This window comes from Amblyraja radiata, chromosome 31 (assembly GCF_010909765.2).
Source record: "Amblyraja radiata isolate CabotCenter1 chromosome 31, sAmbRad1.1.pri, whole genome shotgun sequence".
NCBI lineage: Eukaryota > Metazoa > Chordata > Chondrichthyes > Rajiformes > Rajidae > Amblyraja > Amblyraja radiata.
Genome location: NC_045986.1, coordinates 13672168 through 14160927, shown reverse-complemented (window position 1 = coordinate 14160927; position 488760 = coordinate 13672168). Strand labels below are relative to the sequence as shown.

Genomic DNA, 488760 nt, shown 5'->3' with positions numbered 1-488760 from the left:
TGGAAGGTAGACAAAAATGCTGGAGAAACTCAGTGGGTGAAGCAGCATCTATGGAGCGAAGGAAATAGGCAATGTTTCGGATCAAATCCCTTCTTCAGAAGGGTCTGAAGAAGTGTTTCGACCCGAAACATTGCCTATTTCCTTCGCTCCACAGATGCTGCCTCACCCGCTGAGTTTCTCCAGCATTTTTGTCTACCAATTTTCCAGCATCTGCTGTTCCTTCTTAAAAGAAAATTATGTTTTGGGTTGGGTCCCTTCTTCAGACTGACTCAAGTGGGGGGGGGAGAACTGGAAAAGAGAGGTGGGTGGGACAAAGCCTGTTAAGGGACAGGTGGTTACAGGTGAGGGGAGTGATTGGAAGATGGGTGGACTAGTGACAAAGGCCAGAGATGCAAAGGTGACAACAGGGAGGGCGTCAGATAAAGAGAGTGGAGGAGGAGTGAAATGTAAACCTAGAGGGAGGAATATAGTTTGAAGGGAACTAAGGTGGATGGGAATATTATTCCGTTGAATAACCAGCAACAAATCGAAGCTGGCTCAATGGAAACCGTGCAGACACATTTTTTTTGCAATTCACCTTGAACAAATAGCTTACGGTCATCGTTAAAAGTAGGTGGTTTCCACCTTCTATACGTGCTGGCAGAGGAATGTCAAAAAATGTCAGTGAACCCATTGCCACCAACAGTAATTTCTCGGCTTACTACCTGTGCATACTTTCTATTTCAAATGTTAATTGTTCAGTGGAATGTTGACAAACTTTAACCACATTATAATCTTTAAAAGTATATTGTTTTTCAAAAGATTATTGCTTCTTATTTGATGCCACTTGTGCACAACCCATTCAATGAATATTATTCCATTTGTAAAGTTTGATTAAAGACAAAATATTTCAGGAGTAAGTCTGTAGAGCGTCAGAGTGTAGTCTGTATCTGAAATAAAATGCTCAAGGAAGCAAATGCAATAATGACTTTTAAGACATATGTAGAAACAAGGAACTGCAGATGCTGGTTTACCAAGGGACGACACAAAATCCTGGAGTAACTCAGCGGGTCTGGCAGCATCCCTGGAGAACGTGTATAGGTGACACTTCTTCCGACACATATGGTGTCTGACAGATATATGGATACAAAACATTGAGAGGACTATGGGCCAAATGCCGAGACAATGGGACAAGCCAAATATGCCAACTTGGTTAGCATTGACATGGTGGGCTGAATGGCTGTTTTCATGCTGTGCAGCTCAATGACTCTATTCATTATGTTGGTAGGTTGTACTTCTTATTTCAGAACATAAGCAAATTACTATTCTTGAATAAAGAAAATTCTCTTTCATTTACGGAGGCAACAGATATTGCAGAGAATCATTCGATGTGTGCATTTCTTTCCCCTAAACTGCTGGATGTCTATTCTCTTAGCTTAATGCATTTTGTTTTATTCATCTACTTTGCAGGAGTGAGTATTACTCTTAAATGATTTCCTGGAACACAGAACCAAAGGTTGCAAATTTATTGAGATCAAAGTTGTAAGTAACTTTCTTACCCTGCATGAACGATGCCTTCACACATACACCATTCAATGTAATCAGTTGCAAAACCCTGTTAAAACGGAATCTACTTTCGGTATTTATAGCCAAGCGCCAATGAACCTGAACAGTGTGTTTTTGTTCTGGGGAAAATGGCCTGAGTTTAGTTACAAAGGCTGAGTGTTGGAGGAACAAAGTGAGTCAAGCATCTTTGACTCTCAGCTGGAAAGATCAATTTATATCAGCTGTAGATAATAATTAGATTTCTTGAGACATTCAGTCTAACAAAAAGGCCCTTACTATCAACTGCCATGTTGTACAGCACAGTGCCTACATCACAAGACTGTGACACAATTATGTTTTGTGCAAGAGTTTGATCGCTAAGTACTTTCTATCTGGTTTTAAATATGTCAAGATTTGTATTTTCTTTGTGTTTTTGTTGTATTTTAAATTTGTATAACAAATTTATTGATACTAATTTATGTAATACAGTGCCATATTACATAGATTAACGTCAGTAAATCTGTAATTTTCCTTCATGACTTAATTTTCAAACTTGCCAGTTCACATGTTGTAAGAAACTTGTAGTTCAGCCATTTATGTTTGTATGTATACTGTTGCAGTTTTTTCCATGATCATGTGGGCATGGATAAAGTGAACATTCACAGTCTCTTTCCCAGGGTAGAGGAGTCTAAAATTAGAGGACATTGGCTTCAGGTGAGAGGGCAGAGATTTAAGAGGGACCTCGGCGATCACTTAGAGGATAGTCCGTATCTGGAACAAGCTGCCTGAGGAAGCAAAAGAAGCAAACACAATTGTATCTTTTAAGACATTTGGATGGATATGTGCGTAGATTGAGAGGTCTATGGGCCAAATACAGAGAGAACGTGATGAGCCAAATATGCAAACTTGGTTGGCATGGACATGGTGGACTGAAGGGGATGTTTCCATGCTGTACAAGCTTTATGACTCTATTCATTATGTTGGTAGGTCGTATTTCTTACTAGAAATACGGAGGCTCTACCAAGCTCTGTTGTAGTTGGACATTAGTTATTTCTTGCACATGTAGGCGAAGATAGACACAAAAAGCTTGAGTAACTCAGCGGGACAGGCAGCATCTCTGGAGAGAAGGAATGGGCGACGTTTCGGGTCGAGACTCTTCTTCAGACTGAAGTCTGGGTCACTCACAACAACCTGATTAAACATGGTATGTTTGCTAATTTAGGATGACGGTAAATTATTTGCAGCAGTGATATATTATCTCAGATTTGTTAAACAGATGCCAACATGGATATTAAGATTACTGATATATTTTCCTCCATTATAATGCTTTTTTGACACTGATAATACTGCCATGAAACAAAGCCATTCATTCACTCGAGAACAGGAGTAAATGTCGTCATAGACTCAGAAACAGTGCATGTTACTGGCATAATGTTCACTTTTATCCTTCGTGGTTATTTGTGTAAAACTATGTAGATTTGTGACTGCACTCATTCCACATACTTAGTTTAATACCCTCTAATGTATTTTGCCCTGGGAATAAAATTAGTCAGTTCTGAGCAATACAATGAGTGGCACAGTGACGCAGTGGTAGAGTTGCTGCCTTACAACGCCAGAGACCAGAGTTTGTTCCTGACTATGGGTGATGTCTATAGGAATTTGTATGTTCTCCTTGTGACCTTGTGGGTTTTCTCTGGGTGCTCCGGTTTCCTCCCACATGCCAAAGACGAGCAGATACGTAGGTTAATTGGCTTCTGTAAATTGTCCTTGGAGTGTAGGATAGAACTAGTGTACGGGGTGACAGGTGGTTAGTGCGGACTTGGTGGGCCGAAGGGCCTGTTCCCACATGGTATCTCTAAAATAAAATACTTTATAATTGTTTTAGTATTCGCAGAACACCTGTATTTACATAACACTGTTAGCTCTTCGGCTCTGCAACTTTAATAGAAACACTATTTTAACGCTCCAAAATCAGATCAGATTTAATTCTAGTCATGTCTTTTGCTGCAAAATGATTACAAATAATGGACTGCGCAGTTTGGATGAAGAACATAAATAAATAAATAGACTGTGCTTTAAACATTCAGTACGTTGCACCTTGTTAGAGCTGTGGTTACATAGAACAGTACAGCACAGGAAGAGGCCCTTCAGCCCACAATGTTGATGCCAAACATAATGCCAAATTGAACTAATCTCCTCTGACTGCACATGATCCATATCCCTCCGCTTCCTGCATATCCACGTGCCCATCTAAAAGTCCCTTTACCTGTATCTGCCTCTGCCAATGCCCTTGGCAGCAAGTTCCAGGCACCCACCATCCTCTGTGTAACAATACTTGTCCCGCACATCTTCTTTAAACATTGCCCCTCTCACCCTAAACCTATGCCCTATTGTCTTTCTAGAAACAGAGAACTGCAGATGCTGGTTATACCAAGGATAGACATAAAGTGCTGGAGTACTCAGCTGGTCAGGCAGCATCTCTATAGAGAAAAAGGATAGGTGAGGTTTTGGGTCGAGACCCTTCTGCTGACTTGAGAAAAAGGACAGGTACTGCTCGCAGTCTGAAGAAGGGTCCCGACCTGAAATATCACCTATCCGTTTCCTCCAGAGATGCTACCTGATCCGTTGAGTTAATCAAGTATTTTGTGTCCCTCTAGTCTTTGTCATTTCCACTCTGGGGAAAAAAGGATTCTGACTGGTTAGATCACATCTGGGAAGCTCCTTTACAGGTCTGGTCACCTTCACTTGTAATGGATAAACTTGCAATGGAGGGAATGCAACAAAGGTTCGCAATCTGATTCCTGGAATGAGCATGAAAGAGGGATGGAATTATCCCATGTGGGGAGATTAAACAATTTGAGCCTATACTCAGTTGAGTTTTGAAGTTCAAGAGGTGATCCTACAGGATTTGACTAGTAGATGCTGTTATGTTTCTCCAGGTTGAGATATCCGGAACTGGAGTTAGAATATCTGGCAATTCGGAAGATGAATGGGAAGATATTTCTTCACTCAGATCGAATTGTTGGGTTACACTACCTGAAAGTTTCCTGGAGGTTCAGTCTCTCAGTTTATTCAATATAGAGTTTGGCAGATGTTTAGATATTGAGCGATATAAGGACAAAGTGCAAAAAATGTTACTGAGTAATAGGACAGGCCCAAAGGGCTGAATGGCCAACATCGTTCTCCGTACAGGCAGAGTGAACAGAGAGAATACCACCTGATCCTATGGGAAACTACATATTTCAATGCAAAAATGTTGAGATCTATCTCCAAGATATGTCAGAGAATGATCAATCTGAACAAGGGTCAGGTCCTGAAATGTCACCTATCCATGTTCTCCACAGATACTGCCGGGCCCACTGAGTTACTCCAGTACTTTGTGTCCTATTTTTATGAACCAGCATCTGCAGTCCCTTGCGTGTCTATAACTCTTGTTTCCGGCTCCACAGATACTTTTTAGGTTGGAGATACAGCGTGGAAACAGGTCCATCGGCCCACTGAGTCCACACGACCATTAATCACCCATACACAAGTTCAACTTTATTTCATTTTCACATCCTGTACACTAGGGCCATTTTACAGAAGACAATTAATCTTCAAACCCGCATGTCTTTGGAATGTGGGACGATACCGGAGCACCCGGAGAAAACACACTTGGTTGCAGAGAGAATGTACAAAGCCTGCACAGGGCAGGTAGCATCCACAGTGAGGATCGAACCAGAGTCTCTGGTGACTCGTTCTACATCCTGACCTCTTCAGTACTCCAGGACCTTCAGATTTTTCCAGTGCCCACAGGATTTTGCATTTGCTTCAGTTACTATTGTTGCGCAGTCTAATAACGTCACAAATCTAATATCCATTTTTGAACAGACCTTGATCTTTCCACACAGAAAGAGGAACCAAACGTGTTTGGAAGTTTTACACTTTATTTCATGACGATTGGCCAAAGGACACGAGTAATAAAGTTAGTAATGGTTACATCATGCTGATCACATACTGTGCACTGTCCTTACAGATTAATTACAGCAGTTTACAATGATCATGTACCAGAAAATACATTGTATGGATACACATAAATAAAACCAGCAATTTCTTTCTTTTAAAAAAAAAGGGCTCGAATAATTTTTTACACTAGAGTTAAAACACCAGCAGTAAAACGTCAAATAAAAGTAAGTGCACGACACAAGGTGTGTGCAGTGAAGTTCACTACAAGATCGGCGAACTTGGCATTTAAGGCATTTCTGAGGCCGCCCTCCCCTCCCCCCGTTTCTCACAAACATTTCTGAAGACAAGACACGGCATTTTGGAATGTTTCCGTCCAACTCAATTCTCCCAATTCGGAATAACACACAAGCTCATTCCATTGACTCCCTTCGAACCTTAGTACCTGCGTTCCAGAGCTGTGTGCTCACTGTAGCTGGCAATATTGGGGAGGAAAGCAAAGTAGGGACAACAGGGCACAGAAAATTTAGGGGAATGCAAAAAGGCCAGAGGTTACTTCAAAAATAAAGGCAACAAAATGACCAATAATGCAGAAAAACCTGCAGCCTGATGATCGCAGGTAGCATTTAAAACCATGGCAACGACCAAGATTTATAATTGGCCTTAACAGATGACAATATCACACAATGAGGATCCATCATCAATTAATGTCATTGCTTTCACAGAATATCTTTTGGCTAAATTACATTTAAAAAAAAAGCCAAATCCTGCAATATGGAAGGGCCTGTAAATATCAGGAGCATTCTGATCACGACCATTACCTGTGTTTGTCCACCTTACATTTCCATCAGTAGGCAAACACATTCCTGTGTCCTGCTGACTCAATATGTCCTCCTGGCTCTGAGCAACTTCCTCGCAGGCTGAACTAATGAAATGCATTTGGCTGTCATACAATAAAAAATAAATTCCGCAAATACATACTAATTGTTAAGGCTGAATTGTTTAAAAAAAATACTCTCTATGGAAAGGAAAATCAGGTGATCGAGAAGTCAAAGAATGACACCAATGAGTAACGCTGATAACTAGTATCACAATCTGAATCAATGCACATTGCAGAGACCAAATTTTACAGCAGTCTCGACACATTCACCGCCACTCATACCACTTGCAAAATCCTCGGCGTAAATTCATCGTTCACTAAAGCAAAGCTCATTTTCTAATGTTCAATTACCAAGTGGATACAGCTTTACAGCAGCAACCAGTGCCCTCGTTCTCTCCATTGGCCAGGTCTGCAGGTGGAGTACATTAACAGCAAGGAGGAAATTACCACATGTGGGTCAAAGCTCTTTGCTTCTTTCCCTTGCATGTCAATTCCAACAAAACGTCAGTCTTTATTCATGACCCTTAACATACAGACATATTTCTCACAGTCCAAGGCCTTTAGGCCACATGCAATCTCACAAGTGTTAAGCAAAAGGTATCGCCCTTACTATATACACTATACACAGTGAGCAATACAAGTGGGAGGTTATTCCTGTGGCTGGAACACTTTCAGTCATTACAGATAGAAGTATTGTTAAATGGAACAGCAAACCCTTATCAATTGTGTCGGCTTCCTTCCACACTTTGCCTGTGAATGAAAAGCAGTAAATGTTTACCTTAAAGTCAGGGGCATTGCAGCAAAGAACTGTGAGCAACATGTTATGGACAGACTGTCGGAGCTTACGGTGATGAAGAGACTCCAATGAACTTCACAAACTATCGCATTACTTGATCCAATCTAAATTATCCTTCCACAAACTATTAGGATAATCAATGGTGTTCACTTCCTGGTCTCAGACAAAAGCACAATGATGTTAACAGTTTAATTTAAAAGCTTGTTTTGTGAAGTATGATTTGTAAGCAACTTTGAACTACGTGAGAGACCCAGAGAACGGGCCTGCCTGTTTAAGTTTTGAAATGGATACTTTTGAAGAACGAAGGGGAAACCTAATTCCTTATTCACAGCTGCATTTGCTTTTGTTCAAAGATTTTCTCAGCTTTAGCCCTCATTTTCCACAAACACCCTCAGCGTTGGCTAGTTCAGTCTTGCAATGTGTCTAATTCTCAAAGAAGTACATAATGGAACAAAAAAAAGGCACAATTTATTATGAGTAAAGGAATAAAACATCTGGGGATTAATCGTGTATGGCAATTTGATATAATGGATCAAATCTGTGTAAACACATTAGTCATGTTCGGTCTGCAGGTAGCAATCATAATGGCATTTAACTGCCGGTTACCATTAAGAAGAGCTGAACCACCAGAGTGTGAAGCAAAATGATTCAATGAAGACAGTAGGTAACACCAGCACCAAATATCACAGGTTCAAGTACAACTGAACTGTGTACAGTGTAATTGTAGCCAAGGACATTTAGATCATTTGGTTTGCTTGTGAGATTAGCTTGATATACTGCAACAAAAACATTTTCAATATAAAAAGCAATAAAAGTATACAAAAATAGAAAATAATTACAGCAGTAGGCAGAGCCTGTTCATTTTTTGGCTGGACAGTGTAATATTGTGGGATTATTCAAGGCGTCTTCCACTAGCTGAAGTTCTTGACGATCAATGACCACGTCCTTTATGCAGCCGATGAAACCAGTGCTGTAGGCCTTCGGTAATCTGTTTCCATGTGCCAGCTTCTCAATTCCGCCTAGACAATAAGAGCAATTATCCGTGAGACTAGGGCACAGCATGTCCGATAAAACTAAAAGCTTTGCACGGATATAAATCTCTAATCCAAGCACTTTTGTTCAATCAGTTCCCACTGTATTAATGGGGATATTGCATTACAGGCCAAGGAACTCTTAGTTCTAATGATACAGATCAATATGGTTGAATCCCCGTTAATGCATTACTAAACCAATGTTAGAATGTGTTTTTTTTCTCTATGCTCAGGAAGCCTAATAACTGTAGGATCGTCAGAAAGAACATATTCACATTGGCAGCTCTAAGAAAATAACGTCATCATATTTGTAATATTAATTGTTAATTACACTTTGAAATTTGTGCATCTTCAATAGAAACGTCATGAAGCAATGAAATATAGAAATCTGAGATTGGTATTGAGCAGTGTTTGCACTGACTTTCTTCAAAGAGAATTTCTACACCATTAACTTATTGTGTCATGGGCCATAAGGCATAGGAGCAGAATTAGGTCATTCAGCCCATTGAGTCTGTTCCATCATTCGATCATGGCAGATCTATCTTTCCCTCTCAACCCCATTCTCCTGCCTTCCACCGTAACCTTTGACGCCCTTACTAATCACAGACCTATCCATCTTTGCTTTAAAAATACATGATGACATGGTCTCCACAGCCGTCTGTGGCAATGAATTCCACAGATTCACCACCCTCTGGCTATAGAAATTCCTCCCGATCTCCATTCTAAACGTGCATCCTTCTATTTGGATGCTGCGCCCTCTCAGTCTCTGGCACTGTGAGGCAGCAGCTCTACCCGCTGCATCACTGCGCTTCTCACATGTCGACTCCTTCACATAAACCAAGCTGAAAAATCTGCTCCCATTCGAAGTATGGAACATAAAGTCAACTGAAAACAGAAGACTGACTTGTTTAAGCCTAAATATCTTGCCAATCATTTCCTTTGAAGCTTTTCTCCTAGAACTGCCGGCAAAGTTAAAGTACCCAACTTACCAAGCCAGAGTGCTCCATCAGTATCCAACTGCGTTGCACCAAAAGGGGAAGAGCCAGTCACAGGGGCTTCATTTCCTACTTGGAGAGTCCCGTATCGGTGTATTCTGTTGGGTAACCGGGAAAGGAATGACAAATAAACCAATGCTACTGAACTAGAATGGGCAGGAATGATTCTTATAATTGGCTGCTATTATTAACATTGAAAACAGATCACCGATGCACAAAGTTTGGTTTCACCATAAAGAAATTACAGCAGTGCTTATACATAGTCACCCCCCCCCCCCCTCCCCCATTTCAGGGCACCATAATATTTGGGACACAGCAATGTCATGTAAATGAAAGTAGTCATGTTTAGTATTTTGTTGCATATCCTTTGCATGCAATGACTGCTTGAAGTCTGCGATTCATGGACATCAACTGTTGCTGGGTGTCTTCTCTGGTGATGCTCTGCCAGGCCTATATTGCAGCCATCTTTTGCTTATGCTTGTTTTGGGGGATAGTTCCCTTCAGTTTTCTCTTCAGCATATAAAAGGTGTTTGGGGATTTTTCTTTATTATAGAGAGAATTCTTCTGTCATCAGCTGTGGAGGTCTTCCTTGGCCTGCCAGTCCCTTTGCGATTAGTAAGCTCAGCAGTGCTCTCTTTCTTCTTAATGATGTTCCAAACAGTTGAACAGTTATACCTAAGGTTTGGAAAGTCTCTATTCTTGTTTCTCAGTCTCATAATAGCTTCTTTGACTTTCATTGGCACAACTTTAATCCTCATGTTGATAAACAGCAATAAAAGGTTCCAAAGTTAATGGAAAGACTGGAGGAAAGACTATGTGCTGATATCTCTCTTATACCTGCATTAAGGAGGCAATTAAACACACCTGAGCAATTACAAAGACCTGTGAAGCCATGTGTCCCAAACATTATGGTGCCCTGAAATGGGGGACTATGTATAAACACAGCTCACAGCTGTAATTTCTACTTGGTGAAACCAAAATGTATAAAAATGGCCTTTAATAAAATCTGACAATATGTACTTTAACCACATGTTATTTTTTCTATTACAAATCTCAAATTGTGGAGTACATCTTGACAGCCAGAAGGGGGGCTATGTGAGGATGCTATTTATTGATTTCAGTTCAGCTTTCAACACCATAGTCCCCACCAGACTTGCTGATAAGCTGCTGGAACTGGGACTGAACACTCCCCTGTTTGCCTAGGTCCTGGACTTTCTGACCACCAGGCCCCAGGTAGTCAAGATGGGTAGACATATCTCCAACCCCCTCACCCTGAACACAGGATCCCCCCAGGGTTGCGTCCTCAGCCCCCTACTGTACTCCCTGTACACACATGAATGTGTGGCCAAGTTCAGCTCCAACTCCATCATCAAGTTTGCTGATGACACAGTGATGGTGGGCCTGATCTCTGATAACAATTAGAAGGCCTACCTGGAGGAGGTGGCTGGCCTGACACTCTGGTGTCAGAATAACAGCCTCCTCTTGAATGTCACAAAAACTAAGGAGCTGATTGTGGACTTTAGAAAGGCACAACAACCAAGGATGTACACGCCACTGTGGATTAATGGGATAGGGTGAGCAGCTTTAAATACCTGGGAGTCCACATCAAAGAGGATTTGACATGGACAACACACACTGCCACACTGTTAAGAAAGGCAAGGCAGCGCCTTTAACACCTTAGGCAGCTGAGGAAATTCAGAGTCTCTCTGAGGATCCTTCAATCCTTCTACTTTGGTGCTGTCCGGAAACATCTCTATCTGGTTTGGCAACAGCTCTGCCCAGGACAGGAAGGCTCTGCAGCGAGTAGTGTGTTCAGCCGAACGCACCACGGGAACTACACTCGTCCCTTTGCAGGACCTATACACCAGGAGGTGCAGATCCAGAGACTGCAGGATCATGAAGGACCTGGACTGTTCCAGCCGCTACGGTCAGGCAAGCCTCTGCTGTCACGCAGCAAAAATGAGACGGAGTTTCTTCCCGCAGGTCATCAGGACTGTAAACTCTGATCTCACCAAGGCATAAATACTGTTGTGTCTTCTTTTTTTTAATGCAAATACTGGTCCTGTTCTGTTCTGTTGTTTTGCACAATGCCGCAGGCATTGCCACTTTCATTTCACTGTACATATTGTATGTGTATGTGACAAATAAAGTTGACTTGACTTGACAGGCAAATAAATAAATGATGGGTCTTTGTCCCAAATATTATGGAGGGCACTGTAGATGGATTAAACATTTTGCTGGAAGAGTTTCAACAGTAAACTCTGCTCAGTCCTACTCGATGAAATTAAATGCGTTGGACATGTTTACCTGTTTGCTTTAATCCTAACCCACTGATTTGTGTTGACTGGAATCGTAGAGTGGAGGACGACGGGTTTGGATCCAAGGTCATACGTCATCTGCACAAGCCCATCCACAACAGCCAGGGCAATGTAGTCTGATCTCTCGCCAATCTTCCCACTCCACAGAATCAGTCCCTGTGTCGCTTCTGTTTTGATGCTCAGCTCAAAGTAATTAACTTGTATCGCTTTCTCACTAAACAAACAAGAATTAAAAGTCTGTTAGAGAAACAAGCTCACAACTCCAAATCTATAATTAACACAGAGAACACAATGAATACACGGTATCACCTCTCGGGTCCAATAACTACTCTGTCACTGTAACACTTAAACATTGCTGTTAGCAATTTAAATTAAATACTTGGAAAAACTAAAGTATTTTCCATACACCCAGTGGTCCAAATTTTGGGATTTTAGATTTGGAAGAAGTATGGTGGAATTTTAATCAGATTCAAGAGTTGGATATTACTTGTACCGAATGTTAGTTGCTTGGTTCATTGCTCAGGTTTAATAATGTTAGGAACAGAACATGTATGTAAAGTGTAGGTCACGATTAAAGAGCACAGACACATCAGTGTGACAATATTTCCAGAAGCTCTGGAGATACAACGTGAGGCAACATCTTGAGGTGTTCATTGCCGCAATTAACTATGTAATTATGTGTGGCCACATCTCTAACACTGTATAGATTTTGTCCCTTCACCTAAAAAATAATGTATTTGTTGTTGATGGAGATGGTCCACCAAACTGTTTCCTGAGGTTAGACACAACATAGATACATAGAAACATAGAAAATAGATGCAGGAGTAGGCCATTCGGCCCTTCGAGCCTGCACCGCCATTCAATATGATCATGGCTGAACATTGGTGAGCATGGTGAATCTAATCTCAATTTCCAATGTGAATAGACACGACATGCTGGAGTAACTCAACGGGTCAGGCAGCATTTCCGGAATAGGTTGAATAGACTGCTTTTTGTGTGGTATAGGAAAATACAAACCAAGATAGTGAACTTAAGAGGGTTAATGGACCATACTGGTGACCTGTACTGTACTGTCACAAATTCCAAAGATATGGAACAAATAGCATCAAACACACCATCAGAGTAAGGTCTGTATGTCAAAGAAATTGAGAGCAATCATAACTGCTGTACAATCCAACAAAACAATAAATCATGGATCGTTATCCTGGATTACATATCGCTGGCACACCAAGCAATTATGTATTTATGGAAAAATGCTAATTTCTTATTTTAAGATTCATCCTTCTGTTCACAGTTTACAGCTGATGAGTTGCCGGTGGACATGTGTCATGAGTTCTCTAATGACAGGTACCGGGTGTGACAGGATCACCAAACTAGCAATCTGCATAAATGAAGCGTATTCACCCAGCCAGTATCAGGTTCAATTCTCACACTGACAGAATATATAAGGTCAAAAATAACAATTGGTTTCACCCATTGAAACATATTTTTATTTTATATAGTCATTCCCACAAGTTTTTGTCTTTCTGGAGTGGAATGGAAGAAATATTGGAAACACAAGGACGTTCCTTTAGGAAGGAGATGAGGAGGATGGGTGGTGAATCTGTGGATTTCCTTGCCACAGAGGACTGTGGAGGCCAAGTCAATGGATATTTTTAAGGCAGAGGTAGATTCTTGATTAGTATGGGTGTCGGGAATTATGGGGAGAAGGCAGTAGAATGGGGTTGGGAGGAAGAGATAGATCAGCCATGAATGGTGGAGTAGACTAGATGGGCTGAATGGTCTAATTCTTCTCCTATCACATGACGTTATGACCTCTTTAGCTGCGGAAAAGGCACGTTAAAATGGCCACATGCATGAGGCCTGCACTAGTTTGGAGTGATGACCTGTTCCTCATCCATATGGCGACATTCTACAGTGAAAAATCCTACGCGGATGTTGGTTTGTGTCTGCTAGGACCTCACTTAATCCTGTTCCACGACAGCCGAATCTGCAGAGGATGATGGCAGCTAGGACTAGAGAGGTGAGAGGGATACATTTTAAAGGAGATGTGTGAGACACATTTTTTTTCCACACACACAGAGAGCAGTGAGTGCCTGGAACAGTGTGGAGGCAGATCCAATCGCGGCACGTCTTTGGGATGTGGGTGGAAACTTGAGCACCCAAAGGAAACTCATACAGTCACAGGAAGAACGTGCAAACTCCACACAGCCAGCCCCCGATGTCAGGATCAAACCCGGGGTCTTTGACTCTGTGAGGCAGCAGGTTGACCAGCTGCGACACTGTGCCACCCCAATATCACAAGGATTGCGTAGGAGGGGTGGGGGATGAGAGAGGGAAATGGGAATGAACAGGCATAGGTAGTAAAACTTGAATATGTAAAATCCTATTACTATTATAATAGATTTTCATTCCACTGTCTCAAGGTCAAATCTGAAGCTCATAACACGTGCAATCATCTATAAATAGGATCTTGCTCGAACAACCAAGTGCTCAAAGACAGTCTCTCGACTCTTACGGCAGAAGTATATTATGAGGCAAGACAAAAGACCCAAAGGGGTGGAGTAATTCAGCAGATCAGGCAGGAACCCTGGAGATCATGGATGGTGAGTTTGAAGAAGGGTCCCGATCTGAAACGTCACCTATCCATGTTCTCCTGAGATGCTGCCTCACCTGCTGAATTAATCCAGCACTTTATGTCTTCTTTTTTGTAAACCAGCATCTGCTGTTCCTTGCTTCTATACCATGAGGGATGTTCTATTTTGGTGGGATGGGTAGAGTGTGGGTGAGGGAGGATTAGTTGTGAAGGTTTTAACCAGCAAAGATGAAAATCTTTCATTTGCGTAAAACACAAGGTGCTTGAACTCAACGGGTCAGGCAGCATCTGTGGAGGGAAATTAACATGCATTGGTTCTGGTCATCAAAAGAATCAGACTGAAGAAGGGTCCCAATCTGAAATGTCATCTGCTTATTCCCTCCACAGATGCTGCCTTATCAGCTGAGTTCCTCCAGCACTATCTTTTACTGAAGACTCCAGCATCTGCAGTTCCTTGATTTACATTTACGTAGTGCCTTTACATCCCCAAGAATGTGCTGGTCAACACATCGTGGTCACTGATGTAATGTCAGCAAAGCTGTAAATCTTGGAAAAGTTGATCGTTGTAAATAAGATATTAATAAGACCCAAATTCCATAATTGTCAGCAATTCTGTGAAAATCCGGTGAATTCAGTGGGTAGCTTAGATCCAAACAGGCAGAAAAGTTGATTTGTACAGCAAGTTCCATTTCTCTCTCAGTTCCTTTATAATTAGACCCAACACATCACACCACAAAAGCCACCACACACAGGAAGACAGCAACAGGCAGTGAATGTAAGCATGAAAACTCACCTCTGTTCCATGGGATAGTCCATGAATTCAGGACTTAGGGGGCAGAAAGAAAAATGCATGCATGCAGTAAGTAGCAGTGAAGATATTTGTTGACTGCTGCATCATTATGGGAAATTTAAGGACTTGTAGAAACCCAGGCTATACGTTAATTAACCAATAAGCTGTACATTATAGATATGAAAGCACCAAAAATCAGGACTACCCAGTTTGTCGAGATGTTAGCTTTGAGTACCAAAAGTAATAAATCAGAAAATACTGTTTTACAACAAAATAAGTCTGATGAAAGTTTATAGTAAAGAGTAGTACACAGTGGTCATCAGTCACTCTCCAATCTTCTAACATCCCATTGCGTTTGTATGGGCAGTAAAATAGCTGAATGGAAATTGGGTGCATTTCAACCTCCCTCAGCCATGGATTGAGTGCAGGTCATTGCAAAAAGGAATAAAAACCAGCTATAAAAAGGAAATGAAATCTACTGTGTGTTTTAAAAAATATGTGATTGGAAAAAAAGTATTTCACAAGAAAATGAATTACCAATTAAGGTTCCCCAAATTGTCCTGATGTTATGAGAACCTCCCAAAAGTAAATAATTAGAAAAGTGAGAGAGAAGTATTATTGCAAAATAAAAAGTGGAAATGGGTCCGTTATCTCCAGTGCATCAGCCCCAAGTTGGCCAAATGGAAACCCAAAGAAGCAGACAACTGTTGCAACTAGCGCTTATTTTGAGAGTTGGGTTGGTGGAAAAACAAACCAGTGTTGGATTTTCAATTATTCCAATACACATTAAGGAAGGGTGTCTTAGGTTATGTGGTCTCCCCCAGTCAATAAACCTGATAGCACAAGTCAACCAGGTTACATTCATTAATTATCTGTAAAGCTGGACATTGGAAAGGAGAAAATTAGGCAATGGATAGGGAATCAAAAGGGTGGAACGACCATACATTTGTCAGCTATTTTACCTATTTTAAATTTTTCGGTAACTTTGTCGACGCCAGATACATGGCGACTCTTTGCGTACTTTGTGTATTCCATGCAAAAACAAAGAATTTCACATGTACCTAGGTACATGTGACAATAAAGTATAATTGAATCATTAAGGGAGGGAATAATAAACCGAATATGAAAAAACCCACTGCAAAAACGCCTGCATTTTCATCCCCTGTGGTGGCATCCAACCCCCCCCCCCCCCCATAGCCAGTGACCAATAATTATCCACCACAAGGTTCACTAGCTTTGTAAACTGTACATGCAAAAGGATACTTCCTCAGTGACTTATTATATTGTGAACCACAGACATTCGTAGAGAATTCATACACCTTGAATGCCGGTAAGCCAGTGAATAGGGTTTAACCAGCAACCAAAGCAGATCTGGGGATGGAGCCTGCCACTGATAAGTAGAAAGGCCCTGCGTCCCCCCCCCCCCCCCCCCCCCCCCATAGCCAGTGACCAATAATTATCCACCACAAGGTTCACTAGCTTTGTAAACTGTACATGCAAAAGGATACTTCCTCAGTGACTTATTATATTGTGAACCACAGACATTCGTAGAGAATTCATACACCTTGAATGCCGGTAAGCCAGTGAATAGGGTTTAACCAGCAACCAAAGCAGATCTGGGGATGGAGCCTGCCACTGATAAGTAGAAAGGCCCTGCGTTATGCTGGGACCCTGGTCAACAGGGAGCTGGCTTGTATCAAAAGACCAGGCCCACACCACCATGGCCACGCTCTCATCACACTGCTACCATTGAAGAGAAGGTACAGGAGCCTGAGAACCGTGACCCCCCCATGTACAAAAACAACTTCTTTCTATCAACCATCGCGCTCTTGAACCACGATCCTTTCAAATCAGCAATGATCTATTATGGAAGATAGACACAAGATGCTGGAGCAACTCAGCGGGTCAGGCAGCATCTCTGGAGAAAAGGAAAAGGCAATGATTTGGGTTGGAACGCTTAATCAGACTGATTTTCGGTATAAATCAGCATCTGCAGTTCCTTCCTACGCATGATCTACTGTAGACTTTGCTTTGGCTGTGTTACATACTTCAAGTCACAAGTTATAGTAGAATTAGGCCATTCGGCCCATCGACTCCACTCCGCCATTCAATCATGGCTGATCTCTGACTCCTAATCCCATTTTCCTGCCTTCTCCCCATAAACCATGACACCCATTCCAATCAAGATTTTGTTTATCTCTGCCTTAAAATATCCACTGACTTGCCTCTACAACCCTCTGTGGCAATGAGTTCCACAGATTAACTACCCTCTTAGTAAAGGTGTTTCTCCTCATCTCCTTTCTAAAAGAGCGCCCTTTAATTCTGAGGCTATGAGCTCTGGTCCGAGACTCTCCCACCAGTGGAAACATCCTTTCCACATCTACCCTATCTATGCCTTTGATTATTCTGTAAGTTTCAATGAGGTCCCCCCTCAACCTTCTAAACTCCAGCGAGTAGAGGCCCAGTGCTGTCAAACGCTCAGCATGTCCTGACCCACTCATTGCTGGAATCACACTATTATATTCTGGTTACTCGTAGTGATGATAAAGATTGTATTATTGATTATGGTATATTTATTATTGTATTGTTTCATGTAAGGCTACAGCAAGTAAGAATGTCATTGTCTCCATTATCCTCTTCTTATTCAATCCATACTATTTTACGATGACAAGAAAATGTGGAGGATAAAAAACAGTAATTATGGAAAGAAAAAGCAGATGGTTTGTCAATAATCTGAAAGTGCATTCCAGAAGCAGGAGTGCTCTGGTGACAGATTTGCACCCAAGACATTGTCCTGTCATCCGTGCACCTGTCATCCATCTCTAGCGGGGAAAACAATCAGGTTTCAACCCCAGACACCGCAAATAGGCCAGGCTGATGCATGCGTGACAGCGTTGCAGAGGGGAATCTCGCCAGGACTGGGAAATGTCAGCTCGGGGGAAAGAGTAAGACAGAGGAGGCTGAGGGGAGACTTAACCTCATGTGTCGATAAAATGATGAGAGGCCAACGTAAAAAGTAAATAGGAGAAAATAAAGGACGGAGAGTAAGGGGCAGCACAGTGCCGCAGCCGTTAGAGCTGCTGCCTCACAGCGCTAGAGTTCCAGGTTCACTCCTGACATCAGGTGCTGTTGTGTGGAGTTTGCACGTTTTCCCTGTGACCATGTGGGTTTCCCTGGGCGCTTTGGTTTTCTCCCGCATCCCAAAGCACGCAGGTTTGCCGGTTAATTGGCCTTCTGTAAATTGCTCCTCGTGTGTAGGGGAGAGGATGCGAAAGGCGGATAATACAGAACTAGTGTGAACGGGTGATTGATGGTCGACGTAGACTTGGTGGGCCAAAGGGCCTGTTTCCTTGCTGTACCTCTAAACTAAACTAAAGCAAGCTTTAAAGTAACTGGCAGAGCGTGGGAGATGAGGAAAAGCTATTTCACGCACATTTAAAGCATACCTGGACATGTACCTAAACTGCTGTGACCTGCAGGGCTACACAGTTGGTGTGATTAAGCCCACCCGTGAGATCACATCCGACCAGCACAGACTAAATGGGCTGACTGGCCTCTAGAGTTACCATGAGTACATTATGCCAGACCACAGTGTGGGTACTGTGTGATTCTGTGACTCCCTTCCCCCTCCCGTGTGGATTAATACTATCCCAGCTATCCAGTGGCAATCTGAAATGGTACAACATCAACATGGGTGTGAGGGGCCAAATGGCTGTCCACTGTGTTGTAAATTCTCGATGCACATTGTGGTTATGCAGCTCCAACCAAAGAACTCAATATAGTGTTTTCCACTCATATAGATTGGAAAGAGGCCCTTCCGCCCAACCTTCCCATGCCAACCAACATGCCCCATCTACACTGGTAGATGGTCCACATGCCCCACATATCCGCACTTGCCCATATCCCTCTAAACCTATCCTATCTATGTACCTGTCCAAATGTCTCTTAAATTCCACATGGACAGCACTTAAGGTCAGGATCGAACTTGTGTCTCTGGTGCTGTTCCAGCTTGCTGATCTAGACAATCCTCCCTGGTGGACCTAAAACCAGAGGCATCCAGAACCACCTTCATTCCCTCCCTGTAGCAGAGGGGGTTTGAAACCGAGCCATTTATCTGCTCCTCAGCAGAGAAAGTTCAGGGATTACGATAAAATTAAAATAAATTAGGGGGTTGAAGCATGTTTTTAATTCTTACTAGGCCAAGGGGGACCCGTTGGGTCCCATCCCCTCAACGCGCGGTTGCGGCATCACACACACACTAACCACCCCCAACACACAGGAGGGAGGGGGGGGGAGGGGAGAGGAGTTGCGGAGGGGAGTGGGGGAGGGGATTGGGAGAGGGGAAATCGTTAATCGTTAAAAGAAAGTGTGGAGAACGGAGCCAGTGGTAGGGTTAGAGGGGGGTTGAGTTCCAGAGTGGAAATCAATATTACAGTCATTCCAGAACTGGAGCATATTAATGATATGTAATTTAGTTTAATGTAGTTTAGATACAACGTGGAAACAGGCCCTACGGCCCACCGGGTCGGCACCGACCAGCGATCCCCGGACATTAACACCATCCTACACACACTAACTAGGGATAATTTACAGACATACCAAGCCAATTAACCTACAAACCCGTATGTCTTTGGAGTGTGGGAGGAAACCAAAGATCTCAGAGAAAACCCACGTGGTCACAGGGAGAACGTACAAACTCCGTACAGACAGCACCTGTAGTCAGGATCGAACCTAGGTCTCTGGCACTGAAAGCGCTGTACGGCACCAACTCTACCGTTGCGCCACCATGACGCCCAATATGTAATTATGTCAAGTGGGTATGAAACATAATGAATCATTAATCTGTATCTATGCGAGACACCATTTGTTGGGGTGGTTTCCTGTTAGACTTGCTGCTGCATAGGAAGTCTATACCATTGACCTGAAGTTCGTAGTATAATTTGCATATTAATGTAGTTGGAATTCACGAGCACTCCTAGTGCAGTTCAAAGTCCACCTCAAAGTGCAAGTCATATATTACTTCTAGATACGAGGTAAAATTACCAAATATGTATTACACGTTTTAGATTTTCATCTTCAATCAACACCACAGGTGGTTCATAGATTTCTGCAGAGCCTTGGAAGACCGAAGATGGCACAACATCTATGATGACAAATGCTTTTATTTTTCTGCAGGATCTGTGTGATTTATGTTGCTCTGATCTTATGGAGTTGGATGTAAGATGCTGGTGAATTACGCCAGAGTTTCCAATGAGATGCATTTGGTTCTGCAAGACTCCTGTGCCCCCGACACAAGTCTTACCACAATAAGAAATGACTTCAACTGTATGTTCAAGATGACTTTGACAGGCAAATGGAACTGACATAAGGAAGATAAAATATAATGCAAAAGGAACAGCAATAAATCTTGGTGAGTAGAATGAGGAACAGCAAAATCGTATGAAGAACACAAGTAAATAGGGTGCAGGAGCAGAGAGCTGGGTGAATATGACCATCGGGTGTCATAAATGGAGGTAGAGAGAAGAAAGGCAAACTTATGATGAGTCTTTATAATACTGTTCTTTGGCCACTGGCATCTAATTATGGTCTGTGCATTTTAGGAAAGGTTTGTTAATAGCTATAGAGATGAGAGACCAGAGGACATAGATTTAAGGTGAGGGGAAAAGATTTAATAGGAACCTGAGGGGCAACATTTTACACACAAAGGATGGTAGGTGCATGGAACAAGCTGCCAGAAGAGGTCGTTGAGGCGGGTTAAAAAACATTTGGATAGTTTCTACAGCTTTAGGAAAGGTTTAAAGGGATATGGGCCAAATACAGGCAGGTGGGACTAGTGTACATAGGGCAAGTTGGTCGGCGTGGGCAAGTTGGGCCAAAGTGCCTGTTTGCATGCGGTATGACTCTATGAGAGACTTGTTTCATGGGACAGCTGTCGAAACTGACAATGTTCTCCCTGCATAGAGAGGGTAGACAGTTAGAACCTTTTCCCAGGATAGATTTGTAAAAGATGAAAGGGCATAGCTGTAAGGTGAGATGGGCAATCTTTAGGTGCCTGGAACGAGTTGCCAGGGGTGGTGGTGGAGGCAGATACAATATTGGCATTTAGGAGGCTTTTGGATAGACATATCCACCGTCCACACAAAGAATGGTAGATGTATGGATCGAGCTGCCTGAGGAGGTAGTTGAGGCAGGTACTATAACAACATTTAAAAGTCATTTAGACAGGTACATGGATAGGAAACATTTAGAGGAATATGTGGCAAACATGGGCAGGTGGGACTAGAGTAAATGGGGAATCTTGGTTGGCATGAGCAAGTAGGGCCGAAGAGCCTATTTCCATGATGTATGCCTCTATATGGAGATGCAGGATACTGAGCATGTGCAGGCAGAGATTAGTTCAACTTGGTATCATTATCACAGGGTCCTTGTGAACCTGTCCCTGTGCTGTACTGTTCTATGTTCAGCTCTGCCTCATCTGGCAAAAGAGCTGAGAAGAAGATGACAATAACTTAAGGCGTTTGGCAAAAGAACCAAAGGTGACATGTGGAATGCCTACTCGGCTCACTTGAAAGATGGAATGTGCTGTAGTTCCTGAAGGAAGATGGAATGGTTCAACAAGGAATGTTTTCAATTTATTTGAAGCACATTGGGAAAGGGTGAGGAGTGGGTTTGTCTCCATTGTTCTTGCAAAGACTCAAAGGGCTTTACCCATGATATTTAAATGATGCAGGAAGATAAATTCCAGGAAAGACACAAAATGCTGGAGTAACTCAGGCAGCATCTCTGGAGAAAATGAATCGGTGACGTTTCAGGTTGTAGCCCTTCTTCAGACTCAGTATCAGGTCGGAACCCTTCTTCAGACTCAAGTCTGAAGAAGGGCTGCAACCCAAAACGTCACCTATTCCATTTCTCCAGAGATGCTGCCTGACCTGCCAAGTTATTCCATCATTTTTTGTCTGTCTTCGGTGTAAGTCAGCATCTGGAGTTCCTTCCTACGGATAAAATCCAAGACCACACACTGTAAGAGTTTATGGGAAGTAAACCACGGCAGGCCTGCGTCTATGCAGCATTGGCGAATGATTGTACCTTATAGCCACCCACTGCCCATGCACGCTTCTAACACATTCCCCGACACTTGTAGTTTTGGATAAGATGGTCATGTAAACATGCGGAGAGGAAGAGCAACATAAATGAGTACAGGATCAGGACTTTATACTTACTCTGGGATCTCATTTGCGAGATGGCTTGGATAGAGAAAACAAGGAGACACATGAGAGACAACACAGGCAGCACACAGTGAAACATAGCGACAACAAGTCACAACTTTGGACAACTTCCAGCGACTGGATCGGACAACAGAGGAAAGCTTTATGCTTTTTGGTAGACCACGGCGAACAATAAATAAGCTTCACATTTGGACCGAACATTTATATGGGGACATTTAAAAGTGACACACAATAAACTTTGACATGAACACATTTGGGATTGCAAGAATCAGGCTGTTTGTTTTCATTGGTAAAAGCACTGGCTTCCCTTGCCCGGCAGCCAGGACTGACGTTTGAACTCATCATTAGAGAGCGCGAGCCTCACAAAACACAAAGGGGATGTAGCGCTATCTTGCAGAGCAGACATTATTACATGCCTTTCATTGTTGGTCAGAATGGGACCATGAAGATGAATACAGCTCCTGAACCTCCACAGGAGGCATCTCCAACAAGCACAAAGACGCACAGTTCTGCTTGGCCTATAAATCAAATATAGGTTTGGAAGAAATGTTTCACTTAGGCCTGAAGGTACATCTTAGATTGAATTATTTCTGAGGATGTCCTCTGATAGTTAAAGCCGATGACTGATTACATCACAGTCTGTTTAGTTTAGAGATACAGCGCGGAAACAGGCCCTGCGGCCCACCAAGTCCGCACCGACCAGCGATCACCCCACAGATTAACGCTATCCTACACACACACCAGGGACAATTTACACAAACACCAAGCCAATTAACCTACAAACCCGTACTTCTTTGCAGTGTGGGAGGACACCGGAGATTTTGGTCAAGCAGTCATGGGGAGAACGTACGAACTCTGTACAGACAGCACCCGTGGTTGGGATTGAACCCGGGTCTCTGGTGCTGCAAGCGTTGTAAGGCAGCAACTCTACCGCTGCGCCACCGTGCCGCCCACACGGTGGCAACAGTTCCCTGTGGTGGCAACTCGAACACCCAGGAACAAAGGAGATTACACAAAGTGGCGGACACTGCCTGGGCCATCACAGGTACTGACCTCCCCACCATCAAAGGGATCAAAAAGGCAGCTAGCATTATCAAAGACCTACAACACACTGGCCACGCTCTCATTTCACTCGTACCATCGGGAAGGTCTAGGAGTCTGAAAACTGTGACCACTAGGGTCAGGAATAGCTTCTTACCAACAATGATCGGGCTCTTGAACGCTACCTAAAACTAACCTGTGAACCATGGACTATCTTTGCTTGCACCAAAGACTTTGGGGTTTTTCCACTGGGATTATCCCAAAGAAAGTTCCAGATTTTTTGCTTATAATATATTATCGATGTGTATTGTGTTGCAGTCCTGTTATGCCGCTTCAAGTAAGAAGTTCAGTTGTCGGTACAAATGACAATTAAACACTCTTGAAATGGTGGAAAATACAGATGAGTGACAAATTAACGGAATCATCTCAATGTGTTTAGAGCAATAAAGTAGATAGCTAAAACAGGAGGCTGCCTACTTGCTCAAGCGATGAATGTTGTAGGCAGGGAATCCATTAATCCATTTAGATTTTTGATTGTGTCAAGCACTGGCCCTGGTGTCGGGAAATCAGTCATATGTGAAAAACATGACATACCTCCTTATCACTGTGTTATGGTACTCGATGAATGTGCGTCCATTGAATGCGATACACTCACTTTCACCCGCTGACTTCTCCTCGAGTGCTGGAGAGATGGAGGAAACAAAATAGTCCGCACTTTACATTAATGTCCACATTCAGAATAAAATAAATATTGACCATTTATCAGCACACCAGGAATCTCGTACTTATAACAAAGACACAAAGTGTTGGAGTAGCCCAGCAGATCAGGCAGCATCCATGGGGAACATGTGTAGGAAGGAACTGCAGATGCTGGCTTAAACCAAAGATAGACACAAAAAGCTAGAGTAACTCAGCAGGTCAGACAGCATCTCCAGAGAATATGGATAGGTGACGTTTTGTGTCGAGGCCCTTCTTCAGACAGGCTTGAACACGACAGTCGACCCTCCCGACCCAAAACGTTGTCTCCCCATGTTCTCCAGGGCCTGACCCAATGAGTTACTCCAACACTTTGTGTCTTTTTTTTGTAAACTAGCATCTGCGGTTCCTTGTTTCTTCGTAAATCTCTCATACATTGATCTGGATCATCTAGAACCAGCCCTGTTCCCATGCTGCCTGTTGCCTGAACCGGTTTCTGATCTGGTCAATCAACTGTATTGACAGTCCACACTCATGAATCAATCAAATTCCCCCTCGATCTTTAGTTTAGTTTAATTTGGTGATACAGCGCGGAAACAGGTCCTTTGACCCGACGAGTCCGCACCGACCAGCAATCCCCGCACATCAACGCTACCCTATACACACCAGGGACAATTTACATTCATACCAAGCCAATTAACCTACAAACCTGTACGTGTTTGGAGTGTGGGAGGAAACCAAAGTTCTCAGGGAAAACCCACGCAATCACGGGGAGAACGTACAGACAGCACCCGTAGTCAGGATCGAACCTGGGTCTCTGGCGCTGTCAGGCAGCAACTCTACCACTGTGCCACCACGTCACCCTGGGAGATCTTCCGAACTCCAGTGGATCCAAGTCTAGCCCATGCGACCTTTCCTCACCCAGTTTTCTCTGCAGCTGCAACGCTATATTCTGCAATGTTTCCTTCTCTTTAGCACCACCTGTTGTGCCCATGTAAGGTTTAATTGTACTCAAGTATGAAATATGATTTGCCTGGATAGCACGAAAATTAAGTTTTCCGTTATATCACAGTACATTAGATAATAATAGTCATGGAGTCATACAGCATGAAAACAGGCCCTTCAGCCCAATATTCCCATGCCAACTAAGATACCCCATCTACACGAGTCCCACCTGCCCATGTTTGACCCATATCCCTTTAAACCTTCCCTATCCACGTACCTGTCCAAAAATCTTTTAAATGTTGTTCTAGTGCTGCTTAGTCAATATCCCACTTAATCAATAAACCAAAATCAGTATTTTTCAGTTACTAGCTTAGAAAACCTAATCTGAATTGCTTCCCATGCACGGACATCCTTCCTCAGACAAAGACCAGCATTGTCATCGGTGAAGACTGTTTTCCTTTGCCACAGATGCTGCCTGACTTGCCAGCATCTTCCGTTTGTCGTTTCTGGCTTCCAACTTGTGTAATTTTTTCTTATCATTGATTAATACTGAACGCTTCAATCTCACCAGGAAGGAAAACATTGTCACTTGATCCACCTCCTGATCTCTTCTAAGTCGCTGGTGCACAGCTGAGGGAGGCAATGATGACCTGACTGACTAGTCATTCATTGCGGGTGCCTTGTTCTGATATAGCCCCAGTAGAAAGTCCCCAAATCTTACATTACACAACCATGTATTTCAAGCCGTATCTGAAAGTAGCTTGGCACCAAAGCAACAGGCATGTTCAGACATGAATTAAAATCTAATCAAACTCGTAAACTTAGTAACAAGAGGGCCATAAATAAGATGCGGAGCCCGTGGTTAAAATAACTCTTGGACATACCTCAAACTAGCCCTGCTTGTAAAGAATTCTGCTCTTCAATAGAGGTGGGACAAAGAGATGACAGGACATACAGGATGCATATGACCAGAGAAGCTGTTTATAAATCTGCAACCCCCGAGCATACCCAACACAGGGTATGAAATTCACCACACGTCTCCTTCAACATTATGAGGAGATATTAATGACGTCTGCTTTCAGCAATTTCCTGATCATTAATATTTCCCAATGTGACTCACACAAGCTTGGAAAGTCCCAGATCCAATTCCCCTCTTGCAGGGAATTAGCAGGATGGTCGGCTGTTACGATGCAGCTCCCATGATTGGGGGTGGAGGAGGTGGCAAGGTTACAGGGGCAGTAAAATAGCTCTGCTCTCCTCTCCCAACCATTACAGATTACTCCCTGCTCAGGAACATGCCTGAGTGGTCCAGGCATGCAGATATTAGTTCATAAGTTCATGAGTTTTAGGAGCAGAATTAGACCATTTGGCCCATCGAGTCTACTCCGCTGAGCTTGCTTTCCCTGGAGTGGATGAAGCTGAGGGAGGGGACCTGACAGAGGTATATAAAACAAGAGACATAAAATGCGGAGATAGACAAAATCTTTTACCCATGGCATGGGTATGAAAAACAGGAAGGTAAGGTGAAGGAGTTTTAAAGAGGAGCAAAGCACAAAGTGTTAGAGAAACTCAGAGGGTAAGGCAGAATCTGTGGTCAGAATGGACAGGCAACGTTTTGGGGCAAGTGCCTTCTTCAGGCTGATAGTTGGAAATCTCCAACGCTTGTCACATCCGTGCAAAGACAGCCATCCATCACATCGTCTGTTAATTCTCTCCAAAGATGATGCCTGGATCTCGGAATTCCTCCAGCACTTTGTGTTATTTGCTCAAAATTCCAGCATCTGTAGTCTCTTGTGTCTCCGATTTTTTAAAGGGGATTTAATGGGTGTTTTTGTTTTATACAGAGGGTGGAACATGTTGCAGATGCAAGCAAGTATGTTGAAGATACGTATAAATGGGCACGGCACAGAGGTATACAGTCCGAATGTGGGCAAGTGGGATTAGTGTAGAAGAGCAAAATGTCAGCATGGCCATGGTGGTCTTAGTTCCGTACTGTACAACTCTGACATTACGATTAACATCAAACTTAAAACATAACCTAGCAATTTTAGAAGTGTAGAGAAATCTAGCAGAATCAGAAATCAATGGTCACGATTTTAATTTATAACATTTTCCCACAAATGAACTCTGGTTCGCACACAAAAGAATATTTCCCTTGATTAATAATAATTACCTGAAGCCATCAAGTGTTATTCATTTACACAAACATTTGGTTTGGGACAGAACTTTTAAAAATCATATTTTTCTGCTTAGTTTTGTGTGTAGTCTGGTACCCTCTAATTCTATAAACATGTACTAAATGATACAAAATAACACATTATTAAATTTGAAGAAGGGTTTCGACCCGAAACGTCACCTATTCCTTCGCTCCATTGATGCTGCCTCACCCACTGAGTTCCTCTAGCATTTTGTCTACCTTCGATTTTTCCAGCATCTGCTGTTCTTCCTTATTACATTTAAGAGGTTTATCTGTGATTATATGAATTGTAGCTAGTTTTCTGTGAGTGTAGCTCATTTCGTAAGTTCACAAGTTAAAGGGGCAGAATTAGGCCATTTGGCCCATCAAGTCTACTCTGTCATTCAATCATGGCTGAACAATTTCCCCTCCCAACCCCATTCACCTGGAATTTATCAACAATAAGCAGTTTTTATTAATTTAGCCACTGCTAAGTTGAGGCATAGCTAACTTTGGTGACAACTCACATCAACTGATGTATAATTGAGTGCCATAAATGACCGCAGGGCTACGGAGTGACTCCAGCTGAAAAATATGGCCTTTAGCCAGACAGAACCTTTACCTAGTGTGGAAATGTCAAAGACAAGAGCACATCATTAAGGTGCGAGGGACAAAGTTTAAATGAGGTTCGCAGGACAAGTCTTTTTACACAGATAGTAGTGAGTGCTTGGAATACACTGGCAGGTATGGTGGTGGAGACAGATACAATAGGAGTGTTAGATGAGCACATGGATATGCAAGGAATGGAGGGATATGAATCACATGCATGCAAAGGAGATAAGCTTAACTTGGCATCAAGTTTGGCACAAACATTTAATCCAGACCTCCGGTGCTCATAAGGAATAGTTATAGAATTAGGCCATTTGGCCCATCAAGATCATGGCTGATCTATCTATCCCTCCTAACCCCATTCTCCTGCCTTCTCCCCATAACCACTGACACCCGTACTAATCAAGAATCTCTCTATCTATCTCTGCCATAAAAATATCCACTGACTTGGCCTCTGTCTGTGTGGAGTTTGAACACTCTTCTTGTGACCATTGGGGATACCCCCAGCTGTTCTGGGTTCCTCCCACTTCCCAAAGAGTGCGGCTAGGTCAGTTAACTACCCACTGTGAATAGCCCCTGCAGTGTAGGTGAGTGGTAGACTGTGAAGAGTTGATTGGAATGTGGGGAGGATGAGATGGGATTGGTGCCGGATTGGCATGCTTGATGGTTCGTCAGACTCAACGGGCCACAGAACCTGTGCCTATGGCCATACAACTCTGAAACTCCAAGATCTTCACGGGAAACATGGATCAGGGTGGCGCAGTGGCACAGTTGGTAGAGCTGTTGCCCCACAGCTCCGGGCTCTATCCTGATCTCGGGTGCTATCTGTGTGGAGTTTTCACGTTCTCTGTGACTGCCTGAGACTCTCCGGTTGCCTCGGTTTGCTCCCACATCCCAAAGATGTGTGGGTTTGTAGGCTAATTGGCCTCTGTACATTGCTCCTGGTGTCTAGGGAGTGGATGAGAAAGATGGGATAACATGGAATAGTATGAACGGTTGATCAAAGGTTGACGTGGACTTGATGGGGTCAAGGACCTGTTTCCCTGCTCTATCTCTAAAAATAAAAATAAAAAAACAGAATGGGGAGAATGCATTGGGATTGGTGTGGGATTAGGGGTGCTTGATGTCTGGTGCAATCTCAGTCAGCCAAAGGACAGGTTTCCATTACAGTAAAACTCTAAGATCTTCTCAGGAAACATGGATTACTTTACCTTTCTCGCACTGGGTCCCCGAGAAGCTGCGCTGACACATGCAATCATATTCCCTGAGCCTTGGGCTGCAGACGCCGCCGTTTTGACAGGGATTCACTTTCTTTGTGCAGGGGTGCGAGCGGTAGTTGGAGATCTCCATGGCTTTCCGGATATTCACTTTTTTAAGCAGGGGAACGGATTTGATTGAAAGCTGGGTACAAATAGAGAAGGGAAAAAGACATTATAAGGTTGCCGTGTCACGACACACGAAAATGGAAATCGTGACAGTGAAGCCATTTTGTTTGCATAATTGCTTTTAATGGCAAATCCCATGAAACTACCGAATCCCGGTGCCACCCTCGTGTGCAGTAGTGGATGTAACCACTGAATAACTAGCTCCCAAACTGTATGAAGAAGGGTTCCGACCCGAAACATCACGCATCCTTTTTCTCCAGAGATGCTGCCCGACCCACTGGGTTACTCCAGCATTTTGTGTCTATCTCAGGACTACCACGGAGGGCGAGGGCCAAGGGCACATGGGTCACCACTGTCTGATGGTTCCCCTCGAATCAAACACCACCGTGATTTTGAAGTATATTTAACAAGTTATAAGAGTAGAATTAGGCCATTCGGCCCATCGAGTCTACTCTGCCATTCAATCATGGCTGATCTCTGCCTCCTAATCCCATTTTCTTGCATTCACCCATAACCCTTGACACCCTTTCTAATCAAAAATTTGTCTATCTCTGTCTTAAAAACATCCACTGGCTTCGCCTCAACGATTCCACAGATGAACTATTTGTGGTTATTCTCTCCATTGTCGGGTAAAATCCTCAAACTCCCATGCAAAGGAGGTGGCTCACCCCCAGCTTCTACTTTGCAGTTAAAAATGGGCCAAGTCCAGATAGTGTAACCAGAATGAACGTGTGAAAAAAAAAAAAGAAAAAAAAAGTGATTTGCACTTTTCCTGCCCAAACGGGTTTGATAATATTTACTCCAAATTCCCAATAAAGTTTTGAAATGGTCAACTGTCTTCCAACAAGGAGGTTGTTCTCCATGTTATTGTTCTTTGAGTGAAGAAATGTTCCCCAAACTCAACTCATGTTTGAAGAAGGGTCTAGACCCGAAACGTCACCCACTCCTTCTCTCCAGGGATGCTGCATGTCCCGCTGAGTTACTCCAGCATTTTTGTGTCTATCTTCAACTCAGAGACCTTGCACTAATTTTAAAGTTTTCATGCAGGGTCACCAGCCTGAAATGTTACCTCTGTTTCTTTCTCCACAGATTTGCCCCTTTTATGTGACCCCTGCCTGAATGAATCTGGTTTACTTCTGTCAAACCTTTGTCACAGCCTGCTGATTGAGTGGGTTGGTGACTACAGGTTGGAGCTCACTTCATCTCTTCATGATGTTCGTTCATTGACAAGATGTGGACATTGATGACAAAGCCATTCCTATCTGCTTGTGAACTCCAGAGGCATTTTAATCCAGTTCAACCACACAGGTATCATGGAGTTACATATCAGATAGATTTCCTTCCATGAAGGACGTTGATGCACTATTTGTTTCTCATGCCTGTAGGTTACTATTAGGGATAGAATTTATTATATCCCAGATTTTTTAGGTTACATGCCTTGGGTTCTCATTAAAACATATAAGATTATTAAGGGTTTGGACACTCTAGAGGCAGGAAACATGTTCCCAATGTTGGGGGAGTCCAGAACCAGGGGCCACAGTTTAAGAATAAGGGGTAAGCCATTTAAAACGGAGATGAGGAGACACTTTTTCACACAGAGAGTTGTGAGCCTGCGAAATTCTCTGTCTCAGGGGGCTGGTTCCCTGGATACTTTCAATAGAGAACTAGTTAGGGCTCTTACAGATAGCGGAGTCAGGGGATATAGGGGAGAAGGCAGGAACGGGGTACTGATTGGGAATGATCAGCCATAATCACATTGAATGGCGATGCTGGCTCGAAGGGCCGAATGGCCTACTCCTGCATCTATTGTCTATTGTCCATTCAATGGTCTTGGATCTAGGAACCAGCTTAGTACCAACTGCAAGGTTCTTGGACCCATAACACTTTCTCTGATCACGTCTCTTGCAAAGCTCCTGGGATGAATTCCATGGGATGGATACCATTGCATCCTCCTGGGATGGACTAACTTCCACTCATGTTTCATGGGTTCCAGAGAAGCTCAATGTGGGACATGCAGACTCTGCCACAGCGTGGGGGTGGGGCAAGGGGCGTGACTGGGCAGCTAGAGGGTGAGGTAGGAGATGGTCCACATGCTCCTGTGAATGATGCCCAGTGTTCCAAATGTTCCTTCTCTAGAGTCACTAAGTCATACACAACAGAAACCAGTCCTTTGACCCAACTCGTCCACGCCGTTCAAGATACCCCTTCTTACCTCGTCCAATTTGCCTGCATTATCTACTTTGACCAGTCAGGGGGCCTGGGGAGTTGGTACAGATTTTCGAAGTGACTTCTTTTTGAAGGAGAATATCTTTGAAGTGATTTATTTTCCCTCTTGCTGTGATGGAGTTCGGAGTCCTCGCTTTAGAGGTCCACATTAGGTTTGCAGATTATGTGGCTGCCCCATCAGAACCAGCCCATCAACACCACATTGAGTGTGATCGGAGACTTGATCCTGGGGTCAACGTTGCTTTGCTTATCTTCCCAGTGGACTCTGTGCAGTGATGACATCTTCAAGGCTTTGTGCTGCCCACAGTAGGTCCCACCACCTTAAAGACCGCCATGAGCTCAGTGGAACAACTGGCGTGCAAGCAAGTGAGTTTGGGGGAGTACAATATGGAGTAAGAAGAGGAACTCCAGTCTTTCAGAACAACTGTATTAAACTTGGGAGAGAAATGACAGTCCAACCTTTTCACCCGTCTCTTTGTAAAAGTTCAGGGCTCACTTCAGAATGTAATTAAGGAGTGGGCCCTAATTATTTTCTGGTTACAACCAAAGAGTGGTCTCATAAATTGAAAAGCAGAATAATTGTCAGCAGAAATACAAAGATTAGGCTCTAGTGAACAAGGAACTTGAGGTTAATTAGCCATGAATCATTTTTATTTGGTTCTCCATTCCCAATTCCTATTTAAGGCCAACTCGATAAAGTCGCTGAGGGTTCCAATTATATTTACCTTTTGAATGGCTCCGGAGAAGCCAGAGGTGATTGCAGCCGCACGGGCAAACTTATTGAAATCCGGTGCTCCTCCAACGTACAAGGCCTCCTTCAGGTTCAAAGCTGTGTGTGGGGCCTTGGGATGAAGAACATTTCATCTTTCATTACACCAACGTACTGAGAAGCTATTTGTTCAAATAATCGCACATCAAGGATGAAGCTAACAGCGAAATGTGGCATAATATTTCAGCTAAAAGTCAGCCTGTCACTTCAACAATGCAATTTAATTCTCATAGTCCTTTGTCAAAATTAAAATGCCGGTTGGCTACATTAGACACCAAGAGCGTTGATCTCCAGAGTCACATTTAATAGAGATGAAATTAATTGCGCGGAATGTGACAGGTTGACTTTAAAGTTGAGTGTGGCTATGAGCAATGTAAAGCTGTAATAATGATATAATGCACTAGATGAGGTATGCAGGGCTGGTGATGAGAACTGAAAAGGAAGAAAGGGAATGTGAAGCTTTTCAAAGGCAATCCTAAGGTTCGTGCCCTCAAAGAACCTTTGAATAAAGATCAGCTGACCAGAAATCCCTTTGACTGCACTAATGAAGTTCCCTTCCTGATTACAGAGCAGATTTAGTTTAGTTTAGATACAGCATGAAAACAGGCCTTTCGGCCCAGCAATTCCACTCTGACCATCGATCACTCGTTCACACTCTAGTTCCATGTTATCCCACTTTTCCCATCCACTGCCTACACATTAGAGTCAATTTTATTTTTAAGGAGGACAATTAATTTACAAACCCGTCTTTGGGATGTGGGGAGGAAACCGGAGCGCTTGGAGGGAACCCACGGAGTCATAGGGAGAACGTGCAAACTCCACACAGACAGCAGCCGAGGTCAGGATCCAGGTCTCCAACCCGGGTTCTCTGGAACTGAGAGGCAGCGGGTCTACCAGCTGCGCCATTGTGCCGCCTTTTCCCCACCTTTATAAGGAAACTCTACATATGTTATTTCAGCGCAAGGTTTGATCAGTGGTGATAAGCCTGGTATCTGGTCAGACAGAGGTGGCTAGAAAGTCATTCTTGGTAACTAGTTAAACATGCATCAAGTTATTGTTTATCGCCTCAGAAAATCATCTGTTGACTTGCATGGAATCAAATTTCAGAGGCATAGTTTAACATGCTGCCTTCACTATTTGATGAATTTCTAGACGAGCTTTCTAAAAAAAGAGGGCATTTATGAAATGGATGAATAGTGAACTGTTAATATGTTAAATTAAATGAGGTGGTTCACTGCTAGTCAATTAGATGCTCAGTCAAAGGTTCATCCCTGGAGTCGCAAACAAATTCTTCCCAAAACTTCACTTTTAAAAGTACCAGCGAACAGCTGGTGCCCCTGTGCAGAATTCTGTGACAGATCATGTCAGTGGCTTGCTCCAACTTGTCGAAACAAAATAGGATCTAACTCATGGCTGGACCTGAGTCAAAATATAAATGTTCTTATTAAAGTGACACTGAAGGATTTTTAAAGTTCCAGCTGTCAGGCATGTACAGGCCTCAAACTGGGAGTGCTCCATAGAATATAAAACAGTACAGCACAGGAATGGGCCCGTCGGCCCGCAAGGCCCGTGCCAAGCAGGATGCCAAGATAAAATAATCTCCTCTGCCTGCGCATTAGTTTAGTTTCATTTAGAGATACAGTGTAGAAACAGGCCCTTCGGCCCACCGAGCCCGTGCCGACCCATTGTGCTATCCCACACACTCGCGACAATTTACAGAAGCCAATTAACCTAAAAAACTGGGATGTGGAAGGAAACCCGGAGAAAACCCTCGTGGTCGGTCACAGGGAGAATGTACAAACTCCATACAAACAGCACCCATAGTCAGGATCGAACCTGGGGTGTCTGGCGCTGTAAGGCAGCAACTGTCCCGCTGTGTCACTGTTTCCCCATGATACATAATCCCTCCATTCCTTGCATTCTCTTGGGGTCTGAAGAGGTTCTACAACACAGAACAAGATGATCTACAACTACCACTACGTTTCACAATGGAATTGGATGAACTCAGAATGGGAGATAGAGGTTGTGATCTATGGATTTGCTTCTTTTTTTTTTTCGTTACCTTGCGTGATTTCTGAAATCCAGAAAGCAGATCAGAATAAATACAAAACAAAACACAAGAGAGAAAAGGGAATCAGTCAGAAACAAGGAAAGAATGCATATTAAACCATACAGTATTATACGCAAACACAATGTCAATAACACTCCCATGAAAGAAAGTGGAGGAAGCACATTAAGGAAATGACAGGCAATATTTCAGGAAACGTGCATTAGCCTCTTCAGCCTATAAAAACATTAAATGTTGTATTTTGCATTTAACTTTTTGGGTTATAATTTTATGCAAGCAGTTTGATTAAAAATACTACGCTTCATTGGTCAGCACACCACAAATACTGCCAAGCTAATGGTAAATAGCATTTGAGCCGAGCAGGCCTGTCATGGGTTAAATTTCACTCCTAGTCTGATAATGATCATTGCCCCTTCTTGCAACATTACTCTTCCCTCCTCCCCCAATCCCAACCCCAAGTGGGACGTGAGCGGAAAACAACTGCACAAATTCCAATCATCTCTCTCCCGACAGTCAAATTGCACGAACGAGACAATTACTTTGAAGATTCTGCTCCACATCAGCAACTTCCCAAACACAACTTGTTCACAAGATCCCACGTCCTCAGTTTCACCCAGTTGCTAGTATTCAGATGCTTTTACCACAAGACCATCAGACATAGGAGCAGAATTAGGCCATTCGGCCCATCGTCTGATCTGCCATCCGATCATGACTAGCCTTCTCCCCATAACTTTTGATGCCGCTACTAATCAAAATCTCCACTTTAAAAATGCCCAATTAATTGGCCTCCATCACTGTCTGGCATTGAATTCCACAGATTCACCACCTTCAGGCTAAAGGAATTCCTACTCATCTCCATTTTATTCAGAGACTGTGCCCTGTGGTGCTAGACTCTCCCACTACTGGAAACATCCCCTCTACATCTACTTTATCAATGCCACTCATTTATTCGGTAGCTTTCAATCTGCCCTCATCTTTGTTGTGAACCTGACAACAGATATTACACGTCGCTCCCATTATGAGAGCCCAGAATTTACTGAGTAAGGTAAAAAGCTGGCCCTGTAAACGTTGCCCATCTCATCTTCAAGCTACACCTAAACACAATCTTTTCAGAACCCACTGATGAACAAAGGAACATCGTAGATCCAGAGAACAAGGTGAAAGTAGTCTGAGCGATGGAAACCTGAAGCAACTGGAGTTGACAGGATGGCGGGACTGTCATATACTGAGAGAATGGAGCGGCTGGGCTTGTATACTGGCATTTAGAAGGAAGAGAGGAGATCTTATTGAAACATATAAGATTATTAAGGGTTTGGACACGCTAGAGGCAGGAAACATGTTCCCAATGTTGTGGGAGTCCAGAACCAGGGGCCACAGTTTAAGAATAAGGGGTAAGCCATTTAGAACAGAGATGAGGAAACTCTTTTTCACACAGAGAATTGTGAGTCTGTGGAATTCTCTGCCTCAGAGGGCGGTGGAGGCCGTTGTATCTCTGGATACTTTTAAGAGAGAGCTAGATAGGGCTCTTAAAGATAGCGGAGTCAGGAGATATGGGGAGATGGCAGGAACGGGGTACTGTTTGGGGATGATCAGCCATGATCACATTGAATGGCGGTGCTGGCTCGAAGGGCCGAATGGCCTTCTCCTGCACCTAATGTCTATTGTTTATTGACAAGAGGAGGATTTCATTTCACCCACCGGAGATTCACCAGAGAGGGATTCACCCTTGTTAATTTTCATTAATCCTTTCCGGCCGCTCCGTTCGACAGTAACCACATTCCATACGTTGAGTATGATACGTTCCTTACTCCTATTTTGAGAGGAAACAAATTATATAGTTTCAGGCCATTACTCTCCAAATGCTTTTATAATTGGAAACAAAACACTGCACTGGTACCATTACACTCCACCACAGAATGGTGCACATCATGCTGATTTGTGAACTGGAAGTGTATTATCAGGAAACCGTGGCCATATTTGACAGTGGAGGCTTCCTGGTGACCATGAGTTCTTCAAGGATCTGTCCTGTTAATTCATTGTATTGGATTTAACTGCAACATACATCATGTGGTTTGGTTTAGTTTAGTTTATTGTCACAAGTAACCGAGGTACAGTGAAAAGCCTTTTTACCATGCGGATTCTTTACCAGTCAGCGGAAAGGCAGTACATGATTACAATTGAGCCGGTCGCAGTGTACAGATATACGATAAAGGGAATAACGCTTTTCACTGTACCTCGGTGCATGTGACAATAATAAGCCGAAGCCTAAGGTGATGATCGACATACGTGACAAGAGGTCATGATTTGATACATGTCTGTCACATGCCGGGAAAACAAAACAACATCTCTGAACTCTTTCAAGTGCCGGCATTTGTACCACAACAAAAGAGCAGTGGCCTTAAGCAATTAAATATTTCTGCCATTTCATAGCTTATTTGGTGTTAAGGTAAATCAGCATAGTGTAGAAGTGAGCATGGGTAGAGAAGTTGGGAGGTCATGTTGCAGTTGTATAAGACGTTGGTGTGACCGCTTTGAGAGTATTGTGTTCAGTTCTGGGTACCATGTTATAGGAAAGATATTGTCAAGCTTGAAAAGGGTTCAGAGAAGATTTACGAGGATGTTGCCAGGACTAGAGGGTGTGAGCTATCGGGAGAGATTGAGTAGGCTGGGTCTCTATTCCTTGGAGCGCATGAGGATGGGGTGATCTTATAGAGATGTATAAAATCATGAGAGGAATAAATAGGGTAGATGCACAGAATCTCTTGCCCAGAGCAGGGGAATCGAGGACCAGAGGACATAAGTTCAAGGTGAAGGGCGTAAGATATCACTGGAATCCGAGGGGTAACCGTTTCCACACAAAGGGTGGTGGGTGTATGGAACAAGCTGCCAGAGGAGGTAGTTGAGGCTGGGACTATCCCGATTATTACCTGATTACTGCAGGTCCTTTGCCGAGATCATATTTAAACTCCAAGTAGCCATCACGCAGGTTTAGTGACACAAAGTCTCCCCGGCCATCAGTCTTCTGTCCATTGTAAAAGATCATTCCATTGCCACCCTTGGCCAAGAAGATTACCTCCATCGACAGCTTCTGACTGAAATCAAGCAGTATGTTAATAAATGCAAACATTTCCCACCCACACACACCATGACCTCCCTTTGGGGCCTCACACTTTAAGTTAGTTTAGAAGTTACTGCGTGGAAACAGGCCCTTCGGCCCACCATGTCTGCGCCGACCAGCGATCCCCGCACATTAACACTATCCTACACAATTTACAATTTTACTGAAGCCAATTATCCTGCAAACCTGTACGTCCGTGGAGTGTGGGAGGAATCCGGAGCCCCCCAGGGTGAGGACCCTTTATCTGTCTGAAGAAGGATCCGTCTGAAGAAGGGTCCCGACCTAAACACGTTACCCAACCATTTTCTCCAGAGATAATGCCGGACCTGCTGAGTTACTCCAGCATTTTGTGCTTATCTTTGGTATAAATCATGTATCTGCAGTTCCTTTTTATTATATCATTGCAGATGAGCACATGTTCAAGTATTAAGTCTGAAGAACCCGAACATTATTTTGACAAGGTAAAGATTATTTAAAGTCGCGCACTTGGGCAGATCCGAGTTCCCGCTGTGCCATATTGTGTTCTCAACACTTCCTTGCTCTCATCTCACAGCTACCATCGGGAGGAATTCCGCCAGGTTTAAGAAGAGCTTCTTCCAAGCAACTGTCTGGCTCTTAATCACTGCACAACACTAACCACAATAGATAATGCTGGAGTAACTCAGCGGGACAGGCAGCAGCATCTCTGGAGAGAAGGAATGGGTGATATTTCGGATCGAGTCTGAAGAAGGGTCTCGACCCGAAACGTCACCCTTTCCTTCTCTCCAGAGATGCTGCCTGTCCCGTGAGTTGTTCCAGCTTTTTGTGTCTATCTTCGGTTTAAACCAGCAACTGAAGTTCGTTCCTACACAACTCTAACCACTATCTTAGTAACTATGATCTTCTGTGGACCATGTGGACTTTGGATCTGCACCATTATGTTACCTAGTATTACTGTGATTAATTTATTGTATTACTAGACCAAGTGCAGACCCGTTGGGTCTGTTCCTCCAACGTGCGGTTGTGGGGGGGGGGGGGGGGGAGGCGGCATGCAGCGTCACACACACTAACTATCCCCCCCCCCCCCGCACTCACGCTAATTACCCCCCTTGATATTATATTAATATTATTAATTTGCTCCTTTTACCCCATAACCACCCTATCTACTGACGCATGGCCCCCAACTTGCAATCACATCTAGAGAAGGGGGGGGGGGGGGAGGGTAGTGAGTGAGGGCAGAGAGAGAAGGGGCAGAGACAGAGAGAGAGACAGAAACACAGAGAGAGGGGCAAGAGGGAGAGGGGGGGGGAGAGGAGGAGAAGAGGCAGGGTGGGTGACGGGGGAAAGGTGGGGGAGGAGGGCAGGAGAGAGAGAGGGGTGAGAGTGAGGGGGGAGAGAGAGGGGGTGTGCTGAGGTACAGGGGTGTGAGGGGGGAGAGTGTTGGGGAGCCGGGAGTGGGGAGGGAGGGTGGAGAGGGAAGGGGTTAGGGTGTGTGTGGAGGGGAGGGGGGTTTAGGGGAGGGACGACATCGGGAGCCGAGGGCACGAGGGAAGAAAAGAGGGGAGTGAGACGAGAGGGGGGGGGAGAGGAGAGGCGGGGGGGACGAAGAGAGGGGGGAGGAAAGAGGAGAGGGGGGGGAAAGAGGAGAGGGGGGGGGGGAAGAGGAGACGAGGGGGGGGAGAGAGAGAGAGGGGGGAGAGAGAGGGAGAGGGGGGGAGAGAGGAGGAGGGGGGGAGAGAGGAGAGAGGGGGGGGAGACGGGGAGGAGAGAGGAGGGGGAGAGAGGAGAGGGGGGGAGAGAGGGAGAGAGGGAGAGGGGGGAAGAGGGAGAGGGGGGAAGAGGGAGAGGGGGGAAGAGGGAGAGGGGGGGGGGAGAGGAGAGGGGGGAAAGAGGAGAGGGGGGAAAGGAGAGGGGGGGGAGAGGAGAGGGGGGGGAAGAGGAGAGGGGGGGGAGAGAGGAGAGGGGGGGAGAGAGGAGAGGGGGGGAGAGAGGAGAGAGGAGTGAGAGGAGAGGGGGGGGAGAGAGGAGAGGGGGGGAGAGGAGAGGGGGAGAGAGGGGAGGGGGGGGGAGAGAGGAGAGAGGGGGGAGAGGAGAGGGGGGGAGAGGAGAGGAGGAGGGGAGGGGGGGGAGAGGAGAGGAGAGAGGGGGAGAGGAGAGGGGGGGAGAGGAGAGAGGGGGGAGAGGAGAGGAGGGGGGGAGAGGAGAGGAGGGGGGGGAGAGGAGAGGAGGAGGGGAGGGGGGGGGAAGGAGAGGAGAGAGGGGGGAGAGGAGAGAGGGGGGAGAGGAGAGGGGGGGGGAGGAGAGGAGAAGGGGGGAGAGGAGGGGGGGAGGGGAGGAGAGAGAGGGAGAGAGGGGGGGAGGGGGGGGGGGAGAGAGGGGGGGGGGGAGAGGGGGGAAGAGAGAGAGGGAGAGAGAGAGAGAGAGAGAGAGGGAGAGAGAGGGATGGAGAGAGAGGGAGAGGGAGAGAGAGATAGGGAGAGAGAGGAGGGGAGAGAGAGGAGGGGAGAGAGAAAGAGAGTGCCTTTTTAATTCAACCCAAACCTCCCAAACAACCATTTGCAGGCAGTGCTTTTTTATTTCAAACTAACCATATTTTCATTTTCAAACCACATTAAGGGTACTTACTCACAGGTGTGAAGAAATTTGTTCCGTGTCATTCAGAGCTCAGAGTGACAGAGACTAATTGACAGAGCTCCATCTTGATGAGAGACTGATTGTGGCACACCACTTCCTGGTTTTATAGTCCCTCCCCCTCCCTCCAGCAGGGGCAGCAGAGAGAATGGGGAATTTTGTAAAAACATTAATATCTCCGTCATTATTCATCAACGGGAAAAATCCTCGGCACACATGCGGCGGAGGGGGGGGCTCTGAGCAAGGTGGCCAAAAATGACGGCCGTAGGTGGCGGCGTTCTCTCGGAAATCGCAGCACAGAAGGCCAAAAGCGGTCAAGAACAGAGATTTAGTAATATAGATATTATTGACTATTATATCTGTATTTATGTTTTGTTGTGTAAAATGGGCCTGTTAAGATGCAACGAGTATGAACTGCACTGCCAGTACATATGATTAAACACTCTTGAATTTCTCCATAGAAAATAAGTGCAGGAGGTGGCTATTTGGCCCTTCGAGGCAGCATCACCATTCAATATGATCATGGCGGTTCTTCCAAAATCAGTACCCCGTTCTGTTTTTTTCCCCGTATCCCTTGATTCCCTTAGCCCGAAGAGTTAAATCTAACACTCTCTTGGAAACTCACTCTCTTGAAAACTCTAACTCTCCCTTGAAAACAGTGCATGTAGCATAGTTAAGTGATACAGCGCGGAAACAGGCCCTTCGGCCCACTGAGTCCGCACCGACCAGTGATCCCCGCACATTAACACTATCCTACACACATTAGGGACAATTTACACATAAGCCAAGCCAATTAACCTAAATACCTGTACGTGTGGGAGGAAACCGATCTTGAAGAAACCCACGCAGGTCATTGGGAGAACGTACAAACTCCACACAGGCAGCACCGGTAGTCGGGATCTAACCCGGGTCTCCGGCGCTGCAAGCTCTGTAAGGCAGCAACTCTACCGCTGCGCCACTGTGGCCGCCCACTGTGGTCATAGCAATTGTGATACATGCCACTCATTTAGTAACTCAGCTCCAAAGAGCTGCTTGCTGTCTCACTAATGGATTGTACAAATATATCCTCACCTCCTTAGTTTTTCTGTTTGAGTTGAAGTATTTTAAGGTTGAAAGCCTTTTAGTTTTTTATTTCCACCTGAGCAGCCACTGTCAAGAACCGAAGCATTTAAGTTTGGATGAATTTTCACTGAGCTGAGAATGTTATCATTGAAGCTATTTTTGCGTTCAGTGGTCATCACTGCATAACATCTACGCGCACTTGCTGCTCCAATTGAGTAAATGATCCTTTACAATTTCTGTCATTTTCCTCACCATTTTCCATGTCCCTGGATGGGCGGCACGGTGGCGTAGCGGTAGAGTTGCAGCCTTACAGCGCCGGAGACCCGGATTCAATCCCGACTACGGGTGCAGTCTGGACGGAGTTTGCACCTTCTCCCCGTGACCTGCATGGGTTTTCTCCGAGATCTTTGGTTCCTCCCACACTCCAAAGACGTGCAGGTATGTAGGTAAATTGGCTTGATAAATGTGACAATTGTCCCTTTGTGTGTGTGTAGGAGAGTGTTAATATGCGGGATCGCTGGTCTGGTGGGCCAAAAGGGCCAGTTTCCGCACTGTATCTCTAAACTAAAATAAACTAAACACCTAAACCGGCAATAGTTATCTATTCCACTCCTTGTCATCTGAACAGATTCAGTGTTTGCCAAAGCAAAACAATACATTTTGAAAAGTATCCAATTTGGAAATTGGTTTCTGGAAGAGAAGTGATTGAGAAGGTTTGTGGGTAGAGGTTTAGCGGTGTGCGTGTGTGCACAGAGTGCTGGTAGGTCGGATTTGATAGTTAACACAGAGTAAACTCACAGTAGGCCACTGACAAATGTGTGAATCCCATTCATTTCCAGGTATGAAAGTCCATTAAACTCCGGGATGAAGGCCTTGCCCTGGTCATGCTCAGATTCTGAAACAGAAGAGGTATTTGTAAACACAATGACACCAAAATATTAACCCAGAGTGAATGAGCCTTGGATCTGAGACAAAGGACTCCAGGTGTAGATTCCCCAAACAGGGAAAACTGTAACTACCCTTCAAGGCCGAGTCTTGGACGACCCAGTGACACAGCAGTAAAGTTGCTGCCTTACAGCGCCAGTGACCCGGGTTCGATCCTGACTACAGGTGCTGTCTGTACACAGTTTGTGCGTACTCCCTGTGACTGCGTGGGTTTTCCGTGGGTGCTCCAGTTTCCTCCCACTCTCCAAAAATATACAGGTTTGTAGGTTAATTAGCTTCTATCAATGTAAATTGCCTCTAGTGTGTAGGATGGTGAGCACAGACTCGATTGGCCAAAGGGCCTGTTTCCACACTGTTTCTCCAAAGACCCCCAACAACTATTATTGGTTTTAATCTTTCATTGTTAATCGGATATATTAATCATAGTTTAATCAGATTGATTGGAGACCAGAGGGCGGGAGGAGGTAGCCAACGACAACTGACATGGAGGGCAAGGAGCAAGGCCGATAGGAGAGGAGAGGAGAGGAAACCAGGGTCAGGCCTACAGTGCCATCGAGGTTGACTACGGGAGGCTCCCCTGGGGAACAAAGGCGGACGGGAAGGGAGAGATGTGGTGTCCAAGGTAGGAGATGGCTGGAGGCCCACGACAGTCTGGGACTCGCCTGGAACAGGCAACGCTCATAAGAACTAGAGCGTGGACTTGGAAAATGGCGGCAAAACATGGCACCTCTTGCATATGGCTCAGTAGATTATTCCTGTACACTTGCTTATACACTGTCTTAGGTTTTTTTACACAAGGGTGGAGGGTGCCTGGAACGCCCGGCCATGGGTGGTGGTAGAGGCAGATACAATAGTGGTGTTTAAGAAGCTTTTGGAGAGACACATTGATATGCAGGAATCAAGGGATAGGGACAATGCACAGGCAGATGAGATTAGTCTATCTTGGCAATATGTTCAGTGGGCTGAAGGGCCTGTTTATGCTCTGTACTGTTCTGTCTTCTAACAGAGCAACAATACGTTTCTATATCATTGCATGATGCATGGCAAAATAATTCACATACTGTTTTAAAATGTATAAATCAAACACATTGGTATTAAATAAAACTCTGAACAGTTACACACTTTACAAGGTTTTGTTAAAACCATGTAGAATATTCTTAACCATTGCAAGGGTCTCAACCCAAAATGTCACCCATCCTTCAAATTAGAGACGCTGCCTGTCCCGCTGAGTTGCTCCAGCATTTTTTGTCCATCTTTGGTGTAAACCGGCATCTGCAGTTCCTTCCCACACATTCATGAACCATAAATTTACTCAATGAAAATGCGGCAAGTGAAATAAAATCACGGCATTTATTCACTTAGCTTTTCCTCAGCTGAGGGCCAGAAAACAACACACATTTCTTTGAATCATGTCAATGCCGTAGCACTTAGCGTTCTCTGGGGAGACTGTTGAATATGTTGAGCAGCCCCGATACGGCTTGCCAAATGCAATTTAGAGTAGATTTCCAGAATAATCATTTTAAAGAAGCATGGAGCGGAAGGAGAACAAATGGTTTCAAACTACTTCGTGTGTTGTGTTTGCTTTTTTGTTAACGGTTGCGAGTTTCTCCTGTTCTCCATTAGAACTGCAGAGTTTAAGCCTATGCCTCTCGACGAGAAAAGCCTTGCAAACCGGGGCATAATTCAACGTAGACACAGAAGCCCGAGGCTTCTGGTTGCCACGACCTGCAGCGACATATGTCAGTACTGCGTCATCATCTCTTCCTCATCCAACAATGGGCCATTATGGGCTCCAGCCTTCCTTGGTCATCTGTTGCCGGCCCTGCCTTCTACTGCCCTTTACTTACTTCCAGTTCGCTCCTCTCTACTTTCAGTCTGATGAAGTGTCCCGACCCAAAACATTACCCCTCCTTTTTCTCCAGAGTTACTCCAGCACTTTGTGTCTACCTTTGGTACAAACCAGCATCTGAAGTTCCTTTCTGTACATACTTCAGTGTAGAGTTAGATTCAGATCAGGAAATGTGCTGCACAACTCCGATTATCGCCACTCACCCAACCAAGACCAGCAACACCCACCTCCACATTAATATCAGCCACAGAAACCCTCTACCATTCAGCGTGAGGGTGGTGAATCTGTGGAATCCACTGTCAAACTGCGGTAGAGGCCAAAATATTGGCTATTTTAAAGTGGAAATTAATAGGTTCTTCATTAGTAATGGTAGTTAAAGGTTGCGGGGGAAGGCAGGAGAATGGGGTTGAGGGGGAAAAATAGATCAGCTATGACTGAAACATAGAAAAACAGGTGCAGGAGTAGGCCATTCGGCCCTTCGAGCCAACACCGCCATTCAATATGATCATGGCTGATCATCTAAAATCAGTACCCCGTTCCTGCTTGTTTCCCCATATCCCTTCATTCCTTTACTCCTTTAGAGCTAAATCTAACTCTCTCTTGAATGAAAAATCCTCACGGCATGAACTTGGAGCACCACTTATTGGTGAAGTATTGAACAGCAAAATTGGTTCATGCATCTACACTAGGAAACACAACAAGGTTAGCAATAGCTCCTTGATATTTCTCAACCGTGCAACCTCCAGAGTTAGAGCAGTGAGATATACAGCTCGAAGAGAGGTCCTTCAGCCCACTGAGTCCGTGCCGACCGTTGACCACCCTTTACACTAATCCAGATTATTCCCATTTTCTATTCTCATCAACTCCCTTCCCGGATTCTACTACTCACACTACGGACAATTTACAGCAGTCAATTAGCCTACCGACCTGCATATATATTGTGGAAGGAAACTGGAGCACTTGGGGGGGGGGGGGGGGGGGGGGGGGGGGCATCTGACCCCAACAGGGGGGATGGTATATATGACAATAAACTGGTCTAATCTGACCCCAAGAACATTTAATCTCCAAAATCCTTGTTTGACACCTAATTTATTTTTCAAGTGCTTTTGCCCACTGTCTCCTGAACAGCCAACCAGACACAAACTAAGTTGTGGAGAGCATGTGGATACCATGTGGCGATCATGAGGGGAGTGCAGAGTCTCCTGCACTCGCCAAAAAAAGTTGCCTAAGTGGGACAGGCCCTTAACACACATCACTTCAGTGAATATTGGCACCCTTTGCAGTTCTGAAAAAAGTGGTCTGAAGAAGGGTTCTGACCAAAAACGTCACCTATTCCTTTTCTCCAGAGATGCTGTATGACCCCCCGAGTTACTCCAGCACTTTGCGTCTACCCTTTGCACTTCCCTAATCTTGACATATTTGGTCAGCCATTCACCGTAAAACTATTTCTCCGTTAAACTGAGTGGCGATGAGATCTCAGGTCTTCTTTTTCCTCTGTAATCTGCAGACCCCAAGGACCACATTAAGTTGAATAGAGCTTCTCCAATGATAAGTTATGTTGGAGACACCAGGAACTGCAGATGCTGGAACCTTGAGCAAAACACAAAGTGCCGGGGAGACTCAGCGGGTCAGGCAGCATCTCAGGAGAACATGGATTGGTGACGTTTCGGGTTGGGACCCTTTTTTGAATAGATTGTAGTTGGAGGAAGTGGGGAGGTAGTTGGGGGTGGGACAAAGCCTGGGAAGCGATAGGTGGATACAGGCGAGGGGGTGTTTTGATAGATAGGTGGTTGGACAATGGCCAGAGATGAAAAAAAGGTGTGACATAAGGAAATAAGAATGGAAGATGCGCAAATATTATGGCCAGAAGGAGGAATATAGATGGAAGGGAAAGGGGGAAGGGAAAAAGAGAAATTTGATTGCACAGCAATTTCTAATCAAATGATCAAACCCAGATGAACCGGTTAAAGACAGACAAAAATGCTGGAGTAACTCAGCTGGTCAGGCAGCATATCTGGAGATAAGGACTAGGTGATGTTTCAAAGGAAGAAGGGTATCAACCCGAAATGTCACCTAATCTTTTCTCCAGAGATGCAGCCTGACCCGCTGAGTCACTCCAGCATTGTGTGTCTATCTTCGGTGCAAGCCAGCTTGTGCAGTACATTCCAACACATGAGTTCTGATTGATCTCAGCTGAGGATCATTATGCGGGGCTGCTGTCGGTAATCTGTCGTTTGCTTGGTTTGTAGAGTCAGGGCTGTGTCCTACCTCTTTCACAGAACTCCCCTTCACGTCCCATCGGGCATTCGCACTTTGCCCCGCCTTCTGGCAACACCAGGCAAGTGGCCGATTTGTGGCACGGATTAGGGTCACATGGGTTATGCTCATCAGCGCAGGTTGGGCCTGGAAAGTTGCAAATGTTGAACATAGTTAACCACCTTCCCATATCGTCCTGTAATTGAAATCTATACAGTACGCAGACTGGTAAACACAAAGAGGTTAATGCATTACAAATTACAAATTACACATAGTGCTAAAAAAACGCCATTCGGCCCAACTAGTTATTGCTGGTGTTTATGCTCCATTAGTAGGTATGTTGCAAAGCGTACCTGAAGCGTCGCTGAAAATCTGTCGCTGCGGGTGTGCGCGATTTTGGCGCCGTTTAGAGGGGGGCGGGTTTAAAACGCGATTTTCTCTAGGCTGTTCAAATCGAAGATGTTCAGCCTAGTTAATTATTAACGAAAAATCGCTGGAAGACCCCGTCGCAAAAGCTATTATTAGTTTTAAAGGCCTCGTATAATAGTTATAGTAGTTTAAAAATCAATCTCTAAACCCGGGACCGCCAGCAACCGCAGGGTCTCATAAAGCAAATAACTGAAGGTAGGCTGTATATTTTTACATTAAAAAGGGCTTCTAAAGATCCCTTTATACAAAGTTTAATATTGCGAGTAGCTCATTTTGGGCCTATTATATCCCGCAGTATTTTTCTGGGCATTTGAGGGCACAAATCTACCGCAATGTGAACGTTCTAAACCAGCGCGTTCACAGGATCCCACTAGAAAGCTGATTTAAATGGGCATTTATTTACAGCAATTGAACACTAAATTCCTTCCATTTGGTCTATAAATTAATGTAAATGAGATTTAAAAATCATGTTTTATTGTGAATTATTTGTGAATATTATTTGGACATTTAGGCTATTTAAAATGTTAATCATTTATTAAGAAATGGATAGATGTTTAGATCTAGTAATTGAAGTCTGAAATTAGCTACAATTAGGTAACTAACTAATTATATGCTTTAATTTCAGGTCATCCAAGTAAGATTATTTTATATTTGTTTCAGAATGCTTCAATCTATGATAACTGAAAATTTCATTCAGTTCTCTTAATTTTTAAGAAAGTTATGGGCTTTTGACTGTTCACGATCACAGCTTTTTTGTTATGTCCATAGAAAATCAATAGGGAACAAGATGCTCATTTCCCAGTATGAAAATGGCCATAACCTTTTAAATACTTGAGATATGAAAGTGAATTAGGTGTCAAATTAAACTTATTTTTATGCTTTATCTGATGGGATAAATTGCAGACTTGATTTTTAAAATCTCAAAATTTTGTAACATTGCTACCATTAGTGCCTTCTCTCATCTAAATCTATCATAATCGTGACCCTAATTTCCGTTCTCCCTCACTTCCTTCTCCAGCAGACCCTTAAATGCCTCAATACAATATGGGAGTGAGCTTCACAATCTCCCCGCTCTTTAATTAATGAGGTTTCTGCTGAAATCAGTATTAGGGGAAGAGATATTCCATATCTTAAAGCAGGATTTTTCATTGTACCTGTACCTGTACCTCCCCTCCCGCTTCACCGGTTCCCTGCCTCTATTGCAAAGTGAGCTTGCATTGTGCCTCAAGACCAGCTCCTCATGACAGAAGCCGCATAATTGATATCAAGTTGGCCTGACAAAACTGATCAGGACACGAGGCCCATTTCATGCAGTTGTCGTGAGATACTGATGGTGGATGTCATTGCAGTGGGAGCCTGGGACTCTTCTTTATTCACACATCAATAAATAAGCAGATAAAGTGCAAATAAACAGATAATGGTCTATTAGTGTTCAAGAGTTTTGATTCAGTTGAGTTCAATAGCCTGATGGCTGTGGGGAAGTAGCTATTTCTAAACCTGGACATTGCAGTCTTCAGGCTCCTGTACCTTCTACCTGAAGGTAGCGGGGAGATGAGTGTGTGGCCAGGATGGTGTGGGTCCTTGATGATGCTGCCAGCCTTTTTGAGCCAGCGACTGCAATAGATCCCCTCGATGGTAGAATGGGCACCAATAGGGGCGGTAGAGTTGCTGCCTTACAGGGCTTGCAGCGCCGGAGACCCAGGTTCGATCCCGACTACGGGTGCCCTCTGTATGGAGCTTGTACGTTCTCCTCGTGACCACATGGGTTTTCTCCAAGATATTCTGTTTCTTCCCACACTCCAAAGACGTACAGGTTTGTCGGTTAATTCGCTTGGAATAATTTTAAATTGTCCCTAGTGTGTGTAGGATAGTGTTAATGTGCGGGGATCGCTGGCCAGTGGGTATTTGGTGTGCGAATGGGCCTGTTTCCGTGCTGTATCTCTAAACTAAACTAAACTAAATTGCCAAGGTGGTTACCTGAAAACTCGCTGACACATTGGCAGTGGAACATCTCTGCCTCCTTCACGTGACATCTGCCGTTGTTCTTGCAGGGATTAGGATTACAGGGGTTATTTCCACACTCTCCCACCCCACTGCCGTACAAGACATCATTGCCCTTCTCCTGGAGGTCGTAGACCAGATCATTGACGTCCAACAGTCGGATACATCCCCGCAGTCCCTTCGTGGCTCCCGTTCTTTCTGTAACACTGGAAATACAAACGGCATCTTCAGCGATGTTATCAGGCAAGCGATCAACACAATCTAGAGCAAAACACAAAGTGCTGGAGTAACTCAACGGGTCAGGCAGCATCTGTGGAGGGAATGGACAGATGACATTTCCTGTTGGGACCGTTCTTGACACTGATTGTAGACAGGGGCAGGAAGCTATAAAAGAGAGGTGGGCACAAAATCCTGGAGGAACTCAACGGGTCTGGCAGCATCTCTGGAGAGAATGGATGGGTGGCGTTTCAGGTCGAGACCCTTCTTCAGACTCAAACTTCTCGACCCAAAACATCACCCATTCCTTCTCTCCAGAGATGCTGCCTGTTCCATGCTATATTTCTAAACTAGAGTAAAAATCGTTCTCATTGCAAATATGTGCAATGCATGCTTACATGGGCCAGTTAGTTAGAGGCAGATACATTTGTATGTGATTACGGTTCTCCAGTCTCCAAGCGATTTACAGAATCAAGGATCTGCAGATACTGGCTTACAAAAGAAGACACAAAGTGCTGGAGTAACTCCAACATTTTGTGTCTATCTTCGATGTAAACCAGCATCTGCAGTTCCTTACTACACAAAGAAAAGTGGGTCAGGACAAAGCTTTTTGCAGTAGGAAAGATTTCAAAAATTTGGAAATCTACATTTGTAACTGTTTGGAAGTGCCGGTACACTGTTTCACTACACCAACACACACTGTGTACGTGGATTGTAGCATAATAGCTGCATCTCCATTCACAGGCCCATGTCTGGAGATGTGTGTTCAAATCTCACCATGGCACCTGGCAATTAAATAATCCTGGAACAAACAACTAATCTCAGCAGTGATGGTTTATACCAAAGACACATACAAAGTGCTGGAGTAACTCAGCATGAAAAGATGGTGACGTGTCGGGACGGAACCCTTCTTGGATACTAGCCCAGTCTGAAGAAGGGTCCCGACCCGAAAAACATCACCGATCCTTTTTCTCCACGGATGCAGCCTGACCTGCTGAATTACTCCAGCACTTTGTATCTATCTTTGGCTGTGAAACTACAGGATTGCCATGAAATCCAATCACTTTCATTGACACTCGGAATTCCTCTGGCATTATGCAGCCTGATGTAACTCCAAATACCCGACTGCTTTGAATGCACAAAATCTCTTATCCAAAGTCGAGGAGTCAAGAACCAGAGGTCAAAAGCTCAAGGTGAGAGGTAAAAGATTTCATAGGAACCCGAGGGACAATGTTTTCACTCAGAGGGTGGATGGAACGAGCTGCCAAAGGAGATATTTGAGGCAGGTACTATACGAGCATTTAAAAGGCACTTGGGCAGGTACATGGATAGTAGTTTAGAGGGATATGGGCCAAACACTGGAAAATGGGACTAGCTTAGATGGGGCATCTTGGTGGACATAGATGAGTTGGGCCGAAGGGCCTGTTTCCGTACTGTATGATTGTAAGAATCTCTATGAATCTATAACTGGCCTCTAAATTGCTTTCCAAGATCTCAGTATAGAGGAAATTTAAGATGGACGGTAATAAGCATTTTCTTGGCATTAAAATGAAGAAATAATAAAAAAAAACGCTCCAAACATTCAAGCAATCTTCAGAGACCTCGTATGACTCTGAAGAAACTTTTTGAACACATGTTTTGTGGAATAGAACGTAATTATGCAGCAGATTGAAACATATAAGATTACTGAAACATATTATTGAAACATAAGATTACTGAGGGATTGGACACACTGGAGGCAGGAAACATGTTCCCGATGTTGGGGAAGTCCAGAACTAGGGGACCATAGTTTAAGAATTAGGGGTAGGCCATTTAGAACGGGGATGAGGAAAATCTTTTTCACCCAGAGAGTTTTGAATCTGTGGAATTCTCTGTCTCAGAAGGCACTGGAGGCCAATTCTCTAGATGCTTTCAAGAGAGAGTTAGATAGAGCACTTAAAGATCACGGAGTCAAGGGATATGGGGAGAAGGCAGGAATGGAGTACTGATTGTGGAGGATCAGCCATGATCACAGTGGTGGTGCTGGCTCGAAGGGCCGAATGGCCTACTCCTGCATCTATTGTCTATTCAGATCACTGCACCATTCTCCAAAGCTTGCGAGTAAATACTCCAATCCACATTAACCTACGTGGTGATGAAAGAAATGTGTAGGAGGGAACTGCAGATGCTGGTTTAAATTGAAGATAGTGCTTGTGCTAAGTGCTTGGGCAGCTTACAGCCCAGTGGTATGAATATTGATTTCTCTCACTTCAGGTCCCTCCTTCTCTATCCCTTCCCCACCCAAGTCACACTAGTTTCTCGTTTTTACCCCACAAACAGCTAACAATGGCCTGTTTCCATTATCATCGTCACTTTTTTGCATATCTTTTATGCATTGTTCTTTATCTCTCTACATCATCGTCTATATCTCTCGTTTTCCTTTATCCCCAACCAGTCTGAAGAAAGGTCTTGACCCGAAACGTCACCCATTCCTTCTCTCCAGAGATGCTGCCTGTCCCGCTGAGTTACTCCAGCTTTTTGTGTCTATCATCGGTGATCAAAGGTGTCTTTTTAGACGCACAAGATGCTGCAGAACAGACACACTAGCATGCAACATACGTTGAAGTCTAGACTCGGCGGAAATAGGGGAGAGCCACCGTAGAAATTGTTTTGAGGAGCGCACTCACAGTGTCATTTCATCTTCAGGGGCTCCACCCAGGAATAGATCGGTGTCCAGATTAAGTCCATCAGTTCCGGCAGGACTGTCTCCATTCACGTGCGGCTCCCCGTCCACGGAGAGCATGCCGCTGCGCCGGTTACGGTTGACGGCCACTTGGTGCCAGTTTCCAGGCTGGATCATTCTTCTGCTGGTGATGATACCTGTCCCAGAGCCGGTGTTGAACCTTGTGTGATTGAGAGGAGAAAATAAACAAAGTCACCAAACCAAGAACTGCAAGTGATTTGAATATTTAGAATCAGTCTGCGTCACTACCCTTCAGACACTTGTTTCCCCCACGGGTTTCTACTGGCACAATGGCGCAGCGGGTAGAGCTGCTCACCGCGTGGGTTTCCTCCAGGTGCCCCAGTCGCCTCGCACAACCCAAAGATGCACGGGTTTGTAGATTAAATTGCCTCTGTAAATTGCCCCTAGCGTATAGGGAGAGGACACGAAAGTGGGATGACATAGAACTAGTGTGAATCGATGGTTGGCCAGGATGTGGGCTGAAGGGCCTGCTTTCATGCTGTACAGATGCTCCCCCATTTACGATGTTTCGACTTACAATATTTCAACTTTACGATGGTGCAAACGCTGGGCAACGGCAGCGAGCCGCAGCTCACGTTCGGTCACGTGATCAAATTGTATTAAATGCGTTTTCGACTTACGATATTTTTCGATTTACGATGGGTTTATCAGAACGCAATCCTATCGTGGGTCGAGGAGCAGCTGTATTTCTCAACTAAATTTACTTATTTGTCACAGTTTATGTCTTGTTACCTTCAAATCGATATCCTTTAGATACAACGAGATAAAATATCGGCATGGTGGCGCAGCGATAGGGTTGCTGCCATACAGCGCCAGAGACCAGGGTTCAATCCTGACTATGCATGCTATCTGTACAGAGTTTGTACATTCTCCCTGTGACTGCGTGGGTTTTCACCAAGCGCTCCGGAGTTTCCTCTAACACTCCAAAGACGTGCAGGTTTACAGGCTAATTAGCTTCTGTAAAATTGTCCCTAGTTTGGAGGATGAAACTAGTGTCCTGATGATTGCTGGTCAATATGGATTCGGTGGGGCAAATGGCCTGTTTCCATGCTGTAACTCTAAACCAAACCAAACAAGGTTTAGAGGGATATGGGCCAAAAGTGGGCAGATGGGACTTGTGGAGATGGCATCTTGGTCTGCAAGTGCACGTCGGGTTGAATGGGCAGTTTCCATGCAGTATAACTCCAGAACACAGAGATAGACATAACATCTAACTCAGCGGGACAGGCAGCATCTCTGCACAGGAGGAATGGGTGACGTTTTGGGTTGAGACCCTTCTTCAGACTCTCTGACTCTATAACACATTTCTCCCAACCAACTCTCATAATCAACAAGTTACAATGACAATGCATGGGCAAGAACAACTCTACCCTTCTTCACAGTCGGGGGCAGATAGCACATTGAATGAATATGCCATCCAGTTGATGGCATTACAAGGTTCTTTATATCTAATTAGAGTCATAGTGAGATACAATGTGCAACAGGCCCTTCAGCCCAACTTGCCCACACCGGCCAACATGTCCCAGCTACACGTCCCACCTGCCCGCATTTGGCCCATATCCCTCTAAACCTGTCCTATCCATGTACGCTGCCAAGTAAATCATGTGCTCCAGTCTCTAAGTAAACTGGCCCCCGTTCCAAGACTATGATCCTTTGAACTTCAATGGAGATGGACAAATGCTCAACTTCCAGTCACACCTCGTTGAAATTTCTGCAGAGCTTCTTGAAGATTCATATCATTTACTCCTGAAGGTATGCTTAAGCAACGCAAGCAAATCTAACTAATGTGAAACCCATAAATGGAAGTGCAGATATGGCTCATTAAACTAATGAAATATTTCTGCATTCTTGTGGATAGTTTAAGCATGTAAATTCTATGAAGGAAAGTGGAATGAGGACAAAGTCGGATTCTTAAGGTGGACCAGGTCTACAGGAGTGTTGAAAGCCCGAGAGGTTTGACGATCATTTGGCGCTTCAGTGTTTGTTGCTTCAAGTTCAATTATCAACCTAACTTGTGTTTCAGGATGAAGAACCTATTGACACAACGGTTTGGACAACATTGACCGAACTGATGTGATTTTAGGTCACATACAAATGCTCTCCTCCCCCCTCCTCACTGTATCCATTAAACGTTTGTTCAACAGTTCAACAGTTCACTATGATGCATCCCTCTTGGGATCACACTGCCCCCAGCCAACAATCAGCCTATCAGGGAACCTCCCTGCCTGATGTCATCTGTTACCGGCTCTGATTTGTCCTTGTACTTTCTTGCTTCCAGTCCCCCCCCCCCCCCCCCCCCCCACACCACACCACTGTAATCCGCCTAAAGATGGGTCCTGACCCAAAACGTCACTTTTCCATTTTCTCCAGAGGTGCTGCCTGACCCGCTGAGTTACTCCAGCATTTAGTGTCTATCTTTGACTGAACTGACTGCTGGAGTTTTGCAGGTGAAACTTTGAAGGAAACATGTGGGTTTCCTCCGGGTGCTCCGGTTTACTGCACACCTGTGGAGGTACCTAATCAGGTTCCTATTAAAGCTCCTATCATGATCTTGTTATGCTATTATGTCAATGGGCCTATAAATAGTCAGCAACTAAGAATGTCATTGTTCTGTTGCCGATACACATCACAATTAATAACTCTTGACTTGGAATGTTGCTTTTACTCGTTCACGGGATGTAAACATCACTGGCACCGGCAACTTTTATCGCTCATCCCTAATTGTCCCTCAACTATGGAAGAAATTAGGAGTCAACGAGAGTTTAAAGTCTGTGGGCCTCTTTGGCCAAAGGTGGCTGGAGATCCATCCCTGAACAACACTGATATACGTCCTGGGTTTTAATGACAATTGCCTGCGTCGTGGTTACTGTTACGAAGAACTGCTCATTTTTATAGAAAAAAAACCCGTCAGATTTATTTAAGTTCATAAGTGACAGGAGCAGAATTAGGCCATTCGGCCCATCTAGTCTACTCCGCTATTCAATCATGGCTGATCGATCTCTCCTTCCTAACACCATTCCCCTGCCTTCTCCCCATAACCCCTGACACCCGTACTAATCAAAAGTCTATCCATCTCAGCCTTAAAATTATCCATTCACTTGGCCTCCACAACCGTCCGTGTTGAATTATTCAAATGTAAATTCCCCAGGTGCTAATCCATGCATCTGGATCATTGCTTTAGGTTGCATGTTACTGAACTAACTCATTGCTTTATCCCCTGTAAAGTGGAGGCAGTGAAGAACGCAGAGGGAACTTTTGCTAATGGAACAACCCCCTGCCAAATTTACAAGAAGGTTAGGGACTGGTGGGTGGGTATGTGTCCGGTAACACAGGAGATGAACGCTGTAGGGAATAAATACATTCAAGCATGAATTCAATGGAAGGCTAGAGTAAGGAAAGTTTATTCAGCCTGTTGACTCAATTAATCTCGCATAACACCATCCAGCTGTTTCTTTAAACAATCCAGATGTTATCCCCTCTGGGAGACTGGTGTAAACATTTATTATCCACAGTGCTGGATAACTATTTTGGAGTAAGTAAGATCTGGTGTTCAGGGTGATAGTTATCTATAGAATACAGCTATAGCGATGAAAAAAAAATATTTACATTCAAGTTTTATCGTATTATCTCACGAAAATGAAACGGCCTCATGTGGAAGAATAAATGTAATTTACCTTTTCATTGGAAATGTAGATTTGCAATTGTCCAATGTCTCAAAAATATACAAGTCAGGGTTTATGTTTAAATACAATATAGGCTTTATAATGGGAGAACTTAATTATGGCCCTGTCCCACGGTACGAGTTCATTCCAAGAGCTCTCCCGAGTTTAAAAAAAATCAAACTCGTGGTAAGCACGGAGAATGAACGTAGCGGGTACATCGGAGCTCGGGGACGTCTCTTAGCGCTAACGGCAGGTACTCGGGAAGACTCGTGAAGATTTTTCAACATGATGAAAAATGTCCACGAGAGCCCCGAGTACCGACGAGTGGTCATTACCGTAAATCTCTGAGTTTGAATCAGGGCAAACTCGGGAGAACTCTTGGAATGAACTTGTACAGTGGGACAGGGGTTTTAGTTATTGATTAATTGAAAGATACATCATGGAAACAGGCCCTTCTGCTCACTGAATCCATGCCGACCATTGATCTCCTGTTCACACTAATTCTATGTAATCTCATCCTCTCATCCTCTCATTACACATTAGGGGCATTTTTTAAAATATACAGAGGGCAATCGATCCGTAAACCCGCGCGTCTTTTGGAGGTGGGAGGAAACTGGAGCACCCGGAGGAGACCCACACAGTCACAGGGAGAACGTACAAACTCCACGCAGACAGCACCTGAGGTCAGGTTTGAACCCACCTCTCTGGTGCTGTGCAGTAGTAGCAGCTCTACCACCGTGCCACCATTCTTCTTCATTTTACATTGTCCAAACATCACTGAACACACACACTGTGGTGGGTAGTTGACTTCTTCTGACAACGAACGCCTGCCTTACCTTAGTTCCACGTAACCCCTCACGAGGGCGAGAGAAATGAAGTCTTTGCCCTTTTTCTGTCCATTGTACAAAAGTAATCCATTCAGGTCGGACGTACGGAATTCCAGACTGATACGCACTGTGTAATAAGCCTTCATCGTCTTGAACGCCAGGTAAGATTTGCCACCAAACTCAGGTAGATAGTACACAATTGCTGCTCACAATAAAAAAAACATCTTAGCAGAGTGCAAGAACAAGCAGGGAGTGTCGTTTCTGAACTAAAGTACAAAAACATACATTAACTTGATTAACTAGTAATATTACTCTGATATGAATGCACAGGAGATACGAATATTCTTATGTCTGAAGAAGTGTCCCGACCCAAAACATCACCTAACCACGTTCTCCAGAGATGCTGCCTGACCCATTGCGATGCATTGATGTGCATTCCAATCAAAAATTAATGGCACTTAAAGTGACAAGTATTTTATTTGTCCGAGAACATCTATTTTCCACAGTAATGTAGAATAATCAAATTGAGTAAATATGTTCAGCTATTCTATACTCTAACTTGCAAAAAGAATGTAAAAGAGTTTTGGAGTAATTATGGAAGGACGGGGAAATCCTAGCCTGTCCAACCTCTCCCGAAAGCTCACGGCTCTCGAGTCCTGGCAACATCCTCTAAATCTTCTCTGCGCTCTTTCCAGTTTTAATTACATCTTTCCTATAACCAGGTGTACCAGAAAACTGAACACACTACTCCAAATGTGGCCTCACCAAGGTCCAGTCCAACTATGACATGACCTCCCAACTTCCATCCTCTACCAGATCATCGCTCAAGCTCTTGCGCTCCAAGGAATAATGTCCTAGATCCCAACCTCTCCCTATAGTTCAAGCCCTTGAGTTCTGACAATATCCTTGTAAATCTGACCGGTGCTCTTTCTGGCTTAATGACATCCTTCCTATAGGGTGTTGGAAGAAACTGCAGATGTTAGTTTAAATACATTTTGACATGGACACAAAAAGCTGGAGTAACTCAGCGGGTCAGACAGCATCTCTGGAGAAAAAGAATAGGCGATGTTTCGGGTTCAGTCAACCCGAAACGTCATCTTTTCCTTTTCTCCAGAGGTGCTGTCCGATCCGCTGAGTTACTCCAGCTTTTTGTGTCTATCTCAGGGCGACCAAACTGAACGCAATATTCCAAATGCTTTTAGTTCTTTTGTTATAATGGATTAATTAAAACGGGAGGCCATTCACACCTTCACTCTTCCTTATCTGGCTATCTCCCTCCCCCCCTGATGCCGTCTCGACCTGAAACGTCACCCATTCATTCCTTCTCTCCAGAGATGCTGCCCTTCCCGCTGAGTTACTCTAGCGTTTTGTGTCTATCTCTTGGTTTTAAACCAGCATCTGCAGTTCTGCAGTTCCTTCCTCCGCCACTCTCTCTTCCTTACTTCGTTCACACACGGCTCCTCCTTTGCCGGCTGGGCAGCTGCACGTATACTCCTTCCCGTTGTCCTCACAGGTGCCGCCGTGGAGACATGGCTGGGAGTCGCAAGGCTTGGCCTCGGCTTTTATGGAGTAGGGGGGCCTCCTGGTGGTGGCTGGTCTCGGGGTGGTCGAGGACCACTTCTCATGCGGGAGTGTTTTTGGCCGTCGGGTGGTGGCGGGAGGGGGTCGCCTGGTCAGCGTCGGCGGGAGGGTGGCCAGAGTGGTCGCCGTGGTTACAGGCATGGTGGTGGCAGTGGTCGTGGTGCTAGTCGTTGTAAACAGAACTGGAGCCCAATCTGCAGTGGAAAACCCACAGACTCTGTTATTGAACATCATTGCAATTCGACACATCCATCAGTCTATTATTCATTCCAATAACTCTCACTCACAAATTACAAGTCTTTCAATGTGCTTCATGGTAAAGTGAACAGCTGAAAAAATCATATCCACACAAAATCATATAATCAAAAAATCATATCCACACAACTTTATGTAGCAAGTCAGTTGCATTGCAACAAATGACTGGAGCCAAATTCTTAAATCTTCGATTTGCACAGAGTTTGCACGTTCTCCCTGTGATCGGGTGGGTTTTCTCCTGGTGCTCCGTTTTCCTCCCACACTCCAAAGACTTACAGGTTTGTAGATTCATTGGCTTGGGTAAAATTGTAAATGATGCCTGGTGTGTAGGATAGTGCTGGTGCCCAGGGTGATCGCGGACTCAGTGGGCCGATGGGCCTGTTTCTGAGCTGCAATTCCAAAGTCGAAAGCCTAAAAGTTGGAGGCCACGTCATTCATTGGGCAGCACAGTGGTGCAGAGAGAGTGGATGGAGGACCAGTCATTTGCTACAGGTGCGAAGAGGTGTGTTCAATAGTCCAATGGTTCTTTATTGTCACTTATGCACTGCACAATTAAATTCTTGCAACCTGTCACCATGTATTAACGCCATTTACAAAAGATAATGGAACAGTCATTAGTCCAAAGACCGGTCCATATGCTGGATAAACTGGAGCGCCCCCGATCCAGGAAATTGTTACCATTCACAAGGGAACTAAGTGAATGCACGCTCCGATCTCCATGGGGGATGGACCCAGGCAGTCAATCCCTACCGGCATTCCTTTAAGTAACACGGACATCCGCGGCTTGTGAAATCACTCTCCCTACATGAGTGGGAAAAGCCTTCCTGGGCACTGTGCCCTCAAGTGGTTTGTCATCACCAGATGCCCAAACTGTGTTGACCCCTGCTGCACTAATCCAGGGGTGCCTGTCTACAAGGGGGATCCAGAGCCAAGATGGAACACTCTTAGGTGAGAGACCAATCGCTTCATTAAATCCACGTGTGCGGCACACACACCTCGGCACTGGCCAAGGGAACTTCCAGGATACCCGCTGGGGGACCCGGCATGGGGGGGGTGGGGGGGGCTATGAGGAAGGGGGAGGGGGGGAGAGAACTAAGGTGGACCTGGCGAGGGATACTTTGTAATTTTATCAGCGGCCTTTATGTGGCGACTCTTTGCATACACAGCCACAGAAAACTGTGGAGGTCAATGAATATTTTTAAAGCAAAGATAGATAGATTCTTGATTAGTACAGGTGTCAGGGTTTATGGGGGGGGGGGGGGGGGCAGGAGAATTGGGTTACAGGGAGAGATAGATCAGCCATGATTGAATAGCAGAGTAGACTTGATGGGCCGAATGGCCTAATTCTACTCCTTTCACTTATGACCATACCTATGGTGTACAAAACAATGAATATCACTGTGACTTGACACATGTGACAATAAAGTGTGAAGAATCATTCATCCTAAAGCTGAAGGGCTTCAAGGCGGGTATCCTTTCCGCAGGATTGAGTGGTGTTGGAACTACATTTTAACATTTATTTAATTCAAGTGGGCATTTAATATTTAGTTATTTTGTGGGCATTTGCAAACTGGGAGTTGTGTGCACACTTTGGACAGCAGACCACAGCAGTTTGTCAGCCCACCACTAGAGGGTGGCATGGTGACTCTTTCAGTCTGCCCTGTCCAGCAAAGTTCTTATAGCTTTCCAGCTGCCAATCCTTGACTTTCAGGAGAACTTTCAACAAATAGAAGCAGTGGACAGCTGTGAGTGGCTGTAGTGGTGTTCCCCGTTCTAATAACACATGGAGATTCTGCACAATAGCACAATGAACGTGTGCAGGATGGAGCAGCAGATGCTGGTTTAGACCAAAGATAGATACAAGATGCTGGAGTAACTCAGCGGGGCAATACGGGATTCAGACTGAAGAAGGGCACCTATTCCTTTTCTCCAGAGTTGCTGCCTGGCCCACTGAGTTACTCCAGCATTTTGTCTCGGTCTTCAGCACAATGAGCCTGTCACACGCAGAGTGTGGAGTGAGATATTCTGAAGAAGGGTCTCGACCCAAAGCATCACCCATTCCTCCTCTCCAGAGATGCTGCCTGTCCTGCTGAGTTACCCCAGCATTTTGGGTCTATCTTCGGTTTAAACCAGCATAGATCTGCAGTTCCATCCCACACAAGTGAGATAGGCTGCTGATTAGAAGCATTAACCAAGCAGCGAGCTGTGATACTGAGGTCTGATGTGTGGAACACTCACTCGGTGGAGTATTCATTTGAAACATCACGATTAAATGAAAGGTTGCAATTCCTTTTACATGGCACGTAACAGACAGATCAACAGACATGAAACATTATCACAGTCGACAAGTTAATTTCCCATTCATTATCAAATCATTTGTATTCATTACCTGTGAAGAAGATTAATTCTGCGGTTATTAATGAATTGTATTTTGTTTATGATATATTATCTATGTGTATTGTGTCTGCAGACCTGTTGTGCTGCAGAAACTAAGATCTTCTTGCTGCAGAACCAGTATATATGACAATTAAATAGTTTTAGAGATACAGCGTGGAAACAGGCCCTTTGGCCACGAGTCTGCACTGACCAGTGATCAGTGACCACTGGGGGCAATTGGCAGAAACCAATGAACCCACAAACCTGCACGTCTTTAGAATGTGGGAGGAAACCGGAGCACCCGGAAGAAACCTACGTGGTCACAGGGAGAACATACAAACTTCGCATGGACAGCACCCGTAGTCAGGATTTTAGGTTAATTAACTGTAAAAACCGTCCCTTGTGTGTAGGATAGAGCTAGAGTAGGATCGCTGGTCGGCAGGGACTCGGTGGGCCGAAGGGCCTGTTTCCGTGCTGTATCTCTAAACGAAACTAAATGAACAAAAAGGAAGGAGCTTTAAAGGGGATCTGAGACGTAAGTTTTCTACCCAGAGAGTGGTTGATATCTGAAACATTTAGACAGACACTAGTAGACTAGGTAGAGTAGGGGGGCAAATTACATCAGTGTAGATGGATAAAAAGCTCAGTGTGGGGACAGTGGGCTGGAGAGCCCATTTCTGGCTGTGGAGGCCGTCTATGGATATATTTAAGGCAGAGATAGATAGATTCTTGATTTGTACGAGTGTCAGGGGTTATGGGAAGAAGGCAGTAGAATGGGGTTAAGAGTGAAAGATAGATAAGCCATGATTGAATAGTGGAGTAGATGATGGGCCGAATGGCCTAATTCTGCTCCTATCACTTATGAGCTTGTGTACAAATCTCTGACTATGAGAACAGAAATCAATTTACCAAAGTTGACGATCTTGATATTGTCCTGTTCCGGTTTCTTCACAACAATTGATTTCTTCCTGGACTGCTTCACTTGCTGAAGCAAAGCTCTTTGCACATCACGGGACGTGTAAGTTGTTCCTGAAAAGATTATAGAACAGAGAACTCACAGTGCAATTTCAAAGCTCAGTGGAGAAGAATGCAGCCCCAGTAAACCAATCTCGCTGTTGCGTTTGCGGTCGACTTGTGTGAGAGGTTAGCACTTACGTGGATCAAAATGGACTTCAATAATGGTCCGCACAGAGTTATTGGGGCCCAGGCTGCGTACACGGACGCTCTTGAAATCTTTCTTGACGTTTGAGTTCCCCAGGAGTTCATTCAGCTGGATGAGGTTGAGATTGTGGAACACACGGTTAAACGATCAGTTGCTAGAAGCAACACAAACTCGGCTGAAAATAACATGATCAATCACACTTGTCAGAAATAACCAACGACCCGACTGTGCAAGGTTCCCAATTATAAACCTTGTGAGCCTTGGCTTCGAGCCGTACAGTAGAGGAAGTCATGTCCAATTTAAAAGACATGTGGACAGGTACATGGATGGGAAAGGTTTAGAGGGATATGGGCCAAACACTGGGAAATGCGACCGGCTTAGATGGGGCATCTTGGTCGGCAACGACCTTGTTCCGAGGGGCCTATTTCCAAGCTAAATAGCTCCATGACCCAATCATTGTGTTTCCTGTATTAGATTGGAGGATATTAGCTTGAAGGAGACGTTGGACCAACTTGGATTGCTTTCTCTGGAGCTTCAGAGGGAGAGGGGAGACCTGTTAGAAGTATATACAATTATGAGATACATAGATAGGATGGACAGTCCGAACCTTTTCCCTAGGGTTGAAATATCAGAGGCTAGATGGGCTTGCTTCAAGGTAAGAGGGGCAAGGTTTAGAGGAGATACATGGGGCAGGTTTTTGTTTAAACACAGAGAGTAGTGAGTGGCTGGAACGTGCTGCCACGGGTGGTGGCGGAGGTGTTTAAGAGGCTTTTAGATAATCCATGGAATAGTAGGGAATGGCGGGACATGGATCATGTGCAGGAAGATGACAGGAAATGCTAAGGAATTTCTGTAATCAGAGGGTGATGAATCTTTGGAATTCATTGCCACAGATGCTGTGGAGGCCAAGTCAATGAATAAGCCAGAGATGGACATATTCTTGATTAGTACGGGTGTCAGGGGTAATGGGGTAAAGGCAGGAGAATGAGGATGAGAGGGACAGATTAGATCAACCATGATTGAATGGCGGAGTAGGCTTGGTGGTCCGAATGGCTCAATTCTGCTCCTGTTATGAACTGTACTGTTCTATGCTTCCCTGCCCGATATTGCTGCAGATTCGAGGACGTGAATTCGAGTCAGCCCGCCAACTTACAGCACTCTCAATACTTCGGGCAGTTTCACCAAACAGTTCAGATTTAGGGTCATCCATCTCCGGTGTGTAAAAAAGTTCTTGACCTTCAACCTCTTCCAAAATGAGGACTCCCAGGAACACCTTAGTGGCTATTAAATGCAAAGAAAAGAGGGAAAACTGGGATTAAATGACACCCTGATTCACAATGATAAACGCGGTTGTATCACCGCCCGACTTGGAGGTGGATGGTTGGTAGTGCCAGTCTCGGGTTAGTAGGATGAGTCTTAGAATTAGTAGTTCACAGGACACTTGGAATTGGTGTGAATGTACGTATTGGTTGGGGTCGCGCATAAATACCAGATGTTACCATAGGTTTTTCTCCAGAGCTCCAAACTATTGAGGTTGGCAAGGTTAAGTAGACAAAGAGAAAGAATTATTAGAGAAGAGACAGGTGGAAACGAATAAATAAATCAAACTCCCAGAGCTGTTCACTTTCACATTGAAATTAAAATGCATTTTGCATCAGTGGCATTCACATACTGCACGTTCATATCAGAATGGACTCATCCCCTGATTGAGTCAATTCTTTCTAACAGACAAAAATGCCATCGTTTGATTTTGTTCTTGATTGAGAGTTTGGAGGAAGAGAAATGCCGAGCCCATCTGTCTGCAATTAGTTCGAAGTTTACAAAATATGAAAAACATTTATGTTTCTGCGTCCATGCCAGAGTGTATGTGCTGAATCTTTTGTCAACTTCAAGCTGACATTTAAGGGTCACACAGTTTGCCGAAGTAATTTGGAGAAATAAAAAAATAAAACATTTGCTCAGGATGCAATTTAAAACTGAGCCAACATCCGAATATTGTGGGGGTAAAATTTCAGGGATGTCAAACAATGATTGTGCTGAATGCTACTACTGTAACACTGCAACATTCTCTCAAATGTGTAAAGATATTTCAGTCACTTTTTTTTAACAAGTGCAGTTAAAAAGACAATGATAAACCTGCACCCCTTGGATTAATTGCGTGCAAAACCCCAAAATTCATCAAGCATTCTATGTATGAATCAATATTTAAGTTGCCAGAGCAGAAGATTTCTGTGTAGAAGCTAGAGTTTAGGCTTTATTGATAAGTGCTGGTACCGACAAGATAAACTTAACACAAGACTGTATCACAAACTCTACTGAGGAAACTATCTACAGGCAAACACTGATGAAATCTGACTCCATCTCCTGCATTTTTTAAAGGCACTTACGTGGGCAGTTGCTTCCATCACCATCGCTGGATGGTATCTTTCCGTCAGGACAACAGCCATACTCTGTATTGTCACACGTTGATCGTTCTACTGGGACAGGAGTTGGAGTAATGGTCGAGGATTCATTGAAACCTGGAGAATGACAAAAGGTAATCTAGGACATCTGCAAAGTTCACATGATCACCAGACCTTAACTTACATGTCCATCGTCAAATAGTGGTCTGCAGGACGGCACAGTGGTAGACTTGCTGCCTTACAACGCTTGTAGCACCGGGGATCCCGGGTTCGATCCTGACTACTGGTGCTGTCTGTACGGAGTTTGTACTTTCTCCCTTGTGACCGCGTGGGTTTTTCTCCGAGATCTTCGGTTTCCTCCAACACTCCAAAGACGTACAGGTTTGCAGGTTAATTGGCTTGGTATAAGTGTCCCTAGTGTGTGTAGGATAGTGTGCGGGAGTTGCTGGTCAGTTACGGACTCGGTGGGCCGAAGGGCCTGTTGCCGCGCTGTATATCTAAACTAAACTAAAAGTGAAAGGCCTGGATAGAGTGGATGTGGAGCAGGTGTGGAGCCTCTAAATAAAAGGACGTACCTTTAGAAAGGAGATGAGGAGGAATTTCTTTAGTCAGAGGGCGGTGAATCTACGGAATTCATTGCCACAGAAGGTTGTGGAGGCCAAGTCAAGTATATCTTTAAGGTGGAGATTGATATCTTGATTAGTGTGGGCATCAGAGGTTATGGGGAGAAGGCAGGAGAATGGGGTTAAGAGGGAAAGATAGATCAGTCATGATTGAATGGCAGAGTTGACTCGATGGGCCGAATGGCCAAATTCTGTTCCTATAACTTAAGAACTTATGAACATGAAGGATCTGACATCCTACTGAACACATATGATACCTAGTTACTGTGGAAAATTGCATTCGGAGCAAGAAGGGACAAAGTTTAAAGGAGGTGTGACAGAGAGTAGAGGGTGCCTGAATCACATTGTGGGCTGTACAGGCTTGTCCCTGCGCTGTGCTGTTTTATGTTCTCGTTCTATTCTTCATAAAGTGACATTACAAACCATGACGGGTCTGATTTACTTGTCTCAGACTTGATTACTTTGTAAAATTAAGAATGAGAGCTGACTTCATTGAATCCTTATGGGGCTTGTCATGGTAGATGCGGGGATAACGTTTCACCTGGCTGAGGTGTTTGGAGCCTGGGATCACAGTAGGGACTCACTCAGGCCATTCTGGACAGAGACAATGAGAAATTCCTACACCCAAGGGACATGGAAACCTTGGAATTCTCTACCCAAGAAGACTGTGGATACTGAGTATGCTTTACCTTACTTTAGAAACCAGCGATCACCCCATGTGCTAGCTCTATCCAGCACGCTATATACAATTTTTCCAAAGCCAATTCACCTACAAACCTGCTCTGGAGTGTGGGAGGAAACCCGGAGCACCAGGAGAAAACCCACGTGGTCACAGGGAGAATGTACAAACTCCGTGCCCATAGACAGCACCTTACACACAGCACCCATAGCCAGGATCAAACCGGGGTCTCTGGCGATGTAAGGCAGCAACTCTACTGCTGCGCCACTGTGCCGCCCACTCATTCAAACTTGCGGAGTATATTTACAGTAAAAATTTGATGCCTTTAGCCTTTAATGGTATCAAGGGTCATGGATTAATGCAGGAAAGTGGCTCTGTAGTGAAAGACCATCATCCAACTGAATGGCACAGGAGGGACAATGGGCAGAATCGGTACTCATGCTCCTTTATTTCATGTCATGTTCTCTAATGTGAAGTTTATGCTGAGGCTGAGATGGCAACTGTGTATTTAGCTCACAAATATATTTTTGTCAATAACCTTTAATGTGGATTTTAAAAAAAAGTGCTGGAGTACCTCAGCGGGTCAGACAGCATCTGTGGAGGGAAGGGGACAGACGACGTTTCAGATCGGGACCCTTCCTCAGGCTGATTACAGGGAAAAGGCTGCAGAAGAGGTGGGGGCAGGACAAAGCCTGGCAAGTGAGAGGTGGATACAGGAGAGGCGGGTTTGATTGGGAAATGGGTGGAATCGGTGACAAAGACTGATCCCTCCCACCTATATCTCTCCCTCCAGCTTTGCATTTCACTCCTCCTCTCCTCATCTGACACCCTTTGATCATCTTTTCACCTCTAGCCTTTGTCACTTACACCACCCATCCACCCATCATCCCCTCCCTCCCCCCCGCCCCCCTCCCTCACCTATTACCTGCCAGGCTTTGTCCCATTCTCACCTCCCTTTTCCAGCTTTCTCCCCTCCGCCCCCCCCTCCCTTCCTCCAATCGGTCTGAAGAAGGGTCCCGACCCTAAACGTCATCAGTTAATTCCCTCCACAAATGTTGCCTAATCTGCTGAGTTCCGCCAGCGCTTGTGTTTAGCTCAAGGTTCCAGTATGTGGATTTCCTCGTATCTCTATCTGTAAGGGTGAATTGGTAGCTTAAAGCATTGGCCATATGCTGGAGTGATAATGGGGAAGGGAACTTCAAACCAAATAAGCAAGATGAGACAAGTAGCTGGAGATACATAACGGCTGAAGGTCTCAATGGTTCAGACAGCAACTGGGGTGAGATGTGGATGGGTGATAAGTCTCAGACTTAGGAAAGGTCTCGACCCGAAGCATCGTCTGTCTATTCCCTCTGCAGATGCTACCACCGTCCTGACCAGTTAGGCCGTAAGGAATCGGAGTATAATCAGGCCATTTGGCCCATCAAGCCTACGGCGCCATTCAATCATGGCCGATCTATTTCTCCCTCCTAACCCCTTTCTCCTGCCTTCGCCCCATAACCTCTGACACCTGTACTAATCAAGAGTTCCTCCAGCACAGAGTTTTCTGCTGGGAGAAATATCTATTTTCCGAGCATTGCAAATAAATGATGAGGTGATTGAAATTCACCATTTTAATCTCCGATTTGGAGCATTTTAAACGAATCAGATTTGATTTTTTTATGCAGTGCCAGTAAATGAGATAGCGTGCCAAAAATATTACCCTGACATCCGATAACCTTCTGTAATGTCATGAAGTCACTATATGCCAAACGCATCAATTTGCATTCACTCATTTAATTTTCCCAACATTGCTAAATTATATTTTATTTCAATCCCCTTGCTGCAAATAAAGAACATGGCACCATTCTAACTGCAATAGAGACTGACAGATAAACTCGATGTACAGCATGAATTATTTAATTGCATCTGCCCGCTTGGTAAATATTGTACTTAATGAATGTTACATTGCTCATACTGTTTGCAGCAAAGCACTTTATTGATTGATTGAATTGATTGAAACAGGCCCTTCGGCCCAACGAGTCCACGCCGACCATCAATCACCTGTTCGCACTAGTTCTACGGCAGCCAACCCACTTTTGAAGCCACTCACTACACACTAGGGGCAACCTACAGAGGACAATTAACCTACAGACACGCACATCTCTGGGATGTGTCTGCCTCCATGTGCCCATCCAAAAGCCTTTTGAATGTCACGATTGCATTTCATAAGATCATAAGTGATAGGAGCAGAATTAGGCCATTCGACCCATCAAGTCTACCCCGCCATTCAATCATGGAAGATCTATCTTTCCCTCTCAACCCCATTCTCCTGCCTTCTCCCCATAACCCCTGACACCCACTTCCACCACCTCCCCTGGCAGCGCATTCTAGACACTCACCCCACTGAGAGTAAAAATATCATGCCCCCTCTATCTCCTTTAAACTTTCCCCCCTCTGACTTTAAAGCTGTGGCCTCTAGTCTTTGACATTTCCACTCTGGGGAAAAAGGTTTTGCTCTGTCTAAGCCTCTCATAATTTAATATAATTCTATCAGGTCTCTCCTCAACCTCCGATGCTCCAGAGAAAATAATCGGAACTTGTCCAACCTCTCCTTGGAGCCAACACCCTCTAATTCGGGCATCTAACCTCTTCCACACCCTCTCCAAAGCCTCGGCTTACTTCATGCAATGTGAAAGAACTGCAGATGCTGGTTTAAATCCAAGGTAGACACAAAATGCTGGAGTAACGCAGCGGGTGAGGCAGCATCTCTGGAGAGAAGGAATGGGCGATGTTTCGGGTCGAGACCCTTCTTCAGACTGATTAAGGTGAAGATGCTTTCATTGAGAATCTGCTAACTGGAGTCTCCAGTTCAGTAAGTGGTTGGACAAGAACATCAGGAGCAGCGCCAGATACCAGTATAATTTCAATCTTGACCTCCAGCGCTGTCAGTGTGGAGTGTACATGCTCTCCCTGTGCCTGCAGTGGTTTCTTCCCACGTCTCAAAGGTGGTCAGTCGGCACATTAACTGGCCACTGTAAATTGAGGCTAGTACGTCAGCGAGTGGTTGAATATGTGGAGGATTTTGTTACAGGGAAAATTAATGTGAGTCGGCAGAGAATCTATGTGCTATATAGGATCTTTCTGTGTTGCATTGGAAATATGAAATATATGCGATGGGGCATTGACTTGCTATTCACTACTGGTATAACTATTGATCTATCATTGTTAGATGTACCAAGATACTTTCTAATGTACTGAAATACTTTCTTGTGCAAATTCACAGAAATTGTTTACAGGCAGCATTAAGTTACGAGGCTGTGCCTACAGAAAACTGCCATGCCCACAAATCCAACTTCCGTCTTCCTAATCAGTACAAAAAGCACAAACCATTTCTCCTGAGTTAGTTTATATCCCGGTGAGTTCTGAGAAGAATTTCCATAAAATTCTCCCTGCTCCAAGTTGGCCTGGGTCTTTCCCTTATCTTTGTTTTTTTTCCCCCAAGGAGATTCCTCGACCTACAGTATATGCAAGTTAGTGTGATATACATTGTTGAAAGTTAATGGGTAAATTACTGAAGAAATACTTACTCCATGTCGTTATTGCTCCGGGCAATACATAACAGGAAATAAGTTACATGAAGACACCAAATCAAACCTTTCCTCCAAAAGCGGACTCCAATTGATTAACCTCCCTCCCTCTCCCTCGGGACGACAGATGGCACAATGGGCTAAGTGTTCGGCTGGCGACCGGAAGGTAGCCGGTTCGAATCCCGCTTGGTGTGCATACTGTCGTTGTGTCCTTGGGCAAGACATTTCACCCACCTTTGCCTGTGTGTGAATGTGTGTGAGTGATTGGTGGTGGTCGGAGGGGCCGTAGGCGCAGATTGGCAGCCACGCTTCCGTCAGTCTGCCCCAGGGCAGCTGTGGCTACAGAAGTAGCTTACCACCATCGAGTGTGACTGAGGAGTGAATGAATAATGCGATGTAAAGCGCCTTGAGTATTAGAAAGGCGCTATATAAATCCCATCCATTATTATTATTATTATTATGTTTAGTTTAGTTTAGAGATACAATGCGGAAACAGGCCCTGCAGCCCACAGACGCCACATCGTCCAGTGATCCCCACACGTTAACGCTATCCCACACACACATGGGACCATTTACATTTATACCAAGCCAATTAACCGACAAACCTGTACATCTTGGGAGTGTGGGAGGAAACCGAAGATCCCAGAGAAAACCCACTCAGGTCACTGGGAGAACGTGCAAACTCCGTACAGATAGCATCAATAGTCAGGATGGAACCCGGGTCTCTGGCGCTGTAAGGCAGCAACTCTACCGCAGCAACACAGTGTCGCCCTAAAGTGCTTCGACGCCTTCTGGAGGTGCCGCTGAGAAGCCGAGGCCGGTGCCTGGGTTGACGGAGCCTCCGGCTGGGGCTCGGATCGGCGCCACGGAGGCGTCCGGAGAGGTCCAATCAGCATTATTGGTGCGACGGTCGATATTGGCACTGTGGAAGTGAGGAGGCCGCTGCCGAGGGAAGGAACAAAGGAGGACCCGGCGTGGGAGGACCGCCATGAGTGTGGGGGATGAATAATGGAGGACCTGGCGTGGGGGGGACTGCCGTGAGGGGGGAGGGGTGAAGAACAAAGGATGAATTGGCATGGGGGGGGGGGGGGGGGTGAGGTATATGTAACTTTGTAAACGCCCTTTATGGGCGACTATTTGCATACCTTGGGTATGCAAGCAAAGAATTTCACTGTGACTTGTCACGCGTGCCAATAAAGTATTCCATTCAATCACATCATTCCAGGACACACTCCGAAGTGCATTATGATTAAGGACCCTCGTGCACACCTGACTTATTTCACTAAAGGTACTGGGATAACGTTACCCAAAGCTTCTCCTCCACTTGCTTCCAGATCGCCGCTCGCTTCCAGATCGGTGTCCCCGCTGAAGTCCCCGCTGCCCGATAGATCAGGGGGTTCGGAGGGAACGTGCAAGGTCACGGGCCGGGCGGTGGCAGGGTAGCCCGTGACGGCAGGTCCTCCGGTGACCGTGGGCATCTTCAGTTGGAGCCGCGGCCTCATCGTGTAGTTGGGCCGCGCGGTGGAAGCAGGAGGAAACTGTGCATTGAGGTTTACTGAGTCCATCTTCTCAACCCGGATGGACGGACTGGTATCTCCTCCTGGAGAAGGTGTGAGTGGTGCCGGGGATGCGTTTGACCACGGGGTTGTCTGGCCGTCATGGCTGGTGGACGGTGTGGCCGTTAGCCTTGGTGAGGCTCCTGTGGGGGGGACATAAGACAGTTTCCATTGAGTTACAGAGGTGTACTTAGAACAGCAAGCAAAACACAACATGCTACGCTTAAGATAGACACAAAATGCTGGAGTAACACAGCGGGAAAGGCAGCATTGCTGGATAGAAGGAATGGGTGACATTTTCTCGGATCGAAACCCTTCCACAGACTTAAGCATCAGATCCACTGCCTGGGTAATCCCTCTTAAAAGAGCAGTAACAATAACAAAGGGTAACGGCCTGAAACGTCGTCTGTCAATTTTTGTCCACAGATGCTGCCTGACTTGCTGAGTTCCTCCAGCACTTTGTGTTTTGTTTAAAAAAGCCGTAAGTATTTTAAATTCATGACTGCACAGAGTTCGCAAGTTTGGTTTAGAGAAAAAGCATGGGAATGGACCACTGTGACCATGTTGACCATAGATCACCCGTAGACTCGTTCTATGTTATCCAACTTTCACATCCTACACACAGGGGGGCCGTTCACAGAAGTCAATGATCCCACAAACCTGCACATCTTTGGGATTGATTCAGTTTCAGGATCTTATCATTCAGTGAGAATATTTAACTTAAGCAAGCGTAAATCTTCTAACGTTTGTTTTTTTTAACTCCATGAAACTGAATATTTAATGCAGGGAATATGAAGTATATACTGGAGCAGATGGTTTGGAATTATTTTGCAATCATACACCAATGAAGTAGCCAGCAGCCCATGTAAAAGCTCCCAGGACAGCAGAGAGACATGCACGCACATCTCCAAAGCATCTATTATTTTGCTTGCTAATGTTTGCAACAAATGGCATGGTTACGTTCGGATGGCCCTCACCGGCCCCTCTGTCACTCTGCCCAAGTGGTGCTTTGTGAAATGTGTGTTGAGTGTTGGTATTGCTGCTCAGAACACACCCTCCTGCGGATGAAGGAGCAAGCCAAAAAATGCTTGGTTTATGCCTTGACCGAAACCAGAGAAAAAAAACCAAAGACCTACAGACCCAAACAACAAAGACCTTTACCTTCTTCCCCCACATAATCTCTCTCCTCCTCCCTTGTGCCCCACTTGGACTCACACCTACCCCCCCCCCCCTCCTCACCTCTTCCATCTGCTTCCTTTCCTCTAGCTTCACAATTCATCATTCTTCAATCCTTCAGTCTTAAATCTTCTGTCCTTTCATCTCTGATCTTTGTCCAGTCATCTACCTATCGAATAATCCTCATCGCCTGTGTTGGCCTATTACCTGCCAGGCTTTGTCCTGCCCCTAACCCTCTCGTACAGCTTTCTTTCACCCTCCCCGTGTTATCAGTCTGAAGAAGAGTCCCGATCCAAAAAGTCAGGCAAGTGATTGTTGAGAAAAAGAGACAACATGCTGGAGTAACTCAGTGGGTCAGGCAGCAACTCTGGAGAACATGGGATAGGTCCCTTTTCATGTTGGGACTCTTCTTCGGATGTCAGGGCCCAAAATGTCATTTATTCACATTCTCCGGAGATGTTCCCTGGTCTGTTGAGTTACTCCAGCAGTTTGTGTCGTTTTTTGTAAACCAGCATCTGCAGTTCCTTTTTTCTACCAAACATGTGAACTCGGTGTTACTGTGTGGTTCGGAGTCAGATTAGAGAGTTCTTCGATTGACCATTCTACAGAATTGTCCATCTGTCTCCTCAGATCCTGGTGAACTACCGCTGCACCATCGAGAGCATCCTTACCAACTGCATCACAGTATGTTGTGGCAACTGCTCTGTCTCCGACCGGAAGGCATTGCAGAGGGTGGTGAAAATTGCCCAACGCATCACCGGTTCCTCGCTCCCCTCCATTGAGTCTGTCCAAAGCAAGCGTTGTCTGCGGAGGGCGCTCAGCATCGCCAAGGACTGCTCTCACCCCAACCATGGACTGTTTACCCTCCTACCATCCGGGAGGCGCTACAGGTCTCTCCATTGCCGAACCAGCAGGTCCAGGAACAGCTTCTTCCCGGCGGCTGTCACTCTACTCAACAACGTACCTCGGTGACGGCAAAACCCCCCCCCCCCCCCCCCCCCGGACACTTATTATTATTTATTCAAATTATTTGCTATGTCGCTCTTCCAGGGAGATGCTAAATGCATTTCGTTGTCTCTGTACTGTACACTGACAATGACAATTAAAATTGAATCTGAATCTGAATCTACAGGAGAGATTCAATCAGTTTTCATTAAACCAACACATATCTGCTGATCATAATGTAGTAATGATTGTGAATAGAATCATTTTATTTTGATGCAACTGTATTTTATAAGTGGACATTTCACAACAGTAGCCTCATGTTTCCTGTTGTATTCTTCATTGGATACACGATTATTTCCTTCAGTTTTTCTGAGCTTGGTGTAAATTTCAGTGAATCATACACCAGTACAGCACAGGAACAGGCCCTTCAGCATACCACACCAAACATGTTGCCATGTGGAACTAATCTCATCTGCCTACATGTGATCCACATCCCAACCCCTTCCCCTGCATTTCCAAGTGCCAGTCCTAATGCCCCTTAAATACCACTGTCAGATCTGCCTCCATCGTCACCCCTGGCAGCACTTTCCAGGCACCCACCACCCTGAGTAAAAACTTCCCCAGCACATCTCCTTGAAGGGGCTGTCCCACTTGGGCGACCTAATTGGCGAGTTTAGAAGAGTTTGAAAAAATGTCACGTTGAAGACCTCCTTCGACTATGTTGAAGACCAGCTTCGACTAGCTACGACTAACTTCGAGAAAATTGGACACTGAATAGTGGAGAGTGAAGACGACCTCCTTCGATCTCCCTTCGACTATGATGAAGACTATCTACGACTACCTTCGACTACCCTCGATTACCTACGACTAACATGCCGACCTACTAAGACCTACTACGACTAAACCCATGAGTAAAAAAGTATCGATTTTTTTCCATGGCGACCTTTTATTTACTCGCGGGCATTTTTTAACATATTGAAAAAAACGCTGCGACCTAGCTGAGGCCTCGAGTAAGCGGAGACCACTCTCGAGCATGAAGGAGAGTTACAAAGACCACCTACGACCTCGTGTCGACCAGGCTGCGAGTATGAGTCGAGGGCAAACTTGCCAGAACTCACAGATTAGGTCACCCAAGTGGGACAGGCCCTTTAAACTTCTCTGCTAAAAAGCTCTGTCCTCTAGACTTTGACATTTCCACGCTGGGAATAAAGTTGAAACCATCTACCCTATTTCTGCCTCTCATAATTTTACAGTTTAGTTTATTGTCACGTGCTCCGAGGTACAGTGAAAACCTTCTGTTGCGTGCTAACCAGTCATTTTAAACTTATATTTACTCATTTATATGCTTCTATCAGGTCTCTCCACAGCTTCTGATGCCCCAGAGAAAACAATCCAAGCTTGACCGATCTCTCCTCGGAGCTAAAACCCTCTAATCCCGGCAACATACTGGTACACAGTCACATTTGTTACACTTAATGCCGTTTATATGAGGTACAGTGGTGCAGATGGTCACCAATCAATAAAGGATTACACAACAATATCATACTCACTGGCCCATGTAAAGACTCTCAGAACAGGGGAAAAGCCAGGCAAGACTAAAATTAACAATAACTACACCTCCTGCTGCTTACACAAATGTGACCATAAAAACAAGGAGGTTGTAAGGCCATAAGTGATAGGGGAATAATTCGGCCATTCAATCAGGGCTGATCTCTCCCTCCTAACCCCATTCACCTGCCTTCTTCCCATAACCTCTGACACCCATGCTAATCAAGAATCTATCTATCTCTGCCATAAAAAGTCAAAAGGAATGGTTTGCTGCATCAATAACAGAAGAACAGAAGAATGTTGCCTCCTCTTCCATGTCCACACGTGGCTTAGGGGCAGTGACTGGGACACAGTGGCTACTGGAGCTGCGTGAATGTCCATGAAGCTGCTGCCCTTTGGAAAATCTGTAGTCTTTTACTTTCGTTTAGAGATACAGTGTGGAAACAGGCCCTTCGGCCCACTGAGTCTGCGCCGACCAACGATCACCCCGTACACTAACACTATCCGACACGCTAGGGACAATTTAAAATTTAACCAAAGCCAATTAATCTACAACCCTGCACGTCTTTGGAGTGTTGGAGGAAACCGGAGCTCCCGGAGAAAACCCACGTGCAAGTCACGGGGAGAACATACAAACTCCGTACGGATAAGCACCAGTAGTCAGGATCGAACCCGGGTCTCTGGCACTGTAATAGCCCTGTCCCACGGTACGAATTCATTCCAAGAGCTCTCCCGAGTTTAAAAAAAATCAAACTCGTGGTAAGCACGGAGAATGAATGTAGCGGGTACGTCGGAGCTCGGGGACGTCTCTTAGCGCTAACGACAGGTACTCGGGAAGACTCGCTAACGGCAGGTAAGCACGGGAAGACTCGTAAAGATTTTTCAACATGATGAAAAATGTCCACGAGAGCCCAGAGTACCGACGAGTGGCCATTACCATAAATCTCCGAGTTCGAATCAGGGAAAATTCGGGAGAGCTCTTGGAATGAACTCGTACCGTGGGACAGGGCTTTAAGGCATCAACCCTATCGCTGCGCCACCGAAGTCAGTGAATGAACATCTGCACAAGACATTGAGCGTGCTGGGAACGCATTCCTGAGCGCGCATCATATATTTCCGATGTCGGCTGCGAAGCATGTGGACTTCCAGTGACAGGGTCATGAAGGATTTCCAAACCCTGGACACATTTTAGCTTCGGAATGCACTCCCATTTTTAATTCCTGGGCAAACAGCTGCAGATATGATTCATTACCACGGCACGTCTCAGAAGGGACAAGGAGGAAATTACAACATCTTAATTCACAGGCTTGAGACGGCCAACAGGCAGCTGATGGAATTCACTGGGCATTCTCTCCAGCAGTGTCCTGCACACCATTCACTGAATAGCCCAGCAGATGTTGTGCTCAAAACAACTGGAGGAAATAGCTCTGGACCCGATGAAATGCCCTAGAGGACAAATTTCAACACAGTTGGCAAAATGCTTTGGTATAAGTGCAGTTGCACCATATGTCTTAATCATTGGCCCCCAGTCTCAGTCTGAAGAAGGGTCTCGACCTGAAACATCACCTATTCCTTTGATCCAGAGATGCTGCGTGACTCACTGAGTTACTCCAGCTTTTTGTGTCTGTCTTTCATCATTAGCACGACAGATGAGGGTACTGAGGCTATTCAGTTACTCGAATGCCCGAGAATAAAAGAGACTGAAGAAAAAATGGTGGCCATTCCCCAATTCCTCAAGGATACTGACCTCCCCACCATCAAAGGGGTCTATAGGAAGCGCTGCCCGAAAAAGTCAGCTGCTATCACGAGATCTGTTCTTACCACGTTCTCATCTCCCTGCTGCCAGCGGGAAGAAGACACAGGAGCCTGAGAACTGTGACCACCAGGTTCAAGAACAGCTTATTCCCATCAATCGTCAGATTCTTGAACTACACTGCACAACCCTAACCGCAATCCACTGAGGACATTGTTGACACAAGCAACTGCAGATGCTAGTTTACAAAGAAAAGGACACAAAGTGCTCTAGTAGCCCAGCGGGCCAGGCAGCATCTCCGGAGAACATGGATAGGTGATGTTTCCGGTCCTGCTGAGTTAGTCCAGCACTCTGTTGAAGGGCTTCACCCCCTCATTGGTTGCCCCATCAGAGGACGGATCTGAAGGCTTTGGCGAGGGTGCAGAAGAAGTTCAAACTTGGATTGTTTTCTCTGGGGCATCAGGATCAGAGGGAGCGGCTGATAAAAGTTTGTCAAATTATGAGAGGCATTAATAAGTGAGACGATCAGAACCCTTATTCCGAGGGTGAATATGTTAGACTAGATATTCACAGGCAGAACGTGCAAACTACACACAGACAGCACCCGTGGTTAGGATTAAACACAGGACCCTGGCACTGTTGAGGCAGCCGTTCTATTCACTGCATAACTGTGCTGCCCATATGTTAGGACAAATTCCCTCAAAGCTTTTATTCTGGTGGTCATTGACTGTGGACTTCAGGAGGTATCTACAGGAGGAAGGTTTTGCCCGCTGACAGGCCACCACTGAACCTGCTCATGAAGTGGACTTGAGATTGGGGATCTGGGAAAGATGCCGACTTGCTCAGCAAGGTCTAAAATATTGGCTGCCTGCATGTAGTACTGCTGATAGCGTTTTCTACAAAGCCACACGCATGGAGAGAGAATAAAAAAGATATCGGGAGAAGCAGCGGAGGTCGGTACAGATGACAAAGTTCACAGGACCCTCTTTGTCACGTAATGAAGCGTGAATCTGAACTCCGGATCACCACCCAGGCGCTGAAGGGACGGTTTTATTAACGGGGAGGAAGAAACTACATCTTCAATGGAAAGAATGAAGACTGTTAGCTGGATGACAAAGAGAACAAAAACTTTTGGAAAAACTGCATAAAACCTGCAGAATATCAAATGATTCCACTCAGGAGTGAAGCATTAATTAATAACATCACCTTCCTGGTTCGTTTTCTGCCACAGAATGGCTCCGTTCTGTATCCAACATGCCACACAACCGTGACCCCATTGTTAGGAGAAAGCCTTTCAGCTTAGTAAGTCTTTGTCTGCCCACTTGGGTAATAAATGCAGCAAAGGAAGATCCACGTTTCCATGGTAACCATCCACAGTGCTTCCTCTCAGATCCTTTCGCAGTGCAATTAAAATACCACGAAGGCACAGAGTCCCAGCGGGTAGAGCCGCTGCCTCACAGCACTAGGGACCCGGGTTCGAACCTGACCTCGGGTGCTGTCTGGGTGGAGTTTGCACGTTCTCCCCTGTGACCGCGTCGGTTTCCTCCGGGTGCTCCGGTTTCCTCCCACGTCCCAAAAAAGGCATGGGTTTGTAGGTTAATTGGCTTCAGAAAAATGATGTGCAGGGAATGGATGCAAAGGTGGGATAACATAGAACGGGTGTGAACAAGGGATCGATGGTTGGCTTGGATTGGGTGGGCCGAAGGGCCTATGTCCATGCTGTATCTCTATAAATTACAAGTTCACAGGACTGTTATAGGAGTAGAATTAGGCCATTTGGCCCATCGAGTCTAATCCGCCATTCAATCATGGCTGATCTCTGCCTCCTAATCCCATTTTCCTGCCTTCTCCCCACAATCCTTGACACCCGTTCAAATCAAGCATTTGTCCATCTCTGCCTTGAAAACATCCACTGACTTGGCCTCCACAGCCCTCTGTGGCAATGAGTCCCTAGACATACCGTACTTGATCATTGGCCTTACCTTGACAAGGGCCTCGATGTGCAATGGTTATTGTTGTGCCCTGTCGACACGCGATAGTTTTGAGCTGGCACTCATTGGCGTAGGTTACTCCGTCTGAGCCACAGACCTGGCAAGGAGGTGAAAGCGCAAAGGTCACACACATCGTCATCAGCATAACATCACAAGCAGTGCACAAAAATACAAGAGCAGGAAAAGGTCAAATCACAATCGCTCCTGTGTTCCAAGATCCAGTTGGATGACGATTGCTCGTACCCAATTCCATCAGTCCACCTTGGCTTTCGATCAATTGATATCCGAGTCTACAGAAAGCTAGCTAAACCAGGCATGACATTTTCAACTAATCCACATCTTACAGCATAATAGAGAAACAATTTTGTTAGAAGCAAGTTTTTTTTATTCGTTCTCCGGAGATGAACACCTTTTATTGCCTCTGTTTTCAGTTTGAAGATGGGTCTCGACCCATTCCTTCTCTCCAGAGAAGCTGCCTGTCCTGCTGAGTTACTCCAGCATTTTGTGTCTACCTTCGACTTAAACCAGCATCTGCAGTTCTTTTCTACATTTGATTATCTATCCATTTTGAAAACTCAAGGAAAACCAAGCTAGTTTCATGCACCTTGTCCTTACGATGTAATTACTTAAGCCTTGGTAGTATTCTGGTGAAACTGCACAATACTTCTTCCAAGGCCAATGTATGCTTTCACACACTGCATTCAGAAAGTATTCAGACCCCTTCACTTTTTCCACAATTTGTTACGTTACAGCCTTATTCTAAAATTCATTTTTTTTTATCATCAATCTACACACAATACCCCAAAAATAAAAAAGCGAAAACAGGTATTTAGAAATTTTTGCAAAGTAATTAAAAATAAATAACTGAAATATCACATTTACATAAGTATTTACACCCTTTACTCAGTACTTTGTTGAGGCACCTTTGGCAGCGATTACAACCTCAAGTCTTCTTGGGTATGACGCTACAAGATTGTCACACCTGTATTTGGGTAATTTCTCCCATTCTTCTCTGCAGATCCTCTCAAGCTCTGTCTGGTTGGATGGGGAGCGTCGATGCACAGCTATTTTCAGGTCCCTCCAGAGATGTTCGATCGGGTTCAAGTCTGGGCTCTGGCTGGGCCACTCAAGGACATTCACAGACTTGTCATGAAGCCACTCCTGCGTTGTCTTGGTTGTGTGCTTAGGATCTTTGTCCCGTTGGAAGGAGAACTTCCGCCCCAGTCTGAGGTTTTCATCAAGGATCTCTCTGTACTTTGCTCCGTTCATCTTTCCCTCGATCCTGACTAGTCCCCAGTTCCTGCCACTGAAAAACATCCCCACAGCATGATGCTGCCACCACCATGCTTCACCGTAGGTATGGTTTTGGCCAGGTGATGAGCGGTGCTGGTTTCCTCCAGACGTGACGCTTGGCATTCAGGCCAAAGAGTTCAATCTTGGTTTCATCAGACCAGAGAATCTTGTTCAGGTGCCTTTTGGCAAACTCCAAGCAGGCTGTCATGTGCGTTTTACTGAGGAATGGCTTCCATCTGACCACTCTACCATAAAGGCCTGATATAGTTGTCCTTCTGGAAGGTTCTCCCATCTCCACAGAGGAACTCTGAAACTCTGTCAGAGTGACCATTGGGTTCTTGGTCACCTCTCTGACCTCTCCCCACTCAGATTGCTCAGTTTGGCCAGGCGGCCATCTCTATGAAGAGTCCTGGTGTTCTTCCATTTAAGAATGACAGAGGCCACTGTGTTCTTCGGGACCTGCAATGCTGCAGAAATTGTTTTATACCCTTCCCCAGATCTGTGTCTTGATACAATCCTGTCTGAGGTCTACAGACAATTCCTTCGTCTTCATGGCTTGGTTTTTGCTCTGACTTGCACTCTCAACTGTGGGACCTTATATAGACAAGTGTGAGCCTTTCCAAATCTTGTCCAATCAATTTAATTTACTGGTGGACTCCAATCAAGTTGTAGAAACATCTCAAGGATAATCAATGGAAACAGGATGAACCTAAGCTCAATTTTGAGTGTCAGAGTAAAGGGTCTGAATACTTATGTAAATGTGGTATTTCAGTTATTTCTTTTTAATTACTTTACAAACATTTCTAAACAACTGTTTTCGCTTCTTCATTCTGGAGTATTGTGTGTAGATTGATGATTAAAAAAAAGAATTTAATCCATTTTAAAATAAGGCTGTAACGTAACAAGATGTGGTAAAAGTGAAGGGGTCTGAATACTTTCTGAATGCACTGTATATAAGCAGTGATCATCAATACAGTACTCCAGCTGGGGTCAGATTGAGGTCATGTTTATATTGCTTTGTGATAGATGCGAATGTTCTCTCCTCCTCTGGTGCTTAAGATTTTGGTCATTGGATACAATGACACCCAAACAATCCCAACCCGAATGTCATCTGTTCATTCCTCCACCGATGCTGCCTGACCCACCGAGTTCCTCTGCCACTTTGTGTTGCTCCAGATTCCAGCCACATGTCTTTGGGATGGGGGAGGAAGCCGGGGCACCTGAAGGAATCCCATGCGGTCACAGGAAGAACGTGCAAACGCCACACAGGCAGCACCCGAGGTTGGGATCGAACTCGGGTCTGGTGCTGTTAGGCAGCAGCTCTACCAGCCCATTAAATGAATGTCATCTGAAATATGAGCGAGCATTGGAGTGCTGCCAATGTAGCAGTGATATCTTTACTATCCTGTGTGGATATTCGTCTCGGCAGTCCTTTACATCTTTCTTCTCGACACTGTGGTTTATAGACCACCAAAGTGTAGTCACCGTAGTAAGGAGTATAAATCAACATAGAATACGGTCACGCAATAAGAACAGTGCAATGACGATGAGAGATGTTCATCTTCCTGCTGGTTGGGGTAATCAAGCTGGCAAGGACAGATACATGAGGACATGCACAGAATGTATTCAGGATAGTTTGGCATGGAGCCAACTATACAATGGACCTGGTAATGGTGAACGAGGCATGTTTAATAATTATCCTCACAGTTGGTTTCCTGAGGAAGTAGCGATCATCGAATGTTCGGTAGACAAAAATGCTGGAGAAACTCAGCGGGTGTGGCAGCATCTATGGAGCGAAGGAATAGGTGACGTTTCGGGTCGAGACCCTTCAGGGTCTCGACCCGAAACGTCACCTATTCCTTCGCTCCATAGATGCTATAGATGCTGCCTCACCCGCTGAGTTACTCCAGCATTTCTGTCTACCTTCGATTTCTCCAGCATCTGCAGTTCTTTCTTAGACAACTCTTTATCATAGAATGGTAGCATTTTGTATTCAATTTGAGAGTGAGAAACCTGGGTAGAAGTCTTTCTGCGTTTGTGTAAGGTACCAGTGAGACCACAACTGGATGTTTATTTATTTATTCAAAGGATATATGGGCTTCGTATAGACTGAGGCAGCATTTCATTACCTAGCCCTAATTTCACCGTGTGAAGATGACGATGAGCTGCAGTATTGAGAGGCTGCAGTCCCTGAGATTTAGTTTAGTTTTTGTCACCGAGGTACAGTGAAAAGAGTTTTGTTGTGTGTTCATCAGTCAGCGGAAAGACTAGACATGTCTACAATCGAAGGTAGACAAAAATGCTGGAGAAACTCAGCGGGTGAGGCAGCATCTATGGAGCAAAGGAAATAGGCAGCGTTTCGGGTCGAAACGTCTGAAGAAGGGTTTCGACCCGAAAAGTTGCCTATTTCTTTCGCTCCAAAGATGCTGCCTCACCCGCTGAGTTTCTCCAGCATTTTTGTCTACCTTCGATTTTCCAGCATCTGCAGTTCCTTCTTAAACATGATTACAATCGCGTCGTCCACAGTGTACAGGTACACAATAAAGGAAAAAAACATTTACTGCAAGATAAAGTCTAACTAAAGTTAATCCAAGAGTCTTCGATGAGATAGATATTCGGTCAAGACAGCTCTCTAGTTGTTGGTAGGCGTGGTTCAGCTGTCTGATAACAACTTGGAAGAAACTCTCCCTGAATCAGTAGGTGTGCGTTTTCACAATCCTGTACGTCATGCCTGATGGGAGGGGGGGAGAAGATGGAATGACCGGGGTGAGATTGGTCCATGATGATGCTGGTGCTCTTGACAACATTATTGCATAATTGGTGATATGTGACGTTGTTCGGGAGAGAGATACAGAATTTTGACTCGGTGATGGTGAAGGAACAGCGATGAATTTCCAGGTGTGGATGGTGTACGGTTTGGTGGGCAACCTCCAGGCGGTGGCGCCAACTATGCTTTTACTGCCTTTGTCCTTCTAGCTGGTCGAGGTGGTGGCTTAGGTAGGGGCAGTCTGAGGAGTCTAAGGGGAGTTGCTGCAATCCACCCTGTAGCTGGGGCAAGGTGAATCATTTTGAAGAGTATTTGATTTTTGTATGGGCTTTCTACAGTTTATTAGTTCCTTCACATATTATTGTTGCTCTCTGTAACTCTTCTATTCCATTGGATTTTGACTTTTCCTTTTTTATAAAAAGGTTTATTTCTCGCCTCACTAAACAGGTCCAAAGAAAATAGCATTGGAGTTTAAATCTCCCAAGTGTTCTGAATGAATAACCAAAGAGAACAAAACTGCTTCAAGGACATTCTTCTGACTAACATCAGAGTGGGGATGAACTGAGAGGTTCCCTGTGGACTCAATCAGTCAGTTTAGTTTATTATCACGTGTACCTAGGTACAGTGAAAAGCATTTGTTGCGTGCTAACCAGACAATGCAGATTCTAGTATAGGAGCAGGGAGGTTCTACTGCAGTTGTACAGCCTCTTGGTGAGACCACACCTGGAGTATTGCGTACAGTTTTGGTCTCCTAATCTGAGGAAAGACATTCTTGCCATAGAGGGAGTACAGAGAAGGTTCACCAGACTGATTCCTGGGATGTCAGGACTTTCATACAAAGAAAGACTGGATAGACTCGGCTTGTACTCGCTAGAATTTAGAAGATTGAGGGGGGATCTTATAGAAACGTACAAAATTCTTAAAGGGTTGGACAGGCTAGATGCAGGAAGATTGTTCCCGATGTTGGGGAAGTCCAGAACAAGGGGTCACAGTTTAAGGATAAGGTGGAAATCTTTTAGGATTGAGATGAGAAAAACATTTTTCACGCAGAGAGTGGTGAATCTGTGGAACTCTCTGCCACAGAGGGTAGTTGAGGCCAGTTTATTGGCTATATTTAAGAGGGAGTTAGATGTGGCCCTTGTGGCTAAAGAGATAAGGGGGTATGGAGAGAAGGCAGGTACGGAATACTTAGTTGGATGATCAGCCATGATCATATTGAATGGCGGTGCAGGCTCCAAGGGTCGAATGGCCTACTCCTGCACCTAATTTCTATGTTTCTATTACAATCGATCCATCTAGAGTGTATAGGTACATGATAAGCGAATAACTTTTAGTTCGAGGTAAAGCCAGCAAAATTCGATCAAGGATAGTCCGGGGATGTAGATCGTAATAAAGAGGTAGATAGTAGTTCAGCACTGCTCTCTGGTTGTGGTAGGATGATCTTACCTTAACCTGTTTATGTTGTGGGCAAATAGAAGGAGGGCATTCACAATACGCTCGTCCAATATCCTGTACACAAGTTGCTCCGTACTGACACTGAAGATCAGCACACGTTCTGGATGCAATTGGGTCTGTGGAAAGGGAGAAGTACAACTTATTCAGCGCCGTTCATTCACACTCTGAGTATCTCCAAGATTTTTTATCATTAGGCAGTAAAGTAACCCAGTGGTCACTCACACAGAATACTGAGACCATCTTAGTTAAGAACATAGAGCAGTACGGCATTGAAACAGAACAACCACGATGCCAATCTAAACTAATCCCATCTGCCTGCTCATATTCCATATCTCGCTATTCCTTACCTGTTTACGAGTCTGTCCAAATGCCTCTTAAATGCTGCTTTTGTAACTGTTTCTACCACTTCCCTTGGCAGTGTGTTATCAGGCACCCATCACACTCGGTGTAAAAAACTTGTCTCCTTTAAACTTTCCCCCTCTCACCTTAAATCTATGCCATCTAGTCTCACACATATCTAGCCTGGGGAACAGGCTATGACCACCCGTCCTATCTTTGTCTCTCATTATGTTATGTACAGTTTATTTTCGTTATGAGGAGTGTCCCCACAGTTGTCAGACACCACTGTCTCTTTAAGAACACAGGCCGCTGGTTACACTGCGAGAACCCATTGACATTGACAAGCAATTGGGTTCGATCGACACTTGTGCAATGATACTCTATTTTTAACTTGCCGTAACAAAAATGCATTTTTAGCTGTTAAAAATAACGTTAAATCTGAAAACGACTCGTTGCTTCATGGAGTGGCCGCTAGGCGGTCTATTACTTGGTCATAGTAGACAATCAGCAACAAGGGACATGGACTCAGTGGGCCGAAGGGCCTGTTTCCATGCTGTATCTCTAAACTAAACTAAACCTCGACTGATGAAGGCAGGTAGACCGTACACTTTCAAGGTGCTATAGACTGTGTACCCCAAGTTCTCTCTGCACTTCGAAGCTCTGACTGCCACCTGGAATTCAACAAGGAGACTGCAACAACTCAAATTTGTCCAGATTAAACTACATCTGTCATTTTTCCACCTAAATTCCCAGCTTGTCTCCATCCCCTGCATCCTTTGACCTTCTTTGCCAATGGCGGCTCCAACAATTTCCAATCCATCTACAAACTTGTTAACCAGACCACCTACATTTCCATCCAGATACAGATACAGGGGGTAAAACTGGAACGGGTGCAGAGAAGATTTACGAGGATGTTGCCAGAACTCGAGGGTCTGACCTTGAGGGAAAGGTTGAACAGACTGGGACTTTATTCCTTGGAGCACAGGAGGATGAGGGGTGATTTTATAGAGGAGTATAAGATCATGAGAGGATTAGATAGGGTGAATGCACAGTCTTTTCCCCAGAGTAGGGGAATCAAGAACCAGAGGACATAGGCTTAAGGTGAGGGGGAGAAGATTTAATAGGAATTTGACGGGCCACTCTCTTTACATTAAAGGGTGGTAGGTATATGGAATGAGCTGCCGGAGGAGGTAGTTGAGGCAGGTACTATCACAATATTTATAAAACATTCTTCTTCTTGCGTATGGTGTGCACAGCCTAAAGTTGTAGATCAAGGGCAGACATCCAGGCCAGGACAGCATCAGTTACTGGGTGGATGGCTTTGATGCCCCCAGGGAAAAGCCTCAGTGGGCAGTCATTCACGATGTGTGGGATGTTCTTGACTGGACGTCCGCAGTCGCAAGCAGGGCTGTCTGTCATCCCCCACTTATGCAGGTGATGGGCTGTTCTTGCATGGAGGGTGCGGATTCTGTTCAGGGTTAGCCATTGCTTGCCACGGTGGGGGGTCTGTGATCACATTTGGACAGATACATGGATAAGATAGGACTAGAGGAATATGGGCCAAACAAAGGCAAGTGGGACTACTGTAGATGGATCATGTTGACTCCATATATAGATTCATACAGATAGGGTAAAGAGTCAGAACCTTTTCCCCAGGGGGAAGATATCCAACATTGGATGGCATATCTATCAGGTGAGAGGGGGAATGTTGAAAGGAGAAGTATTTTGACACAGAGAGCGGTGGGGGCCAAGTTGGGCCGAAGGGCCTGTTTCCATGATGTGTGACAACTATATGACTGTATATGTGACAAAGAAGTCAGTCGTGGTGCCGAGCGGGGATTTCCTCTCTGCACCAGCCAATGCTGTCACCTTGATCACAGCCGTTGGGGCCCAGATTAGTGCCGTCGGGACACTGTTTGCACTTCATTCCGCTGATGCCGGTTTTGCAGGAACACAATCCCGTCATCTGCTCACAGTCATCCCGGACTGCACCGAGCGGGTCACAGTTACACGCTGTGGATGGAAGAGAGGAACAAAACCAGTCACTGCAGGGATAGTCACAGCATCAGTCGCGCGCAACAAGAATTCGCATTCGCCCTCTTTACTATCATCCAGTTAAAATATAATCATTACATTTAAAATAAAACAAACAAACCCCCAATGACTCATCAATGCCATATTTTAAAAGTGCGAAACAGAAAATGCTCAGCAAATTTTAATTGGTTGTGAATTATTAACGTTCAAAGGGATTTGAACCTATCAAAGGTTCATCAGTCCATAAATTATAGGTGCAGAATTAGGCCATTCGGCCCATTAAGTCTACTCCACCATTCAATCATGGGTGATCTATCTCTCCATCTCAACCTCATTCTCCTGCCATCTCCCCATAACCCCAGACACTCGCACTAATAAAGACAAGTCTTCCTTTAATTTTCTTTAGATGTCACTGGATGTTGATCAAGAGCCAAAATCTTCACCTGATCATTTCCTCCCTTGTTTGGGATGCAGAGGCTGCACCAGGAGTTCCGCCTGCTACCCGAGCTGGGTTTTTTAAAACTCATTGTGGAACTTATCAGACTCCAAAGGGGAAAGAGCTCCCTCATCCCTGAGATTTCGTAATGGGCATTAGTGACCTACTAAAGTGGACCTACTTTGATTGTAAACCTGATATTCTTATTCACGCACTCTTCTCAAGAACTCCCAGTAAACAGTGTTATTCCCTTTATTCTGTATCTGTACACTGTGATTCATTACAATCATGTCTAGTCTTTCTGCTGACTGGATAGTGTGCATTAAAAAGGTTTTTCACTGTACCTCGGTACACGTGACAATGAACATAACTAAACCAGACTTAACGAACTACAGATGCAGTAATATTGAGCAAAGAAACAAAGTGCTGGAAAAAAAATCTCAATGGGTCAGGTAGCATCTATGGAGGGAATGGACAGATGATCTTTTGGATCGGGACTCTTCTTCAGACTGATAGAGTAGACTGAAGAAGGGTCCCGACCCGAAACATCACCCATTCCTTTTCTCCAGAGGTACTGCCTGTCCCGCTGAGTTACTCCAGCTTTGTTGTCTATCTTTGGTTTAAACCAGCATCTGCGGTTCCTTTCTAGAGGAGGGGGAGATTGATTTGCCAATGGCTGGACAAAGTCAAGAGATGAAAAGACAAATGTGTGTGAGGTGAGGAGAGAGGAGAGGTGAAATATGAGACCAGAGGAAGGGATGTGGGTGGAAGGTCTTAATAGTTTCACTTACGGGTACATCCACTCCTCTCATCTATGACAATGCCCCGGAAATTCCAGAATCCAGGTTCGCAACGATCACATTTCAGACCTCCCACACCTGGTTTGCAGGAACACTGACCGTTGCTGGGGCTACAGGTTTCACTGTACGACCCGTGCTGGTTACACTCACAGGTGCCTAGAAATGTCACACGAACAAACATTTTGCAGTTAGACTTTACTTTGGTCTGTAGAGATACAGCATGGAAACAGGCCCTTCGGCCCCACCAAGTCTGTCCCGACCAGCGTTCACCCCGTACACTAGCTCTATCCTGCACGTTAATTTTTATAGTTTCTACAGAAGCCAAATAACCGACAAACCTGCACGTCTTTGATATGTGCGAGGAAACGGGAGCACCCGGAGAAAACCCACGCGGCCACAGGTAGAACGTGCAAACTCCGTAAAGGCAGCACCCGTAGTCAGGATCGAACCTGGGTCTGTGGCGATGTGAGGCAGCAAGTCTACCACTGTGCCACCCCCATATTTCTTTCTCAAGAATGTAATGCAGTGTCTTAATTTACTTGAGATTACATATTTAACCATAGTAAGAGTTAAGATAAGAAGCTTCTGAAGATGTGTATCCATGCGGTAAGATAGTATGACCACAAAGCACAACCCCGCTAATCTCATTGGGATGAGGACGGCATGATGGTGTAGCGGTAGAGTTGCTGCCTTACAGCGCCAGAGACCCGGGATCGATCCTGACTACGGGTGCTGTCTGTATGGTCGGCTCGGACTCGATGGGCCGAAGAGCCTGTTTCCACGCTGTGTCTCTAAACTAAACTAGATGAAGATTGATCAAGAAGATAGATTGAAAAAATAGCTTGAGAAAATAGATTGAGAAACTTGCACAACGGATAAATAATGGCAAACGTTTTAATGAAAACACTTTGAAAATCTCCACAAATGTGGATTCTGTTGGAAAAAAGGTAAAATCTCCACGCGGAAATTAACGAACAGAAATAGTTAAAGTCATAATTAGACATAAAGAATCGGCTTGTAATCTTGCCAAACAGAGAGCTGAGAGAAAGTTAGAAATCAGCCAACAATAAACTGTTAAAGAAGGTCAAGATATATCTGAGTATCTGAGCCAGCAAGAAACAGGGAATAACAAAACATAATTACTTCTACATCGAAGTCTAGAGGAAGAGGCAAGTAAAATTGAATGTGGGCCCTTAGAGGCTGAAGGCACGAGAAAGCAAATCGGGGAGTAAAGAAACAGCTGAGGCAATAATAACAATATTCTGGACGTGTTCTCTCAGTGGAAAAACATTAAGCATATCCTGGAATAGCTGGTGGCCAATGGACAAGTCACAATGTGGAATTTTAAATAATTAATATTCAAACTGCCAGCAAAAGTAATGGGACTACAGGGGCGGCACAGTGGCACAGCGGATAGAGCTGCTGCCCCACAGCGCCAGGGATCCAGGTTCAATCCCGACCTTGGATGCTGTCAATGCAGAGTTTTACAGTCTCCCTGCGATCGTGTGGGTTTACTTCAGGTGCTCCGGTTTCCTCCCACATCCCAAAGACTTGAGAGCTTGTAGGTTAATTAGCCTCTTTAACTTTGCCCCTTATGTGCAGGGAGTGGATGAGAAGGTGGGATAACATAGAACTAGCGAGGGCTGATGGGCCTGTTCCTGTACTATTCTATGTTCCAATTCTAGGGAATTGCCAGCTGTATAGTCTTTCTGCTGACTGGATAGCAAGCAACAAGAAGCTTTGATCATCATAATGATCTTTTCATTGTACCTCGTTATATGTCACAATAAACTAAACTAACTAACTAATTCTTCTATAGATGGCGTGAACAAATATCATAATGACTCTTTGGCACATGCCAGGGAAAGAGGCACCTTCTGATGGGAGCATTATTGCCCCAAAGACAAACCAAACCAACTGGCTTCTGTAAAATATGTCCCATCAGAAGTCATCTGGCTGGTAAAAGAACCAGCCACCGTGTGGTTTAAGACCGTGGCTGGTTCTTTTACCAGCCATCTTTTTTTAATTTGGTAAGTGAACCACACGGTCTTATTCCAATTTTTTTATTTATTTACTTCTTTTTGTTCTTTGCCCCGATCTACTTATTTTTTTATTTTGATTGCTGTTTTTCTTACTTTGTTTTATTCATGGTGATGGTGTTGCACTGTTTTGAAAATATCTCTTAAAAATCAATACAAATTTAAGTGAAAAAAAAAAAAAAAAAAGAACCAGCCACCAACAGCTGGCAACCCTCTGGTAAAGTGAAAGGACTCACTTGGGCATCCTGCAAGGCCAACTCCCTGGGCAGCAGTTACGTTATCAAGACAACAGCCATAGACGGACTTGCTGCAATGCTGTTCTGGAACAGGTGACGGGATTGCATCTGCAGGAAGAGAACAGAGTTTGAACAAACGGACAACGTGCTTATTGAACGCATAATTCCCAGGCTTGGCAGACATGGAAAATTGAATCATAGAATCATGGAGACATACATTGCAGAAACAGGCCCTTCAGCTCACCCCATCCACACCACACATGGTAGCCATCAACGCTAAACCCATTTTACCTGCAATATGTCCATACCCTTACTCTCCCTCTCTATTTAAGTAGTTATCTCAATATTTCTTAAATGTTGTGAATATCTCTGTCTCCTCAGGCAGATACCAACCACCTCCTCTCCCTCACTCATCTCCCCCACACTCCTCTCCACCCCATTACACCCTGTCCCCCTCTCAGTTTTCCCCTTCCACTCCCTCTCCCACTAAACCCTCTCACTCCCCCCCATCTCTATACCCTCCCACTCTCCCCTCCCATTTCTCTCCCCTCTACTCCTCTCACTCCCCCTCTCACTGCCCTCCAATGGCAGGTAGTATCGCAATGTTTAAGAACCATTCAGGCAGGTACATGGACAGGTACACAAAAAAGCTGGAGAAACTCAGCGGGTGCAGCAGCATCTATGGAGCGAAGGAAATAGGCGACGTTTCGGGCCGAAACCCTTCTTCAGGACATGGACAGGATGGGTTTAGAGGGATATGGGCCAAATGCAGGTAGGGGCTAGTGTAGATGGGACATGTTGGTCGGTGTGGGCAAGTCGGGCCAAAGGACCTGTTTCCTTGCTGTATAACTCTATGACTCCATCCCCTCGACATCTTCTACGTCTCACCTTATACCTATTCCCTCTTGTCTTAGACATCTCCACCATGAGAAATCAGGTTTGTGCTAAGTTCTTGAATGGGCTTGGTGCTAGGGGAAGGGAAATGGGGACCAGGGAACCACTGCGGAGAAGGAAAGAGTCCTGGGATGGAGAGGGTGGGAGCTAGAGGAGTGGAAGTGGGAGGAAGATGCGTACGAGGGCGAGTGGGAGGAAGTGGAATGGAAGAGGGTGAGAAGGCTTAGTGAGACGGAGAGGAATGGGAGGAGGAGCGCCACAAACTAAACTAAAACTCAATTAAAGTGTGGAAAGGAACTGCAGACGCTGGTCTATACCGAAGATAGACACAAAGTGCTGGAGTAACCTCGCGGTTCAGGCAGCACCTCTCGAGAAAGAGGATGGGTGAGGATTCGGGTTGGGACCCTTCTTCAGTCAAAACTAAATGAATATTCTCCATTCACTGCACCTTTCTGGAGAAATCACCAAGCATTTATTGGTCAAAGTTGTTGTGGCTCCTTAACTCTTTAAACAGACTCAGCTCTCAGTCTGAATTGACTTGTATAAGAGACTATCTACCATGGCAAGTATGTCCAGGCAACCGCCCATTCCTTCTCTCCAGAGGTGCTGCCTGTCCAGCTTTTTGTGTCTATCGTTGGTTTAAACCAGCATCTGCAGTTCGTTTCTATGCAGCCTACAATGAATGCCCAGTACTGCATTGATAAGGTACATTCTGTAAAGAAATTTGTTAGTTCCAACCTATTCCCTGGCAGAATTAATTTCAGGGCTCACTGAGAGTTTTGTACATGTTTCTGTATCGTGTGCTTTGGTTTAGTCACGTGGTTGTATTTAATTATATCTTGTTTCATAGCTTGTTAAACAACTTTTGAAGGGGCTCGGATAATCCCAGTCATTTCCAGCCCACACTGCATCTGGTTTTCGAATCACATCCCAAACCAGCTGCTGCTGACTGATTGAAATCAAATTGAGGAAACGCTGGCAAGCATCAAACAAGCTGTGGTTTCCATTCATCGTCTTGGTGCCAAGTATCACTAACGACATTGGCAGACCACTTCATGGTCAACACAGCAAATGTACCAAAGATGGACACATACTGCTGGAGTCACTCAGCGGGACAGACAGCATCTCTGGAGAGAAGAGATGGGTGACGTTTTGGGTCGAGACCCCTTCTTCAGTCTGGAAGAGGGATCTCGACCCTAAACATCACCCATTCCATCTATCCAGAGATGTTGCCTGTTCTGCTGAGTTACTCCAGCAGTTTGTGTTTATCTTCAGTGTAAATCAACATCTGCAGTTCATTTCCGGACACAATTCTACCAATGATCTAGGCCCATAGTATTGTGGAAAATAGTGAACGCTGGCTTTGCCAGTGAAGTTTATCTCCTGACAATAAATACATTTTTAAAAACCATCTAAAGTCTAATCGGTTTAGTTTAGTTTAATGATACAATGTGGAAACAGGCCCTTCGGCCCACTGATTCCATGCGTACCATCGATCACCCATTCACACTAGTTCTATGTTATTCCACTTTCGCATTCTACACACTATGGACAATTTACAGAAGCCAATTAACCTACAGACCTAGATAGACACAAAATGCTGGAGTAACTTAGCGGGACAGGCAGCATGTCTGGAGAGAAGGAATGGGTGATGTTTCGGGTCGAGACCCTTCTTCAGACTGAAGATCTGAAGAAGGGTCTCGACCCGAAACGTGAGTCTGAAGGAGGGTCTGAACCCCAAACGTCACCCATTCCAGAGATGTTGCCCTGTCCTGCTGAGTGACTCCAGCATTTTGTGTCTATCTTTGGTTTAAACCAGCATCTGCAGTTCCTTCCTACACACAACCTACAAACCTGTATGTCTTTGAGACGTGGGAGGGAACTGAAGCACCCAAAGAAAATCCACATGGTCACAGGGAGAACGTATAAACACCGTAAGCTAGCACCGGAGGTCAGGATCAAAATCGGGTCTCTGGTGCCGTGAGGCAGCAACTCTACCGCTGCGCTCCCGTGCCGCCCACTATGGTGGCTGGTCTTCCCCAATACTGAGTTTCCTCCTGTCAGTATATATTAATATCACAGGGAGACATTGATGGGACGCAATCTTGTTTCTTCCTGCTTTAGACCTGTAAGTTTAACCTTAACTTCCTAATTTGTACGCAATTTAATTAAATGGTTCATTTTTATGGCAAGCGGGATCATAATTATGTGCAGCACTGAGAAATGGTTGTCAACTGCTTCACTGAATGGCTGGAATCAAAATGAGGGAGCAGTGAATAGAGCAGTGAATAATCCAGTAACCAGGCTGGTGGAAGGTTGGCGTTCGAGGATAGGCCACATGGGAGCTGAAGAATGCGATGCCAGGTACCAAGGGGGGGGGGAAGAACAGTGGGAGCCATGAGGAGGGGGGGGGGGGGGGAGGAGGAGATAATAAAGGAGGACCTGCCGTGGGGATACTTTGTAACTTTGCCGGTGCCCTTTATGTGACAACTCTTTGCATACCTGACATCACATGTGACAATAAAGTATTCATTCATTCATTCATTCATTCATTCATTCATTCATTCATTCATGGGCAGACCTATGGCAGATAAAGTTTAATGCGGAGAGATTGTGAGGAAATTGTTTTAAGAAGTGTACAAGTAGACGGATGTGGTACAAGTGCACGAGATATTAAAAATGGCAGGGCAGGTTTTTGGGGCAGCTTGGTGCTACAGTGGTAGTAGAGTGGCTGCATTACAGCGCCAGAAACACCAGATCGATCCTGACTACGGGAGCTGTCTGTACGGAGTATTACATTTTCCCTGTGAGTGTGTGGGTTTGCTCCCGTTTCCACCCAGATTCCAAAGACTTACAGGTTTGTCGGTTAATTGGCTCTGGTAAAAATTGGGAAATTGCCCCTAGTGTGTGTAGGATAGTGTTAGTGTGCTGGGTGACCGCTGGTTGGCGTGGACACGATGGGCCGAATGGCCTGTTTCTGCGCTGTATCTCTAAACTAAACTAAACTATGATGGGTGCACAAAATTGCTGGGGAAACTCAGCGGGTGCAGCAGCATCTATGGAGCGAAGGAAATAGGCGACGTTTCGGGCCGAAACCCTTCTTCAGACTGATGGGGGGTGGGAGAAAGAAGGAAAAGGGGAGGAGGGGGAGGAGCCCGAGGGCGGGCGGATGGGAGGGTGGGAGGAGACAGCTAGAGGGTTAAGGAAGGGGAGGAGACAACAAGGGCTAGCAAAATTGGGAGAATTCAATGTTGATGCCATAAGGACGCAAGGTCCCCAGACGGAATATGAGGTGCTGTTCCTCCAATTTCCGCTGTTGCTCACTCTGGCAATGGAGGAGACCCAGGACAATCTATCCTGGGTACCTATGGTGGTACTACTTTTGCAACAAGTTATAACCAGGCTAGTGGTTATAACCAGACCTATGGCAGGTGAAGTTTAATGCAGATAAATTATAAGGTGGTGCCATAAAGAATGTTGCTTTAAGAGGGGTGCATGGGAAGAAGTACTTGGGGCACAGGTGCACAAGTTATTAAAAATGACAGGGCAGTTCCCTCAAGCATTTAACAAGGTGTACATATTTCTGGGCTTCATCAATGAGGAACAGAGTATAAAGGCAGGGATGTTAGACTGAACCTTTACAAAGCACCGCTCAAGCCTCAGCTGGGGTATTGTGTTCGGTTCTGGTTGCTTCATTATAGGAGGATTTGGAGAAGATCCAGACATGATTTATGAGAATGGCTACTGAGAAGAGGCTCCCTAGTTACAGGAATAAATTGGCGAGAGTGGGACTGTTTCCGATGGCGAAGAGAAGGCTGAGGGGACAATGATTAGGGGGGGCGGGGGGGGGGTTGGTCAGAGTGATCAATGGGCGGCTGTTCCTGTAGGTGGAGGAGTGGAGGAGCCAAGGACTAGAGGCACAGTAAGAAGATGAAGTGGTCGAGAAAATCTTTATATACACAAAGCTTGGTTGAATCAAGAAAGCACTGTTTGTAAGTAGAGTAATAGAGCTGTACCACACAAGAACAGGCCTTTCAATCCACCATGTCCATGCCAACCATGTTGGTATACTGGGCCAGCCCCATCTGCCTGCATTTGAACCATAGCCCACTAAACCCTTCCTATCCACATGTCTGCCCAAATAACCATTAAAGTCGTAATTTTAATCCATTTCTATGGGTTTCTCTGCTAGCTCATTCCATACATGGTTTATTTAAACTTCAGGGCCCCGTGCAGCTTAAGGCATGATCTACAACGATACAGTGGCACAGCTGATAGAGCTGCGGCTTCACAGCGCCAGATACCAGGGTTCTATCCTGGCCTCTGAGTGAAAAAGTTGTCCCCGAAATTCCTTTCAAATATCTGTGAAGGAGGCGGGTCCTTTCAGAGGGAATTGGACAACATAGGGTGTGGAAGAATATGTAGGGTTGCAGAAAAATGGTTGGGGCATTGGTTGGAACTAGTGTTTTGCTCTGGCGGAGAGCTAAGATAAACCCAATGGGCCGAATAGCCTCCTTCTGTGCGGCAACTGTGTACGATTCAACAGATGGCAGAAACACAGCTGAGGAGTCTGAGACTCTGACATTTGATGATACAATTCACTTTGCACCTGATCTTTTTTGTTTTTCCTTTCGCAAATGGCATTTTGCTAATTTATTCACACCATTGATTTATTTAAAGAGGGTGTCACCATCAGCATCCCCCTCCAACGCCAAATCTTTTAGCGGCAATAAATGAAGCAATTGTTTCTCCATATGATTTGTTTTGTTAAGTAGACGAGGGTTGGCTTCACTGTGTGGCATAATGTGCGTTGATGAACTAAAAGCATCACACAGTCCACAGCATCAATTTACACTTACAGAGAGCCTTTAAAGTGGTCCATGCATTACTGAACAAGATAGGAGATGTTCAACGTGTAGTTTTTAAGGAGCATCTTTAAGAAGGCGAGGTGAAGCAATTTGTTGGGGGTGGAGGGAGTCTACAAACATCTGGGCCCCTGAAGCTCAAGGCTTGATAGCGATACAGTGGTGCAACTGGTAGAGTTGCTGTCTTACAGCACCAGAGACAGAAGGTTCGATCCTGACTTCAGGTGCTGGCTGTGTGGAGTTTGCATTTTCACGTGGTTTCCCTCCCGGCATTCCAATTTTTTCCCACATCCCAAAGACCTGCAGGGCTGTAGGTGAATTGGCCTCTGTAAATGGCCCCCCGTATGTGGGAAGTGGGGGCGAAAGTTGGATAACACAGAACTAACTAGTGTGAACGAGCGATTGGTGAACTTGATGGGGCAAAGAGCCTGGTTCCAAGCTTTATCTTTCAATCAATTAATCAAATGTTGGAATGACCATAATCGAGGAAGGGGAAATGGCCACGTGATTTTAACACAGTTCCTCTCTCAGGCTCCAGCATCAGCAATCATCAAAGCTTCATTACGATCGAGGTTCTGGTGACAATGTCGTCATGAAGGAGCAGCGCACAGCATGATGGAACGAAAAGGAACAAGGACACAAGTATCAGCAGATGCCTGTTTTTGCACAGAAAATACACAAAGTGCTTGAGTAACTCAATGGGTCAGGCAGCATCTCTGGAGGACATGGACAGGTGATGTTTCAGTACAGGAGTCTGAAGAAGGGTCCTAATCTGAAACGAAGATAGACACAAAAAGCTGGAGTAACTCAGCGGGACAGGCAGCATCTCTGGAGAGCAGGAATGGGTGACATTTCGGGTCCAGACCCATATCCAGTTAGAAGAAGCGTCTCGGCCCGAAACGTCACCCATTCCTTCTCTCCAAAGATGCTGCCTGTCCCGCTGAGTTACTTTTTGTGTCTATCTTAGGTTTAAACCAGCATCTGCAGTTCCTTCTTACACACTCCTATTCCGAAAAGTCACCTATCTATTTCTCCCAGAGATGCTGCCTGACCTGCAGAGTTACTCCAGCACTTTGTGTATTTTTTTGTGCAAACAAGCATCTGCAGTGCCCTGGGTCTGCATGATGGAATATCTACATTTCCATACATGGTGCTTGCGGTAATACACCTTAGTAGGGTTCGGTTGGCATTTTTTCATTCCACTGGGCAACGATACTAAAGACTGTCAACTTAACCTGATATCAGTTCCACAAAATTACTCTGGTGACAAGATATTTGCAAGAGGAGGGACAAATATGTCCGGTTAGAAGATCGGGGATCAGCTACCGGGGGATGTTGTCAGGGATGGTGCGAATGGAAGTAAGAAGCAGGTTGTGACTCGGTGGTAACAGATGGCCATGGTGCATGTATTAAGAGCTTTACCCAGCAGCTAATGACTGGGAATAAGTCCCTGAATATCACCAGCATGTTAAAGATGACTTATCAATTGTCACTGTATGGCAAAAGGAAACAGGAGATGGAGATTCGAGAGGATTTCACCAGAATGGTATCACGGTTGAATTCCATGCCTTCTCCATTTGGTGAGGGTGAGTGTTAATTAGATTATGGTGGATTGGTAATAGTGTGAGTATGTACAAGTATATAGTTGTGTGTGTGTGTGTGTGTGTTAGTATGCTGTGTGTGTGTGTTTGTATGTTAGTATGCTGTGTGTGTGTGTTTGTATGTTAGTATGTTTGTGTGTGTGTGTTTGTATGTTAGTATGCTGTGTGTGTGTGTTTGTATGTTAGTATGTTTGTGTGTGTGTGTGTGTGTGTGTGTGTGTGTGTGTGTGTGTATGTGTGTGTGTGTATATGTGTGTGTGTGTGTGTGTGTGTGTGTGTGTGTGTGCATGTGCATGTGTGCTGATATGTTCTGGTGTGTGTGCACGTGCATATCTGTGTGTCTGTGTGTGTGTGTGTGTGTGTGTGTGTGTGTGTGTGTGTGTGTGCATGTGTGCTGATATGTTCTGGTGTGTGTGCGTGTGCATATCTGTGTGTCTGTGTGTGTGTGTGTGTGTGTGTGTGTGTGTGTGTGTGTGTGTGTGTGTGTGTGTGTGTGTGTGTGTGTGTGTGTGTGTGTGTGTCTGTGTGTGTGTGTGTGTGTGTGTGTGTGTGTGTGTGTCTGTGTGTCTGTGTGTGTGCATGTGTGCTGATATGTTCTGGTGTGTGTGCGCGTGCATATCTGTGTATGTGGTTATGTACGTGTAGCTATGTGTGTGTGATGTGCGTGTGATTGTATGTCTGTGCCTGTGTGTGCATGTGCACGTGCGTGTGTGTGAATGTGCGAGCATGAGTGCGAGTGTGCACGTGTGTGTGTGTGAACTCGAGCACTGACGGGACACTCACCCTTGCAGGGGCTGAGCAGGATAACATGAAGGTCCTTTTTAATCTTGCATCGTGTCAGCTTCAATGCACATTCATTGTCGTAGGTTACCCCATCAGACCCACAAACCTAGCCAGAGAAAGACAGGCAATCAAAAGGAGAAAAACACTTCCAGAAAGGAGAATTATACAGTTGAGCAGAGGTAACCAGGTAATCATGATATCAGACACTCCCAGTGGATTTTGAAACAGACCCTTAAGCAGAAAAAATCCTGGAATAAAGGAATGAAAGGACGTTTGTTCTTTCGCAAAATGTTAAACACTATCCCAGGCTCATAAACACCCCTCCAATTTTGTGCAGAAGTCTATTTAAAAAAAAACATTATTTTGAAGCTTCATGTCTGCACAATGTCTTAAAACCTAAAGAACAAGCAACCTAGTCTTTGACCTCTAACAGTTCTCTTGATTTGCTGACGAAATTACCAGTAAGGAATCATAGACTCATAGAGCATGATAACAGGCTCGTCAGCCCAGCCGGTCCATACCAACCAAGATGCTCACCCAAGCTTGTCCCGTTTACCTCCATTTGACCCATTTCTCTCTGGACCGTTCCTTCCTATGTACCTGTCCAAATGTCTTTTACATGTGTTATTGTATCGGCCTCAACTACTTCCTCTCACAGCTCGTTTCGATGAGAATGTTCAAGGCATGATGAGTAGGTTTGCAGATGAAATAAGTGATATGGTAGAATGTGAAGATAGTTATCGGGGATTACAGTGGCATCTTCTTCAGTTGGGGAGTGGGGCCGAGGAATGGCAAATGGAGCTTTATTCGGGATAATGTAAGGTGTTGCATTTTAGGAAGTCGAAAGAGGGCAGGACCATTACAGTTTACAGTCAGGCCCTGGAGAGAGTTGTGGAGCAGAGGGGTCTAGGAGTACAAGTACTTGGTTACCTGAAGGTGGCGTCACAGGCAGATAGGGTGGCGAAGAAAGCCATTGGTACTTTTGCTTTCATCGGTCAAGGAAGTTGGTATTGAAGTTGGGACATTTTGTTGTACAAGACACTGGTGAGTCCACTTTTGGAGTATTGTGTTCAATTTTGGTTACCTTTCTGTAGGACAGATGCCGTTCATCTGGAAAGGATGCAGAGAGGATTTACGAGGATTTTGCCAGGACTCGAGGGACTGAGCTATGGGGAGAGTTTGGACAGGCAAGGCAGATGAACCATTCCTCAGCTCAACTGGCCAAGAGGAGATTTGTTTAACTCGGCATCATGTTCAGCACTGACAATGTGGGCCGAAGGGCCTGTTCCGTGCTGTAGTCATCTAGATTCTGCATTCGCTCCATGTCTTCAAGAGAGTTGGTGGCAAGAAAGCAGAAAAGAATGTAGAACTAACACCACATATAATCAACACAAGAGATTAAAAGTTTCCCATCCTTGTCGTTATTGGTTTGTGCCCCAGTGACTGGCGAAAACAAAGATGGCTGCAGCGCTGGTTGCTATTGACAACACCATCATTAAATCTTACAAGGTTAAGATTTCCAATCGAATAGACCATCATTTCAAGTAATTGCACTTTTAATGGGCAAAAACATTCCAGGCCCAAACCAATTGACATTTGAACCCTCGGTTCTGTTTCATGCAATTGCTTTCCAAGCCCAAAAAATGCAGCCTTTTGCTTCTTGAAGGTAGGAATTAATTCCACTGTGGGAACAGTGCTAATGGGTAGATGCGGCTTTTGTTAAACACATCAGAGAGACGGCACTGTGGCAATAAATTGAATTGTATTGAATTGTATTGAATTGTATTGAATTGTATTGTATTGTATTGTATTGCATTGGTGCTTGAAGAAACATGGCCTGATGCCGGGGTATGCCCCACCTTCACAATAGGGGGAAATCAGGGATATATCGCTTCTGCCCTACTGCTCTGTGATGCTCCCGGCACCATGAGTGCAAAGGGGCAGAGAGGTGGCACTGTGGTGCAACGATCGAGTTGCTGCCTCACAGCGCCAGAGACCCAGGTTTGATCCTGACTACGGGTGCTGCCTGTGTGGAGCTTGTACGTTCTCCCTGTGACCGGTTTTCTCCGGGTGCTCCCGTTTCCTCCCACACTCCAACAGGTTTGTAGGTTAAATGGCTTCGGTAAAGATTGTAAATTGTCCCTAGTGCGTAGGACATGGCTAGTGTATGGGGATTGTTGGTCAGCATGGACTCGCTGGGCCAAAGGGCCTGTTTCCGTGCTGTATCTCCAAACTAAACTAAACTGGGCAGCTGCCTCACAGCATCAGAAACCCAGGTTTGATCCTGACCATCGGTGCTGTCTGTTTGGAGTTTCCATGTTCTCCCCGTGACGGTGGGCTTCCACTCACATCCCGAAGATGTGCGGGTGTGTAGGTGAATTGTCCTTTGTGAATTGGCCCGAGTGTGCAGGGAGTGGATGAGATTGTGGGATAACCTTGAACTTGTGTGAATGGGTGATCGATGGGTCTGTTTCCATGCTGTATTTCCAAAACTAAAACTAAACTAATGCATAAACGGTACAGAGGGCACAGCTGCTAGGACTGCTGCCTCACAGCGCCAGAGACCCGGGTTGATTCCTGACCATCGGTGGAGTCTGTGTGGAGTTTGCACGTTCTCCCTGTGACCGTGTGGCCCAGTTTCCTCGCTTCTCTAAAAGACGTGCAAGTTGTTGATTAATTGTCATTTGTAAAAAAATAATATTGCCCCTAGGGTGAAGGGAGTGGATGAGAATGTGGGATAAGATAGAACTAGTCTGAATAATAATAATAATAATAATGGATGGGATTTATATAGCGCCTTTCTAATACTCAAGGCGCTTTACATCGCATTATTCATTCACTCCTCAATCACACTCGGTGGTGGTAAGCTACTTCTGTAGCCACAGCTGCCCTGGGGCAGACTGACGGAAGCGTGGCTGCCAATCTGCGCCTACGGCCCCTCCGACCACCACCAATCACTCACACACATTCACACACAGGCAAAGGTGGGTGAAGTGTCTTGCCCAAGGACACAACGACAGTATGCACTCCAAGCGGGATTCGAACCGGCTACCTTCCGGTTGCCAGCCGAACACTTAGCCCATTGTGCCATCTGTCGCCCCAAAATGGGTGATCGATGGTCAGCGTGGAACCATTGGGCTGAAGGGCCTGTTCCCAGGCAGTATCTCTGAATTAAAATTAAATTCAAATTCAGGATTGGGCAAACTTGTTGGGCTGAGGTGTGGGCGTTACTGCAGAATCTCACCCGCACAGGAGATGCTTAATAATGGTTCTGAATGCAAGTGGAATCAATACAAGGGAGTCCCGCACAACTGGCCAGTGCACCAATGCTCTACATGATGCTAAAAATGAGCTATTAATAAACTGAAGGCTTATTGAGAGGGAATAAAGATCAGCAGAAGTTAATTTAAATAACAGGAACATCATTGCTGCCATTACTCATTAATATCTCCCATCTCTGCAGAACTCAGTCCAAAAATAGGGTGAGCAGCAACAGAGTTACTGCACAGAAAGAAAGCAGTCTCCAGCTCGATACATCCCAGCCCTTGTCCATGAACACAGAACATAGAGCAGTGCAGCACTGGCCCTTTGGCCCACAATGTCCATGCTGACACAGATGCTGGATTGTTGAGCAAAAAACTAACTGCTGGAGGAACTCAGTGGGTCAGGCAGCATCTGTGGAGGGAAATGGGACAGACAATGTTCCGGGTCGGGAATCTTGTTCTGACTGAGGGGTCACTCTCTGATTTATCGTGGGCAGATGTCATAGAACAAGAACACAATGCAGCACAAGGACAGGCCCTTCGGCCCACAATGTCCGTGCTGAACATAACGCCAAGGTAAACTAATCTCATCTGCCTGCCAATGATCCATCACCCTGCATATTCACATCTATATTACTAAAACTCTGTTCGTGACCGGTTTCGGCTTTCTGTGCTGCGGTTTCCGAGAGTACGCCGCCACCTACGGCCGTCATTTTTGGCCACCTCGCTTAGAGCCCCCCTCCGCCGCGTGTGTGCCGAGGATCTTTCCCGTCGATGAAAATTGACAGAGATATTAATGTTTTTACAACATTCCCCATTCTCTCTGCTGCCCCTGCTGGAGGGAGGGGGAGCGACTATAACACCAGGAAGTGGTGTGCCTCAATCAGTCTCTGCAAGTGGTGTGCCTCAATCAGAGCTTTGAATGACACTGACAAATGTCTACAGCACTGTGAGTACCCTTAATTTAGTTTGAAAATGAAAATATGGTTAGAGGTAAAAAGCACTGCCTGTAAATAGTTGTTTGGGTTTGGGTTGAAGTAAAAAGGCACTCTCTCTCTCTCTCCCCCCCCCCCTCCCTCTCCTCTCCCCCCTCCCTCTCCTCTCCCCCCCTCCCTCTCCTTCCCCCCTCTCTCTCCTCCCCCCCTCCCTCTCCTCTCCTCTCCCCCCTCTCCTCTCCCTATCCTCTCACCCCCTCTCCCGTCCCCTCTCTCCCACCCCTCTCCTCCCCCCCTCTCTCCTCCCCCCCTCCCTCTCCTCCCCCCCTCCCTCTCCTCTTCCCTCCCTCTCCTCTCCCTATCCTCTCATCTCCCTCTCCTCTCCTCTCCCTCCTCCCCTCCCCCTCTCCTCCTCCCTCCCCCTCCTCTCCCCCCTCCCTCTCCCCCCCTTCTCCCTCCCCCCCTTCTCCCTCCCCCCCCTCTCTCTCTCTCTCTCTCTCCCTCTCTCCCCTCCTTTAGCGTGAGTGCAGGAGGGGTGGGGGGTAGTTAGTGTGTCACGCTGCATGCCGCCACCCCCCCCCCCCCACAACCACACGTTGGGGGAACAGACCCAACGGGTCTGCACTTGGTCTAGTACATATCTAAAAGTCTCTTAAACACCGCTATCATATCTGCTTCCATCACCCCATCTGGCAGCGTGTTCCAGGCACCCACCAACCTCTTATGTAAAACACTTGCCCCACACATCTCCTTGAAACTGAACTTAACTCTCAACTTAAAGCTGTGCCCTCTCACAAAGCTATCGCCGTACACTAACATTATCCTACACATTAGGGATAATTTTACTGAAGCCAATTAACCTGCATGTCTTTGGTGTCTGTTAGGAAACCGGAGCACCCGAAGAAAACCCACGCGGTCACAGGGAGAACGTACAGATTCCGTACCGACAGCACCCGTAGGGAAGATCGAACCCTGGTCTCTGGCACTATAAGGTAGCAACTCTACCACTGTGCCACCCTGTCAGGCACCAGAAGGCTCGAGACCCTTTTTCAGACTTCTTCTTCTTCATATTTTCCATTTCAACCACTCCAAATGGGAGCAGGTTTGACATTCTCACCGGCCTTCTGTCCAAGAAAAGTTTCTCTTTAAGTTCTTCTGCAGACTTGTTAAGAAGATTATAGAGTGATGGAACTAGGCATGAATTATCACCAGCTCTTCTGCTCGCTCAGTGTGAAGAGCTTTAACATCCCTCAACCAAGAACGTTCATTTTACCTTTGTTTAATCCTCCCTTTGCAGGGAAGAGATGTAATTCCACAAAGCTGGCCAAATCCAAAAGATATGAGAATGGAAATGACATATTGAAAACTTTCGATTTCTTTACTAATGTAGCTTGAAGGATTATCTGAAAGGCATTGGCTGTAATTTATAAGTACAGGAACACCGCGGTGAATGCTCATCAATCATCACACTGTATTTGTTTTTACAAAGTGCATGGGTAAAATAATTACTCTCGCGCAAGGGTTTGTCTTAATTTGCAGAGACGCCTGTGGCAGTGACAGGGAACGTGAGGGTGATTACTCACAGGAGACCAAGGAACACCTTGGCAGGACAATCCACAATCACACGGGCCGTCTTCTGAGTCCTCGTCCCACATCCCTCCGTACTTCCGGCATTTCTCCTGCTCGCACTCGTTATTGTCGCCAGAGCCGGATCCTCCGGAGCCACATTCTGCCGGAAGAAGGAGAAAAACAGGAACATGATTGGGATGGGAGAGTAGAAACAAGGTACTGCGGGTGCTGGTCTACCAAGGAAAGACAAAATGGTGGGGGCGGCCCAATGGTGGAGTCACAGAGACCTATTTTGATGCTGACTACGGGTGCTGTCCATTCAGAATTTGTGACTGCGTGGGTTTCCTCCTGGTGCTCTGGTTTCCTCTCACATTCCAAAGACGTGCAGGTTTGTTGTTTACTTGGCTACTGCCCCTAGTGTGTAGGATAGAACTTGTTTATAGGGAATCGCTGGTCAGCGCAGACTCGGAGGGCCGAAGGGCCTGTTTCCGCGCGGCATCTCTTAAAAATTAAGCAGGTTAGACAACATCCCTGGAGAACATGGATAGACTATGTTTCGGAATGGAACCCAAGTTGTTACCTATCCATGTTACATTAAAAAATATAAAAAGTAGGTGGAGGAGTAGGCCATTTGGCCCTTCGAGCCAGCACCGCCATTCAATATGATCATGGCTGATCATCCAAAACCAGTACCCCGTTCCTGCTTTTTCACCATATCTCTTGATTCTAAGAGCTAAATCTCTCTCTTGAAAACATCCAATGAATTGGCCTCCACTGTCTATCTGTGGTAGTGAATTCCACAGATTCACAACTTTTTGGGTGAAAACGTTTTTCCTCATCTCAGTCCTACATGGCTTACCCCTTATTCTTAAACTGTGAACCCTGGTTCTGGACTCCCCCAATATCGGGAACATTTTTCCTGCATCGAGCTTGTCCAATCCCTGAATAATTTTATATGTTTCTATAAGATATCCTCTCATCCTTCTAGATTCCAGTGAAGTCCAGTCGACCCATTCTTTCATCATATGTCAGTCCCACCATCACGGGAATTAACCTGGTGAACCTACGCTGCATTCCCTCAATAGCAATAATGTCCTTCCTCAAATTAGGAGACCAAAACAGCACACAATACTCCAGGTGCGGGCTCACCAGGGCCTATACAACTGCAATAGGACCTCCTTGCTCCTAAACTCAAATTCTCTCATAATGAAGGCCAACATGTCATTAGCTTTCTTCACTGCCTGCTGTACCTGCATGCTTACTTTCAGTGACTGATGTACAAGGGCACCCAAGTCTCGTTGCACCTCCCCTTTTCCTAATCTGATACCATTCAGATAATAATCTGCCTTCCTGTTCTTCCCATCAAAGTAAATAACCTCACATTTATCCACATTATACTGCATCTGCCATGCATCTGCCCACTTACTATCCAAGTCACCCTGCAGCCTCATAGCATCCTCCTCGCAGCTCACGCTGCCACCTAGCATTGTGTTATCCATAAATCTGGAGATGTTACATTTAATTCCCATGTCTAAATCGTTAATATATATTGTAAATAACTGGGGTCCCAGCATCGAGCCTTGCGACACCCCACTTGTCACTGCCCGCCATTCTGAAAAGGACCCATTAATTCCTACGCTTTGCTTCCTGTCTGCCAACCAGTTCTCTATCCATGTCAATACCCTACCCCCCAATACCATGTGCTCTAATTTTGCACACTAATCTCTTGTGTGTGAACTTGTCAAAGGCGTTTTGAAAGTCCAGATACACCACGTCCACTGGCTCTCCATTATCCATTCCACTTGTTACATTCTCGAAAAATTCCAGAAGATTAGTCAAGCATGATTTCTCCTTCATAAATCCATGATAACCTTGACCGATCCCGTCACTGCTTTCCAAATGCTCTGCTATTACATCTTTAATATTCGACTCAAGCATCTTCCCCACAACCGATGTCAGGCTAACTGGTCTATAATTCCCTTTTCGCTCTCAAAGAGGGGTTACATTAGCTTCCCTCCAGTCCACAGGAACAGATCCAGGATCTACAGAAAATTGGAAAATGGTCCAGGGTTGTCTAGGGATGCTACCTGACCCACCGTGTTGCTTCAGCGTTTTGTGTCTTTCCTTGGGATGGGAGTATTGGATCATTTAGACACTGGTGCAGTGGGGGGAGGGGGGGATTTGGGTTGGGCGGGGGTGGGGGGGGGGCAGGGGGTGGGTGGTGGGGCGGGGGGGGGGGGGGAAGGTGGGGAGGAGTGCAAGGGAAAATATAACAGAACACTCCACCTACAATGGAGAAACCAGGTGGGAACACACAGTAGCAATATACTACAGATGCTGGAACTCAGAAACAAAAGTGGCAAAATGCAGGAAACAGTCAGCAGGTCAGACAGCATCTGAGGGGAGATACACAGAGATAATAAGTTTTAGGTCAAAAACTGGGGGAAATAAGAAGACATTTAATTTGCAGAGAAGGGGTAAAGTGGAGAGAACAGAGAGAGGGGTTTGCGATCATTGCATACGATGACTCGAAAAACTGCAAAATGCAACACAGGAACAAACACAGATTGTAACGTCCTGCAATATCTGTGGACTAGACAGAAATTCTCACAGGTTAGTTTAGTTTAGTTTAGTTTAGTTTAGTTTAGTTTAGTTTAGTTTAGAGATACAGTGTGGAAACAGGCCCTTTGGCCCACCGAATCCGCACCGACCAGCGATCCCCGCACATTAACAATACCCTACACACCCTTATTAGGCCACAGGCGTAAGGTGAGAGGGTAGAGACTGAACAGGTACCTCAGTGGCAACCTTTTGATAGGTTCTTGATTAGTAAGAACGTCAAACATTTCGGGGAGAAGGCAGGCAGATGGGGTTGAGAGGGAAAAATAGATCATTCGTGATGGAATGGCGGAGCAGACTCGACGGGCCAAATGGCTCAATACTGCTCCTATGTCTTATGGTCTCGCCTACTATGCCAACTTGGTCGGCATGGATGAGTTGGGCCGAAGGGCCTGTTTCCCTTGCTTCTCAGTCTCCAGGTTATGATGAAAGAGCGTGGACGTGAAATATTAGCTCTCTCCGCAGATGCTGCCTGACATGCTGAGAATAAGGAGTAAGCCATTTAGAACGGAGACGAGGAAACACGTCTTCTCACAGAAAGTTGTGAGTCTGTGGAATTCTCTGCCTCAGAGGGTGGTGGAGGCCGGTTCTCTGGATACTTTCAAGAGAGAGCTAGATAGGGCTCTTAAAGATAGCGGAGTCAGGGTTTATGGGGAGAAGGCAGGAACGGGGTAATGATTGGGGATGATCAGCCATGATCACAATGAATGGCGGTGCTGGCTCGAAGGGCCGAATGGCCTCCTCCTGCGCCTATTGCCCATTGTCTATCGTCGATTGAGTTTATCTCCTATTTTTCTCTTTTCATTTCAGATTTTAAAACATTTATGGTTTTTATTTTTGCTTTTCGATAACAACCGTCTGGCTCTGCCTCCAGCGATTCAACACTCGAGTTGTCGTATATTACATGTAGACGTTCGATGCGGATGATTTTATTTTGAGTTATGGCCATGTATGATTTGAATCCATAGACTATTACAACAGGCAGTGTTATGCGGCAATGAAAATGGCGATCACTCTCATTTATGGGACTGTGAGAATCAAATTTATCTGCAGAACAGTCTATAAATGTGCAGTCGGCTTCAAGTCCGCAAGCTTCGATTCCTTCATGGCCTCAATTTCAAGTGCTCCTCGTGCTCATCCCTCCTCTTTCACAGACCAGGTTAAAGTCCATGATATCACTGCTTCGCTATCACCTCAGCCTAAAAACCTCATTTCACCACCAAGGTGGCATGATGTTACAGCAATAGAGCTCCTGCCTTAAGGGCCTGTCCCACTTAGGCGACTGCCAAGGACTAGTTGGAATTCACCTACGACAACACTCCGACAGTCGGCGACAACCTACGACAACAAGTGCGACAACCTACGTCAACCTACGTCAGCAAAAATTGTCGCCACTCTCACCGAAAACGTTTCAACATGTTGAAAATTTTGCGGCAGTCGCCTGTAGTCGCCCAAAAAAACCACCTGAGTGGGACAGGCTCATTAAAGTGCCAGAGATCCAGGTTCAATCCCGACTACGGGTGCTGTCTGTACGGAGTTTGTACGTTCTCCCTGTGACCTGCGTGGGTTTTCTCAGAGATCTTCGGTTTCCTCCTACACTCCAAAGACTTACAGGTTTGTAGGTTAATTGGCTTGGTTATAAATGTAAAATTGTCCCTAGTGTGTGTCGGGTAGTGTTAATGTATGGGGGACACTGGTCAGTGCGGGCTCGGTGGGCCGATGAGCAGTTTCCGCGCTGTATCTCCAAACTAAACTATACAGGCGTTCAACCTGTTTGAAATTAGAGAGTTCTAATCTTCTCAATCTTCATTTAGAACTTTTGTTAATTAAATACTAAAACATTGTGAATAGCATCATATTTTCCTTCGGTTTATGGATTAGTCATTAAGCAATCAACCCCAACAAACCTTTATTTAACATGCATAGTGTAAACATTTGTACTTCATTCCAGGCTTGAAAAATCAATACCATATCGATCTCTGAGTATCAAATCGCTAGCACTTTCCACCAAATGACATTGGATAATTTAAAACACTTGGGATTTTGCCACACAAGACTCTATCGTGATGGGTTCCATGCCAGAGTTTACCTTCAAACTGTCAATCTTTTCCCAACCCCTCTCGACACAAGCAAAAATCGAATGTAGACGCATAGGTTAAAGTTTCATCTTTCCTGCTAATCACATTTCTGCTATAATTATGTTATTAATTAACATGGAGGAGATTTGCGGAGCCAGTGAGTCTAATGCAGGATTCCGGCTGCTCGTTTAACCATGCTGTTCCTCGAGTTAAGTAGCAAAGACTAAGAGATGCACAGAACTACATTAATCACTGTCTTACTGGTTCGTCAGCTTCAGAAAGCAAAGGTGATTACACCTAAGAATGGCAGTGATCGAGGCTATCTTATGCGTTCAATGCTCAGTCAATCAATGCATTCTTTGTGCTTGGTTTCCTGCACTTTGCCCATTAGCTTCTCGCCAGAAACTGCAATAATTCTCTTTAAATATATTCACCGTCCTCGCTGGGTGACTGAGCCCAGGATAGAGTGGAGAGAGAAATCATCATCACACACAGCCCTGCGTCGGGGCAGAATGTACCAGCCCTCTACAAGCCCAGGTGTAAAGAAATAGTGGAAGTTTCTAGGATGCAAGGATTCACCCACTCTGAAAGGATCAAACACGGTTAGACAATAAACAATAGACAATAGGTGCAGGAGGAGGCCATTCGGCCCTACGAGCCAGCACCGCCATTCAATGTGATCATGGCTGATCATCCCCAATCAGTACCCCGTTCCTGCCATCTCCCCATATCCCCTGATTCCGCTATCTTTAAGAGCCCTATCTAGCTCTCTCTTGAAAGTCTCCAGAGAACCGGCCTTCATCGCCCTCTGAGGCAGAGAATTCCACAGACTCACAACTCTCTGTGAGGAAAAAGTCTTTCCTCGTCTCCGTTCTAAATGACTTACCCCTTATTCTGAAACTGTGGCCCCTGGTTCTGGACACCCCCAACATCGGGAACATGTTTCCTGCCTCTAGCGCGTCCAAACCCTTAACAATCTTATATGTTTCAATAAGATTCCCTCTCATCCTTCTGAACTCCAGAGTGTACACGCCCAGCGGCTCCGTTCTCTCAGCATATGACAATCCCGCCATCCTGGGAATTAACCTTGTAAACCTACGCTGCACTCCCTCAATAGCAAGAATGTCCTTCCTCAAATTAGGGGATCAAAACTGCACACAATACTCCAGGTGTGGTCTCACTAGGGCTCTGTACAACTGGACCTCTTTGCTCCTATACTCGACTCCTCTTGTTATAATGGCCAACATGCCATTCACTTTCTTTACTGCCTGCATGCTTACTATCATAGACTGATGAACAAGGACCCCCAGATCCCGTTGTACTTCCCCTTTTCTCAACTTGACGCCACTTAGATAGTAATCTGCCTTCCTGTTTTTGATACCAAAGTGGATAACCTCACAGTTATCCACATTAAACGTAATCTGCCATGCATCTGCCCACTCCCCCAACCTGTCCAAGTCACCCTGCATTCTCATAGCATCCTCCTCACAGTTCACACTGCCACCCAGCTTTGTGTCATCTGCAAATTTGCTAATGTTACTTTGAATCTCTTCATCCAAATCATTGATGTATATTGTAAATAGCTGCGATCCCGGCATCGAGCCTTGCGGTACCCCACTAGTCATTGCCTGCCATTCTGAAAGGGACCTGTTAATCCCTACTCTTTGTTTCCTGCCTGCCAACCAATTTTCTATCCATGTCAGCACTCTACCCCCAATACCATGTGCCCTAATTTTGCCCACTAATCTCCTATGTGGGACCTTATCAAATGCTTTCTGAAAATCCAGGTACACTACATCCATTGGCTCTCCCTTGTCCATTTTCCTAGTACATCCTCAAATATTTCCAGAAGATTAGTCAAGCATGATTTCCCCTTCGTAAATCCATGCTGACTCGGACCGATCCTGTTACTGCTATCCAAATGTGCCACTATTTCTTTTTTTATAATTGACTCCAGCATCTTCCCCACCACCGATGTCAGACTAACTGGTCTATAATTCCCTGTTTTCTCTCTCCCGCCTTTCTTAAAAAGTGGGATAACATTAACTACCCTCCAATCCACAGGAACTGATCCTGAATCTATAGAACATTGGAAAATTATCACCAATGCATCCACGATTTCTAGAGCCACTTCCTTAAGTACCCTGGGATGCAGACCATCGGGCCCTGGGGATTTATCAGCCTTCAGTCCCATCAGTTTATCCAACACCATTTCCTGCCTAATGTGGATTTCCTTCAGTTCCTCCGTCACCCCAGATCCTCTGGCCACTAACTATATCAGGAAGATTGTTTGTGTCCTCCTTAGTGAAGATGGAACCAAAGTACCTGTTCAACTCCTGCCATTTCCTTGTTCCCCATAATAAATTCACCTTTTTCAGTCTTGAAGACTTTGGTCTTAACATGTTTTCCTCTTCACATACCTAACGAAGCTTTTACTATCCTCCTTTATATTCTTGGCAAGCTTACCTTTGTACCTCATCTCTTCTCTTTTTAGTTATCTTCTGTTACTCTTTAAACATTACCCTATCCTCTTGCTTTCCGCTCATCTTTGCTACGTTGTACTTTTTTTTATACTGTCCCTGACATCCCTCGTCAGCCACGGTTGCCCCTTACTCCCCATGGAATCTTTTTTCCTCTTTGGAATGAACTGATCCTGCACCTTCTGTATTATTCCTAGAAATACCTGCCATTGTTGTTCCATGCTAGTGTATCTTTCCAGTCAACTTTGACTAGCTCCTCCCTCATGGCTCCACAGTCCCCTTTATTCAACTGTAACACTGACACCTACCCTTCTCCCTCCCCAATTGTAGATTAAACCTGACCATATTATGGTCACTACCTCCTAATGGCTCCTTAACCTCAAGTTCCTTTATCAAATCCGGTTCATTACATAACACTAACTCCAGAATTGCCTACTACGGATGCAATGTAAAGCAGGTCAGGTTTGCTTGGGTGCCGATGAGGACTGTTTGCACAGAGGACCCACGTAGTCAACTATCTCAGCCTCAATGTGCTCCTTTGCACCAGGGTGGGGGTTCATGTAATACGGACTGATCAATGCCTCAGCATTGCATCCCTGTTTGTTATATTCATGAACTGTCCCTCATAAGTTGTTCAGAACTTTGCCGAATATTGACCCGAATCATCGCGTCCCTCCATCCCCAAAACGTGGTGCTTACCGTCATCACATGGACCCTCTTTAACCACCTCAATTTTCCTTTTCTGCTGACAGGCAGCAGATTGTAGATCACAGAGGTGCAGGTAGGTGATGCTGTCACTGCCACAGACAGAGACGATGGCTTGGTTCTCACACCGTGGGCACAAGCAACGATCGTCACTGCACTTTGCCCCATACAGGCAGGTGGAGTCACCGCATGGCTCTGTGGGATACAACAGAGAGAAGGAGCTGAGTCGGAAGACCATGACATATAAAAGCTCTTATCCCGACGGGCATCCAAGATGCAGGACAGAACGCCACAGGAGATCCTTCTTCCCTGTGGCTATCAAACTGTACAACTCCTCCCCCTTCTGTCGTGGGGTAGACTGACTCCCCCTCCCCCCCCCCCCCCCCCCCCAATCTTTGCACATCCCCAATCCTTTCCACTCGTCACTTTAATTTCATGTTTCATGGATTTTGTGTTTTATGACTGTTGGCAGATCAATTTCCCTCGAGGAATAAATGAAGTTCTATCGTACCGTATCTCCGTGACTGATTCTGCTCTTAAAGGAGTTCTGGAGATGCATCTCCAAACTGCAGATGCTGGAATCTTGAGGAAAACACAAAGTGCTGGAGTAACTCTGCGGGTCAGGCAGAGTTACTGTGGAGGGAATGGTTAGGTGACTTCGAACAGACAGCGCCCGTAGTCGGGATCGAACCCGGGTCTCTGGTGCTGAAAGCGCCGTGAGGCAGCAACTCTACCGCTGCGCCACCGTGCATTGAAGCTTCACTGGCATAAAGCTCAAAGCATGGTAAACTATCCCCAAATAGTTCAAATGATGGATGGTGTTTGGATTCTAGTGACTACTAAATGGGTCGACGTACAGGTGCACAACCTTTTATCCGAAAGCCTTGGGACCAGACACTTGTCGGATTTCGGAATTTTTCGGATTTCCGAATGGAAGATTTTTAGCGTAGATTAGGTAGGTAGCGCGGGCGGCTTGAAAAGTCTGGAGCGGCTGCCTCCTCCCCGGAGACCGGGGAAATCATTGTAAATCATTGCATAAATGTTAGTCAGTTAGTTTGGAGGGATTTTATGTGGGTGGGGGGTGAAGGGGGAAACTTTAATTCTTAGTCCCCTACCTGGTCGGAGAGGCGAGCAGCGGGCAATGCCTTACCGGGTCGCCGTGCAGTAAGCTCCGGAGCGTTGTGGCCGCCGACTCCCAACATCGCGAAGCTGGGGGCTGCGGGCGTCCGGCCGCGGGCGGCGCCGGTTGGAGCTCCGACCCCGGCAACTCTACCCCTGGCCAAAGATCTTATAGGATCTTTGCCCCTGGCTGCGCGGCGCTCCAAATCCAGCGCCGCCCGCGGCCGGACGCCCGCAGCCCCGCGATGTTGGGAGTCGGCGGCGTCGCAGCGCTGGGATACCAGCGGGGAGCGGGCAATGCCTTACCGGGTCGCCGTGCGGTAAGCTCCGGAGCGCTGTGGCCGCCGACACACAACATGTCGGCGGCCACAGCGGAACTGGGGCTGCGGGCGTCCTGCCGCGGGACGCGCTGGATTTGGAGCGCCGCGCAGCCAGGGGTTGAGTTGCCGGGGTCGGAGCTACAACCGGCGCCGCCCGCAGCCCCAGCTGGGAGTTGGCGGCCACAGCGCTCCGGAGCTTACTGCACGGCGACCCGGTAAGGCATTGACCGCTCCCCGCCTCTCCGACCAGGTAGGGGACTAAGAATTAAAGTTTCCCCCATCACCTTCCCCCCCCCCCCCCCCTTTTTCACATAAAAGCCCTCCAAACTAACTGACTAACATTTAAGCAATGATTTACAGATGTTTAAGTGTCTCCCCGGTCTCCGGGGAGGAGGCAGCCGCTACAGTAGTACAGACCTGGGCTGACCGTGGGTCGTTTCGGGTCAAGTTTGGCGCCAAACGCGAGCTTTGGTGTGCAGACGACATCCTGGGAAAAATGGCCGGTTTTCAGAGTTTTTCGGTTTCCGGAACACCGGATAAAAGGTTGTGCACCTGTATTAGGATTTCACCTCTAGGTGGGGCAGTGTTTTGTGGTGTCACAGCACAATGGAGGTCCAAAAAATGGGAGGACATCCTTGAACGCACAAGACTCAATGTCTCATCTGAAACCTTTTTCATACAGAGAGTGGTTGTTAAATAGAATGAGCTGCCAGTTAACATAAAGGTGCACACAAAGTGCTGGAGTAACTCAAGTAGTCAGGCAGCATCTCCGGAGGAAAAGGATAGGTGACTTTTCGGGTGGGGGGGCCCATTCTTCAGAACCACTTTGTGTCTATCGTTGGTGTAAACCAGCATCTGCAGTTCTTTGTTTCTATATTTTGCCAGATTAAGTAGCTGAGAAAGTTTAAAACACACTTGGGCAGGTATGTGGATAGGAAAGGTTTAGGGGGATGGAATAGAATACTTTATTGTCACATGTGACAAGGCCCAGTGAAATTCTTTGCTTGCATACGAATAGCAGCCACCTAAGGTGCTGACAAAGTTACAAAGTACGGATTTGGGCCATAGTCTGGGCAAATGGGACTAACTTGGTTGGGGCATCTTGGTCGGCACGGATGAGCTGGGCCGATGGGGCTGTTTCCATGCTCCATGACTCTATCTATACTTAGAGACTTGTAACTCTGCATTATAACACCACATGTCCATTACTTACGGCACTCTCCCTGGCTCGTGACTTGGATGTCTGTTTGCGTGATGCAGGATTCAACATGCAGCGCACACTCGTTCTTGTAGGTCTGGCCATCTGTGCCACACACCAGCTGCCGGGAGCTGACGCACTCTGTCGGGCAAACACACTTCCCCGTCTCTGCCTCGCAGATGGCACCAAATTGGCAGTTCCCACAACGATCTGGAATCACATCAAATGATGACATCAGCTGAATGCCAACATGGTACTTCTCCTGGCCGATCTCCTGGCACGAAGACAACCAGGTTACGCAAACGGATTGCTGCACTGGCAGACACTCGAGGTACGCGGTTGGGTAGTTTACGCAAAGCGTGCAGGCACTGCTACTCAGATATTTCACACTGCGTTGTAATGCAACGCAAAGGGATCTAGGGGTATTAGTACATGAATCACTAAAAGTTAGTATGCAGGTGCAGCAAGCAATCAGGAAGGCCAATGGAGTTTTGGCCTTTATTGCTAGGGGGATTGAGTATAAAAACACGGAGGTCTTGCTGCAGCTGTACACAGTATTAGTGAGACCACATTTGGAATACTGTGTACAGTTCTGGGGTCCATACTTAAGAAAGGATGTACTAGCCCTGGAGGCAGTGCAGCGAAGGTTTACAAGATTAATTCCTGCAATGAGGGGATTGACATATGAGGAAAGGTTAAGTAGGCTGGAACTCTACTCTTTGGAGTTTAGAAGAATGAGAGGCGATCTCATTGAAACATATAAGATCGTGAGGGGCCTTGATCGGGTGGATGCACCGAGGATGTTCCCAATGATCGGGGAAACTAGAACTAGGGGACATAGTTGCAGAATAAGGGGGGGCTCTTTTAAAACTGAGATGAGGAAGAACTTCTTCACCCAGAGGGTGGTTAATTTATGGAATTCACTGCCCCAGGGAGCAGTGGAAGCAGAAACGTTAAATATATTTAAGTCTAAAATAGATGTTTTTTTAGCTGCCAAGGGGATAAGGGGCTACGGGGAGAGGGCAGGGATATGGACCTAGGTATGGTTAGTATAGTAAGACCTGAGTGATCTCCTGGACAAGTGTCGATCGCCTGGATTGGGGTCGGAGAGGAATTTCCCGGATTTTTTTCCCCGAATTGGACCTGGGTTTTTATCCGTTTTTTTGCCTCCCCCAGGAGATCACGCGGTTCTTGGGGTGGAGAGGGGTGATAGCGGTATAAAGGGGAGGGTAGTGTCTTGTGTTCTGTGTCTTGTGTCTACTGTTTGTGGGTAAGTGTGTCTGTTTAGTGTTCAGCCATGAGCGAATGGCGGTGCGGGCTCGACGGACCTGGTGGTCTACTCTCGCACCTACTTTCTATGTTTCTATGTTTCTATGTTTCCCCCTTTTCAATCTTCAGGATTCGGGTGGCTAGCAAGTTAGCCAACGCCACAGGACTTTCTCTTTGATGCCATTCCGCAAAGCCTTGGTTTAGTTTCAAAATACAGAGCGGAAACAGGCCCTACGGCCCACCGAGTTCGCACTGACCAGCAATCCCCGCACATTAACACCATCCTACACACGCTAACGACAATTTACCCATATACCAAGCCAATGAACTTACAAATGTGTACGTCTTTGGAGTGTGGGAGGAGACCGAAGATCTTGAAGAAAACCCACGCAGTTACAGGGTGAACATACAAACTCCGTACAGACAGCACCCGTAATCGGGATGGAACCCAGGTCTCTGGCGCTGCAAGCACTGTAAGGCAACAACTCTACTGCTGCGCCACCGTGCCGCACACAAATGCCATTACTCTGTCTTTGGTTTTGCAATATTTTGTTCTGGTTACCAAGTATTACTGATAAATGTATTTGTTTTCTCATTGCTCATTGATTATTGTATATTAATCAGTGTATTATCGGGTTAATGAGCCTGTAAAGCTGCAGCTAGTAAGAATTTCATTGTTCTATTGCCGGTACATATGACAATTAAACACACTTGACTCTTGAACCATTCAGGTACTTACATTTCACCTGAGCTTTGGTCCACTCTAGTTCATTAACTCGATTAGCATTTCATGCTACTGTGTACTCTCTTGTGCATATCTAACATTTACTAAGTGCATCTACTCCACGTGCTTCAGCTAATCCTCCAGGTGGTGATAAGCAAATACTGACGGGAACAGCGGGTTCAATTGGAAGCCTCGCTATGAAACTTTAATGAGACGATTTGAACTTCTGAAGAACGGCTTAATGACAAGAACTAAATCAATCAATCCAACCAACGGAAAAGCGACAAGATTTCTATCACAGTCACTGTTTCTCAAATAATTCCAAGGTTTAGAGCAGGGGTAGGAAACCCTTTCATGTCAGAATGCCGCATTAAGTTAGCTGTAATCTAATAAGGCCGCATCCAAGAAACTTCAATTAGATATACTTCACAACATTTATTTTGAAAGGTGTTGAAGAAATCTATTCCTCATGTTCTACCCGTAAGAGTGCGCAAAGCGAGTAACTCTTCGTAGCAATAAAATAGCCCTCATGACTTACTAATGTTTTAATTGTGGCCGTCAGTCGGGGAGGATTATTTCGTTGAATCTTTGGTATTTTAAGATTAAAATAAAAATAATAAAAGACGAACAAAAACATATTAATAAAAATAAAATGGATTTGTACCACAAAATTTCGATTCATTCAAAAGGCCGCACTTAATTGGCCGCAGGTTCCCCACCCCTGGTTTAGAGTGTTAGCATTGAGGTAATTTTTTGATTTGCCTTTATGTAAAAGATACGAGAGTCGAATAAAAATGCTGCTTGATCACAACAGTGTTAGTGAGACTTGTAGTTGGTCTCTTTGGGACCAATTCTTCCTCAATCTTAATTTTATGAGAACAGCTACAAAGGGAATAAGCAAATGGCAATAATATTACTGAGTGCTGCAAAAACCAGCAACATGAAGAGAATTGCAGAGAAATTCATTTCTCATTTGCCGCACCACCCTAACGTCAACAGCCCGGAACCCATTCCATTAAAAGTGAGCAAAACCCTTTCAACAGCATTATTCAATGTTCCAAAACTTTTTGTCTCAAAATCAAACTCACTTGATAAAGTGCAGAAATCGCACTTTATTTTTTTAACATGAATGCACCACTTCTCGGAGAAGTCTGATCCGTCGGGAAACTTGTCCGGGAACTCCTGGCTAAGATTCATCTTAGTGCAACTGTCATTTCCCTTTTTCGCACAGGTGGGTGTATGGAACGAGCTGTGAGGGAAAGTAGTTGAGGCAGGTACAACGACAGCATTTAAAAGATATTTGGACGGGGAAATGGAGAGGAAAGGTTTACAGGAACAGGGGCCAAATGTGGGCAAATGGGGCTAGTGTAGATGGGGCATCTTGGTCGGCATGGACGAGTTGGGCCGAAGGGCCTGCTTTTGTGCCATAGGACTCAATGACTATTATGACGATATCAAAGTGTCCAATGCTCATTTCAATCATACCAGGAGAAATCGAATCTATACCTGGATTTGGTCCTGACCTCCAGTGTTGGGATCTGTGTGGAGTTTATGCGTCCTCCCTGTGACTGCATCCCCTGACTTCATCTTGTATCTTCCCACATCCCAAACATGGCCAATTGGCCACTGTGAAGTGTCCTAGTCCTAGAATGAGTTGGAGAATTGGGATAGGTATGGAGGGTGGGAGAGAAACTAGTGGATGGGAATGTGTGAAGAACAATTACAGTATGTGCTTTGGGGACTCAATGGGTTGAAGGGCCTGTTTCCACTTTCATAATTTTGTATACGTCACCCCCCAACCTCCGATGTTTCAGAGAAAACAATCCATGTTTGTCCAACCTCGCCTGGTTGGTAACACCATCTAATCTAGGCAACATTCTGGCAAACAACTTCTGCACCAAAGCCTCCACTTCCTTCCTGTAATGGGGCAACCAGGACGGCACGCATGACTCCAAATGCGGCCTAACCAAAGTCGTATAAAGCTGGCTCTTATACTAAATGCCTTAATCAACGAAGGCAAGACTACCGTACACATGGTTTACTACTCTATCTAATTGCATTGCCAAATTCAGGGAGCTGTGGACTTGAACCCAAGATCCATCTGTACATCAATGCTGTTATGAATCTTGCCATCTGGGCTAAACATAACACTTACTTAAACAGCTACTCTGCCATTCAATTTGATCCTGGCTGATCTACTCCTGGCCTCAACTATGCCAGATCTCAACAGCCCATAAACCCCGATCTCTCAAAACATCATCTACTGCCACTTCAAGCACTTCTAATAATAAGCTTGTCTTTACAACTTTGTGGGGCAGAAAATTCCAGAGATTCACCACCCTCTGTGAGAAAGATTGTCTACGTACCTCAGTTTTAAATGACCAAGCTTCATCTTTAAATTACATCATCTCATTTGAGGATCTCCCACTAGTAGAAATGTCTCAGAAATGACCCCAGTCAAGCCTCTTAGGATCGGTTTAATGAATTTATTCATCATTCTCCTAAACTCCAAGAAATAGAGACCGGCGAACCTCCTTTTGGATGTCTCTGATGCTATTATATCCTTTCTCAGGACAAGGAACATAAGGGGCAGCACGGTGGCGCAGCGGTAGAGTTGCTGCCTTACAGCGCCTGAGACCTGGGTTCAATCCTGATTAAGGCTGCTGTCTGTACAGAGTTTGTACATTCTCCCCGTGAGCTGCGTGGGGTTTCCCTGGGTGCTCCAGTTCCCTCTCACATGGAAAATTGCACAGGCTGTGGGTTAATTGGCTTTGGTAAAATTGCAGATTGTCCCTAGTGTGTGTATAGGATAGTGCAGTGTTAGTGTGCGGGGATCGCTGGTTGGCACAGACTGGTGTGCCGAAGAGACTTCGATGCCGCGCTGTATATGTAAACTAAAAAACTAATCTAAACTGTGCCCAGTATTCCAGGCGTGGCCTCTACAACATCCCGTATAACTCTATAATAGAATATCAAAACTGGGTGAAATCTTATTTCACAACCAATGAAGTCATTCTATAAGTATAGCAATGGCTTGAGAAAATAATCAAAAGAGGACATATTCCATCTGCTCTGCAACTTACTAACATTGTCGCTCCTCAACATTTCTCTCCTTGGTCCTTTTGACCCTCCACAAGATTCAAGCCAGAGTTTCAGAATGGTGCCACTCATGTTGCATTGTTTCTAAATAGTTCATTCATCCCAGCACTTTCGGCTGCATTTGGACCCAGGGCCCAGGGACCAATCCATCGTGTTAAGCAGTCCCATATCAGAGGAGTGAAAATTTAATAACGTTACTCCCTTCAACTCAGCAAATCACTCTTGATCCAAGGTTACATTCGCTCAATTGCAACATCCGTTTGTAGATTTAAATTAAGGTCGTCTCCCGTTAAAATATAATGGCTTCCTATCAACATCGCCTGTCTCCTGAGTTATGGAGATAGTTGTTTCAATAGCATCTCAGACGCTTTATTAAGGAGTGTTATTGATAACACCTACAGCCCTGCACTAAAACTGCAGAGAGATTAATAACAGTATTTGACAATGGGTAGAAATTGGATTCAATATAAAACCTTAATGGGATGTCATTCTGCCTTCCACGCACAATAAGCTGTGAAGAACCCAATAACCCATCCTGGCGTCGGTTGCACGCAACTGCCATAACTCACATTAACAGAATATTATACATCAAATGGAAAGATTAGATAATTTCACAGCAAGAATGGAAAAGCAACAAATTGAAAGGAGACACATTTTTGTGAAAATAATTTCGCTCGTAAAATGAGCAATAGCGACAAGATATCGCCCATGAGAAATTGTTGTTTGCTGGGGAAGTATTTGAAAACCGTTCAAAACCAATTGAAATGTAAAAAGCTGCACGCAAGCTCAAGGGATTGCAAAGAAAATGTTGCAAATTGAAAATTATTTTCATCACTAAGTTGAGCAAAACTTTCCAAGGCGGAAAAGGATTAAACGATGATGTGCATCAAAAAATGGATGCACAATGGATAACGGGAAAATGAACGGGAACGTTTGACACACAGCCTGGTAGAACTCATGATTGACTTCCACTGGGGAGTGAGCTCAGTCAAATGGGATTTAAAAAAATTGTGTTTGATCCTAGCAAGAGGCAAGGAAAAAGGAAATGGTAAAAAAAATATGTAATATTGCAGGGAATTCTCTACCCTGCCATCCAATGTTGGTGTAACGAGGAGTGGGGCAGGTGGTGGATGTGAGGTGGTTGGTTAGTGTTGGGAAGTAATTGGTCAACGGAGAGGAAGGAGCCTGCCTTCGCACACGTATTAAAGACAAAACCAGATTTGTTCTGAATGCCTTAGAGTTGGGGAATAGTTAAGGGCACGTTGCCAAAACCTGCCGGAAATCTGGAATAAAACGGAAAGTGTCGGAAGTCCGCTGCAAGACCAGCAACATCTGCTGATTACATCTGGAATTAACAGTCGTGGTGACCATGAAACCATGTGTCATAAAAACCCATATGGTTCATTGAGGTCATTCTGACGGACTCAAATCGGCTGTCTCCACCCAGTCTGGTCAACAAGTAACTGCAGTTCCTCCAATGGACATACAGCGACTAAAATTCCTCCTTTGCAATAGAGGAAATTAAGAATTGACAGGAAAAGCGGTCAGTAATATCCACCAATACTGAACGGTGGCACCGCGGTAGAGTTGCTGCCTTACAGTGCCAGTAGACCCGGGTTTGACCCTGACTATGGGTGTTGTTTGTACAGAGTTTGTACGTTCTCCCTGTGACCGCATGGGTTTTCTCCAAGATCTTCAGTTTCCTCCCACATTCCAAAGACGTACAGGTTTGTAGGTTAATTGGCTCGGGATTATTGTAAATTGTCCCTAGTGGGTGTAGGATAGTGTTAATGTGCGGGGATCGCTGGTCGGTGAGAACCCGGTGGGCCTGTTTCCGCGCTGTAACTCTGAACTAAATTAACTAAACTAAACCGTTACTCCTAACACTCTTAATTCTTCTCTTGACTTGATGCAAGTCCTCACCCATAATGGCAGGCCATGACCTAAAACATTAATATTTCCTTCTCCTAAGATTGAGGAGATTTGGTACTTCAACAAACACTCTCTTAGTCTTCTACAGATCTACAGTGGAGAGCATATTGATTGCTTGCATCATGGCTTTGTTCAGCAACTCAAACACCCAGGAATGAAGGAGATTTCAGAGATTGGTAGACACTGCCTGGTCCATCACCGGTACTGACCTCCCCACCAGCAAAGGGATCTATAGAAGGCAGTACCTCAAAAAAGCAACCAAATTCATCAAAGACTCACACCAACCTGGCCAAGCTCTCACTTCACTCCGACCATTGGGAAGAAGGTACAGCGGCCTATAAACCATGACTACCAGTTTCAAGAACAGGTTCCCAGCACACCATTAGGCTCTTGAACATTACACAACACTAAACTTCAGCTATAAACTACGATGGACTGTTTTTGATCAAGGACGTTGAATTTGGTGGGGGCCTGCACTCTGCTTGAAATACTATGAAATTGAATTTGGTGGGGGCCTGCACTCTGCTTGAAATGCTATGAAATTGAATTTGGTGGGGGCCTGCACTGGGTTTTTTATTTGCATGAGTAAAGTGGTTATTAATTTATTGAATTTTTGTTTATGATATACTATCTATGCATATTGTTTTTACAGGCTTATTAAGCTGCTGCAGGTAAGATTTTCATTATTCCATTGTCGGTACACATGACATTTAAACGCTCTTGACTCTTTGCAGTAGCCATTTAGCTTAACTCAGTAAGTTATAATTATAACCAGTTACCTTTAATTTTTATCTGCCTGCAATTATGTGGGAGGGATGTATACGTAGTCTGGGGAGTGGTTTCAGGCGCAGACTCCCAAGGAGTTTAGTTTTAGTTTGATGAAGATCGTGGGAGAGACATAGTTTTCGACCATGCACGAGCATGGCCATGAGTATGATTGAAACGTACTTATACAAGAAGAAGCTTTGATGAATTATCTTCCTGCTTTGTACTTCAATAAAGAAACTATTAAACAAGAGACTGTTTCAGGAATATTCATCTTTCGACGGCATTGGATGTCTCGTGGAGGGCTCATGGGTATGGATTACCTTCTGATCCACGTATAGATTACGGTATAGATTACCTTCTGATCCACGTATAGATTACGGTATAGATCACCTTCTGATCCACGGTCATCAATTAAAGTAACTATTGAGGGCTAAACCCTTGAGATGTCGTAGAGACTGTCACTACACTCTTCTTGTGACATAAAAGTAAGCCATCACCCATGATGGCAGGCCATGAACCTAAAACGTTACCCGTTTCCCTCTCCATAGATGCTGCCTGCCCTGCTGAGTATTTCCAGCATGGGCTGATTGTACGGTAATTAGGCTCAATTTATTCAGTTGTGCTTGGAATTGGCTCATGGCCCAGACTATTCCCAGCTCACATCTTAATGTTCACAGGCGTTCTTCATTGGGGAAGGTGCGGCCTGTATGCCACGACACTCCCCACATCAACGCAGATCAGCTCCCCACCTGACCACCGTGAAGACCTGCCCTACTGGTTACCTAGTATTATGGTTATTAAATTGTTGATTTTGTTTGTATTATTCTATTGTTATTTGTGTATATTACATTTACAGCCTTGTTAAGCTGCTGCATGTATGAATTTCATTGTTTTGTTATATTTTTTTCGTTTCATTTAGATACAGTGCGGAAACAGGCCCACAAAGTCCGCGCCGACCAGCGATCCCCGCACACTAGCACTATCCTATACACGAGGGACAATTTACAATTGTTAGTGAAGACAATTAATCCTCAAGTCTTTATGTCTTTGGTGTGTGGGAGAAAACCAGAAAGCTCAGAGAAAACCCACGCTGTACACTGTAAATGGCTCAATTGTAATCATGCATTGTCTTTCTGCTGACTGAATAGCGAGCAACAAAAGCTTTCCACTGCACCTCGGTACACGTGACAGTAAACTAAACTGAACTGGAATCAATTGGGCAAAAAAGGGGCAATCACAAAGGGTCAGCAGCGTGAAGTTCCTAGGACTCCACCTGTCAGATGACCTGACGTCCACGACCAACACCACAGCACTGGTCAAGAGAGCCCAGCAGCGACTACACCCTCTCCGAAGACTACGGAAAGCAGGTCTCCCCACTACACACCTACGAGGGACAATCGAGAGCACATTAACCTACGGCATCACTTCCTGGTTCGGGAGCTGCAAGGCGTACGAGCGGCACCAACTAGACAGGATTGTGAAGACCGCCAGCAGGATTATTGGTGCTCCACTCCCTTTCCTGCTGGACATCTACAGGAAGAGATGTATCAGCAGAGCCATCTCCATCATCAAAGACTCCTACCACCCATCGCATCACATATTCTCCATCCTGCCATCTGGGAAGAGGTACAGGAGCATTAGCTGCAAAACCAGCAGGATGCTCCTCAGCTTCTTCCCGCAAGCTATAAGACTGATAAACGGACTTTGCCCCCTGCCAAAGTATCGCGCACCAACCACCAACCTGGACACACGGCAGCAGAGCCACTGTCGTGCCGCTGCCGATCGGAACGCCTGTTGATGTTTAGTAGAGAGTAGAGTGTTTAATTTGTTCATGATATATGTATTTTTATTTCTATTTATTTTTTACTGCACACTGAATGGACACTGGTTGAGCAAGATTTTTTTGTTTCCTCTGGGTATGCGAGTACCCAGGAAAATGACAATAAAGATATACTACTTCCTGAAGGGTGCCTGAATAAAAGATTCTCTTCGATTAGAAACTTTGGGGAGTGAGACCAGATCCAAACAACTTAAACCACTGACAGGTCAGCATAAACCATGGGGAAGTGAGAAAGTTTCATCGTGGGATTGAGATATAACTAATTACGTGGGCGATGAAGGTAAGATTTCGTACAATCTTAAGAGATGCTGCCTGTCCCGCTGAGTTATGCCAGCATTTTGTGTCTATCTTAAGTGTAAACCAGCATCTGCAGTTCCTTCCGACACATTAAACTCTCCTCTGTCTGCATGCGACCCACATCACTCCATTCCTTGCATATCCATGTGCCTATCTAACAACCTGTTATATGCCACTGTCCTTTCTGCCTTCCCAACCACCCTTCTGTATGAAACACTTGCCCTGCACATCTCCTTTACAATTTGCCCCTCTCACCACATCGCTAGGCCCGCTAGTCACCTGAACCTTATTCGCCAACTTTCTTTCTCCCAAACTTTCCTTTCTCTTCTCTAAACACCGATTAGGTCTTTGTAAAACAAATACCCACCATCGTGCACAGCTGGCAGTGAAAATCTATTCATCTCCAGCCTCAGACGGCAAAATAACTCCCCGCTGCGAGTGAAAATGAAAATATCCACAAACCCAATCGAAGAGAGGAAGGTTTCTGTGCAAGATCCACAAGTCTTGCTGAGCTGTTTGTTGCCACAGCAACGCCAGTCAGAAACACACCGGGAATGAGAGAGATGGTGAGAGTGAGACAGACAGAGGGAGAGAAACAGATGGGGAGGGAGGGGGAGAGAGAGAGGGGGGGAGGGGGGGAGACAGAGGGTGGGGGGAGACAGGGGGAGGGAGATAGAGGGGGGAAAGGGGGGGAAGCGAAGAGAACGGGGGAGGGGAGCGAGAGAGGAGGGGTGAGTGGGGGAGAGGAGGAGGGGGGAGCGGGGGGAGGAGGGGCAGGAGAGAGAGAGGGGGAAAGAGAGGGGTTAAGCGAGAGATCGATGGTTGCGGGGAGGTGGGATTGGAGCGGGGGGGAGGGATCCGGGGATTGGAGAGAGGGGGGAGGGGAGACAGGGGGGAAAGAGGGGGAGAGAGAGGGGGAGAGAGAGAGGGGGGGAGAGACAGAGAAAAAAATGTGAATGCCTCTCTGACAAATATTTTACACTAAACAACAAAGATGGAGCATAGAACAGTACAGCTCTGAAACAGGCCCTTCGGCTCACCAAAGATAGACACAAAATGCTGGAGTTACTCAGGACTGCGGGACAGGCAGCATCTCTGGAGAGAAGGAATGGGTGACGTTTCGGGTCGAGACCCTTCTTCAGGCTGAGGGCTCACTATTTCTGTGCTTAACATGATGCCAAATGAAACCAATCTCAGCTGCCTGCATATAATCTATATCTGTGTTTCAGAAGGAACTGCAGATGCTGGAAAATTGAAGGTAGACAAAAGTGCTGGAGAAACTCAGCGAGTGCAGTAAAACGTTGCCTATTTCTTTCACTCCATAGATGCTGCTGCTCCCGCTGAGTTTCTCCAGCACTTTTGTCTACCTATGATCCATATCTGTTCATTCCGTGCATATCAATTTTTCTATCTAACAGCCTCTGAAACGCCACTAGTGTATCTGCCTCCACCACCATCCAACAGTGTATTCCGGGCCCCCGCCGTGCTCTGTGAGGAAAACCTGCCCCGCAAATCTCCTTTAAACTTTCCTTGTCTCACTTTAACGGTATGCTCTCTGGTCTTTGACATTTCCTCCCTGGAAAAAAAGGATATGGACCTAATGCGGGCAATTGGGATCAGTGTAAGATTGGCATGAACGTGGTGGCCCAAAGGACTCTGTCGGGACGACAGATGGCACAATGGGCTAAGTGTTCGGCTGGCAACCGGAAGGTAGCCGGTTCGAATCCCGCTTGGAGTGCATACTGTCGTTGTGTCCTTGGGCAAGACACTTCACCCACCTTTGCCTGTGTGTGAATGTGTGTGAATGTGTGTGAGTGATTGGTGGTGGTCGGAGGGGCCGTAGGCGCAGATTGGCAGCCACGCTTCCGTCAGTCTGCCCCAGGGCAGCTGTGGCTACAGAAGTAGCTTACCACCACCGAGTGTGACTGAGGAGTGAATGAATAATGCGATGTAAAGCGCCTTGTGTATTAGAAAGGCGCTATATAAATCCCATCCATTATTATTATTATTGTTTCCGTGCTGTATGTCTATGTGACTAATCAGCACCAGCGATGGATTTTCCTCAAGGATAGGCACAAAATGCTGGAGTGACTCTGCGGGGCAGGCAGCATCTTTGGAGGAAAGGAATGGGCGAGGTTTCAGGTCGGAAGCCTTCTTCTGACCGAAAGTAGTGGTGGAGGCGGGCGGGGTGGGGGGAGGGTGGGGAATATAAGGCGGAGGCGAGAAAAGACCAGAACAGATCAGGGCCGGCAACAGATGACCTCAGGGAGGGTGGAGCCCACAATGGCCCATTGTTGGCTGGGGTAGATGTGATTGCAAGAGGGATACAAGAATGTGAACAGTTGAACTGGTGGGATGACTGGGGCGAGGGAGGGGGGGGGGGGGGGGAGAGAGAGAGGAGGGGAGGGAATGCAGGAGTTGCTTGAAATTAGAGAGATCAACGTTCATACCGCTGGGTTGATTTTGCTCCTTTCCCCAATGTCCCTGTTGGCATTTAAAGGCTGTCGGACCACTTATCCTGGGCTTTTAAACCATGGCAGCTGGAAAGGTATTGCCATGAGTCCAGGCTACAAGTAGTTCAGAAGGGGAAGGAAAGCTTTCTCCATCTTCAACACGGACCTGACCCTCTAAACTATCAGAACCTACCCTCTTTGATCAGATCCTCAAATGAAAACTCCAGTGCTTCCCTCTCTTAAAAAAAAAACATACCACGTAATTCCCCTTCACTGCTTTTTGCCTGTAAACCTGCATGTTTTCTCTTTGAAGTACAAATCTATTTTCGCTTGAAGGCCACTATTCTATTCAATATTCAAGGGCAAAACTGAATAGCCATCAGTACAAGGCATTCATTCAGCCTCTCCTGTTTGCTCCAAATCCACACCATACCTGGCCTTAAACGTGTAACACTGTTTTTCTCTCTTTGCAGCTTGGTTTGGGAACAGCTCTGCCCAAGGCCACAAGCAATTGCAGAGTTGTGAATGCAACCCAGTCCATCACACAGACTGAACTTCCCACCAATGACTCCATCTACACTTTACGCTGCCTCAGAAAAGCAGTCAATATAATCAAGATCCTTTCGCATTTCTTTTTCTCCCTGCTCCCGTTGGGCAGAAGGTACAAATGTTTGCAAGAACGTACCACCAGACTCACAAACTCTGATATCAGACTTCTGAACGGTCCTTAGGGCACAGTCCCGATTCTCCAACCTACCTCATTGTAGACATTGAACTTTTTCTCTGGAACTGCTATGCTACAATGCTAAGTACTACATTCTGACTCTGGTATCTTTCTGTTTGATTTCCTGTTATAATTCCCCACGTAAATCTCCACATGTTGTACTTTTCGATGGCTTGATTGTATTTATGTACAATATATTATCTAATTTTTTTAGTTTAGAGATACAGATACAGCACGGATTCAGTCCCTTCGGCCCAACAAGTCCGTGCCGACCAGCAATCCCTGCACATTAACACTGTCCTACACACTAGGGACAATTTACACATACACCAAGCCAATTAGCCTACATACCTGTACGTCTTTGGAGTGTGGGAGGAAGCCGAAGATCTCGGAAGAAAACCCACGCAAGTCACGGGGAGAACGTACAAACTCTACACAAGACAGCACCCGTAGTCGGGATCGAACCTGGGTCTCCGGCGCTGCAAGTGCTGTAAGGCAACAACTCAACCGCTGCGCCACCGTGCCGCTCACTATAAAGGCATTCCACTGTACCTTGGTACATGTGATGGTAATAGACCCAAGCCTTAGCATGATGGTGCAAGTGGGTTAATGTCCTGCTTTGAGTCAATGGAAATGGCTTTCGATATGCACATGAATACAACGGTGTAGCTAGTAGAGTTGTACGGGATTGTTATGCGAAGGACATCCTTCAGGAATTATGATGGTTGCAGCCATTAATCTAAATGAGAATCTGTCTTCACAAACTAGTTAAAAATGTAATCTACAATCAGTAATCCGCTCTGAGATTAATTTAGTGTAGTTTAGTTGCGAGATACAGCACGGGATCAGGCCCTTTGGTCCATGGAGTCCATGCCAACTATCGATCACCTGTTCACACTCGTTCTATGTTCTCCCACTTCCCCTCCACATTAGGGGCCAAATTACAGAGGTCAATTAACCTACGAACCTGCATGTCTTTGGGGTGTGGGAGGAAACCGGGACGCCCAGAGGAAACTCACGCAGTCACAGGGGGATCGTGCCAACTCTACATAGACAGCACCCAAAGTCAGGATCGAACACGGGTTCCTCATGTTGTGAGGCAGCAACTCTACCATCAACAGGTTAGTTTGTGAGTGAACGTGGACATCGGCATATTTCATCACTCAGCCAATAATTAGGATGTTTGTGGAGATACAAGAGACTGCAGATGCTTGAATCTTGAACAAAACACAAAGTGCTGGAGGAACTCAGGGGGTCAGGCAGCACTTGGGCGGAGATTGGACAGGCGACGTTTCGGGTCAGGAACCTTCTGCAGACTGATTCTATTTAGTGTTCTCAGAATGCCATTCTCACAACCCTATTTCTGAGTGTCTGGGATTTCTGTCCTCAGAAGCTGTTAGACCATTAACCTGTTCACTGCCACCCTGGAGTATACTTGGGTTATGGCAAATAGTGGGGAAAAAAATTGGCAGTGAACAGGTTAATATGAACTTGTCTCAACAATAGTGTTTGATGACCTTGTTAGCTGGGATTGGCTTCCGTTATAACTATGCAATTCCATGGAACCATTTCACTGCACCCAAAATACTGATATAAACTGTGCAATTGTAGCCATTGAGCTTATATTCAACCCCCTTCAGCTATCTGTGCTCTTAAAGAGTATGAGACCTTGGTACTGAATCAAGTCATTTACGTCTAGCGCTCCAGTTTTTGTGCAGGTCATTACAAACCACAATAGAGCTGCTGCCTCATAGCTCCCCTGACATGGGCTCATTTCTGACCGCCGGTGCTGCTGGTGTGGAGTTTGCATGTTCTCCCTGCGAACCACCGGGTGCTCCGGTTTCCTCCCACATCCTAACGATAGGTTTTGTTTGTGTGCTATCCTATCAGATCAGATCATAATGGCCCGAAACGTCACCCATTCCTTCTCTCCAGAGATGCTGCCTGGCCCACTGAGTTACTCCAGCATTTTGTGTCCATCTTCAATTTAAACCAGCATCTGCAGTTTTCTTCCTACACACTGTTCACTTCAACCTGCTTCTCATATAGGTGGATGGTAGAAAACTGGGAGGGGGGAAGGGAAGGGGGAGAGTTGATGGGAATGGGGGAGAGAATCCATGACAGGGAAAATTAGAGGAGGAGTGAGATTGCTCAGTAAGGTGGCACGGCCTTGATGGGCCGAATAGCCTCTTTACTGCAATGACATTGGGAAATGTGTGGTCGAGGTTAAGCATGTGCCCAAAGAATGGCAATAAAACGACTGGACCCACTGCATCTGGGGGTCAGGAATCAGAAACTTCAGAACTAAAATGTGTATCAAGCAGTCGATGCTTTCCACAGACAATTAATGACATTGTCATCTTCACACACTCTCAGTTTTAAAAATTGTTTTTTCTCCGAATGCTCATTTTTCAAACAATACAGGAATGAGAGAATTATTCATCATGGACCGAAAATGGGCTCGTCCATTAATCAATCCTTTTTTCTGTGGCCTAGATTAATTGTACCACAGGGAGTGTCAGATTTCCCCTCCTCCCCCCCCCCCCCCCCCCCCCCCCCCAGCCTCCGCTGTGCCAAGAAAAAAAACCTAAGCCCTAGTCCGTCACTCCTCACAACTTGAACGTTCCATCTCTTTCAAACTCACCCCCCCCCTGTGACTTTAAAGCCTCTAATCTTTGATATTCCCATCCTAGGAAAATATTTCTGATGTTTATCTATATACCTCATAATTTTATATACTTCTATCAGGTCTTTCCTCAAACACCGATGCTCCAGAGATAACAATCCAAGTTTGTCCAACTTGTTTACATTTGTCCAATCTGCATTCCGATAAACCTCTTCTGCATCCATATTGCATCCAAGTTCCATATTCCAAGCACACAAAACTCCCAATGCGACCCTACCAAAGCTGTGACATAACGTCCTGACTCTTATACTCAATGCCCCGACCGATGAAGACAAGAATGCCACAGATCTTCTTCATCACTCGATCTACTTGTGTTGCTACTTTCAGGGAAACTGTGGACTTGGACACCATGATCCATCTCTATAGCAATGCCGTTAAGAGTCTTGCCATCTGGGCTGAACATAACACTCACTTAAACATCTACTCGGCCATTCAATCTGATCCTGGCTGATCTACTCCTGGCCTCAACTATGCCAGATGTCAACAGCCCATAAACCCTGATCTCTCAAAATGTCATCTACCACCACGTCAAGTACAAGTCTGAAGAAGGGTCTCGACCCGAAACGTCACCCATTCCTTCTCTTCAGAGATGCTGCCTGCCCCGCTGAGTTACTCCAGCATTTTGTGTCTACCTTTGGTGTAAACCAGCATCTGCAGTTCCTTCCTACACACCTCTAATTAGCTGGTCTATGTAATTTCTGGGGGCAGGGAATTCCAGAGATTCACCACCCTCTATGAGAAGGAATTTCGATGTACTGTAACTCTAGTTCAAATGACCATGCTTGATCTTTAAATTACTTCTAATCAACTCTATACTTTCCCAACATTCAATGGCACTTGATTGACTGCAATATTATGCACATTTGGACATCTACCAAGTTCAGTTTTGTTTACTTTAGAGATACAGAATGGAAACAGGCCTTTGGGCCCACCAATCCCCGCACATTAACACTATCCTACACACAAGGGACAATTTTACATGGATACTAACCCTAACTTAATGATGTTCCAAACAGTTGATTTGGTAAACCCAAGGTTTGGCTGATGTCTCTAACAGTTTTATTCTTGATTCTTGATTCTGTCTCATAATGGCTTATTTGACTTTCATTGGCAAAACTTTGGTCCTCATGTTGATAAACAGCAATAAAAATTCCAACGGTGCTGAAAAGACTGATGGAATGACTAGGTGCTGAGAGCTCTCTTATACCTGCATTAAGGAGGCATTTAAACACACCTGAGCAATTACAAACACCTATGAAACCATGTTTCCCAAACATTATGGTGCCCTGAAATGGGGGGACTATGTATAAACACAGCTGTAATTTCTACATTGGGAAACCAAAATATATAAAAATGGCCTTCATTAAAATCTGACAATGTGCACTTTAACCATATGTGATTTTTTCTATTACAAATCTCAAATTGTGGAGTATGGAGGCAAATGAATAAATGATGGGTCTTTGTCCCAAACATTATGGAGGGCACTGTATGTGTCATATGTTGCCTGCAATTTGCCAAGTGGCCACAGATGGGATGCGGAGTAACATTGCCAACCCAGCACAACCTTCTACATGTAACTTGCCTACTTGTGGGCTGCTGCCCACGTCACACAAAGAGTGCCGAATGACCTTGCCATCACAAAGCATCGCCCTTCAACCTGGTGACGCCGTGCTTCAAATGGGCAAGGCTGCCAGCATCTATTCCTTCTGGATATTCCAGCTGTCGGAGCCAGTCCCTCGCTCCCCGCCACTTGCTCTCACTAACACGGGCGACCTTGAGTGTCAGCCGGTGCTCCTGTGTTTCAGTCCGAGACCATCTGGGCTGCAAAGCCCATGCTGTTAATCCAAAACCATTCAGCGTCTCCTCGAGAAGCCTTTCATGCTTCAGAAGTGCAGAAGGAATGCAGCAAAAGTGTGGAAGACAGATCCATTTTTTTTAACGGAATGACAATAGACAATAGACAATAGGTGCAGGAGTAGGCCATTTGGCCCTTCGAGCCAGCACCGCCATTCAATGTGATCATGGCTGATCATCCCCAATCAGTACCCCGTTCCTGCCTTCTCCCCATATCCCCTGACTCCGCTATCTTTAAGAGCCCTATCTAGCTCTCTCTTGAAAGCATCCAGAGAACCTGCCTCCACCACCCTCTGAGGCAGAGAATTCCACAGACTCACCACTCTCTGTGAGTCGGTTTGTCAAGGAGGACTCTCTCTAACCTCTACAGGTGCACAGTAGAGAGCATGCTGACCGGTTGCATCGTGGCTTGGTTTGGCAACTTGAGCGCCATGGAGAGGAAGACTTCAAAAGGTAGTAAACACTGCCCAGTCCATCATCGGTTCTGACCTTCCTTCCATCGAGGGGATCTATCGAAGTCGCTGCCTCAAAAAGGCTGGCAATATCATCAAGGACCCACACCATCCTGGCCACACACTCATCTCCCTGCTACCTTCAGGTAGAAAGTACAGGAGCCTGAAGACTGCAACGACCAGGCTCAGGAATAACTACTTCCCCACAGCCATCAGGCTATTAAACCTGGCTCGGACAAAACTCTGAACATTAATAGCCCATTATCTGTTATTTGCACTTCATCAGTTTATTTATTCATGCGTGTATATATATATATAATGATATATGGACACACTGATCTGTTTTGTAGTCATGCCTACTATGTTCTGTTGTGCTGAAGCAAAGCAAGAATTTCATTGTCCTATCAGGGACACATGACAATAAACTCACTTGAATCTTGAAAAAGTGTTTCCTAATCTCCGTTCTCAATGGCTTACTCTTCATTCTTAAATTGTGTCTCCTGGTTCTTGACTCCCCCAACATCGGGAACATGTTTCCTGCCTCTAGCGTGTCCAAGCCCTTAACAATCTTATATGTTTCAATGAGATTCCCTCCCATCCTTCTAAATTCCAGAGTGTACAAGCCCAGCTGCTCCTTTCTCTCAGCATATGACAGTCCCGCCATCCCGGGAATTAACCTTGTAAACCTACGCTGCACTCCCTCAATAGCAAGAATGTCCTTTCTCAAATTAGGGGACCAAAACTGCACACAATACTCCCGGTGTGGTTTCACTTGGGCCCTGTACAACTGCAGAAGGACCTCTTTGCTCCTATATAATGGGGACAGACAAAGACAAAAGGAGACTAATGTAGAGTTGCCAACGTCTCCCCCGACTATTCCAAAACGTTCAGAAGCTAACAACACTAGGGGAATCAAAACGTTTCTTTTTCGTTTTCATTCGGGCGGCACAGTGGTGCAGCAGGTGGAGCTGCTGCCTCACAGTGCCAAAGACCCGGGTTTGACCCTGATCTCGGGTGCTGTCTGTGTGGAGTTTGCATGTTCTCTCCCCCTGTGAACCGCGTGGGCTGCTTCTGGGTGCTCCAGTTTCCTCCCACAGCCCAAGGTTACAACCTCCATACAGACAGCACCAGTAGTCAGGATCGAACCTGGGTCTCTGGTGCTGTTAGGCAGCTACTCTACCGCTGTGCCATTGTGCAGCCCTAAAGCTGCTCCTTGTCCACCGAGCCCTAAGCTGCATCTCAACGTCGCATTGACGACGGTTTACCTTAAAGTGATGAAACATCGAGAGGAGTTGAATCCATCCTTTGAAATGGAATCGGGGAATGAGTTGCAGAGGAAGGGCGAGGAGTCATGGGGAAGAGAAGCCTTCTGGTGATGCTTATATTATTGAACAAACTGGAGGCAGAGTACTATTACTACAGGAATCTGTATGGGAGAACAGGAGGCAAAGATCTCTAAACTAAACTAAACATTACCACTTCAATCTCAATGGTTCAATGGTTCGTTATTATCACGTGCACCAAGGTCCAATGAAATTATTTTTTAGCATACGGATCAGTAAGATTATTGCCGTAAATCTGTACGGAAGAACGGGAGACGAGAGATATTACCGCTGGGATCTGTACGACAACACTGGTAGGGTTAGATTGACAATCCATACTTTGGGCCAAGTGATGTTGCACCTACCTCCTTGGACTCTGCCCACACTGACCTGGGACAAAGGCTCCCCAAGTGACAACTGACCCCAGGTAGTGAAGGCTTGTCCCCTCCTCCCCTCCCCTCCCCTCCAACTCACCTCCGATGGAAGAAATCCAAGAGTGGTTCTAAATCCCGTCAAAGCTGTTCTTAAATGTATTTGGTCATTGCAAAACCATTAAAATTGAATTAAGTAGCTTATAAAAATCAAAATCATTAGGCATCTTTAATTAAGGAAAATGCAGTAAACTTCAGAGGCAAGAAAACATTGAAATAAATCAAGCCATTAAAGGCTCATTAATTTGGATAGTTAAGTTTGTTTTCTAACTTCCACCTGACCCCTACTTCATTAATCCAGTGCTGCCAAGACGCCAGGGTTTAAATTGAGAAAATAAGAAATGACATAACTCCTTGGGACAAGATCAGATTTTTCAGAGAATTGGAAGTTGCAAGATGGCGCCGAGATGTGGCGATTCTCTTTGTGTTGTTCCAGAGAAGGATCTGGCGTAGTCATGTGTAGAACGATCTGACTGTACTGCATGCGGAATAAGCTCTTCACTGTATTTCTGCACATGTGACAATAACATGTGCCACACACACTGCTGGCCTCTGATCTTGTGCTAGGACCTACCTATTGTATCATTCAGGTTTAGTTTAGTTTCGAGGTACAGCGCGGAAACAGGCCCTTCGGCCCACCGAGTCCACACCGACCTGCAATCCCTGCAGACTAACACTATCCTACAGACACACGGGACAATTTACAATTATACCATGCCATTTAACCAACAAATGTATAGCATACATCTTTGGAGTGTGGGAGGAAACCGAAGATCTCGATGAAAACCCACGCAGGTCACAGGGAGAACGTACAAACTCCGTACAGACAAGCGCCGGTAGTCGGGATCGAACCCGGGGTCTCTGGCGCTGTAAGGCAGCAACTTTACCCGCTGCACCACTGTGCCGCCCGGTGATCTCTGATCGAGTGCTCGGACCAGTCTATTGCAGGATTGAAGCAGGATCGGATCTAGTTACTGGACACCCACTGGCCTTACAAATGTGACTCTCCTGAAACTATCAGCAAACCCAGATACCTGCGCTTCACAGTCACAATATAATGACCTTGGGGTTTAAACAAGAGTGATTTTCAAGAACACAATTCCACCCATTATTACAAAATGTAACGGTCGGGCAGGGAAACAAAATCAAAGCGTTCATTTGGCAGAGTCACCAGGAATAATGGTTTGGCTTACCGCAAGGACCCTTGTGCTTGATGGTGATGTGCTTTTTCAGGATGCAAGCCATGGCTTCCAATTCACACTCGTTGCCGTAGATGTGCTCGTCGCTGCCGCAGACAGGCTCGTACACGCTCTGGCAGCTCTGCTGACACTCACACACAGCTTGGTTATTCTTCACAATGCATTTGGACCCAAAATCACACACTACGTTCACGCATGGACTTAGATTGTAAAGGTCTGTTTGAAGAGATCAGGCAGGACATTAAGGTTTAAACACATGCATTTCCCCTTGCAGTGGCTTGGCTAACAAAATGACCCAAACAATCAAACCCACACAGCCATTAGGTCACCCATCCAAGTCTCCAAACCGGGACAGGGACACCCCCTCTGCTCAAGAGTTGCAGGATCTCTGGTCCAAGATGCTTGCCCCAGCCTTGGGAGATGGCCCATGTCGTTTTGGAAGCCTCACTCTCTTTTGGAAGCCTCCTTCCTACACCTCTCTCTTTGTAATTTGCTTGTTTGGGTTTCCAGAGATTTAGAGAGTTGTTGCCTCTCCAGGAAATACAATTGGATTTGTCAGCATTGACGGAAGAATGGGCAAAACTGAAATCTAAAGAGAAATTCTGGAGATGCCACAGGTCTGGTTTAATCTGTGGGGACATGGAGAGGGAGGGAGGGGGCGAGGGGGAGAGAGAGAGATAGAGAGAGGGACATGGGGAGGGAAGGAGAGGGGGGGTGGGGGGGGGGGGGCAGGAGGAAAAAGGGAGAGGGAAGGGAAATGAAAAGGAAAAGGGGGGGGGGGGGGGGGGAGACCGAGAGAGAGAGGGGACGAAGTGTGGGAAAATGGTGGGAGAGCGATAGAGACAAATAGATAGATAGATAGATAGATAGATAGATAGATAGATAGATAGATAGATAGATAGATAGATAGATAGATAGATAGATAGATAGACTGATGGACGGACGGACAGACAGACAGAGACAGACAGACAGATAGATAAATAGATAGTTAGGTAATAAATAGAGAGAGATTGATAGATAGAGAGAGAGATCAATAGAGAAATGCAGAGAAAGAGAGATGGATAAGATAAATAGACAGCATACATAGAGATGAAGAAAGATGAGAGGGAGAGGGGGGGGGGAGAGAAAGAGAGAGAGAGAGAGAGAGAGAGAGAGTGTGGTGGTGGTGGGGGGGGGGGGGAGAGCTTCAGCCTGCATCCTGGCAGTGTTTGAATTCAGCTTTATGGCCCTCCAACTCCAAAGTAACCTGAGGACAACAAATACGGACATTCCTGTTTTAATTTTGTTTCCATGTTCCTGGTGGGGGATGTTTAATACAGTCAAACCATATTAAAGTAGCAATATACAAAAATATCCCTTGCTGGGACAGGAGCTAAATTTGTAAAGCTGGTACAGCATTTGCAGAAAGATAATATCACTTGCATTAATTGTACTGCTACTGAGGTGATAATAACTCCTGTTACATTAAGATCTCAACAAATTAAAAAACGTCTATAATTTCGGTAGATTGTCCTCTGGGTGTTTGGGGGTGGGAAAATGGGAATATCCGGGCCTTGATTAGAGTCAGAGTCACACAACGTGTAAACAGGCCCTTTAAAAGCGCATTCACAAAGCTGGTCAACGATGTCTATTAGAGCCTATGCTGCAGTTGTACGAGACGTCGGTGAAGCCATTTTTGGAATAGTGTGTTCTGATTTGGTCACCCTGCTATAAGATGGATGTCATTAAGAAGGAAAGAGGACAGAGCAGATTTAACAGGATGATGCCAGGGCCTGCGGGCTTGAGCTGTAGAGAAAGGTTGAGCAGGCTCGGACTTTATTCCTTGGAGCACAGGAGGCTGAGGGGTGATTTTATAGAGGGGTCAAAAATCATGAGGGGAATAGATAGGGTGTCTTTCCCAGGGTAGGGGAATCAAGAACTAGAAGTCAGACATTTAAGGTAAGACGGGTAAGATTTAACATGAACCTAAGAGGCAACATTTTTACTCAGAGTGTGGTGGGTATATGGAATGAGCTGCCAGAGGATGCAGTTGAGACAGATACTATAACAGCATTTAAAATACACTGGATAGGAATGGTTTAGAGGGATATGGGTCAAACATGGTTAAATGGGACTGGTTTAGATAGGGCACCTTGGTTGCATGGATGAGTTGGGCCGAAGGGCCTGCTTCCATGCTCAAATTTCTCTAATATCAATAACAAGAATTGTGAACGAGAGGAGATAGGATTGAGGTGAAGGTAAGATTTTATAGGGGTAACTTTTACACACCAAGGGTTGTGGGTGTATGGAACAAGCTGCCAGAGGAGGTAGTTGAGGCAGGGACTATCACAACATTTAAAAAACAGTTAAGACAGGTACAGGGACAGGACAGGTTTGGAAGGATATGGACTAAACGCGGGCAGGTGGGAATAGTGTAGCTGGGACATGTTGGACGGTGTGGGCAAGTTGGGCCGAAGGGCCTGTTTCCACACTGTATCACTCCATGACTTTAACAGCAAGCTTAAAATAAAACATTATAGCATTGGCTTGGCAAAAAGGGATAAGAGACTGGAGAATGTCCCCTAATATTACAGTGACATCTCAGGTGGTTATTAAACTTGTGTAGGAAGGAACTGCAAATGCTGGTTTACACCGAAGATAGACACAAAGCGCTGGAGTAACTCTGGCTTGAATCTGGATTGAATTAAAACAGCAAGACGGAGGCTTGTTAAATGTGTAACCAAGTCCTGGCTAGGCTAGTACTGGACAGCACAATTCCTCAGTATCGATCGATTTGTCACATGCGATTTCAAATTATCCCTGAGGAAAGAGCTATGATAAAACTCAACAGGTTCATTTAAAAAGGTGTACCCTGGCCCACAGTTCATCATTTACCATTGAGGCATATTATAACGTGTCCCAGACATGTTTAATAACTCAGTCTGAAAAAAGGTCTCGACCAGAAAGGTCATCTATTCCTTGTCTCCAGAGACGCTGCCTGACCCGCTGAGTTACTCCAGCACTTTGTGTCTATCTTCAGTGTAAACCAGCATCTGCAGTTCTTTCCTACGCATTGTGTCTATCTGAATGAATCTTTTGAGGAATGATACAAGGCTTTGCTGGATCTAATGCTTCCCTGGCCAATATTAGCAGGCAGCAATGAGAGGGTTTTGAAAGGAATTGTCATGGCAAGCTGCTGTGCTCACTTCCTCTCATCCCACCCCACCCACTCCCCCCACTGCAGGGTCCCGACTGTGCGGCATGTCTGGAGAATGGCAGAATGGCAGCAGGCGCCTCCACCTCGCAGGGAAATGGTGCAGAGAGAAATCATTCAGCTCGGCTCCAAGCAGGCGCTGCTGTCCGTGCTCAGACTGTACGCCCGCTGCAAGATTTGCAAAGTAGAAAGTTGAATATTCTTCGCTCCGTGAACTAGTCCCGTAGTTTGCAGCGCCTTGAATGCAGCACTCGATAACATAAGACAGACACGAGTGTAGGACAGACCGATCCCAGACACACAAAGCACACAGCCAAGCACCAGGGCGTAAAAAAAACAACCTCTTCGCTTCTAATAAGTGTCCTTCTCTATCGCTTGCCTCCTCTACTGAAGGGAGGGAGGATGTTGGTTTGATGGTCGTTCTAGGCCGTACAACATCCTCCCTTTCACCTTGCGGAGAGGATGTTTCCATCAGCGGGAGAGTCCAGGACTAGAGAGCACAGCCTCAGAATTAAAGGACATAGCTTTAGAATGGAGATGAGGAGGAATTTCTTTAGCCAGAGGGTGGTGAATATGAGTAATTTGTAGCCAATGACGGCTGTGGAGGCCAGGCCGTTTGCTATTTTTAAAGCAGTGAATGATAGGTTCTTGATTAGCAAGGGTGTCGAAGGTAACGGGGCGAAGACGGGATAATGGGGTTGAGAGGGAATTATAGATCAGCCATGATCGAATGGTGGAGCAGACTCGATGGGCTGAATGGCCTAATTCTGCTCCTATGGCTTATGGGCACAAGTGGCCATTCTTCTGATGACACCCTATTCGACAGTGTGTGGTCACCTTGAAAGATTAACTGTATCTTAGCCATTTGTCCAGGAGCTGAGAAATACCTTACCAGTACCGAGCACTTTCTTTCACATAGGCATATGCTCCAGGATGTTTTACAGCTGATCTACCAGATAGACACCAGATAGTGACATTTAAGAGGCTTTTACATCGACATATAGATACGCACGGATATGGATTGCGTACAAACAGAGGAGATTATTTTAACTTGGCCTCCTGTTCAGTGTAGATACTGTGGAGGGAAGGGCCTGTCCATGTTGTTTACTAGAGAACTGCAGATGCTGGTTTAAATCGAAGGTAGACACAAAATGCTGGAGTAACTCAGCGGGTGAGACTGCATCTATGGAGAGAAGGAATTGGCAACGTTTCGGGTCGAGACCCTAAAGGGGCTGTCCCACTGTATGAGCTAATTCAAGAGCTCTCCCGAGTTAAAAAAAAAATCAAACTCGTGGTAAGCATGTAGAATGTACCTAGTGGGTACGTCGGAGCTCAGAGACGTCTCTTAGCGGCTCGTAACGCTAACGGCAGGTACTCGGGAAACGCGGTAAGCTCGGGAAGACTCGTGATGATTTTTCAACATGTTGAAAAATGTCCACGAGAGCCCCGAGTATCTACGAGCGGCTATTACTGTAATTCTCCGGGTTCGAATCTGGGGAAACTCGGGAGAACTCGTGAATTCGCTCGTACAGTGGGACAGCCCCCTAAGGTTCTCGACCCGAAGGTTCGCCAATTCCTTCTCTCCATAGATGCTGCCTCACCCGCTGAGTTACTCCAGCATTCTGTGTCTACCTTGGCCTGTTCCGTGATCTACTTTAGGATACATACGATGATGGGTTTAGGGAGTAATTAGTCAGGATATGAGTTTTCCATTCAAAGAAATGGACGAGATTGATTCAAAGAACTCCGTTGCCATTGCATTTTTTTTCTCCTGCCAGTGCTAATTGGTTATTAAGGAGGGGAAGTATGCGCTGGCTGTACTGAGCGCTGATGATAAGGAATCTGGGTGCAGTCTGCGGGGATATGAAGAGACGCTCACATTTTTATGATGAGGCATGTCACCAACGAGGCAGCATGACTCCCTAATGAGCAGCTTCTGAACAGAGGCAGGAGAGTCGCAGACATGCAAGGTTTCACCAGCCTTACCCCTTCACCATGGGCCAATGCAGTCACCTGAACGTGGACATCTGATTTATTTTATCCAATGCTATCGGCAAACGCTCTTCTTACTACATTAGAGTAATGTCCATTACTACTACATTAGAAATGCATAAAGGAATTTCTCACGAAAGGATGCCCTCTTATGACATGGTAAAGGAAGATAAGACACAAAATGCTGGAGTAACTCAGCGGGACGGGCAGCATCTCTGGGGAGAAGGAATGGGTGACGTTTCGGGTCAAGACCCTCCTCATGCTGGCTTTATATGAATCCCCCAAAATTCTTTCACGCCGTTTTCATGAAACAGAATTTGTCCAAAAGAATGTGATTCCAATTCAGGAACAGAAGATGAATATATTTTAATTAATTGAGGAGAATGGCTGACAACTACTTCACTGAAATGGAAGCATAATGTCCCAAAAGGGTTAAATTTATTTTTGTGCCATACGAATTTTGCACATCATGTCAATTTAATAAGGTCCTTAGGTAAGTGCAGACAGGAGGAAGATTTTACAGAGGGTAAGGTATTTACGGTGCTAAATCTGTTTCTCAAATGCTATCAACATTGCCCATTAGTTAAGAGAGATGGGGAGGATTGACTGATGAAAACAAAGACATGCTTCAACAACCCAGGAGGACTGAGCCCTGGTTTATGGATAAATATATTTGCTGCTGTTAGATGTCCAGCAGCCTCATTGCGCTGCAAGATAGCAATTGCTTTATTTCGGAATGATCGATGTGGAGATTCTGCTGTAACAAGCATGCTTCAAGATACTCTGTTAGCAGGTTGCCTAACGAACAACTTCAGTCTGACTTGCCGTCGATCTGTCTGATGGGCTACAGTGTTTTTTTTTTTTACACCCTTTATGCAAACTTGCATATCTGGCACAGAAAAACAGCTTGTATCTGGGTAGTTGCCACATGCACGATTTAATAAGCCATGATTCATGAGGACTTGGGGAGGAGGGGATCCATGCTCGGGAGAACGTGACTGATGCACATACACACACGCACACACACAGATACTGTAGGCTCAAAACATCCACAGCCTGCACTCCATGACACAGCTGTGCAGAAGTGCCCGATCGTTTCAAGAAACGGTTCAGGAATCATGGACCCAAGAAATCAATGATGAGCTCCCACTGCTTAGCTCTGCTTATCAACAAGTAGTCGGCTTCTGTTAATTGTAAATTGCCCCTAGTATGCAGGATAGTGCTAGTGTATGCCAGGGTTATCACTGGTCGGCGCAGATTTGGTGGGCCGAAGGGTCAGTTTCCACACTGCGTCTCTATAGTGTAACGTCTCGTGATGCTGCCTGGGACCCCCTGAGTTACTCCGGCACTATTGTGTCCTTTTGTCCAAAAGTCTGTCTTGCAAGGAGAGTCTGGATAGGCTCGGTCTTTCTTCTCTGGAGCATAGGAAGATGAGGGTGACCAAATGGAGGTCTGTAAAGTTATGAGGGGCATAGAGAATGTGAATTGCCCCCACTCTATTCCCCAGGGTAGAGGGGTCCACGTCTAGAGGGTATAGGTTTAAGATGAGAGGGGAAAGATTTTAAAGGGCAACTTTTTCACACAGAGGGTGGCGCTTGTGCAAGACAACCTGGTATCTTGTATGTTCAAGAAGGAACTGCAGATGCTGGATGATCGAACTACACATTTTGTGTAGTTTCAGCCCGAAACGTCACCTATTTCCTTCGCTCCATAGATGCTGCTGCACCCGCTGAGTTGCTCCAGCAATTTTGTGTACCTGGTATCTTGTATGTCCTGTTTGTCCCTTCATTTTAAGCTGGTCAGGCACAAGAGTGTGATGAGCTAACAGGAGGAGTTGCAGTGACTTCATCTGTATTGCAGTATTTACAAGCAACCAACTTATCCAACAAGAGATAAAATTTAAAACTTGCTTTTAAAAAATCCCAATGAAACTGGGATGAACGGTGCTGGAATGATGAATGAGGGGTAGGCCATTTAGAACTGAGACGAGGAAAAACTTTTTCACCCAGAGAGTTGTGAATTTGTGGAATTCTCTGCCTCAGGCGGCAGTGGAGGCCAATTCACTGGTTGCATTCAAAAGAGAGTTAGATAGCGCTCTTCGGGCTAGTGGAATCAAGGGATATGGGGAGAAGGCAGGAACAGGGTACTAATTATGAATGGTCAGCCATGATCACATTGAATGGCGGTGCTTGCTCTAAGGGCCGAATGGCCTACTCCTGCACCTATTATCTATGTATCTATGGCCCAGGACAGAAAGGTCAGTGCGGGAAAGGGAAAACAAGTTAAAATGGTTAGCAATCGAGAGAACCAGCAGGCCTTGGCAGACAAGAGTACTGGTGTTTGGCAGAATGGTCGCTTTTTGCTGCTTGACTCGTTGAGTCTTTCGCTCAGGATTCGAGCATTTGCATTCCACGTGTCTCTCACTTGCTCTTGCCGCCAAAGTATTTATACGGTTAATCCAGATGAGTTTCCAGTAAATGGTTTTCCCCTACAAGGTCCAGGCCATTCTGTCATATGCTGAGAGAATGGAGCGGCTGGGCTTGTATAGTCTGGAATTTAGATGGATGATATGGGATGTTATTGAAAGATAGAAGATTATTAAGGGTTTGGACACACTAGAGGCAAGAAACATGTACGAGATGCTGGGGGAGTCCAGAACCAAGGGTTACAGTTTAAGAACAAGGAGAATACCATTTAGAACGGAGATGAGGAAACACTTTTTCAGAAAGATAGTTGTGAGTCTGTGGAATTCTCTGCCTCAGTGGGCGGTGGAGGCCGGTTCTCTGGATACTTTCGAGAGCTTGATAGGGCTCTTAAAGATAGCAGAGTCAGGGGATATGGGGAGAAGGCAGGAACGGGGTACTGATTGTGGATGATCAGCCATGATCACATTGAATGGCGGTGCTGGCTCGAAGGGCCGACTGGCCTATTCCTGCACCTATTGTCTATTGTTTGGTTTTCGCCGATGTAAAGGAGGCCACATCGGGAGAAGCGAATGTGTTAGTGGTGACCTCTGCCGCACAGCCGGCCCCGTCCAGCCGCTGGGATCAATGTGTCGAGTCTTGGAGCTCAGCTGGATCAGAGCGGGGGGGGGGGCTTCTCATTAGGATGAAGTTCTGACTTCGGGGAATATTTACATGCCAGTTTGATACCAATCTGAAGGCCATGGAGTTTCACATTCCCATCTGTCAGAACGCTGCTCCGCAAATGTTGTGTGCGTGACCAGGAACAGTGGCAGCATTGTCCACACAGATGGAGTCACAGATAATGTAAAAACCTCATCAACTCACTTCAGAGGTTTTATATATATTATGTCTAATACTTCAGACACACTCACCGCACACACATGCACACTATATATATGTATACGTGTATATATGTATGTGTGTATATATATATATATATATATATATATATAATGTGTGCATATATATATATTTATAGGTACAGCAGGAAATCGACACTTCCATGCCGACCCATTGACACTAATCCTACATTCATCTTATTTTTTCATAATAAGTTCATTAGTGATAGGATTTTTGTTTTAAATCCTATTTGGTTAAATTGGTTATTTGTTGATGAAATATGCATTACAGATGAAGTCACTGCAACTCCTCCAGAAGGCTCTTCGTGTGTCTCCACTATAAAATGTGCTTTCCTAAATGCTAGCTGTATCTGTGGAGAACTTGGAGAAAGTCTTGTTCCCGCCCTCTCAGCTGCTGTTGTGTTTCAGGGTGAGGAGCAAGTGAATAAAAGTAATTGGCAAAGTGTGGTGCAGCTGCAGAATTGCTGCCTCACAGCGCCAGAGACCCAGGTTAGATCTTGACTATAGCTGCTGTTTGTACGGAGTTTGCATGTTCTCCTTGTGACCATGCGGCCTTTCTCTTGGTGCTGCGATTTCCTCCCACATTCCAAAGACCTGCAGTTTTGTAGGTCAATTGCCTTTTATAAATTGTGGATTGTCCCTTGTGTGTAAGATACTGTGGTGTATCCTAAGGTAGACAAAAATGCTGGAGAAACTCAGCGGGTGAGGCAGCATCTATGGAGCGAAGGAATAGGTGACGTTTCGGGTCTCGACCCGAAACGTCACCTATTCCTTCGCTCCATAGATGCTGCCTCACCCGCTGAGTTTCTCCAGCATTTTTGTCTACCTTCGATTTTTTCCAGCATCTGCAGTTCCTTCTTAAATGTAGTGAATCCTAATGTGGTCGCTGGCCAGCATGGACTTGGTGGGCCGAAGGGCCTGTATCTCTAATGTAAAGAAAAGTTTTGGATGTACAGCAGCAATTGGTGAACGTTTTGCCTTGTATCTGTCATTGTCAGGTTATTGTCAAGAACCACTGCTGTGTTGACACAGTGATTAAAATTGCTCCTTCTTAGCTGCAGGGCCCCCAGGGTCGATCCCGGTCTTGGTGCCTGCCTGCCTGCCAAGAGTTTGCACATTGCCTCTGTGACTGAGTGGGCATCTCTTCAGTCACCACTTTCCTCCCATTTCCCAAAGGTGTACCGGCAGATTAATTGGCTGCAGTAAGTTCGTCACGGTGTGGGTTAATGATGTGGAGGGATCTCAGGGAGGTTTGGCAGGCGTGGACGAGAGAATAAGCGGCAGGACTAGAGGGCGGCACGATGGCGCAGCAGGTGGAGCCGCTGCCACGCAGCGCCAGAGACCCGGGTTCGATCCTGATCTCGGATGCTGTCTGTGTGGAGCTTGCACGTTCTCTCTGTGACCGTGTGGGTTTCCCCGGGGTGCTCTGCTTTGCTCCCACATCTCAAGTTTGTAGGTTCATTGGCCTAAACTGCACATAGTGTGTAGGGACTTGATTTGAAGGTGGAAATAACATGAAACTAGTGTTAAAAAAAAGCCTGAGTAACACAGCGGGTCAGGCAATGTTTTGGTTTGGGCCACTTCTTCACAGATGCTGCCCGACCCGCTGAGTTGTAAACCAGCATCTGCAGTTCCTTGTGTCTCCATTGAACTAGTATGAATGGGTAATCAATGGCTGGTGTGGTCCGTGGGTCAAAGTGCCTGTTTCCATACTGGGCCTTTAAACTAAACTACAGTGGAAATAGGAGAGGGATAATAGGATTGATGCGAAGGGTCTCCTGGGATCCACATGAACCTGATGGGCCAAATGGCCATCTTCTATGCTATTCTAAGAATAAAAAGCCCACTCAGTGCCCAACGCCATCCAATCCAACCCAACTTCCGTACAACCCCATCCAGGCACGCCAATTTTGTTGGGGACGTGAGTGCACTGTACAGGCAGTGTTGCCTTTTTGAGTCTACAGTATCAGGAAAGGAAAAGCAATGCATTCTGAACAAGAAGAGGCCTCCAACCTTGCAGAAGCTCTCTAGCTCCTCGTTAGCAGAAAGTGGAAGACAAAACACATCGAGAGCTTGGGGAACGTATTACTTGAAAGATCCCAAAATAATTCACAACTCGAGAAACATTACAATTCATTGTGAGCAATCAAGAGGTCTTTGGTTCTGGAAAGAAAAGAACTGTTCTACCAGCATGTGATGAAAGGGACGGGTACTGGTGGCTTCGTTTGCTGCCATCAGTTCATTTTTCAGCAAATGTGATTGTTTTTCATGGAGGAAGTTATATACTTTAGGGTCAGCAACAACCCGAGAGAGCCCCTCACGTGGCAGCTTTTCCTGACCCTGTCCGGCAAGGCCACACCTAAGGTCGGAAGACACCTCGCGGGTAAGGTCAGAGGTGGAGAGTGATGCGCCGCTCCAACTGTGAAAGGACAGATTCCCAGACAAGACAAGACAAGTGGTCATCAGTGAGACACTGCGTACGAGAAAACACAATTGAATAAAGGAAAGGAACACCTTTGGCAAGGCAGCATGTGTATGGTCGTGGGCTGGCACTACCGGGTGTAATGGACATGCACAGTGATGGCTCGGGGAGGCGAGATGGCTGATGGGTTCAGGAGAGGGGATGGAAGGATGGTGAACAGGAACGACACTGCGACCACACGTGTTGACGGGACGACATTGGGATGCCGGAGGCGGTCACAGTCACGAGGAAGCAACACTGCACACCACGTTGTTACACAGGTCGGCACAAGAAGGGAGGTTCACACTCAGGCAGAACGGTCTGACCGCGCGGCGCGGGGCGCGCCCCTGACCCTTACCGCAAGGCCCCTGGTGCTTGACCGGGATGGAGATCTGCCCCAGGCACTCGGCCTGCTTGCGCTCGCAGTCGTTGCTGTAGCTCTGGCTGTTCTGCCCGCACACGGGTGTGTAGGCTCCGTCGCAAACGATGCGGTCGCAGGAGCAGCGCACGCTCCCTCGTAGGTTGAGGCACACGGCGCTGAACTTGCACTCCTCCTGACACATGTCTGCAACCCAGAGAGAGAGTAGATATTAATGAAGACACAAAGTGCTGGAGTCACTCAGCGGGTCAGGCAGCATCTCTGCAGAACATGGATAGGTGGCGATTTTGGATCGGGACCCTTCTTCAGACTGACTAATTGTCAACTTTTGTGGTGCATGGGTCAGGGTGGGGGAGGGGATAAAGCAGGAAGAGCGGAGGGGCAGGACAAAGCCTGCCACATAATAGGTGGAAGGTAGACAAAAAATGCTGGAGAAACGCAGCGGGTGAGGCAGCATCTATGGAGCGAAGGAATAGGCAACGTTTCGGGTCGAATTCAGCTATTAATGAAAGGGTCCAGCTATTAATCCCACAGTGCTGCACCACACAGCGGAGGCAACACAGAAGAGATGCTGGCAATAGTCTCAGGTCGGGCTGTGCCCTCACCTATCTGACACTCTCCCAGTTCCACAATGGCAGAGTAAAACCAGGGTATCAATGGACTGATTTTCAGAAGTGAATTTATTAGTCATAGAGTGATACAGTGTGGAACGAGGCCCTTCGGCCCAACTTGCACACACCGGCCAACATGTCCCAGCCACACTAGTCCCACCTGCCTGCATTTGGTCCATATCCCTCCAAACCCATCCTGTCCTTGTACCTATCTAACTGTTTCTTAAACATTGGGATAGTCCCAGTCTCCTCTGGCAGCTTGTTCTAAACACCCACCACCCTTTGTGTGAAAAAGTTACCGCTCAGATTCTTATTAAATCTTTTCCCCTTCACCTTGAACCTATGTCCTCTGGTCCTCGATTCCCCTACTCTGGGCAAGAGATTCTGTGCATCTGCCCGATTTATTCCTTTTGTGATTTTAGAACTTCATAGATAGAACAGCACATCACAGGACCAGGCTCAAGGGCCCACAATATCCACGGCAAATATAATGCTAAGCTAATTAGTTAAACTAACCTCTACTGCAAGCATGTGATCCATATTCTCTGTTCCCTGTATATCCATGTGCCTACCTAAAATCCACTTAAACACCGCTGTCCCTTTAAAGTTTGCCATCCCCGCATAATGCTATGCCCTCCTGTCTTTGATATTCCGTGGGAAAATGGTTCTGGCTATCTATGCCGCTCATAATTATATATACTTCTGTCAGATCTCCCCTCAATCTTTGATTTTTCAGAGAAAAGTTTCGCCAAACTCATGCACCGTAATCGAAACCGCATTCTGGCAAACCTCTTCTGCACCCTCTACAAATGCGCCAAGCATCAGATGAGGTTGTGGTTCAGGTATCCAGAGTTTAAAATAAAATTCAAGAAACTGAATTCAATAGTTTAGTTTAGTTTAGAGATATAGTGAGGAAATAGGCCATTCGGGTCACCTAGTCCACATTTACCGGCGATCCCTGCACATTAGCATTATCCTACACGAGGGATAATTTTCCCATTTTCACCTGTACGTCTATGGAGCGTGGGAGGAAACCGAAGTTCTCGGAGGAAACCCAAGCTGATCACGTACAAACTCCGCAAAGACAGCAGCCGTGGACAGCCAGGATGGACCCCGGGTCTCTGGCGCTGTAAGCGCTGCAAGGCAGCAACACTACCACTGCGCCACCGGGCTGCCCTAAATCCGCATGCTGACCGCATAACAAAATGGTCGGTGGAAGCCAATTAAAGTGAAAATAGTTGACTCCTTTGCTTCGGAACTGGGAAGGTCGTTGTTATCTGCGATTCACTGCTCTGTGGCTGCCCCGGGTATTCCTGGGGCAGTCAGGAGGGACATCCGCTCTGAAAATAATTACCACAAAGTGAGTGCTCCCTCCTTAGGGACAGAGAGGTGGTGTGGCCTTCGGGACAGAGAGGTGATAGGCAGCTACTGGTTGAGAAGACATGTTCTACAGTAAACCCATATCTGCCAATTAGTTTTGTTTGAGGCAGGTGAAAAATAAGTCTTGAAGGAAGTACAGAGATTTAATGTCGTCCTTTCGTGAAATTTGCCAACTGGATGAAGATAACCATCTGATTAGCTGCTGTAACTATTCGTCACATTTTTGAAGCTATATCAACCATGCAGCCCGTAAGAAATCGCTGAGAGTTGTGGATGTAGCCCAGTCCATCGCACAAACTAACCTCCTGCCATCCCCCCATGACTCCATCTATACTTCATGCTGCCTCCGGGAAAGAGACAACATAAAGAGTGACCATTAACACCCCAGTAATTTCTCCTTCTCCCCTCTTGCATCAGGTAGAAGATACAAAAGCTTGAAAGTGAATACCACCCAATCCTACCCCGCTGTCATTAAACTACTGAATGGTCTTCCCATAAACTTGGGTGTTTTCCTGACCTTCCAATCTACCTTATTGTTGATCTTGCACTTTTTATCTGCACTTTCTCTGTACCTGTAACGCTAACACTATGTCCTGTCCTCTAGTATTGCAGATTGAGAGAGAGATACAGCATGGACACAGGTTCTTTGGCCCACGCTGACCATCAATCCACCCATTTACACTAAATCTAACCCAACTTTAATCTCTCCATATTGTATTCAATCCCATCCCGGGTTCTATCACGCAACTACATACAAAGAGCAATTTACAGAAGCCAATTGTCCTACAACACGTATGTCTTTGGGATGTGGAGAGAAACCGGGTGGTCACAGGGAGAACATGCAAACTCCACACAGGCAGCAGCCGAGGTCAGTATCAAACCCAGGTCTCGGGTGCTGTGAGGCAGCAGCAATAATAAATAAATACCAATACCAATTTTAAAGACCGTCTGGAGACTGCAAGTGCTCACCTCTGGGTAGACAGGGTCCTGAGCGGATTTTCTGGAGGTTGATGCCTTTCAAAGCACCCACTCTCTCCATGATACACTTGCTGTCGTAGGTCTGACCATCGTCCGCACACACGGGCTTATCTTCTTTCGGGCAACTTTCTGGTAGCGGGAGCAGGTTGAGTTTGAGGAGTTTGGGCTGTACTCGGCACGCCTTGTTCAGGTCACTCTGGGCATCTTTGCACGGGTCTGCATGACACACAATAATAATAATAATAATAATAATAATAATAAATTTTATTTATGGTCGCCTTTCAAGAGTCTCAAGGACACCTTACAAAGATTTAGCAGGTAGAGGAAAAACATGTAAGGGGAATGAAATAAGTAGTAGACATGACTAGTACACAAAGTAAAGACAGAATTCAATTCAAAACACAATATGAGGCAATTAATGCACAGATGAAAAGGGAGGGGGACGTGGGGCTAAGGATAGGCAGAGGTGAAGAGATGGGTCTTGAGGCGGGACTGGAAGATGGTGAGGGACACGGAATTGCGGATCAGTTGGGGGAGGGAGTTCCAGAGCCTGGGAACTGCCCTGGAGAAGGCTCTGTCCCCAAAACTGCGGAGGTTGGACTTGTGGATGGAGAGGAGACCGGCTGATGTGGATCTGAGGGACCGTGAGGGTTGGTAGGGGGAGAGGAGGTCAGTGAGATATGGGGGGGCCAGATGGTGGAGGGCTTTGTAGGTGAGGATCAGGATTTTGTAGGTGATCCGGTGGGAGACGGGAAGCCAGTGAAGTTGTTTGAGGACTGGAGTGATGTGATGCCAGGATTTGTTGTGGGTGATGAGTCGGACGGCTGCGTTCTGGACCAGTTGGAGTCGGTTGATGTAGGTGGAGCTGATGCCAAGGAGAAGTGAGTTGCAATAGTCCAGGAATAAGCAGGAACACATCACTGAGGGTCCCCTGGACAGCTGCACCAGCAACCTACTGACCCCTGTCTCACCAGTCCCGTCCCTGCTCTCTTGTTTATACCACCAATCTTTCCTCTCCATTCTCAGTCCTGAGGCAGCTGCCACCTCGGCCCAAGTACTAGCAGTCAGGGTACAACCCAAAATGACAAAACAATTCCTTTCCACGCACAAATGCTGCTCGGCCCATTGAGTTCCTCCAGCAGATTATTGGTTTCTCCAGATTCCAGTATCTCCTCTGCTTCTGTAGAGACTAGTTCATTGGAGGTGTTTAAAGAGGAGGCAGAATACTATTTAACTGATTAAGCTATTGAAGGCAATGGGGAATTAACATAGAACAGGAATAGGCCCTTCGGCCCACAATGACCGTGCCAAACGTGATGCCAAATTGACCTAATCTACATTGTCTGGGCATATGGATACATGGATAGGAGAGGTTTAGGATATGGGCCAAATGCAGGCAAGTGGAAGGAGTGTACAAGGTGCATCTGGATTGGCATGGACAAGATGGGCTGAAGGGCCTGTTTCTGTGCAGCATGACTCTATCCATTCATTCCTTGCATCTTCATATGTCAGTCTAACTAAAAGCCTCTTAAATGTCATTATCGTATCTGCTCCACCAACCCAGGCCGTGTGTCCTGCCAATCACCGTTCTCAATGTAAAAAAACAGCCTCGCACATTTTCAAACTTTAAATCTTAAAGGCAAATCTTTAAATCTCACCTTAAATCTATGCCCTAACACAAACATGGAGGGACGGATATAAGAGAATGTTATTGTCACAATGAATGCTGGGACAGGGGTGAAGGGTCAAGTATCCATTATCAATATCAATTCTGTTATACCTCTACTGATCCAGAATCTTGATATAAGCAGAGCCTCATTATAAGGAACCATAATGGGGAGGAGGGGGGGTTGCCAACTTTCTCACTCCTAAATAAGGGACAAAAGGTCAAAATAAGGGACAAATTCCTGACGGCAATTCGTTGACCGACTCGGCCTTTGCTGGGTGAATGATGAGTTGGCCCGGGTGCTGGACTGCACACAAAGCCCAGCCGGCCGGCCAGCTGAGGAGTTTTGGCCCCGGGCGACGGACTTTGCGCTCGACATCCGGCACCCCATCCAACCCATGAACCGATGATCAGCCATGAGAAGGGTGGTGTCGGCGGTAAGCGAAGGTCCAAAGGTCGGACAGCTGGCCGGGCTGCCGACCGACGGGGCCACGGGCGAGGCCCTGCCGCTGCACTCCATGGCGCTCCGACCCGACAGTCACCTCGGCCCGAGTACTAGCAGTCAAAGACGGGACAAGGGCAGTCCCGTGTGGGACAAACCAATTTAGCCCAATATACGGAATGTCCCGGCTAATAAGGTAGGATTGTGTGTGTTGTTGCCGATTGTCTACTATATCCGAGTAAGGGTTTAGCATTACATATGTAGAAGAAGTAAGCCACTACAGTTGTTGGTTAATACACAAAAGGACACAAAATGCGGGTGTAACTCAGCAGGCCAGGCAGCATCTCTGGCGAGCGTGGATAGGTGACATTTGGGGTCAAGACCCTTCTTCAGACTCTCGGTCCGGAACTGGGCCTGCAAACCAGGTGAGTTGACGGTCCCAGCCTGCTGGCGGACAGGGGAGAGACGAAGATCGGCGTTGGCAGTCTGGCCCTGCGGTGAAGGCCAGCAGGTCCATCCATTACCACCGACATCCGTTTTAAACAGGGCCGCTAAAACGAGTGTTTACTCTACTCTGAGGACCTGGTTCAAACCTTGCCCTGGCTCCTAAAGAGTAACGTGGTGTTGTGGTCAACTCAGAAGACCAGCAGCCAGGTCAGGATCATTGATCCAGACACATGTTCAAATCCCACCCACCCAGCTGGCTGGGGAGTTTAAATTCAGTTAATTAAATAAAGCTGGAATTTGATTAAAAAAAAAGAATTACTCTCAGTAACCGTGACAATAAAACAACGGGATTCTTGTAAAACACATGTGGTTTAGGGGAAGAAATCTGTTATTCTCACTCCATCTGGCTGAGAATCTGCGGCTCCACATTCACCCCAGTTTGTTGACCCTTATCTACCGGTTTAAATTAGGGTTGGGCAATTAACGCTGTCATTGTCGACAACTCCATGTGTTATTCTTTTAAATTTAGCACGTCTTAATTCCTTTATGTTTCATAAAGCGTCTGGTTCATTTGCAACACTGACTACCTTCCACTGTCTTCCAGAAGGAAACAGAAATTGAATTCTGCCACGACTTGAAGAAGTAGAGAGAAGCACTCAGAGGTTGTCTGGATGAATTGTGTCACGTAGGGCGGCATGGCGGTGCAGCGATAGAGTTGCTGCCTTACAGCGCCAGGGACCCAGTTTTGATCCGTGCTGTCTGTACGGAGTTCGTACGTCCACACCGTGACCTGCGTGGGTTTTCTCCCGGAGCTCCAGTTTCTTCCCACACTCCAAAGACGTTCAGGTTTGTAGGTTAATTGGCTTGGTATAAGTGTACATTGTCCCTAGTGTATTGTGTGTAGTTGGGATTAATGTGCGGGGATCGCTGGTCTGTGCGGACGCGGTGGGCTGAAGGGCCTGTTTCCGCGTTGCGTCTCCAGACTAAAATAAACTAAAGATAAATTCGGCCTGGGGGCCCTTTTAGCAATTTGGAGATTCGCCCTTGGTGTGGAGTTAGAACTGTGAGCCCAGTGTGTGAGGGAAAGCCAGGATGGTGAAAGAGTATCCTGTGGAGACTAAACCTCAGAACGCCAAGGTCACCTGAACCGACCTCCGCCGGTGAAGATGACATTTTTATCGGTACGAATCACAGTCTCGGGATCTTAGGAATCTTTGGAGCTGAAATGGCCGCACAAATGTCCTCGATGTCAGTTCTGTATTCTTCAACAAATAAATAGCAAAAAACTGTAGGAAGGCTGGTTTATACCGAGGATAGACACAAAATGCTGGAGTAACTCAGCGGGACAAGGCAGCATCTCTGGAGAGAAGGAATAGGTGACGTTTTGGGTCGAGTCACTTCTTCAGACAGGTCTGAAGAAAGGTCTCGACCCGAAATGTCACCTATTCCTTCTTACCAGAATAACAGAAAACTATTGATCTGCATTTTGGACATCTGATATTGAGCTTCTGCCATGGCAGGTTGCCGGAGAGATTTCTTGTTCATGATATTGAAGGTGACACACTATCAGCCGAGTTATGTACTTCTCCCCTCTAGGTAGAGAAGTGTGAAAAGGCACACATCCAGATTAAGAGACAGTTTCTTAACAGCTGTTATCAGGCAACTGAACCATCCTCCCACAACTAGAGAGCAGTCCCAAACTGCTATCTTCCTCGTTGGAGACCCTCAGACTACCTTTGTTCGGACTTTACAGATTTTATCTTGCATCAAACGTCATTCACGTCATTCCCCACATCATGTGTCTGTACACTGCGGATGGCTCCATTGTTATCATGTATTGTCTTTCCGATGACTGGTTAGCACGCAACAAATGCTTTTCACTGTACCTCGGTACACGTGACAATAAACTCAAACTCATTGCTTCCAGATTTCACGCAATAATATCCTTAAACACCCTTAGTACATCAATCATACTCTTCCTCTTTATCTTCTGTACCCACCCACTCCACGCAGTCTCTCCTCATCATTTAGCCTCTTTGAACGTTGATGATTAACGTGATCATCAAAATCTGTATCCTCTACCTCCCCAAAATATCTAGCCCTTGTCGTTTTCTCGCTGATATCTTCGAGCAGGAAGCCTGAGGTCCCACTCAAAAAGGAATTTCTTTAGTCAGGGGGTGGTGAATCTGCACAATTCATTGTCACAGAAGGCTTCGGAGGCCAAGTCGATTAATATTTTTATGGAGATAGATAAATTCTTGATTAGTACAGGTGTTATGGGTGAAGGCAGGAGAATGGGGTTGAGAGTGAAAGATAGAAGCGCCATAATTGAATTTGCGGAGCAGACTTGATGGGCCGAATGACAAATTCAGCTCCTATCACTTATGAACCAGGTTCAGGAACAGTTATTTCCCTATAACCATCAAGGTTCTTGAACCGACTCGCACAAACCTATTCCTCTCTCGGCAATGGAGCACTATGACCCACCTCATGCACTGCCAATAACTTGTTTTCTAATTGTTTTTGGTGCTAACATCTTTTTGCGCACAATTTTTTTCTTTTCACTGTCTTATATAATCTATGTATAATTAATGTATAATTTATGTCCTTGTGTGTTGTTTGAGTCTTTGAACATTGGACATAGAATAGCACAGCACAGGAACGGGCCCATCAGCCCACAATGTTTGTGCCTCACATCATGCCAAGTTAAGCTGATCTCATCTTCTTGTATGTGATCCTCGATTCCATACACTTTCATGGGCCTGCCTAAAAGCCCCTTGAACGCCACTATCGTATAAGCTTCCACTACCTCCCTTGGCAATCAGTTCCAGGTGCCCACCGCTCTCTGTGTAAAAAGACTTGCTCCGCACATCTCCATGAAACTTTCCCCCTCTCACCTTTTAGCTACGCCCTCTAGTGTTGGCCACTTCCCTGCCTATGGACACGGAGTCTGTGCCAGTGTTGGTGCTGTAAGCAGGATTTTCAATATGCCTGTACCATGGGCACCATGTTATAGGAAAGATGTTGTCATGCTGGAAAGGGTATAGAGAAGATTTACGAGGATGTTGCCAGGACTAAAGGATCTGAGCTGTACGAAGAGGTTGAGTAGGCCGGGACTCTATTCCTTGGAGCACAGGAGGATGAGGGGTGATCTTATAGAGTATATAAAATCATGAGAGGAATAGATTGGGTAAATGCACAGAGTCTCTTGCCCAGAGTAGGTAAATCGAGGACCAGAGGATATAGGCTTAAGGTGAAGGGGGAAATATTTAATAGGGAACTGAGGGGGGTAACTTTTTCACACAAAGGGTGGTGGGTGCGTGGAACAAGCTGCCAGAGTTGAGGCTGGGACTATCCCAAATTTAACAAACAGTTAGACAGGTGCATGGACAGTACAGGTTTGGAGGGATCTGGGCCAAATGTGGGCAGGTGGGACTAGTGTAGCTGGGACATGTTGTCTGGTGCGGGCAAGTTGGGCTGAAGGGCCTGTTTCCACGCTGTATCACTCTACCTCACCATACCTGTGCACGTGACAATAAACTCGACTTGACCCTTGCTTGTTGTTGGGTCTGCTCCCGCTCACTTACCGCAGTAGCCGTCGGACTTCTTGTAGATGTTCCTGTGCTGGTCGCAAGCGTGTTTGTTCAGCTCGCACTCGTTCCTGTAATCCCGCCCGTCGCTGCCGCAGACCATCTTCTCCGGCTGCCCGCTGCAGGAGGTGGGACACACGCATTTGGCCGACTGCCCATCAGACGACTGGATGCAGGTGCTGCCAAATCCGCAGTTAACCTCGCTGCACGGGTCCTTCTGGCCTGGAAAGAAACAGACATTTTATTTGCAACAGGAGGTACTCAGACAATGCACTTTGGCTCAACGTCATCCTAACCGTGGAGCAGCAGTAGAGTTGCTGCCTTACAGCGCTTTCGATCCCGACTACAGATGCTGTCTGTACGGAGTTTGTATGTTCTCCCTGTGACCGCGTGGGTTTTCTCCGTCGATCTTCGATTACCTCCCGCACTCCAGAGACGTACAGGTATGTAAGTTAATTGGCATGGTATAAATGTATATTGTCTCTAGTGTGTGTAGGATAATGTTAATGAGCGGGGACTGCTGGTCGGTGTGGACTCGGTGGGCCGAAGGGCCTGTTTCCGTGCTGTATCTCCAAACTCAACTAAACTAAACTAAATCTTCTCTGCACTCTTTGCAGCGATGACGTTTTTTCCCAGTCCAGGCCACCACAGTTCGTTGAAGAATTAAACAATTCAGGGCTTTAAACAAGAATGTGTCAAAAATGGACACATAATTGGGAAGATTAATGAATTGCATATTAATTGATTAATATATCTGCCATTAAATCAGATGGTCTGTTCATGCTTCAGTACCAATACACACCTGAGACTACTTCTCCCATTTCCAGCTGACAGCTTCAATGATGTCAACACCAAACCCACTCAATGCCTTTAACGGCTAGCAGATGCAACTTCAACCAAACCTGATCCCAAATTTGTTTTAACAAATGATTGCAGTTGCTGGTGAAAAACAAAAGCACACAAAGTGCTGGAGTAACTCGACGGGTTAGGTCATAAGGTGATGTGGAGAGAATGTTTTCACTAGTGGGAGAGTCTAGGACTAGAGGTCATAGCCTCAGGATTAAAGGACGTTCTTTTAGGAAGGAGATGAGGAGAAATGTATTTAATCAGAGGGTGGTGAATCTGTGGAATTATTTGCCACAGAAGGCTGTGGAGGCCAAGTCACTGGATATTTTTTAAGGTAGAGATAGATAGATTCTTGATTAGTACAGGTGACAGAGGTTATGGGGTGAAGGCAGGAGAATGGTGTTCGGAGGGAGAAATAGATCAGCCATGATTTAATGGCGGAGTAGACTTGATGGGCCGAATGGCCTAATTCTTCTCCTATTCCTTATGAAGTGCAAGTGGAGGGCCATATTATTCTATTATCACTTTAGCATGAGGGTTAGAAACAAGAAACTGCAGATGCTAGTTTACACAAAAGGATGCAAAGTGCTGGAGTAACTCAGGCAGCATCTCTGGAGAACATGGATAGGCGATGATTTGGGTTGGGACCCTTCTTCAGACTGAAGAAGAGTCCTGACCCGAATCATCACCTATCCATGCTCTCCAGAGATGCTGCCCGATCCGCTGAGTTACTCCAGCACTTTGTGGCCTGATCCCAGCCAGCCATCTTCTCACAGAGCTATAGAAACCACAACAGAGATGGAAACCGTTGATCCAACATGAAACGCCATTTATTTTAGATCTAATGGATCTTCGCATACACATCCAGGTACCGTTTATTTGCAGAGGTGATGTTTGTCTACACTGCTCTTTCAGGCTGTCACTTCTCCACTCTGCCTCTTCAGCCGAATCACCTCATCCCACACCTTCTGGTGGTGGACCTCCCAACTACAGGTAACAGCTACTTCATCAAAGGAAAGGGCAGATTGAATCGCAGATACATGAATTCCAAAATGCCACATATCTGCCTCCAATCTTGTCCATTCTAGGTTCAAGAACCCCAACCAGACAAAAAAACATTGTCTGGGGCCAATCCGAGCACCTTCAATGTACATTCCTGCGCAATGAATAATTAGGGTGGCACAGTGGCATAGCGATAGAGCAACTACCTTAAGGCCCTGTCCCACTTTCCCGAGTTACTCACAAACTCTCCCGAGTTTTCCCCTTGATTCGAACTCGGAGAATTACGGTAATAGCCGTTCGTAGGTACTCGGGGCTATTTTTTGCTGAAAAAACGTCCCGACTTACCTGATGCCCCGAGTTCCTACGGCCGGCATTACGAGCCGTTACAAAACATCTACGGGCTCGCTACCGACATTACACGACATTCCCCGAGTTCGAATCAAGGGGAAAACTCGGAAGAGTTTGTGAGTAACTCAGGAAAGTGGGACAGTGCCTTAACAGCGTCGGAGAACCGGGTTTGATCCTTACTGCTGGTACTGTCTGTACGGAGTTTGTACGTTCTCCCTGTGCCCTGCATGGGGTTTTCTCTGAGAACTTCACTTGCCTCCCACACTCTAAACACATACAGGTTTGTCGGTTGATTGGCTTGGTGTAAATGTAAAATTGTCCCTAGTGTGTGTAGGGTAGTGCTAATGTGCGAGGAACGCTGGTCGGTGCGGACTCGGTGGGTCGAGGTTCCTGCTTCCGCGCTGCATCTGTAAACTAAATTAAACATCTCGATCCAGGCTCTGTAAAGCTCACAATATCAGCGCCACCTCTGAGCACCTGCTAAATGTAAATACTCAGAGGATTATTGAGTAAATCTTTCGATTAGCGAAGTGTTTAACGTTACTCAGTGCTGTCTCAAGTGATCTTTCCATTGCCGGCGAGAAACAATACGACTGATTAACAGAAGATTTGCCAATACATCTCGCTGGGATAAATACAGCGAGGAATAAAGATTATAGGTGAAGATAGACACAAAAAGCTGTAGTAACTCAGCTGGTCAGGCAGCATCTCTGGAGAGAAGGTGACTTTTCGGGTTGAGACCTGAAGGGTCTTGACCCAAAATGTCACCTATTCCTTTTTTCCAGAGATGCTGTCTGACCCGCTGAGTTACTCCAGCTTTTTGTGTCTATCTTAGGTTTAAACGACCATCTGCAGTTCCTTCCTACACAAAAATCATAGTTGGCTGGCTGGGAGTTTCAAGCAGACTGGGGTCAGATCAAGGCACTGCTCTGGACTTTCATCCAAGGTGTAAATTCAATCAAACACTAAAGCGCCTGTCCCACGAGCATGCGACTCCATGCAACAAGCGCGACCTAAGGGGCCAGTCCCACCAGCATGCGTCTGCATGCGGCAAGCGCGACCTAACGTGGTCGCTTGAGCCGTACGCCCTCGTGGGACCAGTCCCACTTCGATCGTATGGAGTTGTGCGGAACTGGTCCCGACATCGCGCGGGGCTCCGAAAAACTGACCGTGTTCAAAAATTCTGCGCGGAAACGGCCTGCCGGCCCGCAGCCGCCTCGACGTCATACGTCACGCGCGAACTTCCCGCGGACTTCGCTCGCACTTCATGTCACTCACTCTACAAGTGCGGCCCCCGCTTCTGGTTTGATCGTGCTTGCCCTATGCAGGCACATGCTGGTGAGACCAGCCCTTTAGGTCGCCCTTCGGCCCACCTTAATCGTGCTGTACCAAGTTGGCATACAGGCTAGTCCCATTTACCTGCACTTGGCCCATTGCCCTCTAAACTTTTCCAATCTATATATTTGTCTGAATGTCTTAAAACTTGTTATTGTCTGCAGATGTTCTCGCATGTGGTTCCGTTGCGATCAGGGGTGGACTCTCACCTATCCGAACCCTGTAATAGAGTGTGCAATGCACTGTCCAACAGCGTGAATGACTGTGATCTTATTTAGACTTTGCGCTGACCAGCGATCACCCCGAGCACAAGCACTACCCTACACGCTAGGTACAATTTTCCATTTTTATCGAGGCCAATTAACCTACAATCCTGCATGTCTTTGGAGTGTGGGAGGAAACTGGATCACCCGGAGAAAACCCACACGGTCACGGGGAGAACGTACAAACTCCGCGTGCAGGCAGCACCCGTAGTGAGGATCGAACCTGGATCTCTGGCGCTGTGAGGCAGCAACTCTACCACTGCGCCACTGTGCCAAGTCTAATAAAAGGCTTGATGGATCAAGTGGCCTCCTCCTGCTAGTGATTCACACCTCCAAGACTCTCAGAGTGGCCTCAGGATGAGTGTCGAATGTAGAACGAGTCTCACACATACGGTGCAGTGGAAATGAGAGCGGGGTGAACGTCACTCTGCATCGATACCCGGCCCGGGAATGATTGATGCCGGCACCGAGCCCCAAGCGCAGCATAATGTTTCATCTCTCGGCCCTGCCTTCACTTCTCCCCCCCCTAAGGGTGCAACAATTAAAGAAAAAGAAAATCAACACTCTTAACTCCAGGGGCAAGGGAAAGATAAATTTTCCATCTGAGCATCATTCATCAAACAATAAAACTTCTCCAGCCTGTCCCGTCTGGTTTAAATCCTCTCTCATCAGCCAGCCAGCGCTGTGTGTGGATCTATCCTCCCTACCCCCTGAGGCAGAGTCAATCTACTCTCCTCCATAAGGCAAAGTTCCTCCTCTGTCCCCTGGGATCCTGATTGATCGCGGTTTTGATAAAGATGATAACTGTCGTTGATCACGTTGCCGTCTACGTGGACGCCACCGTTTCAAGAAGATATCACGTGGAGTGTGAGGAGTCGCTCACTGTGTTGGAGGGAGGTCCTTTTAGTTTTAGTTATAGAGATACAGCACGGAAACAGGCCCTTTTGGCCCACGCCGACCAATGATCCCCGCACATTAACAATATACCACGCTCACTAGGGACAATTTTTACATTTACCAAGCCAATTAACCTACATACCAGTATGTCTTTGGAGTGTGGGAGGAAACTGAAGATCTCGGCGAAAACCCACGCAGGTCACGAGGAGAACGCACAAACTCCGTACAGACAGCACCCGTGGTCAGGATCGTGTATTATCTTTCCGCTGACTGGTTAGCACACAACAAAAGCCTTCCGCTGCACCAGGTACACGTGACAATAAACTAAATTAAATTCAAGCTCGCTCGAGGAACATTTAAATCTCATTCTAGGAACCCTCACCCCCCCTTTACCACCTGTTCCCCTTGCAGGTTTGTAGGCTACTTGGCTTGGTAAAATTGTAAATTGGCCCTAATGTGCAGGATGTTCCTAGTGTGCAGGGATCGCTGGTCAGCGTGGACTCTTTGGGCTCTAACTAAATTAAAGAAGATGATGACCACACCTAATCAAATGAGTAGACTCTCTCTCCTATACACACTATTTAGTGGGCATAGAATCATTGAACCATGGAGAGATAGGTTACAGAAACTGGCCCTTCAGCCCAGCAAATTCCCAGCAACTATCAAACACCCATTGACACTAATCCTAGCCAAACCATTATATTCTCTCCACAGTCCCATCAAGATTCTACCTGGACTACAGTTATAATCAACTTACTAACACATACTTTTCTTTCGTGATATCGGAAGAAACCAGAGCACTTCGTGGAAACCCACGTGGAAACTGGCAGAACATTGCAAACTCCACACAGACAGCACCTGAGATCAGGATGGAATCGGAGCTGTGAGGCAGCGGTTCTACCAGCTGCGTCACTGTGCTGCCCTCAATCACGAGACCCAAATGTTGACCTTTCCCTTAAACTGGGTCACAATATAAATCATGAAAGAGACGAGAGAAACAACGGATGCCAGAATCTTCAGTTAAAAACAAACTTGCAGCAAGAACTGGGATGTGCTGCAGCCTGCGCCTGTGGAGCGGAATGGACAGACCACGTTTCAAGTCAGGACCAGTTGATACGTTAAAAAATATAAAAGCAGTTTGAAACTGAGGGAGAAAACAAAAATCACGCACACTGATGCACAGAGTCTCTAGCCCAGAGTCGGTGAATCGAGGACCAGAGGACATAGGTTTAAGGTGAAGGGGAAAAGATTTAATAGGAATCTGAGGGGTAATTTTTTCACACAAAGGGTGGCGGGTGTATGGAACAAGCTGCCAGAGGAGGTAGTTGAGGCTGGGACTATCACAACATTTAAAAGACAATTAGACAGGTGCATGGATAGTACAGGTTTGGAGGGATTTAGACCAAATGCGGGCAGGTGGGACTTGTGCAGCTGGGACATGTTGGCCAGTGTGGGCAAGTTGGGCCGAAGGGCCTGTTTGGACGCCCTATCACTCTATGACTGTTAAAGATCATTCAGATTAGTAGCTATGATAGTACGACATTCGAATGATCCCCAGGCAAAATGTACCTTCGCTGCAAACAGATGAACATTAAAAAAAAAATAAACAAATGCAAGTCCCCATTAAAATAACAAAATCTCTTGGTGTATAATTAAATGTAATTTGCGGCAGCTCGAGCAATTTAAGTGAATATTCTGAAGAAATATCACCTGTAGCAAATGTCCAATTTAATTACCACTGTGGCTGGGTCTCATCGAGTCAGTGCTGGCTTGCTGCCGACGCAAACCTAACATTGCATTGTTATTTGACAGTAAACCTATTCTATGGCACTGAGAGGGAAGTCAGGTTTAATTAAGGAGATGATATTCCTGCAGTTGGTAGATACGCTGAGTACCTCAACCAGTAATTATCAAACACATGCCACGACTGACTGCTGTTTTTCACTCATGCCCATAAAATGCCACGATGGTTGCATCGTCAACAATTTAGTTTTGTTTAGTTTAGAGATACAGGCCCTTCCAATTGACAATAGACAATAGACAATAGGTGCAGGAGTGGGATATTTGGCCCTTCGAGCCAGCACCGCCATTCAATGTGATCATGGCTGATCATCCCCAATCAGTACCCCGTTTCTGCCTTCTCCCCATATCCCCTGACTCCGCTATTTTTAAGAGCCCTATCTAGCTCTCTCTTGAAAGCATCCAGAGAACCTGCCTCCACCGCCCCCTTCCACTCAACGAGTCCGCACCGACCAGCGATCCCCACACTCTCACACTATCTTACTCACACTGCGGACAATTTACATTTTATGCCAAGCCAGTTAACTGTACGTCTTTGGAGTGTGGGGGAAAACCGAAGATTTGGTAGAAAACCCACGCGGTCGCGGGGGGAATCACACAACTATTAATTTCTTGAACACTACACAATACTAACCTCAACTATGAACTTCTATAGGCTGTCTTTAGTTGCTCTAGGGATTTTGGTTATTTTGCATCAGTATTGTGGTTATTCATTTATTAATTACGTGTTATCTGTGTGCGTTGTGTTTACAGGTCTATCATGCTGCTGCAAGGAAGAATTTAATTGCTCCTTGGCAATTAAACACTCTTGTCTCAGAGTCTCCAGCACACATTGCAACCATGTTTTTGAGAGGGGAAAAAAGATCACAGGGAAAAGACAGGAGAATGGAATTGAGAAGGAAAGATAGATGAGGCATGATTTAATGGGGGAGTAGACTGATGGACAAATGGCTTAAATCTGCACTATGTCTAATAGCCTTTTCATTGTTCCATTGTTCCTCAATCTACATTAACTCCCTGAATCCTAATACACCAACAATCAACATTAAAGCTAACAGATACCATTGTGTAATTAAATGTCCGAGAGTGTGAGACAGGAGTATGTGGAAAGAACATTTGATACTGAGACAGACGAGGAAATATCTGGGCAGTTAGCCAAATATCTAGTCAAAGATTAAGGAGATAAGGATAAGCAGGGAGGAAGAGACCATGGACAAGTCTGAAGAAGGGTTTCGGCCCGAAACGCTGCCTATTTCCTTCGCTCCATAGATGCTGCTGCACCCGCTGAGTTTCTCCAGCATTTTTGTGTACCATGGACAAGGCAGCTAGCTGAAAGATGATCTCCAGTAGTTAAGCATTTAACATTTATAACCAGGGTTGGGAATAGGAGCAGGAATAGCCATGAAAAAACACTCAAAGTGTGGAGAGGTTGCTGAAAAGATGGAGATTACAGAGACAAGAAGCAATGAGGATTTGAAAACTTGGATGAGAATGAATGGATGATCAGTCACCATAACATTTAAGAAGGAACTGCAGATGCTGGAAAATCGAAGGCACACAAAAATGCTGGGGAAACTCAGCGGGTGCAGCAGCATCTATGGAGCGAAGGAAATAGGCAACGTTTCGGGCCAAAACCCTTCTTCAATGTTTATACTTTATCCGGGCAATGACAGTTTGTAACTCAGTGGGTCAGGCAGCATGTCTGGAGGGAATAGTTAGGTGACGTTTCGGGTAGTGACCCTATCTCAGTCTGAAGAAGACTGTCGGCCCGAAATGTCACCTATCCATTCCCTCCTCAGATGCTGCCTGACCCGCTGAGTTACCCCAGCAGGTAAACACAAAATGCTGGAGTAACTCAGCGGGTCAGGCAGCATCTCTGGAGAAAAGGAATAGGTGATGTTTCGGGTCGAGACCCTGATTCAGACTCCAGCCCTCCAGTTACTCCAGCATTTGGTGTTTTACTCAAGATTCCAACATCCTTGTGTCCCCCCAATTAAAATCCATTTGAAGAGCGGATCATGTGAACGTTGGCCCGTTTCCTTTATCATCGTAACTTTTTTGCATGTCTTTCATTCGTTTGTCCACATCTCTCGACATCACCGTCTACATCTCACGCTTCCCTTTCTCCTGACTCTCAGCCTGAAGAAGAGTCTCGACCTGAGATGCCACCTATTCCTTATAACCATATAACAATTACAGCACGGAAACAGGCCATCTCGGCCCTACAAGTCCGCGCCGAACAATTTTTTTCCCTTAGTCCCACCTGCCTGCACTCATACCATAACCCTCCATTCCCTTCCCATCCATATGCCTATCCAATTTATTCTTAAATGATACCAACGAACCTGCCGCCACCACTTCCACTGGAAGCTCATTCCACACCGCTACCACTCTCTGAGTAAAGAAGTTCCCCCTCATGTTACCCCTAAACTTCTGTCCCTTAATTCTGAAGTCATGTCCTCTTGTTTGAATCTTCCCTATTCTCAAAGGGAAAAGCTTCTCTCCAGAGATGCTGCCCGACCCGCGGAGTTACTCCATGTGTCCCTCTTCATGTTTCTTCCAGGTGTGTGCAACTTTTCTCAGCCTATCCCAACAAACTCGGCTCTTGTTTAATCCATTGATTAGCTGCCAGCGATAGCACAACACCTTTAATGCAGCTTAAGTTCTGAGAATTGTGCTGTAGCAATTCTCCAATAGCAATCCCCCTCCCCTTTAAAATGGGGCTCAAAATGTTAACAGATTCATTTGAGGCGAGATTTGATGCTGCCTGCCTCTTAACTCTATCCATTTCATCTGTTGAAAATCACTTTACAATGCATTACAATTCTGCCTGTGATTTCTGCAGTGACACCCCTTTCAGTGAAGATCCAGATTAATACTGAGTCGACGTTGTGTTATCGAAAGCAGTGCGGGAGAAAGGTCAGTCCAATTTACACAGTAACGGCAGCATTTGAATTTCCAATCCAGCACACCTAGAGCGGCAGCTGTGAGTGAGACACTAGCCCACAACCTCATTAACTTCTGCCGAGGAGCCGGATTCAGCATTAGCAACTCTCTGCAGACGGACTGGGACTTTAGAAACACCATTATAGGAAATCCTATGCATTGAGCAGCTCCCCTGCGACCCAGAGTGCAAATGGGTTGCGTGACACCATATGAATCATCAATGCTGACTATTTTGTGTGTAGCAACTGTGTCTGACCCCGCTCCTCGAAGATGATGCTCCCCATCACTCCTTCCTCACCGAGACCTTGTGTGTTGCTCAGTCCGTTCGCAAATGCCCTGGCTCTGCCCAGCAACTGTGTGTCCACGGCCCGGACTTCCCCGTCGGGACCTCACTATCCCGACTACCATGAGAGGCAAAGGCAGACGATACGGGGGAACACACACCACAAATTTCAGGCTCCCCTCCTATCTTGTCTTCCGAAATATGTCCCCAGTCCTTCAACAGCACCCGGTCTAAATCTTGGAGCTCCCTCCCCAACAGCACAATGGGAGCAGCTTCACCAGACGCTGCTCGTACCAGACGTACGGTCATAGAGTCATGCAGAAGGAATCAGGCCCTTTGCTCCAACGTATCCATGTTGACCAAGACGCCTCATTTAAGCCAGTCCCATTTGGCTGCGTTTGGCCCACATCCCTCTAAACGTATCATATCTACATATATGTGTCCACTTGTTTTTTAAATGGAGCAGATCTCTCCTGCAGCGTGGAGTCTTACTACCAATGCATGCTGCCCTCGGGACGGCTGCTATGGAGAGGAGAGGTTGCCCACCTCTTTGCAGAGGTCGATTTGCCAAGAGAATCTGGAGGATAATAATAATAATAATGGATGGGATTTATATAGCGCCTTTCTAATACTCAAGGCGCTTTACATCGCATTATTCATTCACTCCTCAGTCACACTCGGTGGTGGTAAGCTACTTCTGTAGCCACAGCTGCCCTGGGGCAGACTGACGGAAGCGTGGCTGCCAATCTGCGCCTACGGCCCCTCCGACCACCGCCAATCACTCACACACATTCACACACAGGCAAGGGACCTTGTCACGGTGCATCCTGGCCAGCTCTGTAACACAGGGCTCTCTGATGTATGGGTTGTTCTCAAGGATACATTACAGTGCTGCTGGAAAACCATCAACTTGCTCTTTGGTCGGCCCGAAACGTGTTGGTCTCCCAGCAGAACGAGATGTCCCTCAGGAAATGTTGCCGACTGGCCCGCTCCAGACTGCAGGAGTACGCGTTGAGCTCAGTGCAGCCAACATCAGCATTTTGTGGGGGAGGACCACAGTACAGGGTCCTTCCACTGCTGGACACTGAGGGACAGAGTCCGGTGGGACATTACCCCAGGGAGCCACATGAGTGTTTGTTTAAAGATAGGTGTGGACACTATTGAGTATGACATTAGCGAATGTCTAGACATTGAGAATGTATGGTGTTTTTCTTTTATATGTTTTTTATTCTGAAATATATAATTATTTTATATTAAATTTATTGTTGGGGAAAAAAGTTAAATATTTTTGTAATACTTGTCTCAACTTCATCCTCAGGTAGTTTGTTTTACTTGCATACCGTCCACTGAGTGAAAAAGGTGCTCCTCACCTTAAACCCAAGTCCTCTGGTTCTTGATTCCTCTACCCTTGAAAAAAGACTCTGTGCATTCACGCTATCTATCCCCGCATGATTCAATCATGTACCCCTCATTCTCCTGCGCTCCAAGTTAAAAATGTCCTAGCCTCCCCAACCAGTCCCTTCAGCTCTAGCCCGTTGGAGTGGTTCAAAATGGTGGCTTACCTCCAGGGGAAGCCAATAAATGCTGACACCCATAAGTTTGCAAACTATAGGAAGAGAATTAGGCCATTCGGCCCATCGAGTCCACTCCTAATCCTGATCTCTGCCTCCTAATCCCATTTTCCTGCCTTCTCCCCATTACCCTCGACACACGTTCTAATCAAGAACTTGTCTATCTCTGCCTGAAAAATATTCACTGACCCGGCCTCTGTGGCAACGAGTTTCACAGATTAACTAGCCTCCGATCCAGATCCATGAGGGAAAGGACAGCCGATTACAACCCTAAAAGCTGTTTTCTTTATCTTACCAGCTGATTATTTCATGGGGACCTTTATTGATTGAGTCTAGCTTTAAATTCTAGTGTTAATTAATTGCTTATATTTATATTCCGTTGTTGCCGTGGTGGAATTAGAATTTATATCTTGTTCAAGCTGCTAGATTCCAATCCAATAAATATAATGACATCCCAATGGTCGAGGTTGTGGGCTGGGTAAACCACCCAGGAACCGGGCTGGGGTAGCCGTACACACTGCGTGGCTACAAGAGCATGTCAGAGGCTGGGAATCCTGTGGTGAGTAAGTCCTAACTCCCCAAAGCCAGCCCACCATCGACAAGGCTCAAGATAGACACAAGAAGCTGGAGTAATTCAGCGGGACAGGCAGCATCTCTGGAGAGAAGGAATGGGTGACGTTTTCGGTCGAGACCCTTCTTCAGACTGTCTTTCTCTGCAGAGATGTTGCCTGTCCCCGCGGAGTTACTCCAGCTTCTTGTGCCTATCTTTGGTTTAAACCAGCATCTGTAGACGAGGAAACACTTTTTCTTACAGAGAGTGGTGAGTCTGTGGAATTCTCTGCCTCAGAGGCGGGTTCTCTGGATGCTTTCAAGAGAGAGCTAGATAGGGCTCTTAAAAATAGCGGAGTCAGGGGATATGGGGAGAAAGCAGGAACGGGGTACTGATTGGGGATGATCAGCCATGATCACATTGAATGGCGGTGTTGGCTCGAAGGGCCGAATGGCCTACTCCTGCACCTATTGTCTATTGTCTATCTGCAGTTCCTTCCTACACACATCGACAAGGCTCAAGGCAGGAAGGAGTATGATGGAACACTCTGCACTTGTCTGGATCAGTGGAGGTTCAACAACACTCAGGAAGCTCATCACCACAACAGGGCACAGCAGCCCGCTCGACAGGCACCCCATCCACAACCATAAGTTTACTCCACGACCAATGCACAGCAGCAGGAGTTTGTACCATCTACAGGGTACACCGCAGCAACTCACCAAGGCTCCTTAAACAGCAAAGAATTAAGAGTTGAGTGTGTTTAATTATGAATTAGAGCAATGAAATTTGCTTTCCAGACCAATGATCTCTAAGAGCTAGAAGACAATGGCAGCTGAACATGGGGAACCCGCTCACCTGGAAGATGGACTCCAAGCCACACATGTCATCCTGACATGGAAATATATCGCCATTCCCTCAGCGTCACTGGGTCAAGATCCTGGAACCTCCCTCCCTGACAGGATTGTGGGTGTACCCACCTCTCAAGGACTCCCGTGGCTTAAGCAGGCAGCCCTCCACCATCTTTTCAAGGGCAATTCGGGACAGGCAATGCTGGCTCAGCCTGCAAAGCCCACATCCCATAAAATATATATTTTTAAATCCCATGAAACAATTAAGATTGCAAATATTCCTGACAGCCAAGGTCTGGGAATCTCATGTTTTCTTTAAAACCTGTGTTATTAACTAATGTGTTGGATGGAACTGCAGATACGGGTTTATACCCAAGATAAACACAGAGTGCTGAGGTAACACAGAGGGTCAGGCAGTTGCACTGGAGTAAAAGGATGGGTGATGTTTCGGATCTTAACCCTTCTACAGATTGCTGCAGATGCTGGTTTATACCGAAGATAGACACAAAGTGCTGGAATAACTCAGCGGGTCAGGCAGCATCTCTGGAGAAAAATATGAGACGTTTTGTGTCGGGACGTTTCTTCAGACTCGGGCTCAGAAAGGTTTTGGGTCGGAATTGTTTTCCAGCAGTCTCAAGAAGGGTTCTGACCCAATACATCGCCCGTCCTTTTTCTCACCAGATGCTGCCTGACCTGCTGACCCCCAGCACCTTGTATCTATCTTTGTTATAAACCAGCTTCTGCAACTCGTGGTTTCTTGTTAACCAATGTTCTGATCACCGGTCCTAATAAGTAGGTGGTGGAAAAGTGTGTCCAATTAAAGCGCCTCGGAACATCTTCCTGCACAGTGAACTCTAAATCAAATTTTAAATTGTAGTCTAGTAACTATGTCCTGGGTGGCCACAGTCCAAGAAATTGATATACAGGGAGTATGATCTCAGCCAAGATATTCAATATACTCTACACTTTGGTTGAAAGTTATTGGCAGTAATTTTCATAACACCATAGGTAACAAATTATAGTAATTGTACAGCTGGTATGTGCATTTAATGAAGCAGCAGCAAATATTCAAACAAAGCAAACTGGAAGTTGCTTCACAGTTGCTGTCATTATCCGTCTGAAAATCTTTACAAGTGGCAAGCTTTAACTAGACAACAAAGCTTGTTATGATCGGTGCAAATGATCTTTCAGCGCTAAAGAGCTGCAGTCAATCAGTATAGAGACTGTAAGCTGAATAAAAATGTGTGTTAAATGTCTGTTGAGATAATAAAAATATGGAAAATAGGTACAGGAGGAGGCCATTCGGCCCTTATAGCCAGCACCACCATTCATTGTGATCTTCCCCAATCAATAACCCGTGCCTGCATTCTCCCCATATTCCTTGATTCCACTGGCCCCGAGAGCTCTATCTAACTCTCTTTTAAATCCATCCAGTGATAGGGTGGACAGTCAGAACCTTTTTCTGAAGATGGAAATATCAAATGCTTTATGGTGAGAGGATCAAAGTTTATCATGTGCAGGATGAGTTTTATTTCCACACCTGAAATGGAGGGTGCCTGGAACACGCTGCCAAGGGGTGCTGGTTGAGGCAGATACGATCGTGGCATTTAAAGGACATTTGGAATGGGCACATGAATGTGCAGGGAATGGAGGGATGTGGATTAAATACAGCAGATAAGAGTTGCTTTTGGTGCACTGTTCAGCACAGACATTGTGGGCCGAAGGGCCTAGTTCCTGTCCTCTACTGTTCTATGTTCTGAAGGAGAGTCTCGCCCCGAAACGCCACCTATTCATGTTCTCCAGGGATGCTACCTGATCTGCTGAGTTACTCCAGCACTTTGTGTCATTTTTAAAAATAAACCAGCATCTGCAGTTCCTTTGTTTCCACGTTGTTTTAAGAATGCTTTGATTGGTGATATTCTAGTGCTCTTCTCCTGAGGCTTTCTGCTCAAGTATGCTATATTATTTCAAAACCAATTACAGATTGCTTCTCTTCCATTATTTATGATAGGCACACCGTCTCCTGGCCAATTTCTTTGCAACCAAATTTCTCTCCAGCTCTTCCTTTAACTGGTGATTTAAAATCCAATTTTACATTCCTCAAAATAAAGAAAAACTTCAATATCTACTGTTCTCAAGCATCCCAAAGCGCTTTGCAGCCAATGAAATATATGTGTAGTTTAGTTGAGTTTAGTTTAGAGATACAGCACAGAAACAGGCCCTCCGATCCACCTAGTCCACATCGACCAGCGATCCCCGCACATTAACACTACCCTACACACACTAGGGACAATTTACATTTATACCAAGTCAATTAACCTACAAACCTGTACGTCTTTGGAGTGTGGGAGAAAACCAAAGATCTTGGAGAAAACCCACGCAGGTCACGGAGAGGACGTACAAACTCCGTACAGACAAGTCAGAATCGAACCCGGGTCTCTGCCGCTGTATTCCAGCAACTCTACCGCTGCGCCACCAAGCTGCCCGCAGACATTGTTGTAATGTTGTTATTGTCTACAGCTTGATTGTACTCATGTATAATATGAATTGACTGGGCAGCACACAAACAAAGGTTTGCATTTCTCAGTGACAATAATAAACCTTTGCCAATACCAATAATGTAGGAAACACAGCAGCCAAAGAAGAAGACATTTCTACACATCTCATTTTGAAATGACCAGTCCCTTGTTTTATACAGTGGCTATGTCTCCTTGTTTGTGACTTTCCCACTGGTGGAAGAATGGTCCTGACCCAAATTATCGTCCATTATTTCCCTCCCCAGATGCTGCCTGGCCTGCTGTTTCTCCAGCACTTTGTTCTTTGCTCAATATGCACTCGATCATGGAGTCATACAGCACGGAAACAGGCCCTTCAGCCCAACCCGTCCATGCTAGCCAATATGCCATTTGGTCCATATCCTTCTGTCTGAAGAAGGGTTTCGGCCCGAAACGTCGCCTATTTCCTTCGCTCCATAGATGCTGCTGCACCCGCTGAGTTCCTCCAGCAATTTTGTGTACCTCCTTCTAAACCTTTCCTATCCATATACCTGTCCAAGTGTATTTTAAATGTTGTTATTGTATCTGCCTCAACTACCTCTTTCCAAACATCTACCAACCTCTGAGAGTAAAAGTTGCCCATTGGGTTCCTATTAAATCTTTCCCCTCTCAACTTGTCCTCTCGCTCTTGATTCCCCTACACTGGGTAAAAGACTCTGTGCATTCCCCCCATCTTTTCCCCTCCTGATTTTATACATCTTTATAAGATCACCTCTCAGCCACCTGCACTCCAAGGAATAAAGTCCGAGCCTGCACAATCTCATCCTATAGCTCAGGTCATCGAGTCCTGGTAACACCCTTGTAAATCTTCTCTGCATTCTTTCCAATGTAGTGACATCCTTCCCATTGCAGGGTGACCAAAACTGAATATAATACTCTAGTTGTGGCCTCACCAAATGTCAATGCTCCTTCGGATCTTTAGTGTCACCCGTCATCCTTCTAAACTCCAATACAAGGAATGCAAACTCAAACAGTCCACGCACTTGCTTTAATAAGATATAGGAGCAAAATTAGGCCATTCGGCCCTTCAAGTCTGCTCCACCAGTTGGAGCATGATTGGTTTTCATATTGGGCTACATGGCAACCATGCCAATACTTCAAATGCCGTACAAATGCAAATTGTTTACAGCCAGATGTTTTTAATCACTCAAACCAGTATTTGTTTTCCCAAATCAATCTCAGGACTTACCACAAGATCCTTTGCTGATAACCTTGATCCTACGCTGCTGAGTACACTGGGCCATTTCCAGCTCACACTCGTTGCTGTACGTGGAATAGTCCGACCCGCAGACCGGGGCCACAACAGACGGGCAGGCGCCTCTCTTGCAGATACATGTTCCCTTGGCCGGCTCTTTGAGATCCTTTTCGCAGACGGCTCCAAATCCACAGAGGACACCTCTACATACTGGGGGGGAAAGGAGAGAGAGAACACAGTCAGAGACATAATCTTTATCTAATGTTTCCAGGTGCTGCACCACTGCACCAAATTAGATTAGACTTCTAACACAAAATGAGAAGCTTAATAACTGATCACAAATGTTCATCTCAGTTTATAAGTTCATAAGTGATAGGATGGCCTGATAGAATTAGGCCATCTGGCCCATCAAGTCAATCCCACCATTCAAACATGGCTGATCTATCTCTTCCTCCTGCCTTCTCCTCATAACCCCTGACACCCGTACTAATCAAGAATCTATCTATCTCTGCCTTAAAAATATCCATTGACTTGGCCTCCACTGCCTTCTGTGGCAATGTTACCCTGGAAACGTAGACCAGGCCCATCTAGATACAATGCTGCAACTACATCAACAGGCAAATATTGGAAGCAATGATTAAAGGGATATTTATGCAAGTCTCTTCTGAAGACTCCTAAATAAATCTGTATTCTTTTTCTTCTCAGGCAAGGATTCTAAATCCTAACCTAAAAGGCGATAAGTTCCTCTACTTTAGTTTAGCTTAAGAGATACAGCATGGATGCAGGCCCTTCGGCCCACCGTGTCCACGCCGACCATCCACCACCCGTTCTATGTTATCCCACTTTCACATCCACTCCCTGCACACTAGGCACAATTTGCAGAGGCCATTTAACCCACAAGCTGATGTTTGACTTTGGTATGTGGGAGGAAACCGAGGCACCCAGAGGAAACCCACACGGTCACAGGGAAAACGTGCAACCTCCACACCGGCAGCACCTGAGGTCAAGATCAAACCCGGGTCTCTGGCACTGTGAGGCAGCAACTCTACCAGCTGCACCACTGTGCCGCCCCAATCACTTTCTACTGGTCCTCCCTAATTAATACTCCTCCAGCCTCTGGAAAGGGTAGACCATCACCTGTCCTGCTCACGATTTTAAACATCTCCATCACATCTCTCTTTTGTCTTCACGTCTTTCAAGGAAGAGCCGAGGGTTCTCCAACTTCTCCCCAGGTCCCACACAGTGACACCTGAACATTATCTCTGCTCTCCTTTTCTGCATCGCCTGGTCCCTGCTGCACATTTTTAGGTCAGACTTCCTGCATCTGCGAGTTTGTTTTGAGTGGTAGTAGTGGATACCATTGGTCACCCTCACCTTCACCTTGTCAACAGCATTCCCGTCCTTCCAAACTTGCAGTGCCCAGAATTTGCCATGAAATTTGTGTTTTATATAAACATAGAACATAGAACATAGAAAATAGGTGCAGGAGGAGGCCATATGGCCCTTCGAGCCAGCACCGCCATTCATCGTGATCATGGCTGATCGTCCCCAATCAATAACCCGTGACTGCCTTCTCCCCATATCCCTTGATTACACTAGCCCCTAGAGCTCTATCTAACTCTCTCTTAAATCCATCCGGTGATTTGGCCTCCACTGCCCTCTGTGGCAGGGAATGCCACAAATTCACAACTCTCTGGGTGAAAACGTTTTTTCTCACCTCAGTCTTAAATGGCCTGCCTTCTATTCTAAGACCGTTGGCCCTGGTTCTGGACTCGCCCACCATTGGGAACATTTTTCCTGCATCTAGCTTGTCCAGTCCTTTTATAATTTTACTTCGGAGTCACGTGAGTGACTACGTGAAGAAGCCCGCCACGACGCATGCGTGTCATATCGCTTTCACGCTTGCGAAACGACAGGCGGGGTGCAGCGTTCCCCCGCAGCGGTAAGTTTGAAACCGCGACCTGCAGGTAAGTGATTTACTCTGCGGTAGTTTTTGTCCCCGCGCTGTTTTTACACAGGGGGGGGGAAGCTGGACAAAATAGTGTCCACAAGTGCTGCGAGTGAAGCTGGCTGGGGAGGACCGCAAAGTTGCGGGAGCCAGCAGCAGCTGAAGGCACAAGCCCCGTAAGGGATCAGCTGTGCCGACGTTTGGTCCCGCGCCGGCCAGAACACCACGGCCGGCCGGGAAACTATTCAAATGGGGCCGTCGACTTTTTGACAAGTCGAAAACGGCAGGAGACGGGGTGGAACGAAGTTCCCCCGTAGCGACAATTTAAACCTGGACCTGCAGGTAAGAGCTGCGGTCTTTTTGTGTTTTCCCATGCTGATTACAGGTGGAGAAACCAACGGGCTGCGACAAAGCTGGTGGGCTAGCAGCGGCCAGTGGCACTTGAATCACCTATAATGGGATCAGCTGTGCCCGATGTCGCCTCCGCACCGGCCAGATCCACTCCACAGCAGGGCAGTAAAGACAAAGCTGGTGAGGGAGGACCGCAGAGCAGCGGGCAGCCAGCAGCAGCCAGCGGCACTTGGATCACCGATAGTGGGATCAGCTGTGCCCGATGTCGCCTCCGCACCGGCCAGATCCACGCGGCCGGGTGGAAAGGCTAGACACAAAAACAAACAAGGTCGTGGACTCAGAGGAGTCCGACTTTGAACAACCGCGGGCGGCCAGCGACCGAGAGCGCTGGAGCCGGATGGAGCGGTGTGTGGAGCATTTGCTCCAACGTGACAGACTCCGGGAGATGGAGTCGGGTCACTGTGGGCCCTATGATAAACCCACAGCAGTACCTCTTGAAGGGCTGCACAGTGCTTCTACCTCATCAGAGGGGAGCACTGCGGGTCAGTTCTGGGCTGACCTGGAAGAGGGGTCCGCAGAAGGAAAGACAAGTGTGCAAGGGGTGCAGGAACGAGAGAACCTACTGGACTGATAAAAGGGACTCCAACAAAAACCCACTACAGCCAAAGACAGCACCCCTACGCACCCACCAGCAGAACTGGTGAAAGCTCGAAGGCCCGGTACACAAAACATGAGTCTTTTTTAGGCCATGGCCCAGGCCGGACTTCTTGGAAGATGCGGGGACCTCCAACGCCAACCAAACCGAAAATCCAGACACCAGCGCAACAACAGCAGCGAAGAACCTACAAAAAGAAGTAAACCTGCCACTGGTAACTATGGAGGTAGGTGGGTCTGGTTCCCTACAAAATACAGGGAGCATGGAGGTTGGGGGCAGATTACACTCTTTTCTGAATGCATGGAGCATGTTAACAACCGATACTTACATCTTAAGCAGTATCCAGGGATATACAATAGAGTTTATACACAAGTACAGCCCTCCATTTCAACATATACCGAACCGAATGTTCGTGCTTTCTGATAAAGAAAAATCAAAAGCGCAAGCTGAACTGGAGCGGCTTTACGTAAAAGGTGTAATTGAGAAAACTCAACACGACCCATTAGAATTCGTGGCCAATATATTTACCAAAAACAAAAAAGATGGTGGTTGTCGCATCATCATAGATCTGACAAAATGGAAACCTTTGTTACTGCTAAACAATTAATTTCCAAAGGTTACTTCATGGCCAGCATCGATTTAAAAGATGCTTACTATTCAGTGCCTATAGGAGGTGACCACAGATGTTACTTAAAATTCAACTGGATGGGACAACTCTGACAGTATAAAGCACTGCCAAATGAGTTATCATCAGCCCCAGGCTGTTCACAAAATTTTGAAACCAGCCCTAGCGTTTCTACGGAAACGTAAACACATGGTCATGGCATATTTAGATGACATACTCATTGTGGGCAAAACTTTGGAATTGGCCAAACAAACTGTAACAGCCACAAAACAGTTATTTGAAAAACTGGGATTTATTATCCATCCAGTTAAATCTAAACTAACGCCTTCCACTACTATGGACTATTTGGGGTTCACCATTGACTCAGTTCACATGTCGGTGACTCTGCCTAAAGGAAAGGCTAGAGATTTAATAGAGGCTTGCAATAACCTCATTGACATCAGCAAACCATCCATCAGATTGGTAGCAAAAGTAATTGGCAAAATGGTGGCTGCCTTTCCAGCCACACAATTTGGACCTCTACATTACCAAAACTTACAGAGAGCAAAAATACAAGCACTCTAAATTAATGCAGGTCACTTTGACAGACCTATGAAACTACCAATCAAAGATAAAATGGAACTAAAATGGTGGATAGATAACATCTGGCTTTGTTCCAATCCAATCATTGTCAGTAACCCTTCCATGGTACTACAAACTGATGCCAGTGCACTTGGGTGGGGAGCCACCAATACCATCACCAGCTGTGGAGGTAGATTGACTGCTCAGGAGGCATCATTATTACTCACACTGGGCATAAACTACCTGGAAATGTTGGGTGCATTCCATGGCCTAAAGTCATATTGTACTGGGTCATATCACCAGCATGTTAGACTACAGATAGACAATACCACCGTGGTAGCATACATTAACCACATGGGTGGAAACAAATCGACATCATGTGACAATCTGGCTAATAGAATTTGGCAATGGTGTATCCAGAGAGATATTTGTATATCAGCCACTTACCTACCAGGAAGACTAAATTTAGTGGCAGACACCAGGTCACGCAAATTTAATGAAAACACCGAATGGATGTTGAATAAAAAAGTATTTGCTGATATTACAGCAAAATATGGAACACCAGATATCGATCTATTCGCATCCAGACTTAACCACCAGTTATCAAATTATGTTTCATGGGAACCAGACCCTGGGGCAGCGGCGACAGATGCATTTTCGCTGCATTGGGGGGAAATTGTTTATTTACGCATTCCCTCCTTTCTGCCTCATCAGTCGGGTATTAAGGAAAATACAACAAGACTCTGCGTCTGGTATTTTGGTAGTACCCAATTGGTCTACTCAACCATGGTTCCCAGTGGTATTAAACATGGTATTAGAACCATGTATCACCATCCCACATAGACCAGATTTATTGCTACATCCCGTAACAAGGGATAGCCACCCATGCCATAAACATTTGAACTTATTAATTTGTAGAGTTTTAAAAACACCTCTACTACAACTGGGACTGACGGACCGAACAGTGAACATGATCTCGGCGGCCCAAAGACAGTCAACCAAAAAACAGTATCTGGTCTATATCAGGAAGTGGGCGATGCACTGTCTTAAAAACAACATCAGCTACAGAGACATGAACATCCCGTCTGTTCTGGAATATCTGGCAGGCCTCCACTATGATGAGGGGCTCAGTTACAGTGCCATCAACTGCGCCAGAAGTGCCCTATCGACTTACCTATGGCAGGGGACAGAGCGTTACTCTGTTGGGACTTACCCACTGGTAACAAAACTTATGAGGGGAATTGTTAATACTAATCCCCCAAGAACCAGGTACTCCCAAATATGGGATGTAAGTATTGTCCTGAAGATGCTCAGGAATTGGTCTCCAGCAACAGCTCTGTCCCTACACAGACTGACATTAAAAACAGTCATGCTAATGGCATTGGTCACGGCACAGAGGGTACAGTCACTGCATAAACTAAGACTGGACAACATGACTTCCTCAACAGAAAATATTACGTTTCATATCTATGAGTTAGTAAGCAGAACAGACAGGGATCAGCAGGCCTCAATATGCAATTTAGGTCATACCCAACAGATGACCGTCTGTGTATAGTAAGACATCTGTCGTTATACATGGAGAAAACGAAAATCCTAAGAGGCAATGAGAAGGCACTTTTTGGTCAGCCACTAGCAACCACACAAAAGAGTGACGGTCCAGGCCATCTCAAGATGGCTGAAACAGGTGCTAACACAGGCTGGGGTGGATACTAATATTTTTAAATCTCATTCCACCATGGCTGCAGCTACATCGGCAGCGATACAGTTGGATGTACCAATGGACCAAATCCTCAAGGCAGCAGGATGGTCTGGGGAAAAAACATTCCAATTATTTTACAATAAACCAGTAATGAAACCTGGAACGTTTGCAGAAACAATTTTAAGTTCTGTAAATTAATTTAAACCCATAAAAAGGGGTTATAAATTTGTGTTAATAAATTTTATGATTTCAATGTCGAATTCATGTCCAAATTATGTTAACACAATTCCTCCTACAGTCATCAAGGCAGACGTGATGCATGGACTCGTTTCCACGGCATGAAATCACAGAGCTTTAAAATCTTCACGTAGTCACTCACGTGACTCCGAAGTAAAATAGTAAGATTAAACGAGAACTTACCAGTTTGAAGTTTGATCTGTATTTTATGAGGAGTTACGATGAGGGATTACGTGCCCTCCGCTCCCACCCTTGATCATATACTTAACTGGTATCTCTTCTCTAATCTTACTATGTTTAGTCATTACAGTTATCTGTGATTTCACACCGCTGCTTTGAAGAATGACACGCATGCGTCGTGGTGGGCTTCTTCACGTAATCCCTCATCGTAACTCCTCATAAAATACAGATCAAACTTCAAACTGGTAAGTTCTCGTTTAATCTTACTATTTTATATGTTTCTATAAGAAGCCCCTCATCCTTCTAAACTCCAGTGAATACAAGCCTAGTCTTTTCAATCTTTCCTCATATGACAGCCCCGCCATCCCAGGGATCAATCTCGTGAACCTACGCTGCACTGCCTCAATCACAAGGATGTCCTTCCTCAAATTAGGTGACCAAAAGTGTACATAATACTCCAGATGTGGTCTCACCAAAGCCCTATACAGCTGCAGAAGAAGTTGTAAACTTAACGTAACTTCTTGGGATTTCAACACAGAACATCTGGCTCCACCACCAACCTTGGCAATGCATTCAAGACCCCCACTACACTCTGTGTAAAAAAACTTGCCTGTACATCTCCATTAAAATGTCCCCTTCTCTCCTTATAGCTGTGCCCACTAGTGTTGGACATTTCCACCTTGAGATAAAGGTTTTGACTGTCTACCCTATCTATGTCTCTCATGAGGTTATAATACGTCTGTCAAGCATCCACTCAACCTCTGATGTTCCAGAGAAACGTTATTTATGCATCTAGTTTTAGCGTTTGGAATCTATTATTTATTTGTCTAAAAGTTCCATTAATTATTCTTGTCATCTTAGATTTTTGTGCACATATGAACATCAGCTCTCTCTGTTCTTGAACCCTCCACAGTACAAAGCATAATAATTTTGTTTTTTCTCGTTCTTCTGAACAACATTGGCGCGCACATCAATACTGAGTATGACTGGCAGAGTGCCCACCCCGTCTTACAAGGCGGAATCTGAGAATGTGCTGGCGTGGCGATTAAGAGGTAAACATTTGCCTCTGAACCAAGAACAGACAAGTTGGCCTGCACACACAAAGCGCTGGGCCCACACAACAGGTTGGTCTGCATCCAACGAGAGGAACAGGAGCTGAGTCCCCCCCTCATCAATCACAACTAAATGGAAGAGAAATAAACCGAGAAAGATGAAAGTTGGGCAGGCACGGCAAACTGGCAAAGGCGAGGAGATACGGCCGAGGCGACTTCACTCACTTAATGCTCTGCAGACAGGTTTTATTTTTTAAAGAGGCATAAATTGTTGAATAATGTAAAGTCCACAAAAGCGGGCAGCTTAGAATTAAATTTATAATTCTGTTGAATCTTGACACATTAATTAATCATCCACCGTACATTTCCAACCTATTATGTTCACTTCCCCCTTTTCTCTTTCTTTGTTTCCTCTGCTCTGAACTTGCCTCTGCTTCGTTGCATTGTCGTTATTAACAAGGCAGCCCGTAACATCTTTGTTGCAGTGTGATATTGCTCATTACCCGGAGGACACGCTCATCCTCAGAGCTGACTAATCTGCCCTTTAATCTGACTGCCTGCTGTAACAAGCTTTCATTTCTTTGCGTTCCACCAGACGACTGAAGCTCAATTATTCAGCTACGGCAATTTTATAAATTTTAATACGTGGATGCAGGGAACTGGAAATAAATATTTTGAGTTTAATAATGAGGATCCATACCAATCTCCAGCCATAATTTCATTTCTAATTTATGTTAATTGAAGGTTTTATGGATTACTTAACCAAGGCAGGTAACGAGATCATTTCAAAAACAGTTGTGATTTAACCCAATGTGGCATTGACTTGGAAGATTGGAAAGAGAAAAATAAACAGAAACTACTCAGCAAGTCAGGCAGCATGTGTGGGAAAAGACCCCTCATCTAAACAGGCTAGAAGAGACAGATGGAAATCACGGTGGAGAGAGGAGCAGTTCTTCAAGCGGCAACGAATATAACAGTAAATGTGAAGCAGAAATACCCGCAGATGAAGGAAATCTGAAATAACACCGTAATCACTAGAAATACTCAGTGGGTCAGGCAGCATCCGTGAAAAGAGAAAAACAGTTTAGGTCTCAGTAAAAAAACCCTATCAAGGAACTGTGCACATTTTAGTGTTTTAATTTGATTAATTGGGTACACATTCTAAAGTAGGAGACATATGTTCAGGATAAAGGTTTGACATAAACCAAAATGAAGAATTTTTGTCACAGAATCACAGAGCTGTACAACACAGAAACAGGACCTTTGGACCTTTGGAAAGGGGGAGGGGCGCCGTCCAATGGCTGCCTAGCCTGCAGCTGTCTGTTTTTTTCGTCTCTTTTTCTTATTTTTAGTTAGTTTAGTGTTTTGGTTTGAGGAGTTCTAGCTTTTTATGTGTGGGGGAGGGGGGGAGGGGAGGGGAGGGGAGGGGGAAACTAATTTTCAGGGTCCCTACCTGGTCGGAGATGCAGCTTTTCTTCGGGCTGCAGCTTCGACCCGTCCCAGCGACCTACCAGCGGGCCTGGAGCGGCGTCTCCTGAGGGGACCGCCTGGAGCTTCGGCATCGGCGGCGGCAGCGGCACCGGCTCAGCAGCGGCGGCGGCACCGGCTCAGCACCGGCGACGGCACGGGCTCAGCAGCGGCGGCGGCACCGGCTCAGCAGCGGCGGCAGCAGTGCCGGCCCGGCATCGGCGGAGCTGCGGGTCTCGAGTAAGGAGGCCCGACTATGGGTGGACATGGGGATGGGACTGGACTTTGTGCCTTTCCCCACAATGGGAACCATTGTGGGGGGATGTTTTGATGTATCTATCTGAAACTATCTATTACTGTTATGTTGTATTCTTTTTTTTATGTGCTGCATGGCAAAAAGAATTTCACTACACCGAAAGGTGTATGTGACCAAATAAAAATTTGAACTTTGAACTTTGAACCTTGTCCAAGCCGATAAAGTTGGCATATAAGGCTAGTCCCATTTGCCTCCATTTAGACCATATGCTTCTGACCCCCTCCCATCCATCGATTTATCTGCATGTCATAGGATAATTCAACAGAGGAACAAGTCCCTTTGGGCCACCAAGTCCACACTGACCATCCAGCACCCATATACACACACCATATTTCCTTCTCCCCATCTTACTGTTGACTACCTCCAGAATTCACCATTCACCTACAATTGGGGCAATTTACAATGGCCACGTAATCTATCAACCAACACGTCAATTATTAAGAAAGCAGATCAGCGACTCTACTTCCTGAGAAGCTAACAGAGAGTCAGTATGTCAAGGAGGACTCTCTCTAACTTCTACAGGTGCACAGGAGAGAGCATGCTGACCGGTTGTATCGTGGCTTGGTTCGGCAACTTGAGTGCCCAGGAGCGGAAAAGACTACAAAAAGTAGTAAACATTGCCCAGTCCATCATCGGCTCTGACCTCCCTACCATCGAGGGGATCTATCGCAGTCGCTGCCTTAAAAAGGCTGGCAGCATCATCAAGGACCCATACCATCCTGGCTACACACTCATCTCCCCGCTACCTTCAGGTAGAAGGTACAGGAGCCTGAAGACTTCAACGTCCAGGTTCAGCAACAGCTTCTTCCCCACAGCCATCAGGCTATTAAACTCAACTCAAACAAATCTCTGAACATTAATAGACCATTATCTGTTTATTTGCACCTTATCTGCTTATTTATTGATGTGTGTATATATTTATATAACGGTATATGGACTCACTGATATAAAGAGAAAAAAAAAGATCTGTTCTGTATTCATGCCTACTATATTCTGTTGTGATGAAGCAAAGCAAGAATTTCATTGTCCTATCTAGGACACATGACAATAAACTCTCTTGACTTGACTCTCGACTTGACTTGAGGCTACCTAATACATCACACTAACCAGACTCCCCCCTCCATCATCGCCATCTACACTTCATGCTGCCTTGGAAAGTAGCCGATATTATCAAGGATCACTCATACCCCAGTTATTCTCCATTATCCCCTCTTCCATCGGGCAGAAAGTTTAAAACCTTGGATGCAAAATTATTCCCCGCTTTATAAGACTATTTTGATGGACATCTCATATGCTAAAGATTCCCGGTGTTCCAAGCTACCTTCCAGCAGTCTCTGAATTTGTTTTATTTTCATCTGCACTTTCCTTGTAGCCATAACACTATAAATGCACTCTATTTATTGTATGTTGTTGCATTCATGTTTGGTGTGACCCATCTGGCTAACACGTAAAAGAAAAATCTTATTGCATCTTGGTATACTTGACAATGATAAACTGATACAATAGAGACCACTCAAGAGGCACAGCTGTACACATTTAGATTGCTGTTCTGGCGAGGTACAGAGTGGTGCCACACAGTCAGGAGATACTCACAGCTATAGTTGGAGAAGTGGTATTGGTTTATTAGTGACACGTGTACAGGGAAAAGTTATCCAGTCAAATTAAAGCACACTATACATGAGTCTAATCAAGCCATTTGTACACAAGTCCAACATGTCATGGAATGAGAAAAATTACCAGGGTGCAGAATATATAGTAACAACATCACAGTGTTACAGTTGCAAAGAAAAAAGCCCAAGTTCCCCAATGAGGTAGGTTGGAAGATCGTGTCTACACCCTAGGTAATAGGAGGTACATTGAGTTTAGTTTATTTTAGTTTAGAGATACAACACGGAAACAGGCCGTTTGGCCCACCGAATCCGCACCGACCAGCAATCCCCGTGGGTTAACACTATCCTACACACATTGGGGACAATTTACATTTATACCAAGCCAATTAGCCTACAAACCTGTACATCTTTGGAGTGTTGGAGGAAGATCTCGGAGAAAACCCATGCAGGTCATGGGGAGAATGTACAAACTTCATACAGACAGCACATGTAGTCGGTACTGAACCCGGGTCCCCGGCGCTTGTAAGCGCTGTAAGTCAGCAACTCTACTGCTGCACCACGGGGAAGAATGTGGTGGCACGTGCCTTCTGGGCAGAGCTGCCAAGTTTTGTCAGAGCATTTCAGTATTCTAGTACCTGAAAATCTGTATTTTGCTGAGGAAACCAGTATTTTTGCGCAGTGCCATTTTGCTGAAAAATATTTTGTTTTTTTCTGTGAGGTCATACCCATGTAAAAGTACAAGTGCATAACTTTGCTACCAATTGACATGTCTTCTACACACCTTATTTGACAGTGCATTCATTGCCATCTCTTTGTATATTTCTGTTTGAACGGCTGCTTCCTGCTTTTAGCACCAGATGATGATGTAGAAGCCATTTTGGAAGCCTCCCTCTCCCTCCCTCGCTCTCTCTCCCTCCTTCCTCTCTTTCCCTCTTTCCCTCCCTCCCTCTCTTCCCTCCCTCCCTCTCTTCCCTCCCTCCCTCTCACTCCCTCTCTCCTTCTCCCTCCCTGAGCGAACAGTCTGTGACCCATAGCGTTTAGGCCGCAGCGCTATGTGTAAAGCCCCTAGCGCTATGTGTAAAGGCAATAGCACTACAGCTGTGTGTAAAGGCAATCGCGCTGTCCGTTTAAATTCCCACCCGCTAAACTGACAGCGCTGTTTAAACCTGTAGCAGGGCAGGCAGATCAAAGCTTACAAAAATAATCATCCAATCTTGAAATGTAAAATACTAATAGATTTAATCTGCTATCATTTTTAGTTACAGTGTGACTTTTTACATCCTTGCATTTTTTAAGCAGCAAGATGAAACAGGAAGTTGGGCTCATTTAAAAAAAATCCGTATTTTACAAAGCAAATCTGTACATCCATATTCTTATCGCATTTCCGTACAAAATACGGAAAATCCGTACTACTAGGCAGCTCTGTCTGTGTGTCTTCTGCCCAAGGTGAGAGGGGAGAAGAGGGAAGGACTGGGGTGAAAAAGGATTGTGTTGGCTGTTTTTCCGAGGCAGCACAAAGTGTAGTTGGAGTCAATGATGGTGAGGCTGGCTGCACTGGGCTACATCCCATACTGAGTTGTGATAGGATATTTTCTCTGGTGCAACTGTAAAAGTTGGTAAGTGTCATTGAAGACATACTAACTCTCCTTCGTCTTCGGAGGAATTTGAGGTGTTGGTGTGCTTTTTATGGCTGTAGACAAAACGTTGGTGATATTTACATCTAGGAACTTGGAGCCCTCGACCATCTCATGTCTGGTACCATTGAAACTGAGGAGTGAGGAGTTAAGGTGATACACTGGCACCCAGAACAGAGTGAGAACTGGTCTTCACTGGTCAAGGTATCTGACCTTGGAGTCCCCTACCCAAGGTGGAATATGTTGCATGGGTGTACACCAGTAATCTCCAGTATACACAAGGAAGATATGCATCAAGTGCTTTGCAAAGTCTACGCTGCAAGCTTCCATCAAGAGCTGGGATAGATTTAACTTTAGCCGTTGAGGTGATTTGTTTTTACTCAGTAGAAATGCTGCAAAGCAAGATGAGTTCAAGGCCAATGGGTCAGCATGAAGCGAGATGGATTATAATTGGTGTCTGGGAGTTATCACTCCATTACTTCCAGTCTCTGGAATAAATTCCATCATTTTGTCTTTTACCTTTAGTTATTTCTTAACGATTAAGTGGATCTGTCAGAAATGGAACGTTTAATAGTCAATTGGTTTCACCTTGTTCACACACTTTAGATTCCGAGCAGCAAGCCATGTCTGACAGCACAGAGAAAATTTGACCATTCTTCAGGAAGTAATTTGCTGCAATATTTGTGTTCCTATTTTTAATTTTAAAAGTTGCTTACTCTAATTTCACTGCTCGACTGCGTCACTGAATCTTCGTGCATATTCTGCCGACTGGTGAGGCATAGATTAATAAAGCAGGTCCTTCGGCCCAACCCGTCCATATTGAGCGAGATGACCCATCCAAACTAGTCCCATTGGCCTGTGCCCGGCTCATATCCCTACAACTGTCTCCTGTCCGTGTACCCGTCCAAATCTCTTTTAAATGTTCTTCTAGTGGCACAGAGGTGCAGCGGTAGAGTTGCTGCCTCATAGCATCAGGGACCCGGGTTCGATCCTGACCTCGGGTGCTGTCTGTTTGGAATTTGCACGTTCAACCTGTGACCACGTGGGTTTTCTCCGGGTGCTCCGGTTTCCTCCCACATTCCAACGACGTGCGGGTTTGTAGGTCGATTGATTCTGTAAATTGTCCCTAGTGTGCAGAATATAACTAGTGTAAAGTTGATCACTGGGCGGCATGGACCCGGGGGGCCACAGGGGCTGTTTCCGCAAAATATCTCTAAATATCTCTAAACTAAACTACCTACCCCAACTACATCATCTGGCAGCTCGTTCCATATAGCCAGTTAAACAGTTGCTCTTCAGGCTGCGATTAATCCTTTGCCCCCTCTCCTTAAACCTATGCCTTCTTATTTCTTGATTCCCCAACCTTGAGTAAACAACTGCGCATTCACCTTGTCTATTTCAAAGGTTTCAAAGGTCTTTTATTATCACGTGTACCAATTAAGGTACAGTGATATTCGTATTACCATATAGCCATACTTAAAAAAGCAACAAGACACACAACTAAATAAAAGTTAACATAAATATCCACCACAGCGGATTCCCCACATTCCTCACTGTGATAAAGTCTAATCTTCTCCCCTCATTTTGTCACTTCCTTGTAAATCTTCTCTGTTCTCTTTCCAGCTTGACATCTTTTCTATAACATGGTGCCCAGAACTGCACACAATACTCTGACTGCGTCCTCACCAACGTCTTATACAACTGCAACATGACCTCCCAACCTCTATACTCACCTCCCAACTTCTATACTGGAGTATATGCTGGAGTATCTCAGCGGGTCAGGCAGAATCTCTCGAGAAAAAGAGAATAAATTCGGTTTTGGGTGAGAATGCTTCTTCAGACTGGATGGCATAAAGCAGCATCCCCTCAGGTGGAGTGTGAAAGAGATGATTAGTTCAGGAGTTAGATAGCAGTGTGGAAGAAGCTGTTCTTAACTCTGCATATCTGAACTTTCTCCAGGAAGACAGAAGAGAGATATAGGAATGGCCAAGGTAGCTGACATCTTTGCCTTCTGATGCCACGCACTGTAAAGTTGGACTGGAGGGAAGGAAGTGCCAAGCCTGTGATGGACCGGGCTGAGATCACCAATCTCTGTTGGCTCAGGTGGTCAAGGTCAGGGCAGTTGCCATGCCAGGCTGAGATCCATCCTTCAGGATTCTTTCTATAGTCATCTATTCTGGGTGGGCGGCACGACCGATGTCGCAGCGGCCTCTGCAGTCTGTCTGTGTATTTATTTATTTTTTTGTCCTGTTGAGGGTTTAGTTTGTAATGGGTTTTTAAATGTGTATGTGTGGGGGGTGGGGGGTGGGTGGGGGAAACTTTTAAATCTCTTCCCTGCATGGAGACCCGACCTTTTCCCTGTCGGGTCTCCGTTGCCGTTGGGGCCTAGCGCCGTGGAGCGGCCTCCAACCGGAGCGACCTGGGGGCTCAAGTCACGGAGCCTGTGGAGCTGTGGAGCTGTGGACCTACCTCCGTGGAGCTGTGGAGCTGTGGAGCTGTGGAGCTGTGGAGCCTGTGGAGCTGTGGACCTATGGACCTACCTCCGTGGAGCTAGCCAGCTTCGGAGCGTGGAGAGCTGCGGGGGCGAGCTGCTGCGACCCGACTCCGGTGGATGGTGACACCGGGAGCTCGCGGGTCCCCGGTGGGAGACTGCTTTGCGGGGCACCGGCAACGGCGACTTCTCCCGCCTGAATTGCGGGGTTGAGAGTGACCTGGAGGGGGGCCTTACAACGCCCGGCGAGGCTGTAAATTGCCGCGGACTTGCTAGCGCCTGCCGGGGGCTCCAACATCAAGACCCGGGGCAGGGCCCTACATCGCCCGGCGTAGCTTTGAGTGGCCGCGGACTTGCTAGCGCCCGCTGGGGGCTTTGACCTCGACTTCGGGAGAGGAATGGAGAGCAGGGGAGAGACAAGTCTTTGCCTTCCATCACAATGAGGAGGAGACTCACTGTGATGGATGTTTATGTGAATTGAATTGTGTTGGTGTGTGTCTTTGTTCTTTTTTTGTATGGCTGCAGAAACCAAATTTCGTTTGAACCTCATGTGAGGTTCAAATGACAAATAAAAGGTATTGTATTGTATAGAAAGAAGAAGTTCAAGCAATAGTCTGTAGACATGCTGAATCGTCTCAGGAAAGTAAATACACTGAAGTACTTTCTTGATCACCGCATCAGTATGAAGGGACCACTTTAGACGTCTGGTGATATGGATGCCAAGGAAGGGGAAGCTGTCAACCATCTCTGCAGCAGCTGTGCTGTTGAGGCCAAGCAGACACAAGAAACTGCAGATATTAGAACACTGTGGCGGAGTAACTCAGTGAGTCAGGCAGCATCTTGACTATTAAAGATGTCAAAGGTTACAGGGAGAAGGCGACATCGCGGGGTGATGCCTGTATGGTCGTGAGTAGTCGCCGAAAGAGTCGTACCTTTTTCTGGTCGCCGCTGGATTTTCAACATGTTGAACATTTTCGGCGGCCTGCTACGACTATGACGGGCGACCGAAAAAATCACGTAAGTGGGACAGGCCCTTAAGGATTCCAACTCTCAAGTCAAGACTGCTTAATTGTCATATATACCGACAATGGAACAATGAAGCCTTTACTTAGAGCAGGATACAAACCTATAGGTGCAATACACGTAGCTAATATATAATAAATGAAAACTCAATAAATTGACAACCACATTGTTAGCGCAAAACAAACAAAAAAGAGTCCTTGGTTTAACCAAAGGCCGTTCAGAGAAGTTCGTAATTAAAATTATAATTAAGAGCTAGATGAATGTTTGGAAGAAGCTGATCTTGGACATCATGGCCAAGGTGTTCAGGCTCTTGTATCTTCTTGCCGATGGTAGGTGTGAAATAAGAGCGTGGCCAGGGTAGTGTGGGTCTTTGATGATGCTGGCTACCTTCCTGTCTTTGTCCTCTATATAAAGCAGCATAAAGCCGCATATAAAAAAGGCCAGCCTATAATAAAGCAGCTCGTTCCATGCACCAACCATCCTTTGTGTAATAAAGCTGCCCCTCACATTCCTCTTAAATCTTCCCCCCCCCCGCCCCCACCCCCACCCCCACCACCACCTTAAACCCATGTCCTCTGGTTCTTGATTCCCCTACTCTGGGTAAAGGAAAGCAACTGCAGAGAAACAGACAGACAACGCTTCAGGTCAGGACCCTTCGTCGGCCTGATGGACCCTCACATGCCCGCACATACCTAACCCTTGATCAAGACCCCATCAATCCGAAGAAGGGTCCCAAAATTAAATCTGTCCCACTTTCACGACCTAATTCACGGCCTTTTTTACTCGTGGACATTTTTCATCAGGCTAGAAAAACGCCCCGGCCTACTTGATGCCACGAGTACCTACGACTAGCATCACGGCCTGCTACGACCTACCTACGACCTCCTGCGACCTCGTGACGACCATGCTGCGAGTATGAATCATGGTCAAACTCGGCAGAGGTCGTGAATTAGGTCGTGAAAGTGGGACAGGCCCTTTACTCTGTTTACACTCAAATAATTTCCTATCTTTCTGCCACCTGTCATGATATCAAATCTTGCATTAAATCTTTATTATATGCCGGTCAAATTGCTACATTTATACTTTCTGTCTCTGCACAACTGCTACAAGGAAGCTACAGAGTTGAAAGGTCATCAGGGTTTAAAATTGTTTTCCATTTAATAACTGCACCCATAAAGTGACTTTCCCTCTCCAATTACTTTGGCGCTTTCATTCTCAATTACAATGCTGACTCCTCTCCCTATTTACCATATTTTTCTAAAACATCTTATCACATTCACTGGGTCTCAGATTAGTTCCGCCTTACACCATGCAAATCTGATCTTGTGTTTGCTTCAAAAATCTACGCCTTCGTGTTTGAAGTTCTTATACATCTTCGGAAATAACAAAGGCTGCTCTAAATGATTTGGCAGCAACTAGAATAAAATTGTCATTCAATTCCCAGTTGAAATGGGGATGGTGAAGGATATGGGAGGAGAGTGTGTGCTTTATGTAGGACATGCATACATCTCTTCAAACCCAAGATAGACACAACATTCTGGAGTAACTCAGCGGTGGTACAGGCAGCATCTCTGGAGAGAAGGAATAGGTGACGTTTCGGGTCGAGACCCTGCTTCAGACTTGTCTCTTGCGTTTGGTGCTCCTGTTGTGGACTCCGTTGCATTGGCGAGACCAAGCATGGACTCCGCAACCGCTTTGCTGAGCATTTGCACTCCGTCCGCCTAGGCCTGCTGGATCTCTTTAGTTTTAACTTACCTTTCCATGCCGACCTTCCTGTCTTTGGCCTCCTCCATTGCTCGGGTGAGGCCACACACAAACTGGATGAACATTATCTCATATTTTGCTCGGCTGGCTTATAGCCCAACAATATGAACATCGAATTGTCCAATTTTAAGTCATCCCTCTCCCTTATCTGTGCTCCCAACCCCTCCCCCTGTGCACCCATCTGTCTCATATCCTCCCCCATTTCAACTATGGTTCTCCTCTGGCCTTAGATTTCACTCTTATTCTCTCCGTACCTGACACTCTTTTATCTCCTCTTTACCTCTAGTAATCTTCATCTCTGCCCATCCCCAATCCCACCCCCTCCCTTATCTCTCCGCCAGGCTTATCTCTCACCCCACTCCTTTACACCTTTCACCCTCCTGCTACAATCAGTCTGAAGAAGGGTCCCGACCAGAAACCTTGCCAATCCCTTTCCTCTACAAATGCTGAGTTACTCCAAATTGATAGAGGTGCATTGGAGCACTGGAGGATGAGGGGTGACCTTATAGAGGTGCGTAAAATCATGAGAGGAGTAGATCAGGTGGACGCACAGAGTCTCTTGCCCAGAGTGGGGGAATCGAGAACCAGAGGACATGGGTTTGAGGTGAAGGGGGAAAGATTTAATAGGAATCTGAGGGGTAACTTTTTCACACAAACAGTGGTGGGTGTGTGGAACGAGCTGCCAGAGTAGGTAGTTATGGCAGGGACTATTGCAACGTTTAAGAAACAATTAGACAGGTACATGGATAGGACAGGTTTGGAGGGAGAGGGGCCAAATGCAGGCAGGTGGGAATGGTGTAGATGAGGCCTGCTGGTCGGTGTGGGCATATTGGGCCGAAGGGCCTGTTTCCATGTTGTATGACTATAACAATATGGTTATCTGCTTGTTCAAATAAGATGTTTAAATTAGGCTTTAATTTCCCACTCAGATGGACTGAAAAAATACAATGACAAGGTTATTTTTTTTTAAAAGGCACATTATTCCTCTGGTCCTTCACAACCAGTTTGCTTGAACCAATGTAAATAAGATCTTGTGGGAGTGAATGGTATTAGTGTTTAACAAATGTAGGGGTGTAAAGTGCGGGACATAGAGGTATAGAGAGGCATCATGTGTAGGAAGGAACTGCAGATGCTGGTTATACACCGAAGATAAGACTCAAAATGCTGGAGTAACTCAGCGAGACAGGCAGCATCTCTGGAGAGAAGGAATGGGTGTGGTTTTGGGTCGAGAACTTTAGTCTGGAGATATGGAAGGGGAAGATGTGATAATGACAGATCTAGGCAGACGAACATAAGGAAATGTAGAATGGTTCATTGTTAGCTGAGGGGAAGGTGACAAGGAGGCATGCAATCGGTAAAAGTAATCAGAAGGAAAGTGGAACTAGTCGGAGAACTAGGATGGCGGTAGGGACGGAGAGAGAGGGAAAGCAAGGGTTACTTGAAGTTAGAAAAATCGGTATTGATACCCCTGGGTTGCACGCTGGCCGAGTAAAATACGAGATGCTGTTCCTCCAATTTGTGTTGGGCCTCACTCTGACAATGGAGGAGGCCCAGGACCGAAAGATCAGTGTGGGACTGGGAGGGGGATTAAAAATGTTTAGCAATGGGGAGATCGCGTAGGCCTAGGCGGACTGAGCGGAGGTGTTCAGTGAAGCATCCGGCGAGCCTGCACTTGGTCTCGCCGATATATAGGCATCATCTCAGCCTCGTGGTCACGGGGAACGTAAACTCCAAGGTGCCGACACTGGGCTGCGGCTCAGTTTAGAAGCCAGGCCGGCGTGTTGTTTTTTTTCGCATTGGAAGGTGTTGCTCCAACCACATGATTAGCAGCAGCTGGCAAATGACCTAGAAACATAGAATGTAGCTTCTATTTATAGAGCGCCATCAAAGACCTCGATACATCCCAAAATGCTTTTCCACTTATGAAATACCTTTGAATGAAGTCACTAATATAATGTCAAATAGAAAATGCAGTTCCCTCGTTTCCAGTCACGCTGTGGTGGCACTGATCGAGGCGCTGATTGAGGTTAATATTGATCAGGGCACGGGGGAAAACTCAATCCCTTCTGAAATAATGATGTTGCATTTTTAAGTCGTCTTGCCAGAGCAAACGAGGCTTTGATTTACCGTGTCATATGAAAGACAGGCAGACCTCAAGCCTGTGTCGCTGCTCATTCAGTGACCTTCCCTCCCTGTCCTTTTAATACCTTCATTTAACTAACCCCATGTTAAATACTTCAGCCAAATTGGAAATTGTGTCCATCTCAAGCATCGCATTCCTGAACCGTGCAGCCCCTTTGAGAGCGTTCTCTGAATAAATTCTCAACCCGCAGCATTTAAATTCTAAATTCAGAGTTAATTAGTTTGTCCTGGTTTCCAGGGAGAAAGGTCACATCTGATTTAACCTGTCAACAACCTGCCTCTGTTATTTAAAACCTGCCAGTCAAACTGAGATTGTAGACATCTCTGACTCCAATCCCGTGCATCACTGCTGCCTGCTGTGAGCTGTTAAGGATGGCCGGATTATCTCCCAGTATCCTGCACAGTCTCAATAGCCTTGAGATGTCACCTGAACACGTTCTGTAGAGTTATTGCCTGACCCCGCTGAGTGGCTCCTTTTGTGTAAACCAGCATCTGCATTTCTTTGTTTCCACAAAGCCCATCTGTAATTGCCCAGCGGCACAGTGTCACAGCTGGTAGAGCCGCTGCCTCAAAGAGCCGGAGACCCAGGTTCGATCCTGACCTTGGGTGCTGTCTGTGTGGAGTTTGCACGTTCTCCCTCTGACGTGCTGGTTTGTAGATTAAATGGGTTCTGTAAAAATGCCCCAAAGTTGCAGGGAGTGGGATAATAGAGCTGGTGCAAACCGGTGATCGAGGGTCAGCATGGATTCGGTGGGCCAAAGGGTTTGTTTTCATGGCTGCATCTCTAAAAATATAGAATGGAGGTGAGCTACCTTAATTTAGAGATACAGCATGGAACAGGTCCTTTGGCCCACCTATCATCACCCGTACACCCAATCTATCCTACACACTGAGGACAATTTACAGAAGACAATTAACCAACGTCGGAAGGAACTGCAGATGCTCGTTTATGCCAAAGATGCTGGTGTAACTTAGTGGGCCAGGCAGCATATCTGGAGAAAAAGAATAGGTGACATTTCGGACCGAAACCCTTCTTCAGATCCCGAAACATCACCTATTATTTTTCTCCAGAGATGCTGCCTGACCCGCTGAGTTACACCAATACTTTTTGTCGACCCACAAACCCAAACGTCTTTGGGGTGTGGGAGGAATCGGGAGTACCCCGAGAAAACCCACGCGTTCACAGGGAGAATGTGCAAACTCCACACCAACAGCATCCGAAGTCAGGGTCGAATCCGGGTCTCTGGCGCTGTAAGGCAGCAGCTCTACAAGCTGCACCACTGTGCCATCCTTCTTGTACTGGGTGAAGATGTTCCTACGCCATCAATTAGGAAAGGCATTCCAGGATTCAGACCTAGCAATGATCAAGACTTCCGATTGATTTCCAAGTCTGTTAAGGGCCTGTCCCACTGTACGAGGTAATTCAAGAGTTCTCCCGAGTTCTCCCCTGATTTGAGCTCGTGTAATGTATGTAGCGGGTACGTAGCGGCTCGTACGAGTAAAAAGTAACAATTTTTTTCATCACGAGTATTTTTTTATTCGTGGACATTTTTCACAGTGGTGAAAAAACGTCACGAGTTTACCGGATTTCCTGAGTACCTACCGTTACTCGTACGAGCCGCTACTTGTCATCCACAAGCTCCTACGTACCCGCTACGTACATTACATGAGCTCGAATCAGGGGAGAACTCTTGAATTACCTCGTACAGTGGGACAGGCCCTTGAGCATCCATTTTGAAGGGATACCTACGGTGAGTGGTATTCCCATTACCTACTGCTCTTGTTCATCTTGCAGGTAACGATGGAGGGGTTGGGAAGTGCTGTGAAGTGGTGTCAGTGTGCTAGGTGAGTCACTTTGAGTCATAGAGCTGCTCAGGGAAACAGACCCTTCAGCCACTTTGTCAATTATGACAACATGAGCACACTTAGCTGAGCCCATTTGCCTGCATTTGGTCCATAGCCCTCTTAACATTTCTTTAGCATGGTGGCGCAACGGTAGAGTTGCACCAGAGACCCGGGTTCAGTCCTGGCTGCGGGTGCTGCCTGCGTAGAGTTTGTACGTTTTCCCTGTGACCTGTGTGGAATTTCCCGGGTGCTCCGGTTTTCTCTCACACTCCAAAGGCGTACTGATTTGAAGGCTAATTGGCTTCAGTAAAATTGTAAATTGTCCCTAATATGTAGGATAGTGTTAGTGTGTACAGACAGGGTGATCGCTGGTCAGCGGGGACTGGACTGAACTTAATAGAGATCAAATGGTCTTCTCACAATGGAAAAGAACACAGTGCAATGAAACTAGGAGAAAATAATAACATAAGAATGGAGAGATATCTGGCCCACCGAGTCCATTCCACCATTCATTGTTGTGGCTGATCTTCTACCTCAGTGCTATTTACCTGCACCATCCACATAGTTCTTGCTTGCTTTAATATCCTAAAATCCAGTAATATCTGTTCTGAATGAACTCAAAGACTGAACCAACCCAGCCCTCTGTGGGAGGGAGTGACAAAGATTCATCACCCAAGCATTCTCCCCACACGCTGATGCCGAGGGGAAGTTTTACACAGGTACTGTTGACAAGCAGCTATTTAATTTGCCATCTCCAATACCTCCTGGAAGTCGATATCATTTAGATGCATCAGTACTTTGAATTAAATGCTGTCTTGGAATGCACTGGTGAGAAGGGAATGGTTTTGTTAAATAATTCTGTTAAATTAAGGGAGCTTGAGGATATCAAACCATCTGGAGAACGTGCTACTCATTAACCAACTGAGCTTCCCACTCGGAAATATCGGCTAATGGCGTGCTATTGTGAATTCAGGTCACTTTAACCATGAAATGTTTCAGAATTTGAAATCCCTAATCCTAGTGATTTACGCACAATGTTACGGTTCTCGTTCCTCTTGCATTCTCTCTATTCAGGGCATCACTAGACTACACAGTTAACCCTTTGTACATCAAACAAAGCCAAATCTACGGGAAATCTACGCCAAGACAGCAAGGAAAATAAACCGCAGTCTATCTCTTTGCAGGATAGTCTGAGGAATTCTCTGCCTCAGAGGGTGGTGGAGGCAGGTTCTCTGGATGCCTTCAAGAGAGTGTTAGATACGGCTCTTAAAAATAGTGGAGTCAGGGGATTATGGGGAGAAGGCCGGAACGGGGTACTGATGGGGGATATTCATCCATGATCACATTGAATGGCGGTGTTGGCTCGAAGGGCCAAATGTCCTACTCCTGCACCTATTGTCTACTGTCTATTGTGATTCCCCCCCCCCCCCCCCCGTAAAACTCAGGAAGTAATGGAGAGGTACAAGTAAATGATGCACGTAAGAACAATCAAAAGTCACAGAGCAAGAGTCAAGAGTGTTTTCAAATGTTCATAAGTGATAGGAGCAGAATTAGGCCATTCGGCCCATCGAGTCTACTGTGCCATTCAATCATGGCTGATCTATCTTTCTCTCTCAAACCCATTCTCCTGCCGTTTCCCCACAACCCCTGACACAAATACTAATCATATTGTCATATGTTCTGACACAGGACAATGAAATTCTTACTTGCAGCAGCACAACAGATATGTAAACATAGTATAGGTTGAACTATAAGGTTGAACAACTGATGGTCCGTCCACCCTTATAATCTGGACAAAATTTGTTGAAATTCCCCAAGTGGCCACAGATGGCATTGCGAGTGGTGAGCTGACAGAAGACGTCATAGAAACATAGAAACATAGAAATTAGGTGCAGGAGTAGGCCATTCGGCCCTTCGAGCCTGCACCGCCATTCAATATGATCATGGCTGATCATCCAACTCAGTATCCCGTACCTGCCTTCTCTCCATACCCTCTGATCCCCTTAGCCACAAGGGCCACATCTAACTCCCTCTTAAATATAGCCAATGAACTGGCCTCGACTACCCTTTGTGGCAGGGAGTTCCAGAGATTCACCACTCTCTGTGTGAAAAAAGTTCTTCTCATCTCGGTTTTAAAGGATTTTCCCCTTATCCTTAAGCTGTGACCCCTTGTCCTGGACTTCCCCAACATCGGGAGCAATCTTCCTGCATCTAGCCTGTCCAACCCCTTAAGAATTTTGTAAGTTTCTATAAGATCCCCTCTCAATCTCCTAAATTCTAGAGAGTATAAACCAAGTCTATCCAGTCTTTCTTCATAAGACAGTCCTGACATCCCAGGAATCAGTCTGGTGAACCTTCTCTGCACTCCCTCTATGGCAATAATGTCCTTCCTCAGATTTGGAGACCAAAACTGTACGCAATACTCCAGGTGTGGTCTCACCAAGACCCTGTACAACTGCAGTAGAACCTCCCTGCTCCTATACTCAAATCCTTTTGCTATGAAAGCTAACATACCATTCGCTTTCTTCACTGCCTGCTTTCTTCACTGCCTGTCATCTATTCCTTTTCTCCAGAGATGCTGCCTGTCCCACTGAGTTACTCCAGCTTTTTGTGTCTGTCTTCCCCTTATAACAGATGTCGGATATAACGGACGGACCTACCGGCCCATCCCCGGCTCCATATGAAAAGCAAAGATAGACACAAAAAGCTGGAATAACTAGGTGGCACAGGCAACATTTCGTGTCGAGACGGTCTGAAGAAGGGTCTCAACCCAAAACGTCACCCATTCCTTCTCTCCAGAAATGCTGCCTGTCCCTCGGAGTTACTCCAGCTTTTTGTGTCTATCTTCGGTTTAAACCAGCATCTGCAGTTCCTTCTTACACAATGTGAAAAGCAAGTTAAAAATTTCCACTCAGCCTGCCTTCTCTGTTCCTTCTCAAGGCACAAGCCCATTGCTGGATACAATTCCCAGCCGCCGGCAAACATGTGAGATTTATACGTTAGGTGCTGGCGAGGTAGTAAATCATAGGGGCTTCAGACACTGCATCATTCTGAGCTCCCTGACCTCTCTTCTACCTCTGTGATAAAATGCAGGAACTTAAAAGCTCGGATATCTAGACTTAGGAACAGCTTCTTCCCCACTGCTATCTGACTCTTGAACTAACACCCTCTCCCCAGAAGTGCAGCCATGCACATAGAACTTAGTGCAGCACAGGAACAGGCCCTTCGGCCCACAATGTCTGTGCCGAATATGATTCCAATATAAACTAATCTCCACTGCCTGCAGATGATCCATATTATTAGATTCCCTGGGGGGTCGGTGGGGACTTGATCATAATCAAGGACAGATATGCAGAGAATGGAGGGATGTAGATCACATACATAAGGGTGTCAAGGATTATGGGGAGAAGGCAGGAGAATGGAGTTGAGAGGGAAAGATAGATCAGCCCTGATTGAATGGCAGAGTAGACTTAATGTGCCGAATAGCCTACTTCTGCTCCTATCACTTATGAATGTGCAGGCAGATGCGATTATCTTAACATCTTGTTCGGCATAGACATTGTGGGATGAAGGGCTTTTCCATTAGTTTAGTTTAGTTTAGTTTAGTTTAGTTCAGAGATACAGCGTGGAAACAGACCTTTGGCCCATCGAGTCTGCGCCGACCAGCGATCCCCGCACATTAACGCTTTCCTACGCACACTAGGGACAATTTACAATTATACCAAGCCAATTGACCTAAAAACCTGCACGTCTTTGGAGTGTGGGAGGAAACCGGAGATCCTGAAGAAAACCCGCGCAGGTCACGGGGAGAATGTACAAAACTCCATGCAGACAAGCACCAGTAGTCGAGATCGAACCGGGGTCTCTGGCACTGTGAGGCAGCAACTCTACCGCTGCGTCATAGTGCCCGTTCCGAAGCTGCACCGTTCTATGTTCTAACCTCAGCCGAATGTTTCTAATTTCTTCCACCCTGCTCTAGTTCTGACTCCTCATCGTTCAAGGCTAGCTGTGAAGTGAAGGCTGTATCCTCTTGTTCAGTCAACAAGAAAATGGTCCCTGCATGTCTATTCCCCCCCCCCCCAAACTCATTAATCATCCAAAACTCCTCGATCACAGTAAATCACAGCGGATTTAGACAGGAGCAACACAGTTGTACAGTGTTTATGTTACATCATCAGCTTAAGTTGAAAATCATCATAAGAGTTTTCAGCATTTATTTCGGTTTTATTTACGGAGGATCAAATGCTTTGAGGAAAAAGAGGAATGCAAAGGGTATCTGACTACGACACGTACTTCCCTTCCTGTTAATCCTCAAAATAGCGTAAAGGAAATATCCTCAATAAAAATCAGAAGGTTAATTAAAATCGAGATCAAACACATATGGGGCAATGAGTCTGGAGGCTGAATGCAAAAATTCATGAAGCTTCAAGATGATGAAATATTGAACCTACTTTGAAGAACCCCTTAAGGTATGATCCAGCAATCAATATTAGTGACAGTAGCATTGACACACTTGGCAAGTTTAAGTAGTCCCCATTCTGTAAGAAAACAGGCAGATAGGAAATCTTCCCCGCGGCTATGCGGGGACGTTCAAATTGTTCCAATATTGCTGGGAGTTTGAAAGCCCCCCTCACACACAAAACAAAACATGTGTGCAATTTCCAGTGAATTTCTTGCTGTTAATGTCCGGTTTTCAATTTCTTGAGGAGTTGGTGAAATAGAACACATTTGTCTTCTCTTGAGACAAAGGCCTGAGCAACTCGCATTCTGTCAAGGCTGATGTCTGGTCCGCTGCACAGCTGAAAAACAGCCATTATTGCCGACCGCTGTCACAACAAATCGAGAGGGTGCTTAGAAGGTGGATGATGGGATTACGGCAGCATGATCTCCTACCTTTCAGATGCGGCCTTCTATCTGAAAGGCTGCAGACAAATTCCCATTAACCGAAGCAGTGGAGTGGAGGTAGCAGGGGCTGTGACAATTCTCCAAGGCTTTCCATCCACCAGAAAAAGGGTTAAATCTATCAGCTGCTAAAGGTTACACAATATTGAACAGGCACTTCGATGAGAGGTGATAGAACACAAAGAAAAACAGGAGCGGCTTTAAGCTAACCTTCCCCCTAGATCCTTAAGGGCCTGTCCCACTTACGCGACCTTTACAGGCCGCTGCCGTAACCCGTGATAGGTCGCCGAAATTTTCAACATGTTGAAAATTCAGCGGTGACCAGAAAGACGCTACGACTCTTTGGAGACCTCTCACGACCATAGGAGACCTCTCACGACCATACAGGCGACCCCTGGCGACATGTCGCGGGTGACCTCTCAGGACCATAGGAGACCTAAAACTACCCTACACACACTAGGGAGAATTTACAACTTTACCAAGCCAAATAGTCGATAAACCTGTACGTCTTTGGAGCGTGGGAGGAAACCGGAGAAACCGGAGGAAACCCACGCAGTCACGGGGAGAACGTACAAACTCGGTACAAACAGCACGGGTACTCAGGATCGAACCCGGGGTCTCTGGCGCTGCACAGCAGCAACTCTACCGCTGCGCCACCATGCAGCCCTAGAAAGGCCAGAATTTATATTCTATTTATTTATTCATAGGATGTGAACTCACGTGACGATACCAGCATTTATGGTCTGCCCTTCCTGCCCCTGAACTGAGGAGGCAGTTGAAAGCGAAAATCAGTAAAAATTGCAGGTGCTGGAAATCTAACCTAATAAAAGAAAATGCTGGAAATACTCAGCTGGTCAGTCTGCACCTGTGGACAGATGAACTGTCTCATATCGAGGTCCCTTCATCAGAATGGATTGCAGCCTGATCGGTTTAAGTGTATTATTGTTGCTTGTACCGAGGTACAGTGAAAAGCATTGTTTCACATGCTGTCCAATGAAATCAGATAATGCTATACATATACCTGTTGAGTATTTACAGCAATTTTTTATTTTTATTTTATTTTAGTTTAGTTTACGTTAGAGACACAGCAAAGAGCCCACCAAGTCCACACCAACCATCAATCGCCCGTTCACGGAAGTTCTATGGTATCCCACCGTCTCATTTACTTCCTACATATTTGGGGCAATTTTATTTTTTACAGGGGACAATTAACCTACAAACCCCATGTCTGTGGGATGTGGGAGGAAACCAGAGCACCCGGAGGAAATCCACACAGTCACAGGGAGAACATGCCAAGGTCAGTATTGAACCCGGGTCTCTGGCGCTGTGAGGCAGCGGTTCTACCAGCTGTGACATTGTGCCGACATTTTAGACAGTTCCTGAAAGCTATAATTAAAATAAATAGGCAAATGGGACTAGTGTAGATAAGCACAAAGGCCAGCATTGATGAGTTGGATCAAAGGGTCTATTTCCATGCCCTATGTGTAACCCTGTGTGGCTCTGTGGTTGGTATTTAACCCAGGTTTCAGCTAAATAAAATCAACCAAAAGTATTTGCAATCTTCTTGAAAGTTTGTAGATGGTTGAAAATGCATAGCAAGGCATAGCAATGGAATCAAGGGATATAGGCAGAAAGGAGGAATTGATTTTGGATGATCAGCCATGATCATATTGAATGGCAGTGCTGGCTCGAAGGGCCGAATAGCCTTCTCCTGCACCTATTTTCTATGTTTCTAAGGCAGGTGGCACTGGGGAAGTTAGAAAATGTTTCAGGCCCTTCAGCCCACCATGTCTCTGCTGACCATCCAGTCATCAAACACTCATCCCATTTTATTCGCCTCACATTCCCATCAACTCTACAGTACGGCACAGTGGTGCAGCGGTTGAGTTGTTTCCGTACAGCGCCAGAGACCCGGGTTCAATCCTGGGCTGTACGGAGTTTGTACAGGCGTGGGTTTTCTCCGGGTAGCTCTGGTTTCCACCCACATTCCAAAGACATGCGGGTTTGCAGGTGAATTGGCTTCTGTAAATTGTCCCAGTGTGTCGGATAGTATACACGTGCTCGCTGGTCGGCGTGGACTTGGTGGGCCGAAGGGCCTGTTTCCACGCTGTATTTCTGAACTTTCCTCCAGAACCTACCACTCACCTCCCTGCCGGGGATCATTGACATGCCAATTATTCTACCAACACGCACGTATTTTTGGACACTGCCAGCTGCTGCCACTGTGCCGGATAGGTCACTGACCTTCCAGCACAACCAACTGCATGAGGGAGATAAAACGGATCCTTCTGTCAAGAGATTGAGCATTCCTGCAGGAGGCTGGCAGCATCATGTTCTGCTATCTGGAACGTAGACAATCCCGATCGGACAATAGGAATGAGAGACCTCTGCTCACTGTGTCTGCGTTTCCAAAGAACGCGCAGAAGCTTTGGACTTCCAAAGCTCCAGATAGTGCTAATGAGAAGACCAGCTGTAGACTCATCCTGGTGGCTGTGCTCCACCATGTCAGATTACAACGTTGCCATGGAGACGGCAGCACAGAATGGTCCAACTATTTATCACCATCATTGCCCAATGCTCCTATTCATTAGCATGGAGGCAACAAACAACAAAGAGACAAACACTCCACACTTGATGTGAAAAAAAAACAAGAAATATAACAATAAGAGATAAGTTTAAGAACAACATTTAAAAGACCTTTGGATTCTTGATTAGTAAGGGTGTCAGGGGTTACGGGGAGAAAGTAGGAGTTTGGTGTTGGGAGGGACAGATAGATCAGGTATGATTGAATGGTGGAATAGACTTGATGGGCCGAAGGGCCTAATTCTATCATTTATGACCTTATGATGTACATGGGTCAGAAAGGTTTAGAGAGTTACGGGCTCGGCATGGACGAATGGGACTAGGATAGATGGGACAACTTTGACGTTGGGCAGAATGGCCTGTATCTGTGTTGTAATACTCTAAATAAAGGGGCAGTACGGTGGCGCAGCGGTAGAGTCCAACGTTCGATCCTGACTACATGGGTTTTCTCCGGGAGCTCCGTTTCCACCCACACTCCAAAGACGTGCAGGTTTGTAAGCTAATCAGTTTTGGTAAAATTGTCAATTGTCCCTTGTGTGCGTAGGATACTGTGCGGTGTGATTGCTAGTCGGCGCAGACTTGGTGGGCCGAAGGGCCTGCTTCCGCACTGTATCTCTGTAACTAAACTATAAATGTAAGTGCAAGAACAACATTTAAAAGCCATTTGGATGTACTTGGATAGAAAAGGTTTCGAGGGATATGGGCAACTGAGACTAGGGTAGAAGATAGGCACAAAATGCTGAAGTAACTCAGAGGGATAGGCACTGAAGAAGTCTGAGGAAGGGTCTCGACCCAAAACTTGGGGTGGGAGATTGCAACCTTCAATTGGTCCGCCCTGTTTTCGACTAATGCAATTTTGTGTCTATCTTCAGTTGAAACCAGCAACTCCTTCCTACAAGACTGAGGTAAAACTCGCCCGAGTCGGGCTGGTGGGCCTATTTCTGTGCTGTACGACTCAAAATATGGATTTAAAATACAACAAGGACAAAAAATATGCAAGAATAGTGTGGCATTTTTCCGCAAGGAATACATCCGTTGGGGTGGCCTTTCAATTTGCCACATTGGACATTCCACGGGACATACATTCTAAATATATTGGCTGATGAGTGAGCAGTCAAAAGCAGTGTGATTTTGCTCTGAGCTGTTTCATCCAGGGAAAGTTTGTCGGCACCACACGCATGTGGCTCTGTAACAAGCCTCAGGGCCATAACTGTGGCACTCTGAAGGAGTGACGAGGCAGCTTTCAAAGCCAATTTCCTGCGCTATTTATCACTTTGGTCGTTCGAAGCAGAAGGAGCAGGGCTGGGGACGGAGACGGAGACACCAATGGAGACGGGTTGTAAATCTGCCGGGGAATTCGGGAGAATATTCTCCACGCTGCCTAGGTCGCCAACAAGGTGTGCCGCAGGTGGAAAAGATGTTTAGAGCAAAGCTACATAGGAGAGAAATAAACAGGAGATAATGATAATGACACTTGGCTTGGTCCTATAAATACTTTACAACCAAGATCATACAAAAGGGAACGTACAGAATCCAAGCCTTGCATGAATAAGACATGGTTTTTATTTTTGTACTTCGGTTTAGTTTAGTTAAGAGATACGGCGTGGAAGCAGGCCCTTCGGCCCATCGAGTCCGTGCTGACCATCGATCACCCGTTCACAATAGTTCTATGTTATCCCACTTTCTCATCCACTCCCTGCACACATTAGGGACAATTTTCAGAGGCCAATTAACCTACAAACCTGTACGTCTTTGGGATGCGGGAAGAAACCGGAACACTTGGGGGAAACCCACGGGGTCACAGATAGAACAAGCAAACTCCACACAGACAGCATCCGAGGTAGGATTGAACTCAGGTCTCTGACGCTGAGAGGCAGCAGCTCTACCAGGTGTGCTACTGTGCCGTCCTTATTTTCAATTTGTGGATGTTTTTCTCCATTACTTTGTAAATTCAAGTATTTTTGGTTTTGATCAAAAGGCTTTAGGCAAATGCACAAACTTTAGTTGGATAATAAACTGCAAATGGACTGATTGGAGTGATAGTTGCCGATTGAGAATTACTCATTGCAGTCTGCACTTTCACTGGTGAGAGTTATCCCGAACTGTCACAAACCAAGGATTCCATTAGATGTCCACAAACAAAGTGCTTGGTCAGTGGTCTGTCTATGCACAACATTTGCATCTTAAAAGCTCCATTCTTCATGCAAAATACATGGTTGGCATCCGACAATGAACGAGAAACACATTGAATCAACGCCAGAAATTAAAAACAAAACAAAGTGGGTCTTTAGGGTTATTTGAAATTAAAACTGCAATTGTACGAAAAACTCAGCAGGTCAGACAGCAATATATCGTTCCTGCATTGCAATTTTTATGTTAAATTTCATTTTCATTCTGTTTTTTGTTCTTGTTGGTTAAAAAAAAAACCACAGCAAAAATACTCAAGCTTTAAGTAGAATCCACATTCACTTAATCTGAAGGGGCATTGTACGATTGGCAGCCCCGCCAACAGACTGTTTGTTTTTTTGTTTCTTTTAAATTTTTAGACCGTTTTAAAAGGCTGTGTAAATGTTCACCGGTTTGTTTTATTTGGGGAGCGGAGGTGGGGGTGGGGGTGGGGGGAGGGGGAAACCCGTTGTCAGGGGCGCATCTTTGGTCGCTCTGCGGCCTACCGTCGATGGAGCTGAAGGCCTCCTCGGACTGACTGAGCCCCACAGCGGGTCGTGGATTTAACATCGGAGTCGAGTCAGTGAACCACTATCGATCAGTACGGGGGGTCAGGGGTTATGGGGAGAAGGCAGGAGAATGGGGTTAGGAGGGAAAGATAGATCAGCCATGATTGAATGTTGGAGTAGACTTGATGGGCCGAATGGCCTAATTCTGCTCCCACCACATGAACTATCTCGAGTAAATGGTGCCCCAAATCACATTCAAAGGGGTTCCGTGGAGAAAAAATGGGAGAACATCCATTCCACTTCCAATTGAGTGTGGCCCAGCTCATGGTCTCCCGACCCTGGAGTGAGTTATCAAACTGCTTGTTCCCAATGGCTGGTGAGTGCTGTGCAGTCTCTTGTTACTGATAAAAATCAACAGGCTTCTAAATGGAGTCTGCACCAAACAGCCCTGAGGTCAGCTCATGGCAACTATTCCCAGGGATGTGGTCAGGGAACTGAGGTGTGTTTGATTGAATTGATCGATTGGCAGACACAGCATGGAAACAGGTTCTTTGGCCCACCGAGTCTACACCAATCACCAATCATCCGTTCACACGAGTTCTACGTTTTTCCATTTTCTACATCCACTCCCTACATAGTCGGGGCAATGTTACAGAGGCCAATTAGCCTACGAGCCCGCACGTCTTTGGGATGTAGGAGGAAACCGGAGCACCCAGAGGAAATCCACGCAGTCCACAGGTTGAAGATAGATACAAAAAGCTGGAGTAACTCAGCGGGACAGGCAGCATCTCTGGATGGAAGGAATGGGTGACGTTTCGGGTCAAGACCATTCTTGGGTCTCGAACCAGAAACGTAACCCATTCCTTCTCTCCGGTGATGCTGCCTGTCCCGCTGAGTTACTCCAGCTTTTTTGTGTCTTTCTTAGGTTCCTTCCTACACAGTCCACAGGTTGAACATGCACACTCCACAGCAGCCGAGGGCAGGATCGAACCCGGGTCTCTGGCGCTGTGCGGCAGCAGCTCTACCAGCTGCGCCACCGTGCAATATTCTCATCCTGTTTAAAGAACCCCGCCATTCTGTTAACGCTCCAGCACCTAATATCTTCTGCTCCCCTCTCACTACATTAGCGAGGTATCACTGGTGTTGGGTTGTTGACTGCAAATTGTTCTATTTCGGGGCCTGTGTTTGAAGAGAAAAGGTTGCCATGAATAGTTTATGAGAGCAGGCTGTTTGTCACCATGGTGATGGGCCAGGCCTAATATCCAGCTGAGACCCTCTATATGTTCCCATTTACCCTGCAGGCTTAAGAATTGTCACACTGCGACAGCTTAAGAGAAACATGTCCAATCTAAATATCTGATATTTAAATTATAGCCCTGATACTTAAAGGGACAGGGGGGACGGGGGTAGGGCTTGTGGAAGGGGTAGAGTCCCTTAGCAACCGGGTGACATGAAGGCCCAGCTAACATTAATCTAAGGGCCTCACTCAAACCTTTGTTCTTTTGTTACCCGGCCTGTAGACAGCCAGACTGAGAGCACAAGACAGAAGGGTGGGAGAGGGGGTAGAGAAAATGTGTAGGAAGGAACTGCAGATGCTGGTTTGAACCAAAGATAGACACAAAAAGCTGGAGTAACTCAGCGGGACAGGCAGCATCTCTGGAGAGAAGGAATGGGTGACAATAGCCAATAGACAATAGATGCAGGATTAGGCCATTCGGCCCTTCGAACCAGCACCGCTATTCAATATGATCATGGCTGATCATCCCCAATCAGTGCCCCATTCCTGCCTTCTCCCCATATCCCTTGACTCCGCTATCTTTAAGAGCCCTATCCAGCTCTCTCTTGAAAGTATCCAGAGAACCGGCCTCCACCGCCCTCTGAGGCAGAGAATTCCACAGACTCACAACTCTCTGTGAGAAAAAGTGTTTACTTGTCCCCGTTGTAAATGACTTACCCCTTATTCTTAAACTGTGCCCCCTGGTTCTGGACTCCCCCAACATCAGAAACATGTTTCCTGCCTCTAGCGTGGCCAAACCCTTCAGAATCTTATATGTTTCAACATGATGCCCTCTCATCCTTCTAAACTTCAGAGTGTACAAGCCCAGCCGCTCCATTCTCTCAGCATATAACAGTCCGCCATCCCTGGAATTAACCTTGTAAACCTACGCTGCACTCCCTCAATAGGAAGAATGTCCTTCCTCAAATTAAGGGACCAGAACTGCACACAATACTCCAGGTGTGGTCTCACTAGGGCTCTGTACAACTGCAGAAGGAGATCCTTCTTCAGACTGAAAGAGGGGTAGAGATTGGGAATAGGAGTGTGAGGAAGCTGGAGCATGGGTCTATAATTGGGGGGGGGGGGGGGGGGGGGGGGGGGGGGGACGGATGTGGATCTGACAGGAACAATCGAAGCACAGTGCTGTTTAGTTGAGGTGCTGATGTTCGTCACAAAGGTTTTCAACCCAATGGATTCACTGATTCTGCCTCTGTGCATGAGGGACACCTTGATCTCAGAGCTAAATCGAACATATCCAATAAATCTCACAGCTGCTTAATATACTTCAACAACGGACTTACTCCTGGAGACCGTGTCTGTCACCTGTCTCCACGACCCGGCTCCAACATATAGACACAACATGCTGGAGTAACAGCGGGCCAGGCAGCATCTCGGTAGAAAACTGATTGAATGAGATATATGGAAGAAAGGATTTCTCCAGAGATGCTGCCTGACCCGCTGAGTTACTCCGGCACTTTGCGTCTTTCTTTGGTACAAACCAGCAGCTGCAGTTCTTTGTTTCTACATCGGCAATAAAACGCAGAGTACTACAAAGGTTTGGCATTTTAACCAGCATTCCGTCAGTCTCCCTCCCCACAATTAAGACTATGAAACGCTTTTGAGGGCGAAATGTGTTGAGGGTTAACTCTCGAAGCAGCCACAGAATGCTGTGTTCATTTTCTTGGCCGCTGTGTGTTCCCTGATGTCGATGCCGTTCAATCCAGACAGACTAATTTAGACACTCTTGCAGTTTTAATTAACCACGAGTGAATGGGCTGCCACTGAATGGAAGCTCCGTGTGGGACAAGTGAGGGGGTTGCCGGGTGGTGAGAAGATTGAGCGAGGAAAAGAAAGAGAGACAGGGGGTGGGGGGGGGGGGGGGGGGGGTGGGGGGAGGTGGGGATGCAGAATTCCACGGCAAGAGTGAAATGTAAAGCTAGCTTCATTTAAGCATGCACGGAATGACATCATCCGAACACATCCATAGACATACCGACACGCCCGCAGCTTCACACCCAAATTCAGAAATCAGCATGTTACCCCTGAAACATGGGCATGATGTGTAAACTCCAATGCGCAAGGATCCTACTCCCACATCCACACCCCTACAAAGAGTTATACACCCCACACACAGACACTGTCCCCTCCCACCACACACACACACACACACACAGTCTCACACAACACCCTCTGACATGCACACATCCACAGATACACCTACATAAACACAGGGGTCGCGCAGCAGTTGAGTCCTGCTTTGCAGCGCCAGAGACCCGTGTTCAATCCTGACTACGAGTGCTGTCTGCACGGGATTTGCGCGTTCTCCCTGGGACCACGTGGGTTCTCCCCGGGTGCTCCGGTTTCCTCCCACACTCCAAAGACGTGCAGGTTTGCAGGCTGATTGGCTTCTGCAAATTGTCCCCAAGGTGTAGGATGGAACTCGTGCACGGCTAGCCTGCACGGACTCAGTGGGTCGAAGGGTCAGTTTCCAGGCTGGATCTCCAAAACTAATCTAAACTATACGCACATACATCTATCTTCACCACTGCAATTCCAAGCCTATGATTGAAATTCTTCTGAGGATCTCTTGATAGTTTAGAGTTCTCCAAGTGGAGTTGCAGGATAAAATTGGAAGCACATCTTTCTCTCATTCAGTCCCAGCACAGATTTTCTACAATCTCTCACTTTCTGCCTAACTTGGGAAGGGCCAACAACACACTAAACTAAAACTGCTCTTATTATTTGAAAATACTCTATTCTTGTACGTGCAGTAAAACAATCCCTTCACACCGGTCTAAATGCTGAACAGCTTTTCTCTTGTTATTTTCAGCACTATACGTTCAGTCTAGAAACATAATCATTTGAAAATTCAGAGATCACATGAAAATTGTATAAAAATGTCACAGGATGGAGAAAAATAACTATCATTTCAGATGATGATAAGCTTCGTACAAACAAAATGAGGTTTGTAGGAAATAGTAATCTCATCTGTCTTTCATTCTCGCATTGAACATGCACCTTAGAGTAATGAAAATAAATTACAATTTTGAACAGTCCCTTCCACAAGCTCGATTCACTGCTACCCCATTGAGGACGTTGGACTTTGTCTCTGGAACTGGTGCACTACAATGTTGAGAACTCTATTCTGCAATCTGTATCTTCCCTATCGTAAGTAAGACACAAAAAGCTGGAGTAACTCAGCGGGACAGGCAGCATCTCTGGAGAGACTAGCCTGAAGAAGGGTCTCGACCCGAAACGTCACCTCTCCAGTCTCTTCTCTCCAGTGTTGCTGCCTGTCCTGCTGAGTTATTCCAGCATTTTGTGTCTACCAGCATCTGCAGTTCCTTCCTACACTCTATTATAGAGTCATAGAGGGATACAGTATGGAAACAGGCCCTTCAGCCCAACTTGCCCACACCGGCCAACATGTCCCAGCTACACTAGTCCCACCTGTCTGCGCTTGGTCCATATCCCTCCAAACCTGTCCTATCCATGTACCTGTCTAACTGTTTGTTAAACGATGGGATAGTTGAAGCCTCAACTACCTCCTCTGGCAGCTTGTTCCATACACTCCACCACCCTCTGTGTGAAAACATTACCCCTCGGATTCCTATTAAATCTTTTTCTCTTCACCTTGAACCTGTCCTCTGGTCCTCGATTCCCCTACTCTGGCAAAGAGTGTGCATCTACCCAATCTATACCTTTCTTGTAAGTAACTTTGGCTTGATTGTATTCATGTATAGTAATGATCTGATTTGATTGTCTAGCAAGTTCAACAAACCTTTTCACTGTACCTCAGTATACATGACAATAATAAACCATGTACCAACAAGTTCTATGTGTAGCACCTACAAACATTTCTCAAGACTTCTGCAGGAACTATCTTTGGCCAAGTATGAAGAGCTGGTCATAGACTGCCGTAAGCAGGGCTGGAAGGCAAGGTGTATGCCCATCAAGGTTGGCTGCAGAGGTTTTGCAGGGCAATCGCTCTACAAAGCCTTGAATGCACTGGGCATCAACGGAGTGGCAAGGAGAAGGGCCATCAAGAACACCACAGAGGCAGCGGAGAAGGCATCAAGATGGCTCTGGATCAGGAGAGGAGGTCCATGGGGAGGAGCGAATGCCACCTGAACACAAGTCGTGGTCTGATCAACCACGGCTGGGTCGCCTGGGTGAGGGTGTCTGATGTTGAAAGACCCGAAACACCCAATGACCCCAGGTTACATCACTGATGATGTGTTCAGGAGCATCTATCGATGTATTTGTATCAATCGATTGGACTTTACTGGCTTTATCTTGCACTAAACGTTACTCCCTTATCATGTACCTGTACACTGTGAATGGCTCGATTATAATTGTGTATTGTCATTCCGCTGACCGGTTAGCACGCAACAAAAGCTTTTCACTGTACCTCGATGCACGTGACAATAAACTAAAACTCTAACTGAACTTTAACGAAACAAAATGTTAAATTGTATTTAATAAGGATGAATGTTACCTTGACTGAATGGTATGAGTTATAGGATGTTCAGTTCAGTTATAGATTGGATAGACTTGGCCATTTCTCTCAAGAGCGTAGGAGGTTGAAGGGTGCTCTTAGACGGGCATGTAAAATAATGAGGCCATAGATCAGGTGAATGGTCACAGTCTTTTTCTCATGGCTGAGGAATCCAGGACTAGAGGGCTTTTAGCTTAAGCTGAGAGGGGAAAGATTTAAACGAGACCCAAGGGTTAATTTCTTCACCCAGCGGATGGTGCATATATGGAACAGGAAGCTGCAGAAGCAGGTACAATGACAACCTTTAAAAGACATTTAGATAGGCGCGAGGACAGGGCAACTGGGACAAGCTCGGCCTTAAACCTGACGGCATGGACGATTTGTGCCGAAGGGACTGTTTCCGTGCTGTATGACTATTCTGGGCCAAGAAAGCAAAGGAACAAAGAGATGGGGTTTAAAGAGCAGGGCTCTAAAACACACAGGGGTGCAGAAAGGCAGTGACCGAGGGAGGGATGCCCAATGCTAAGGGCAGCTTAAAGCGCAGTGACCAAAGGTGGAACAATAACATTTGGAGATAAGGAAGAGGGCAGAATTGTTGGTGCACGGAGATCCAAGAGGGTGAAAGGACTGGAGAGCATTGCCAGAGAGAGGAAAAGTTGAAACCAGGGAGGGAACTATGAGGAGACTCAGGTATTGAGTCTACAATACTGCTGCATTACTGGGAGCTGGTGTATGTGCCAGTAGTAAGCAAATGATTCTTGGCAACATTCTTAAAAGTGGAGTTTAATATTCTCACCTACATTTTCAAATGTTTTTAATGGTCTCCAAGTTCTCCCAATTCAATGACTTGGACTGCACAGTGACACAGAGGTACAGTTGCTGCCTTACAGTACCAGTGACCCGGGTTCAATCCTGACTATGGGTGCTGTCTGTACGGAGTTTGTACATTCTCCTTATGACCACGTGGGCTTCCTTCAGGTGCTCCGGTTTCCTTCCACATTCCAAACATGTGCAGGTTTGTAGGTTATTTGGCTTCTGAAATGTGTCCTTAGTGTGTAGGATAGAACTTGTATATGGGGATTATTGGTCGGCATGCACTCGCTGGGCCGAAGGGCCTGTGTCCACGCTGTATCCCTGAACTAAACAAAACTCCAAAGGCACACAGGTTTGCAGGTTAATTACAGTAGATGCTAAAAATGGTAAATTGTCCCTACTATGTGGGATAGTATTAGTGTACGGGGTGATCATTGGTCGGCGCGGACTAGGTGGGCTGAAGGCCTGTTTCCACGCAGTATCTCTAAACTAAAATAACTAAAGACTGTTCCTCTCGATTGGGAAATTGCACATCGGGCCATTAATTTAGAAAAAAAGTGACAAATGGAGCCGAGGGAATTGTAGGTGAGTTTAACGCAACATCTGTTGCTGGGAAATTACTGGATCTATAATTAAAGATCAAGTAAATGAACACATTTGGAATGTTCATTTGATTGGGGTTGAAGCAGCATGGGTTTGTACAGGGCACGTCATGCCTGACTAACCTGCATGAATTACAGAGTGACAAGGAAACATCTCTATGTGTTAATTATGTGGACTTCTACAAAGTCGGTCACAGGCAGGCAAAAATCAAATCAAATCCCCCGCGACAGGGGAGTGACCTGGCCAGGATATTGGTGAGTGGCAGGTGACAAGGGGGTGCATATAAGGAGCAGGGACTCTGCCCCTTAGACATGGTGTGAATACTGGGCCCCAATGGGCAGTGTTGGGGAAACAGATGCCAGAGGAGGTTTAATGATTGAGTGATACTTTATTGTCACATGTAGCGAGATACAGTGAAATGCTTTGTTCGCGCACAACCCGGTAAAATCATGGAGCAGATCATAATCATAGGCAGCGGTCGAGTCGACAAAGCTACAAGAGTTCACCTGGGAGAGAGAGAGAGAGAGAAGCTAATTCTGCAGCTCAGAGACATCTGACAATACGTCTAAAACTTGGAGCTGGGTTCTTTAGAAATGAAGTTCGACGCCCAAAGTCTGGTGGGAAAGTGTAACTCTACCCCACCATTTGCAATTAGTAAGTGGGTCAAATATTAGCTTGAAGCAAAGTGCTGGAGGAACTCAGCGGGCCAGTGGATGGGAATGGACAGACAACGTTTAGGATCGGGACCCTGCCTCGGATTGGTGGAGGAGGAGGGAGAAAGCTGGGAAAGAGAAATGGAGAGGGGCTGGGAAAAGCCTGGCATGTGAACAGTGGAGACAGGTGAGGGGAGGGGATTTGACTAGCAGATGGATAGAGAAACTGACAACGGCTGGAGGTGAAAAGGAAACAAGAGGGTGGCAGATAAGGAGAGGAGGAATGAAATGAAAAGCCAGAGGGAGAGATATGAGTGGCCGGGGGTGCAGGAAGGGGAGAGAGGGCGAGGGGTTAAAGGTTACAAGGAAGGGGAAAGGAACAGGGAGAAAGTGAGGGGGGGAGGTGAAAGACGGTGGGGGGGGTTAGAGATGGTGGGAGAATGGGAGAAATGCGTGTACACGGGGGTGGGGGGTGGGGAATGGGAGAGAGAGGGGGGTAGTGGGGTTTATTGTTTAAAATTGGAGCATTAAATATTCGACCCGTTGGGTTGCAGGATATACAAGAGGAATACAAGGTGATGTTCCTCCAGTTTTAAGCCTCAGATTGATAGCTGTTTGCCAACCGGAGGCACTAAAAGATGGGTGAGAAAGGTGGGGAGTGAGGAGCTGGGCCTTCTCTCTGCAGAACAAGGCAGAGAGGTTAAACAGCCTCCCCGTTCCTTCACACAGAACAGTTGGCAGCCTCCTCTCCCACGAGGCCTACACAGATGTCCTCACTCAGCACACAATGTGCTTCCATGGCCTTGCCGTCGGCAGGTCACCTCACCAGGTGTTCAATGACATCAGGATACAAGGCCGGCAGTTAGTTTACAGAGCCAGAGCAATCCCAAACCCCCCTGCACAGCTGTGGGGCTGGAGTGACCCACAGGAAACATCTGGAAAACCTGCAACACCAGCACCAGCAGTTCTGCCAGAAGACCTTCAACAGAACCCTGGAGGATCGCTGCATTAACCATAGAGATCTCACGGAGGACATGACCTCAAGTCATTAAATCGTAGAGTCACACAGAGTGGAAACAGGCCCTTCAGCCCAACTTGCCCACACCGACCAACATGTCCCTTCTGCACGAGTCCCACTGTCTAGTTAGAGTCCGACAGATTAGAACCACCCCTTGGGCCAACTTGCCCACACCAGCCAACATGTCCCATCTGCACGAGTCCCACTGCCTGCGTTTGGCCCATATCCCTCTAAACCTGTCCTATCCATGTACCTCGTCTAAATGTTTCTTCAACTTTGCGATAGTACCTGCCTCAGGTATCTCATCCAGCAGCTCATTCCATACACCCACCACTCTTTGTGCAAAAAAGTTACCCCTCAGGTTCCCATTAAATCTTTTCCCCCCTCACTTTAAACCTATGTCCTCTGGTTCTCGATTCCCCTGCAGTGGGCAAGAGACTCTGTGCGTTTACCCGATCTATTCCTCTCATGATTTTGTACACCTCTAAAAGGTACACCTCTTGTCCTCCTGCTCTCCAAGGAATAGAGTCCTAGCCTGCTCAACCTCTCCCTATATCAAAGGCCCTCAAGTGGAGGCAACATCCTAAACATACAAATGTTGAAATTTTGACAATCAATCAATCAATCAATGGTTCAATAGTACTTTATTGACACATGCACCTAGGTACAGTGGAATTCCTTTTTGCATTCAATTCAATAACAAACTTACTATACATATGGTACATAGGCACAATCGTGCTTAAGGAGAAGAGTACAAGCGTTGTAGATTATGCTGAGGCAGTACACAAGAGTCTCCACCACTCCATCTTGCATCCTTCATCTTTCAAAGTTGAAACCTGAACAACATCAGGAGGGGAGGGGGCTTCGTGTGTGAATCCTGTTATCTTATATACTTCTATCAGGTCTCCCCTCAGCTTCAGGGGCTCCTGAGAAAACATTCCAAGTTTGTATTTTCAGCTGATAATGAGAAATACGAAAGAGAGAAGCAGGGATAATGGAGACACAAGAGACTGCAAGTGCTGGAATTTTGATCAACACACAAAGTGCTGGAGGAGCTCAGCGGGTCAGGCAGCATCTCGTGGAGGTAATGGAGAGCCTGAAGAAGGGTCCTGACCCGAAACTCCATCAGTTCATTCCCTCCACAGTTGCAGTCTGACCTGCTGAGTTTCTTGAGCGCTTTGTGTTTTGATTGCAGATAATGGCGTGGGCACAAGAATAAAGACAGTGAACGGAAGCTGGGAGCATTGCCTGACTACGTACAAGGTGAAGGTAGACACAAAACGCTGGAGTAACTCAATGGGACAGGCAGGGGCAGATCTACTGTGAGACTAATGAGGCCCCTAATCCCAGAGGGGCCCCAGAAGCTTATTCTTCCGATTTAAATCCCGCAGCCCCTCCCGCGTACGAGTGCGCCCCTCCCCTCGCCTCCCACCGACTCTCTCGGACAATGCGCCATCGTGGAACAACCCCATTGAAGAAGACAACAGTGGTTATCCAGACCTCGTTGCTGGTTGCGACGGGGCCCCCATTACAGTTTAAGCTTAAGGGCCCCAAAAATGTAGGTGCGCCACTGGGGACAGGCAGCATTTCTGGAGAGAAGGGATGGGTGATGTTTCGGAGGCGAATCGTCACCCATTCCTTCTCTCCAGCGATGCTGCCTGTCCTGCTGAGTTACTCCAGCATTTGGTGTCTACCTTCAATTTAAACCAGCGTCTGCAGTTCTTTCCCACGTTCAAGGTGATGTAGCCGAGTTATTACAGTGTACCATTGCACCCCATGAGGGTATACCATGTAACAGTGCACCATGATTGCGGTCTGCGTGACAGTATACAACAAAGTTGGGCACTGTGTGAATGTATCATATGACTGTGTGACTGATCACCACACTGCTGTGCACAAGGTGACGGGGTTGATGGATTGATTGAATTATTTATTGAAAGATACAGCATGGAAACAGGCGCTTAAACCCACCAAGTCCAAGCCAACCACCACCCGTTCACACTAATTCGATGTTATCCCACATTATCCCACTATCTATTTATCTGTCTGTCTCTGTCTGTCTTTCTATCTATCTGTCTCTATCTCATTTTCCCATCCATTCGTCTTCTCTCTCCCTCTCCCCTCCTCTTTTTCTTTCCCATCCTTCCTCTCTCCCTTTTTCCTCTCCTGCTTCCCCTTCCTCTGTCTCTCTCCCCCTCGCCCTCCTTCCCCTCCCTCTCCCCTGCCGATTTATCCATCTATCATCTATCAGTCTCTCTGTCTATCTATCTATCTTTGCAAAACTGGTCGAAGTGTTGGGACATTCTTGTCCATTTTGATCTTATAGAGATGCACAAAATCATGAGTGGGATAGATCGGGTTGACGCACAGAGTCTCGCCCAGAGTAGGGGACTAGAGAACCAGAGGACATAGGTTTAAGGTGAGGGGGGAAAAGATTTAATAGGAACCTGAGGGGTAACTTTTTCATGCAAAGGGTGGTAGGTGTCTGGAACGAGCTGCCAAAGGAGATAGTTGAGGCAGGTACCATCACAAATTTTAAGAAACATTTAGACAGGTACATGGATAAGACAGGTTTAGGGGGCTATGGGCCAAATGCAGGCAGGTGGAACAAGTATAGATGGGACATGTTGGCTGGTGTGGGCAAGTTGGCCCGAGCGGTGGTTCCAATCTGTCGGACTCTAACTATTTGAACAGACAGTTCTGGGAAGGATATTGCAGATGGGGAGTAATGTTCACAGAGAATTCATGTATTTTTGATTGAGGTTCAGCGACCCTTGCCTTTGTTAAATGTTTGGGTGGAACGAACCTTAAAACAAGTTTGAAGTTTCCACAATAAGCACCAATGCTGAAAGATTTACATTCCCCCCCCCACCCACCCCACCCCCCCACCCCCCACAGCCCAACCCCCACTGGAAGCAGGCCAAGGAGAACAAAAGCAACAGTGAGAAATTGTTCATTTGTAAATTGCAACAGGACTGCAAAAACAACTCAAACCTGAGAAGAAGAGAATCCCCCTTCACACTATCACTCTGGGCACCACTTTTATCCTGACACGACGTTTTGACATTTCCAATTCTGAATCTCATGAATGTTCTTTAAGCAACTGACTATGAATGAAACAGGTTGCAAGGGTTGAGGCTGGTGTTCATGTCTAGATGTTCCTGCCTCATCTGTTGATGGAGGAACCATTTGTCCAGATACTCAATGGAGTCTGATTAACTGCCTTAAGCAGTTGGTATAACAGCGGCCTGGCAAGGATGCCGGCTGGAGGGAAATTCAGAAGCTTTAAGTTGAGCGGGGGTAAGTTTAAAGGAAATGTGTGGAGCAAATGTTTTTTTTACACTGACAGAGAGGCAAGCACCTGGAACGCGCTGCCAGGGGTGGTGGTGGTGGAAGTAGGTATGATAGTGGCGTTTAACATAGGCACATGCATATGCAGTGAATTGGGAGATAGGGATCCCATGCGGGCAGAGGAGATTCATCCAACTTGGCATTATATTTGGCACAGACATTGTGGGCTGAAGGGCCTGTGCTGTGTTTTATGCTTAGTTTAGTTTGGTATGGAGATACAGCGCAGAAACAGGCCCTTCGGCCCACCGAGCCCGTGCCTACCAGCAATTCACGAACACTATCCTGCACACTGGGAACAATTTATAATTTAACCAAAATTAACCTACCAATTAACCTACAAACCTGTATGACTTAATAGTGTGGGAGGAAACCGGGATCCTAGAGAAAACCCACGCAGGGAGAACATACAAACTCCGTACGGACAGCACCCGTGGCCAGGATCGAACACCGGGTCTCTGGCGCTGTAAGGCAGCGACTCTACCGCTGTGCCACCGTGCCGTCCTGTTCTATGAAAGTACAAGGGTATGGGGTATAATCCGTCCGACACCAATAAACAGTGGTCGTACTAAGAAGGCAGAGGAGGAGATGGCCTGGGGAGGTGGGAAAGCATTGGGATTTAAGATGGAAAGGAATCTCACAGTGTGTACAGCGAATACTGCACAGGGAAATGTTTAGCAGTGGAGTGGAAGCTTACAAGTCTCACTGCACAGAACTGAAAGGGCGTACATGTCAGAACGAAGGAACAGTTTTGGTCTCTTTTCCCGTGGGGAAAAAGGAAAGCTGAGAGGCAATTTTATGACGGCCTTAAAAATGACGAAAGACTTTCATTTAGTTGTGTTATAAAATGTGGTGTCGTTGGAAAGTCCTGACCAACACTGGCCACTCTCCAGAAGCTGTTGGTGAGCTATCCTCTTGCACTGCAGGAGTCCTAGTGATTGCTCTCCCCACACACAGTGCCATGGATGAGGAGGTTCCAGGTGACAATTAAGGAAGAGGAGTGTACTTCCTGGTCAGGGTGATGGATAGAGATTGGAGGGAAACCCAAAGCTGGTAGTACTGCGCATCTCATACGTTCATTTGATAAGTCATAGGCGCAGAATTAGGCCATTCGGCCCATCAAGCCTACTGCGCCATTCAATCATGGTTAATCTATCTTTCCCTCTCAACCACATTCTCCTGCCTTCTCACCATAACCTCTAACACCCTTACTAATCAAGAATCTCTGCCTTAAAAATATCCTTTGACTTAGGTAATGAAGAGGGTGGTAATGAATTCACCACCCTCTGACTAAAGGAATTCCTCCTCATCTCCTTTGGAAAGGTACGTCCTTTTATGCTGAGGTTATGGTGGAAACATCCTCTCCATGTCCACTCTATCAACTTCTTGGTGGTAGAGGTCATGGCTTTGGAGTTGCTGTTGGAGAAACCTGGGTGATTAAATGTGATGCACCTTATAGATGGGCACAGTGAGTGTTTAAGGTGGTGGATGAGGTGAGAATTGGATTGCCGCTTTGACCTGGGTGAAGTTTATTCAGGGTGGTTCAACTCTGCACGTATCCAAGCAAACGAAGAGTACAGGCCATCCCCAGGTTATGAGCTGATTCTGTAGAAAGTAGCCTATCGGGATGCATTAAGGGCCTGTCCCACGAGCATGCGACTGCATGCGATAAGCGCGACCAAACCGGAAGCGGGGCCGCGTGGAGGTCGAGTGATCCCGTACGAGTTGACGTGAAGTTCAAGCGAAGTCCGCGGGATGTTCGCGCTAGGCGTACGCTGTCAAGACGCTGCGTATGGCGTCACGACGCTGCGCAAGCCCGTCGAGGTGGTGCGTACGACCTCAATGCGGCTGCGGGCCAGCAGGCTGTTGCCGCGCGGAATTTTTGGATAGTGTCAGTTTTTCGGAGCCCCGCGCGATGTCGGGACCAACTCCATATGGCTCCGGCGATCGAAGTGGGACCGGCCCCATCAGGCCGTACGGCTCAAGCGACCATGTTAGGTCGCGCTTGCCGCATGCAGTCGCATGCTCGTGGGACAGGCCCTTTATACCTTGATTTGGCAACAGCTTTGCCCAATACTGCAAGAAAAAACGAGTTGTGGATGTAGCCAGATCCATCACAACTATGACTCCATCTACACTTCATTCTACCTCATGAAAGCAGTCCACACAATCATATCCCTCTCTCTCTCCCTTTCTCTCTCTGTCCCCCTCTCTCTTTGCCTCTCCCCCTCTTTCCCTGCCCTTTCCCCTCTCTTTCTGCCTCTCCCCCTCTTTCTCTGCCTCTCCAGCTCTATCTCTCTGCCTCTCCCAGTCTCTCTCATTCTCTCTATCCCCTCTCCCGCTCTCTCTGCCTCTCCCACTTTTTCTCTCTCTCCGCTTCACTGCACAGCCATTCATGGCCATCCCCAAGGTTTCGAGTAACTCAGCCCGGCACCAGCCCTCACGCACTGACAATCTCCCACACCGAGCCGCCCTTTGATTCACGTCAAATGGCCGGCACATCAACAGGGAGAGGGCAGGGGTTAACACAGAGCTCCAGGCAGGGAATTAGGTCTGGTTCCCAGCACAGCAGCGCTGTCAGTAACACACCTCTCCGTGGTTTAAGCCATAATGATCCTTTTAGTTTGATTCCACCAGTGCCCTAGTTCATAACGTCTTCCTGAGTGTGAGCAAAGCAACATAATAAGCTTCTGATTACATGATCACCCCCTATTTTAATCACTTGACCCAAGCTCTGAAATCCCCACCCGAAATTTATATTCCAATCCCTGTAAAATGCACCCTAAAAACATTTGCTAATCTTTAGACCACCTGTTCTAATATCCCCTTATTAAATAACATTTAATATTTTATTTTAGTTTAGAGATACAGCGTGGACATAGACCCTTCGGCCCACCGAGTCCACACCTACCCGCGATCACTGCTCACTAATACTATCCCACACACACAAGGGGCAATTTACATTCATACCAAGCCAATTAATGTACAAATCTGTATGTCTTTGGAGTGTGGGAGGAAACCGAAGATCTCGGAGAAAACCCGGGCAGGTTACGGGGAGAACGTACAAACTCTGTACAGACAAGCGCTCATAGTCAGGATCCACCGCTGCGCCACTGTAATGCCCTAATATTTCCTTATCTGATATATTATTGTTCCGTTTCAGGACATATTACAATATAACTCTCTTGACTTGGAAATAATTTTATTACAATATAACTGGAGATATATATTACAATATAACTCTCTTGGCTTTGGAAATACTCCCTTGAAACACCCTGCATTGTTTTACAACGTTAAAGATCTTTTGTTCATATACTCTATATTTGTTGTTTATATGATGTTTTATTTATGTTCATATATGTGTGCGGCACCAAGGCACAGCGATAGAATTGCTGCCTGACACCGCCAGAGACCCGGGTTTGATCGTGACCACGAATTTTGTATGTATGGAGTTTGCACGTTCACCCTGTGACCACGTGGGTTTTCTCTGGGTGCTCCGGTTTCCTCCCACATCCCAGACGTGCAGGTTTGCAGGTTAACACGTTTCTGTAAATTGTCCCTCGTGCGTAAGAGTGAAACGAGTGAATGGGCGATTGTTGGTCGGCACGGACTGGCTGGGCCGAAGGGCCTGTTTCCACGCTGCATCTCTAAACTAATCCAAACTATCTAAATATAGGATATGCCTGAATCTTGAAGTATGAAGAAGGGTGACACAAAAAGCTGGAGTAACTCGGCACGACAGGCAGCAGCTCTGGATAGAAGGAATGGGTGGCATTTCGGGTCGAAACCCTTCTTCAGACGCTGAAGGTCCTGACCCAAACCGTTGCCTGTCCATTCACTCCACAGATGCTTCCCGACCCACTGAGTTCCTCTAGCACTTTGTGTTTTGTGTAAGATATGCTCGCTCTTTGTTATTTTCATAAAAAACTGAAGTAACTCAGCGGGACAGGCAGCATCTCTGGAGAGAAGGAGTGGGTTTCGACCCGAAACGTCACACATTCCTTCCTCCAGAGAAGCTGCCTGTCCTGCTGGGTTACTCCAGCTTTTTGTGTCTACCTTCAGTTTAAACCAGCACCTGCAGTCAGTGGCGGACTGGGTCTAAAAATATTGGTTGCCAGGAGACAAAGGGGGCCCACCCACAACTACAATGCTATCATTTAACAGGGGCCCACTTGCCATCACTTCATCAGGGGCCCACTTGCCATCGGGCAAGCTGACACCCTGGCCAGTCTGCCACTGCCTGCAGTCCATTCCTACACATGTTATTTTGTGTAGATAGCAGGACCTATTGCAAGTGGTGGGAGTGAGAAAGGCCAAAGAAATTGAATCAGGTAATGCAGTTAATTCCAGGATTTCCATCAGGAACGACCGATATTATGTCATGGAACTGCTCCATCCCATGCAACAGTTGTGTCCAATTATCCAATCAAATTAACATGTGTCACATGGCCAGCGATTGATTTTACTACATGTGCAGAATCACAGTTGTCAGTTGGAGGCGCCTTTTGCAAAATCAAAATAAATTTAGATTAATCAGAAATGGCCAATTAACTTGCGATGTATCCACAAAGACTCCCAGCCCTCTGAGATCAAAAAGATCTGAATGTCAGACTTCAAACCCATTTCCCTAGCTGCCCCTGCCGCGCTGCTTCAGCTGTCATCTTATCCAATTTGACGTCTCACCTCTCATTTATCTCCTTCAAACAAGCAGACAATGTTTACCATTTTGCAGGGTGTTAATGAACTGACAGAGTCAAATACCAAACTAAAATGTGACATGTCACTTTTTTTTACCGAAGCTGAACGGCAGGAAGTCAGTGTTAATCAGAATAAGTCAGGAGCTCCCTTTTACAGATGCAGTTCCAACACTTCCCCCCTGCCATGTGCAAGGGAGGGGCCTTCATGCCCTCTGTGGATGGTACCGGTGGCATTTCTAGCTGGTCACTCACTGACTGGTCATTTCTAACTGGTGGTCACTGAAGAAGGGTCCCGACCAGAAACGTCACCCGTCCTTTTCCTCCAGAGATGCTGCCTGACCCGCTGAGTTACTCCAGCACTTTGTGTCTATCTTTGGTCGCTACTGTGGTTTGGTGGAGAGCACTTATTTCATGGTGTCATTTGGAACCCCGTCAGGTGTGAATTCTCTTGTAACCATTTCAGGACAGTGCCGAATGTGAGAAAAACAAAATGCTGGAAGAACTCAGTGGGTCAGGCAGCATCTGTGGTGGGAAATGGACAGACAATGTTTCAGGTCATGACCCACCCTCCACAGATGCTATCTGACCTGTTGAGTTCCTCCAGCACTTTATTACGATTCCGGCATCAGCAGTGTCTTGTGTCTCCATTACTGAGTGAGGTCTCTATTGCCTTCTCTATGAGATTGAAAGTTCATTTTTATATTTCCTTTCAACATGAAAAAAGACCATTCAGCCCATTGAGAGTCTGTGGTGGCTCTTAGGGTAATCCAGTTATTGCAATAAGAAACATAAAGTGCTGGAGTGACTCAGCGGGTCAAACAGTACCTGTGGAGGAAGGGTGCTGACCCAAAATGACTCCTGTCCATTTTCCACCACAGGTGCTGCCTGACCAACTGAATTAATCCAGCACTATGTAATTTTTTTTTGCAAACCGACATCTGCAATTCCTTGTATCTCTAATCCCATTATTTCCCAGTTAATCCTATTATTTTAATAACAAAACTCAGTTGGCCAAATAGTCTTCTTTAAATTGTAAGGAAATACCACTTGTCGAAGCAAAGAACTGCAGAGAGACAGAAAATGCTGGAGTAACTCAGCAGGACAGGCAGTACCTCCGGAGAGAAGGAATGGGTGACATTTCGGGTTGAGATCCTTCTATACCAAAGATGGACACAAATTGCTGGATTAATTTAACGGGTCTGGCAGCATATAACCATATAACAATTACAGCACGGAAACAGGCCATCTCGACCCTTCTAGTCCATGCCGAACACGTATTCTCCCCTAGTCCCATATACCTGCGCTCAGACCATAACCCTCCATTCCTTTCCCGTCCATATAACTATCCAATTTATTTTTAAATGATAAAAACGAACCTGCCTCCACCACCTTCACTGGAAGCTCATTCCACACAGCCACCACTCTCTGAGTAAAGACGTTCCCCCTCATGTTACCCCTAAACTTCTGTCCCTTAATTCTCATGTCATGTCCCCTTGTTTGAATCTTCCCTACTCTCAGTGGGAAAAGCTTATCCACGTCAACTCTGTCTATCCCTCTCATCATTTTAAAGACCTCTATCAAGTCCCCCCTTAACCTTCTGCGCTCCAAAGAATAAAGCCCTAACTTGTTCAACCTTTCTCTGTAACTTAGTTGCTGAAACCCAGGCAACATTCTAGTAAATCTCCTCTGTACTCTCTCTATTTTGTTGACATCCTTCCTATAATTAGGTGACCAAAATTGTACCCCATACTCCAGAAGTGGCCTCACCAATGCCTTAGCTGGGTCCTCGTGCTGTGCCAGTCTATCCCTTCAGATAGTTAATGAATGGAGCCCAAATTTTATGGAAAAGATCTTGTTTGTCCATTAAGACAAGTCTAATTCTTTCTAAGTATAGGGTCTCCGACATTTCCGTAATCCACATTTTGATTGTGGGGGTTGTAGGGCCTTTCCAAAATTTTAATATTAATTTTTTTCCGGTTATTATACTGTAATTGAGGAAGTTTCTTTGGTTTGTTGTGAGTGTTAAGCTTTGTTCTGATATTCCAAGTATTATTAATTTTGTGTCTGGGTCCAATTTTGTATTAATAACTTTTGAAGTTATTTCAAAAATATCTGTCCAGAAATGTTTAAGTTTTATACAGTTTGCAAAAGTATGTGTTAAATTAGCCTCTAAATGTAGACATTTATCACAAATAGGAGAGATTTGTGGGAAAATTCTATTTAGTTTTATTTTAGAGAAGTGTAGTCTATGTAAGACCTTGAATTGTATTAAAATATGTCTGGCATTTAATGAACATTGATGTATTTGTTGTAAACTTTCGTCCCACATATCTTTCGTGATAGGATGACCTATTTCAATTTCCCATTTGTATCTATGTAGTTCGGTCGGTGGTACCTCGTTATTTAGTAGGGTGTTATAAATATAAGCTATTAGTTTTTCAGTATTAGGATGCTTGTTCAGACACTCATCAAGAATTTCTGATTCCCTATTCTTGTAAACTTGTGTATTAGATTTAACATAATCTCTAATTTGTAGATATCTGAAAAAATTATTTGAGTGCAGTCCATAATTCAGTTGTAACTCTTGAAATGAAAGAAAAGTACCTTTCCCATAAAGATGTCCTATATTTTTGATTCCATGATTTTTCCATTGTGTGAAACCTTTGTCCATAAAGGATGATTTGAACAAAGGATTATTTACAATGGGAAGGCAGAGTGGTATATTATTCAATTTTAAATCTTTTTTTATTTGTTTCCAAATTCGTATTCCACTATGTATTATGGGGTTTTCTTTATAGGTTTTTTTGTGCTGTTTTGTGGGGGCAAATATGATCGGTCCAATTTCAAAAGGTAGACAGTCTTCCTTTTCCATCATTAGCCAATCTGGTTGTTGGTCCATTTCTTCCAGCCAAAAATTCATGTTTTTAATATGGACTGCCCAAAAATAAAATAAGAAATTTGGCAAAGCCAGACCTCCATTTATCTTTGATTTACATAAGTGTTTTTTACTTATTCTATGATTCTTATAATCCCAGACAAAACTTGTAACAATGGAGTCGACTTTTTTGAAAAAAGTTTTTGGGATATATATCGGAATTAATTGAAGTAGGTACAGTAGTTGCGGTAAAAAAATCATTTTTATAGCATTAATTCTCCCAAGCATTGAAATGGGGAGTGTTTTCCAGTATTGAATATTCTTATGTAGTTTATTCAGTAAGGGTGGGAAATTTAGTTTAAATAAAGAGGTATATGTCTTAGTTACCCAGATTCCTAAGTATTTAAATTTATCTTTAACTATTTTAAAAGGGGATTGTTGTATTGTATGTAAATTAAATTTTGTTATTGGCATGATTTCGCTTTTATTCCAATTGATTCTATATCCCGAAAACTGACCAAATTGAGTTATTAGATTTAATAGGTTTGGAATACTAGTTTCTAATTTTGTAATATATATTAGTATATCATCTGCATATAAGGAGATTTTATTCCTTGTGTCTCTAGTATTGTATCCAAATATTCCTGGATGGTTTCTAACGCTTTCTGCTAGGGGTTCAATTGCAAGAGCAAATAATAGTGGGGATAGTGAACATCCTTGTCTACAGCCTCTAGAGAGATTAAATTTAGTTGATAACATTTTGTTTGTTAATATTCTAGCTGTTGGGTTAGAATATAACAATTTAACCCATGTACAGTACTTCTCTCCTAGTTGAAATTTTTCCATCACCGAAAATAAATATGGCCATTCTACCTGGTCAAATGCTTTTTCAGCATCTAACGAGATAATTGCTAGCTCTGCGTTGGGGATTCTATTGGAGTATATAATATTAAATAATCTTCTCAGATTAAAAAATGAATACCGTTTGGTGCCTTGTACAATTTTAACATTACATCCCAACTTCTATACTCAATGCTCTGATTTATAAAGGCCAGCACACCATATCTGAAGTAAAAGGATCTCCAAAGATGCTGCTTGAGCTACACCAGCACTTTGTGTCCATCTTTACGTTAACACCTCCCTGAATCGCACACCACCCACCCATACTAGGGACAATTTGCAGTCGCCAATTGAGCTGCCATCTTTGCAACGTGGGGGGAAAATCCATGCGATCACAGGGAGAATAATCAAACACAACATTGAGAGACCAGAGGTCAGAATTGAAACTGGGTGCCCAGCATTGTGAGATACCTACACTACATTCAGCACCAGCTATCAGTTGGAGACTCTCAATAATTTTTTCAGGAGTTGCACAAGACTTCAAAACACTATTTTGAATAGAAATGATTTCCCAAGAGGCCTGGCCTATATTTATCCCGCAATCACCATCACTCAACTTATCAAGGCATTCTTGCATTGCTGTCTACAATCAATGGGTGGCACAGCTAGTAGAGAGAACTGTTTAAGAAGGAACTGCAGATGCTGGAAAATCGAAGGTACACAAAAAAGCTGGAGAAACTCAGTGGGTGCAGCAGCATCAATGGAGCGAAGGAAATAGGCAACGTTTCGGGCCGAAATCCTTCTTCAGGCACAGCTAGTAGAGAGAACTGCTGCCTCGTAGCACCAGAGACCCAGCTTCCATCCTGACCTTGTATGTTGGCTGTGTGGAGTTTGCATATTCACCCTGTGACCTGCGTGGGGTTCCTCCGGGTGCTCCGGGTGTTCCTCCCACACCGTAAAGACATGCAGGTGTGGAGGTTAATTGACCTCAAGTAAATGACCTCTAGTGTGTAGGGAGTGGATGCGAAAGTGGGTTGACATAGAACTAATGTGAACAGATGGTTTGCACGGACAGGGCGGGCCAAATGGCCTGTTTCCGTGCTGTATCTTTCAACTACAGAACAACTACAGAAGCTGTTTTTTAAAAAAAGACACAGAGTGCTGAATTAACTCAGCGGGTTAGGCAACATCCCTCCAGAGATGCTGTCTGACCCGCTGAGTTACTCTAGCAATTTGTGTCTTTTTTTAATCAATCAATCCAGTTGGTTTTCAGTGTACACTTCAAAAGCAAAGCATGGGGCGTCAGAGGTAGAGTGCACTCCGAGGCAAAGAAAGGAATGTAATAAATGCACCTTTCTCTTTCAAACAACAGCCAACCTTTCACCAACTAAAAGATCGACACTGGCTCTTTCAGGAACCGCAGATGCTGGAACCTTGCGTAGAACACAAAAGTGCTGGAGTAACTCAGCGGGTCAGACTGCGTCTGTGGAGGACATGGATCGGTGACGTCTCAGGTTGGGCCTCTTCTTCAGACCGCGAAGAATTTGAAGAGGATCACGACGTGAAATGCCACCTATTCATCATTCGAGGGCAGCACGGTGACGCAGTGGTAGAGTTGCTGCCTTACAGTGCCAGAGACAGATTCGATCCCAACTACGGGTGCTGTCTGTACGGAGTTTGTACGTTCTCCCCGTGACCACGTGGGTTTTCTCCTAGATCTTGGGTTTCCTCCCACACTCCAAATACATACAGGTTTGTAGGTTAATTGGTTTGGTATAAATATAAAATTGTCCCTAGTGCGAGTAGGATAGTGTTAATGTGCGGAGATCACTGGTCGGTGCGGACCCGGTGGGCCGAAGGGCCTGTTTCTGTGCTTTATCTCTAAACCAAACTAAAGCAGTAGTCTTAAAGGTGTTGAAAACATTCACACAGAGAGTGTGCAAACTCCCCACAGACAGCAGAAGTGAGGCAGTAGCTCTATCAGCAGTGCCACTGTGCCGCCCATGACTTTGCAGTGACTAAATTATGATTTTACACTCAACAGTGAAAAAAATATTATACAAACCTCTTTCCGCGTTGCAGTTAATAAAGAGAATATTGGTGTCAACATGTACTCAGCAAAATCTCATTGACAGCATTGCAATCATCACCAGACCATCTAATTTGCTAAATACAACACTCTTCTTTGAGATAATCCCTTTCTGGTCAGAGAGAGAGAGCAGATGAACCACAATTTAATGTCTGCTCCATAAGGCAGTACCTCAAATTGTGTGGCATTGCCTTATCTTTGAAGGCACAAGAAAACTGTTGGTGCAGGAACCTTGAGCAAAACACAAAGTGCTGGAGGAACTCAGCAGGTCAGGCAACATCTAAGGAGGGAATGATCAGAGTAAGCTTTGGGTCGGGGGCCTTTCTTTAGACTGAGCACAACACAAAATGCTGGAGGAACTCAGCGGGTCGGGCATATCTGTGGAGGGAATGGATTGGTGGCATTTCAAGTTGCGACCTGGAAGGAACTCAGCTGCAAACACAACATGCTGGAGATCACTTGCACCTCCTACAACCTCATTCACTGTATCCACTGTTCCAGGTGTCAACTTCTCTACATCGGCGAGACCAAGCGCAGTCTCGGCGATCGTTTCACTGAGCACCTCCGCTCAGTCCATCTTAACCTACTTGATCTCCCGGTGGCTCAGCACTTCAACTCCCCCTCCCATTCCCATTCTGTCCTGGCCCTCCTCAATTGTCAGAGTGAGACCCAGCACAAATTGGAGGAACAGCACCTCATATTTCGCTTGGGTAGTTTACACCCCAGCTGTATGAACATTGACTTCTCTAACTTCAGATAGCCCTTGCCTTGTCTCTCCATCCCCTTCCCCTTCCCAGTTCTCCCACTAGTCTTACTGTCTCCGACTACATTCTATTTTTATCCCACCCCGTCCCCTGACATCAGTCTGAGGAAGGGTGTCGACCCGAAACGTCGCCCATTCCTTCTCTCCAGAGATGCTGCCTGTCCTGCTGAGTTACTCCAGCATTTTGTGTCCACCTTCGATTTAAACCAGCATCTGCAGTTCTTTCTTACACATGCAGGTGATCACTCTGAAGAAGGCTCCTACCCTGAAACACCATCCTTCCATTCACCCCACAGATGTTGCTTGATCTGTATTCTGCCTTTTGATTTGTATGTTCAAGTTTCTGGTACAACATTTGAAATCAGTAGCTACTGACTCAGTGGCGAAGAATATTACCCACTGAGCCATGACTGATGTTCATTATCATTACTCCAAATGTTTCTCCTTCACTGTGAGTCCCTTTCGATTCCTGGAGGAAAATGCTGTGTCATTTCTCATGAACAAAAACCTTTCGATTTCCCTCACAGCCGACCTGACAACAAGAATTGAAAAGCAACGACTATTTGCATCAACTCATGTTACACGCTATTTCCTTCAAGCGCTCAATTTAGTCCCACCTTGTTAGTGATATTTACAGCACAGCCTGTCTTGTAAACATTTAACAGACTACTACACAATGCAAAGTATATGGAGTGATCACTGATCTTCAAATGTGCCTACGGTTACAATGCTATGGTTCAGGTAGCGTAGAAATGATTGAGCAGCCAATCTTTGTCAATAAAGATTGGTGACATACCGCTGTGGCTGTGTAAACCAGCACCTGCATTTACTGGGAGAGGTTGCTGCGATATCTGGTTCTTCCACTCATCTTGCACAACCTTTCTCCCCAGGATGTGTGAAATCAAATACTATAGGGCATAGCTTTACGGTGAGAGATGGGAAAGTTTAAAGGAGATGTGCGGGGCAAGTTTTTTTTTTCACACAGTGAGTGCCTGGAACGTGCTGCCACGGTTGGTGGTTGAGGCAGATAAAAATAGTGGCATTTAAGAGACCTTTGGCCAGGCACATGCATGTGCAGGGAATGGTGTTATATGGATTGTGTGCAGTTGCAAGAGTTTGTTTGGGCATTATGCTAGGCACAGACATCATGGGCCGAGTGGCCTGTTCTTGTGCTGCACTGCTCTATGTTCTATCTGAATATAGAGAAAGAGAAAAAGTTGATTGAACTAATTGAAAGATATAGCATGAAAACAGGCTCTTCGGCCCACTGGGTCCATGCTAGGGTTGCCAACTTTCTCACTCCCAAATAAGGGACATGAGGTCAAAGTAAGGGACAAATTCCCCACGGCAATTTGTTGACCGACTCGGCCGGGGCTGGGTGAATGATGAGTTGGCCCGGGTGCTGGATTGCACACAAAGCCCAGCCGGCGGGCCAGCTGAAGAGTTTTGGCCCGCGCGCCGGACTTTGCGTGCAACGTCGCTCGCAAAGTCCGGCACCCCATCCAACTCATGAACCGATGATCGGCCATGAGAAGGAGGGGTGGTGGTGTCGGCGGTAAGCGAAGGTCCGAAGGTCGGACAACTGGCCGGGCTGCCGACGGACGGGGCCACGGGCGAGGCGCTGCTGCTGCACTCCATGGGCTGCACTATGGAATCGGGACGGGTGAGGCGGGGCCGGACGCGGCGCTCCGACCTGACTGTCCCCGCGACCCGAGTAGTAGCAGTCAAATACGGGACAAGGGCGGTCCCATATGGGACAAACCAATTAGCCCAATATACGGGATGTCCCAGCTAATACGGGACAGTTGGCAACCCTAGTCCATGCCGACCATCCATCACTCCATTTGTATGTTATCCTACATTTGCATCCACTCCCTACACACTTGGGGGGCCAATTGATCTATAAACCCACATGTGTTTGGGATGTAGGGGTCAACTGGAGCACCTATGACAATCATAGGGAGAATGTGCAAACTGCACGGACAGCATCTGAGGTCAGGATCGAACCAGCTCCAGCAGATTTGTTAGGTCATGGGGAAAGGGTAGAGAGAGGAACCAGCTAATATGCTCTTCCATAGAACTGGCATCGACTTAGTGGGCCGAAAGGCCACCTTCCATAGTGCTACCAATCTGTCATCCTGTTTTAAGAGTAGAATTGCTTTACTTTACAATGGACTGTATGTTCGAAGTCATGCGCTCGGCCCACTACCCCTCCAATTGAGTAGTGGTTTTATTATTAGATTATCAGATGATGTTCTGGACCATTGATTCAGAGATTTAAGTTCAAATCCCACCAAGACATCTGAGGAATTTAAATTAAAGTGATTAAACATAACATGATTTTGATCTAAAATGGCTAGTCTCAATAATTATAGCCATAAATCAACCAGATTGTTCTAAATACCCAACTGAGAAAGAGATCTGCTGATTTTGTCCAGTCTATCCTAAACCCGGTATTGGAACAGCGCCGAAACACCGCTTCGATCCTGACTATGGGCGCTGACTGTGTGGAGTTTGCACATTCTCCCTGTGACCGCGTGGGTTTCCCCTGGGCGCTCCGGTTCCTGCCCACGTCCTAAAGACGTGCGGGTTTGTAGGTTAATTGGCCCTCTGTGAAATCACCCCAAGAGTGTAGGGGGTGGATGTGAAAGTATGATAACATCGAACTGGTGTGAATGGGTGGTGGATGGTCAGCATGGAGCCAGTGGTTTATTATGATCACATAATAATATTTATTATTATTATTATTATTATCATGTGTACTGAGATACAGTGACAAACCTTGTGTCGTGCCCAGTCAAATCATACTATACACAAGTTTAAGGACGGCTCAGTGGCGCAGCGGTAGAGTTGCTGCCATACCAGGGAGAGTTTGTACGTTCTCCCTGTGACCGCGTGGGTTTTCGCCTGGTGCTCTGGTTTCCTCCCAGATTCTAAAGGCATGCATGTTTGTACATTGATTGGTTTCTGTAAATTGCCCCTAGTGTGTAGGATGCAAAAGTTGGATAACATAGAACTTGTGTACAGGTGATCGATGGTCGGCGCGGAGTAAGTAGGTAGGCCGAAGTGCCTGTTTCCACGCTGTAACTCCAATATCAAGCCACACACAAGTACAGCAGGTAGCACAAAGAGACAAATATAGTGTCATATTGTTACCACTGCTGAGAAAGTGCAGGCTTTTGTTTTAAATGCAATGGCGGCAATGAGGTTGTTTGGAAGATCTGACACAAACCCCATGGATTTGTTTGAAATCTTCACTGTCTCCTCAGTGCTAAGAAAGTTTACTGGACAGAAAATCTCCATGAAAAGTAGCTCTTTCCAAAGGAGAGTTCAGGAAACCCACGTGAGTTGAAGATTAATGTGGAGAAAAATAAAGACACAAAGTGCTGGAATAACTCAGCGGGTCAGGCAGCATTTCTGGAGAACAAGGATAGGTGATGCTTCGGGTCGGATCCCTTCTTCACACTGACTAATGTTGAAAGAAGCAACCACTTCTTTAAACAATACAATATTTCCAGCACCTGCAGTATTTATTTTTATTTGCTCTTTGATGGATCACAGAAGATGGTCTGGACTATGATGACATTGTAGCTCTCTCAATTGCAGAAAACTCAATTATGAGGAATTTCACTCTGTAACATTAAGCCATTCAACCCACTGAGCAATGCTGGCATTTAACTCCACTTTGAAGGGTGATCTTACAGAGGTGCATAAGATCATGAGGGGAGTCTATAAGGGAGATGCCCGGAATGCTTTACCCAGAGTAGGGGAATCAAGCCCCATAGGTATGAGAAGAAAGACTTAACAGGAACCTGAGGGGAAACCTTTTCACATAGAGGGTGGAACAGGCTGCCAGAGAAGGGAGGAGGCAGGTACTGAGGCAACATTTAAAGGACATTTGGACAGGTCCATGGATAAGAATAGGATATGGGCCAAATGCGGGGAGGTGGGATTAGTGTGGATGGCATGGGCATTAAGGGCATGTCCCACATGGCCGTCATTCGCGTGCCAGTTACGCGACCTACTAGTGCATGGGTAGCGCGGGACGGGTGCATGGGATGGTGTGGAGGATTGTGGAGTGGCGTGGAGGAGTGTGGACTTCATCCTGCACAAAATCTTCGCACGCCAACGGCCTGTCGCGTAACTGACGGCCAAAGTGGGACAACGTCTCACCTGCAACAGCAGCAGAAGCAGGCAAACGATCGCCGAGCTCGGCCTGGGGCTCACGGCCGTTGCGGATCCTGATCCGCCCCCACTCCTACTCCCAGAGCGGGGCCAAGACGATTGGAGATAGACACAAAATGCTGGAGTAACTCAGCGGGACCGGCAGCATCTCTGGAGAGAAGGAATGGATGATGTTTCGGGTCGAGACCCTTCTTCAGACTGAAATGTGGGATCAATGTCTCCCATTGTTGAGTTTCATATAACCAGGGGCTCCCAGTCTCAGAGTTGGCCACTTCGGACTGGGATGGGAAAAAATGTCTTCACCCACAGGTGATGAACTCACTAAAGGACTGTGGCGGTTCAGTGAAGACGTTTTGTTTTGCTTTGGATTCAGTTTAATTTAGTTTATTTTGGTTTAGAGATACAACACGGAAACAGGTCCTTTGGCCTACCGAGTCTGCACAGTGATCCCTGTACACTGGCACTGTCCTACATGCTAGGGACAATTTACCAAAGCCTACAAACCTGTGCATCTTTGGATGTGGGAGGAAACCGGAGCACCCGGAGAAAACCCACGTGGTCACAGGGAGAACGTGCAAACTCCGTACAGACAGCACCCGAACTCAGGATCGAACTCAGGTCTCTTGTACTGTAAGGCAGCAAATCTACCTCTGCACTACCGTGCAGCCCCATAAAGGTCGTAATTAAATCAAAGGATGTGGGGTTAGTGCCTCAAGTACTACTGGAGTCAATGCTAAGCCATGATCTTATTCGATAATAGAATATTTAATGTTATACACTCTTATACTCAATGCCCTGAACAATTAAATTAAATTAAATTTCTTTATCTATATAGCACATTTTTAGTCAACTTGCATTGACCCCAAAGTGCTTCACATAATTACATCCACACACCCAGGCAAAGGTGGGTGAAGTGTCTTGCCCAAGGACACACACAGGCAAAGGTGGGTGAAGTGTCTTGCCCAAGGACACAACGACAGTATGCACTCCAAGCGGGATTCGAACCAGCTACCTTCCGGTTGCCAGCCGAACACTTAGCCCATTGTGCCATTTGTCGTAATCAAGGAAAGTGTACAATATGCCTTCTTTACCACTCTATCTGCTGGCATTTGCCAATTTCATATAGTTAAGGACTTGAACCAAGGTCTCTCTGTGCATCAATGCCAAGAACCATACCACAAGGATTTTGTGTAGGAAGGAACTGCAGTGTAGGAAAGAATTACAGATGCCGGTTTTAATCGAAGGTAGACACAAAATGTTGGAGTAACTCTGCTGGACAGGCAACATCTCTGGAGAGGAATGGGTGATGTTTCGGGCCGACTCACCTATCCATGTTTTCCAGAGATGCTGCCGGCCCCAATGAGTTAATCCAGCACCTTGTGTCTTTTTTTAAATAAACCAGCATCTGTAGTTTCGTGTGTCTAATATAATTTGTAGGGTATGCTTGCATGCAAACATATCTTCACTGATGTAAGATGATAAAGGAATCATACACATCTTTCGTATAATGTGTAGGAAGGAACTGCAGATGCTGGTTTACACCGAAGATAGACACAAAATGTTGTAGTAACTCAGTGGGACAGGCAGTATCACCGGAGAGAAAGAACGGGTGACGTTTCGGGTCGAGACCCTCCTTCAGACTGACAGAAGTCTTCAGATTCTGAAGAAGGGTCTCGACCTAAAACGTCACCCATTCCTTCTCTCCAGAGATGCTGCCTCTCCCGCTGAATTACTCCAGCATTTTGTGTCTAAGCGCAAGGATTTTGTCAGAACTTACACTTGATTGAGTTTAGATTAGTGGCATTACAATACAGCACAGGAACAGGCTCTTCGGCCCACAATGTCTCTCTGTGTCGAACGAGTTGACAAGTTAAGCTGACCTCCTCAACCTCACTTGCAGCTTTTGGGATTGCACTGTGTACAGGCCGGCCACTGAGACATTGAGACATAGAAACATAGAACATAGGTGCAGGAGGAGGCCATTCGGCCCTTTGAGTCAACACTGCCATTAATTGTGATCAAGGCTGATCATCCCCAATCAATAACCCGTGCCTGCCTTCTCCCTTGATTGCACTATCTAGACAACTGTGGAAAGGACTCAATGTCCTTCCTTTCGTTTAAATTATTCATTTTATTTAGGTTAGCGATTTAAGATTTTGGATTGTAGTAATAACATTTTCCACAGATAGGTTTTATGTTTCCACAGTATTATTTAGAACATTCTGTGCAAAGACACAAAATAAACCAATCAGTCCAGGGGTGTTATCATCTCCCTTATCCTGTCAAAATATTTCTTTTCTCATAACAGACTATATAGAGTAGCCTATTTATGATCCATTGTTAGAACTTGAAATATGGAGCGTATCCCATTTGCATTTATATAGTGCCATTATAATCTGTGATACCTTAATCTACTGGCAAAAAAAAAAAAAACTGCTGGAGGAACTGAAGGGGTCAAGCTGCATTTGCAGTCAGAGGCAGAGAAGTGGTTGACGTTTGGGATCACAACCTGCATCAGCATTAATGCTTCACACACACTGGAATTTATACGGATGAGAGGGGATCTTATAGAAACATACAATACTCTTAAGGGATTGTGCAGGCTAGATGCAGGAAAAAATGTTCCTGATGTTGGGGGAGTCCGGAACCAGGGGTCACAGTTTAAGAACAAGGGGTAGGCCATTTAGGACTGAGATGAGAGAAAACTTTTTCAGCCAGAGAGCTGTGAATCTGTGGAATTCTCTGCCACAGGAGGCAGTCGAGGCCAATTCACTGGATGTTTTCAAGAGAGAGTTAGATTTAGCCCTTAGGGTTAACAGAATCAAGGGATATGGTGAGAAAGCAGGAACGGGGAACTGATTTTGGATGATCAGCCATGATCATATTGAAAGGCGGTGCTGGCTCAAAGGGCCAAATGGCCTTCTCCTGCACCTATTTTCTATGTTTCTATATTCCAGCATCTACAGTCTCCTGTGTTCCACTCTACTATAAAAAACATATTTGAACATAGAACAGTACAGCACTGGATTAGGCCCTTTGGCATAAAATGTCCATGGTGAACATGGATCCAAGATAAACTAATCTCCTCTGGACTTGATCCATATCCCTCCATCCCCTGCATATCCATGAGCCCAACGTAACGCCTTAAATAGCATGATGGAATGGCAGCGTAGACTTGATGGGCCGAATGACCTAATTCTGCTCCGATCACATGATCTTATGATCTTAATACCATTATCGTATCTGCTTCCACCACCACCGCTGGCAGAGCATGCAGACCCACCATTCTCTGTGTAACAAACTTGCCCCACACAACTCCTTTAAACACTGTTCTTCTGACCTTAAAGCTATGCACTCGAGTTTGACATTTCCATTCTTGGAAAAACATTTCTGATAGTCCACCCTACCTATGTATGTTTCTCACAATTGTAAATACTTCTATCAGGTGTCTTCTCACTCCTCTGATGCTGTAGTGAAAACACTCCAAGTTTGTCCAGCTTTATACCTTATTTTAGTTTAGTGTAGTGTAGGTCCTTCGACCAGCGATCCCGGCACACTAACACTATCCTACACACACTGACATTTGACAATTGACAATTGACAATCCTACAATTGACATTTATACCAAGCCAATTAATCTACAAACCTGTGCGTCTTTGGCGTACGGGGGGAAACCGAAGATCTCGGAGAAAATCCACGCAAATCTCGGGGAGAATGTGCAAACTCCGTACAGACAAACACCCATAGTCAGGATCGAACCTGGGTCTCTGACGCTGTAAGGCAGTAACTCTAATGCTGCGCCACCTCATGAAGGGAACATTTTGAGTGTAAGGAAACCTGCAATGAATTTGCTAAATCTACCTCGCAGTAGAACAAAAATCACACCATTAAAGAAATACCTTTTAGTCTTGGAGTGGACCACTTGGGAAATAGACCCTTCGGCCCAACTTGCCCATGCCGACCAAGATGCCCCACCTACGCCTGTCCAACCTGCCTGTTTTTGGATCATATCCCTGTAAACCTTCGTTTTACCAGTCCACTTGCCAACACTTTCTTTGTGGAGAAAAACAACATATGACTGCATCTCCGACAGCCTCCATTCAATTTAATCCTGTTTAGTCCTGCATTTGTTATTGCATTTACATTACTTTAAATTGGATGCGCTTTGATTTTCAACTGAGCAAAGTATATACTCTTGTGCAGGCAATGGAATTAAAACATATATATCTCCCATCAAAGCTTCCTGGCATCCAGCAGTATTAATTATTAAATTTGGTGTTGTACTCTTACATGGCAGAAACAATGATCAAGGAATGTCGCAGCTGCATTTTACTCATAATGGCAGACTAATTTATTTAAATCTCTTAATAATCAGAGGTTATAGCGTGAAGGAGAGAAAAGGACCACAATTTCACAATTTCAGTCAAATTATAGAAAACAGCAGAAAAAAGGAGAGACGGGAAGCTGAATTGGTCTGAAGCCAACACTGATAATAACTGCTCAGAGGGGTAAAACGAACATTTTAATCTGCCTAATGACATGTCAGTGGAACAGTGGGACAATTGCGCTTTGTTCAAAGTCACGATGCGGCACTTCAGGCTGCTCAAAAGTAGGATTCAGTAGTTTGATCACAAATAAAAACAGGTAAGACACAAGAGACTGCAGATGCTGGAATCCTGGCAAAAAAGGTGCTGAGAAACCCGGTGGGTCAACAGCATCTGTGGAGGGAATGGACAGACGACGTTTCAGGTCGGGACACTTCATTAGACTGATCAGACTTTTAACATGTGACGTTGGACTTGAGTCATTGATTGAATGCAAGTTACAGCATGGAAACTTTGTCGAGTCCACGCCAACTATCGATCCACTATTCACACTAGTTGAGACTTTAGAGATAGGGCATGGAAATAGGTCCTTCAGCCCTCCCGGATCGCGTCGACCAGCGAAACCCCATACACTGGCACTATCCTACACACTGGGGACAATTTACAATTTACAGAAACCAAGTAACCGACAAGCCTGTACGTCTTTGGAGTGTGGGATGAAATCGGAGCACCCAGAGGAAAACCTACGTGGTCACAAGAAGAATGCACAAACTCCATGCAGACCATAACTGTAGTCAGGATCGAACCTGGATCTCTAGTGCTGCACGCCAGCAACTCTGCCACTGTGCCACCATGCCGCCCCTGGTTCTATGTTATCCCACTTTCACATCTACTCCTTACTCACAACAGGCAATTTACAGCAGCCAATTAAGCTACACATCCACATTGACTTCAACATGTGTGAGGACCACAATCGCCCCATTGACCATATACCTCAATCGCACACATGCAGGCTAAACGCAAAACACAGGCTGACAGAACACCCCTTCACCCCTTTCAGTGAACCCAATTTTCAGTGGAACAAGAAAAGTTCCTTCACATTTGACATGCATATATCATGGAAACAAGGAAAGCCTTGCTTGAGTAAAACGTCCTGACATTTCTCACGGAGAGTGGTGAGTCTGTGGAATTCTCTGCCTCAGAGGGCGGTGGAGGCAGGTTCTCTGGATGCTTTCAAGAGAGAGCTACATAGGGCTCTTAAAAATAGCGGAGTCAGGGGATATGGGGAGAAGGCAGGAAAGGGGTACTGATTGTTGATGATCAGCCAAGATCACATTGAATGGCGGTGCTGGCTCGAAAGGCCGAATGGCCTACTCCTGCACCTATTGTCTATATCCAAATACAAAGTATATTTGTATATCCATATACAAAGATCTGTATAATTCTTTTAAATGTCATAATTGCATCTGCTTCTGGAGCTTCCTTTGGCAGCTCATTCCAGAAACGGACTAACCTCAGCAAAAGTAGACCACGAGATCGCTCCAAAATCTCTCCCCTCTCACTATTAGCTTTTGCCGTCTAATTATAGAAACCTCTACTGTGGGCAAAGGACTGTGAGCGCACACTTTAACCGTCCCCCCCATGATCTTGTACACCCTGACAAGGTCCCCCCTCAGCATTCCTACGCTCCAATGAACAAGGTCCCATCTTATCTAACCTCTCCCTATAACCTAAAGCTGTAAGCCTAGGTCACATCCTGGTGAATCCCTTTAGCATCCTTCCCAACTTAACGAAATCCTTCCTACAGCTGGACGACAGGAACTGGACGCAGTAGTCTGAGCGAGGTCTCAACGACGACATGAACAGTTTCATCATGATGTCCCTCTGATGTTCCAGGGAAAATAATCTGTGTTTGTCCAACCTTTCGTGAGAGTTAATTCTCTCTAATCCAGGCAGCATTCTGGTAGGTCTCCAAAGCCTCCGCGCCCTTCCTATAATGGGGTGACCAGATCTGCCCACAATACTCCAAATGCAGCCAAAATAAAGTCTTGTAAACCTGTAACATGATTCCCTGATTCCATTACTCAATGCATAGCTCTCCACCCGCGTTTGTACATAACACCAATGGGCTCAGGCAACGTGTGCGTCCTGGTAATGAAGCAGCAGGACGTCAAATGCATCAATTTCATTCTCTTCCCGTTTTGGAGGGATGTCGTGAAATAGATAAATGATCCAAAATACAGCTACAACTTTTTAAATAGCACATGGGGCGAACAGTTAGAACACATGCAGCTAAATTAATTACAGATGTAATTATTTTCCAAAGACCACAGGTGGGCACATCCTTTAACAACATTAGATTCTGCCACAGATGGGGAGGAATGTATAGAGTCATAGAGTGATAGAGCGATAGTCAAAGAGTCCTACAGTGCTAGTGCTACACAGATGGGTTCTAGTGCTACATGGATAGGTTCAAACTAAAGAGTGGGGGGGGGGGGGGTGGAGTCAACAACGTGGACACGTATCCGTGCAGCTAGCGGGAAAGAGAGTGTAGGAAAGGTCACGTTTAAACTAACAGTGCAGGAGGATGGGACCCAATGCAAAGAGATAGAGGGCCCTAAAAGGAGGACAGAAGCGAAATGTAGAAGGGAGATAAGAAACATTTTGAGGAGCATTCGAAATAAGGTGGATGATGAGTTGAATGCGCAGTTAGTAGTTAAGGGATATGATATAGTTGGAATTAAGGAGACATGGCTCCAGGGTGACCAAGGCTAGTAGCTAAATGTAGATGGTTTCTGCATGCAACCTATAATGTAGCTACCTCAATACCACTAACCACGCCTACCCATATCAGTATAACTGTGATATCCTCCCTTGTTCCACCCTGTTGGTTCCAGCACGCCTGAAGACTAGATGCAGTCAGTGCTGGGACGTGTGTACCATGTGCTTTAATAAAGGACTCAGTAAAGGTTACAGTGTGTTAGACATCCAACCTTTACATGGTGTCAGAAGTGGGATTGAGGTTGCTACATTATAGGTTGCATGCATAAACCATCTACACTAAACATACAGGGGTATTCGATATTCAGGAGGGATAGACAGAAAGGATGAGGAGGTGGGGGTGGCATTGCTGGTTAAAGAGCAGACATTAGCTTGGATGCTGTAGAATCAGTATGGGTAGAACTACGAAATAGCCATGGGCAGAAAATGCTTGTTGGAGTTGTACACAGACCACCAAACAGCAGTAGGGAGTTTGGGGATAGTATCAAGCAGGAAATTATGGATGCGTGTAGCAAAGGTACAGCGGTTATCATGGGTGACTTTAATCAACAGATAGATTGAGCCAAACAAATTGGTTATAGTGCTGAGGTGAGGATTTCCTGGAATGTATACGTGATGGGTTTCTAAACCAATATGTAGAGGAACCAACTAGAGGGCAGGCCATCCTAGACTGGGTATTGTGTAAAGAATAAGTATTAGTTAGTGATCTTGTTGTGCAAAGCCCCTTGGGTGACAGTGACCATAATATGGTGGAATTCTGCATTAGGATGGAGAGTGACCCGGTTAATTCAGAGACTTGGGTCCTGAACTTGAATAAGGGGGACTTTGAAGGTATGAGACGGGAATTAGCTAGGATAGACGGGCACATTGTACTTATAGGGTTGACAGTGGAGATGCAATGGTGAAGATTTAAAGACCACATGGATGAACTCCAGAAATTGTTCATCCCTGTCTGGAGAAAAAATAAAACGGGGAAGGCGGCTCAACCGTGGCTGACGAGGGAAGTCAAGGATAGTGTTAAAGCCAAGGAAGAGGCATGTACATTGGCCAGAAGAATTGGCAAACCAGAAGACTGGGAGAAATTTAGAACTCAATAGATGAGGACAAAGGGGTTAATTAAGGGGGGGGGGGGGGGAGCATGAAAGAAAGCTTGTGGGGAATATAAAAACTGACTGTATATAGGTATGTAAAAAGGAAAAGATGTCCTGTGTAGGCAAGTTGAGCTGAAGGGCCTATAAATGTGCCTGGCTTTAGCGCATATCCAAACCTTTCCTATCCACGTACCTGTCCAAGTGAAAACTGAGTCAAAAGTCATCATTCACACTGCCCAGAATCAAATGTGAAGTAGGGAGATCATAAGGCAGATTGCTACCTCAGAGGCAGCCAGCATCTTCAAAAGATGTCAGTGTAAACTGAAGCCTTTTTTAAAGTCATTATAACTGGGCCAGCATGCTAATGAGACCCAGTAAATCAGATTAAAAATGTTGACTGCAGCAAGTTCCAAGACTTTATACAAGGCTTTGACAGTTGCATCCTGTAAATCGGTTCCATTTTTGCACAATTAGTGACTCCGATTATAATCCTTCAAGCAAAATGTCCAGAGGAAAGACTCATTTAATACTTGATTCAGCTACAACTTTTGGAAATTGCTCCTTGCAAATTTCGGGAAAGGTTGACTTACCATCCTGTGGTATTGGAGGGGATGGAGTGAAGCTCGTCGCAGGTTTATCTGAAAAAAAGAGAAAACAAAGAAAGATGAGAACATTATCAGGAATTCTCACGGGAGTCACCAACACTGTAATATATATATATTTATTTGTTTGCCAGATGTACCACCAGATTTAAGGGCCTGTCCCACTTTCATGACCAAATTCACAACCTTTTTTACTCGTGGACATTTTTCCTCAGGCTAGAAAAAATCCCCTACCTACTTGGTGCCACGAGTACCTGCGACCAGCATCACGACCTACCTACGCCCTACCTACGACCTCGTGACGACCATGCTGCGAGCATGAGTCAAGGGCAAACTCGGCAGAGGTTGTGAATTAGGTCGTGAAAGTGGGACAGGCCCTTTAGAAACGGCATCTTTCCCTCTGTTATCAGACTCCTGAACTGTCCTCCCATAAGCTAGTGTCACAATCTTTCAACCTTGATTATTACAGGTGTCAGGGGTGATGTGGAGAAGGCAGGAGAATGGGGTTGAGAGGAAAAAACAGATCAGCCATGACTGAATGGTGAAGTAGACCTGATGGGCCGAATGGCCTAATTCTGCTCCTGCAACTTATGAACTTATGAACCCACCCGATTGCAGACACTGGAATTTCTCTCTGAAACTGTAACGTTACAATGCTGTAACAGTATATTCGACACTCTGGTAATTTTCTCTTTGCACTACCTGTGTTGCGTGTGTGTAACTTGACGGTACTTGTCTATAGCATGATCTGGTTTAATTGGATAGCACGCAAACAAAAGCTGTTCACTGTATCTTGGTAAGTGGCATTAAATCAATAGCATACTAGATCATGAAATGAGCACTGACAGGGCCAGAATTTATTACCCATATCTTAATGCAATCACAACAAAAGCTCATCAACATCTCTATTTCCTGAGGGGAGATTTTTGATACGTCGCCAGGAACTCCTTCAAACATCTACAGGTGCTTGGTAGAGAGTGTGTACGGCCTGGTTTGGTATCTCAAACGGCTAGGAACAAAGGAAGTTTCAAATAGTGGTGTACGCTGCCCGCTCCATCACGGGGCCTGACCTCCCCACCATCAGAGGAACTACCGGAAGCGCTGCCTCAAAAAGGCAGCTAATATCATCAAAGGCCCACGCCGCCCTGCCCACACACCATTGGGAAGAAAGTACAAGAGCCTGAAAACTGCTACCACCAGGTCCAAGAACAGTTTCTTCCCAGCAACTATTAGGCTCTTAAACCACACTGCACAACCCTACCCCAGCAAGGATCAACTATGGACTTTGTTATGATTACATTATATCATTCAGTTTTTGCACTATTATAGACAATAGACAATAGATGCAGGAGTAGGCCATTTGGCCCTTCAAGCCAGCACCGCCATTCAATGTGATCATGGCTGATCATCCCCAATCAGTACCCCGTTCCTGCCTTCTCCCCATATCCTCTGACTCCGCTATTTTTAAGAGCCCTATCTAGCTCTCTCTTGAAAGCATCCAGAGAACCTGCCTCCACCGCCCTCTGAGGCAGATAATTCCACAGACTCACCACTCTCTGTGAGAAAAAGTGTTTCCTCGTCTCCGTTCTAAATGGCTTACCCCTTATTCTTAAACTGTGACCCCTGGTTCTGGACTCCCACAACTATTATAATCTATTATTATGGATTATTCACTTATGTTATTGATTGTTTGATATTTATTTGATGTGTTATTGTGTTACTGATATTGTAGCTGCAGCAAGTGAGAATATCAGTGCAGCAAGTGAGATTTCCATTGGCAGTACCTATGACAATTAGACAGTCTTGATTTCCCTTGGCCAGCAGCACCACTTCAGAGTCAGTCAACACTGTCTGGCATCGCACACTCGGTGGACCAGTTACAGTGGCCGCATTTAGATCTTTTAAACAATCGAGTCGCTTTGCGGTCATAATGTTTCAATTATGTTCAAGCAATTGAATTTAAATTTCCCAGTGGTGGCCTTGGCGGGATTTGAACTCACGCCTACAAATCAACAGATCAGATCGCAGGATGCTAATCCAGTAACCTCACCACAATGCTGACAATTGTTCTGCTCTTCAACTCTCCTTTGCAACAAACAACACCGTATGTAGCACAAAGAGCAGCTGGGTTTCGATTTAGATTTATTATTGTCGAGGTACAGTGAAAAGCTTTTGTTAGGGTGCTTTCCAATCACATCAGATAATACTATACACGCATACAATCAAGCCAAACACAGGTGCAACAGGGAGAACTTCTTCAGTCTGAAGAAGGCTCGACCTCAAACGTCACCCATTCCTTTTCTCCAGAGACGCTGCCTGACCCCCTGAGTTACTCCAGCATTTTGTGTCTATTTTCGGTGCAGACCAGCATCAGCAGTTCCGTCCTACACAGGCAGATTGCAGAGAAAGTGCAGAATATCGTTTCTGCCTGCATAGTGCAGAATATAGTTTCTCAGCACTGTGGCATGTAACATTTAGAGGGGAAGATATTTATTGTAATGGGTACAGTGAAACTCCGCAGTTGTGCTTTACAGTTTAATAATTGAAACCTGCAGATGTCTTTTAAAAGTTAAAGCTGCGAACGACCACATTGGCGTGTGTTCATCGAGGCTTTGAAAGCTTTCGGAATGACTCTCCCCACCAGTGACCTTCACTGCCATGGCTGTTCTCTAAGTACAAGTCACCCTGGAGGTGTTGGCAGAATATGTAATCCATAAAGGGAGCTGGCTCACCTGACCCAGCTTCAGCTGATGTCAACAGTTCTCCGGGTGGAAAATAAAGCCTTTATTGTTTCTGTAGCCCCTCTCACTGAGGAGAATTTTACGTGTGTCACACAGGGAGCTTGGTCGAAAGAACAGTCACCTCTGAGCCAGAATTCCTGACCATCCAAGGTCTTAAGAGGCATAGAGTCTTCTTGCCCTACTTGCCCACACCAGCCAACATGTCCCATCTATACTAGTCGTTCGGCCCATATCCCTCCAAACCTGTCCTATCCATGTACCTCTCAAAATGTTTCTTAAACGTTGCGATACTACTGGCTTCAGCTACCTCCTCCGGCAGCTTGCTCCATACACCCACCACCAACCACTGAAGTTATGCTTCAATGCAAAGCAGAGGTTCTGATCACCCGGTTGCTGGCATTGCATAGGTGCTTGAGGGTCAGAGGTGCTCCCTTTTACACTAAGCTGAGAAACAGAAGCATCATTTTCCCTCTCGAGTGTTCTCAACATCCCATGGCCAACCGTGCTCTCAAAGGCAATATTTAACCCTGGTCAATGGGGTCTTTGAGGTGGCACGGTGGCGCAGCGGTAGAGTTGCTGCCTTTCGACGCCAGAGACCCGGGTTCGATCTTGACTGCGGGCGCGGTCTGCACGGGGTTCCTACGTTCTCCCTGTGGCCGTGTGGGTTTTCTCCCAGTGCTCAGCTTTCCTCCCACACTCTAAAGACGTGCAGGTTTGTAGGTTAACTAGCCTCTGTAAATTGGCCTCAATGTGTAAAATGTGAAAGCAGGATAACATAGAAATAGTGTATGGGGTGATCAATAGTTGGCGTAGATGTGATGGGCCGAAGAGCCTTTTTCCATGATGTGTCTTTAAACTCGTTAGTTAGTTTAGTTTATTGTCACTCGTACAGTGAAAACTTTTTGTTGCGTGCTAACTAAACTGATGATCATGAACAGATTATCAAAGCCTTTCCCTCTCTGGGAATTTGCTGCCTACAAATTAGCTGCCATGACTTTAACATTATAAATGTGACAACAATTTTATTTAATAATTGCTTCATATGTTAACAAGTTACTATGGTGATGATAATCTCCCTTCAGCGAGCGTTCATTTCAGGTTTTTTAATGTGCATGAATCAGGCATATTTTATTTACAATTTTGACCAAATGAAGAACAGAACAGTGAATAGTGTCTTTATTGCAATGGCTATTTCAGCTCGTGACTAGAAGGTGGTCAGACAGAGCAAACAGTCCACTGTACAGCAATAACATTTACTCAAGACAACCGAAGCTGTTTAAAGAGCTAAAAGTGAACAAAATAGAGTAAACTCCAGTTCGCTACATGACTAATTCTAGTTTGAATAATTCCTTCAGAAAAATTCAGTGACTCAAGAATATTTACATTAAAATTATGAGCATTAAGTCAATTCCAGTCGCAGCGGTGCGGGCACTTGACTTGATTGACAGGGCAATTATCCAATTATCTGCACTCCTCCTGGGTCTCGCATTGCAAGCCTTTATTAAGTCGAGTTTAGCGCTCCATGCCTTGCCAGTGACGAGGCAGAAGGAGCAGCGGGTCGTGCCGCACCGATCCAGCACGTCGGGTTCCATCCCGACCTCGGGTGCTGCTTGTGTGGAGTTTGCACGTTCTCCCCTGTGACTGTTCTGGGGTTTCCCTTGGCTGCTCGGGTTTCCTCCCACATCCCAAAGACGCGCGGGTAAGTCAGTTAGTGACACTAAGCGGAAATCTTCAGTGGCCCGGTGACCAAAGAGGTGTTGGCTGACCTATGAAAGTGAATGAGTTGTAGAGCTACAGTGAAAGAAGGAAAGGAGGTGATGCAATTGCCCTCCTGGAAGCTGGCCTGGACCCAATGGGCTGAATGGCCTCCCCAAGGGACATAGAACTGTACTGACAGAAACAAGCCCACAATGACTGTATCAAGCATGATGCTGCCAAGTTAAATTAATCTCCTCATGACCCATAACCTGCACAAGATCCATAATCGTCCATTCCCTGCAATCCCATGTGTTTATCTAAACGTTCAAATGCCATTGTCCTGCCCTGTCCAGCACCACCCCTGGCAGCGGGTTCAAAGCACCCCCCACCTTCAATGTAAATAACTTGCCGGATATCTTCTTTATACTTTGCCCCTCTCACCTTAAACCTGTGCTCTCTAGTCCTTGACACTTCCACCCTGAGAAAAATGATTCTGATTTTCTGCCCTACCTATGTCAACCTCTGGCACACAGAGAAAATGATCCAAGTCTGTCCGACCTCTCCTGATAGCTTCTAGGTAACAGAGGTCTTGGGTTTGGGAGGTGTTTCACGGGTAGCTTTGGTGGGTATCAACAGTGCATTTGGTGGACAGTCATTGTGCATTGGTGGTGGGGTGATGGATGGGGTGCCAATCCCATGAGGTGCTTTGTCTTGGATGATATCAAGGTTTTTGACTGTTGGTGGATCTTCAGGCAAGTGTATCACACACCTGACTTGCCCTGAGTTGTCCAGAGTGTAGTCATTCCTTATGTACCCAGCCTTTGACCTGTTCATGGGGCCACAGTATTTAAGTGTTTAAGAAGGAACTGCAGGTGCTGGAAAATCGAAGGTAGACAAAAGTGCTGGAGAAACTCAACGGGTGCGGCAGCATCTATGGAGCGAAGGAAATAGGCAACGTTTCGGATCTGAAGAAGGCCCGAAACGTTGCCTATTTCCTTTGCTCCATAGATGTTGCTGCACCCGCTGAGTTTCTCCAGCACTTTTGTCCACAGTATTTAAGTGGCTGGTCCCATTGAATTTTATTTTCGTTTAAAGATAAGCATGAAAACAGGTCCTTCGACCCACCGAGTCTACGGCGACCACTGATCATCCGTTCACACTAGTTCTATGTTATCCCGTTATCCCACTTTCTCGTAAACTCCCAACACACCAGCGGCCATTTTACAAAGGCCGATTTGCCCACAAACCCGCTCGTCTATGGGATGTGGAAGGAAACCGGAACACCCGGAGGAAACTCATGCGATCACAGGGAGAGCGTGCAAACTCCACACAAACAGCATTCAAGGTCACCTTTGGAAGGCACAGTGGCACCAACGGTAGAGTTGTTAATTTACAACACCAGAGACCCTGGTTTGATCGTGACTACGGGTGCTGTCTGTACAGAGCGTGTGTGCTTCCGCTGTGACCGCGTGGGTTTTCCCCAGGTGCTCCAGTTCCCACCCACACTCCAAAGACGTACAGGTCTGTATGTTAAATGCCTTTGGTAAAATCGTAAATTTCTCGAGTGTGTAGGATAGTTCTAGCGTACGGGGTGATCGCTGGTTGGCACAGCCTCGGTGGGCCGAAGGGCCTGTTTCCGCACTGTGTCTCTAAATCAGGATCTAACCTGGGCCTCTGGTATTTTGAGGTTGCAGTTCTGTCAGCTGTGTCACTGTGCCACCGTTTCCGAGCTTCTCGTCAATCATCATCCCTTCGGTGTTGATGGTAACACTTGGAAATGCTAACGTCACTGAATATCAACGGCAGGTGGGTAGACTCTCTCTAGTCACTTCAGAATGAAAGGACGTTCTTTTAGGAAGGAGATGAGGAGAGATTTCTTTAGTCAGAGGGTGGTGAATCTGTGGAATTCTTTGCCACAGAAGGCTATGGAGGGCAAGTCAGTGGATAATTTTAAGGCAAAGATAGATTGATTCTTGTTTAAGAAGGAACTGCAGATGCTGGAAAATCGAAGGTACACAAAAATGCTGGAGAAACTCAGCGGGTGCAGCAGCATCTATGGAGCGAAGGAAATAGGCAACGTTTCGGGCCGAAACGTTGCCTATTTGCTTCGCTCCATAGATGCTGCTGCACCCGCTGGGTTTCTCCAGCATTTTTGTGTACCTTAGATTGATTCTTGATTAGTACAGATATCAGAGGTTATGGGGAGAAGACAGGAGAATAGGGTTAGGAGGGAGAGATAGGTCAGCCATGATTAAATGGCGTAGTAGATTTGATGGGCCGAATGACCTAATTCTACTATTCCTTATGGCCATATGACTGTCTGCCATTGTAATGGCATGCACATTAAAGAGTAGCCTGTAGTATTTAAGAAGCCTCGACAACACTCGACAGCAGGAATGATGGAAACATAGAAACATAGAAATTAGGTGCAGGAGTAGGCCATTCGGCCCTTCGAGCCTGCACCGCCATTCAATATGATCATGGCTGATCATCCAACTCAGTATCCCGTACCTGCCTTCTCTCCATACCCTCTGATCCCCTTAGCCACAAGGGCCACATCTAACTCCCTCTTAAATATAGCCAATGAACTGGCCTCGACTACCCTCTGTGGCAGAGAGTTCCAGAGATTCACCACTCTCTGTGTGAAAAACTCATCTCGGTTTAAAGGATTTCCCCCTTATCCTTAAGCTGTGACCCCTTGTCCTGGACTTCCCCAACATCGGGAGCAATCTTCCTGCATCTAGCCTGTCCAACCCCTTAAGAATTTTATAAGTTTCTATAAGATCCCCTCTCAATCTCCTAAATTCTAGAGAGTATAAACCAAGTCTATCCAGTCTTTCTTCATAAGACAGTCCTGACATCCCAGGAATCAGTCTGGTGAACCTTCTCTGCACTCCCTCTAGGGCAATAATGTCCTTCCTCAGATTTGGAGACCAAAACTGTACGCAATACTCCAGGTGTGGTCTCACCAAGACCCTGTACAACTGCAGTAGAACCTCCCTGCTCCTATACTCAAAATCCTTTTGCTATGAAAGCTAACATACCATTCGCTTTCTTCACTGCCTGCTGCACCTGCATGCCTACTTTCAATGACTGGTGTACCATGATACCCAGGTCTCGCTGCATCTCCCCTTTTCCTAGTCGGCCACCATTTAGATAATAGTCTGCTTTCCTGTTTTTGCCACCAAAATGGATAACCTCACATTTATCCACATTATACTGCATCTGCCAAACATTTGCCCACTCACCCAGCCTATCCAAGTCACCTTGCAGTCTCCTAGCATCCTCCTCACAGCTAACACTGCCCCCCAGCTTAGTGTCATCCGCAAACTTGGAGATATTGCCTTCAATTCCCTCATCCAGATCATTAATATATATTGTAAATAGCTGGGGTCCCAGCACTGAGCCTTGCGGTACCCCACTAGTCACTGCCTGCCATTGTGAAAAGGACCCGTTTACTCCTACTCTTTGCTTCCTGTTTGCCAACCAGTTCTCTATCCACATCAATACTGAACCCCCAATGCCGTGTGCTTTAAGTTTGTATACTAATCTCTTATGTGGGACCTTGTCGAAAGCCTTCTGGAAGTCCAGATACACCACATCCACTGGTTCTCCCCTATCCACGCTACTAGTTACATCCTCGAAAAATTCAATAAGATTCGTCAGACATGATTTACCTTTTGTAAATCCATGCTGACTTTGTCCAATGATTTCACCACTTTCCAAATGTGCTGCTATCCCATCTTTAATAACTGACTCTAGCAGTTTCCCCACTACCGATGTTAGACTAACTGGTCTGTAATTCCCCGTTTTCTCTCTCCCTCCCTTCTTAAAAAGTGGGGTTACGTTTGCTACCCGCCAATCCTCAGGAACTACTCCAGAATCTAAAGAGTTTGAAAGATTATTACTAATGCATCCACTATTTCTGGAGCTACTTCCTTAAGCACTCTGGGATGCAGCCTATCTGGCCCTGGGGATTTATCGGCCTTTAATCCATTCAATTTACCCAACACCACTTCCCGGCTAACCTGGATTTCACTCAATTCCTCCAACTCCTTTGACCCGCGGTCCCCTGCTATTTCCGGCAGATTATTTATGTCTTCCTTAGTGAAGACGGAACCAAAGTAGTTATTCAATTGGTCCGCCATATCCTTGTTCCCCATGATCAACTCACCTGTTTCTGACTGCAAGGGACCTACATTTGTTTTAACTAATCTCTTTCTTTTCATATATCTATAAAAACTTTTGCAGTCAGTTTTTATGTTCCCTGCCAGTTTTCTTTCATAATCTATTTTTCCTTTCCTAATTAAGCCCTTTGTCCTCCTCTGCTGGTCTCTGAATTTCTCCCAGTCCTCCGGTATGCTGCTTTTTCTGGCTAATTTGTACGCATCATCCTTCGCTTTGATACTATCCCTGATTTCCCTTGTTATCCACGAATGTACTACCTTCCCTGATTTATTCTTTTGCCAAACTGGGATGAACAATTTTTGTAGTTCATCCATGCAGTCTTTAAATGTCTTCCATTGCATATCCACCGTCAACCCTTTTAGAATTAATTGCCAGTCAATCTTGGCCAATTCACGTCTCATACCCTCAACGTTACCTTTCTTTAAGTTCAGAACCATTGTTTCTGAATTAACAATGTCACTCTCCATCCTAATGAAGAACTCAACCATATTATGGTCACTCTTGCCCAAGGGGGCACGTACAACAAGACTGCTAACTAACCCTTCCTCATTACTCAATACCCAGTCTAAAATAGCCTGCTCTCTCGTTGGTTCCTCTACATGTTGATTTAGATAACTATCCCGCATACATTCCAAGAAATCCTCTTCCTCAGCACCCCTGCCAATTTGATTCATCCAATCTATATGTAGATTGAAGTCACCCATTATAACGGTTTTGCCTTTGTCGCACGCATTTCTAATTTCCTGTTTGATACCATCTCCAACTTCACTACTACTGTTAGGTGGCCTGTACACAACACCCACCAGCGTTTTCTGCCCCTTAGTGTTTCGTAGCTCTACCCATACCGATTCCACATCCTCCAAACTAATGTCCTTCCTTTCCATTGCGTTAATCTCCTCTCTAATCAGCAACGCTACCCCACCTCCTTTTCCTTTCTCTCTATCCCTCCTGAATATTGAATATCCCTGGATGTTCAGCTCCCAGCCTTGGTCACCCTGGAGCCATGTCTCCGTGATCCCAACTATATTATAGTCACTAATAGCTATCTGCACATTCAACTCATCCACCTTATTACGAATGCTCCTTGCATTGAGACACAAAGCCTTCAGGCTTGTTTTTACAACACTCTTACCCCTTATACAATTATGTTGAAAAGTGGCCCTTTTTGATTTTTGCCCTGGTTTTGTCTGCCTGCCACTTTTACTTTTCACCTTGCTACCTATTGCTTCTACTCTCATTTTACACCCCTCTGTCTCTACGCTCACACATTTAAGAAACCCTTTCCCTTTAACTCCATCCTGCACTATCCCATTCGACACCCCACCCCCCCTTATTCAGTTTAAAACCACCCGTGTAGCAGTGGCAAACGGAGCTTGACATTTTCTCACAGTCTCATGCACTCTTCACACAACACCGCAGGGGCTGACTGGTACACTTCATTCCCAACACTAAGTTACATCAACGCCATTTAAAAGCAAATTACAGAAGAGGAATTCAGTGAGAGGCTCTACTATACTGAAGCAAAGTACTGGAAGAACACAGCCGGGTCAGGCAGCAGTCTGAAGAAGGGTCTCAATACAAAACATCACCTATTCCTTTTCTGTAATTTGGTTTTAAATGGCGTTGATGTGTTTGTGCTTTTTTTACAATTCTATTTTATTTTTGATATGTTTTATTATGTATTATTTATTATTTATTTATTTTTATGATACTGATTGTAACGGGAAATTCATTTCGTTGTCTCTAATTGAGACAATGACAATAAATTTGAATACAATACAATACAATACAATTCTCCAGAGATGCTGCCTGATCCGCTGAGTTACTCCAGCTCTTTGTATCTTTATCTGTGGATGAAATGGACGGAGTACGTTTCTGGTTGGGACCCTTCTACAGACTGATTGTAGGGTGGGAGAGAGAGCTGGAAAAAAAAGAGGTGGATCAAAGCCGGAATTACAGAAGGGGGGGGGGGGGGGGGGGGGGGGGGGAGGGGGGGGGGGTAATTGTGGTTGTTGGAGACGGTTTCACAAAACTCGCGGAGAGTTTTCTGATATAAACACGGAGAGAGAAGGAGAACATCTTCAAAGTGGGCAACATTGAACAGGCGAATTTATTCCGCAGTGCTTTCTGGAGGGGAGAGGGTAAAAACAAAAAAGATTGGGAGTGGAGAACAAAGAAAGAGTGGGAGAAGTGAGGGGAAAATGAGTTAAGGAACAAGAGAGAAAAGAAAAATAGAACAGAAAAGAAAATGACACAAGACACTTACTGAACAATCCCATGCCCACGGACAAATCCCAAGACCCTAAACACAAATTAATAAACATCCATTCTTGATTTATATCAGAAATGTAAGTTTTATAAAAAAAGCAATTGAATCAGCCACGCTGAAACGAATGTATCCTGAAAGAAAATTCACATCACCATGGCAACTCATTAACATAAGAAACAATTATAAATAATAAAACACAAGCTGAAATCGATGGGAATTATTCAGAAGCATATTTACTTTTGATGGTCTTACAGGAATTGGTTCCCAGGACATTTCCCCCTTGATGTCCCATTGCCTTCTCTGGCTTTCTCACTGCCAGCGGCCATCTTTGTTGAGTGGGGAGATACAGAGCTTTTCAGAATTCTCTCGTATCCTAAACTGGGTCAGATTTATGCTGATCACAGCCGAAGATCGACAGCCTACTCAGAGCCTGGGGTCTTGCCCTATAAATGCAGATGGGGGAACTCACACAGTGGGGGCATCTCACTAGACGGGAAAGCATTTTGAGATGCCCTGTGGCTCAATGCAGTTCCAGATATCTGGCCCTTGTTCAGGCACCATTTCAGCATTGGATTGGAGGTAGCTGCACACACAACTGCACAGCAATTTAGACAGGTGCATGGATAGGAAAGGTGTAGAGGGATATGGGTCATGGGACTAGTGTAGATGGGGGCATCTTGGCCAGCATGGACAAGTTGGGCCAAACGGCCCGTTTCCATGCTGTGTCACTCCATGAGTTGATTTCTCCAAATATAAGTAGACTTGTGCTGAACTGCATGAGCTACAAAACTTTGGGAGGCTCCCAGTCCCACAAAAGGGACTAGAGGATTCCCAGTTCTTTACACTGCTGGACCTGTCTTATCTATTATCTGTGTTATCTAGTGAAAATAATGACACTGGAGCAGTGGATCTCAACCCGTGGGTTAATCGATTCACTGCTACAGTGTGTTTGACATCTAATATTTACTAAATGATTGTGCAAGGAGGTATATTAGTATTAGTTTAGTATGGTTTAAATTAAACTAAACTACCTGGGCTGTGCCCATACAACTCCTTGTACAATCATTTGATAAATATTAGATGCATTGGGAGCTACAAGTATGATCCACCACAGCAAATAGGTTGGGAGAAAGTGGGAAAAGGGAAAGCAGAGGCAATGGCCGTAAAACAACTGAAAGAAACATGTGCTGAGACTGCAATGCCTCAGGAATTAGCATCCTGGTCCCAAATATCTTCTAAATGAGGGTTTGTAATGATGTCACTCTGCACGAGGGTTTGGTGGGTTGTGGATTTAAGTCCTGAGGTTTTACACTGACACTGCAGCTCAAAACTGTTGGTCATATCTTACAGGAAATGTGTGAATCCCACGGCCCCTCTCACTCTTTCTAATTGATTGAAAGATACAGCATGGAAACAGGCCCTTCGGCCCACCAAGTCCATGCCAACCATCGATCACCCATTCACACCTGTTCCATGTTATCCATCACTTTCTGATCCACTCCTTACACATTCGGGGGAATTTACAGAGGCCAATTAACCTGCAAACCCTCATGTGCTTGGGACTTGGTAGGAAACCGGAGCACCCGGAGGAAACCCACGCGGTCACAGGGAGAACATTCAAACTCCGCACTGGCAATACCAGATCGAATTCATGTCTCTGGCGTTGTCTTGACCAGCTGCGCCACATTCCGATGGACAATGGAACTATCCAAACGAAATACAGCGGCATTTCATTACAGTCTCGGCCAATATCATTAAAACCTATTTACTATATTGTTGTAAAAGCTTGTCTCTGCACAAACCGATTGTCAGATATCCTGCAGAATAATAGTTACTGCAGTTCACAAAATTCTTAATTGTCTGAGGAACTCAACTGAATGTTGAGGATGAGGATACTGCTATATTAAACGCAAACCCCTGCCAATGATCACTCCCAAGTCTGGGTTTAATTATCATTAACCTTGATTCAGATACAGAATCAATGCATCTCAATGGGTATACAATTCCAACCTGAATATCGCTAAATGGCAATACTTATTGTAGACAACTAGACCTCCGACTGAAGAGATTTTGACAAAACTACTCTAGGGATTTTCTGTATTTCACATTTAATCATAGTAATAGAACTGATGGTACTTTTTATGTCCAGTTTATCACAGTATGGTACTAACCAATTATTACCTGAAATGAATATATATTTCAGAGATAAATCACAATCATGTCCTTCATTATTCCTGCATGATTTCAAAGAGATTGAACGACAAGTGCAAATATCCAGCCAGGCCACAGTCTATGGAGCATCCACAGAGTTCTCGGGGCAGCCGCGTGGCGCTGGCTCCGACTCCATGCACGCAGGGGGCATTCTCCCGCAACCCCCCGCTTCATTCAGCCGCAGCTGAACCCTGCAGGATGAGCGACTGCTCTTGCAGGATGGTGCAGCAGGGAATGCCAGCAGCAATAGTTACTGCACCGCGGGGGGGACTTGAGACATCTCTGGGACGAACAGCAAGCCAGCCGGTCTCCGCACCCCACCACAAATGGAAGCCTCTGCATTCATCGGTCAAAACAATGCCCCAGTGATGGTTCGAAGCGAGAATAGTAGCCAGAAAGAAGCCTTTTTAGATGTCATACAACCGTACCCCACAACCTTTCTAATGACAATTTCATAAGTAAGTAAGCAAGTGTTAGGAGCAGAATTAGCCATTCGACCCATCAGGTCTGTTCCACCATTCAATCATGGCAGATCTATCTCTCCCTCCTGACCCCATTCTCCTGCCTTCTCCCCGTAACCCCTGACATCCGTGCTAATCAAGAATTCATAAAAAGGAATTTTCTCATGAAATAAATTAAGGCACCAGATAGCTATAAAGCAAGAAACAGTGCTGTTACTTTGATAGAAGATAGAGCGTTCTGGTAATATTGTAACATGAGGGATAAATGTTGGTCGAACATCAGGGAGAATTTTCCCCATGGTTCTTCAGCAATGGATTATTGGACCCCTGGTCTTTACTACGTGTAAAATCCCATTCAAAATGACAATGTTGGGCTCGTTCAGTGCAACATTTGAACATATGTCTCAAATCTCCGCAGCAAAAATTGAACACATAACCTTCTAATTCGCACCCATGTTTGAGCCATGCCCATTAAGCCGAGTTCAAAACTCTCCATTGTCAATTTTAAAATCCGCTCATGCCCTCTATATTTCCATATAAACATAAAGGAGGCCATTTGGCCCTTTGAGACAATGCCGGCTCACAGGGCAATGTCTTCTCCCTCCCCCCCGACTAATTCTTCCTGTTAACCTACTGCCCCCCTCCACCCAACGTTTTCCTTCAATTCTACCACTCACGTTCACTCCAGGGACAATATACAGTGGCCTATTGGGTTGCACAGTGGTAGAGCTGCTGCCTTAGAGCGCCAGAGACCAGCGTTCGATCCCGACTACGGGTGCTGTCTGTGTGGAGTTTTTGTACGCCCTCCCCAGTAAAATTGTAAATTCTCCCCAGTGTGTAGGATAGTGCTAGTGTACGGGGTGATTGCTGGTCGGTGTGAACTCTGGGCCGCAAGGCCCGTTTCCACGCTGTATCTCTAAACAATCCATCAACCTACCGACCCGCATATCTTTGGGACAAGGGAGGAAACCACAGCACACCTGTATGTGACAGGGATACATGCCAACTCCACACAGAAAGATTTGGAGATCAGGATCAAATCTGAGTCCCAGGAGCAGTGAGGCCACCAATACTATCAAAACAGTATCACCATTTATCTGAGTCTGAAGAAGGGTTTCGGCCCGAAACGCCGCCTATTTCCTTCGCTCCATAGATGCTGCTGCACCCGCTGAGTTTCCCCAGCAATTTTGTGTACCTTCACCATTTATCTTGCCCATTTGGGCTATTGCAAACCTGGGCTATGCAACATTTTCGCTGAAATATTACTGTAAAACTTCTTTTAAAATTACTTCCTGACTGATTCAGTAAGATTTATTTGTAAATACATGAATTATTGTTACCTACTGACATCGAACGCAGTTAATCTATAATATTCGGACACAGTCTTAAATGTTTTGGCCCAATAACATTGCTGTCTGGCCCACAGAGTTACTCCAGCATTTTGTCTATCTTCGATGAATTCTTCTGTAGTTTAATTTAGAGATACAGCATGCAAGCAGGCACTTCTGTGTACCGACCATCGATCACCCACTCACACTAGTTCTATGTTATCCCAATTTCGCATCCACTTGGGCTAATTTTTACAGAGACCAAATGCCCTGCCAACACACGTCTTTGAGATGTAGGAGGAAACTGGAGCTCCTGGAGCGAAGCCCAGGCGGTCGCAGGGAGAACGTGCAAACTCCACACGGACAGTAGCCGAGGTCCAGATTGAACCTGGGTCTCTGGCGCTGTGAGACCACATACATCCTCAACTGTCCCTATCCATGAACTTGTTCAAATGTCACCTAATGCGGTTACCGTAAATCTTTCTCCTCTCACCTAACACCTTCTAGTTCTTGATTTCTCTACCCTGGGAGAAAGACTGTGCATTCACCCTATCTATGCATGATTTTATACACCTCTATTTGATCACCCCTCAGTCTCCTGCACTACAAGGAATAAAGTCCAACCTCTCCCTATAGCTCGGTCCCTCGAGTCCTGGCAACATCCTCCTGAATCTTTTCTGCAGTCTTTCCACTCTATGGCATCTTTCCTTTCATTGTTGCTGCTGGCTCTAAATCCTGGAACTCGGTCCCAATGCCATGGGAGCAAGTTCACCGCAAGCAGTGCAGTGATTCAAGGCGTATTGCCATCAGCTTTCTTTAGGACAATTTAGAGTTGAGTAGCAAATGCTGGCTTTACCAATCACATCCACGTCCCCAAAAACGAATTAAAAAAACGATGGCAGATTTATTTCCTGAAGGATGTTGTCTTTATATTGCCATCTGTAGTTGCACAGACTCCATCATTGGGCTTTGTATTCCAGATTTATTTAATTACTTGAAGTTAAATCCCAGCAGCTGCCATGGTTTCTCTTGCACTCTCGTCTCTTTCAGCCTCCCAGGTACCAGAACAAAAGATGAGCGATTCCCAGCAACGTACTTGGAGACCGAGAGTGCTGAGTCCAACTAATATGGGTGTGACATTAAAACTGGACATCAGTAAAAGCAACGGTCGAACAGGATACATAAGTAAATTGATCCATTAATATGGTTTTTCTAATACTTAAAGAATTGTTTCAGATTCCACAGAGCATTCTACACTTGTGACAGAGTTAGTATATATCGAACATAAAACTGTACAGCAACTTGGCCTACAATGTCTGTGTCCTGCAGTGCAGTTAACATCATCTCTGCCTGCACATGATCCATATCCCTCCATTCCCTGCATATCCATGTCCCTGATTGATTAGTAGATCAGGGGTTATGGGGAGAAGGCGGGAGAAATGGGTTAGGAGGGAGAGATAGAACAGCCATGATTGAATGGCGAAGTAGGCTTGATGGGCCGAATGGCAGATTTCTGCTCCTATCACTTATAACCTTATGACCTATACACAAGCCTCTTAAATGCCACTATTGTATCTGCCTCCACCACCACTTCTGGGCAGCATGTTCCAGACACCCACCACACTCTAGTTTAAAAAACTTGCCTTACACATCTCCTTTAAACTTTTCCCCCTCTCACCTGAAACCTATGCTTGTTAGTCCTTGACATTTCATCCCTGGGAGAAAGGTTCTGACTATCTACCTTATCGATGTCTCTCATAATTTTCTATACTTCAGCCAGGTCTCCCGTCAGCCTCTGAGACTCCAGAGAAAATAATCCAAGGTTGTCTCACCTCTCCTTATAGCGAATACCTTCTAATCCCAGCAGCATTCTGATAAACCTCTTCATATGCTGAGAGAATGGAGCAGCTGGGCTTGTACACTCTGGAGTTTAGAAGGATGAGAGGATATCTCATTGAAACATATAAGATTGTTAAGGGCTTGGACACACTAGAGGCAGGAAACATGTTCCCGATGTTGGGAGAGTCCAGAACCAGGGGCCACAGTTTAAGAATAAGGAGTAAGCCATTTAGAACTGAGACGAGGAAACACTTTTTCTCACAGAGAGTTGTGAGTCTGTGGAATTCTCTGCCTCAGAAGGCGGTGGAGGCGGGTTCTCTGGATGCTTTCAAGAGAGAGCTAGATAGGACTTAAAAATAGCGGAGTCAGGGGATATGGGGAGAAGGCAGGAACGGGGTACTGATTGTGGATGATCAGCCATGGAAGGATCACATTGAATGGCGGTGCTGGCTCGAAGGGCCAAATGGCCTACTCCTGCACCTATTGTCTATTCTGCACTCTCTCCAAAGCCGCCACATTCTTCCTGTAATGAGGCATCCCAGAACTGCACACTATACTCCAAGTGTGGCCTAACCAACATTCTATAAAACATTATAGTAATGTTATCTTTAAACGACCAGTTTTCAGATCTATATTGCTCTCTGTCACTGATAGAATCACAGCAGCAAACACTGGCACACTCAGCAGACCGGCCAGCTCCTGTGGTGAAACTGTCGATGTTTCAGCTAATAGAAACAAAGAACTGCAGATGCTGGTTATTTGTCAAAAGGTCACAAAGTGCTGGAGTAGTTCGGCGGCATCTCTGGAGAACATGGATAAATGACGTTTCATGTCAGAGTCTCAGGGTGGCGCAGTGGTAGAGTTGCTGCCTCACAGCACCAGAGACCCAATTCCGTTCCCGACTATGGGTGCTGTCTGCACAGAGTCTGTACCTCCCGCAGACGCTACCCTTTTGTTTCCGTTTCAGATTTTCTGTATTTTGCATTAGTCCTGTGATGTCTTTGGCAGCGACAGAGACTCTGCTATCTGGGAAAACCACTGAGGGCTTTGAGGTAGATTCTGACTTGCAATGGAATCAGATGGAGGAATTGAATTCCCAGAAGATGCAATTTTTAACCAGAGGTTGTGGACAGAACCTTTGCTTTTTTTAAATTAGTTTCTCACTATTCTCAACAGCAGCCCCTGGTCACAAATCAGATCACAACAAGCTTGGAACAATATTCCAAAAGAGCTCATCAGACACCAGTCTCTCCCCCATGCCTCTGCGTGATACTGCTCACTGTGTGCTGTTAGTAGACCCTTAGGTAGGTCCATCTCTAATGCGGGTTAATGGTGTACTGGGGCATCAGGGCTCACACTCATGCATCCCACCAGCCCCTTCAATGATGCATCCTTCTGCAACTGGTTGGAGGCGGGCAGATAGGGATGCAACAACATAATGCAGGTCATTCAGCCCATCTGTCCCGCTCCCTTCTCCCTAGCTCGTTCTTGCAGGAAGTCACCAGTGCCCAGCACATCTCCCACTAAAGGAAGCTGTCCACTGGGTGGAAGTGGGGTTGTGAAGCTACCCGTCTGATATTCAGATGATCGTTTAGCTTAGTTTGGAGATAAAGTATGGAAACCAGGCCCGTTGGCCCACCGAGTCCGCGCCGACCATCCATCACCCGTTGTCGCTAGTTCAAGGTGAGCCAACAATCTCATCCACTCCCTGCACATCAGGGACCAATTAAGCTACAAACCCGCACATCTTTGGAATATGGGAGGAAACCACACGGTCACAGGGAGAACGTGCAAACTCCACACACGGGCAGGGATGAACCGAGTCTGTGGAATTCTCTGCCTCAGAGGGCGGTGGAGGCCGGTTCTCTGGATACTTTCAAGAGACAGCTAGACAGGGCTCTTAAAGATAGCAGTCAGGAGATATGGGGAGAAGGCAGGAACGGGATTTTCAAGAAGGAACTGCAGATGCTGGAAGATCGAAGGTACACAAAGTGCTGGAGAAACTCAGCGGGTGCAGCAGCATCTATGGAGCGAAGGAAATAGGCGACGTTTCGGGCCGAAACCCTTCTTCAGACTGAACGGGCAGGCAAGCAGGAACGGGGTACTGATTGGGGATGATCAGCCATGATCACATTGAATGGCGGTGCTGGCACGAAGGGCCGAATGGCCTACTCCTGCACTTATTGTCTATTGTCAATTGTCTATTGAGGTCTCTGATGCTTCGAGGCAGTAGCACTACCCACCGTGCCTCTGTACCAACTAGGTTGTCGATTTGTAGTTGTAAACTCAAATCTTATTGGCGTAATGAGAAAATTGTATTCGAATAATTAACCTCGAATAAAAAGCTTTTGTTCCAGTGGCTGTAAAACTACTGGTGTGTAGTATAAAATAAAAAACAGGCTTGCTTTCTGTCTTTCAGAGTTAGCCTGCTGTTCTTTACCCATTCTGGTCAAAGGTGACCACAAACCCACTGCTAAAATGGCACAGAGAAACCAGTGATAGTGGACAACACACGCCAACCTTCTCCGTGACGTTCACAACCCATGAGCAAATAATTGACAATCCCGAAGATCAAAACAAAACCTGCAGACGCTGGAAGCACAAAATAAAAACAGCAAGTACTGGAAACACTCATAAGGTCAGGCCACAACTGTGGGAAGAGAAGTAGAGCCAATGTTTCAGGTTGGGTTCTGAGGAAGGGTCTTGTTTTATTCGCTTTGTTACTCTTCCCACAGCGGTGCCCCGAGCTGCTGAGAATTTCCAACATTTTTATATTTTTATAACTGACAATGTTATTGATCAACGGCAGAACTCAGAACAGTACAGGTACACAAAAATGCTGGAGAAACTCAGTGGGTGCAGCAGCATCTATGGAGCGAAGGGAATAGGCAACGTTTCGGGCCGAAACGTTGCCTATTTCCTTCGCTCCATAGATGCTGCTGCACCCGCTGAGTTTCTCCAGCATTTTTGTGTACCTTCGATTTTCCAGCATCTGCAGTTCCTTCTTAAACACTCAGAACAGTACAGGACAGGAACAGGTATTTTGGTCCATGGTAGCTGTGCTGAACATGATGCCAAATTAAACTAATCCCCTCCACCCGCACGTGATCCATATCCCTCCATTCCCTGCATGTGCACCACCTGTAAGCCTTTTAAAGTAACGCCACTATAGCATCTACCTCCACCACCATCCCTGGCAGCACAGTTCAAGCACCCATCCCAGTGCATCTCCTTTCAATTTTGCCCCTCTCACCTTAAACCTGTGCCCTCTAATCTTTGACATTTCCACCCTGGGAAAAAAGGTTCTGACTGTCCACCTCTCTGTGCCTCTCATAATCTTATCAGGACTCCTCACAACCTCCGACGCTTCAGAGAAGACAATCCAAATATGTCCAACCTTTCCTTATACCGAATGCTCTCTAGTCCAGGCCTTCATTATCACCTCTTAAACAACCAACAATGGGGCATTGTGGGCTCCACCCTTATGCCTCTAGTTTCCCTCTCCCCCGACTGTCAGTCTGAAGAAGGGTTTCGACCCAAGACGTCACCTATTCCTTTTCTCCAGAGATGCTGCCTGACCCGCTGAGTTACTCCAGCATTTTGTGTCCAGCCCCACATTTGCACCCCCTCAAAGCCTCCACATCCGCCCTGTGCAAAATAAATGGTGCCCCTCTCACCTTAAAATTAAGATCAGATTTAAAGGGCGGTCTTTTAAAAACGAGGCGTGGAGGAACTTCTTTAGTCAGAGGGGAGTTATTCTGTGGAACTCGTTGCTACAGAGGGCTGCGGAGGCCATCAGTGGATATATTTAAGGCAGAGATAGACAAGTTCTTGAATAGAACGGGTGTCAAGGGTTATGGGGAGAAGGCAGGAAAATAGGTGGCAGAGATCAGCCATGATTGAATGGCGGAGTAGACTTGATGGGCCGAATGGCCTAATTCCACTCCTAATACTTGTGAACTTGTAAAGTTGTGCCCTCTGGTGCTTGACATCCCCACCCTGGGGGAGGAGGACCTGACCAAAGATCTTAGAGCTCGCTCCGCTCTAAGATCTTTGGACCTGACTGTCTACTCAACACTCTGCAGACCATGAAACCATTGCCGGGAGATTAGAGGGTTCTGTGGATTCTGATATCAACTCACTGAACCTCCTGTTATTTGGGGACTGGGCTCCATCTACAGGTAGAAAGTTCTCCTCTGTTACCTGCATCCAGCAGCAGTCTGTCCCAGAGGGAAACAAGCACATGCAGGGTTAAACCTGTAGAGTGTAGAAAGGAACTACAGATAAGGCACAAAAAGCTGGAGTAATTCAGCCAGTCAGACAGCAAGCATCTCTAGATCAAGCGAATAGGTGACGTTTCTGGAATAGGAACTGCAGATGCTGGTTTAAACCGAAGATAAGACACAAAAAGCTGGAGCAACTCAGCGGGTGAGGCAACGTTTCTGGAGAAAAGGAATAGTTGACGTATCGGGTCAAGACCCCTTCTTCAGCTTTTTGTGTCCATCCAGGGTTAACTCTGCCGCTCCGCAGATACACAAACTAAAATAGGCAGAGTTTATCCAAGCAACAAAAAGATAAATAAAACTGCAGCCTGAATAATTGACGCGATATACGATTGTGGCAAATAAATCTTAACATTAACAATTCAGCAAGACTGGAAAAGCTGAAGGGTGGGTTTTTAAGCATGCACGTGTGATCAACATCTGGAAGACAGTTGCCAACCTACAGTTGTGGAGGAAGAGGAGAACGGCGAAGCCCAGCGTGGTGGTGGCCAGGAGGATCAGGCAGATGTTGCAGGGTATCATGAAGTAACGCACCACCAGCGACACTTTGTGCTGGTACATCCTGCCAGCCCGGTGGTGGGCAGGGGGTGGCGGGTACCGACTGCCAGTCATGCCCCCTTCTTGTCCGTCCACAACCAGAGGGAAACCAAGGTGGGAGGAGGAGGAGGAGGAGGAGGGGGGGTGGGGGGAGGGGGGATGGAGAGAGGAGCACAACTCTTCAGATCAATCCTTTCCTCCTTGGGATCGGGGCACTTGGCGTTTAAGATTGACACCAAGAGGCCAGAGCTCAACAAACATCCTCCGCCTTCCCACTGGCTCGGTTCCCTGGAATCCCATCAATCCTAATGCAAAACCATGCTCCCTTTTTTTCTCTGGAGGGTTCAACTGGAGCTGGAGTAGAATAAGTCCAAGTCTTCATAACGTGGGGAGGCACTTTGTAGGAAACGGCCAATTGACAAGAATGCTCCTTGTACCAAAAAATCTTCTTTTTTTAAATTCCACACACACACTCCCCTAGCAGCTCCTGGGGATGAGCTTGTGCAGGAGTCCCAGCGAGGTGGACACTCTCTCAGCCGCCCTCTCCGACTGTGAGTTCCTGCATCTCCACCTCCATTCAGTCCGATTCACTCCGGAGGCTGGTCAGCTCCTAGTCACATTCTGCACACAAGCATTGTTTGCCTTGACAGAAGTACTTCTCCCGAAACCTCTTGCACGGATTTCTTCGCCCCAACCGTTTGATGATATCTCTGTCTCTGTCTCTCTCTCTCTTTCTTGTGAATGATTCCAGATTCCTGGCGAGGAGGAGCGTTTGATTCTGGCTCAGAAGAAGATCTCAGCAGGAGGAACGTGGTCTCTGTGTCTGCAAGAATGAACAAGCGTCTCTCTCTCTCGCTGGGACACAGGGCGTGGAAATCCCAGGCGATAAGTTGCAACCCAATTTCACTCTCGCCTCCCCCCCCCCCCCCCCTGCTCTCGTTGCAGGCGGACCCCCGGTCGCTGGTGGACGCTGGCACCTCGGTAACTGGAATGAAGACTTTGTCCGGTTCGGCGTGGGCAGGAGAGGAGGTTTCTCGGATGTTTGCAGTCCGGAGATTGCAGAAGTCGCGCACCTTTCCTCCTCTCTCTCTCTCTCTCTCTCTCTCTTTCCAACCTGCTCCCTCCCTCCCTCCCTCCCTCCCTCGGGGAAGCAGCAACACACACCACCTCCCCGCACACAAAAGCAGCCGCCGTCTCCTCCCCTCCCCTCGCCTCACCCCGCCTCACCCCGCCCTGCGCTCAGACAAAGACCCGGGGTTGGGCTCCTTGTCTCTGGGACAAGGGGGGACCAGGCTCACCGCGTACTCCCCGGGTAAGATCCAGCCGCTGGAAGTACACGAGCGGCCGGTCAGACACCCCTCTCTCCCCCCCCCCCTCCCCTCCAGCAAAACTTGCAGCAGCAGCAGCAGCAGCCGAAAGAAGCAGGTCCCGCTGACCCCCCGGGCTGGGCAAGTTCCAGATATCCTCCCCACCCCCTCTCCACCTCTCCCCCGCTCGCAGCGCACGGACAGCTCCTTATCCTTTGTCCTACATGGAGAGCACGCAAGGCACAGCTGAAGAACCCTGTAACTATTCGAGTGGAAGGGTTCCCAGGAGGTTACCGGCAGCTGGGCGAGCTAGCACGGGGGTACTACTGGTGGCACTTCAGGGAACAACCCCACCCCCCGAATTCTGGCGTCGGATTCATTGGAGTTTATTGCAGATATTTGCTACACAACTTGCTGGCAATGATCATTTGAATTGTCCGCACTTTCTCCAATCTGGAGATGAAGCTGGAAATGAATGGAAATATCCGAGAACACTTCTCTCCGTGCGCTTGCGGCTAAATATATGATCAATTGCCACCTCCACTGGAGACTCCTCGATTGCATTGTTTCCATGGTTTGCCTGAACCGCAGGCAGGTGGGACTAGCATAGATAGGACATGTTGGTTAGTGTGGGCAAGTTGGGCCGAAGGGCCTCTTTCCGTGCTGTATAGAGTCATACAGGGTGGAAATAGGTCCTTCAGCCCAACTTGCCCACACCGACCAACATGTCCCATCTACACTCGTCCCACCTGCCTGCGTTTGGCTCATATCCCATTAAACCTATTCTATTCCTGTACATGTCTCCACAACCTCCTCCGGCAGCTCGTTCCATACACCCACCACCCTTTGTGTGAAGATGTTACCCCTCGGGTTCCTATTAAATGTTTCACCTCTCTCGTCCTCTGGTTCTCGATTCCACTATTCTGGGCAAGAGACTCTCGCCGATCTAGTTAGACCAGAGAAAACCCACGCGGTCACGGGGAGAATGTACAAACTACGTACAGACAGCACCCGTAGTCAGTATCGAACCGGGGTCTCTGGATCTGTAAGGCAGCCGCCCTACTGTTGCACCACTCTGCCACCCAGTCCTTCTTCAATGCTGTGACAGTTCCTGCCTCTCCCATCTTTTCATCAGTTGTAGATACAAAAAGCTGGGGTAACTCAGCGGGACAGGCAGCATCTCTGGAGAGAAGGAATAGGTGACGTTTCGGGTTGAGACCCTTCTTCAGTCTGTCTCCAGACTTCAACCAACCTCTGGGTGAAAATAATCTCTCCTCACCTTAAACCTATGCCCAGTGGTCTTAGCCACTCCACTCCAAAGTGGGTGGCAAGGTGGCGCAGCAGTAGAGCTACTGCCTTATAGCGCCAGAGAGCCGGGTTCGATCCTGACTGTGGGTGCTTGTCTGTAGAGAGTTTGTACGTTCTCCCTGTGACCAATGTTCTCCGAGATCTTCGGTTTCCTCCCGGACTCCAAAGATGTACAGGTTTGTAGGTTGTTTGTCTTGGTATTAATGTAAAATTGTCCCTATTGTGTGTAGGATAGTGTTAATGTGCGGGGATAGTGTGCTGGCGGTGGTTGGTGCGGACTGGGTGGGCCGAAGGGCCTGTTTCCATGTTGTATTGCTAAACTAAACTAACCTATGCCCTCTGGTCTTTGCCACTCCAAATGCCAACTTTAACAGTGATGTTCCCATATGGGCATCACTGGCACACCCAGTATTTACTTTCCCCAGCCTGATTGTCCCCTAGGAAGGTGGGTGTGGGCCACCAGTCTACAGTCTATGGGATGAATGTGTTCTCACAATGATGTTGAGGGAGGATGCCCAGGATCTGGATGCAATGACAATGAAGGAGTAATGGAGAATAATCAATTTCCAAGACAGCTCCAGGTTCCTTTTTGCCACAACCGTCGGTCTCTTGAACACTGCGCAACATTAAGGGCGGCACGGTGGTGCAGCGATACAGTTACTGCCTTACACCACCAGAGACCCAGGTTCGATCCTGACTACATGTGCTGTCTGTACGGAGTTTGTACGTTCTCCCCATCACCTGTGTGGGTTTTTTTCCGGGATCTCCGGTTTCCTCCCACATTCCAAAGGTTTGTTGGTTAATTGGCTTTGGTAAAATTGTCCCTAGCGTGTGAACGTGCGGGGATTCCTGGTCGGCGCGGACCCGGTGGGCCGTAGTGGCCGTTTCCGCGCAGTACCTCTAAACTACACTGAGCTAAATTAACCTCAGCAACTACGAGTTTCTATGGCCTGTGTCTCTGGTTACACTACAGACTTCAGTTTTGCACTATTATGGTCAGCTAGTATTACTGTTATTAGACCATAGATAAGCACAGTACAGGTACAGTCCCTTTGGTCCACCATAGCTGTGCCGATGAGTTTATTGTATTATTGACGCTAGGCTGTGCGAGGTCCTACAGCAGGTGGGTGAATGAGTGCAACTCTCCGCATGCTGCCCCAGAGGATCTCCTGTACTCATGCATGGTTTGGATCTTCATTGCTGGCTTTGATTTTCCTTCTGCATACCTTTCATTCATTTGTTCTTTGCACCTCTTCATATCTCTAGTTTCCTCTCCCCTGAGTCTGAAGAAGGGTCTCGACCAGAAACTTCACTATTCCTTTCCTCCAGAGATGCTACCTGACCCGCCGAGTTACTCCAGCATTTTGCGTCTATCTTAAGGTGTAAACCAGCATCTGCAGTTCCTTCCTACTCATGATTTGACTGGATAGCACATGGAGCAAACTTCTCATTGTATCCATGTAGACGTGACAATAAACTAACCAAGTAACTGTATCTTTAAATAGAGAAACACAAGGAATGGAAGATGCTGAAAGCTTGAGGTCGAAGCCTCCACACCCTTTCTGTAAGGGGGTGACCAGAACTGCACGCAATTACTGCAGTGAGTTAATGGCACAAAGCAAGGTGCAAGATGTAACAATTTTGTTTTGCACCAAGCAAGGTTGATGGCATCTTTAAAATTCAAGCAACTGTTCTTGGGTTTTGCCTTGAATCCTGTTTGCCGTTCCTTCCAGACAGAATTCACTGGTCCATTAGTGGAGAGTGATGAATGTACTAAGAGTCTAGCAGAGGTCAGCCATCTATTAACTAAAGACCTAAAACACCTCCAGGTCCACTTGCAGCCTCTGACCCTGGAGCCGAACAGAGGGCAACTGCACAGCGGCTGTCAATTTTCAAACACCAGGAAAGCCCTAAAAAGCTGCATTAAATAAGTCAAAGCCCCCCCCCCCCCCCAAAAAAAAAGTGGTGCCCGCCCCGTATGTTTAATTACCAGACAGCAGAGCAATCTGTTAAAAAGGGAGAGCAACAATTATCGACACCACTGGGGACTTGCAGGGCACCAGTTCTGCTCCTTCCCAAGTGCACATCAGCTGTTGGCTTTGCAAACTGTCCCGCCTGTCCCAGCACTCCACATCACGGTTTGATCAATTGCATTGAATTGTAAGATTCACCGTGACAACAGACCTTCCAGTCCCCTGCCTAACCATCTTCTACACTGGCTAGCTCGCTTTTCAAAAAAAATCAAAAATAATTAGATTTATTGATCGAAAGATACAGGCATGGAAACGGGCCCTTTGGCCCAACGAGCGTATTTCAACCATCGATCACCTGTTCATGTTAGTTCTATGTTATCCCACTTTTGCATCCACTCCCGACACTTTTACTGAGGCCACAAATAACTTGCAAACCCGTACGATGTGGGAAGAAAATGGGGCACCCAGAGGAAACCCACGTGGTCACCGGGAGAACGTGCAAACTCCACCCAGACAGCAACCCAAGGTCAGGATTGAACCTGGGCCTCGGGATCACGTGCACGTAGAGGAGAATAGGGTGGCGCAGCGGGTAGAGCTGCTGTCTCTGAGAGATCTGGGTTCGATCCTGACCGCGGGTGCTGGTCGGGTGGAGTTTGCAGGTTTTCCCTGTGACCGCGTGGGGGTTTCCGCCAGGTGCTCCAGTTTCCCTCTGCATTCCAAAGACGTGCGGGTTTGTAGGTTAATTGGCTTCTGTAAATTGCCCCTACGTGTAGGGAGTGGATGTGAAAGTGGGATTACATGGATCTAGTGTAAATGGCTGATAGATGGTCGGCATGGACTCGGTGGGCCGAAGGGCCTGCTGCCATACTGTGTCTCTAAACCAAACAACCTGGCATCATGTTCATCACAGACATTGTGGGCTGAAGGGCCTGTGTTCTACGACCCATTGCTCATTCACTCCTACACAGATGCCGCCTGACCTGCTGAGTGTTCTAGCTACATATCCTTTTGCCTTTTTTTATATTTCATATATTCGGCACCTGCAATAGATGTTTTTAAACTTTCATCTTCCGTCACAGCTTGGAGAGTGCTGCCAGTTCCAGCGCCTCGCTGTGCGTAAAAGGCCGCCACGTTTACAATTAGACAGGTAAACACATTTTTCAGAGGTACATCATCGTACAGCAGCTCAGGGTTGGTTTTGAAAGGCGTCACTTTTTCCCATCGCCACTCCAGGGACTTCAGCTTGAAGTCAGCATGGATCTGTGGGACTCAAGTTGCCTTGCAGTACGTACTACCTGGAAGGATCTTCAGAGAACGATTCAGTGACAGTCTCACTCAGTCCCTCACGGGCACATTATACTCACAGCTCACATCGCACAATGCAAATACTCCAGACCCAGCCGCGCTGGAATTTAATGGGCCTTCTACATATATTTATTCATTTTTCAGGAGGTGGCAAGGCAAGCATTTATTCCTCTGAAGTGGCTGAAGCAACATCCAGGCCAGTCCGTGTGAGGAGATGTCTTGTACCACACACAGGGTGGTGCGGGCCTGTAAATCACTGCCAGGGTGAGTGGTGGAGGCAGATGTGATAATGGCATTCAAGAGGCTTTCAAACAGGCACATCACTATGCAGGGGAATGGAGGGATATGGATTATGTGTAGACAGATGAGATTCATTTATTTTGGGATTATGTTCGGCACAGACGTTGTGGGCTGAAGGGCCAGTTCATATCATAAGGCCATAAGGAATAGGAGTAGTATTAGGCCATTCGGCCCATCAAGTCGACTCCGCCATTCAATCATAGCTGATCTATCTCTCCCTCCTAACCACATTCTCCTGCCTTCACCCCACAGCCTCTGACACCTGTACTAATCAAGAATCTATGCCTTACAAATATCCACTGACTTGGCCTCCACATGTCGTACTTTTCTATGTTCTATGGGGCTATTTCCATCTCTGAAGGACATCAGTCAACCAATGTGTTCGGACAGGAATCAAACACAAAATCAAAAATTGGGCCATATTTGCTTTTGATGATGAGGAGCGCTGTGTCAATAACAGATCCAATATTATTGGCCATATTGGGCCAATAACATTGGGTCTATTATTGACACTGCGCTCCCCACTATCAAAAGCATCTACATGAGGCGCTGCCTCAGGAAAGCAGTGTCTATCGTCAAGGATCCCCACCATCCGAGCCGTGCCCTCTTCTCACTGCTACCACCGGGCAGGAGATACAGAAGCCTGAAGTCACACCCCACCTGGTTCAGGAATAGCTACTTACCTACAACTATCAAGTTTTTTATCGGTGCCCTTTATGTGGCGACCCTTTGCATACCTTAGGCATGCAAAACAAAGAATATCACTGTGACTTGTCACATGTGAAAATAATGTACCGTTCATTCATTTTTGAACCAACCTTTACAACCTTAACCCTACCATAACAACAGAACACTCTGTTCACTTGTTGCAAAATTATGGACTTATTTTTTCCCCGTGTTTTTGCACTAATGCTTTGATTTTCCTTGTCTTCTTTCATAGTGACATTGTATGCATAATATTTGTGTGTGTTTGAATGTACTTGGCTGTGATGCTGCTGCAGGTTAGTTGCACCTGGCCGCACCTGGCCCATATCACTCCAACCCTTTCCTGTTCATGTACCTGTCCAAGTGTCTTTTGTTGTCATTGTACCTGCCTCCTCCGGCAGCTCATTCTATACACGCACCATACTTTTTTAAGAAGTTATCCCTTAGGTCGCCTCTTAATCTTTCCCCTCTCATCTTAATCCAATACCCTCTCGTTCGAAATTCCACTGCACTGGGGAAAAGACTGTGGCCATTCATCTTATCTATGACCCTCATGATTTAAAGCTCTATAAAGGTCTCCCTGCAGCCTGCTACACTCCAGGAAAGATGACCCAATCTCACCAGCCTCTCCTTATAACTCAAGCTCACCAGACCTAATAACGTCCTGCACAAGCCTTAGTTTGCATTAATTTTTAAAGATACTGAGTGGAAACAGGCTCTTCGACCCCCCGAGTCCAAGGCGACCAGAAATCGCCCGTATACTAGTTCTATCCTGCTCGTCTTTGGAATGTGGGAGGAAACCGGAGCACCCAGAGGAAACTCCACGTGGTCACAGGGTGAATGTGCAAACTCAGTACAGACAGCAACTGTACTCAGGTTTGGACCCGGGTGCCTGGCAGTGTAAGTTAGCAACTCTACCGCTGCACCACTGTGCCACCCGCCGCATTCTTCCCAATTTAACGACATCCTTCCTATAGCAGGGTGACCAGAACAGTGCACTAAACACCAAACGTGGCCTTGCCACGTACATGCTGTAACATGATGTCCCAACTCCTCTACTCAATACACTGACCTATGTAGGCAAAGCATTTCAAACTCTTTCTTCACCACCCTGTCTACTTGTGTCGCCATTTTAATGAAACTGTGCATCTGTGCAACTCTCTGTTCCACAGCGCTCCCCTGGGCCCTCCCATTTACTGAGGCAAAGCTTCCACCAGCTGCGTCACGCTGCCGTCCTCGAGGGACCCATGCTCTCCAATTATTGTTATCACAAGCACACAGTGTAATTCTTTTAATTTTCTCCTCCCCATTCGTTTTTGCACAAATCCTCGACAAAAATCAGGTCACGTGCAGACTTTGCAGCTCGTCCCTCGATGACTCAAAAGCAAACTAATCATCCACGATTTATTTCATGTCCATTGATTATTCCGTTGCGTGAAGATGTTTTTGCAGCATTCCCATTTAACAGTGACCAGATTGTGAATGGGGCTGCGGAAGCACAGACGCTGGCTTACAGGGGAAGACAAACGCGTTTGGTTAGTTTAGTTTGGAGTTACAGCGTGGAAACAGGCCCTTCGGCCCACCGAGTCTGTGCCAACCAGCAATCCCCGTGCACTGGTACAATCCTACACACTGGGGACAGTTTTACAATTTTTACCAAAGTCAATTAACCTACAAACCTGCACGTCTTTGGCGTGTGGGAGGAAACCGGAGCACCCGGAGAAAACCCACTCGGTCACAAGAGAGAACGTAAAACTCCGTACAGACAGCATCCGTGGTCAGGATCGAACCCAGGTCCCTGGCGTAAGGCAGCAACTCTGCCACGGCACCACCTGGAGGAACTCAATGGATCAAGTAGCGTCTCAGGAGAACTTGCAGAAAAGGGGTCCTGATCTGAAAAGTCGCTTATCCATGTTCTCCAGAGATGCTGCCTGCCCCGCTGAGCTACTCCAGCACTCTATGTTTTCTTATTTGAAACGAGCTGCAGCATAACCATAGCACTTTCAGCTTCATGTCAGACAGTTGTGGGTTCCAATCCCACTCCAGGGAGAGGGGAATGTTATCTGGACTGTTGTTTCACACAGCCTTGAGAGACTGCAGTGTTCTCATAGAATGATACAGCATGGAAACAGGCCCTTCAGCCCAACCTGCCCACACCAATCAACTTGTCCCATCTACACTAGTCCCACCTGCCTGTGCTTGGCCCATATATCTCTCTAAACCTGTCCTATCCATGTACCTGTCTAAATGTTTCTTAAATGGTGTGATGGTCCCTGCCTCAACTACCTCCTCATTCCATACACCCTTTGTGTAAAAAGATAACGCCTCAGATTCCTATTAAATCATTATTCCCCCCCCCCACCACTCCCTGAACCTATGTCCTCTGGGTCTTGATTCCCCTACTCCGGGGCAAGAGATTCCGTGCGTTTATCCGATCTATTCCTCTTATGATTTTCTACACATCTATAAGCTCATCCCTCACCCTCCTGCACACGGAAAGAACTCTGGGCAGCCACGGTGGGGCAGCGGTAGAGTTGCTGCCTTCCAGCACCGGAGACCCGGGTTCGATCCCGACTATGGGTGCTGCCTGTGTGGAGTTTGTACGTTCTCCCAGTGACTGCTTGGGTTTCCTCCGCAATCTTCAGTTTCCCCCCCACACTTCAAAGACGTACAGGCGTGTTGGTTAATTGGCTTGGTGTATGTGTAAATTGTGTGTAGGATAGTGTTAATGTGCGGGGATCGCTGGTTGGTGCGGACTCGGTCGGCCGAAGGGCTTGTTTCCGCGCTGTATCTCTAAAATGAAAACATAAAAACTAAAAGCTATATAGAGTCCGAGCCTCAAATTCTTAAAAAATAACGAGTGCTGGTCAATGTTACGTGATTAGACAGGGTCTGTGTCACTCGATGAGGAGGGTGTGAGAGTAAGGCATCTGGATGTCGACTAACCTTGCACGAAATGTCACAGGGGATACACGGGGAAAAGGTTAATGACTCCCAAGGCAAGGGAAGGGATAGGAATCTTATTTTCCGTGATTGATGCAGTCATTATCGTGCAGCGCTGGCAGCCAGACAGAAGACTGCCAGAAACTCCAGTTGTGCTTCATAAATTGCTGACAGGAACTCAGTCAGGGGGTTGGAAATGGGATTTGTTGGTTTCTCTCACCTGCGATGGTGTTGGTCACTCGATGGCAGTATTGAACCGAGGCTACGGATGCTGACAGTATACAGGCTCGCAGTCTACAGGGGGAAGCAGCCAACTGCTTAACCCTTGCATTGCGATGGTACACAAGAGGAACGCGTGCTTGTGTAGGAAGGAACGGCAGGTGCTGGTGGACACTGAAGACGGACACAAAGTGCTGGAGTACCTCAGCGGGTCAGGCAGCGGGTCAGGCAGCGTCTCCGGAGAAAAGGAATAGGTGACGCTTCGGGTCAAGATCCTTGTTCAGACCTGAAGAAAGGTTTTGTCCTGAAATATCCCCTATTCCTTTTCCCCAGAGACGCTGCCTGACCCGCTGAGTTACACCAGCAATGTGTGTTTGTGTCATGTTTCTCACAAAGTAGTAGTACACCATTTTAGAACCAATTGAGCACTTTGGAAATGTAGACACTTGGGGCAAACTCAGAAAAACATAAAGGGCCTGTCCCACCTGGGTGTAATTTGCGCGTCATTTACACGACATCATTTACGCATCAGGATGCACGACGCGCGCATGGTGTGTATTACGCGCGCATGGTGCGTGGTGACGCGGCGCCCCAGGATTTTGGGATGTACGAAATCTTCGCGCACCATCTGCGTGACGCGCAAATGACGCCCAAGTGAGACAGGCCCTTAAGGCTATTAGACATAGGAAGAGAATTAAGCCAACCGGCCCATCGAGTTTGCTCTGCCCATCGATTATAGCTGATCTATTTTTCCCTCTCAACATTCTCCTGCCTTGTTCCCGTAACCTTTGATGCTTTTCAAGATGCTAATCAAGAACCTATCGACCTCAGCTATAGAAATACCCAATGTCTCGGTCTCCACGACCTTCTATGGCAATTGATTCATCTATGAATCACCCCACTCTGGCTAAAGATATTCCTCCTCATCTCCATTCTAAAGGAGCCTCCGGTTCTAGACTTTCCCATTGCTAGAAACACCCTTTCCACGCCCACTCTTGGCCACGGCTGAAGAAAACCTTGGTTTCTTCTTCAACATGGAGACACAAGGAACTGCAGAAGCTGGAATCTTCAGCAAAAACACAAAGTGCTGGAGGAAATTAGTGGGTCAGGCGGCATCTGTGGAATAAATGGACTGGCGATATTTTGGGCCGGGACCCAAAGCATAGGCTCATCCCCTCCATTGATGCTGTCTGAGCAGCTGTGTTCCTGCAGCACTTTCTTTTTTTTCCTTTTTAACCATTAGTATAAAGCAAAGTGTTTGGTCAGAATAGTTGGAGAATTCCCCTGCGCTTCAAGTCGTCCAAGCGTATCACAGCACGGAGACAAGCTATTCGACCTGCTGAGTCCATGCAGACCATCAAACGCCATTCATGTAGACCAAAGAACAGACAGAAACAGGCCCTTTGGCCCAACACGTCCGTGCCAACCCTGAGATGCCCCATCTAAGCTAGTCCCATTTGGTGGCACTTGGCCTCTAAGCCTATCCCTCTAAGCCGTTCCTGTCCATGTACCTATCTTGCTGTTGTGTAGGGAAAGCCACTGCAGATGCTGGTTTAAACCGAAGATGCTGGAGTAACTCAGCGGGACAGGCAGCATCTCTGGAGAGAAGGAATGGGGGACGTTTCGGGTCGAGACCCTTCTAAATGTTATTGTTGTACCTGACTCAACTACCTTCTCTGGCAGCTTGTTCCATGTACATACCCACCCTCTGTGTTGCAAAGTTGTAATGGTTGGATTCGAACTTGCAACTTGTGATTTTTCTCCTAGGCCTCGTGATTACTAGTCCTGTCACTTAACCATTGCTCCACCAACTAGTGTAGATGGGGCATGTTGGTCAGCACAGGCAAGTTGGGCCGAAGGGCCTGTTTCCAGGCTGTATCACTCTGGCCCTCTAGGTGGCATGTTAGTAGCTCCTGAATTGCTGATGTCAGGGTAACTCAACTAGTTTGTGGTTAAAAGGGGACAAGGCGACCACACTTACTGGAATATAGAGCGGAAAAACAAACTAAAGAGACAAGCTATGCCGGTATCCTCAGCAGAAAACAAACTGCAGCAAGAACTCAGCGAGTCAGGCAGCATCTGCAGAAGGAATTGCACCAGTTTGAAGAAGGACTCTGACCCGAAATATTGTCTGTCCATTTGCCTGACCTGCTGAGTTCCTCCAGCATTTTGTTATTTGATCTGCGATTAACTCTTTCTCCCTTCCTTTTGGCGGTGGGAAAATCAATAAACATTGTGAGGAGAGTTAAGAGTGGATGCACAAGCCATCTTTTCTTAACATTTCATACACACTTCTACCTTGATGTCTACTGTCCACCTATTATAACATACCGGGATTTTATATTTCGGAATACTTGTGAAGACAATTGGTGTTCCATAAGCATATAAAGATTTATACTCACGTTGAATTATAGCTGGAATACTAATCTTGTTTATCAATGTCACCTCATTATTTCCCTCCCCTTGGACACAACGCTTCAGATGTCCCTCCAACTGTGCAAATCCACTGGGTACATTAGCATCTGATCTGTCTCTCGGAAGTCACTGGGCTTGTTTTAATAGGTTTCCGTGTTTAACTGAGGAAAGCTGCTTATCAAAATTAGTCACTGTGAGCCCCTCCATAAGGGCAATAGCCAGCTTCTTCACGACAGGCTGAGTTGCACACTGGGAGCCTCCAGGCGGGCAGGCAGGCTTCAGCAGCCAATTTCATTAAAAAAGACTTGATGCACGGGACACTCAGGAGACACGGTAAAACGATGCTGAATTTCAACGATTCTCTGTCCCCTTCTCTGCCCTGATCTTTGTGGCACAATGGTCCACGTCAATCTGCATTTGGTGACCCCGACCTTTATTATGCAAGGTAGAGTCCATTTTCAGGGCGGGCACAGAGGCGCAGCGGGTAGGGCTGCTGCCTCACGGTGCCCGGGAAACCTGCCCGTGCGGAGTTTGCACGTTCCCTCCCTGTGGCCACGTGGGCTTCCTCCGGGCGCTCCGGTTTGCTCCCACAACCCAATGACTTGAGGGGTTTTGTCGGTTAATTGGCCCTCTCCGTAAATCGACTCTGATGGTGGGGAGTGGGTGAGAATAGTATGGGACGAGTGTGAGTGGGTGATCCACCGGTGGTCAGCGTGGACTCCAGTGAGCTGAACCGTTGTGTCCATGCAGTATCTCTAGATTCACAGAGAAGATTTGTGAGGACACTGCCCAGGCTCAAGGGCCCGAGCTATAGAGAGAGGTTCAGCAGGCTTGGTCTCTATTCCTTGGAGCGCAGGAAGACGAGGGGAGATCTCATTAGAGGTGTATAAGATCATGAGGAGAATTGATGCAAGGGAGGACCCGGGGGGCAGGTGTCTGAGGACAGGCCTGTGCGGCTGCCGCCGAGAACAAAGAAGGGCCCGGTGGGGCAGGGGGTCACTGAGAACAAATAGGGACCTGCCGTGGGTAGGGCCGCCGAGAATGAGGAGTGACTCTCAGGACTTTAACAAATACTTTTGCAACTTTGATAGCGTCTTATGCGTGGCCCTACAAATGCGTATAGTACGCAAAACAAAGAATCTCACTGTACTCCAGGTTCATGTTACCATAAAGTACCATCAGCAGTTAGGGCAAGTGCCATGTGTCTTTTACCCAGAGTAGGGGAATCGAGAACCAGTGGACATAGGTTTCAGGTGAGGCGAGAGAGATTTAATAGGAACCCGAGGAGTTTTTTTTTACAGAAAGGGTGGTAAGTATACGGAACGAGCTGCCGGAGGAGATAGTTAAGGCAGGTATTATTGCAACTTTTAAGAAACATTTAGACAGGTACATGGATAGGACAGGTTCAGAGGTATCTGGGCCAAACTCAGGCAGGTGGAACTGGTGTGGATGGAGCATGTTGGTCGGGGTGGGCAAGTTGGGCCGAAGGGCCTGTTTCCGCGCTGTATCACTCGATGACTCAGGAAACAGCAACAGGAGCATTAAGGGGTTGCGATTCTGGACCACTGCGGAGACGAGAGCTCAAATCCAACTAATAACAGCTGGGGTTTATGAATTCAACTCATTAAATAATACAGGAATTTAGCAACAATAAAAGTTACCAGACTGTCATAAAACACATCTGGTTCTCTAATGGGGAGTTAATATGTTGTCCTTTCCTGGTTACGGCCACTTGTGGCTACAGAACTACTGTAGTGGTGTTAATTATTGACTGCCCTCTGTCATATGTTAAGAGATACAGAGTGGAAACAGGCCCTTCGGCCCATCGAGTCCGTGCCGACCAATGATCACCTGTACATGAGCACAATATTATACATTAAGGACAATGTCTGAAGAAAAAAGGTCTGGACCTGAAACGCCACCTGTTCCTTTTCTCCAGAGATGCTGCCTGACCCGCTGAGTGACTCCAGCTTTTTTGTGTCTATCTTCAGGGACAATTTACAATTTTCTTACCGAAGCCAAATAACCCACAAACCTGTACGTATTTGGACTGTGGGAGAAAACCGGGGCTCCTGGAGAAAACCCACGCTGGTCACAGGGAGAACGTACAAACTCCGTACAGACAGCGCCGGTGGTCAGGATCGAACCCGGGTCTCTGATTCTGTAAGGCAGCAACTCTACCGCTGCGCCACCATGCCGGCCTCTTTAAGGGAACATTTAGGGATGGACATTAAATGTAGCCAACCCTTAGCCATGCCGTGAATAGGTGAAGGTGGAGAAGGTTATGTGTGTCTAAGATCCTGAGAGCTAAACTGTCTGGAGCTGTGCTCCTGGCTGGGTCACCCATGGTGGGCGGGTCGAGGGGGATCTTCCTGACAAAGCGCGGCCCAAGTAGAAGGCCTGAACGGTGGAGCAGTCAGATGATGGAGTCTGGCCAGTGGGTGGAACGTCACCGCGACTGAGAAGGTGGAAGGAGGCTACAGCAGGGAGCGACCCCCGACCGTGGGGAGTCCATGGCATTGGACCCGGGCTTGTCTCTGGCAAGGACCATGTGGTGGGTGTCTACGCACCAGTCTTCCCCATATTAGAAGATGTCACGCACCAGTGACCACCTGGTGACCACAAGCCACCTGCACGTCCAAAGTCTGTGGCTCCAGGATCGGCCACCTCAGAGGTCCCACCAGGAGGACAATCATACTCGACTGGGAGCGATCAACAAAGATGATGTGAACAAGAGCGACAGCTTTTCCCCACAAAGGGGGATGAGTATCTAGATCGAGGTAGTTGTGGCAGGGACTCTATCAACATTGATGGGACATTTGGACAAGTTCTTGGATAGGAAAGGTTTAGAGGGATATGGGCCAGGTGAGGCCAAATGGGATTAGCTTGGATGGGGCACCTTGGTCAGCATGGATGAGTTGGGATGAAGGGCCCGTTTCCATGCAGTACGACTCTATAACGCTATGTAGGCCATTCATCTACATTAACCTGTCCCATCGTTCAGTAAATCGTGAATCACCAGATCTTGGCTCCACTTCCCTGCTCGTTATTCATATTCCTCGACTCTCCAACCTGTACATCTCATCTTGAATGTATCTAACACCTCAGCCCCCACAACTTCCTGGAGTAAAATATATCCAAAGACCCTCGATTGTCCAAGAAAAGAAAGGCTTCCACGTCTCCATTTTAAAATCTGTCTGCAGTCCTTTCATCTAAACCATTGATAATGGGCTGTGTCAGCCCTGAAGACCAGAAACATCACCCTGATCTCTTTTCTCCAGAGATGCTGCCTGATCCGCTGAGTTACTGCATGTTGCGTTGCCTCACCCGCTGTGTTTATCTTCTGTACACTGTAGATGGCTTGATTGTAATCATGTATAATCTATCCGCTGACTGGATAGCACGCAGCAAAAAAGCTCTTTGCTGTACCTCGACTCACACGACAATAACCTAAACTAAAAACACTAAAACTAAAGAACACTCCCAGCTTATCCATCCATTGACGTAAATCGAATGTCCCTCCCCCCCTCATTCCCCCCCCCCCCTCATTCCCACCACCCCCTCCCGCGTTTCCCCCTCCCCCACCCTGCACTGAGATCATTTTTTGAACAAGTTTTGAAACGTCCACAAATAGCAGACAAAAGATGACAGTGGAGATTAGTTTGGATGACAGCAGTGGTGACCCTCGGGTGACCCAGTGTGACTCGGGGTGAAAGGTCTTTGGCCAGAAGGGAAAATAACCCCGAGGTGCCTCGTGAATTGGAACTACACGCACACTTTCGCACACAGCGCAAGTCTGCCGTTCGCCAGATGGATGCAGGGAGGGCTGTGTTTCCTTGTCACAGCTCTCTAATTTCAGCCTCACATATTGTAATTATCTTTAGACTAAAGTGATAGTTTAGACACTTTTGGGTCTGGGTGCTAATTTTCAATCCGCAGTTGGCAAGCCATTAGCGGAATTATTTTATTGTTCGATACTCTACCAGGATCCAAATCTCGTTTCGAAGACTGATTAACCAGGTTGTGCAAGGAACTGCCTCTGGGGAAATCAGTGAATCCTTCCTATTTTTTTCCCCATCATCTCTAATGAATTCTTATCAGTCTACCTCCAGCCTAATTTAGACTCTGCCTCTAATAACGCAGCTCAGCCCTTTCAGCACAGCTGAGCAGATGAAGCCATTCAGATCACGTTCCACTGCTTACAACTCCATTAATTCTTTGCCTCGGTAACTGGGTTAAAATGTCACCCGTTCAGGATCAACGTGCACAGCAGGGAAAAGTGTGTGCTGGGGGTAACTGCAGTTGTAGCAAATGTTTCGCTGGTTCAATACAGCGACCCAGAGCAATGACAAAAAATAACAACAGCGATGGGTGGCACGGTGGCGCAGCAGGTAGAGTTGCTGCCTTACAGCGCCAAAGACCCAGGTTCGATCCTGACTGCGGGTGCTGTCTGTACGGAGTCTTTATGTTCTCCCCGCGACCACGTGGGCTTTCTCCGGGAACTCCAGATTCATCCCACACGCTAAAGACGTACTGGCTGGCAGGCTAATTGGCTTTGATAAAATTGTATCTTGCCCCTAGTGTGTGCAGAGTAGTGTCAGTGTGCGGGGATCGCTGGTCGGCATGGACTCGGCGGGCTGAAGGGCCTGTATCTCTGAGCTACTACTACTTTCGCTTACAAGGGATCTCACCCAAAACATCGCCTGTCCATTCCCTCTGCAGCTGCTGCCTGACCTGCCGAGTTCCTCCCCCACTTTGTCTTATATGACTCCTTTTTCCTGGCAATGTGCTTCACAAAGAAGCATTTACTTAAGGGCCTGCCCCACTTGGGCGTCAGTTGCGCGTCACGCAGGTGGCGCGCAGAGATTTTGTGAATCACATGCCATGCGCGTGTGGCGCGTAAATGGTGTTGTGTCGTGCGTCGTGACGTGCAAATAACACTCAAGTGGGGCAGGCCCTTTAAGCTTCAAACTTGTCCCATCAACCTATCCCTTTGTTCTACACATCCCTCCCCCAACGTCCCAGCTAATGAAACTGAAGTTTCAAACACAAAGGACTGTAGATGCTGGTTTACAAAGAGAACAAAACACACACACAAAATGCCCAAGTAACTCAGCAGGTCAGGCAGCATCTCTGGAGGACATGGATTGGGTCATAGAGTCTTACAGGTCCTTGCTTGGTCCTGAAGAAGGGTCCCAGTCCCATTCCTCTCCCTACAGATGCTGCCTGGCCTGCTGAGTGTTTCCAGCATTTACTTTCTGCCGCCCGATAAGATTTGACGTTTGGATTGCGTGAAAGTTGTTGGGGAAAGGAATAGGAAGAGAGGTTGAGGGAGACTCCAGAGGTTTGGGCCCAAGTAGGCCTGACCACCAGAGAGCCCAGAAGAGGATTACAGTGACAGAGAAGTACCTGGTCACAGAAGGACCATAAGACATTGGTTTAAGATGAAGTGGAGAAAGATTTAATAGGATCCTGAGGGGTAATTTTTTCACACAAAGGGTGGCGGGTGTATGGAGCGAGCTACGGAGCTGAGGCACTCTATGACTATACTCTATGACTATTAGCACCGCAGATGGTCGTCCAAAGAAGGCCACAAAGATTGGCACGGTGGCGCAGTGGTAGAGTTGCTACCTTACAGCGCCCCGGGCTCGTATGGCTGACTGCGGCTGCTGTCTGTACGGAGTTTGTATGTTCTCCACGTGACCAGCGTGAGTTTTCTCCGAGATCTTCGGTTTCCTCCCACACTCCAAAGGCGTGCAGGTTTGTAGGTTAATTGCCTTGGTGTAAATGTAAAATTGTCCCTAGCGTGCGTTAGGGTAGTGTTAATGTGCGGGGATCGCTGGGCCGAAGGGCCTCTTTCCGTGCTGTATCTCTAAACTAACCTAAACCTGATAACACAGCATGAATGTTTGGAACACACTAATGCTGACAATCTCAACAAATAAAACTTGCTGAATATTCTCAATCTCTGCTCTCCCTCAATTTGATATCCTACAAATCAAACCCTAGGGGTACCTTGTAGTTAACCTCTTCACCAACAGTGACTGAGCTTCCGTCTCAAAACACAAGGATTCCTTTCTTAAACCGCTTTACACCTCCATTGTGAAGCTGCTGTGAATCTCTGCCACTGAAGGCAGTGGAGGCCAATTCACTGGATGCATTCAAGAGAGAGTAAGATTTAGCTCTTCGGGCTAACGGACTCAAGGCGTATGGGGAGAAAGCAGGAATGGGGTACTGATTTTGGATGATCAGCCATAATCATACTGAATGGCGGTGCTGGCACGAAGGGCCGAGTGGCCTACTCCTGCACCTATGTTCTATGCTTCTATGTTATGTAAAACCAACTTGTCTCCGATCCAGCATTAATCTTTGACACAATTTTCCTGTGAATTCATTTGGGATGTGTTGGTACATTAACGAACTATGTACAGGCATGTTCAGAATCTTAATTCCTTGACTTGCATTTGATTTAGGAATTGCGGTACACATCTTTGAGTCATAAAGTCTTTTACTCTCTAACACATTTTGCAGCATTTCCCCTTTGTTGAAATATATGATCACAAAATACCCAACGAATATTGCCACCAAACTTTTCGATTTACATTTTGTTTAGCAAAGTATCTCCAGGAACATGGAAACATAGAAAATAGGTGCAGGAGTAGGCCATTCGGCACTTCGTCCCAGCACTGCCATTCAATATGATCATGGCTGATCATCCAAAATCAGTACCCCGTTCCTGCTTTCTCCCCATATCCCTTGATTCCTCTAGCCCTAAGAGCTAAATCTAACTCGCTCTTGAAAACATCCAGTGAACTGGCCTCGACTGCCTTCTGTGGCACAGAATTCCACAGATTCACAACTCTCTGGATGAAAACGTTTTTCCTCATCTCAGTCCTAAATGGCCGACCCCTTATTCTTAAACTGTGAGCCTTGGTTCTGGTCTCCCCCAACATCGGGAACATTTTTCCTGCATCTAGCCTGTCCAATCCTTTAAGAATTTTATGTTACTGTAAGATCCCCTCTCATCCTTCTAAATTCCTGCGAATACAAGCCCAGTCGATGCCGCATAGTGGCGCAGCTGGTAGTGTTACTGCCTCACAGCACCAGAGACCCGGGTTCGATCCTCACCTCGGTTGTTGGCTGTGCGGAGTTTGCACGTACTCCCTGTGGGTTTCTTCCGGTTTCCTCCCACATTCCAAAAACTTGCAGGTTTCTAAGTTAATTGGCCTTTGTAGATTGCCCTAAGCCAATTAACCTACAAACCTGCACTAGAGAATACCCATGCAGTCACGGGGAGAACGTACAAACTCCTCACAGACAGCACCCATTGTCAGGATCGAACCCGGGTCTCTGAGGGCCACTGTAAGGTGGCAACATTACCGCTCTATGTTCTAGGTAAACCTTATGGAGTGGTGATACTCCAGCATCTCTGGAATAAATTCAGGCATTGTTCGGCCGTGGCTGGTTGATTGAGTGCATTAACAAAAAGGAGTTCTCCTCTCGGGCTTGCTGTCTGGGATCATCTTACAGAGGCATCTGTTCCAACAAGGAAGGACCAGGTGAATGAGACAGACTGAGGCACAAGTGTGGAGGATGGAATTACCTGCGGGAGAGCAGTGCACGCAAGCTTTGTCGAACATCGCTCAGAGTGGTTACACACGGCATCGTGTTGCAACAGAAAAAGAACATTTTCCTTCATAGATCATGTTTCAAAGATCAGTCAAAGATTCCCCCTCATCCCTACGCACACGATACAGAAACATCTAGCCCACCAGTAGGTGTGCTCAGCGGTAGAGTTGCTGCCTTACAGTGCACAGAGACCCGGGTTCAATCCTGACCATGGGTGCTGTCTGTATGGACTTTGTACATTCTCCCCGTTTTCTCAAGGAGCTCCGGTTTCCTCCCACACTCCAAAGACGTACAGGTTTGTAGGTTAATTGGCTTCGGTATAATTGTAAATTGTCCCCAGTGTGTGTAGGATAGTGCAAGTGTGCGGGGATCGCTGGTCAGTGTGGACTTGTTGGGCCGAAGGGCCTGTGCTGTATCACTAAACTAAACCTCTCCAAGGAGACAAAGTGACCTTTCCATCGGTGAAAATTAAATCGAAACAACATCAAAATCCAAATGCCAGATTCCAATCGACCTCTCTCAGGAGAGGCCTTGATGAAAAGACCAACTGTTAGCGACATCCCATGGAGCAGAGGCACAAAATACACGTGAGTATCAACTATAGACTCTAATCTGCTTTGCAACCACCGCAAACACGTTGCCTGTTTGCTCCAACAGTCGCCCCTCCTCTTCAATGCGCCTTGGTCGCTTTAGAGTTGCCGCCTCGGCTACAGCGCCAGAGACCCGGGTTCGATCCTGACTACAGGTGCTGACTGTACGGAGTTTGTACGTTCTCCGTGTGACAGCAAGGGTTTGCTCCGGGTGCTCCGGTTTCCTCCCGCATCCCAAAGACATGCAGGTTTATAGGTACATTGTCCCTAATGTGTGTGGGATAGAACTAGTGTATGCGCTGATTCGATGGGCCAAATGGCCTGTCTCCCCCACTCTTATTTCCCTCCCTCGCTCTCCAAAGTGTTTCGCTTCCTGAGTCGATCGTGCGGTTTCGGTGCGTTTTCTAAGGGGAGGGAAGTTCACGAACTGCTCACAGCCGCTAACTTTCCCCTTCACCTTCCACTGCCGCCATCTCAGCGCACGGAAATGGAGGGGCGGCCGGTGTAGTCGGTACATGTGCCGTGGCCGGCGGCGGTGGTGCGGGTCGAGGCGGTACGTGTGCGGTGGCCGGCGGCGGTGGTGCAGGTCGAGGCGGTACGTGTGCGGTGGCCGGCGGCGGTGGTGCGGGTCGAGGCGGTACGTGTGCGGTGGCCGGCGGTGGTGGTGCGGGTCGAGTCGGTACGTGTGCGGTGGCCGGCAGCGGTGGTGTGGGTCGAGGCGGTACGTGTGCCGTGGCCGGCGGCGGTGGTGCGGGTCGAGGCGGTACATGTGCCGTGGCCGGCGGCGGTGGTGCGGGTCGAGGCGGTACGTGTGAGGTGGCCGGCGGTGGTGGTGCGGGTCGAGGCGGTACGTGTGCGGTGGCTGGCGGCGGTGGTGTGGGTCGAGGCGGTACGTGTGCGGTGGCCGGCGGCGGTGGTGCGGGTCGAGGCGGTACGTGTGCCGGTGGCCGGCGGCGGTGGTGTGGGTCGAGGCGGTACGTGTGCCGGTGGCTGGCGGCGGTGGTGCGGGTCGAGGCGGTACGTGTGCGGTGGCCGGCGGCGGTGGTGTGGGTCGAGGCGGTACGTGTGCGGTGGCCGGCGGCGGTGGTGTGGGTCGAGGCGGTACGTGTGCGGTGGCCGGCGGCGGTGGTGCGGGTCGAGGCGGTACGTGTGCAGTGGCTGGCGGCGGTGGTGTGGGTCGAGGCGGTACGTGTGTGGTGTGCGGTGGCCGGCGGCGGTGGTGCGGGTCGAGGCGGCCACGGGAGGCCCCGCAGCAGCCGGGAGGATGGAGCTCAGCCTGCGGCAGCTGCACAGAACAGCAGTGGAAGGAAAAAGTGCCCACCGAGTCTGCACCGACCAGCGATCCCCGCATGTTAACACTACCCTACACACACCAGGGACAACGTTACATTTCCATTACAAGCCAATTAGCCTACAAACCTGCACGTCTTTGGACTGTGGGAGGAAATTGGAGATCCCGGAGAAACCGCACGCAGGTCACGGGAAGAAAGTACAAACTCTGTACAAACAGCACCCATGGTCAGGATCGAACCTGGGTATGTGGCGCTGTGAGGCAGCAACTCTACCGCTGTGCCAACATGCCGCCCTTGTTACAACCTGTCCCTCCTCCCTACAGGAACATGCTGAACTCGGATCAGCTCGTATTTAAACGACTCCCCAATGTCTTGTGTGAACTTACCAATAACAGCTGCTCCTATTTTCCTCTCCTGCCTAACAAATGTTATAATCTGCCTCACCCCCCACTTTAGTGCTTTCCCCCATGGCCCAGACTTATTCTTATTTATAACGATCTCCACACGTTAAGGAGTTGTGGTCACTGTTCCAAAAATACTCTGTGCAGGATGTTCCAAGGATTTCGCAAAAAAAGGGGGCAAATATTCTAACCATTATAACCGCCAATCTTGCATAAACAGTCATGCAGCAAAGAATTAAAACTATATAAGCTGGTTAGAGATACCAATATGTATCCAGCTGGGGTTTAGTGGAGAGAGGGCAATAGATTTTGTGGGATGAGTTCCAAAGAGCTCTCGGGGAAGGGCGTCTATAACCGGCAAACCTCTCTCCCGATGCTGAAATAACCATGAAAATATATTGCCAACTCTTCAAAAATCCATTATCTATGTCTCACAAGGCTGAAGTTGTGAGGAAATGATGTAATTAAAATGCAGCATTGGTTATTTTCTCAGTGGTGGCAATTTAATGACCACCTGTGGAGAGTAGGATTGAGCGCTGCAGGTGGATCTGATTCCACGGGTGGGCTTCTACTGCCACCTGCTGCCACCTGGTTGTATTACAGGTGGAAATGTTGACCAGATTCCTTTGATTCTGCTGTAAACGCAGGTGCCTCTCTGGGGTAAATGCACAACATCAGGCCGTTGCAATCTCCCCCATGGTGGGACAGTGGTCTTAGGAAACACCCACCTTGGAAACACAGAAACGCCCACCTTGCCCAAGCTGTCCCATTTGCCTTTGGCCCATAGCCCTCTAAACTCTTCCTATTCATATATCCGCAAATTTAGCTTAGTTTAGAGATACAGCATGGAAAAAGGCCCTTCGGGCCACCAAGTCCGCGCCGACCAGCGATCCCCGCACACTTACACCATCCTACACACACTCGGGACAATTTACAATTATACCAAGACGATTAAGGGTCGTGTTAATGTGTGGGAGGAAACCGGAGATCCCGGAGAAGTGGTTTGAGCCGGGAGGAGAGGCTGGGACTGTGAGTGTTCCCTTCATCCATGCCCCTCATGATCTTGTGCACCTCAATAAGGTCGCCCTTCAGACACCACGTTCAGACCGACCAGCGATCCCCGCACACTAGCACTATCCTGAACACACTAGGGACAATTTACATTTACACCAAGCCAAGGAACCTACAAACCTGCACGTTTTGGAGTGTGGGAGGAGACCGAAGATCTCGGAGAAAACCCACAAAGGTCACGGGGAGAAGGTACAAACTCTGTACAGACAAGCCCCCACAGTCAGGATCGAACCCGGGTCTCTGGCGCTGTAAGGCAGCAACTCTACCGCTGCCCCACTGATTGTGTCGGTATTTGTGAGTGAGAGAGTCAGTGTGATTTTGTGTGGTGTGCGTGCGTGCGTGTGTGACAGCGGATGCGATCGAGGGTGTGAGCTTGCATGTACATGCCTGTGTGGGAAGGTTAGCATGCAAAGAGTTTACAGATCAGGCAATATGACGTCGCACTCAGCTCCTTTTGCTGCAACAGTTTCGCCTGGACTTCCCGCTAGCTGGAACCTGCCACCACCGTTACAGTTACAGTAGGAATCTGGAGGCGCGGAGAAGTCAGCCCTGGCCCCGACACGGAGCCAGTTTCACAGTGAGAGGCCACTGCCTCAGGGTGCAGGACCTGATCAAGAAACATCCTCCTCACACACATCCCTCTCCACGTCATGGTCCATCAAGCTTGCCCTTAATGCTTTGACCAACAACACATTTCATCAGGACGTATCGCAGCTTGGTTTGGGAACAGCTCCATCCAAGACCGCAAGAAATTGCAGCGAATTGTGGACGCAGCCCAGACCGTCACACAATCCAACCTCCCTTCCATTGACTCCATTTACACCGCACGCTGCCTCGGCAAGGCCAGCAACATCATCAAGGAGGAGTCGCACCCTGGCCACTCCCTCTTCTCTCCTCGGGCAAAAGGTACAGAAGTGTGAAAACGCACACCACCAGATTCAGGCACAGTTTCTTCCCAGCTGTTATCAGGCAACTGAATCATCCTACCACAGCCAGAGAGCAGTTCTGAACTACTATCTTAGGGATCCACAGCCGATCTTTGATCAGACTTTACCTTGCACTATATGTTATTCCCTTTATCATGTCTCTGTACACTGTGGACGGCTCGACTGTAATCATGTATTGTCTTTCCGCTGACTGGTTAGCACGCAACAAACGTTTTTCACTGCACTACAATAAATTAAACAGAATACAAGAACTGTGGGGGGAACGCTTGCCAGCGCCTCTGCTTTCTTAGAGTTGGAAAAGATTTACTAAATACTCCTCCACAGACGCTGACTTTGGACTTTAGAAATACAGCGCGGTAACAGGCCCTTCAACCCACCGAGTCCGTGCCGACCAGCGACCACCCTATCTTACACACCAGGGACGATTTACATGCGTTAAATAAAGTACCATCTTTGAGTAATCAGCTATCCATGTTCTCCTGAGATGCTGCCTGACTCGCTGAGTTTAGTTTAGAGAAACAGCACAGAAATAGGTCCTTCAGCCCACCGAGTCTGCCCCGACCAGCGATTCCCACACACTGACACTATCCTACACACACACACACACTGACACTACCCTACACACACACACACACACACACACTAGGAACAATTTACAATCTTTGCCAAAGCCAATTAACTGCCAAACCCGCTCGTCTTTGGAATGTGGGAGGAAACCTCAGCACCTGGAGAAAACCCACGTGGTCACGGGGAGAATGTACAAACCATGGTCAGGGTTGAACGTGCGTCTCTGGCGCTCTAAGGCAGATGGGTGGACAAAGCCAGAGGAAACAAAAACAAAGAAAAGGCAGTGAGATAATGAGAGAAGATGTGTGAGGCTGGAGGAAGGAATATCGGATGGAGCAAGGGGAAGGGGGTGGGTGGAAATCCACTTGTCATTAGGCACCAGGTCATATTTAAATGGCCTTAATAAAAGTTTCAAGAAAAAGGAATTTTCCAAAAAGATTCTGATCAATGGAGCACAAATTTAGTTAGAGAGACTTGGAGGGAGGTTCCCTCTTCATTAGAAGGGTCTCGACCCGAATCGTTGCCCATTCCTTCTCTCCTGAGATGCTGCCTGTCCGGCTGAGTTACTCCAGCATTTAGTGTCTGTCTTCCCTCTTCATTGTCTTTCCCTGACACAATCTAGATTTGTGTTAAAATCACCTCTTGCCTTCCTTCATCCCTTACCTTCTGCTCATAGAGTCGCCCAGCACAGAAACAGGCCATTCAGCCCACCACGTCCATGCCGGCCTACACTGGTTGATTCTTTGAGTGACTGAACGATAAAAGCACAGAAACAGGCCCTCTAGCCCAGAGTCCACGCTGACCATCGATCACCCGTTCACACTAGTTCTGTTTCCCAATTACACTTCCTGCACGCCAGGGGCAATTTACAGAGGGCCAATTAACCTACAAACCCGCACATCTTTGGCCACGGTAGGAACCTGAGGGAAAACCATCGTTCACCTGTTCACGCTGGTTCTATGTTATCCCACATTTAGTAAACACTAGGGGCATTTTTACAGAGGCCAATTTAACTGCAAACCTGTACAATGTGGGAAATGGAGCACCTGGAGGAAACCCCTGTGGTCAGAGGGAGAACGTGCAAACTCCACACAGACAGCATCCGAGGTCGGGATCGAACCCTCGGTGTGCCGTGAGGCAGCTGCACACAGAGGCACAGTGTATCACCCAAGAGATTGCAAATCATTTTTCACCAGGCTTCACGCTTCCTAGTTAAAGGTCTTCACCTCATTAAAAAGCTTGTTGTACATGATCAAAACCACATGCAAATACCCTGGTGGCCTCTGTGCAGGGTCGTAGAGCAGGAAGTTATTAAACGGTGACATGTAGCAGAAAGTGTGAAGGTTTTGTTCTGATGCTGTCCAGGTGTGCTGCACATCACCACCAGATGGCAGCGATGAGCTGTTTCCTCCCCTCCCTCCTGCCCAGCAGCGACTTGGAACAGAGTGGGAAGGAACTGCAGGCGCAGGGTTCCACCGAGGAAAGGCACAAAGTGCTGGAGTAACTCAGCGGGTCAGGCGGCATCCCCGGATAAAATGAACAGGTGACGTTTCTTCAGAGTGAAAGTAGAGGGGGTGGCAGGAAAGGGGGAGGGGAGGGTGGGGGAGAGGGGAGGTAGGGAAATGCCAGAACACATCAGGGCTGGCAACAGATGGTCAAAGGAAGAGCCGAGCCCATCTATTCCTTTTCTCCAGAGATGCTGCCTGACCTCTGAGTTACTCCAGCACTTTGTGTCTATCTTCGGTATAAACCGACATTGCGACACACACTAGTGTTAGTGTACGGGGTGATCGCTGGTCGGCACGGACCCAATGGGCCGAAGGGCCTGTTTCTGCGTTTTGTACAACCTGCCTGGGCAACTGAAGGGTTAAAACCAGCCCGACATTGCTAAAGCTGTGGGCTGCGGCAGAGAGCTTTACAGGCAGGAGCGCCCATTATCAGTTTAGTTGTGGTTTATTATGGAAACCATAAGCTGATCCAGTTGCCCGAACAAACGTAAATGGACAAAAATACGAAATAATTATAATCAGCATGAAAATATTCCCAAACTGAACCCGATACAAATATCAACAATGAAGCACAGATGTTGGAATTGTGATCGAAGTGCAGGAGGAACTCAGCAGGTCAGGCAGCATCTGTGGGGGGAATGGGCGGAGTCAGTTTTGGGTCAGAACCCTTTCTCAATTTGAATAAGGGTCCCGAACTGAAACGTCATATGTTCAGTTCCTCCACAAATGCTGCCTGATCCACTGAAGTCCCTCCAGCACTTTGTATTTTGATAAAAAATCTACTTTTCCGTAATCCCTATGAAACTCCTTGGTCTACAGCCAAGCTCTGACCATCTAATTACATTTATGGCTAAAGTTCTTCCAGATTTAATGTAGTTTAGTTTAGTTTAGAGATACAAAGCGTAAACAGGCCCTTCGGCCCATTCAGTCCGCAGCGAATAGCGATCCCTGCACATTAACACTGCCCTGCACACACTAGGGACAATGAAGTTATACATTATACATCCAGTTATACATTTACACCAAGCCAATGAACCTACAAACCAGCACGGCTTTGGAGTGTAGGAGGAAACCAAAGATCTTGGAGAAATTCTCTGCCACGGAAAGTAGTTGAGGCCAGTTCATTGGCTATGTTTAAGAGGAAGTTAGATGTGGCCCTTGTGGCTAGAGGGATCATGGGGTATGGAGAGAAGGCAGGTACGGGATACTGAGTTGGATGATCAGCCAAGATCATATTGAATGGCGGTGCAGGCTCGAAGGGCCGAATGGCCTACTCCTGCACCTATTTTTCTATGTTTCTATGTAAAGCCCACGCAGGTCACGGGGAGAACGTATAAACGCCCTACAGACAAGCACCCGTAGTCAGGATTGAACCAGGGTCTCTGGCGCTGTAAGGCAGTAACTCTACCACTGCACCACCCTGCCGCCTATTCACATTCAGAACACACTGCAATTTGTGTGTTTTCATGCAGTTTTTTGCTTTTTATTTGTAAAGAGGTGAGAGGGGAAAAATGTAATAGGAACCTGAGGGGCAACATTTACCTCAGGGTGGGTGGGTGGGTATATGGTATGAGCTGCCAGATTAAGTAGTAGAGGCAGATAAAGTAACAATATTTAAAAGACACTTGGACAAGTGCGTGGATAGGGAAGATTTAGAGGGATAAGGGCCAAATATGGGACTCGCTTAGTTGGGGCATGTTGGTTGGCGTGAATAAAGTTTATTTCTGGAAATAACAAAACTCATGGACGACACGGATAAGGTGGGGCACAGGGAGTATCATCGTATCTGTACGGAGTTTGTACGTTCTCCCCGTGACCTGCGTGGGTTTTCGCCAAGATCTTTGGTTCATTCCCACACTTCCAAGTTCTTTGATTCTACGACCCCCATGACCATGGCTACAGGCCCCTCTCTTCTCATTGTCAGGCTGGAAGGGACAGTAGATATCCTTATGAGAAGGACATCATTAAAACCTTCCTTTCCTCCCCATCCCTGCAATCAATCTGGAGAAGGGTCTTGTCCCAAAATGTCACCTTCTCCAGGGATGCTGCCTGACCCGCTGAGTTACTCGAGCATTTTGTGTCTTTCCATCATTCGGTTTGTCCTTGATTAGTAAGATCATCAAAGGTTACAGGGAGAAGGCAGGAGAATGGGGTTGAGAGGAAAAAAATAGATGAGCCATGATCGAATGGCGGAGCAGACTCAATGGGCCGAATGGCCTAATTCTGCCCCTATGTCTCAATGTCTTATAAACTGTACTCGCTACTTAACTAGCATACGTCCTTATCCATTTTGGTGGCAAAAGGTAACAGGAATTCTTACCTCCCGTTCACTGTCAGCACCCTTTAAGTGGCGACTCTAACATACTTGTACTGTCTGCACACAGTACCTCGCTGTACCAAGTACACGTGACAATGAAGTATCAAGCAAGCAAGCAATTAATCCTAACATATAGAAGTGGTAGCCAGTCATTCAACCACTTATGCCTGCTCTACCGGTCAATAAGGTCCCTGCTGATCTTTTTCCCGAAGCCACCTTTCCTGTACTATCCCCATTTACGTGATCCCTTAATATCTTTTAATTAAGATCCTTTCATTCGTGGGCTGCATGGTGGCGCAGCGGAAGAGCTGCTGCCTTATGGCGCCAGAGACCCAGCATTGGATCATGAGTACAATGCAGTCTGTATCGAGTTTGTACGTTCTTCCCGTGACCTGCGTGGGTTTTCTCCAAAATCTTCAGTTTCCTCCCACACTTCAAAGACAAACAGGTTTGTAGGTTAATTGGCTTGGTGTAAATGTAAAACTAGTGTGTGTAGGGTAGCGTTAATGCGCGGGGATCGCTGGTCGGTGCAGACTCGGTGGGCCAAAGGGCCTGTTTCCGCGCTGTATCTCGCAATTAAACTAAACTAAATCTCAACAAGAGGTGGTTTACAGCTGGTTAAACAGAGAGTACAAGAGATTTTGGAGAAACACCTGGAGCAAAGAATGCAAAGTTCTTTCTTCGCTGTAAATGCAGAGCAAGTCACGGCATTCACTGTTACTCTAACTGAAGCGATAAACTAATAAGGAGATACAAGGAACTGCAGGCGCTGGTTTATATGAAAAATAACACAGGGAGCTAGAGCAACAGCAGATTGGACGTCATCTCTAAAGAATCTGGATATGTGTCGTTTCAGGTCCTCAGTTATTGGCCACCGTTCAGCGAGTGAGTGGGCTGAGGATCCAAGACTGAGGGTTGGAGTGGGTAGACAAAAGTGCTGGAGAAACTCAGCGGGTGCAGCAGCATCTATGGTGAGAAGGAAATAGGCAACGTTTCGGGCCGAAACAGCAAGGGCTACTGGAAATTGGAGAAGTCAATGTTTATGCCGCTAGGGTGCAGACTGCCAGAGCAGAATAGGAGCTGGTTATGTTGAGGGTGGAGGGTGGGGCCGTGTGAGCCTCGCTATGTTGCTCCTCTCACTCATGGGCTGCGGGAGGTCTGGCCCCTGGCATCCTTCCCAATCCAGCTCTGGGTGCAGTTTCCACCCTCTGCCCCACACCCTCCAGGTTAGACACTAATAGCTGGAGTAACTAAGCGGGCGAGACAACATCTCTGGAGAAAAGGAATAGGTGACGTTTCGGGTGGAGACCCTTCCTCAGACCTGAAGGAGGACCAGGCCTGAAGAAGGGTCTCGACCCGAAACGTCACCTATTCCTTTTCTCCAGAGATGCCGTCTGACCCGCTGAGTTACTCCAGCTTTTAGTGTCCATCTTTGGTTTAAACCAGCATCTGCAGTTCCTTCCGACACCACCCACCAGTTTCTCAGTTCGCTGACGATCATCTACACCCCAGCCTGACCTGACAGAACCCAATACTGTAGCTCAAGGAAATCAGCAGAGGCTCAAATGGAGCACTAATGCTGGCATGCACCGCCTGGGCCGAATGGCCAGCTTCTGTGTCATACATCCTGTGTATCTCAAAGCCGCACATCTTATTTGATGCTCTTACACCCACTTGATCTCCCGGTTGCTCAACACTTTAACTCCCCATCCCATTCCCACACTGACCTTTCTGTCCTGGGCCTCCTCCATTGTCAGTGGTTCTTGGTTTCTTGGTCCTCCAAAATATTCCAAATGGAATTTAAACTGGAGGTGGTGAAGGGAGGGCTTATAAGCCAGAAAGGGTTATTGGGAAGAAAGAGCTACTTTAAATTTAGTTGCATCTGGTTGGGTAACTATAGTTGGGTGGAGATTATTCCATGCTTTAATTGTGCGGGGGAAGAACAAATTGCTGTATACATCTGTCTTTGTCGCTGGGATCACAAATTGGATCGAATGCCCTCGTCTGCTCCTAATTGGTTTGGGTTTGGTGTAGCCCAGCGCAAATTGGAGGAACAGCATCTCATATTTCGCTTGGGCAGCTCACAACCCAGCAGCATGAACATTGACTTCTCCAACATCAAGTAACCCTTGCTTTCCCACTGTCTCCGTCATCCCCCTCCCAGTTCTCCAGCCAGTCTTACTGTCTCCGACTACATTTTATCTCTGTTTGCTTTGTTGTTACCTTCTCCCAGCTAACAACGATCTATTCTACAATTACCGTTATCTACATTCCCTTTGACCTGTTTTCACACCTTGCACCTCCTTATCTGTGGTATTTCCCTCTCCCCTGACATCAGTCTGAAGAAGGGTCTCGACCCAAAACGTCACCCGTTCCTTCTCTCCAGAGATGCTGCCTGTCCCCGCTGAGTTACTGCAGCATTTTGTGTCTACCTTCAATAGTTCACGGGCAGGTGTTACATCGGGATCAATCACCTCTATCTCACCTCACTTTGACAAAATCCTTTGTTAAATAAAACAATATTTTGCGGAGATCACAACCCTTTAAGGATTAGTTTGAGCTAAAATGTAAACTGGCATCCCAAGTGATTTTTGAAGCAATCAGTTTACTCACCATAACTAATCCGTTTGTGTCCTTTATGCAGCATAAAATAAAACAGAAAGGTTTGTGTTAAGAAAGACAACTCTAAAAACCTTTACAGCCACTCAGTTCATTTTACGGGGAGCCACACTGCAATCATACACACAAACGGCTTAAAGGAAGAAAAAGCATCAACAAGATGGAATGAACTGCTAATTACAGTAAACATTGAAAATAGGTGCCGGTGTATGCCATTCGGCCCTTTAATATGATCATGGCTGATCATCCAAAATCAGTACCCCGTTCCTGACTTTTCACCATATCCCTTGATTCCTTTAATAGAATAGATAGATAGAATATGTTTATTGTCATTGCACAAAACTGAGCAACGAAATTCCATTTGCTTCTCCTCCGTTAAAAGAAATACAACACGACAACCAATACACATATGTACAGTTAATAGTAAAATAATAGATACATTTTTTTTAAAGTTTAAAAGAATTTAGCGGTATTCCTCGAAGTTACTTCTTGCTTCCCACTGTTGGAGTTAAGCTCTTTTACCGCACATGGGTAGAAACTATTTTTTAGTCTACCGGTGCGAGCCTGCAGAGACCTGAGTCGCCTCCCCGAGGGTAGCAGAGTAAAAAGGTGGTTGGCAGGGTGGGATGTGTCCTTCTTGATATTTATGGCCCTGCGCAAGCATCAGGCCTTGTATATGTCATCCAAGGAGGGCAGGTTAGCGTTTGTAATGCGCTGCGCAGTTTTTATAATTCCCTGCAGCGCCCTCCTCTCAGCCACAGTACAGCTAGCAAACCACACCAGGATTCCGTAGGTGAGGATACTTTCCACGGCGCATCGATAGAAGGACAGCAGCAGCGGCTGTGAGACGTTAGCTCTCCGTAGAGACCTCAGGAAATACAGCCGCTGATGAGACTTCTTCAAGAGAGTGACGCTGTTCATTTGCCCAAAGAGCTAAATCTAACTCTTTCTTGAAAACGCCATTATTCCAGAATGCTTGGTGGGTCTAAATGAGTAAATTATCCAGATTATTGGATGTTAGTACTCCAACACTCTGTTAATTCGCTTTTTTAAAAGATGAATCCATCGAGTTGCAAGAGAGCGAGGGATAGAGGTACAGAAGTGTGCAAATGTTCACCTCCAGATTCAGGAACAGTTTCTTCCCAGCTGTTATCCCGCAACTGAACTGTCCTCTCATCAACTAAAGAACGACCCTGACCTCCCATCTATCTACCTCATTAGAGACCTTCAAATTGTTTTAAATCAGACTTTAGCTTGCACGAAACATCGCACCCTTTATCCTGTAGCTGTACATGGTGAATACAGACACAAAATGCTGGAATAACTCAGCGGGACAGGCAGCATCTCTGGATAGAAGGGATGGGTGATGTTTCGGGTCGAAACCCTTCCTCAGACTGAATCAGGGGAGAGGGAGTTACAGAGATAAGGAAATGCAAGGTGTGAAAATGAGACTAAGGGGGTGGAGATCAGGGAACATATAGAATAGATCATTGGTACACAAAATTGCTGGAGGAACTCAGCGGGTGCAGCAGCATCTATGGAGCGAAGGAAATAGGCGACGTTTCGGGCCGAAACCCTTCTTCAGACTGATAGGGGGTGGGGAAAGAAAGAAGGACAAAGGGAGGAGGAGGAGGAGCCCGAGGGCGGGCGGATGGGAGGAGACAGCTAGAGGGTGAAGGAAGGGGAGGGGGGGAGGGGACAGCACGGGCTAGCCAAATTGGGAGAATTCAATGTTGATGCCAAGGGGACGCAAGGACCCCAGACGGAATATGAGGTGCTGTTCCTCCAATTTCCGCTGTTGCTCACTCTGGCAATGGAGGAGACCCAGGACAGAGAGGTCGGATTGGGAATGGGAGGGGGAGTTGAAGTGCTGAGCCACCGGGAGGTCAGGTAGGTTATTGCGGACTGAGCGGAGGTGTTCGGCGAAACGGTCGCCCAACCTACGCTTGGTCTCACCGATGTAAATCAGCTGACATCTAGAGCAGCGGATGCAGTAGATGAGGTTGGAGGAGATACAGGTGAACCTTTGTCGCACCTGGAACGACTGCTTGGGACCTTGAATGGAGTCGAGGGGGGAGGTGAAGGGACAGGTGTTGCATTTCTTGCGGTTGCAACGGAAAGTGCCCGGGGAGGGGGTGGTGCGGGAGGGAAGTGAAGAGTTGACGAGGGAGTTGCGGAGGGAGCGGTCTTTGCGGAAGGCAGACATGGGGGGAGATGGGAAGATGTGGCGAGTGGTGGGGTCACGTTGGAGGTGGCGGAAATGGCGGAGGATTATGTGTTGTATTTGCCGGCTGGTGGGGTGAAAGGTGAGGACCAGAGGGACTCTGCCCTTGTTGCGTGTGCGGGGATGGGGAGAGAGAGCAGTGTTACGGGGTATGGATGAGACCCTGGTGTGAGCCTCATCTATGGTGGCGGAGGGGAATCCCCGTTCCCTGAAGAACGAGGACATTTCCGATGCCCTAGTATGAAATGTCTCATCCTGGGAACAGATGCGGCGTAGGCGGAGGAATTGGGAGTAGGGGATGGAGTCTTTACAGGGGGCAGGGTGGGAAGACGTGTAGTCCAGATAGCCATGTGAGTCAGTGGGTTTATAATGTATGTCGGTCAGGAGTCTGTCCCCTGCGATGGAGATGGTGAGGTCAAGGAATGGTAGGGAAGTGTCTGAAATCGTCCAGGTGTATTGGAGTGCCGGATGGAAGTTGGTGGTGAAGTGGATGAAGTCAGTCAGTTGTGTGTGGGTGCAGGAGGTGGCACCAAAGCAGTCGTCAATGTAGCGGAGGTAGAGGTCGGGGATGGGGCCCTGGTACGTATTGAACAAGGATTGTTCAACGTACCCGACAAAGAGGCAGGCGTAGCTGGGGCCCATGCGTGTGCCCATAGCTACGCCTTGGGTTTGGAGGAAATGGGAGGAGTCAAATGTAAAGTTATTGAGGGTGAGGACCAACTCCGCTAAGCGGAGGAGAGTGTCAGTGGCTGGGTATAGGTTGCTCCTCTGGTCGAGGAAGAACCGGAGGGCTCTGAGGCCATCCTGGTGGGGGATGGAGGTGTAGAGTGACCGGACATCCATGGTGAAGATGAGGGGGTGAGGGCCCAGAGAGTGGAATGCGTGGAGGCGGCGGAGAGTGTCTGTCACTCGCCACATCTTCCCATCTCCCCCCATGTCTGCCTTCCGCAAAGACCGCTCCCTCCGCAACTCCCTCGTCAACTCTTCACTTCCCTCCCGCACCACCCCCTCCCCGGGCACTTTCCGTTGCAACCGCAAGAAATGCAACACCTGTCCCTTCACCTCCCCCCTCGACTCCATTCAAGGTCCCAAGCAGTCGTTCCAGGTGCGACAAAGGTTCACCTGTATCTCCTCCAACCTCATCTACTGCATCCGCTGCTCTAGATGTCAGCTGATTTACATCGGTGAGACCAAGCGTAGGTTGGGCGACCGTTTCGCCGAACACCTCCGCTCAGTCCGCAATAACCTACCTGACCTCCCGGTGGCTCAGCACTTCAACTCCCCCTCCCATTCCCAATCCGACCTCTCTGTCCTGGGTCTCCTCCATTGCCAGAGTGAGCAACAGCGGAAATTGGAGGAACAGCACCTCATATTCCGTCTGGGGTCCTTGCGTCCCCTTGGCATCAACATTGAATTCTCCCAATTTGGCTAGCCCGTGCTGTCCCCTCCCCCCCTCCCCTTCCTTCACCCTCTAGCTGTCTCCTCCCATCCGCCCGCCCTCGGGCTCCTCCTCCTCCTCCCTTTGTCCTTCTTTCTTTCCCCACCCCCTATCAGTCTGAAGAAGGGTTTCGGCCCGAAACGTCGCCTATTTCCTTCGCTCCATAGATGCTGCTGCACCCGCTGAGTTCCTCCAGCAATTTTGTGTACCTTCGATATTCCAGCATCTGCAGTTCCCTTTTGAACATAGAATAGATCATTGTTAGTTAGGAGAAGGTAACAACAAAGCAAACCGAGATAAAATGTAAACGAGGATTGTCTGATTAGTCAGAGAACAGGAAAGAGAGGAAGGATGGAGAGAGAGAGAGCAGGCAGAGGTTAAGCCCCTGTCCCACTTTCACAAATTCTCCCGAGTTTTCCACTTGCTTCAAACTCGGAGAATGTCCGTAGCGAGTCCGTAGGCGTCCGTAGATATTTTGTAGCGGCTCGTAATGCCAGCCGTAGGTACTTGGGGCATCAGGTAAGTCGGGACGTTTTTTCAACATGTTGAAAAATGTCCACGAGAAAAAAAAATAGCCCCAAGTACCTACGGCTGGCTATTACCGTAATTCTCCGAGTTTGAATCAAGGGGAAAACTCGGGAGAATTCGTGAGTAACTCGGGAAAGTGGGACAGGAGCTTTACTTGAAGTTAGAGAAGTCAATATTCATACCGCTGGGGTGTAAGCTGCTGGTTGCCGGTTCATCTGACAATTAAAACACTCTTGACTTGAACCAAAATGGTAATTTTCCAAGGAAATCAGTGCAAACTAATGCAAAACGGGAGCCCTCACTTGGTTAAACGGAAACCTTCTGAATGCTTATCGTTGCACAGCCTGGTTCTGATGATTAAGCTGTGGAACAATGAGGCTCGAGGCTCGGAGAATAGATAACACAGGACAAACCCTGGGGGAAGTTGAGATAAAACTCCAGGGCCTGAATAATACTGGTTATAGGATGCAGAGGCCTTGGGTGAGTGACAGTGATACATATTTCCATGGAAGGCTGGAGGTGATTGAGGGCAAGGGTGTGAACCACTGTTACACAACTCTCCTTGCTCAAAACCCAGGAAAGGAACTTTCTGCGGGGAAAAACAAACTGCTGGAGGATCTCAGCGGTTCTTTCAGCAGTTAGCTTTTCATTTGAGATTTCAGCATCTGCAGCCTCCTATGTCTCTGGATTTAGATAGGGGCGGCAGAGACCAGGGTTCGATCCTGACTATGGGTGCTGTCTGTACGGAGTTTGTACGCTCTCCCTGTGAATGCGAGGGTTTCCTCCCACGCTCAAAAGATGCAGAGTTGTAGGTTAATTGGGCTTTGGTAAAATTGTAAACCTTGTGTGTAGGATGGTGTTAGTGTGCGGGGTGATCGGTGGTTGGCACGGACTACGTGGGCCGAAGGGCCTGTTTCAACGCTGTATCTCGAAAGGATAAAGAGACTTGAATAGCCACATGGATATGAATGGAATGGATCATAAGCAGGAAGAGGGGACTAGTTGAATTGGACATCATGTTCAGGACAAACATTGTGGGCCGATGAGTCTGTTCCTTTGCTGGACTGTATTATGTTGAATCAGCCATGCTGGATTATAATGACAGATTTTAGAGTATTAATGAACCATATGTCTTTTTATGATGCAGAGAAGGTGAATAGTCACAAATGTTCTCATTAATAAGGAGTCTAAAACAAGACTGTATAGAATTAAGTTGAGAGGGGTAAGATTAAAAAGGAACCTTAGACACAGGTTTGACACACAGGAGGTGGTCAAAATGACCCGAAATGTCACCTATTCTTTTTCTCCAGAGATGCTGCCTGACCCGCTGAGTAACTCCAGCATTTTGGGTCTATAGAGTCATAGAGTGATACAGTGTGGAAACAGTCCCTTTGGCCCAACTTGACCATACCGGCTATACTAGTCCCACCAGCCCATATCCTTCCATACCTGTCCTATCCATGTACTGTTTCTTATATGATAGGATAGTCCCAGCCTCAACCACCTCATCTGGCAGCTTGTTCCGTACTTGTGTGAAAAAGTTACCCCTCAGATCCCAATTAATAATAATAATAATAATGGATGGGATTTATATAGGGCCTTTCTAATACTCAAGGCGCTTTACATCGCATTATTCATTCACTCCTCAGTCATACTCGGTGGTGGTAAGCTACTTCTGTAGCCACAGCTGCCCTGGGGCAGACTGACAGAAGCGTGGCTGCCAATCTGCGCCTACGGCCCCTCCGACCACCACCAATCACTCACACACATTCACACACATTCACACACAGGCAAAGGTGGGTGAAGTGTCTTGCCCAAGGACACAACAACAGTATGCACTCCAAGCGGGATTCGAACCGGCTACCTTCCGGATGCCAGCCGAACACTTAGCCCATTGTGCCATCTGTCGTCCCATAAGCCTTTTCCCTTTCACCTTGAACCTATGTACTCTGGGCAAGAGACTCTGTTCATTCCATGTCCATTCGATCTGGACCCTATCATGACCACAATCACACAGTGGGTGACCCGACACCACAAGTTGAGCTCCAGACATTAAAAAAAAAGGACAAAAGGTAGATAAATAAACGGTTTGAGATATGAAAGGTCACTTTAAATGGTACGGGCACTCCTCATGGGGGAGGGGGGTGGGGACGGGAGAGAGGCTCTTTGCAAGGTGGAGAATTCCAACTATTTTTCGCATTTAATCTCGAGTCCGCCGTGCATTAGCAGTGTCAGCTATCCAAGATAAACAAGTAGCAAAGAGCTTTTTGCTGAATCACCATAGTCTTTTTTGTAGTTTAGTTTAGGTCAGTTTAAAGATACAGCGCGGAAACAGGCCCTTCGGCCCACCGAGTCCGCACCGACCAGCGCTCCCCGCACACGAACACTATCATACACACTCGGGACAATTTACATTTATACCAAGCCAATTAACCTACAAACCTGTACGTCTTTGGAGATCATCTGTGCACTGAGTCAGCTTGGATTTTAACCCAGTTTCAGATGGTGATGAAATTGGGGGTGAGTTTATCTTATGCTGCCCCCGCTGAGTTTCTCCAGCATTTTTGCGTACCTGTGAGTTTATCTTAAACTGGCGCCTCAGAACTGCCAATCCAGAGCAGAAACCCTTCGTACAATTTACTTTCAGATTTCGGCACGGTGGCGCAGCAGTAGAGTTGCTGCCTTACAGCGACAGTGGACCACGGTTCGATTCTGACCTCGGGTGCTGCCTGTATAGAGTTTGTACGTTCTCCCCGTGACCGGCGTGGGTTTCCGCCGAGATCTTCGGTTTCCTCCCACACTCCAAAGGCGTACATGTTTGTAGGTTGCTTGGCTTGGTATGAGTGCAAATTGTCCCAAGTGTGTGTGTAGGATCGTGTTGATGTGCGGGGGGGGGTCACTGGTCGGTGCGGACTGGGCGGGCCGGAGGGCCTGTTTCCGCATTGTACTCCCGAAACTAAAAACTAAACTAAAAAAAGTGTGGCCTTTGAAGGAAGGAATCATAACTCCCTCCCGTCGTGGAGATTTGCTCTGGCATCTGCCCAATGAGTTGGTTTTCAGTGTGTGGATACCACCCCTCTCCACTGCCCCCCTCTCCACATCCTTAGGGATTGGTGCAGGCAGCCATTGCCAAAATTAAAAAAATAACGTTGCCATGGCAACGAGGCTTTCACATGGAGATCGCCTGCTGAACTGCCTTTGATTGGGCCTTTTATCAATGACTGGGTACAAATGGGTCACTCCATCTAATGCTGCTTGTTTTCAATGGCTCTCTCACTGTTGTTCCAAAACTACGATTCTGGGACAATACCGGAATGTAAATCAGAGAAAGCTGGTACAATGAGTTAGTAAATCCCATCGCAACCAAACAAGCTACGCATGATATACACACACTACGGTGCACTAGACTCTGTACATTTTAGTGGTCCATTGTAAGCTTGCAGCCTGACATCATGATGGTATAATGTTGCAACAGTGTCCTGTGGTTTTCAAGCACAAGAGATAACAGAGGGAGGGGGCACAGAAAGTGGATGAAGGGTTTAACCAGTTTAGTTTAGTTTTAGGTCAGAAACAGCCCCCCCCCCCCCACCCCCACCGGGTCCGAGACGACCAGCGATCCCCGCACACTAGCACTATCCACACACTAAGGACAGTTTACAATTGTTACTAAAGCCAATTCATCTACAGGCCCCGTAGGTCTTTGGAGTGTGGGAGGAAACCGGAGCACCCAGAGAAAATCCGCACAGGTCCCGGGGAGAACGTACAAACTCCGTACAGACAGCACCTGTAGTCAGGATCAAACCCGGGTCTCTGGTGCTGTAAGGCAGCAACTCTACCGCTGCCTCCCCGTTCGCGGAACATTCCGCAGAAACATTTTTACTCGAGGAATTAAAACAAGGAACTGCAGATGCTAGTTTACAGAAAAGGACACAAGAGTGCTGGAGTAACTCAGCGGGTCAGGCGGCACTTCAGCAGAACGCGTCTGAAGTTGTGAAGAAGGGTCCCGACCCTTGGATCACCTATCCATGTTCTCCAGGGATGCTGCCTGTTCAGCACTTTATGTCTTTACTGGAGGAGTGTTTGCAGGTGGAATTCAGAAGTGCATGTAATGTGCTATGTGGGGAGGTGATCAACGCAGACAGGGTCGCAATATTTAAGAGGCAGTTGGACCGAGGCTGGGAATAGAGGGAGACACAAAGAACTGCAGAACCTGGTTTACAACTAAAAAGAGAGTGCCCAAAATGTTGCATGTCCATTCCGTCCACACTTGCTGACTGACTTCAGGGCAGCACGGTGGCGCAGGGCCAAACATACGGCGCCAGAGACCCAGGTTCGATCCTGACCTGGGGGTGCTGTTGGAGTTTGTACCTTCTCCAAGTGATTGGGTGGGTTTTCTCCGGGATCTCCCGTTTAATCCCACACTCCAAAGACGTACAGGTTATAGGTTAATTGGCCCCTGTAAATTGTAAATGGTGAGTGTGTGTGTGTGCGTGTGTGTGAGTGTGTGTGTGTGTGTGTGTGTGTGTGTGTGTGTGTGTGTGTGTGTGTGTGTGTGTGTGTGTGTGTGTGTGTGTGCGTGCGTGCGTGCGTGCGTGCGTGTGTGTGGATCACTGGTCGGCGCGGACCTGGTGGGCCAAAGGGCCCGTTTCCGTGCTGTATATGTAAGCTAAACTAAAGACTCTCGGAAGATAGACACAAAAAGCTGGAGTAACTCAGCGGGACATGAAGCATCGCTGGAGGGAAGGAATGGCTGACGTTTCAGGTCGAGACCCTTCTTCGGACCCACTGAGTTCGTCCAGCATTTTTATGTCTTGCTCAAGATTCCAGTATCGACTGATCCTCGTGTCAGCATTCAGCAGCATATTGGCAAGAGTTAAGTCCGTGGGTGGTACATACCTATGTCAGAAATGAGTTCAGACATTGTACCAGTGGCAGCCTGTCCTTCCCATTGACAGATGCAAGAGAAGAATCCAATAATTAATTTAAGTTCAAAGTGATCGCACCGCATTCAAAAGGCATTAAACCCTGACATCAAAGCTTCTATTCTGGGAGTAGACTACAGAGCAAACAGGAGGAAAGTATTGAACATATGTACGTATGAAAACAGGAGCAGGGGTAGGCCACTCGGCCCCTCAAGCCTGCTCCACCATTCAATATAGACACAAAATGCTGGAGTAACCCAGCGGGACAGGCAGCATCTCTGGAGAGAAGGAATGGGTGACGTCACTCCTTCTCTCCAGAGATGCTGCCTGTCCCAGCTGAGTTACTCCAGCATTTTGTGTGTCTGTGTTTGGTACAAACCAGCATCTGCAGTTCCTCCCCTCCATTCAATGTCATGGTTGATCTGATCTATTCCAGGGTTCAACTCCTCTTCTAAGCAAGTACCCCCAATTCCCAGAACTTCCAAAGGCTTATCTACTGCTTCTTGAGTACACACAGAGAACCAGCATCCAGGATAGGGAGTTCCAGCAATTTACCAATAAGGGCTTAAATAAAGCAAATCTTAAATAACTGCTCCCTAAACAGTGTTAACTGTGTCAGCTCGTTCACAGTTCTCCCACTGGTGGAAACAACTCAACATCTACACTGTTCACACCCCTTCAAGATCAATATTATCACTTCTCATTCTTGTTAACTCCAGAGAATATGGATCTAATTTATTTAGCTGCTCACGATAGAATAGACCATCATCCCAGGAAACATGTGGAACTTCAGATTTGTTTCATCCAGAGATACGACATGGAAACAGGCCCTTTAGCTGGCCGGGTCCACGCCGACCATCCATCACCCGTTCAACACTAGTTCTATGTGATCCCACTTTCACATTGACTACCTGCACACCAGGGACAATTTACAGAGGACAATTAATATAACCTCTCGCATCTTTGGGATGAGGGCGGAAACCAGAGCACCCGGAAGAAACCCATGTGCTCACAGGGAGAACGTGCAAACTCCAAACTGGCAGCAATGGAGGTCAGGATTTAGTTTATTTGAGTTTAATTTATTATTGTTACGTGTGCCGAGGTACAGTGAAAAAGCTTTTTGTTGCGTGTTGTCCAGTCAATGAAAAAGACTACACATGATTACAATCGTCCACAGTGTACAGATACAGGGCAAAAGGTATGCTGTGCTTTCATTTAGTTTAGTTTAGAGATACAGTGTGGAAACAGGCCCTTCGGCCCAACTGGTCCACGCCGACCAGCGATCCCCGCACATTAACACCATCCTGTACACACTAGGGACAATTTTTACATTTACCACGCCAATTAACCTACAAACCTTTACGTCTTTGTAGGTTATAGTCTAAATGCAGGCAAACGGAATCCTCGCAGGACGCCAACTTGATCGAATGGACAAGGTGGGCCGAAGGGCCTGTTCCCATGCTGTGTGGTTGTCTGACTCTCAGACTACTCGCTACCATCATGTGGCAGGAGGTACAGAAGCCTGAAGTCCCACACCACCAGGTTCAGAAACAGCTACAACCATCAGGTTCGTGAACTGACCTGCACCTCCCTAATCCTACCTCACCAATGGAAACACCAGCCGACCACTGCCATAGATCTGTTTTCACAGTCTTTTTCTTTGCATTGTCTGGTAAAAATTGTGTGTGACTTGTGTGTGATTTATGTATAATATGTTTTTGTACAGTGTCTGAGTCTGTGCCCGTGATGCTGACCTGTACAGCACTGTGCTTGTGCATATGACAATAAACTCAACTTGACTCAAAACATTCTGTCCTAATTCACACCCATGTTCTCCTCACCATCATCACCCTGGTTCTTGTTGTCTTGTTACATGAAGCCTTAAATCTCCTGTTGCCAGAGAAACTCAATTATGGACCAGCCCCGACCCGGGGTCCGATTGCCCGCCGCAGGGGAGCTGAGAATCCCCCCCCCCCCCCACAATGCAGGAGCTTGATCGCCCCAACGCGAGTGCCCAAACGCCGCCAGCTACAGGAGCCAAGACCTCCCCCGTCAACGGAAGGTTCGAGGCCCCCGACCAGGGGGGAACAAATAACATTTTATTTGCCTTCCATCACAGTGAGGAATGTGGAGGAGTCACTGTGGTGGATGTTTATGTTAAAATGTATTTTGTGTGTTCTGTTGCTTTTCATTGGTATGATGGTACGACTGTATGTATGGCAAATGAAATTCCTTGTATGTTGCAAAACAGAATTGGCTAATAAAATATTATTATGATTATGAATTTAACTTGACCTTCGCCCTGAACCTCTGCCATATCACCTTTCAGACTATGCATTATATACTTAATAAGTTAAAAAAATGATTTATTCTCTCCTCTGGACAATTTTGCATTTTGTCTTCTCCCAGCAGCTCCACATTTGTCCTAAGCAGGTGACGGTAAACATTGATTGAACTGAATTATAAACAAGACCTACTGCCCACCAACTCCAATGCAGCCCTTTGATCACCCCTTTACACTAGTTCTAGGTTATACCACTTTCTAGTCCACTCCCTACCCACTTGGGACAATTTATAGAGGCCGATTCATCTGCAAACCCGCACGTCTTCAGGATGTGGGAGGAAAACTGAGCACCCGGAGGAAACCCACGCGGTCACAGGGAGAACGTGCAAACTCCACACAGGCAGCACCCGAGGCCAGAGCGAACCCGGATTGCTGGTGCTATGAGGCAGTGACTCTACCAGCCGCGCCACTGCACCACCCAAACACTTTTGATGAATCCAGCCCTGCGTCTGTATGTAGATTGCTGTCCTTAAATCTCATGGTATCTCATTTAACACGCAGATACGATAGTGGCATCGAAGGAGCTTTTAGATAGGTGCATGAATATGCAGGAAGGAAGATATGGATCATGAGTAGGTAGAGGAGCTTAGTTTATTTTGACAACATGTTCAACACACACATTGTGGGCCAAAGGGCCTGTTCCTGCACTCTACTATTAGTATCTAGTATCTCTAAACTAAACTAAACTCTTCTACATTCCATGTTCACATCCCTCTCCCAATCATTCCTCACCACTGGTGCTGAGGTAAGCCTGGCCAAACGCCAGTCTTCACCAGTCTGAAGAAGGGTTTCGGCCCGAAACATTGCCTATTTCCTTCGCTCCATAGATGCTGCTGCACCCGCTGAGTTTCTCCAGCATTTTGTCAACCCAAACGCTTACTTGATCCCCTTCTATCCACTCCTCAAAGCCAATAACTCACAAAATTCCAAGGATTTTCATTCAAAACTCCCGCCTGCTCCAAGGAGCAAGAATCCAGAACCAGCAGGTGTCCAACAACTAGACTGGGAAAGGAAGTCCAAAATCAAAGACGGATAAAATGGAAGCCGTTCCCACAGCACCTAGCAAGTGAATGAGTGTCGTCCCGCCAAAGGTACGACTCGTTTTAGGTTTGCAGGACGTGACTCTGGTTTAAAATCCAACAGACCGTATCACCACCAGGAAATGTTCTGCCCTGTCATTTATCAAATTGTCAGGTCATTGGAACGGAACAGAAGATTAGCATCTCTAACTAGGTGACTGGTCAACAGCGCAAGTATGAATAAGCATTTGAACAATAACCTGGACCAATGCCAGGTAGGTGGACCTGCGGGATGAGTAAGTATTAACCAACCTACGTCAAGTCCAAAGTACCATGCTTATAAAGCAGTGACTGATTTTATTCCCCTTAAAAATAAAGTTTATTCAGTATTGAAATATATACAAAACAAAAGCTGTGCAAAAACTCTTCATACATTCAATAGTGTTATACTCAATAGTGGTCGCACCTATCTTTAGACAAAATACCCTTACCACACATGTGGCCCCTGGGGTGATATCCCTTCCCTTGTTTGAGGGGTGTCCCGAGTGGACTCTGCCCCGCCCCCCCCCCCAATGACCAGCAGCGGAAGGACCCTAGACTGTGGTCCTCCCCCACAGAGCCTTGGCATTGGCTGCAACGAGCTTCAGTGTGTCCCTCAGCACGTACTCCTACAGACTGGAGCGGGCCAGTCGGCAACATTCCCCAACGGACATTTCGCTCGGCTGGGAGACCAACAGGTTTCAGGCAGAACAGAGAGAGCGTCTTTCACCGAGTTGATGATCTTCCAGCAGCACTTAACGTCTATCTATGAATGTATCCCTGAGAACAGCCCGTCAATTAGAGAGTCCTGTGTTATGGAGCTGCTCAGGATAAGTTCATAAGTGGTAGGAGCAGAATTTGGCCATTCGGCCCATCAATTCTACTCCGCCATTCAATCATGGCTGATAAACCGTGACAAGGACCCTCTTCGCAAATCCACACTCTGCGAAGAGGTGGGCAACCATCTCCTCTTTGTAGCAGCCATCCCAAGGGCAGCATGCATCGGTAGCAAGACTCTGATGGTCAGGAAGGAGCTGACTGTCAGCGACAGATACCATTTCAACAATTTCTACTGATTGCACAGTAGTGCAGCGGTAGAGTTGCTGCCTCACAGTGCCAGAGTTCAATCTTTACAACGAGTGCTGTCTGTACGGAGTTTGTACAATCTCCCCGTGACCACGTGGGTTCGGAGCGTGGAGAGCTGCGGTGACGTGCGGCTGCGACCCGATTCCGGTGGATGGTGACACCGGGAGCTCGCGGGTCCCCGGTGGGAGACCGCTTTGCGGAGCACCGGCAACGGCGACTTCACCCGCCCGAATTGCGGGGTTGAGAGTGACCTGGAGCGGGGCCTTACATCGCCCGGCGCAGCTTTAAGTGGCCGCGGACTTGCTATCACCCGCCAGGGGCTTTGACTTTGACTTTGACATCGGGAGAAGAATGGAGAGCAGGGGATAGACAAGACTTTGCCTTCCATCACAGTGAGGAGGAGATTCACTATGATGGATGTTTGTGTAAATTGTGTTGGTGTGTGTCTTGGTTCTTTTCTTGTATGGCTGCAGAAACCAAATTTCGTTTGAACCTCATGTGAGGTTCAAATGACAAATAAATGGTATTGTTTTCTCCGGGTGCTCCAGTTTCTACCCACATTGAAAGACATGCAGGTTTGTGGGTTAATTGGCTTCTGTAAATTGTCCCTCGTGTGTCGGATATCACTAGTGTACTGGTGATCACTGGTCAGCGTGGACTCAGTGGGCCAAATAGCTTGTCTTCACACTCTATCTCAAAACTAAACTAAACTAAAGAACACTGAATGAGACTTAGGATTAGCCAATTCTGCATTTTGGGTAAATGATCAGATAAAGTATCTGTAAAGTTTGTTTGTGCTGCTGTTGATGTCATAAGATGATACTATTGCTGTACTTGTCTGAAACCAATTGCAAAACCCAATAATCTAGTATAGACACAAAGTGCTGGAGTAACTCAGTGGGTCAGGCAGTATCTCTGGAGGAAAAGGATGTCGAGTGACGTTTCAGTCGACACCCTTCTCAGTCTGAAGCCGGACCTGCTGAGTTACTCCAGCAGTTTTTGTGTATATCTTTGGAATAAACCCAGCATTTGCAGTTCCTTCCTACACACCAATAATCTAGTTCAAGATTGCTCTTGAAGTAAAGCCAGTCCAACTCATTAATCCTCTGTGTTTAAGAAGGAACTGCAGATGCTGGAAAATCGAAGGTACATAAAAATGCTGGAGAAACTCGCGGGTGCAGCAGCTTTTATGGAGCGAAGGAAATAGGCAACGTTTCGGGCCGAAACCCTTCTTCAGACATTAATCCTGATGGATATGAAATCCCTGGCTTTGTCCATTCTCTCTCTCTCACATACACACTCCCCCTCTCTCTCTCTCTCACACACACTCTCTCTCTCTCTCTATCCTCTCACTCTCCCTCATACACTCTCTCTCCCTCTTTCTCTTACACACACATAAACACACAGACACACACGCACAGACTTTGACCCCGCACACTGTTAAAAGTCACCTTCACAGATCATCAAAAGTGTAGCACGATTTAAAACAAAACTACTTCCTGCTAGACTCAATGCAAAAGTGACTCATGGTCAGGCTGCTTTCAATGGCTGATTGAATCCAAATAAATGTGATTAAGATCTGGCAGCAGAACTATTGGTGTTAATTTGATTTGTCTACTCCAGCTGGAACCTATAAGACTGAGAAAGGCTGTGTATGTGGGTGGTTGATCTAAGACCACAAGAAACTGCGGAGAATAGTGGACGTAGCCCAGACCATCACACAAACCAACCTCCCTTCCATTGACTCCATCGACACCACGCTGCCACCAACATAGTCAAGGACCAGTCTCACCGTGGTCACTCCCTCTTCTCCCCTCTCCCATCGGGTAAGAGGTACAGAAGTATGAAAACGCACACCTCCAGATTCAGGGACAGTTTCTTCCCAGCTGTTGTCAGACAACTGGACTATCCTATCACCAACTAGAGAGCGGTCCTGAGCTACCATCTACCTCATTGGAGGCCCTCAGTCTAGCTTTACTGGATGGCTTGTTGTAATCATGTATAGGGGGGTTGCACGTAAGGTCATCGGGTCAAAGGGCGTGATGCGCGGAGCTGCTCAATCCATGTGGAGGACATCGCAGCTTCCGGCAGAGGTTGTTAATACACAAAACGCGTACTTTCTTACCTGTTAAAAACCACCAAAATGGTCAATTTGCGCGCTGTAAATAATTGTGGAAATCAGGGTAACCGTGAGAGACATTGATCCTACTTCAGAATTCCAAAAGTGAGGAGAAATGAAGGTAAAGAGAAGCGAGAGCTGAAGGGCCAGCAACAGCTAAAGTGGTTGGCGAACATTGGCCGTGCCGATATCAAGATTGAAAATATTGGGAATTACCGCGTTTGCTCACTGCATTTCATCAACAGTAAGGCATTATTTGTGTTTATTTCCTGATTCATTTGGCATCTAAAAAGTTTCAGAAGTGATAAATCTGTCTGTAAAAATTGAAAATCGCACATGGTTCTCGTGGGTTTTTACATGCAAAATGAAAACGCTTCTGAAGCTAAATTTATCATTTAAAAAAATCGCAAACCGTACTTGATAAAGTTAGCTTCAGAAGCATTTTCATTTTGCATGTAAAAACCCACTTGAGAACCATGGGCGATTTTAAAATTTCACAGCCAGATTTATCACTTCTGTAACTTTTTAGATACCAAAGGTACCCATGGTTCTCAAGTGGGTTTTTACATGCAAAATGAAAATGCTTCTGAAGCTAACTTTATCATTAAAAAAATCTCCAGACTTACGGGTGGTGTGTGGAAAAGTACGTTTTCTATCATTATGCTATTGAGATGTATATATTGGCAAATAATAAAATGTCCTGACAGCTTAAACACCCACTCCCTTTCAAAGATATTGACAATTTGCTGAGGTTGATTATGTCCAATTAACAGCTAACAATTATGCCATGCCTTGGCTTGCATCTGAGTAAAATGTAATTCAAAACCCACGTACGGTTTGCGATTTTTTTAAATGATAAATTTAGCTTCAGAAGCGTTTTCTTTTTGCATGTAAAAACCCACGAGAACCATGTGCGATTTTCAATTTTTGCCCAAGCAGTTGTCCCCACGTGCCTTAAAACCACCTCCATCGTGCCAGTGCCAAAACACTCCACTGCGGCAAGCCTCAACGACCTCCGCCCAGTTGCACTTACCCCCATCATCACCAAGTGCTTCGAGAGGCTGGTCCTGGCACACCTCAAAAGCTGCCTACCCCCCACACTGGATCCCTATCAGTTTGCCTACCGCAAGAACAGGAGTACGGAGGATGCCATCTCAACGGCACTTCACTCCGCCCTCTCCCACCTCGACAACAGAGACACTTACGTAAGAATGCTGTTCATCGATTACAGCTCAGCATTCAACACCATTATACCATCTAAACTGATGACCAAACTCGGTAACCTGGGCATCGACCCCTCCCTCTGCAACTGGATACTGGACTTTCTAACCAACAGACCCCAGTCTGTTAGGTTAGACAAGCACACCTCTTCAACCCTCACCCTGAACACAGGGCTGTGTGCTGAGCCCCCTTCTCTATTCCCTCTTCACCTATGACTGCACACCTGTACATAGTACTAACACCATCATCAAGTATGCAGATGATACAACGGTGATTGGCCTCATCAGCAACAACGATGAGTCGGCCTACAGGGAGGAGGTCCAGCACTTAGCAGCATGGTGCGCTGACAACAACCTGGCCCTTAACTCCAAGAAGACCAAGGAGCTCATTGTAGACTTCAGGAAGTCCAGGGGCGGCACGCACACCCCCATCCACATTAACGGGACGGAGGTGGAACGTGTTTCTAGCTTCAGGTTCCTGCGAGTCAACATCTCCGATGACCTCTCTTGGACCCACAATACCTCAACTCTGATCAAGAAGGCTCACCAGCGTCTCTTCTTCCTGAGGAGACTGAAGAAGGTCCATCTGTCTCCTCAGATCCTGGTGAACTTCTACCGCAGCACCATCGAGAGCATCCTTACCAACTGTATCACAGTATGGTATGGCAACTGCTCTGTCTCCGACCGGAAGGCATTGCAGAGGGTGGTGAAAATTGCCCAACGCATCACCGGCTCCTCGCTCCCCTCCATTGAGTCTGTCCAAAGCAAGCGTTGTCTGCGGAGGGTGCTCAGCATCGCCAAGGACTGCTCTCACCCCAACCACGGACTGTTTACCCTCCTACCATCCGGGAGGCGCTACAGGTCTCTCCGTTGCCGAACCAGCAGGTCCAGGAACAGCTTCTTCCCGGCGGCTGTCACTCTACTCAACAACGTACCTCGGTGACTGCCAATCACCCCCCCCCCCCCCCCCCCGGACACTTATTATTATTTATTCAAATCATTTGCTATGTCGCTCTTCCAGGGAGATGCTAAATGCATTTCGTTGTCTCTGTACTGTACACTGATAATGACAATTAAAATTGAATCTGAATCTGAATCAAGAAAAAACACAAATAATGCCTTACTGTTGATGAAATGCAGTGAGCAAATGCGATAATTCCCAATATTTTCAATCGTGATATCTGCACGGCCAATGTTCGCCAACCACTTTAGCTGTTGTTGTCCCTTCAGCTCTCGCTTTTGTCTACCGTTATTTCTCCTGACTTTTGGAATTCTGAGGTAGGATAAACATCTCTCACGGTTACCCTGATTTCCATAATTATTTACAGCGCAAAAATTGACCATTTTGGCAGTTTTTAACGGGCCCGCTACGCTGGAAACAGTGGTTAGTGCTGACCTGACATTCACCGCGTGTACTCCAGTTGGCGTTAAGTAGCAACAGTACGGGTCACGGGTCGTGACCTCGACTGCATGCAACCTCCCTACAGTCTTTCTATGACTGGTGAGCACGCAACAAAAAAGCTTTTCACTGCACCTCAGTACAAGCGGCCATTAACAAAACTAAACTAAACCAGTGCTGCTATCCTCGAGTGCTGTCTGTGCGGAGTTTGCATGTGACTCTTGTCCGGTTACCTCCCACATGCCAGATGTGCAGGTTAACTGGCCTCTGCAAACTACACCTGGTGCAAAGGTGGGGGGGGGGGGGGACTTTGATGGGATTGTGGGGAGACTAAAGTACTGACTGTTTATTAGTCAACATTGGTCGGTGGGTCAAAGGGTCTGCCTCCATGCTGTGTGACTAATTTACAAACTCCATGCAGTCTGCAACCATGGACCAGGATTGAATCAGTTTCTAGAGCTATGAGGTGATGGCCATGGGGGGGGGAGTAAGTGAAAATGTGAAATTGTCCATTCTGGGAGGGAAAATAATGTATATTGTCCAAACAACACGGTGGCGCAGCGGTAGAGTTGCTGCCTTACTGCGAATGCAGCGCCGGAGACTCGGGTTCGATCCTGACTACGGGTGCTGTCTATACGGAGTTTGTACGTCCTCCCCGTGACCTGCTTGGGTTTTCTCTGAGATCTTCGGTTTCCTCCCACACTCCAAAGACGTGCAGGTATGTAGGTTAATTGGCTTGGTAAATGTAAAAATTGTCCCGAGTGGGTATTGGATAGTGTTAATAGTGCGGGGATCGCTGGTCGGCGCGGACCCTCTGGGCCAAAAGGGCCTGTTTCCGCGCTGTAAAAACTAAACTAAACTAAATACAGAATATTTAGAATGCAGTGGGCTCAGAGTGTCTGAACGCAGGATTTTCAGAAAGCTTATTTACAAATGATTAGTAAACACTTGAGTACATGAGATGGAATGTCATGTTACAGCTGTACAAGATGTGGGTGAGACCACACTTGGACCACCGTGAGCAGTTCTGGTCGCCATGCTATGGGAACAATGTGTTTGAGCTGGAGAGGATGTAGAAAAGATTCCATGATCAGACCGAAACATCAGCCATCCATTTTCCTCCAGAGATGCTGCCTGACCCGCTGAGTTACTCCAGCAATTTGTGTCTATCTCTGGATAGGATGGGACTGTTTTCCCTGAGGCGAAGGGGGCCGAGGAGTGATGTAAAAGAAGTTTATAAAACCATGAGAGGCATAGATTTTAGTTTAGTTTAGAGATACAGGGCAGAAACGGGCCCTTCGACCCACCGAGTCCATGCCAACCAGCGATCCCCGCATATTAACACCATCCTACTACACACACAAGGGATAATTTACATTTATACCAAGCTAATTAACCTACAAACCAATTAACCAGAGATCTTGGAGGAAACCCAGGTGGTCACAGGGAGAACGTACAAACTCCATATGGACAGCACTTTTAGTCAGGATTGAACCCAGGTCTCTGGTGGTGAAAGCGCTGTAAGGAACCAACTCCACCGCCACGCCACCGTGCCGTGGATCACAACCGTTTTCCCAGGTTGTGGAAGTCTCAGACTAGAGGACATTGGATTAAATTGAGCAGAGTATGATTCAAATGAGTCTTGAATGGGACGACAGATGGCACAATGGGCTAAGTGTTCGGCTGGCAACCGGAAGGTAGCTGGTTCGAATCCTGCTTGGAGTGCATACTGTCGTTGTGTCCTTGGGCAAGACACTTCACCCACCTTTGCCTGTGTGTGTCCTTGGGCAAGACACTTCACCCACCTTTGCCTGTGTGTGTGGATGTAATTATGTGAAGCACTTTGGGGTCAATGCAAGTTGACTAAAAATGTGCTATATAAATAAAGAAATTTAATTTAATTTTAATTTGAAGGTCAAATCATTCACACACACAGTGATGATGGGTATTGAAGGGTAGGCCAGAGGAAGTGGTAGAGATAGGTATCATTGTAATGCTAAAAGAAGATTTGGACAGATACGTGGATAGGAAGGTTTGCGAGAGATATGGGCCAGATGTAGGCAGATGGGATCAGCTCAGTTGACGTGGACAGGTTTGCGTGCTGTATGACTTAATGAAAGCTAACAGAATTGAATACAAACACAGGGAGGTCATAGTGAAGCCAGATCTGAGTAATTGCACAGTATCGTTCTGCTAACTGAAGTAAGGGTGTATATTAATTGGGAGCAATTCTGATAAGTGTCTAATAATACCTGGAATGGGCGGGTTTGTCTTTTGAGAAAGGGTTGGATTGGCTCGGCTTGTACTCACTAGAGTTTAAAAGAGTGAAAGGCAATTGACTAGAACATCTGAGATATCTGAAGTATCTTGACATGGTGAATGTGGATAGGATATGTCCTCTTAAGGGGAAATCTCAAACCAGGGGTCACTGTTTGAAATGTAGGTTGTCCAGTTATGAGATGAGGCAAAAATAAATTCTCAGAGGCTTGTGAGTCTTTGGGTGAGGGAAGAACAGCATGTGAATACTTTTAAGGCAGAGATAGATAGATACTGACATAGAACTTGGAACAGTATAGCACAGGACTCGGACTTTTGGCCCACAAAGTCTGTGCCAAATATGATGCCAAGTTAAACTAATCTCCTCTGTCTGCATGTCAACCCTGTCCCTCCATTCCCTGCATATCCTTGTGCCTATCTAAAAGATTCTTAAATGCCACTGTTGTATCTGCCTCCACCACCATCTCTGGCAACACATTCCAGACGCCCTTCATGCTTTGTGTAAAAGACTTGCCCCGCACTACTCCTTTTAGCTTTCCCTTCTTACCTCAAAGCTGTGCCCTCCAGTCTTTGACATTTCCATCCTATGTAAAAGGTTTTGACTGTCTACCCTATCCATGCCTCAAACTTCTTTCTCATCACCCCGCATCCTCTCACAGTGCAGAGAAAGCAATCCAAGTTTGTCTAACATCTCCATGTAGCTAAATCCTTCTTATCCAGGCAGCATTCTGGTAACCCTCATCTACACCTCTCTCCAGAGCCTCCACAACATTCTTGTAGTGGAGTGCCAGAACCGTACACGATACTCCAAATGCAGCTTAACCAAAGTCCTGTAAAGACGCAACGTGACTTCCTGACTTTTGTGCTCATGCCCCGACATCTATCGGTGTTGCCACCTTCAGAGAGCTGTGGACTTGGATCCCAATTATTAGTCAAGCCAAAAGGTTATAGTATGACGATGATCTCAAGGAGATCTGCCATGTTCTTCTTCAATAGTGGAGCAGGTTTGAAGAGCCTTGGAGCCTCCTCGTTCTCATAAATTCCCATGCTTGTATGTAAATTAATGAACATAATGGGCTAGGATTCTCCGCTGGATATATTTCCCTCAAAAGTCAAATACCTCACCCTCCTGCCCCAACAGAACGAGATGGAAACATCACAGACTGCGCCAGGGTGTGGGAATGTTCCAGTATTTGTTCCCAGCGTGAACAGTGTGATTCCACTTTACCCTTCATTCCATCGTCCCGCCCCACCCCTCTTCACACCCTCTGAGGCCACCCATACACATCACAACTAAAAAGGTTTTCCAGAAATAATCCACATAGACTCATGTACAAAATGCTTGCTATGATCATGCCACAGCAAATGGTAATTTGGATAGATGTGAGTGATTTAAAGCAGCAGCAGTGATTTAAAGACACTCATTCCCCGGGGCAATTTACATGCTATGAGTTTTAGGTTAGATTAGTCTAATTTAGAGATACAGCGCAGAAACAGGCCCTTCATGCCACCGAATCCGCACCGACCAGTGATCACTAGCACTACCCTAAACACGGGGGGCAGTTTATTACCAAAGCCAATTAACCTACAAACCAATAGGCGTAGGAAAGAACTGCAGATGCTGGTTTAAATTGAAGGTAGACAATGCTGGAGTAACTCAGCGGGACAGGCAGCATCTCTGGAGAGAAGGAGTGGGTGCGATTCGGGTCGAGACCCTTCTTCAGAGTAATGTCATCAGTCTGACATAGTCTGAAGAAGGGTCTCGACCAGACATGTTGGTAAATTGGCTTGGTAAATGTAAAAATTGGCCCTAGTGTGTGTAGGAGAGTCTTAATATGCGCTGGATCGCTGGTCGGCATGGACCTGGTGTTTACACGCTGTATCTCTAAACTAAACTAAGCTAATTGGAGAACAGTAGCACTGTGATTGAGTTGCTACACTGGGATCCAGAGTTCCGGAGAAGTGTTCCGCTGTCGGGGTATTCAAAGTGAAGAAGTAAATGAATATGGAATAAAAATGTAAGTGTCAGTAATGGTGAGTGTAAAACTGTGGGATTGTGGTAAACATCCATATGGTTTACAAATGTTCCTCGGGGGAAGGGAAGATTGTGCTGTGGTCTCCCAGTGGGGCCTGATGTTACTCCACATCAATAATCTGTGCTTTCCGAAATAGCCCAGCAGGATATTTTATTCAAACCCTGGACAACAAATGCTGCCTACAAATGCCCATGCACTGTGAAGGAATTCAAATACTGCAAGAAATTGCAGCGAATTGTGTACGCAGCCCAGACCATCACACAAACCAACCTCCCTCCCATTGACTCCAACTCTACTTCACGCTGCCTCGGCAAGGCCAGCATAATCAAAGACGGGTCGCACCTTGGCCATTCCCTCTTCTCCCCTCTCCCATTGGGCAAAAAAGTATAGAAGTGTGAAAACGCACACCTCCAGTTTCAGAGACAGATTCTTCCCAGATGTTATCAGAATCATCCTACCACAACCAGAGGAGCAGTGCTGAACTATTAACTACCTCATTGGTGACCCTCGGAATATCCTTGACCGGGCTTTGCTGGTTTCACCTTGCACTAAACGTTATTCCCTTATCATGTATCTGTACACTGTAAATGGCTCGACTCTAATCATGTATTGTCTTTTCGCTGACTGGTTAGCACGCAACAAAAGCTTTCCACTGTACCTCGGTACACGTGACAATAAACCAAACTAACTAACTAACTAACTAACTAGCCCAGCAGGATATTTATTCAAACCTTGTGAAGGAATTCAAATAAGGTATGGCACTTTGTTTGAACAGATGACTGGAAAACTGGGTTATGAGTGTTGCATTTGGTGCACTGTATATCTTTGGCCATCACGATTACAAAATTCATTCAGTAGGATTTCTTCAAAACAAAAACTGATGGAATAATCATTTGAGACTTTCAGCGGCAAATATTCACCCCCCCCCCCCCCCTCCCCTCCTCCCAACACCCCTGGACCTCAGAGCTTTAAAGCAGCATGGTAACAAGATACCAAAAGCAATTATTTTACATCCGGTTTGCTCTCCAAATCTCCAGGAAGTTCAGTAGAAACAGATGTAGCTTATTGGAAATAAATCTGGTCAAAAGCAGATTTTAATAAAGAGTGCTATCCTGTTACGACCAATGATCCGGGAGCAAGGCAGCTGGTCCTATCTCTGTGTCTCCAGTTAAGGACAGGGTTCGAGTGCTTATTCGAGCTCTCTCGCGTACCTGTTTAAGTGCAGTTTGTGGGCCCAGCCAACAGCTGCAACATCTGTGCCTGCAGAGATGACAAGGCTACATCTGTCCTGGTTTAAAATTAGTCCCAGGAGTACTTAAAAAAAAAAAAACGAAAACCTATTTACTGTTATTTTCACATGGTATTTGGTTTATTGTTGTCACATGGACCGAGATACAGTGAAAAGCTTTGTTTGTGTGCTGCCCTGGCAACCTGGTACCATGAGATCGGCACTACATGCTGGAAGTAACTCAGCGGGTCAGGCAGCATCTCTGGAGAAAAGGAATAGGTGACGTTCCAGGTCGAGACCTTACTTCACCCCAGATCTCAACTTGAAACGTCACCTATTCCTTTTCTCCAGAGATACTACCCGACCCGCCGAGTTACTCCAGCACTTTGTGTCTATCTTCGGTGTGAACCAGAATCTGCAGTTCCTTCCTACACCAGTGGTACCAGACACGAGTACAATCAAATCAAACACAGGTACAACAGGTATGGGAGGTTAGTTGGACCATCTGACTTAACTCCCATTGATTTCCCACTTATATACTTGTCACCTATTCTCTGTCCACACGTCATTGTGAGAACGTGCAAACTCCACATGGACAGCTCCCGAGGTCAGGATCAAACCTGGTTTCCTAGAGCTGAGAAATCTTTGAAGGATTCACTTCCACAATTGAAAGAACGCGCATCTAATTGATAAAATCCTGATTCCTAAAGCACATTTATGAAACGGAAGTTGTCGAAATGGTGAAGCGCATGTGAGGTATCCTGGATGTTTTGATTGATTGAAAGATACAGCTCGGAAACAGGCCCTTCGGTCCATCGAGTCCATGCCGACTATTGATCACCTGTTATCACTAGTTCTATGTTATCCCATTTTTGCATCCGCTCCTACACAGTAGGGGCAATTTTACAGAGGACCAGAGTAGCCAATTAACCTACCAACCCGCACGTCTTGGGGATGTGAGAGGAAACCGGAGCGTTTAGAGGAAAACCCGGAGAAAATGAGCAAATTCCACACAGACAGTCTCAGAGGTTGGGTGCAACAGAGGTCTCTGGCATTGCACGGCAGCCACTCTGTCAGCTGTGCCACTTTGTCACCCTTATGTGTGGGAGGGGAGTGGACAAAGGATGGAGTAAAGATATGAAGTGAAGATCAATGGGGGCATGAGCAGGCAGAAATAATATGCTCATCGTTGCTTCTGTCTGGAGTCAGCATTGAACCCATAACCTTCTGAGTCAAGGGGTGAGAAGGCAGTCCTCTGAGCAAGAAGAACAAGAATGGTATTCAATGCATTTCACAAGGCTTTGTTCTGCTAATGTGAGCCACTGTTTCTCTCAGGCCACAATGAAGCCATTATTAATGAATCACGGGCTAAAATGAAACTGCTTAATTAAACTAAATGGTTGTGGGTCAGGAAGTTGTGGAGTCTGGAACGTGCTTGTCAGTGCTACTAAAACATATAGCATTCTATACATTGTGTAGGAAGGAACTGCAGATGCCGGCTTAAACCGAAGATAGACACAAAATGCTGGCGTCTCGACCCGAAACATCACCCGTTCCTTCTATCCGGAGATGCTGCCTGTCCCGCTGAGTTACTCCAGCATTGTGTGTCTTTCTTCAGCATTCTATACATTGCTTTGCATCTATCATAAAGCCCTGTGTCTGTGCATAATTGTATCAAGCATAAGAGAGTTTTTAGTTTTATGCTTATAGTCCATGATTTATACTGGTTCATTCGTCCCAGTGGTATAAATATTGAATGAATCTTCCATTATAGGTGACAATACCCCCCCATCCTCTCTTTCTTGTGTCCCATCCCCTCCCACCTATATCCCTCACTCCGGCTCCACATTTTACCCCTCTCCTCTGCTTATCCAACACCCTTTTGTCTCCTTATCTATAAAATTGCCCCTAGTATGTAGGGAGGTTCCGCGGGTGAACCAGTAGACCCAGCTCACCCGCGCTCTGGATTGGGAACCCAGCCAAGGCCCAGAGTGGAAGGAGTCGGGCAAGGGCCTTTAAGCACTCCGGCTGTGGGAAGGAGTGCAGTATCTCGACGGTGGAGCGGGTAAAGAGATGAATGGGAGCAGTACAGGTTGAATGGAGGTAGTAGGGTGATGAATGGAGATGGCACAGAGGTGAATGAAGCTGGTCTAGGGATGAATGGAGCTGATAACGAGATGCATGGAGTAACTTTAACGGGTACAGAGGATGTGCCTGGATTCCTCGCTGGGAGTGAGGTTGGTTCTCCGGTGTGTTTTGCTCAGGATTCCAGATGTGCAGGATGTTACTCCAGCGTGGAGTACTGGAGCAAGGTTCCATCCCCCAGCAATGCCGAACGCCAGGGGAATGGATCAGGTTGTGCTGCGGAAAGTCTGATGGTGAAAGCTGCAGACAATCTGGACTGTGTCTCCACTACAACCACCGGCAGCAGCCGGAGGCTCTTTTCCAACATTACCGGGCTGACGTGCTCGCTCTGGAGAGGATGCAGAGGAGATGAGGCAGCATGCCATCAACACTGGAGTACTGGAGCTAGGGGGAGACTTGTTTTCTTTGGAACAGAGGAGGTTGAACGGAGATTTAACGAGGTGTGTGACATAACATAGAAACATAGAAACATAGAAATTAGGTGCAGGAGTAGGCCATTCGGCCCTTCGAGCCTGCACCGCCATTCAATATGATCATGGCTGATCATCCAACTCAGTATCCCGTACCTGCCTTCTCTCCATACCCTCTGATCCCCTTAGCCGCAAGGGCCACATCTAACTCCCTCTTAAATATAGCCAATGAACTGGCCTCGACTACCCTCTGTGGCAGGGAGTTCCAGAGATTCACCACTCTCTGTGTGAAAAAAGTTCTTCTCATCTCGGTTTTAAAGGATTTCCCCCTTATCCTTAAGCTGTGACCCCTTGTCCTGGACTTCCCCAACATCGGGAGCAATCTTCCTGCATCTAGCCTGTCCAACCCCTTAAGACGTCACCTCCAGAGATGCTGCCTGACCCGCTGAGTTACTCCAGCCCTTTGTGTCTATCTCCCCACAGTTCATGGCCCTTCAAGTACCCAAATAACGAGACCAGTTAGACCGAATGGGAAGGATCTGTTTCCCTTATCGGAGCGGGTAGAAGGATTAAAGGGGAGAGGAGGGAAGGTCTCTGACTCAATGGATGGTGGGGTCTGGAACTACGAGCCAGAAATGGGTGAAGGAGGAGAGAGCTCACGCCACATTTACAAAGCACCTTGATGTGTACTTGAAGGGCCATGAACTGTGGGGAGATAGACACAAAGGGCTGGAGTAACTCAGCGGGTCAGGCAGCATCTCTGGAGGTGACGTTTCAGATCTGAGAGTCAGGGGAAAGGGAAACGAGAGATGCAGAAAGTAAATATGACAAATTTAAAGAAATACAAAAAACAATGACGCTCAAGGAGGAGTGGAGCCCACAATGGTCCATTGTTGGTTGTAGGGTGGGTGATAAGGAGTTATACGGACAGTGAAATTAAACAGGACGACAGTGAAACTAGTATGATGACTAGGGTGGGGGAGGGACAGAGAGAGATGGGATGCACGGGTTACTTGAAGTTAGAGAAGTCAATGTTCATACCGCTGGGTTGTCAGCTATCTAAGCAAACTATGATGTGCTGTTCCTCCAATTTTTGTTAGGCCTCACTTTGCCTATGGAGGAGGCCCAGCCCAGTGTGGGAGTGGGACGGGGAGTCACAGTGTTTGGCACTTTAAACACACAGTGTTATCCTGTGGGATATGGTTCAGGGACTCAAACGAGAGATTAGGTTCTTCCAGAACTGGCTGAATGGGCTGAATGGCCTCACACTGTGTCGTACCATTTCTGTGATTCTACAGTTTTGTAATTTGAGAGAAGACCGGGAGATGACCGGATTGGGGGCTTCAACAGAACACAGAACAGTAAAGCACAGGAAAAAGGCCCTTCAGCCCACAATGCCCGTGCCGAACATGATGCCAAGTTAGACTAACCTCCTCTGCCTGCATGTGATCCATATCCCTCCATTCCCTGCATATCTATGTGCCTAACTAAAAGCCTCTTAAACACCAGTCGTATCTGCCTCCACCACCACCCCTGGCAGCACGTTCCATTCACCCACCACTCCATGTTTGAAGAATCTCGACCCGCAAACCAGCTTTAACTTTGGGCCCTCCCACCTTAATCCAGTGCCCTCTAGTATTTGAGATTTCCACCCTGGGAAAAAATAGTTCTTACTATTTGCCCTATCTATGCCTTCCGTAATTTCATATATTCCTATCAGGTCTCCCCTCAACCTCTGGCGTTCCCTGCGAAAGCAATGGGAAGTTTGACCAACCTCTATTCTTAGAGCTAAAGCCCTCTAATCCCGGCAGCATTCTGGTAAAATATAAGAGGCGTTTAATAGAATATAAACGTATGGGACATGTTTCCAGTTGCAGAGTCTCCAAAGCCACAAGGGAGAGTCACTGTACTTCCACTGAGGAATTCAGGCAATTCTTCTTCACCCAGACAACATGATGCATGCCCCAATCATCCCTGTACTCACCCCATTCACCCCGATACTTGTTTCATTCACCCCGATACTTGAGGTGTAACGGGGGAGTGGATTTAACCAAACTTCCTGATATTAAATCAAGGCGCTAGGAATTGCAGATGTTGGAATCTTGCGCAGAACACAAATTGTCTAGTTTAGTTTAGTCTAAAGACAATGCATGGAAGTGGCTCTTCGGCCCACTAAGTCCGCGCCGACCAGCAATCACCTATGCACTTGTTCTATCTTACACACTAGGGACAATTAACCTACAAACCTGCACATCTTTGGAATGTGGGAAGAACCTGGAGAAAACCCACGCGGGTCACGGTACAAACTCCTTTCGGACAGCACCCGTGGTCAGAATCGAACCTGGGTCGCTGGCGCTACAAGGCAGCGACTCCGCCGCTGCGCCACCGTGCAGACCAAAATGCTGGAGGAATTCAACGGGTCAGGCGGCATCCGTGGATGGGAATGGACAGACGATATTTCTGGTCTGGACCTTTCAGTCCGAAGAAGCGTCCCGACCTCGAAACGCTGTCTGTCCTTTCTCTCCACACATGCCGCCTGACCGCTGAGTTCCTCCAGCCCAGTTACCTTTTGCTCCTTATTCAACGAACAAGAGAGAGTGCAGCACAGCTCGCTGGGGGGGATGGTGAGGTTGGAGCGGAACAAAGACCGACGCAGACCTGTGATGCTCTGTGTGTGAAATCCAGTTGTGACAAAAAGTATGTGAGAAAAGGAAGTTGTCCGCATTGTTTACACATCAGGTTAAAATAAACTAAATCAAACAATGGGTTTAAGCGTGGAACAAATCCGATCCTCAACTTTCCTGAAGACCAAGGTATGAGTTATTGATGATGTAGGAAGTTCAGGCATACGGCTAGGGAGCCATTTATCAGTCTGCACTATTATTATTTCAGATAAAAACATGAAGGAATAAATAATAAAAAGGGCAAATATCGAATTGGACTGGGTTGCTGGCCATATGAAATTAAAATCTGAAATACAAAGTACTTAAATGGTTTCTACAAAGTACAGCCAAGTCACTTAATCAGCCCATTAAAGTGTCACGACGTTGTAGTCATCAGAGTCTGGCCGTTCCCATTTCAAGCTCCATTCAAAACCTTGCGAATTTTGTTCAGCTCCTTAAGAAACGCTGTTCAATGTGCAGCTCCCCAGGGGTCACTTAAAACTAATCGAGTTAAGTGTTGGGCTGGAAGCTGTAAAAGGGAAAATTAAATTACCGCAGCTCTCCCGATTTGATGCACTCCCCGTCCCGACAGGCTCAGGCGAGACTGTCGCAGGCAGCCTGTCTGAGGGAGCTCAGCGCAGAGCGCTGTGAAACGTGACAAAGGCACTGGTGGAATGGCAAGGTCATCGCACCGAGCTGCGGCAACGTGGCGCGGCGGGTAGTGCTGTTGCCTCACCGCGCCAGAGCAAAATGGGTCGTGTGAAGGAGTGTGGAGGGTCAGAAACAATTCAGTTTCGAGATAACAGCGTGCAGTCCACGGTGACCAGCGATCACCCGCTCACACACTAGTTCTACGTTTAGTTTAGAGATACAGCGCAGAAACAGGCCCTTCGGCCCACCGAGTCCGCGCCGACCGGCGATGATCCCGTACACCAGCACTATCCTACACACTAGGGACAAGTTCCAATTTTAACAAAGGCAATTAACCTACAGAGTTTGTACCTTCTCCCTGTGACCGTGTGGGTTTTCTCCAGGTGCTCCGGTTTCCTCCCACATTCCAAAGATGTGCGGGTTTGTAGGTTAATTGGGCTTTGTAAATTGTCCCCAGTGTGTAGGATGGAACTAATGTGCGGGTGATCACTGGTCGCTGCAGACACTGTGGGCTGAAGGGCCTGTTTCCACACTGCATCTCTAAACTAAACTAACTGCTTCTGGCCAAATGCGTAGGAAGGAACTGCAGATGCTGGTTTACACCGAAGAGAGACACAAAATGCTGGAGTAACTCAGCGGGTCAGGCAGCATCTCTGGAGAGAAGGTATACAGTAGGTGACGTTTCTTCAGTCTGAAGAAGGGTCTCGACCCGAAATGTCACCGATTTCTTTTCTCCAGAGATGCTGCCTGACCCGCTGAGTTACTGCAGATACAGAGATACTCAAGATATCTCCAGTAAACAGGCCCTTCAGCCCACAGTGTCCGTACCGACCAGTGATCACCCGTACATTAGTTCTTCATTTTGTGTACAACTGCTTCTGACTGTCCACACTCCTTCAAATGGCCATTTTCTAAACTACAACTCATACAGTGTCCATTCTACAAAGATTCCTAGAATCTGGTCAAAGTCGCAGTCGCACTGTGCCCAGTCCATGAGCCCACCCCAGGTAAACAGCCTGCGAGATTCACCCCACCCTCCCCTCCCCTCCTCAGCTTTGACCTTGAAAGGAATGCCTGCGGCAAACAGCTGATGGTGCTCTGAAATGTGCTGACAGGGATCATTGTACTCCCTGGCATCATGCGCCTGTGCCGTTACAGTTCCACCCAAGGCTCCAGTGCAGCCTCGCAGTTTTACTCTCTTCCGCCCCCTCTGTCTGTGTGGAGTTTTTACGTTCTCCCGGTGCCCTGTGTGGGTTTTCCTCCGGGTGCTACGGTTTCCTTCCACATCCCAAAGACTAAAGATGGAATAGTTCACCAGGGTAATTTGCCCCAAGTGTGTGGGTGAGTTGTAAAATCTGGAGAAGGGGGTGTTGGTAGCAGTTGATGGGTGTGAGGGTAGAATAAATAACTTTAGACTTTACTTCATACTTTAGAGCTACAGCGTGGAAACAGGCCCTTCGGCTCACCGAGTCCATGGTGTCCAGCGATCATCCCATACGCTAGCTCTATCCTGCACTCTAGCGACAATGTACAATTTTACTAAAGCCAATTCGCCTACAAACTTGCACGTCTTAGGACTGTGGAAGAAAACCAGAGCACTCTGAGAAAACCCACGTGGTTACAGTCAGACCGTACAAACTCTGTACGCAGCAGCCAATACAATACAATACAATACAATACAATATTTATTGTCATTTGAGCCTCAGTGAGGCTCAAACGAAATTCCGTTTCCACAGACATACAAACAAAGACAATTTCCTACAGACATACACACAATTTAATTCACACAAACATCCATCACAGTGGGTTCACTGTAGTCTATGGAATGTTCTGCCTCAGAGGGCGGTGGAGGCTGGTTCTCTGGATGCTTTCAAGAGAGAGCTAGATCGAGCTCTTAAAGATAGCGGAGTCAGGGGATATGGGGAGGAGGCAGGAACGGGGTACTGATTGGTGATGATCAGCCATGATCATATTGAATGGCGGTGCTGGCTCGAAGGGCCGAATGGCCTCCTCCTGCACCTATTGTCTATTGTCACTCTGTGAGATTCTGTAATTCTGCAACCTTGTGGTTTCCTGTGGAGAACGGTCCCTTCATCGGGTGACGGGAAGGCAGACAGTGGTGAGAGAATGACTCAGCACCAGTCAATTCAGGCAGGAGTGGGCCGTGAATCGGAAGGCCCGATATAATGGTGCCAGTCATGCAAGAAAGTTCGGGCGAGAAGGTCAAGGACTGGCCCACGAGCGAGGCGTCTCAAAACTTGTTCCTACGCAGTCTGACTATAAAGGGACGGATTTAAAATAGCATCATTCAGCGTCGAGAATGCATTGTTGCCTGGAAGGAGGATTGGAGAGCAGCCCAGTACATTGATGAGATCACAAAGGGAGCGCAACAATGCCTCTACTTCCCTAGAAGACTGAGGTGATTTGGTATGTTGCTGAATACCCTAACCTCGACTGATGTATGGTAAAGAGCATACTCTCTGGTTACATCGCATCCTGGTTCGGTAACTCAAATGCCCAGGCATGATGTAGGCTGCAGAGAGTTGTAGACATTGCCTGGTCTATCGCGGGTACGTACTCCCCTGCTATTGAAGGCCACCAGGGGAGCAAACTGCCTCAAAAAGACAGCAAAATAGCATCAAAGCACCAAGCCTCTTGAACATCAGACAACACTAACCACAACCCTACCACAGCAACACACAACCATCAGTCTGAAGAAGGGTCTCAACCCGAAACGTCACCCATTCTCTTCTCTCCAGAGATGCTGCTTGTCCCGCTGAGTTACTCCAGCATTTTGTGTCTATCTTCAGTTTAAACCAGCAAATGCAGTTCCTTTCCAAACACCCTACTATGGGCTTTGTATGAGGTTGCACTACATGTGTAGGAATGAACTGCAGATGTTAGTTTACACAAAAGATAGACACAAAATGCTGGAGTAACTCAGCAGGACAGGCAGCATCTCTGGTGAGAAGGAATGGGTGACATTACAGGTCGAGACCCTTCTTCAGACCTACTTACCAAGACTCACTATCAAAACATGGGGGGGACGGGGGACACAATTTTTTGGCGGCCGCGCGTGCGTGCGCACACTCACATACACGCGCACGAGGCTTTGGAGGCTCGATCCAGCGCTAAATGCAGCTCAACTGTGCCTGTCTCACCGGGTTAACTAACAGCCCTGTCTGGACTGACGGGACACCAGCGGTGCTCCTCCGCGCTGGCCATATTTCCCGCAAGCCCAGCAGGTTAACCTGGCGGGGATGTCGCCCACCTCTCAAAACATGGGGGGGACGTGTCCCCTCTGGCCCCCCTGGGTTTTCCGCCCCTGCTACTTACAACTACTTACTTTGGTTTGGCACTGCTATGGTCTGGCTACTGATTATTAATTGTATTATTGATACAACTTGTTGCATTATTGTGTAGAAAGGAACTGCAGATGCTGGTTTAAAGGCACAGAACCTGGAGTAACTCAGCGGGTCAGACAGCATCTCTGGAGAAAAGGAATGGGTGACGTTTCGGGTCGAGACCCTTCTTCAGACTGAGAGTCAGGGGAGAGGGGAACGAGAGATATAGAACAAATGAACATGATTGCATTAATGGGTCTCCAAAGCTGCAGCTAGTGAGGTGGGAGATTGCAACCTTCATCCCCTTTCGACTAATGCAATCAACCCGACGTGCACACACAACAAAAGATCAAATAGAACAAGTTGACCGACAACTTTAGGCTGTGCACGCCATACGCAAGAAGAAGAGGCTGCAGCAAGTAAGGATTTCAATGTTCCGTCACCAAAGACAATTAAACACTCTCGACTCTTGTTTGTGAAAGTCCGGAGGTCAGTCGGGAGCCTGATAGGTCCCAACACAATGAAGAGAAACTGGATAATTGTGAGAAATCCCGGGGAAGGAAACGGGTTCAAAAGATTCAACATCTGTGCATGTTGAGACTAGTTGCCAGGACTTCCGCCGCACCCCTGCGTCTCTGTGGCTACAGGGGCCATCTGTTAGCAAGGTGGTCCACTGATGGGACGAGGTCACCCGAAATGTATGGCCTGACCTTGGAGACGTTCCAATCTCTGCGTGGGTTCAATGGTCTCGTTAGGTACAGATATCCGGTCTGGCCTGATCGACTGCAAGGGACAAAGTAGCTGCAAGAGTCAGCTGCGATTGAGAACAGAGACGAGAAAATAAAACGGACATGCAAGGGAGTGAAAGAGCAAGAGATACAACATGTTAGTGCACGTACATACGGGAAAATGAAGGTACTAATGGGTCCATAAGTGAAAGGAGCAGAATTCGGCCATTTGGCCCATCAAGTCTACTCCGCCATTCAATCATGGCTGATCTATCTCTCCCTGCTAACCTCATTCTCCTGCCTTCTCCCAATAACCCCTGATGCCTGTGCTAACCAAGATTCTCTCTATCTATGCCTTAAAAATATCCATTGACTTGGCCTCCACAGCCTTCTGTGGCAATGATCAAATGTTCAAAAGGGTCAAATGTTCATGTGCACAACTTAGCATTAGCTGCAATCAAATGCCGCTAAATAGACACAAAGTGCTGGAGTAACTCAGCGGGTCAGGCAGCAACTCTGGAGAAAAGGAATAGATTACATTTTAGGTCGGAACCTTTCTCCGGACTCCTGAGTCTTCAGACTGAGAAGTCTGAAGAAGGGTGTCGACCCGAAAAGTCGCCCATTCCTTGTCTCCAGAGATGCTGCCTGTCCCGCTGAGTTACTCCAGCTGTTTGTGTCTATCTTTGGTTTAAACCAGCATCTGCAGTTCCTTTCTACATCATCAGTATCAGAGACAGGAGGAAGGCGGCAGCCCTAAATCCTCCCCACAGCGACCTTCGTGTGCCCTCCTCCCCCACTGGGTGTGGCTCGCGCATCGGACTCGTGAGACACAATCGATCCCACAAGACATGAGACTGCACAAACATGCTGTCGTCATCTACAATGGGTCACCATCACTCTATGAACCAACCGACTGAAGACCACTGAGTAGGCATTTAGCTCTGGACAACAACAAAAAACACAACTCAGCCTTTCTTGGACCTACACCTATGTTGCAAACACACAATCTGCAACCCTGCCTCTTGTCTGGTGCATTTCCAACTGCGTCGGAGTGGAGAGGGGTCATTATATAAAAGTAATTCCAACTTCCCTGGCACCGATGAGTGTGCCTCACAACAAATCCACCCAGATGCCATTAGGAATATCACTTTACCTGCGGGAAATTACCAAGAACAAGCAAAAAAGAAATCGCCCTTTGGGAAATGTCCAACTGCAGGCATTCACTGTTGTTTCAGTGAGTCCATTGATCAAGGGGATTCAGCAGATTAAAATCAAATTACGTGGAAATTCTATATGCTTCTAAGAGGTATTTCTTTCAGATAGTGCAAAAGGTACAAATCTTAACAAGGGTCACAAATCCCCATGGCGTGACAACAGCCTGGCTTGTCAAATATCTTCAGTTAAGCCAAAACATAGAGCCGACATTATACAAATGTAGTGCCTTGTCGAGAGATATTTCTGTTCACCACCTTACATGAAGCCAGCAATGAAGAAGGGTCTCGACCCGAAACGTCGCCTATTCCTTCTCTCTATAGATCTTAACCTGGGGGTCGTTTTGGGGCTTTGCCGGGGGTCATGAAGGGGACACAAATAACATATCAATTTGTTGAGCCCATGTTTAGGAAGCTAACAAAGATACATACCACATACAGTATTTTGTTTGCCTACACGCATACTGGTGCCAAAAAGGGTAAGAAGCACTTCCATGGATGTTGCCTCACCCGCTCAGTTTCTCCAGCAGTTTTTGTCTACTTTCGATTTTTCCAGCATCTGCAGGTCTTTCTTAAACAATAAACAAGACTATGGATGTCGAGTCTTTATAAGCCTCCGTCCCCCATCAAGCCCTCTGTTTCATTCTGCAGCAGATTATGTCTTCCCCCTCCCCACCACCTCAATCAGTCTGAAGAAGGGTCGCGACCCGAGACGTCACCTATCCATGTTCACCAGAGATGCTGCCTGACCCGCTGAGTTACTCCAGCATTTTGTGTCTTTTGTTTTGTAAACCGGCGCCCCCAGTTCCCTGTTTCTCCAGATTGCTTGTCGCTCCCGTGCCTCCTCCTTACAGAAATAGACCTTTTGTTACGATAGTGGCATTCAAGAGCCTTTTAGATAGACCCATGCAAGTGCAGGGAATAGAGGAATATGGATTGTGTGCAGGCAGATGGGATTAAGTTAACTTGGCATCATGTTCGACACAAACATTGCGGGTTGAAGGGCCTATTCCTGTGTTGCGCTGTTCTATGTAAGAAGGAACGGCTGGTTTACATTGAAGATATAGACACAACATTTTGGAGTAAGTCAGCGGGACAGGCAGCATCACTGGAGAGAAGGAATGGGTGATGTTTTGGGTCGAGACGAAGGGTCTCAACCCAAAACGTCACCTCTTCCTTCTCTCCAGAGATGCTGCCTGTTGTACTGTTCTATGTTCTATTTCCAACCAGTGGCCAGGTTAGCAGTAGGTTTATCAGTCGTTGTCGGGGGGAATTCAAGACCAATCTCGTTGCCCATTCAAAGCGTTTAAGCTGTGGCAACATTAACAGGGTTTATGACCTTCACATCTGTGAGCTGGTTCCCAGCATCAGTACCTGAGTCTTTTAATAGCCAATGAGTTCCTGCATTCAAAACCACTTCAATTCCCCATCTCAGACTTGCATCTCCTAATAGGGTCATTTATAACTGATACAAGTCAATTGAGTCAATGAGTGACTCAAACCCTCTGCTCAATGCAATGAAAAGCTCTTAGTTATCAAAATACATTTAATATAAGGGTAAAAATTCAAAACATGGCAAAACCACGTCCTCTTCAATAAAATAACAACATTTGAATTTGGTTAGGACAGGTTTAGAGGGATATGAGAAAGACACAGGCAGGTGGGACTGGTGTAGATAGGGCTGTTGGTCGGCGTGGTCTGAAGAGCCTGTTTCCACGCTGTATGACTCGATGACTGTAGAAACCAGTGCGTGGTCATCCTTATCCGAGACGCAGCAGTCGCTCAGTGTACAGTTCAGTGTACAAAGCATGGCTCTGTGTACCGGTCAGTGTGCAATGTACTGCACGGTGTACTGTGTACAATCAGCAGTCTCAAGAAGGGTCCCGACTTCATGGTGGGTCGAAAGGGCTGTTTCAATGCAGGAAATAACTCCTTCACTCTAAATATATTTATGCATGCATGCCATCCATTTAGAAACAGGCTTCTAAAAGGTGCCCATATCCTCAGTTTTGATTAAGGCAATACTATGTAAATTGTAAATGTTTATAAAAGCTCCATGATAAGGAGAAAAAAACCCATAGACAGGCCAGAGTGGTGAAGGATAGTACAGGCCATTCCTGAAGGGCATTGGTCTACCAGGTGGGTTTCTTCAGCCAATCAGTCATTTGATGGTCATTGTTACTGAAACAAAGTTTTTTTAAGTTTCGGATTTATTTAAGCACTTGAACTTAAACTTCCCAGTTGCCGTGGGAGTTGATGAGGCTGCACTTGCGAGTATTGTGTTTAGTTATGGCCGCCCTGCTGTGGGAAAGATGCCATTAAGCTGGAACGAGTGCAGAATAGATTTATGAGGATGTTGCCAGAACTGGAGGGCCTGAGCTCAAGGGAGAGGTTGGGCAGGCTAGAACTTTATTCCTTGGGCCGTTGGAGGCTGGTGGGTAATGTTATAGAGGGATATAAAATCACAAGGGGCAAAGTTCAGGGGAGAACACAGAATCTTTTTCCCAGTGGAGGGGAATCAAGGACCAGAGGACACAAGTTTTGGGTGAGAGAGGAAAGATTTAAGAGGAACCCGAGAGGCAACTTTTTCAACAGAGGGTGTTGTGTACTTGGAATGATTTGCCCGAGGAAGTAGTTGAGGCAGGAACTCCAATGTCCTTTAAAAGACATTTGGACATGTAGAAGGATAGGGAAGGTTCAGAGGGGTATGTGCCAAAAATGGACAAATGGGACAGCTTAGATGGGGCATCGTGGATGGTATGGACATGTTGGGCTAGTTGGGCTAAAAGGTCTGTTTCTCTGCGAAGAGAATGCTACAACTTTACTACAAGCTGGTAAGGGCACAGAGAAGATTTACAAGGGTGTTGCCAGGACTTGAAGGCCTGAGCTATAGGGAGAGGTTGAGCAGGTTAGGACTCTATTCCTTGGAGCGCAGGAGGATGAGGGCTGATCTCATAGAGCTGTACAAAATGATGAGAGGATTGGATCGGGTAGACGCACAGAGTCTCTTGCCTAGAGTATGGGAATTGAAAACCAGAGGACATAGGTTTAAGATGAGGGGGGAAAGATTTAATAGGAAACTGAGGGGTAACTTTTTCACACAAAGGGTGATGGGTATGTGGAACGAGCTGCCGGAAGATGTAGTTGAGGAAGTACTATCGCAATGTTTAGGAAGTACTATCGCAAAGTACTAGACATGGATAGGACAGGTCTAGAGGGATATGGGCCAAATGCAGGCAGGTGGGACTTGTGTAGAAGGGATAGTGTTGGTCAGTGTGGGCAAGTTGGGTTGAAATGCCTATTTCCACACTGTACTCTCTGACGAAGATAGACACAAAACGTTGGAGTAACTCAGTGGGTAACGTAACATCTCTGGAGAGAAGGATTGGGTGAAGTTTCAGGTTGAGACTCTTCTACTGTCTGAGGAAGGGTCTCGACTGTTTGTCCCGCTGAGTTACCCCAGCATTTTGTGTCTGTCTTCGGTTTAAACCAGCATCTGCAGTTCCTTCCTACGCTGCACTTCATGACTCCGAGTAGAACCTTCATTTCTCGATGAAAGAATTCTGATTAAATTCTTTCTCGTTGTGTTCAGCAGTATTGTGCGAAGCAAAGGATTCTCCATGCATGGTTCCCCCCCAAGCCTTTGCCTTGCACAACTGCGCTGGCGTCCCCCAGCAGACGTCTGCCGTGAAGATGGAGTCGGGTTTAAGGCACATCCTCCCTCCAGACACATCAGCAGAGCGGAGATCTCCACTCGACCCCATTATCTCCGGTCGTCTTGACCTGATTCCTGGGGACCACCATGAGCATTGTAGTCATTCATCAGATAAATTGCTACGACTAACATAAAATAAGATGGAATTCGCTGCAGCTGGAAAGCTATTTGCAAAAAGCGATGATAAAAAAACCTAATCTGGAGACATAAACAAGCTGCAGTTCATCGGATTTAAAGCAATCTCTTCTAAGCCTCTTACATTGTGGTCATTTATAGTCATAGAGTTACACAGCATGGAAACAGGCCCTTCGGCCCAGCTTGCCCATGCTAACCAAGGTGCCCCATCTACACTAGTGCCAATTGCCAATGTTCAGCCCATAACCCTGTAAATCTTTCCTGCCCATTGTTCTTAGACTACATTAAGGATACTGCATTAAAGTAACTCAGCGGGACAGGCAGCATCTCTGGAGAGAAGGAATGGGTGACATTTTAGGTCGCGACCCTTCTTCACTCTGCTTTGAATCCTTTGCCATCCTACCTGTTCCTGCTGACAAACAGATTCTCAGATAAAGGAAGAATAAACAGAAAAAAATAATTCTACAACACCTGTGAAGGACATAAAATTTCACATTTCTTGAGCCTCTGACTCAACCTGGTCTGGTAGATTTGTCTGTACGGAGTTTGTACGTTCTCCCCGTGATCTGCGTGGGTTGTCTCCGAGATCTTTTGTTTCCTCCCACACTCCGAAGACGTACAGGTTTGTAGGTTAATTGGCTTGGTAAATGTAACAATTGTCCCTAGTGGGTGTAGGATAATGTTAATGTACGGGGATCCCTGGCTGGTGCGGACCCGGTGGGCTGAAGGGCCTGTTTCCGCGCTATATCTATAAACTAAATTAAACATGCAAATTTACTTTGAATTTTCTGACACCATGCTTGGCTAAAAACCTACAACAAAGACCCTGCGCTGAAGGTCTGAAGAAGGGTTTCGGCCCGAAACGTCGCCTATTTTCTTCGCTCCATAGATGCTGTTGCACCCGCTGAGTTTCTCCAGCATTTTTGTGGACCTTCGATTTTCCAGCAACTGCAGTTCCTTCTTAAACATTTAGCTCAAGCTCTTGGGTTTCATTGCCAGTGAAATCAACTTCAAGATGTTTCGATGGAGCTTCATCTATGGAGCGAAGGAAATAGGCAACGTTTCGTCCTGAAACGTTGCCTATTTCCTTCGCTCCATAGATGCTGCTGCACCCGCTGAGTTTCTCCAGCATTTTTGTATAGCTTGAGCTAAATCTCGGCCAGTTTCACCAACTTGAATGAGCGCACGTTTCCACGAGGAACAGTTTATTGTACGTTCACACAACACAGTGACTGCCAAGCAAAAATGTTTGCATCATTACACCCAACCACACAATAGAAAACAAAGTCCCTAAAACATTTCCTCCCACGCAGAAACAATGCCTCTGCAAAACTGCTTCTTATCAGTCTTACTCATGTTAACCATGTCTTGCCAGGTCCAATTTAGCCCAGATCACTTTGCACCAAATTCAATTGTCAACGACAAGTTTTTAATCAGAAATATCATCTGAGCCAAGTTTAAGGTGAGAGAGGCCTCAACAACCGACATGAAATGCAATCTCTTCAAAGCCTGTTTGTGAATGGCGTTGTTGTCCCCCCCCCCCCCCCCCCAACCCCGCCGTTAAATGTCACACTGACTTCCTGCAAGCAAAATGCCTCACAGGAAATGGCTTAAATTCGTAAACAAGAATATAGTGTAGAAACGAGACCCAGCTAAAACAGGGGTTGGCATTGAGTTCAGTTTTATTTGATTTATATTGCCAACGCACAATTCACTTGTTAAAAGGGTCACCAGTCTGAGGGGTTAGTTCTCGTTCCTCTCGTTCTACCGTTGCTGCCTGAGAGTGTCAGAGAGAGCCTCAGTCATGTGCCAAGCATGCAGGCCTTCGGCTAACTGTGATGCCCCCATCTACACTAGTCCCACCTGCACATGTTTAGCCCTTATCCCCCTAAACCTTTCATCTGCCAAGAATCTTTCCAATACCTTTCGTTGTTTTTTAAGTTTAATTCAGGTTAGTTTAGTATATTGTCACGTGTACCGAGGTACAGAGAAGAGCTTTTGTTGCGTGCTAAACCAGTCAGCAGAAAGTCAATACATGATTAGAATCGAGCCACCCACAGTGTACAGATACATGGTAAAGGGAATAATGTTTAGTGCAAGATAAAGTCCGATTAAAGATAGTCCGAAGGTTTCCCATGAGGTAGATAGTAGCTCAGGACCACTCTCTAGTTGTTGGTAGAATGGATCAGTTGCCTGATGGTCTTCATTTTCGAGCCTTTCCCCTCCTTTTGAACTGGATGCTCGTTGCCCCTCCGTAGCCATTGAAGCTGCGCCTGGCTCCCATGGTGGAGATCTCGAGAACCACCCCAGTAGCTGAGCGTAAAATCCAGGCTGATGCAGCGGTGAAGGTCTCACCACTCAATGGCCTGGAGTTTCTAGTGCACCACCCATGGACATAGTACAGGCTGCCATCAAGCTTGGAGCACCTTCATATGGCCCACCCTCAAGGTTCACTGCATTCATCAGCCACGATATTTGTACCGAACACGATGCCAAGTTGAACTGATGTCATTTGCCAGTACATGATCCGTATCCCTCTATTCCCTGCACTTCCATGTGCCTATCCAAAAGCCTCTTAAACATGGATAGACAATGTGTAGGAAGGAACTGCAGATGTTGGTTAACAGCGAAGATAGACACAAAATGCCGAAGTGACTCTAGCATTTTGTGTCTATCCGCTGAATTGCTCCTGCATTTTGTGTCTATCTTTGGTGTGAACCAGCATCTGCAGTTCCTTCCTGCACATTTCATCTGCTGAGTTACTCCAGCATTTTGCGTTTATTATGGACAGGCAACGTTTCGGGTTGGGACCTGTCTTCAATCTGAATTCCCCAAAATTCTCACAACATTCGGGCTCATTCGGCCCTGAATGGGCCATGAATAATTACAATCAGAACACTGAGCCACCTACGCACCCTTGACATTTAACTTTCCCTTGATGCGAAACTGCTTTCGATTCTGAAGCATATTGTCACCGTGGCTTCACGCCGTAACAAGATCAGCCAAGATCGCTTCAACTTGCCCACCTTCAGGATTAGCCGTGCACACTGTTCCATTCATCTGTTCGTGGAATGCGCAAGAGGTGAAAGCGCAAAACAAAGTGCTGGCGGATCCCAGCGGGTCGGGCAGCATCCGTGGAGGGAATGGGCAAATGACGGCACGCTAGAGGCCGGAAACGTGTTCCCGATGTTGGGGGAGTCCAGAACTAGGGGCCACAGTTTACGAATAAGGGGTAGGCCATTTAGAACGGAGATGAGGAAAAACTTTTTCACCCAGAGTTGTGAATCTGTGGAATTCTCTGCCTCATTAGGCAGTGGAGGCCAATTCTCTGGATGCTTTCAAGAGAGAGTTAGATAGAGCTCTTTACGATAGCGGCGTCAAGGGATATGGGGAGAAGGCAGGAACGGGGGACTGATTGTGGATGATCAGCCATGATCACAGTGAATGGCGGTGCTAGCTCGAAGGGCCAAATGGCCAACTCCTGCACCTACTGTTTACTGACATTTCAGGTCGGGGCTTTCTTCAGACTGACTGGAGTAGGGGGGGAGAAGGCTGGTAAAGGTTGGGAGGGGGGGAGTGATAGGTGGATACAGGTGAGGTGGGGTTCGATTGGAAGATAGATGGAGTAAGTCGAAAAGGCTGGAGATGAAACAGAGAAAAAATAAGTCTCAGATAAGGAGAGAAGAGGATCAAAATGTAAATTCAGAGGGAGGGAAGGGGACAACACAAACAGGAAAGATGGAGATTAGGGATGGGAGCCGAGAGCAAGGAGTAGGGTGTAAGAATGAACTGCAGATGCTGGTTTAAACCGAAGATAGATACAAAAAGCTGGAGTAACTCAGCGGGACAGGCAACATCTCTGGAGAGAAGGAATGGGCGACGTTTTGGGTCGAGACTCTTCTTCAGACTTCACCCTTCTTCAGTAGGGTGGCCTGGGTGGGAGAGATATGTGCGTACCAGGGTGGGAGAGGAGCAAAGGGGACCCACTTACACCCAAATCGCTCCCTTCGGCTTTACATTTCACCCCTCTTCTTATCTGACATCCCTTTTGTCTCTTCTTCACCTCTCCCCATTCATCTGCCAATTACCCACAACCTCTTGTATCCACCCATCACTCACTAGGCTTTGCCCCACCTCCACCTCCACCTCCACCTGACTTCTCCAGCTTGGCCGTCCCCATTCCCACCAACCCGTCAGCCTGAAGTAGGATCCCGTCCCGAATCATCGTCTGTCCATTCCCTCCGCAGATGCTGACTGACCCCGCACTGAGTTCCTCCTGCACATTGTTTTTTTTTTTGCTCAAGGTTCCAGCGTCTGCAGTTCCTTGAGCCTCCAAGATATGAAAGCCATCAGCTATTAAATCAGTGGAAGTGCAATGGAAGACTGAAGCCTGCTCTATTAGGTTAGCAAGGGAACGGGCAACAATAATGAGACTCCCCAGGGAGCATACGTTTTTTTTTTGCAAAGCTACTAAATTATAATGGGGAATCAAAACAGTGCTGTTCCTGTATAAAGATCCTTCAGCTAGTCGCAGCTGCTGTCACAAAAATAAAAGTGATTTATTTCACTTTCAACTACAAAGCTTTGATGTGATAATGAGAAAGGAGTTAAAAGAAGCAGGTTTATTGAGGCAGCTGTTCAAACAGTAGGAAGCAGCATAAATGAACGCAGGAAGAACTCCATAGGCTTCCCAGTTCACGCGAGTGTCCCAACCGGTTGATGTTGCCCGGCCCGACTCCAGGGTTTCCCTCCACGGACATCAAGCTGAACGAACATCAACTGACGCTCATTGGTCTGCACAAAACTTGTTGATCCCCCAGCACGGTGAGATGTCCATCGGTCCATTGCCGACTGGCCCGCTCCAGAATGCAGGAGTGCGCGCTGAGGGATGCACTGAAGCTCGATGCAGCCAACGCCAAGGCTCTGTGGGGGAGGACCACAGTCTAGGGTCCTTCCGCTGCTGGACATTGGGGGGGGGGGGTGGCATAATCCAGTGGGGACACCCCTCAAACTAGGCAGAGGACCACATGAGCAGCAAGGGTATTCCCCTCATCCCCAATCAATTTGAAGGAGGGTCCTGACCTGAAACGTCACTTATCCATGTTCTCCAGAGATGCTGCCGAACCCGCTGAGTTTCTCCAGTTTAGTTTAAAGACAGGTGCAAACACTAGCGAGTATGACACTAATTGATGTATAGATGCTGAGAATGTGTGAAGAGCTTTTAACCATAATTGTATTCAGTTTTATTCTGAATAAAGTTTCCCTTTGGATAAAAAAATCCACTGAACCACATTGTACAACTCAACTGAAGAAGGGTCTCCACCCGGAAAGTCACCCATTCCTTCTCTCCAGTGATGCTGCCTGCCCCGCTGAGTTACTCCAGCATCTTCGACCTTAACAACGACCTACTGTGGACTTTGTATAAGCGTGGCACCACGTATTTCGGTTTGCGCCATTAGGCTCCAGGATGTGCGGAACGGTTCCCGGGAAGAGCCATGGAGCCGAACGAGCCGGCGGGCGGTGAGAGGGAGCCGCCAGGCCTGGTTTGCCGCTGCGAGAAGGTGACTCTGTACTGAGAACATTCTGAAACTTTGTGTCTTTGAAACATTTGTGTTTCATATATTTAATTGTCTTATGTACCAATTACAAAACAATTATAGTTTTGCAGCTGCTTAGCAGGCCTGTGAATGTAATACACACACATTCATGGAATAATCAAAGTTAAAAACATTAATTAGCAAAAATTCAAAAATTTGAATATCAAAATTCAAGAAACGTGGTGACTTTGTGTATTGCCTGCTGTATGATTTTACATTACAAAATAATTATATCACTATTCCTAGGTACATGACAATAACGTATCATTGAATCATTGAATTGGATCATCATGTCTTGTTGCCCAATATAACCCATGCTTAATGGCCTTATTGTTTATTGTGCATTTATTATTGTATTGTTGTGTTATTGTTTCTGTAAAAGTGCAGCAAGTCAGGATTTCATTGTTCCGTTCCAGGCGCATGTGACAATTAAGTGTTCCGGACGGATTCTTGGGCGATGTTTCGGGTCAAAACCCTTCTTCTCTCAATCTCTGCTTGATTGTCATTGACTGCGTTCAAAACGGGTCGGATTGGAAAACAGACCCTCGAGACTCTCCCACAAACAGCCCACAACAAACAATCCATGGGAAGATCAAACAGAACCTTTCTGTCTCATTTTCTTCAAACCCTTCCACTGATTGGAGATATCTTATCCCGAGCTTTGTAGCGATGGTATGGTGTACCAGCATGTCTAAGAAGGTGCAAACTAGATTGCAATACAGCAGTCAATAGCAAGCCCTGAACTGTTATAAGCATGCTGACACCTTCTTATCTACGAAGCAAAGCACTCAATGTGAGAGGGGAAAGATTCGAAAGGGACCGGAGTCCATAAGTTCATAAGTGGTAGGAGCAGAATTAGGCCATTCGGCCCATTGAGTCTACTCTGCCATTCAATCATGGCTGATCTATCTTTCCCCTCAACATTCTCTTACATTCTCCCCATAACTCCTGATACCCTACTCATCAAGTAATCAAGCTGAGGGGCAAGTTGTTGACAAATGGAGTGGTGTACATGTGGATCGAGTTACCTGGGGAGATGGTTGAGGCAGGTACTTTAGAAGACAATAGGCAATAGGTGCAGGAGTAGGCCATTCGGCCCTTCAAGCCAGCACCGCCATTCAATATGATCATGGCTGATCATCCACAATCAGTACCCCGTTCCTGGCTTCTCTCCATATCTCCATAAAACTTAGCACAGCACAGCCAGCCCAAGAACAGGCCCTTCGGCCCACAATGTCCGTGCTGAACATGATGTCAAGCCCACCACTTATCTACCTGTACATAACCCAAATCCCTCCATTCCCCACATATCATATGCCTCAATAGACACTCAAAAGTCTTTTAGATGCCACTATCGTATCTGCTTCAGCCACCAGTCCCGGCAGCGCGTTCCAGGCACTCGCCACTCTCTGTGTAAAAACCTTGCCTTGCGCATCTCCTTCAAACTTTGACCCTCTCACCTTAAAACTATGCCCTTAAAGTGAGATGTTACAAGTGAGAGGGGCAAGATTTAATGTGAACCCAAGGGCAATACATGGAATGAGCTGCCAGAGGAGGTCGCACAGGTGGATCCCTGAAATGGAAGGAAATGTTTAGAGGGATATGGGCCATCGTGGGATGGGACATGGTGGTCGGCATGGATAAATAGAGCCGGAAGGCCTGTTTCCTTGTTTTATGGCTCTTTGACTTGAGGGGACAATGAGGAGAAACGTTTTCTCGCACAGAGTGGCAGCATCTGCAACTCACTGGAGTAAAGACACTCCTGGCAATTAAAAGATACAGGCCCACCACTGATTTACTGGCAGCTGGTGGTCCGCCACCTTACCTGTTAATGCAGGCAACCCTCTACCGGAGGTCCCCCCCCCCCCCGAAAGTCAGGCAAATGGGACCGGCTTAGATGGGACACCTTGGTGGGCAGAGATGAATTGGGCCAGAGAGCCTGTTTCCATTCTGTGTGATCCGACCACAGTGTACACAAGTACATGCAGCAGCATGCACATATAAAATGCTGCACATACATGTAAACATACACTGCATGTAACATACACTGTATGTAACAAAATGCTGCACATACATGTAAACATACATCCATTCACCATGAGCACACACACACACACACACACACACAGAGTTGAATATATTTGTTTTCTGAGCTCCCATCAACTCACGGTACCCTCCCAACGAATGCTGCGCAAATGGAGAGAACCCCCCACCCCCACCACCCTACCCAGTCCATGCTGTAAAGCGATGCGAAACTACGTTATAAATGATGTCTTTAAATCCATAAAGATTGTTTACGCAGCTTAGATTGGTTTCCTCAGAAACGGACATATCTATTGGCCTTTTGCAAATTATCGCGGGTAATAAATGGAAGTTTGCCTTCCACAACAAACACGGATTTTTCGAATGTTCATGCGTGATCGAAGACGTAGATACGCACATGTTGGATAAAAGCTGCATTCAAGGCTAAAACAAATCGGCTGTAAAAAGCGATGACTGTCATGATCCAAATGTGAGATACGGAGACGGGAGACGGGAGCAGTAGTTTGAGGCAGGAAGCCAATCGCTAAAGCCTGTAGAAAAAAACACATCTACAGGGTCTGTCCCACTTGGGCGTCATTTGCACGTCACGCAGATGGCGCACGAAGATTTTGTACAACCCAAAATCCTGGGGTTCCGCGCCTCACTGCCTACGTCACCATGCACGCGTAATGCGCATCATGATGCGCCGTCGTGCGTCGTGACACGTAAATGATGTCGCATAAATGACGCACAAGTGGGACAGCCCCTTACCAGGCATGACACTTCTACCTCTGGTTGGCAATTGATGCCAACAACATCAGCGGGTCTTTCACATGCCAGGGCTAACTGCATCCACCACTCGCCAATGCCGTGGGCAGTGGGTGGAGCCGAGGGCAAGCGCCCAGGAGTGGAAGGGAATAAAGAGTCAGGATCCAACACATACACGGGCAGGGTATTCCTACAGACGCAGACATTACCCAAGCATTAAACAACTTCATCCCTGCAAGCTCTAGTTGAAAGTGCAGCCGTCAACTGCAAGTTGAGAAGTTTTCAGTTGATCAGCCGTTCCACATTTGTATACATTTCCAGCATTCATTTCACTGTTCCTGACATTTTATGAGCACCTGAGGATGTATGTGATAGCGCTGGAGGGGGTCCAGAGGAGGTTTACGAGAATGATTGGATTAGCATATGATGAGTCCTTGGGCATATACTCTTTGGAGTTCAGAAGGATGAAGGGGTCATCATTGAAACTTACCGAATAGTGAAAGGCCTGATTAGAGTGGGTGTGGAGGGGATGTTTCCACCAGTGGAAGAGAAGGGCCAAAAGGCATAACAGTATAAAACAACGTACCTTCAGAGAGGAGATGAGGAGGAATTTCTTTAGACAGAGGGTGGTGAATCTGTGGAATTCTTTGCTACAGGCGGCTGTGGAGGCCAAGTCAATGGATATGTTTACGGCGGAGATTGACAGATTCTTATGGGGAGAAGGCAGGACAATGTGGTTGAAAGGGAAGGATAGATCAGCCATGATTGAATGGTGGAGTAGACTTGATGGGCTGAATGGCCTAATTCTGCTCCAAGACCTGTTCCCTCCTGTTCACCGACTCACCTCCCTCAAGACTCCCTCCTTCAGCAGGGATCCACACCACTTGTGCCATTCAGTCTCCTCTGGTTTCTATTCTAGCACGGACAATCTCTTTCCTTCTATCTTGGCCCTCGCCACTCCTCTGGCACTTATCTCATGTCTACCTTTTCCCAATTCTGGTGCAAGATCGATGATCTAAAACACTAACTCTGCATCTTTCTCCATGGAAACTGCCTGACCTGCTGAGTAGTTTCTACCAATAAACACAAAATGCTGGAATAACTCAGTGGGTCAGGCAGCATCTCTGGAAATGTCTAGAATTCCCTGCCACAGAGGGCAGTGGAGTCCAAATCACTGGATGGATTTAAGAGAGAGTTAGATAGAGCTCTAGCTCTATCAAGAGCTAGGTGGAATCAAGGGATATGGGGAGAAGGCAGGCACGGGTTATTGATTGGGGACGATCAGCCTTGATCACAATGAATGGCGGTGCAGAAGGGCAGAATGGCCTCCTCCTGCACCCATTTTCTATGTCTATGTTTCTATGAAAACATGGGTAGGTGATGTTTTGAGTCAGGACCCTTCTTCAGACTGAAGGTGTTTCGACCCAATTCCTTTTCTCCAGATACTGCCTGATCCACTGAGTTACTCCAGCACTTTGTGTCTATCTTTGGTGTAAACCAGCATCTGCAGTTCCTTCCTGCACATTGAGTATTTTCCAGCATTCATTTGAAATGATCATTAATCTGCAGGATTTTACTATTGAATTACTGGTGTAAAAGATGAACTCCGACATCTCTGGAATTTGCAGAATCACTCCCACTGTTTCTGAAATTAAGCCGCAGAGACTCCAGATGGATAAAGAAAACAGCCAAAGCAAAGTTCTGCTAAATGGTTTTTTCATGAGGAATCTCTCCTACGTCGGAGACAGGGGCGACACGCTGGCGCAGAAGTGGAGTTGCTGCCTTACAGCGCCAGAGACCGAGGTTCGATCCTGTCTCTGGGTGCTGTCTGAACGGAGTTTGCCCGTTCTCCCCGTCCCCACTTTGGTTTCCCCCGGGTGCTCCGGTTTCCTCCCACACTCCAAAGTCGTACAGGTTGGTCGGTTAATTTGGCTTCGGTAAAAACTGTAAATTGTGTGCAGGATAGTGCTAGTGTATCGCTAGTATATGGGGATCGCTGGTCAGCGCAGACACGGTGGGCCGAGGGGCCTGTTTCCATGCTGTAGCTCTAACCTAAACTGAATAGCTCTCAATAAGAAATATGTTCAAATCCTACACAGTATAAAAGGGCAAACTGGTTTTAATAACTAAAGGGCCTATCCCACTTGGGCTCCATTTGCGCGTCATGCAGGTGGCGCTCGAAGATTTTGTACATCACAAAATCCTGCGATGCCGCGCGCCACTGCCTATGTCATCACGCACCATGCGTGTGTAATGCGCACAATGCGCGTATCACATCGCACGCATCGCCCGTCGTGACGCGTAAATGATGCCGCGTAATTTACGCACAAATGACAGCTACGTGGGACAGGCCCTTTCACCCCTAAAACAGATACATGAATTCACAGAACAACATTTCACGGATAAGACTTGTCAGTGGTGACGGAGCCTTCTGGTGAAGTATTTTCCACCTCGGAGTGAGAATGATTTAAGTTTCATGTCTCCAACCCCTGGTCATAATTCACAGGCCACCTCAACAACTCCTTGTGTCTGTTCATTTTCTCAGAGGCCGGATTATGAAAGAACAAAGCAAGGCAGACAATGCCAACCAATGTACTCGGGACAATGTTTCTGGGAAAGAAGCCAACCTCTCCATTCTCCGCATCTGAGAGTGAAACGCAACTCTGAGTCACCACGCTGGTCCACTTTTGTAGAGTTCCCAGGGCAACTGGATGGGTTTCCGTGTACAATGTGCAGCACCTGCAGCGACGAGCTGCCGGAAAGACCGCGTGCTTTTACTGTAGTGAGGCAGGGTGAGGGTAAATATGTCCTCCCACTCCCATCCCCCCCCCCCCCACACACACACACCTCCCCTGTCACTAAAAGGTCGTCCTGCGCTCGCCATCATTCAGTGGTGAGGACAGCTGTTTCCACAGAGCCTGAGACCACAATAACCATCAATAACACAGCAGTGAAGTTTCATCTCTGTTGTGTGTAGAAGTCACGGATGCCACTTGCAGCCCAGTCAGTTCCCACAATTGACAACGCAGTCTGTGCATTATCTACAGATGCTGCCCTCTGCATGCACTTGGGGAAGAGGAACATCTTTAGGGCAGCACAGCGCCACTGCAGTAGAACTGCTGCCTTACAACGCCATAGACCCGGGTTCGATCATGACTGCGGGTGCTGTCTGTACGGAGATTGTGTGTTCTCCCTGTGACCACGTGGGTTTTCTTCGGGTGCTCTGGTTTCCTCCCACACTCTAAAGATGTACAGGTTTGGAGGTTAATTGGCTTCAGTAAGTTGTAACATTGTCCCCAGTGTGTGTATGGGTTATTGTCGGGGATGAATGCTGGACAGCGTGGCCTCGGTGAGCTGAAGGCTTGTTTCCATGCTGTATCTCTAAAGTCGAAAGACTAATTCTGGCAGGGGGGCAGCAGAAGGGACATCATTGACAGCACATCGCTTCAGATGTGTCAAAGAGTTTCTTGGCCAGGAAGTTTAAACAAGAGTTCAGATAGGTTTGAAAGGAAGGCTTGGAATTTGCCGGACTTTTTCAACCCAGCGTGTGACTCTATCACACGGATGGTCTTGATTGATTAAAGGGCACAGAATGCAAACAGGTCCTTCGGCCCACCGAGTCCACCCCGACCATCCATCACCCATCCACACCAGTTCTATGTTATCCAACTTTCGCATCCATTCCTTGCACGCTAGGCACAATTTACTGAGGTTAATTAACCTACAAACCCCATACGTCTTTGGGATGTTGAATGAAACAGGGACACCAGGAAGAAACCCACGCAGTCACGTGCAGAATGTCCAAACTCCACACACAGACAGCCACCCGAGGTCAGGATCAAACCCGGGTGTCTGCCGCTTTGAGGCAGCGACTCTACCAGCTGCGCCACTGTGCCGCCCTTAAGAATACTTCATAAGTCATACGAGCAGAATTAGGCCATTCGGCCCATCGAGTCTACCCCGTCATGACTGACCTATCTTTCCCTCTCAGCCCCATTCTCCTGCCTTCTCCCCATAATCGCTGGCACCCTTACTAATCAAGAAGCTGTCCAGCTCCGCTTTAAAAATACCCAATGACTTGGCCTCCACTGCCACAGCCACATTTGTCTGCCTCCAACTCTGCCCCAGTTGAAGATAATATTTAGTCATTCAACCCTCCGTACAATTCGACAGGAACATGGCGGGAATATAACCTTGAGAAGAGTAACAGGATTGAGTCAGCATGAAGTTATGAAGGTAAAATCAGGTATGACCAGTGTTCTTTGAGAATATAACCGATATAATTGATCATTTAGTTTAGTTTAACATCCTGTGTCACGTGCATCGAGGTAGAGTGAAAAGCTTCTGTTGCGTGCTAACCAGGCAGTGGAAATATTACAACCGAGCCATCTACAGTGGACAGACACAGGATGAAGGGAATTACGTGAATAGGTTACGAAGAGCATAGTTAAAATATGGAATGCTGCTGCTGGGAGTCGGGGTTTAATAGAGTGGAGCGATTGTAGAACGTGGTGGCTGATCCACTTCTGCGAGCAGCATCACAAAGAGTCTCCTGGGTTGGGTACCATCATGGGGATAATGGAGAACAAGCAGATGATGAACTGCCCGTCCCCCAAGATGATGTGGGCGGCACGATGGCGCAACGGTAGAGTTGCTGCCTTACAGCGCTTGCAGCACCAGAGACGCGGGTTCGATCCCGACTACGGGTGCCGTCTGTACAGAGTTTGTACGTTCTCCCCGTGACCTGCGTGGGGTTTCTCCAAGATCTTCGGTTTCCTCCCACACTACAAAGACGTACGGGCTTGTAGGTTAATTGGCTTGTGTATGTATACTTGGTATATGTAAATTGTCCCTGGTGTGTGTAGGATAGTGTTAATGTGTGGGGATCGCTGGGCAGTATGAACTTGGTGGGCCGAAGGGCCTGTTTCCACACTATATCTCTAAACTAAACTAAACTCGGAGGGCGGGGGAATTCCTGCCACAGTGGAATGCGGAGGCCAATTATTTTGTGTCCACTTACTCCCACAACCACTATGATGACTATGTATATAAAGTCATTAACTCAGCAAACATTCCCAATGGACTTTTAACGGGGCATGTTCAGACACACTTATTATCTTATTAACCATCACAAGATTAGTTTCTTCAAAGGCTGTAAGCACTTTCTATTTTTCCTCACAACTTAGTTCTCTGGAGTGAGGGAACAGCATCACGGTTGATCTCTGAACTGTTTCCAGGAGTGCAATATCGTCAGCTGTTCACGGGCACACCACGGGCACACTAATCAATGTGTGGTCTGACCAAGGCACAATGCAGTCCGATACAAGAGAGGCAAAAGTGTTTAAGCGACAACAGAACAATGCAATTCTTGCTCGCAGCAGCGTGAGAGGCCAGTAAACACAACACATACCAAAGATAAACTCCGTAAATTAGTAACCCCAATACTACCTCCTGAAGCCCTTAGTACAACCAAAGACAGTTCATTGTTGAGGTTAAGTAAGTAAGCAAGTAAGTTTATTGGCCAAGTATTCACATACAAGGAATTTGCCTTGGCGCTCCGCCCACAAGTAACAACATGACATGCAGTGACAGTTACAAATGACTCAGAAAACACTAAACATTAATAATAATAAAACATTAATGATAAAACACCATTGATCAAGCATGTGAACCAACAACATCAAAGGGAGGCTACAGAATTTTGGCTGTTGAGAAGAGCAACTACTCATGGATAAAAACAGTTTTTTTTGTGTAAACGTAGTGGGCTGAAGGCCCTGGTTCATCACTGTATCTCTAAACTAAACTAAACTAAACTCAGAGGGGGGGGTGTGGAAAATGTGTAAACCGCCATCTGCAGTTCCTTTTTATTACACTTGGTTCAAGGGTCTGATGGTTGTTGGGAAGAGGCTCTGTTGGACCTGGTGGGTCACTGTTTTCAGACTCCTACGTCTTCGTCCCGATGGTAGGAGTGAAATGGGAGCATGGCCATTGTGGTGTGGGTCTTTGATGATACTGGCTGTCTTTGAGGCAGCATCTTGACTCTACATTCTGGTTTGATGGCATAGTTCAAAGCAACATAGAAACATAGAAATTAGGTGCAGGAGTAGGCCATTCGGCCCTTCGAGCCTGCACCGCCATTCAATATGATCATGGCTGATCATCCAACTCAGTATCCCGTACCTGCCTTCTCTCCATACCCTCTGATCCCCTTAGCCACAAGGGCCACATCTAACTCCCTCTTAAATATAGCCAATGAACTGGCCTCGACTACCCTCTGTGGCAGAGAGTTCCAGAGATTCACCACTCTCTGTGTGAAAAAAGATCTTCTCATCTCGGTTTTAAAGGATTTCCCCCTTATCCTTAAGCTGTGACCCCTTGTCCTGGACTTCCCCAACATCGGGAGCAATCTTCCTATGTTGACTTCCTTGATTGTAGGCCAATTGGTAAACCTCTAATCACCATCAAAATCAATTATGCAGTATGCACTTATCTTTCCACTCTTAAGTTTGGAACTTGACTCATGCAGGTGTTAAATTTCACTTGTCAATGATCTTCCCACGCATATATTTTCACCCAACTCATATTCTAATTCCTAAACCGTGTGGGCATGAATAACCCCCGCCAATTTGATATCATCATCAAGTATGAATAGTTGGCAGTGCCCTGTTGAATTCCTCTTGGTGTGAAAAGGTAATTATCTGACTGGGTTCACCTCATTGTGCCTCATATTCTTCTACCTTTCACCTAACGTCTCAGCGATGTCACACAAAGTCACATTCGCTGCCCTGGCCCAAAACTTGGTCATCCTCACCACTCTGGGTTGGAAAGCAGAAACAATGAACTGCAGATGCTGGTTTACACAAAGGAACACAAAATGCTGGGGTAACTCAGCGGGTCAGGCAGCATCTCTGGAGAACATGGATAGGAGACGTTTCGGTTTGGGACAGAGTCTGAAGAAGTGTCTCGACCAGAAACGTTAATCATCCATGTTCTCAAAAGATGCTGCCTGACCCGCTGAGTTTCTCCACCATTTTGTGTCACTTTCTGAGTCAAACGGCAATGGCTACAAAGTCCACTTTCAGAGTCGTGAACACAAGATGTTATGGGGGGACAAGGCAGGAGAATGGGGTTGAGTGGGAAAAATAGATCAGCCATGATTGAATGGTGCAGCAGACTCAATGGGCCTAATGTCACAAATCTGCACCTCTGTCTTATGGACAGGTCAGGTCAATGCCCAGAGTATAAAATGGAGAACCAGAGAACATGGGTTTACACTTTTGTACACAAAGGGTGGGGTTGGTGCATGGAACAAGCTGCCAGAGATGGTAGTTGAGGCAAGGACTATCGGAACGTTTAAGAAACATTTAGACTGGTACAATGGATAAGACGGGTGAGCTGGCATCTGCAGTTCCTTCCTACATAGTCCCTTGGGTGGTGAATCTGTGGAATTCTTTGCCACAGAAGGCAGTGGAGGCCAAGTCAATGGATATTTTTAAGGCAGAGATAGATTGATTTCTGATTAGTACGGGTGTCAGGGGTGATGGATAGAAGGCAGGAAAATGGGGTTAGGGAGGAGAGTAAGATCAGCCATTATTGAATGGCTGGGATAGACTTGATGGGACGAATGGCCTAATTCTATTCCCATCACTTGTGAATTTATGAATATTGATTGCGTTTAGGAAGCAAAAGTTGTAAATTGGGCTAATTAATAAAACCAGAGTTATTAAGATACAAATTATCTTGCACTAGCATCAGCCACAAAATCCAGATGAGCAACTTGTTCAATACCATGGAAGGCAGGAGCACCAAATACCATGCAGTCGTGACATTGTTCCCTGACAAACCTTGACAGACAAACAGGCCCTCCATTCATGAAAGTTATCTCACTCGAGCAGGGTTGGCACAGAGTGGGGCAATGTTTTGTCAGGCTGCCATCTTAGTGTAGCTGGGTTAGTGCAGCAGACACAGAGGCAGAGTAAAAGGAATCCATTCAGCAACTGCTCCACAATGTATTAACCCTGTGATGAAACCTCTGTGGCTTGTTCACGCTACACACACAGGAGCGATCGACAGCCGACAACTGCAGGGTGGTGTAGCGGTAGAGTTGTTGCCTTACAGCGCCAGAGACCCGTGTTCGATCTGGACTACGGGTGCTATATGCACGGAGTTTGTACGTTCTCCCCCTGACCTGCGTGGGTTTCCTCCCACACAACAAAGACGTACAGGTTTGTAGGTTAATTGGCTTGGTATGAATGTAAAATTATCCCTAGTGTGTGGAGGAGGATAGTGTTAATGTGCGGGGATCGCTGGTCGGTGCGGACTTGGTGGGCCGAAGGGCCTGTTTCCTCACTGTACCTCTAAACTAAACTAGAGAGCAGTCCTGATCTACCTCATTGGAGACCCTCGGACTATCTTTGATCGGACTTATCACTGGCTTGATCTTGCACTAAAGGTTATTCCCTTTATCATGTATCTGTACACTTTAGAAGGCTTCATTGTAATCATTTATAGTCTTTTTGCTGACTGGTTAGCACGCAACAAAAGCTTTTCATTCTACCTTGATGAACGTGACAATGAACTAAACTAAACTAGGTTCAAAACGTAGGAGCATTTTTGCAAACACTCGCACAAGAAGGTCCAACCAAGTGTTCCCTTATTACAATCAGATAGCATGCCTTTAAATAAGTTTGCCCTTAGGCCAGGCAACGCCCTTACAAGGTAGAGTTCCACCATTACTGTAAAATATTCATTGTACTGAAGGCAAGAACATGATTAAATAGGAGTCGGCCACTCAGCCCCACGATCCTATCCCCCTTCCATTCAATCTGATCATGGCTAATCTGCCATGATTTGCCGTGAAGAGTCTGATGAAGGGTCTCGACCCGAAACGTTGCCCGTTCCTTTTCTCCAGAGAAGCTGCCTGACCCGCTGAGTCATTCCAACATCTTTGGTGTAAACCAGCATCTGCAGTTCCTGCTTACACATGTCTAATTCACGCGGGCCTCAAAACACAGCCCACACCCACCCCCCACATCTCCTCTCCCCCTCGATCCCCCGCAATAGATTCCAGGACCAGCCCTTCGTGATTCTTAACTGACTTTTTTTGCACTTTGGGGCACAATCTGAAATGTGCAGAAATTTTAATTTTTCGTCATAATTTACATTGTGACCGAGCTGGTAGGAAATTTTTTTAATTCAGATTTTCATTTCGGAAAAGACATCTTCATACTCAGAACCAAATAGGAAGAGGCCACTTAACCCATGAGCTTCCAGTGGACATTCCCAATTGCCCTATTTTCCTGCAACGCATGCCCATCAATTCCCCTTTGATGCTTTTTTGTCATTAGCCTATTCAACGAGATAATTTCCAGCAGCTAATTAATCTGTCAGAGGCGGTGGGAGCAATGGTGCAGCTGGTAGTGCTGCTGCCTCACAGCGCCAGGGACCAGGATTCAATCCTGAACCAGCAGTTCATCAATGCTTGAGGAGTGAATCTGCCAGTGGAGTTGGAAGGGTTAATAACCAACCATGAAACATTATCCCACCCTGTTATGATTCCAAAGCTTGGCTTATCATTCTCAGGAACAAAAAATGTTTGGCATGTCTTTACCTTAGCACTGCCTGGCAGTCGACCTTTCACACTGTTTTAGAACGAGGGAATTCAAAACTGTAGGTGGGATCGTAAAGATTCTTCAAATTGCAGAGTGTTATCTTTGTTAAGACTATTCACTTTGTTGGCTTTGAAATTGATTTAATAATTCTTGTTTAATTCGGTAGACTTAATCTATTAAATTCACACCACATCTATTGCACTGGAAGCTTTGAACTAGTGGGATAATGACTAAATTACCATAATTGTGTTGATTACTATTTTTAGATTCACTCGTTATCTGAGACCTTAGAAGTTTGATTAACCAACCAAAAATATATAATGTTTTAGGAAGGAACTGCAGACGCTGGTTTAAACCAAAGATAGACATAAAAAGCTGGAGTAACTCAGTGGGGTCAGGCAGCATCTATGGAGAAAAGGAATAGGTGACGTTTTGGGTTGAGACCCTTCTTCAGACTGAGATTCAGGGGAAAGGGAAAGGAGAGATATGGACAGTGATATAGGGAGATGTAGAACAAATGAATGAAAGATATGCAAAACATTTACGATGATCAAGGAAATGGTCCAGTGTTGACTGTGGACGGAGTGATAACCAGTTACACGGACAATGGTGATGATAAATATATGATGGTTGACTAGTGGTGTATACACTTGGCACACAAAATCTCTACCGTCTTCATAACCTGGGGAGAAAGCTGAGCTATGTGACTGGTTGGTCAATGGGTCTCTTCATGTCAAATGATTCCCTCGCCCCGGAAAGATTTAGATCTCTTCTGAAACCTTTGGCTAAGTTTCTCTCCCCATTGCCTCCCTGTTGAGGGCTGCACACAATCACAGGATGGCTATAGTGCGGGGTGGGAGATTGCAACCTTCACGTGGTCCGCACTGTTTCGACGAATGCAATCAACCTGGCGTGCACATCAAGTAAGATCAAATAGAACAAGTTGTCCTACAACTTTAGGCTGCGCACGCCATACGCAAGAAGAAGAAGAAGCTATAGTGTGTAAGGAGGACGTTTGGCCTCTCAAGTCCACACTGGCTCAATGCAAGAGCAATCCAGCCAGTTTCACTCCCTCAACCTCCTCCAGCATCCCTCAGCATTCGTTCCCTTATTTTCATACTTATTTTCAAAGAGACAATTAAATCTACCTTTATTACTTCCCGTTGCAGTGCATTCCACAGCCAAAACCTAACAAACTGTACTTTTTTTTTGCTCTGATTCACTTTTGATTTTTTTGTTTGTTGCAAAAAATCCATTTCAACATCCTCTGGTTCTTTAATGAGATACAGTTTCTCCCTGACGATGCCTTTAAAATCTCCATCAGATTCTTTTACAGCCTCCACTGTTGCAGATTCAAGCCTGTCCACCTGCAGACGAAAGATCTCAGAGGATTAAGGAGATTGGGTACGTCGCCAAAATAATCCGTCAAATTTTTATAGGTGCACGGCGGAGAGCGCGCTGGCTGGTGGCGTCGCAGCCTGGTTCTGTAACGCTCAAGAACGAAAGCGGCTGCAGAAAATGGTGGACATTATCCAGTCAGTCATGCGGACTCACCTTCCCTCCATCAAAGGGATCTATATGAAGCGCAACCTCAAGAAAGCAACAAAATTCATCATCAAAAGACCACCACGGTGGGGCAGTGGTAGAGTTGCTGCCTTATAGCGCTTACAGCACCAGAGACCCGGGTGCAATCGCGACTACGGGTGCTGTCGGTACGGAGTTTGTACCTTCTCCCCATGACCTCATGGGTTTTCTCTGAGATCTTCGGTTTAGTCCCACACGCCAAAAACGTAAAAGTTTATAGGCTAACTAGCTGCACCTCAGAGGGTTCATCTTCCCTTCTCCTCCAACATCATCTCAAGATAAGTTTCCATACAACCGTTTTTAAATCGAAAACCATGGAATAATGCAACTATGCTGCCAGTAGTGGTTTGATTTAACAATGCCTGGCATGGTGGAGTAGCGATAGAGCTACTACCTCACAGTGCCAGAGACCTAGATTTGATCCTGACTACGGGTACGGAATTTGTACATTCGCCCTGTGACTGAGTGGGTTTTCTCTGGGTGCTCTGGTTTCCTCCCCACACTCCAAAGACGTACAGGTTTGTCAGTTAGTTGGCTTCGGTAAAATTTGTAAATTGTCCCTAATGTGCAGGGTAGTGTTATGCCCCTGTCCCACTTAGGAAACCTGAACGGAAACCTCTGGAGACTTTGCGCCCCACCCAAGGTTTCCGTGCGGTTCCCGGAGGTTGCAGGTGGTTGCTGGAGGTTGCAGGTAGTGGAAGCAGGTAGGGAGACTGACAAAAACCTCCGGGAACCGCACGGAAACCTTGGGTGGGGCGCAAAGTCTCCAGAGGTTTCCGTTCAGGTTTCCTAAGTGGGACAGGGGCATAAGTGTACAGGGTGGTTGTTGGTGGGTGAGGACTCAGTGGGCCGAAGGGCCTGTTTCCGCGCTGTATCTCTAAAGTCGAAACAAAGGCTGCCGAAAATGAACCAGCTGGCAACTCTCCACATCCCTAGATACATCCCGCCATGTGCGTTATGAGATAGAACTTCATCCTTGGAGTCTCACACATTAAACAAGCTGACCACAGACGAATGCAACTGTGAATCTTGCTATCGCAAGGGTTTCAAATGTGTCACAGAGAACAAATTTCGAAAACACAAGTCACACAAAAGGATTTCAGCTGACAACTCTGGCCAAGGTCGGCGTGCCCCAAACTCCTCCTCGATCAGAACATTGGGGAGCTTCCGATAAAAAAAACTTACTGAATGGTGAAAAAGTAACCCTGAGCAAGACCGCAAAAGTACATTGTTGCTGCTGTAGTTCTGGTGCACAAGAGTCATGGAGTCATAGGGCAAGGAAACAGGCCCTTCGGCCCAACTCATCTATGCTGACCCAGAGGTCCCCTCTCAGCTAGTTCCATATGCCCACCTTTTGCTCCATTTCCCTCTCAACCTTCCCTAAATGATAGCGGAGTCAGGGGATATGTGGAGAAGTCAGGAACGGGGTGCTGATTGTGGATGAACAGCCATGATCACAGTGAATGGCGGAGCTGGCTCGAAGGGCCGAATGGCCTGCTCCTGCACCTATTGTCTATTGTGTATTGCCTGTCAATGTACTTGTCCAGACGTCTTTTAAATGTTCTTGTTGAAGTTGAGGAACTAGTTGCAAACCCTTTTTTTTTGCCTTAGAGCTATGTAGAAAGCCAAGACGCCTACTTTTAATAGTAATATATTATCAGAACTCAGAAGGAAGGACTGTAAATGGAAGTAGCAACAAGGCAGGCTACAAATAGACGCTTCTGTTGTATAGCCAGGGCATGGAAATCAACTCAGGATGGGTATTGGTTACATCAAATCCCAGGGAGACTATAATTCAGGGTTGTGAATCAATCTAAATTATATGAGGATATCGCCCTGTTTTGACATTGAATTGACAAGCTGCTGCCAAACAACAGATAAAAACACAAAGCAAACATGTCTTACACCAGTCGGCCAACAGGTTGTCAATGAGCTTTAATACGAGTCCCTGCTGTAACTAGTTAGTGCACCACAAACTCAAACCAACCGTGTTTGCGGATAGGAAACCAGGTGGCGAATTACCGCTGAGTTACTCCAGCATTTTGTGCCTGTATTCGGTGTAAACCAGCATCTGCAGTTCCGTCTGACCCAGATTCAGATCCGATTCAGATTCAGATTCAATTTTAATTGTCATTGTCAGTGTACAGTACAGAGACAACGAAATGCATTTAGCATCTCCCTGGAAGAGCGACATAGCAAATGATTTAAATAAATAATAATAAGTGATAATAAGTGTCCGGGGGGTGGGGGGGTGATTGGCAGTCACCGAGGTACGTTGTTGATCCACTCCTCTATCCTGCAGGATACTCTGCCACCCAGCTGTACCCAGTACAAATAACCTACCAGGCTGCTCATCTTTGGGATGTGGGCGGCACGGTGGCGCAGCGGTAGAGTTGCTGCCTTAAGGGCCTGTCCCACATTCCCGTAGGTACTCGGGGCATCAGGTAAGTCGGGACGTTTTTTCAGCATGATGAAAAATGCCCACGAGCAGAAAAATAGCCCAGAGTACCCACGGCTGGCATAACGAGCCGCTACGATATATCCACGGACTCCTACGGCCTCGTTACCAACATTCTGCGAGTTTGAAAACTCGGGAGAATTCGTGAATAACTCAGGAGAATTCGTGAGTAACTTGGGAAAGTGGGACAGGCCCTTTACACGCTTGCAGTGCCAGAGACCCGGGTTAGATCCTGACTACGAGTGCTGTCTGTGCGGAGTTTGTACGTTCTCCCCGTGATCGCGTGGATTTTATCCGAGATCTCCAGTTTCCTCCCACGCTCCAAGACGTACAGGTTTGTAGGTTAATTGGCTTGGTGCATGTGTAAATTGTCCCTAGTGTGTGCAGGATAGTGTTAATGTGTGGGGGTCGCTGGTCGGTGCAGACCCAGTGTCCAAGCATTCCACAACAACTAGAGGTCGGACCAACACAGTCCACTGGGACAATTAGAGCAAAAATGGGATCAACTGGGCATCAGCGACCAAGATACATGGTGGTCTCTCTACTCGTGAAATGGGGTTTTGAGGTTTGCCCTTCTAATCATTATTTGGATAACATAGACTGCATTTAATTACTGACCCGAGACCATCTACATTCCTCCTTTAGCCAACGATCATCGAGCTTGACTTGACACCCCACTGTAATCTGCTTTCCTATTTACTACATCTATTTACATTGTGACCTCCATAGCTAAAGAGCTCAGTTGAGTGCCAAATTAGAAGTGGTTTCCACCTGTTTTCACCCCAAATTCTTAAGGAAATGTTGACTCCTTCAAGGTACCAGTAAATGGCATTGAGATGCAGAACAGCAGAGGAGGTTTAAGGGCCGACATGTTCCAAAGCCAAAAAATCATAAGTGATAGGAGCAGAATTAGGCCATTTGACCATCAAGTGTACCCCCCCCCCCCCCCCGCATTCAATCACGGCTGATCTATCTCTCCCCCCTAACCCCATTCTCCTGCCTTCTCCCCATAACCTCCGACTCCCGTACTAATCAAGAATCTATCAATCTCTGCTTAAAAAATATCCACGGACTTGACCTCCACAGCCTTCTGTGGCAAAGAATTCCACAGATTCACCATCCTCTGCCCAAAGAAATTCCTCCTCATCTCCTTCCAGAAGAACGTCCTTTAATTCTTGAGGCTATGACCTCTAGTCCTAGACTCTCCCACTAGTGGAAACATCCTCTCCACATCCGCTCTATCCAAGCTTTCACTATTCTGTACGTTTCAGTGAGGTCTCCCCACATTCTTCTAAACTCCAGCGAGTGCAGGCCCAGTGCCGACAACCGCTCATCATTTGTCAACCTACTCATTCCTGGGATCATTCTTGTAAACCACCTCTGGACCCTCTCCAGAGCCAGCACATCCTTCCTCAGATACGGTGCCCAAAATTGCTCACAATCAATGCTCTCAAAAGAGCAGAGGGAATTGGCATTGCTATGATTCAGTTCAGTACATGAAACTAAACTTAAGACAGAAATTAATGCCAATCTAATGCAATGGCAAGGGGTTCATTGCACTTGATAAAACTATCAATGATCTTACCTGGAGGGATACAAGCCAACGAGCCAGAGCACAGCGCATGCAAAAAAAGAAAAGAAAAAACAAACATTAGACTCAATGCCAAAAATGGCAAAAAAAACTTCAATTAAAACATATTATACGAAGATAAGACACAAAATGCTGGAGTAACTCAGCTGGGACAGGCAGCATCTCTGGATAGAAGGAATAGATGACTTTTTAGGTCGAGACCCTTCTTCAGAATCTGAAGACTTCTGTCAGTCTGAAGGAGGGTCTCGACCCGAAGCATCACCCATTCTTTCTCTCCGGTGATACTGCCTGTCCCGCTGAGTTACTCCAGCATTCCGAGTCTATCTTCGGTGTTAACCAGCATCTGCAGTTCCTTCCCACACATTATACGAAAGATGTGTATGATTCCTTTATCATCTTACAGCAGCGGAAATATGTTTGCATGCAAGCATACCCTACAAATTATATTAGACACAAGAAACTGCAGATGCTGGTTTATTTTTTTTAAAGTTCTGGATTAACTCATTGGGTCAGGCAGCATCTCTGGAAAACATGGATAGGTGACGTTTTGGGTTGTGATCCTCCTTCAGACCTAGATTACATTTCTCCCTGGTAATGGGGAGGGAGAATTATCAGCACAAGGAACTGCAGATGCATGGTTGCAAATTAAAAGGTACAAAGTGCTGGAGTAACTCAGTGGGTCAGGGAGAATCTGTGGAGGGAATGGACAACCCGTGTTTCATTTCAGGACCTCTCTTAAGTCTGAGGTGGAAGAAAATGGCAGATTACGCTTGGGGGGGATGGAGGAATAGCTAGCATAGGGGTCACATTTCTTCCAAGCTTTGCTGTTCTCCCACAAGTCCACTCCCACACCCGAAACAATCACTTCAGACCAATTTGAACTCCTGCTGCTTTGCGGAATCAAACATTGCAGTGTTGTTTTAAAGTAATGCCTTCCATCGATCCATTGCTTTGCACAATGGTGACTTTTACTCTGGATTCTGGTACGGCATTTCTTTTACCTTGAATGTCTAAAATACATTGGTACAAAACTGTGCATCATTATTGATTCAAAGTTATAATTAAAATATCCATCTTTTCTCCAGACTTATTGCAGGGCAAGTCAGCTCGGCGTTCAGGATTTTGACCATGGGATTATCTTCCCGTAACTGATCATTAGGTTGGACACATCAAGCCCACAGCTCCAGGATACTGAATTAACCTCATCAACCAACACTCTCCAGCATACAATAAATTATCCTGGCTGGTGGCAATATTTACATCATGCCTTAATGATTCCTTAAGCTTATCACAACCAACAAAGCACACTCAATATTATGTTAGGGTCATAGCTAGCAAAGAAAATCACACGTCCATAGATAAGTCTCTTACTGCTCCCACTCTCTGATTCCTCCCGCCCTCCAATTCTACGACCACGTTTTTACCCAACCTGCTAACAACTCCTCATATTTCGCTTGGGTAGCTTACACCCCAGCGGTATGAGCATTGTTTCACTTCTATAACGCCAAGTAGCCCCTGCTCTCCCTCTCTCTCCTTCCCCTCTACCCCTTCCCAGTTCTCCCACCAGTCTTACTGTCTCCGACTACATTTTATCTCTGTACCGCCCACTCCCCTGACATCAGTCAGGAGGGTCTCGTCCCGAAACGTCACCCATTCCTTCTCTCCAGAGATGCTGCCTGTCCCGCTGAGGTACTCCAGCATTTTGTGTCTATCTTCGATTTAAACCAGCATCTGCAGTTCTTTCCTACACAATAAGTCAGATCATCTGTTTTAAGTGGCATAGGATCATGAATATGTATATGCCAGAGTATGAGAAAGATCTGTAGAAACAAGGAACGGCAGATGCTGATTTACACAAAAGGACACAAAGTGCTGGAGTAACTCAGCGGGCCAGGCAGCATCTCAGGAGAACATGGATAGGTGACGTTTCGGGTCCGGACCCATCTTCAGATTGGCCATGTTTGGCTGAGATGCAGCTTGACCCGAGTTACTCCAGCATTTTGTGTCCTTTTGTGTGAGGGAACTGTCCAGATCTTCGAAAAAAGGATCACTAGTACCCATCAAGAGGACAGGGAGGACTTGAGTCAAACATCTAACCAGAAAGGCTTCCTGCTGTAAACACTACACTACATATGAAAATTGCTCACAAAGTGCTGGAGTATCCCAGCAGGTCAAGCAGCATCTCTGAAGGTCATTGACCAGGCAATGTTTCGGGTTGGGACTCTTCTTCTAACTTGGGACCCTTCTTCAGGGCCTGAGGAAGGGTTCCAATCCCCAAAATTGCCTGTTCATGTCCTCTAGAGATGTGGCCTGACTCGTTGAGTTACTCCAGTATTTCATCTTAGTTTAGTTTAGGTTAATTTAGAGATGCAGTAAGGAAATAGGCCCTTTGGCCCACCGAATCCACACTGACCAGCGATCCCCCCCAATATTAACATTACCCTACACACACTAGGAACAATTTTTACATCACCAAGCCAATTTACCTGTACGTCTTTGGAATGTGGGAGGAAACTGAAGATCCCGGAGAAAACCCACGCAGGTCACAGGGAGAACCTACAAACTCCGTATGGACAGCATCCGTAGTTGGGATCGAACCCGGGTCTCCGGCGTTGCGAGTGCTGTAAGGCAGCAACTCTACCGCTACGCCACCGTTTGTAAACCAGCATCTGCAGTCCCTGTTCAATTGCCTGTTCATGTCCTCTAGAGATGTGGCCTGACTCGCTGAGTTACTCCAGTATTTCTTCCCTTGTGTCTGCATGATAATCGGCAGCAGCTGCACCTTGTACTTCATTTTGAAAATTCAATTCTAATGAAATCAATCTTGGTGCACAGGCTCATAACTCTGTGGGACGTTTATTGCAAACGGCCGTGCCTGAGTTTCTATCACTCTCTCTCCCAGCCCAAGTTAATGTCAACTGCAAATTGATCGTAGGTTTTGATTCTTCTCATCGTTTTATTTATTCATTGACAGGATGTGGACATCAGGGCAACGCCAGGTTTTGTTGCCTTTTCTCAGTTGCCCTTGAACTGAGGAATAGGAGAGGCTGCAGGTTCAGTGACAAGCCCAGGACAGATGGTGGCACAACACTCATTGCGGGCTGCCCCACACTTCCAGGGATCCGGCTTCAATCCTGACCTCAGGTGCTACATGTTATACAGGGCGGATACAGGCCCCTCAGCTCATCGAGTCCACACCGGCCTGTGATCCCCGGACACTAACACTATCGTACTAAGGGCGTACTAGGGACAATTTACATTTACACCAAGCCAATTAACCTACAAACCTGTATGTCTTTGGAGTGTGGGAGGAAGCCGAAGGTCTCAGAGAAAACCCACGTGGTCAGGGGGAGAAGGTACAAACACAGTACAGGCAGCACCCGTAGTCGAGATCGAACCCGGGTATTCGGTGCTGCAAGCACTGTAAGGCAGCAACTCTGCCGTACAGAGTTACAAACTGCACCACTGTGCCACCCCATTGTGTGCAGTTTGTTTGTTCTCCCTGTGGGGGTTTCCTCCGGGGGGGAGGACTACGGTTAGCCTCCACATCCCAAAGGCGTGCTGGTAGTTTACAACACCACAAATAAACGTGCAATAAGTTATCAGCTACTCCAGATAGACCAGTGCAAGCCAAAGGGGAAAACCTTACTAGTGGGTAGCTGGAACATGGAGCAGTACAGCACAAGGACAGGTCCTGCTACCCACAAATCCTGTGCAGAACACGATGTCAGGTTAAACTGTTTAAGAAGGAACTGCAGATGCTAGAAAATCGAAAGTAGACAAAAATACTGGAGAAACTCAGCGGGCGAGGCAGCATCTATGGAGCGAAGGAAAGAGGCAACGTTTCGTGCCGAAACGTTGCCTCTTTCCTTCGCTCCATAGATGCTGCCTCGCCCGCTGAGTTTCTCCAGCATTTTTGTCTACGTCAGGTTGAACTGACCTCTTCTACCTACTCGTGACCCATATCCCTCCGTTTCCTGCATATCCATGTGCGCATCAAGAAGCTTCTTAAACACCATTAACACATCTGAGCCCTCCACCACTCCCGGCAGCACGTTCCAGGCACCCACCGCTCTCCGAATTAAAAAAATTGCTCTTCATAGCGCCTCGCTCACCTTAAAGCTATGTTCTAGAATCATTGACATTTTCCACACTGGGAAAGAGGTTTTGACTGTCTGCACAAAAAGGACACACGCTCGGTAATGCAAGGCCTGATGGATCTCCCAGTTGCTCATCATTTTAATTCCACTTCCCATTCTGACCTTTCTGTCTTTATGCCCCTGTCCAACTTAGGAAACCTGAACGGAAACCTCTGGAGACTTTGCGTCCCACCCGGTTCCCGGAGGTTGCAGGTGGTTGCCGGAGATTGTAGGTAGTGGAAGCAGGTAGGGAGACTGACAAAAAGCGCTGGGAACCGCACGGAAACCTTGGGTGGGGCACAAAGTCTCCAGAGGTTTCCGTTCAGGTTTCCTAAGTGGGACAGAGGCATTAGGCCTCCTCCATTGTTACAGTGAAGCTACACACAAACTGGAGGAACAGCACCTCATATTTTGCTTGGGTACTTTACAACTTAATGGTATGGCCATTGCTTTCTCCAATTTTAGGGATGCCCCCTCTTTTATTTCTCCTCCCCTTTCCATTGCCACGCCTCTCTCACCTCCCCCACCCCCTCTCTCCTGGTGCGCACCCATTTCTCTCTGCTCCCGCCTATATCCTTGCCTCTGGCTTTTGTCAGCTTTTCATGTCTCACCTTTGTCCACTCATCTACCAATCAAAACCACCCCTCACCTGTATCAACCTATCACTTGTGTATGAAGGAACTGCAGATGCTGGTTTTAATTGAAGACAGACACAAAATGCTGGAGTAACTCAGCGGGACAGGCAGCGTCTCTGGAGCAGAAGGAATGGGCGACATTTCGGGTCGAGACCCTTCTTCAGTCTGAAGAAGGGTCTCGACCTGAAACGTCACACCCATTCCTTCCATCCAGAGTTGCTGCCTGTCCCGCTGAGTTACTCCAGCATTTTGTGTCTATCTTCAACCTATCACTTGCCAGGCCCCCTTCTGTTTTGAAGCTTTCACCCCCTACTACAATCAGCTTGAAGAAGGGTCTCAGCCCAAAATATTGCCTATCTAATCCCCCCCACTGTTCCTGCCTGACCCGTTGAGTTACTCCAGCACTTTGTGTTTATTTTCCTTTTAAAGCATCTGCAATTCCTTTGTCTCCATCTTCCCGACTCTTATATGCAGCGCTCTGACCGATGGCGACAGGCGTACGTGGGTCTTCTTTTTCCACTCTATCTACTTGTAGTAATGGAGAATAATGAGAAGCTTAATAGTAATGTGCGTGGTTCTGAGGGGATTGCACTATATGGACCTGAAGGGCTGAATGCCACTGAAGGGCCGAATGGCATCCTTCACCTTGGAAGAAACAAACAAACACTCAGCCTACAAAAGACTTTCCAGTCACAACCAATGTAACTGCGGAGCCCCAACCAATCATCACAAAAAAATGGAGAAACAAGATGATGTGTTTGATACTTTAGCAATGAAGTGAACATTCTTGACAAGACCCAAAAAAAACTGTTGAGGAGGAATGAAGAGCTGGCATTTCTCACTGATTGTGTATTACCTCCCTGCCTTCAGAACAAAGGAGGAATTGTTTGGTTTAAATGTAGCTGTAATATCCAAAAACTGAACAGTACAGAATTCTCTCAACTTCAGCCTCTTTATTAAGGCAGGCCTTGGATGTGCTGAGTGATAGTAGCTGGAGATGAAATATTGTAACAAGTGCTCCGGAGCCCTGTTCCATTGCAATGTCAAGAAACTGAAAATCTGACGATTTCTTGTTATACATTGTACATGGTGCATTAGATACTGTGTGTGTACGCAGATAACTTTAAACGGAGACAAGGAAGGAAGATGTGGTGGAAAGGGGGATGGATTGTGGAAGGAAGGGAGGGCGGAGGAGGGGGAAGAAGATAGGAAGGAGGGGGTAATAGATAGGGAGGAAGGGTGGAATACAGAGTGTGGAAACTGGGCAAGGCACAAAGTTTTTATGTCTGAAGAAGGGCCCCGACCCAAAACATCACCCAACCTTTTTCTCCAGAAATGCTGTGTCTATCTTCGGTATAAATCATCATCTGCAGTTCCTTTCAACACAATTTTTATCCCTGGTCTACAACCCCCCTGGCAGCTGACGTTCAGGAGATGTGTTGTGAAGCTGTCCAAAGTCAAACTGCTTATGTATACCCAGCAGGTCAGTCTGCAGGTCAACTACGATCTACTCCTTTGGTGACCATCAGACTACCCTTGATCGGGCTTTGCTGGCTTTACCTGGCACTCAACGTTATTCCCTTATCATGTATCTATACATTGCAAATGGCTCAATTGTAAGCATGTGTTGTCTTTCTGCTGACTGGATAGCACGCAACTAAAGCTTTTCACTGTACCTTGGTACACGTGACAATAAATTAAACTGTGACTGTCACTAAATTGTAAAATCTCTGGAAAACATGGATGGTGGCATATCAGGTCTGGACCCTTCTCCTGAAACATTTCCAATCCATGTTCTCCAAAGATGCTGCCTGAGCCGCAGAATTACTCCAGCACTTTGTGTCTTTTTAAAAACAATATCTGTACTTCCTTGTTTCTAGATTGTGTACACTCTGAGTTAAGGGTCTGTCCCACTGTACGAGATAATTCATTAGTTCTCCCGAGTTCTCCTGATTCGAACTCGGAGAATTACGGTAATAGCCGTTCGTAGGTACTCGGGGCTCTTGTGGACATTTTTCACAGTGCTGAAAAAAACGTCACGAGTTACCTCCTTTTCCCGAGCACCTGCCGTTAGCATTACGAGCCGCTACGAGACATCCACGAGCTCCGACGTAGCCGCTACGTACATTCTACGTACTTACCACGAGTTTGCCTTTTTTTTAAACTCGGGAGAGCTCTTGAATTACCTCGTACAGTGGGACAGGCCCTTTAGTTCACAAATGAAGAGAGGTAACTTCAGGGACAGTGTGATAGGTCTTCAGAGTTCTGGTCAGTGGCATTTATGACAGTGGCTTTTAAGAGGTTTTTAGAAAGGTACAAAACGAAAGGATATTGATCATGTGCAAGCAAAGGACGTTAGTTTAACTTGGCATCGTGCTTGGTACAGACAATATGGGCCGAAGGGCCTGTTCCTACATGGTACTGATCTATGTTTTATATCACACAAACCATGCTCACTACACAAAACTGTGGCATTATAAAGACTATATTAGCTCCAAATAGCAATTCAAGCCTAGTATTGCACACACATCATTTTCTTCACAAAGTCCATTAGCCAATTCTATAATTAAAATTAATTTCTTTAAATGAGTGGCAATTACAAATGGGTATTCTAAAGTAGCAAGGATAGGTAATTATGCTTCGACATATCTCTCGGGATTTTGTCATCTAATGTTACAGTTAACATTTGTTTCCTCCCCACAGATTACACAGTTCAATGAGACACACTGTAACAATAACTTAGCCACTGCAACAACTGGATGACATTTTCATTTCAGCTCTCATTCTCTCTTTCTCTCTCTCTCTCTCTCTCTCTCTCTCTCTATCACATCTGTACAGCATCTGGAAGAACACTCGATTGAATTGATTGAAAGATATAGCATTCGGCCCATCTAGTCCACGTCCCCCATTAAACTCCCCTTCAATGCTAGTTCTATGTTATCCCATTTTCTCATCCACTCCTTACACACAGGGAATGGTGGATGCTCGGAATAACATTCCCGAATGGCTCGGAATTGGTTTTCAAGAGAGTCAGGTTTTGCTCTTTAGGGCTAACGGAATCAAGGGATATGGGGGAAAAAAGTAGGAACGGGGTACTGATTTTGGATGATCAGCCATGATCATATTGAATGGCAGTGCTGGCTCGAAGGGCTGAATGGCCTACTCTTGCACCTATTTTCTATGACTATATCTAATGCACTGTCAATGGTGGCAGTGGAAACAGATACGATCGTGGCATTTCGGAAGCATTTAAAGGGGAAAACACGGGTCTGCAGAGAATAGAGAGCCATGGTCCATGTTCAGGCAGATGAGATTAGTCCAATTTGACATCATGGTTGGCACAGACCTTGTGGGCCTAAGGACCGGTCCCTGGGCTGTACTGTTCTATGTTCAAATGTTCATTTGACTCTTAGAACTTCTGTTGCTGCCTTCCAAGCTGAATAACAACCCCCTGGCTGAATGGGCGATATCTGCACACGTCTGAAGAAGGGTTTCGGCCCGAAACGTTGCCTATTTCCTTCGCTCCATAGATGCTGCTGCACCCGCTGAGTTTCTCCAGCATTTTTGTGTACCTTCGATTTTCCAGCATCTGCGGTTCCTTCTTAAACATCTGCACACATCTGGATTTGGGCCAAACTCCTGTGGCTTCATTTGAAGGAATTTAGTTATAAACCGGTCGGAGCTCACACACCCGTGTCTCATGCCAACCTCCGCCAAATGCCTCCAAATAATTCCAGACATGTGACCACAAGCTTTGTGCAAACATGGACGGGAGTGGAAGGACTTAAAAAATGACTTTATTACAGTCAACATCCAAAAGGCATGTATGTTTTGAGGTTAATTGGCCCTGGTTTGTAAAGAGTGGCTGAGAAAGTGGGATAACATAGAACGATGGTCGCTGGGGACTCGGTGGGCTGAAGGGCCTGTTTCCATGTTGTATCTTTAAAAAACTAAACAAAAACAGAATTTGGGGTTCTACCAAGTGTCACCAGATTGCCAGGAAATCCTTGGAGTGCAGGAGGCTGAGGGGTGATCTGACAGAGCTGTATAACGTCATAAGGGGAATAAATAGGGTTAATGCACAGAATCATTTTCCTGGAATCAAGAACTAGAGGACCTGGGTTTAAGGTTGGAGGGGAAAGACTTAATAGGAACCTGAGGGGCAACCTTTTCATATGGAACAAACTGCCAGAAGAATTATTTAAGAAGGAACTGCAGATGCTGGAAAATCGAAGGTACACAAAAATGCTGGAGAAACTCAGCGGGTGCAGCAGCATCTTAGGAGCGAAGGAAATAGGCAATGTTTCATGCCGAAACGTTGCCTATTTCCTTCGCTCCTTAGATGTTGCTGCACCCGCTGAGTTTCTCCTGCACCTTTGTCTGCCAGAAGAGGTAGTTGAGGCAGGTACTATCATAGCATTTGAAAGGCATTTGGACAGGTACATGGATATGAAAGGTTTAGAACGATATGAGATAAACGCATCTGTTGATACAGTCAACATTCTAAAAGACACGTGGGTTTGGAGGTTAATTGGCCTCTGTAAATTGCTCCCCCCCCCCCACCACCACCACCTCCCCTGCTCCCTCGACATGAGAGTGCGGGAAGGAAGGAAGGAGAAGGGTGTAGAGTGAAGTTACCATTGGAAAATGATGGTGGGGGAAAAGGAGAAACAGGAGAAAACATGCAACATACAGCGGCCATACATGTAACAAGCATGACCCAGTCGTCTACTGTATGAAGAAAGCAAAGGTGCAACGCTGTCTTAAGCCGGTTCGAATCCCGCTTGGAGTGCATACTGTCGTTGTGTCCTTGGGCAAGACACTTCACCCACCTTTGCCTGTGTGTGAATGTGTGTGAATGTGTGTGAGTGATTGGTGGTGATCGGAGGGGCCGTAGGCGCAGATTGGCAGCCACGCTTCCGTCAGTCTGCCCCAGGGCGGCTGTGGCTACAGAAGTAGCTTACCACCACCGAGTGTGACTGAGGAGTGAATGAATAATGCGATGTAAAGCGCCTTGAGTATTAGAAAGGCGCTATATAAATCCCATCCATTATTATTATTATTATTAAGCTCAGAGTAGAGAGTGGCATGGTGGCGCAGCGGTAGAGTTGTTGCCTTACAGCGCCAGAGACCCGGATTCAATCCTGACTGGGGTGTTGTCTGGCTGTATGGAGTTTGTGCATTCTCCCTGCGACGACATTGGTTTTCTCTGGATGCTCCGGTTTCCTCCCACATTCCAAAGACTTGCAGGTTTGGAGGTTAATTGGCTTCTGTACATTGTAAACTGTCGCTTAGTGTGTAGGATAGAACTACACATGGGGTCTGTAGGCCTGATCGTTGGTCGGCACGGACTCGGTGGGCCGAAGGGCCCGTTTCCACACTGTGTCTCTAAACTCTAAAAGTCAGAGAAGACTTTCAGCTTCCAAAGGGAAGGAAAACAGAAATAATTCTGCTCACTGAAGTGAGGAGGTGGGCAAGAGTTTTAGCAGCCAGATTTCTGGACCAGTGATGCTGAAATGTGATTGAATCCCACCGAGACTGCTGGAGAATTGAAATTCAAACGATTGAATAAATAGGGAATTTAAAAATAAAGTCAGACTCGGTGAATACAGCTCTGAAATCATCAGTGTGGGAAGGAACTGCAAATGCTGGTTTACACCGAAGGCAGAGACAAAGTGCTGGAGTAACTCAGCGGGTCAGGCAGCATCTCTGGAGGAAAGGAGTAGATGACGTTTCGGGTCGAGACCATTCTTCAGACTGAGAATCAGGGGAGAGGGAATCTAACCGTTTCATACCTCTAGCTTCCCTCTCCCCTGACTCTTAATCTGAAGGGTGTTGGCCTGAAACGTCATCAACTCCTTTTCGCCAGACATGCTGCCTGACCCGCTGTGTTACTCCAGAATTTTGTGTCTCTCTTAGTAAATCCTCAGGTTCTCTTGAAATACAAAGTGCTGGAGTAACTCAGCAGGACTGGCTGCATCTCTGGAGGATGTGGATAGGCAATGTTTCGGGTTGGGACCCTTCATGGCACGAAGTTCAGCGCGGGCCAAAGGACCTGTTACTATGCTGTACTGTTCTATGTTCTAGTCCAGTAATGGCCTGCAGGGAACATAATCTATCACGCTTACCCTGGCTGTGGCCCCAGCCCCATCAATGGGACTGATGTTTAAATGCCCTCACAGTTAAGGAGCAGCCAGCGTGAAGGAATACAATATAATATTTGGATACAGTTAGAGGTTTAACGTCAAGTCAGATATTTCCCTGAAGAGTGGCAGTAACATAAAGAGAAAGGGACTGATTTTAATATAAAAAATAAAGAGAAAGGGACTGATTTTAATATAAGATGACAAAATGACAATCATCGACGCTTTCTTTAAACGTAGTTCGGTCTTGTTCTAGGAGACGCCAAGCAGGTACCTCCCAGCTCTTTGATGTTTAGGCAGTTTGTTTGACCATTTGTGATGCCAGTTAAGTGCCAACTCTGTGGGTGAGTTGGAGTCAGGTGTGGGCCAGGCTGGAATAATAGCCAGCAACCTCTGCTAAGTTACGTTAGAGAAGACATATGTTTTTTTATGACAAAACAATCGCTATAATTTCAGTTATTGTTCTGAAACAATGCTAGTATGTAAACTTTGTTAAATTGAATTGAATTCCCTGGCAACTAGGGTTGAACTTTGAACAGACGCTTCCAATAATTTGTAAGTCCAATCGGTAGTAAGGAAGGCAATAGCAATGCTAGCATTTATTACAAGAGCACTGTATGTATTGCTGAGGGTCTATAAGGCGCTGGTCAGGCCGCATATGGAATATTGTGAGCAATTTGGAACCCCATATCTGAGAAAGGATGTGCTGGCCCTGGAGAGGGTCCAGAGGAGGTATACGAGTATCATCCCAGGAATGAGTGGCGGCACTGGGCCTGTACTCGCTGGAGTTTAGAAGGATGACGGAGGAAACTTACCGAATAGTGAAAGGCATAGATTGAGTGGATGTGAAGAGGATGTTTCCACTTGTGGGAGAGCCTAGGACCAGAGGCCATAGCCTCAGAATGAAAGGATGTTCCTTTAGAAAGATGAGGAGGAATTTCTTTAGTCAGAGAGTGGGGAATCTGTGGAATTAATTGCCACAGAAGGCTGTGGAGGCCAATCGATATTTTTTTTAAGGCAGAGATAGACAGATTCTTGATTAGTACGGGTATCAGGGGTTATGAAGAGAATGGGGTTAGGAGGGAGAGATCGAGATTGAATGCCAGAGTAGACTTGATACACCTAATTCTGCTCCTATCAGGAAAAAAAACATTTTGCTGATCGGAACATGCTCCATTAGTAGTAAGCAGCTACTCCTGTCAATGTCACAATCAGACCCCCATCGTTACAGTCTGTCAAAGCCTCACTAATTAGCCTCACACAAGCGGGTATAGGGGAGGCTAGAGAGTTGCTCAGAATCAAATCGCAGCATTAAAAGTAACAGCTCTCACTTCAGGCTTTTGCCAGCTCTCGGGCTTTGATCGATGACTGGTTTGACATGTTCTTTGGAACTTGTGCAATTCATGAATGCAACACTCCAAATAGCCAGTTCGCAGATCACCAGTTGACAAGGCCAATCCGTGAGTGGGAAGCAGGCAAATAACATCAAATACTCTGTGGAGAAGTCCATCTTATATTTTTAATAATGTACAGAAGTGCTAATTGGGACGGCTGACATTATGACTGAAACCAGCCCTCGTACACAGTGACAGGCAATGAAGGTAGACTTTGAGTACTGAGAAAGTCAAAGCACTGCAACCTAATGCATTTACACAGCACTCACTGGTACAGAAGCTCCTGAAGGATGTGTCAGCTAATATTATTGAACACTCCATACTAAGAAGAAATGCTTATACATCGGGGAGATTTATAGAAGCACTCAAGCCAATTGCAAAATCAAATCGCACTAATTGAATCCATGGAACTATGCATGCCTAACGCAGTCCATCACCGACATCAATAATACTGCCTAAATTTGCTTCTTGACTAACAGCAAAACCCATAGACCTCTCAGTATAATTAGACACTAGTTTCTTGAGGCCAACATGGTGACAGTGATGGGTTGTTGTCAGGCACTCAAGGTTAAAATGCTCGCATCCTCGACCAACATAAAGTTGGTATGCTACCCAGAGGTTGAGGAGAGACCTGATAGAAAGTATATAACATTACAAGAGGCATAGCTAAGGTGGACGGTCAGAAACCCCCTTCCCCCCCTCCCCCCTCCCCAGGGTGGAGATATCAAAGACAAGAGGGCATAGCCTTCAGGGGAGTGGGTCATAGTTTAAAGGAGGTGTGTAGGGCAAGTTTTTTTTTAAACAGTCACAGAGAGTGGTGGGTGCTTTGGAACGCAATGCCTGCGTGTGGTGCTGGAGGCAGATATGATAGTGGCGTTTAAGAGGCTTTTAGATAGGCAAGTGGATATGCAGGGAATGGAGGGATATAGATCACACGCAGGCAGGTAAGATTAGTTTATCCTGGCATCATGTTCGGCATGGACATTAAGAGCCATTAAGACCAGCTTGTTATGTGCTGTACATGGACGTTGTTCTATGTTTGTACCTAACCCCACTGATGGGGATGAGTCAGAGTACAGAAGAGAGATCGAGCAACTGTCCATATGGTGCCAGCGCAATAACCTGGCCCTCAACACCAGCAAAACCAAGGAACTGATTGTGGACTTTGGAAGGAGTAGGAGGGGGACCCACAGCCCCATTTATATCAACGGGTCGATGGTTGAAAGGGTCAAGAGCTTCAAATTCCTGGGCGTGCACATCTCTGAAGATCTTTCCTGGTCCGAGAACACTAATGCAATCATCAAAAAAGCACATCAGCGCCTCTACTTCCTGAGAAGATTACGGAGAGTCGGATTGTCAAGGAAGACTCTCTCTAACTTCTACAGGTGCACAGTCGAGAGCATGCTGACCGGTTGCATCGTGGCTTGGTTCGGCAATTTGAGCGCCCTGGAAAGGAAAAGACTACAAAAAGTAGTAAACACTGCCCAGTCCATCATCGGCTCTGACCTTCCTTCCATCGAGGGGATCTATCGCAGTCGCTGCCTCAAAAAGGCTGGCAGTATCATGAAAGACCCACACCATCCTGGCCACACACTCATCTCCCTGCTACCTTCAGGTAGAAGGTACAGGAGCCTGAAGACTGCAACAACCAGGTTCAGGAATAGTTACTTCCCCTCAGCCATCAGGCTATTAAACCTGGCTCGGACAAAACTCTGATTATTACCAACCACTTTCTGTTATTTGCACTATCAGTTTATTTATTCATGTGTGTAGATATTTATATCATGGTATATGGACATATTTATCTGTTTTGTAGTAAATGCCTACTATTTTCTGTGTGCTTAAGCAAAGCAAGAATTTCATTGTCCTATACAGGGACACATGACAATAAACTAACTTGAACTTGAACTTGAACCCCATCAGCAGCTCCCCTCTCAACCACACCCCTAGAACAGCTCAAAGAACAAGAGATATAGGAGCAGCACGAGGCCACTCGGCCCCTCAAGTCCACTCCACCGGACAACAAGATCATGGCTGATTTTCCACCTCAACACGATGTTATCGCCCGATGTAACTGCAGACCCATTCCTTGGCATCAGGCAATTAGCAGCGGAGGAGTGAATAAAAATGCTTGCCTGCACTGTTCGATTGCAAAGCGGTTGTTACGGGATCAGCAGCTAATGATCCAGCCCATTGATCGAGAGACGAGTTCCAAACCCACTACAGCTAAATCAAATTCAAGTAATTGAATACATCTGGAATTAAAATTAGCCTCTACATTGATTATCGAGAAACTTACAGATTGCTGCAAAACTCCATCTGGCTCACTGTTGAATTGAATTGAAAGATACTGTAAAGGAAACAGGCCCTTCAGCCCACTGAGTCCATGCTGACCACCTGTTCCCAATAGCTCGACATTATCCCACTTTCCCATCCACTCCCTGCACATTCAGGACAATCTGCAGAGGTCCATTAACCCACAAACCCGCACGGATTTGGGATGTAGGGAGGAGACCCACGTGGTGGGGAGGAGAACCTGCAAACACCACACGGGCAGCACCAGAGGTTAGGATCGAACCAGGGTCTATCCCACATCAAGATGCCCCACTCTGCCGTCCTAATGTGCTGCAGGGAATGAAGTCTGGTGGCCCTACTCTTACGCCTTCTGACCCACCCGACACAATTAACGTACTCTATATAGGGGCGGTTAGAGATGAACAAAACCCATGAGCCCAGCAGCATCGACATTCCATGAACCAACATACAGATGAAAGTTACTACTGCAACGCCACAAAATGATTAGTAGCTCTGTCCAGGCTGTGAGTAGGTCTGCAACATCGTGTCAGTGTCTGAACCAGACCCAGTAATAACTGGGAGAGAAATAATTGGTAGAAAGCAGAAACGCCCCATCAGAAAGTCTGACACCAATCCAGCAGGGTAGCACTGAAATTGGCACCAGAGGCATGATCACATAAAAAATAGGTGCAGGAGTAGGCCATTCGCCCCTTCGAGCCAGCACCGCCATTCAATATGGTCATAGCTGATCATCCAAAATCCAGCTTTCTCCCCGTATCCCTTGATTCCGTTAACCCGAGGAGCCATAGCTGACTCTCTCTTGAAAACATCCAGTGAATTGGCCTCCGCAGATAATCCCACAGATTCACAACTCTCTGGGTGAAATTTTTTTTCCTCATCTCAGTCCTAAATGGCCGACCCCTTATTAGAGGGGATTGGAGGGTATTAGCTTTCAGAGATGTTGGACAGACTTGGATTGCTTTCTCCGCAATGCCACGGTTGAGGGGAGACCTGAGAGAACACGAGTGAGTGAGTGAGTGAGTGAGTGAGTGAGTGAGTGAGTGAGTGAGTGAGTGAGTGAGTGAGTGAGTGGCGCAGTGACACAGCGGTAGAGTCGCTGCCTTACAGCGCCAGAGACCCGGGTTTGATGTGGACTATGGGTGCTGTCTGTACAGAGTTTGTACATTTTCCCTGTAACCTCATGGGTTTTCTCCGGGTGCTCCGGTTTCCTCCCACACTCCAAAGACATACAGGTTTGTAGGTAAATTGGCTTCTGTAAATTGTCCCTCGTGTGTAGGATAGTGTTAGTGTATCTAACTCTCTCTTGAATCACTACATGGTTTAGGGCCAAAGTATATCACTGACATGCTTCCACTATATAAGCCTTCTAGACCGCTAAGATCTTCTGAAACCAATCTGCTAGTGATTCCCAGAGTAAATACAAAACATGGGAAAGCAGGATTTAGTTACTATGCAACAAATAGCTGGAATAAACTTCCTGAAGATTTAAGACTTGCCTCAACTTTGACCACTTTTAAAACAAGACTGAAAACTTTTATGTTTACTTTAGCTTTCAGCTAAATCTTAACTACATTGCACTTTTAACTTTTGCACTTTTTATAATGCATTTTTAATTTTGCTTTTCTTTTCTTTTAGTTCTTCTATTTTATTTCATTTTATTATTTCATTTATTGTATGACATGTTTTTATGTGAAGCACTTTGAGTCTGCCTCGTGTATGAAATGTGCTATATAAATAAAGTTGCCTTGCCTTGCCTTGCCTTGCCTTGAATATATCTTGAATAGATGCAATGAACAGCAGGATAAACGGCAGGGAAAACAAAGTACAAACACACACACACAGAATCCAGAAATCCGCCTCTTGGTATTATTCTGCTGGGCTTTTAGATACCAGTGACCCAGCTGGTAGAGCTGCTACCCCACAGAGCAACAGAAGCAGGTTCGGTCCTGACCTTGGGTGCTTTTTGTGTGGGGTTTGCATGTTCTCCCATGGGTTCCAACGGGTGCAGGTATGTATGTTAATTGGCCAATGTAAGTTGCCCCTAGTGTGTAGGGAGTGGATGAGAAAGTGGGATATCGTAGAACTAATGTAAATGGGTGATCGATGGTCGGCGTGGACTCAAAGGGCCGAAGGGCCTGATTCAATGCTAAATCTCTAAACTAAAGAACAGATGCAATATCTGCCATGCCTGGATTTGGGCCAACCTCCTGTGGCTTCATTTGAAGGAATTTAATAATAAAGTGGTCAGAACCACATGAGGCTGGCTTGTGCCTATCCCAACTGAATGCTTCCAAATAATTCCAGAAATCTACCCACATGGTTTGTGCAAACATCGGTGTGAGTGAAAGGACTTTAAAAAAAAAAAGACTCTATTCCAGTCAACGCCCATTCATTCTCTCCAGAGACGCTGCCTGTCCCGCTGAGTTACTCCAGCTTTTTGGGTTTATCCAAAGGGCATGTGGGTTTGCAGTTTAATTGGCCTCTGTAAATTGGCCCTGGTCTGTAAAGAGTGGCTGAGAAAGTGGGATAACATACAACCAGTGTGAATGGGTGATCGATGGTCGGCATGGACTCGATGCACCGAATGGCCTGATTTTGGTGCCAGAGACCGGGTTCGATCCTGACTATGAATGCTTATCTGTACGGTCTCCCCGTGACTGCGTGGGTTTACTCCGAGATCTTCGGCTTCCACCCACACTCCAAAGACGTACAGATTTGTAGATTAATTGCCGCGGTATAAATGAAAATTGTCCCTAGCGTGTGTGGCATAGTGTTAATATGCGGGGATCGCTGGGCGGTGCGGACTCGGTGGGCCGAAAGGCTTGTTTCTGCGCTGTATCTCTGAACTAAACTAAAGTAAAGAACCTGTGCAGACTGAAATGTCACAAACAGCATGAAACACCATTCATGGGAAAGGCAATGAGTGGACCCTTCTTTAGATTACTCGTCACCATCAGAATGCCATGTCCTTTTGCAAGATAACCCTGAAAAGGAACGAGAACACTTGCGGGCAAGTTCGCCGATAGCGAACAGTTTTCACGCACAATAGGATACAAAGCAGACATTCGCAAAACTGCAGTCCAATTAATGGGATCAAAGGATTGCAAAGGCGTGAGAACAATGTTCAAGTCGATTAGGGATGTTTTATATCACTAGATAGGAATAGAGTGCAGGAAGTTTGCTTTGCATGATCATCTGTTATTTTGGTTGATGCACATACTTTAGAGGGCCTCCTACTGAATAATGAACCAAAGTTAAATCGCCTCAGGCTATTTCAAGCTCAGTTTGTAGCGTGCATTGGGGAAGGGATGCCGAGATTAGGAGCATAGAAACATAGAAAATCAGTGCAGGAGTAGGCCATTCGGCCCTTCGGGCCAGCATCGCCATTCGATATGATCATGGCTGATCATCCAAAATTAGTACCCCGTTCCTGCTTTTTCTTGATATCCCTAGATTGTGTGGGCAAACTGTCTGTACAGAATCTTGTCCATGTTATAGTCAAAGAGAGTCATAAAGTCACTCGGCACAGAAATAGACCCTTCAGCCAAACTCATCCTTGCCAACCGATGTGCAGATGATGTTTCCACGAGTGGAAGAGTCTAGGACCAGTGGTCATAGCCTCAGAATTAAAAGACGTTCCTTTGGGAAGGAGGTGAGGAGGAAGTTCTTTGGTCAGAGGGCGGTGAATCTGTGGAATTAATTGCCACAGAAGGCTGTGGAGGATAGTCAATGGATATTTTTAAGGCAGTACTTGATTAATACGGGTGTCAGGGGTTATGGGGAGAAGGCTTTAGAATGGGGTTAGGAGGGAGAGATAGATCAGCCATGGATGGCAAAGAGGACTCGATGGGCCAAATGGCCTAATTCTGCTCCTATCACTTATGAACATGAACTATGCCCCATCTAAGCTAGTCCTACTTGCCCGCCTTCGGCTCACATCCCTCTCAACCTTTCCTATCCAAGTACCTTCCCAAATGTATTTTAAATGCTGTTATAGTACCAGCCTCAACTACCTCCTATGGCATCTCGTTCCATATACCCTCCACCCTCTGAGTGAAAGGGTTGTCTCTCGGGCGTTAGATATTCTCCCCTCTCACCTTAAACCTATGTCCTCTGATTCTTAATTCCCCTACTCTTTTAATCTTTTAAATTGAGCCTGTGCAATATTTCCCCTCGTGTGTAGGGAGCGGATGAGAAAGTGGAATAACATCGAACTCGTGTGAAGGGATGATCGATGGTCGGCGTGGGCCCAGTTAACCCAAGGGCCTGTTTCCATGCTGTCTCTTGCAATCAATTATTCAATGAGCAGTTGATCCTAGGGGTCTGGAGAATTCCACACATCGGGAATGAATTATGAATCTATTCCCACACAGTGATTGCTTATGATGAGCATTTAGATCCGCTCACAGGAAAATATATTTGCCAGGAACAAGTTAAATTCTTGCTCCTACTTCCCATTCCGCCAGAGTGAATTCCTACTTGGCCAAAGTGTGGATTTAAGATTCCCAATTATTCTTGGCAGACACTCAGCTGTCAGTACCATGCACACAATAACATACAAAGTGCTTTGAAAAATAACTGCACAGGGCATAGAAGTGCGCCTTGCCACAAAATTAGTCTGGAACTATGGATGTGTTCTCGTGCCAGCATTGCAGCGCGTAATGTTGGCCCTCAGGGAAAGCTACAAATGGCCACTGCTCTGATGGTATGCGATGTTAATAGTCATAGAATGATACAGCATGGAAACAGGCCCTTCAGCCCAACTTGCCCACATACCCCGGCTACACAAGTCTCACCTGCCTGCATTTGGCCCATATCCCTCCAAACCTGTCCTATCCATGTACCTGTCTAATTTTTTCTTAAACAGTGGGACAGTCCCAGCCTCAACTACCTCCTCTGGCAGCTTGTTCCATATACCCACCAACCTTTGTGTGAAAAAGTCACCCCTCAGATTCCATACTAAATCTTTCCCCCCTCACCTTAAACCTATGTCCTTGATTCACCTACTCTGTCCAGGCCACTCTGTGCATCTACCCGAATCTATTCCCCTCATGATTCTGCAATAGAGCAGAATACAAATGGCCTGGTGAGAAGTGAGAAGGGTCTCGACCCAAAATGTCCCCATTCCTTTTCTCCAGAGATGCTGCCTGGCCCACTGTGAAAAATATACATCTTCTAGATGCGCTGGGACGCATCCTCAGTGATGTGACCTGGGGTCATCGGGTGTTTCGGGTCTCACAACATCAGACACCCTCGCCCAAGCGACCCAGCCGGGGTTGATCAGGCCCCGACTTGTGTCCCAGCAGCAACCACCCATGGATCAGCCATCTTAGTAACCACTCTGCAGGGGTTGGGAGACTCTAGTGCGTGGAGGGACTGGGTTCTGTGGGGCGAGTCCTGGCCGGGCTCCTCCTGCGTCTCACCAGGTTCAGGGCCTGTGCGCTGCACCTCCGGTGTATCTTCGGTGTAAAGCCGCATCTGCAGTTCCTTCGTAAATAAATTGTTTAGTTGAGTTTGGTTTAGAGACACAGCGCAGAAACAGGCCCTTCAGCCCATCCAGTCCACGCCGACCAACGATCCCCGTGCACTAGCCCTATCCTACATACTCAGGACAATTTACAATTTAAAAACATCCAAAGCCTACAAACCTGTACGGACATCTTTAGAGTATGGGAGGAAACCAGAGTGCCGGAGGACACCTCACCCAGTCACGGAGCGAATGTACAAACTCCGTACAGACAGCACCTGTAGTCAGGATCAAACTTGTAAGGCAACAGCTCTACTGCTGCGCCACCATGCCACCCCAAAATTGCTTGAAGAACTCAGCAGATCGTGTAGGGTAGAAAGGAATTGTCGACTTTTCTGGTCAAGAGAGAAGATGGCCGGTATAGAGGAAAGGTGAAGGAGGGATGGGGGGGAGCGATTGGCAGACTGATGGAGCAAGTGCTAAAGGCAAGTGGTGAAAAGGAGACAAAAGGTTGTCAGATAAGGAGAGGAGTCAGTCATACAGCATGGAACCAGGCCCTTTGGCCCAAGTTGTCCACCTTGGCTACATGCCCCATCTACACTAGTCCCACTTTCCTGCGTTTGGCCCATATCCCTCTAAACCTATCCTATCAGTATGAACATTGAATTCCCCAATTTAAGGTAACAACCCCATTATCCCCTGTGCCCCATCTGGATGTGCACCCAATTTTTCATACTATCTGCCCCCCCCTCCCTTCCCATACCATTTACACCCATTTATCTGCCTTCATATTTCACTCCTCTTTTCTCCTTATTGTACGGCCTATTGTCTTTTTTGCCCCATCTCTGACCCCTGTCCCCTTCACCTGTATCCACTGATCACTTGAGATGCTTTGTCCATCCCCACCTCTTTTCCAGCTTCATCGTCCCTACCACAATTCGTCTGAAGAAGTGTCCTGACATGAAATGTTACCTGTCCATGTCTTTCAGATACACAGCCTGACCCACTGAGTTGTTCCAGCACTTTTCGTTACTTAAAAATACTTCAACGCTGTTTCCAACATGTGTAGGAAGGAACTGCAGGTGCTGGTTTATACCGTAGACACAAAGTGCTGGACTAACTCGGCGGGTTAGCAACTCTGGAGAAAAAGGATGGGTGACGTTCCGGGTCGTAACCCTTCTTCAGACTGTTTCCAACACGTATTGCTGCTCCAGAGGGATTAACGATCAGTGCGAAAAGCAAAATATACAGATTAAATCAGAGAATTTCACTGAAAAGATGATACTTTGAAATGGTTTTGTGCGGTACGAATGCAGGCAGCAAATGCACGATAGACTTCTGCACAATTCGTGCTTTTAAACATCAGTCGCACATTGACAGATGTAGCTGTGTCTTGGAACAAGGAAGTCTAGTGGAGACCGAGGCATATTAAGCTAGAGGGATTTCCCTTCTTGGAAGTCTGCTCTGTGAAGGGTTTCATAGTTCAGCATGGAGCAATGAATTTAAAAAAAAAGATAGGAAGAAAGCAGGCTATTTTACAGGGCAGTTGAAACCAATTTTAAATTCACTTTAAAAATATTGTCCCCAAAGGCTGTTGCGGGAGGAAGCAGTCTTGGGGTTAAAGGGAGGTGCACGTTCAAGACAGAAGGAGTGGCTGACACAAAGAGACAAAGGGAGAGACAGAGACAGATGTGTGCACACTTGCACATGGACATGCATGCATACATGTACACACACACGCACTGGCACACACATACACACACACACGCACCCTGACCGGGACACAGATATAAAACTACACTTTAAGTTGTGAGATCAAGTTCATCTCAAATGTGTTTAAGAAGGAACTGCAGATGCTGGAAAATCGAAGGTACACAAAAAAGCTGGAGAAGCTCAGCGGGTGCAGCAGCATCTATGGAGCGAAGGAAATAGGCAACGTTTCGGGACGAAACGTTGCCTATTTCCTTCGCTCCATAGATGCTGCTGCACCCGCTGAGCTTCTCCAGCTTTTTTGTGTACCTTTCATCTAGAATGTGTCTGTTTCTGGGCATCATTGTAGAAACAAGGAACAACAGATGCTATCCAGCCAAATCATGCTGCACATTAGTAGAATACATGTAGAAATAAGGAACTGCAGGTGCTGTTTTTACAAAGAAAAAAGACCAAAAGTGATGGAGTAACTCAGCGTGTCTCTGGAGAACATGGATCGGGACCATTCTTCAGACTCAAATGATACAGACCAAATTGCTACCCAGCCTTGTAAGCTGAGATATAAAGTGCAGTTGAATTTGCACCAGATCAAAGGGTTGTTGGCGGGCGGGTTGAACTGCGACCAGTTGGCCCACGAGCAGGGAAGCCAATGAACTCCACACTGCTTAAACACCCTGTATTTTTCCTCCTTAATGTATTGAATCGCAGGAGGTCTGTGCGGGAGCCAGTTCAGTAATGTGCCGACCACTGCAGCCTCGAGCAAACATCATACAGCAGGGATCAGATACTGTGCCAAGTAGGGAGGAGAGCTCTTCCAATTTCCCAGTGGGAATTAACACCGTTGCATTTTACGATGAGTTGGATGCAATTAGGGAACGATCGGCCTACAACTAACCCAATCATCTCCATTCTCAAAGGGGGTTTTGTGGTGTAACACCATGCAATCTATAATTAACCAAACACTGCCATTACAACCTGCGCGTGAGAACCACAACTTCATCAGTTCTTGTTCCCGAAGAGAGCCAAAGGTAAAAAGATATCACTGTGCCATTACGCTAGCTATTCAAAATGCATGGCTGCTGCCACTAAAGGCTTCACAGCAACCTGTTCAGAGATGGGAGTTTGCTGTTTCGTAGCCAAGTAGCTATGGACTAATAGGATGAAAAAAAACCCAGCTGGTTGCTAACCATTTTAAATCTCCTTCCAATTCCCACACTGATCTTTCTGTCCTGGGGCTCCTCCATTGCCAGAGAGAAGCCACACGCAAACTTGGGGGGGAAGCGCACCTTATATTTGTGGGTTGCTTACAACCTAGAGAGGGTTAGATTTAGCTCTTGGGGCTAAAGGAATCAAGGTATATGGGGGGGGGGGAAAGCAGGAACGAGGAACTGATTTTAGATGATCAGCCATGATAATATTGAATGGCGGTGCTGGCCAGAAGGGCCAAATGGCCTACTCCTGCATCTATTTTTTATTTACGTTTCTATGTAACCCTTCTTTTACCCGCTCACATCAGGCAGAAGATACAGAAACTTAAAAGCACGCACCACCAGACTCAAGAACAGCTGCTTCCCGAAGATGGGCACAAAAATCTGGAGTAACTCAGCGGGTCAGACGGCATCTCTGGAGAAAAGGAATAGGTGACGTTTCGTGTCGAGGCCCTTTTTCAAACCCTCGATCTGGAATATCACTCATTCCTTCTCTCCAGAGATGCTGTCTGACCCGCTGAGTTACTCCAGCTTTTTGTGCCCATCTTCGGTTTAAACCAGCATCTGCAGTTCTTTCCTACACAACAGCTTCTTCCCCTTTGTTATCAGGTTACTGAATGGTCCTGCCATAAGCTAGGGTGCAGGCCCAATTCTCCAACCAACCTCATTGTGGACATTGCACTTTTTCTTTGGAACTTACAAGACAATGCTGAGAAATTATGTTCTGCACACTGTATCTTCCCTGTCGCTCTCTCTATTGTACTTGAGTTTGGCTTATTCTATTCCTGTAAAGTATTATCTGATCTGATAGTAAACAAAGCTTTTCACTGTACCTCAGTACACATGACAATAATAACCTTAATCCTAAATCATAAAAGGTATTGTAGTGGCCTGGTCGAGGTCAGGAAAAGACCGGACACCAGGCGGATTCTAAAGAAGCTTTTTAATGGTAGCAGTACGAGAGCACACACTCGACACCCTTATCTCCACCCCTGGGGAGTCGTCTGGAAACCCCGTGGCAGACCGACGCCCCTGTCCCTCAATCGGCGAGGGGGATGATCCAAGGAGTGGCCTACCCCACAGGGACCGCCACAGGACCCCCCCCAAGTACCCGAGGTACGAAACGGACAGGAGGGCGTACACGGCGGCCAGCCCGGGTGCACACAACGCTCGGCCCTGGAACAGGCGCCTGGTCAACAAGTGCGGGGGACGAAGTAGCCAGAGGAGGAGGTACCCTAGACAGGGGCCGCCCTCGCTTTCGGGGCAGCGCTACCGGCGCCGGCCGATCGATATCGATATGGGCTGGCTTCAACCGCGCAACTGAAACAGTCTCACGCCGACCCCCAATGTCCAAGACGAAAGTCGACGAGCCATGTTCCAAGACCCGGAAGGGACCTTCGTACGGCCGCTGTAGAGGTGTCCGATGTGCATCCCTGCCACAGTATCATGATATGTATCAGCAGGAACGGCGGATGCTAGTTTATACCGAAGATATATGCAAAATGCTGGCGTAACTCAGCGGGTCAGACAGCATCACTAGAGAAAAAGAATAGCCAGGTGATGTTGCAGGTGATCCCGAGCAGTCTGTAGAAGGGTTCTAACCCGAAATGTCACATATTCCTTTTCCCCAGAGATGCTGCCTGACCCGCTGAGTTACTCCAGCATTTTGTGTCTATCTAAGGTGTCATTTATATACTCAGCAGACAATATGATGTCCTGTCCCTACAAATAAAATCACTGAGTTAACAATCGTGGGCAATTTCAAAGATGACTTTGTAGTTTAGAACTGTGGTCAGTATAAGGCGGGATAAAGCTGCAAGTCTTGGCTGATCCAACAGTCCCTGCCAGATGGTGCAGTCTGCATACAAGGGGGTATCAGTCAAACATCTGTCAGGAATCAATTAACCTAACCACTCCACTCCGAATTTACTAGGGTAAGCACTTCAGACAGTAATTGAATCTGCCATATTAAACAAACAAAATCTCTTGGGGAGAGAAGTTGCAAAGGGGAATTCTAGCCAAGTGGCATTTATAAATCAGTTTGTTTTATGACTGGACAGGGTTTGTGTAAGTGGAAGCCTGTCAGCTGCTGCCAGCATATTCAAGAAAACACTTGGTTGGCGCAGCGGTAGAGTCGCTGCCTTACAGTGCCGGTGACCCGGGTTCGATTCCAACTACGGGTGCTGTCTGTACGGAGTTTGTACGTTCTCCCCGTGACCGCGTGGGTTTTCTCCGAGATCTTCGGTTTGCTCCCACACTCCAAAGACGTACAGGTTTGTTGGTTAACTGACTTGGTGTAAGTGTAAATTGTCCCCAGTGGGTGTAGGGAAGTGTTAATGTGCGGGGATCGCAGGTCGGTGTGGACTCAGTGGGCCGAAGGGCCTGTCTCCACACTGTATCTCTAAAACTAAATCAAAAACAAAACTGCCCTCTCGGATTAGGGCAGCATCCCTCTGCTGAGAGGTATTCTGGTCCCAACCACGTTGATATCCGGGCTGGTGAATGCAGCCGCCAAGGCCCAGGTGTTAATCCAGGGACAGGACAAGTCCTTTAAATAAACTGTAGAAACAAGGAACTGCAAACAACCACAAAGTGCTGGAGTAACTCTGTGGGTCAGACACGATGTCTGGAGAACATGGGAAGATGCAGCACGATGCGCGGTAATAGGGGCGGGACGGTGGCACAACAGTAACGTCACTGCCTTGCAGCGCCGTAGACCCAGGTTCGATCCTAACCTCGGGTGCTGACTGTACGGAGTTTATACGTTCTCCCCGTGACCGCATGGGTTTTCCCTGGATGCTCCGCTTTAGAGTCATAGAGTCATAGAGTGATACATTGTGGAAACAGGCCCTTCGGCCCAACTCGCCCACACTGGCCAACAATATCCCAGCTACACTCGTCCCATTTGCCTGCACTCGGTCCATATCCCTCCAAACCTGTCCTATCCATGTACCTGTCAAACTGTTTCTTAAACGACGGAATAGACCCAGCCTCAACCACCTCCTCTGGCAACTTGTTCCATTCACCCACAACACTTTGTATGAAAAAATTACCCCTTGGATTCCTATTAAAATCTTTTCCCCTTCACCTTGAACCTATGTCCTCTAGTCCTCGATTCCCCTACTCTGGGCAAAAGATTCTGTGCATCAACCCGATCTATTCCTCTCATGATCTTATACACCTCTAGAAGATCACCCCTTGTCCCCTCGTCCTCCTGCACTCCATGGAATAGTGACCCAGCCTACTCAACCTCTCCCGATAGCTCACACCCTGTAGTCCTGGCAACATCCTCGTAAATCTTTTGTGAACCCTTTCAAGCTTGACAATATCTGTCCTATAACATGGTGCTCAGAACTGAACACAATATTCTAAATACGGTCTCACCAACGTCTTATGCAACTGCAACATGACCTCCCAACTTCTATACTCAATACTCTGACTGATGAAGGCCAAAGTGACATAAGCCTTTTTGACCACCTTATCTACCTACGACTCGGCCTTCAAGGAACCATGCACCTGTACTCCTAGATCCCTCTGCTCCACAGCACTACCCAGAGGCCTAGGTTTCCTCCCACACTCCACAGACGTGCAGGTTTGGAGATTAACTGGCTTTAGTAAAAGTTGTAAATAGTTCCTAGTGTGAAAGATAGTGGAAGTGTATGGGGTAATCACTAACTCCGACCTAAGGGCATGTGTCCGCGCTGTATCTCTAAACTCTAACGATAATTTCAAGAGTCTGAAGAGGAGTCCCGCTCCGAAATGTCACCTATCCATGTTGTCCAGAGATGCTGCCTGAGTTACTCCGGCACTTTGTGTCTCTTCAAGTCAACTGACGAGCTCCAGTTGTATTCGCTGTCACGACCCAAGACGGGTACGACAGGATGAGATGGGGCACTGGACCCCCTCCCCCCCCCCCAATTCATAATTCTGTTGCACTTGTGCATGGTTTGATTGTACTCATGTAGATATGAACATGTACAGCATAGTACACTATCTCAAATATATCATTTTTTTAAACAAAGAGACAAAACAACAACCAATATTAATACCAGGTGGTGTTGGTGGGTTCGGGAGGTGCTGTCGGAGTAGCTTGGGCTAGTAACGAGAGCGCATTTTGTACTGTATCTGTAACAACTCCTGCAATTATACCAGATTAGCCCTTATTTTGGCTTTCAGCGCTTATCATTTTGAGTAAGTAATATGTTCCCTTAAACCTGGCTTGACAACTCACTCAGGAGCCCAGCTGATTGATGGCGCCTGTTTCAGCAAGAACGGGGATGCGTTGGCAGAGGCTAAACTACTAATTTCATTCACATTTCAATAAAGACGTCCCCTCTCCTTCACTCAAAGATTGCTACGGACACCTGAACAAACAAAACATCAAGATTCACCAGGAGGGAAATGGGACAAACAGGATTAACTGAGACGGGGCATCTTTGTCAGCATGAACCAGTTGGGCCAAAGAGCCTGTTTCTGTGCTGTATCACTCTATTGCTTCCTAAATAAGCACAGACTCATCCTAATCTCAAAACTATAATGGTTCAAGGAAGTATCTCACCACCACCTTCAAGGCATCAGGTATTGGCGATAGCTGCTGACCTTGCCAAAGATGTCTTGACCCCAAAAGATGAATAAATAAAGAGGTTTGAAGTTGCCACTGGCTTTTCAGCATTTCACCCCGTACTTGCTTTTAAGGGGTACACAAGCTTGGCAACATTCTCATCTGCAACCTCTCCAAGTGACTTGACCAACGCTGATAATTTACGGTCCAGAGACACTCTTTCAGCTGATTAATTTTCAGCATTCTTTACCTTGAGACGGCATCAGTTTGAGTGATACCCATCCAGCAAGGCATGTCCAACTGATATATGTGGTTAATTAGACAAACTTACCACCGCTCAGTGCAGAATAAATGATGACTGCCAACACCCAAGATGCCAGGTATGCGCCAAATGACAAAAAGAAAATGTGATATTGGACATGAATGTTACAGCTAAAACTAAACTCCAGCACCCAGGAACAAAGGAGATGAAAGGGAATGGTAGACATTGCCATGCCCATCACGGACACTGACCTCCCCACCAGTGAAGGGATCTACAGGAGGTACTGCCTCGGAAATAACATGCAGCTTGCGAGGTAAATAGGCGGGTGGGAATTGCCCTTTGAGTGTGGGTGAATGGAAGGATCTTTAGGAAGGGATTTGAGACAAGAAAGTATTTAGGATAGGAATAGTGTAAAAATAGATGCCTTGAGGCTGGCACGGACTCAGGGGGATAAAGGGCCCATTTCAATGCTGTATCATTCTATGACTTGATTCACTCTATGAATAGTTGAATAACTAATTCACAACTAATATCAACACAACGACGATTGAATGCCCAACAGTCCTGTGGTTAATGTAGCAATATCATGCAACTATGCTTCGTACAAAGCACTGCTGTTCTGTTGCTAAGTCCGGGTGAAAAAAGGATCCAATTCAACCTGCTGATGTCATATTAAAATTGATTAAGTGATTAAGGCGAGTCTGCAGAAGATCAGTCCCGAAACGTCGCCAATCCATCTTCTCCAGAGGCGCGGCCTGACCCGCTGTCACACCAGCACTTTTATTTGTAAACCAGCATCTGCAATTCCTTGCATGTATTAAATTAAGGTTGTCGGCTGAACAAGTATTCCTTGATATTCGTTGATTCCACTGTGGACGGCTTGATTGTAATCCTGTATAATCTTTTTTGCAGACTTGACAGCATGCAACAAAAAGCTTTTCACTGTATGTCGGTACACGTGACAATAGTTTAAAAAAAATGTTTTTAAGAGGAACAGCGTGGAAACAGGCCCTTCGATCCATTGACATTCCTGCAGATCAATGATCATCCATTCATAATATTTGTATCCCACACTCTGGGGACAATTTACAGAGGCCAATTAACCTACACACCCACAGGTCTTTGGAATGTGGGAGGAAATCAGAGCACCTGGAGGAAACCCACGTGGTCACAGGGTGAACGAGCAAATTCTGTAGAGACAGCACCCGTAGTTAGGATCGAACCGGGGGCCCTGGCGCTGTAAGGCAGCAACTCTACCGCTGCGCCACTGTGCCGCCCCCACTTTAATAAACTAAACTGAAACTAATAATAAACTACACTGCAACTACACTGATATACGATCGTTCTGTTTGAGAAAATTTACTGTCAGACCATTGACTCTTTAGGTATGTGCATTCAATTTATAAATCCATTTTTCACTAAAACATGCCAGCCTGCATTAAAAGGAACACACTTGCGCCAAAATATCCACAATGTATTTTGGCTAGCCTTTCTGATTTACAACTTTTGTCTCAACTTTTTCCCCCCCCAACTTCCTCCTTCCATGGCTATTGGGATTCTCACCGGACGCAGTGGCGCGGGGGATAAATTATCGGACCAGCGCGGCGGCGGACTGTGTTAATGATCCAGCAGCTCGTTCAAAATCCCATTGCAGCAGTGCGGGAATAGTGATTCTGTTCACTAAATAATTCAATTTGTTTGTGTGAAGTACTATTTGGTGCACAAATGGTCTTCTGGGGATGGGAATTAGATTTCCTTCACTGAATCATTGAAATTTACAGCTGACACTGCTCCTTTGAAGGGGTGAACTATTTGCCTCCCCCCCCTTCATTCTCAGCTCGAACTCCAGAGCCCTGCACTTCACAGCTCTTCAGATGCCCATTCAGGCACCAATTTAGATTTGGTATTTACTAATACAGCAGCCTTTCGGGCAACGGCCTCAGATTCACATTTCGTCTTGGGTGAAAAGTAACTTAAAGGCCCCTCTAATCTCCCTTGCGATTATATTGCATTTGCATCCATTGGCTACCGATTTTTCAGAGGAAATCTGTCCTTCCTGTGGCCTTGTCTAAAGCTTGTTACAATTTTATTCACTTCTATTAAATCTCCCAACAAAAACAATCCCATCCTGCACAATCTCTCCCCATGTGTAACATTCTCCAGTCCTCGTAACTCTCTCGATTCCATTCACAACCTCCGGTGACCAGAATTAGACACAGTTGGCAGACACAAAATGCTGGAGTAACTCAGTGGGCGGGACAGGCAGCAGCTCTGGAGAGATGGAACGGGCGACATTGTGGGTCGAGACCCTTCTTCAGACTGGGAGTCGGGGGAGAGGGAGACTAGGGATATGTAAGGGTAAGGTGTGAAAACGGCAGATCAAATCAGATGATGAGCAAGGAAGTGTAGAATGTTTCATTGTTGGCTGAGGGGAAGGTGACAACGAAGCATGCAAATAGTAACATTGATCAGGAGGACATTGTCCTGACCAGCACTTTTACACACTGGCAGCATGACACACTTGCTCTCAATTCCATGCAATAATGGCAAGTATCCAATTTAAGATACTTAATGCAGTCTGAAGAAGGGTCCCAAACCAAAACGCCACCCAGCACTTTCCTCCCGAGTTAAATCTATCTAATAATAAGATCTCTGACCCCTCTCACCCTGGCCACAAACTCTTTGAAGCACTTCCTTCTGGAAGGCGACTCCGGACTGTCAAAGCCACCACAGCCAGACATAAAAACAACCTTTTTCAACGAGCAGTAGCTCTGTGCAACAGCCAAAAGCCTCATTTTGCTCTGGTATTGTATATTACTCTTCACGTTTAATTTATGTTTTATTTTTAATTGTCTACTGTATATCATGTGGTTATCCATGCGAGCAAAGCACCAAGGCAAATTCCTTGTATGTATACATACTTGGCTAATACAATGTATTCTATTCTATTCTAATTTAACATCTTAGATAGACACAAAATGCTGGGGTAACTCAGTGGGATTGGCAGCATCTCTGGAGAGACAGAATGGATGAGGTTTTGGGTCGAGACCCTTCTTGGTTCTATATGACTCATGGCCATTGGGATGAGTGGAGGCCCCTCTCTCCCTGCAGTCTTTGACCACTCTGGCATACACGAGACTACAGACTCACAGGACTGCGATTGATTTTTAACTCCCTGCAAAAATCCCCATCCCAAACATTCGGATGGAGAAGTTGCATGTACGTGCGAGCAATGATTATAAAACTTTCAAGTAAATAAACAAATAAAGTTCAGAAGTTATAAGAGCAGAATTAGGCCATTTGGCCCATGAATGTATGAATGAATGAATAAATGAATAAGTTCATTGGCCAAATATTCACATACAAGGAATTTGCCTTGGTGCTCCGCCCGCAAGTGACAACATGACATACAATGACTACCATCAGGTCTACTGCACCATTCGATCGTGGCTGATCTATCTTTCCCATTCTCCTGCCTTCTCCCCATAACCCCTGACAGCCGTACTAATGAAGAATCTGTCAATCTCTGCCATAAAAATATCCACTGCCTTGGCCTCCACAGCCTTCTGTGGCATACATTGCTGAAAGTTGCATTGAAATTTGTTTATTATTGTCATGTGTACAGAGGTACATTGAAAAGCTTTTACAGGTCCACTCTCATATAAAGTTCCAACACAACCGAGTCCACTCCACAACAACCAATTCACAGTCCATCTAAGCCCAAAGCTTTGTAATATTTTACAGGCTGGACCATTGGGATATACAAACTGTGAGTTGAGGGGACGGAACCCAACGGGTCCCACTTGGTCTAGTACATATATAAAACCATCCCAAACAAGTCATTCACATGTTGGTAAAGTTAAACAAATCATGCTAAACTAGGTAAAGGAAGCAGGCGAGGCCCAACTCAAAATATTCTCAAAGAATAATGTACCTGGCTGGTCAGAAACCGCTAGATAGAGAGATATAACATGGAAACAGATCTGCGAGTTCACACTGACCATCGATCACCCATTTACACTCATCTTACACTAATCTAATCTAACACTTTTCTCGCCATACTGCCATCAAACGCCCCAGATTGTGGCGAAATCACAACCCCAGCGTCGCGGAGCCATGCTGGAGCGGACCCGGCCAAGAATGAGCCCGGCAGCCGGAGTGACCGCTGAGTACGAGGACGGAACGGGCAAGGACAGACAAGGACCGCCGAGAACTAGGACGGATGGACCGGCGGCCAGCGAGAACAAACACCAGTCTGAAGAAGGGTCTCGACCCGAAACGTCGCCTATTTCCTTCGCTCCATAGATGCTGCCTCACCCGCTGAGTTTCTCCAGCATTTTTGACTATCTAAAGTTCTTATTGCTCATCTCTCTGTATTCTAGACCTGAGGAACTGCCTTACAGGAAAAATGGTCGATGCAGCATTCTTAGGAACGGGAGCCTTATGTAACCCGGGACTGCCTGTCTTAACAAGCATTTGCATAGCTCCTTATCGCAGTAAGTGTTTAATGGGTGAATTACTATCTAAAATTTAATCCCATAAGAGATATTAGTGCAGACACCTCAGATCACAGTCACACAGGCATTTTAACGGAGAATCTTTAGAAAACTCAGTGATTCTTGAATATAATAAACTACACTCTGCAAACTTTAGCTCAGATTAATTCCAATGAGTTAGATGGAGGGAGTAGCCAGCTGGAACCTGATGGAAAATTAGTGGTAATACCCCCCTCCCCCTCCCCCCCTCCCAGCTCCTGCTCTGGATTCTGACTTGCGGATAATTTGGAAAGATTAGTTATATTGTAACAGGAGCCATAAAGCAAATGATGGACCCGTGCCAAAGGCGCAGCTGTGATACGATGAGTGAGCCTTGACTCGCTGAGAGGGAATAATGCATGTGCGACATGTTGCTGAGGGGAAAAGTAACCCAGGATTCACAAAGGAAAGTAATCCACAGTTTGCAACATAATTGTACACGTGGCGTGGAGAGGAACCGCAGATGCTGCTTTACACCAACGATAAACACCAAGAGCTGGAGTAACTCGGCGGGTCAGGCAGCACCTTTGGAGAGAAAGGATGGGTGACGTTTAGGGTTGGGGTTGAAGACGGGTCCTGAACTGAAACGTCACACGTCCCTTTTTCTCCAGAGATGCCACCTGGCCCAGTTCCTTCCCACCTGTTCTCAGGCAACTGAACCATCCTATAACAACCAGAGAGCTTTCTTGGACTCCCATCTACATCATTGGGGACCCTCGGACTATCTTTGAGAAAGAGCTGCAGATGCTGGAAAAATCGAAGGTAGACACAAAATACTGGAGAAACTCAGCGGGTGAGGCAGCATCTCTGGAGAGAAGAAATAGGCGACGTTTCGTGTCGAGACCCGAAACGTCGCCTATTCCTTCTCTCCATAGATGCTGCCTCACCCGCTGAGTTTCTCCAGCATTTTGTGTCTGCACTCGGACTATCCTTGATCAGACGGTACTGGCTTTATCTTGCACTAAACGTTATTCCCTTTATTATGTATCTGCAACACTGTGGATGGTTCGATTGTAATCATGTATTGTCTGCCGACTGGTTAGAACGCAACAAAAGCTTTTCACTGTACCTCGTTACACGTGACCAGTAAACTCAAGCACCTTGTGTCTGTCATTGCAGACATTGTGCTCTTTGTGCAGATTTAAAACTGTGCTGCTGATAGCTGCAGGAAAGCATGGATGACCAAAAGGAAAAATCACTGTGGACTACAGCAAAGGAGGCAGCCATTCACCCATTCAGTTCATGCTAGCTCTTTCACAGAGCAACACATCTGGTCACAGTCCCTCGGAGATACAAGGAACTGCAGATGTTGAAATCTTGAGGAAAACACAAAGTGCTGGAGGAACTCAGGGGGTCAGGAAATTCTGAAGAAGGGGTAGATAAACACAAAGTGCTGGAGTAACTCAGCAGGTCAGGCAGCATCTCTGGGGGAAAAAAGATGGGCTACGTTTCGGGCCGGGACCCTTCTTCAGAAGGGATTGTCTGAAGAAGGGTTCTGACCTGAAATATTGCCTGTCCATTCCCTCCGCAGACGATACCTGACCTGCCGAGTTCCTTCAGCATGTTGTTTATTGCGCTAATGTGTGCCCAATGCCATCCAGTCTGCACACATAGCAGCCCTGCTGTGTTTATTCACCTTTAATAATCTTGCCAAAAAATTCTATTGGTAGTCAAACTTGATTTACCCTGAACAATCTGCCGGCTCCCCCCATTCCTGTCCATGCATGTTGAAGAAATGAAAAACATCAACTCTGACAATGTCTGCAAAAAACAAACAAAAACAGATGTATATCAACAGTGGCGCAGTTGGTAGAGCTGCTGCCTCATGTGGCCGAGACCTGGGTTTCTATCCTGACCTCGGGTGCGGTCTGCGTGGAGTTGACGTGGTCTTCTGTGTTTCCACAGGTGCCCTGGATTCCCCCCCGCATCCCAAAGTTTCTTGGCCTCTGTAAATGTGTGGGTGGACTGAAGGGCCTGTTCCCAAGCTGCATCTCTCCACGGCTCCATAAAATGCGATTCCCCCGACAAGGAACTTTACTTGTAGAAACAAGGAACTGCAGGTGCTTGTTTATACCGAAGATAGACACAAAGTGCTGGAGTAACGCAGCAGGACAGGCAGCGTCTCTGGAGATAAAACGACGTGACGTTTTGGGTCGGGACTAATTTTTGTGGACTAATTTTAAAAATTTTGTTGTAGACATGTAGCAAAGGAAACAGGCCCTTCGGCCCCACTGAATCAATGCCGACCATTGAAATCACCCGTTAACATCAGCTCTATGCCATCCCAATTTCTTACCCACTCAGGGCAATTCACAGAAGCCAATTAACCTACAAACCCGCACGTCTTTGGGATGTGGAAGGAAACCAGAAGGCCTGGAGGGAAACCCACGCAGTCACAAGAAGAATGTAATCGGTGTTGTCTTTCCACCGACTGGTTAGCGCGCAACAAAAGCTTTTCACTGTACCAGACAATAAACTAAGCTCAACGGACAAACTCCACACAGACAGCACTAGAGTTCAGGATCGAGCCCGGGTCTCTGGCGCTGTGAGGCAGCAGCTGCGCCACCGCGCCGCACCTATTTCTCCAATGTTCAACAGATGGTTCAAGCAGGATGATGTGGAAAGCAAAAAACAAGTGTGAAGGACAGTTCTGCATGAAATGGTTAAATGTATTTTGCACTGTGAAGTGCATGCATTGCAGAGATCGCGTTAACTGGACTTTTGCGCATATTGTCGACCAAAAACCACAGTGAAAGCTCACAGCAAGGACAGAGTTGCCATTTATTGCTGAAAATGCCAGCAGCAATCTTATGCCAACATTTAATAAAATCAGCGCATTAAACTCGCTGGCACTGAATCAACTGGGCGAGTTCAGGCTTGTAACTGAAGCCTTTCTAGTTTGGCATAAATCTCGTGGGGATATTTTTTGGGGGGAAAAGCCTCAAAGTTTCAGCAAAAAAGTTCCACACCAGCGATTCTGACACATAGATCAAGATCGAATCTCTGGCTTGTACCGAGGGGGGTTCTACACTGGTGGAGGAGCTTTGTTTTGGACTTTGCATTGAACTGAGGTGAAAAATTAAAATAAAACTACAGATAGAAAATGCTGGAAGCACTCAGCAGGTCAGGCATCATCTGTGAAAAGAGGAAACAGTTAATGCCAAACGTCCTTCCGTAGATAACATTAAACTGAGGAAGGAATATATTATAGTGAAGATAGACACAAAGTCCTGGAGTAACTCAGCGGGACAGGTAACATCTCTGGAGACCGAAAGAGATTAGGAGGTAAACTGGAGGCGTGAAAAGACCAGAACAAATCAGGGCGGGCAGCAGATGACCTGTAACATGAGGGGTGGAGTCCATAATGGTTGATTGTTGGCTGGGGAAGATGTGCTAACGAGAGGGACAAGGATGCGAACAGTGGAACTGGTGGGACGACTAGGGTGGGGGACGGGGGGGGGGGGGGGGGGGGACAAAGGGGAGGGAATGCAGGAGTAAGATCTGTAAGAAGGGTCCCGACTTGAAAGAGCCTAAAGAAGGGACCCGACATGAAACATCGCCTACCCATTCCCTCCAGAGATGCTGCCTGATTTGCTCAGTTACTCCAGTGCTTTGTGTCTTACATAAGATTCCAGCATCTGCAGTTCCTTGTATCCACATTAAACTGAAGTTCCAGCTGCTCTCTCAGATGGATGGGAAAAGATCCCAGATTCAGACTAGTTTATTGTCAAACACACCAGGCTCACAGTATTAACAGGAGACATACAGAACGATAAGTACAACAGTAATTATAAAAATAAGCGGCGGTGAGCACTCAAGGAGGTGGCCCTAGAAATGGTGGATGCATTGGTGATCATTTTCCAATGTTCTCTCGACTCTGGATCAGTTCCTGTGGACTGTAGGGTAGCCAATGTAACTCCACTTTTTAAGAAAGGAGGGAGAGAGAAAACAGGGAATTTTACTTCGGAGTCACGTGAGTGACTACGTGAAGAACCCCGCCAGGACGCATGCGTGTCATATATCGCTACACGCATTGCAACGAGTCACAGCAGGGGGAACGACGTTCCCTTAGCGGCAAAATTTGAAAGTCGGGAACAGCAGGTAAGAAGACTCTGCGTTCCTTCCACTTACCTTTTAGGTGGAGACATGGACCGGATCCATGAAGGCTGTGGGAAAGCTGGCGGGGGAGAACCGCGGAGTTGCGGGCAGCCGGCAGCAGCAGCCAAAGGCACGCTAATCTCCCGTAATGGGAACAGCTGTGCCCGACTTCACTCCCGACTTCGCTCCCGCGCCGGCCCCGGCCGGGCAGGAGAGGTAAGCAACTCACAGAGTCGTTGACTCCGAGGAGTTCGACTCTGAATAGCCGCGAGCGACCAGTGCCCGTGTGCATGGGGGTCGGTTTGAGCGGCTTTAGGAGCAGCCGCGAGCGGCCGGTGCCCGTGCGCACGGGAGCCGGTTGGAGCGGCTGCAGGATGGGTCAACAGCAGCCGGGAGTGGCCTATGCCCGAGAGCATAAGAGCCAGTTGGAACGGCTGCTGGAGGAAATACCCCAAAGTGGCTGGAGATGGAGGCTAGCCACAGTGGGCAGTTAGTAAGCCCCACAGCAGTACCTCGTGTAGGGCTGCACAGTGTTTCTCCCTCATCAGAGGGGAACACCAAGGGTCAATCCTGGGCTGGCTGCAGGAGCTGGAGAAGGAGCGGCTTCAGGAGCAGCCGCGACGGCCAGTGCCCGTGAGCATTGGAGCCGGGTGGAGTGGCTGCAGGAACTGGAGCAGGAGCGGCCTCAGGAGTAGCGGCTTCAGGAGCAGCCGCGACGGCCAGTGACCATGTGCATTGGAGCCGGTTGGGTGCCCGAGAGCATCGGAGCCAGCTGGAGCGGCTGTTGGAGCAGGTAAGTGGCAGGCTCCGGGAGATGGAGACTAGTCACAGGGGGCAGCTAGTAAGTCCTACAGCAGTACCTCTTGTAGGGCTGCACAGTGTTCTCCCTCATCAGAGGGGAGTATAGGGGGTCCATTCTGGGCTGAACCTGAACAGGGGTGCAGAACATACCCCTAGTGCACATGGGGTGCAGAACATACCCCTAGTGCACATGGGGTGCAGAAAACCTATTGGAAGACACTTACCATCAGGGAACTGCAAAACACTGAATGTTCCCAGTATCAACCAGTGTATTTGAAAACATGGCAGGGCAGGGACTTGAAACGAAAGAAAGTTCCAAAAGTCCTAACAGCGGGTATTACGGGTTTCGCCCGCACAATAAACAAAAAAGACATGACACTAGATCACCAGGATGCACTGGCCTTATTTTGCTAACTACCAATATGAGTAAACAGCATTAGGAAGAAGTACCATCCAACCGGCTTTAGACCCTAATTTGCAGGCCTCTGCAAACCTGGAACCTCCATACCACCAATATAAAAATTTGGAGGCAACTTATCTAAACAGGTAAAGACCTTGACATAGAGGGAAACCCTGGGGCTCATTAAAGTAACGTCTAAAAACTACTTCCTGGGGAATGCGCTAACCCTCAACACAGACCCAACTACAGATCCAGACACCGGCACCTCAACGTCCATGGAGGATGCCGAAAAATTAACAAATCTACTAATAGTAACCATGGAGGAAGAAGTATAGGGTTATACCATAGAATTATTCAAAACATAATCCTCCAGTTCAGCATGTACCGAACTGAATGTTCATGCTTACAGGCAAAGCAATAATCAAAAGCGCATACTGAACTACAGTGCCCAAATAAAAAAGGAGTAATGGTGGACATCCAACACGAATCACAGGAATTCGTGTCCAAAAATCTTTATCATAAAATAGATGGTGGTTGCCACGTCATCATAGATTTGACTAATTTGAATACTTTCGTACTTTATATTCATTACTAGATGGGAACCTTTGTTACTGCAAAGGTATTGATCCTAGGTTACTACATGGCAAGCATCGTATTAAAAAATGCTTACTATACAGTACCCATTAGAGGTGACCACAGATGTATTTAACACAATGGATCATCTGCGGTTTCACTCTTAACTTAGCTCACATGTCAGTGACTTTGCCGTAAGAAAAGGTTACAGCCTTAATGGAGGCTTGCAGTAAACTAAACCATCCATCAGACTGGTAGTAGAATAATTGGCATTATAGTGGCTGTGTTCCAGCCACATAAATCGGACCTTTACATTATCAAATTACTGAGCGCAAACATGCGTGCACTCAAAAATTATGAGGGTCATTCTGACAGACCTAAGAAGCTACCAACGTTGGTACTAAATGGTACTAAAAATGGTAGAAACATAACATTAGGCATTGTTCCTATCCAAACATTAACAGCTACCCGTCTATGGAACTACATACTGATGGGCACTTGGATGGGATGCTACCAATTCCATCTCCAGCTGTGGGGGAGATGGAATGCACAGGAGGCATCATTACATACGCTGGGCATAAATACCTGGGAAAGTTGAGTGCATTCCATGGCTTTAAGTCATATTGTTCTGGGTTATATCACCAGTATGTTAGACTACTAATTGACTACACCACCGTGGTAGCATATGCCAACCATATGGGTGGAAACATATCGCCATCATGTGACTATCTGGCCAACACAATTTGGCAATAGTGTATCCAGAAAGATATTAGGATATCAGCTACCAACTTACTAGGTAAACTGAATTTAGTGGCAGACAACAGGTCACGCTAAGTCTATGAAAACACTGTATGGATGTTGGATAAAATATGTATTGCTGGAATTACAGCACGGTATGGAACACCAGATAACGACCTATTCACATCCATGCTCTCACCAGTTATCGAATTAGGTTCTTGGGAACCAGAACCTGGGGCAGTGGCTACAGATGCATTTTCGCTGCATTGGGGGGTAATTTATGCATTCCCTCCTTCTGCCTCATCAGTCGGGTATTTAGGGATAAACAGTAGACTCCGCGTCTGGTATTTTGATAATACCCGATTGGCCTACTCAACCATCGGTCCCGGTGATATCGACATGGTTTTAGAACCATGCATCACCATCCATCATAGACCTAATTTACTGGTTCTTCCCGCAACAAGGGGAGTTACCCATGTCATAATTATATAAACCTATTAATTTATAGAGTTGAAAGCACCTCTACTCCACCTGGGACTGACGGACCGAACAGTGGAATTATTTCAGCGGGCCACAGACAGTCCACCAAAAAATCAGTACTTGGTGTCATCAAGAAATGGGAAGTACTGTCACAACAATAAACATCACCCACAGATCTATGAACATCCCGTCTGTTCTGGAATTCCTGGCAAGCCTCCATTACGATGAGAGGCTCAGTCATAGTGCCATCAACTGCGCCAGAAGTGCTCTGTCAACATACCTGGTGCAAGGAACAGAGCGGCATTCTGTTGGGACACACCCTGGTAACCAAACTCATGAGGGGCATTTTATATTAATCCCCCAAGAACCAGGTACTCCCAAATATGGGATGTGAGCATTGTACTGACCATGTTAAGAAACTGGTCTCCAGCTACAGCTCTGTCCCTACAGAAACTGACTATGAAAACAGTCATGCTGATGGTCTTGGTTATGGCACAAAGGGTCCAGTCGCTACAGAAACTAAGGCTGGACAACATGATTATTTCATCTGGAAATTTAACTTTTCACATCAATGAAATAGTCAAACAGAACAGACAGGGGTCAGCAGGCCTAAAAACAGAATTCAGGGCCTACCCGACAGATGGTCGTCTCTGTATTGTAACACACTTACTATAATATATGGAGTATACTAAGATCATCAGAGGGAAAGAAATGTCACTTTAATCAGCTACAAACAGCCACTCAAAACAGTGTCAGTCCAGACCATCTCTAGATAGCTAAAACAGGTCCTAATAAAGGCTGGAGTAGACACTAGCATTTTTAAATCTCACTCCACCAGGGCTGCAGCTACATCGGCAGCTATGAAGTTGGACGTTCCTATGGACCAAATCCTCAAGACAGCAGGATGGTCAACGGAGGAAACTTTCCAACGACTTTATAACAAACCAGTCATTGAACCTGGAACATTTGCAGAAACAAATTTAAGTTCTGTAATATAATTTACCCCATAAATAGGGGCAATAATTGGTGTTAATATTTTTACCGTTAGGTTTTCAATATCGTATTGATGTCTAATGATGTTAACTCTATCCCCCCCAAATCAAGGCAGATGTGATGCATGGACTCATTCCACGGCATGAAATCACAGAGCTTTAAAATCTTCACGTAGTCACTCACGTGACTCCGAAGTAAAATAGTAAGATTAAACGAGAACTTACCAGTTTGAAGTTTGATCTTTATTTTATGAGGAGTAACGTTGAGGGAATACGTGCCCTCCGCTCCCACCCTTGATCATATCCTGAACTGGTATCTCTTCTCTAATCTTACTATGTTTAGTCATTACAGTTATCTGTGATTTCACACCGCTGCTTTGAAGAATGATACGCATGCGTCCTGGCGGGGTTCTTCACGTATTCCCTCAACGTTACTCCTCATAAAATACAGATCAAACTTCAAACTGGTAAGTTCTCGTTTAATCTTACTATTATAGGCCAGTTAGCTGTACATCGGTAGTGGGGAAGCTGCTGGAGTCGATTATTAAAGATGTTATAGCAGCGGATTTGGAAAGCAGTGACGGGATCGGTCAAAGTCAGCAAGGATTTATGAAGGGGAAATCATGCTTGACTAATCTTTTGGAATTTTTTGATGATGTAATAAGTAGAATAGATAAGGGAGAGCCTGTGGATGTGGTGCATCTGGACTTTCAAAAAGCCTTTGACAAGGTCCCACACAAGAGATGAATGTGCAAAATTAGAGCACATGGTATTGGGGTAGGGTATTGACATGGATGGAGAACTGGTTGGCAGACAGGAGCAAAGAGTAAGAATTAATGGGTCCTTTTCAGAATGGAAGGCAGTGACGAGTGGGATTCCGCAAGGCTTGGTGCTGGGACCCCAGTTGTTTATAATATATATATATGTTAACAATTTAGACAAGGGAATTAAATGTAACATCTAAGTTTGCAGATGACACAAAGCTGTGTGGCGGTGTGAGCTGCGAGGAGGATGCCATGAGGCTGCAGGGTGACTTGGATAGGTTGGGTGAGTGGGCAGAAGCATGGCAGATGCAGTATAATGTGGATAAATGTGAGGTTATCCACTTTGGTGGCAAGAACAGGAAGGCAGATTATTATCTGAATGGTGTCAGATTAGGAGATGGGGAGGTGCAACAAGACCTGGGTGTGCTTGTACATCAGTCACTGAAAATAATCATGCAGGTTCAGCAGGCAGCGCAGAAAGCCAATGTTGGCCTTCATTGTGAGAGATTTGAGTTTAGGAGCAAGGAAGTCCTACTGCAGTTGTACAAGGCCCCGGTGAGACCTCACCTGGAGTATTGTGTGCAATTTTGGTCTCCTAATTTGAGGAAGGACATTATTGCTATTGAGGGAGTGCAGCGTAGGTTCACCAGGTTAATTCCCGGGATGGCGGGACTGACGTTTGATGAAAGAATGGATCGACTGGGCTTGTATTTGCTGGAATTTAGATGGATGAGGGGTTATCTTATAACAACATATAATTTTGAGAGGATTGGACAGGGTAGATGCAGGAAAAATGTTCCCGAATTTGGGGGAGTCCAGAACCAGGGGTCACAGTTTAAGAATCAGGGGAAGGGCATTTAGGACTAAGATGAGGAAAAACATTTTCACCCAGAGAGTTGTGAATCTGTGGAATTCTCTGCCACATAAGGCAGTGGAGGCCAATTCACTGGATGCATTCAAGAGAGAGTTAGATTTAGCTCTTAGGGCTATGGGAATCAAGGGATATGCGGAAAAAGCCAGAACGGGGTACTGTTTATGGATGATCAGCCATGATCATATTGAATGGTGGTGTTGGCTCGAAGGGCTGAATGGCCGATTCCTATTTTCTATGTTTCTATGGCACGGTGGCGCAGCAGTAGAGTTGTTACCTTGCATCGCTTTCAGTTTGCTTTCAGTTGAAGTCAACGGCAACTATATGTTAAATCTTTTGGTTTAGCTAGACTATAATTCAAGTACTAAACAAGCCTGTGATCCCCTTTCCAAATTCGCATAATCCTGAATGGGATCAATTAAACCAGATCCCTAATTCCACAATATAGTGTGGCAGCTCAAGACCTGAGTGGACAAATCCCAAATCGCTGCATTTGTAATCAAAGGAGAATTCATTGCAATATCCTACTCCTTTGCATTCCATCCTTGGGTGTGGTTGTCCAGCTACCTTCTGTAGCGCATTAACTCTGAGCTATTCAAGAGATCTCTGGTGGCAGGACTCTGTGTCTATACTCTAGGCAGGAAGCCATGAATACAGACATTAGAAGTTTGACAGAATATAAATAAGCCACTCAACCTGGCCATCCAAACCGACCGGTATGTTTAAGAAAGAACTGCAGATGCTGTAAAAATTAAAGGTAGACCAAAAATGCTGGAGAAACACAGCAGGTGAGGCAGCATCTATGGAGAGAAAGAATAGGCGACGTTTCAGGTCGAGACCCTTCTTCAAATCTATCCAAACTGGTATGATTTAAGATGTGTAAGAAGGGTCTCGACCCGACCCGAAACGTCACCCATTCCTTTTCTCCATAGATGCTGTCTCGCCCGCTGAGTTACTCCAGCATTTTGTGTCTACCTGTTTATTTGTGATGATCCTTCTCCTGCCCGCCATCAACTTTCTGATAGAGGTTGGAGGTGCAAAATGGCACAAGCAGCTCTGAGTGAAAAGAATCTGTGCAGTTTTACATTATGGTTAACAGAAACAGCAAATTAACTCCACGTGGACACAAGATACTTCAAATGCTGATTTACAAACAACAAAAAAAGACACAAAGTGCTGGAGTAACTCGTCAGGCAGCATCTCTGGAGGACATGAATAGGTGATGTTTCAGGTCAGGACCTTTCAAGTTTATGGTTAGTAACTAAGAGGAGATCTCACCACTAACTGGGTAAATGCTCGAAAGAGTGAAGAAAAGATTTACGAAAATCATGCCAAGGCTCGAGGAACTCAGTTAGAGAGAGAGATTGGGCAGGCTAGGACTCGATTTCTTGGAGTATAGGAGGTAGAGGAATATGGGGAATAGATGGGGGTAATGCATGGAATTTTTTCCCCAGATAGAGGGATCAAGTACTGGAGGACACAGGCTTAAGGTGAGAGGAGAAAGACTTAATAGGAAACAAGGGGGAATTGTTTCAAACAGATGATTGTGGGTGCATGGAACAAGCTCCCAGAGGGGTGTGACAGTGGTGGAGTTACTGTCTTACAGCGCCATAGACCCGGGCGGATTCGATCCTGACAACATTTGCTCTCTGTACGGAGTTTGTACTTCTCCCTGTGATGGCGTGGGTTTTCTCCAGGTACTACGGTTTCCTCCCACACTCCAAAGATATTCAGGTTTGTAGGTTAATTGGCTTCTGTATATGGTCCCTAGTGTGTAAGGGTCGAACTAGTGTACGGGTGATCGCTGGTCGGCATGGACTCGGTGGGCCGAAGGGCCTGTTTACAATCGGTTTCTCTAAACCAGTGGTTCCCAACCTTTTTTTGGCCATGCCCCACCTAATCACCTCTAAAATCCTGATGCCCCCCCCCCCATATTTTAGCACGAGCAGACAAAGAAATAATTCTCAGAAAATGGAATTTACTCAAAATAACATCTGAAACATAAACTACATATGTTTACCTGATGTCCCCCTTAAAAATCAAATTGCCCCCCTGTGGGGCGTACGCCCCACGTTGGGAACCACTGCTCTAAACTGAACCAAGGAAGCAGTTAAGGCAGATACAACCTAAACATTCAAAGACAATTGAACATGTACATGCACAGGAAAGGTTTAGAGTGATATCTGGGTCCAACATGGGCAGATGGGAGTGGTGTGGATGGGCATCTATGGCTGGCTTGGATACGTTGCGCATGTTTCTGTGCTCAACAAGTAAACAGTCACAGGCCGTCACTAGATATTTGGAGCAAATTAACAACGCATTTTCCATTCTTGAATGCCAGGATCTGTGGAAGTTGAGCCCTGCTACCGGAGAGGAAAATGTTTCAATATTGCTGCTGCAAGCATGCTCGCATTTAATAAATGTGACCAAACTCGGAGGTGACATCAATCACAAAATACACCAAAACATGCCCATTGACCTGGCCAATTTTAAAAACACACTAATACTAATGTGAAACCATGTTGAACTGAAGCAGTCTGTACGAATGACAATGTGATGCTGATTGAATTTCCCCAGTCTTCTCAGCAACTTCCATGTAAACCTGACAGGCAGATGTAGAATCCACACTCCATGGGGCCACTAATCTGTTCAAAATGTTATTCCAGCTGTAATCAAAGTCTTTCTGGTGGATGCAGGAAATGGCTCCCATTCATTGTGTGGTGGGTTATTTCTGTTGATTATCTACGTTTGGACTTTAGAGGTACAGAGCGGAAACAGACCCTTTGACCCACCGAGTCCGCATCGACCAACGATCACCCGGCCCACTAACATTATCCCACTAGAAGCCAATTAACCTACAGACCTGTACGTCTTTGGAGTGGAGGAAATTGGAGCACCCGGAGAAAACCCACGCGATCACAGGGAGAACGTACAAACTCAGTACGTACAGCACCCATAGTCAGGATTGAACCCAGGCGCTGTAAGGCAGCAGCTCTACTACTGCGCCACTGTGCCATCCGTTGTATATTTTCACAACGTGGTTGGACAACTATTTGTTGTACAAGAGGGAGGAAAAGATGGCAGGGAAACAAACATCCGATGAAATCAAGTTCATTTATCCCAACACATGGAGCGGTTACATAAAAGGGACCAATTTGACTCGCCTCATCCGAAGTCAAAAGCTTATTGTGCATTCTGCGGTCATTGCTCTCCTAGTTAGACCTGGCAACATTTGGTTTTCAATGCCACATTCAAGTTAAAAAGACAAAAGCTGGAATTAAGTTTATGCCTCTGAACTGTTTGCTAAGCAATTTATGCGAGGACACAATATTCCAGATCTAAATGTTAACAAAGATTTGCTGGAACCAAAAGCAGCAAGGATCCTTTGCAAGAGCTGACTTCAAAGGGGACTCGGAACTCTCGGGGACTGTGTTCACCAGTATGACTTTGAAGAGGAAATGGTATAATTTTAACCACATATCCCACTTCATTGAATCTGCAAAGATGTCTCATTGGGATATTACAGTTTAGTTTAGAGATATCGCGCGGAAACGGGCCCTTCGGCCCACCGAGTCTGCGCCGCCCAGCGATCGGCGTACACTAGCGCTAACATACACACACTAGGTACAATTTACAATTTTAACCTACAAACCTGTACGTCTTTGGAGTGTGGGAGAAAATCAGAGCACCCAGAGAAAACCCACACGGTCACGGGGAGAACGTACAAACTCCATACAGACAGCACCCACTGTCAGGATCGAGCCCGGGTCTCTGGTGCTGTAATGCCCCTGTCCCACTTAGGAAACCTGAACGGAATCCGTTGTAGACTTTTCACCCCACCCAAGGTTTCCGTACGGTTGCCGGAGGTTGCAGGTGGTTGCCGGAGGTTGCAGGTAGTGGAAGCAGGTAAGGAGACTGACAAATAACTCCGGGAACCGCACGGAAACATTGGGTGGGGCGCAAAGTCTCCAGAGGTTTCCGTTCAGATTTCCTAAGTGGGACAGGGGCATTAGGCAGCAACTCTGCCGCTGCGCCACCGTGCCACCCACATAGTGTTGCCGAGAAAATACCCAACCACACTTGGTTGACGTGATGAAAACCAGCCACATCTAACTGATCCAGTCTACAATATATCTTCCCCACTCAAACTCTTCCCCTGAGGTTATTGGTTATAAAGTGCGGAGACTCTTTGCTGAGTTGACTTAAGCTTTAATGGTTTCAATTTATATGGGATTATCCCATGTGGGAACGACTGCATATAGTACATTTGAACCGCAGAATCATTATTGTCTTAAATTATTGATAATTAAAGTCTTAAAATATTGTAAAACAGTCTCGACTATGCTGCTTCTTTCCAGAATCCAGACCCCCCTCAACTTCAGTCATCGAGCTGCAGTATACATACAACAACATGTGGACATTGTTTCATTATTGCCATCTGTCTTCCTCTTCTAGAAACATAGAAAATTGGTGCAGGAGTCGGCCATTCAGCCCTTTGAGCCAGCACCACCATTCAATATGATCATGGTTGATCATCCAAAATCAGTACCCCGTTCCTGCTTTCTCCCCATTTCCCTAGATTCCGTTAGCCCTAAGAGCTATATCGAACTCTCTCTTGAAAACATCCAGTGAATTGGCCTCCACTGCCTTCTGTGGCAGAGAATTACACAGATTCACAACTTTCTGGGCAAAAAAGTTTTTCCTCATCTCAGTCCTTACTGGCCTGCTCCTTACACTGTGACCCCTGGTTCTGGACTCCCCCAACATGGGGAACATTTTTCCTGCATCTAGCCTGTCCAATCCCTTAAGAATGTTTTATGTTTCTATAAGGTGGCCTCTCATCCGAAATTCCAGTGAATACAAGCCCAGTCGATCCATTCTTTCATTAGATGTCAGTGCCGCCATCCCGGGAATTAACCTGGTGAACCTACACTGTACTCCCTCAATAGCAAGAATGCTATTCTTATATATCCTCCCCTGGCCCACCTTTCGTTGCTACTGTAAACATTCTTGAATCGACACCTCTCTGCCAGTTCCAACAAAAGGTCTTTGACTTGAAACATTAACTCTGTTTCTCTCTCCACAGAGGCTGAATGGACTGCTGAGTGTATCCACTTTTAAGCTGAACACACATTTGAGAAGAGTTTGAAGAGTGATACCGCTGAAAAATGTTGTGCTGCGCCAACTGCTTGTCATGCTATATCTCTATTTGATACAATCAGGCAGACCGTTATCTGTGTCTTCACTGCATACCTCTCGATTCAAGATAAGAAGCATCAGCCTCAACATAAGCAGTCAAGTGGAATGGTTGCACACTGCAGTCACACTTGGAGATGGGAATCTTCCGAAAATGGGTTTCAGCAGTGTAGCGGTTACTATGTTTGCATCACAGGTGAAAGATCCCCTGGATCGACCCTGGGCAGAAACATTATTTCTGGATTTGAAAGGTTTAGAGGGATATGCGCCAAACGTGGGCGTGTGGGACCAGTGTGGATGGAGCTTGGGGAAAGTACGTCCGAAGGGCCTGATTCCATGCTCTATGACTCTCCTTATTGGGCGTTGCGGTGGTGCAGCGGTAAAGTTGCTGTCTTACAGTGTCAGAGACCCAGGCTTGATCTTGACTACGGGTGCTGTCTGCACGTGGCTTGTACGTTCTCTCCATGATCGCGTGGGTTTTCACCGGGTGCTTCGGTTTCCTTCCACACTCCAAAGATGTAGACGTTCAGGTTTGTAGGTTAATTAGCTTCGGTAAAGATTATACATTATCCCTAGTGTATAGGATAGTGCTAGTGTGCGGGGAAATCTATCTTTCCCTGTCAACCCCATTCTCCTGCCTTCACCCCATAACCTGTCACCCTTACGAATCAAGAATCTGTCAACCTCCGCCTTAAAAATACCCGATAACTTGGGGCCTCTAAAGCCATCTGCGGCAATGAATTCCACAGATTCACCACCCTCTGGCGAAAGAAATTGTCGAAGGATGATGTGTTGTATGCGACAGCTGATGGAAGTGAAGGCATCAGACACACTGTAAAGACAGAACCACATCAAACATGCCCGGCCAGAACAGAGTCCAAAATATACAGCTTCTCAGAGAGTGAATGCAAATGAGCAAGCAAGAGTAAGGACAGGAGGGAGTTATTGGGAGACCTATTATGCCTGAGGATAAGTGCTCAACTATTGAGGACAGAGATAAGGAGAAATATTTTCACACTGAGTGCTGCAAATTGTTGGAATTCTTTACCAGAGAGAGCTACGGCTGTGTAATCATCCAGCTTACTCAAAATAAAATAGGGTTTCAGAGATTTAAACAGAATGAATAAGGAATGTGTAAGAAAGAACTGCAGATGCTGGTTCCAATCGAAGGTAGACACAAAATGCTGGAGTAACTCAGCGGGTGAGGCAGCATCCCTGGAGAGAAGGAATGGGCGACATTTCAGACTGAAGGGTCTGCCATAGAGGGAGTACAGAGAAGGTTCACCAGACTGATTCCTGGGATGTCAGGACATTCATATGAAGAAAGACTGGATAGACTCGGCCTGTACTCGCTAGAATTTAGAAGATTGAGGGGGGATCTTATAGAAACTTACAAAATTCTTAAGGGGTTTGACAGGCTAGATGCAGGAAGATTATTCCCGATGTTGGGGAAGTCCAGAACAAGGGGTCACAGTTTAAGGATAAGGGGGAAATCTTTTAGGACCGTGATGAGAAAAACATTTTTCACACAGAGTGGTGAATCTGTGGAAGTCTCTGCCACAGAAGGTAGTTGAGGCCAGTTCATTGGCTATATTTAAGAGGGAGTTAGATGTGGCCCTTGTGGCTAAAGGGATCAGGGGGGTATGGAGAGAAGGCAGGTACAGGATACTGAGTTGGATGATCAGCCATGATATTGAATGGCGGTGCAGGCTCGAAGGGCCGAATGGCCTACTCATATTTTCTATGTTCTATGTACATTATGCTCGATCAATTCTGTGACCGTCGTGGGTCAGCATTTCATGCATTGAAACGACTTGCTCAGCTGCAGATCAGATATTCAAGGGCAGAAGCCTACAATTGGATTAAGTGCAGCTTCTTTGGAGGAAATATTTCAACATTTCTTGGATGTGATCCAGGATTCGCAGCTACTGATAAAAAGACGGAAGAGATAAAGCCTTGAAGCAAATTATGGAACTACTGGCTACAGGCAATGACCACCTCCCACCCCATGAAGACTGATCTGTAAACAGGCGCAGATCACAAGATAATGTGCAGCAACACAAAAATAACCACCTCTAGATGCCTGGCCTTGAGAAACAAGAACTGGACAATGTTGTGTTGGGTGTCATCAAAGATTACTTACAGTAATTACATCTTTGTTTGCACTTAAGTGCAATTTTGTCGATTTTATAAAATTCTCCAATTTGACTAATACTCATCAGCAGCATTGCACAAAAATGTCGTCAAATTCTTGGCCTCTGGTACAAACTGCAACCACAGTGAGAAATGGTGTTCTTTACAAAAAGAATGACTGTTAGTTATAAAGTATTGAAGGTGGGGGCTGGGTGAAAACCTAAAGGCAATGAGCACAAGTGTTGTGCCCCTTGATGGAGGACCAGAGGAGGGTGGAGGAAAAGTTTTTATTAAAGTGAGCGGCAGAGTTGTCATTATCCGATGCCATCTTGCATCTTCCAAGTCTCTGAAATGGCCAATTTTGGCCTTGGTAGACGTGCATTTTCTTCCATTCTCGTTTTAAGGCCCGGTGTCCTGGCGGCACTGGATCGATGATGTAGGGGTCGGGCTGGCCCAGCGCGATGCCATTGGTTCCTTCCACCGCCGTTCCGTGCAGATGCCGCAGGCTGCGCTTGATCACCCGGCTGCTGTAGGCCCCCCCCCCCCCATGGCCACCTCTGCCGCCACCACAACCGCTGCAAATGTCCACCTCCGCATGCCGAGGGCCCCATGTCCCGGTTACCGAGCCCGTTGGTGGAACTTTAGGATGATTTTGGAGAATATAGGAGGAGAAATCGCAGATCGTTCATGGCTGCTCACTTCACCTACCACTGCCGCCATCTTGGTTTAATGACAACTCCAACACTTTTTGCTATTGCGACCAACCAAAATAAAGGGCGGCACAGCGCCAGAGATCCAGATTCAATCCTGACTATCGGTGCTGTCTGTACGGAGTTTGTACGTTCTCCCCGTGACCTGCATAGGTTTTCTCCGGGTGCTCTGGTTTCCTCCCACACTCCAAAAACGTGCAGGTTTGTAGGTTAACTGGCTTGGTGAAATTGTAAATTGGCCCCATTGTGTGTAGGATAGTGTTAGAGCAGGGATCGCTGGTCGGCGCGGACTCAGCGGGGAAGGGGCTGTTTCCTTGCTGTATCTCTAAACTAAAATTTAAACTAAGTAGACATCCGACCACAACATATATTTACTCTGGAGGGTGAAGTCCCAGAATGGGGTGTATCACATTTGATTACATTTGTTATGCTGTTGTACCAGACACTGCTGTCCATTGAGTCACAGCCTCCAATAAAAATTGATGTCTCTGAAAGCTGCAATCCCAGAGGAAACCACAGAAACCATGATCCAAATCATAGACTGGACAAGATTGTCAGGCTTTGCACTGGTGAAACGTCACACCACCTACAAGTGGACAGCAGAAAGGGTAACCAATGTCGGAAAGTATCTTGCCACTTTTTTTCAGCATTGGAAAATTTAACCTGATGCAAGAAAGTAAAGAAGCATTGAACTGTTGATTATTTTAGTTTATTTTAGATATACCGCGCAGAAACAGGCCTTCTGCCCAACCGGGTCAGTGCCAATCAGCCATCTCCGCATACTAACACTATCCCACACACACTATGGACAATTTTTTAACATTTACCAACCAATTTACCAACAAACATGTACGGCTTTGGAGTGTGGGAGGAAACCGAAGATCTCGCGGTCACGGGGAGAACGTACAAACTCCGTACAGACAGCACCCATAGTCGGGATCGGTCCCGTGTCTCCGGCGCTGCAAGTGCTGTAAGGCAGCAACTCGACCGCTGTGCCACCGTGGCGCCCTTGCTTTTCAAATAAGCAAGAAAAACTGTCAATGATACATGAAAACAAATTGCACATTGCGTTACAGCACGGTCTGACTCCAGCATTTATTTTTCATTTAAAAACCACATTGGTAACAAATGTAAAATGGACAAACTCCGAGAAGCCACTTGATTCCCATTGCCCCATCTTCCTCCGACTGTCAATAGAGTGGCGCAGCGTTAGAGCTGCTGCCTTACAGCGCCAGAGACACGGGTTCCATCCTGACCACAGGAGCTGTATGTACAGAGTCTGTACTTTCGCCCCATGACCGTGTGGGTTTTCTCCGGGTGCTCCGGTTTCCTCCCACATGCCAAAGACGTGCAGGTTTGCAGGTTAATTGGCCTCCGTAGATTGTCCCGAGTATGTAGGGGCATTGATGATGGTCGCGGGTCCCGCCTCGCTCTCGCGGCGCGGCAAAGTCCACGGCGGGGGGGCGGGCCCACTCCCTCCCACTTCCTTGCCGACTTCTATTCCACGTCCTTGGTGGCCACCAAAGATCCTTTAGCGGAGCAAGATAGACCACTCCTTCTAAATGCAATGGGCTGACGTGCAGCATGCAACAGAGCCTTTTTTTCATCCATTTCAGTAACCAGACCCGGCCCGCAGTGTAATCAACGTTGCAGGGGAACAGTTTGTGTTAATAAATTATAATTCTGAAAATGAGAAGATTTTTACCAACTAACTTTTATTTTTACGAGGATGTTTCCATAACCGGCTTCCGTCTCCGCACTAGTATCTTTGCTCCGCTGCGGGATCTTTGGTGTGGAGACGGAAGTCGGTTACGGAAATGGGGCCGAAAACTACCCATGAATCTGCCCATGACCGTACTACGACTTTTTCGTCGAGTAATCTATCTTGCTCGCTATAGGATCTTTGGTGGCCACTGTATCCCCCTCCTCCTACAATAAACCTCTGTTCAACCCGAGCACTGAAGGAGCACTATAAAATGGAAAATAACTCACTGTGTGAATTATTAACTCGGCTCGGCATGCGAGCAAAGTTATTAAAACCGGACTTGTTAAAGGTGAACTTGGGAGCTGCTTTCCCATCGTCTGATCTACACCATTGTGGCTCGGAGTGCAATTGCATCCATTAATCACCTTATGGAGTCGTGTCACAACAGCGATGTTTCAGGATATGTTATACCCCTGTCTCAGCACAAGCGCTCAGATGTTCCCAGAGATCTTGAGGGGTTTTGTGTCTCCACTGGCAGCTTTACTTTGTTTGTTCCACCTCCAGGCAATATTTCTTCTGCTGGTCAGACAATTGCTGAACAATGACCAAGGGAGGAAATTCCCACCAGCTCCTGTGCATCGTAGCACCTTGAGGGGAAGGGGGTGGGTAATGGGAGGGGTGGAGGGGGGGGGTCTATGATCTTAACACAGCTGCCTTGCAGTAAACAAGTGCTAATTCCAGGAAATCCAGCTGCTAAACAAGAGCCCCCTCAAATGACAGTCGGCTCTAGTTCCAAGCAACCTAAAGGGAAGATCTCGGAGAGAAAACCCGTACAGACAGGAAGTGTGTGGCTCGACGAAAATCAGATTACTCTCTGCAGACAATGGGCCAAATATAGACACGAGGAACTGCGGATGTAGGAATCCGGAGCAAAGCACAAGCCTGCTAAACTGCTGGGGCCCTTCATGTTTGACTGTTCATGGCAGGGAGAAGGAGGAATGACCGGGGTGGAACAACTCTTTGAGCTGATCACTCCTTCATCTCCCTGCCTCCATCCACCGAGCCTTGACCAAGAGCGGACTCGGCCGCTAGCCCAGCGAGGAGGGCTGTCAGTGATCGCGAAGGCACGTCGGTGAGAGTGGAGGGCCAGAGAACCGGCACCTGCGTGAGTCCCCATTCTTGGTCGTTCAATGACCTGCCGCCGAGAACAAAGAGGGGGCCTCCGTGGGAGAGAAGGAAGAGGGACCGTCGGGACTATATGGAATACTTCAGTAACTTTGTCAGTGCCCGATACGTGGCGACTCTTTGCATACTTTGTGCACTTTGTGCAAAACAAAGAATCTCACTGCACTCGTGACAATAAAGTATCCATCAATCAGAAGCTTGAAAGGGGACACCACCAGACTCGGGTACAGCTCACTCCCTTCTGCTATCCAGCTTCCGAAGGGTTCTTCCACAAGCCAGGGATATTATCTGATTCACGTCCACCAGGAGGGCCAGTAAGCAGACCGGCTGTGGGAGGCAGTGCGGGGCTTTCACAGCTGAAGGCCCTGCCACAGCCTGGGGCTCGGTTGGACTGGGCGCCGCTCCAAGTGGCCGGGTGCATGGACTGGACGCGGCCAACAGCAGCGGAGCAGTGGCGGAGGACACCACGGCTACTTTTGGCCAGGACGACCCTGTAACGCCGCCAGGACAATGGGCCTACATGGTCCGATCAAGAACCCCGCACTTACGATAACTGGGACTTCAAAATGGCGCCAAACTGGTGGCGCTGTATACTGACTCAGTGTACTACTGCTATACACTTGTACTGTATCTGAGATGCTTATCTAACATATATCAAAGTGCTTATAGTGTAGTGATGCTTGTACTGAACTGTGCACAAAAATTAATTTCACTGTTCCATACCATACTTCTATCTCTGAGGACCCTTTACTGGTGCAGGAGAAAGAGAGAAACCAAAGATGTTCTTTGTGTGCAGGGGGGGGTGGGGGGGGGGGGGGGGGGGGGGGGGGGGGGGGGGGGGGGGGGGGGGGATCAAAGTTGCTGCGTGTGCAGGAACACTAACAACTGGTGCAAGTTGCAATCATTCTGCCTGCGGAGACTCGGAACTTTTAAAATATGTTCTCAGAACTAGGAACCATTTGTTGGCGAACAGCATTCAATGTTTTTCACCCAGTTATCGATGTGAAGGTAGAGGTGAGGCACCAGCTCAGAATGTTGCAATCCTTCTATTGAAGGTGCCCCCACAGTGTTCTTGGTGAGTGAGTTCCAGAATTTGGACCCAGAGTTCTAACGAGTGGCTGCCATAATTCATAAGAAAATAGCGCCAAGTACTTCCGGGCAGAGAGGCTGGCAGGCTGCGGCACGGTGGCACAGCGGTAGAGTTGTTGCCTTACAGCGCCAGAGACCCCAGTTCGATCCTGACTACGGGTGCTGTCTGTGCGGAGTTTGCACGTCCTCCCTGTGACAGCGTGCATTTTCGCCGGGTGCTCCAGTCTCCTCCTACACTCTGAAGATGTACAGGTTTGCAGGTTAATAGGCTTCAATAAAATTGTAAGTTGTCCTGAGTGTGTAGGATAGTATTAGTGTACAGGGTGATCGCTGGTCGGTGTGGACTCAGTGGGCCGAAGGGCCTGTCCCATGCTGTATCTCCAACGTCTAAAGACTGTGAACTCGCACCCATTTTTCGTGTTCCTACACATGTAGAAAACCTTTGGTTGTCCTCCCGTTCTCCAGAATTTAGAGCCAGCGATAGATCTCCAAGTAAGTCATGGTGTCGCGTGAGGTAGAGACTCCCGTGAGGAGATGGAATCGATGGGCCGAATGGCCGAATTCTGCTCCTATCACTTATGATTCGTCATGTGGCCGTTCTGCTTGTCCTCGATGACAGAGGATGTGAGGGCGGGAGATGCTGCCAGAATCTTGGTGGTCACAGAGCGGTTAAGGCCGAGGAGAACAGGCTGCAAAAATGCCCCATGGAAATCACAGCAGAGTCTGCGTATAAATGTCGGAGAGAACCGTGAAAGTTGAATCGCTGGCAGTATTCAATAAGTGTCTGGCCAAGTTGTTGAAGGCTAGGGGCCAAGTATTGGGAAATGGGATTAATACAGATGGGTGCCCACTGGCCGACGTGGGCCGAATGGCCCCTTTGTCCTTCTGACTAACCTGATCTCGCCATACTTGGGAAATACAGTGCAACTATTATTGTTACACAGAATAATACACTATTATAATATTCTACACACAGCCCCAATAACCAAGGGGTTCGTGAATGCCCTATATAGTCGGAGCAAGAATTTCCTTCCTTTATTCCTTCATTCCCTTTGTAATAAAGGTCAACATACTAATTAGCTTTCCTAATTAATTGGTGAACGTGGTGGGTCATGTGCAGGGCCAGCTCGATCTCTCAGTTCAGCAGCCTCGCTCGTTTAAGCAACATTCCACGCACACTCACCCATTCACTCTTTAGACCTTCGCAAATTGCAAGCTCATTTCATTCCAAGGCTGAAATGGACGGGGAGCTGCAAAGATTCAGCATCCGACAGAGACTCGCCTCGACAAAAGGTGCCTCTTTTATCTTGCAAACCCAGTTTAAAAAGCAAACCCAGCCTCTCAATGAAAGGGTGATGGAACACTGGCCGGAATCCCCGCGCATCAAACAGTGAGCAAAAGGCGGGTGCCGCTGTGTGCGGATGGTTCCCATCACCAACGTCTATCACCTTGATTAGCGGACAATAAAAAGCACAAATTAATTTAAGAAAATGCAAGACTCGACACAAAACGATTGCTGCCAAACAACACGACTGGCCGACACAATGCGTCACACAGGGGTGCCGCAGCTCAGCTATTCAGTACGATTCTTGTTCCCACAGATTCAACCAACATCAGTTGCTGGATAGGTTTGTCCAGCAGTATATCCGTGGTGTATCGTGCCAAGTGCGCCTGACATGATAGACCGAGTGCGCTACATCAATGGTTCAACGCTGCTTTGTTCTCACGTGTACAGTGACATTTCTTTTGCGTACAGTTCACTAAAAAAAATCTTGCCTCACATAGGTGCAATTGTACTTAAGTACAAGAGTGTAGGAGCAGCAGATCACACTGAGGTAGTGCATGTGTCGCCACATCTCCAGCAGCGTCTTGTATGATCCACTTGCTTGCCCAAAAGTGCAAGCAAGTGGGCTAGGTAAGAATAGTCAACGCAGCTGACAGGGATCAGCAAGTCTAAAGGCCCCGTTTCCATGAGGTACCGTTCTATGACACCATCATAGTAAAGGAGGGTGATGGAATCGTAGTCAAACAGCGGGGAAACAGGCTCATCGACCCACTTTGCACATACAGACCAAGATGGCCCATCCCCACTAATCCCATCTGCCGGTGTTTGGCCCATATTCTAAACAATTCCAAGCCATGTACCTATCCAAATGTCTTTCACTTATTGTGATAGTACCTGCTCAACTACCTCCTCTGGCAGCTCATTCCATATACCCACCACCCTTTGTGTAAAAAAGGGTACCCCTTAGGCTCTAATAAATCTTTCCCCTCTTATCATGACTTGAGAATTAAGGGACAGAAGTTTAGGGGTAACATGAGGGGGAACTTCTTTACTCAGAGAGTGGTGGCTGTGTGGAATGAGCTTCCAGGGAAGGTGGTGGAGGCAGGTTCGTTTTTATCATTTAAAAATAAATTGGATAGTTATATGGACGGGAAAGGAATGGAGGGTTATGGTCTGAGCGCAGGTATATGGGACTAGGGGAGAATACGTGTTCGGCACGGACTAGAAGGGTCGAGATGGCCTGTTTCCGTGCTGTAATTGTTATATGGTTATATGGTTATCTTAAACCTATGATCTCTGGTTCTTGATTCCCCTACTCAGGGAAAATACTGTGCATTTACCCCATCTATTCCCCTCATGATTTTATACACCTCTATAAGATCACCGCTCATCCCCCTGCACTACAAGGGATAAAGTCCTAGACTGATCAAACTCTGCCCTTTAGCTCAAGCCCTCGAGTCCCAACAACATCTTCTGAAATCAGAATCAGTAGCAAGTAAAGAATATTTGAAAAAGGCTTCAGTCTGCTTTATTTTAAATAAGACGAAACCCAACAATGGAAAGGCAATGAAGGAGGCAAGGGAATTGATGAAGAGGGAGATACGGCTATTGTCATTCTGAAGACATCCACATGCCCCTTCGAGATGAAATCTTGCATTTGTGAGATGGCCAAGTAAAGGTCTGTGTCGGAAGGGATTGCAGATGCTTGTTTAAACCAAGGATAGACACAAAAAGCCAGACTAACTCAGCAGACCAGACAGCATCTCTGGAGAGAAGGAATGGGCGACGTTTCAGCTTTTTGTGTCTATTGAAGGAAATGTCTTCGGCAGACACTTGATTGTAGGTGAATTGGCTGAAGTCATCACAGCTTAACTATCAGTCAAGTAGAGATGGAATGAAATGATAAGACACAAAAAGCTGGAATAACTTAGTGAGTCAGGGGGCATCTCTGGAATAGGAAAAGGAATAGGTGGCGTTTCGGGTTGAGACCCATCTTCAGACTGAGAATCAGGGGAGAAGGATAAACCAGCACCTGCATTTCCTTCCTACACAATGAGTCAAATGATAATCATTCCACTGAGTTAGATAATGGAGGACCTAGAAATAACTGTATCCAAAGCATCAGAGTGGCAGAACAAGCACATGGATGTAAGCTCTACTTTGCTGGTCAGTAGACCCTGAGCCCTATTTTTCCTGGCTAAAACAGACCTTTAGATGGTCAATGCGTAGAGAGAGGCAACACAGCAACAGAGCAATAGAGAACCACACACATGCACACGCTTATTCTTATTTAGTAGGTAAGAACTGCAGATGCTGGTTAAAATCAAAGGTAAACACAAAATGCTGGGGTAACTCAGCGGGACAGACAGCATCTCTGGATAGAAGGAATGGGTGACGTTTCTGGTCGAGACCCCTCTTTAGACAGAAAGATCAGCCTGAGGAAGGGCTTAGGAGAATTTGCCACCATACAGTCGGGCGCTGCAAAGAATGGACTTTGAAGTGACTGAGGGAGTATTGTACACCTGTAGGTTTGTCCGTCTTGGAGTCAACACCTGTCCAACCATAAGGCCTTTGATCAAGCCCAAGTTTAAAAGCACCAACATCACTTACAGATCATCGCCTGATCAATTGTACTAGACAGGGCACTGGGATAATTAATGCACTTGTTCCCTTTCACTTACTACACAGTAAATGGGACGGTTCCGGCTTTAGTTCTGCAAGCACGAGGCAGCTCCTGTGCAGCCAAAACAGAATTTATCTGAAGAAGGATCCCGACCCAAAATGTCACCCATCGTTTTTTCCTCAGACCCGCTGAGTTACTCCAGCGCTTTGTGTCTATCTTCCGTAGAATCCATTTCCTCACCGTTCTCAAAACCCTTCGAAGCCGTGTCTGATATCGTTCACACACTGGCTCTGTATTTGCTTGTCTACATTGGTTTGCTGAATGCAACAGCTTCCTGATCTTGAAAACTCCACACATGCAGCTTTGGCCTGTTCTGCTTCCGTCAACTCTTCAATCGTCACAGCGGTAGAGCTGCTGCCCCACAGCGTCAAAGACCTGGGTTCAATCCTGACTACGGGCACGGTCTGTATGGAGTTTGTACGTTCAAACTGTGACCGTGTGGGTTTCCTCCGGGTGATCCGGTTTCCTCACACACTCCAAAGACATCCAGGTTTGTAGAATAGTGTCAGTGTACTGTTTCTGTACTGAATCTCTGAAGTCTAAAGTCAATTAGAAGCCAAGCCCTCAGCTCCCTGAGCTCCCTCCTATCTTTCCTTCATTTGATCTGATGAAACTATAGTACGTAGTATAGTATTACTGAGAAAATGCTGGTTTAAAAAAAAGTTCAAGGGCTGCAATGAGGTAGGTTGGGAGATCGCAACGACGCCCATAGCTTATAACATGTCCATACAGTAGTCTGATGACAATGGGGCAGAAACTGTACTAGCTGTCGTAGTCTTAAACATAGTCTTGCGTATTCTAGTGTAGGATGGAACTGCAGATGTTGGTTTAAACCGAATATAGACACAAAAAGCTGGAGTAACTCAGCTGGTCAGGCAGAAGAATGGTCTTGACCCGAAACATCACCTATTCCTTTTCTCCAGAGCTGCTACCTGACCCACGGAGTACTCCAGCCTTTTGTGTCCATCCTCTCTTATGCATTCTGCACACTGCTCATGGGATGTGGGTGCGTATGCACACACAAAACACATGCGCGCACAGACAGACATACCCACAAAACGGCACATTCTCCCTCTCTCATGCATATACCAGCGCAGCTATGCGAACTGCACTTTTTTCGGCTTCGACTGACGGATCTATTTTATGTTGAAGCACACAGCTTCCTGAAGCAAACCTGTCAGAAATATCACCAAACAAACATTCAGGGTTTCCAAATCAAATACGTGCGCAGGGAAATAATATTTTATCTGTATGTTAGTGCCTGCCTTCCTTCCTCAATATACAATCATTCCAAAAAGCAGTCCAGATGTGGAACTGACCCATTGTTATTAATTCCAGCTGTGAACGTAAGTGGGAATCCTACAGCCCTGTCTCGGAAAATGTACCTTTCATCACAACTTAACCAAACATGCCAGGAATAAAATGTCCGATGTCTGACTCGGATGTCATGGCTTGGCAGGGAATTGCTCGCGAGGGACCAGCATGAAACCACAACTCCGGAAAGGGGGGTTTGGAAGTTATTACTCAACTGCGTGCTCTGCCCCAGGGACCTGTCCCCTGGCCCTAAGATAACACAATTGTTTCTTCAGCATCCAACTCCAATTTAAAAAAATACACCTCAAACCCAAGGCTATTAGTCGGTTTATTACATTTAAGTGAAGCCCACTACTGTTCCAGGAGGATTAGTGGAATTAACCCAGTGGAAAGCACGGTCTGCAATTATTTTCTTAATGAATGAAGGACACTAATCAAAAAATTTCCATTAGTCATTTCACACACCCCTCCCCCCAATAATTGCTTCAAATTGGTCATACTTATCGAGCTGTAGCAGTAGTAGTTCTCCAGTGTGGTTATGGATTCTGGCAACTTTTATTCCTTTATGTAAGTATAAATATGCCTGACAAAGGTTCATGATTATGACCAACTCAACCTAGCTTTGAACGGAATAGTTTGATGGTTTACTCCAGAGGGCATTTACATTGACCCCAGCGTTACGGGTCTGGAGTCACGTGTACGACAGAAGGGAATCGATGATCGTCCATGGAATGCCGATGTGGCACTTTTACTGTTATCAGGGCGAGTTTTGTTTTAAATTAACCAAACTTAAATTTAAATTCCTTTGCTGCCATGGTGCGATTTGAACTGATAGATCATTGAACAGTACACTATAGGACCAGGCCCTTTTATTCACCTGGTCTGCATCGGTCATGATGCCAGTTTAAACTGATCCCATCTGCTTCCACTTGGATTACATCTTGCCAGAAGGCTAACAGAATCAAGGGATATGGGGAGAAAGCAGGGACTGAAGAAGCATACCGACATCTCTACTTCCTCGAAGGACTAAGGGCACACTGAGCATGTCCAATAATTTTTGCTACCTTCTACAGGTGCACTGTAGAAAGTATTATACGAGTTTGATATGGCAACAGCGCTGCGTAAGACAGAAGAATTTGTTGCGAGTTGTGGCTGTAGTCCAGTCCATCACATAGCCTAGTTCCCCCCACCGATGCCACCTACACTCTGTGCAGCCTTGGGGAAAGTTGCCAACATAATCAAGGACCACTCATACCTCTCCTCTCCCCTCTCCCCTCTCAGGCAGAAGATACAAAAGCTTGAAAGCACGTACCACCAGACACAGGAACACCTTCAACCCATCGTTATCGGACTACTGAACATTCTGAAGAGGGGTGGGGTGGTGGAAAAAATGGATGAGGTGGGTCACAGGATAGAAAGAGGGGGAATTGGGGGCCGTTACTTAAATTTGGAAAATTCAATGTTCATACTGTCGGGTCGTAGGCTATCCAAGTGGAACATGAGGTTATGTACTTCCAGTTTGTGCTCTGGCAATGGCGGTTGGGATTAGGATGGGAAGTTAAAATAGTAAGCAACTGGGAACATCCTGGTGAATCTCTCATGCACCCTTTCCAACTTAATGTCATCCCTGTTGTCTGTGTGGCCAACCAGCATTGATACTCTTCCATTGTCTATGCCCCCTGACCTGACAACCATTCAAGACAAGAAGTGCAAAGAGAAGGGCCTGTCCCACTTTCCAGAGTTATTCACGAATTCTCCCGAGTTATTCACGAATTCTCCCGAGTTTTCAAACTCGCAGAATGTTCGTAACGGGTCCGCAGGAGTCCGTGGATATATCGTAGCGGCTCGTTATGCCAGCTGTAGGTACTCGGGGCTATTTTTTTTTACCCGTGGACATTTTTCATCAGGCTGGAGAAAAGGTCCAGACTTACCTGATGCCCCGAGTACCTATGGCTGGCATTACGAGCCGCTACGATATATCCACGGCCTCCTACGGACTCGTTACGAACATTCTGCGAGTTTGAAAACTCGGGAGAATTCGTGAATAACTCGGGAAAGTGAGACAGGCCCTAAACTCGGGAGTACTGGTGCAGGATCTCCAAAAAGTTAATTTGCTAGTCGAATCGGTAGTAAGGAAAGCAAATGCAATGCTCGCATTTATTTAGACAGGACTAGAATATAAAAACAGGTATCTGATGCTGAGGCTTCATCAGGTACAGGTCAGACTGCATTTGGAGTATAGTGAGCAGTTTTTTAGAGGGTCCAGAGGAGGTTTGTGAGAATGGTGCCAGGGACGATTGGGTTAACATATGATGAGCGTTGACGTCACTGGACCTGAACTCACTGGATTTTAGAAGGATGAGGGGACACCTCTTTGAAACTTGCCGAATAGTGAAAGACCTGGATAGAGTCAATGTGGAGAGGATGTTTCCACTAGTGGGAGAGTCTAGGACCAGAGGGCATAACCTCAGAATAAAAGGACGTACCTTTAGAAAGGAGATGAGAAGGAATTTCTTTAGTCAGAGGATGGTGAATCTGTGGAAATCGATGCCACTGATGGCTGCGGAGGCCAAGTCAGTGGATATTTTTACGGTGGAGATTGATAGATTGTTGATTAGTACGGGCGACAGGGGTTATGGGGAGAAGGCAGGAGAATGGGGTTGAGTGGGAAAGGTAGATCAGCCATGATTAAAAATGGCGGAGTCGACGTGATGTGCCGAATGGCCCAACTCTTCTCCGCCAACTTACAAATTACATGATTCACTTATCACAAATCCTAGCTCATTTTCTTCCATCAGCTCATAGTTTTCCAAACGCTCAGTACTTTCCGACCCCGACCGCCGATCCCAGTGACCTCTCCGTCCGTCAATGATGTCACCGTGTCAGACCCAAGACCAGGCAAGCGAGCGAGCACAAACCCTGGCTTTCACACAGCCACTTCATTTGCCCACTAAACCAGCAGGAAACGGGCCCAGCTTTCAATGAACAATGGCCAAAGTGAATGCCGAGTGCGGCCCAGAAGATAAAAGAAGGTTCAATTCTTCGCCAAAATAATAGACGCAATTGTACAGTGTGTGATACCATTCAAAGTCAAATAGCATCGGGACAATACGCAAAGACTAAAACCTCATTGAATATAATGCTCCATCTGTGTGCACACTCTATATTCTCCTCCCAGCCTTCTTTGAAGCTGGTTGTGAGTGTGGCTGGAAGAATGCAAAAATGAGGGGCTTTCTTTAAGGATGAATGGCCGATTCATCAATCCACAAAACATTTCCTCCCTGCCTCAAAATTAGATTTAAAAAAAAGTTTCCAAAATAGATTTTTAGAAAGTTACATAAAGGTTTCATACTTCACATTAGGGTTTTGGAAGCAAATGTCACGAGTGTCCTGGGTATAGGTGGTCTCACTGTAAAATTTGGACAGAGTAGTTCAAGTTAACACATTACATGGTCAGGAAATGGCTTAGGTTTATTATTGTCATGTGTACTGAACGGCAATGAAAAGCTTTATTTTGCATGCTACCTCATCAAATCGGATAACACAAGCCATGAATACCACCAAAGCTAGATTCAAAAAGCTGGAGTAACTCAGCGTGTCAGGAAGCATCTTGGGAGAAAAGGAATAGGTGATGTTTTGGGTCACGGCCCTTCTTCAGACGGAGAGTCCGGGGAGAGGGAACCGAGGGATATGAAACAGTACAGAGAGCAAATTAATGATATCCAAAAAATTAATAATATCAAAAAAAAACCCACAATCAAGCCAGACTCAAGTACAATAGGCAGAACAGAGGGAAGTGTAGAGAGCGCAGAATATAGTTCTCAGCATTGTGGCACAACAGTTCCAGAGACAAAGTCCAATGTCTGCAATGGGGTAGAGATGAATGGGAACTGTACCTCAGCTCATCGCACTCGTGTACGGGTGCCAGGGGTTACGGGGAGAAGCGAGGAGAATGGGGTTAGGAGGGAGAGATAGATCTGCCATGATTGAATGGTGGAGTAAACTTGATGGGCCGAATGGCCTAATTCTACCCCCCCATCTCTTATGATCTTATGGAAGGACTGTGCAGAAGCCTGATTACAGAGGGGAAGAAACTGTTCCCGAGTCGTGTGCTGCGCGCTTTCCGCACCTTCAAGGAGTTGCTCATCCAGCAGGATACATGAGTCCCATCGGATCCCCCCCCAAAAAATCACTGCGAATTGAAGCATGAACATGTGATATTACAATCCAATACAAGCCTCATCGCCCACAGTATCACGAATTACACGTGGAATCAAATGACAACAGTGATCCTTGTGTATAATCCACACCTCAGGCATTTTCCACTGAGCATCTTAAATAGAAAACTTATCCTTTGAACTGCAGAGGCCAGGAACATCGCTGTAGAGTCGGCCCACTTCCGTTGCTGTGGCAACCGTCAAGTGATCGAAAGGTTTTGTGCTGAGCAACCATCGGCCCTTTAGTGCCGACGGCTCTTGGGAGAAAGGGAGGTGAATGCCGTTGTTGAGCTGGCAGGGCGAGCAGCCTGCTACATGCCCCTTACCCACTCCTCCCCCATTAACGCGACCGGAGATGTTGGGAGGGGCGGGATGTCCCCAAGGCTACAGATGCATCTGCTCCACTTCAAACTTTGTGGCCAGAGGGAGCAGACTGGGGATCATTCTCCTTGGAACAAAGGAGAGGTTTGGTTAGACACGGCAAGGATCACAATCAGATGCAACGGTAGAGTTGCTGCCTTGCAGCGCCCGGGTTCGACCCCGCCTACGGGTGCTATCTGTACGGAGTTTGCACGTTCTCCCTGTGACCGCGTGGGTTTTGTCCGGGTGCTCCGGTTTCCTCCCACATTCCAACGACGTACAGGTTTGTAGATTACTTTGTTAATTGTCCCTGTGGTGTTGTGTAGGGTAGAACTAGCGTATGGGGTGATCGCTGGTCGGAGCCAACACGGCAGGCCGAAGGGCCTGTTTCCACCCTGTATCTCGCAACTGAACTAAAGGTGTGAGGCGGAAGAGAGAAACTGGCTGAAGTACATTCAGGATGTAAAGGTACACAGTGGGTGGGGAGGGGGTGGGTTGGTTGGGGTACACGGCAAAAGCTTTATTAAGCAGAATAGACTTGTGATCCGGAAAACAATGTAGGGCTGGTGAAAGTAGAGGTTTGCAGGGGCATTGAGAAGGGAGGGGACACAAGGAACTGCAGATGCTGGAATCTTGAGCAAATTACAAGGTGCTGGAGGAACTCAATGGGTCAGGTGGCATGTGTGGAGGGAAATGGGTAGACAACATTTTGGGTCAGGATCCTTGTTAAGTCGATGGAGTGGTGGGGGGTGGGGAAGAAAACTGGAATAGAGAAGTGGGGAGGGCAGAACAAATTGTGGATAGTGAAAGGTGGATACAGGATCGGGGCAGAGGGGAGTAGCAGATGGGTGGAGTAAGTCAAGCTGTCAATCATCACCCTCCTCTCCTCACCTGTATCCACCTATCACTTGCCGGGTTTTGTCCCGCCCCCACATCCCCACCCCCCCCCCCCCCCAGTCTATAGAATGGTCCCAACACAAGCCCAGGTCTGGTTCCCTGGTCTTCCTTGGGGATAGGTGTGACTGGAAGCCCATTGTGGGGAAGTCAGGGATGGCACCTTGGACCTGGAGGGTGGGTCAGATCTGGGCATGGGATGGGGCCCATTATTAATGGATGGGGTTCGGGTTCATTCTTGCGTTGAGTACATGGGGATTGATTGGGCAGATTGGTGTGGCTCGAGAGTCTTGGCAAAGCTGCCTTGAGGGGCATGTTTTCTTCCAAAAGTGCAGGGAGTTAATAAAATTAACAAAATCATATAACAGCTTAATCAAAGGGCGTTAAAGGTTACAGGGAGAAGGCAGGAGAATGGAGTTGAGAGGAGAAAACCAATCAGCCGCAATTGAAGATTCGATGGGCCGAATGGCCTAATTCTGCTCCCATGTCTTATGGTCATCTGTCCATTCAGAAGGGAGGCCTTAATTAGCTACTTCCTCCCAATCTACATAGAAACATCGAAAATAGGTGCAGGGGTAGGCCATTCGGACCTTCGAGCCAAAACCACCATTCAATATGATCATGGCTGATCATCCCAAATCAGTACCCCGTTCCTGCTTTCTCCCCATATCCCTTGATTCCGTTAGCCCTAAGAGCTAAATCGAACTCTCTCTTGAATACAGCGAAGAGTCATCCACCTTGGGTGTGGAGTCAGTGGTGGACCAGGCTGATTCACTACCTGCCTCACAGAACACGAGTGGCTTCTTACAACAGTCCAGTCGGTTCCTGCGCACTGCAACGCAGACCAACTACTGTTTCGAATGTCACTGATGTTTTGTTACTTGTTTGAAGATTCTACATTTCCCAGCTGCCACGGTGTGATTCAAACTCTCATTTCTGAATCGATGGTCCTGAATGCTGGCTCCTGGTCCAGGAGTACGGCGTTTGGCCACTCAAGCTTGTTCCACCGCTCCGTGAGATCACAGATGATCGTCAACCTCAACACTGTTTTCTGGCAATCTCTCCAAATCCTTTAATTCCTCTAATATCCAGCGAGCCAGCAATCGCTGGTGGAGGTGAAATCAGTGGCTGTGCCTCCATGAGGCCCTTGTGGCTAAAGGGATCAGGGGGTATGGAGAGAAGGCAGGTATGGGATACTGAGTTGGATGATCAGCCGTGATCATATTGAATGGCGGTGCAGGCTCGAAAGGCCGAATGGCCTACTCCTGCACCTATTTTCTGTCTATGTTTCTATGAGTGGTTGGGAAAGGGAATTCCAAAGGTTCACCAGCCTCTGAATGGAGACATTTCTCCTGCTCTTGCTAAATGCCCAACTGTGTATTACAGACAGTGGCCCCAAGTATCACCATCCCCCTCACCCAACTGGCAGAGGTACGCCATGTGAACATGCGTTTGGGTCAGTCAGCACCACTGAGGCTCAGCTTCATGGTCCGAAGAAGGGTCCTGACCAGAGACATCACCTATCCATGATCTTTTTGTTTTACACAGAGGACGGTGGGGGCCTGGAACGCATGCCTGAGATGGTGATGGTGGAGGCAGATGTAGTGGTGATGATTAAGAGGCTTTCAGATAGACACATGGAAATGCAGGGTATGGAGGGATGTGGATCATGTGCAGGCAGATGAGATCAGTTCAGCGAGGCATCATGTTCGGTGCAGACACAAAATGCTGGAGTAACTCAGCAGGTGAGGCAGCATCTCAGGAGAGAAGGAATGGGCGAGGTTTCAGGTCGAGACCCTTCTTAAGGAGCATACAGTTTGGGCCAACATGCCCGTTCCCGAGGCTGGGCTGTAGTGTTCCATGTAGAAGGAATAGGTTTAAAGCAAGAGGGGAAATATGTAAATATTTCCCCTCTTGTACAAGAACTGTTCCAGAGCCGCTGTCTGAAAAAAGCTCAGAGAATTGCTAAGGACAAACTGCACCCCCTCCACATACACCCGGATCTCCTGCCATCAGGCAAGAGATATCAAAGCATCAAAGCATACAAGACTGCTAAACAGCTTCCTACCACAGTCTGTGAGGCTGCTAAACAGTCACTCTGTACTCACAGTCACTTGATTCTGCGGCTGGCACGGACACTTTAATAACTGGCACTGGCCACTCAAATCAGCTGCCCCGGACATTTTTATGATTGGTTTATTGTATTTTAGCGTTGTGTTTTACCTGCTTTTAACTATGTATTTATACTGTTCCATCAGGGACTGGATTGTTTTTAGTGTTATTATGTGTGAAATGTTTTAAATTTCATGTGCGATGCTCCGCTATTCCCTGGGAAACGTCTTTTCATTTTGCACTGTACAACTGTTGCTTGCACGATGACAATAAAGGTTGATTTGATTTGATTTGATTTGATTTGAAAGGGGATCTTCAGGACAACTTTTCCCTGATGAGAGTGGTGGACATCTGGAAGAGGAAGTAGTTGAGGTGGGCACAATAACACCAAAAAGACATGAATAGGAAAGATTTAGAGGGATATGAACATCTCGGTCAGTATTGATCAGTTGGGCTGAAGGGCCTGTTTCTGAATTGTACGACTCTTTGACTAACCAGCAAGCCTGCTGGCTCTATGCAGGTCAGCAGCCAAGGAATGGTGACCCCCCCCCCCCCCCCACATCCCGTCCCCTGCAACCTCTCATGGTTATTGCCTCCTGATCCATGGATCGTACTCAATCCACTCTGTTCCCAACCCCACTCCAGCAGGATAAGACCCAGACACACTGCAAAGGCTGGGAATTGTCACAGCCCCGTCACACACCGGATGGGGCCTTTACCAGTGGCACGGATGGAGAGACTGCATTGACGTTTGCTGCAACTAATCTCCAGTAGCCTGAGACTGAAGGAGCACGGCTAAACTTGGAGGTTAAGCATATAAACCCTATTCCCATGAATAATACAGAACGAATACTGACCTTAACCTACAAAGATACTCATATGAATTAGTACTTACGGCCATTGCACCAACACTTCCCTGCAGAATCTCACCCTTACTTGCACTGAGTTCCAGAACTCCAGGAATCATAGAGCACAGAACAGTACAGCACAGAAACAGGCCCTTCTGCCCACATTATCTGTGCCAAAAATGATGCCAAGACCAACACGATGCCTCAACATCGAACACAATCATGGTATAAAGAGCTAGGCCAAGACTGGGGTTCTCCACTGATCCCGTTCTAACCTAGGGGTTCCCCTCCAACCCCAAAATGTTCCACATCTGTGTCCTCAAGTCCTTGCTTCTCCGACCCAGACAATGTGAAATCTATCCATGGAAGCATCTGTATTCTTCCACATTTGCCTCACCGGCCATCACAAAATCCACCGGCCATCCTCAATCCTCAGCCACTGCCTAAGAAGAAGAATATAGAGAGAGACAGAAAGTAATGGCAGAGCCCTAGTCCTAATTATTATAAAGATAGACGCAAAAGGCTGGAGTAACTCTGCGGGACAGTCAGCTCTCTGGAGAGAAGGAATGGGCGACGTTTTGGGTCAAGACTATCTGAAGAGGGGTCTCGGCCCGAAACGTCGCCCATTCCTTCTCTCCAGAGATGTTGCCTGTCCCGCTGAGTTGCTCCAGCATCTTGTGTCTATGTTTAGATCAAGGACAGATCCAGATACAAATGCCTCGGATACAAATGGCTCGGTTGTAATCATGTATTGTCTTTCCACTGACTGGTTAGCACGCAACAAAGGCTTTTCACTGTATCTCGGTCCATGTGACAAGAAACTAAACCGAACTGAACTGCTGAACTACTGAACCGAACGCACATTAAAACACTGATACACTCTCCACGCTAGTAAGACTTGAACTACTCAGCTTTTTCCAACACCTCCCCCGAAGGACTCCTTGACTTGAGTTCACACACACAGCGCTAAGAAATAATCTCTTCAATAATCATTGATGCTCCCCCTCACTTCCCAGGCAGTGCTGGAGTGGGTGAGGATCAGGAATACATTGGAATTTTGCCCAAAATAAGGAAACCAAAGTGTGGGAAACAGATACCAGCTCCATTTTTTCCCCCAATAAAATAAAACAGCTGTTGGATTCAACACTGGTGCAAAGTGGCGGATGCAAATACTGGCCCCGGCTGCTGCCACTGAACTCCTGTTGACCGGATGACACCGAATGCGAACCAGCAGGTCCATGAATGCAGCCGACCAGGGCGTTGTGGAGAAGGTGGAGCCATGTTTGTTTTAGTCTCGCTACCACAGCCACGTTTGTTTCCTCTGTGCTAGCCCGCGCCTCCATCTTCTGCCATCTACACCGTGAGTTGTCACCTGGAGCCACATCCCTTCTCATGGCCTTCACGGTGATCCTGCAGGAGTTACAAAATCTGAAATCTTTGGAAACACTCAGCATGCCCGGAGTGTGAAATGGAGTCGATGTCACCAACCTCACGCACCGACTCTGATGCTCTAATAAGTGTTCATGAGCTCATACGTGATAGGAGCAGAATTAGGCCATTTGGCCCATCATGTCTACTCCGCCAATCAATCATGGCTGATCTATCTCTCCCTCCTAACCCCATTCTCCTACCTTCTCTCCATAACACCCAGCACCCGTACTAATCAGAATCCATCTATCTCTGCCTTAAAAGTATCCATTGACTTGGCCTCCACAGCCTTTGGTGGCAATGAATTCCACAGATTCACTCACCCCCCCCTGACTAAAGAAATCCCTCCTCATCTCCTTCTTAAAGCAACGTTCTTTTATTCTGAGGCTAATGACCTCTGGTCCTAGACTCTCCCACTAGTGGAAACATCCTCTCCACATCCACTCTATCCAGGCCTTTCACTATTCGGTAAGTTTCTCTCTCCACAGACTAGCCGAGTAATTCCAGCAGCTGGCTTTCTCCCTGTCCCTTAAACAGTCCCCTGTGCAGGAGGCTGGCTTGCTTCCACTCGGGTTCAGTGTATTCCTAGGTGAAAGCCGGGGTCATTCCCAATACTGGGAGCATGGCCATGCTAACAGGAAAAGGGACCGCCACCCTCATTCGGGTTAATGCGGGGAAGTGGGCTTTGTGGGAAGTACCTGTTCTTATGTTACATTACCAATGTGTTTCCCGTTGATTTCCAGTGAATTAAAAGGTATTTCTACTATTAAGGGCAGGCACAGTGTCACAGCTGGTAGAGTTCTTAAGTTCTAGGAGCAGAATGAAGCCATTCAGCTTGGCGGGTCAAAGGACACTTGGAACATTAGAGAGGTTCATCATCAACTAAGAAGACTTTGGCAGGGTTAGACTGGGCCAACTTGGTCATCCAGGCCAGGACCCAAGGATCTGCTACCCGAGGCATGATTCCTCTCAGATGGTTCCACCTCTTGTGATATGGACCTTCAACACAGCACACAATCAGGCCATTCAGCCCACCACATGCATGCTGCCTTTCATGTACCTAAATATGCTAGTTGGCTTTCTCTGAACTTGGTTCGCAGTCTTCTGTGCCGTAGCAATTCATGTGCTCTACTAGGTACTCACAAGCAGTGTCCTCCAACCACTTTCTGACTGAAGACACAAGGAACTGCAGATGCTGCAAACTTGCCTGGACCACACAAAGTGCTGGAGTAAGTCAGCGGGTCAGACAACATCTCCAGAGCACATGGATGGGCAATGGGTCAGGACTCTTCCTCAGACTCATTGAGGGAGGATTCAGACTCAAAGCATCACCTATCCATGTCCCCAAGAGATGTTGTTTGGCCCACTGAGTTACTCCAGCACTTTGTGTTTTACATCTCCTGGGTGACAAGATTCTTCCTCAAACCCACTCTCAATCTCTCATCCTTCATCTTAAACCAGTACCCTCTAGTTTTAGGCAAACCTGAATTGGGGACGATTTGCTACTGTGTATTCCATCTTATGCAAGTGCAGTCAATCCCAGCCTCTGGCGCTTCCTGTGTGGAGTTTCCATGTTCTCCCTGCAGATGTATGGATTTCCCACCGGGTGCTCCAACTTCCAGTCAAGGGAGAAAGTGTATGTTTTGTATGTGGTCTGAGTCGTTGTGCCAGTAATGCTGCTGCAAGTTAAATATTCATCGGGACTGCACCTCACCATACTTATGCAAAAGACAAGAAACTGGACTGGACTTCAATTGTAAATGAAGCAGCAACCAAGGTGCAAGTTCGCAAGAAGTTCATTCGCAAAGCATTCTGAGAAGTTCATTCGCAAAGCACAACGTTTCTAAGGCTGAACATCTTGCTGCATCAGCTGGTGCTGTTGCAGTTATCAGCAAGTCATATATCACAACAGAAATAATTCAGCAGAGGACAACTCCCGCCTCTCCCCCCCCCCCCGCCTCTTCTCTTCCCCCGCAATACATCCTGCAATAAACGAATGATTAATGGGTGGACTGATGGCACTTGCAACAACTCAGCCTTTCAATCTTGTGTGTATGTCCGTCTGTCCATCTCCGTCCCTCCCTCCCTGCCCCTCCCACCTATCTCTCCATCCTTCCGTGTGTCCATGTGTCTGTGCGCGTAACAAAGTGTATTTACCCACAGGTAAGAGGTGCAATGGGTCAAGACGACTGTCTCCACAGCCAAACGCTTGAAAACCTCGGCCTCCCCAAAAGACACGTTGGTGATTCAGATTCACTCATGGGGGAAGGGGTGAAGGACGAGAAAACCACCATTCATTTTTACAAATGACATTTAGTTCAGTTTATTGTCACATGTACCAAGGTACATTGAAAAGCAGCAGGTACGTTAGAGCTACCTCTGCTGGGCAGGAAGGACAATTATATCTCAGTTCGCACCAAGTTGGATCTGCTTCAGCCCAACCAACACAGCCTTTTGGAGCCATCACGGGAACGCCAGTTATACATGGGAGGAGGATGAAGAATAATACCAACTCCAACCCCTTGGAGCCTGGGATCCGAGATCGCCACAGTCTCCGGGGAGAGAGCGGCTTCTTCAGACATTTCCAAGCCGCTGAGGCGTGTTTCACCCGACGCCAGAGTTCCAGCTTCCCGGCAAGAGGGCCTGAAAACATAGGACTGGCTGCGGAGGCCACAAATAGGCCCCAACCTCGGGTGGACTATGAGGAGGAGGAGAACTGGACTTTTTGGTGACTTCCCTCACAGTGGATTCTGTTGTGGGGGGACGATTCATGTTGAATCCTATAGTGTACTGTGTCTTTTTTCTTTTTTCATTTTATATGGATGTATGGAAATCTAATTTCTTCTCTGTAAAGCACTTTGGCTTCAAAGTGATTTGATTTATAAGTGCTATATAAATAAAAATTACTTACTTGCTCAGCGAAAGAATGACCATACCGCAGATTCAGACCACTGATTTCAACAAAATGGGAAGAAGGTTGCTGACTGCGGATTAAAATCCAATCTAAGCCAACGGTTGGAAGATTCACTACAAAATTTGATTGAACGCGACACTCTGCTTCAAAAATCTGCCTTCACTTCAGGTGTAGGGTATTTCCGTTATAGAAAAGCAGCAACCAGTTTAGTTTAGAGATACAGCGCAGAAACAGGCCCTCTGGCCCACCATGTTCGTGCCGACCAGTGATCCCCGCACACTAACACTATCCTACACATACTAGGGACAATTCACAATTAAGCCAATTAACCTACAAACCTGGAAGAGACAAAATGCTGGAGTAACTCAGCGGGTGAGGCAGCATCTATGGAGAGAAGGAATTGGCGACGTTTCGGGTCGAGACCCGAAACGTCACCAATTCCTTCTCTCCATAGATGCTGCCTCACCCGCTGAGTTACTCCAGCATTTTGTCTCTTCCTTCGATTTAACCAGCATCTGCAGTTCTCTCTTAAACCTACGAACCTGTACGTCTTTGGAGCATGGGAGGAAATCCAGGAGAAAACCCACCCAGGTTACGGGCAGAACGTACAAACTCCGTACAGACAAACAGCTATAGCCTGGATCAAACCCAGGTCTCTGGCGCTGTAAGGCAGCAACTCTATAGCTGTGCCACTGTGCCAACCTAGCTGGGGCAAAATCCATAACTTTCCTGGACATCAGAGCAGGACATGAGGGTCTGAATTGGCTGTCAATATGGCCAACGCCATAAACTGGTCAAAGGCAACTGCAACATGCTCCCCAACCCAGTGGCCAGAGACAGATTCATCAGTGGAAGCTGTCGGAGGGTCTGCCTAACAAGACTAGGCCTAGTCAGCCACAGCAGTGAATGTAAACGCAGATGCAACATTCCCTTCCCCAAACAGGACACCATCTAAGCCACACCATCAACTTTCGCAGGTGTGCGGATGCCAAAACAAGCTACTGTCCAAAAACAAAATGCTGCAGATGCTGCAAATGTGAAATAGAATCACTGGCGTTAATACTCAACCAGTCTAGAGTCAGACAGCATGTAAACAGGCCCTTCAGCCCAGCTTTCCCATGCCAACCGAGACGCCCCATCTACACTCCTCCCATCTGTCCGCCTTTGGCCCATATCCCTCCAAACCTCTCAGATAGGATCCGTGGAGAAGAAGCAGAGTTAACATTTTAGATCTTTTGATTCATGACTGGTTGTTTGCTGAGCAGATGTCAGAGTTGTACAGCATAGAACAGGCCCTTCGGCCCACCATGTCCATGTCGACCTTCGACACTAACCCCATTTGTATACTTCAATGCCTTGTCCATTAAATGCCTGTCAATATGCCTCTTAAACAGTGATTGTTCACAAGTCATAGGAGGAGATTATGGCCATTCGGCCCATCAAGTCCACTCTGCCATTCAATCATGGCTGATCTTTCTCTGCCTCTTAACCCCTATTCTGCAGCCTTCTCCCCGTAGCCCCTGACACCCGCACTAATGAGGAATCGATCAATGTCCAACTCTGACGTATCTGTTTCCACCACCTCCTCCTGCAGCGAGCCTGGATATCAAGCACTCTGTGTAAATAGCCATCGGCTATCTTCAGGCGAAACAAGGGCAGAAAATTACATACGGCAGGTAGCATTATTATAAATAAAACCAGTGGAGCAGACAGCAGCCTGCGTGGATCGGAAAGTTGGGATAAGACACGCTCGCAACAGAAACCCGGCGTCCCATATTGAAGAACAAGACGACTCTGCACGTAACCGGGAATGGAGGGATATGGATCACATGCAGGCAGATGAGATTTGTTATCTCTAGGCTTCATGTTCAGCCAGGGCATTGTGGGCTGAAGGGCCCCCGTTCCTGTGCTGTACTGTCCTATGTTCTATCTCGCATGTTGACGAGGAATTCATTCGGATGACTGCTCAGGGGGAATGCAAAGAAAGTTGCTTTTATGGATAAATATTTGTGCATGGCCTGCAGACTTAAATCTGAGCCCGCGCCTATTTGTGGTTTTGAGAAAGCCGGCGTGCTATCCCACCCGAAATCAAAGCAAATGACAAGCTTTTGCAACATTCAAGTACAAGCTTGTCCTAAATTAAATACAAGGATTAAGGCTCTGATAATTTTGGAACTGAGATTTATCCCTGGCACCTCTGCTGAATGAGGCAGGAAGGGGGGTGGGGGGTGGGGGGGGGGGGTGGGGAGAGGGAGACAAGAAGGACAAAATAAAAGGACTTTCAGCGCTGTGTCCCAACCATTAGCGAAGCTCATCGGGGTGCAGATCATATTCCAATTGCTCCTTCAAAGGTCCTGACCGTGGGGGATGGGGCAGCCTCCTGGACCCCTCCACATTCTCCGCAGAAACTGCCTTTGTATCTTCACGAGACGATCGCTCCATCTCGGATAAACCGAGCCACTTCATCCCTCAAGGGTCACTTTTGCGCCCAGCCCAGCCCAGCCCAGCCCACCGACGGCCCCCCCAAACCATGCCGGATATGCCGTCTATTAAATCCCTTATCTCGATGCAAGCGGCTGTTTTACCAGTCGTCTGCCCAACCCAGATTCCCAGACAAAACAACATTGCCGCTCTCCCGAGGGCTTTTGTACTGCGACCCTTTGAAAAGATTCGCTGGCGAGCTGCTTCAATGCAAGGGCGAGGCAAGGTCTGTCAAGACACCACTCCATTCATAAAAGGAGCGCGCTCCTCCGGGCTTCCCAGTTGATGAGAGGAGGGGGAACGCAGACACAAGCTACGGTTACATCGGCGTTTAATGGCACCAGAGGCGATGGGACAATGTACTAGAGGACGCAGCTTTAAGGTGAAAGGGGAAACATTTAAAGGAGATCTGAGGAGCATGTTTCTCGCACGTGGTTATATGGAACAGGCTGGCAGAGGAGGTGGTTGAGGCAGGTACAATCAGAGCATGAAGTCCACTCTGCCATTCAATCATGGCTTGTCTATCTTTCCCTCTCAACCCCATTCTCCTGCCTTCTCCCCATAACCCCTGACTATCAAAGCATTCTTTTACTCAGGGTCAGAGATTTAATTACTGCAGGGCATAGAGTTAAGGTGAGAAGGAAAAGTGATAATAGGAATGCAAAGGGGAAACCTTTCCATACAGAGGGCGGTGAGTGTATGGAAGGTGCTGCCAGAGGAAGTGGGCGAGACAGTTACACTAACAGTGGGACAGATACATGGACAGGAAAGATTTACAGGGTAGGCACAGAATGCCAGACTAACTCAGCGGGTCAGACACATTTCTGGAGGAAAGGAATAGGCGACGCTTCGGGTCGAAGGAGGGCTCCGACCCGAAATGTCAGCTATTCCTTTTCTCCATAGATGCTGCCTGACCCGCTGAGTTACTCCAGCATTTTTGTGTCTGTCACTCTATCACTCCACGAAATGCAATAAGCAGGGCATTTCTTCGTAAAAAAGCCAGACAAGGGTTCTGCAAGTGGGACAGGCCCTTGAAAGCTTGGACCATTAGGTTGAAGAATAGCTTCTGCCCAGCAACCATCAGGCTTTTGAACTGCATAGCACTTATCTCAGCAATTATGAACTTCTATGGACTGTCTTTGGTTGTACTAAAGACTTGGGTGTTTTTTTTTTGCACTAGTATGGTGATTTATTAATTAATTTATTATCGTTTATTATATATTAACTGTGTGGATTGTGTTTACAGGCCCGCTAGGCAGCTGCAATAAGGATTTCATTGTTCTAATGTTGGAACATATGACAATTAAACACTCTTGACTTGACTACCGCTCTCAACCCCATCCCCCTGCCTTCTCCTGATATAACACCCGACACATGTACTAATCAATAATCTATCAATCTCTACCTTGAAAATATCCATTGACTTGGCCTTCACAGCCTTCTGGGGGAATGAATTCCACTGATTCACCACCCTCTGACTAAAGAAATTCCTCCTCGTCTCCTTCCTAAAAGTACGTCCTTATATTCTGAGGCTATGACCTCTGGTCCTAGACTCTCCCACTAGTGGAAACATCCTCCTCATGTACACTCTATCCAAGCCTTTCACGATTCGGTAGGTTTCAATGAGGCTTCTTCCCCTCCCCTCATCCTTCTAACTCAATTTCTATTGGAACCCAGCAACCCATTTTGTGCAATGTGACGTTAGCTGGAGGGCAACAGATGTGTAGACTTTGAGACGATAGTGAATGGGTTAATATGGAAGTGGGGAGGAGGGTAAGGGTTAAATTACATCCAAGGTGAATGACCTTCAAGTGTAGACCCACCAACGTAGCACACAACGTACTTCGAGCCATAAAGTCCCGCGTGGAGTTTATTTTCTCACACGTTTCTTTGTTTATTATTTCATGAGCCTAATTGGCCAAGATACATTCATAACATCCCAATCATTGTGCAGTAAGCAGCTAAATAAAACCATCGGCAATTTTCTTTCAAGTTTATTTTAGCGATACAGCGCGGAAACAGGCCCTTCGGCACAACGCGCTCGCGCCGACCAGCGATCCCCGTACACTAGCACTATCCACCACACACCAGGGACAATTTACAATTATACCAAGCCAATTAACCTACAAACCTGGACGTCTTTGGAATGTGGGAGGAAACCGGAGAAAACCCACGCGGGTCACGGGTAGAGCGTAAAAACTCCATACAAACAGCACCCGTAGTCGAACCCGGGTCTCTGGCGCTGGAAGGTAGCAACTCTACCACTGCGCCACCGTTCAATGTAGAATCCTGGCCAAGATTAAGCACGCACCTCAGTCTGAAGTTTGAACCCATATAATGAGGTTACACTGTCTGAATTGAGCACTGCCCTAAAAGAAAAAGCAGGAGTAGGCCACTCGCCCCCTTGAGACCCGCTCTCTGGAGAAAAGGAACGGGTGACGTTTTGGGTTGTAACCCGTCTTCTGACTGAGTGTCAGGGGAAAGGGAAACAAGAGATTACAGGGGAAAAAAAATGAATGAAAGATATGCAATGCAGAAAAATGGTGATAGAGGAGTCAGGTCTTGTTAGGTCTCCAACAGTATGAATATTGATTTCTATCATCTCAAGTAACCCTTGTATTACTTCTTCCACTGTTCCATCCATGTACCCCTCTCGTTACCACCTCCTCCCCAGCTAACAATGGGCCATTGTGGGTTCCACCCTTTCTTGGTCATCTGTTGCTGGCCCAGATTTGTGCTGTCCTTTTCCTACCCCCTCCACCACCCCCTCCCCAAATCTAGTTTCAGTCTGAAAAAGGACCTCAGACACAAAACGTCACCCATCCTATTCCTCCAGGGACGCTGCCTGACACGCTCCAGCTCACCGGCCTCACCCGCTGAGTTACTCCAGCGTTTTGTGTCTACCTTCGATTTAACCAGCATCTGCAGTTCTCTCTTAAACCTACCAACCTGTACGTCTTTGGAGCATGGGAGGAAATCCAGGAGAAAACCCACCCAGGTTACGGGCAGAACGTACAAACTCCGTACAGACAAACAGCTATAGCCTGGATCAAACCCAGGTCTCTGGCGCTGTAAGGCAGCAACTCTATAGCTGTGCCACTGTGCCAACCTAGCTGGGGCAAAATCCATAACTTTCCTGGGCATCAGAGCAGGACATGAGGGTCTGAATTGGCTGTCAATATGGCCAACGCCATAAACTGGTCAAAAGGCAACTGCAACACGCTCCCCAACCCAGCATCTGCAGTTCTCTCTTTCACTCGCCAGCTCGTTGCTTGCGAACAACCGCCTTGCAATGTCAACGGCGAGGCTGCAGGAGAGAGCAGCTTGCTAAAGCTGCTGAACAGCAGCATCAGGTTAGGACGACATAAGCTAAGGCCAGATAAAACAGACAATTAGTGACTAAGTTGGAATTCCACGCATGAACGGCAAGCTTATTCAGGCAAATTCCACAGAAATGGAAAGGAAAACGTGGCCCCATACACTGCCAGGGAAGTGCGTTCATGGCTACTTTATAGCATGGCCACGTTCAGCAACAGACTGGTTCCACCAAAATACAGCACAGGCAGGAGGGCTCTGCCCGAGCCGGCTGCCTGCCCCCTTTTCCGGGATAAAGGGCCTGTCGTGGTCGCTTGAGCCGTACGGCCTCGTGGGGCCGGTCCCACTTCGATCGCCGGAGCCGTATGGAGTTGTGCGGAGCTGATCCCGACATCGAGCGGGTCTCCGAAAAACTGACACTGTTCAAAAATTCCGCGCGGCAACGGCCTACCGGCCCGCAGTCGCATTGCTCGTGGGACAGGCCCTTTACGTCCGTACCCAGGTGATATTAGAGAGGGACTATGCGCTGTCCACGGGCACCCTGGGGGAGTTCCGGGACCGCTGGGCACCTCCGGGAGGGTGGAATGCACCCTCGACAAGGATTGTAATATAGTTGTTTATGAATATTTTATTTAGATAATTGGGTGATTTTTGTATTATGGTCATGGTTTTGTTTACTATTGTTTGGTATTGTATATATCATTCTTGCAATCATTGATTATATTTATTTTTGTAAAGCAAAAAAAATACAGCACAGAACACCACAGGAGATCCTTCTTCCCTGTGGCTATCAAACTGTACAACTCCTTCCCCTTCTGTCATGGGGTAGGCTGACTCCCCTCTCTTCCCCCCCTCCCCAACCTTTCAACATCCCCAATCCTTTCCACTTGTCACTTTAATTTCATGTTTCACGTATCTTGTGTTTTATGATGACTGTTTGGCAGATCAATTTCCCTCCTAGGATAAATAAAGTTCTATCATATTGTATCAACTTATATCATATCCTTCACACAAAGGCTGGTGGGTGTATGGAACAAGCTGCCAGAGGAGGTAGTTGAGGCTGGGACTACCCCAACGTTTAACAAACAGCTAGACAGGTACATGGATAGGACAAGTTTGGAGGGATATGGACCAAGGGCAGGCAGGTATGGCCAGTGTAGCTGGGATATGTTGGCCGGTGTGGGCAAGTTGGGCCTGTTTCCACACTGTATCACACAATGACTCTATAATGGTTCCCCGTTACTTACCTGCATTGTTACGCACTGAAGAACAAGAGGCGTGCCTCGGGGGAATAACAACAACATCCCTTATACGGTCCTAACCAAAGATCACAGAGTCTTTGGTCTTTGGTCCTGACGACTGCCTTTAGAATGCCGTTAGAATGCTCGAGTTCAATAACTGGCCCTTTCACAAAGAAGATCTCAGATTCTGTGAAAGAGGCTGAATCAAGTGGATTTTAGAAAATAATATGTGTCAGAGGAACTGCGGGTGGGTGCTGGTTTACACCAAAGTTAGATACAAAATGATGGTAGATAAAAATGCTGGAGAAACTCAGCGGGTGAGGCGGCATCTATGGAGCGAAGGAATAGGTGACGTTTACGTAGATGCTGCCTCACCCGCTGAGTTTCTCCAGCATTCTTGTCTACCTTCGGTTTTTCCAGCACCTGCTGTTCCTTCTTATACAAAATGATGGAGTAACTCAGCAGCTCTGGAGAAAAGGAATAGGTGACATTTCGTGTTGAGACCTTTCATCAGACTTAGAAACTAATATGCTGCATTTAGTTAAAAATTTAAAGATCTCCCCAAAGGTTGCATCCGAAATCAATCCAGCCATGGTGGCAACAAAGGATTGCTCATTCCTAAAATTCAAACTTATCCTTAATTATATTGTTTCATCAGCAGAGTTCAAATCAGAAAAGGTTATTGTAAACCTCTGCTCACACCCCTTTCCCCACCACCTCACCCGAACAACAGTCTCAAGAAGGGTCCCGACCCAAAACATTTCCTATCTGTCTGAAGAAGGGTTTCGGCCCGAAACGTCGCCTATTTCCTTCGCTCCATAGATGCTGAGGATTGCACCTGCTGAGTTTCCCCAGCAATTTTGTGTATCTCCTATCCATGTTCTCCAGAGATGCTGCCTGACCCGCTGAGTTAGTTACTCCAGCACTTTGTGCCTTTTAAGGTTATTGAAAAGTCGTATTTTGCCTTGAGGACCTCTTTGGTCATCGAGAGTCGAGAAGCAACGTTGAAAGTATACATAAAATTAAATCATAAATAAATCAAACGGTAGATTTTCAAAGAGCGAGATGAAGTGAGGTTTGATTTTGCACAGAGGAGACAATGATGGGGATGTTTAACTGCACAGTCAAGGAAAAACAGACATGGCCTGATGCTAGAGAAAAGTGACATAGACTAAAACGGCCAATTTATGGCAGATATTCAGAAGATTTAAAGATTTGATGTCGCTTTCAGACAGCTGTATATTAGGGACGCAAGGAATCGCAAATGTTGGAACCTTGAGCAAAGCACAAAATGCTCAAGGAACTCAACGGGCCATGCGGTATCTGTGGAGGGGAGTAGACAGACGAGTGTCTGGGTCTGGTCCTTCTTCAGGCATTGGAGTAGGTAGGGGGAGAAAGCTGGAAAAGAGAGGTGGGGTCAGGACAAAGGGCTGGCGAGTGATAGGTGGATACAGGTGAAGGGCGCTGGGGAGGGTTGATTTGCAGATGGGTGGAGTGATCGACACGGGTTAGAGGTGAAAATGAGATAAAAGGGTGTCTGATAAAGAGAGAAGAGGAGCAAGGTATAAGGCAGGAAGTGTAGGAAGGATGGTTTATACCAAAGATCCTATAGCGAGAAAGATAGTCCACTCGACGAAAAAGACATAGTACGGTCATGGGCAGATTCATGGGTAATTTTAGGCCTCATTTCCGTAACCGGCTTCCGTCTCCGCACCAAAGTTCCCATAGCGGAGCAAAGATACTAGTGCGAAGACGGAAGCCGGTTACGGAAACATCCTCATAAAAATAAAAGTTATTTGGTAAAAATCTTCTCATTTTCAGAATTTTAATTTATTAACACGAACTGTTCCGCCACAACGTTGATTACACTGCGAGTCGGGTCGGGTCTGGTTACGGAAATGGATGAAAAAAAGGCCCACGTTCCGTTCCGTTGCGTACTACACGTCAGCCCCATTGCATTTAGCAGGAGTGGTCTATCTATAGGATCTTTGGTTCATATGGAGATAGACAAAATGCTGGAGTAACAGCAGGTCAGGCAGTGTCTCTGGAGAAAAGGGGCAGGTGACGTTTCGGGTCGACACAATTCAGGCAGAGGGGGTGGGGAGATACTGGTAGATTGGAGGTGTGGGAAGGTACAGAACTAAGCCTTTATTAAAGATAAAGATGAGGGAACGGGGGGGGGGGGACGGGACCTGGAAAACAGAAGTCATTAAAGAGACGAAGGAGGTGTGATGTGTCTTGGGCATAGGTCGGGAGGGATTGGACAAGGGAGGGGTATAGGATGGAGCCAAGGTACGTGATGGGGGAAAGGGAAAAATGGGATAAAAGAAAATGGACTCGGGGAGGAGCACGTTAGATAAATGAGGTGCATTTATCTGGAACTAAAACACCTTTTTTTTAAAAAAATTTTTTTAATTAGGATTATCAGAAGAGAGCACAAACTTTACGATGTCAGAGATATTTTCTTGATTATAGTCTAATAACTGCGAAAAAATTGATAAGAAGATTTTGGGAAAAACCAGTGTTCAAACTCCACCATTCCACCACAATTAAAATGTGGATTACAGAAATGACTGAGACCTTGCATTTGGAAAAAATAAGATTAGTCTGAATTGATAAACCAGAATTATTTGTTAGAATATGGTCTCCATTTATTGAATTCTTAAAAAAAGTGAATTGGTTTAACACAAAATCAGGGTTGAATCCTGAGTTTTGGGATTGGATGAATAGTTATACTCAACATCTCTTGGTTCTATCTCCACAATCTTGTTTTTTCCAAAAATATTTTAAAAGGGGGAGAGAAAAAAAAGAAGGAAAAAAAGACACCTTTAAATAGCAAAAGATCTTCAGAATTTTTTCAGGGTATGCCCACAAAGAGATTTTTGTACAGAACACAAACCTTGCCCCCTCCTCATCCAAGGGGGGTATTTACTTTCACGCCGCTAACTGAGGCAGCGACCAAATCTTACTTGAAAGCAGTCACATCCCTGGCAACCAACAATTATTCCAACAACACTCCACCATTCCACCGCACTTTCCCCAACTACTTACTCGAGCACTACGGCCGGAAACAAAAAGAGAGCTTGTCGGAATAAATAGCTGCGCTTTTGAGAGTTTTTAAGAGCAGTCTCTTAGGATTCCACTTTGAGCAGTGGGAATATGCATCAGCTCCACCCCAGCTTTGTAAACAGTGCACGTTCCGTGGCAACGTTGCTGCTTTGCTACTAATGCAGCTGCACTGCCGCCCCAGTACTTTCAGAAGCACTTCCTCGCTTTAAGCTAATTGCAGCTGAAAGGGCAGTGGGGCAACGTTTTCCCGCATTCCCACTTTTTTGTCCTCCCACTTTCCGCGTTCTGAAAAGGCAAGATTGTGCAAGCAACCTCCACCTTAAACATATCTAATCATCAGACTTCCGCCATCCCAGGAGAATCAGCATTCATGAGCTTCACCGCTCTTTAAAGCACCAGATACCCGGGTTCGATCCTGACCATGGGTGGAGTTTGTACGTTCTCCCTGTGACCATGTGGGTTTTCTCCGGGTGCTCCGGTTTCCTCCCACAGTCCAAAGACGCACGGGTATGTACGTTAATAGTCTTCAGTAAATTGTCCCTAGCGTGTAGGATAGCCCTGGTGTATGGGGTGATCGCTGGTTGGCACAGACTCAATGGGCCAAAGGGCCAGTTTCAACGCTGTATCTTTAAAGTCAAAAGAATCAATTTTGATGCACCTATGTGTTAAATGGCTGATCACCCACAGATGTCTTTTAGTTTGTGATTCTGTTACCATTGGAAACATCTCAACAGCCCTCCTGTCACGCCACCTTTAGGATCGTAGATGTTTGATGATGGTCACCCATCATTGCTGTAAACCCAAGGAATAAACACACACAAACTATCTAGCTTCTCTCGATAGGACAACACTTCCTTTGAATTGCTTTGAATGCTACGATTATCTCTTTCCAGATCAGGGGTTTAAATCCTGTGGTATCATCATGCTTGGATCAGCTCTTTGGGAATCAACTGCATGTCTATTCCCATAGACAGGCTGGCAAACATTCCCTTGGCTTGGTACATACATCCCTTTCCATTCTGCTTCCACCCGTCTTTCTGGGCAATAAGCACAGCTCACCACTTGCAAAAAAAATGTTGTTACTGGCTCCCTTCCATTACCGATTAAATTAAACACATGTCTGCGGGTTATTCACTTTCACATTGGTTTATTCATTCAGTCAAAACCATTCACAATTTTGTATATTTACTAAGAACCAGAACAACTTTGAACTTAGACGATCTTCCCTTATTCCTCTCACTGCAACAGGGGCTCAGTGGGGCGAAGGGCCTTCTCTCTCACTCGTTCTCTCTCTTTCTTGTGTTCTCTCTCTCTCTCGTGTGTTCTCTCTCTCTCTCGTATGTTCTCTCTCTCTCGTGTGTTCTCTCTCTCTCGTTCTCTCTCTCTCTCTCTCTCTCTCTCTATCTCCCTCGTTTGATCTATCTTTCTCTCTCTCGTTCGATCGCTCCCCCCCTCCCCCTCTATTCATCAGTTTAAATAATTCCCACTGCTGACCTAAACCTTTAGAGTGATACAATGTGGAAAGAGGCCCTTCGGCCCAACTTGTCCACACCGGCCAACATGTCCCAGCCTTGGCCCATATCCCTCCGAACCTGTCCCATCCATGTACCTGCCAAACTATTTCCCAAATGTTGCGATAGTCCCTGCCTCGACTGCCTCTTCTGGCAGCTTGTTCCTTACCCCCACCATGGGAAAAAGTTACCCCTCAGATTAAATATTTTCCCTTGCACCTTAAACCTATGTCCTCTGGTCCTCAATTCACCAACTCTGGGCAAGAGAGACTGCGCATCTACCTGATCTATTCCTCTCGTGATTTTATACACCCCTGTTAAATCACCCCTCATCCTCCTGTAATCCAAGGAATAGAGTCCCAGTCTACTCAACCTCTCCCTACAGCTCAGTCCCTCAAGTCCTAGCAACATCCTCTTAAATCTTCTCTGTACCCTTTCCAGCTTGACAACATCTTTCCTGTAACATGGTGCCCAGAACTGAACACAATACTCTACCCTCGAGGCAGGACCACATTCTTTCACCGTTGTGGTAAAGTTTGCTTCTTCTCTCAAGCCTTGTTTTCACCCTGGACACAGGTAGCATTGTTGGCTGCCCACTGGTTAGTATGGACGTAGTGGGCCGAATGGCCAGTTTCCATGCTATAGGAGCCTTTAACAGTCACACTGCGGATTCCCATTCTAAAGTCCATCCTTCCGTTTGGCAATTTGTTCTATTACTCAAACCAACGCCACGGAATGCCGCTCTCCCCATGGTAACAACCAGCATTTACTGCGCTCTCTCTCAGACCGCTCTTTGGGGTTAGGCTCGACTTGTTTCCGCTCTAGCACTGCGGGTTATGAAGCGATTGACAAGGCTAAAGTGGGACACACGAACTCTGCACCGTAGATGGGCGAGTGGACATGTTGAATTGTAGGGCATGTACTCCACCATCCATGTTCCACTTTGTGCACCTCAATGCAAGGATTTAAGGTCCTCCATGCCCACCCGGGATGGCACAGTGGTGCAGCAGTAGAGATAGAGACCCGGGTTCGATCCTGACTATCTGTGCGGAGTTTGTACATTCTCACCGTGACCGCGTGGGTTTTCTCCGGGTGCTTCGGTTTCCTCCCACATTCCAAAGACGTACAGGCTTGTAGATTAATTGTCTTCAGTAACGATTGTAAATTGTCCCCAGAGTGGAGGATAGTGCTAGTGTACAGGGTGATCGCTGGTCAACGCGGACTTGGCGAGCCGAAGGGCTGTTTCCGCTCTGCATCTCTAAGCTAAGCTAAACTAAACTCCCCCTTTTAGCAGTAGTGGGTAAGGGAATCCCGGGAATCGGTGGCGATGTTGCATTTTCTCCAAGACATTTGGAGAATGTCCTTGAACCTTGCACACAGCAGCTGGCAGACCTACATTTAGGTGACAGCGTTGATATGAATATGTAGACCCTCTAACATTGATGATGGGATGAATAATGCAGTTGATTGAAGATGCCAACAAGATGGCATGGGAGCATGGCGACCTTCCCAGAGGAGATGATCCACTACCACCTGATACAATCGCTCTGCTCTTTTACTTCTTTTTTCAACCTCTAACTAGCACCATATCTAAATTCTATAATGATATTTTCTTGTATCACCTCTATCCATTGCAGATATTGGACTTGTCTCTGGAACTGGAACGCATGTTCCAATACTGAGAACTATATTTTGCACTCAGTATCTTCCCTTTTGCTCTACCTATTGTACTCCAGTTTGACTTGGTTAGATTAGTTTAGAGATACAGCATGGAAACGCCGACCAGCGATCACATATTCTATCCAACACACTAGGGACAATTTATAGAAGACAATTAACCTACAAAGCTGCACGTCTTTGGAACAGGGGAGGATGTTGGAGCACGCGGAGAAATACTTTGTGGTCACAGGGGGAAGGTACAAACTCTGTACAGACAGCGCCCGTAGTCAGGATTGAACCCTGGTCTCTGGCGCTGTGAGGCAGCATCTCTACCACTGTGCCACTGTGCAGCCCTCAAATGGCTCGGCCGCGGGCCAGTGGACGACATCATCGGGAGCTCGAGTTCTGTTTTCCGGAGCTCCCACAACTACAGCTGCGTCCGCTGGACTGGAGGGCGGCAGCTTCGGCAGCTTCGACCGCCCCAGGCCGCGGAGTTTGAACCGACCCGTTTGCGGAGCTCGGATTCAGCCGCGGGACTTACCAACCATCACCCGGCGGGGTCACAACATCGGAGGCTTGGATTGCCTCAGCGCAGAGGGAGAGCAAGGAGGGAAGAGACAATGACTTTGGGACTTTAAACTGTGTTGAGTGTTTGTTATTTATTCTATGTTATGACTGCAGGCTAAACCATTTCATTGCACTGAAAAGTGCAATGACAATAAATTGAATCAAATCAAATCAAAACAGTAACAACTAAAATAAAAATAATACAATAAATGACCTGTAATTCTAAGTAAACTAAACCATGACAGTACAAAAGCCGAAGTATACAGAGCGACCATTGTAATGCAGAGACAAGGAACTGCAGATGCTGGGATCGTGCGCAAATCATCAAGTGCAGGACTGTCTTAGGAAGTTCGGCAAGTCCCCAACAACTCTCACCAACTTCTGCTCCGTAGAACGCATTTTATCGGGATGCATCACAGCTTGGTTTGGGAGCAGTTCCACCCAAGGCAGCAAGAAATTGTAGAGAATTATGGATGCAGCCCAGACCATCACACAAATCAACCTCCTTTCCATTTAATACATCTACACGTCACGCTGCCTGGTCAAGGCCACCAGCATAAACAAGGATACGTCTCACCTTAATCACACCCTTTTCTCCCCTCTCCCATCAGGCATGAGGTATGGAAGTGTGAAACGCATACCTCCAGATTTAGAGACAGCTTCTTCCCTGCTACTATCAGGCAATTGACCCATCCTATCAACTAGAGAGAGGTCCTGGACTACTATCTACCTCATTGGAAACTCTCGGACTATTTTTAATCAGACTTTACCTTGCACTAAACGTTATTCTCTTTATCATGTATCAGTACACTGTGGATGGCTCGAGTGTAATCATGTATATAGAGGGAAGGCACAAAATGCTGGAGTAACTCAGCGGGACAGGCAGCATCTCTGGAGAGAAGGAATGGGTGACGCTTCGAGTCGAGAAGAGGGATCCCGACCCGAAACGTCACCCATTCCTTCTCTCCAGAGATGCTGCCTGTCCCGCTGAGTTACTCCAGCATTTTGTGTCTAGCTTTGATTTAAACCACCATCTGCAGCTCTTCCCTACACATCATGTATATATAGCCTTTCCGGTGACTGGTGATCACGCAAAAAAAAAACAAAAAAACATTTCACTGTACCTCGGTACACGTGACAATAAACTACACTGAACTAACTCGTTGGGTCAGGCAGCATCTGTGGAGGGAATGGACAGGAGATGTTTTGTGTCAAACAAAGTCCATTGTGGTTCAGTGCTGAGTTAGGGCTGTGGGTAGGGTTGTACAGACACTGGAAATACACCGCAATGTCCGAGCAGCTCAGTCTATGCAAAACGATGACAGAAATCATTCAAAATAAAATCTACCTTTTCGTTCTTCGTGTCTTCAATAAAGCATTGATTTCATCTGTCAACCGCACCTGCCCTCCTCTCGCCAACGTTACTGTGCCTCCAGGGGGTTCACTCCCAGTCCGTATCACAATAGATCTAATTCATTCACAAGCTCGGTGCCCGACGAATGTTATCTTCATCTTTGCCGGTCGCACCCCTCCCTCCACTTCTTCAAACTGTTCAAAGATTTACTATTTACGATAAACTACAGGAGTTGAAAGGAGGCAGTGGACTGCATTAGTGCTTGTAAAGATGAAAAACCTCAGGCCCAGAGCCTTTATCTCAACCTTGGGTTGCACTTGAAAGATCAGCCTCTTTAAGCCGCAGCTCTCAGAAGTAACACTCCAGCTATTGGGATGGCACAGTGGTAGAGTTGCTGCCTTACAGCGCTAGAGACCCAGGTTCAATCCTGACCACGGGTGCTGTTTGTACGGAGCTTGTACGTTTTTCCCTGGGGCCGCGTAGGTTCCCCCCCCCCCCCCCCCCCCCCCGAAATCTTCGGTTTCCTCCCACACTCCAAAAAAATGCACAGTTTGGTAGGTTAATTGGCTCTGCTAAATTGTCCCTAGTGTGTGAGATAGAACTATTGAATGGGTGATCGTTGGACGGCATGGACTCGGTGGGCCGAAGGGCCTGTTTCCACACTGTATCTCTAATCTAAACTAAGCACTGCGCTTTCGAGTTTCAGCTCAAAGCCACACAGTGTTTGAAAACTTGCACAAAGTCATTTAACACACAGATGAGCATTGGACACATGGCTGACATAGAGAGCAGAAAACCAAGTTGACTCTGAATATAATTGCTGCATCAGAATGGTGGCTGACTGGCTAAACCTCTGGTCTTGTTTTCAATAGGCCAAGATGCACTGAATAAAAGAGGCAAGTTCAATTTGCACTCCTGTAGCTGTAATATCAATTCCAATCAGTTAAATATGGGTAGCTTACAATCCAATGATATTAGACTATTATCTGAATGGTGGCCGATTAGGAAAGGGGGAGATGCAACGAGACCTGGGTGTCATGGTACACCAGTCATTAAAAGTAGGCATGCAGGTGCGGCAGGCAGTGAAGAAGGTGAATGGTATGTTAGCATTCATAGCAAAAGGATTTGAGTATAGGAGCAGGGAGGTTCTACTGCAGTTGTACAGGGTCCTGGTGAGACCACACCTGGAGTATTGCGTACAGTTTTGGTCTCCTAATCTGAGGAAGGACATTCTTGCCATAGAGGGAGTACAGAGAAGGTTCACCAGACTGATTACTGGGATGTCAGGACTTTCATATGAAGAAAGACTGGATAGACTCGGTTTGTACTCGCTAGAATTTAGAAGATTGAGGGGGGATCTTATAGAAACGTATAAAATTCTTAAGGGGTTGGACAGGCTAGATGCAGGAAGATTGTTCCCGATGTTGGGGAAGTCCAGAACAAGGGGTCACAGTTTAAGGATAAGGGGGAAATCTTTTAGGACCGAGATGAGGAAAACATTTTTCACACAGTGAATCTCTGGAATTCTCTGCCACAGAAGGTAGTTGAGGCCAGTTCATTGACTATATTTAAGAGGGAGTTAGATGAGGCCCTTGTGGCTAAAGGGATCAGGGGGTATGGAGAGAAGGCAGGTACAGGATACTGAGTTGGATGATCAGCCATGATCATATTGAATGGCGGTGCAGGCTCGAAGGGCCGAATGGCCTACTCCTGCACCTAATTTCTATGTTTCTATGATATGAACATTAAATGTCCCCATTTTTAATACACACGCCCTCCCCCCCTCCCCCCTCCCCCTTTCTCTCCTGTCTTTTCTTGTGCCTCAACCCTGGTTTTCTCCCACCATCCCACTCCCTACCCATCCCCTTCTACCTCAATCCTTCCTCTGGCTTTACATTTCACTCCTCTTTTCTCCTCACCCGACATCTTTTGTCTCTTTTCAGTCCACTTCAGAGATATACAGCATGGAAACCGGCCCTTTGGCCCACCGAATCTGTGCCGACCCACGACCACTTGCACACTAGCTCGATGTTATCCTGGTTTCACATCATATGCACTCGGGACAAATTACAGAGGCTGATTAACCTACAAACCTGCACGCATTTGGAATGTCGGAGGAGACCGGAGCGCCCGGTGGAAACTTGGCTTTGTGGGTTAATTGGCTTGATAAATGTAAAACTTGTCCAGTATAAATTGTCCAACTTCCAGTGTAATTCCTGGTGGACTCTCCGGAAGTGATGACCACAAGGTACAAGGAAACTCTCGCAGTCACTGGGAGAACGTACAAACTCCGTATAGACAGCACCCATAGCCAGGATCGAACCCAAGTCTCTGGCGCCGTGAGGCAACAATTCTACCACTGTGCGACTCTTTCCTTTGTCACTTACTCCACCAATTTGGCCAAACAAACCCCCATCACCTGTATCCACCTATCACTTGCCAGGCTTTGTCTCGCCACACCTATGTTCCTGCATTCTCCCCCTTACTGCAATGAATCTGAAGAGAGGTCCCGACCCGAAACATCACCTGATCATTCCTCACATGAACAGCAAGGTGTTTTGTTTAATGATAAGTGCTAAGACTAGAGAGTGTGACACAATTGAATGTATAGAGAAGTTTTGGCAGTTTTTGCTTTTTAAATATATTATTCTGATTTTTTTTTTTAAATCCCTCCAAAGATGCTGTCTAACCCATGGAGTTACTGCATCGCTTTGGATTTTGCATTAGTTTAATGAATTTCTGGAGTGCTACAATCATTACTCTCTACCCAACTATCGTTACATGGCTTACACAACTGTAATTATTATAGTGAACACTAGTGACTTCAATTGTGCATTCAAACTAAGGTTTAAGAGTCTGGGTGAACATGTCCCATGTACGTGAGTGTCCAGTCCACTGTTCCCATCTCGGGCAAAATGGCTGCCAAGTTTATCCTTATCATGGTCAAGGTTTCAAAAGCTGTGAAGTGCCTTTGACCTATTTGAAGGTATAAATATTTCACTTGGACACAGCTTACTTACCAGAGAGATGGAGGTTGCTAATAGAATGAGATCCCAGCCAATTCCGCAGAGCACAGCGTTCATTCCCACGGGATTATGAAGGTCACCGAGATCAGCTAATGCTTGGCAACAAAGCAGAAAAAAAAGATCCTCCCGCCTGTAATTATGTTACCAGTGCTTGCTGGTGCATTTACCATCCATGCCAGCCAGTTACTGAGGGAAGGGGGAAGGTGGGGAGGGGTGGGGGTGGGAAGGTTTGGGGCGAGGGCACAACATTTACAGGTGTCAGAAGAGCTGATCTCTCAGCCAGCTCGGAATTTCTCCTGCGGTTTTTGCTGGTGCCCGAAACCTTGACTGGAGCCCCAATAAACCAAAGCCTCTTTGGTATGTCAAACATTTCATTCCACATGTCTGACAGCGGTGCCGCTCGACAATCACAAAGCAGCTCTCCTGCCCCGCTTCGCTGCAACACGTTATGTCCTGTATTGAACCAGCCCATTTCTCCCCAGCATTACGTGCCACTGGACTGTTCATCACTCAAACACACGCACACACAGAGTAAAAAAGCTGTAGGGCCGCATTTCTGAAATGAAGACTTGTGGGTATTATCCATGTACAGGCAGTGAGAAGAGTCCAATTTTCTTGTACAGAAGCCATAAAGAGCCCCAGCTATAAATGGCACATCGCATTTCCCTCAGGTTCAATGGTTTAACACATCGTTCTGTGTGGGCCGTCTCAGCTTGTACTTCGCCTCAACAAAGATCTCGGCTTCATTCCAGGATCTGATCCCCCCCCTCCCTTCCCATCATCTCTTCCCAACGCAGGCACCCACCCACACCAGTACCCAGAGCTGAAAACTCCCTCCGTAAACCTCAATGTCTCTGCTCTCCTTTTACAGCCCAGGTTTAGGTTTGTCATTGTCATATGTAGCGAGGTACAGTGAAAAGCTTTGCTTTACATGCGATCTAATCAGGTATACCACACAGAGATACAATCGGTTCAAAATCATGTACAATAAATAGAGCAAAGGAGAAGATACTAAGTGCAGAATATTGTGTAGGAAGCAACCGCAAATGCTGGTTTAAACCAAAGATAGACACGAAAAGCTGGAGTAACTCAGCGGGTTCGGCAACATCTCTGGAAAATGGGAATAGGTGACGTTTCAGGTCGAGTTCCTTCTTCAGACACCTGAAGATGGATGCTGCCTGACCTGCTGAGTTACTCCAGCGTTATGTGTCCAGAACACTGTTCTCAGCATCTTAGCACCATCCGTTCCATAGACAAAGCCCAATGTCCTGAACGGAGTAGAGGTGAATAAAACAGCACCCTAGCTAATGCAAGGGCCATAGGATAATGGGGAAGAAGCTGTTCCCGAGTCTGGTGGTGCACAGTTTTAAGTTTCTGTATCCTCTGCCAGAGGGGAGCAAAGGGAAGGAGGAATGACCAGGATGGGACAAGTCCTTGATTATCTTGGCTGCTTCGCAGAGGTAAATGTGTTCCAGGCAACTTGACTGTCCCGTGATTGAAATTCAAGAAGAGAGAGCGGGAGACCTGTTCCAAGCAGAGCAGATTTTCTCACCATTCATGCTGCTGTAATAAACATCAGTGTTGTCATCGTTGGTGGCAGTGCATGGTCTGCAAGTTACTGTCATCAAAGAAGGGGCACAGCACACAGCCACCAAACCCCTGAGCAGCAGAAGGGGAGGTCACTGCTACGATCTTCTGGCTAAGAATGGAACCAGATAAATGGGATCCCATTGGTTTTGACAAGAACCGGAGGGCATAGGGTTAAGGTGAGAGGGGAAAGATTTAATGGGAACCTGAGGCACAACTTCTTTCACACAGATGGAGGTGGGTACATGGATCGAGGTGTTAGAGGAGAGAATTGAGGCAGGTACTAAAACAATATTTAAATGACACTTGGACAGGTCCTTGGATAGCAAAAGTTCAGAGGGATACAGGTTAAACATAGGCAGGGGGGGGGGGGAAACTAGCGCAGATGGGGCATCTTGGTCGGCATAGGTTAGTTGGGCCTATTTCCTCTCTGTATGGTCCTGCGACTCTATGACTATGGATTTGTTATTCTTATCGGAGAGCATGCTTGGGTGTGTTCATCATGTTGATCTTCCATCGTTCAATCCCCTGCCTGCTTCAGGTTGAGATGCAAACTGAACTATAGCCAACAGAATCAAAATCCCATCCCATCCTGGTCATTCCTTCGCTCTGCTCCCATCTGGCAGAAGATGCTGAAGCCCCCCCACCCCTAGAATCAGGAACAGCTTCTTCCCCTCTGTTATCAGGCTTATGAACAGTCCCCCATAAACTTGGATAAACAGACCGATTCACCTCTACCCCATTGTGGACATTGTGCTTTGCCTATGGAACTATGTATCACAATGCTGAGAACTTTATTTTGCAATCTATCTTTTTCCCTATTGTATTTGAGTTTGACTTGATTGTATTTATCTCGTATGTACATCTAATCTGTTTGGGCAGCGTGCAAAATAAACCTTTTCACTGTACTTTAGTGCGGGTGCACGTGGAACAAGCCACCACAGGAAGTGGTGGAGGTGGATCAACGTTTAAAAAGGCATTTGGGAAATACATGGATGGGAAAGGTTTGGAGGGAGCGAGGACAAACAAAGGCAAATGGGACTAGTTAGTTATGCAAATTGATTGGCAGGGACAGGATGGGCTGAAGGGCCTGCTTCCTTGCTGCAGAACAGTATCACTCCATGACATTGGTGAATCAATGGAATTGGTATAACATTGTAAAACCTCAAGGTGTGATAAAAAGGAGAACCTTTTCTTGATTTTCAAATTATTATGTTTAAACGCGGATTTCATGGAAAATTCCACCCAAGGTGGATAACGCCCCCGCTCCTTGATGTCTTTCTGACACTTAGTTGCAAACCAATACGAAACAAAGTTGTAGACAGTCAAGTTTGTGGGAAACAAAGATTCTGGGCTCCTCACAGTTTGCTGACATTTCTGAATTGACCCTGGAATTTCACACCTTGGGGGTCAGAGCCTGGGAGTCAAATCAAGAGTGTTCAATTGTCATATGTACCGACAACAAAACAATGTAAGTCTGGCTTGGAGCAGCTCAACCAGCCCATAAATCCAATACACACAGATAAATAGATAATTAGAAAAAGCTTCAGAAATTTACTGTAATTTAATAACTGTAATATCTGTGCAAAAATGTAGTTGGAGGCCCTTTAAAATTCAGTCGGGGTAAAAGGTCCATGAACCAATGCCTCCTGCATCCTGTGTAGGAAGGAACTACAGATGTGTAGGAAAGAACTGCAGATGCTGGTTTAAATCAAAGGTAGATACATAATGCTGGAGCAACTCAGCGGGCCAGGCAGCGTGTTCAAGAAGGAACTGCAGATGCTGGAAAATCGAAGGTACACAAAAATGCTGGAGAAACTCAGCGGGTGCAGCAGCATCTATGGAGCGAAGGAAATAGGTAACGTTTCGGGCCGAAACCCTTCTTCAGACTGATGAAGGTCAGGCAGGCAGCGTCTTTGGAGAGGAAGAATGGGTGGCGTTTCAGGTCAAGACCCTTCTTCAGACGACAGGGTCTCCTGTACCCTTCATTCTGTACTCCCCTGACTCTCAGCCTGAAGAACAGTCTCGATCCAAAACGTCACCCAGTCCTTTTCTCCAGAGATGCTGCCTGACCCGCTGAGTTACCCCAGCATTTTGTGTCTAACTTCAACATCTGCAGTTCCTTCCTACACTCCTGAAGTACTGATGGGAGATCGATCCTCAGTGGAAGAGATTCCGGATCGAAATTCTTAAAATTAAACTTCATTGCTGACCAGGTTCTATGGACAAATTTTTCCCTTCCCTTACGGTGACTTAGAGCTCATGGCGGAGAGGAAGTTGGGAGCTCTTGTGTACACGGGGTACGTGTGCGTTGTTAGGTGTGTACCTTGAAAGATGTAGCACCTATTCATTTGTACTAAGCACATTTTCAATTCATTGCACCACTCAGTTGATTTCTCATCCACACTAGGCACTTTACACCAAAGATCAAACTAAATGCTCAGATTCCAGGTGTGGCTGACTTGTAGCTCTCTTGCCTCGGAGTCAGAAGGTTCAAGTTCATGGGTGGGGGGGGGGGGGAGATGGTGCAGGGTGGTCTGGTTGAAGGGTTGCTACCCAGAGGTTTACACCAATGCTCCGGGCGTGACGATGCTGCACCTGTAGAATGCTATCTCAGGAGAAAAAGGATAGGTGATGCTTCGGTTAGGACCCTGCTTCAAACTGAGGTAATTCTAATGCCTCTACTTCCTCAGGAGACCGACAATCTGGCAGTCTCCAATGATATACCGATGTTGACAGAATTGCATCAGACTGGCGGTGGGCACAAAAATGCTGGAGTAACTCAGCGGGACAGGCAGCATCTCTGGAGAAAAGGAATAGGTGACATTTCGGGTCGAGACCCTTCTTCAGACTGGCGGGTTGCATTGCGCTTTGTTTGAGAACAGCTCTGCCCAAGACTGCAAGAAATTGCGGAGTTGTGGGGTGTAGCCCCAATACAGAACACAGACCAGATTCCCAGCCATTGACTCCATCCACACTTCACGCTGCCTTGGGTTAATCAGCCAACATTAACAACGACTTGTCCCACCCCAGTCATTCCCATCGGGCAGAAGGTACAGAAGCATAAAAGCGCACACCATCAGACTCAGAAACAACTTCTTTCCCTCTGGTATCAGGCTGCTGAACGGCCCTTCCACAAGATGAGGTACTATCCAATTCACCGCTAACCCCGCTGCGGACATTGGACTTTGTTTCTGGAACTGCTACACTACGATGCTGGGAACGGCATTCCAATCTTTTCCTTTACTCTACCTATTGTACCAGCGTTTTGCTTGAATGTAGTCATGTTGATTGGCTAGCAGGCAAAATGAAGCTTTTCACTGTACCTCAGTACAAGTGACAGTAAGAAACCTAAATCTAACATCATTCCACACACACCATCCAAGGTCAACCAGGCAACATTTTTAATGCAATTTTCCAGCAAGGTTCTCTGGATGGTGATCAACGACCGGAAACCTTCACTCAGTCTGCCTTGGTCTACATGATCTCCCGGTTGCCTGACACATCAACTCCCCCTCCCATTCCCACACTGACCTTTCTGTCCTGGGCCTCATCCACTGTCAGAGTGAAGCCAAAAGCAAATCTGAGGAACAACACCTCATATTTCACTTGGGCAGCTTACAACCCAGCGGTATGAATATTGATTTCTCTAACTTCAAGTAACCCCTGCACCCCCCCCCCCCCCCCCCTCTCTCCGACCCTCCCCCACCTCAGACAGGGTACCAGTTTCACTGTCGTTCCGCTGAGTTTCACTGTCTGTATAACTCGTTATCACCTACCCCACAGCCAACAATTGACCATTGTGGGCTCCACCTTTCCTTGATCAGTTTTTTCCATATCATTCATTCATTTCTTCTATATGCCGTCTATATCTCTAGTTTCTCTTTCCCCCTGACTCTCAGTCTGAAGAAGGGTCTTGAGCCGAAATGTCACCCAGTCCGTTTCTCCAGAGATGCTGCCTGACCCGCTGAGTTGCTCCAGCACTTTGTGTCTATCTTTGACCAGAAACATTTCACTTGTTCACCCAGTTACTTCAGCAGCGTCTCTTCTCTTGATCCTTACTCTCCTGATTTTTATGACATTTTTTATGAACTTCATCTCTAAAGATGAGACGGTAGAGCACGCATATTTCTTCCATGCAACACGGCTGCCAGTGGCAGGAGTGGTAATGCAAACTTTCAGATGCACCAGATTTACTCCTTACACTGCGAACACACAGCCACCTTTGTTTTGCTGTCATGTTGAACCTCACCCAAGATTGTGAATAGGTGCAACACACAAAACCCTGAGAATCAGGCCATTTCATGAATGCATTAAATGGACTGAGTTCGGGTCCCGAAGACATCCCAGGCAACGTGCTAACAAATCCCCATTGTGGTTTCTTTGCCCCGTTTCTATCATCCGAAAGGTAGCCTCATGCTGCAGAAACAACTCTTTATAATCCAGAGAGAATCAAGGAACTGCAGATGCTGGAATCTTGAGTGAAAAACAAAGTGCTGGAGTAACTCCAATACGTACAGGTTGATATGCTAATTGGCTTGGCATAATTGTGTGCCTAGTGTGCGTAGGACTAGCGTTAGTGTTCGGGGTGATCACTGGTCGTCACGGACCACTCTGTATCTATAAATTAAACTAATCTCTAAACTGAGCAAAACTCAGCAGGTCCAGCATCCGGAAAGATATAGGATCCTTCCACAGATGCTACCTGACCCGCTGAGTTACTCCAGCATTCTGCGTTTTACTCTTCAGTTTTGGGATTGCAAAACCAACATTTAGAGCCCTCCCCCAGCTGTCCTTGTGAGAAGGTGGTGATGAGACAACTTCTTGAAATGCTGCGTCTTCCTAATGCCCCTGTCCTACTTAGGATACCTGAACGGAAACCTCTGGAGACTTTGCGCCCCACCCAAGGTTTCCGTGCGGTTCCCGGAGGTTGCAGGTAGTGGAAGCAGGTAGGGAGACTGACAAAAACCTCCGGGAACCGCACGGAAACCTTGGGTGGGGCGCAAAGTCTCCAGAGGTTTCCATTCAGGTTTCCTAAGTGGGACAGGGGCATTAGGGGCAGGGGGTGGGTGGTTCCGAGATTTAGAACTGACTGCAGGATTCAGGATCACACAGTGGCACAGCTACTGCTGCACCAGCTACCCAGCGGGACAGGCAGCAACTCTGGCGAGAAGGAATGGGTGACGTTTCCAGTCGACGCCCTTCTTCAGACCCGAAAAGTCACCCATTCCTTCTCTCCAGAGATGCTGCCTGTCTTGTTGAGTTACTCCAGTTTTGTGTCCATCTTCGGTTTAAACCAGCATCTGCAGTTCCTTCCGACACCAGTAACCCAGGCTCAATCCTGACCTTGCACGCTGCATTTGTGGAGTTTGCCTGTTCTCTCTATCTCTGGCATAGAATGGGTTTCCTCTGGATGCTGTAGTTTCATCCTTTGTAGAGTGATAGAGTGATACAACGTAAAAACAGGCCATTGGGCCCCAACTTGCCCACGCCGACCAACATGCCCATTCCACACTAGTCCCAGCTGCCTGCTCTTGGTCCATATCCCTCTAAAGCTACCCTATCCATGTACCAAAGTAGATTAATTGGCCACTATAAATTCACTGCAAGTGGGAGCATCTGGGAGGATCTAATGGGAAGGTGGGAAGACTAAGCTGTGCTAGGGTAGAATTCATATGAAAATGGGTACATGGACGTGCTGAGGTGAAAGGTCTATTGCCATGCTGTATCTCTCGCTTGGGGAAGTTTAGCTTAGTACTGTCACGTGTACAGTGAAACGCTCCTGTTCGTGTGTTATCCAGTCAAAGACAATACACGATTCCTACCAAGCTGTCTACAGTGCACAGATAGAGGGTACAACATTTAGTGCAAGGTAATGTCCGATGAAAAATTGTTCAAAGGTCTCCAATGAGGTAGATGGGAGGTCAGGACCACACTCTAGCTCAAGGGTTCCCAACCCGGAGTATATTTACCCCCAGGGGGTAAATTATGGCAGAAGTGTAAACTCAAATTACTGAACAAAACAGGGTGGAGGTAAATTTACTTTCGAAAAGTTGCCAGGGAGTAAATGGGATGAAAAAGGTTGGGACCCCTGCTCTAGCTGATGAGAGGACAATTCAGTTGCCTGATAACAGCTGGGAAGAAACTGTCCCTGAATCTGGAGGTGTGCATTTTCACACTTCTGTACCTCATGCCCGATGGGAGAGGGGAGAAGAGAGAGTTATGGTACAGCTGGAATTGCTGAAGTAGATGTGACGTTTCTGTGGGATACAAAGCTCAAGATATACAACATTGATCCCTCAGTGTTGAGGGGGAAAAAAAACGTGCTTATGACAGGAAACCTCAGGCACTTGGATGAACTGTGGGGCGAAGACTAGCGGTGTACTGTGTAGCGTAAAGCAGAGGAATATTGTGTAAAACGTCACAGGGGGGTAAGGATGATACCAAAAGGGATAAGAACAGGACCAATAGACAAAAGAAAGACAGTGGAGCAGCGGTAGAGTTTCTGCCTTACAGCGCCGGAGAACCGGCTTCGATCCCAACTACAAGTACGGAATTTGTACATTCTCCCCGTCACCGAGTGGGTTTTCTCCGAGATCTGAAGTTTCCTCCCACACGCCAAAGATGTACAGGTTTGTCGACAAATTGGCTTAGTAAATGTAAAAATTGTCTCTAGTGTGTGGGATAGTGTTAATATGCAGGGATTGCTGGCCGGCACGGACTCGGTGGGCCGAAGGGCCAGTTTCCGCGCTCCATCTCTAAACAAAGGCAAAAAGCAAGGAGAGAAAGAGAACAGGGGTCGGAATGTCCTTGAAATGTTAACATTTTACAGTTGCCAGCTGTGAAAGTCGTCTTTTTTTGGCAGCTGAACAGAGGTATATCTGGAACCAGCAATATTATAGTGCTGAGGGCTGAATGTAACAATCTGACAGCTACCGAGTCTGCCCAGCTTGGCTTCCAGCAGAATACATTGTGCTGAAGCTCACCACACTGCAGACAGACAACTCACTAATTCAAATCTACAACATCGCGGAGGGCAGGAAGGCATATTAGATTTCCTCAGCACCTCTCACACTTGGTCCTAAATACGGATATGCCCAGGAGGGAATGCTGGTGATGGGGCACAATCCAGGGTGTCGGAGAACATGCTGAGGGACGCACTGAAGCTCAGCGTAGCCAATGCAAGGTCTCTAACGGGAAAGACCACCGTCTTGGTTCCTTCCACCACTGGATACTAAACCACTGGAGGCACAGGGGCACAGAGGTAGAGCTGCTGCCTTACAGCACTAGCTTCTATCCTGACCATGGGTGCTGTCTGTTTGTACGTTCTCCCCTGTGACCACGTGGGTCTCCTCCGGGTGCTCCGGCTTCCTCCCACATTCCAAAGACGTGTGGGTTTGTCTTGTGTGGAAATTGTCCCTAGAGTGTAGGATTAAACCAGTCTACTGGCGATTGTGGGTGGCAGTGACTTGATGGGCCGAAGGGCCTGTTTCTATGCTGTATCTCTAAACTAAACCAAATTGCTGAGCCTGTTTTAACAGCCTCAAGTATACTAAGTATGCAATATTAGTGAAATTGATTTATGGGAAGTGAATGCACTGAACTGCTTCTTAGGATGAATGATAATAATGGCCTGATTTTATTTCTGTGGATATTATGAATAAGTATATTTTTAGAAAATAAATCATATTTCTTCTCAAAGTCATCTCTGGATTGCACGGGATACTCCTTAAACCAAATCAGCCAATTGTTGCCCAGCCAGTCTACAGGTGTACAGATATATTGAGTGGTTGTATCAGTCTTATTCAGTAACTTGAACACCCAGGAACAAAGGAGATTACAGGGAGCAGTAGACAGTGCCCTGTCCATCACAGACACTGACCTCCCCGCCATCGAAGGGATCTACAAGAGGCGCTATCTCAAAAAGGCAGCTAACATGAGCAAAGACCCACATCACACTCACCATCGGGAAGATGGTCCACAAGTCGGAAAACCATGCCCTGCACTGTCTGTATTAACTCATTACCTATCCCACAGCCAACAATGAACCATTGTTGGCTCCACATCTCGCGGATTATCGTTGCTTTCTGCAAATCTTCCATTCATTTGTCTTAAGTACCGGCTTTAACTCTCATTCCCTTTTCACCCGACTCTTATTTTGAAGAAAGGTCTCGACCCGAAACATCACCTACTACTTTTCTCCAGAGATGCTGCCTGACCCGTTGAGTTACTCCAACATTTTGCGTCCGCCTTGGGTTCGAGGAACAGCATCTTTCCAGCAACAGCCAAGCTCTTGAGCTCTACACAACGCCAACCTCAACTGAGAACGATTGATTATACAAACAGATGTTTGTTTACAAAAAAGGTCACTGTGCAGGAGTAACTCACCGGATCGGGCAACATCTCTGGAGAAAATAATATATGACCCTTCTTCAGACTGAGAGTCCGGGGAAAGGGAAAGAGATATAGTCTGTGATATAGAGAGATAATAAGGAATAAGTGAACAAAAGATATTCAAAAAGTAACAATGATCAAGAAAAGGTGGAGCCCACAATGGTCCATTGTTGGCTAGCTGGATACAAGTGAGGGGGGGGGGGGGGTTGAGGGGCGACAGCATTTGGCAGATGGGTGGACAAAGACTGGAGATGAACAAAAGGATGTGAGATAGGAAGAGGCATTCATTGTGAGACCACAGGAAAGGATATGGGGGAAGGGACAGATTAGTGGGAGAAATACACCCAGGTGGGCAAAAGGAAGAGAGGGGGAGAGGGGAAAAAAAAAAGGGTTTTGGCTGTAAACCCAGCAACTCCACAGTGATTTGGACAACACCTCTTCCCACCTCGACTCTTGCAATATTGCCATCCCCTACCCTTGTCCCACTCACCTGAATCCCATGCTCTCTAGTTCTTGATTCCCCAAACCCTGGGAGAAAGACTCTGGTCATTCATCCTGTTCATGTTACCATCCCCAGCGCCTACAATCAGAGTTAGTTGTCACATTCACATCCGAGGTCTCATTATTAATGCTCAAGTTGCAGAGGGAGAAAAAAAATTATTTCAGGATTTATCAATCAGCAGTGACACTAAATCTTGAAGTACTGAAATGGCCTGTTGTGGGTTCATAAGGCCTAGGAGCAGAATTAGGCCATTCGGCCCATCAATCATGGTTGATCCATCCTTCCCTCGCAACCTCATTCTCCTGCCTTCTCCCCGTAACCCCTGGCATCCATACTAATCAAGAATCTATCAATCTCCACCATAAAAATATCCATTGATCTGGCCTCCACAGCCATCTGTGGTGAGGACTTCCACAGATTCACCACCCTCTGACTAAATAGTCCTCCTCAACTCCCTTCTAAAGGTATGTCCTTTAATTCTGAGGCATGGGGCTCTTGTCCTAGAATCTCTCATGAGTGGAAACATCCTTTCCATATTCACTCTATCCAGGCCTTTCACTATTCATGTGGGTGATCATGCTGTATATTTGAAATCCACACAAAAGTTGGGTAATACAATAACCATAACTGTATTCATTTCTCAATCAATGTTTACAGCTGCGGTCTCAGAAACCCTATGCTTAAGTAGGACAACGTTGTCTGGTCTTTGTGGGATAAACTCCCAACGGTTGGAGTTCAGAGGGGGAGTTAGAAAGATGACTCCGACTTAAGGATTTGCACAGAGACAGAGGTAAAACAAGCAGACCTTCCATCCAATTAAGCACGAGGATCAGCAGGAAATTCACCCAATCCTTGGTATCGCAAGGGAAACATTTGGAGCGGAGCCCATTTCTAAATTCCTGATCTTCAACAGGGCATGAAATTGGCAGCGGAGCAGAGGGATATTCATAAACTCTTTTATACAAGTATTGTTATATTCTGACAAAATGGGCAGAGGGTTCAGTGGATTAATAGAGTCACAAATAGGTGAGTAAATGGACGTGTAGGAAGGAACTGCAGATGCCAGTTTACACCAAAGACGGACGCAAAATGCTGCAGTAACTCAGCGGGACAGGCAGTATCTCTGCAGTGAAGGAATGGGTGGCATTTCGGGTCAAGGCCCTTCTTCAAACTTGACAGGATGTAAGGTCGTTCCTGTCCATACCAGACATTAATGCAGTCAAGACACAAACACACCAGGACAACAGGTAGTGCCAAGAGAAAAATACCAAATATCGTAGAGTTATCGTGTTATCATGAACAGAGAAAATGCAGATATTGGAAAAAGTGCAAGGGGTCGCAATGAGGTTGGTTGGAAGATCGTGACTATACCCTGAGCATACGAGAGGAACGTTCAGTAGTCTAACAACAATGGAGAAGAAGCTGTTCCTGGTTCTTCTGCCATTTCCTGCTGTCTGTTTCCTCTTCCCAGTGAAGCTACTAGGGTGATTTTCTTGCATTCAGAGGTTGTTCAGTAAATTGTTTAGAAGCCATGATCGAATTAGTTGATTGACACAAAAGGCTCGAGGGTCAGGCAGCATCTCTGGAGGAAAGGAATAGGTGACGTTTCGGGTCGAGTCCCTTCTTCAGACAGAGTCAGGGGAGAGGGAAAGGAGAGAAATAGACAGTGATATAGAGAGTGATATAGAACAAATGAAAGAAAGAAAGGCAAAAAGGTAGTTGATGTCAGTGTTTGAGTGTGACATCAGGGGGGTTGCATACACCCAGTGTTTCAATCCAAAACACAGAATACATTGCACCAGATGCAATTCAGTTCAATTGACAAGTGTATTTTCTTTTAAATTGGGTCCTCAGCAATATTTTTGCTTCATGATGAGGATAGTATTGTTATAAAGCGGCCAGTTTATATTCCCCTTCCTCATGCTACCCATGTAAAGATACTGACATTGATAGAGTTAACATTACAATGCACTTGAAAGGGTCCCGACCTGTAACGCCTGTTCATTCTCTTCACAGAAGCTGCTGGACCCAGAGAGTTTCTACAGCACTTTGTGTTTTACTTGTATTTGCAGTTCCATGTGTTTACCCTGTTGTGCCCACTAAGAATCCGGTTTCAATAAGGACCCAACATTCTTCTAAACGCAAAAAAAAAAAAAACATTTCCAACTTCTGCGTGGGTTTTCTCTGAGATCTTCAGTTTCCTCTCACACTCCAAAGATGTACAGGTTTGTAGGTTAATAGGCTTGGTATTTAAAAAAAATTGTTGTTGTTTTTACTGTGTGTAGGTTAGTGTGAGTGAGCGGGGATCACTGGTCAGTGTGGACTCAGTGGGCCAAAGGGCCCTCTGTATCTCTAAACTAAACACGAGGAGATCAGAATTGTACACATACTCCAGATCACGTCTCACCAACAAACACCCTGTACACGACACAGCAAGAGAGAGGTTAATTTCTATAGAAGCTAAACAACACCCTAAAGCACTTTGCAACCAGTGAAATCATTCTCAAGTTCAATCACTGTTGGCACAGAAAGGCATCATCATCTGGTGTCCAATGTAGCCATGGTAAAGGTGAGCCTGCTAGAAGGTGTGGAAGCAGCTGCCATGGGAGGCAGGTGTTCAATATATATTAGAGGAAATGGCAAGCCAAAGTTCCTCTTTCTCCATCATAGCTGGCCATAATCTGGGTCTAGTCTCTGGTATCAAGCATGGACCATTAGTTTAAGACTAGTCTGGTTTAGAGATCCAGCGTGAAGATAGGGCCTTTGGCCCACCGAGTCCGCATCGACCCGCACATTAACACTATTCTACACACACTGGGCACAACTTACATTTATACCCAGCGAATTAACCTACAAAAACCAGTACGTCTTTAGAGTGCGGTAGGAAATGGAAGGTCTCGGAGAAAACCCATGCGGTCACTGGGAGAACGTACAAACCCCATACACAGTACCCGTGGTCGGGATCGAACTCGGGTCTCAGGCGCTGTAAGGCAGCTACTCTACTGCTGCGCCACTATGCCACCCTTGATGAAACTAGGCTATTAAAAAAAAAAGCACCCCCAGAAGAAGAGGGGAGATTGAAAAGAGTTGCCGGAAAGTAATATATGCTCATATTGAGTTTCTAACGTACACAATTAGGCACATTGTTCTATCCATTAGTATTAGCAAGCAGCATCTGGCACCCACTTGAAAGATGCATTGGCAAAGTTGAAGCTTGTTAAAGATGGGCACATTCCCAGGAGATGAGGCAATCACAGCCTCACAGCCCTGTCCCAGCAAGTAGCCAACTCACTGCCTGAGAGAAGGGAGATGTGAAATTGCAGCAGATTTTATTGAAGGCTGAAGCATTCAGACAATGTGAAATCTACGCATTCTTCAGAAATATAATATTGTTCCACGGCAAAAGACGCAAAGTGCTGGAGTAACTCAACGGGTTGACCTCACCGGGACTCTTCCGCGGACCAACTGTGGCCGGGACTCCGGATCTCCAGCCCAGGCGGAGCTGGCAGATCCATTCCCAAAGAAGGGTCCCGATCCGAAACGCCACACATTCCTTCTCTCCAGAGATGCTGCCGGTCCCGCTGTGTTACTCCAGCATTTTGTGTCTATCTTCAGTGTAAACCAGCATCTGTAGTTCCTTCCTCCACATACGGAGTAACACAGCAGGTCAGGCGGCATCTCTGGGAAAACATGAAGGGGCGATGTTTGAGACGGGGTTAATGGTCTCAATCCGAGAGGTCACCTACGATGTTCTCCAGAGATGCTGCATGACCTGCTGTGTTACTCCATATGTGTAGGAAGGAACTGCAGGTGCTGGCTTACACCAAAGATAGACGTCACCCATTGAGTTATATTCAGAGATGCTGTCTGTCCCGCTGAGTTATTTTTTGCTTATCTCCGCTGTATTACTCCAGCACTTTGTGTCTTTGTTTGTGAAACAGCATCTGCATTCCCTTGTATCTCTATATTATTCCATGAGCCTGCTTTAGTAGCAACAGGCGGCTTGGCGCACACTCTCATTAGAAGACATATCCTGCTGAAGATGACAGCCCATCACAAGTAGAACAGGTTGTCTTCCCCCCCCCCCCCACCCGAATATAAATCCATTTCACTATGCAGCAGTGACAGGCAGAGATACAAATCATTCACACTCATTCATAATGTTTCAGTGAAGCAGAGTCCTGTTTGGGAAACTAACACATGGCATCATTATGATAACTCAGCTATCAGGCAAAACACAAGGCAGTTACGGATCTGGAAAACCATCCCCAACTACACTGACACCTAAGATGGAGACAAAATGCTGGAGTAACTCAGCGGGGCAGGCAGCATCTCTGGATAGAAGGAATGGGTGACGTTTTGGGTCGAGATCCTTCTTCAGACTGAGAGTCAGGGGAGAGGAAGACAGAGATAAGGGAAGGGTAAGGTGTGAAAACAAGACATCAAGGAGACGAAGGTCAAGGAAGATCATTGTTAGCTCGGAGAAGGTGACAACAAAGCATACAAAGATAACATTTAATCAGGGGGACAGTTAGACTGGTTGGAGAACTAGGAAGGGGGAGGGGTGGAGAGAGGAAAAGCAAGGGTTACTTGAAGTTAGAGGTCAACATTCATACTGCTTGGTTGTAAGCTGCCCAAGTGAAATATGAGCTGTTCATCCAATTTGCGCTGGGCCTCACTCTGGCAGTGGAGGAGGCCCAGGACAGAAAGGATAGTATGGGAAGGGAGGGGGGAATTAAAGTGTTTTAGCAACTGGGAGATTAGGTAGGTTTAGGCAGACTGAGCGGAGGTGTTCTACCATCTACCCCCCCCCCCCCCCCCTCCTACAGCAGTGGGCCATTTGAGCCAGCACCGCCATTCAATGTGATCATGGCTGATCATCCACATTCAGTACCCCATTCCTGCCTTCTCCCCATGTCCCTTGATTCCGCTAGCCCCAAGAGCTCTATCTAACCCTCTTTTAAATGCATCCAGTGAATCGGCCTCCACTGCTTTCGGAGGCAGAGAATTCCACAAATTCACAACTCTCTGGGTGAAAACGTTTTTCTCACCTCAGGAGCAGAAGGTGGTCAGTCAGCCCTTCAAACATCCGTATGATCATGACTGATCTGTGCTGCTCTCAACTCCTTTTAGAATTAGTCATACAGCACAATAAAAGGCCACTCAGCCCAACTCGCCCATGCCGACCACAATGCCCCATCTACTTTAGTCCCACCTGCCTGCATTTGGCCCATATCCCTCTAAACTGTTCCTCTTCTGTAACATTTCTCCATCATCCCAATTACTCAATCTTTTAAACACTTTACATATATTTAATGACCCATCATCAGGGGGCAAAGAATTCCAGGAATTCTCTCTCTCTCTCTCTCTCTCTCTCTCTCTCTCTCTCTCTGAGAAGTGGTTTCCAGACATTGAAGGTTTGAGTGACTGGCCCCTTCTATTTTGCAGAGATGTCTCCTGTTCAAGACTATCTTACTAGTGTAAAACAAGGAGACTCTCTAACTCGGCCACTATCACTTGGCACTTAGCTTTAATCAGCTAATATAATCAGGGGCTGTTTGACAACTATTTTAATGGAGCGATTTCTCTTTGACTGGAAACTTAAAAGAAATGCCAGGGTTAAAATAGCACACATCAGGCAACAAACGGCGCAAAGAGGGATTAGATTTTCCTTCTCATATCAGCACTCAATTTGATAACACTTGCAACATTTCAGCCAATTTTCCATTACTTTTTAAAGTGAAACCTAAGCCGTTTAAAAGGCATATCAAATGGGACCTGGCAGGTGTGAAATATTTACAAGTGATGAATCTGTTCCAGAGATGGCTCGGATTGTCCACTGATAATCTGACTTTAGCCTCACTAACCTACCCTAGTAGTTTGAGATACCCTCCGAGAATTTTATGGGCCAAATCCTAGGTTCAGTTTCCAGTCAGTGCTTGGATGTTTAAGGGTTTCAGTGCTTGGATGTCTGAAGAAGGGTTTCGGCTCGAAACGTTGCCTATTTCCTTCACTCCATAGATGCTGCTGCATGTTTGTGTACCTTGGATGAAGTTATCTTGGTTCTGCACACGTATAGGTATAAAATGCTGGAGTAACTCAGTGGGACAAGCAGCATCTCTGGAGAAAGTGGATAGGTGACATTTCAGGCTGGGGCAACTTCAGAAGAAGCTGTTAAGTTTGTTTTAGACTCAAAGCCCTGTCCCACTGTACGAGTTCATTCCAAGAGCTCTCCCGAGTTTAAAAAAAAATCAAACCCGTGGTAAGCACGGAGAATGAACGTAGCGGGTACGTCGGAGCTTGGGGACGTCTCTTAGTGGCTCGTAACGCTAACAGCAGGTACTCGGGAAGACTCGCTAACAGCAGGTACGCACGGGAAGACTCGTGAGGATTTTTCAACGTTGTAAAATGTCCACGTGAGCCCCGAGTACCGACGAGTGGCCATTACCGTAAATCTCAGAGTTCGAATCAGGGCAAACTCGGGAGAGCTCTTGGAATGAACTCGTACCATGGGACAGGGCTTAAAAGAGGGTTTTAGACAGGCACAGAGATATGCAGGGAATGGAGGGTTATGGATCACGTGCGGGGAGAGGAGGTTAGTTTAACCTGGCATCATGTTCGGCACAGACATTGTGGGCCAAATGTTCCTGTACTGTTCTATGAAGTGTCAATGTTTTGGGTCAAGGCCCTGCAGCAGGACCCAGGCTTTGAGGCCTTGCGACTAGTTTAATTAATTAACAGTTAAAGACATTTAACTATTGCGAAGCTGGCTAGCACCAGGCACAAGGAGTAGATCATCGGCCACTCCAAAACTATTTGTCTTCCTACATTACCACGGCAACTAAAACCAGGCCGATAGACTTCCACCAGAACTCCAATCCACAGGAAACATTAATTCAGTTCTTACTCCACTGATGCTGCCGGACCTGCTGGAATTTTCAAACATTCTATCTTTTATTTCTAATTTCAAGTCAAGCTTTTGTTTGGTAAAATTAAAGCAAATTATCGCCAGAGATATGATTAAGAAGGAACTGCAGATGCTGGAAATCGAAAGTAGACAAAAATGCTGGAGAAACTCAGCGGGTGAGGCAGCATCTATGGAGCGAAGGAAATAGGCAACGTTTCGGGACGAAACGTTGCCTATTTCCTTCGCTCCATAGATGCTGCCTCACCCGCTGAGTTTCTCCAGCATTTTGGTCTATCACCAGAGAAAAACAGCTAAACATGATTACCTGTGCCCACAGACAGAATCTAACTCGGCATAGAAGCATCGGAGTACTAAGAAAAACTTAGCGATTGCGGTTTACATGCCTGGGTCTTTGCCCATTAAAGAAGGTACCTCCCAGCAATGGTTTACGAGCGATTATCTTTGATGTGGTCCTGCCATGACGAAGAGGATCACACACAGTGTCAGGATGAGTGAGGGCAGCGTCTCATGCCAGAACTTGAACCCAGGATCCCATTGCATTCTGCTGTACAGCTAAGTACGTGCTGGACTGGTGCAGATGCAGGAGAGGTGGTGGAATAGCGCAACAGCAATGAGAACAAGTACAGAATAAAGGGGCGTGGACCATTGGCAGACAGACGAGATTGGTTTAGAATAATCTTAGAATGATCTTAGAATAAAGGGGAGGTCATTTAAGACTGAGATGAGAAAAAACTTTTTCACCCAGAGAGTTGTGAATTTATGGAATTCCCTGCCACAGAGGGCAGTGGAGGCCAAGTCACTGGATGGATTTAAGAGAGCGTTAGATAGAGCTCATGGGGCCAGTGGAGTCAAGGGATATGGGGAGAAGGCAGGCACGGGTTATTGATAGGGGACGATCAGCCATGATCACAATGAATGGCGGTGCTGGCTCGAATGGCCTCCTCCTGCACCTGTTTTCTATGTTTAATGTAATTGAGCAACACAGTGCCACAGCCGGTAGAGCTGCTGCCTCACAGCGCCAAAGACCCTTGTACGATCCTGACCTCGGGTGTTGTCTATGTGGAGTTCACATTTTCTCCCTGTCACCGCCCGGATTTCTTCTGGCTACTCTGGTTCCCGCCCACATCCCAAAGATGTGAGGGTTGTATGTTAATTGGCCTCTGTAAAATTGCCCCTAATGTGTGCCGTGAGTTGAATGAGAAAGTGGGATAATGTAGAACTGGTATGAATGGATTATCTATGGTCAGCGCGGGCTCGGCGGGCTGAAGGGCCTATTTCCGTGCTGTATCTCTAAACTAAACTTTAACATTATTGTCATCATAGATGTCACAGGTCATACGGCTTGTTCTTGCTCTGTGGTATTTTACATAGTAATACACTAGGTTAATGTTGCATAACTGTAAACGGGTGCTTACTGGTCAGTGCGGAGTCATGGTGGGCCGAAGGGCCTGCTTCTCTCCGTCCCGCTCTGATAAACTCCTCAGAACAGACAAAGTGATCTTTGTCATATCACTACCTGCAAGATCCCGCTGTGTACAGCTGGTTGATGCATTACTAACATCGCAAGGCCCACACACATAAATAATTCAAGTACTTAGGGGATGACGTGGAGTATTGTAAGATGCTCTGGGAAGAACGAGACATGGTATCTTAATTGGAAGTGGTGTGTGAACCTCTTAGGTTACTGCTTGGTAATCCTCTCTCATTTAACATGCAGAAAACATCAGGCTTCTTCAATTTTCCTCTCCAAAAAGGGTTTTGAAAGAAATATGAATTTTTCATAAGCCGAACTTCATGGTCAGGGAACAATTTCCTTCCGATTAGTCTGTAATGTGTACAATTACAGCTCGGAAAGAGAATTAAACCACCGTCTTTCCGCATAATGATCAGTCACAATTCTAAAGACTCTCCTTTCAGTTTTATTGTTACTACAGTGTAATGACTAATAGCCACAGACCTCAATCATTGATCCAGGAATGAGTCCAAATCTCACTCTCGCTGTTTGGAAATTTAAAGTCGTACTTTGCTTTAATTTTAATTTTTTGTTTAATTTACATGTAATAGAAACATAGAAACATAGAAAACAGGTGCAGGAGGAGGCCATTCGGCCCTTCGAGCCTGCACCGCCATTCAATATGATCATGGCTGATCATCCAACTCAGTATCTCATCCCTGCCTTCTCTCCATACCCCCTGATCCCTTTAGCCACAAGGGCCACATCTAACTCCCTCTTAAATATAGCCAATGAACTGGCCTCAACTACCTTCTGTGGCAGAGAATTCCACAGATTCACCACTCTGTGTAAAAAATGATTTCCTCATCTCGGTCCTAAAAGTCTTCCCTCTTATCCTTAAACTGTGACCCCTAGCTCTGGACTTCCCCAACATCGGGAATAATCTTCCTGCATCTAGCCTGTCCAACCCCTTAAGAATTTTGTAAGTTTCTATAAGATCCCCCCTCAGTCTTCTGAATTCCAACGTGTACAAGCCGAGTCTATCCAGTCTTTCCTCATATGAAAGTCCTGCCATCCCAGGAATCAGTCTGGTGAACCTTCTCTGTACTAATAAACATACAATTTTAAAGTGATAGTCAAAGAGTTATACAGCATGGAAACGGGCCCTTCGGCCCATCTTGCCCATAGCGGCCAAGTTAGCATAGTGACAATAGACAATAGGTGTAGGCCATACGGCCCTTCAAGCCAGGACCGCCATTCAATGTGATCATGGCTGATCATCCACAAACAGTACCCCATTCCTGCCTTCTCCCCATATCCCCAGACTGCTATCTTCAAGAGCCCTATCTAGCTCTCTCTTCAAAATTACATCTCATTGGCCCATGTTTGACCCAAAGCTCTCTCTAAGCTGAAATTTGCGTTTCCAGCTTATAATACTTAAACAATAAATTACAGAATATACATTTGGGGAAGTAAGATTCAGTCACAGCCACAATATGATCAAAATTCTTCCCAGCAGCCACAGGGAACGCCAGCCGTAGTGTGAGAAGTCATAGTAAACAAGTAGTTGATTTACTAATAAAGCATCAGACAGGTTTAAATCCCAACTCACCACAGAATCAAAATTCTTCAGACTTTAGTGAAACAGTTCAGAAACAGGCCCTTCGGCCCAATGAGTCCGCTCCGACCAGCGACCATCCCGTACGCTGATAATACCCTACACACTAGGGACAATTTACAAATTTTCTGGAAGCCAATTAACGTCCAAATTTACACATCGTTGGCGATGTGGGAGGAAGCTGGAGCACCTGGAGAAAATCCATGCGGTTTACAGGGAGAAAGTGCAAATTGTGCACAGACAGTACCCGTAGCCAGGATCGAACCTGGGTCTCTGGTGCTGTAAGGGAGCAACTCTACCGCTGTGCCACCCTCACATAATTACATGAAAAAAACAGCATCAACAATGGTGACCATGCTGTAACCATGAATTGTTGATTAGAATCCCGATTAGGTCTCTACCATTTTTAGGGCAGCACAGTGGCGCAGTAGTAGAATTGCTGACTTACAGCGTCAGGGATCGACCCTGACCACGGGTGCCGTCTGGCCATGGAGCTTGTATGTTCCCCCAATGACCGCATGCGTTTACTCTAGGAGCTCCGGTTTCCATCCAAATCCCAAAGACGTGCTGGTTTGTAGGTTAATTGGCTTCTGTAGATTGCCCTCAGTGCATAGGACACAAAACTGGGACAACATAGAACTAGTGTACGGGCGATCGTTGGTTGGCACGGTTTCATTGGGCCGAAGGGCGCGTTTCCACGCTGTATCTCCGCCCATGTCCAACATGGTGCGGTGACTCCAGACTTTAGACAATATATGCAGGAGTAGGCCATTCGGCCCTTCATGACTGGTTATCCCCAATCAGTACCCCATTCCTGCCTTCTCCCCATATCCCCCGGCTCCGCTATTTTTAAGAGCCCTATCTAGCTCTCTCTTGAAAGCATCCAGAGAACCAGCCTCCATCGCCCTCTGAGGCAGAGAATTCCACAGACTCACCACTCTCTGTGAGAAAAAGTGTTTCCTCATCTCCGTTCTAAATGGCTTACTCCTTATTCTTAAACTGTGGCCCCTGGTTCTCGACCCCCCCAACATCGGGAACACGTTTCCTGACTCTAGCGTGTCCAAGCCCTTAACAATCTTATATGTTTCAATGAGATACCCTCTCATCCTTCTAAACTCCAGAGTGTACAAGCCCAGCTGCTCCATTCTCTCAGCACATGACAGTCCCGCCATCCCGGGAATTAACCTTGTAACCTGGCTTTGTGGCCAACTCTGAATGAGCCGCTGAAATAGAGATTGGACACAAGACGGTGACTTTGCCAGTGATTCCTGCCTCTCGTTAATAAACACGCGAGGCCAAAACGATGCAACTGGAGTCGAGGCAAAATCTCACAAGACTGGGGTCTCTCTCGCAGGATGGCCCATTGGATAGTGAAACATGAGAGAAAGACAAAACAGCAAAATAACACATGCTAAAGAATTAGAAAGAGACACATAAATGAGCGCCAACCTTCCACGCAGTTCTCCACCTCCTGCAGGTTTCGCAGTGTGATCCTCATGAGACTGGAGCTCAGCATCAACTCATTCTTGTGAGCCGGCCACATGGACTTTGGCGCCAGGTTCACGAAGAAGATCCTGGTGTCACCCGTGGAGACTTGGTTGTCGCAGATCAAGGGGTCTCCAAAGCCGCAGATCATGACTTTCTTCCCACTGTCCAGGCGGATCTCGTTCGGCACCGTCTCCTTGCCCTTCAGATACCTCCAGACACGCACCTTCAACACAATGAAACAGCATTCAGTCGCTAGCAAAAGCCAATACATCTACAGATAGACACAACATGCTGAAGCAACTCAGCAGGTGAGGCAGCGTCTCTGGAGGAGAGGAATAGGTGGCTTTTTGGATCGCGACCCTTCTTCAAACAAAGAATCAGGGAAGAGGGAAACTAGAAGGATGATAAGGTATAAGGACCAAAGATTCAATTCTCCTGACCCGACCCTGACCCACAGAGTTACTCCAGCATTTTGTGTCTATCTTCGGTGAAAACCAGGTGTTCCTTCCTACACACTGGTCATCGACATAGGTTAACCCTAGAATGCCTTTACAATGATCATGGAGACAGAATAGACGGCAGATGATTGAACAGAAAGCAGACTGGAGGAACTCAGCGGGTCAGACATCCGCAGACTGAAATGGACAGACGTCAATTCGGGTTGAGACACTCCTTCAGACTAAAGAAGCAATCCGACCCAAGACATCGTCTGTCCACTTCCCTCCACAGATGCTGCCTGATCCGCCGAGTTCCTCCGGAACTTTGTTTTTGGTAGTATCATTTGGTTTAAGAACAAGGAATTTAATTGTAATTTACTGAGAATCGAATGCTGACACTACAACTAGATTCGAGGTTGATCCCAGAGTGTACGTAACCAATCACCCTCCACACAACCACTTTCTCTTGCACCATTAGTACCCCACAGTCTAAACTTTACCCCAGTTATTGACATTATTCACTATTCATGATTCAAATAGTAAATACCGCTTTGAGTTTGATGTTGCCGCTGGCCAGGCAAGTTTCTTTGCATAACCAAGATGAATAAAGCTGACTGGCTTAGTTGCTGACAGTCATAGACTTGCCAAAACCAACAAAGACGGCACCCGTTGCTCCGTAGACCGCTGGGTCCTGGCCAACAGGTACCCGACATGGGGGGGGGGTACACACCATGAAGAACAATGGAGGACCCGGCATGGGGTTGCCGACATGAGGGGGGGGGAGGGCGGGTAGAACAATGAAGAATGGGGACCCAGCGTGGGGAGGGAACAACAAACTGGTTTGGGGGGGGCTTGGAATTTGTAACTTTGGAAGTGAAAGAATTTCACTGCGACTTGTCACATGGACAATAAAGTATTCTTATCTAATCCATAATCCTCAACCTGTCCCACTCAATGTTTGAAGTAAATTTTTAAAAATCCCCACCGTGACAATACAGAACCCCACAGACCAACCCACCTGTTGAGAATTGGTTGAGCTTGGTCAGATGTGGGTGGGGTGAATGGATGGAGGGTGGTGGGACGGGAGGTGAAGGTGGTGGGCAGGGCACTGGGCTGTGAGTAGATTGAATGTGAAGGGGATTGACAAGGACTTGGTGCCCAGTTAAACTAATTTCCTCTGCCTGACGTGATCCATAGCCCTCCACTCCTCGTGTCCACATGCCCATCACAAAGCCTCTTAAATGACACTACCATATCCATGCCCACCACCACCCCTGACATCACGTTGAAGACATCCACCACCACGTGTAAAATAAACACGCCCTGCACATCTGTTAATTTATTTCCCTCTCACATTAAAACTTTGTTCTTTAACCTTTGACATTTTCGACCTGGGAAAACAGAACTGACTGTCTACCCTGTCTGTGCCTCTTGCCATTTTATCAGGACACCCCTCAACCTTCAACATTCCAGGGAAAACAATCCAAGCATGTCCAACCTCTGCTTGCAGCTAATATCCAGGCAACCGCAGATTTCGGCTCCTCTCCTCTCGCTGGCTCCAGGGCTGCATGTTGTGCCCAGAGTCAGCCTCACAAAAGTCGTGTGTCCTGGGATCACCTCCACATCTCCCTCTCACCCCCTCTCGCCCTCCCTACACCCAAGCAGTGAGGAATGGACAGAAACAGGCCTGGTAAGAGGCTTTATGTTTGAGAAACAGGTGAAATCCCTTGCTCAGGCCTCACTTCAAAGCTAGGCCTCACTTCCTTCACGGGAAAGCTATAAAAAAGCCTCCCCTCAGTCTACCTTTACATATTGCCCTATCCCCCACAGCCTTGCTGCGATGCAGTTGCTAGGCTACAGCCAAGGATGGGCAAGGCCAAGAGTGCAGCTGTTCAATGGAAGGCAAGACGCCAACAAATTACCTGCCAGAAATCCACTCCAGTCGCACCAGCTCACTGGCACAGTGAACATGTGAGTTAATGCGGGCGGGGACCGGGTCTCAAGGGGTGTCGGGCCACACATGTAGGTCTGTCACAGCGTGCGGGCACAGAACATGCACGCACCCCTCACCACTCACTGCTCGGTGCACTCTGAGCCCAGTGAAAGAGGAGGATTCCAAGTCTCAATCTTCACAGCGGATAATTAATTCACTCTACATCTGTCTGCTTCGAAAGTAAGTTATTGCTTTTCTAAAGCAGTAAAGATTTGACGAGGTAAAATAATGACGGAAATTCTAACATGGCAGAGAGAAGCGCACCTGTCCGGACTGGTAATAAATAATCTGGTGAAGATAATCTGGTTTCACATATATTGTTGTTTGCGGGAGCTTCGCATGTATTAATGATCAACATTTTTTACACGGAGGGTGGTGGGTGTATGGAATGGGCTGCAGGAGGAGGTATTTGAAGCAGGTACTACCTCAACATTTAAGAAACATTCAGATAGCTACATTGATAGGATAGGATTAGAGGTATATGGGCCAAATGCAGACATATGGGACTAGTGTAGATGGGGCTTGTTGGGCAATGTGGGCAAGTTGGGCCAAAGGGCGTATGTCCACACTGTATGACGATGACTATCTCAAAATGACCTCACTGGCTGCAAAGTATATTTACTGAAAAAACGCAATCACCTAGAACATCACGCTGCTCCACATCATTCCCTTTTACATGCTTATCAAATTTCCTCTTTAGATAATGGTTCAGCTAGCTTACCTCTTTGCAGCATTCCAAAGAACATTCCCTCCATCTTTTCCCTCCCACTCTGGAAAACCACCATCCCGGACAATGGTCAAATTTCAAAGGATTGTCCAGCAAAGTAACGGAAACCTTGGGCCCACCATCTCCAGTTAGAGCAGCCCGGTGGAATGGAATCAGAGTTGACGTGCTTCCAGTTGGAGTGTCGATGGAAGGTAACTGCAAGTAGGCTTCACCCCACCGCCACACCATCCAACAACGTCACTGGGCCAGGGTCTAGAAACAGGAGCTAGTACTTGCCTTGCCAATGCCACGGGCAACTCTGGCATCTCTTGACCTTACTCTACATCTAGACCCTCTCCCTCATCACAACCACTAAACCACTGGGTTGGGATTACTCACAGCTAAATATACACATTGGGGCGGCACGGTGGCGTAGCGGTAGAGCTACTGCATTACAGCGCAAGAGACCCGGGTTCGATCCCGACTACGGGTGCTGTCTATACAGAGTTTGTACCTTCTCCCCGTGACCTGCGTGGGTTTTCTCCAAGATTTTCGTTTCCTCCCACGCTCCAAACATGTACAGGTTTGTAGGTTAATTGGCTTGGGATAAATGCAAGTTGCCCCGGGTGCGCGCAGGATAGCGTTAATGTGCGGGGATCGCTGGTCGGCGCTGAGTCGGTGGGCTGAAGGGCTCGTTTCCGCGATGTACCCCCAAACTAAACTAAACTCCCTCAAACCTCCCCTAAAACATCGAGTGCCATTAGGTGAACATTTCAAACAGTGGAAGAGAATGCAACATGCAGTAACTAAAAATAAAGTCGGAACCCATTTCAGTAGCATCTTTCACAAATCATAAGACTTCTTAAAACCCCCCACACAGCAACTGAAGCAACTTTGAAGTACAGCCACTGTTATGTTGTGGTAAACAAATTTCACCCGTTAAGACTCCGCAGGGACCTTTTTGCATTCCCTTGAAGGATAAGTGACCAGAAAATCTATTTTCCCGACTCGGTTTGTGGGATACGATTAACATGAATATCTCCACAACGCTCCTTCAGAATAATGGAATGGAATCTTCTACAACACACAAGAGGACTGAGTGAACCTCAGTTTAATGGTTCATCTGAAGGATACCACTTACTCAGCACCGTACTGGCAGCTGTTCAGATGTTTTCCAGCTCTGGTGTGGGATCGGAACCCATAAGCTTCTTCCCAAGCTTCCTTCACACCCAAGTATGGGAAAATGATTAGTGTCCCACCACTGAGCAGCATAGTGCTCGTGACCACATTGAGGTCCTGGTCCTAGCACTGAAGTCCAGACAAATCCTCAAACCATCAGCACTCAATGATGAGTTCTGTAGGAAGGAACTGCAGAGCTATGGCTCTGTGTGTGATCAAATTTGCACTGGGGGGGGGGGGGGGGGGGGGGGGAGAGAAGAAATGTTCTGACTGTCTACCCTATCTATGTGTCTCATCATTTCTACTTCTATCAACTGTCCCCTCAAGCTCCAATGCTCCAGACAAAACAATTCAAGTTAGTCTGAAGAAGGTTCTCAACCCAAAATGTCACCCATTCCTTCTCTCCAGAGATGCTGCCTCACCAGCTGAGATACTCAAGCATTTTGTGTCTACCAAGGAACTGCAGGTGGTAGTTTGAACAGAAGATAGACACAGAAAGCTTACGCCAGCTTTTTGTGTAGCATCCAATGATGGTCGGCTCCACAGTTCTACACAGACTTGATTTTAAAAAAAACAAAGAATAAGCATGTTCTGCCCTTTGTTGTCAATACTTAGTAGACTACCAGAAAGTCATACTTCCTTAGAGGATGCTAGATACAAGGAGAGGTTGGATAACATATAGTCACAACACGAGGTAAATTCAGCAGGTCAGGCAGCATCTCTGGAGAAAAGGAATAGGTGACGTTTTGAGTTGAGAACCTTCTTCAGACTAACTTGAATTGTTTTCTCTGGAGCATTGGAGGTTCAGGGGACAGTTGATAGAAGTAGAAATGATGAGACATATAGAAATGGTAGACAGTCAGAAGGGTCTCAACCTGAAACCTCTCCCATTCCTTCTCTCCAGAGATGCTGTCTGACCCGCTGAGTTACTCCAGCCCATCCCCATTTGCAGTAGTCCCACCTGGCTGTGCTTGGCCCACATCCCTCTAAACCTTTCCTATCCATGTACCCATCTAAATGTGTTTTAAATGTTGTTATAGTTCCTGCCTCAACTACCTCCTCTGGCTGCTCGTTCCATACGGCCACCATCCGCTCTGTTCCGTACACCCATCACCCTCGGCCTTCAAGTACGTTAGTTCCCATTGAGAAAGGGCAACAATGATTTGCAAGACCGATCTAGTGATGACAGCTTGCAACCCAGGATGATTGATTAGACTTGAATAGTCCATTCTCTGGAGCTTTTTTTTAATTCTTGGGTCTCATACGGCAGAATGAAGGGGGAGCTTGTACTACGACTGAAGTTGACATCAGGAGTCGCAGAAGAAGGGGTTGGTATCGGTATATTATTGATCATGAGCCATGATCAGTCACTGAAAGTAAGCATGCGGGTAGTGAAGAAAGCTAATGGCATGTTGCCCTTCATTGCAAGAGGATTTGAGTTTAGGAGCAAGGAGGTCTGACTGCAACTGTGCAGGCCCCTGGTGAGACTGCACCTGGAATATTGTGTGCAATTTTGATCTCCTAATGTAAGGAAGGACATTCCTGCTATTGAGGGAGTGCAGCGTAGGTTCACTAGGTTAATTCCTGGGATGGCAGGACTGATATACGATGAAAGAATGGGTCGACTGGGCTTGTATTTGCTGGAATTTAGAAGGATGAGAGGGTATCTTATAGAAACATATAAAATTCTTAAGGGATTGGACAGGCTAGATGCAGGAAACATTTTCCCGATGTTGGGGGAGTCCTGAACCAGGGGTCACAGTTTAAGAATAAAGGGTAGGCCATTTAAGACTAAGAATAAGAAAAACCTTTTCAGCCAAAGTTGTGAATCTGCGGAATTCTCTGCCACAGAAAGCAGTGGAGGTAAATTCACTGGATGTTTTCAAGTGAGAGTTAGATTTAGCTCTTACTAAGGGAATCAAGGGATATGAGGAAAAAGCCGGAACGGGGTACTGATTTTGGATGATTAGCCATGATCATAATGGGCCGAACAGCCTACTCCTGCACCTACTTGTATAGTTTCTATTGTCATGAGGTGCAGTGAAGGGCGTTTGTTTATAAGCTGTGCAATCAGATCAAACTAAACACGAGCGAGCGCAATCAAGCCTACACAAATAGTGCAACGAGAAAAGTACCAGAGCGCAGGATATAATTTTACAGCATTACACAGGAGCAGTTCCAGAGAGCAAGTCCAATGACCGCAATGAGGCAGGTTTAAATGAATGGGACAACACCCTAGCTTATAGGAGCACCGTTCAGCAGTCGGATAACAGAGGGGAAGGTGGTGTTTCTGAATCAAGTATTACATGCTTTAAACCTTTTACATCTTCCGCCCGATGAGAGAGGGGACAAGGGAATGGTTGGAGTGTGATTCGTCCTTGATTATGTTGGCTGCTTAGCCATGTCAGTGTGATTTGTAGATGGAGACAATGGTGGGGAATCTGGCCCGTGTGATCGACAGGGCCACATCCACAACTCTCTGCAATATCTTGCCGTCTTGGGCAGAGCTGCTCCCAAATCAAGTCGTGAAACAACTCGACGATGTCTGTAAGCAGTCAGCAAGAGACATGCTGAGCTTACTTTGTGTAGGAAGGAACTGCAGATGCTGGCTTACGCTAGATTACAATAGATACAATATGCTGGAGTAACTCAGCGGTAGTATCTCTGGAGAGAAGGAATGGGTGACGATTTAGGTCAAATCTGAAGAAGGGTCTCGACCCTAAACGTCACCCGTTCCTTCTCTCCATAGATGCTGCCTGTCTCACTGAATTACTCCAGCATTTTATGTCTATGTTGAACTTCCTTAGTCTCCAAAGGAAGTAGAGACGCCAGTGTGTGTGTTTTTTTTGGCCATTTAGGACTTAAATGTTTCTTCACTCAGGAGGTTGTGAACCTTTGGAACTTTCTACCCTGGAGGTTCAGTCAAAACAGGGATCAATGGATTACCAGATATGGAGGGAATCAATGGATATGGAGAGAGTGCAAGAAAATAGTGTGGAGGTAGAAGGTTGGCCCTAGATTTTAATGGCTGGAATAGTCAACTCCCACTCCTAATTCTTACGTTCTTATCCGAGTCAGAACCTTTAGGCCAGGGGTCGGCAACCTTGTTCTGCAAAGGGGCCGGGACGCATGTCTGTGAGCAGATGGCGAGCCACATCTATCACGTGTACACATGGATGGCAGGCATCAAATCACGTGTTCGCAGAAGGTAAGACAAAAATGCTGGAGAAACTCAGCGGGTGAGGCAGCCTCATGCAATCCTTGCATGTCTCACCGCTTGAGTTTCTCCAGCATTTTTGTCTACCTTTGATTTTTCCAGCATCTGCAGTTCTTTCTTAAACGTGTTCGCAGAAGGATGCACGGCCGTGCCAGCGGCTTTGAGCAGGATGCGGTGCAGCCAGAGCTCGGCCGCGCTCGGGGCGGGCGCTTGGCGGGGCGGATGAATACGGGACCCAAAATCCGCCTTCGGCCCGGGGGCCGTAGGTTGCCGACCCCTGCTTTAGGCGGATGGCACCTTTCCTACACAGCTGTAAAAATGTATTAAGTTATTAGAATCAAGAGTGTTGTGCATCAGGAGTGCAATAAAATTATTCTTGCTGCAACTTCACAGGCATTTTAATGCAAAAAGTAAATATACAATGAGCAATAAATAAATTGGGCCATAATAGTGGAAGCAAAAGTACATAGTGCAACCAAAACAAAGTCCATGGTAGATGGTTGCCGAGGTAAGAAAGGGTTTCGGCCCGAAACGTTGCCTATCTCCTTCGCTACATAGATGCTGCTGCACCCGCTGAGTTTCTCCAGTATGCTCTCTCCCGTATACCGGGAGAGGTTAGATAAGAGTATTTGGCAACATGCCGAATCTCATCAGTCTTCTAGGGAAGTAGAGGTACTTATGAGCACTCTTTGTGACTACATCGGTATACTGAGCCCAGGAGCTCTCAGAGATATGCATGCCTGGGAACTTGAAGCTATTGACTCCTCCATCACTGCCCTGTCAATGTAGACAGGTTCACAAATCCTCATATTTCTCTACCCGAGGCCAACAATCAGTTGCTTGGTCTGGCTGACGCTGAGAGCAGGGTAGGTATCTGGTACCATTCAGATTATCAATAATAGGCTTGGTGCAATTAACGTTTACATCTGACGAAACATTAAAGTACACTCTTCACTTCACCATGAACTGACCCCCCCCCCCCCCCACACCACAAGTAGCCATGGAAGGACATGTTCGATATTTGGGGAATAGGACATTCCCCTCCAATTCCTGCACCTGGGCAATTCAGGTGGCGCACCTCCATCCACCGCATGGACCGTACCCTGGCATCTGGGAAAGGGAGAGGAGGGGGCGTCTGCCTCATGGTCAACTCTGCGTGGTGTTCCGACGTGGCAGTCCTGTCCAACTCATGCTCTCCACACCTCGAACATCTGGCGGTGAAGTGCCGTCCCTTCTACCTCCCGAGAGAATTCACCTCCGTTATCCTGACCGCGGTCTACATCCCACCCCAGGCAGACGTCCGTCTGGCACTGGAGGAGCTGCAGGCCGTGGTCAACAAACACCAGACGTCTTACCCCGAGGCATTTACCACCATTGCTGGGGACTTCAATAAGGCGAACCTCAAGAAATCACTCCCCAACTTCCACCAACATGTCTCCTGCTGCACCAGAGGACCAAACACCCTCGACCACTGCTACACCACCATCAAGAATGCCTATCGTTCTATCCCTCGCCCTCACTTCGGTAAATCCGACCATACCGCGGTGCTGCTTCTTCCTGCCTACAAGCAGCAATTAAAGAGCGCACCCCCAGAAGTGAGGACAGCACAGAGCTGGTCGGGGGGGGCAGAAGAACAACTCCAGGACTGTTTGGAGTCTGTAGACTGGGCAATGTTCAAGGACTCGGCAACGGACTTGAACGAATACGCCACAGTCGTTACAGACTTCATAAAGAAATGTGTGGAGGACTGCATCCCTACAAAAACCTTCCGAGTGTTTCCCAATCAGAAACCTTGGATGAACTTTGAGATCCGCACTCTCCTGAAGTCCAGACACAGGGCATTCACCTCCGATGATACAGTGGCCTACATGAAGACCAGATACGACCTTGGTAAGGCCATCAGAAAGGCCAAAAGGGACTTCTGCTCCAAACTGGAGGACGAGACAGATGTTCGGCAGCTGTGGCAGGGTCTGAATGCAATCACCTCCTACAAGGCAAAACCAGGAGGCAGCTCGAATGCCGGTGTAACATCACTCCCTGACGAGCTCAATGCATTTTACGCACGCTTTGACAGGGAGAATACTGATGTGCCTTCCCGATCCCCCATTCGCTGCGATGGCATTTCAGTCTCAGTCACAGAGGCCGATGTCAGGAAATCCTTCAGAGGGGTGAACCCCCGAAAAGCACCTGGTCCTGATGGTATACCCGGCCGTGTTCTAAAAACCTGTGCGGACCAACTGGCGGGAGTTTTTACGGACATTTTCAATCTCTCACTTCTGAGGTCTGAGGTCCCCACCTGCTTTAAAAGGGCATCAATTATACCGGTGCCCAAGAAGAGTAAGGTGACATGCCTCAATGACTATCGACCAGTGGCACTAACGGCGGTGGTGATGAAGTGCTTTGAGAGGTTGATCATGGAGCAAATCAACTCCTACATCGACAAAAACCTGGACCCACTGCAGTTCGCGTACCGCCACAACAGATCAACGGTGGATGCGATCTCGCTGGCCCTCCACTCCGCACTGGACCACTTGGACAACAAAAACTCATATGTCAGGCTGTTATTCATTGATTACAGCTCGGCATTTAACACAATCATCCCCTCCAAACTGGTTACCAAACTCGCAGAACTGGGTCTCTGCGCATCCCTCTGCAACTGGATCCTCGACTTCCTTGTCCACAGACCACAGTCTGTTCGTATTGGTGGAAATGTGTCAGCCTCAATAACAATCAGCACGGGAGCACCTCAAGGCTGCGTGCTCAGCCCCCTGCTGTACTCACTCTATACCCATGACTGCGTAGCGAACCACAGTGCGAACTCCATCATCAAGTTCGCTGACGACACCACTATTGTGGGGCGTATCACTGATGGGGATGAGTCAGAGTACAGAAGAGAGATCGAGCAACTGTCCATATGGTGCCAGTGCAATAACCTGGCCCTCAACACCAGCAAAACCAAGGAACTGATTGTGGACTTTGGAAGGAGTAGGAGGGGGACCCACAGCCCCATTTATATCAACGGGTCGATGGTTGAAAGGGTCAAGAGCTTCAAATTCCTGGGCGTGCACATCTCTGAAGATCTTTCCTGGTCCGAGAACACTAATGCAATCATCAAAAAAGCACATCAGCGCCTCTACTTCCTGAGAAGATTACGGAGAGTCGGATTGTCAAGGAAGACTCTCTCTAACTTCTACAGGTGCACAGTCGAGAGCATGCTGACCGGTTGCATCGTGGCTTGGTTCGGCAATTTGAGCGCCCTGGAAAGGAAAAGACTACAAAAAGTAGTAAACACTGCCCAGTCCATCATCGGCTCTGACCTTCCTTCCATCGAGGGGATCTATCGCAGTCGCTGCCTCAAAAAGGCTGGCAGTATCATGAAAGACCCACACCATCCGGGCCACACACTCATCTCCCTGCTACCTTCAGGTAGAAGGTACAGGAGCCTGAAGACTGCAACAACCAGGTTCAGGAATAGTTACTTCCCCTCAGCCATCAGGCTATTAAACCTGGCTCGGACAAAACTCTGATTATTACCAACCACTTTCTGTTATTTGCACTATCAGTTTATTTATTCATGTGTGTATATATTTATATCATGGTATATGGACACATTTATCTGTTTTGTAGTAAATGCCTACTATTTTCTGTGTGCTTAAGCAAAGCAAGAATTTCATTGTCCTATACAGGGACACATGACAATAAACTAACTTGAACTTGAACTTGAACTTGCTGCCTGACAGCAACAGAGACTCGGGTTCGATCCTGACTACGGGTGCTGTCTGTACACAGTTTGTATCTTCTCCCTGTGACCTGCGTGGGTTTCCTCCCACACTCCAAAGACGTGGAGGTTTGCAGGTGAATTGGCTTCTGTAAATTGTCCTTGGTGTACAGTGACCATGGGTCAGTGCGGATTTGGTGAGCCGAAGGGCCTGTTTCCACGCTGTATCACTAAACTAAACAGCCTGATCCAAAAGCAGATTAATTGGTCATGTTTCTCATGCGGACCATGGGATCTTGCTGTGCACAAACTGGCTGCTGTACATCAAGGCCACTGCGTTATTTGTGAAACATTTTGGGACATCTGGGGAAGACGATAACAGGCCACATGAAAGTGAATCGGTCTTCAGCCCTCACAGTTCCCATCGCAGATCTCTCAAGAATTCGCCCACAGCAAGGTTAAGATCACACTGCTGAGGTTGACTTTAACTGCAGCTCATAAAGAGCTGTCCCATGGGGTGTTTGTTCCCATCCTCTCACTGAAACCCAAGCCAGCTCTGGAAATCAGGCTGCTTTACAAGTATTCAGGAGGGAGTTTGCACTTGGGTATGGCTCTGTGCGCAAGATCACATTACATTTAATGTCACGTTACTCTGAACGTCTCGGTCCGCAGATAGCTGGGTGGTCACATTTCCACTGGTGTTGGAATCAGCATTGTAAGAACAGCTTCTTCCCCGTGGTTATCGGACTCTTGGTCAGACATATCTCCCATATGCAATAGACAATAGGTATAGGAGTAGGCCATTCAGCCATTTGAGCCAGCATCGCCACTCAATGTGATCATGCCAGAGATTAATTTTAGCGATCTTCCAATCTACCTCACTGTTGCACCAGTACTTTGTTTTAATTGCACTTTCTTTTCTCTAGCTCTAACATTCTTATTTTCTCTTTTTGCACAATTGGATGTATTCACCTATGGTATGATTTGCCTGGATAACATGCAAAACATGTAAAGTATTTCACTCTATCTCAATACACTTAGCTGTAATAAACTAATACCGATCCATGTATCTGTGCTGATGCTTTTCTAAGATCGTTATTGAATCTGGTTCTTCAGCTTCCCCGGACAGCTTGTTCCCAGTACACGCCACCATTTGAGTGAAGAATTTTCCCAAGGTCCATCTTGGATTTTTCCTCCCACACCTGGAGCCTATCGCTTAGTCCTCTACCCTGGGAGTGTTCATTTTATCCATGCCCCTCATGTCATCCTAGTGCTGCATCAATGCGCCAGAGACACAGGTTCAATCCTGACCTCAGGTACTGTCTGCGTAGAGTTTGCATGCTTTCCCCGTGACCGCCTGATTTTTCTCCAGATGCTACGGTTTCCTCCTACATTCCAAAGACGTGTGGGTTTTTTTTTTAGGTTAATTGGCCTCTGCATATTGCGTCTAGTGCGTAGGGGGTGGATACAGAAAGTGGGATAACATAGAACTTGTGTGAACGGGTCAAGTCAATTTTATTTCTATAGCACATTTAAAAACAACTCTCATTGATCAAAGTGCTTTACATTAGTGCAGGTACTAACTTGCTACATTTTTAGTATGGACACAATGGGCCGAAGGGCCTGTTTCCATGCTACATCTTTCAATCCAAGGTATAGGGAAACTCAGAACATCTTTTCCCGGAACAATGCCTGGATTAGGAGGTATTAGCTATAGGGCGAGGTTGGACAGACTTGGAGTGTTTTCTCTGGAATGATGGAGGTGATGGGAGATTTGATAATAGCAGCTAAAATAATGAGAGGTATAGATATGGCAGACAGTCAGAACGTTTTCGCCAGGATGGAAAAATCAATACACCCTAGTTGGAAAAGGTGGTGAAACAAAACCCACCACTCAGCTGTTATCTGGGTTTGTGAGCGTGAGTAATAGGGAAGAGGTTGGATAGGCTGGGGCTTTGGAGCCTGAGGGGTGACATTATTGAGGTCACAAGTTCATGAAGGGCATGGATAAATTGAATGGCTAGAATCTTATTCCTAGGGTGGAGGATACTAAAAGAGTTGAATGGAGAGTTTAAGAGGGACCACTTTTTCCACTAAGAGGGTAATCCCAATCCAGAATGAATGGTCACAGGAAGCTATGGAAGAGGACACAATTAGAACGTTTAAGAGATGTTTGGACAGATACATGTTTAAAAAGGGTTTAGCTAAATGTGTAATGGTTGGGTTCTGACAGCAGTCAAAGAACAGGACAGTGGTACAGCGGTAGAATTGTTGTCTTGCAGCACCAGAGATACGGGTTCGATCCTGACTATGGGTGCTGTCTGTGTGGAGTTTGTACGTTCTCCCCGTGGCCTGCGTGGGATTTCTCTCGATGATCCGGTTTCTCCCACATTGCAAAGACGTGCAGATTTATAGGTTAAATTGCTTCTGTAAATTGTTCCAGTGTGCAGGATAGAGCTAGTATACGGGTGATTGTTGGTCAGCGTGGACACTTGGTGGGCCGAAGGGCCCGTTTCCATGCAGCATCTCTAAACTAAACTAAAACATTTACAACGTGTCTTTATGAACATCTGAATCACTAGCACATTGAAGGCTATGAACCAATTTCTAGTACATGGAACAATCTGGATGGGGACTGAATGGCCAGCATAGAAGCGATGGGCCGAAGAGGCTGTTTCTGTGCTCTATCAGTCTATGGGACTATGATGATCACTCTTAGCAATGATCCGTCAGCAATCAGTGCAATCTAGTTGGAAATGGTCGTGAAAAATCACCAATCAGACATTATCTGGGCTTGTGGGCTTGAGTTGTTAAACCCCCCCCCCCCCATTCTAACTACCCCTCCCAGCAGCCAGGGTAGTTAGAACATAGACCAGGAACAGGCCCTTCAGCCCACAATATCTGTGCCGAACATGATGCCATTAAACTAATCTCATCAGCCTGCACATGATCCAGGCCCTTCTATTCCCTGCCTATCCACGTGCATTTACAAGTTAAAAACAATTAAATAAACCTGGTCTCTGAAGCCACAGGATTGATGTCCCTTGGCTGAGGGGACCTCCCATCTTTACCACTGCGGGCCGATTTACTCCGGTATGCCTCTATTTCCTTAGAAGATTGAGAAGATTTGACATGTCGACAAATACTCTATCATACTGCTGCAGACGTGTGCTGACGAGGATAATGACTGGTTGCACAGAGGTTTGGTTCAGTAACTCAAACACCCTGACATGATGGAGACTGCAGAGAGGGACAGGCGCTGTCCAGTCCACCACAATCCTGGCTGGTGGGAAGAAGCTATTCTTGAACCTGATGATCATGGCTTTCAGGCACTTGCAGCTTCTTTGCGATGGTAGTAGTGAAAATAGAGCTTGGCCGGGTGGTCTCGAAAAGTCGCAATGTATCAAAATATTTAAATGATGGCCAAAATCTCACGACAGCTATCTAAAGAAGTCCAAGGAATTGTCTCGACCCGAAACCGCACCTATCCATGCCCTCCAGAGATGCTGCCTGAGTTACTCCAGCACTTTGTGCCCGTTTGGATAGCATACACACTCTGACAACACTCACACACACGGCACCCTCTCCGCCCACCCAATAAGCCTTTTACAAAGATACACGCACCTACACTCTCCTATTCCCCAGCCTACCAGGACGTTTGATACGCCCAATACCACACAGAAGTATTCCCCAGAGACCAACACACCTTTCAGATGAACGCAGGCTATCACATTACGTTCGTCCCTGAGCATTAAATGCCGGTAAATTGGATCAAAATCAGCATTCCTTACAACAGTGTTAGCAAATATTAATAAATTCCACCATATATTTGACCACTGCCTCAGCAAGGTCACCAGCATAATCAAGGTCTCACCCCGATCACTCTCTTCTCCCCTCCCCCACCAGGCAAGAGGTACAGAAGTGTGAAGACGCACACTTCCTGGTTCAGAGACAGTTTCTTCTCAGCTGTCATGAGGCAAGTAAACCATCCTACCACAACCAGAGTGTGGTTCGGGCCTCCCATCTATCTCATTGGAGACCCTCGGACTATCTTTAATCAGATTTAACCTTGCATTAAACGTTTTCCCTTTGTCCTGCCTCTGTACACTGCGGATGGCTTGATTGTAATCATGATAGTCTTTCCACTGACTGGATAGCACGCAACAGAAAAAAGCTTTTCACTGTACAGATGCTCCCCGATTTATGACGCTTCGACTTACGATATCTCGACTCTACGATGGTGCAAACGTTGGGCAGCAGCAACAAGCCGCACGTCGTGTCTGGTCACGTGATCACGCTGTATTAAATGCGTTTTCAACTTACAATATTTTTGATTTACGATGGGTTTATCGGGACGTAACCCCATCATAGGTCGAGGAGCAGCTGTACTTGTGACAATAAACTAAACTAGAGCTTCATCAAGAGTGGACGAGGCACAAAGCTGAGCCCAGCAGTTTATTTTTCTTCAGTGCAGTCCTGCGTTCAAAACTGTGGCCATGTTGAATTATCTCAATTCAGCTCAGCCACCTGGGCAGCTACTGTAATTGATGCAGTAAAGCTGAGAGTGGGTGCACGGGGATTAAACAAAAAGTAAAAATCAGGTGCGATATCACACCCAATCAGTACGTCCACAGAGATAAGCCGAGTCAGGTGTGTAAGAGCGGGCTGTGTTAGCTCAGTGTAGCTGGTCTTCTCACAGATGCAGTGGAGACTCATAGAGAACAGAGGAAAGATCTCGATCCAAAACGTCACCCATTCCTTCTCTCCAGAGATGCTGCCTGTCCCATCAGGTTACTCCAGCATCTTGAGTCTATCTTCTGGTGCAGCACAGGAGTAGGCCCTTCGGCCCACCCTGCCTGTGCTGACCATGAGATGTTAATCTGTATCACTCTTTTCACAGCCTGTTCATGTGGGTCATGGAATGGTTGGGGAAGGGACCATCCTATCTAGCGGAGAAAGTGAGGAGCGGAGTGCACTGGGCGGAGAGGAATTGGTCACCAAGGGAAGTTCCCACCGAGTCTTATCTGATCAGTTGCTTAAATTACCTAAACTCAGTTCAATTCAGTCTGAAGAAAGGTCTCGACCCGAAACGTCACCTATTCCTTTTCTCCATAGATGCTGTCAGACCCGCTGAGTTACTCCAGCCTTTTGTGTCCATCTTTCAGTTATTCACAGACCAGCCAAAACAAAAAACTGGGTAGGAAGGAACTGCAAATGCTGGTTTACACCCGAAGATAGACACAAGATGCTGGAGTGAAGGGCCTGTCCCACTTTCCCGAGCAGCTCACGAATTCTCCCGAGTTTTCCCCTTGATTCAAACTCGGAGCATGTTCGTAACAGGTCCGTAGGAGTCCATAGATATATCGTAGCGGCTCGTTATGCCAGCCATAGGTACTCGGGGCATCAGGTAAGTCGGGACTTTTTTCCAGCATGACAAAAAATGTCCATGAGTAAATAGTCGGGAGGAGGAAAAATTGCAACATTTAATGCCCTGCCACGTCACTCCAGCATTTTATGTCAAGACCAAAGTTCAGAGTGGTTGGTGAATAGGTATAGCCACACTATCAATAAATGTCACTGCTTGTAAAGTCTACAAACTCACTGTCCAGTTCCAAAGGAAAACTCAGGCTCCCTCAGTTGGAAGCCAGAACTCAAGGTAAATCAGATACGACTCTCACAAAGTTATTACCTTCCAAAGTGATGTCTTAATATTTTTTTAGTGTGCAAAGAAACATATTGTGTTTATTATAGCACCTCTCAACATCTTAAAGATTCTAACATGCAGCAAAGTGCTAGAAGTGTAGTCACTGCTGTAATGTAGGATACACAGTAGCTAACTTGTGCACAGCAATGTTTATAGGAACCAGGGCATCTATTGGTGATACAAGAAAACAGACACAAAGTGCTGGAGTAACTCAGCGGGTCAGGCGGCCTCTCTGGAGCAAAGGAATAGGTGACGTTTCGAGTCAAGACCCTTATTCAGTCTGATGGAGGGTCTCAACCCAAAGTGTCACCTATTACTCTCCTCCAGAGATGTTGCCTGATCCATCGAGCTACTCCAGCATTTTGTGGCTATAATCAGTCTGAAGAAGGGTTCCACCCAATACCTTCACCTGTCCATGTTCTCGTGAGATGCTGCCCGACCCTCGCGGCTCTATTCCAACAGTCAATTTATTGTAAACCACCATCTGCAGCTCCTTGTTTCTGAATCTATTGGTGATGTTGTTTCGATTTAACAAGAGAACAAAGATCACCTTTCTTCAAAGTCGTGCCCTGGGATGTTTTAGTGAGATTGGACATTGCAAGACACCCTCAACATTTCTTTGGACAAGTGCCCACAAGTTGGCACAGTGTTCAAAACCAAGAGAGGAATAGATAGAAACATAGAAAATAGATGCAGGAGTAGGCCATTCGGCCCTTCGAGCTAATTTGATCATTAAAATCAGTATCCCCTTCCTGCTTTGTCGCCATATCCCATTGATTCCGTTAGCCCCAAGAGCTATATCTAACTCTCTGGTGAATACATCCAGTAAATTGGCCTCCACTGCCTTCTGTGGCAGAGAATTCCACATATTCACAACTCTCTGGGTGAAAATAGATCAGGTAGATGCACAGTCTCTTGCCCAGAGTAGGGGATTTCCAGGATCAGAGGGCATAGGTTTAAGATGTGGGGGAGAAAGGAATCTGAGGGGTAACCTTTTCCAGACAAAGGGTGGTGGGTGTATGAAACGAGCTGCCAGAGGATGTGGTTGAGACAGGGTCTATCGCGACGTTTAAGCAACAGTTAGACAGGCACATGGATAGTGTAGGAAGGAACTGCAGATGCTGGTTTAAACCGAAGATAGACACAAAAATCTTCAGTTTAAAGAAGGGTCTCGACCCATTCCTTCTCTCCAGAGATGCTGCGTGTCCCGCTGAGTTACTCCAGCATTTGTGTGCCTATCTTAGATACATGGATAGGACAGATTTGTAGGGATATGGGCCAAACAGAGGCAGGTGAGACTAGTGTACCTGGGACATGTTGGTCGGTGAGGACAAGTTGGGCCGAAGGGCCTGTATCCGCACTGTATCACTCTGTGACTCAAAGTTTGAAAAGAACCCTCAAACCTATGGCTCATTTCCTTGCCGACCCACTGTGGCGTGGAACAAATCCCAAAGGAATGTTGTAGTCGGGCACACTCGCAGGAATAAAACTGCACAAACTGGTTGTGGCGATCCCAGTGCAGGAATCGCTGGAGTTATTTTGTTTGCCCTCCAGCGATTACATTGGGAGATGGTTGTGTGTGTGTGTGTGTGTGTGTGTGAGAGGTTCCATAGCCCGCAGCCATGTTAATCACAGCACGCTCCTGCCGCTACTCTCCGCTTGTGGGAGGAATAGTTTTGCCCATTGTCACGTTGCTCAAGGTGCAATCCACCACAGCCGCCAACCTCTCTCTCTCTCTCTCTCTCAAACAAAACTTTCGCAAACTCCAACAAAGCTTTACAGAGACAAGACGCACATAAACCCGGGCGGGAATGCGATCCTTGTGCTTGCAACAAAACCAAACTCAGCATCTCAAAAATCTGCAATTGTGTAAAACTCCAGCACTTTGTGTCTATCTTCACAGTAAAACTACACTCGCTCCCCACACAAACACTGATTGAATACCTCCCTCGGTCCAAATGTTACCTGCATTTGCAGCACTGTGTATTATCAAGCTCTGGGGAACAATACAGACAGTACTGAAATTTCTATGCAACCGGGTTAAGGCAATGTTAATAGATTAAGTTATAGAAAGATTGAGGGCTCCATTCTCCCACCACTCCAATGCTCGGGATAGTTGAATCAGTAAACTTATAAACAGGTTAAGTTACAGAAGGGTTAACGCTGCTTTTCTCCCCACCCCAGCGCTCGGGGGTAGTCGGGCCAGTAACTTTGAACCGGCTTCTCCTTACCTTGCAAGAATAGGTGTTGTGCACAGGATCCACGTTCATGATCTCCTCCACCGTCCCGGTCAGGACCACGTTCGCCTCCTCCTCCCGGCTCTGCAGCTTCTTCTCGGGGCACAGGCTGCAGCAGGCATGGGCAGCCAGGAGAAGCACAAGCAGTAGATGAATGGGGCAAGTCCGCCTCTCGGTGCCCGCTCGCTTCATACTCAACTGGGCAATAGAGGCTCGCACTTAAATCTTCTTAAAAGTACGACAGGGTTTGTTTTTTTCTTTGTGTGTGTTTGTTTGTTTATTCCTCTGCTTAACAAAAAAAGGACTCGTTCAAATCAAATGTGTTGGCCTTCTAGGCTAATATTGGTCGGCAGGTGTACTCAAGGCATTTCATTCCCTGCCAGAGTGTGGGATGGAGAGGCGGGCGACAGCGAGAACTGCCTCTGTGTGTAACATCAGGCGGAGGTTGAGGCGGAATGAACGAACCAAGATAAGTCCCCCTCCCTCGCTCTCTCTGTGGCTGGGATTTGCATAATCAGATGGCAGTGATCAGCTTCTCCCTCCCTCCCTCCCTCTCTCCCATTTACATCGACCGTGTTCGAACCAAACGCCACCCCCCGGAAATGCAGCTAAAACACTCCGGCGTTAATCGATAACCGCACCAAAGATCTTATAGCGAAGCTATAGGATCTTTGAACCGCACGGTGACGTGATACCGCTGCTCCACAAGGATGGTGGGTGTAGTGTGGGGGTGAAGAGAGAGGGTTGGTGGTTGTGTAGAGAGGGGGAGGTGAGAGAGAGGTTGAAGAGAGGGGGTGGTAAAGAGAGAGAGGGGGAAGGGGGGGAGAGAAAAAGGGGGGGGAGAGAGAAAAAGGGGGGGGGGGAGAGAAACAGGAGGGGGAGAGAAAAAGGGAGGGGGAGAGAAAAAGGGGGGAGGGAGAGAAAAAGGGGGGGGAGAAAAAAAGGGGGGAGGGAGAGAAAAAGGGGGGGGAGAAAAAAAGGGGGGGGTGAGAAAAAAAGGGGGGAGAGAAAAGGGGGGGGAGAGAAAAAGGAGGGGGGGGAAAGGGGGGGGAGAGAAAAAGGGGGGGGGAGAGAAAAAGGGGGGGAGAAAAAAAGGGGGGGGGAGAAAGAGAAAAAGGGGGGAGAGGGAGAGAAAAGGGGGTGGGGGAAGGAGAGAAAAAGGGGGGGGGGAGAATGAGGAGAGATGGGAGGGAGGATAGAGAGATTATGCTGGAGATTTCCAGTGGGATTTGGGATATTTTAACTGGTTGCAATGTGTGTGTGTCTCCTCCTTCTCCCCAGCCCCTGGTGGAGGAATGCACTAACACTCCACAAGGGGTGTCTGTGTCCCCGGTGCAACTTATACCAAGGCTTCTCAAGAGGGCCGGCAGCGAGCGACGGGCAGAAGGTTAGTTAGGATCGGTCCCATCTGCCCTGTCCACCCTCATTAAAACCTTCAACAGTATGAACTGCCTTTTATATTTCAAAAATAAGCTTGATTCATAATAAGAATATATTCAAAAAAAGTAGAAAGCACTTAATACATGTTTTGTTTCATGAAATGACAATGATATTACATTTTTATAAATCCACAGATTGCTGACAAAACACAAAACCTCAAAAAAAACCTCCAAACATCACTATATTTCCAAAGACATCCAAAATGCTGGGGTAACAGCACACCAGGCAGCATAACTGGAGAAAGGAATGGTTAATGTTTCGGGCTGAAATGTCATCTATTCGTTTTTCCAGAGATGCTGCCTGTCCCACTGCAGCATTTTGAGTCTGTGGTGTAAACCAGCATCTGCAATTCCTTCCTACTCACGAAATTACCAGTCTGAAGAAGGGTCCCAACCCGAAATGTCACCCATCCATGTTCTCCAGGGATGCTACCTGACATGCTGAATTACTCCAGCACTTTGGTTTTTTGTTGTTGTTGTAAACTAGCATCTGCAGTTCCTTGTCTCTACACTATACTACCTTCCTGATCCAGGATACAGAGAATCTTATCAAATCAATCCAATCCTATCAAGCATCAAATCACAATATTGTCATCCTGAACCAGGATACAGTGGTGGTGCAGCGGTAGAGTTACTGCCTTACAGCATTTACCGCACTACGGGTGCTGGCTGTACGGAGTTTGTACGTTCTCCCTGTGACCATGTGGGTTTTCTCCGAGATCTTCGGTTTCCTCCCACACTCCAAAGACGTACAGGTTTGCAGGTTAATTGGCTTGGTATAAAAGTAAATTGTCCCTAGTGTGTGTAGGATAGTGTTAATGTGCGGGGATCGCTGGTCATTGCGAGCTCGATGGGTCGAAGGGCCTGTCGCATCTCCAAACTAAACAATCCCCTGCCCAACATGCCAGAATGCTTCCATGGTGCCAGTGGACACCGCCTGTCTGTGTGG

At 46.5% G+C, this 488760-nt stretch overlaps 1 protein-coding gene and 2 long non-coding RNA genes across 10 annotated transcripts; 1 reads left to right on the top strand and 2 right to left on the bottom strand.

Annotated features, from left to right (window-relative positions):
• Nucleotides 1-5430: 5430 nt before the first annotated feature.
• On the bottom strand, nucleotides 5431-486868 carry agrn (agrin). Of its 8 annotated transcripts, XM_033048563.1 has the most exons (39): nucleotides 486367-486868; nucleotides 467143-467404; nucleotides 239334-239381; nucleotides 171123-171338; nucleotides 154687-154911; nucleotides 148536-148760; nucleotides 145555-145761; nucleotides 134220-134441; nucleotides 113191-113385; nucleotides 110533-110733; nucleotides 102671-102816; nucleotides 96890-96995; nucleotides 88747-88854; nucleotides 86463-86627; nucleotides 85071-85214; nucleotides 82854-82978; nucleotides 77339-77444; nucleotides 69685-70077; nucleotides 63493-63624; nucleotides 62259-62386; nucleotides 61099-61213; nucleotides 60853-60972; nucleotides 57174-57506; nucleotides 55741-55933; nucleotides 51166-51381; nucleotides 48260-48489; nucleotides 45866-46000; nucleotides 41602-41698; nucleotides 36941-37105; nucleotides 35712-35823; nucleotides 34008-34019; nucleotides 31902-32018; nucleotides 28777-28966; nucleotides 23734-23821; nucleotides 22093-22116; nucleotides 14876-14908; nucleotides 11476-11700; nucleotides 9163-9266; nucleotides 5433-8161 (listed from the first exon to the last, which is right to left on the bottom strand). In XM_033048563.1, the coding sequence occupies exons 1-39, from the start codon at nucleotides 486562-486564 to the stop codon at nucleotides 8001-8003; spliced, it is 6222 nt and encodes a 2073-aa protein (XP_032904454.1). In that variant the 5' UTR covers nucleotides 486565-486868; the 3' UTR covers nucleotides 5433-8000. The 8 variants fall into 8 exon arrangements, with proteins under 8 accessions (XP_032904458.1, XP_032904461.1, XP_032904460.1 ...); XM_033048565.1 differs by lacking the exon at nucleotides 22093-22116; XM_033048564.1 differs by lacking the exon at nucleotides 34008-34019.
• On the top strand, nucleotides 239075-260922 carry LOC116990654. The gene is made up of 3 exons (XR_004416592.1): nucleotides 239075-239375; nucleotides 242799-242806; nucleotides 260809-260922. It is a non-coding gene; the product is annotated as an uncharacterized LOC116990654 (long non-coding RNA).
• On the bottom strand, nucleotides 444038-456794 carry LOC116990655. Its single transcript, XR_004416593.1, has 2 exons — nucleotides 456735-456794; nucleotides 444038-444444 (listed from the first exon to the last, which is right to left on the bottom strand). It is a non-coding gene; the product is annotated as an uncharacterized LOC116990655 (long non-coding RNA).
• Nucleotides 486869-488760: the final 1892 nt, after the last annotated feature.

Coding starts and splice junctions, on each gene's coding strand:
- agrn (XM_033048563.1), bottom strand. CDS start 486,564: ATGAAGCGAGCGGGCACCGAGAGGCGGACTTGCCCCATTCATCTACTG. Junction 82,979..85,070: donor CCCCAACGGCTGTGATCAAG/GTGACAGCATTG, acceptor CCCTTTCCACAG/ACCCAATTGCATCCAGAACG. Junction 61,214..62,258: donor CCCGAAGTATTGAGAGTGCT/GTAAGTTGGCGG, acceptor AACCTCATCCAG/CTGAATGAACTCCTGGGGAA.